The 551,316-nt window shown below is 40.5% G+C and overlaps 6 protein-coding genes across 10 annotated transcripts in view; 4 read left to right on the plus strand and 2 right to left on the minus strand.

Annotated features, from left to right (window-relative positions):
• Window positions 1-53,914: 53,914 nt before the first annotated feature.
• DCAF5 (DDB1 and CUL4 associated factor 5) lies at window positions 53,915-106,700 on the minus strand. The gene is made up of 9 exons (XM_060762072.2): window positions 106,295-106,700; window positions 90,954-91,097; window positions 88,399-88,435; window positions 86,662-86,801; window positions 82,316-82,445; window positions 74,946-75,159; window positions 64,664-64,730; window positions 61,213-61,340; window positions 53,915-56,701 (listed from the first exon to the last, which is right to left on the minus strand). Exons 1-9 carry the CDS (start codon window positions 106,515-106,517, stop codon window positions 54,926-54,928), a joined length of 2,859 nt encoding a protein of 952 aa, XP_060618055.2. The 5' UTR covers window positions 106,518-106,700; the 3' UTR covers window positions 53,915-54,925.
• A 7,105-nt stretch (window positions 106,701-113,805) lies between these two features.
• EXD2 (exonuclease 3'-5' domain containing 2) lies at window positions 113,806-132,016 on the plus strand. Of its 5 annotated transcripts, XM_067462799.1 has the most exons (11): window positions 113,806-114,268; window positions 116,720-116,860; window positions 117,910-118,054; window positions 118,672-119,029; window positions 120,413-120,672; window positions 121,220-121,346; window positions 122,222-122,547; window positions 124,007-124,113; window positions 124,696-124,831; window positions 126,815-127,171; window positions 127,829-132,016. In XM_067462799.1, exons 4-11 carry the CDS (start codon window positions 118,700-118,702, stop codon window positions 128,043-128,045), a joined length of 1,860 nt encoding a protein of 619 aa, XP_067318900.1. In that variant the 5' UTR covers window positions 113,806-114,268; window positions 116,720-116,860; window positions 117,910-118,054; window positions 118,672-118,699; the 3' UTR covers window positions 128,046-132,016. The 5 variants fall into 5 exon arrangements, with proteins under 5 accessions (XP_067318900.1, XP_067318901.1, XP_067318899.1 ...); XM_067462800.1 differs by lacking the exon at window positions 116,720-116,860 and having other exon boundaries at window positions 113,806-114,280; XM_067462798.1 differs by lacking the exon at window positions 116,720-116,860.
• Window positions 132,017-211,292: 79,276 nt separating this feature from the next.
• Window positions 211,293-466,405, plus strand: GALNT16 (polypeptide N-acetylgalactosaminyltransferase 16). The gene is made up of 15 exons (XM_060762047.2): window positions 211,293-211,818; window positions 343,824-343,999; window positions 370,505-370,603; window positions 395,709-395,776; window positions 407,372-407,437; window positions 409,993-410,114; window positions 415,158-415,245; window positions 423,401-423,485; window positions 425,592-425,695; window positions 429,449-429,575; window positions 434,167-434,259; window positions 438,428-438,511; window positions 442,404-442,545; window positions 446,527-446,643; window positions 465,424-466,405. The coding sequence occupies exons 1-15, from the start codon at window positions 211,597-211,599 to the stop codon at window positions 465,559-465,561; spliced, it is 1,731 nt and encodes a 576-aa protein (XP_060618030.2). The 5' UTR covers window positions 211,293-211,596; the 3' UTR covers window positions 465,562-466,405.
• A 37,754-nt stretch (window positions 466,406-504,159) lies between these two features.
• On the minus strand, window positions 504,160-512,262 carry ERH (ERH mRNA splicing and mitosis factor). The gene is made up of 4 exons (XM_060762035.2): window positions 512,156-512,262; window positions 509,288-509,375; window positions 508,537-508,657; window positions 504,160-504,622 (listed from the first exon to the last, which is right to left on the minus strand). Exons 1-4 carry the CDS (start codon window positions 512,156-512,158, stop codon window positions 504,520-504,522), a joined length of 315 nt encoding a protein of 104 aa, XP_060618018.1. The 5' UTR covers window positions 512,159-512,262; the 3' UTR covers window positions 504,160-504,519.
• A 236-nt stretch (window positions 512,263-512,498) lies between these two features.
• Window positions 512,499-528,399, plus strand: SLC39A9 (solute carrier family 39 member 9). The gene is made up of 7 exons (XM_060762021.2): window positions 512,499-513,039; window positions 518,878-518,986; window positions 520,796-520,993; window positions 522,058-522,126; window positions 524,763-524,848; window positions 527,262-527,396; window positions 527,743-528,399. The coding sequence occupies exons 1-7, from the start codon at window positions 512,944-512,946 to the stop codon at window positions 527,971-527,973; spliced, it is 924 nt and encodes a 307-aa protein (XP_060618004.1). The 5' UTR covers window positions 512,499-512,943; the 3' UTR covers window positions 527,974-528,399.
• Window positions 528,400-538,752: 10,353 nt separating this feature from the next.
• Window positions 538,753-551,316, plus strand: part of PLEKHD1 (pleckstrin homology and coiled-coil domain containing D1) — a 39,898-nt gene continuing 27,334 nt past the window's right edge. The window contains exon 1 of the mRNA XM_060762010.2: window positions 538,753-539,303. Within this exon, the coding sequence (XP_060617993.2) occupies window positions 539,155-539,303 (149 nt within the window). The 5' untranslated portion in view covers window positions 538,753-539,154. The remainder of the gene's footprint in view (window positions 539,304-551,316) is intronic.

Genomic DNA, 551,316 nt, shown 5'->3' on the forward strand with positions numbered 1-551,316 from the left:
AAAATATAAATCATCAGAATATGTTATGTCCCCATACACTGCAATATTACAATTTATGTATGTGTCTGTATCTCTTATAAGAGGTTGGTTTAATAATAATAATAATAATAATAATAATAGCCCCTGGTGGCACAGCAGGTTAACCGCTGAGCTACTGAACTTGCTGAGCTGACTGAAAAGTTGGCAGTTCAAATCCAGGGAGTGGGGTGATTTTCCACTGTTAGTTCCAGCTTCTGCCAACCTAGCAGTTCAAAAACATGCAAATGTTAGATCAATAGGTACTACTCCGGCAGGAAGGTAACGGCACTCCATGCAGTCCTGACCTAGGAGGTGTCTATGGACAACGCTGGCTCTTTGGCTTAGAAATGGAGATGGGCACTAACCAGAGTTGGACATGGCTAGACTCAATGTCAAGGGGAAACCTTTAACTTTAATAGTAATACTAATAATACACTTTATTTATATTCTGCCCTTCTCTCCTAAGGAACTCAGAGCAGATTACAGCATTTACAGCAGACATGGGGAAATATTCAGTACCTTACAGTCACATACAGTGGGACACATAAACACAGGCAAAGACTTCTCCTTTACTTTCCAGCTTCTGGAGGCAATGCTTATCTCTGGCTCTGGGTACGAGTGCTGTTTTTCTCCATTTTCAAGCTGAGGAGCCTGTGTTGTCACCTCCTGGTCATGTGGCCAGCAAGACTGCTGGAGTGTTTTTTTGTCTTGAGCCTCTGTATCAGGAGAAAGGCAGAATAAAAAAATAAAATAATGAAATAAAATAAATTTAAATTAACAAATGTATTTCACTTACATTTTGTGGACTAAGAGGTGTCTAGATTGATAAGTATATATGGCAGGTATGCTGGCTGGGCCTCTCTACAAACTGTCATCCATTTGAGGAACACAGTTGAGTTATTTGCCATATTTGTAATGTGTTTTTTTATTGTAATATATATTGTTAAGAAATAAATTGGCTTTCCTAAGAATTTTATTTTATTTTGTCTCACTCCATAACCTCATACCAGAGCTTCCAGATATATGAGAGACAACTTGTACCCAGCTAGAAAAAAACCATGGAAAAACATTCAAGCCCTAAATGGCGGGGTCCTAAAAAGGGGGGAAAGGAATGTGCTGTAACTCTCTGGAAAATTGTGGTAAACCCCTAAATTTGTCAGACTGTTTTGGGCTGTCATTCAAGTTTTAGTGGATAGTTTCAAACCAAAGTTCACAAGGAGGACTTTCTTGAAGCAAAAAAAAAAAGGATATTTGACACAACCTATTAGGACATGTATAGATACATACAAACAAATTGGAAAAATAAGAAGCCACACAATTGTCTGTTAATTTATAATTTAAAATCTGCAAACAAAGAAATTGGTATATATAATCTTGATAGTTCCATTGCAATATTTCATAATTTTCTACAAAATAATTTCTACAAAACTGTCTATCCTCATAATTTTGCTCATGTTTTGTTATTTTTGAGTTGTTTTATAAGTACACCTTGTTGTTTTATTTTATTGTTTATGATTTGATCTGCTTTGTTATGTTTTGTCAATACTGAATGCTTGCCAAATTTTTGTTGTAAACCACCCTGAGTCCCCTTGGAGAGATGGGGCAGGATAAAAATAAAGTTGTTGTTGTTGTTGTTGTTGTTGTTGTTGTTGTTGTTATATTTTCATCATAAAGTGGTTACAACATTACCAAAGTGTTAGCAGAGAGTTATAGAATTTGACCAATGTAATTTGTTACACTAAAATGGCAAAATATTGTTTCAAATGATTTCAGATGTTACTGGTGCTTTTTCACTCATTTTTGTAACAAAACCCAAAGAGGCATTTAACTCTTTGTAATAAGGGTGCAATGAAGTAACATTTCAGAAAGAGCCTAATAGATGAGAACAAGTTACTTTACTGATGTAACAAATAATGTTTTCAAGCTCTTTTTAAACTTTCCTCTTAATATTTTATAAGCATATAGGCATGTTTACAGGATATTTGCATATCCATCTTAAATGTTGGATTTTTAAAAAAAAGAAATGCAAAGGACATGTAATGCAATTAGTTACTTTTAAAATCTGCAACAAGTAATAGCAACAGATTAGTTTTAAAACTTTAAAACCTTAAAAAAAACAATTTCTAAGACAAACAAGTCACCATCAAAGAATTATAGAAGCCAAGAAGTGGAAGAGAACACAAAGGCTATTAATTTAAACCTCTATATTAAAGTATTCAAAGAAGTTATAGTAGAAAGAGGATGAAGTTTGAGTCTTCTGTTTAGAGAGCTGGGCATGTTTAGCCTGCAGAAGAGAAAGCTGAGAAGAGACGTGATAGCAATGTATAAATATGTGAGGGGAAGTCATAGGGAGGAGGGAGCAAGCTTGTTTTCTGCTGCCCTGGAGACTAGGATGCGGAACAATGGCTTCAAACTACAAGAAAGGAGATTACATCTAAACATTAGGAAGAACTTCCTAACTGTGAGAGCTGTTCAGTAGTGGAACTCTCTGCCCCGGAGTGTCCTTTTTTGGAGGCTTTTAAAAGAGGCTGAATGGCCATCTGTCAGGGGTGCTTTGAATGCGATGGCAGGGGGTTGGACTGGTTGGACTGGATGGCCCAAAAGGTCTCTTCCAACTGTACTATACTATTGTTCCTCTCTGTTGTTGTTTAAAATGCACATAACTGTTTCTAAATTGACAAGTAATCTTTTTACACAGCTAAAGATGACTATGTAAGCCAGTAGTTCTCAAGCTGTGGGCCCCCAGATGTTTTGGCCTTCAACTCCCAGAAATCCTAACAGCTGGCAAACTGGCTAGGCTTTCTGGGAGTTGTAGGCCAAACACCTGGGGTCCCACAGATTGAGAACCACTGATCTAAGCAGTATCTCATGGACTGCAGTGTCCTTTATTGCTTTAAAACACATTATCAAACTTGCATAATCTGAGGACATTCCCTCCCTCACACTCCCAGATATGTGAAGTATCAGCTACCATCTCCAGTGCAAATCACTGAGAAGGTTATACATTCTTTTCAGTTGTTGGGACTTTAAATCTATCTGAACGGTTGCTTATGTGAACTATCCTTCAGAGAAGCATTGGCCAGAAAAGTGGGTGCTGGAAATAATATCATACGAAAGCTGACTGGCATAACCTGGGGATCACAACCAGATATAGTGCAGACATCTGCCCTTGCGCTTTGCTACTCTGCTGCTGAGTACACATGTCCAGAGTGGAATACATCTCACCACGTTAAAACAGAGGATGTGGCTCTTATTAAAGCCTTAAAGAAATATCCCATTAAAGTTGAAGCAAATTTCTTTTACTTTCAATAACAATATATCAGAAGCACCAGCAAAATAAATTTTCTATTTACCCTTGCCCTGATTTTCTTTTTACAAAGTCATAAATATTTATCTGCTGGGAGGATTTACAATATAAATCTAACCCATGGAGCAGAGGATCAAAGTAATGAGTTACAACTAATGATGTTCATATAAATCAGGGTGTCAGTTCAACTCTGTTGTGTTAAGTGCAATTGGTGATTTTATAGCCCAGATAAATTGAACACTGATGTTTAAGTGAATAACAATTGAGTCATAATCCAACAAGAAATGGAGAAGGAACAAAGTTATAGGCAATGCCTAATTTCAATCAGATAAATCCCTTCCAACAATATTGGCAATAGTGACACTTTTGAAACTTTCTGAATAAATGTTTAGTTGAAATGGAGATACATTAGTTTGCATAATAACTCCCTTTATTCTGTAAAGGGGATTATTCTGTATTGCCTTTATTTTCCTGGAAAGTAAAATTTTACTCATTATATTTTTATTAAGTCATATTGTAGAGTAATGCTCATCCATTTGAATAGGTAATAACAATGTTGTAATTAGAAAGTTTGTTCAAGTAACATTTTCAACTATTCTTTTTTTCAGAAAGGCAACAGAGTATCAGTCCTTAGCAAAGACAAGTTTTGTGTGTGTGTGTGTCTGTCAGGAAAGACTTGAGAAACTGCAAGTCGCTTCTGGTGTGAGAGACTTGGCCGTCTGCAAGGATGTTGCTCTGGGGACACACAATGTTTTGATGTTTTACCATCCTTGTGGGAGGTTTCTCTCATGTTCCCACATGGGAAGCTGGAGCTGACAGAGGGAGCTCATCTGTGCTCTCCCCAAACCTAAACCTCTGGCCTGTCGATCTTCAGTCCTGCTGGCAAAAGGTTTTAACCCATTGCACCACTGGCATCTCTCTAGGACAAGTAAACGAGGGGCAGAAGAAAGCAGATGGTTTGTTTCCATTCTATTACTGACTTTGCCCCAACTATTGGGAAGGTTTTGTTGTGCAAAAGATTTCTTGCAATGTAGTTTCTTCCTTCTTCCCACTGCAGTTGCAGAAGTCACTGCAACTTTCTTGCCTCACATTCTGCCTGAGTAGATTGCTGACTGTTTCCCATTGGCAATACATTACTGGCCAAATGAAATGGAAAAGTTTGAGGTTTTCCGAAACCCAATTTTAAAACTCACAATTCCTTTCAATTAGGTTTGGGTTGAGGGACAAAGTGCCACTGCCTTGGTCTTAGTCCCTGAGGAGAAAGGAGGAAATTCCTAAAGAAAAATAGTAACCAGATTGCTCCTATTTTGCCTAAGGGGCTAATGGGAAAGGGAAAATGTTTGGAGGGGATTGTGGAAGAAAAATAGAAAGCTTTAAGGGGAAATTTGGGGGCCCACCTCCTTGCTTTAAGTTCCAAAGTTCTGAGCAAAACCTGTTGAAGGTCTGGGAATAGATAGCTTTTTCTTTGAAAAACGAATAAACTGTGGGTCCCCACCCCAAATAGGATCCCCTTAGCTCAATGCTGGCATCCTGAAAAATTTGGCAACAATAAAATTAGCTTATTTAACAAGGCTTATAAATGCTGATTTGCTATCAGTAATGTTTGTTCGGTTGCATGCTGAAAGTCCTTTGTTATCCTCTGACATCCTCTGTTCAGATATCAGTCAGCACACCAACACCTTAAGTCAAAAAATAGCTTTCTAAGATCTACTGGGATACTCACAGAACACCTCTGCAAGCGAGAGTTCAAAAGTGGCAGGCTAAAACCTGGAACCTCAATCAGTGGCTGAGACAGGATGAGAAACTCCCCACCACCATCCCGGGAGTTTCTTCAGAAATGGGGCTACAAAGTGGAGTGTATGACATGTGAGTGTGGAGAAGATCAAACCACATACCATTTACTACAATGCAGCTTGAGCTCTGCCACATGTACAATGGAGGACCTTCTTACAGCAACACCAGAGGCACTCCAAGTGGCCAGCTTCTGGTAAAAGGGCATTTAGTATGATGCCAAGTTTTAAACTTTGTTTGTGTTTTAAAATACATGATTACAGTACCCTCAATTCGCTTCTGACATTATAAATAAAATCAGTAATGTTTGTTTTTATACCTATTTTATATAACTATATACCTGGGATCATGTAAAAATTTATCAGGTCATGAGTGGAATTTTTTTTAAGAAGCCCTGATCTAGCAGACCAGACTCTCATCCTTTTTAGTTTAGCATATTGCAGGGATGATTGGACTAGTTCCACTGCAGGGATGGTTAAGCCCCACCGCCCAGCAGACTTGTTAGGTCTTGTTGGATGAGGCTTCATAACATTATCAGACAAATGCTTAACTAGGCAGCAAAAAGAAGCAGTATCATATTGTTAGCTTTTCACTCTCCTAGCTAGCTATTGGCTTTGGGATAAGAGTCTGTATCTTTAATCCCACTGTGTGCAATTATTTTTCAGCACTGTTTTCTGCTTTTCTTTTAGGGAAGTTTAAGCAAATGGGATAAAATTGAATCAGTCATTAATGCACTCCAGCTCCAAGACTTTGAGAATTAAGCTGCTGGGGACAGCATGTCCTACATTCTAGTAATACAAGCACTTCTCCCATGCACATTTTGCCATCCACGGGTGTGTCAACTGTGTCTTCCCTGTGTGCTACAAGAAAGTCCTCCCCCAGGTGCTTCCAGATCCTGGTGGAGAGCTCTATTCATAAGCTAGTTTGAGCTCCCAGTGGTATAATGGGTAAAACCCTTGTGTGAGCAGGACTGCTGACAGGTCAGTAGTTCGAATCTGGGGAGAGCGGGCTGAGCTCTCTCTGTCAACTCCAGGTTCCCATGCGGGGACATGAGAGAAACCTCCCACAAGGATGGTAAAACATCAAAGCATCTGGACGTTCCCTGGGTAACATCTGCTTGTCTTTGCAGATGGCCAATTCTCTCACACCAGAAGCAACTTGCAGATTCTCATTTCTCAAGTCACTCCTGATATGAAAAAAAGCTAGTTTGTAAGCAAGAAACTATGGTGAGCAGTAGAAGCGAAGCAAGAGGGATAATTACTTGCTGATCCACACTGTTGTGCTGCAATATGTGTATTAGTGATCTCTACAATTTTTTGTAAAGGGTTATTGGAATTTTGCAAAAAAGGAGACAAGCTAATCCTGTTACAAAATTCCTGAATGTTAAGTGAAGATTAATCTGCACATATGGATACATAAGAGGAGAACAGACCAGAGTCGTACTATGAGTTGGAATAGTTTCTTGTGAGCAGCTAAGCAGTGAGTTTGATTTTAAGACTGGGCAGAATGGGGCAATAAAATAAGTATAAAAAGTATAAGAATTAATTTTAGCTCTTCAGAACAAGTAAGAGGAGGGTACATTTTTGACAAACCCCTATGCATTACTACTGTTAGACCAACACCTCCCTTCCAAGTTAAAAAAGGAATATATCTGGATGAAAATTAAAACATACTATTTCAAAATTCAGTGTATGTGCATCCTGTTGGAAATGACAACCTTCTTCAAGCCTTTTTTAAAGTAATATGCTTATCTATGATCCTGTTGCTTACTATTTCCTGTACGTATGTTCTGGTATGCAGCTTCTTTTACTCTATGGTTGCTGAGAAGTTATAAAAGGGGCTGCAGACCACATGCTCTCCTTCCCTCTCTCTCCTTTTGACTATGTGATCTGTTGATAGCTGTTTTGTTACAAGAGAGATGCCCTGGCTGACTGGTACAGGGAACTATCTCAAACATATATGAAACTGGACTGATAAGTTTTGTATCTGTGTATGCTAAACACATGAAGATTGTGAGTAAAACAAATATGTTATTTTTTTTATCAAAGTCTACTTCATTTTTGTCTCTTGAGTGCATGATAAAAAAACAAGTTGTCTTATGGGAGATTATATATTTTTGGGCTCTGAAAACAGCTCTGCTGTTATTATGCACTGGCAAATCTCTATTTTCCTAACAGATCAGAGATAACAGGTTATTCAGTCTAACAACCGAAACTATTGTCTAGCATAATTATATCTGGTTGTATATCACAAGAGAAGATTCTACTCTAAAGGGTTTTTGGCTCTTCTCTGAAAGGTCATGCTTTTCTAAAAAGTTATGATCTCCAAAAGATTTTCTCCAAAAGGTTATGAATGCCATTTTCCAAAATGTCCCAGTTTTCTATCTGTAAAAGGAAATGTAGTAATCAGTGCTCACCTTCCCTGTGAACTTATTTTTATGAGTCGCTGAGTTGGCAAGGAATACCATCCATCCAACCTCATCATGTAGGAATATTTAACTAAAGCACTCATGAAATCCCACCTGTATGTAAAGACTTCCAAAGAAGTAGAGTCAACCATCCTTCAACAGCTGAACTGTAACTCAACTGCTGAGAAACTTACAGTCAAGAGGGTCTTCTTAATGTTTAGGTGGACTCTCAAGGAAATACCTTGAAAGTGTGATGGTTTGGTATATGTAATCCTGCTCCCTTGTTTCATGACATAGTCAAGGGAAAGACAGAAAAAGAGAACAAGTTATCCTCCTAGGTTGGAGTTTTCATAACGATGGACCCACAGAAGTGGAAGAATGTGTCAATAGACCTCTACAGACCAGATGGGGATGTGTGGTCTATCTCAAGAGCTGGAAATTCCTTTTAGTCACTCCCTGGACAATGTGACATATGATGTTGCTCATGTCATTTACACATTGGTGAGTAACACATGCCGTTTTGTCCAGATCACACATTTATTTGTTTTTGTTAATCCTGTGGTCCTAAAGCATGAAATTTAATTTATTCATTTTTTGCTAAAACACAGAAAACCCTGCCTCAAGATATAGGATTCTCTTTTAAACCAAGGTATTCACCTCCTAGGTCATCTGGCCTGCATGACTGCACAGAGCGTTGTGACATTTCCGTTGAAGCAGTACGTATTGATCAACTTACATTTGCATGTTTTCATACTGCTAGGTTGGAAGAAGCTGGGGCTAACAATGGGAGCTCACCCCATCCTGCAGATTCAATCCGCTGACTTTCCAGTCAGCAAGTTCTGCAGCCTAGCAGTGTAACCCACTGCGGCCCCATTTAATACCTCACTTAGGCTCACTCTACAGCAGCTCTTTTCTCTAGTACATATTTATTACAGGTGGTACACTTATTTCCTTATTCAGCCAAGTCCTATGCATACTTGTTGGGAAACGCATACTGTTGAATTAAGTGGAATGCACTTAAGTAAATGTGCATAAGATTATAGTCTTAGATTTGTTATCTGAGTGTCTCTGAGAAAATTCTGAATGCAATTTTAAAAGGGATAAAGTCAATTATGACATTTTGGTTAGTGTTCTTTTGTTTTCATGTTTTGTTTTCAGCTAACCTGAATGCTGAATGGTGCCTTGCTCTTGACTTTTCAGTTTCGGTTTTGTGGTCTCAACTTTACCATTAACCATCCATAAATTGTTTAAGTGATGAAACACATCACAGTAACTGCATCAGCAGCTGCTAGATGATATGCATGTAACCAAGAAGGAACAATGTCAGACACCAGACAGCAGGTAGACAGTCAAGAGCAGCAAATGAGGCACACAGCTGAAACCAAATCCTTCTAGAAGGCCCACTCTACCTCCCAATTTTGTTGTGCAAACAATATACTGGCCCACCTGACAAGGTTACTTTAATTTCCACTGGTATCCATAGCAGATTTTAGGTGACTCTGCTAGTCAGGAGGTTAAGGCTCAAAGCACTTTAGGAGACATCTTGAGAACAGATAAGCTACCTTGCAGATTTTGTAAACAATTATGTTTATTTATTAGTTAAATTTATAAATATATTATGTCCCACTTTTTCTGTAGTGACAGAAAGGGGGCACATATGACTCTTTCTCACTATACTCTGAGGGCACTAGATTCTCTCTGGTCTAGGAAGTTAAGCAGGGTTATGCCCGATTAGCACTTGAAAGGGAGACAGTCAGGAAATACCAGATGCTGTAGGCCAGTGGTTCTCAACCTGTGGATTCCCAGATATTTTGGCCTTCAACTCCCAGAAATCCAGTTTACCAGCTGTTAGGATTTCTAGGAGTTGAAGGCCAAAACATCTGGGGACCGACAGGTTGAGAACCACTGCTGTTGGCCATTCATTTTTAACTTCCCAAGTGTTATGGACGTCAGTTCCCAGAAGTCCAAGCCAGTGTAGCCAACAATCATGAATTCTGGAAGCTGAAGTCCAACACATTTGGAGGAATCAAATGTAGGAACATATAGACTATATGCAAAGGAAGGCAATGGCAAACCTTTTCTGAAATAATCCTGCAAAGAAAATCCTATGACAAAAATATCATAAGTCAGAGATGACTTGGATGCATACAACAAGAACAACTTAAGACAGCACAAAGCAGCTTGGCGATGAGTTTATAACTTATTGAAAAAATTAATCCCCTGGAATAGATCATTAATTAAAAAAGAAATGAAAAACCTTGTCATCCCTGAAAATATATTCAGGGGCAGAGAACAAACTTTACAAATAAGAAAAAAAAACCCTAACGGTTTAGAACAATTCCTTGACCTGGTTTTCATGAGTTTGGAGCCATTATGGAGAAGAAATGTGTCACTTCCTCCAAGACACAGAAAGCGCAACTGACTGTTCTGGGGAAGCAGCAAAAAGGAAGCAGAGCCTACGAACATCAATCTGTGAATTAACAAGAAAGTACTTAGAAAAACTGAGAGAGAAAGATACTGGGATCTATGTGCATTTGTCTCCCTTTCTGCTTACCACTCACTAAAGGTAAAGGTAAAGGTTTCCCCCTGACATTAAGTCGAGTCGTATCCGACTCTGGGGGTTGGTGTTCATCTCCTTTTCTAAGCCGAAGAGCCAGCATTGTCCATAGACACCTCCAAGGTCATGTGGCCGGCATGACTGCATGGAGCACCACTGCCTTCTTGCCAGAGCGGTACCTATTGATCTACCCACATTTGCATGTTTTTGAACTGCTAGGTTGGCAGAAGCTGGGACTAACAGCGGAAAATCACCCCACTCCCCAGATTCAAATTGCCAATCTTTCGGTCAGCAAGTTCAGCAGCTCACCAGGGGCTCCAATTCACATTATCTGTCTCCCTTTCTGCTTACCACTCACTACCAATTCTCATTACTTGCAGTGAATGTTGCTGTTGAATGTTAGCAGAATCAATTCTGTGAGGTAAATTGAACTGAAATAGTCTGGCTGGTCCAAGTTCACAGAATGAGCTTCAGTGGAGACATGAACCTGAATGTCTCAGTTCAAAACACTGATGCTGGCTCTTTGCAGGTCTTTCTTCTCCATGTAGTAAGTGGACAAAACTTTGAATTTGGATTGGGTAGATTTGCAATTCAAAACCATACTTAAGTATGATGTCCAAATATTTGCCTTAGGTTTCTTCCTGTCTTTTAAACTATGCAGAAATAGACATCTTCTAAGTAAAGGTGTTCCCCTGAAAACATACTCACTGCCTTTATCATCAAAGGAGTACACTTATTGCTCTTCAGGGAAAAAGAAGGTATCCAAATTTATGGCACAACTCATGTATGAACAATAGACCAACTGGTGCCTATGACATTACAAAGTACAATTATTGTATTATATCTCACCTTTTCTCTAAAAACCATCCTTGAAGTAGTATTTCAGGTTTTTAAATACCAATTTTTCTTTATAGGAGGAGGACAGAAAAATAACAAGTGCTATAGTCATTTATTTTTGCTTTATGTTAAAAAGTGGACAACTCACCAGAAGCACACAAGAAGGGGCATGTAGTGATCAAACTGGAGTCCTGCACAAGCATAGTTGTATTCAGTCTTGCATATTTGCGTTCAGCAAAAGTGCTCTCTGAACATGGAGGGTAACTTTCTGAAAAAGAGAGCATTCCAGATGAGTAAAAACCCTCTAATTTTTGAGGTTTTATCAGATTTTCTAATGATATAAGAAAGGCACTCTCTATGTACAAAATGTGACAGTAACAATGGAGAAGGGTTCACCTTTTGCTCACTAATTTTTGAGCATAGATATATAAAGCTTGAATTGGACTCTCATTTATTGACTAGATTGTGGAGGTTGATAAAAGTGAGATTCACCATGGCAACTGCTGTTTCAGCGCACATTGTATAAAGAGTCAACCTAACAATACTTCATAGGGTTGTTGTGAGGATAACATGGAGAGGAGGGGAAAAAAGCAATTTAAACTGCCTTCAGCTACTTGAAATAATTGCAGGGGCCAATTGTTAGATAGACGCTGAAGAAATATGATCATATGACCCATAATATTTCACATTGTTGAAAACAAATGTGATGCACATTTAAAAACAAAATAAACCTGTGGAACAGAACACTTTTACTCCCACTCTCAGATTAATTTTCTTATGATAGACTCAATTATCTCAATATTGTTTGAAGCTAGTGGTCATTGGGACAAATGAGAACGTGTTTTCGAATAGAAAATGTTAAATCAATAGAAGATAAATAGGTAGATAGACATGTAGATAAAGTTACATTTTTTAAAGAGTATCATTATGTAAGAACATGTTAGAAACAATCCTATAATTTGAGGAAAGAGGTATATTCTAGCTTTGAGAAGCAAAAGATAAGAACCTGACTCTCTCACCTATGAATAGAAAATCTTAGGACTTGTGTAGATTTCAGTTATACACACTTATTATTTAAAATACCAGAAATCAAGCAGTTTTCATCTCCGACACTTGATATTATTTATTATTTATTTATTTATTAACTTTATTTGTACCCCGCTAGCATCTCCCGAGCGAGTCGATGCGGCTTACACAGGCCGAAGCCTCAGAACACAATACAACAAAACATAACACGACAATAAAACAAAAGCAAATCAAAATAGTTAAGCAGAATAACAACACTAGTGACAATACATCAGGACAATTAAAAACTGGGCCGGCCAGAGCAGTGGGTACAGGGTTAAAGTGCTGAAATGGCAGGAGGAACATAGGGTTAAAATAGTGCGGTGTGCAGCAATCTTAATTATACTAAAGTGCTTCTAGGACTTGGGATGGGGAATTCCTAATCTGAGAAGGCACAACGGAATACTGATCCAAATTGTCTCAAGCCCCTTCGATACTGCCCTGTAACCTAGGATGTGATCCCAGATTATCTCCTTTAAACTGGATTATATGAGTCTCCACTGCCAGAAAATCTGGGACAAACAGATAATCTGGAATCAGATCCTGGGATATAAGGGCATTGTGGAAGGGGCTCAGGTTTGAAGATTCTCTATTTGCAGTGTTTCCTACACAGAAGAGGGTCGTGTCATTTTGCTGCCTGAGGCAAAACAGCTACCAGTTGCCTTCTGTTTCTAAGTGCAAGATTCATACCAGCCAAAGTCTTCCAATGAGGCAGAAAATCCTACTAATAGCTCTCTCCAATCTTGGAAGTAAAAATGGAACAATAAAATAATTACTTCCCCTTTCTTGACATCCTAAATACTTAAAGCAGCAGCTTCATTTGCCTAATGGTAAGATCAGGTTTGTTCCTAGAGCAGTTTGCCTTTTCTTACTGTTTCTGTTTGGCAGAGGATTCCTCCTGCAGAAATCAATATTAGCATCCCTACCCCCAATGATAAGCAACAGTTGTCACCTACAGAGAGATCTGGACTGCTGAAGTTATTTGGTTTGTGTTCTTTTTATATATCCTATATCCTCGAGAGCTTTTCATGCTAAATGGTACATTCTCAGCTAATATCTTGCCACCTTTGTGGAAAAATTAGGAAAACAAGCAATGCACATGCACAAACACATATAAGTGACAATTTGCGTCAATGACTAGGGCTCTCTAACTATAAAGTTATATATTTGACCTGCCTAGTTGTGAAAATCAAGCATCAAATATTGTTGAGGCACTTTATGTTTTTTGGCCTGAAGAACACTTGTAAAACGGATAGCGAACCTGTGGACTGTTCCTTTTTGTTCTCAATGAAGTGTTGAGTCTGAAGAGGAGCTGTAATAACAGGAGCCAAAGATGCTTCCACAAAAGATCCAAGAAAACATCTACAAACTAAAGCTTTGGCACAAGGCTTAGGATAGAGAATTTAATGTTTGAATATTTTGATTCAAAAGCCTGACAAACATACTAAAAGGGAAAATAACAACATGATAAAAGTAGTTTCTGTGGTAATCACAAAATATGCTGTCCCCCACCAAAACAATTAAAGTGTGATGTATTGTCAAAGGCTTTCATGGCTGGAATCACTAGGTTCTTGTGGGGTTTTTCGGGCTATAGCGCCATGTTCTAAAAGGCATTTCTCCTGACGTTTCGCCTGCATCTATGGCAAGCATCCTCAGAGGTAGTGAGGTCTGTTGGAATTAGGAATATGGGTTTATATATCTGTGGAATAGCTGGGGTGGGGCAAAGAGCTCTTCTCTGCTGGAGCTAGGTGTGAATGTTTTAACTGACCACCTTCAATAAATTAAATTAAATTAAATTAAAGTGTATTTTCCCAGTCAAAACTAAACTATAATACTAATACACTATAATAATTATATATCTTATATTAAATGTAATATTATTAATACTATTGCAGTACAGTGGCATAGTCCAATATTGTCATATATAATACTAATACTGTGTTATGCTAATAATACAATATCTTGTATGGACATATAACTTGTAAGCCGCTCTGAGTCCCTTTCGGGTTGAGAAGGGCGGCATATAAATGTCGTAAGCAAATAAATAAAGAACTCCTAGGGGCAGTTCATGTGGGGTCAAAGCGCGTCAGCTCTGCAGTGGAGATGCCACCGAGGCGCCCCTTCCAGCCGCTCCTTGGCCAGCCTCCCCGACTTGCTCCGGAGGGCCAGCTCTGCCTCGCCTGGGGCTCTCCGGCGTTGGCGGAAGCGGGCCAGACCCTCGTGGCCTTCTAAGGCAAGGCTGGGGCTTTCCGGTGAGGGACTCCCGCCCAGCCGGACCCCGCCTCCGAGCCGCGCGTGGCTGAAGAGCGGAGAAAGCCCGCCCACCCGCGCGCCCGCCTGCTGCCTTCTATGGCCAGGCTCGCCTCCCTTCGCCCACAGGGAAGGCGCGTCATGGAGCTGCTGGAGCAGGAGAAGCAGGAGGGGAGGGATAGCCCTTCCTCTTTCGCTGCCCCCGAAGTTCCTCCCTCAGGCTGAAATGAGGGCTGCAAGGATACCACAAAATGAATGCAGTTCCACGCCACAGACTGCTGTGACTCAGTGTCCAGAATCCTCAGAGCCAGCAAGACTGTCTAGCTGGGAGCAGGGAGTGCAGGGCAGGCTCTAGCCCAGACATGGGCAAACCTGGGCCTTCCAGGTGTTTTGGACTTCAACTCCCACCATTCCTAACAGCCTCAGGCTCCTTCCTTTTCCCGCTTAAGCGGCAGAGGGGGAAAAGGAAGGAGCCTGAGGCTGTTAGGAATGGCGGGAGTTGAAGTCCAAAACACCTGGAGGGCCCAGGTTTGCCCATTCCTGCTCTGGCCCCTCCAACGTTTCTTTGAGGAGAGCCAGCCCTGATCTGGTCAAGTTGGACCAACAAGAGACTTATAGTTTGGGCGGTAAAAGTATGATAGCTGGGACCGAGTGCAAGTAGTGCCAAGCTGATTCCACAACACTGGTTCACCAACGCTGAATGCACAATGGGGCAGCAGGATACCACTGAACTCAGTTAACAGGTGGGACACAACCAAAGCTGGGTCAGAAAGGGGGGGAACAGGAAGGAGGGCAAAAGGGGAGGGGGCAACAATCAGGGAAAGATCTTGGTTAAGGGGAGCATCCTAATGGAAGTACGAACTATGTTGTCAACCGTGTCTGCCCAGTGTCTCTCACTCTGCCCTGGTCTCACTCCGCCTGCTCTCTTGACCACGAGGTCACACGTGTTACTCATTCACAATCACCATTGCGGAATCAGCGTAGCACTATCTGCACTCAGTCCCAGCTATCATACTTTTACTATCTGGGCCTCTTTGGGAATCAATAATTAGAAATATACCAAAACTGGAGTGCAGGATGGAGCATTCAAAAGAAAAATGCACTTAAGTATTTACAGGATGTTTACAATAACTTCTTGCAAAGGTTTTCCATCTGCATACGTCATCTTGGTTGGAACCCCTGGGAGGGGGGGGGGTTGCAAAAGGGTGTCAGAGGGGTCACCAAAGACCATCAGAAAACACAGTATTTTCTGTTAGTCATGGGGGTTCTGTGTGGGAAGTGTGGCCCATTTTTTTCATTGGTGGGTTTCAGAATGCTCTTTGATTGTAGGTGAACTATAAATCCCAGCAACTACAACTCCCAAGCTCCACCAGTATTCACATTAGGGTATATTGAGTACTTGTGCCAAGTTGGGTCCAGATCCATCATTGTTTGAGTCACAGTGCTCTCTGGATGTAGGTGAACTACAACTCAAGGCCAATGCTTGAACTACAACTCCAGAACTCGAGGTCAATGCCCACCAAACCCTTCCAGCATTTTCTGTTGAGTGTGGGAATTATGTGTGTCAAGATTGCTTCAATTCCATCATTTCTGGAATTCAGAATGCTCTTTGATTGTACGTTAACTATAAATCCCAGCAACTACAACTCCCAAATGGCAAAATCAATCCCAATCCCTTCATTCATTGGTCCAGTGAATGAAAATACATCCTGCATATCGGATATTTACATTACAATTACTAACAGTAGCAAAATTAGTTATGAAGTAGTAACAAAAATAATGTTGGTTGGGAGTCATCACAACATGGGGGACTGTATTAAGGGGTTGTGGCATTAGGCAGGTTGAGAACTAGGGCTGGGCGGTTTCGTTTCGTAATTTCGTAATTCGTTAAAAATTCGTTATTTTTTTTATAACGAAGCAATATTGAACCATTCAGGAGCAACTAAAAAACGAAACAAATTTTTCCAATTTGTTTCGTAATTGTTTCGGAATTGATTCGTTATTGATTCGTAATCGATTCATAATTGTTTCGTAATTGTTTTATTATTTCCGAAATTTCGTAACTATCGAACTTTTTTAAAGGAAAATTTCGGAATTCTTTTAAATAACGAAACGCAAAAAACCCCTAAAAACGAATCGAGTTTAGAAACAAATTTTTCCGTGTTTGGACAGCCCTATTGAGAACCACTGGACTAAGAAATATTGAGGCAGCGGTCGTCACTCCCCTCTCCCAAAGCCTGGCTGCCTGCTCTCTGCCCTGTGCACTCACTCAGACTTGGTAGTTAGTTGCACCAAATTCATAACAGGCCCTTTTCTGTATATATTGTGCTTGAAACATGTTTTTGCATTTAAGGATATTTCAGGAGTAATATAATTCATTTGGTTGCCATAAGTCAAGAGGTGAGCTGAAGGCACAGAATCAACAAGTAGGGAGTGATTGTTTTCTTCTTGCAAGTTCCTACAAGTAGCTGAATTAATATACTTTCTCTACTAATGTTTAGTTCTACTGACCGGTTACATTGTCTGCAGGGTAAACAGGATTATGGTCTCACACCTTCAATAGAAAGAATTGTATTAATTTGATAGCAGAGCGACTCCAGTAGCAAAATCCCAGTGTCATTCCTCAGCCCATTTGCCAAGTGGCTGTGCCTGGAGGGAGAGGTGACTGTCATGTTTAGCATCTTTAGAAGAGACCTCAAAGGCCAACCAGGCCAACCTCATTCTACCAAGCAGGAACATACAATCCAAGCACTTCGGGCAGATGGCCATTCAGCCACTGTTTAAAAACCTCCAGAGAAGGAGACGCCATCACACTCCCAAGAAGCAACACATTCCGCTTTTAAGCAATTCAACTATCAGAAAGATCTTAGGTGGAAATCTCTTTTCCTGAAGCTTGAACCCTTTACTCCATGTCCTAGTTTCTAGAGCTGCAAAAAACAAGCTTGGCCCCTTCTCAGTGTTAAATCCTCTCAAATATTTTAACAGTTCTGATAATGGCCAACTTTTATTATTAAGTGATCCTGATAATAGCCAATTTTTCACCCTCACAGACAGCAGTGTACAATGGTGACACTTGGATGACTAAGAAGTGATTTCTCAACAACAGAATGTTTAAATGCTGGGAAACAGGGATTCTTTCACAATAGGAGCCATTGAAGGGGTCTGGCGAGGTGAGTCAGAGCTGCGAAGTCCTTTCCAGGAAGACCACTGTGTCTGGATTGGTCCCATAATGCTTGTTTTGGATAACTTTGTCAGCTAACTGCAGGCAGTTGATAGTCCCTTTCAGGAATTGTCCTGAATAGGCCAGATCTGAAAAGAGCCATTTGCTTTCTGCTTAAGCCTTTCCCTGCTTTGTTTCCTGCTTTCCAATAGAAGAGCATGCCTATCTATATCTATATCTCATATCTATTGGAAGCTTCTTGATACATTATATATCAGAAGAAAAATATTTAAAAAATTAAACAAAGGGTCATCTGACAAAACATTAGAAATAACGAAATTTCCTACACTTTGGGGTCAGTTCACCATTTATTTAGTAGAATACTAGACAATTGCTGACAGATGGGAGATCACTGTGTCCTTATCTTAATTCATTTAATTAGCCAGTAAGTAGACTGTTGGACTTAGCTGATCTAGGAAATCATTCCCTCTGCCTGATTTGTTTATATTGCAAAATAAGAACACAAAGATCTGTTGCAATTGCAAAACAAAATGCAAAACTCTGAAATGCAAAATGTTTTACATTCACAGTCCACAGTATTACCTTTAACATTAGTTACAAATAAGAGTAAAATTACTGTACTTACTTGGAAACTTGCTGCATAGTGTTACATTTTTGCAGGAATAATCTTCCATCTATATAGTCAAATTAGACACCTGATTGTAAATTTTGAGCATTATCATTTTTCTACCATTATATAAGGATGCCGAAAGTCTATTTTTTACAGTTTTTCTACAGAAAATGTTTATGTCCTAGCTTTCAGATGTATTCTCTTCTGCTCTGTCAAAGAAGGAGATTCTACCGAGCATACCTATAGTAATTGATCTCTAGTACTATAGTGGCAATCATGCTGGCCACATGACCTTGGAGGTGTCTATGGAAAATGCTGGCTCTTTGGCTTAGAAATGACGATTAACACCACCACCCCAGTTAGACTCGACTAGGCTTAATGTCACATTTACTATCACTTAATAACAACATTGCAGCCATCCAAAAACTGATTCCCTCTTCCCTGACCACAAATGGAGTCCCATTAGCTCAATACTGGGGTCACAAGGCTAAAGGTTTCTGAATATCACCCATATACAAATCTGTTAGCAACAACATGTAGTGATTATGGTGGATTCTGTAGTCAATGCTTCAACTATATTCCACAAAAAAGGAAAATCTGCCTGTTTAACAAGCCTTGCAAATGCTGATTTTTTAAATAAGTAAATATTTGATTATATACCTATTTCATATACCTGGGGTCACTTAAAAGGGGGTTGTGAGTGGAAAAAGTTTAAGAAGCCCTGCTCTAGATGCATTAATGTATAATTTCCACCAGCCACAATGGAGCCCCGGTGGCGCAGTGGGTTAAAGCACTGTGCCAGCAGGACAGAAGACCGACAGGTCGCAGGTTCGAATCCGGGGAGAGGCAGATGAACTCCCTTTATTAGCTCCAGCTCCTCATGCGGAGACATGAGAGAAGCCTCCCACAAGGATGATAAAACATCAAAAATCATCCAGGTGTCCCCTGGGCAACGTTCTTGCAGACGGCCAATTCTCTCACAACAGGAGCGGTTGCTCCTGACACGACAAAAAACAATAACAACAACAACAACAAAAAACAGCCACAATTACAGCATGGTCACTTGAGTTGTGGTTAAACTCATATAGAAGGGATCACGATGAAGATGGCTTTCTCAAAGCAAGGAAAGGTGAGCAGGGAGAATCAAAGTCTGACTCACAAGAGGGTTCCCGAAAGCAGATTCACATAAAATGAAAATAAACTTTCTTTGTCAGTGCAAGAACAGCAGAATAATCAACTCTAGTTATTCCTCCTGTAACCCTAAAATCACAACCTGGATTGTTGACACAAAATCATGTATTTGTACAGAACAATACTTTTTAAGGAACTTCCAGGAATGAGAATAAGTAATGTGCTATGATGTTACCTCCCAATATAAACTTATAATATAGTATATTTACCTGCATCACATTTTTCAATGTTTGTGGCTTTTGTTTTGTTTAGTTCACACACACAGAGAGAGAGAGTTTCATAAATCTCTCTAGTTGTCACCAACTGAATGCAGAAAGCTAGTGCAGGAATTAACCCCCAATGGCACTACTTTTTAATGTATGCGATATAGTATACTCCTGGGAGACAAGAGGCTAAGCTGATAGTAGCCTTGCTACTGATAGAATCTCCCAGGTCAGGCAAGTTTTTGCTGAGGAACCAGAATTTACAGGCAATTTCCTTGCAAGTCAAAGCAGCAGTTAGGCATGTGAATGTGTGATTCACAAGTGAATACAGATACAAGAATACATTCTTGTCATGTTTCAAGGTAGTTGGTTTTCTTTTGCTTTTATCGTGGAATGTCATCAATGAAAGATATCGCACAGCAAGCAGATCTCAGGTTTAGGGGACTTTCTGGAGATCTTGAGTCAGCCAAATTTTGTGTGGTGAAAATTTCCTTTAGTTTTTATTTTATTTTTTTGCTCATGTATTTCTGCCATGTTCCTTGCTAAACTTAGTTTGCAATATAAGTAATTGCTGCACCTGATATTTAGTTGCTGAAAGAAAAAGCTTTGGAGCCAGAGGATAATCCTATAATTACTTTGATGTTTGTTTTCCAATTTATGGTTTGGATCAAGGCTGAGTTGATTGAACCTGGGCCCCGTTTAAATCAATAAGGCAAGTTAGTAATAAATTAAATCCCCCTGATTTCAAGGGAAACTAAATTCATCAACTTGGTCTACAACCAACCCCTACGGTACCTATGATTCTAAGATCCTGTTTTTAGATACGTTTAAATGGGGGGGGGGGGGGGATGCATCTTAGGGCCTTCCCAGACAGGTCCTATATCCCAGGATTTGATCCCAGGTTTTATATTTATCCCAAATTATCTGGCAGTGGGGACTCATATAATCCAGTTTAAAACAGAAAACCTGGGATTAGATTCTGGAATATAGAGCCTGTCTTGAAGGGTCCTTAGAATTAAATAAATTAAGTACATACACACACCCCTACATCCATAGGGACTAAACAGTATTTATCTAATCTATTATCAGTGTAAGTATTTTACAAATCAATTCATATTTACTTATAATTAAACTTGACAGAATTCAGTGAGACCCATACATAAGATGTTAGTGATTAGGACAAGGAAAAGTAATTTAAGTGGGTTTGAGGGCTGTTTCCACCTTCCCTGGCTTCAATGGGCCACATCTATTGAATCTTTCATTCATTATTACTTCAGCCATCCTTTCATGTTCAGTGGTATTATGGACATACGACTTCTATGAAAGTGAAAAACAGCTAATAAAGATATTGCTTTTTTCACTTGAGGGAACACCTCCCTAGAAATTTTTAGGCAGTTTAGGGAGGTGCGTTTCGAATTAAAAGTATAATACACCACCAAACTACACATCCCAGGATTTCATAGGATGTTCTTATGGGAGTTAGCATGAAACCATAGTGTTATAATTTTCTGGAATGAAACGGCTCCTCAATTTGAAAAGAAAGGTTAAGCCTCACCCAGTAGTTTACACTACTCTTGACCTAGTTTACATTACTCCATATACAATTGCTTTTTTAAAAAATATGAAAACCATGGGATAATAAATTACAGAGTTCCTGGGTCACACCTAGTTGTGTCATTAATGAAGGGAGTGAACTGATCTAGGGGGGGAAAAACTCTTGCTTTCAAGAAGGAAAGGTTTTGTTTGTTTGATAAAGTACCCATGTGTGCCACATATAATCAGATATGCAGAAAGTCTTAAAATACTCCTTGTTTCTCAGAGCTTTAATTTTCAATTAGTATACTTCATTAAGTCCAAATTCATATCAGTTTTCTTTCCAGAGTTAAATAATTAAAGGTTTGGTTGTAACCTTTCTTCAATGAAACAGACAAGCGAGATTTCATTATACTGCAACCTTCATGAAGTTGCCAAAATATGGTTGATTTCAACTGTAGTTCAATGTGCTTGGAAATAGCCTGATTAGAAAGGATGCTGTATTGAGTCCTGCATTGACAAATATTAAACAGATGGAGCCATTATTATTATTATTCTGTTACAAAAACACAGTATGACACAGCAAACGAGATATGTATGCTGGATTTCGTATCACAAAATCAGGAACACTACCCTTGTGATTTTGTGAGGTGAAATCCATTATATATATCTAGTTTGCAGTGTCGTCACCATCATCATCAACATTATTCTCTCTCTCTCTCTCTCTCTCTCTCTCTATATATATATAGGTCTCTGTTAAAATTGTTCTTCACAGTCTTCTGTAAAATAACATTTCATAAATTTCATTAAATTTTTTATCATAGAAATACATGTATAAACTTTTCATTTTAATATTTATGTGGCATTATTTATTTTTGACACTGATGTGTATATAATTTTTTGTAAGTTGCTTCAAACAATATTTTAGGGGGGGGGGGGGTGTGCAAATATTTTAACAACAAAAACAGCATCCTTATGCTTCATCTATGCAAAAAGAGAGGAGAACCCGATTCCATCTAGGACTGAAAGAGAGGGAGTGTGCCATCTTCTGCCCCTCTTTCTTCATTCTGGGATTCCTTCACCAGAACTGTGTAAATCATCTCCTGGCACATTCCCCAGTAGGCTGGATGAGCTTCCTGGGCTAGGGAATACAGAGGGACTACTGTGGAGCTGGGTCTTTCACCAAAGGCAGTGATACCAAAGCGAGGCCACCCCTTTGGCAGTGGGTAGGGACTGTCCTACTGTTTCTTTGTAGAAAAGAAAAGGTTAGGATAAACAGCTGACCATGCATGGGACAAGGGAAGATGTGTTGCCCACAAAGGAAGGGTGTGACTCTTGTCAGGAAAGCTGCTCTAAACAGTGACAGAGGGCATGCATTTGGAGTCACTGGGTTGGTGTGAAGAAGTTCAGAGGAGGAAGGGCTGTTTCTCTCCATGCCTCAGAGATAGGGAGTGGGACCAGATAACACTCTTTCTCTGTTCTTTAGTGATGTAATAATAATACTAATGTTAATATGTTAGTAATGTGTGAGCTAGTGAGCTGTTTTCTGGATAACAGCAACAAGAAGTGGCTTGCTGGGTGAGTAAGGCGTAATGTATGCTTTCATATGCTAACTTTCCAAGCTTTGCGAGTGACTGCTGACAGAGAGCACTGTAATGAAATTTCCCCCTAATGTGCTTTCCTGGATATTAATCTTTAGAAGGATGTCTGGAAGACCAATATAGTCCTTAACCAAAAATGAGACAGGGAAATGTTTGGAAATCTTTACTAACTAATATTTATCTAATGTACTCCAAATTGTTAAATGCTATGAGGCATTTGAAAAATGTGTTTTCCACACATTCCTTCCCATCTATCCCATTCACATCTCACTGGTTTTCCTTCAGATAAGGATGAAAAGCTTTCTATTGATTACATGGAATTTTTCAGTTTATCGCCAACTTTATAGATAAGATATGAGTGCGAAGTAAATCCGATGTCGACATCACAGCCTTCTAGAACAGGGACAGGAGAGCTCTCTGCCTTATAAGGATCAAGTTCTTTGTACAACTGCATTCAATCAATGAAGGCTTTGGGACCAAACCAGACATAGCATGCAACATGTAACCAACATGTCCCTGCTGGCCCTTTTAAAAAAGAAAGACTATTTATTGGATCAACCATGATTTAAATCACTTTGAGAAATGTATGAATACTTCCAAAGGTCGGGTATCTCAGAGAATAATACCATCTTCCACAGGAATAGCCCCAGAGGTTAATTGTATCAGGATTGCAGTTATCAACATCATTCTGTGGCAGCTGTCAGATAGGTACATGTTTTTTCTGTCTGGAATAATGGAGGTATTTCTTTCTTGGCTTGTTTTTCTTTTTTTCTTTTTGTTTTCAGGAAGCACTATTTAGAAAAAAATCTCCTTGGTTAAAGATGAAAACTAGGCAGGATTACCCATTATTTTTTTGTGTCCAAATACCTTAAAGCAAGGGTGTCAAACTCAGTTTCACCAAGCGCCACATCAGTCTTGTGGTTGCCGCCAAAGGACCATTTGTAATTTTAAGATTGTATAAATCTAACTATATTGTGCCGGCATTAAAAGCTTCGTGGGCCACATTAAATGATGTGGCGAGCCGGATTTAGCCTGTGAGCCTTGTGTTTGACAAGTACACCTAAAAGACCCAAGATCTTGCTTGATCATTGAAGCTAAGCAGGCTCAGCTCTGGCTCTAATTTGCTTAGCTGGGTTTTACCTGAATTTATCCAAATTGCCTTGATGCTGTTGACCTAAAAACAGTTCTGATGTCTATAGCTCATGGGCTCAAAAGAACAACCCAAAGAGTCCCCATGTAGAGAGCTAAGTTTACCCTCCTCATATAGCAGTAGGCATAAAACAGATGACTATGCCTTGAGAAGCAGGTAGGAGCAGGCTGTTTACCACTGTTAAGTGCCAAATGCTATCCCTTCCTCTTTCTCAATATGCAAAGCAGCAAGGAGAATTGTGGTTTGGAGATCCAGCAGCAAAGTGTACAGGGAGATTCAATGACGAGAATTCACTCTTTCCAGAGAAGCACCCTATGACTTTGATCTCTGGCAGCTATGTTGAGGCCATATTTGTTTATTTATGTACCATACTTATACCCCACCCTTCTCACCCCGAAGGGAACTCAGAGCGGCTTACAAATAGGCAATAATTAAATGCCACATACAGTGGTCCCTCACTTATTGTGGGTGTTACATTCCTGGACCACCCGTGATAAGTGACATTCTGTGATGTAGGGACGCCCCCTCACCTTCCCTCCTTGCCCTCCTTACCTTCATCTTCTCATTGTGGCATGGGGCCTCTTGCTACCACTTGGGCCCCATGCGGCATCGCAGCAAGAGACCCCAGGTGGCAAAGAGGAGAAGGATGAAGAAGGTAAGGAGGGCAAGGGGGGAAGAAGAGCTGCCTCCTCACCCTCCTTACCTTCCTCTTCCTCCTTCTCTTCACTACCTGGGACCTCTTACTGCGATGCCGCATGGGGCCCAAGCGGCAGCAATAGGTCCCAGGAAGTGAAGAAGAGGAGGAGGAGGAAGGTTAGGACAGCAAAATTCTTTTTTTAAAAAAAGGCAAAACAGCGAGTCCACGATAAGTGGACTGTGAAGGAGTGAGGGACCACTGTATACAGAACATACAATAAAATAAACATATGTATTAAAAACCATAAAATTATAAACATCTAAACATTAAAACCAATTGTTAAAACTACATAATCTAAAATCCAAAATCATAATGGTGCTAACCGAGTTTTAAAGGCACCAACTTGGAGAAGAATGGATCCACCTTCTTCCAAAATTGTAAGGGGGCTTCAAAGCACTTCCTCCACCAAAGATAAACATGCTTTGGTTCTCACCCACTTTCCTTGGCTTGTAACAGGAATCTTGATGAAAGTTTCATAATTTCCCACTTCATGGCATTCCCTAAGGTTGCTATGGTTTTACCTCCCACTGTTTCCTTCCTATTTAGAAATATTAGATCCTTTAAGTGGAGAAGAGACTGAAGGCCACTCTGCATATAATTGACATGTGAATTTTTATCAAAATAATGCAATTTGGGTTATTGAATTTGCTCAGACAGTGTACATATCTACATACTACATATGTATGCATATTTACACTATCAGTGACAGAGCCCTTTGCTTATATTTTGAAGACACGCCTCAACAGAGTCTTGTTCTTACATCTCATTGTGATGCAGAAATTACCCTCTGCTTGTAGACTATGCAAAAAGAGCATAAGATTGTAAGGCTTGTATATGTCTTTGGAGGTGGACTACCTGTTCTGGAATCTATGGAGAGTATTAAATACAGGGAAACTTGTCACTGAATGTATTGACCATAGCAACAGTGCATGGAATAGCTGCATTCTACACTGGTAGAGGGAGTCTCCGGGCCCTTCCACACAACCATATAACCCAGACCATAAGACAGAAAATCCCACAGTATCCGCTTTGAACTGGGTTATCTGAGTCCACACTGCCGTATATTCCAGTTCAAAGCAGAAAATGTGGGATTTTATTCAGCTGTGTGGAAGTGGGCTTTGTGTCAGTGAAACCAAGATTCTCAAGATGTTTTGAAAACACATGAGTTTCTTGTCAGCATACTTTTAATAACATTCAACACACATTAGTAGGCTGATTTTCAAAGACATCAGCACTCCTGAATCTGTTGAGGTTGTATCCAGTGGACCAGGCAGGCAGTTCTGATCAACTGCTTTGCTCTATAAGGGCAGAGACAATCCCATGGAAAACGTGACCTGATTCCACCTCACCCTTTAAAGTCTGCTTTATTTGGCTATGTATTCTTTCATGTTTGAAATAGAAAGTGAGATTTCCCCCACATTTCAGTCTACAACATCAAGCATTTTAAACCAGGGCAGAATGTGCTCATCCCACTTTCTTTCTGCTTTAGTAGATGTGTCTAAGACAGAAAAAAGAACTCGAGAACTTGCTTTAGTTTTTGGGGTGCTTTTTCCCATTAGTCTTTTGAATAGTCTGGCAAGCCACTGAAATCTTTGCCACCTGCTCTGGTGGGGGCTGAAAGCTACACATGTATGTTGTGTCATATGTTGTATTGATTTTGAAACTGGGTTTTGCAAGAGAAGGTTAGCAGAGTCATTTCGTAGAATACTGAGCAACTATTTCTTTAAGAGTAGGCTTGCCTTTACACTCATGTCCTTCCATCTGTGGTACCTAATTTTTTAATTCACTGCTACTACAAGAACAGCCCCTTAGTTTCTGTCTGTCTCCTCACAAGGAAATTGCGTTGTGTTGTACCAGTTATTTATAGCAAGTACATTTCTCCCAAAGCTGAAACTCGAAGCAGCTGACAAGATAAAAAAACAGTAAAAATACATGTCGGTAGAAACATTTAAAAGTTGTGTTTAAAATGACTTTCAATGGTTAGCTTGCCCTCTCTGCAACTATCCTTGAGCTTTCAAAGGTTCAGGAAAATGGAGAACAGAAAACTGTATAGTCATTTTAGACATAAAATTTTAACTCGAATCCAAGAGTAATCAAATCTGCAAAAGTCCAAGCAGCAAATGTGGTGGGATAATTGTATTTTAAGTCCTTCCAGTCTCAATTGTGGTGCAATGCAAAGAGTTATTCTCCTAAGGAGAACTCACCTATGCATTGGCAGAGTAATGTAGCAACTGTGGGCCAGAGGTTGGCTATAGAACAGGGACAGCATTCATCGGTGGATGGGGCAGAGACACCTTTGGTCACCTTGGTGGATGATCTACTCAGAGAGCAAGACAGGAGGAGTGTGTCCTTGTTGGTCCTACTGGATCTCTCAGCAGCTTTCAATACCATTGACCACAGTATCCTTCTGAGCCATCTTGCTGGGATAGGACTGGGAGGCGCTGTTTTACATTGGCTCCGGTCCTTCCTGGAGGGCTGTACCCAGAAGGTGGTGCTGGGGGACTCTGTTCGAATCCCTGGTCATTGACCTGTGTGATTCCTCAGGGTTTTGTTTTGTCCCTCATGTTGTTTAACATATACATTAAACTGCTGGGATAAATCATCTGGAGTTTTGGAGTTCGGTGCCATCTATACACAGATCATGCCCAGCTCTATTGGTCCTTTCCACCTAACACCAAGGAAGCTTGACCCTAGACCAGTGCCTGTCATCAGTCATGGGCTGGATGAGGGCAAACAAATTGAAACTTAATCCAGACAAGACAGAAGTCCTCCTGGTCAGTCGAAAGACATAGGTTCGTAGTTTGGGGGTCCTCCTAGACTTGGCACTGAATCTGGAGGCACAGGTATGCAGTAGTCAGTAAGGGTATTGCACAATTAAAACTGCACCATTCCTTGAAAAGCCAAATCTGGCCATGGTGGTACATGCCATCTGGATTACTGTAACACACTGTACATGGGGCTGCTTCTGAGGAATGCTTGGAAACTTCAGCTGGTCCAGGGAGCTGCAGAAAGGTTGCTCACTGGGGCTGGCTATAGGGAGCAGACAACCCTCCTGTTTCAGTACCACCACTGGCTGCCAGTCTGTTTCCGGGCACAATTCATAGCACTACTTATGACCTTTAAAGCCCTAGATGGTTCAGGTCCAGGCTATTTGGCTGATCACATCTCCTTATACGAACCTGCCTAGGTCCTGAGATCTTCAGGAGAGGCCCTTCTCAATCCCACCTCCATCTCAAACTCAATTGATGGGAGAAAGAGAGAAGCCAGCCAAGGTAGAGTGTCATATTAGTTCCATTTCCATTTTGGTTAAACAGTGCTGTGGGATTTATCCCTCCTCATTATATGCTTGGGAGCATTATAAAGGTTTATTTAAAAGTACGTGGATGTCACCAATACTGAATAGGAAGGCCACAATATTCTGTTGCACATTCCATTTATAATTAGTTCTGCTGAAGGCTACATTTTATTCGAAGTTCTCTAATATATGACACTGAATATTCATAAAAGTGTGTCTCTTCCCCCTTTACAGCAAGCATAGAAATGGGAGAAAAGTGACTCTAACTATTCCACTGTGTTCATATAACAGACTTCTGCTTTGAGGTAACATCAGATTCCTTTTCACCCTTTTGAAGACAGATGTGAGTGGGATGTACAAACAAAGCTTCTTTAGTAAAGCACACTGAGGATCAAAGGAAAAATGTTCCTCATCGTGTTCCATCCCATCTTTTTTCTTTTAACGTCTGTTTCCCTGCAGGTTGCTTGCTTGGTTCAGATATGATAGGATCTATTCCTAAACTGCACTAAGAACCGAAGCCATAAACAGAGCTTGGATTCCATCTATTTTTCCTACATATAATTTATCAATGCAGCCAATAGTCAGTATCAGACAATTGAACTTTCTTGTTATGGCTGGATCAAGATTCAAACTCTGGACTCTGATCTAGAAGTAATCAGGACAATTTTGGCTTTTCTTACGTTGTTTTGTTTCCAGATTTCCACAGGGTTTTGAAGTAACATATTACAGGTAACATAACCAATGAGTTATCTTGTTTTGGTAACAAGGTTGTAATGTTTCAAAGTGAAATTATGCAAAAGAATTATATTGCTTAGCACTGTTTTGGTGTAAGAGAGTGATGTTTTCCAGTCAGTTTTTCTAGTTTGTGGTTGCGGGGCAAATATTTCAGGAAGTATTTATTGCTGTAGTTCTTTTTTAAAAACCAAATGCACACCTCCCAGTAGTATTTCTCTTTTCGTGGATTGTGTTCTAGCAGATCACAGGACCAGCTGCAACATTTCATTCCTGCTCACAAGTGGGTTTTATTTGATGCTGATAATACTGTAGCAAAAAAGTCTTATCCTTGTCTTCTACTTCCTTTTTATTTTTCTTTTAGAGATGTAGTGCTATAAATTATTTTGCTTGGAGACATAGAGCTAAAACTGGTAATATCATGTAACATAACTTTTAAAATACAGAAAAATCAATAAATTGTATCCAGAAGAACATATGCTTGCCATGTTGGTATTGCTGTGTGCCTTAAAGTCACCTCTGACTTATGATAGGTCTATTACAGGATTATTATTATTATTATTATTATTATTATTATTATTATATTATTGACACAAAAGCACGGTATGTCACAGCAAACAAGATCTATATGCTGAATTTTGTATCAAAAAATCACAAATCGAACACTTCCCAAGCGTCTAGGACTGTGTGATGTATTTTCGAATGATGCAGATCCAAGTAAGGTGGCCTTTTGCAGTTGCCAGATGTTGATTGTAGATGTTGATGGTTTCCAAATGCCAGCTGAGATCTTTTGGCACAGCACCCTGTGCGCTAGTGACCACTGGGACCACCTGTACTAATATATGCCAGAGCTTTTGCAGTTCGATTTTGAGGTCTTGATAGCTGCTGAGTTTTTCCTGTTGCTTTCCTCAATGCGGCTGTCACCTAGTATGGCGGCATCAATAATCCAGACTTTTCTTTTCCACAATCATGATGTCTGGTGTATTGTGTTCCAAAACTTTGTCAGTCTGAATTTGAAAGTCCCACAACATTTTTGCACATTCATTTTTCACGACCTTTGCGGGTTTATGATCCCACCAATTCTTTACTGCTGATAGATGGTACTTGTGACATATGTTCCAGTGAATAATCTGGGCCACAGAGTTGTGTCTTTGTTTGTAGTCTGTGTGATTTTCTTGCAACAGCTGAGGATATGGTCCATGCCTTTTATGTTTGGAATTTGCCTTGAGTTCCTCCGGAGAGATAGAGCCGAATATAAAGAAAGTATTATTATTATTATTATTATTATTATTATTAGTAATAGTAGTAGTATGGACTCCTTTAGGCTAGCTGGAATCTTGCCTTCTTGTAAGGAAGCATTAATCCCCATCTTCGCCCACTCTGCCAAACCGCCTCTGGCCTCCTTTACTAGCCAGGATGGGCAGGGGTCTAGGATGCATGGGGTTGCATGTTCAGAAGCTATGACATCTGTTAACTATATAGGGTGCAAAATGCTCGAATGCCATATATGGAAACAGTAGCTTTCTCAACTCTCTCCCTCTCTTTCTCTTTTTATTATATTCAGACATTTCTGTTGATTATTTTTTAGTGATTCTGGGCACCTGTCTCAAGATTGTATTCCTACCTTCAAGTGGTTTTCTTTGCAATTCTGAAACATATCAGAGCAACAAATGCCATTTTCTTATGTTCCTTTAAAATGTGGACTTATAGCTCATCAATAAAATTACACGTTTGCACTATAACTTGATTTTTTCCCCTTTAAAATGCAGAGAGGATAAAATGTCCTCTCCAGACCATAGGACCATCCTAGCAAGTCTTGTCCTAGTTTAAAATGATGAGAACAACCCCTAGCATAGATATAAACCATCTGTGACAAACACGAGGCCTTTGGGCTGAATCCGGCCTGCTCTGTCATTTTATGTACCCCATGAGACTTTCAGTGCCAGGGCAATATATAATTGTAACACAGTCTTACAATTAAAAATAGCCCTTTGAAGGCAACCATAAGTCTGATGTAGCCCTCAGTAAAAATAAATTTGACACCCCTGATCTAAACAATTGTTAAAAATAGATCCTGAAATGAGTAGATGCAGAGACACAAATCACTAGCAAATACAGGGAGATATATTGCCAAAACTCAACCTTCTCTAGATCTATTTAGAAGAGGCCTAAGTCTACGATCAACATATAAAGGTATGTCTTGCAACATAATGTGGTATTATGGAATTCTCCTGTTCAGTGTTTCAGTCTTTCCAGGATGCTCCATTCTATCTTGTTTTTGCTCCGCAACTAGATTCTATTGTGTGGAACTTCTGCTTGAGTTTCAATGAGATCCTTAGAGACTTTTCTTTTTTAAAAAATCTCTGCAAGCTTGTTCCTGCAAAAACCTGCCAGTTCCTCTTGTGTGTCGATTTATTTTCTTTATAAGGATCCATATTCAGAGCAGACTTCACTACATACTCTCCAACAGTATGAAAATAACTTGGCTGACTATGACACATACTGCAATAAATCAGATTACAGTTAAAGGGCTTTCAAGCTGAAAACAATGTGAAATATGATGATGCACATATGGTCCATGGCAATGTGTGCATTATGCCATAAAGCCCGCCAATGTCTCAAGCAAGCAAAAGAAAGGCAGAAAAACTCTTAAAGTGTTATGCCTTTTTCCCCCACTGTCGTTTGAAGATTAGAGTATTTTCCCAGTTCAATATTCTGATGAATGATATAATTTATTAAAATATCTATCATGCAGCAATAACAATATTCATTGAAATTTTGGGTAGCAAGGAATAGTAATTTTTACCTATTCTTGCCAAAGTTCTGACTTTCCTAAGGAAGTTAGGCAGAGGCGGCTCATGCGTTATGCGAAGTAAGCGGTCGCAGAACACTTTTTTTGCCAGGGGCGCAGAGGCGCCTCTGTAAATGCCCCTTGACTGCCACTTGAGGAGCGCCCCCTCAGCTCACAACAGCCCTAGCAGTCCGTGGAGAGCCTCGGCTTTCTTGCCTCGCTGCCGGGCGATCCTCTTCCCAAAGGGGCCAGGTCCTTGAGCCTCGCCTAACCCCTTTCGTTCCTGCTCCACCTGGCCACTGGGTGTGCGAACAGAGCCGGTGCTCAATCATTCTCTGTGTTTGATCCCTTCCCCATGACCGGCTCTCTTTCCCAATCCCCTGGCGCTCCACCCGCCTCCTCTCCTCTCCTCTCCCCAATCCGCGGGTGGGCCAAGGGGCGGAGCCACCACATCTGGCCGGCTTTGGGTCCGGAGGCGTGTCTGAAGACCCCAGCGTGCACACCAAAAGTCGCCTCTTCTCCTGACTTTCTCTTCAGCCATTGGGACCAAGAGAGAGAGAGAGAGGGGGGTATCTCCCACCTCCGCTCCCTCCTTTGTTTTTGCGCCTACCTTCAGGAAAGGTGGGCATCTCCACCTCTCTTCAGGCATGCCTCCGGACCCAAAGTGGGCCAGGCAAGGGAGTAAGTGCGGCAAGTGTAGTTACTGGGATGTATAGTTCACCTACAATAGCATTCTGCACTCCACCAATGATGGAATTGAACCAAATATGGCACACAGAACTCCCACGACAAACAGAAAATATATACCAATGATTGGTTTGGGGGGCGGGGCGCCAAAATACTGTTTGCTTACCATTGAAAATTACCTAGGGCTGCCGCTGAAGTTAGGTTTGTTCCCTCATTTAGACAGCTGATTAAAAAAAATACCACTGTTCCACTGAGATTTTTTTCTTTGATTTTAGAAGGTTCCCCTTGTTAATTCTTATATAGTTTATCACTCTGGGGTGCATCTGCAGTGCTCACTTAGGGGTGAGAAAAGTGGTATATAAATACTGTAAGTAAATAAATAAATAGAATTATGCTCTGAAATCCTGAGATTTGTAGTATTTTCCATACTGGAGCTGCGTGATATAGCAGTGTAGAACCACCCTCAGTCTCAAGTTTTGTCTCTGAAATCTTGGGGACTGGGATGAGCCTAAGGTGGCAATCCCATTTGTACAAAAATTTATACATTGTGTGGTACTACATCAGGATTTTTGGCTAAAGAGAGAAAGTAAAGAAAAAAGAAAGACGGAGAGAGAAACAACAGAAAAAGTAAGAAAATGCATTCTGGCCATGTTGGTCCAGATTTAAATCTCATCTGAAACTATTTAAAATGTATGATATGGGTAAAAGCTTATCCCCTTGTCTCTAGACAAGGGGATCAGCCTTTTGGGAAGGTTATCTCAAGCCCCTTCTACACTGCCATATAATCCGGATTATCGAAGTGGATATTTTTTTGTGACAGGAGCGACTAGAGAAACTGCAAGTCAGTTCTGGTGTGAGAGAATTGGCCGTCTGCAAGGATGTTGCCCAGGGGATGCCTGGATGTTTTATCATCCTGTGGGAGGCTTCTCTCATGTCCCTGCATGGGAAGCTGGAGCTGACAGATGGGAGTTCACGCTGCTCCCCGGATTTGAACCGCTGACCTTTCATCAGCAGTCCTGCCAGCACAAGGGATTAACCAATTGCTCCACCAGGGGCTCCTATGAAAGTGGATAATCCACATTACCTGCTTTGAACTGGATTATAAAAGTCTACATTGCTATAGAATCCAGTTCAAAGCACATAATCTGGATTTTATATGGCAGTGTAGAAGGACCTCAGTAAGTCCTTAAACAGATAGAAGGTTATATTTGAATAAAACCAGCAGACTATGGATCACAATATTGTTTTGTAAGGAGACCTATTTAAAGTACTCCACCATTGCTATGGAAACAAGGAACTGAGCTAGGGAGGCAGAAAGCTTGGTTGGGTAAGGATATTTCGGGAATCCTCATCTGGATGAAGTTGTGGGGATCTAATCTTCCCTTACCTTTCTAGTGTACAAAAGCTTGATAGCAACATGACAATTTTCTATAACCGCATCGAAATACAGTGCCAGTTGGTGACAGAAAAGTAAAATATGTATTTGTTTCCAAGCATCATGAACAGAATCTAATAGCTGAAAGTGTGAGCCTCCTTACGCACTCAACCATAGACTTAGCTTTCGGATATCTGGCTTCAAGTATGCATATTTGCATATATATATATCTGTTGAAAGGTTGTAAAACCCTCATCAGATGCCTTTGAAATGAGTAGAAACTATTATGTGTTACACTTATGAAGTAACTTGACGTTTACACATTTCCATTGCTTTTGAAATAGCGTTTCATAATACTCTTTGATCCCATAGTAGCTAGTCACATAGAACTGCCCTGAATGCAACCCCTTACTTGACAGCTTTCATTCCCTTTAATATCAGAATGTGGTTTGTGTCACTTTAAAAAGCAAACACAAAGAATGAAGGGAAACAACCTTCATTAATTTGTTGCTAGCTAGCAAAATGCTTTGTATATGACTGGATCTTCTCTTTTACTTAACTCACAAGACCCAGAGACCTTATGGGTTGGGTGTTTCTAACTGGGCTGAATAGAGGAAGGAAGAAAAGACAAGTGGGTGGTGTGGGAGAATGGAGAAATGGTGGTTCTTGACAGAGAGGGGTCTAAAGGGCAATGCTGTAGATAAAAAGATAAAAGAGGACACATTGTTTCAAACGTGGTTCTCTCCACACTTGAAAGAGGAACAACGTACCGCTTGTATGCAAGAGGGAACATGTAACTAAGCAGCCTTTACATTAGAGGGATTTTATTTTTATCTGGTACTAAGTTGCTTTTAAAATGTATTTTCTCATGTGCTTTAGGGAAATAAGAGAGAAAGGAAAGATTGTTAGAAAGAGAAGGGAAAGATACCTGTGGCAAGGATACGCTGTGTAGGACCCTAGGAGTTTTATTTATTTTGAGTCAAAAGCATTACATACAAATAAATAAGTATAAAACTGATAAAATAAAGGAAGCACAAGCAGCTGAAGAAGAAGAAGAAGAAGAACTTTATTTTTCTACCATCTCCCTGAAGGGACTCGGAGTGGCAATTGTGCAGTTACAGAGAACCTCTTACTGCAAGCAGGCATCCGCTATAAATCCTGACCAATGTGTCCTTTTCTTCAGTGTTCTTGCATAACTCCACTTTGGCAGGAAAAACAAAATGCAAAGATACAGAATGGGGGACAATGCCTGGCTCGAGAGCAGTACGTGTGGAAAAGATCTTGGAGTCCTCGTGGACAACAAGTTAAACATGAGCCATCAATGTGATGTGGTGGCAAAAAAAGCCAATGGGATTTTGGCCTGCATCAATAGGAGCATAGTGTCTAGATCTAGGGAAGTAATGCTACCCCTGTATTCTGCCTTGGTTAGAGCACACCTGGAATATTGTGTCCAATTCTGAGCACCACAATTGAAGAGAGATGTTGACAAGCTGGAAGGTGTCCAGAGGAGGGAAACTAAGATGATCAAGGGTCTGGAGAACAAGCCCTATGAGGAGCGGCTTAAAGAGCTGGGCATGTTTAGCTTGAAGAAGAGAAGGCTGAGAGGAGATATGATAGCCATGTATACATATGCAAGAGAAAGTCACAGGGAGGAGGGAACAAGCTTGTTTTCTGCTTCCCTGGAGACTAGGACACGGAACAATGGCTTCAAACTACAAGAAAGGAGATTCCATCTGAACATGAGGAAGAACTTCCTGACTGTGAGAGCCGTTCAGCAGTGGAACTCTCTGCCCTGGAGTGTGGTGGAGGCTCCTTCTTTGGAGGTTTTTAAACAGAAGCTAGATGGCTATCTGTCAGGGATGCTTTGAATGCAATATTCCTGCTTCTTGGTAGGGGGTTGAACCGGATGGCCCATGAGGTCTCTTCCAACTCTATGATTCTATGATTCCATGGCTTACATGGGGCCCAAGCCCAGGCAGAATACAATTAAAATTAAGTAATAACAACAGCATAAAAACAGCATAAAACAACATAACAAAAATAGCTAGCAACAACAATAACAGCAAACTAATTTTGGAGAGGGGGAGGAAAACCACTACGTGAACTAGTTAAAGGATAAAGTGGTTTAGTAAGGTAGATGACAATGTATAACGGCATAGGAAAAATCACGGAAACAGAGCAAATTAACAGGATCAGTTAATATAATATAGGACATCAGATTGAATAATTTTAGACCAAAAATAGACAACAGCAACTGCTTTGCCTGTAGTTTTAAACAGTTCTTCCTCTGTGCATAAGGCAGGACGTTGTGGGCAAGCATGCAGATGCTGAGTTGTTTGTTCTGCTCTACAGTTGCACAAGGTGGAAGATTCTTCTAGGTAGTACCATTTAGCCAGGTTGTGTTTTAATCTGCCAACTCCACTTCTGAGTTTGTTCAGGGACTTCCAAGTTGCCCATTCTTGGTTTGCCCCTGGGTGAAGACCCTCGTGGGGGGCCATCCAGTTGGAATTGTCTGATTTTGCTGCTCACAGGGATATTCTTGCTGTTACTGGAGGAGCATGGGACCTGTCTTGCTTTTACCTGAGGAGTCCACATGATGCATCAGGTAAAAGCAAATTAATGCAGAGAATACTGGGTTTTCTCAATTTACTTTTCATTAGTTAAGCACCTGGAAAAATCTGGACCTTAAGCTAAAGCCCAGATCTTTCTAGGTGTGGGCCCTGTGGGGATTGAACTCCCGGGATAGTGGTCCACGATCCTGGTGGTCAATCCCCACAGCCACCCCAGTTCTTTGGGCTCTTGGAACCTGAAGAAGTGGGAGGGTGCCCATCCCCTCCCTCAGTTCCCATTTCCCCCTTTCCCTAACTTACTTGAGGGACCTACAGGCAATGCAGGCCCCTCTGCACAGTTCTCCTGATGCTTGAAAATGTTCGTCAGGAGTGGGGGGAGGGATTTCCTTTCTTTCCCCCACCTCCTGACACATCATTTTAAAGTGTCAGGGTGACAATATGGAGGGGTCTGCAATGCCAGCAGGCTCCCTTTGGTAAGTTTGCGGAGGGGTAATGGTTGTGGGAACTGAAACCCAGGAGGAAGCAGGTTATTTTAACCTGCTTCTTCTAGGTTTTAAGGAAGTATAGAAGGGCCGTATCACTGAGTTTTCTTGCCAAGATCTGCTTAGAAGAAGGTTGTCATTTCCTTCCTCTGAGACTGAGAATGTGCGAACTCACCCAAGGTCATTCCATGGCCAAGCAGAGACTTGAATCCTGATTTTCATGGTCATAGTCCAATGCTCAAACAAACACACCATGCTGGTTCCCTTCCCTTTTATAGCTTCTGTTTAATCTTCTGTTAAACCCAGTGTATTGCTTCTGTTCAGCCCTCAGCCACTTTAGTTTAACTTATGCACAGTTAGAGCAAATAATGTGAGCGATCACATCCCCTGAACTGAATGCACATGCAACATAATTGAGCCCCGAGCATTTTTCTGAACTGTTGGACCCTAGTAATTGTTCCAGCTTACTCCCCATCAGTACTGATGCCATAAACCTAAAAGTACTGTATACATATTTATTTAAAAGCAATCTCCAGATAATTGAATGTGACAAAGTTGATTAAATTTGTCTATGATTTCATTTTGAAAGAGTGAAGGATTTCATCCTGAAATTGTTTTCAGAGGGTTTGATTTGGGACAGAAACATCGTTCACCTACCATTTACTACTTTCAATACAACCGGTGTTAAAGCGCTTGGAGAAGCATGCAGTACAACATTTCTCCTATGCAGGATAAGAGAGATGAATGGAGACCAACAAGTTTCAATTATCAAGTCCAATAAATAACTAAAATTAAACTTCTTATTTTCCTGTGAAAATCCTAAACATTGTGAATAGCAAATAAGATTGCTGAGAATTAATTAAATTTTATTTCCATCAGTTTTGAAATACAGATTCAAAAGTTAACTTTGGACTACATGTGAAATATAATCTATTGGAGAGGGTAACAGCATCCACAGTGAAGCATATGGAAGCAAGTGGACTGAAGTTAGCAATTTTTACACAACTCAAAGGTACTGAGATGAATACTTACTTGCTGCTTCCTCTGTATTGCTATAAGTTATAGGCAATAAGGAAATTATTTGTATTGGCAGTTTTTAAATCCATAGGGAAAGTGGAGATAATAGAATAACTGAATCATGGAATAACAGAGTTGGAAGAGCCCTCGTGGGCCATCCAGCCCAAACCCCTCCCAAGAAGCAGGAAAATCACATTCAATGCTTTGTTGTCTGACACTGAATAGAAACCAAATGTAAGTATTTCATTTTGGACTGCTGTGTGAATGTGGATTTCTTCCAGTTATTTTCCACTTGGATAAAGAAATAGACAGAACAACTTGCAAGTCATGCTATTCTTAACAATAATAATTTACCTTTAATAAGGACCGGGCTGTGGCGCAGCTAGTTAGTAGCCAGCTGCATTAAATCACTACTGACCAAGAGGTCATGATTTTGAAGCCAGTCCAGACTGGAATAAGCTTCTGACCATTAATAGTCTAGCTTGCTGTTGACCTATGCACCCCAAAAGACAGTTGCATCTGTCAAGTAGGAAATTTAGGTATCGCTTTATGCGGGGAGGCTAATTTAACTAATGTACGATACCATAAACCTTCCAGCAGTGTGCATAAGAATGAGGAAGTACCCCATCAAGGACTCGGTGTCACAAGTGGATGATGAAGCGGCAGCTCCCCCAGTGACCAGAATTGAGCATACCTTCATGAAGCCGAATAGCTGGAATGTTATATTGCTTCTGTGTCTGTCTATATATGTTGTTGTAATCTGCCCTGAGTCTTCTGCAGGGCGAAAAGGGCGGAATATGAATACTGTAAGTAAATAAATAAAGAAATAAGTCTTTCTCTTTGAACCAATCAGGGAAATGATAAGACAGGTATGCCCCAGTTAAGAAATCTTTGACAGTGGAGGTCCTTCTCAAAAATACTTTGTTCCCCATCCTCTGCACCTTCCTCCCCATCTTCTGACTACATAGGAGTCTTTTTGCAGCATCAATTTTGGAAAGACAAAGAAGAAGTACAGAAGTTTGCTGTTGCGTTGCAGTGTCTGTACTAACCATTGCAATGAGCAAAGCTTGAGCCAGGAAATAATGGGATTATACTTTAGTCATGCAGAAAACAGACAAAATAAAAAGCAGTTGCTTCCAGAATCTCTTATGAAGTGTATATAAACAATAAAACATGAAGAAAAGGTGAGACCAGACAGGTCTGCCTTATGAGCTACTCCAGATAAGTAGAAACATTTGGCCATTGAAATGGAAATGATACGAAATGTGTAGATTGGCAAAAGTAAAAGTCATCCTTGGATGCATTTTGGAAAGAAGTCTTCAAATAGTTCCTATAAAGTTCAAAAGATTTTTTATGACCTGTGCAAGACTGATCTTCTTTGGCTGTTTCATATCACATGTGCACAGCATTAGTTTTAAATTAAAAGTTTGCTGAAATGTGATGATGATGATGTAGTCTCAGAACTTATTTTTATTTTTTTCTATTATTTTTGCCTCTGCTTTCAAATTTTCTTTCCTAACTAAAGTATAACTATGTCTAATGTAAAACCTTGGACTTCTATGAGGTTTCTCATAAATGCCAGGGCATATGGTTGCAAGAGCATATCCAGTACCCATGTGAAACAGGACTCTTGGGCAGAATGAGGCCAAATCAGCCTCTCCGCTCTTGGCCTTCCAAATGCTTTGGTTTACAAGTGTCATCTGTTCCAGCCAACATGGAAAAGGATTCTGGGTTAGGATTAAGTTAAAAACACATGGGGGCCATGGTGGTGCAACAGGTTAAACCACTGAGCTGCTGAACTTGCTGACCAGAAGGTTGACAGTTTGGGAGATGGGATGAGCTCCCACTGTTAGGCCCAGCTTCTGCCAATCTAGCTGTTTGGAAACATGCAAATGCGAGTAGGAACCATCTCTCCGGGAAGATAAACAGGGCTCCATACAGTCACATTTTGTGTGTGTGTGTTGTTTAAGGCCCAAGTGCAAATACTAGTCAACCATTGTATGGCTTCATATATGTGAAGATCTGAAACAGGGGTCCTCGAACTTTTTAAAGAGAGGGCCAGGACACAGTCCCTCAAATCGTTGGAGGGATGGATTATAATTTGAAAAAAACATGAATGAATTCCTATGCACACTGCACATATCTTATTAGTAGTGCAAAAAACACGTAAAAACAATACAATAATTAAAATGAAGAACAATTTTAACAAATATAAACTTATTAGTGTTTCAATGGGAAGTGTGGGCCTGCTTTTGGCTGATGAGATAAGGTTGTTGTTGTTGTTGTTGTTGTTATGTGCTTTCAAGTCATTTCAGACTTAGGTGGACCCTGAGTGAGGGCCGGGTCATTGGAGGGCCGTATCTGGCCCCTGGGCCTTAGTTTGAGGACCCCTGATATAAAGCTTCACAAGTTGAGCTAGAAAAGGTTAATAACAGGTATGAAACCTGCACAGGTCCACATTCATTCTACATACCTGTGGGGAAAATGATAGAGTTCATTCCCAAGTTGATCAATCCTTCACCTTCTTTAGTAATGCAGCTTGCTCTAGCAATGGCAGGAAATTCAACCTTTGGATGTTATTTTTAGAAAACAGTATTGCATTCCTAAGAATCAGACTCCTAACAGCCTTCCATTTTTCATTATGACTTGGATGCAGACAACTGGAAAGCCTGCCAGCGCGATAAAACTGACAGGCGAGAATGTTCCTCTTGAGCCAAAATACTCCTTCCCTTAGTAGAGAATGAAAGAAGCAAGTCTGGCTCCCTGGTTGTAGTGAACGCTTTTAGAGACTCTCCTAATGAAGAGCAAATGTTTCTTCTGTTTAGTCATGTTTTAATAATCAAGTTGCCGACCCTGCATCCAGTCTGCACAGCAGCCAGTGAAGCCTGTTTGTTTCTCCCTTTCATTAAGTTTGTCTTTTGCATTTACTTAAAAAAAAGAATTCACACGTATGCCATCCTTCTTGCTTTATAAAGGGATAATAATAAATAAATAATAAAATGTTATTTATATTCTGCCCTATCTCCCCGGAGGGACTCAGAGCAGATTCCAAACATAAAAGGCAAACATTCAATGCCTGAACACAACAATTAATACATCCATAGTAACAACATTTGGCAACCCAACATATAAACACAAATTATGACTTAACAACTAAAATTAAATAAAAATGCAGTCTGTTATATCAAACATAAGATCAAACATAAGATAAAACAGGAGCATACATTTCTCAGTTCCTTGGGGGCAAATAGATTGATCATTGCTCAAGATATCTATAGAGCCGGTGAAGAGAACTGGGCACAGATACGGACGGTAGCTATTAATCAGAATGCTAGTATTACTAGTGGTGCAGTGGGTTTAACCCAGGAGTCCTCAAACTACGGCCCGCGGGCCGGATCCAGCCCCCCGCAGGCATCTATCCAGCCCGCGGGCTGTGGAGAAGGGTGAGAGGCGGGTGAAGGGGGGGGAGGCGGGAGAGGGGGGGAGGCAGTGGACCAAACGGCTTGGGCCTGCTTGGCCTGCTGCCTCCGTGGGCTCAGCCTCTCCTCCCTTCGGGATGCAGTGGATGAGCTTCATTTGTCAGCTCCAGCTCCACATTCGGGGACATGAGAGAAGCCTCCTACAAGGATGGTAAAGGATGGTAAAGCATCAAAACATCCAGGCATCCCCTGGGCAACGTCATTGCAGATGGCCAATTCCCTCACACCAGAAGTGATTTGCAGTTTCTCAAGTTGCTCCTGACATGAAAAAAACAAACAAAACAAAAACCAACTAGTCTATATGATTGTATTTTAGTATTTTAGTATTTTAATGTTTTAGTGTATTATGGGATGTGATGCTTTTAAATTATTGTGTGTGTTACAGTTGTTGTGAACCAGCCTGAGTCCCTCTGCGGAGGTGAGAAGACCGGTATATAAAAGTTCTAAATAAATAAATAAATAAATAAATGATTTCTCCTCCTCGTAAACCAGTGAGCAAAGGTACGTCTTCAGCTGTTTCTTGAAAGTGGGGAGGGAGGGGCCATTTTTAACTCTTTAGGAATGGAGTTTCAGAGGTGGGGGTGGCCATGGAGAAGGCCCTTTCTCTTGTTCCCACCAGCCATGCTTGGGATGGGGGTGGGACTGAGAGGAGGCCTTCCTCCAATGATCGCAGTGACTGAGTTGGTCTATAGGGGGAGATGTGGTTCGTCAAATAGTCTGGACCCGAGCTGTTTATAATAAATGTGTAATGCCAAACATTTTAATTAGCCTCTCCAATTCCGGTGTCTTCCAGTGGTCCTGGATATACGGTAAATACCATCAGCCCCCTGGCAATATGGTCTGGGATAATGGGAGATGCTGCATACAAACACTTGTGGAGAATGACATGTTGGGGTACAATATTTGTTATAGAGATTGAAAAACATCTAAATTTCACATGGGACTGCAAAAACTGAACATAGCTGTTGATGACTACCATAAGTTTAAGTTAAGTAGAAGGCAAATAACATTAAAATAATATAATTTTCAAAGGAGGAAGGGAAGAGGAGGAAGAAAGAAAGAAGCGTGGCAACACTTTTTAAACTAACTGGTTTTTGTTTGAGCACAAGTTTTCATTGATATGAACTTCTTTGGATGCAGTACAGTAAGATAAAGGCTCCAGATATAAAGCATATTGATACAGCTGTGGGATAGAATGTAATACAATCCAGAAAGATGTCTTAAAATATTTAGGGCAAGGGGCACTGCTTTTATCTTTCTGAATTGGAATGTATAAACTACTTTACAACACATTTGAATTCAAAATCAAATCTCTGAACCTAGCAAGATCCTCCTTCCAGGACAAAAAGGTGGACTCTCAAGGTGAAAGCTCTGCCTTGCAAATTGTGTGCATGTATGTTTTCCTCATTTGTTGAGCTGGATTTTTCTTGAATGGCATACTTTCTGCATCTGTGATTAATACTTAAGGAATCATGGTGAATTATGTCACCATGGACTGATTCCTGTGGTATCTTCCACACAGCTGAATAAAATCCCACATTTTCTGCTTTGAACTGGAATATATGGCCATTTGGACTGAGATAACCCAGTTCAAAGCAGATAGTTTGGGATTTTCTGTCTTGATAGTCTGGGTTATATGACTGTTGGAAGGGCTCTGTGACACCACAAAAGTATTTCTATTTACCAGGTCTGTAACGTTCCTAAATTTTGGCACTAGAACCGCACATCTTGAGACAGTCCTGAACTGCAACTCTATCTTCTGCCCACTTTTATGTTTTTTTCTAGGAACTGGTAAATAGAAATACCCTTCCCATGTTTAGTTGCTTTTTTGTGGTGTGTGTGGCTGTTTTATTTGTATTTGCATTGTCATTATATGCCTTGCTGGTGATGTGCTTCTTAGTTTCACTTTGAATTTTTCAGTCATGTTGAAAGCATTATTGCTAAAAGATAAGATTGGGGTGAGTGGGTATACCTAATTTGGCCATGCACTGAATAGGAAGAAATGAATCATCCATAGGGGGATGGGAATATGTTCTTTGTGAGACTTTGCTGAAACTTTAGAGCAAAAGGCACAACTACATAAGAGGGTAAACACAAAATTGGCTTTTGCATGCCTTTTTTTCCAAAATTAAACGGTAGTCACAAAGTAGCACCTTTCTCTCTGTTTGCATTGAGTTGTGCATATGTATTAGGCCTGTTTTAATCTATATTGAACAAAAATGTGTGCCAGGGCTTAATGATATGGAATCCTCTGACACTCATCATTATCTTCTTGTTATGTGATTTCAGCATCCACACGGACTACAGGTTTGGAAGCCCATTGTGTGTAGTTTTCCAGAAGACTAAATGAGACACAGATGGGTGGAAGGAAAAATCAGGTTTAGTCTCAATGGCTAGAGAGGATGTCAGAAGAGAAAGCCCTCCAAACAACATACCACAATTGCAAATACAGAAAATTTTTATTTCCTGACAGCTATTCAAGAAACCTGTGCAAGCTCCTGATTGGTTTAGAAACTGTCCAGCTAGGATCTGGATCCTAAGTGACTCTGTTCAACATCATTACTGGTTGGTCCTTTCTAGTGGTGGGAAATGTAATAAACTCTCATTGGAGCATTTGAAGTGTCAGTCCGTTTATTCATCCACCCAGGAGAGGGGCACAATCAAGAAGGAATGTGTTGTTTCTGGTGATAATGGGATGGGATGAGATCCCCATATCTTCAGCCTTGGTGTGGACAATAGTGTTAGGCTTGATAAACAAATGGGTGCTTCAAGGTGTTGGCCAAGTCAATAGATGTCTCCATAGGGATTTGATACATAGACCTGGGAAAGGAGCATTCCCAGGCTTTATCAGGTAAAACAGAGAAAGGGGACCTACAGGCTGTGATGCAAATTGATTGTGTATCCTTCTTCCATTCTTCCCAATCCATTGTGTGCGGATTATGATAATTTCCTTTGAAGGAAAAGTGAGGTACCATTCTGGGGAATTTCCAAGGAATTTCACAGAAAAGTTGCTGGAGGGCAATCAGAAATAATCAAGTGGCTAGCTATATTTCCCAATGGAGCCACATCTCATAATTCATAATTTTGAGGTCTAATTTCAATAATTGTGACATTTTCTAAAAGTGAATTCCAAGCAGAAGAGTTTTTTTTAAAGCAGGCATCAGGTTTGATCCCTGTCAGCAAACTGAATCAAGTAATTTTCATCTTCTCCACTTTGAACGAATCTTTTGTAATTTTAATGGGTCTTAACTGTCCATCCAAAACCAAGCTGCTTCAGAATGTTTTACATTTCCACCAGGATTCCTCCTCCTATCCATATATTGTTGGTGGGCAAACCAACTCCTTTACTCCTTCCCAGCTACTGTGAAGACAGCAAGGAAACTAGGAGGAAAGAGAATGCTGGTGGTAGCTGACAGCATCATCCCTGCTGACCGAAATGACGAGATAAGTTTCCCTTGTAAACCCTGGCTCAACCAGACTGCCAGTTATTATTGTCTGTTTATATAGCACCATCAAATATACAAGGCATTTAACAATCAAACAAGCCAAAACAATGGGTCCTGCCATTGTTTAGACGTAAGACCATCTCACAATTTACAAGTACTTCAATTTCTTTTAAAAATGAGTTCTATACCTTCATCACTCTGGTTTTGTTTTAAAATACTCTTATTTTATTTAGTAAGAAACAGTATAAGAAAGAATAATGAGCACCATTCAAGCAGTTTCCTGTACTGAGCCCACAATTTGATTATGTTCCATATTTATTTTCCAGAGAAGCATGCAGAAAGTGAGTAATAAGATTGCTGTAAAACAAAACTAAAGCCCTTGTGCATTTGTTTGCCCTGCGACTATGAGTCAGTTTCAAGTTGAATTTTCTATAGAGCCTGCTCTCCTGCCACTTTGGCCAATTTCTCTCTTGCTTTTCCACACAGTGACAGAATTTCTCCTTAATTGCATCACCTTCTGCATCATGATTCATGCCCAAGGGAACTCGATTCAGTTCACTAAAATAATGAGGTTCCCTCTTAACAGGTAGGTTTTTTGGGGGGAGTTATCTGAGACATTGCGATGAATGTTTGTGTTAACAATAGATAGTATTCTGATGAGTTAAATATTTGTTTTCTAATTAACTAAATGGAACTTCTATCTGAGCAGATACACTGCATTGTAAAATTGTCACCAGTCATAGTAGTTCTCAAGGAGGGGAAAGGCTTGAACGTCAAGTTCCATGTGCTTTTGCTGGCAAGATCAATGGTATTTATTTAATTATTGTATCAGAAGGGAATTGAGAATATAGTTATAATGTATTGAAAAATCACGAAGTTAATAACCTGGCATTATACTAAATTTACTTTGACCAGAAGCTGGCCAGTTTGAGTGCCTCTGGTGTCACTGTAAGAAGGTCCTCCATTGTGCATGTGGCAGGGCTCAGACTGCATTGTAGTAAGTGGTCTGTAGTTTGCTCTTCTTCACACTCGCATGTCGTGGACTTTACTTTGCAGCCTCATTTCTTAAGGTTAGCTCTGCATCTCATGGTGCCAGAGCACAGTCTGTTCAGTGCCTTCCAAGTCACCCAGTCTTCTGTGTGCCCGCTGATTGAGGTTCTAGGTTTTAACCTGCCACTTTTGGACTCTCACTTGCTAGGTGTTCCTGCGAATATCTCTGTAGATCTTAGAAAGCTATTTCTTGATTTGGCTTGCTGGCTGATATCTGAACAGAGGATGGGCCAGAGATGTCAATGCTGAACTCTAACTTTTTTAAAATTCTAACCTTTGAAGAACTCTACAATTGCCATGCTTTCCAATGTTGAAACAGTTAAAGCGCATCTTCCTTGCATGTCTAACATTTTATGGCCCCTTTAATACACTAGATAGAAGCTTCAGGCAGGACTCTCTTAAAATTCTATGAATCAGTCACTAAAAGGCCTTTAACATACTTAGAATTCAACTTGGGAAAATGTGAACTACTATCCAAGCATCTCTGTATAAAGATACAGAGGATGTTTGATTTAAAACTATGTCTTCTGAAGTAGGCAGGGTGTAGTTTACCAAAGGTTACCCAGTGGGTTCCTTGGCCAAGTAGGGATTTGAACCCTCTCTGGAGTTGTAGTCCAATGTTCAAACCACTAAAACACATTTGATCCTTGACCTTTATAGCTTCTGTAAAATCTACTACGAAGGCCTCAGCCACCTTATCATAGCTTTCTTAAGAGTTAGATTATTTCGGTGAAATATAGTTCAATCAGAGTAAATAATCTGAGTGATAAAATACCTCAAAATCAATGCACTGAAAATGCATTACTGGAAGAAGAGAAATGTTTAAATCGTGACTTTTTCATGCTCTGGTGTATGTGTGTTTAATGTATGTATGTATGTGGAGTAGCCCATCAAAGAAAGTGGAGCATTTACATCATATTATTTATGCCCAAGGCAACCAACTGCTTGTGTTAAGATATGAAAAGGAGAAATAAGTGCTTAAATAATTCAAAAAGTAATAAACAGAAATGCAAACTCAGCCAAGTGTACAAAAGATGAATTGAGAAGTCGGGCAAGTTGAATTTCTCTCCAAGTTCTGTGCATATTTTACAACTGTATTACTTAGGCTTGGTTGATAAAAAACTGATTTTGGATGTAGGGGGTGCTGGTGGTTTGATTCTAAAGTCACTTCTGGATTTTTCAAAAATAAATTTGAAACTTTCCAAAACTTCCGATTTGATTTGTTAATGCAGAGGCGCATGCATAGTAGGGAAAAACAGCACTGGCACTGGGGAAACTTCAGGGGATTCTCCCTCCTTCATTTTTAGACCAATCCTGATGAAACTTGCTACAGTGGTAGAACACATGGACCACTGTTAGTTCACCAAATTTCATAATCTTTGACTTATCCATTGATTTTAGGCGAATTTTCAAAGTTTTAATAAAAACATTTTTTAATAATAAAATCTGTTCCTGGTTTGAAAGCATTATTTCCTGTTTCATTGGGAGGTCTTTACTTTGAAAGTAGTTATTCTACTCCAGAAACTTTGTTTGTGAGGCACAAACCGTGTTAAATTGATGGAGAACAGAAATCATAGTACAGATCCCATCAAGGGACATCTAGACTGATTCCCTTCTTCTGGACATCGGAACTCTCCTGATATCCATTTGCTTCTTTTACTGAGTTGGAGGTGACCCTCAAGACACATCCATCCATTTATTTCTTTTTGCAGATGCAATCAATCATTTTATTTTATCATTATTTACTGACTGTAAAGGGCTGGCTGTGGCTGGCTACCCCAGTGCCTTGTTTATGGCAATTAGACAAAAGTAAAATGATTGGTTTTTAAGCAGTTTATATTCTCTTGTCTTTGCAAAAGATGCTTATTGTTTTGCTGCCTTCTTTAGACACCTTTGTAGATTCAATCAGTTTATTTTATTTTAGACAAAAACTGCTACAAACAGCTATTTTGGGGTCCTTCAACCATTTTGGCTAATGAGCAGGCATGCATTGTGGGAAATGTAGTTTAACAACAGGGCCTTTTGCGATCTCTACCATTGGGGGCCTGGCCTTCACAAACTACAGTTACGATTGCTGTGATTAGCCATGCCCACCACTTCCCTCCTTGCATTACAGGTGGAAAGCATGAGATTTTAAAAATTCCCTTGCCTTTACCAAGTTGCTTAATGGTTGTGAAAATTAAAATAACCTTGGGAGACATCCGAACATTATAGAATATTTCCGAAAAAAATGGTAAATGGTTCAAATTTGGATCCCCCCCCCCTTTCCTGCATGGTGCAAAACTGCATCAGATGTCCAAATTCGTACGGTTCCCCCCCCCCCCCCGAATTTCAGTCATTTCCGAATGAACCAATCCAACCCTAGTATTACTCAGTATTAAATTGGCATTACTTAGGCTGAAGAAGATTGTGTGTGTGTGTGTGTGTGTGTGACAGCCTATGTATTTTTTCACTTTGCTGTCAAACTTCTGCTGACCCTTCCAATGATTCTTGATCTTCAAAGAAAACTTGGCCTTACGTGGTGTTTCAAACAGAGAACTGTCTTGTGTAAAGTAGAACACACAGCCAACCTAAACAATATTAAGCTAATATTATCAGTATTCATCAGAAGAAATGGGTATTTGATTTTGATCAGCAAACTTCAAACAGCCTTATCACCTCATACTTTTATCTATAGCTGTGGCTTCAATTATTTTGCTCAGGAAGCATTACTCGTATGGATCGGTTCCAACCCTCGCTGGGCTCATGCTAAGAGGCACCTACATTTCCAGAAGATCAAAGATGTGGACTTTTGGTTCATGTGCTAGAAACACTTGTTCCAGTATGAACCATTTTACCCATTTCTCTCTTCAAACCAAGACACCCAGAGAGCAAGTTATTATTCAAGACGCCTTGGGAATTAGACTGAAGTCTGAGAGCAGGTTCTGTGATATTAACAGGCCAGCTTTCCAAACAGAAAGATTTTTTTATCAAGTCTGTGAAGTAAAAAAGATACAGGGCTCCTGAACTCTGGAAGAGACTCTAAATAAGCGGTGAAGCTTTCTCACATGCTTTAGTTTAGTGTGTAAGTATGGTTCTTTGCAAAGGCATCAAGTGAAGTCATTTGCTGCTGTTGCTCAGACAAAAGCCAAAGAGCTAAGAAACCAAAACCACAAGTGCCAGTAAGCTGTATTGTTACCTTTGCTCTCTAGAAAGCCCTTCAAATTAACATCAAAACCGAGCAATGGAGAGGCTCTGTTGAGATTGTTTTAGTAGGTCATGCTGAATCAATTGTTAGTCTTTGCCAAAACATTCCAAAAGGGAGAAAACACACACACACACACAGCTGTTTAAATATTCAGAAAGTTTGAGTTATTCACAGCATGGGCATGAAAGCCTATGGCTATTCTTATTAACTCTGTGTAAGACATACGATTTTAAAAATGCTTGTTAATGTTAACTTTTAGTACAGCCCCCAATTATTCCATCAAGTGTTTAATTAGCGTTATAAATCAACTGCCAGAGTGCATTAAAATAGTTTACTTAGCTGACTTAATGAAGGCCAGCTGGTATGGTCTATCAGTTACTTTGGATCGATTTGGTCCACTACACCATTGAGGCCAACAACGAGTCCAGGAAAATGCGACGATCAGGAGTGCTTACTATCAGCTTTGGCTGATACACCAGCTGTACCCATTCCTAGATTTGGAGGACCTAAAGATGGTAGTGCACGAAGGGGAAACCTCAAGGTTGGACCTCTGCAATGTGCTTTACATTGGCTACCTTTGTACCAAGTTCAGAAAGTCCAGTTGGTTCAAAATACAGCAGCCAGACTGGTTACAGGAACTTCTAGGAGTGAACATATTACACCTATCCTAAAGTCACTCCACTGGCTGCCAATTAGTTTCTGGGCAAAGTACAAGGTGTTGGTTTTGACCTTTAAAGCTTTACATGGTTTGGGTCCAGGTTACCTACAGGATCGCCTTCTCCAGTGCAATCCGACCCAAACATTTACGTCCTCTGGGGAGTGGTTACTCAAACCAACCAGAACCTGATTGGTGACCGTAGCCCAGAGGACCTTTTTATTGGCCACCCCAAGACTGTGGAACGACCTGCCGGAAGAGCTCCAACAACTAAATGAGCTGCTGGAATTTAAAAACCATCAAAAACATCTATCTCTTCCGACAGGCCTACCAGTGAGTCTTTAAACATGAATTTTAAGTGTCCTTTGTTTGATTTCTGTTTTGTGTGTTAATATGTATTTATATAAATATTCTTTAATATGTATCTTTTATAGAAATACATTTTAATATGTGTATCTGTGGCATTTTTGCTGTTTGTGATTTGTTTTGTAACCCGCCTCGAGAAGAAGTGGGTAAGACATAAAATAATAATAACAATTATTATTAATATGGTGATAGCAGAATTCTGGAACAGACCTGCATCCAATTACAACAAGTTGAATTATTTCTGGAAAGATATACTGCAGATGGCACAAGATAATTTTGACAGACCCTATGAGATCTATAAACTTCATTGCACCCAGTGATAGTGTGGTGAATGATATAAAGGATGCCATATACTGCTGTTCATATCTAAAATAAGATGATGAACGTTTGTTAGACATTCAGAGAAAAATAAAATCAGACTCCAAGGCTTTCATTCAGTGATAATGAAATTTTATTTGGAACAGTACAGTCCAAAGTGATTGCCAGAAGTGCAATTGCTTCCATCTTTTGAAATTAGGATTCTAGTTGCATTAGGACCACACAGTTTACCATATTTTAAGTGTTTCTGTGACAAAAATTACTCTAGCTCTAAAGATAAAATAACCTATAGCTATAATTTCCAATTTTAAAGCCAAGCATTGAATCCATCAGCACACAAACGCACATTCCTTCCAAAAGTCAATTTTCTTCCTTTCCGGGCGGTATTCTGACAGGAATTGGTATAGATCTGGGAGTGGAAGGAAAGTACTGGAGTACGCTGCTTCTCAAACTGTGGGTCTCAACTTCAACTAGGGTTACCTTAGTTCAATGTTGGGGTCGTGAAAAAGTTGGTAACAGTAAAAAACGTTCTGAATACCACTCATCTACACAAATCTGTTAGCAACCATGTGCAGCGTTTGCAGTAGACTCTGCAGAAGATGCTTCCAATGTATTCCACAGAAAGGGAAATCAGCCTGTTATCAAGTCTTTAAAATGCTGGCTTATTATCAGTAAATGTTTTTTTTAAATACCTATTCAATATACCAACATACCTGGGGCCAGGTAAAAAATTCTCAGGTAGAGGAAACAGTTTAAGCCCTCTGAATCCACAGATTTTGCATCTGTGGATTCAACCATCCTGGGCGTGAAACTATGTTTACAAAATCAAACCTTGATTTTGCTACTGTATATACATTTTACTATGCCATTGTATATAAGACTTGAGCATCTGGAACCAAACCAAAGCAGCTACCAAGGGCTCACTGCATCCCCTTCCCCCAAACATATGTGACATTGACATTCTAAAGCTGTAGGAAAAAGACTTGGAAAAATCAGTTAAAGTTAGAGCACAGTCCAATTATGTTTTGAGATTATAACATTTAGAACCCCTGGGAGCTTTAATAAAAAGAATTACTTTTCTGGATATATTTATATATACTATATATATTACGTTTGTGCTCAGCTGAAGCCAGTCCCAGTGCATTTCACACCTTTAGACAAGATCATGGAAAAAAGAGGGCTAACTAAAAATTGTAATTTTACTCAAAGGTGCTTGGCTTTTAAATGAGTATATTTAACTTAATGTAACTTGCCTCTCATCAAAACATAGGTGATGTCAGAAAATTCTGAGATCTTAAATTTAACAAACTTTACTATACACCGAAAGGAGGAAAAGCCTCTTTAAAAATATTCATTCATTCTCCATTAGAAGGCACACATTTCAGTCAAATTATCCAGAAACATAACAAGTGCTCTTCAGCTATTAAAAGTTACCTGATTAAAACTATTGCAACTTTAGTAGGTTATCTACCTATAAATGAAAACTTGCTACCCAAGTTACTTTGACTCGTATCTTCCAACATCCACCAGTGAGAAGGCATTAGAAAGCTCAGATCTATGACCATGATGATAATATCCATTCTGTTTCACTTCTAATCTCATTATCTCGAAACTGGGTTCACATCACTATCCAACAAAGTTTTCCAGCTCTGACCAACATGTTTGGTTACAAAATTAATCTGTCACAAAAGGTTCAGTAACACACAATTTTAGAAATGATCCCTTGTTTCCTTTATGTATTTGCCAGTGAATTCCTCCTAAAGTACTACAAAATGTAAAGGTTTCCCCTGCCAATAAGTCTAGTTGTGTCCGACTTTGGGGGTTGGTGCTTACCTACATTTCTAAGCTGAAGAGCATTGTCTGTAGACATCTCTGAGGTCATGTAGTCAGCATGACTGCACGGAGTGCCATTACCTTCCCACAGAAGTGGTACCTATTGATCTACTCACATTTGCATGTTTTCAAACTGCTAGATTGGCAGAAGCTGGGGCTAACAGCAGGAGCTCACCCCAATCCCTGGATTCAAACCAACCTTGTGTTCAGCAAGTTCAGCAGCTCAGTGGTTTAACCTGCTGTGTCACCAGATGCTAAAGGACTACAGTGAGGGAAAAAGGAAGAGAAACCAAACAGAAAGCACCCAACATAGGTTTTTAAGAAAATACTTTATGGGAATTTGGTTTGGCAGCAGCTGTGGAAAAACTCCAGCAATTTCAAATAGAATGCCAAATCTATACTCTTATTAATTATAAAATAACAAAGCAGTGTTGGGGTGTGTGATATTAATTTTGAAGCAAAAGAATAAGCTCATGTTGCAGATCAAATAAATTTTGCAGGTTCATACTCCTAACGGGGGTAGTTGGTTGCAAACACAAAAACAATACGCTGTTGTGTAATAAAGTGTAAAATAATCATTATTTCTCATTTCCAAGGATCTAAGAGAGTTAACCTTCTCCCAAATGTTCCTACACTCTTATCAGTTCCTACCGATAGCATAAATCCTGTTCTTTGTTTTACTAGGAAATTTAACTGAGAATGTGCTTGACTTTGGGATAGAATCATTGTGCCATTCAAAACTCTTCTGCTTCTCCTTCAGGAAGAACATTTCTCCCCATCTCGCCTCATCTCCTGCAGTTCTTCTGAACTCATTTTATTTAATGAAATTCCCTTTCCCACAGTTGTAAGCAGAACTTTCAAAACCAAAGTTGCAGGCCTTTGGTTGACAAGATGCGCACTATGGAAGCATATTGCAGGCTAAGACACTTATTTCTTGGAAGTATCCCTTGAAAAGAGACTCGAAATGAGTATGCTACTTTTAATGTGGAATTCAAAGGGTTCAACATGTTATGACTCTCCTCATTCTTACCCAGGAGCATAGTAGCATATGATGAACACAAAAACAATAACACAAAACACTGCAGAACATTGTAGCATATTTTATTCTGGCATAGCTTCTTGTTCTTCATTTCAACGCTCCAAAACTGAAGCAATGTTTGCATGAAGCTTTCACTGTGAGTAGGTCAGAGAGCAAGATCTAAGATTCAAGTCATCCTATTACTTTATGTTGTACTGTCATTTTCCTTAGCATTTTACCCTAGTGTTTATTGTTTAGGGCAGTGGTTTTCAACCTGTGGGTCCCCAGGTGTTTTGGCCTACAACTCCCTAGTTTACCAGCTATTAGGATTTCTGTGAGTTGAAGGCTAAAACATCTGGGGACCTACAGGTTGAGAACCACTGGTTTAAGGGCCTTTTTACACCACCCCTTTATGCCACGTTATTCCATTCGAAATTGACTCCAGCCAGTCTTGTGACAGTAGCTGATTGTTGGTGCTCTCTACTGAACCCTTGCCACATCTGTGCTCTAGAAGTATCGCTTGCTTGCTTTTATAAACTGCATCAACGGCAGATTTAATGTACTCTACCTCTCTTTGTGATTGGTTCGTCCAATTATTTTAAATTACAGCTTTAATAGTGATAAATGGCTAAATGGCATGATGGTAGGCTGTGCTATAACGCTATGGCAATATAATATAAAAACACAATAACAGTAACCAAAAGATGGGGTTAAAAGGGACTTAGCTGAAAATACATCTTCCTAGCTTGAGCACTGAAAGTGGGCCTGAGACTACTCTGCCAGAGATTTCCCTGGGTCTCTTCAAGGGAAAGTGCTATAGGATATCTGAACCCAAACTGGTTACTGACTTTTTTTTTTGCAGGGAAAGAGTGTCATTAACAAATTACTTCCTGTGTGAAAAAAGCACATATTTTCAGGGCCCCTAAATGCAACAATACATGAAAAACAATGCCATCATGTAATAGGCTTTCCCCTGACATGAAGTCCAGCCGTGTCCAACTCTGGGGCCTGGTAGTCATCTCCATTTCTAAGCTGGAACTAAGCTCTATTACTAAAAATGAGCTGTAGGTAACATGGAATATATAACATATTTATGTAACATCCCAGAATAATTTACCAATGTTGTGGCTGAACAACACATATATCCCTCTGAGCATGTAAAGTTATAAAAATATACCATTGTAGGTTTTACTATAAAAAAACAAAGATAGACCATACACACAAAAATATTTGTTTAATTGGAAATCATACATCAATCTGCATTTTATGTATGGTAGTATAGGACTGTAAAACCAGGGTCTCTAAAGTCAGTCTACTTTTCCAAATGAGATCAGTTCTTTAAAAAAATGAAACAAATTGAAAAAAAGAATCAGATGTCAAGATTCAGGTCACACTCACCGTTAGTTTCTGTTAGGTACATCATGATGCACCTTACCCCTCCACTGATCTACATTAAGCATCTTCTCTTTTGTATCATGCAGACACATGGAATTTGGCTCTGTTACATGTTATTTTTGTAATTAGATCACTATCTGTAGGTTAAAAATCAACCAATGGGGAGTCCAGCAGGGTCATGTCATTAATTAATTTCAACTGGAGTGGAGTCTACTGCCCAACTGAATGATAAATATGGCTATCTTATGATAGGAGAGAGTTAATTTTAGACAGAAAGGTAAGGTAATTTATGAATGCTGCCTTAACAGTCTCTAGATCAAACAATCCCATCCCCTGCCTTTCTAAAGAACTATCAGCTTACTTTAAGTACAAACAGCAGTATGTTGTTACTCCACATACATAAGCCATGAAGATGCTCCTAAACCATGAGAGAGTAACTCTTGTTTAAGACTTCAGAAGCACAGGAGAGGATAAAAGGCTGCACGCAAGGTGCTTCCTGTTTTCTTGTACAGAAAACCCACTCCAAAGGCATCAGTCATAGGATACAACTTGTCTATCGCTCACCTCCATGAGACTATAAACCCCACAGTATCAACACGCAAAGAATTCTTTTCAGAGGAATAGAATGTACAATAGCCACGTTGGTAGCTAGCTGAACAAACACCACACATCACACAGAATAATAAGGATTTACTTGAACCAAACCTTGTAAGGGTACACTATACTCAGTCTCATTTTAATGGAGTTGATTAGATTTTTATACAACATAGCTCCTGGCAATTTAAAATAGACCCACTGGAGAATGGAATGGAGAAATGGCAATGCAACATTTCACAACCAGGATGCATGTGTTTTTAACTTCTTTTCTGAGGAGGACTTCTCAGAATCTGTGTCTTCAATCTCTGCTCTGTGCCTTTTCTGCCGTCCATGGTTTTGCGAGCCATCACTGTCTGAGGGATGCAACTCGGCAGCATCCTCTTTCGTGCTATGACTGGAGGAGTCTGTGGAAGACTGACAGCATTCCTTGCGCAGGGATGTGCATGTCTGGGCAAGGCTGCCATTATCAGCACTTAAGTGTAATTGTCTTCCTTGAGCCACAGCCTCTTGCTCTCCCAAACTCTGTCCATTATTAAGGTAAGAAGAACGTGAGTGTAAGCGGCCATTATTGTGGTTTGTACAGGAATTTTCAATATTCCTGTCCTCATTGTCATCTGCTGGGTTTCTAGAGAAATGTCCAGATTTGCTACAGTTAGCAGTTGTAGCAAATGAATCCTTAGAGACAGCCAACAGGCTGTGACTGGGTGCTGGTTGACAAGTCTGGTTATTTTTTTGCTCCACAAATCCTGCAGTCTGACTGCATGGCTCTTCCATGCAACTGCCTCTTTCTTTGCAAATGGCTTTTCCATTGACCTTTTTAGTCTCAAAAGAATGATCTCCAGAGACACTGCTCCCAGTATCTTGGGGTAGGCTCTCTTGATCCTCCAAATGTCGCTGATTATCACGTTTATGGTCTGGACCATTTCTAGAATTGTCTGCTGAACTGTGTTCCTTTATGTTTTCTTTGTTACAAGTTTCAGTGGCCTGATCCTGGCCACCTTGAACTCTTCTGCTAGTTCCTGGTCTCCCTTCACTTTCACCACCTCCATGTGAGGACTCACCATCTTTATTTGCTGCATAAGACATGTAGGAATAATGAAGCCACCTGAAGGCTTTGTAGATCTTCCTGTCTACAGATTCGCTTTCTGAACAAGGAGAGGCTTTCTCTTTGCGGGACTCTGCATTCGCAGTGCCTCTCTCAGGAGAAGAAGCTGGAGAAGGAGACAGATCATCCACCTTGATCTGGGGATAGTCAAAGATGTCTTCTCCTATGTAAGTACTAGTGTTTTCGGTATTTACATTAGTCCTTTCATCCTTTTGTGGTTTCTGTCTGCGCCTCATTGCATTGCGCTGTCTCGTTGAGGTACGCCGTTCATTCAGCTCCTCGTCATCTTCTGTGCTGCTGCTGCTACTGCTACTGGAACTGCTTGAATCATTCTCTTCTGGGCTTGGAGACCTCGGTCTTGGGAAAAGGTCTGCATCTAGCTCAGTCTCACAGGTATTTTCATCAGAATCAGACTCATTAGAAAGGGCGAGAAGACGTTTGTCTTGATATCGCCTCAGTGCAGACAACCGTTGCTGACGAGAGGTCATTGCTTCTCTTGCTGGTGGCGATTCAGTAGACCTCAGGGTTCCCATGTTGTAGGTAGGCTCATCAGATTCTTCTGCCATCGGAGGTGGGGAGTGACGCAGAGAATTGGAGGACTCTGATTCACTGTACCCAGAGCGCTCACTTACTCCGGCGTGAAGCTGTAGGATTGTGCTTTCACTGAGATCGCTGTCAGAGTCAGAACTCCATCCTTCAATCTCTCGACGGACCAAGGAATCAAAGAAGGCCATCATCCGTGGATCCTCTTGGACAGACTGGTTGGCATAATCATGAGACAGACCACTGCCACTGTTCAGCACAAGACTTATGTACTCTTCATGTGTGTACAAACAGCGTGAATCGCCCTCAATTTTCCCATCAAGGTCTCCTGTGCAACCAGGCTGCCGGTAAGGACTCCAGATCTACAAAAGGAAAGGAGACAATATTGCTTTATATATCTTCTTTTAACTAAGTGATTCATCTGTGTCATAGTGACTTTAGGATGTTAGAGAAAACGGTTCCTTTCAATAATCTTAATATGGCTTAAAGGAGAAGTTGTTTCACTCAGATCCATGTATACATTGTTTCAGATCAAAGATCTCTTGAACGCAAGGATTCACAGCTCATAAATATGTCCTCAGATTGAAATAAAACACCAAATTGTAATGCTCGGTTTTAATATAATAAATATTATATTGCTTGAAATAGGGGGTGTTTTTTTTGTTTTGTCGTGTCAGGAGCGACTTGAGAAACTGCAAGTCGCTTCTGGTGTGAGAGAATTGGCCATCTGCAAGGACCTTGCCCAGGGGACGCCTGGATGATTTGATGTTTTTATCATCCTTGTGGGAGGCTTCTCTCATGTCCCCGCATGAGGAGCTGGAGCTGATAGAGGGAGCTCATCCGCCTCTCCCCGGATTCGAACCTGCGACCTGTCGGTCTTCAGTCCTGCCGGCACAGGGGTTTAACCCACTGCGCAACGGAGGGCTCCAGGGGGTGGTGAGGTGGCAAAAGAACAGGTTAATATTAAAAACTCAAGCAATAAAGGTGCTTGTTCCCCAGGAAAACCAGAGAAAGCAAGTGTGTTATAGTGTTTGATCAAGCTACCTGTTTTATCTTCTGAACAGGTGCAAATGTTTCCACCCTGTGACCTGAAAATCTTGTATAGAACATGGCTTGTAAGACACACTTTTGGCTTCTTCAGTGGAACTAGAAAACAGCCATTTTCATTTATGAATTCTAACAAGGCTGAATTAAGAAAGGAGTGCTGTTGTTCACCAGTTTTCTTAATAATATGCTTGAACTAAAGCGATTGGCCATTTTAAAAAGAATACAGTCACATGATTTAAGATATTGCTTAACTTAGCATAACACTACCATGGAAACTTATGCTACTTCCCTCCCAAGCACATGGTTGTGCTGGGAAAGGGAAGTTGATTATGCCCATTGAACATTTATCCTAATATAAATTAGACTATTGTTTAAATGTATTGACAGTCCCAAATTAGCAAACTTTCCCTTCTTTCCACACTGCAATTCATTTAGCCCTTTGGTAGTCTACAAGACAGGACGCCTTGTATTCAAAGACAGTGTTAGTGGCAAGCTATGTGTACATACTCAACTGCCAGCCAGGATAATATAACATGTAAGTACCCCTCTACGTGGGGTTGCCCTTGAAGACTGCCCAGAAGCTGCAGATGGTCCAACGCTTAGCGGCCAGGTTACTAACGGGAGCGGCACTCAGGGAGCATACCACTCCTCTGCTGAGCCAGCTCCACTGGCTGCCAATCCGCTACCAGGCACAATTCAAGGTGCTGGCTTTAGCCTATAAAGCCCTAAACGGTTCCGGCCCTGCTTACCTCTCCGAACGCATCTCCACCTATGAACCGACGAGGACGTTAAGATCGTCCGGGGAGGCCCTGCTCTCGGTCCCGCCTGCGTCGCAGGCACAGCTGGCGGGGACGAGGGACAGGGCCTTCTCGGTGGTGGCCCCTCAGCTATGGAATGCCCTACCCGTAGACATCAGGCAGGCCCCTTCGTTGCTGGAGTTCCGGAGGAAGGTCAAGACGTGGCTCTATGAACAGGCGTTCGGTCAACATAGCAATTGAACTCATGAAGACGGTATAAATGAACAAGGAATGGTAGAAGGATTACGAGAACGGAATCTGATTTTTACTGAGGCGTTGATGACTATGTTGTGTTGTTGTGTTGTTTGTATTGTCCGTTGTGTATACTGTGTTTTTAACTAATTGTTATTGTAATAAATTGCATTGTAAACCGCACTGAGTCGCCGAATTAGGCTGAAAAATGCGGTATAAAAATAAAGCAAATAAATAAATAAATAAATAAATAAAGTATACAATTTACTAGTCAGTAACCACATCTTGTGGCTGATTTAAGGACTCTTATTATTTTTACCTAGTGTGAGATTGTTTTTAAAATCTTTAAAGCTTCCTGCCAAACTTGCCCCTAACTGGGTTGCTGTGAGTTTTTTCCGCTGTATGGCCATGCTCCAGTAGCATTCTTTCCTGATGTTTCGCCTACATCCTCAGAGGATTGTTCAGAAGTCTGCTCCCTTATAACTACTTAGTTCTAAGATTTGCACTCTCTATGTTTTGCATACTATCTGCAAAATATATATCTTTCAAATTAGAGATTGTTAAGAAAAGTATCGCAAGTCATATAACAAATTCTAAAATCCACAAAACAAATACCTTCACTGAATCAACTGAAATGCGCAAAATTATCTGTATTTTCACGTCATAGCTAAGACTCCAAAGCAGGCTCTCATTTTGGGTATCAACGTGTCTGTATGTGTGTACATGTAATATGAGTATTTTTTTAATATTTAGGAATTATATAACTTCAACAATGGAATATGAGCCCAGGGGCTAACAATCTGACATGCAGACAATTCATCAGAATCTGAAGTTCTGGCTGGAAAGCAGTATTGTTGTCCAAAGGACAAGTCACAGAAACAGAGAAATTACAATATAGTAGTTATTTACAGAAGTGTTTCTTTCTAAAAATTAATTTATTTCAAGCTTGTACATTAGAAAATATAGATATGTATCATCAAATAACCATGCTGTCACACAACAGAAAATTTATTTTCCAGAGACATTCCAGTAGCACAGTGTTGAATGCTGTGGGCATAATGGATATTTAATTGAAGCAATAAGTCACCCCAAAGCAGAAATAAAGATGTAGCCATCCAACACAGAAGACAGTTATAGTCCCATTATTCCAAAAGATGAGGTAAGATCATACAGGAAGGATTCAGAGGATGAATTATCACTACATTGAACATTTTCAAGGGTCTTTAGAGAGGGAAGCAAATATCTTCACACACACACACACACAAGCCTCGTTGGCAGTAACTGGCATGAAACTAGCTTGGCAGAGTCTGATGAGTAAAATGCAAGATGTTTCAGTGGTATATATAGCATATTTAATTTTAAACGCCACACTTGTGATGCTGCAGCATATATTTGTTTCTAAATATGCAAATATGTATGAAGTGCAGAGGAAAAAAACAGTAAGAAATGCAAACTAGAATTTTAGCAAGTTCTTAGACAACTGATTCAATATACTTGAATTAGGGAGATGTGCATTTGGATCATGGCAACTACTCATGATTTTGAACAAGCAAATACAGCTTCCTCAAATGTTCTTGGTCAGATGAAATTCGTTTAATCAGTTTGAAGCTGCCTAAAGAATATTTACATCTTTTAAAATGACCACCATTATAGCCAACCCATACTGAAGGTCTTTTCAAAGCTCTTCAATAAATTTTGAACTAGGAAAGGGATTCAAGTCTCTGATTAGACATCAATGGTCTCAAACCCTGGATACTTGGGAGGAAATCTGTGTAACAAGATGGGGTCAATAAATACAAAGAATGGAACACATACAACTAAGAGCAAATTAACAACTTTGCAATTATTTATACTGGGAGGCAGGGTTGTAGCCGGGGGCTGGGGGGGTTAATGTTTAACCCTGCTCTGAAATGTGTCAGGTTAAAAAAGAAACCTGGTTTGTTCATAACTTGGTTAACCAATTAAAATTCTTGAATAAACCAGGTTTCAGGGGTTGGGGGGTGGGTTAGAACCTTTAACTACCCCTCCTGGCTACGGCCCTGCTGGGAGGCTATATAAAGACCAGATTGTTACTGGGTTTTTTTGAGGGGGGGGGGGAGAGTTATATTGTACCTTACTTTTCTGTAAGATGTTCAGAGTGATTTGCATGAGACCTGCATGGCACTCTGTCTGCAGCAATCTCACTTAACCTATAACTTATGAAATGGCTGTTTATTCTGATGGCAGCAGCAGGTGTTTTAGACACAGCAGCAAATTTAACAAAGGCCCTCTTTCCGAGGACCTTTATCAAGCTCTTAGGGCCAATCCTGCCCCCACAACTACATTTCATGAAGACAAGCAGAAAGCCCGCCCTCAACACGCAATTGTGTAGGAGACACAGAAAGACTTAACTGTGAGTCTTGGATTGCAGTTATGTTTAAGTCATACCTTGGTTCACAGTTGCCTAGCCAAAGACACTATAGCTCATGCTTTTTCTCCATTTTTTGTATTGTTAATTTTTGTATTTGTTTTGTTTTAAATCGTGTGTTTGTTAGCCACCTTGAGTCTGGACGGGAAAGATAGGATATAAATTAAGCTGATGGTGGTGGTGATGATCATGGTGATGATGATGATGATAATAATAGTAATAATAATAATAATAATAATAATAATAAAAATAATAATATTTTGGGCTATTCTAGTAAGCCATCCCAAATCTTCTACCCTTATAGAAACAAACAGTTTTTTGTTTGTGCTTAAGAACATGAATCACATAGAATCATCAAGGAGAACTCTCCTTTCATAAGAAGATAACAAACTGCAAGAAAGACAGTTGGCAAGCATGGCAGAAAGCTTACCTTTATAATCTTTTCCACACCTGAGGAGCAGATCATGTATGTGTGGGGATTAAATCGGACCTGGTTCACAATGGACCGGTGACCTTTCAATATCATAAAGGCACCATTAACCACCCTGCCAATTCCACCTGGAAAAGAAAGAGAAGTAGAATTGAAGCATGCACTATGGATAAGGGCCCCCTGGTGATGCAACGGGTAAAACCGCTGAGCTGCTGAAATTGCTGACCGAAAGGTTGGCGGCTTGAATCCGGGGAGCAGGGTGAGCTCCCGTTGTTTGGCTCAGCTTCTGCCAATCTGGCAGTTTGAAAGCATGCACATGTGAGTAGATCAATAGATACCACCTTGGAAGGAAGGTAATGGCGCTCCATGCAGTCATACTGGCCACATGACCTTGGAGGTGTCTACGGACAATGTCGGCTCTTCAGCTTAGAAATGGAGATGAGCACCAATCCCCAGAGTCAGACACGGATAGATTTAAAGTAAGAGGAAACCTTTACCTTTACCTTACTGTAGATTAGCATCCACAACGGGTCCGAACTTTGTACTGCATCATAATAGTAGGAAGAATAACTTCAGAGAAAAATAGGTATGGTATTTCTTGTCTTTGAACCACCACAGGAGAGTACTATACTGTTAAAGGGTTGCTGTCCCAGCTTGGAACTAGATGTCTGCGTCTCCTTATGTATACTTCCCGCATCAATAAAATGCTGGGTGGCCTGTCTCCATGTTCCACCACTGAAAGTGGTACATCACCTGGCAATGCTGTAGATGACTTTCTTGGCTGTATTATATCCATTGTGGAATGTTCTTTCCTTGGAGGCTGAATGACAGCAATGTTGCCTTTATTTCAGTCCAAGACAAAACTTGGTTACTCACTTGAGCATTTGTCACCAATGAGATTATGAATTGGTTTTCAACCTTTCAGTTTGCTAAGATCTTTTTTTGTTTGAATTGTTAAAATGTTTTAAAATACTATCATTTTAAAGTGTTTACATTTTTTGAAGCATTTGACTTATTTTAGATTACTGTACTGTGGTTTTATCGATTGGAACATTCCCCGAAGATCGATCGTTACAGGATAGATTAGAAACAAACAAAATATGGTCAAGCAGGGGCAGAAGTTGGTGGCCTTGATATAAATGGGAAGAAAAGCTGCTCGGAGTGAAATACAGTCTAATGCACAAACAGATTCCTCAGTCGCTTCTTTTACCAGAGAAATAATTGCCCAATAGCATTTGCTCCCTCAGATAAACACAAGGCTGGGATAGTCCAGTAAGCAATACCATGTAACTTTAGGCAAATCTTGACCATTCTGAAAATAAAGAAAAGTAACACTCCCCCTGCCAGCTTCCTGAAGAAGGCTCTTTGCCTACAGTACTCCCAACTGTTTTTTTAAAATCCATTTTTAAAGGATGTCCTGCTCTGTTTTTATACTGAATTTTTATGATCATCTTGGATGGCCCAGGCAAGAGCTCATTTTAATGGACTTTCCCGTTAATTTGGTCTTTGTACCACATTGACTAAGGAATAGATGCCTTTCGAAGCCCAAAAGCAGGATATGAAGGAAACAGCCTTCACCAGTTATCAGTGGCACATTGCCTTTAAACCTGGCTTTTGCTGACGCTTTCTCTCAAGAAGCCTTTACTGTTAGCATGCACAGAATGGAACAATTTCAAAACAGCACATTTAGCACACGCAAGTACCAGGAGAAATCTTTTTTTCTTGTGGAAAAGGGAACACAGCTTAGAAGCAACAGTGTGGATGCAAAATGGGGACTCTTGAAAAAGAATAAAAAGCAGAAGAAGGAAAAGTCATACTGAATGGGGCTGGAAAAACATTCGAGCTACAGATATTCTTAGAGTAGAGGTAGTTTGTTCTTAGGTTGAATTTGTTTGTAAATCGTAACAAGTACATTTTTAAGTGTAACTCCAGCCTCATAGATTAGCTTTGGATAGCATTGGGAAGGGCTCACACCCATGTGGTGTTTGTTTTGCTGTCTATGCCCCTGTTCAGAAGATTTCAACTCACTTTCTGTCCCAGTGATATTTGGATTTTGAAAAAACTGTCTTGTTGTGGGAACAAGGATTCGTAATAAAGCTTCAGTGGAGACATCTTTCCCCCATGACAACTCTTTCAGGAGTGAATTTCCTTTCCTTGGGGTAGATTTCTCTCACTTCTTGTTGTCCCACCCCCATTCTTAACTATAAGTTGTTTATGTCAGATGTTTGTAACTCAGGGACTGCCTGTCTTCACCTTGGAACTGGTAAATTCAAGACCAGCCTTATGACACATCTGATGACTCCCAGGCAGATGAGTGAACTGTTTTCCCCAAGAAGCATGATGTGGGAGTTGGCAACATGGAACTTTTGTATATGATGATTCATTCGCGCAGGCATATCTCATTACTCTATGCCTTAATGAACTAATTATCCAGTCAATGCTATTAAAAGGAACAATAGTTAGGGTTGCTTCTAAGCCGCTTCCCTCTTCCACAAGTTAGCAGGCTAACTTTGCATTTAGGCTAGTCCCCACCAAATCACAACTTAAACCAAAACAAAACAAGAAAGATCTCCCACTATCCTGCAGGTTAAACCTGTGTAGAGAAACGGGCCGTCTTGGAAGCTACTCCCAAGCTTTGAATTTCGAACTATGAATATTAAATTTATAGGTATGAATGATTTTTCTCATGTTTATACATTTTTTCATATATTTACTTTAAAAGGTTTAATGTTTTTAGTTATCTATTTAACTCTATGTGGTACCCCATCTTGAGGAAAGGCAGACAAGAAATAAAATGTTGTTGTTGTTAGGGATGTCCTTCTTAGCTCTTTGATAGCTCTTTCCTGACTGTCATTCCATTAGCAAGTGTTTTCTGTGCCAACTGTTTAGAAATTGACTATTTGATTTATGATTTGTTGCTCTACTGAGTTTTATCTTTGATAATTTAACTGATTAGTTTTGAAAGCTTTTAACTCTAGGCATTGTTTTAAATTCTATTTTAATGTTAGTTGTTTTAAATTGAACTTGTTTTAACTTTTGTAAGGTGCTTTGGGTCTCAAATATGAGCAAATGGCAAGATATAAAATAAAATAAAATAACAATAACAATAAACAAGAAATCAATTTTGTTGCACCAAAGACTAAAATCATGCAATATAACATTCAATGAATGATTAAAAAGATATAATAAATTGTAGGAATTATGTGAAAGCTACAATTACTTCTATTTTCTATGTCGCAAAGCAAACAGCAGTTGGGAGTGGGTGTGTTTGTGGTATGATCTGGATGATTAAAATAATGATTATATTCCAGGTAAAAAAAAATATTACACCTCCATTCCCAAACATAGTTAGGAAGAATTTATCTTTCATGTAAGATGTTATTATTCTAATTGATCATTTTTCTTAATAATAATAATAACTGACTTTGGCAGATTCTACATAGACACTCACCTGCTTCGGGATCTGGAGGGATTCTCCACATGTATAAATTGAAATCATCAGAACCAGAGAGGATGTACTGTTAGATATGGAAATAATAGAAAGTTACAACAAATTAACTACTAGGCAGCTCATAATACTTATGTATATATCTATATACATAAAAATGTAATGTTCGTTTATGGGATTAACATAACTCAAAAACCACTGGACCAATTGACACCACATTTGGACACAATACACTTATCAGAACAATGAGTGACTCATAAAAACACTGAAAAACGCAGCAGTAGAGACTTAAAAAGCCAGGGGACAGCTAGTGTGTGTATATACACACACAAGTTTATAACTACATGATTGTATGATAAGATACATACATACATACATACATACATACATACACACACACTACAATTCCTTTATCTCTTTATTAAAAGAACTACAATGAAGTAGTGATGATTATTTTCCCATGGGCTACATCCAGCTTTAGCATTCAATGTGCAAACCATCTAGTAGAAGTAAACTCCCCTTGCCCTTCCTTTCATGTCTGCCCTTTCAACCTGCATGGCCAAGGCATTTTTAGCATCTCTTTTAAGAGAACTCTGTACATGGTGCACGTTATATTTAAAAGGTCTACACAATAACTAATGACAATGCCTTATACTGAATCAGATTACTAGTCCATCTCAAGGGTGAGCACTGAGCACAGTACAGCAACAGCACAGCTTTGGAGAAATGCTGTCTGTGGAATCCTTTCTGGCACATGTTAGTGATGTCCAAAAAAGGATCTTGCTCTGGAAATTTGCTTAAGGGATAGTTGTGAATATAGCCTGCACATTTTAAAAATAACTACAAAGCATCTTGAATAAATAAGCACTGCCACAGTAGACAGCAGTGGTGAACTCACTGGGTTTTATACTTTCACAGATATAGGAGATCTAACATGTTCAACACAGGGATATAGTTTACTAGCTCTGTTTAATAATAGCCAAGGCACGAAATACTAAACATGTATTCAAGACTACGAGTAAGCAAGAATATTATTTTTTATATTTTTAAGCTGATGTGGATGTTGAAGTGCCATGTATACTTGTGTATAATTCCTTGGAGGGAGAAATGTGCTGGCATTGCCTTAGAGATAGCCAGCCCTGGCTACCACCTTGGTATTTTGCCTCCTTGGTATTAAAAAAAGTCAGAAGCAGCACCATGGAGGGATCAGTGGCTCTCTTTAGGTTCTCCTGGGATGAATTAAGATCTTGCTTTTTAAAATAAGAGTTAAAGTACATTACTTATATTGACCTATGGACAAGTCAATCCAGTCTTTCAGGGCTGATTTTTTTACTAATATTTGAGACATTATTATTTTACTGACACAAAAACACAGTGTGACACAGCAAACGAGATATATATGCTGGATTTAATATCACAAAATCACAAGTTGAACACTTCTCAAGAGTTTAGGACTGTGTGACATTATTATTATTATTATTATTAATGATTATTATATTTATTTATACCCCACTTTATCTCCCCCAAAGGGGACTCAGAGTAGCTTAACATAAAAGCATCAGCATAACAACTTAAAAATATACAAATATACAAACATTAAAACAGGATTGAATATAATCAGTATTTTTTAAATCCCAGTTAAAAAGCAGTAAAACATTCAAAGTTAAAAACCACAGATCCCTCTTGATTGATTGTAAACACCTTCATTTTTAAAAACCTGCCTGAATAAAAAAGGTTTTAGACTGCTGCCGGAAGGACAGCAGGGAGGGGGCCAACCGAGGCAGCCACCGAGAAGGTCCGCTCTCTTGTTCCTACCAACCAAGCTTGAGATGGAGATGGGAATGAGAGAAGGACTTCTCCTAAAGATCTCACAGCCCAGGCAGGTTTGTACAAGGAGATACAGTTGGCCAAATATCCTGGACCTGAGCCATCTACTAGGACTTTAAAGGTCATAACCAGCACTTTGAATTGTGTCTGGAAACAAACTGGCAGCCAGTAGAGCTACTGCAACAGGGGGTAGACATGTGCATGAGAATATCCAGTAACTATTCAGAATATATTTGTCATAGATTTTTTTTGTATATATATATATATATATATCACATATGATTGCACATATTAGGCTATTTTTCTCTGCATAGCCTAATATGTGCAATCATATGTGAAATAGATATATAATCTATGACAAATATATTCTGAATTGTGCACTGACATATATAGGTTCTAGTCAACTATTCTTTGTGGAAATATTTAAAGGGAAGATGTTGTCGAGGCTTAAAGAAGCATGAAAAACTGCTTCATCTGTGGACAATCCCCTTCTGCTATTTCCATCTCCCATTAGTATCTCTTAACATTAAATTGGAGTGTTCAAACATAAGATTAACCATCGTAAGTACTCTATGAGCAAAAGATGTTAAGTCATCAGCCTCCATCTGCCTAGCTGGGAGCAAGGAAAGGGGGGGAGGAGAGAGAAGCCTCCCAGATGACAAGCTGCTGATTCAGAAGTTTGCCTTAGAAGGAAGAAAATTCCCAGGCGTGGTTCACAGCTGCTGCAGAAAGCATCAATCCCGGAACTCTAAACATGCCTCAGATGTTTAGAATGAGCCATGCCTGTGATGCCTCCTGACATGTTCTTCTTTGCCTTTTCTTCCCTTCCTTCCCCTGCCCCCAAAAGAACATACTTAGGCAAGCTGGAATTTGATCGCCAGTGGTTTCTGTGGTCTTATAAGCAGCAGTTTTGCACACTCTGGAATCTAGCCACCTTCAGGAATACATTCTTCTGAACTGCTGTCTGCTGGAAAAAATTCAACTCCTTGCAGTTTTTATACTTTCTTCTATTTTGCTGAATGCAAAGTATTACAGAGGAAAATGAAAACCAACTGGGTTTTTGATCCACACTTTCCTGCTTCTTTGGGACAGGAAAAGACCACTCAAGATTGCTAGACTCTTAAGAATATTCTTAGCTTCTGGTAAGAATGAGGTGAGATATCTTCAAAGATATCATACAAATAGAAAGGACAATTTTCTAAGCTTTTTCCATTCATCTTTTAGCAACTGAGGAATCAACGCCCATCTGTCCACAGCAATGTATTTATAAATTCGTTTATTTAATGTTAGTGGATTTTTAGTTTCTGGAAAAGCAAACCAATTTTGCAAAGTTCTTTCCCAAATGAAGGAATTGATACCACCTTAAGGTTGCAATTCTACAAAAATCTAACAGATAGTAAATAAAATTTAATACATTGGGTGGCTGCGAGTTTTCTAGGCTGTATGGCCATGTTCCAGAAGCATCTATGGCAGATATCCTGAGAAATTGTGAGGTTTTTGGAAACTAAGCAAATGAGGCTTATATATCTGTGTAATGATCAGAGTGGGAGAAAGAACTCTTGTCTGTTTGAGGCAACTCTGAATGCCTCAAATGCCTTGATTAGCACTGAATAGTCTTGCAGCTTCAAAGCCTGGCTGCTTTCTGTTTGGGGAATCCTTTGTTAGGAGGTGTTAGCTGGCCCTTATTGTTTCCTGTCTAGAATATGGCCATACAGCCCGGAAAACTCACAGCAGCCCAGTGATTCCAGCCATGAAAGCCTTCAACAATACATTTAATACACTGTTTATTTTTACATACCATGGTAAATAGGATTCTACTGAATCCTAGTTCCTTTGAAGTGCATGCTGTTGCAGCCCTTTCACACCCTGCTTGCCTCCTCTCTGTAGCACAAGTAGCTAAACTAATCAGACATCAAAATGATATTGTGATGTCTGCAGTCAGAATCCTGGTTTGTTGTTCCCAAATAAGCTAGGATTCATACCAGGTATGCAATTTTGGTTTCTAAAGAACATGACACCAAGACCCTGGGTTTGGAAACCATGGCAATCTTTTGAATTCTAGTTAAAGCTATGTGTCCATGTAAGTGGGAAGAACCTAACAAAAGTAGGTGTGTTGTGTGCACTAGCATGCAGCTTGCTTATGGTAAACCAAGATTAACCAGAACCGCAGTTTACCCTGGTGGCTACACATAACCAGAGGCACTTCCCTCTGGGTAAACATGTATATGATAGTGTGAAGAGTAAACTGGATTCTTTTATAAAGGGTATGCAAAGTCACATTCTCAGCTGGTCATCTCCTCATTTATCCTGCCATAATAAGCATTTTCATCCCAAAACTGAATGACAGATATTTTTTTTCCATTCAGAACAAGATTGGTCAATGGAATAAAAAGGAATGCTGTTAAACCTTTGGTGTTACAGATAACAGAAGGATGTCCGAGTGAAGAATCGAACTGTGTGCTCGTAGTAATATATAAAAGTAGTATGTGTATTCAAAGTGTATCAATCCCCAGGAAAGAAGGGGGAGAACAGCAATGCACAGAACACTTTTAATCTGTGTTTAAAACAACACACATAAGCAATGCTTAGTAAAGACACAATGATGTTTACAGAAGAATGGGGCTACTCTGAAAACTCCCTCACTGCTTTCAATAAAAAATATTCCCTAGGGCCAAACATGTGGAGATTGGGGTGTTTTGAAAGATTGAAGCAGAAGCCATCTTTGCATGGTGCTGCATGGATGTTTCAAGCATCAAAGCTGAACTGCAGACAGCAGCAACTGTCAACAGAAGAGGAGCAGAAAGTGAAATCCAGAAGTTGTGGTTGAATTTTTTTACAACTGGGGAACCAAGCTAAGAAACAGAAAGATACTGAACACAGACCCATTGTTGCTTTTTTAGGTACAATCCAAGAAGGAAGCCTTATGTTTCCAAGGGACCAACAACCAATCTAGATGTCAGTTTAGAACATTAAGTTCCAGTCTGAAGAGTTTAAACTGGACCTTTGTGTTACCTAACAGGCTAGCTGCAGTATCACGTAATTGTTCCTGCTTCTAACTCAGTTGTTTCTTTAGCCCAAGAAATCTTCTCCATTCACCAGAACAGTTTTGTGCATCAAAAAACCTTTATATCAATTAAATGAATATGAGTGGGAAACCTCCTAGCTTGAAAAGATGGCACACAAATGTCTGATAATGAAGCCCATGTGAAATTTCCATAACTTAGATCTAAATCTAGAAACCAAATAAATAGGGTCTTGCCAAATGGCACCAATACTGTTTATAAGCCTGCATACAATCTAAACTTGGTCAAGTAGTCCTCAAATGTAGATGCTTATGAATTTTTCCTTATACCTGACAACCAACAAAAACAATGCATTAGCACTTGTGAAGAATGCCTAGGATCACCATCGAATGAACTTCCCAAGTTTGAGGTATAGCTCAAGGGACTCACAATAGGGCCTGTAGGAAGACAGCCTGCCAGCTAAGATTCAGTGTGCACAGCAGAATAGGCAACTTGCACAAAATAAAATAAATAGCACTTATTAAATTTCACATCACAACAAGGAAAATCAAGAAAGTGTTTTTAACAGACATAGGTACTCTCAGAATCTTATAATGAAATGTTTTTAAATTGGCAAAAAATCAATAAATCTGTCATGAAACGCTAAAGGAAATGACAATGTAGATTAGGGTACTGACAGCATATTTTAAGTTAGAAAAAGCTGTTAGTTTAGAGATTTAAAAAATGAAATAAGGGATACCAACATCTGTATGTGTTCTATGAATAAAAATTAAAACAGCCCCCCTAACAATTATAATCTCAATATACCTGCCATAAAGCCACATGCAGCAGGAAAAAAATCTCATTCAAACATGGAAAATGTGCTCATCAAGTGTGAATATGAAAGTTCATTCATATGGTCCTTAACTGTTACAGTATAAACCTATTATATATCTACTCAGAACTTAGTAAATTCCACTGAGTTTAATACATCAATCTCAGCTAAATGCCTCCCTGGCAGAATTCCCTGTTATTTAAGTAGAAAAGACAAGTTCTATTTAATGAGCAGCTAAATTTAAGTTTATACATACTGTAGTTTGCGGTTTCTCTTTTAGGTGTTACAGATCTATCTTACAGTCGAGTAAAAAAATAACTATTTGTTGACAGAAAAATTGATACTACAATTTTCTGCAGGCAAGAAAATTGTTATTTTTTTTAAAAAGAGAAGCTGTAAAATAATTATATATCAGCAAGGAAACAAGGATAAAATGCTTGAAGATTAAAAATAGATATATCACTCCTATGAAAACGTAAGAAAACATAAAGGTTTTCTGATCAGTGAATAGTGTTGTGTGGTTTCCAGGCTGTATGGCCATGTCCTAACAGCATTTTCCACTGACATTTTGCCTGCATCTGTGGCTGGCATCTTCAGAAGATCTGATGGTAGTCAAGCAAGTGGAGTATATATACCTGTGGAATGTCCAGGGCATGAGAAAAGAATCATTGTCTGTTAAACAATTAACAAGCTTGGAAGTAGCCTGGCCTTTATTCCTTTTGAATTGTTTGTTGCCTGGAGGCATCCTTTGTCTGGGTAAGCTCTTGATTGCTTACTGTATGGAGACTTCCTGTGTCTGGGTGGTGTTCCTTCTTTACTGTCTTGATTCTGGTGTTTTTCAATGCAGCTAGGCAAATTTTGTTCATTTTCACGGTAACTTCCTTTTTGTTGAAATTGCCTATATGCTTGTGGATTTCAATGGCTTCTCTGTGTAATCTGACAAAGTGGTTGTCCATTCTATGCCCAGCATGGTTTATTGTGTATTCTGTTATGGCTGATTTTTCTGGCTGAAGTAGTCTGCAGTGCCTTTCATGTTCTTTGATGGGTGCTGTATTTGGTGGCCCCTATGTATTTATTTATTTATTTATTTACCTTACTTATAAACCTATGTAGACTTGTCCACAGCTATATGATATGCAGTAAGACTTCTGCAATGGTTAGAAGATCCTTCTTATCCTTTGCTGACCATAGCATTTGTTGAATTTTCTTGGTGGATCTGAAGATAGTTTGTACGTTATGTTTCTTCATCAACTTCCCTATGAAGTCAGTGGTTCTCTTGATGTATGGTAAGAACACCATCTTTCTAGATGGCTCTTTATAAAATGCAGATGCCCATGTGTGTACAGTACAGGTTTTCAATCTGAAATGTTGAGTAATAGCCACTGCTGCCCTCCACTGTTGGTACAGATTAATCTCACCTTTTCTTCTTAATAGACTAGTGGTTAAAAGTTTAATGAGCAGTCCAATTATTGAATGTTATGCAGTTTTTTAAATATATATATATACAGAATGGGTGCACATGAAAACAATTAGAAAAGCCCTATGAGCTTAATTTCTCCCAAAATATCATTTCATACGAAGGGAGGATTATTTTAATATCTTAATATAAAGACATACCCTCCAGCTTCCCCAATTTGACAGGGGCAGGCCCAGGGCCCTTCTAGACAAGTCCTATATACCAGGATCTGATTCCAGGTTTTCTGTTTATCCCAGATTATGTGGCAGTGGGGACACATATAATCCCAGATTATCTGGCAGTGGGAACACATATAATACAGTTTATGTGGAAAACTTGGGTGTCAGATCCTGGGATACAGGGCCTGTCTTGAAAGGCCCCCAGTTAATTCTCCGTTATCCCACTTTTTCAGCTGCATCTAAAATCTCCCATTTTCTCATCAGCTTATTTCATCAACTAGTCCAAACTGAGTTTAAAGTACAAGAGTATTATGTATACAACTGAAATTAGTTCACACTCAATTAAGATAGCAGGGGAGAGAAGGAGCAGAATTTTGCCCTTTTTAGCAGGCTCAGGCAAAAGCAAACTGCTGCAGCCTCTTCTAGATTATTCGCTTTTCCTCATTCATAACTTTTGCCATTTGAATTACACTCTAATGTTGTCTGTCTGTGAAATGTTGGACGGTATGAAAAACTGGTCTGCATATAGGTAAGACACATGATACAAAAAATCATGTATGTACAACCCAAAAGATCAGTCATAACCTATTGAATGCTGCTGATGAAGAGTGCTCTTATTTTGCTTAATGCAGATAAGACACACTGTAGCATAAAAGATTGGTTCCTAATAGTGTAGCTTTTCAAATATTCAGAATCGTTTTGCAAAGCCGAATTTTTTCCCTCTTCTTTACTATGAGCACAATAATGTCATGGTTTCTTTACTAAATAAACACACTTTTTGTTGTTTGTAGGGTCACTATATTGAGAAGCAGAAACCACGACATCCTTAGTTGGAATCTTTCTGTGTGTAGAAATCAGAAGAAGGAAAGCTGGAACTTGGCTGGGAAAGTTACCCGCAACTGCTGCATTCCTGAAGTTCTCATATAAAAGCATAATGTCAACAAACGAGATTGAATGGTGGTGATGTCACGTCTGAGGACATGCCACAGAGCCAAGATATTTTTTTTTCATTTTCCTCCTTCTCACAGATCATATATTAACTGTAGTTTGAAAAACGCAGTGGCAAATTAATTTATTACCTTTGCGTTTTGCCAGATCTAGGGAAGGCTTTTTTAATGGTTTTGAAAACCAAAGTGAAGTAAATGGAGCAGGTCACATGCAATACAAAAGTGGTTTCCATCAAATTTAAGGAATGATCAGGAATTATGTGTAATTGATATTTGGATTATATTAATATTTTTTTAACTCCATGTTTTAATGTTGTTACGTTTTTATGATCTAATTGATAGTTATATGTTATTATTGTTTTATGTTAGGTTTCATATGTATGTGAGGCATTAAATTTTGCCATAAATATGTTGAAAACCACTTTTAGCCCCATCCTGGGGTGAGAAAAACAGTATACAAGTGAAGTAAGTAAGTAAATAAATAAATGCTAAAAATTCAGATTTTTTGGAAATGTCTCAGTGCTGTTTTATTTATAAACTCAATTCATAAAACAGAAGAGATGGATGAAATAAGTAGAACATTCTTAATAGAATACAGTTTTTAAAAGACCAGACCAAAACAGCCACTTAAAAGTCAAATACCCTGATGTCACTACTACACCGAAGATCCATAGTTTAACATTAATGTGCAATCTGTTTTTTCTAAAAACAGAGAATTTCTCATTGTGCCTCTCCATCCTAACAAGTATGTACACGATCCTAGCAGCAGCTGTTTTTAACTACTCTCTCCTTCTATTTCCCCCCACTGTACTATATCTGGCCTTTTCTTTGTAACCACATCTTTCCCCTCAATAGCAAAATAAAGTCTCCCCCTCAGGAAAGGTCACACAACTAACATATAAATAATAGCCCAGTAGCTGGTGCACAACTTCATTAACAAAGAGCAAGCATATTATCTTATTTTTCTAGACTTGGGCAAGCCATTTCAGATCAAATCAAATCAACTTATCTAAGTCAGCTTTCTTGTTCATTACCACATTAACATAGTTCAGAAATAAAAAGTTATACAGTGATCTCTCTATATGGCATGCAGTCGGCAGTTTCTGTTGTATAACATATCCAATTTGTAGCATGCCAAATAAACACGATGAAAAGTGAGCACATCCTTGTGGTTTTACTTAGCCTTGAAAGACTTAGTACATGACAAGCTATTTTAAAACAATCCTCAAGGATTCGGGACACTCTTCATCTCGACTTCTAGAGAGGGGTCCTTTTCGGGAGTAGCTCCCTCTGTTCAGCACGCCCTCCCAGAGGAGATTAGATCTGCACCCTCTCTGCTGGCTTTCAGGAAGCATCTAAAAATCTTCCTTTTTAAGGAAGCTTTCGGGGGAAACTAACGATAATTATATTCAAAGTCATTCGACTTCATTAGATATTATCAGGATGGATTTATCTATCTCTTGCTGGGGTTTTAATAAGATTTATGGTTTTAACTTGCTCTTAATCTTTACATTGTATGATTTTATTGGCTGTAAGCCGCCTTGGGCCCTTGATTGGGGAAAGGTGGGGTACAAATCTCTTAAACAAACAAACAAATAAGTGATAGCATAATTATGGGGAAACTGAACCTTAATCACCACAGTTCTGGTTACATTCCCATTTTTGGTTTGGTATAACTGCATTTCTTTCTCCTAGCACAGACCACAAAGACTACTACTACTACAGTCAAACCGGCATGCTGTGATGAGCAGACTACTGGACTTGGACTGCAGATACTAAGGCTTCCATAACCAACAAACCAAGTGGATGATCGTATGCCAGTCATTACAACAGGCTAATCCACCTCCTGGACTAGTTAGTTCTGTACCTATGTTGAGTTGTGTCTGCATGCTCACTTGTTACGCATATGAACCCTTTTTTGCTTTTAGTAATGAAAAAACCTATATACAGGTATGACAATCCTATGCTTTAATGCCTATGCTTCCACAAATAACTATCTATGAAGCCCTTGAAGTTTGATAGCTATTAATGCTGCTTACCTGATCACGGTCACCTGCAAAACAGCAGCTTTTCATGGTACAAGAATTAAAATAGCCCTGGTTGTCAAACTGGAAGACTGGCAGACGAGAATGGATATCATAAAGGACTGGTGGCAGCCGACGTCTGAGAGCAAGCAGTTGTGTTCCATTGCTGTTAAACCGCACGCTCATGGCACTCTGAAGTGATAGATTCCCACCATACCGGAGCAGGGAACTAGGAAACAGGAAATAAAAAGAAATCTGATGAATTGCTAGCAGAAACATACATCAACCACCCTCTGTTATGAAAAAATAGCAACAGGAAGTGTTAAAAAGAGACAGTATTTGCATACTGAAATGTGTACCCTAAATCATACTTATAAGCACATTATAGTCAGGCAGTGTAATGGTTTAGATGGAAATGAACTTTAGAGATCAGGGTTTGAATTCCTGCTCAGACATGGAAACCCACTGAATGACCAAGTCACACTTTCAGCCTTAGCAGAAGGCAAACACCCACAGAACAAATCTTGACAAACAAGCCCAATAATAGGTTCACTTTCAGGTCACTGTAAGTCATAAATAACTTGGAAGCATACAGTTAGAAGCACAATCCTGTGGGCAGGAGAAAGACTGTGAGGCCAAAATATATGTTCCACACATTAAAATGAATTTAACTAATAAGACTTAATCTAGTAAGACTAATTTCAAACGTGTTTATCCTTAGTGCTCATTTAATGCCAGTATGAATATCAATGACTGTGGACTACATTGCTGGTAAAGACAAAAAAAATCAAATCAAGCCACACACCCCCCACGCCCCCATTTTGTACAAGGGAGGACAACTATTCCATGTGTGTCTCCTTTAACTTTTGGTTTCTTGGCATATGATTTCTTCAACACAGGAAGTAAACTCTATGTAAGAGACATGCTAACTTCAAGTAGATTGACCTATAGTGTGCCAGCACATATACACAGAATAAGAAACACTTGTGTTATTTTGACTTGTGAAAGTTGCCATGTATAAGTTTCATTGCTTTCTGTCAAATGAGGCAACATCATCAACATCTGAACTGGGCCTTAATATGTCATTTGAGATACATACAGCACAAAAAAAGCACAAAAAAAAGCTTTTCAATGAAACATGAAACCCTTTGTTGTATAAATCACTTTCTACCGGTAATTAGTAGACACACAGAAAGAAGGGGAAAATGAAAAATAGCAGCTACAATTCTGAATCTCAATGATGTCCTTTCTGTAAAAAATAGACAGCAGGAATTGAATGCCTTTTTTTTTTAAATTGTTGCCCTTTCAGAAAACATTTTCATCTGGATGGATGGTCTCCCTAAGGCTAGTCCCACTCAAAACCCTTCACTGCCATAAAAAGCATAGTTGTAGGGAAAGAAATTACTACAATTGCTTAATTATATTATTAAATCTGCATATCTATCTTGAACACTGACAGGCCTGGGTGAGTAAATTGAGATTCTAGCCAAGGGCTCCAGGAAATTAAGGTCATTAGGAGGGAGGAAAGGAAAGCAACTGTTCTCAGTGTTAGGGAAAACTACCCTAAAATATAGCAGAGCATCCAAAAACAAACAGTAAACAAAAGTTGAGCATCAACTCATTAGCGAGCAGACCGTGAAGTGCCATTGATGTGGCTGTAAAGAATTAAGAGCTTAGGCAGGCAACGATGTAGAGTCCAATCTTACAAATCATAAAAGGTTGATTTACAACTAGCCATCCCCTGCCACGCATTGCTGTGTCCCAGTCTGTGTATATGTGTTTTGTGTGTGTGTATATATATGTGTGTGTGTGTGTATTTGTGTATATATGTGTGTTTGAATATATGTGTGGTTTTGTGCATGCATTGTAATGTGTTTTTATTTTTTTATTTTTTTGGCTTTTTAAGTCTCTTTTGCAGCAATTTTTTGTGTTTTTATGAGTGATGGTCGCTCGTTGGCCTGATAGATGTATTGTGTCCAAATTTGGTGTCAATTTGTCCAGTGGTTTTTGAGTTATGGTAATCCCACAAATGAACATTACATTTTTATTTATTTACAACTAGCCGTCCCCTGCTATGCGTTGCTGTGGCCCAGTCTGTGTATATGTGCTTTGTGTATGGATATTTGTGTATATGTGTAGATATGTGTATATATGTGCGTATATATATGTGGTTATGCGCATGCGTTGTAATGTACTTTTTAATTTTTGGTTTTTTAAGTCCCTTCCACTGTGTTTTTCAGTATTTTTATGAGTGATGGCTGCTCGTTGGCCTGATAGGTGTATTGTGTCCAAATTTGGTGTCAATTCATCCAGTGGTTTTTGAGTTATGTTAATCCCACAAACGAACATTACATGTTTACTTATATAGATAATAAGAAATAACTGCATTTCTTAATAGTTAAGAAGTGGGTCTGAGCTACTCTAACACTCATCTCTTCTAAAGTTTCAAAGAGAGGGAAAAAACACCAATCACTACATCTCTCTGACACATACGCAGAGAGAGATCTCAAAGCACACAACACATACTCAGATATAAGAAACAGAAGTCAGATTCAAAAAGGCTTGCAGTAGAAAAGTATCCATTCCACACAACCAATCAGAATGAGAGCAGAAACAGAGAAGAGAGAAGAAATTAGATATAACCCAATTGTCATACAGGAGATATGGGGGAAGGAAATCCCTTAGTCTATTCTGTAACTGAACTGTCATCAGAGTTAAATACTTACAATGGAATGGTGCTGATTTATCTGGAAATCTAGCTTGATAACAAAAATGTCCCTGAAGAGGAGTGGGGAGGCAACACATGAAATATTCAGTGGGGTAATACTTTTACCATTCAGCTAAAACATTCATTTTAACTCTTCATCACGCTGAATATTAACAATACAAAACGGACAAAAAGGAAACAAATAAAAGGCTATTGAGAGGCCTTATGTGGAATGGGGACAACATTAATGCAACATTAAGGCTTCCTGTGCAACTGTAATCACACACACATACACACAAATACATATACACAATAAACTAATTCTTATGAAGCCAGAATGGTCAACATTAATGTTGCACCAGGAGAGAAAGTAGCTTTGCCTTTATAAAGTTTACGCAGAAGTGAAAATATGTGATTTTCTATAATTTCTAAATAGTATGCATGATATATTTTAGTCAGCAACAAATATGAATAACAGCTGGTCTCCAGGGATAGTTTTGTTTGTCAGTGTTTAAATACACATCTAATCATGTGATGGCTGAAATCAATCTCAAGATATTATCAAGATAGATGAAATAGGGAGAAACATCACATGCATTTTAAAATGTAGCTTAGGGACTCCAGAACTGTAGCTCTGCTGAAATAGAGAGTTGTATGGAACCTTAAAATGTAAAGTTGAATATAGAAGAGAAACCTTTGATGACCAGTTGAAAAAGTTCCACGTCTTAAAAACATACTCAGGAATATTTTGTACTGTGGCCTAAAAGTAGATGCTTCTAATATGATATTCATTCACCAGAACATAAACGACCACAGCTCACTTCGTGTATTATCAATGCCCTCTAGTGTCAGAGAATGACATAACAGCTTTGCTTGATTCAATGTATTGTCCAAGGCTTTCATGGCCGGAATCACTGGGTTGTTGTAGGTTTTTTTGGACTATATGGCCATGTTCTAGAAGCATTCTCTCCTGATGTTTCACCTGCATCTATGGCAAGCATCCTCAGAGGTAGTGTTGCTCAAACCAGAAACACTCTGGTTTGAGCAACACCAGAAACACTCATGTCCCATATCCTTAGATCACTCTCTTCATGCATTATATTTCATGGGGTTGCTTCTGTGCAAATTATATCATTTTGAACATTGAGACTGAGACTGCAGTTTTGCAGTGTTTCTGTGTCCTGCCAAGGTTCTACTCAATTGATGACAGAGCAAGTTAAGTTTATATTTTTCATCAAGTGGACAACCTTGCTGTTGCTCTCATTTACTGAGATACTTTGTTAATTCTGTCCCAGCCTTTTAGGACAAAAGGGAAAGTTTGCTTATAACACAAATCAATAATAATCTCTACATTATATTCAGTTTTTATCCGATTCTGCCTCCTAGGACCTAACAGGGTACTTCACAGTAAAATCCCAGCACAACCTAGAATAAATTTAAATCACAAAAAGGATTCCTGTTTAACCAAGATGTGAAAACATTGTTTTAACTGGATTCAAATCCTGGTTTAATAAAAGAGCTGCATAGTACTGAACAATGCTTGCATCAGTCAAAACCAGTGATTCTCAGAATGTATGATGTGGATGGCTGGAAACTATTTTTCCTCCAGTGTGCCAAGGGCTGCCACTGCCGTTGTGTACAACTGTTCCTTTCTTTACTGAAAACATGTCAGGGACCAATAGCTCAGAGCATGGTACCAATCCAGACTCCACCATTTCAGTACCAATTTAGTAGCACTGGTCTAAAGCATTTCTTTAGTTGGCTGGAAGAAATTGACTCTTGAGAAGGAAGTCCTGTTCAACATCTTTATTAACGACTTAGATGAAGGGCTAGAAGGCATGATCATCAAGTTTGCAGACGACACCAAATTGGGAGGGATAGCCAATAGTCCAGAGGACAGGAGCAGAATTCAAAACGATCTTGACAGATTAGAGAGATGGGCCAAAACTAACAAAATGAAGTTCAAAAATGAAATGCAAAGATACAGAATGGGTGACGCCTGGCTCGAGAGCAGTACGTGTGAAAAAGATCTTGGAGTCCTCGTGGACAACAAGTTAAACATGAGCCAACAATGTGATGTGGCGGCAAAAAAAGCCAATGGGATTTTGGCCTGCATCAATAGGAGCATAGTGTCTAGATCTAAGGAAGTAATGCTACCCCTCTATTCTGCTTTGGTTAGACCACATCTGGAATATTGTGTCCAATTCTGGGCACCACAATTCAAGAGAGATATTGACAAGCTGGAATGTGTCCAGAGGAGGGCGACTAAAATGATCAAGGGTCTGGAGAACAAGCCCTATGAGGAGCGGCTTAGGGAACTGGGCATGTTTAGCCTGAAGAAGAGAAGGCTGAGAGGAGATATGATAGCCATGTCTAAATATGTGAGAGGAACCCACAGGGAGGAGGGAGCAAGCTTGTTTTCTGCTTCCTTGGAGACTAGGACGCGGAACAATGGCTTCAAACTACAAGAGAGGAGATTCCATCTGAACATTAGGAAGAACTTCCTGACTGTGAGAGCCGTTCAGCAGCGGAACTCTCTGCCCCGGAGTGTGGTGGAGGCTCCTTCTTTGCTTTTAAGCAGAGGCTGGATGGCCATTTGTCAGGGGTGATTTGAATGCAATATTCCTGCTTCTTGGCAGGGGGTTGGACTGGATGGCCCATGAGGTCTCTTCCAACTCTTTGATTCTATGATTCTATGATACATGTTGGGAAATATGCATCATTCATGAGAAGTATGCTAAGAGAGAGAATACAGGTACTTCTAAATTACAGGCTCCTTTAAGATTTTTATATATTGTGCTTTTTATATATTTTTATCTTATCTATTTATTGGGAGAACCCGGAGCTACAAACAAATTCCAAATTAAAATCAATGAATAATTTAAAGAGGACAAATATCTCAACAAGTTAGAACATCTTAGGAAAGGTAAAAGACTTTAAAAAAACCATGTACAGTATATCTTCCGTACCCGCAGGACTATTACTAATTAACCTATCCGTATTCAACAAAATGTATTTTATTTAGGAATTTTCTAAAATGTCCAGGCAATTCCAGGGAATGCTTCTTTCAGAATGTAAGATGCAGTTTGGCTGGAAGACCTAGCAAATGCCTAGAGATTACAGTAACTTCCAGTAGAAGTCATTCGTTTCAGTAGGGTTTGCTGTTAACAATGTTACGTTCAGGAACGCATCTCCTGTGGATATGGGGGTTGTACTGTCCACATAGTTAAAAGTTAAATTATGCCTCAAAGGCTTTAACAAAAAGTCATGTCTTGACCTGGCAACAAAAAGAAACTGATGTTGGTGTTAGTGAGGCTTCCAAGGGAAGGGCATTTTACAAGTAAGGTCTCTGATTCCAACATCAGCGCTCTTCACACTAGCCGACACATGCTGGTGCCTCAAATGTTTGACCTCTTGTTTTCAAAAATGGCACCAATTTCCCCTTATAAGTTCTAGTCTTGAGATATATGACATATAACATATATCAGTCTTCATCTGCTCATCCACAGAAAATCATAACAATATCTAAGAATCTAGAACTGATACAATCTGTCCAATACAATTTTATGAATCAGTGCCCTAAACAACCCCAGGAACAGGCCTAAAAACTAAAACACCAAGATATTTGGGGGGGGGGGGGGATTGGGCTGATTATAATCTGCTCAATGCAGATTCATAACTGTCGTTCCACTCTACTGCTATTTACCACCTTGGCTATCATCCCACCAATTTGTCTATGCCAGAAGTATCTGTATGTGGAAAACACAGCACTGGACTCAGATAATCCAGTTCAAAGCAGATATTGTGGATTATCTGCCTTGATATCCTGGATTATATGGCTGTGTGGAAGGGCCCTCTGTGAGCAAATTATGTCAGATATAAAGAAAATATCAGCAACAATTCTTAGCTAGTGTAATTTTGAGTTTAATTTTATCATTCTCAGTGAACAGAGGATGATGTGGGAATGATACACCTGGCTGAACATAATGGACCTTACATCTGAGCACACACATGTAGAATTGTACTGTTAGTCTAGAAGAGGGCAGGGACAAATAAAATTCAAAACAAAGGGGAGGTCCAAGATAGAATGATGGTGGTGGAAGACTGCCCTGTGGTGTGGTGTCCTCTTCATTTGCTATTCCTCAAAGTCTAGAATCAGACACACCTCAAACTTAGATAATTCAAGAAAATGATCCACAGGTCTTTCTATATTGATAGCAAGGAAATTCAAAACCCTTTTCAGCACACATTCATTGCCTCTTGCTAGTAGCAAGAGGAATAGCAGCTGGTTATGTAAGGGAACATTTATGCAAAATGTGACTTTATGGAAATTAGATGAATAGCTCATGGTAGTAGAGGCAATAAGTGTGCTGCAGTTCCATATGTGTGGATTTAAAAAACTTAAATCCTAAAATAAATTCACCAGTTTTTTTTTTGCTTCTGAAACACATTTTCTTAAAACAACAAACTCAGTATCACAGGCAAGCAGAAACAAAGTTTTATCAACAGTCCAATAGAGTACAAAATAGTTAGCAGACAATCTAAGCAAAAGCTACTGTCCTAGAAAACTTTAATTACTGGATATTCTCAAACATTAAGTTTGATTATCATTTTCAGCTTCTTCCTTTTCTTCCTAAATTCATAAACAGTGAATACGAAAGCAGACAGTGATTTTTACCTTTGAGGCTTACGGATGTCCCAGAGTCCTACACCTTCTTTTGAGTTGGCAGTGGCTAGTAATCTGGGTTCAACTGGATTGAACATCACACTATGAAATGCTGATGGATAATTTGCCAAGCAAAAGGGTTCTGTTGACAGAAATAAAAGTATTAATTATTCATTTTAAGGGAGATCACTTCTCGTGCAAAATATTGATTTCTGGATAAATATTTCTATGTATGACTTCTGAAAACATTTCTTGACTGAAGTCAGCATAGTACAGGTTCAGTATCCATCAGACTAACTATGGATACAGTAAAGGCTAATACTGCTTATCTGAACTACAATAGCACAAAACAAATCAATTTTATTAAATATGAGGTCTTGAAACTGACTTCATGGTGGAAAATAATTTAATTTAGCCTTGTCTCTTATATAAAGAGTTTTAATCAAATTAATTTTTATACAAAATCCATGCAAACTATGTTCACTTGCAGTCACAAGACATTACTATTGCTTGCAAAGTACTTTCTGAAAATGTTAAAACTGCTTGACATCCCATCTAATTAAAAATGGATTATGGCATCAAGATTAATGTGGCAATAAAACCACTTATAATGCATTTTAATCAAATACTTTCTTTTATAACATTATTTCACTTTTTAACTGCTACAAGCACAAATAAGGTGCTCCACCAACATCCCTGTTAAAGGTGTTTAGAGACTTTAGAAGGCAAACAGAATTGTAAAGACCCATATACTCTCCTCTCATTACTCCATTTCCCAACACTTCTGCCTTTTTTCTGGTAGGATTGCTCTTCACATAAAATGAGATCAAAGTGAAGGCCTCAGTGAGTTATATTCTCCCTACTTGCCCTGTTAACTCTTCCATTGTTTTTATTTATTATTTACATTCTGCCTTTCTCCCAATAGGGCAGCTAACAATTAATAGAAAAATACTAATTAAAAGCAATGCAAAGACATTAAAGTATAAAAATAAAAAATAGGAAACAATTAAACAATTTATACTGCAAAAACTATTAAATATATGAAAACATGTTGTAAACTTTATACTCCCTACATAAACTAGAACCCTGAACAACATCACGTGGACACCTATTCTGATTATAAATAACAGGTGCCTGCAGACAAATATCCCCACTTAAGGAACCTAATTTTTGAAAATACCCTGAGGTTGCAGTCCTAGTTAACTCAAGAGTAAACTCTACTGAAAACAATAGGACTTGCTCGAAAGTACATTGCTTAGAACTGTTTTGAGAGTCATACAATTCCAGCCCTTTCAGGCTGTAAATCCTGTTTCCTTTATAGAGCCATTCTGACAGAGAACAGTCCTGAGCTCCCAAAACAGAGATGGAAAAAGTCATACACATCTTCCAACTTTAAAGCTCCCTAGATACACCCATATATTTTATACAGTAAGCCAAGTCAGCTGGGTAGAATATTCAAATGCCTACAAATGTACCTCTCCAATTCCTAAATCATCCTGTTCATATCATATAAGTAATACCATATTTACTTGAGTCTAACACTCAGCATTTTTGCTAAATTACATTGCTAAAATTGAAGTGTGCATTAGATTTGATGGTGCATCAGAATCATGCACCTAAACCTCTCTGCACACTTGGGAAGAGATTCCAGCTGGGACAGAGGGCGTAGATGCAGCGGTGACTGTGAAAAGGCTGTTGGGAAACTGATGGTGGCCACAAAAAGGCTGGTGAGGAGGCAAGATGGAGGGGTGCAGCTTTCCACCAGCCTTTTCATGGCCACCACTGCCTCACAATACATTTGACAGCAAATCTTATTTTTGTAATGTGTATTTTCAACACTAAAGTGCACATTACATTCAATGCAGTATTATACCTGAGTAAATATGGTAAATCACATCTTTTTGGGTAACATCAACATTTCTAAATAGATTTTTATTTTGGAGGGCTGTTAATTCTAGAACTCTCAAATTTCTGTGATCACAAATTCTCAAAAGGCTTCACATACAGCATCTCCACATTTCTCCTTTCTGTATATCCAAACCCTAGATCAATGGGTTAAATCTGGCCTAGTCATCCACAGACTGATAAGCAAATCTTCAAGAGTTTGCAAGATGGAATGATTGTAAACACTTCACAAGACTTTAGACTTTACCAGAATAACCCACCAATGACACTACTTTTCCTAGTAATGGGACTGTATGGTCCTTGGAGGTATGTGCAGCTGGAATGGTCCGTGTCAGATTGGCTTTTGCTGTAGAGCCAGCTACAATATTCCAAACACGTACTGGGTAGTAGCAATAGTGGGGAGTGACAATCAGTATGGTCCCTGAGAAGATATTCTAAACACTACAGGACTTTCCTGACCACAAAGTGGAGAATGACAGTCACAAGTGAAGGCCTAGTCACTGTGTAGCTGAAATTTCCACTGCTCCATCAGTCCTTAAATGGCAAGGAGAAAAGTAAATGACATGGGCAGGTCACTTGATTCACACATCTCAGATAAAGCAGTCCTGCAGCTGGAATGCCTATATTTTCTTCATTCAACTGAGCCAAACCCTTTGCTCTTATATATGCATGGCAAGGGTTTGACAGTAGTGGTGGTTTTGGTGCAAATTATCTTCCCCCCACACCGCAAGTTCACTCTGCTCTATTTGCAAAATGATAAAAAGAAAAGCAGGACCCAGTGAAGGCAAGCAGCAATAGAATGCGCTCCTCTTGAAACCAAATTTAGGATCAAAATGCTGTACACACAGAGGATTTCTCATTCTCTAACAATGTGGTGTAATCATCTTGCATAAACGCAATGTATTACACCTTTTGCGTGGTAAGTAAAACCATGTATAAAGTAATTCCAGTTATTCTTTTGAAAGACTGAGGAACTGTTGGACATAGCAACCGCTGGTCACAGACATCAAATGTTTAAATAAAGTATGGTGGTCTGAAATCCACACTATATAAACAGAACACTATAGACTACTGCTTGCCTGTCTGTAAAGTTGAGATACAGGCCTCTCATTAAATGTAAAATCCTTGTTTCTCTTAATGTAGATACCCATTCTTTTTGAAGCTCTCCATTCTCTCTACTCTCAAATATAGCTATTTAAAATTCTGCTGTCATTTAGTATAAGTTAACAAAGTAGGTTAATATATATCCACTATCATTGTTGTATAGCACACAAGATATTGCTCTCTTAGGGCCCCTCCACACGGCCATATAACCCAGAATATTAATTTCTGCTTTGAACTTGGTTATCTGAGTCCAAACTGCCATATATTCCAGTTCAAAGCAGAAAATGAGGGATTATATTCAGTGGTGAGGAAGGGCCTTAGGTTTCTTTTCCCTTTCTTCCCCCTATTCTTCTCTACTCACTTTGCATTTGGATTTTTGGATCCCCTCTGCTTCATTTCTCTTCTGTCCCTTTGCTCTTCCCTTTTTGACTATTTAAATATTGCCTAAAGTTATTGAAGAATAAAACACCTAGTGTGATACAAAAATATAGATTCTTCTCATAGTATATTTTCCCCTGCACCTTCCTTCCTTCCTGTCTTTTCTTCTCTTTTCAGCATCCTCGGCAACCCCTATTAGTATTTTGAATTATTTTTTGATATTTTTGGATTTAATTAATTTTGGGGATCTTCTGCTACTAACTTTATTAATATTATTGAATTGTTTTTACTTTTTGGGATTTAATTAATTTTTTTGGAGTTAAAAGGGAGTTTTTTATATCTCATTAACACTTATTAAGACTACTGTATTTTTTTGGATTCTACCTTTTTATTTTATTTTTTGCTTCTTCTGCTGCTAGCTTTATTAATATTTTTGAACAGTTTTTATTGTTTTGGATTTAATACTTCCTTAATATTTTATATAACTTTCCTTAATTTTTATCCATTTGACTTTTATTTTTATATATTATATATATATATTTTCACAGGGGGGACTGAGTTTCGGGGGGGGGGGGGCTGAGTCTGAGTGAAAGAGGGTCTACCCTAGCAAACCTTTTGTATCATTACTCCAATACCCCCATGCATATGGGATATATTGAGTATGGTGATCAGATCATGATATGAATAAACATAACAGTTTAACAGTTTAAATAATGCACCAGTAAGGCCTTTTCGCAAACCACCATGAGAATTTGGGGGGGGGGGGGTTAAGCCCCTCAACCCCCCCCCCCAGCTACATGCCTGGAAGGCGGAGCTGAAAGAAGTAAAACAATCCCTTAACCAGACGAGTACAGATATGAAAAAGATCAAGTACAAGAATTTGAAGAAAGAACAACAAAGTTGGAAGGACATTTTGATGAACTTGACAAAAAACAAGAATTCTTAAGGGATTCACTGTTATACAAGCTTACCTCCTTGGGAAGATTCTCTGATATCCCAGATAAGAACTCGGCCATCATCGGATGAACTTGCAAAAACATTATCATTCACTGGACTCACTGACAGCCCATATACTGCATCTTCATGGGCAAACACATCCAAAGTTTCACCACTGAAAGAGACAAAGCAATGAGTGCCCCTTCTTTTACGTTTAGCTTGGTTTTATTATTCTCTTAGCAGCCGCCTATCAAGTCAACTTTAGAAATTAAAAAAAATCCCAATTTAAATATACTAAACAAGCATTAAACAATTAAATAATTTAAAAGTTGAATACTTTAGGAAGTGAACACAACCTCAAACTTTATATATATAGATTGGGATAAAATCATGAGTCCATGAAGGTTTTAATAAAATTCTAATTTTAACTTGATGCTAGAAAGAAATCAACATTGGCATGAATTGGGCCTCCAAAATGAGAGCATTCAAAAACTGAGGAGCCACAGCGATGAAAGTCCTCTCACACATCCTCACACAATATATTCATCCCACAAGTGAAGCCCAGAGGAGGGCTCTAGCAGACATCAGACAATTGTATATATGGAGAAACGTTCCTTCAAATATTGAGGTCTTAAGCTGCTTAGGGTTTAAATGTCACCACCAGCACTTTGAATTTGGACCAGACCCATACTGACAGCCAGAACAATTTCTTCAAAAACCAATGTTTATGGCTTCTATCAGCAATTCTAATCAGCAGTAGAGACTTGTACACAAACTAGGAATATCTACTCCCCAACTTCAAAGCCATATTTTGTTTCTTGTGAGATTTTTTAAAACCAGGAAACAGAAAAGGAGAGATGTGCACGGGATGAAGTGTTTGGGCTCTGGTACATTTATCCACTAACTAGACCGGTGGTGCCTTCTGTGTCAGCAGGATGTTGAATCACATGAGTCTTTAGTCTAAGTCAGACCTGCACAACCTGTGGCTTTCTAGGAGTTTTGGACTTCAGCTCCCAAAATTCCTGACTACTGGACAAGCTGGCAAGGGATTCTGGGAATTGGGGTCCCAAACACCTTGAGGGCTACAGGTTGTGCGGGGATGGTCTAAATGAAAAAATAACTATATAGGAACCTGAACTTATTTGGAAAGTTGACTTCAACATCTTGGATAGTTCTGTTAAAATCTAGATCAAAACCTGTAATGGATTCACCAATATAAGTATAAGTATATTTGGAATAAAGCTGGATGTAGTTTAGTCCCACATAATTGGGTAGATAATTTGGTATAGAAATCGGCTTCAAATATACTTTACAGCAGTTTCTCAAATTGTACTTCTCCAGATGTTTTGGACTTCAGCTCCCACAATTCCTAACAGCTAGTTAAACAAAAGACCTATCCTCTTTTGAATCTGGCTACCCTCCAAACAAATCTGATGCATATTTTCTATGTTATATAATCTAGAAATTTACATGCAATCAAGTGGGTATAGAGAATTTTTTAAAACAACTGGGAGATTTCAATAAATCTCCCAGTTGTTTACCTGGGAGATATATGACAATAAATCTCCCACGTAAACTTTGGGCAATAAGAGTGAAATGATCAAAGGAAATCAATCCCAAATTCAAATCAAATCACATAGATATTTCAGATCATGCCTATGTTTGCCAATGTGTCTTGCATCTTAAGACTTTGATGGCCTGAGCAGATTTCTGTGTTGCCTCCTTCCTCACTCCACTAAAGATTGCTCAGGCAATGGAAAAAGTCAATTTACCTCTCAACATCATGCAGCAAAACTTGTTCATCATTGCCTATAAAGAGAAACAGAATTCTATGTTACAATGGAGATGATAATGGAAGAAGGGATATGCTTGTGTAATTTTAAATTGGAAGGAAAAAATTAAAGACATAAAAGAATATATTTTTGTTATTACAGAAGAAAACATTAACAGAAAACACTTGACTCCCAACGATGTGATTCTGTTTGACATAGAAAGTGGTAGCAAGAGGACAATAACGGCTAGAAATAAGCAACAGATGGAGGTACTTACTTGCTCTTCTGGTGCTAACTTAGTCAAGTGGGTTAAGTGACTCAGACAGAAGAATGTTTAGTACCTTCCAGTGTCCCTGGTTTCTGCCCTACAGATGCTTTTCCACTCCATGTCAGAGGCCAACACAGAATAGAATGAAATCATGTGGATTTTCTCCACCTGATGTCAAAGACCTTTTGTTCCTCCAAGCTCCTTTTGTTTTTTAATAGAGTAGTATCCCTTCCATATGCAACGGGCCTGCCATATTCATAGAGGTTCAGTTCCAGGACCCTGAAAGGATATGATAAAAAGTGGGTGATCATCGCCCACTATGGTTAAATGGTGGTGATGTCAATGTGTTTGTGCTCATGTCACCACCATTTAATAATAAAGAGCATGACAATCCATAGTTGGTTGAATTTGTTGAACCTGTGGATATAGAGGGCCTGCTGTAATATTTATACTCGAAGATAAGCCAAGTTTTTCAGCCCTTTTATTGGGTGGAGAAAGCCTCCCTTGGCTTATAATAGGGTCAAGCTGGGCAACAGAGCCTGGAGGCCATTGCTTGAAATTTAGGATTTATTTCTCTCTCCTCTTCCCCTCCCTCATCAGTGTGTTTTCTTTTCCAAATTCTCCCTCGCTGGAGAGGGAAAGAAGCCCTTGCAAGTCAGGAATATCCATTAATCTTATAAAAGCATTTCCCCTAAAATATTTATTAATCTCTCCTAGCTCTATCTGTCTGTCTGTCTGTCTGTCTATATACATTAATTTTATATAGGAATTTTCCCCTCATATGTTTTCAGGTCTTTGTAAATCCTATATACATATAGATATCTAGAGATTTCCACGTACATGTATATCTGTATCTATATATATACACATTATTTTTATATATGAAGTTTCCTCCCACATGGTCACTCCACATGTGTGCATTCACAGAGACCACGAAGAAAAATGATAAATACATAGAGGTACCAATATATCTGTATATCTCTGTGTATGTATATGTGTCTGTGTCTAAACACACACACACAATTTTATATATGATTTTTTCTCTCACATGTTTGCAATTTTTTCCAAATTCTAAATATATATAATTATCTATTACTTTTAATATATGTGTGTTATGGCAACAATTTTTATGTTTATATTTTGTTTGTTAGTCTTATGGTTATGTTGTTTTACTCTGTATGTTTTGTGACGTTACTTGGAAACCTCTCTGAGCCCCCTCGGGGAGATGGAGCAGTATATAAATAAAGTTATTATTATTATTATTATTATTATTATTATTATCTATAAATAGAGAGATGTCTAGATATATATATATAAATATAGATATATAGGGCTTGCAATACTACAGGGGGGAAAGACACACACACACATATCACACACACACACACACACACATATATATATAGACATGTCTAGATAGATATAGACATATAGGGCTTGCAAACATACACACACACATAGAGAGAGAGATGTCTTGCAAATATTGCAGGAGCTTGCAAATATTGCAGGAGGGAAATGAACATATAGAGAGAGATGATTTGCAAATTTTTCAGGGGGAAATGCATATGTGAAATTAGTATATAAAATTATACATCTATATCTAGCTTTGCATTGTTTATATAGGCTTTGAATGTAGCCTGTTACTATGTTGGAAGCTGGCCTCATGGGGAGTCCCCATGGGGAGATAGGGTAGGATACACATGAAGTTTTATTATTATTATTATTATTATTATTATTATTATTCTATTGTTGACACCTTATTATTTTTGTTGACCCTACTTTTCAACCTACAGGGCTAGTTTACTGTTTATCTTTGAAATATGGTAAATATTTAAAAACATTTAATCTATGAATGCCTCAAATAATGTAATTTTATTGGGATCTATTTTTATTTTGAAATTTACCAGTGGCTGCTGCATTTCCCACCTTGAGCTTAAACTCGAGTCAATACATTTTTCCAGTTTTCTGTGGTAAAATTAGGTGCCTCAGCTTATATTCGGGTCGGCTTATACTCAAGTATATATGGTATTTAGCAGATAATTTTGCTGTTGTCCACCCTCTTTCTAGGTAAAAGAACTCTCCACTCTTCAGACTGTACAAAGGATGGGGAAGAAAGAAAGAAATCACATATGAGGCATGCTTTGATGTCACAAGCAGTCTCCAGCAGATTCTCCAAGATTTCAAGTTCAACACAACGGTAAGTGCAGTAAATGGGCTACCTCCAGGAAGAAGCCATTATTTCCCCTTACTATTTTTCTGCTAATGTTTGAAGCTTTTTTCTCCTTACCTCCAGAAAAGACTTTGGTGTTGCCACTATTAAAAGCTAGACAAAATATATTAGAATGATGCTCTCCTTTCAGCTGAATGGGCTTGACTCTGGAGTGAATTGCTTCCTCCATATGCCACAGCAGGACTCGGCGGTCATCTCCACCTATGTGATATAGGACACAAGATTCAGGAAATGCACCTATATAATTTCCATTGAGAACACAATTGATAACAATAAATGTAAATGCTTTTGAGACTCCGCTTTAGCTGTGCGAGTAAGTAAGATTGCATAACTCTTCTCATTCTTTTTCCAGAAGGAGACTGAGCTATGTTTGTATCACAGACACTACAAAGTAGGTTAGACTGAAAGAGTGACTAGCACAAGGTCAGCCAAGGAGAACTTAATAATAATAATAATAATAATAATAATAATAATAATAATTTTACTTCTTACCTGCCTCTCCTCATGACTCGAGGCAGGTTAAAGGCTGAATGGGTAACCCTCTCGAGTCTAGTCTAAAACTCATATCTCAATATTACAAAATTCTGGCTTACATATATAATAAAACTTAATAATAATAATAATAATAATAATAATAATTTGATCTGGCCCTATCTCCCTATGGGGACTCAGGGCAGTTCACAACAAACAGTGGCAAACATTAAATGCTGTACATGATCTCTATTATCCAGGCTACAATGACACGAAACACTTGAAATAGAAAACTTGCTTCCACACAGATTGATTCTATGATGACTCAAGTATATCTGCCTTATTTTCTATGGAAAAGACAACAGCCTTAACAATCCACTCAAAACATTGTGGAAGTGTACTCAGTTTTTCTTTCTGGGCTTCAGCTAATTGGATATTATGAACCAAACAAAGTTGGCTATTTAGAGCGAGCTTCCTCATGATAACTTAGAAAGAGCTTCCTCAGTATTATAAATTTGAGTACTAGTGCATATTTATGTGCAAAGCTGCAACTCATGAGCATACTTTAACATCTTTATACCTATCCAAGAAAGCAAGGAACTCAGAAGAAAGCTAATTTAGTTCCTATGCATAGTAATTGTCCTTTTCACGCATCCGTTCATTAAAGCTGCCAGCAACTTGAGCAACTTACCTCACAAAAACAATAAAAATACCAAAATGTTTAGTTTGGTAATTTGGTTGCAAAAGAAATTCAGGTATGAGAAATTCAGGTTTTCAATCCAATTCAACCGTCAAGCTGATGAAAAAGGATGCATGACACATTGGAGTAAAATTTATATCTGAAGCCAATATTTTTATAGAACTTTTGGAGACTTGCCTTACAAAGACTTAATCATATCTGCTGATACTGGCACTGTACTCAGAAATTGCTCATAAATTGAAAAGTGATAATCCATTTATAGTTGTGAATGGAATTTAGCTATGATGGAGAAATTGACAAAATATATGCATCTGATGGGCAATCTGATTCATTTATTGGCATTTTATTACCAAGATGAGGAATTGTGTTTACTGTTAACGGTAGAATTTTTCAAATCAACCCAGAAGCTTAGATAATAGGTTTTGATATTAAGCTTTTTGTCTTCTTTGGATTTATATTTTCATTTTTGTTTGACTTCCTTGTATTTATTTTTTAATTGTTTTTTCAATTACCTCAGAAAACCTGAATAATCCTGTTCTATGACCAAAATTAGCAAGTTAGGGTTAATGTAAGTGCAAAGTGACATGCTTGGATAAATTTAAGAGTGGTCCTCGGTATTTGCTGACCTCTGGTTCCAGGACCTCCCTCCCCATCGATACCAAAATCCATGGATGTTCAAATCCCATTCTATACAATGTTGTAGTAAAAAAGGAGTCCTTTATATAAAATGGCAAAATCAAGCTTTGCTGTTTTGATTTTTCATATTTATACCAAGAATGTACAAATTTGAATTCAATATGCAAGGAAAGTATACTAGAGCACTTTAGATTTTTTTTAACGTTTTGTATATAATTTTGAAATACTAATATTTTAAATTCAAACACTAATGCAAGTCCTTAAGTTGTTTTGTTCTTTCACAGAGTTGTAATAAGTCAACTTGAAGCACGCAACAACAACAAAACATGCTGTTTTAGGTTTAGGGACATGCTGAAAATACACATTATCCATGGAACAGAAGCATTTCAAAGTTATAGAATTGCCTTAATAGCATGTGATAGAGATATTTTATATATATCATAATGCTGCCCAGCACAATTACAAAGCCATACAACACAATAAAATATACGTAACAATCAAATTTCAGAATCAACCACAAAGAACAGATGATATAAGTGGAGAATTTCTTTTACATAAATCTGAAATCCAAAATATTCCGAAACCATTAACACAGGCGGCTGCGTAGTGACACCTTTACTTTCTGATGGTTCAATACACACAAACTTTGTTGATACACAAAATTATTAAAAATATTGTATAAAAGTACTGTTAGGCCATGTGTAAAGGGCACATCTGAAATATAAATTAATCTTATGTTTGCACTTGGCCTGAGATATCTCATTATGTATGTATATGGAAATACACAATTAGAAGAAATCAGAAGTCCAAAACATTACTGGTCCCAAGCATTTCATATAAGGGATGCTCAGCTTTAGAACCAAATTAACAGCAGCAATTGCAGATATTATTACACAGCAAAACTGTCAGCAGTAAAACTATGTAATACACATTTGCTGTATTTGGACATCATGCTAAATTAAGAGTAGTGGTATGGGAATGAGCCTGACTGCGTCTTGGATGGGCTTGTACAGTGCCTTTCCCCTTTTCCTCTTTTAAAGCTGATGTAAAGAGGAAACTGAGTGGAATATATTGCTTTTGCTTTCAAAAGTTGAATCCAAAAAAAAAAACAACAACAAAAAAACAAAACAAAACCCCAAAACATATAGCATGAAAGATGGAAGCAAGCCAGGATTATAAAACCTTCCTTATTCCCATAAAACAGAGTTAATATAATCCACAGTGTATCTGGCTTCAGACGTCAACAACTAACCAGCTAGCTGAAAATGAGATCAATGGCTTCCAACAGCCTTCTGGTTGCTCTGAGGAGAGGGAACATGTCTGTTCCATGGTTCATGTATATGCCTATTATGTGCTAACCAGGCCACCAAAAAACATTTTGAATTACAATACTGGCAAAAGCATTCAAAGAGGGAGTCTGGCTGATTTCTATTAGAAGGGCATTCCAGAATAATGACACTTGTCTCTATTGCTTTCTTGTTGATTATTTTGAGCTGGCACTGAGCAAATTTTGGAACATTGTGGCTAGGTCCTGGACTGACTTGTATAGAAGCATTTGGTCCTTCAAGGAAAAATAACCTCAGCTGTTTATGGCCTTGGAGACTGTGCTTGGAAGCAGACATAAAGGCTGGAGTTACAGAAGCACAACAAACACTAATATGCTGCCTTATGACGTAACATTTTCTGGCTAATATACAACAGATGAAGAGCCAAAAATAAAAAATAAAAACCAAACTAAAATATAATAATAAAATCATAGCAACTTCATTTATTTATTTATTTTTTAAAAAGAGATTTTAAAACTTAAAGGTTTTGTTAAAAGAGTTATTAAAAAGGACTGGGTAAACAAAAATGTTGCCACTAGGTTCCAAGAAGACCACTGCAATGGCACCAGGCAGTCTTCTCCACAGTGAGAATCCCACTAGCAAAAAAGTCCTGCTTCCACATGGCCATTTAATGTGGTAGAAAATTTTTAAATTACTCAAAAATATATCATTTTTGAAACATTTCAAAGCTTTTCAGAATTGTGTTAGGGATATGTCCCCATGAAAATAGTCAAGAATCATGCTAAAGAAAGCAGTGTAACCAGGGAGGATTTTGAGGTACTGTCCAATTTGGAAATTAAAAACTCTGCAACCCTCTTGGTATCTCAGTTAAGAGGCCAATGTTGACTTTTCCAGGGCCAGAGTGATAGATTGGCTTTCTCAGAATCTCAGGTGTATTTTTTAAAAAGTAACCCGATAAGATAGATAGATGCTTCTTTTGACAGCTCAGAAAGCAGAATATGTGACAAGAAGGCTTGTGTGTCTAACACATTTTCTCTTTTCTTCCAAACAGTTCTCAGTCCTTGCTTCCTTTTTGCTAAAATCTTGGATCATGTCATTTTTCTCTAAATCATTCTGCAAATAAAAATATGAGTACTGCTAATATGCTGCATAAAGTGTTACCCATATGCAAAGTATTCAGTCAAAACAATTCTTTTCTCAGAAGGGCTGTATATACAGAAAGTGACTATAGCTTGATATTGTTTCTTAAGAACTAGGTACCACTGAGTTAGAGTAAAGATGGCATAATGGTTTGAATGTTGGACTATGACTGGAGACCAGGGTGTGAATCCCCTCTCAGCTATGAAAACCCTCAGAGTGATCCTGGGTAAATCGCACACTAAAAGCACCAGAAAATCTTGTGATAAGTTCAACTTCAGGTTGCTATAATTCAGAAAGGACTTGAAAGCACACAGCAACAAACCACCGAGTTCATTAGTATTTGTCCCCTACTAGGTGTTAGGACTGTGATCTTACAATTAATTACATAATCTGACTCAAGTTTAATTCTTTTTAAAGGGAATCCACATCAATTTCCTGGAGAAGCAAATCCAATATTACACATGCTTTTCTTCCAAGGGCAGCTTTGTTCAGATCTGAATTCTTGTTTAGTGAAAGAACGACAGTGGAGCAAACAGTTATATTGCAGTATAAGATTTAATTTACAGATACACACATTATTACCTGGCAGCTGATGCACAATTTCGCATCAGATCTCCAGAGGGAAGGATACTGCAGCTTATGGTTCCAAACTTTAGCTCGCAGAGGTTTGCTATTCTCACTGCTTTGCTTTTGCATGCACAACCCCACTATCCTCTTCACACACACACACACACACACACACACACGAGTGGATATGATGGCTGAGAAAAATGTGTCACAGTCAGAGCTCCAGTAGGTGTCCCATGCCAAACAAGACTTTGTCAGGAAATCATCTTCTAACAATTAGCTTCTGTACAATGATATCCACAGGTCATCTTAGACCATTAAGAAATAATTACATTCTATTTCAAGTCCATAATGTGATCAGGTGTTGCTTGACGACAAGCCAAAGTGACTGCCTCACCTGTAGCTAACACACAACATTATTAACATAGAGAAGAAACTGAAGTAGTAAAGTCTGGGCTAAAGAAATGGGATTTGAGAGGAGAAGGAAAATAGTATCACTGCATTTCTATTCATCACGCTGTAAAACAAGATCTAAACATAACTGAGTTTACAACAATGAGAGCTGAAGTATACTGGGCATGGTTGGGGTTTTTTCTTTCTTTCTAGAAAGCAGTGGTGGTGAGAAGACAAGTTATTCTTTTCCATGGAAGATGAGTGCATATCTTTATTTCAGAAATGTTTCTGCTTGTGACACATTGCCCATTTTGCCCAGAGTTCCTTGTCATGAGAGGAATCCCTGCCTACCAAGAAAATGTTCACTGTATAAAACTGCTCCTATGCAAAAACATTAAAATGGTTACCTAGAGTCAGGCCCGTAGCCAGGATTTCGTTTCGGGGGGGAGGGGGGGCTGAATTTTTTCGGCGGGGGTCGGGGGGGCAAGTTTCCGGGGGGGGGGGCTGAGTCTGAGTGAAAGAGGGTCTAGCCTAGCAAACCTTTTGTATCATTACCCCAATACCCCCATGCATATGGGATATATTGAGTATGGTGATCAGATCATGATATGAATAAACATAACAGTTTAAATAATGCACCAGTAAGGCCTTTTCGCGAACCATCATGAGAATTTCGGGGGGGGGGGGGAGAGCTGAAGCCCCCCGAGGGCCCCCCCCCCCGCTACATGCCTGCCTACAGTTCTCTGTTGCGAAAGGAATGCTCTTTAGGTTTCCTTTTATGGAATTTTAATTCCTCCTGTTCCATCATTCTTACTCATTTTCCTATTTTGCTTTCTTAGGCTATTTAAGAACCATTTGACAGGGAACAATGTTTTAACTCATAGTATTTTTGAAAGAAGAAGGAAAATAATATTGATCTTCTAATACAGACAAATATCTTTACTGCTTAATTGTTAGCATTTTTTCTAGTTAACAATTAAGCAGAGAAACTCTAAACATGTTATGTTCATTCAAATACATTAAAGTAAGAACAATGATGATTGGTGGCTTCCATGGCAGTAGGGTGACAAACACCATGTTTGAATTCAAATTCTACAAGAACTATCCAAGGTTCTGAATGAATTAAGAACCAGAGTTCAGCACCTAGATATCTCCTTTAAAATTGGAACTAACCCTTAAGTGGGTTCCTTGCTCCACTAGCGTGGAGCCCATTGGTCACAACTGTTGACATCATTTTTTTCAGAGAATAAAAATGTGCCTTCTGCATAAAGGGAACATTTAAACGAGTGTGTGACCATTTACATGTAAATTCACTTTATCATTGCAACCTATCTCTAATTCATTTAAGTTATCGATGCAAACAATTTACAAAGTTTCCACTACATGCAGAGAGGAGACAAATGTCTCAGTTCTTCATCAGACGTTGTGAAATTATTCATATTATTTTAAGACACCATTGCCCATGCCTATTTTAAGGATACATTGAATCAAGAAATGAACATGTAATGCCTTTTTAGATGTGCCATTGCCCTGCCCGAATAACTACTCTCCATTGTTTTTCCACTGTTTCTTCCGTTTTCTTACCACAAAAAATCTGCTAAGGAGGAAAAGATGGAATGGTACAGTGTCTTCTAACTGACAGCATGAAGCATCTTGCTCTGAAAATGCTCTTTACTTTTTGATAAGGACATACATCTAAGAAGTATCTACCAACACATTTATGAGGTAAGTAGATCACCTGCTAAGCAAATATAAAAAAGAGGGAGAACTTGTATTAAATTGTGGTTAGTCCCAAAGTGGAGGTAAAAGACCTAGGTTCAGATTTTTATCAGAAAAGATGACTGGGAGTTCTTGGGCCAATAATCCATTCTTCTCTCACAGTTTTGTCATGAAGAAAATAATATGCAGAAATGTGCATGCCACCTGAGCTGCTTGATGTTTATGCTATGTTATATGCTGCACCTTGGAATGCCTTTGTAAGCCGCCCGAGTCCCCTTGAGGAGATGGTGGTGGGATATAAATAAAGATTATTATTATTATTATTATTATGAAGAAAAATTGATATTATTGTTATTGTTATTATTGTTATTATTATTATTATATGCTGCTTTTTCTCTTAAAGAAACTCATATCAAAGAATTGTGGTAAAAACAATTCAATATAAACTTTAAAACCTAAAGACTGTAAACATTTAAATAGAATTAAACCTAGTACAGTTTAAAATGAATGAGTAGAAGTTTTTACAACTTTCTTCTTTAAAAGCCCGTCTGAATAAAAAGGTTTTAGATTGCTGCAGGAAGGGCAGCAGGGAGTTTTAGGGATGCTATATTACAACGCAACTTCCACAGACATTGGAAAGAAAAAAAGAAACAAATGAAAAAGAAGGAACAATTCTCAAAGCAAAATTAGTATTGAGGCGTAGAAGCAAGTACTGAAGGCTCTATGGAAAGATGAGATTTGAAAGGTAATTTAATGAAGACAGAGATATAGCATTTCCTAGGAGGAACCATACCCTATCCCTGAACATCTTGGAGGTGGGAAGGCAGCAAGAAAAATCATACAAGTATTTAGAGAATGAGTAAGAGGTTTTTAGCTGATAAGATTATAGCTGAAAGAACAGAAGCCACAGGCAGAGTAAAGGCAGGAAGAGAGGGAAGGTCAAGGTCTGCAAAGTTAAAGACAATAGGGTTTGTGATGTAGGTAAGGAAAGAAAGGGCTCTGTAAGCATCACAAGTGGACTCTTAGAGATAGAAAAAATATATGGTATAGGAGTATATGGTATACAAATGCTATACCTGGCAAGAGCAGTAGATATCCTTATGCAATATATATTTCAGAAACAGGAGCTCTGTGCATCTGGTATCTAATTAAAACACCGACAACATATCAATGTCTTATTGAGAGACCAGATTCACAGAATTACTGTACTTGCCATATCTTAATCTAACCGAATTCTTTAGTTTCATTTCAGTAGAATGTCTTCTTTTGCTGGTACAGTCCTTATCAAGTTTCAAAAGCTTTAATTATTCCATTTATTTAGAAGTTAAACTGAGAAGGAGAAAAATCACTGCTTGCAGCAACTCTAGAAAAACCTGAGTACCTCTCAGGTTCTTTTAAAACACAAGGGTTGAATGTTTAAAATTTATACCAAGGATTGACATTATAGCTTTCCTACAACTATAACACTCAAGCAGTACAGAATGATGTTCAAGGTGTTTATATGTCAGTGTTATGTTTTTATGTTACATATTGACTCTGCTAAAACACTGGTTCTCCTACAATATCTCTATAATTTACAATACTGCAATAATGTAACATATAAAGGGAACAAAGTTCCTTATCTGCTTTTAAGGTACCATACTGATTCTGATTCTATGATTTATCTGCATTCCCTACTGATACCATGTTTACTTCAAATCTGAGCGGTGCAGCGGAAACTATTACCTACATTAAATTACATGTATTTAGTTTGATATTGCAAAAGCACCTCAGGATTATGTAGAAAAGAATAGAGCAGTTGTCTTCTTCATCAATAGATCATTTGGGTCTTAAAAATACTGTTTCCCCCCCACCTGAGCAGGAACCAGAAGCAATGCTTTAAAAGCCTAACAGTTTTCCTAACTGAAGTTGAAACAGGTATCTGAAACAAATATGGTCTAGAACAGTGGTTCTCAACCTGGGGTCACCAGATGTTTTTGGCCTTCAACTCCCAGAAATCCTAACAGCTGGTGAACTAGCTGGGATTTCTGGGAGTTGTAGGCCAAAAACATCTGGGGACCCCAGGTTGAGAACCACTGGTCTAGAAAGTACTCACTTTTCCTTTTAAAGTAAGGATAGTAGGTACAAAAAATATGTTTTCATGGTGAAACAAATCCCCAAGTTTCTGGATGATGTATTTTGTGAAATAAAAATCTGGAGGGATTCAGGGGCCCTGCAGGAAACCAAATGCCCAATGGCAGACTTATAGGGACCCATGGCACATATTTTGTCTCTCCTGGGTTAGTTGAAATAAGTATAAATATATCTGATAGGTTTTGAACTTGTTTATTTTGATGAATTGCTACTACAATATGAAATCTCCTTAAATTTAGCAAAATAATAAAGTTAAAATGTAATTTTTTATTCTTCAAAACAAACTGAAATTAGGGTTTAGTTTAGGGTAAAATCTCCAATAATATCTTAAATCATGTAGCACATGATTACTGTTAATTTAGCAGCAGCAGCAATATTCTTTGATGTTGAGGATGACTTCCTTTGTATGTTTTGGACTTTTATCTCCCAGAATCCCCAGACAGCTAGGCAATAAACAGGAATTCTAGGATTTGAAATCCCAAACATATGAAGGACAGAAAATTATGAAGAACTACTATACAGAATTTCTTAATGGCTTCAAGAAAGGCAGATTGATAGATTGAAACTAGGATTAAAAACCAGCTGATTATAGATTGAATAGATTGTAGATCTTATTAGACTATATATTTAGCCTCAGTTTCTCATCTGAGAAATGGAAACAGAAGCCCTTTGTGGTAAATTATTAATTAAAATCACACAGACATTACTGAAGTGCTTGAAACCTTGATTTTAAAAAAAATATTTTCCCTTTTCTCCACGCAGTAAGTCTGAAATAGGCACAGTGTAGTGCCCTACTCTGGTCCAGTCTCCTATTCTTTCTTTGGGGCACGGTGGGCATGGAGATAGTTAGCACCTGTGTTCAGTGAGGGACTAGGATATTAAGAATTAAACAATGTGTGTGTATATACAGAATGGGTCTAATGTCACGAAAAAGTTTCAATATTTAATAACTCCTTTCTAAAATTGACAATACCATAGCATCATATACAGTATATATAGGACCCTTTTAATATTAACAATAGCCTACCCTGTGTGTGTGTGTGTAAAACAAAAATAATATCTTTGTGAATTTGGCACATCTTGATCAACAATTAGGCTCCCAAATAGGTAGAAAAGTAAGTATAGATTCATGGGGGGTGGATAGGTTCTAGAATTAATAATAAAGAACCAGACTGGTACAGGCTGAGTATCCCTGATATGAAATGCTTGGGAGCAAAATAGTTTTAGGAAGGGTTTTTTTAAAAATTATTTTGGAATAACTCTATTTACATTTACTGGACATATATAATGGGATATCTTGGAGATCGGATCCAAGTCTAAACATGAAACTAATTTCTGTTTTATATACACCCTATGTGCCTAGCCTGATGGTAATGTTACACAAATTAATAATTTTGTCCATGAAATGAAGTTTATATACACTGAATCATCAGAAAGCAAATATGTTACTATCTGCCAACAATGTTGACAATTTTTGAGCATCCTGGATTTCAGATAAAGAATGCTCAATCTTTAGTTATTCCAGATTAAATAGGATAATGGCATGCCTGGATAACTGTGGGATATATACCAGAATATCAAGGCAGAAAATCCCACAATATCTGCTTTGAACTGAGTTATCTGAGTCCACACTCAGATAATGTGGGATTTTCTGCCCTGATATTCTAGGATATAGGGCTCTGTAGAAGGGGCCCCAGATAACCCAGTTCAAAGCAGATATTGTGGGATTTCCTGCCTTGATATTCTGGGTTATATGACTGTGTGGAAGGGTCCATTGAGTGCCTGGACAACATTTCTAAAGAAGACAACGGAGAAGTTGCCTTTGAAGACTGCTTGAAAGCTTAAAGTAGTCCAATGGGCGGCAGCCGGTTTTCTAACTGGAGCGACACACAGGGAGCATACAACCCTTCTGCTAAGTCAGCTCCACTGGCTGCCAGTCTGCTACCGAGAACAATTCAAAGTGCTAGCTTTAGCCTATAATTTCCGAAATGGTTCCGGTCCAGTTTACCTATCCAAACGTATCTCTCTTTATGAGCCAGGTAGAGCATTAAGATTGGCAGGGGAGGTCCTGCTCTTGGTCCTGCTGCTCTTGCAGGTGCGACTGGTGGGGACAAGACACAGGGCCTTCTCGGAGGTGGCCCCTCAGCTGTGGATCTCCCTCCCCAGCAAGATCAGATCGGCCCCTCCCTCCTGACATTTAGGAAACTACTCAAAACTTGCCTTTTCAAACAAGCATTCAGGAGTGAAATGAAGTAGTCAAGATATCCTGGGATAGGTGCAATGTTGAATGTCTTTAAGTTTATGTTTGTTTATGTATGATGTTTTATAATTCATCGGTTTTAATTTCTGCATTGAACAAAACATGCAGAATAATCATAGGATGTCTTAAACCTACACCTGTTGATAACCTCTACAAGCTAGTTGGCATTGCTGCTGCCCCCCCTCCCCCAAATGTGTGATGAGAAGTTGCTGCTGTGAGAGAAATAACGTTGAACACTGCAAAAGGCATCCACTGAATGCTATCAGCCTCCTCCCAGTAGACTCAAATCAAGGGAAAGCTTCATGAGAATCACCACTCTTCTTAAAACGTTCCCCAAGCAACAGCAAAAGTATCATTCTGTGCAGCTAAACCGGGAAATCTCAATTGGGTGGTCCCCCACGTGGGTCTGCCTCCAGGAGCAAATCAAGAATGGGCAGCTTGGAAGTCCCTGAATAGACTCAGAAGTGGAGTGGGCAGATCAAAAGACAACCTGGCAAAATGGCACAACCTAAACTAGTGGTTCTCAACCTTTGGGTCCCCAGGTGTTTTGGCCTACAACTCCCAGAAATCCAAGCCAGTTTACCAGCTGTTAGGATTTCTGGGAGTTGAAGGCCAAAACACCTGGGGACCCACAGGTTGAGAAGTGCTGACCTAAAAGAATCCTCCACCTTGAGGAGCAGAACAGACAACTCCATATCCATATGCTTGTCTGCAATGTCCTGCCTCATGCACAGAGGAAGAATTGTTTGAGGCTACGACAATGTGGTCGCTGCTGCCCATTTTTAGTCAAAAGATATTTAGCCACTTGTGCTCCTTCTATTTTTATCAGTTTTATACTAATTTATGCAATGCTTACGGGAGCTGGTTTCAGAGAGCGGTCAACCCTCCTGTTTAAACAGGTCCACTGGCTTCCAATATGTTTCCGGTCCCAATTCAAGGTGCAGGCCCTAAACGATTTGGGACCTGCTTATCTTCGCGACCGCCTCTTCCCCTATGAACCAGTGCGTACCTTGAGATCATCTGAGGAGGCACTGTTCTCTTTCCCAACGCCATGTCAAGTACGGTTGGTGGGGATGAGGGAGAGAACTTTCTCGGTGGTGGCCCCTCGGCTCTGGAACTCCCTCCCTAGGGAGGTCAGACAGGCTCCAACCATGTCCTCCTTTCGGAGTCAACTAAAAACCTGGATGTTACGGTGTGCTTTCGATTAAGCAGCTCATCAATACTTTTTCTGTCCCTATTGAGCTCTGCACTTTACTTCGACTCTCAAATGGTCTACTTCAACATGTTTTATGACAGTATTTCCCGCCCAATCTACTAGTCTGTTGCACTTTTCTTGCACTCCTGTAAAATGTATTGCACTCATTGAATTGTACCTCAGCTATGTTCTTTTCGCTGCCATATTGCTCTTATGTTGTTTATAATTGTGTTGAATTGCTTTAATATGGTGTTTTTAATTATAGTGTTTTATTCTGTGTTTTAATTGTAATTTTTGGGCTTGTCCCTTGTAAGCTGCTCTGAGTCCCCAAGGGGAGATGGTTGGCGGGGTATAAAAATAAAGTTATTATTATTATTATTATTATTAATGTCAGGGAAAAACCTTTAGCTTTACCTTAATGCATTTTATATTGTGTGGCATTGAATTTTGTCATTTGCTTTGTTGTGAACCACTTTGGGTTCCTTTAGGGCAGGGGTCCACAAACTTCTTAAACAGAAGGCCAGGTCACAGTCCCTCAAACTGTCGGAGGGCTGGATTATAATTTTTAAAAAACATAAATGAATTCCTATGCACACTGCACATAACTTATTGGAAGTGCAAAAACACTTTAAAACAATATAATAATTAAAATGAAGAACAATCTTAACAAATGTAAGTTTATTAGTGGGAAGAGTGGGCCTGCTTTTGGCTGATGAGAATTGTTGTTGGTGGTGTTGTTGTTGTGTGCTTTCAAGTCATTTCAGATTTAGGTTGACCCTGAGTGAGGGCCGGGTAAATGACTTTGGAGGGCCGTATCCAGCCCTCGGGCTATAGTTTGAGGACCCCTGACTTAATGCATTTTATATTGTGCAGCATTGAATTTTGCCATTTTCTTTGTTGTGAATTGCTTTGTGTTCCTTTAGGGGTTGAGAAAAGCGGTATATAAATGAAACAAACAAACAAACAAACAAGTAACTACATAAGTGAGGGCGGCCTCTGGCTCGACACCAAGCGCTTCATCCCTGCCTACACGAGGGAAGGCTCCGCTTCTGTACACAAACCCAGGCAGAGAGTGGCCCAAACGTAGAGGGCACCCAACCTTGCCAACTGGGTGGGGAGGATGCCACCCTCGACTGCCACGGCCCTCGATTCCGCGGCCTGTCGCTGTGAGGAGCTCGAGGCGAGCGAGGCCTGCAGCTCCACTCAAGCCCCGGCCTGGAGTTGGCCACTTCCCCTCAGAGCCGGAGGCGGCGCAGTGGGGACGGGGGGGGGGGCGTTTGACAACCTCGCCCCTCCCCAAACGGCAGGGACGTAGACGAGGCCGAGGCAGGCAAGGAGGGGGGTCCCGCTTGGGGCCTTTCCGTCGCCCAAAGCGCCTCCCTCCCTCCTTCCTTCCCCCCTCCCCTTCTGTCGCAGCAGACACTTGACAGCAGCAACAGCAGCCCCTTCCTCACAATACACCTCTATTCGCTTTCCTTACGGCGATAAAACAAGCGCCTGCTTTCAATAGAAATATTTCAAAACAAGCCCTCCCTCCCCTCCCTTTAATCTCCAGGCCCTTAGATTAGAATCCAGTCCAAATCCGGAATCTCGTCACATAAACAGACACACAAATATGTATTTCCCTTGGTTTCCATCGAGGAGGCGTTGCTGCTCATGTTACTGACTGTGGGCCCTTCCACACAGCCACATACTCCAGAATATCAAGGCAGAAAAACCCACAATATCGAAATTGGATTGGGCTAGCTAAGGGCCCTTCCACACAGCCATCTAAACCAGAATATCAAGGCAAATAATACACAATATTAGCTTTGAACTGGGTTATTTGAGTCCACACTGCCATATAACCCAGTTCAAAGCAGATATTGTGGGATTTTCTGCCTTGATATTCTGGGATAAAGGGCTGTCTGGAAGGGCCCAGAGTCCACACTGCCATATAATCCAGTTCAACATGGATTTTAAATATCTACTTTGGATTGGGTTAGCTGAGGGCCCTTCCACACAGCCCTATATCCCAGAATATCAAGGCAGATAATCCACAATATCATCTTTGAACTGGATTATCTGTGTCCACACTGCCATATAACCCAGTTCAAAGCAGATACTGTGGGATTTTCTGCCTTGATATTCTGGGATGTAGGGCTGTCTGGAGGGGCCCAATATCTGCTTTGAATTGGGATAGCTGAAGGCCCTCCCACAAAGCTTTGAACTGGATTATCTATGTCCACACTGCCGTATAATCCAGTTCAAAGCAGATACTGTGGGATTTTCTGCCTTGATATTCTGGGATGTAGGGCTGTCTGGAAGGGTCCAATATCTGCTTTGAATTGGGATAGCTGAAGGCCCTTCCACATTACTTTGAACTGGATTATCTGTGTCCACACTGCCATATAATCCAGTTCAAAGAAGATAACGTGGGATTTTCTGCCTTGATATTCTGGGATGTAGGGTTGTCTGGAAGGTCCCAATATCTGTTTTGAATTGGGATAGCTGAAGGCCCTTCCACATTACTTCGAACTGGATTATCTGTGTCCACACTGCCATATAATCCAGTTCAAAGCAGATAAAGTGAGATTTTCTGCCTTGATATTCTGGGAGATAGGACTGTGTGGCAGGGCCCTCGGTGATGAATTCACTGAATGCCCCAAATGTGACAGGAGGATGGAGCCCTCCTCCTCCTCCTCACCTGGGGGAGTGTTGTTATGATGGAAGGAAGGCCCAAACTTCCACCCGGCCTGGAATGAAGAGTATGGGAAGGGATCCCCACCTACCCAACCGGCCCCCAAAAGGAAGGACCTGCTGTCAACCATTTTAAGATCTCTGTTTGGGAAGCACAGAGAGGGGGGGGGGGGGGGTGTCTTTCCCTGGCAGGGCGGGGGGGGGGGGGTGCGCTGGTACCTGAGACGAGCCACTGTCCTCCATTGTTGGAGAACTCGATGGCGTTGACGCAGCCGAAGTGGCCCAGGAGGTCCTTCTTGTAGAGGTTCCTGCAGCCCCGGAGGCGGCGCCGCTGGAAGTCCTGCGTGAGCAGAGGGTCGCCCCGCAAGCCCCGCTGAGAGAGGAAGCCCACCACGGAGCGCATCGGGAGGCCCCGGCCCAGCCCGCCCCGCCGCCGACGCATCCTCGCGCCCCTCGCCTTCCTCTCGCCTGCCTTCCTCCTCCTCTCTCTCTCTCTCGCTCCCCTTCCCCTCCCTCCCTCTCTCTCTGGCTTGAGCCAGGCGTCAGGAGGCAGGGCAGAGGCGCGGGGCAAACACTCCTCGGCTTCCTGGTCCCTTCCAAGCCCCGCCCCCGGCTCGGCTTCCGCCCTCGGGTTGGGCGACGAGGCGCCTCCACTACACGACCACCACACGGCGGGGAAGGGAAGGGATGCCGCTTGGCACGCCTGCGGAATGGTGGGAGATGTAGTTTGTCCAGGCGCCGCGCCAGCACTCTCGGGCAGAGAGCAGCCAGGCTTGTGAGACTCCCAACTCCTGTGACGGCTCGGTGCCACCTCACAACCTCTGACGTTGCCTGACATAGATGCAGGCGAAACGTCAGGAGAGAATGCTTCTAGAACAGTGTTTCTCAGCCTTCCTCATAGAGTTCCTCATGTTGTGGTGACCCCCAACCATAACATTATTTTTGATGCTACTTCGTAACGATTTGTTACAAATCGTAATGTAAATATCTGATATGCAGGATGTCATTTTCATTCACTGGGCCAAATTTGGCACAAATACCCAATACTCCCACATTTGAATACTAGTGGGTTTAGGGGGACGGGATTGATTTTGTCATTTGGGAGTTGTAGTTGCTGAGATGTATAGTTTATTTATTTATTTATTTACGGCATTTATATGCCGCCCTTCTCACCCCGAAGGGGACTCAGAGCAGCTTACGATATATATTTTCATACAATATATTATATTATTAGCATAGTACAATATCAGTATATATTACTATATTGCACTATACCATTATATTGTAATATTATTAGCAATATTACATGTAATGTAAATATATAATTATAATTATCATATTGAATTATTATTACTAGTATTATAGTTCACCAACAATCAAAGAGCATTCTGAATTCCACCAATAATAGAATTGAACCAAACTTGGCACACAGAATTCCCATGACCAACAGAAAATACTGGAAGGGTTTGGTGGGCAATGATCTTGAATTTTGGAGTTGTAGTTCCCTACTTCCAGAGAGCACTGTGGACTCAAACAATGATGGATCTGGACAAAACTTGGCACGAATACTCAAAATGCCTAAATGTGAACCCTGGTGGAGATTTGGGAAAATAGACCTTGACATTTGGGAGTTGTAGTTGCTGGGATTTATAGTTCACCTACACTCAAAGAGCATTCTGAATGATAGAATTGATCCAAACTTCCCAAAGAGAACCCCTATGACCAACAGAAAATACTGTGTTTTCCGATGGCCTTTGGTGACCCCTCTGACACCCCCTCGTAACCCCTCCAGGGGTCCTGACTCCCAGGTTGAGAAACACTGTTCTAGAACATGGCATACAGCCAGAAAAACCTACAACAACCCAGCCCAAGGGGAGTTGTAGTTTCACATGGGGTGCTTCTACACCAGCCCCGGGCAAACTTGCGCCCTCCCTACGTGTGTTTTGGACTTCAACTCCCACCATTCCTAACAGCCTTAGGCTCCTGACTAAATATTATTTATTTATTTATTTTATTTACAGTATTTTTAGCCCCCCTTTCTCAGCCCTAAAGCGATTCAAGGCACTTAAGTCGAGTTGTAGTTTCACAAGGAGTGCTTCTACACCAGGCCCAGGCCGACTTGGGCCCTCCCTCCAGGTGTTTTGGACTTCGACTCCCACCATTCCTAACAATATTATTGTATAATATTATTTATTTTGAATGGATGATGGGATCTATTGATGTAGTAGCCATGGATGCCCAAGTCCTCTTAGATACAATAGTATAGCAGAAGAGCCTCCTGTTATACAATCTTCTATATAAATAAATATATAATGTTCGTTTGTGGAGTTAACTCAACATAACTCAAAAACCATTGGTTGAATTGACACCAAATTTGGACACAAGACACCTACTAACCCAAGGAGTGATCATCACTAAAAAAATTGATTTTGTCATTTTGGAGTTGTAGTTGCTGGGATTCATAGTTCGCCTACAATCAAAGAGCATTCTGAACTCCACTAATAATGGAATTGAATCAAACGTGGCACACAGGACTCCCATGACCAATAGAAAACACTAGAAGGGTTTGGTGGGCATTGACTTTGACTTTGGGAGTTGTAGTTCACCTACATCCAGATTGCTCTGTGGACTCAAACAATGATGGATCTGGACCAAACTTGGCATGAATATTTCATGAGGGAGTTTGGGGAGAATAGACCTTGAAAATTGGGAGTTGTAGTTACCTATAATCAAAGAGCATTCTGAACCCCATCAACAACAGAATTGGGGGAACTTCCCACACAGAACCCCCATGGCCAACAGAAAATACTTAAGGCCATCTACTCCAACTCCCTTCACCAGGACCCTAACCCTAACCCTAAGTGCCACTTAAACAATTTTTAAGTCAGGTGGAGCATGAAGAGAAAGGATGAGATGGATAGAGATGAACTCTGGGTGTGTCTACATTGTAGAATGAATGCATTTTAACACCATTTCAAGTGCTAGGGCCCATGGCTACGGGATCCTGAGAGTTGTAGTTTGGTGAGGAACCAGCACTCTTTGGCAGAAAAGTCTAAAGACCTTATAAAACTACGTCTCCCAGGATTCATTGAGCCCTGGCAGTTAAAGTGGTATCAAACTGCCTCTGATCCCTTTCTCACTTTTTGGGATCTCTGTGGGAAATAAAGGTTTGCTCCCTTTATACACTTTGAGCCTTATTAAAAATCGGAAATAATATACTATTTCGAAAGGGTGGACTGCCCTGACTCCAGGGAAATTAATTGACGTGTTTTGTATTCCTCAAAGGGAAAATGGCAAGCTGATTGTTGTGGTTGGGACGCTCGAACCAAGAGGATTGTGGTGGCAGGGAGCCCTTGGAGCCTTCCCTCTTTCATTGAGGGATTTCTCAGGAAATGTGCCAAACTTGGCAGGTTGGATAACGAAAAGACTCACTATTAGGAAAAGGAAGAGAAACAGTCCTAACTGAGGACTTTGGAACTAATAGGAAGTGTGCCTGACTTTGGGTGCATCTACATGGTAGAATTAATGCAGTTTGATACCACTTTAACTGTCATAAAGAGTATGGAATCATGGCAGAGAAGGATCTCTGTAGGCTGTTAGGAATTGTGGGAGCTGAAGTCCAAAACACCTGGAGGACCCAAGTTTGCCTATGCCTGCACTTAAGTCTTTGCATCACATTACTCAGGTCACTGGGAGTCAAAGGGAATCCAGGGTGTAGGAATGAGCCTAAGCAGCTATAAGACAGGAACCCCAAGGCATCTGCTAACCAGGGGGAAGCATATGCTGGATCTGCCAAACGCCAAAAAATAATTGAATCCCCACATGGCAGCAGTAAAAGAAGCAAAACATATTAGAGCAGAGAGATGATTAACAGGATTCATGAAAAATGTCATATTGATGCCTTTGACTTTGTCTGTTTAGAGAATGCTTTGAAGTCATTTGTACTCACTGATAAGCAGGAGCAAATTTGATATATTTTAACTTTTGCAGCAAGTCTTTTTGACAAGTTAGATTTAGGGGGGGGGGGGGGGGAAACTACGATAAAAGAACCGCTCATTCAGATTTGAGGCCAGCTGTCACTAATTAAATTTAACTATTACAAACATCAATATGTAGATATAATACTGTAATGAATGAATATTTTAATAATGACTAATATCTAGCTCTACTTACAGCTGTGTGAATGTACACTTAATCTCCCCATTATCCTATTGTTTATTCATTCAGTTGCTTCTGACTGTTTGTGACCTCATGGACTAGCCCACGCTAGAGCTCCCTGTTAGCCATGGCCACCCCCAGCTCCTTCAAGGTCAAGCCAGTCACTGCCATCCTTCTTGCCCTTGGGAGGCCCCTTTTCCTTTTTCCTTCCATTTTCCCCAGCATAATTGTCTTCTCCAAGCTTTTCTGCCTTCTCATGATGTGGCCAAAGTACTTCATCTTTGCCTCTAATATCCTTCCCTCCAGTCTGACGCATTGCCACTGTTTTCTGATTTATTTTATTGCTCTTATTGTACAGAATCCTTAGTTCAAGGCATAGATGCAATTTATTGTTGAAGGCTTTACAACATCACCGGGGTATTGTAGGCTTTTTCGGGCTATATGGCCATGTTCTAGAGGCATTCTCTCCTGACGTTTCACCTCCATCTATGGCAAGCATTCTCAGAGGTAGTATTGATTCATGATCCTCTGAGGATGCTTGCCATAGACGCAGGGGAAACGTCAAGAGAGAATGCCTCTAGAACATGGCCATATAGTCCGAAAAAACCTACAACAACCCATAGATTCGATTCTTAGTCCCAACTAGCAAACTGACTACATGGAATCAATGGGATTTGCTTCAGTGTTGATTTTCCCTTCAACATGTCACCCAATCGATCTACTCTTGCATTTCATCCCAACTCTTGAATAAGAAAAGAGACAGCACTGTTTTAAACCAATGCAGCAGCTTATAATGTCTTAATGTTTATGTTTTTAATTGGGCTGATTTTAATGCAGTTGTTTATTTACCTATATGTATGTGTATATGGCATTGAATTTTGCCTTTGTGAGGCCGCCCTGAATCCCCTTCGGGGTGAGAAGGGCAGGGTACAAATATGGTAAATAACAAATAAATAAATAAATAAGCATAAACTAATGTCTGGTTGACATCTTCCTCCCCCCCCCCCCTCGCTTTCATTTTTCCTCATTCGCATAAATGAGCTCAAACATTAGTTACTTTCATTTATTTTTAATTCAACATTTACACTTGAATAAACAGTTACCTGGGTGGCATGATGAGCAGTCAAAGGATCTGACATTTACCAGTCTTGTTTGTGATAGTGATGCCATGAAGAACAAGGCTTTGCTGCGGTTGTGTCAAGCCTGTACTTATCTCATATATATCTTCCAATATGTCACACATTCAAACTGGGACATGTGTGGCCAGGCAACATCAAAGGGTGGTCAGGATAGCAAAGGTAATTGATGCAGAAAAACACACAAACTCAGAGAGTCTGCATCCATTTACCTTTGGCTGGATCTACACTGCCATATAATGCAGTTCAGTGCCATCCCAACTGCCTTATATGGGTCTACACCAGGCATGGGTAAACTTTGGTCCTCCAGGTGTTTTGGACTGCAACCCCCACAATTCCTAACAGCCGGGAATTATGGGAGTTGCAGTCCAAAACACCTGGAGGGCCAAAGTTTGCTCATATCCGGTGTACACTGACCATAAAATGCAGTCCGAACTGCCTGATCTACACTGACCATAACATGCAGTCCGAATAGATCCAGCCTTTGTTGATCCTACAGAAAAGTAGCTGAGTGCCAGGTACTTTTGCAGTCTGAACTCCGTTCTTACACTAGTAGAACTGTGCAAAGAGGTGGTGGTGGTGGAGGAGGAGGGAAAAACTGGGACATTTAAAAACTATCTGAAGTACTGAGATGACAGAGGACTCATCAGTTGGAGGGTATGGTCATGACAACTGGACTAAGATAGGATTGCTACTAAATCTCCAACATTGATGATAATAAAGACATGGGAATCTTAACTGACATGCCACCACAGTTCCATTAGTATTACACAGTGACACGCTAAACAACACCTCCCTCCATAATAATTTTCTTGCCAAACATCCTAAGTATTCGTAATGCTAAGGTCTTCATTCTAACCTTGAATCTTGCTTATGTTGAAGGATTCTAAGGTTCCATCTTAAATGTTTGGAAGAAAAAGCTGGTGTTGTAATAATGATTTGAATGCAGTTTTCCTGCTTCTTAGCAAGGGGTTGGACTGGATGGCCCACGGAGTCTCTTCCAACTCAATGATTCTACATAAACAGAGCCAAGGTTTCTCCTCTTTTTCATCTTTGACATCTGGAGACTGTGCTCGATTTGGCCATGGGGAGGTGCTGTTTCATTTTTCCATGCCAGGGAGCCTGTTGTCTTGATCGAATTGCCGGCATGTCTTCAGGGGCACCTTTTACTTTGCCACGGTAATCCACCCTCTGGTTACATCCCGTATAGACTACTGCAATGCACTCTATGTGGGGTTGCCTTTGAAGACTGTCCAGAAGCTTCAAATGGTCCAACGGACGACAGCCAGATTGTTAACAAGAGTGGCGCTCAGGGAGCATACAACTCCTCTGCTGCGCCAGCTCCACTGGCTGCCAGTCCGTTACTGGGCACAATTCAAAGTGCTGTTTTAGCCTAGAAATGTAATATAACTGACTGGCTGCCTTGACACGAGAAATAAAAAAAAGCCTATAAAGCCCTAAACAGTTCTGGCCCAATTTACCTGTCTGAACACATCTGCCCATATGAACCATCAAGGACTTTAAGATCGTCTGGGAAGGCTCTGCTCTCGATCCCACCTTATCACAAGTATGTTTGGCAGGGACAAGAGATGGGGCCTTCTCTGTGGTGGCCCCTCGGCTATGGAACGCACTCCCTAAGAAGATTAGATTGGCTCCCTCACTCTTAACGTTTTGGAGACAAGACATGGTTATATGAGGAAGCATTTACAAATGCACAGTAACTAACATAGGAAATGGAATCACTCGACAATGGAACTTGGACAACATTATTTAACTAGGAGATGCTGATGATAATCTTGGTTTTTATTGTTTTTAATGCTTCTATTGTGGTTTTATACTGTTTTAATGTTTAATTTGTATTTTTTTGTTATGTGTACTGACTTGTAAACTGCTTTGAGTCGCTGATAAAGCTGAGAAAGGCGGTATACAAGTATAGTAAATAAATAAAAAATAAATTTCACCTTCCCGCCAAAGCAGTACCTATTTATCTACGCATGTTGCTGTTTTCGAACTGCTAGGTAAGCAGAAGCTAGGGCTGCTGGCAGGAGCTCGCCCCAACCTGCGGCTTGAACTGCCAACCTTCAGATCAGCAAGATCTTCTGTTGCTGGCAGTTTAACTCGCTGTGCTAGCTGCAGCCCCAATTATTTTGTGCGCGAAACAAAGAGTGTGTCTACTGAACTATTGGAAAACGAAGGCATCACTCTCTCAGCCACAATGTAGACTATTTTGGGCTTTCTGCTAAGAATCTGTACTTTTTCAGGGAGAAAACTTGGGCCTTCCAGGTGTTTTGGACTTCAACTCCCACCATTCCTGACAGCCTCAGGCCCCTTCCTTTTCCCCCTCAGCCGCTTAAGCTGAGGAATGGTGGGAGTTGAAGTCCAAAACACCTGGAAGGCCCAAGTTTGCTCATGCCTGCTGTATCTGTATTCTGAGCTTCTCCATGGACTTCCTGCTTTTACCCTTGTTACGTCACCGCTGGCTTCATTAGCCAAACCGAGTCCCGCTCCTTTGGTTGATCCACCCCTGGCTTTACGAGTCGCTCGCCTTGGGAGCTGTCATTTCAGTTGTCATTCCCGGCTCTCAAGTTTAATGCCTGAGTGGTCAACTGTCAATCTCCCTAATGGACATGACTGCCCTTTGTTTTAGTCACTGAAATGGACTACAGCCTGCGCAGGCGTGCCTGTTTGAACCGCCGTCTTGAGCGACAGAACAGAAACCTACGTAGAAGCAGCGAAAGAGCATCACTGCCGTACAATATGGCAGCGGCCTGTGCTTCGCGGAGCACAAACGTACGTTCCTTCTTGGCTTGGGCCGCAAACCCGGAAGCGCGCGGTTATAAATAACGCCCGGGAAGCGCAGACGCTGTGGCGAAGGAGTTCCGCGTGGCAACAGGAACGGGTAAATACTCGCGTGAGCTACTTTTCTTGATAGATGTAGATTCTTATAACGAGGGCTGTGTATGTGTAGAAGTGATGCGTGTATATTATCAGTAGCTCGATATTTTTCTTCACTAAGGAGTCATGAGATTACTTAAAGCTTTACGGTACCGCTTGCTTTCCTGCAAGTCTCGCCATAACTTTCAGTACAGGAAGGGTTTTCGAAGCTGCTGCCTTATTATGACAGCTAAAAAGCTTCTCTAAAGCTGAGTTTCCTTTGATGGAATAAGGACCTTACTATTGAGTTGCTGTGAGTTTTCCGGGCTGTTTGGCCATGTTTCAGAAGCATTCTCTCCTGACGTTTCGCCCACATCTATGGCAGCCATCCTCAGAGGTTGTGAGGTCTGTTGGAAACCAGGCAAGTGAGGTTTATATATCTTTGGAACGTCCCAGGCTGGGAGAAAGAACTCTTGTCTGTTTGAGGCAAGTGTTGATATTGCAATTGATGACCTTGATTAACATTGAATAGCCTTGCAGCTTCAAAGACTGCCTGCTTCCTGCCAGGGGAATCCTTTGTTCGGAGGTGTTAGCTGACCCTGATTGTTTCCTGTCTGAAATTCTCCTGTGCTCTGAGTGTTGTTCTTTATTTACTGACCAAATTTTAGGTTTTTTTTCCAATACTGGTAACCAGATTTTGTTGATTTTCATGATTTTATTGATTCCAACCGCGAAAGCCTTCAACAAGACCTTACTATTCTCTCTATTTATTTACAACATTTATATGCTGCCCATCTCACCCGAAGGGGACTCAGAGCGGCTTACAAGAAATATATATATATACAATATATTCTATTGTTATCAAAGTACAATATCAGTATTAAATATTACTATATTGTACTATACCATTATATTGTAATATTATTAGTAATATCACATATAATATAAATATATAATTCTAATTTTATATTACTATTACTATTATTATATTGTATTACATTATAATATTATAAATATTATATGTATATACAATATATTATATTATATTGCATTATATTATATTATTAGCATAGCACAGGAGACAAGGTGGAACTGTCCCCTGCCCCCCCCCCCTCTCTTCACTCTGGCCCAGAGCAGCAGTTGGTGCTGGGGAGAGGGGTTCCCAATTGATGACATATGCAGGAGACAAGATGGAACTGTCCCTGGCCCTCTCTCTCTTCACTCTGGATGATGCGAGGAACGTTCCCTTCTCTATTGCTTTTCTTATTGTTGTGTGTCTTTGGTCATCTCTCACTTATGATGACTCTCTCATGGTGTTTTCTGAACAAGATTTGTTCAAAAGTGGCTTGCCATTGCCTTCCTCTGAGGCTGAGAGAGTGTGCCTCACCCAAGGTCACCCTGCTGGTTTTTCAGGGCCACGCAGGTATTTGATCCTTGGTCTCCAGAGTCATAGGGTGTTTCTACATTATCAAATTAATGCAGTTTGACAGCATTTTAACTGCTATGGTTCAATCTTTGTAGAATTATGGGAGCTGTAGTTTGGTGAGGTACCAGCACTCTGTGGCAGATAATGCTAAAGATCTTTTGATACTACAAATCCCAGAAATCTACAGCATTGAGCCGTGGCAGTTAAAGAGGTTTAATTAATTAGACTGTGTAGATCAGGCATGGGCAAACATCGGCCCTTGAGGTGTTTTGGACTTCAACTCCCACCATTTCTAACAGCTGGTAGGCTGTTAGGAATTGTGGGAGTTGGAGTCCAAAACGCCTGCAGGGCCCAAGTTTGGCCATGCCTGGTGTAGATGGATACAGTCCATCACTCAAACCACTACAAGTCAATGCTTTACTTTTGATGTTTCTCTATCATTAGTTGCACTAGTTTGATGCATTTAACATGTACGTAGTGAGAAGTACAACTCTCTCTCTGTGCTAAGGCTGAAGCTCAGATGCAAGAATATATTATTCTGTTCTGTATGTACATTTCAGTTTTGACTAAACTGAGTGAATGAGCTCTTAAATGACAGACTGGATTAATTGAAGTGTTGGGCTCTTTCACCAGGCATCAAGCTCACCAATAGCATTGTTTAGGAAGTGATAATGGGAAAATAAGATAGCTGATAGTGCTTGCAAGGAAAACAGAAGACATGGGGAAAAATTTCCCAGAGATTCACCAACTGAAATAAAGGGGCTTGGTCCCAATCTGTGAATTAAAAGGAAGTGTTGCTCTCTTTTTACCCATTGGAGGTAGTTACAGATTTGAACTGCAAATGTTTGTAAAAATAGTTCTTATATTTATATATTGCTTTTCCTGAGGGAGGTCAAGATATCACAGGTAGTCCAACTAGCACAATTTGACAAGGTTTTAGAGAAACTGATATAAATCTCAAATGGTCAAAGTACTTCAAATACCAAATGACTAAAGGGAAAAAAACCCACACATTTCTGAATGTTTGGCTTTGTTTTATTTACTGGCAAGGACTCTTTCCCAGAAAATGAACCTGTGCAGCATGCTAAGCGATGGCAAACATCTTTTGAGCAGCCCAGTATGACTAATTCAAAAGAAGGGAATGCTTGGACATCGCCTCAAAAATGTCTCTTTGTTATCATCATGCAGAGGGTAACACCTTGGGATATTTGGAATTGTTGATGTTTTGTAATGTTTGTTTTTCCTTTTGAATTTGTTCTTTTCCTTTGGCCTTGTGTAGTATTTGTTGTATTTTGGGTTTAGCTGTTGTCCGATCTGCCTTTGGGAGGCTGTGGTTTATCTGACCAATTATTTAACAAAATTTGAAATTTATTCTGTCGCTGTTTTGGAAGTGTTATTTGCTGTTAAATTGTGCAGTACGTACTTTGAAAGTCGTTGTTATACTCCAGAACTTCATTTTTGTGACAGCTACAAAACTATGTTGAATTGGTTGATACGCTGAGATATTCATTAAAAAACTATAGCAAAATGTGCTGCGGGATGTCCCACAAAAACAAAAAAATTGCAGTTTAATAAACGTTTTCCACATTTTAATGGTAGAATCAATTAGGAAATTTCATTTATAACCCAGGAACAAAAATCATGTTACATAGTGCCCCCTTTCTCCCAAAGATAGACATGAGAGCTACCCACTGCTCAGGGATGGGTAACACTTTTAGCCTGAAGTCTTCGCTTGTAGCTAAGGCTCCTTCCAAACAGCTGAATATATAACCTCACCCCCCCCCCGCCACCCTATGAACCTGCCTGGGCCTTAGGTTCAGCTGGTGAGACCCTCCTCATGATTCCGTCTCTAGTGCAAGCAAGGCTGGTGGGGATGAGGTAGAGGGCCTTCTCATTAGTGGCTCCCTGACTCTGGAATGCCCTACCCGGGGAGATCAGACAAGCACCCACCCTTCAAGCATTTAAGAAGGACTTGACGACCTGGTTATTTAAACAGGCTTTTGGCAGTGATTAGTCAATCTCTATGATACGGAGATATGCTATGATATGGAGAAATACTACCTTGATTGGAGGAGCAACCCCCATTAGCTGACAGGAAATAACGGTTTTTGTTATAATATTCATAATTTGATTGTTATTTTGTTATTTGTGGTGTCATATTTTATATTTATATTGATTGGATATGTTTTATTTGGCCTTCTCTGTGGTGGCCCCTCGGCTGTGGAACACCCTGCCTGTAGATATCAGATTGGCCCCCTCCCTGCTGGCGTTTCGGAGGAAAGTGAAGACCTGGCTATTCGAACAAGCATTTGATTAAACAGTGTAATTGAACACAGGAATACGGAATGATGGATGACGAGACTGGATTCTGATTTTACTGTTGAGGTGCTATTGATTGTTATACTGAAGTTAGTGATTTATGTTATAATTGTTTTAATTGCCTGATACTGTTTTGTAATGCTTTGTATTGATGTTGTTCATTGCTTTAAGTCACCTGAGGGCTGAGAAAAGCGGTATAGAAATAAAGTAAATAAATAATAAATAAATATTTATGGCATTTCTATCCCACCATTCTCTACCCCAGAGAGAACTCAAGGTAGCTTACAAGTAGGCAACCATACAAAGTCATGGGATATGTACAAATTACAGATATATAAATAGAGTTATAAAATACATTAAAACATCTAAAAACATATAAAACAATTACATTTTTATTGCTTACCCATTCTCTGTAATTTTCTGTATTGTACTTTTGTATTGTATTATATGGAATATAAATAAACATTATTATTATTATTATTATTATTATTAAATGGATACAAGGTTATCACATTAAGAGCTATGTCACCCCATGATTTTAAGATTTAATATATTTCCATAAAGTTAACATTGTTTCCTTCATATAAGCTATATTTCTTTAAATCTCTTTAATGTTCATTGTTCTAATGTAATATTGTTTTCAGGTTACAATGTGACAATGTATATATATTTTTCCCCTGCAGGTGAAGTAGTGCATGGGAGTAGAAAAAAATGTCCAGACAAACAACTGTTGCTGTTACTGTGGGTACCCTGTTAGGCATTGCAGCAGGAGGGCTAGTTTTTTGGAAAGTCTTCCAACGGCGAAAAGACAAAACATGTGTTGCGCTTCATCAAAGTGAAACTCTTGAGAAACAAGAAAAAGAAAGCTTCTCAGAAGAGGATTTTCTTCCATCCATACCGTCTTCCACAATTCCCTGGGTGCAGAAGATTGTTAAAGCAGACGTGGTGGTCATTTCTGAGGCAGAAAAATGGAAAGAGGTGGAACCTTTACTGAAAAAGGAGCTGGAATATTGCCCAGTTCTTGGCATTGACTGTGAGTGGGTAAGTTTTAGAGATGTGAGAAATGTCTGTTTCCCTGGCACCTTACAATGATCACAAGTTTAAGCTCAGTGACATTTGGCCATTGTTAGACCTTGAAATTGGGTTGAGAAGCCATTACAGGAGCTTAAAGTATAAATGACTGCTGGACTTGGCTGATCACTGTCAGTGTATCACTGCCTGAAGATCAGAATGCAGCTGAGATTGCATGGGGTGCCTAGTCAGACCTACACATTCCGCAATCAGTGAAAACTTGTCCAAACTAGAGTGCAGTTTGTTGGAAATAGCAACCTTCTCAAGCCTCCATGAGTTATTTGTTAATGTATATAATTGCTTACTGTATTATGTGTAATCTGATAGCTATGTGTTATTGTTGTTTTGTGTTAGGTTTCATATATATGTGAGGCATTAAATTTTGCCATAAATATGTTGGAAACCGCTTTGAGTCCTGCCCTGAATGAGAATAGCAGTATACAAGTGAAGTAAATAAGTAAAATAAGAATGTGTGTATTGGTTTGCAGTTTTACATGTAACCTCTTTGCTGTGGGAGGGGCTGCAGACCAGGTGATCAGAACAGGGCATGTTTAGGACTCAAGACTCCGTTTTAGATCTGTGTCATGCTTTAGATTTCAGTGGAGGTGTTTCCTTTAGAAGCCATTAGACTCTTAGAGAGAGTAGAAGCCATCTGTGCTCCTTTAAGAACAGTTTAGTTTAGACTTAACAAGGTCATGCCTTTCCTGTGACCAGTGGTTTTCCCAAATGGTTATGGAGATTCACATTTTCCAAAAGTTTCCTGATATAGTTTGAGAATTTGAGACACCCTAAACATTTATGGACTACTCCTGCCATCATCTCTTATCAATGGCTGTGATGGGAAGGTGAACACTGTTCCCAATAGGTTTGGCCTAAAGTGCTGAATAGCTTATTTATTTATTATTTATTTATTTACTTTACTTATATACCGCTGTTCTCAGCCCGGGGGCGACTCACAGTGGTGTACAACAAACAAGAACAGCAAGATTCAAAACTACAGAATAAAAACAATTCACAACCTAACACTATACACAGTTAACACCATTACTACGATAACCATTCAGCGTCGTCTCATCATCCAAAACATAATCCAAATTCGTCTTCCGTTGTTCCATTCCTATATTCATTACCAATCACTGCACTAATTATTCGAACATCTGCTTGAACAGCCAGGTCTTCAATTTCTTGCGGAATATCATTAGAGATGGTGCTAGTCTAATGTCCGTGGGAAGGGTGTTCCACAGCCGAGGGACCACCACCGAGAAGGCCCTAAAAGCTTTCCCCCAAAAAGTTTATGTCTTCCATTCCTGTGGTATATAATTCAGTTCAAATTGATTCCATTCATTCCTGTAGGTCTCGGCAGATGGAAAGAAGGCCAAGCCCGTTTCTCTCTTGCAAATAGCTGCCGCCAGCGGTCTTTGTATTCTTCTTCGCTTGACCCTTCTGACCGTTGATGGACAGGTTCTTCCAAAGACATTGCTTCACATTTTAGGAAATGGTAGCATCCTAAAAGTTGGAGTAGGATGTTGGGAAGATGCCTACAAGTTACTTCGTGACTATGGTGTAATAGTCAAAGGGACTGTGGACCTCCGGTATCTGGCTATGAGACAGAGGTGTGTATCTGGACATGGCATCTGTTTACCTGGGCTGTCAGGTAAAAGTTGGCTATCCTAGAAGGATGTAAATAAGTCTTTTTAAATAGGAGAAATAGCAGGCCCATTGTTCACATGTAGTCTGCAAGGGTTTTTGAATGTTTTTGCCAGCATCCTTTCTTTCGATAGCTACCATACTCCAAAGGTACCATATGCGTTATTTCTAAGTGCCCAACCAAAGATTTAAGTTGCTATAATCATAGAAATTTGAGAAATGATGGAAAATTTCATTAGAAGGTCACATCCCCATATAGCTCCTTTTGAAATGCCTGTGTTTATAGCATTGTGTTACATATGTAACTTTTCATTTTTTGATTTAAAAATTACAAATGTGAAATGACTTCAGGAAGGAGTTAATAGCAGTGGCAATTTAGATCTGTGCTTAGATTGAGCTTTTGTACTTGGATCAGAGGAGAATATAGATTCCACTCTCTTCAAAAGCCATTTTGTTTGACAGGATGAAAATAATTATTCCTTCTCCTCCTTCCTATATCTGCAAAACCTAAAGAAAGGCCCTTCCTCAAAATGGGCTCAGCCTGAAATCTCTTGCTGAGAAGATCCTCAACTACTCACTTGACAAGTCTTTCCATCTCCGCTGCAGTAATTGGGAGGTAGAAGAACTGGCACAAGAACAGGTCTGTTTGTTTTTTCTTCTTCTATCACTTTGGAACAGTTTTCGCTCTAGTTGAAGCTTGTTGTCATTTCTTGCTCATTTATTGTGACTGTTGAACTTCTCTTTTAAAAAGGTTGCAGGGGAAGAGAACCAAATGGACATCAAATCTTTTCAAGAAATACAAATTATTTGAGAATAAGATGGGAGTGAAGCCCTTTTAAAGTATCTTTTTGGCCATTCTTTATTCACTTGAGGTCCACAGTGACTTAAAGCCTCATCAGCTTGTGATCCTCCAATCCAACTTTGTTTAATGGTCAGGAATTCTGGGAGCTGAAGGGCTAGGAGGGCGTTTTTTAAATATGTATTGTATGGAAATATGTCTTAATATGTGTATTTTACGGAGTGTTTTTAAATGCTTATGTGTTTTGATTGTGTGTTTTAGCAATGTTTTAACCTGCCTCAAGCCATTAGGAGAGACGAGAAAAATTATTATTATTATTATTATTATTATTATTATTGTAAAAAACAGTTGCAAGCGAAGCAAGTTCTAAACGCCTGCATGTTTCATTGTGAGGTCAGTTGGAAACTAAGACAAGGGAGGTTTATTAAATGTGGAAGGTCCAGGATGGGAGAAAAAAAAGAATTATTGTCTGTTGGAGGCAAGTGTGAATGTTGCAATTAACTACCTTGATTAGCATTGAAAAGCCTTTCAGTTTCAAAGCTTGGTTGTTTCCTGCCTGGGAGAATCCTTTGTTGGGAGTTTATTAGCATATATATGTCAGTTTCTTATTTTTACTCATTCCTTATTTTCCCCTTTAGGGATATGCATTTGACTTCTCTCAGATATCAGAACTATGACTGCATATATAATGGGCAGTTCTTGCTTTTTCTCCTCAGATTACGTATGCTGCTAGAGATGCCCAAGTGTCTGTAGCTCTATTTCTCCATCTCTTGGGATTGTCCTGCATCCTTCCTGCAGCAGCTAGTGAAGATGCTCTTCCAGTTTGGGAAAAGGCTCTGAAGAAGTGTCAGGGCTTGGTGGATGTGCCCTTCAAAGGAAGAAACAGCCTTGGTGGCCTTGGAGAAGATGAAAACAGAGGAGACCCAGAGCAAAAACGAAAGACTCCTAAAGAACAATCTAGTGTGCAGTCCACAGTCAACCAACAAACGAAAGACCCTCGGAAGCACAAGCGAAAACCCCTGGGAGTAGGATATTCTGCTAGGTAGCTCGCTATATCATTCTATCTTTTTAAAAAAATTGTCCAAGAAGTAGAGTTTTCTGGCCAAACTTTTAAAGCTAAGCTTTGCCTGCTGTGAAGTATCTCACTAGAGATAGCGGTGTAATCCTTGAAAATCAGAGTGAAGTATCAGTGGAGCACTACGATACTTTTATTTACAGTATTTATATTCTTCCCTGCAGGGGACTCAGGGTGGATTACAATGCACATATACATAGCAAACATTCAATGCCATTTAGACATACAACATATATAGACACACACAGAGGCAATTTAACATTCCAGCTTTCCGACTTTATGAGGGTATCCTCGATTCTGGCCACAGGGGGAGCTGCCGCTTCATCATCCACTTGCGACACCAAGTCCTTGATGGAGTACTTCCTCATATTTATTCACGCTGCTGGAAGGTTTTATGGCATTGTAAATTAGTTAAATTAGCCTCCCCACATATAGCAGTACCTAAATTTCCTACTTGACAGATGCAACTGGCTGCATAGGTCAACAGCTGCATAGGTCAACAGCAAGCTAGATTATTAATGGCTGGGAGCTAGCTCTGACCCGGGCTGGCTTCGAACTCATGACCTTGTGGTCAGTAATGATTTAATGCCGCTGCTAACTACCTGTGCCACAGCCCAGTACTTGGCTGAGGTACATGAATATTTTTACTGAGAGGGCCTTCTCTGCATCAAATGAGACATCAAATGAGAATAATAAGGGATGGAATTAGTTTTCCAGTTGGTGATTATCAGCCATTCCTTCATATTTTTATGATCAAGGCAGTTGCATGACTTATTAAACTGCCTTGGCCATCTGTCAGAGATGTTTTGAATGCGATTTTCCTGTTTCTTGGTACGGGTTGGACTGGATGGCCCATGAGGTCTCTTCCAACCCTATGATTCTATGATCGAGTCTGTTGGTGATGGATATTCTGATCAATAGCAAAGAGAGGAGAAATGCAGAAGGAAGAGGAAAATAAAATTGGGTTATTACAACTAGATAGTGGCGTCTCATGGCCATAAAAATGGCCACCGATGAAGACTGTAAATAGAAGAGAGAAGGCAAACATACATTGATCACAGCTAGGCTCACAAGGCAAAGAGTTCCTTAATTGTTATGGCTCCCTGATGGATAAATGACTGATGGAAATTGTATGTTGTGCGGAAGGATTGTAGGATTTCATTTCTGATAAATGCCCTCAATTTTGTTGCACAGTTTGGTTGGTCTGAAATTATGACAGTTCACTACAAGTTCATTGGGATCTAACTTCGTGACAAATGCACATTGGATTGACACTCTGAAGTTCCGTGGAGTTTTGCTACTAAGTAGATGTGTTGACAATTATGTCTGCATCATATAGCTTTATTACAGAGGCATTTGTGAGTACTAAGAGGAAGTGTTTATTTTTCACAAGGGAAGTTACTCTTCTTTGCATTTGTTTTCACAGGAAGTCTCCCTTATATGACAACTGTTTCTTACATGCACCAGATGGACAACCTCTATGCACATGTGATCGCAAGAAAGCCCAGTGGTACCTTGACAAGGGCATTGGAGGTTTGTGAACTATTTTTTTTGTAACTACTCAACAAGGAGTTGGGAATTCCATTGATGAGAGATATATGTATGTTTGTGTGTCTGTGTGATTTAAAATCTGTAGTTATGAAAAAGATTTTCAACTACTTAATATAAATTGGCATAATGATTCAGGACTTTATAGGTGCATTTGAGATGCACCTATAGGCTAGTCGGCTGGAATTCATTAAATCTTTTCTACCCAGCTTATTGTAATATAACATTTGCAACTTCATAACCCCATTCTGACCACTTGATTCCTGCATCCTTCAGGTTTTTAAAAATCATCTTTAGATATAATTCAGCCTCCATTTGGATGAATGAGGGTCAAACCCAGGCTGTGGCCCCAAGGAAAACAAAGCTGACATGGTTTTAAGTACTTCTAATGCTGGTGTCTAGAGTAGCAGAAAAGTTCTGCTGCAAATCACTCCCATTAACTCTAGTTAACATAGCCAGTAGTGAGGAGTGTTAGAAGTCTACCAGCATCTGTAGTCCATGCACATTCTCCATTCCTGATGTTGCAGAAACTAAATGTAAAAAGCTTACTTCTTTTTCCCCTGCCAGAGTTGGTGAGCATGGACCCATTTATTGTGAGGCTGCGGTTTGAACCTTCTGGGCGTCCTGAATCGAAAGTGGATTACTACTTGACAGTCAAACAGAACCTGTGTGTTGTATGTGGCAAAACAGAATCTTACATCCGGTGCGTTGTCCTATAAGGATACTTCACTTTCATGCAACAAAATTCTCTCACCTTTTCTTTTTCAATAAGACTTGTTAATTTAATTTTAAAAAATAAAACCAAAAAACGCTACAGAAGTTGGTATACAGGGTGCAGCGGGGAGGGAAGGAGTTAACTTGACAAGCATTATTGAGCAAGGACTGTGCCTGCAATCCAATGGTTTGATAAAGATCCTCATTTACCATATATACTCGAGTAACAGCCGAGTTTTTCAGCCCTTTTTAAAGCTGAAATAGTCCCTTTTGGCTTATACTTGAGTCAAGGTTATTTATTATTTTACTCTGTTATTATTATTATTATTATTATTATTACATTTATTATTTTACTCTATTATTTATTTATTTACCTTATTTATACCCTGCCTTTCTCAACCCCATAGGAGACTCAAGGCCGCTTACATACATAGGCAACAATATATTACATTTACATTATTTTAATCTATTATTATTTTTATTACATTTATTATTTTACTCTATTTATTATTACTAAATTTATTATATTACTCCATTATTGTTATTATATTTGCATTATTTTACTCCATTATTATTTTATTACATTTATTATTTTAATCTATTTATTCTTGTTATAACATTTATTTTTTTACTCTTTTTCTTATTATTGGAAGGATACATAAGCACATTTACATTGAAGAAGGTTAGAATAATGGTTTAATAAGAGTTAAACAGTCGTATCTTAAATTACAGTTTTATGTAAATATTCAAAAGCATTTAACTTACTGATGTCTCAGTTAATATAATTTTATTGGTATCTGTTTTTATTTTGAAATTTACCAGTAGCTGCTGCATTTCCCACCCTCGGCTTATACTTGAGTTAATATGTTTTCCTAGTTTTTTGTGGTAAAATTAGGTACCTCGGCTTATATTCAGGTCGGCTTATACTCGAGTATATATGGTAGTTGTCACATTCACAGGGGGCTAGATTTGTAATGTCTTCAGTCCACTATGGAATAGAAGTGTTGAACGTATTGAAGGATTAAAAGTAGCATTGGATGCAATGAATATGTATATGTGAACACGACCTGAATTATCCATTTGATCACTGGAATCCAGTGCTTCTTAAGTAGAGTCCACTACTGAAAATATAGATGGGTGTTAGACTGGATGGAATATTCTTTAATCTGAGTTATAAAGGTTAGGACTTCAGATTATATTTGTCGAAATATGTGATAAAATAATGTGAAGCTTTATTAATAAATACATAGTCCAGCAATACTGTTGGAGTACAAAACAAATGATCACAGATTAATGAGTAAATTGTATTTCTATCAAGCAAGTTGTATTTCTATCAAGCATCTCCATCCTACATATTGCTGTAGTCCCACAAACATAGTTCGTCATGCAGATTGGCACACAAATATAGTTTGTCAAGCAGATTGGCACTTTATTGCCATATATCTCTTTCTAAGACTCAACCTGCATTCTAGTTCTAACTCATTTCTTAAAAGCCAACTGGATTCTGATCTCCAGAGATGCTAATGTACGGTTACAGATTAGTCATCAAGAGTGGCTCTCCTGACATATCTTAAAAGGAGTCTTGGTACAGTGAGAGCAGTAAACAAGCTGTATAATTCTTTACATTGAGGATGGAGAACCTTTCCTGTGATTTCCATGTGTTTTGGGGTGCACTTTCCACAATCCATTATCATTAGCTATGCTGGATGGGATTTCTGAAAGTTGAAGTCAAAGTACTTTGAGGGCCAAAGGCTCCCTATCCTGCCTGCAGCAGGTGACTTGGAATTCACTCCCTTTGAGTTTAGTGGGACTTTCTTCCAGGAAAAGAGGTATATTTATTTATTTATTTATTTATTTTATTTACTGCATTTGTTGACCGCCGTTCTCAGCCCTAGGGCGACTCAGGGGCCTCAGGTTTCTACTCAGTTGCTGCCAGCTAACCTTTCCCAACCATTGTGGTTTCTTTCAACAGAAAGAACATAGTGCCGCATGAATATCGGAAGCACTTCCCTCTCCAGATGAAAGACCACAGCTCCCATGATGTGCTCCTCCTTTGCACTGCCTGCCATGCGATCTCCAATTACTATGATAACCATCTCAAGCAGCAGCTAGCTGAGGAGTTTGGTGCCCCCATTGGTTGTGAGGAAGGGGTCCGCCTCCTTGAAGATCCCATCCGCAGGCAGGTCCGTTCAGCAGCCAGGGCACTCTTGAATGCAGACAATCTGCCCAGTGCCAGGAAAGAGGAGTTGTTACAGGTGATCAAGGATTACTTTGAGTCCGAAACCGTTTCCCCAGAAATGCTGCAGGAAGCTGCTGGGCTAGAAACCAGGTATGTTCCCTGGAGAGTCCCCTTTCTCTCTGTCTCCTGCCCTAAAACATTGTACTGTGGAGTGCTTCTGTTCAGGGCTCTTGCTAACCAGTTGTGCCTTTTTCCAGGGCACTGTATTTTATCCTTCTTCCTGCTTCCAAAATGTTCAGCAGTTGTCTATGTGTACTGAGCATTCTCAGCTTGCAATTGTTTTAGGGCTTTCCCCTTTTAGGTGCTTTTCTAAACGCTTTTGTGCTTCTTCCAATCTTTTTGTTCCCCCAAATCTACTGATTGCTTTATGCACAAATTGTTTGTTTTGGCTACATAGGAATATGCACTTGAAGAACTTAACTTGCTCTGAGTATAGGAATTACTTCATTTGGCTCCAAGTTGACTTTACTCTCATGGCTTTCCCCATGGAGGCTTGATCTTTAAAGGAAGGTCATAATTTTGTTGGCAAAGCTTTTCCTTGGCCCTATGACAGAACTTCAGTCTCCGTGGCTTGTGACACAATCATCAGTGTCAATTTTTAGTATAGTCAAAACTCTAGAATTATGCTCTGGGTAATTTGAATGGGTTTGTGGACAGGAAGCCAAAACCTAATGGTCCATTATGTACTTTGGCACTCCAGGAGGCCCTATGATCATCTCAATCCAAGTTTTGTTTATATCTTTTCAGGATTTTTAATGAGAGCTATATGCCGCATGGCCTGAAAGTAGTGCACCGTTTTGCTAAAGGGGGGCTGCTCTCCCTCATGCAGCTGGAGAGACGCTGGCGTCAACACTTCTTGGATGTTATGCAGCCCAAATATCTTCCAGAGCAGTGGTCTGTGGATCACAATCATGACAAGTTGATCCGAAAGTATGGAGAAGATTTTCAGGTTGAACTCTGCTAAAAATGTGTGCTTCCAAATGGCTATTGAGGATGACTAGACAGACTGGGTGATGACCTTGGAAAAGATGACCTGAGGGGTCTTCTTCTCAATCATGAGAAGTTGATCAGAAAGTATGGGGAAGATTTTCAGGTTGAACTTTGCTAAATATTTGTGCTTCCAAAATGGCTGTTGAGGATGACTAGACAAACTGGGTGATGACCTTGGAAAAGATAATCGAAGGGGGTCACCTTCTCCTTTGGACTTCCATATTGACTGGGCAAAACCCTGCTCAAAATATCCTGTTGCTTTGGAAATGAATACCTGTATTAACTGACAACACTGTTATAGAGAGAAATGTTTTATTTTTAAGCAAACTTTTAATTATGACTTGAATGGATATTATCTTGCTTCTGAGTCTACAAACCATATCTGTGGTGGGAGTAAGATTGAGTAAAGAATTTTGTTGCTATGTAACAGGTATGTCACTTCTGGTCCCAGGCATCATTGCGGACTGAAATATTCCTCTTTTAATTTTCTTTGGGGACTATGGATATAATAGATTACAACAATACTGGGGGATACGCTGGATTCGATGCAGCTGGGGTCAGCATCCCAGACCTATGCACTACAGACCCCATCCATTTAGGGTCAGACATTGCCCAAGCTGCTGACAGTGCTGCGCTGGGGAACCAATGGCTCAGATATTTTTTGATCCATTTGAAAGCCATTTGTGTACCAAACTGCCAAACCATCACCATTCCTTTGTTGGCAGGATTAGGCACATGCATATTTATTTTCTATTAATTGGTCTTGTCACCACAGAAAATATATTATCTGTCTTAACTTTATCAAGCTTCAGCTTTTCTAAACCTCATACAATGATCAGAAGAGCAGGAATGTGTTTGTTTGTCTTACCTGGCTCCCACTCCATCCTCTTCATCTGTTTTTGCTTTTGGGATACAAGTATCAATTGTGAGTTTCCTGCTCTTTGACTGGAATTCTGCTGTTGTAGTACACTGAGATCATGAGATCTTGAGGTGACAGTAGACTGAAGAAGGCCACAGGCACTCTGGCCATTCAGGAAATAAGGCAGTGCACCAGGTGCATCTCAGATTTTAGATTTTGTCTTCCTTTCCTTACGGCCATGGCAGGACCCTGGTAACATTGCAACTGCTAGTGTAGCACTAAAACAAGATTCTGCAGACTTCCGGTGCCATTGAGAGCTCTTAGTGCAGAAGGTTCTAAATCCCATAAAGAGGCACATGGTTAGAGCAAGCAGAGAGATGTGCCTTCCAGTTGGGAAGCAGTGGGCCCACAGCACGGTCAACACAACCAGCAAATGTACCTTTACTTACCCCTCACATTATTGTAATCTCAAAAAGCAGAATAATGGTCCTCTCTCCAGAGATTACCCTTCTCAAAAGGTGACATAGGTTTATGTTGTCAACAAACTTTATTCAAGGGTTTCACCTTGAATGCAGGATTGATAAAAGAGATTCCTTTGATTTGTACTGTTGCTGCTGAACTTTTATAAAAGCATCATAAAATAAATATTTTACACCTTGGGATGAGTTGCTGACATGTGCCCTTTCACATCTTGATGGGAAATGTTGACAAGGGCTCACTGGAATGATATACTGTATTTATTTGAATCTAACACTCACTTTTTTTGGCTAGATCACCTTGATAAAATTAGGGTGCGCATTAGATTTGCGTAATACAGTAATCTTAGTGCTGAGCCAAAGCAATAAGGGAAGCTTCTTCAGGAGCACCTGGAGCTCCTGTTTGAGGGATATCATCTGTAATATAATTGTCATAGATCAAAGCAATGTAATCCTGGGATTTGTAGTTTGGTGAGGCATCCGCACTCTTTGGCAGAGAAGGCCCAAGACCTTGTAAAACTACTGTCCTCATGACTTTATAGCATTGAACCAAGGCAATTAAAGTGGATTCATTCTACAGCATAGATGCACCCCAAGGCTTTCTTTTCCATTGTTGGAAGCTTTGGTGCTCTTAACACTTTTGTGCAGGCAGCAACTGTAATAGCCATATTACAAAGACTGCACCTTTTGGTGTTTCATATTACATTCATCAGTAAAGACTTTTTTTGGTTTCAGGGTTTTGAAAATTGGGGTGCAGATTAGATTCGATGGCTCATTACACTCGAGTAAATACGGGTAACCTGTCTAGGTCTGAATACTTTGATGAGTCTGCCACAGATTGAAAGCAGGGTTCAACATGATGGGAAATTGCCTACAAAATAAACACACATAGGTTTACTTCTTTTAGCACATCAGGATGAAGATTAGATCTTCCACAACCTTTCTAAGGACAAAAGGAAGGGCCTTTTTGGTTGCTTCTCTCAGATTATGAAATGATTTCTAAACGATACTGGGTAGGAAAATATTTCTTTAATTATGCAGGAAAGTGCTGCTGAGGAAGGGGCTTTTAATGGACAGTTCTGTACTTTTCCCTTTTTTGGATATGTATTAAAATTGCTTCAACGTGGTTGTTTTAATATGATTTATTTAACTGTACTTTATTATTGAAACTTACTGTAGTTACATTTGTATTGGTTTTTAGCAGTATTTGGAGATACTTTTGTTTTCCAGTTCTAGGAGAAAAGTGAGATAAAATTTTAAATGGGAGATCTTTCAATCCTGAGACCCTTAGCCTGTAATCTAAAGTGATACAGCCTAGACCAGTGGTTCTTAACCTGTGGGTCCCCAGATGTTTTGGCCTTCAACTCCCAGAAATCCTAACAGCTGTTAAACTGGCTGGGATTTCTGATAGTTGTAGGCCAAAACACCTGGGGACCCACAGGTTGAGAACCACTGACTTAGACCTAAGGTTAACACCGAAATGTACATATGTTGACAGTGTGTTCAGGTTGAAGAGGAAAAGACAAACTGACCAGTTATGTCTGGTTTAAATATAACAATCCATAGGAATTTTACCTTAGCATAACTAGGAGGTGCGGGTTCATCTCTTACATGGGAAGGCCTGTGGTATGTGAAATGTTTCCTGTGTTGTAGCTGATTTTAGATAAGAAATAATAGCCAAGATCTTTAAAGTTGCAAGTGCATCCTTGCAATTTGAGATTCTGTCTCTGTAGGCAACTGATGGGAGAAAGTGCAGCACAGCAAAGCTTCCTAGACCCAATGGTCCAGCTTTTTGTTTGAACCCCAGCTTCCATCCCAACCACAGAATGTGAGAAAGGAGCAAAGTCAGGACCTTCTTACGGTGCTGACTGCAAAACCTGAATGGTGCTAGAATGGAAAATTCTGTGGCATTAGGGGGTGGCATCATATCCATGTTCATGGTTACATCCCCTGAAGCTAAACTGACTTCATGTTCTAATTTAAATTTACAGCCTTTAGTTTTGTATTTGTACTTTTAACATGGATGCTAGTGGGTATAGATTTGAGCCCATGTTTTGGTGATGCCACTAAAGTGGCCACTCTGTTTAGCTATTCTGCAAGGATTTATTTATGTCAGCCATCTTGCATAGAATTCTGAGCTAGGCTCGGGAAAATGTCATTTCTCTACTTCAGGGTTTCTTAACTCTTAGTGAGAATGGAAAGTGATTGTGAGCCCAGTACTGCTAATGCTGAGACTGCTATTCAGTCAGGAAGAAAGCGGTGCACCTTATCAGTTGTCTGGCGTGTTGATTGTGTACCCGATAAACCAAGTACACTTGATATTTGAAGCGTGCCAGATTCATACAAGTTCTCAGCTCAGAGGCTGTGTTGATAGCATCTGATGAGTCTTCCACAAAGAGAACTGCAGTAAGTGATCTTGCAGGGCAGGTGGAATGGGGAGAAATGGCTTTTGAAGTCTTAACCAATTTGACAGGGGAACTGTGAAGTCCAGTTCATATTTATACACCTTAGTGATTTAAAAAATGTGTTGTTTCCTGTTTCTGCTTGTCACTGATGCAAGTTAAGTATACCATTTGGAAATTTTCAAATAAAAATTCACTTCAAACATGATGCACCACAGTTATTTTATTTCTCTGTCTTGGTGTTTAATTCAAATTGTGTTTTGGTGAGGGATATTTGAGCACAGATATTCCCTCATCTGAAGTCCTCCCTGCCATGTCCTGTGCCCTTCCTGTGGGTCTCTCTTGAGCAGCTTTAAAGCCAGAAATAAGTAAAGATAATGGTTTCCCCTGACATTAAGTCTAGTCATGTCCAACTCTGGAAGGTGGTGTTCATCTCTATTTCTAAGCCGAAGAGCTGGCGTTGTCTGTAGATACCGCCGAAGACATGTGGCCAGCATGATTGCATGGAGCGCTTTTATCTTCCTACCTATTGATCTACTCACATTTGCATGTTTTTGAACTGCTAGGTTGGCAGAAGCTGGGCCTAACAGTGGGAGCTCCCCTGAATCCAACTGCTAACCTTTTGGTCAGCAAGTTCAGCAGCTCAGCGGTTTAACCCACTGCACCACCAGGGGGCAGAAATAGGATTTAGCAAATTGGCTTATGCCACTCTTTACATTGTTTACTTATAACTGTGTACATCTTATTCTGTTTCTCCATTGATATTTATTTTAAATCAACATGTCATTATTCATCTTAATGCATTTTCTTTCAAAATAAGCACTTAATAGAATCATAGTTGAAAGTGTTGGAAGAACCAGCTTGTGCACTTGTTCTTGGGATAGTACGGCTTAGACGAGAGGGATTAGGATCTGTTGTTTTCCTTTCCTGATTACTTTTTCTTTCTCTATCCCAAAAGCACCTTAGGCTGATAAAATTGTCACTGAGGTTTAATTAAGTGTCTACCCTCTGTTGTGACAGAAAACCTGACGCAGACTGAACTTCTCTGCTCTTTTCCCATCTGCTCTTTGATGAGGGAAGGCATGCCACAACATGTCTCCTTCCCAATTTTTTCTTTTTTTAAAATTAGTTTAGAAAGACTCGGGCTATTCCTATCCAAGAATGTATTTCATTAATAAGTCTTCCTCCTATTGAGGATTCTATTAACTTTTTTGGCTGCAATTTCATTCTCTCAAACTCGCCACCCTAAGATTGGCACCACCAATGGGACTGGAGTAAAGGCTCTAACTCAGTAGTTCTCAACCTGTTGGTTCCCAGATGTTTTGTCCTTCAACTCCCAGAAATCCTAACAGCTGGTAAACTGGCTGGAATTTCTGGAAGTTGTAGGCCAAAACACTTTGGGACCCACAGGTTGAGAACCACTGCCATTCCAATAATACTCTCATAATCAATCTCATCTAACAAAAGAGGCAACATGGGCCACCTAATCCAACCCCTGCCATACAGGAATACATAGCTAAAGCATTACTGAAAGATGCTCATCCCACCCTTGTTTAAAGACCTTCACCCCCAAACATAGTGTATTCTATAAACAGTGGAATTTATTTAATTATTTATTTACCCTATTTGAACCCTGCCTTTCTCTACCCCAAGGAGGACTCAAGGCGGTTTACATATGGCAATTATTCAATGCCTTAAACACATATAAACATCAAGTTTAAAATCAATTGAATTAAAATGAATACATATTAAACATTTAAAAATTACATTCAAAATTAAAATTATGCCATCCAAAAATTGTAGTCTAAGGCTGTTCTGTAGTCATTGCACATATTCCAATTATATTATTGCACTGCGCTATTCTCCGAAAGCTTGATGCCAGAGCCAGGTTTTTACCCTCCTTCTAAAGGCTAGGAGGGAGGGGGCAGATCTAATGTTGTTAGGGAGGGAGTTCCATAGCCGAGGGGCCACCACTGAGAAGGCTCTATCTCTCATTCCCACCAGTCGTGCTGGCTAAGAGGGGGGACGGAGAACAGGGCCTCCCCAGATTATCTTAATCTCCAAGGTGGTTCATAGGGGAATTCTATGCATTCTTACAGTAAGTTGTTCCTATTATTCAAGTGGAGACTCTTTTCTTGTAACTTGAATCCATTGGTTTATGTTCTAATCTCTGCAGCAGCAGAAAACAAACACCCCACTCCAAGATATCATGTCACCTATCAGTCTTCTCCAAGCAAAACAAAACCAATTCCCTAATATTATTTCTGAACTATATTGCCACAACATTTGTATTTCATATTTTCTGATTTTTTTAAGCCAAAAACTTCGTTACAGTTCTCAAAGAAGTAGGAAAACTTAAGAATAGCAATGTTGCAATGGGCTCATTAGTTTGGGAGTGTGGAACAGAATACTTCACACAAGAATTTTCAAATTTTGGGTTCATTAAACATTCTTATCCCCCAAAAATAACTACAATGGCAGCGTGTGTCTATATATGTGCGTTACATCAGAAGCCTTCTTATGCACAAAATAGCACATGATTTCTAATTTCAGTCTGCATTCCACATTCATGGGGATTAGGAATGCAGGATTCCTGCAGAAGCAGAAAACACTGGATATCATAACAGGTGCCCTTCCCATGGTGCTGAACGGCAACTCTTCCCATTAGCTAGGCTAGCGGTGTTTGGTTTGAGTTAGAGTCCAGTATGCAGAAGGTCAAAATTATTCTGGTCCTACTTGACTGCTTTCCGTCACTCCAAGTAAGTGGATGAACCAATATGGAGCAAAAGGGAAGATAATATTCTCATAAAGAGAATATAGATTGCAAAAAGAGGATCCCAGCTCAAGGAGTGCTGTGAAGGGGAGCCTATGGGGGAAAGGAGAGAAAAAAGGAGGCTTTCCTTCCAGATAGAATAAAAATACAATAGAGATAATAAAAAGCTATAACAGAGATAGGGCAGGAACTGTGAGGCCAGTCTGGAGAGGGGATCTGTCACAGGAACTATTTTCTGAAATTATTGTGGAAGCTAATTTTTTCTTCCTTCTTACAATATTAGTTCATTGTTTGCTTCTGTCTGAGGAACATAACGTCAGTACATCACTAGATGGCAGAATAATCCAACAAATATGAAGAAAAGACAAACTGGAAGAAGAGATGGGGATAAGACGACTGTGCAGATTGAGCCAAATGAATGGTAGATATTCTTTCTCTGGGCTGCTGTGAGTTTTCCGGGCTGTATGGCCATTTTCCAGAAGCATTCTCTCCAGGCATTTTACCCACATCTATGGCAGGCATCCTCAAAACTGTGAGGTCTGTTGGAAACTGGGAAAGTGAGGTTTATATATCTGTGGAACGTCCAGGGTGGGAAAAAGAAATCTTGTCTGTTTGAGGAAAGTGTGAAGGTTGCAATTGACCACCTTGAATGGCATTTAATGGCCTTATAGTGTCATGGCCTGGCTGGTTGCTGCCTGGGGGGATCTCTCACTGGGCGGTGCTAGCCAGCCCTGACTGATTCCTGTTTGGAATTCCCCTGTTTTTTGAGTGTTGCTCTTTATTTACTGTCCTTATTTTACAGTTTTTTAAATACTTGTAGCCAGATCCTGCCCATTCTCATGCCCTCTCTGTTTCTATCAATGTACTTCTTTGTTGTAGATCTTGAGGATGATTTTCTAGAACTGGATTTTGCACTTTTCTTTTATTATGTTGGACTTCAACTCCCATTCACTATGTTACCAGGATTCACGGCAGTTGTAATCCTATACATTCCGGAGGGCACCAGGAGAGACAGGCTGATGGTGTTGGAGACTTAACTGTCATTGACTTTCAGTAAAACACCATGAGTATGGTCCTTGACGGATGTCACAGTTTATGACCACTTTGAAAAGCAATTCTAGACGTGCCATTTAAGGTGATCATCTTTTATTTGTATCTTTCCTCTCACTTCCGCTCTATGCCATTCCATGAAGGCACAGCTCTAACATGTGACTTTAAAAGAAGTGAAATAAATGAGTAGACATTTATAGGCTGCTTTTTGATTTTGCACACAACAAAACAGCTCTCAATAGTGACATTCATTTAGACATTCATCACTAAAACATTAACAAGACACTATTAATACAATCAGGACATAATCAAACCCCCAAAAGCAGTAGCGGGGAAACACAATAAAAAAGCTAATGTAAAACTCCAAATTACTCACAGAACTCATAAAAATAACAAAGGTAAACAAGACCATAGATCATAAGCTAGTGCTCAAAAGCCTTGGTGAGTAGAACAGTTTTAAGCTGGCAAATAAAATATGCTTGTGCCGTCTGCAGCCCTGTTTATTAATTAAAATGTCTCGTTGGCAGAAGGGCCTTTATTTACTTCCTCTCATTAAAGGCCCTGCACTGCCTCCTTGCATCAAGTCTGCATCTTAAGAACTGACAGGCAAATTTTTCTCCCAGCCAAGGGGACTCCTCACTTCCACTCTTAGTAGCAAACCTAGCCCTAATGTCTGGCACCCCGACACTTTGCCTCTTCTCTACGTCCTTTCATGCCTAGTCCACCTGCAACAGAGCCTGCAAGCACATGGGGGAAGGAGATTCAGTTCTGGAAGCCAAGTATTGCAGGGTACTCTAAAATGCACCATCACCCCCTTCTCAGCTGTGGTAGCTTCTCTTATGGGGTGGTGCCTCCTACGGGTTAATCATTCTGTTGTGTCACATGTTAATTAGTATTCTGTTAGTGATATGTGTAGATGTAAGTTGTGCTATGCATGGAGAATAATTTTTTTGGGCAATGCACAATGGCTGTATCTAGTGTGATAGTAGCATAATGAGAGTTGTGCATGTGGAGCCATTGCACAAGAAAGGAAAGAAATGTGATGTGCTGCCTTTGCGCAATAAGCTATTAGCACACTGACCTTTGATTCACCTATGTTGCAGGATGCTGACAGTTAGTAGAGGAATTGTATAACAGAACTATACTGGCAGATATTTATTCTACGAGGGTTGAATGAAAAGTAATGCCTCCACCTTCGTTACTTGGGTTTGGATGGTAATATTTTAATAAATCAAACGCAGAAATAATTCTTAGAATGTGCTCTTTAACTACCACTATTCATTTTTCCACACAATCACCAGATAATTGGATACATTTCTACCAACATTGAACAAGTTTTCTGAAGTTGTCACGGAAGAAGCTGACACTCTGTTTCCGCAACCCATCGTGCACAGATTTTTCAATAGCCAAGCAAAGCAATAATGTGACCCACATGTACTTGTGAAATACTGATTATGTTTGAATTTTCTCTCTGAGTGATACGACTATCATCATGACTCAATCTGTCAACCTTTTGCTTGTGAAACTCAGTGGTTGCTGTCACAGGATGTCCAACTCTTTGTTTGTCACGCAAGTCAGATGTTCTCACCTCAACATCTTTAAACTTACTCGCCCATAGTACTCACATCAACACAATCACCATAAACAGCTTGCATTGTCTGATAAAACTCCTTTGGGGTGACACCTTCTGCTGTCAAGAATTCAATGACTGCACGTTGCATAAGTCACATTGACTGACCGTCTGCGCAGGGTTCCATACTTTGCACTTTAACCACACAACCGTTCAATGCTAAGGCTTTCTGCCAAAATGGAACTGTAGAGGAGAGTCTACTGAACAAGCCAGTACCTGCCATATACCAGTACTGCTATCTGTTGAGGAGTTACAAAGGTGGAGGCATTGCTTTTCAGTCAACCCTTCTATGCAAAATGGTACAGGATCTTGGTCTATGCCCTGTGGTTGGAGTGCAATGCTTCAGTTATGGTGGCACTGAGAGACCGAAAGTTTCACTTAATGAAATCCACAAACCTCACCCCGATATCTCTGAAAATGTAGCAAAAACCATTCACAAATCCAAAGGGATCCAGCCCCTCTTTTCTGAAATTCATGATCTGAAGCATGGCCCAGTCTGGACAGACACTCTGAGGAACTAAGCAATTCAGATTCATAGTCAGATGCACAAAAGTGATAGTAAAGATCCAGAATAAATCGTTCAGGTTGGGCCTTCTAGTTAAATTTGAGGACTACTAGAAGACTGTCAGTGAAATGGTGAGTAGTGACTGCAACACTTTCAATTTTCCATTACACTGAGAGCTTACCTTAAGTTAGTCGGAGAGATATGGTGGCATGAGACAACTGATTCTGAAGGTCACAAAAGAGCAGCAGATAGTTATCCCCTCAGCTCTTCTTATTAGGTGCCATAGTGGTAGAAAGGGAGTGGGGAGAGTGTTTGCGGAATTTTCTGCCTCTGATGTCTTGGGTGTCCTTGGGTACTCTGCCTGGTGGCGGGATTTCTATTCCATCTCAGGCAGTATTGGTTGAAGACATTTGCTGCAGAAAACAAAAAACAAGATATTTATTTATTTATTTACCTCATTTATATCCTGTCCTTCTCACCCGAAAGAGAACTCAGGGCAGCTCACAACAAAGGCACAATTTATTTATTTATTTATTATTTGAATTTATATGCTGCCACTCCCCTGGGGCTCGGAGCAGCTTACAAGAATGGGTAAAATCTAACAAAATTTAAAAATGCCTTAAATACATATAAAAAGAAAACAACATAAACTTTAAAATCACATAATTAAAACATATCAATTAAACAATTACTAAGAATCACACAATCTGAAAATATATACTAGGAGCCATTCCAATTGTCATTAGTATTGTTCATTATTGCAAGGAGACATTTATTGTTGCACTGGGAATCACTGTGCAAACGTTGGTCCCACATCTTTCTGCTTCTCTATTCCATGCTTAGAAGCCAACTGAACTGGCAGCTGAAACTCACGGATTTGACACTTCTGGCATGTCAGAGGGCAACAAAGCTGGTGGCTTCAATGACTACAGGGCATCAAATATATTCCAGGTTTTGGCCTGAACTTAAAAGGAGCTACCCAAAGTATCAAATTCTTCCCCCAAATAATTCCAGAACCACGGATAACTCCATTAACATGAAGAACAAACCTGGGAATAGAAAATAAGCCTATGTAACAAAATTTGAAAAAAAAATCTGTTCCTGGTTTGAAAGTGTTATTTCCTGTTTAATTGTGCAGTACTTACTTTGAAAGTAGTTGTTATACTCCATAAACTTTGTTTTTGGGGCTGCCACAAACTATGTTGAATTCATTGAGACTCTAGGAATGTCTTCACATGTTATTCCGTTTTGCCAGCAGTTGCCAGCAAAACGGCAGGCTCACAGGGCACCTAGTAGTGCCCTCCCTCCTTCCACCATCTTATGGTGGGGACGGAACGAGGTGCATGGCCTCCTTGCCCTATCAGATGGACAAAAGGGTGGCAATGCACATTGCCCTGCTGCCCTTTCTCTCACCATATGGGAAAAAGGAGAGGAAAGGTCTTGCAATACTTCCCCTCCACTTCAGGAGGAATGTGGGCAGGGCCCAGGCAGTGTCTTCTGATGATGCTCGGCAGACCCCATCCAAAAGAAGAAAAAGGGGCCAAACCCACCCCCCGCCACCCCCGCATGTGACAAGAACTTATGAGATATGCATTGAAAAATTATAGAAAAATGTGCTGCAGGATGTCCTGCAAAAACAAAAAAAAATGCAGGTTAAAAGGCTTTTGAACTGTGGTGTTGGAGGAAAATTCTGAGAGTGCCTTGGATTGCAAAAAGATCAAACTCAGTCCATACTCCAGGAAATAAAGCCCAACTGTTCACTGTAGGGAAGGATATTAAAGGCAAAAATGAAGTACTTTGGCCACATAATGAGAAGACAGGATAACTTGGAGAAGATAATGATGCTGGGGAAAATGGAAGGAAAATGGAAGAGGGGCCAACCAAGGGCAAGATGGATGGATGTTATCCTTGAAGGAGCTGGGGTGGCGATGGCTGACAGGGAGCTCTGGCGTAGGCTGGTCCATAAGGTCACAAAGAGTTGGAAATGACTGAACAAATAAACAAGATTTCTCCATGTTTTTATGATAGAACCAATTAGGAAATGAGATTTTTAACCCAGGAACAAAAATTGTGCTACATGGTGTAATCAACAATGACAAAACAAGACTTAATTCACAGTCACACTGCTGCACACTGTATTTTAAGGAGAAAAAAATAGGACCAGGAATCATTACTGTTTGTACATGTAACAGATCTTCGGATTTGCATATATTGCATTACTTTCTCCCTATATCTTTTTGAGCTAAATTATCCTTCCAACATTTTAGAATATTTGGCTGATGACATAAAGAATGTTCTTTATTTACATATGCAATGGAAGGGAACCAAATCTCATCAAATTGTCCATATGTTCTCATTTCACATATTTTGATTTACTTGTTAATTTTTCTAATAGTCCAAATTCTATTTAACCAATTCTTCCGAATGAGTCTATTGAAAATTTTCCATTGATTTCAGCCCCAGCTGCAGGAAGAAGAAGTCCAATCAGTTTCTTATGTTTAAGTTCTTTGTTTGATCCAGCAAATATTGCCCATAACAGCAATTCTCCTTGCAGGTGTTTATTATGGCTTGGCTCGCCATTGACCATTCAAACCACATATATTTGAGGGACCCACGTTCAACACATCCCTCCTCCCTCCCTCTTCTGACATCAAGCTTCTGACATATTTTTTGTATAGTTGGAAGTTGGAAAGTACATACCATTTGCGTAGAACCTTCAGCCAAAGCTAAAACAGATTTATATGAAGGAGAGGTCCATATTTTGACCCATTTTACCCACACATTTCAGTATGTAAATCATCCCAAGCAAGTTTTGAATGGTGTAGTATACCAAATTGATTGAGTAAAAAGGAAGAGCTTGGTGGTGCACCCAACTCTGACCTTCATAAGTAAGGAATTGCTAGAGGTGCTTGGTTTGGGCACTTCCAGGCAGGTCCTATATCCCAGGATCTGATCCCAGGTTTTCTGTTTATCCCAGATTATCTGGCAGTGGGGACTCATAATCCAGGTTAAAGCAGAAAACCTGGGATCAGATCCTGGCATATAGGGCATGTTCGGAAGAGCCCTTTATTACTCTCAGCTGTAGCACCTTGGCCATTTGAACCATCAGATCTAATGGTAGGGTCGGCACAGACCTCAAGCAGCAAAATGTCTTGAACTGGTCCTCTGTCATAAACTATATAAGAGGAATTACTACATAATAGTGATATGCTCTCTCTGTTCCCTTCTATTGCAAGACCTGCCATGTTGTGCTTCCTAAAAAGTACCCCTCCAGAAAGAAAAAGAAAAAGAAAAAGAAAAAGAAAGGAAGAAAGTAAGGAAGGAAGGAAGGAAGGAAGGAAGGGGAAGGGGAAGGGGAAGGGGAAGGGAAGGTTTATCACAGTTTAGTGTGTTCAGGACCCACACACCAAGGGTCCATTCTACAAAATTGCAGCACTATGACTCCACTTTAACTGCCATAGCTCCTCTGGTGGTGCAATGGGTTAAATCCTTGTGCCAGCAGGACTGAAGACCAACAGGTTGGAGGTTCAAATCCGAGGAGAGCACAGATGAGCTCCCTCTGTCAGCTCTAGCTCCCCATGCGGGGACATGAGAGAAGCCTCCCTCAAGGATGGTGAAACATCAAAACATCCAAGGATTCCCTGGGCAATGTCATCACACCAGAAGCAACTTGCTGTTTCTCAAGTTGCTTCTCGCACACACGCACGCGCGCGCACACACACACACACACACCTGCCATAGCTACATTCTATGGAATATTGGTATTTGAGAGAAGCGTATTTGGAATTTGCAGCCAGAGAACCTCTAGCTGCAAATTCTCACTAGACTACAAACCCCAGGATTCCATATGATGATGTGACCTTGGCTAAGTGCTATAATATTGTATGAAATATTAGTAGTGTGAAAGGGCCCCAAGTTGGCTTTACATATAACATATTCCAGGGTTGAAGGATGGAGTTTAGCTTTCCCAATCTGCTCCATAGCCCCATGTCCTTGGAGTTTTGCTTGAAGTTGTGCCCTGACTATATCCTTCCTTTCTTTTGTAGTCTCTCTTCTCTGTTGGAAATTGGATAATGTCAACAAATGCATCTCTCCTCCTGGATTTCTGGCCATTTTCATAATGCATAAACCAAAGGCACTTATTCTTTCTTGGGTCTCTTAGTTTTGAAAATGTGATCAGGTAGTCTTGCCCAAGACCTCGTTGGCTTTAAGTAATGTTTGGATCTTATCATCTTGACATTACAAGGGCGGATATTTTAATCTGCAAAGGATTTCTTGGCATCAGAGTTGTGTTACTGTCCATTCCTAGGAGTCATACAGACTGGCATACATTCCTATTTCAAGCAATGCTCAGACTCATTCCAAATATTTCAACACTTCACTAAGGACATATGGCTTGAGTTTTTCCGCAAGGGGGTGCGGGTGCGGAAAGTAATTTATTATTTTATATAACTGTTCAAGAAGTTTCCAAAAATCTGTCCTTCAGAAATAAAGCCAAAACCTGAGGAAACTCTCCTTTGCCATACAAGGCCATGTTTTTATTATCTCAGTGGGATTAAAAAGAGTGCTAAAATGGAATAAAAATTCATATTAGGAAATATTCCAAAGTCCTGTTCTTACATTTCAAAAAGGAAAAAGGGGAAAATAAACAAACCAATTTATTGCAAATGTGATACTTGCAATAATACTAAGGATTTCGGGCCTTTTTCCACTCGAGCTCTTTACAGGGGTACACAAACATACCACCTGAACATATTTAATGTCACCTCATTTTGGAAACAAAGCATATTGGACCTAGATTACAGGCCAGTTGCTTTAGGAAAGAATTCTGATACTGCTAGTCAGAGGGCTCCTCCAGAATGGACTAAAGCCCTAGGATTTGCTGAGACTCACAGCTGTATTGATCTAGTTTTTCTTCATTATCCACAAGACTTTCCTTTTGTCCCATATTTTTCTCCTGAAATTCCAGCATTTGCTGGTTTTTTATTCCCACTACCGGGGTTAATTTTTCTCTCCATCCTGGAGGTTTCCAAACCAGGCTGTGGTAAGAATGCCATGTCTGCATCCATCGTCTCAGTTCCTCTGACATATTTTTGTGCGGTCCAAGTGATGATATTTTAAATGTAGGTATGGCCACCAAGGAAAAAGGAATCTTCAGTCTGGTAACCAACATTTCCTAATGACACAATACATTATGACTACACAAAAAACTGGGAAAATATAGAAAATGAGAGATTGGAAATATGAATAACATTTAGGGAACAATTAGATACAGTAGGAAAAAGTAATTATTGCAAAATGTTTTAATGCATGAAATCCTACAGCAGAAGCCTCTGGCAATTGCCGGAACTATTGGCTAGTCTGGAGGTATCTGGAGTTGACAATGTTGACTTTGATGCTATATTGTATAAGGTTATGGTATGCAAATGTATTGAAAATCCTGAGAGTTGTAGTTTAGTGAAGCACCAACCGTCTCTGGCAGAGAAGGCTAAACCCTTTGTAAAATAGCAACTCCCATGATTTCATAGCATTACACCATGGTAGTTAAAGTAGTGTCAAACTGCATTAATTGGACAGTGTAGATGGACCTTAAGAAAGGAAGAGAGAACCTTCCAAGCTGTGTAGACCCTGAAAAATAATAATAGCACTTCAAAATGTGCCTGAAAATGAACTAGTAGCCATTGAAGTTGTTGCATCAGATGAGTTATGTGTTCCCCATAATCAGGTTTGAATAGCAATCTAGCCACAGTATTTTCAATCTGCTGCAGTTTCCATACAGTTTTCAAAGACAGCCCCACATAGAGTGCATGACAGTAATCCAAATGTGGAGTTTGATTCCAAATAATAACAAAAAGAACAATGAGTTAAGGGTGGAAGCACATTTTGGCTTGGAGTAGAATTTTATGTACAGATCAAAACTATCAAAACGTATCAAATCATTTTGGCAAAAACTTGGAAGATTGCATGTTTATAGCAAAAGAATGCATGTCCTCAGCACGGTATTTTCAATTTCTGTATAATTTGTTCAGATGGATTTGGATTATGGAAACAAGCTCCACAAATGAGATTTTTGAGAAACTGCAAGTCGCTTCTGGTGTGAGAGAATTGGCCATCTGCAAGGATGTTGCTCAGGGGATGTCCAAATGTTTTTACCATCTTTGTGGGAGACTTCTTTTATGTCCCTGCATGTCCCTGCATGGGGAGCTGGAGATGGCAGAGGGAGCTCATCCACGCTCACTCCAGATTTGAACCTTCGACCTGTCGGTCTTCAGTCCTGCTGGCACAAGGGTTTAACTCATTGCACCACAGGGTTGCTCCGAGATGTGATCAAGGGATATGTCATTGTAGCCAAATGTGATGTTTTTATGAACAATCACCGTACACTTAAGCTGGGTTCCACTCGTATGCAGGTGGGAATGTAGCCTTGAATACAGCTCTTTGAAAAGAAGTAAATCCAAATATTTCCCATAAGATTTTTCATTGTCAAAACCTCCAACTAAATGGACATCCATCCTTTTAATCATAAAGCTACAGAAAACTGGTCAAAGATACTTCATAAATTCAAGCAGCTGCATTACATGATCTGAGAAGGACAGTTCAAAAATCGCACAAGACCATCCTCTCAACAACATGATGTGGAATCCTGGAATGCATTTTCCAAATTGAATTCTGTTAATCACTGCCTGCTCCCATTTACCCTACCAGTATTGCTGCTCAAAAAGCCATTGGGTGCTTAATGCTTATGTCTGTGCGCCAAGCTATATCCACATTAGTTTTAGCAGTATAGAATTTCACATTTGCATTTTGCACACAACTCAAGGCATATTAAACTACTGTGGTTGTTTTTTGCTTTGCCTCTATGTTGAGAAACTGACTGTCTTAGATTCTCCGTTGTGCTGAGTAAGGAAAGGTGGAGGATACTGCCCTTGAAAAAAAGAAAAGAAAAACTATCCAATTATTTTTGCTCAGCATACAAATATCAACTTTGAAGCTCAGAAGCTTCTTGGGGGAAAAATAACCCCTTCGTGCAAACTGATCATTTATTCCAAGGCAATCTCCTGAACTCTGGAATAAGCCATAAATGAACAAAACAGAGCCTAAAATAGAGATATATAACGATCAACCTTGTATATTCAGATGGTCTCTATATAAGCAGAACTTTGAACAAATTATGTGCAAAAGATAAAGTAATGGATAAAGTAGTGAGGGAAAGACTTCAATAACTAGTCGGTTTTTGAACTTGCAAGAAGTCCTCAGGCAAAAAGAAGAGGAAAAGATGTTTAAAACGCCATCAGCCAATTTACCCTATGTGCATTTTCTCTCAGTACTACAATAATGCTCTCCCCAGATTTGTCCTGATGTTCGGTCTCCTACAATATCCCCATTTACAATGTTTATTTTGGTGACTATGGTTTCTGTGAACAGTAGAACAGTTCAACACAATTTTAAAAGTTGATTCCTGAATGGTTGTGTGTGCATTTACTATACAATACTTTTATTTTAAATAGAGGAACGTGGCCCCCAGCTGCGCTCGTACCTTGGGAAGTCTGATCTGGCTAGGTGGTCCATGCTCTTGTTACATCCTGAATGGATTACTGCAACACACTCTATGTGGGGCAGCCAGGTTATTTAATGGAGCAACATACAGGGAGCGTACCACTTCCCTGTTGTATCAGCTCCACTGGCTGCCGGTCCATTTCCAAGCACAATTCAAAGTGCTGGTCTTGGCCTATAAAGCCCTATATGGTTCTGGCCCAGCTTACCTGTCCAAACGTATCTCTCTCTATGTCCTGCCTCGGAGTCTAAGATCATCCAGGGAGGCCCTGCTCTTGATCCCGCCATCCTCGCAAACGCATTTGGTGGGGATGAGGGACAGGGTCTTCTCAGTGGTGGCCCCCCACCTGTGGAACTCACTCCCCAGCGAAATTAGGTTGGCTCCATCCCTCCTTTCTTTTAGGAAGAAGCTTAAATCATGATTCTGGGACTAGGCATTTGGACAACAGGCACGACAGCACTTGTAATTTTATGAGAATTGACTATGGATGTGCTTTGCATTCAGATCTTTGGATGCTGAATTGGACTTTGAAATTGCTATACGGTTGATAATAATGTTTTAAGTTGATTTTAACCTAATGTTTTTATTCATTGTGTAGTTGCCTTGTTATATTTGTTTCTGTTTGTTACGGAATCAAATAGTTGTTGGTTGTAAGCCACCCTGAGTCCCCCTCGAGGGTTGAGAAGGATAGGATATAAATGTTTGAAATAAATCATAAATATTTTTTCTTGTGATTAAAGCACTACACAGTTGCTTATGGCATGTGCTTGCCCTCTAAGTGCATATGTCCTTTCAGGCACCATGCACTTACAAAACTATATTGAGCTGTGGAGCTCTTGATTATGTTTTAAATCCAGCACATACTGGCTGTATCCTGGGAATGAATGGTGATAGTTTAAGCTGGACTTATGTCATTGGAATTCACTTTTATAGTCATCATAGAGATTGGTATTCTGTTTAAATCACACAATGACTAAAATCCCCAAAATTCACTTTATAAACCATCCAGACCCCCCCCCCCCATTATTTCCATACTACTGGAGAGTGGGTGCTTAGTGAGGATACTTCCTATTTTCTTGTAATTGGAGGAACTGCTTGAACTCCTGAAGATCCCTGCAGATGACTGTGATATTTGTACATCTCCAGGGTAATAGTTGGATGCATCCCTGCATATCCTTCAATTCTCCAACAGCATGGAGGTGGACACATGCTGCTTACAAGGTGGGCTTGGGAGTGAGGGGAGGGGGGGGGGGGAGGACATCGAGAGACATAGCTATGGAAACAGGATAAACATGTCTCCTAATCTTGGCCATGGTATTAATGAACATGTGACCATGAATGGCAATTCCATGTGGGGAAAACCTAATTTTTTTACTTATTCACAACATTTATATTCCACCCTTCTCACACCGAAGGGGACTCAGGGCAGATCATAGAACACATACATGGCAAACATTCAATGCTGTTAAATAGACAGGACAGACAACAGAGATATTAAGTCGGCATTTCCCCCAACTTCAGTATCCTGGAGGTTGTGTTCGATTCTGGCTACAGGGGGGTGCTGTCGCTCCACCCTCTATGATGAAGAGCCTTGATCACAGACTTCCTCCTTCGTTTTATCACTGGCCTTTTTCTAGTATTTCCTTTATGGTGCTGCAAAATACCTACCTGCTTAAGCGGTACCTAATTTCTCTACTCACAGCTGTTTTTGAACTGCTTAGGTGGACAGTAAGCTGGACTAAAGGTTGGATGCTCACTCCAATCCAGGCTTCGAACTGCCAACCTTTTGATTGGTAAGATCTATTGCTGCTGGTGATTAACCAGCTATGCTAAATCCCAGCCCATATGTATGAAATCTAAAGTGCCAAGGAAACCTAAGCCGCAGAAGTGATGAAAATACCTCCACTGTAGTCCTTCAGACATACCTGAAGTTCAGGGCAATTTATTCTCAAGTGGCAAAACAGTCCAACTATTAATGATTAGCTCAGTGAAATTATTATCTTGAGAGCCACTCAACCCTGGTTGGAAGTCTTTCCTTGATCCACCAAGTTTCTAATTTAACTCTGTCCCTCATAAGGTCAAATGCAACAACAATAACTTCTTCCATATTGGGAAAGATGCGTACTTTCCCTATCCCTCTGGACCTCATTAATCGACAAATCCTGCTGTTGGTCCCTGCTAGAGCAGAACCACTTAATCAATAAAGCTTACATCTGTATTCATTTACCAAGTTCCTCAGAATTAGTTTTGGAGAGCTATGATTGCCCAAACTTGGAAAATAGGTCCAGTTCCAAGCAAAATAAGGCCATGCCATGGCTTTAATTATCTCAGCAGGGGAGAAAGCCATCTATTGCAGTCAGGGAGGTAATTCATTAAGCTTTGAGTGGTGACAACCATCCTGTGCCTACGCTAAGCATCTATGTACATTCAAACAGTTAGGGAGAACAACTTGCAATGTGCATGTTGTTGCCCAATTATGTGTGGTGGATTAAAAGAGTAAAGCTTTAAAAAGTTACTTTAAATTCGTTTAGCTTCCAGAACTCCAAGGCATCATTGTCATCCTACCTGGTGGATTCTGGGAGTTGTAGTACAAATGAAACTTTTCCAACTGATAGGAATAAGAGGTTATCTCTGGAGAAGATAAAACCACCAATGTTTTAGCTAACCCAGAGTTATCCAACCCAGCAGAAGGATGACAATTGGCAGATAGATTGCTCTTGCTTTCACATCTTGCTTTCTCTGAACCTATGCATTCAACATAAGATTGCTATGCTTAAGCTTTGTATCATTTCTTTTTTCAGGAAGGTCACTCCTGGCTTCTTATCCCAGCTAGACAGGTAGACAGCATGTAGAGTTTGTCAGAGTAGCGTAAATAGCCCACAAAATGTCTCTGCCCGTTTTACTCTCAGTGTGATAAAAACTCAAAAAATGCACATGAGTCCATTGCTTTAAGTAGAAACAAAAATATAGCTCTATTCACTGTAGGTCAAAAAAAAAATCCCAAAGCAAAACAGAATAATTGTTCTCACCAATATACAACAAAGAATATCTCTGGTGAGTCTTCTTTACATGACGATATGCAAACATATAGCAAAATAACACAGTCTCTCTACTTAGTTATCAGTTGAACATCCTCATCTTGCAGTTTGGAATGCCAAGTTTCCTTGGCATTCCCAACTGCTTCACTCTTCAGCTTCAGGACGCTGCATAACCGCTCCCAGCAACAGCCAAGGGCTTCTTCAGCTCAAAACAAGCCATCAAAAAATGCAAAGCTCAAAACTTGCAAGCCCAGTGCCTTGTTATATGCTGAAGCAGATAACACATCCAATTAACTTGTGGCAGCTGTAACAAAAAAGGTTCTAATTTTCCCTGTTACTTAGAAAAAGCCTGTTGTAAACCCCTAGTAGCAACAGAGTTTCCATAATAGTGACCTGAGAAGACTTCAACACATGGAGGATTCTATAACCAAATGCAGGGATTGCTCTCCTAAGTAGAGCCAGTACATTTGAGTATTGGACTATGACTCTTGAGACCAGAGTTTGAATCCCCATTAAGCATGGAAACCCACTGGTAGATCTTCGGGGGGAAAAACACTTCTCTGCCTCAAGGGAAGGCAAAAGCAACCCTTCCCAAACAAATCTTGTCAAGAAAAAAAATCCCATGATAGGTTTGCCTTAGGGTCTTCATAGGATGGAAATTACTTGATGGCAAACAGCAATGGCAAGTATTTCTGAAGCAATACCCCCCCCCCCCCTTTTTAATCTTAGCACAAGTATCCACAGTAGTCCATTCAAAGAGCTGGCCCACTGCACTCTGCTAGTATAAATACTAAGTCCCTTTCCCACTTTGGTATTATGTGCTCCCTCAAAGCACCAGAAGGGACACTTAAAAGCCGAGCCTTCTGCCAGAGGCAAAAATGGAAAGTAAAAGGCAGAGTGAGTAGATGGAAGAATGTAAAAATCTAAAGTGCCAAGGAACTCTCAGCAGTAGAAGTGATGAAAAGATTGGACAGATGGCCTTATTCTCCTCACTGGATGCAAACAGCACGTGCCACCTTCCTAGGGGAGAAGGCATCAGAACCGTTTCAGCAGGAATGCTTAATTACTTCACTGCTGACAGAATTGCACTGAAGGGAAAGGTAGAATTTTGCCTCACTGTTGCCCTTTCATACATCAGCTGCACCACTAATGATTTTTCAAAAGGAATTGTAACTAAGGATTCCTTTTTATTGCAACACCAGTGGAAGTTCATGTCTCTCAAATTCCATGGCCTTGGTCTTCACATAAGAAAGTTCACAAAAAGAAAGGAAAAGTTTGTAGTCTTGAACTCTTAAAAGTGTTCTATAGAGGCTGTTTACTCATATACACGCATAGGTGATGCCTTGTAATAAATTTGACCATGAGTCCATCTAGACCACCCAGGCTGACAATGGCTTTCCAAAGCTTCAGCAGGTCCAGTCCTAGTTTCACCTGGAGGTCCTTGATATTTCCTATTGGAATCCCATTCAAGTATCAATCAAACCTGGCCCTCCTTAACTTCCAGAATTAGACAAGATAATTTGTGCCCAGAGTGGTATCTGTAGTCTAGTTAAAGGAACAAAAACACTATACTTTCCTCTCGTCTTCCTCTTGTTGTTTTCCTAATCACTTTTAATGTGAAATTTCTTAAAATATTGGAGTCTGTTTTATTTTATTTGAATAGAGTGAGCCCCCACGGTATCTGCTAGGGTTTGGTTTCAAAACATCCCATGGATACCGTGGATGCTCAAGTCCCATTAATATACAGTAGCATAGTAAAATTGTGTCCCTTATATAAAATGGCAAACAACTCCAAAATGAGTGCTGGTGAGACCCTGGACTCTGGGCCCATCTAGACAGGTTTTTAACCCTAGACCTGTTTTGGTTTTACTGGAGGTGTCCAAATGACGCCTCTGGTAAAACTAAATGTATTCAAGATAAAGCAGGCAAAGCCAGCTTTGTCCTGAATTAATTAAATACCTGGTAAGACCCAGATCTTATCAAAGATCTGGGCCTTTCCAGGTGTGGGCCCAGTATGGATTGGGCCCAGGGACCAGGTCACACGATTCCTGGGACCAACCCACACATCTGTCTCAGGTTTTTCAGGTTCCATGAGCCCTGAAAACCAAAAGGGCACCCAGCCCCTCCCCAAACCCCCCAAAACAAACCCTTAAAAGATAAAACAACTTATCCAGCCACCGTTAAGGTGCTGCTGGAATCCTCCTGGTGTGTAGAAATAACTTGCTGGGGGGAGGGGTGGAGACACATTTTTCCTCCTTGCTTCCCCCCCCCCCCCCCCCCGAATCTCCTGGCATGTAATTTCTATGTGCCAAGAGGACTCCAGGTCAGGTAAGTTGTTTAATTTTTAAGGGCTTATTTTGGGGGGCTTCTGTGTGTCTGGGTGCCCTCCCAGAAGTTATCAGGATTGCATCTAGACACCCCCCCCCCCGGGGAGTGTGAATTTTGGGGGGAGGTGTGGAGACTTAAACTCACAACGAAGGGGATTTCTTAAACACACTTGGTGCATACTTAAGGTACATCTGGAAACGCCCTCAGTGAAATGATGGGAAGCTACAGCAGGGCATGCCTAAACGTCAACATAGTGCCTGGTAAGACCACATGCAGAAATGTATTGTGAGGGAGAGGTGATTGGGATACATTAGCTGCTTGTAAGTGATCTCGCTTGCATATTATTATAATGAAGGTAGCAGATGCCTGACTTGAGCTGGCAGTTCTACAGTATTCTTGCCTCTGAAATTGATCCTGTCAGCTGGGAAGAAAACAACAGCAATAGTCGCCGTAGTAGCAGCAGCAGCAACACCAAGCAGCTCTTTAAAGTCTTTTGTATATAGACTTTGAAATCAAATCAGTTGAAAAGCTACAGGCTCTTTTTTCTAAGATGTTTCTTTAAAAAATGAACTTTCACTGTACACCAAGCTCTGGTAAAGGAGTTCCACTGTATCAAAGTATTGGAACCAAATTGCAATGAACCCTTATCCCAGTGTACCAATGCCTGGATCTATCTTCAGAATCTCTTTCAACTATGTTTGAGTTTCTGGAAACAGTAACTTGGCAGAAAATGAGAGGCACTTGCACATAAGTTTGCCATCTTGCTATTTGTTATTCCTCATAGCTGTTGACTAGAGCTTGGAATTACCTCACCATTTCATTTGTTATTAATTCACTAGGATATTCTAGTGATTTCTTCTAACCCACTAGATCTCCCAATTAATACTGAAGCTAATATATGAATGTGTTATGGTGGACACCTCCCTTTCAGTCCCATTCACTATAAGGAAAGGCTTACACTTTTGGAAAAGAAATATTAAAATGTAAGGGCATGTATTGCGTGGCTCTTTGCAAGACAGAATGATCTGATTTCTTTGGAAAGATGAAGGAATTGGTGAAAGAGGACGTTTTGAAAACCAGGGCAGAACAAAATAATGTAATATGTGAAGCAGATGAGATGTGTTTGAGAAAGAAAAAAAGCAAGCCTTAGTATGGAATAGGGTGGCATGGGGTCAGGAGAATATTTTGTTTGCTGAGTTGAAAGCCAAGGCCTTTTCAGAATGTCTTTTTATGCCTGAAAGGCAAAATTACGCACACCCCCCCCCCCCCAAAATGGGACGATATGGAAGGAAAATGAGTTTTTCTGGTGGCTGGCAGTGCACTGTGATTCTCTTCACTCATTTATTTTCTTCTGGTATAATATGTTATAATATATAATCTTACATAATCATATATGGGATGAACTTTGATAAACCCCTTTTTAATCTTGCTCACACAGTGCTATGCACTTGGACAATTAAGTGAAATGTTTTATTCAGATCCATTTCTCATTTCTGGCTTCTCCTTCTCACTGTCTCCCCAACCTTCCCATTCAACTTTTTACTCTCCATCAAGAGCTCCTTCCTCTTCTGAAGTGCCTTTATAGTATACGATTAAGGGAACATGAATTCTGAAGAGTATGTTTGTTATATATATGATCATGAAAACTGAAGATGCCACAGACTGAATTTAAGATTCTAGGTCTTGCAAACAAAACTATGGGCTGTGCCACTAAATCACACAGACTCCACTTCTTGACTATGAGTGGGACAGACATGGGAATTGCACAGGAATAAATGAGGGGGAAATGAGAGAAATCCAACAGAAGGAGGGAAAAGATGTGAATGAGGGGAATGTTTGTGAGTCCAGGAGCTCCATGCCCAAGGGGAAAACTGCTCATGTTAATGGGACTCTACTGAATTCTACTGCATTGCAATCTCTGCAGCTGATGAAGCTGGATTTGAACATCTGCCCAGAGTTGATTAGCAAAGCCAACGTTCACATCATCACTGTGTGTTGCAGGAATTTGTCCTCACCGGATCTCTGCAGCTGTGGCCAGATTCTTGCGGATACTCCAATTGACCTAATAAAAAGGTTGCTACATGTCACAAATAAGGACCTCCCTGAGACTCGGTATATCACACCAGTTTTGGCCCCCTGCCTTTGGAATTCCATCTCTGGTGAAATTAGATTATCTACATCCCTCCTTTCCTTCTGAAAGAAGTTGAAAATGTGGTTGTGGGACCAGGCCTTCAGGTAGCACACTGACAATAACAATGGCAATGGTGACAATCGTTATGGAAATGGAGTATGGACAAGCTTCTGATGGAGTCTCTGGCCACAGAATTCGGCTTAGATAAGGCCACCAGGCTGTAATAATATTTTAAAACAGATTTTAATTGAATTGATTTAATGTTTATATCTGTATGTAATAATTGGATTTTATTATGTATTTTATTATGTGTATATGGGGGCATCAAATTGTTGCAGGCTGTAAGCCGCCCTGAGTCCCACCCCCCCACCTCCCGGGGGTTGAGAAGGGCGGCGTGCAAATATTTGAAATAAATAAATAAATAAATATTTTCAGTTGTGGGCCCCTACTGCTTTTGGCTTCAGGAGTTTTGACATTTCTTTGTGAGCAACCATAGAATTACTACTTCATTATACTATGACTTTGTTGCCCATGTTCTCTGTTGCTGGGGATCATATATCTTTTGAATTTGTACTCTGGAGTCTACCACCAATGAATCTGAGTTGGTGTGAGTCCTGATCTTTGCACTGATGACACTGCCCAGATTGAAGTCCTTGATTGTGAATGGAGAGGCATAAATGATGTAGTGATGCAGTTGTGCAGAAAAATGCATTTTCTTGAAGACACTCAAAATTCAGATTAAGAATTCTCCACTCTGACCAATTCACAAATGATCTTTGTAGCTATTTTGATGCTGTCTTTCCAATGGATCAAGGCACTCTAACTAAAACAAAACATTTTGTTAATAACTTCTAACAAACAAGGCATTTAAAGAATGAGTGAAGAGGACATAATGGTGGGGTGAAAAAAAAAGAGTGGTGAAAAATAGAACTGAAGACACTGTAACATGACATTGTATGTTTTTGGACAGACTTTCCCAAGCCTGGCAGTTCTCAGGTCTCATCCACATGGGAGTTCCTTTTTCAAAATTGGGAGGGGGGGTCAACTAGATGACACCAGCTGAAAAAACGTGCTGATTCATGACAAAGAAGGGAAGCCGTGGGATAAAAGGTCTCCTTTATCCTGTTTCTGGCTGAAAGATGCAGATCTTCGCATGCCTGTGTGATCCTGCATGCCAGAAAACATGTTTTTTCCTTCTTTTCCCCTGTGGAGACTGCTCCAGCTGATATCTGTCCCTTTTACAAAGCCCGAAACAGCTGATCAGCTGATTGGGCTGTCAAACGGACACACAGCTGATTGACAGGAAGCACGAACTAAGAGCCATTAGATCTCTCTGAAACTCTTTATTTCGCACTGCATAATATTAAACAATGGTTTAATAAATAATTAGGGAAAGGAGAAATCTGGCAGAAGTTTTTAAAAAAATTCACAGTATTTTGGGTTGAATAATTTGGATCAGTACATAACCACACACACACACAAACTTCTGGTGGATTCCATTGTCTGCTTTCCATTTTATCCCCAGACACAGAAGGGAGGCCAGTGAGGAGAGCAGGGAAAGAAAGCCTGGGATTGGCCGGTTTGTGTGGAGACCTACTCTGAGATTCCGGGTTATTTTTCCCATTTTGGATCTGTCTAGAAGCACCCTCAGACATGTTGGATCCCCAGTATTCCTAGGCAGCAATCCTATTACTGGCTTTGCAGTCAAAGTGGCTAAAAACTATAGGGGTTGAAGGCAGAAAATGATGAAATGACAACAAAAAGGTTCCTTTAAAAGTCAGTAACAAAATGTGCACCAATCAAAAGTGATAAATTCCATTTTATTATCTGTAAATCACTGGCCCTACATTAAACTTTTAATAACTAAGTTAATTAACAATAACTAATAAAAATTCTTCAGTTATTAATATTATGGCAGTGAATTAATTAATTATTCAATTTCTGATGCTTAACATTATGAAATTAATTTCCAAAAATATCCTTCCAAGCTCTGCTGATGACATTCAACTATGGTCCCATCTTCATTGATGTTTTCATTCCACTGTGTTTCTGATAGAGACTTCTTCATTTTTAAAGTGCCAAATGGCTCTATTAATGACAAGAGTGAATATTGAATACTGAATATTGCCCAAAAACATCCTCCCTTGATTGTGATGGGTGAGTTTGAACTTGCATGGCGAATGTTTTTACAAAGCTAACACAATGGTACCTACTTTTACTCAGGTTCAACATATCATTATCTACTCAGAGTATATAATACAAACATCTATACCTGCTATTAAATCTGGCCTCATATCATATGCCACTAGGTTTTACCAAAGAAGGAAAGTCACAGATTGGATATCATAACTGAAATTATTATCATATCATAATATCATAAGATAATATAACATGTTTTCAAATTATATTTTTATGTCTGTGAATTATATTTTAGTACTTTATGACACATCTTTAATCTTCTTTATATAAGATGTTTTAAAATTAAATGTGCAAATTTAGTTTATAATGCAAAGGCAACAATTGCAAAGTTAATGGGATAAATAAAGAATCATGAGAAAATATATTTTTTCCTCCCAAACTAAGAAGTCATGAAAAAGAAAACTGCCAACAGGACTAATAAAAGGACTACTTTTATCAGACTCCTCTAACTCCAGTCACAAATAGGATACCAAACAAAAAGGCTAAGAAATAAATCAAGCATGTGATTAAGTATGTTGTCTATTTTTAGGCATACTTTAGAACAATTCCAAATTGCAGTTTACCTTCAAGGATTTTTCTAGTTCAGCACCTCTTTTGGATCATTTATAGGACCTGGTAGCATTGCTCTGTAGGGCTTCTCCATTTCATAAGCAGCTCTCAGGAGGCAATACTGGGGGAGATTAATGTTCTGCCTCTTGACAGTTACATGGTTCTAGCCTTTCTATCTGATGCTATTTAAAGTCTTAAGTGCTAGGGGAGTCTGTTTGGGGATTTGGGGTAAGATATCATCAATATATTAGGATATTGCTCAAGAAAGCCAGCATGTACTGGTTTGAGCATTGGGCAATGACTGAAGACAAGAGTTTGATTTCTCACTTGGCCATGAAAACCCACTTTGTGACCTTAGTCAAGTTGCACACTTTCAGATCCAGAAAAATGTGAGATAAGATTGGAAATAAGTTGGAAATTACTTGAAGACATGTAACAATACCAATCATCTGTGGCAGTTGGTGGCTTCCATGTAAGTGAGGTGGTGAATTCACTCCTTGTTTTAGCTTGAATTCCAAAGGAGTTATCCAAAATGCTGAGCTTATTTTAGGAAACAGGTTCAGCACCTCGGATAGTCCTTTTAATTCAGTAAGTCAATACATGCAAGTTCACTTGACTAAATTGCTCTATTCTAGTTAGGACTATAAATTAATTTAGATCACTAAGGACCTGGAGGTTTGGAAGAGTGTGCCTCTTTCCCACTGTGGAAATAAAGAAATAAACTTTTATGTTATTTTATATATCCACATAAAACCAAACCACAGAAATTCTCAGAGCAGTTAATAATACATTTTTAGGAACAGTATAAAACTAACCACAATATGAACTTGAAGAAAACTAAAACCAGCAATAGTGATAAAGAAGTATTTAAATAAAAATTAAAATGCCAGGGATATTAAAAGAGAAAAACGTTGTCTCTTGGCATCTGAAAGACTATGGGCAACCAGTGAGCTTTTCTGTGTTTCCATCTTGGATACCACTACCAAGAAGGTTCTTCTTTGACTAGCCAACCTGCATTTCATTAGGCAGGAACAGTGTGTATATGTGATCTAGTCAAGCAGTAGTGTAATGTATTGAGGCTGCCCCAAAATAGTCCCAAAGCTGCATGTACTACAGAATGGGAAGTGCTATCCAACAGGGACCACTCAAAAATTCATACAAAAACCTTTGTAAAATACATAATCTTTACTCACTTATGTGCACAGGTTGTATATATTTACAGACCAAATTTAAGGCTGGAGACTAATGCATTGGTAGGCTCATGCACTGCAGACATCCCTTCAGTGGCCCTAAAGTTTTCCCCTTCCCCATGTCCTCCAAATTTGAAGCGGGTTTTAATGACACCCCACTGCATCCTCAAGAGAGGTGAGAAGGAATTTTGCCAGGTTCCCCCATAGAGCTCTTTTAGGCTCTGTTTTGTTTTCAAAATAAAAGCAGCTTTTGATCACTTTCATTTTAGGGAAAGCTTCTGCTTAGATTAATTAATTAATTAAAACAGCTCATCCCACAACCCTTGGGATAGGACTTGAGACCATTTGATTATTTGGAAAACTGCATCTTCACATTCAAACCTGCCCGGGCACTACAATGAGCAGAGGAGGCCCTGCTCTCAGTCCCACCCCTGTCTCAAGCATGGCTGGTGGGAACAAGAGGGGGCCTTCTCCGTGATCACCCCCTGCCTCTGGAACTCTCTCCCCAAAGAAAACAAAACACCCCCTCCTTACTCTCTTTTAAAAAACAATTTAAAAACCTACTTCTGCTTCCAAGCTTATAGAGAGGGGGAGGCATAAATGTATTATCATGCATAGTTACAAAGGAGTGGAAATAACTGGTCACTCTAGCTGCCAGCTGCAATGTTTTAAAATATATTTTAAACCTTATTTTGTTCTGTTTAGATTCTTGCTTTGTTTTTCCCCAATGTAAGCTGTGAAATCATATATTTGCTATGTTATTGTTTAATTTTTGATAATGTGTTATTACTTTTGATGTAGATGTGGGCATGTTTTGGGTCTGGGTGGGTTGGGTTATTTGTCCTAGTCTAGTGTTTATTGCATTGATTGTTTGCCAATATTTGTTGTTAATTGCCCTGAGTCCCCTCAGGGAGATAAAGCAAGATATAAATAAATAAATAAATAAATAAATATTATTGATGGAAGGAGCAATCCTGCAATTTCCTGCTGCAGCCTGTGATTTCTAAGGGCCCTTAGAAATCATCTCCTCTTCCAAGTTAAAGATTCACACATCTGTGGCAGCCTGTCAATCAGCCTTCCATAGGATTATCAGGTCTTGAAGCTCGTTTCTTATCAGGACAAGAGTACTGTCTTAAAAAATCTCTGTATTGAAATATGTGAGTGTGTTTTCTTTTTAGACTTAAAAAATGTGACGTTCTGTGCAACTGTAGTTGAAAGTATCATGCTTAATGACATTGCCAGTATCTTCTCCTTGTAACATTGCCAAAGTCTGCTCTCTGTTGATATTTGTTATTTATTCGTTCAGTGGCTTCCGACTCTTCATGACCTCATGAACCAGCCCACGCCAGAGCTCCCTGTCGGCCATCACCCCCCCCCCCCCCAGCTCCTTCAGAGTCAAGCTAGTCATGTCAAGGATGCCATCCATCCATCTTGCCCTTGGTCAGCCCCTCTTCCTTTTTCCTTCCATTTTCCCCAGCATCGTTGTCTTCTCCTAGCTTTCCTGTCTTCTCATTATGTGGTCAAAGTATTTCATCTTTGCCTCTAATATCCTTCCCTCCAATGAGCAGTCGGGTTTTATTTCTTGGAATATGGACTGGTTGGATCTTTTTGCGGTCCAAGGTACTCTCAGAATTTTCCTCCAACACCACAGTTCATAAGCACCTATCTTCTTTCACTCAACCTTCCTTATGACCCAGCTTCCACATCTGTTGATATTACAAGAAGTCATTTCTAGATCTCAACTTTTAGCCCTGAAATGCCAGGGCCTGGGATTATTTATTTATTTATTTATTTACTATACTTGTATACTGCTTTTCTCAGCCTATCAGTGACTCAAGGAGGTTTTAATAATCCTGGTCTGGCCACTGAAGGCTGGAGGGGAACCAAGAGAAAACATGAGGTATGCAAAGCTCCAGAACAGAGATCTGCTCTTTAAGGTAACCGCCTACCATGTGGCACTTTCTCAATGAGTTGGACAAGGGGATTTATTGCTACCATAGACGGTTGGGCTAAGGCTGTCTCTGGGTAGATACTCTCACTCCTTCCTGAAGAATTTCCTTTGGTTTGATGTAAGTTCCTGTGAAGTTGGTAGCAAACCTTTCTCAGTAGTGACTCTTCAGTTTTGGAACCTGGGACAACATGAAAGGGTCTGTGATCCCCCCTCTCTCTCTTGTAAGTTTTGAAGTGATATTTTTACGTTTATTGCTTATTATTTTTTTACACTGTCAGAGACACGTGCATGTTTTATTATAGTATACGGCCTTGGGTGCATTCTAAGGTAGAAAAACAGGCAATATTTTTTTTCAATAAATGAATAAATAAGCCAAAGCCATATGGTATAGTAAAAATCCTCACACAAGTTGACTCATAGTCAATTAGTACTGCCATCCTGTAAGTTCTTGCCTAGGCATTGGTCCAATTAAAGACAGTATGTCTTACATTCAAATACAAATGAAAATAATGAGGTGGCTGCCTGTATCTTTTATGGGCTTGTTAACATATAAATAAAACCAAGTCTTTTATATGGTGTTTCACAGCCCTGCTAAATTACTTGAATTTAATACTATTTTGTCCCATAAACTTTTAGACTGAGCCGGATTCTGAATTGGAGTGCTTGCTGGGTTTATTAAAAATCACATTAGAGAGAAAATTAAAACCTCACCAACTTAACACTTTCCAGAATTTCCTGTTTTCCATTTAATTTGTAAAGTTGGAGACATTGTATTCAAGTGATGCTCAGGCACCTATTTTGAATGGTAAGGTTAGAAATTATGTCTACTAAGGGATACACCTTTTGGAAGTTTTTTTCCCCAACCAGCTTGGCTTTGTGCTGAGGTAATCTGGAGAATCAAATGGGACAATATTTACAGAACTGTACCCTTGTCGTAAAGATAAAGAAATCCTCTATCCAAGTCACCTGCCAACTACACTAGATTTGTACATATAGGAGGCTTTCCTCCTTCTAAAACAACTGTGCAAATAGTCTCCTAGAGATCTATTCATCAAAATGAAGACGATGACTTTGATACTTTGCTTAGTATTGCAGACTGTCTGCGGACACTCTTGCAATAGCAATTCTGTATTGCTTATCTTTTTTTCCTTTTTGGACGTTTTACAATGTGGCTTCTTTTTGTTCTGTGCAGTCCCAAGGGCCATACAATATTAGGAAATAAAACTGCATCAAGGTGTAGCGCTGCCAACAAATCCAGCCAATGCAGAGTTCTTTATTTATGTGATTCAAGCCATAAATTTTCACTGTCAAGACTTGCAGCTTACACTCAACAGATTTTAAGGTACAGTGGAGTATTGTTTTTTAAAGTAGCTTTGGGCATTTGAAAAAGAGGGAAATGTGGAAGCAGCAGAAAATGAAATCACACCAATATTCCTGCATATATACCTTAATCACAAAGTTTAAATCTATCTTACTTCAAAATGATAGAATTCTATTAATTAAGCTTTGTTGTTGTGTCATGATGAGAAATATAATATATTTATTTATTTATTTAAAACATTTATATTCCACCCTTCTCACCCTGCAGGGGACTCAGGGCAGAGTACAACATATATATGACAAACATTCAATGCTGGGTCATAAAACCATAAATATATACAAACATCAAAATCACTTATATACACTTTAAAATCAGTTGCTTAAAAGCCATCTTAGGACATCATTCTATTATTGTCTCATTGCACTGCCCCAAAGGTTTGGTCCCACAACCAGGTCTTCACCATCCTTCTGAAGGACAGGAAGGAGAGGACTGATCTAATATTGCCAGGAAGGGAGTTCCATAACTAGGGGGCAATCACTGAGAAGGCCCTGTCTCTCATCCCTGCCAAATGTGCCTGTGACGATGGCAGGATTGAGAGCAGGGCCTCCCAGGAAAATCTTAGTCTTCGCAGTGGTTCATAGAGGGAGATGCGTTCTGATAGGTAAACTGTGCTGGGGCTGTTTAGGGCTTTATAGGCCAAAGACAGCACTTTGAATTGTGCCCGGTAGCAAACAGGGAGCCAGTGGAGCTGATGTAACATGGGAGTTGAGTGCTCCCTGTATGCTGCCCCAGTCATTAACCTGGCTGCCTCTCATTGGACTCTAAAGGAAATTACTTTTGTTTACATTAGTCAGACAATGCTCTATCAAGTCAAACCCAGAACACAATGGTTCATTACCTGAAGACAAACATCTATGTCAAGAGGTGAAGACTCAAGATAATTCCAAGCAGGACAATTATTTACTACACCAGCAGAATATTCCTATAAAAGACGCAATCTAATAATTCTCAATTGTGACAGACAGAGATACTGTCCACCCGCTATGCTCTGCTCCATTGGGAAGGAGAGAGATAGTGTACCTTGGAAGTGTCAGTACTGATATGGGAAAGCAGGATTCTGGACACTTGCTTCTTTCTCAGGCAAAGGGAAAGGATGCATTTTGGCATTTTAGAAGTTTTGATGCGTTCCAGAGGAAGCAGTCTGGCCTAAGAGATGTTCTTCATGGAGGAAGAATTGAGAAATAGTGATGATAAGTGAATGTTTCCATGTATGGTGAATGCTGAGTAAAAATGTAATTCCCCTCTGTTTATTTGTTGGCCAATATAACTGTAAGTTTGTGAATCCAATGTAGTTTCATAGAATCTGTATGTCTGTATGTCCAATGTAGTTCTTTGTCTAAATATTCTTTAAAAGTTCTGATACTCTTTCTCTTACTGGAAAATTGCAATAAAAAGGACCTATGCTTTAAAGTCATTGAAAAGTTATTCATGGTTGTTGTTGTTGCTGTTGTTGTTATTGTTAATGGGAGACTTGCAAGTCATCATCAATAACCTTGCTCAGGTCTTGCAGACTCGGTATCAACATACCACAGTCATTGGCAGCGATTGTAGTCTGCAATGTGGCTTCCTTTAGTGAATCTATCCATCAACAATGTGGTTTTCCTCTGTTCTTACCATTTTCTGCCTTAGTAAGCATTATTGTTGTTTCTAGTGAGTCATGCCTTCTCATAATATGGCAAAAATACGACAGCTTCAGTTTAGCCATCTTCACTTCTAGGGAGAGTTCAGGTTTGATTTGCTCCAAAATTCATCTTGACGTGGTTCATCTCCAAGTCGTTCTTTCAATGAATCTATCCGCCTGTCACTGCTTTTATGTCATTCTTCAATGTATTGTTTCCTTTGGCTTTTTATTTGTATTTGGTCTTGCCAAGAAAACTCTGGGTCACCATCAGTCAGAAATAACTTAAAGGTACACATAATTTTGAACAACAACAGCAACAGCAACAACACACATATACATATATACAATATTTATATTCTTGCTAAGATTTATCAGCCAGGCTGCAGATATCTAGATTTCTGATAGACTGAAGACAACCAGGGACACACTGATCTATGTGTGACAGATAAACTGCAGAATAATATCAGGGGATTTACTGTCTAAATCACACATAGAAATTTCACTATATGAAGCTCCCATATAAAGTTATCATGTCAACTATTGTAAGGCTGAGTGATGTACCCAATATAAGGAAATAACTTTTACAATGACAATATTTATCACATGCAAGTTTTCAACTCCCTACAGAATGGGTTTTCGCCCTAGAAAAAGCAATGGCTTATTGAGAAAGATAACAGTCTCTCTCTCCCCTCCCCAAATACCTTCTGTCAAAAATGCTTATTTGGCTAAATGGCAAGCTTATAAAAAGATTTCCCCTAGGGTGACATTCCCATTAGAAACTTCTGTGTTGGATATGAAACTCTATACAAACCTATTGCTAGATTTTATTTTAGCTGACCGCATATTTAAACAGTGACCACTTTGAAATGGGATTAGAAGAGAAAACAAGCCTTTCTTCTGCTAAAGGGAATGAATGACCAATTCTCACGGACATGTCAAATGCAGCATGAAGATGTCCGGGGACTTCATCAGTCCAGTATCAACGCACCACAGTTGTTGGCAGCAATTGTATTCTAGTTCTATGCAGCCAAGCATCTTCTTTCTGAGAGGAAATAAAAATACATAAGGATAGCTCTGGATTATTCATTTATTTTGATCATGTTCTATATATAAATGTAGAGTCTTATGGATATTTGAATATTCCTGCGCAAAGGACCCAATGCTTGATCAGTGCCAACACAAGATGCCTAGCAACCTGTACTCATTGCAGTTCTTTTTTGCCTTGATGAGTTATGCCCAATTTTTACAATGGGTGAGAGTTGGTTTTAAAAAAGTATTTTAAACACAAATATAAGTGATGAATGTAAAGGATTTATTTTATCTGATTTAGAAAAGTGTATGCCTTTCTAAAGTAGCGAGTCTGGTTTATCAAAGAAACATTGGTTTAAGGATGCTTCTGGGTTATATTAAATCAAAAGAGATATGGAATTGATTAAATGAAGTTAATAAATTAGTTATATAAATATATATGAATGAAGATTACTGGTTTTCATATTGAAATGTGGTGAATATTTAGGTTGGAGATGCAGGGATATTATAAGTAGAAGGGATACAGTTTGTAAAGTGATACATTTCAGAAAATTTAGAAGAGAAGAAGGTATTGCTATACTGTAGGTTTTTCTACTTATAAGGTTTGGTTAAATAGAAATATATGAATAGTACTAGAGCTGGAGAAGTAGGATTTTATTTGTTAAGATATATAATCATTGGCAAGACAATTGGAAGTCAATGTAATTTTTCTTCTTTTTTCTGCTTTGCTTTTTCTCTTTTTCTTTGTATAGGTAAAGGTAAAGGTAGTCCCCTGACATTAAGTCCAGTCATATCTGACTCTGGGGTGTGGTGCTCATCTCCATTTCTAAGCCGAAGAGCCAGCGTTGTCCATAGACACCTCCAAGGTCATGTGGCCGGCATGACTGCATGGAGCGCCGTTAGTTTCTTTGTATAGTTTTCTTTTAATACAAGGATTATCTAGAAAGTAAGGTTACAAGGCACGTAGCTCTCGTGGGGAGTTTTCTTGGGCGAAGTTGTATCACTGCCATGTAGTGAACAGCCAGCGGAAGTGAACAAGCAGTGCCAGTCATCAGTAGGTTATCAACTGGCATTGTAGTGAAGGTTAGAGATGACCGTCTTAATTCCATTTTTCTCCAAGTGTGAAGTTCACACAGTAATACACTACCTAAATGCTAAGGGCGTGAATGCTGCTACGATTCATTGCGAAATCATTTCAGTTTATGGAGAGGACGCAATGTCAAGACAACATGTGACAAAATGGATACAGAATATATTGTGAGACCATAAAGAAATTTTGTAGAGCCATCCAAAACAAATGTTGTGGGATGCTGATGACAGGAGTCTGTCTCCTTCATAACAATGCGCGTCTGCACACCACTCATGCAACACGAGAGTTGTTGACTTCATTTGGTTGGGATGTTTTAAGCCACCGCTCTTACAGCCCTGATCTCACACCTAGTGACTATCATCTGTTCACTAAATTGAAGGAACATCTTGGTGGAAAACACTCTTCTGACAAAGACGAAGTGGAAATCGAAGTGACGAACTGGCTGAAAAAGGCAGGCGGAAACATCTATGACACAGGCATCAAAAACTCATTGCACGGATTATAAAATGTATTGAATTAAATGCTGATTATCTGGAAAAATAATGTAATAATTATGGTTCAATCAATGCAAGCTTTATTACAATATATTCATTCTTTGTATTTTTTAAAAATCTTATAACCTTACTTTCCGGATAACACTTGTATATGGGAAAGCCTTTAATTTTTTTTAAAAAAATAAGAAAAACATGGCTTTGAATTTGCAAGACCTAAGCAGGCTGTTGGTAGGAGGGCTATTTGGAGGTCCCTCATTCATAGGGTCACCACACTTTGAATGTGACTTGAAGGCAGTTAACAACAACAACAATGAACAATAGAAAATAGGTTGGATTCTGTTCCCCATCAGTTCACAGATAGTCTGAGACAGCTCAGGACATATTTTCCTGAAACATAGCAAGCCACTCATCATTTCCCAAGTTAAAAACTTCAGGCCAGGAGCTGTCAAGAGTCTTCTATTCCAGTCACAAATAGAAGACAACACAAAAAGGTTAAGAAATATAAGGTTTTGGCATCATAAATCAAGCATGAGCTTAAGTATAATGTTGACTTTTAGGAATACGTTAGAACGATTCCAAACTGCAGTCTGTCTTTAAGGATTTTTCTCAGGATAGGATAAGCTATGATTTCAATGTGTGTTTAAGCATTCCTAAAACTCTGAATCATATTTTATGTATGCTTCTTCAAAGAAAGTGGATTAGAGAAACCAATTAAAAGCAGTCATATACAAAAAACACTGATTTGGTCAGATGCCCATACACCTGAAAGTCTTTGAGACAGATAGAAGGAACAGGCCTTGTAAGATTACACCCACTAGAACTACCTATGCCTTGTATTTTTATTTTTTATGGGCAGTGTGCTGTGTTACAACCTAATAATATTCCTTCATCACAGTTCCTTGCAGAAGCAGAAAAATACTTTAGCTGAAAGAAGAAAGTATTTAAGCTTTGTGGTTTTGCTTCCTTATAAAGGCTCTTTATCCAACTCACTAGGACATTCAACCTTTGAGCTAGTCTGAAGCCAGCATACATTCTGTGAAGAGTGTTTGGTGAAATCTGTCTTCTGTTCTTTTGGAGGATTGATGAGATTCTCCATTGTTGGTTTCGAGGATTTTGCCACATACCTTCCACTGTTGGGGAAATGAGAGTCTTTGAGTAGTTTCATCTCCACCGCTCTTCTGGGCATTTCTCTGTCTCATTACTTAAAGCAGCACCGTTATTCCACTCATAACAGTCTCTGTAAAGCCAGAAGTGTCTGTGTATGTGCTTTCAAGTTACTTGTCAATTTATGGCCAACCCATGAATTTCATAGGATTTTCTTAGGCAGGGAATATCCAGAAGAAGTTTTGCCCGTTGCTCCCTTTGAAATATAGCCTGCAGCATACGGTATTTGTTGGTGCCTTCAGAGTATTTAGTCCAGAAGAGATCACTCTACATCAAAGATGAAAATCATTGGGACATCTAGGTGTGTTTTTTCTGCAACCCCCTGCCTACTTTATCTTTGGGTACAATAACTAGGAGCTGCTGGGAGGACAAAAGGGGGGAGGGGTGCACATAATTTCTACTCTTGGTCTAAATCTAAATGTCAGTCCCAATTACAGTTGATCCACTGACTCAACAGAGGATTGATTTAGTACTTCCGGTGGTGCAGTGGGTTAAAGCGCTGAGCTGCTGAACTTGCTGATCAAAAGGTTGCAGGTTCAAATCCGGGGAGCGGCGTGAGCTCCCAGCTTCTGCCAACCTAGCAGTTCGAAAACATGCAAATATGAGTAGATAAATAGGTACCACTCTGGTGGGAAGGTAGCGGTGCTCCATGCAGTCATGCTGGCCATATGACCTTGGAGGTGTCTATAGACAATGCTGGCTCTTTGGCTTAGAAATGGATATGAGCACCAACCCCAGAGTCGGACACGACTGGACTTATTGTCAGGGGAAAACCTTTACTTTTACCTATAAAACTTTCATTAAATGAGATTACTCTAGTTCATTGTAACCACTGAACCTGTCTGATTGTATCTCCCTCCATGAACCATTGGGAAGATTAAGATCTTCTAGGGAGGCCATGCTCTTGATCCCATCCCCCTCCCAGGCACGACTGGTGGGGATGAGAGACAGGGCCTTCTCAGTGGTGGCCCTTCGGCTATGGAACTCCCTCCCCAGATCAGCCCCCTCCCTCCTGGTTTTCAGAAAGAAAGTGAAAATATGGCTTTGGGAACAAGCCTTTGGGTAATAATCGTAGTGAAATAAATAGATTCGGAATATGTGCAATGACTACTGGATTGGCTATGGATTACGATTGTGGATGGTATGGTTTTAAGAGTTGATGTAATGTTTAAATGTTTTAATTTGTGGTTTTAATTTAAATGTTTATTTTAATTGTATGTTGTTTTTTATGTGTAAAGCCGTCTTGAATCCCCTTTGGGGCAAGGAGATCAGGGTACACATCTGGCAAATAAATAAATAAATAAATAAATAAATAATGTAGCCCTAACTCTGCTTTGTAGGTGGTACATGTTGTAAGTAAATATGGAATAGGTTCTATTATAGATCTATCTAAATTGCCATTGTTTGCGCTGCATTTTAATAGCTCTCCAAGGTGCCAGACAGGAGATCTTCCCAGTGAATGGTGGGCTTAGTGTAGCCCTTGGGTCATTTTTGTGCCCCAACTTTTTATGTGTGAAGGATGCATCCTTCCAAAATTTTCCAGGGGGGGGGGGGGAGTTATGTGTGCTTCTACCTTATTATTATTAACATCTGTGAAATGTAGGTTTGCCATTTGCCAGAACTCATCAAACCTATTTTTAGGACAACAGCTGTCACAGTGCTCCAACCAGCATTGCAGCCATGCTGTGTGTGGGATTTTTGGGCATGAATCCCCCAAATTAACTTCCCCAAGCTCTGTTATGGTTTTTACTTTGCATGATAGATATACCACTGTAGAGTTCTGTTCGATGGCGTACATGATGATGGATCTCTCTTTTGAACGTGTGCTAAACAATTTGATAATTGTGCTACATTATCTTGTGTAAATTTACTCCTAATTAAATCCCACTGTGTTCAACAAGGCTTTCTCCCACCTAAGCATCACCAGGATTGCAGATTTAATTGAGGAAAAAGCACATCACGTATGACTGAGTCTCTGCGTGGGAGGAAAGGTGCTTCCATCTCCTCCAACCGCAGTGCATACTCAAAATTTTGGCTACATCCCTGGAGGCAACCATGGAAACATTACATTCTGTTGCCCAAGATTTAGATAACTTTAATCTATCTTGGCATATCAGAGGCCTTTTGGATTCCTCAATGAAAGAGTGGGAGTAGAACTGCCATATCAACTTTCATATAAGAGACACTGTACACATTTTGAGGGCTGATGATATTCTGAATCTAGGCATATAATAAGGTTTCAGAATGTCACTAGTGCTGTGATGGGCCCAAATTTTAATGCAGAGGAACTAGTGACACATATCCTCCACTATTTCATCCTTCCATGACAACGACAAATGATTACTGTCGCTTTCTCTCTGCTATTTGGGAAAACCGATGTTTCTCAACAGTTGTTGATGTGTGCCTTCAAGTTTCTTGTGACTTATGGTGACCCTGTAACGGGTGCAGGGGAGATTCTTGGCAAGATTTGTTCAGAGAGGGTGCGCCATTGCTTTCCTCAGAGGCTGAGAGGGTGTGACTTGCCCAAGGCTGCCCAGTGGGTTTGTAGGGTTGAATAGGGATTTGAACCCTAGTCTCCCAGATTCGTTGTCTGAGACTCATACCTCTCTACCACACTGATGGCTTCACAGTATTATTTCCATATTTCTACACCTCAAAATGTTTTAGAATAATTATTCTGAAGAGAAACACATATGGTATTTTTGTGCAAAACTCATGTTTCCCATGGAGGAAAAACCAGTGTATTTCCTTGGGATGTTTGCATAGGGGAAGGAAATTGCACTATTATTCTTCCTTAAAAGGAACCAATTCCCCATTCTCTTATTCCAATATGTTACTAAAATCTTCTTCTTATATTAAGCTATATGAGGTTCTCCTACCCAGACATCAGCTATTGGAATGGAGGGAGGACCAGCAAGATGTTAAAGGACAAACCTATGTGTGCTACTTTGTGCCCCCAATTTGCCCTGTTGTCCTCATGTGGCATAGAAAATGCTGCCTTTGGCTTTGTGTACATTTGAAGAAAGGAAGCATCATTTTGACCATGGTCTCAGGCGGGGGGGGGGATTTGTTTCAGGGGGGCCCTGAGTCTGAGTGAAAGAGGGTCTACGCTAGCAAACCTTTTGTATTGTTACCCCAATACCCCCATGCATATGGGATATATTGAATATGGTGATCAGATCACGATAGAATAAGCATAACAGTTTAAATAATGCACCAGTAAGGCCTTTTCATGAACCACCATGAGAATTTCGGGGGGGGGGGGGGTGAAGCCCCTCAAGTCCCCCCCCCCCCCCCGCCCCCAGCTACATGCCTGGTCTCAGGTGTTATTCTCCTTCTTTTTATCTCTCGTTCGGTAGGTTAGGCAATTTTATACTGCACAGTTCTAGTGCTGTGACTATATTTTAACTGTCACGGTTCCATTCTGTGGAATCCTGGAATTTGCTGTTTAGGAAGAGGTCCCTAGAATTCTTTTGTAAAACTTAATAGCTCATTCAAGCCTACCAAACACTTGGCATTAAAAAAGGTAGCCCACAAAACGATATATGCAATAATAATAATAATAATAATAATAATAGATGAGAAGCAACTGGAAAATCTTACACAATATGAGAATTTAAAGATAGAACTGCAAAGACTCTGGCACAATCCAGTAAAGATGGTTGCAGTAGTGTTTGGCACACTGGGTGCAGTGCCTAAAGACCTTGGCCTGCACTTAAAAACAATCGACGCTGACAAAATTACCATCTGTCAGCTGCAAAATGCTACCCTGCTTGGATCTGCATGCATTATTTGTCAATACATCACACAGTTCTAGACACGTGGGAAGTGTCTGATGTCTGATTAATTGCATAAGCCAGCATAGTGATCTTGTTTGCTGTGTACTTATATTGTGTATCAAATAATAATAATAATAATAATAATAATAACAACAACAACAACAACAACAACAACTTTATTTTTACGCCCTGCCTTCATCTCCCAAAGGGACTCAGGCAGTTTACACATGGGACAAAATGTCCACAGAACATCAAAGCAAAAAAATCAAAGCAAAAACAATCCATTTAAAAATACAGTTAAAATAAAACATAGCAAAACATAACAATCAGATAAAACACAATTAAATAAAAATAGGGGTATTAAAACAGCAGCCTTAAAACTCACTCAGACAATACACAACAAAAAACAATAGCAGAATTACTAAGGTGAGCATGATCAGGCTACAAAAGGACAGGGTATGGGATAGTGCCAAACAGCGTAGTATAGGGTCAGGAAATTGGAAGAAGCGGAGAGAACAGAGTACTATCTGGCTGGCTAGGGCATTTATAACTAGGGACTAGTCATTTTCAAATGGTTGTTGGAACAACTAAGTTTTCATGTCCTTAAGAAAGGGGGACAGTATAGGGGCTTGCCTAATCTCCCTGGGGAGGGTTTCCAGAGTCAGGGGACCACTACCGAAAAGCCCTCTCCCTTGTGCTTGTCACAGTGGTGGGAGCGAGAGGAGGGCCTCCTCAGCGGATCTCCAAGCCTGCACCAGTTCATAGGGGGAGATTTGGTCACAAAGATAGGTGGGGCCCAAACCGTTTAGGGCTTTGTAGGTCATAACCTGCACCTTGAATTAGGATCAATGTATCCCGTCACCTTGTAAAGGATTGCACCTAAATGGAGAAGACAATTGAAAGCCTATGAGGGATCACAAAAGTTTCACCTTTCTCACTAATTAAGTTAATTTGCATTGTATGGGTCTACACTGACCATATAGTACAGTTACAAACGGCATTATCTGACAGTGTAATAATAATAATAATAATAATAATAATAATACAAAGTATTATTATTATTTATTATTATTTACAGTATTTATATTCCGCCCTTCTCACCCCGCAAGGGACTCAGTGCGGATTACAGTGTACACATATATGGCAAACATTCAATGCCAATTTGACATACAACGTATACAGACATACACAGAGGCTATTTAACTTTTTCTGGCCGCCAGGGGAGCTGTCGCTTTCATCGTCCATCTACGACACTGATGAAGTACTTCCGCATTCCCTGCATACTTTTGCTGGAGTGCTTTGCTGGAGTCCTTTTGCTGGAGTATGGATTGTCGATGTTGCAATCTCAGGCAACAGTAGGATTGAAGAGAAACAACTGGAAAAGCTAACACAATATGAGGATTTAAAGATTGAACTGCAAAGACTCTGGCACAAGCCAGTCAAGGTGGTCCCAGTGGTGATTGGGACACTGGGTGCAGTGCCTAAAGACCTTGGCCTGCACTTAAACACAATCGGCACTGACAAAATTACCAGCTGCCAGTTGCAAAGGGCCACCTTACTTGGATCTGCACGCATTATTCACCAATACATCACACAGTCCTAGACACTTGGGAAGTGTCCGACGTGTGATTCAATACAACGGCCAGCAGAGTGATCTTTTCTGCTGTGAACTCATCTTGTTGTGTTTCAAATAATAATAATAATAATAATAATAATTTATTTATATCCCACCCTATCTCCCCGAAGGGACTCAAGGCGGCTTACAAAGCACTCCAGGGTGTACATATAACATACAACTGGTAAAAATGGTACAAAAGTATAAAACAAGTCACATAAAATTTTAACAACACCCCCCTTCAACACATGTAGCATAAAACCAAAACAATACAATTTTAAAACAACAGTAGACAAAACTAACTGCTGTCAATTCACAGGTGCCAAGTGTCAGCTTCATATGGGCCCATTCAGCCTACTCAAGCTCAAAGGCCTGTCTGAACATCCATGTAGCTCCAACCTAACATATGCAATCACTCAACAAACTACCATCTAAGCACAGAGATCTCATTCCCATTGCTTCTCTCTCTGGCATTTCATTGGGGAACGCCTAGAGTTCCCACATCACATCTATGGAAATAAGCAGATGTTCCAAAGCTGTAGAACTTGCTGGGTTGTTGTTGGTTTGCTTCCAAGGCTGAAAGTTCATCTGCATCCTATATTTGGTTTTCTGTCTGCATAAAATTTCTCATGCTGAGTGCAAGTCCAGGGAAGAGATGCCTGCAGAATGTTATATTTAGTCCAAAGTTATTTTGAGTTGTTTTGACTTCCAGCAAAATTCTTCATGGTCATCTCCCCCCCCCCCCAAAAAACAAACAAAAACAAAACAAAAACCCAGAGCCAACATGTTGTACAGAGGGCAAACCAGCCTTGTGGCAGACAATTGTGTGTGTGTGTATATATGTGCCTTCCAGCCACCTGTTGACATTTGGCGACCCCATGAATTCCAAAGGATTTTCTTAGAAAAGGAGTACGCAGAGGCGGTTTTGCCAGTTCCTTCTGAATTACAGCCCACAGCACTTGGTATTTTTTGGTGGCCTCCCATCTAAGTAATAACAAAGCTGACCCTGCTTAGCTTTTAATAGCTGACAGGATTTGGTGACTTCAGGATATTTAGGAGCAGATAGCACATGATTAGGAGCATGATAATACTTATTAGAAAAGAATTTAAGGATAATTCTTTTCTGTTTTTTCAGATATCAGACTGACAAAGAAAATGTACATTCTAGCAGTCATATTGATGATAGGCCTCCTGGAAAGTGAACCCTGCAATTATTTTTCAGCCCAGCAGGCTATTCCAGAAGAATTAAGTATATCTTTGAAGGACAAAATGTGGTTCAGCGGATTGTCACAATTGCAGAGGGCTGTCATCTTAGCAGGACACTAAATAACGATTTGTTGGTAAACACTACTTGCTGTGCGTGTGTATGTGTGCTTTCAAGTTAACTGTTGGCTTAAGGCAACTCCATGAATTTCATAAGGTTTTCTTAGGCAATGAATGCTCAAAGGTGGTTTTGCCAGTTCCTTCCTGAAGTGTCTGGTGCATTTTAAGAATGGTGTACATCTAGAAACATGGGTGAACAAAGTCTGGCCTATGGGATCTTGGGCCCCCAAAGTGTAGCCCTGAAGTCCCCCTTAAGCTCCAGCTTCTCATTTTAAAAGAATTTCACAAATTTTGAGAAAACCCTCTTTTGCCTGAGAACTGTCTAAATCAGGGATTCTCAAACATTTTCAGCAATTGAGCCCTTCTTGAAGCAAAAATTTCTCATGGAGCCCCAAGAAATGTATATGTGTGTGTGTGTGTGCATGTATATATATGTGTGTGTGTGTATATATGTGTGTGTGTGTGTGTTCTGGTACAGCTGTACCAGGAGCTCCAATTTTATTTGCTTTGTATTAAATGTTTGGTTGCAGTCCTGGATTTCAGGGACTCTGCAGATAGGTGGCTTCCTTTGGTTGCAGTCATAGGGCAAGTCACCTGTCCATCATCATTAAGTTCTGGTCCCACTGCTTGCTCAGGGCAATTGGGAAGGGAAGGGAGCCATTTTTTAGTTAGTCTCAGCAAGGAAAGTTAATGTATAGGACGTGTGCAAGCTTCCCCTGTACAAAAGCTTCAACTCTTAAGAATTTCCAGGAAAACAGCCATAAAAGACCAAAGAACTCCAGCTGGAGAACATCTAAGCCTTTACTGGTAGGTCCACTTGGAATTCGAGAAGCAGTTTGATCCGGTAGCGCAGCCCACATCAGTAAGGGTTAGATTACAGTCAGCCTGGGAGAAGTTAAAAAGGGGATTTTCCTTTAAAGAAGAAATTATTGAAGACAGTTGCCTGTCCTTCATGGGCAAGATTAGGAATTCACCAGTTGCCTAAAAGCTTGGAATCATTTGCTTAACTTTATTGAAGACTAGAGAAGTTTCTGTTTGATTGTTCATTAATAAAATACTTTGTTGTACTTCACAAGCCATCTAAAGACTATTTGTGGTGAAAATCTCTGAGAACTTCTTTTTAGGCCCCCTGGCTTCCCACTGGGCAAAGATTGCACATCCTGTTCTAAAGGAAATTCTTTACAGGCCCAGTGCGTGACAGAACAGTGTGTGTGTATCAGGCATTGGCTGGGCCAGTGGCGGATGGATGGAGCATATTTGTGTAAACTAATTAACACAGTGAAAAAAAGGAAAGAAAGAAAGAAAGATATAATATTTAAAATGAAGAACAATTTTAGTCAACATAAACTTAACAATATTTCAGTCAAAGACCCCCTGGCCCATCCAGTCCAATCCCTTTCTGCCATGCAGGAAAAGCACAATCAAAGCACCCCAACAGATGGCCTTATTATTATTATTATTATTATTATTATTATTTTATTTTGTGATACGAAATCCAGCATCTAGTTTGCTGTGACATACTGTGTTTTTCTGTCATAATAATAATAATAATAATAATAATAATAATAATAATAATAGCAGAAATGCCAGGGGCCATCCAGTCCAACCCCCTCCTATCATGCAGGAAAAACACAAAGCACCATCTGACTGGTGGAAGGATAATCAGGTTTTGGAAGCAAAGAAAGTGTGTGTGGGGGGGGGGGGGGAGGGATCTGGGTGGCAAGGAAAAGAGTCTAGGTGGTGAGGGAGGCGGGGGAGAAAGGGTCTGTGTCTGGGAGCCTGCTGCTGCTGTTTCTGGCAACTAAAAATGTTAATTTCCCTGCATTTCTCAGGAGGAAGAAAGAAGAGGAGGCGGGAAGGAGCATGGTGCTGCGGAACCCTTCACAACTGCCTGTGGAGCCCCAAGGACTCTGCAGAGCACAGTTTGAGAACCTCTGAATATAGGCTGAAAATGTGGTGATTCACTTCAGCCAACCACCTAGGGCCCTCCAAAATCATCATCATCTTCATCATCATCATCATCATCCAAAGTGGTCAAAATGATTCTATGAAAGTGGCAGCTGAAAGTGGTGCAATGTCACTTTAAAGATGATGAAAGTGAAGTCCCCCTCTGCAGTTGCCCATCCTTTCTATAGAGTAGAAAAACCCAAGGACTCCAAAGACCAATTATGTCTCTTGGGATTGGAGTTTGCATGTATTGTCTTCCATTGCAATTTCCCTGCATTACTTCCCAAGTGTAAGTGACTAAAAAACAGTCAAGCTTGAAGGCTTCTAGGAGTGGCGGTTCATATTTGTTCTGGAGTCTCTTGGCCAGGTGAATTCTCAGAGCTCCTTTTCAGCCTCCAAGATTGTCCTGGGGTCCTCACATGGGTTTTGCACAGTGTGGTGACTTTCCCAGCATCAGGAAAAGGAGCTTAATATTCAAGGCAGAGTTGGTAGACTTCAGACATCTAGGATCACCTTGTGATTTTGTCTTTAAAATGGAATGTCAAGATCTGTCCACCAGAACTTTTGCAAAATGGCATAGACTTCAAATTAAAGAATTCTGAGCCCAGACAAAAATTATCCTATATTCGAGTTTATTTTCATGAGTGTTGCATTATTTCTGCTAAATAAAAAATGAGATTGAGAAATTTTTCCTGATGTACTATAGATGACCCACATTAGAGACAATCTACAAGTTGAGCTACCCTCTACGTACCCTGATTAAAGGACCACCTCTCCTAGTTATCCCATTTGCTCACTGAGGCCAGGTCAGCTGGCCCTGTCTTTGACTGGATAGAGAGACTGTGGCAATGAAAATGAACTCTTCTAAGCAATAGCCTGAGGATGGTGGAAGAAATAAGCAAAATTGATTGCTGGTTGTCCTTTTGTACACGTTGTGCCACTTCTCTGGTTCATCAAGGCTGTGAATGATAGCACCTTTTAGTTCTGTGTTTTGTGGTGTGATCACTTTCAATTTTGTTTTTGGCAGGTTGAACCTCCAAAAGCAGATAGTGGACTCTTCTTCCTTAGAACCCTTTTTTATGCTGAAGTTAAAAGGATGCTCAGTGAATTTGCGGAAGAGTTTTACTTCAACTCTGATTATTTATTTATTTATCATATCAGAAGCAAACCGAAGGTACAGTTGTAATGTATTTAAAAAACATAACTTTTAAAATATTTGGCATTATACTAAATGTCTATGGATGAGTAGCTGGCCACTTGGAGTGCCTGGTGTTGCCATAAGAAGGTCCTCCATTGTGCATGTGGCAGGGCTCAGACTGCATTGTAGTAGGTGGTCTGTGGTTTGCTCCCATTTCTCAAGGTTGGCCCTGCATCTTGTAGTGCCAGAGCGCAGTCTGTTCAGGGCCTTCCAAGTCACCCACTCTTCTGTGTGCCCAGGGGGGAGTCTCTCATTTGGTATCAGCTATGGGTTGAGGTTTTGGGTTTTAGCCTGCCACTTTTGGACTCTCGCTTGCTGAAGTGTTCCTGTGAGTATCTCTGTGAGTCTTAGAAAATTATTTGATTTGAAGCGTTATCCTGGCTGATATCTGAACAAGGGACATCAGAAGCGACCAGAAAATAACAACAACAACAACAACAACAACAACAACAACAACACTTTATTTATTTGTATCCCACCCTTCTCAACCTAAAGGGGACTCAGGGCAGATCACAGTACACATACACAGCAAACATTCAATGTCGCTTTGTATAGACAGTACACAGACAGAACAGAAAGGAGGTTGTGTTGTTTTGACTCAGTGTCCAGCTGTTTTTGGTGCCATGGAAGGTGAGTCCAGCCACATGGGGTGCTGTCACTCCATTCTCTATGACGAAGATCCATCAGGACTTCCTCCTTCCTTTTGGTCACCCAGAATTTTCTGATCTTCTTTCTTTATGGTGTCGTAAAACACCTCCCTTGCTTTTAGCAGTACCTAATTTTCCTAATTACAGCTAAAGCTGTTTTTGACTGCTTAGGTAAACAGTGACCAGGGCTGACAGTCGGCAGCTCACGCCAACCCAGGGCTTCGAACTTTCAACCTTTCAGTTGACAGATCTTATAGTTGCTGGTGATTTACTAGCTGTGATGCCCTGATGATGCGTCAATGTCATTGACTATTCCAGAGCAGATCTTGGAAAGGTTCTCTTTCAGGACTACAGCCCTAGAATCCCCTAAACATAGCTCCTTGTCATACTGGCTGGGGAATTCTGGATGTAGCAGTCTAAAATGTGATATTTTTAAGTTGTGCATTTGAGAGCAACAAGCTAGATGAATGACAAGTGCATCACAGACAACTGATCAGGATAAGCATATAATTTTAGTGAATACTTGCTTACATTCAGTGGGGGTGTGGTGTATTGGGGGAATTGTCTTACAAAATTCAGGTTAACAAAGGGGGAAAAGTCCATGAACCCAGTGAAAGCTGTTATGGCTTCAGCCTCTTGACTTAAATTGATGGATAATGTAGCATTAAATATTTTTCAATTTAGGTCTGCATGACTTAGTTCAAATTATTTCCAGAGCTCTAGACAGAAGATGTTCCTCTGCTATTGTGAATGGCACGTCCTTCCCCACAGGCTGAGAGTACAGAGCCAGCCCCGATATTCTCAGATCAGAGGAGTGTTAAAGAAAAAAAGCTTCCCAGATGTGGCATCATCAAAGACATATCTATCTCATATCAGGAGTTATAACACACACTTCACTGTTGTTGTCAACACTCAAAGGGGTGAAGAGTACGCGCTTGCATTGTGAGAGATTAAAAATTGACAATCAGTTTTCAGAGCCATTAAACCATTCAGGCATTTCTCTAAACCTAAAGTGACCACGTATTTTTTTCTAAATTGCCTGGAGAATCTGGAATATGTATCAGTATTATCTCTGAATCACATTCAAGGATCTCTGCGCAACCTTGGATTCTGAAAGATGCTATCTTGATATAAATGCAAACAGGGCTTCTGAAAAATGATTTTGCGGGAATGGGATGAATTAATTTGATCATCCTTCTGTGACTACATATTCAGACCACGCACCAGACTTTGGGTTTGAATAACTACCATGGAAATCTGACAGTGGGCTTTCTCTCTCTCTCTCTTTTTGGTAATTTTGCCGAAGAGAAAATAGGCAACTTAAGGATTAACTGCTCTGACAAATGCAGGAAATGCTTGTTGTAGATTAGATACACCTTGAAATGCCTGCTGTAGCTTAGCTGCATCATGTGTTAAATTCAGCTACATCTCTTATCAGACCTAAACTCATTTCAGCTGAGAGTCAGCCCAATGAACTTCAGCCGAATCTATTAACAAGTGAAAAAGTTTGTTATTTCTTTAGCAAATGTATATTCTGTCTTTCAACTTACATATTACCTCTGCTGGGAAACATAAAGAATCATAAATTCATAAATCCTTACAGGGTTAACAGGGTCTGTAGGGGTCATCTAGTCTAACGTCCAGCCACGCAGGAATATGCAAGTAAACTATTCTTGGAAAATGTCCATTTGACCTCTTTCTAGATGTCTCCAGAGAAGGGGAGTCCAACATCCGTATTATACTGCCATATAATCCAGTTCAAAGCAGATATTATATGGTAGTGTAGAAGGGGCCTGAAACTGCAGAAAACAAGCTTGTTCCACCTTCTACAAGATGTCCTTTGGGTATTTAATGTTGGCTATCTTGTCACCTTTCCAAGTTAAACATACCCGATCCCTAAGTCATTCTTCATATGGCTTGGCTGCCCTCGTATGTTGGTGTAGCCTATAACTGCATTATTGCATTGGCTTTTTTGAATGCTTTATCACAGTTGATTCATGTTTCACTTGCAGTCTGCTAAAACCATAGACCCTTTTATCTTGCTTTCAAGCCAGTCATATATATATATATATATATATATATATATATATATATATATCTGTGTGTGTGTGTGTGTGTGTGTGTGTGTGGTAATTCATACAATAATATATCAGTTTAGTCCAATATTAGTAGAAAGCTAAGAAAAGAATAAATAAACAAATAAATGCATGAATAAATCAATAAAGTATAAAATAACAAAACAATTAAGAGAGGTGTAATGGTTTGAGTGTTATTCTACAACTCTAGAGACCAACCGCATTATCACACCAGCGCCACCTGCAGAATTCTGGGAAATGTAGTTTGTTGTTGTTAATTCATTCAGTCATTTCCGACTCTTCGTGACCTCATGGACCACCCCACACCAGAGCTCCCTGTCAGTCATCACCACCCCCAGCTCTTTCAAGGTCAATCCAGTCACTTCAAGGATACCATCCATCCATCTTGCCCTTGGTCGGCCCCTCTTCCTTTTTCCTTCCATTTTCCCCAGCATAATTGTCTTCTCTAAGCTTTCCTTTCTTCTCATGATGTGGCCAAAGTACTTCATCTTGGCCTCTAATATCTTTCCCTCCAATGAGCAGTCAGGCTTTATTTCTTGAAGTATGGACTGGTTGTATTTTGCTTTCCAAGGCACTCTCAGCACTTTCCTCCAACACCACAGTTCAAAAGCATCTATTTTCCTTTGCTCAGCCTTCCCTAAACTAAATGTAGTTTAGGGCAGGGCTTTTTGAATTCTCAGCTACAGAGATCCTCATCTTTCCAAACTACATTTCTGATGTGGTGGAAATGTTGCCAAGAGGGATTGGCGCGCTGGGTGACATGTTTTCCCATTGCCCCTCTCTTTTCTCCTGGATGCTTTGCCTGGCCATTGTTATGCGTTTCCTTCATTTCATTTCTTGCCCCTGTGATAACTGGATTTTGAAAAAAATTAGCTTGTGGTGGAAACAAGGATTGGTGAGAAAGCTTCAGATGAGACACCTTTTCCCCATGATAACTCTTCAGACTGAATTTCCCTTTCAAGAGGTAGATTTCTCTCACTTCCTGTTGTCTCAGTCCCGTTTTTAACTAGGAGTCATTTGGAAGTCGAATGTTTGTAACTTGGGAGGTGCCTGCAATGAGAAGCAGCTAACTGATTTCCTGGCTTTTTTTGTGCTCTGCACACTACTACGTTTTGCCCTGTTGGTCATCCATTACCCATCATCATCATCATCATCATCTCTACTCGGATCTGTACACATTATTCACCGATACATCACATAGTCCTAGATACTTGGGAAGTGTCCGGCGAGTGATCCAATACAACATCCAGCATAGTGATCTTGTTTTCTGTGTAGTAATCTTGTTATGTATCAAATAATAAAGCATTATTTATATCCCACCAAGGGGATTAGGGGTGGCTTACAACAAGAGGAAAGGATGTACATAAAGTCAGGTCCACTTAATATCTGTCACCAAAGCAAAACCCTCTAGGAGTCACATCAAGAAGATAGAAGTAGTAATAAAATATTTCTAAGCTCAACCAACAGCCAAGAAGCAAGAGAAAGAGGCAGCCAGCAGCAGGTTCAAGTTATCTGTGAATGAGGGGATAGTGGCGGGGGTCTAGTTTCTTGTTTGGATTTTGTCTTTTGTGTATGCATGATAACATATAGAGCTTAGAAAGTTACTTTTTGGACCATAACTCCAAATGGTTGAAGGGCTCTGGGAGCTGCAGTCTCAAAAGCAATTTTTATAAACTGTGGGTGAATCCTATTAGTCCTAACTGGAATAGGGCTGCTGAATCAATTGAACCTACTTATGTGTTGATTCAGTGTTCAGTAACTGATTCAGTGGAGCCCGTGGCAGCGCAATGAGTTAAACCCTTGTGCTGGCAGGACTGCTAACCGAAAGGTTGGCAGTTTGAATGCGGGAAGCAAGGTGAGCTCCTGTCTGTCAGCTCCAGCTTCTCATGCAGGGTCATGAGATAAGCCTCCCACAGGATGATAAAACACCTGGGCATCCCCTGGGCAACATCCTTGCAGATGGTCAATTATCTCACACCAGAAGTGACTTGCAGTTTTTCAAATCACTCCTGACATGAAAAAAAAATTAAATGGCTCTTTGTCAGTTGAGACTAACCAATAGGATTCAACCCAAAGTGTTTGTGTTTCCTATAAACCTAATTCCTTGAATCTGTAACTATTTGATTGTATATTTAAACCTGACTCTGGGCACTTACAGTCAGCAAGGAAGTTTGTTCTGACCCGAGTTTAAAAAACCCAGAGCGGAGCGGCCTTTAGTCCGTATATCATCTCCCAAAGTGCACCCCCCCCCCCCTGCAAGGTGTCTACTTGCCTTCTTGTTACCTTCCGGGAGGGCACCAAGACACCCCCCCCCCACAAGGCTTTAAAATATAAAATAACTTACCAGCTGCCATTAATATCCTGCTGGAGTCCTTCTGGCATGTACAAATGACGTGTTGGGGGGGGGGGTGTGGTGAGGAAGAAAATCACTCCTCTCCCCCTCCCCCGGTGCATCATTTCTACATGTCACGACTCCGGCAGGGCATTCATGATTGCCTTTTAAGTTATTTTGTATTTTAAAGCCTTGTGTGTGGGGGGAGGGGGGTTGGGGAGGGGGTTGGTGTCCTCCGTGTTTTCCAAGCTGTGTGGATTGGGCTTGGAGATCACGTGACACTGTCCCTGGGTCCAATCCACACAGGGCCCATAGCACATAAGACCTGTGACTTTCTCAAAGACGTGGGTCTAATGGGCTATCAAAATATTCCAGGACAAAGCAGGGTTTTCATGTTGTGTTCCAAAGTAATTCAGTTTTACTGAAGACGTCATTTGGACTCCTCTGGTAAAACCATAGGAGCTCCTGCATTATGGCCCTGTGTGGATGGGCCTTCATGGCCTGTTCACTTTCTCAAGTTATCTGTTCTGCTTGTTACTTAAATTGTGGACCAGTTTTCTGGTTGGATTTGGGAAAAGTTTGACCCTTAGGTTTTCCCATTTGAATACTGAACAGATATGCCCTTTCTACACTGCATTCCTTAAAAAGTTTGTCTTCCTAAATGCTTCCAGGCAGTGTTCTCTTAGTAGAAAAAGAAAAAGAAGAAAAATGAAGAAGCTCATTAGTAACTGATAGCACATCCTGTTGACTACATGCAGCAAGGCTTTTGTATCTTACAAAACTAAAGAAATATTCATTTCCAAAGATAATGTCATATGCTAAAGCCAGTTATCACTCTCATTGGACACATTCCAACCACATTTTATGAAATAGGAGGCCCTATAATAAACACAATTTTGGAAAGCTATTAAGTCGCTGTTTAATTTCCCCACTCTTTTGTGTCTTTTGTGTACACTTTCATTCTTTGTGTAGAACACAAGCATACGGATTAGAATTCCAAATCATCATGTAAGTGTTAGCTCTTAATGACATCATTAACAGAGTTGTAACAGGAAGCACAAATGAGTAGTTTAACTTTGTTGGAAACACACTCAAGCACCAAGTCCAGCTTTTAATAAGGTACTTAGAGTTATAGAGGCAAATGCTAAGCTATTAAGAGAAATGAATGTGAATAAAATAGGAATGGGACCGGTTTGGATCTTGGATTTGAATACCAAATGTGCTTTCTCAAGACTGCTCCTCCTTGCCAATTCTGTCTGTATCTTTTCCCCAAACCACCCCTGGGTTCTTTCCTTGTGCCATTTTCCCTGATGTGTCATCATTCCTACCCCACCCGCTGTGCTATGCTTCATGGGATTGCTATAAGTCGAAAGATGATTTGAAGACATACACAAACATGCTACTTCTGATGTCTTTGGGTAATCTAAAAAGCAATCCAGTTTTCTGAGAAATAGCATACAGCAGAGATGTGATCTCACAACCCAATCTTATGAGCATTTTGTCAGAAGAAAGCTCAATTGAATTAAATTACACATATCCTCAGTTAAGCATATGTAGCAGGGATGAATATAATGGAATCCTTCAAATGTTTTTGCAGGTCTCATGAGCTCTACCCAAGATAGGCAAGTGTGAGAAATGTTCGGAATTGCTGCTCAATTCACACCCCTGATGTATAGGATTGTGACCATATAGTGTGGTTTTATCTATGTATGTATGTATGTATGCTCTGATGTAAAGTCTCATGTTCAATGGGACAAAGAGCTGGGTATAAGTTTGCAGTCTGGCAATTCAGTCCTAACTCAAATTCACATTAGCTTTGGAAGTTTTAGATGAAGGATCGTGTGCGGGCTGAATTGACAAGTTGCTTTCTGCTTTATTTTTTTACCAGGTGATTTCAGAGATCAACTGACAAGGGAATACTTGGAGAGGAAAGTGGGGTTAGCAAAGTGATGCAGAAGAGTGATGGTGGGACTATGCTTTGTCAGAGTAGCACTGTGCCGCAATTGCAAAAAAGTGTACTAGTGATTGTTTCCCTAGTGGTGTGTTTCCATATTCTTCAGGAACATGAGTGCTACAAGACAACAGACTGATGATAAAGTAAAAATGTGTTATGTGTGTATGTGGAGGAGGTGTCCACTTACATAGACAGCCTCATGCCTCTACAAACAGCTTTCACCCACAGTGCTGAAGAGCTGCCAAAAGCCCTCCCTCCAAGGATATTTCAGGTTACAGCGGGCACCATGAACATGTTTCCCAACCCCTGCCAATGTCCTCCCCAAACACCATATTGTCCACTACCCGAGGGATGCTTTCATTTGGGGACAATTTCATCCTAGATGTTCTGTTTTCCCTCCAGAATGGAGATCCCAGGGTTCCTTTCTCCATTGGTGTGGAATCTGCATAACCCCACCTTTCCCTTAACCCTTTCCTACCCTTTCTTATGTCATACAGCAAACAGGAATTGATCAGCAACTGAACAAGAGGTCTGGGGGGAACTGACCTTGATTTATAGGAGTTGTAGTCCAGAAACCACTATGTACCCAACCAACAATGCATCTGGACCACTCTTGCCACAGACAATGGGACTTGCAGTACCTTCTCTCACTTCCAGAGACAACTGCAACCCACACAAATGATGAACTTGGACCAAACTTGCCACACAATGCCCCCTGACCCACTTTACATCCTGGTGAAGTTTGGGAGAAGATGGGCCTCAGATGATAGGATTTGCAGTACCTTCATTCTCATCCAGAGACTACCGTGACTCCCAAGAATGATGGATCTGGACCAAACTTGCCAACTGACTCTTCATGAAGTACTTTATATCCTGGGGAGTTTTGGGAAAGGATAGACAAATGCCTTTTTCAAATAACCCGGGCATTGCTGGCTACCCAAACTAGCAATGTAATAATGCTGGAAAAGAATTTTTTAATTTATACTGAACTCCTTGAAAATATTTTCCACATGCTGACTTGCTTAGTTACCTAGAGATGTCCTTTCTTGATGTCACTGGAGCAGTCCCTGGTAGAGTTGCCAGAACAAAACTTGGAGATGGTTGCTGTGTTTTAATGGCTGAGCGAAAGAGGGAATGTCAGCAGATGTTGCTTGTTACCTGGTTGCATGACAAACAATATCTGTTGAGATTTCCTTGATTAGGGGAACAGGTACAATTTTCAATTTTTGGTCTAGCAATCCTAGAGTCAATGAGGTGTAGTGGTTTGAGAGCTGGACTATGATTCTGGAAACTAGAGTTGAAATCTCTGCTCAGCCATGGAAACCTACTGAGTGACTTTAAGGTAGTTACAGTATTTCGGCCTTTCAGAAAGGCAAAGATAAACCCTATCTGAACAAACTTTGGCAAGAAAATCCTGTGATAGATTTGTCTTGTGGTTGACATAATTCACAAATGACAAGAAATGCATAGCAAGAAATGTTGCTGGTGATGTCATTTAGCATAATACATTAAGCACCAATCTCAAATGCTGGAGTATATCATGGAAATAAAAATGTCAAATTTAAGAAATGAGAAATATATGTATGTGAGCATGTATATCTTGTATATACATACACACACACCATTTTCAGGACAGTACTCTTGTCCTGAGATTCTTTCCCTTCTCTCTGATGGATAAAGAGGCTTGAGAATCACAGCAGACTCTTGAGATCTGGGTCTACTCATCTTTCTGTGTATCATAGGATCAACGGTTGTGACCTGAATAGCGAGGGAACTGGAAATATTCTAGCCTGAATCCCAGCTGTGCGGAAATGTAAAATGCCATTGTCTGGGACAGTATGAAAAGCAGAATGACAGCATTCTGTGCACTGCAGATTACTAAACAACAGTTGGACACATTATCTTGTACACATGAGCTGTTGAAGATTAGATATCCCAAACACCATACTGTGGCAAGAAAATCTGTGTCAGCTTTCCGGACCGTTGGGTCCCTTAGGTAAGCAAATAGGTTACAAAATGCAAGCAGGGAAAAAAGGAGAAAGATAATTTGAGCTTACAATTGTATAGTATTGAGATGTTTTGGAAGGAAGAGTCTGCACTCTCAAATATCGCCAGTCATGTATGGCTTCTATACTAACTAGGAATATGAAAAACAATAGAGGGCAATAAAATTCAATTGACTGAAAATGAAATGTTTTTATTTATCCTTTATTTAATAACACATATTTAGAAATAATAATAATAATAATAATAATAATAATACTTTATTTATACCTCGCCACCATCTCCCCAAGGGGATTTGGGACGGCTAACATGAGGCCAAGCCCAACAATTACAACAAAGCAAAATACAACATACATTAATACGTCAAATAAAATATAATAAAATATAACAATAGAAAAATAAAAATAAAAATTTATTTAATAACACATATTTAGAAATAATAATAATAATAATAATAATAATAATAATAATAATAATCTTTATTTATACCTCGCCACCATCTCCCCAAGGGGACTTGGGGCGGCTAACATGAGGCCAAGCCCAACAATTACAACAAAGCAAAATATGACATACATAAATACATCAAATAAAATATAATAAAATATAACAATAGAAAAATAAAAAATAAACACAGGATAGAACATAAAATAACAGGAAATTAAATAGAGTGTGCAGGGCCAACTGCATAGGATAAAAATTTAAAAACCCTAGGTGAGATGAGTAGAATAGTATCTGGAAGGAGGTTCAGGTGGGATAAACAATGGGGCTTAATTTCAGTAAAGGGTGAGATAAAGTGCATCAAAGGACATTTCACACTAGATTTGATCAAGGTATGGGATTGTTGTTCATTCCCCAAAGGCACACTGGCCTCTATTTCTGTAGATAAGAAAATATTTATTTATTTATTTATTTATTTATTTAGAGGATTTATATTCTGCCCTTCTCACCCTAAAGGAAATCCCACAAAACACAGATCACAGAACACGTACACGGCAAACATTCAATGCCGTTAAACAGACAGGTCCTGCAATGCCAAGGTATGAGACCAATGAATAGCATTGCTTAAAGTCTGGTCCTACTGTTAGGTAATGGCAGCAGATTTGGGGTATTACTGAAGGGCTTCAGGTGCTTAGTTATTGGAAGTACTTTTACATTTTAATGAGAAGGTATGAGAAGATTTGAGAAAACATTCCTAGAGTTAAGCTAAGGGAAAGACCATAACTCGTTATTGAAAATCCTTTCAGGCTATGAAGATGCAATAGGATGCAATAAGGTTCTTAATAATTAAGGTTGAAGCTGAATTGGGGATCACTTTTAATTCCCCACTCCACCCTGCACAACTCACTGCCCCCATCCCAAATAAACCCTCAAAAAGTGGGGAGATGAGTTGAAGAGGAAGGGGATTTACTTTCCTGCAGAGTCAGCTGATTAAAATCGAAGTCATCATTTGGAACAGATTACTTGTGAAGGTGACAGGAGAGCCTAAATGCAGTCAAAAAACAGTTCTTCTTGTTTCTGTAAAGATAAATGCACTGATGGGGAAAAGTGGGGGGATTTGATAACAATGAATTAAAGCAGGTCACGTTTCTCATGTCCCAAATATCTCTGCCAGCTAGAATGAATCATTCTGATTTCTTTCTAGGGATGCTTTCAAGAGACATGCTGAAATAGCCTTTTTAATTTCTCATGTCTCCAGAAATGACATCACATTGACCTATATTAGGCCTTATCAGATGTTGATATTTCAGTTTTTAATTATATTACTTCCCCTGGTTGTTACTGTAGAAGAGGCCATGTCTTTCAAGATCACGTGCCATGATGCTGGGGAATACAACTCTCATCATCCCAGCAAACATGTCATGGGGCCACAGTCCATGGCAGAGTTTCTCAACCTAGGGGTCCAGACCCATGGGGGGGGTGATCATGAGGGGGTGTTAAAGGGGGTCACCAAAGACCATCAGAAAACACAGTATTTTCTGTTGGTCATGGGGGTTATGTGTGGGAAGTTTCACTCAATTCTATTGTGGGTGCGGTTCAGAATGCTCATTGATTCTAGGTGAACTACAAATCCCAACAATTACAACTCCCAAATGTCAAGGTCTATTTTCACCAAATTCCACCAGTGTTCACATTTGGGCATGTTGAGTATTCATGCCAAGTTTGGTCCAGATCCATCATAGCTTGAATCCAGTGCTCTCTGAATATAGGTGAGCTACAAGGTCAGCTCAAGGTCAATGCCCACCAAACCCTCCATTATTGGTGGGGGTTTCAGAATGCTCTTTGACTGTAGGTGAACTATAAATCCCAGGAAGTAACTACAACTCCCAAATGACAAAATCAATATCAGATATTTACATTATGATTCATAACAGTAGAAAATTACAGTTATGAAGTAGCAACGAAAATAATTTTATGTTTGGGGCTCACCACAACATGAGGAACTGTATCAAGGGGTCATGGCATTAGGAAGGCTGAGAACCATTGGTCTATGGGGATCATGATGCTATATTCCAACCCACCAGAAGAATGCAAGGGTGGCTCAATGATCATCATTTGCAATTGTGTGCACTGCTGCATTGCCTCCATTACTAGCAAGCCCAGCTTTACTATTGCTTAGCAGAGATGTGAAAGCTTTCTTATTTATATCTTGCCTGCAGAAGAAACTGGAGACCTATCTCAGGATACTTAAAAGGTGGCTGTTTCTTTAGTTGTTTTTTTCAAAAAAGAAGCCTGATTTGTTTTGACCTATGTTTGCTTTTAAGGCCTTCTTCGAGGGCTGTATAAAGTCATAAAAATACAATGCATAAATATATTTTTATGCTTATATGCGATAAGAAAACTCTTCATTCTTTGTTCATATGTTTTCATCTATCCAGTGAATGAGAGTTTCTGGTCCAGATAAATTTTGAGGCTAGATTTTAAATAGGTATGTGCAAGCCACAGGCAATGCATTGAAAGAAGAATGACTTCATGCAGTGTTGTACCATGAGTTCTCATATTATGTATTTATGTGCTGTCATTTTATAGTTTTATATAGCTCCTGAAGGAGGCCTTAAAAGTGCACCCATGCCAAAGGGGATTGCAGTTTTTTATTAATAAAACAGTCTCCCTTTGAGCATTTTAAGACATGTTTCTAAGTTTTTTCCCCTTGAGGATTCCATTGGAGGCGCCCCATTTTCAGCTTCCTTATTTATGTTCTGCGCTACAGTCTCCATGGCTGAATGAATGAACTGATGTGTACTTTTTCTTTTTTACAGGCATTGTGTACTAAGGGAGAAGTTGAGAGCCCAAACAATACTCCTCCCAACATTTTCCCCCAATTCTCAGTTTTTAACATAGCAGTTGGGCATTTAGCAATACGATTTTACATATTCAAAAATCGATATTGCGAGTCCCTGCAAAGCACACTGATTAAAATACTATACAGTAGAGTCTTGCTTATCCAGCATTAACAGGCCAGCAGAATGTTGGATAAGCAAAAATGTTGGATAATAAGGAGGAATTAAGGAAAAGCCTATTAAATGTCCAATTTTGTTATGATTTTACAAATTAAGCACCAAAACATCATGTTTTATAACACATTGACAGAAAAAGCAGTTCAATAGATGGTAACATTATGTAGTAATTACTGTATTTATGAATTTAGTACCAAAACATTGCAATGTATTGAAACAGCTGTGGATTCAGGTGGGAGGCAAACTGTGTTAGATAATACAGAATGGTGGATGAGCAAAGGTTGGATAAATGAGACTATATGTTTAAGGAATTCTTTCTAGGCACGTAGACTTTGTACACAGCAGATCTCACTTTCGGTACCTCTTCAGCTTGTCTGTGAAGATTCATTCTCGGCATTGACACCGGAGAGGCATTCAACACTTCATCAAAAACATTTTGCAACCTTGGCTTTTGAAAGTAGCAGATCTGTAGGAATTTCAAGTAGACAGTTTCTCCGAAAAGTGTGTGCCAAAATCATGGTGTGTTAGACTTTAATAAAAGTTTAGATCATTATACGAAAAGATTTCCAAAATATGCATTTAATTCCTACGAATTTTGTTTATGCAACAATTTTGCAGGTGCATTTTCTCTTTTGGAAGCCTCATCATCTGCTTTCTAACTAAAATGCCTTAGAGGGGGGCTACTTTTTGTTATTGTCTATGAAAAAGTATTTTCACAGATATCTCTTTTAGAATGACTAATGCCCACGCCACCTCCGTCTTTGTCTCTATCTCAACAGTGAATATTATCTTGCTGCTCTCCTTTTTACAACTCTTGACAATTTACTAGTGATGACTCAATTCAGGGTTATTGTTGTTCTGCATTTTCCTTGTTTGTGTTTTAAATGTGTCATCCACATTTGTCTAAATGGATCTTTTGATTAAAACATCAGAATATGCTACACCTACTGTGCCTTTCACGAACAGCCGCCACAAATGCATACTCTCTAACTCTCCCAATTTCACACAGGCAAAAAACCTGCTGACTGGATGGTTGGCAGTTTGAAGGTGTGGATCAGAGTGAGCTGAGCTCACACTGTTAGCCCTAGCTTCCACCAACCTAGCAGTTTGAAAACATGCAATGTAAGTAGCTTGATATGTATCGCTTCAGCAGGAAGGTAAAAAGGCACCCATGCAGCCATGCCAGCTACACACGACCAGGAGGTATCTATGGACAATAGACTCCATGGCATGGAAATGGAATGGGAGCACCTCCCCATGGCCAGAGTTGAGCACCATCTCCAGACTCTGGAGATGGAAAAGGGAAATCTTTGCTTTTGTTTGTGCATTGTATGTCATTGTTTTTCACTGTATAAAAGGCATTGAATGTTTGCCTATATATGTGTATACTGTAATCCACTCTTTGTCTCCTTGGGGAGCTAGAGCAGAATACAAATAAAGTATATTATTATTATTATTATTATTATTATTATTATTATTATTATATTATTGCTATTAATCCTGATTAATCCTCTGTTCTTCCACTTTTTCAGCTGCTTTAAAAATGTTCCAGTTTCCATCTTCACCATGTACTTTCTTCCTTTGTTCTCAACTTATTTCAATTTCTGCAACCTGAGTTCCAAATGCAAAAGTTGTTTGCACTCAGTTAGCTCAGTGGAGGGTAAGGAGAGGAGGAGGAAAAAAAAATCTTCCATTTCCATTAGGCTTAGGCAGAAACAAACTCCTGCAGCATTTCCTACTTTATGAATTTTCCCTCATCTTGCCACCTTCACCACATTGTGATGTTTTTTGGTAACACATGTCTCAGTTTTCATCTAGAAAAGTTGGAGGATATGCAAATGAGGTTTTCTAGTTTATGAGTCTACAAATGTAGGTTTAATTGTTAGGATACAGCATCATTTTTAGTTTGCACTGCTCTTTTCCTGTTACTTCTAGTACATGTGGCCTTTCAGCTGTTACTGAATTGCAGCTCCCAACAACTCTAATTAGTGTAGCTGGTGGTGTGGAATTCCAGAAATAGACAGCATCAACAATGTCTGAAGGTTGCAGAGTCCTCATCCCTATAGCATTAGCTTATCCGAATTTGCAACTCATGACATCATGAATTTAGCTTATTCATAACTGGTTGGACAATGAGACTGTAAGACTGCAAAAAGAGGCCGTGGTAGCACAACACAAACTATTGAGCTTCTTAACCCAGGTCAGAATAGGGATGTTGAAAAAAGGACAGAAATTCAAAGGATCCTAGATATTGAAGCCCAGAAAGATATAGCCATCCTGTCAAACATAGGATCCTTGAAGTGGTTAGGACGCTTTAAGCATAATTTCCAGTGGGCGCCGTACCTAAAAGCTGATATGCCAAGACACCTAAGAATCGCTTTTACCAGGGCAAGATTTGAACAAATTGAGTCCATGAAGAGACACGGCAGATTCAATCATATCCCACATGAAGAAAGGCTATGTATCTGTGGCGCCCCCGAAGTCGAAAATCTGAACTAACTTTACATAACTGCAATCTATATGAAAAAGAAATGAAACAATACTTATGGCCTTTTATTTGCAATAAAACAAGCTGGGATACAGCGGCCAAAACCTCATTTTTGTTGGATGGTTACAACCCCATTCTGACAACAAAAGTTGTCCTTTATTTGTTTAAAGTTGGATTACATAGATCAGATTGGGGTGCAGTGTAGGGGAGACGAGGATAGTTGATGCATATATCTATGGCTAAGCTACATTGGTTTCAAGCTGATAAATATCTGTATATTTGTATTTTATTTTAAGAGGACTAGATGTATGTTGTATGTTGTGTTTGCACTGTCTGTTTTTGATAAGGCCAATTGGCTAATCAATAAAGTTGTTCAACAAATTAAAGAAAGAGCTGTTGAATCTGCTGACCAGAAAGTTGGCAGTTCGAATCCGCAGGACAGGGTGAGCCCCTGCTGTTAGTCCAGCTTCTGCCAACCTAGCAGTTTGAAATCATGCAAATGTGAGTAGATCAATAGGTACTGCCTCATTGGGAAAGTAAGCGGTGCTCCATTCAGTCATGCCAGTCACATGACCTAGGAGGTGTCTATGGACAATGTAGGCTCAGAAATTGAGATGAGTACCACCCCAAGAGCCAAAGTTGAAGGGGAAGCCTTTGCCTTTTCCTGTGTTCATTGTTTTGAGGCACTTAATGTTTGCCTGTGTCTGTATATGTTGGGATCTGCCCCAAGTCCCCTCTGGGAGATAGGGCAGAATACAAATAAAGTGTTGTTATTATTTATTTATTTCATTTAAAGCATCACCTTCCAGCCCACAGAGGTTCCTGAGGTGATGATACCAGGAATCCTTAATATCCACTGGGGTTTGCTTCCAGGACTCCAGGATTCTGGGAGCTGACATCTGAATAAAAAAATCCCAACTTTTCCAAGCTCTACCAAGCCAGTTAGATTTGATTTTTTTTTTCAGTTAGGTCTGTGCATTCAACAAACTCACATTAATGATTACCTTTAGTCAGAGAAGAACAGGAAAGGCATAAAATGGGAACAGTGCAATGATTTTTTTTTCCAGCACAGAAGGCAAGTCTTCCATTTCAGAAATCACATGCCAGCAAATCAGATTTGTCACTGGAATATAAAGAGACCAGCAGGCAACTCTGGCTCCCAAATGTGTGCACTTGCTAGATGAATGCCATTTCATACATGTGGCCTGTCACATTCCAATTGCTCATTTTCAGATGTACATTTCAAACAATTTATGGCTGCCCCTGGAAAGAAATACAGTGCAGGGAGGCTATTGGGCAGCATCAGCTGCAGAAGAACTGGGGTGTATGTAACAATACTGGATGATCTCCGATCACTTTAGTTAACTCTTTTTAGCACTGCCCCAAAAGAAGCACCAATAAAGACTTTAATGTGAAAGTTCTGTGATGAGACCATTCAAACTGATGCAAAGATAGTACTGGAACATGAACTCTGAGATCAAAAGGCATTCGACCAGCTACCTAGGAAAAACAGTGGACAAGTGCAACTAGTGGTGTATTTAATTATGCAAGTGGACTCAAGGCAATAGAATATTCAGCAACTGACACAATTTTGTCCTCAGTCCCCACGCATTCTGCATCCACAGATTTCACCATCAGCAACTTCAAAATATTTTAATGTTTTCCCCAAAAAACAAATGTTGATTTTGCCATTTTATATAAGGGACACCATTTTACTAACCCACTGTATATAATGAGACTTGAGCATCTACCGGTACTGTTGGGGACCCCTCCCCCAAGCACCAACTGCTGCTCTGGGCCTGAGTGAAGAGGGGGGGGGGGGCAGAAGATAGTTTCACCTTGTCTCCTTTGCTATGCTAATAATGTAATGTAATTTAATTTAATTTAATATATTGTATATACATCTAATATTTATAATATTATAGTGTAATACAATATACTACTACTAATATGATATTATAATTATGCATTTTATATTACATGTAATATTACATGTAATAATATTACATGTAACAATATTACAATATAATGGTATAGTACAATATATATAATATATTGTATGTATATATATCTTGTTAGCCGCTCTGAGTCCCCTTTGGGGTGAGAAGGGCGGCATATAAATGTCATAAATAAATAAATAAATAAATAAATAAATAAATAAATACTGGTATCCCTTGTCTGGTATCCTAGAACTAAACCAAGGGCCCACTGTACTTTGGCTATGACATGAGACAAAGTGACTAATTGGAAAAGGCCGTAATGCTAGGTGAGATTAAAAGCAATGGGGGTGCAGGGGGGAGGAAGTCTACAACAAGGGTCGATTGACTTATTTTGAACATCAGGGTGTCAATTTGATGGCAATCAACAACAGTAGCAATAGGAAAGTATTATATGCGAAGTTTTCCTTGGCATAAGGTGAACAGAGGTTTGATGGTTACAGTGCAGCATTCTCGGGAACAGGTAATAGCAATTCTCTTCTGAATAAATCTGGCCAAATCTTGCCAAACCCCATGACAGGTTCGCCTTAGGATCACCATAAGTCAAAAATGACTTGAAGGTACACAATAACAATTTTCAGGGTAGTATTCGTCATGAGGAACACACATTTCCAAACCATTTACCTAGCAAGACCCCAGTGTAAATTGGTATCCCTTAATTTTAAATAGAATGTTAATCATCTTGGAGTTTTAAAGTTTCAAAATAAATTTCTGCAGCCATATGACCATATATAAAAATAATTCAGGGTGCAGTCCATGGGGAATTCTTCTATGAACTGATTATTTTTGCATTTTGCCTGTTCAATGAAGCTGACTCTGCTGAATGTTTTGGTGGATTGTTCCCTTCATAGAGAGTCCTTGTTGATGGAACCTACACGCCACTTTAAACACCTTTGCAGTAGTATATAAAAAGCTTGGCCTCTCGTGAAATATCAAAAAAACACAGAATTCTGTTTTCTGTATTTACTTATAACTCACTTCTTAGCCCAGAGAGATTCTCAAAATAGAATTGCAGCCAAATGTAGAACAGGTTGTGCTCTTCAATCATTATACACACGAAGAGGGAAAGTTAACACAAAAGGAGTGATGGGCCAACTTTTCACACAAGGACTCCTCAGTTATTCAATTGATTTGTAGGTTAGATAGCATTTTTTTCAATTTGTGTGATCAATTTCAAAAATTGATTCCATTGTAAAACATCTGAACAATGCTTGATTGAGTAGTTCAATCGACATCACATGGTCTGATTAAAGTCAAAATGGGTGTAAGGTTGGCCATGTTCAAGGATGTGTGTCCTAGCTGGTCTCTGTTAATGATCACTATTAAGGTGTTACAAAGTTTCTGCTCCCTCTCAGCCCAGCGATGATACCCTTTTGCTCTAGTCTCCCAGATGAGGCAACACATTTTTGGAAAACTAGAATCTCTTACCTTTTGGAGAAAAATGGCATTCACAACCTTTTGAAAATCATAACCTTTTGTATAAGTATGATCTTCCAGAGAAGAGCCAAAAACTCGTTTGAGTAAAATCTTCTCTTCGGTGGTATATAACCACATGTACTTATGCAAGGCAATTTGGTTCCCAGTTGTTAGACTGATAACCTGGTCGTCTCTGATCTGTTAGGAACAGAGATTATGCCAATGCACAAAATATAAGAGTTCTTCAGAAGTTTTTTCTTCAATTACCCCAAAATACAGCTACTGTCCCATAAAATATTTTGTTTCTATATCATGCTCTCAAGAGACAAAAATAAAGTAGACTTCATTAAAGTAACATATCAAGTTTACTCACAACCTTCATGTATTCTGCATACAGGTACATAACTTGTCAATCCAGTTACAGATAGGTTTTGAAGTAGTTTCTCTGTGCAGATAACACATGTCATTTTTCTTAGAATTAACAGCAACATCTTTGCATTCTGAGAGTCAAATGGAGTCTGTCCTCTAATACTGAGTTTAAGCTCCGAGCAGTCTCAGATCTGATCACATGGTCTGCAGCCCCTCCCACAACCTCAAGAAAAATAAAGGGAAAGCTTCATACCAAAACACACACATACACGACAGTAAGCAAACATAATCATATACCAAACAAATTACTAGTGGAATAGACTCATAGAATCATAGAGTTGGGCCATCCTGTCCAACCCCCTGCCAAGAAGCAGGAATATTGCATTCAAAGCACCCCCAGCAGATGGTCATTCAGCTTCTGTTTAAAAGTTTCCAAAGAAGGAGCTTCCACTACTCTCTGGGGCAGAGAGTTCCACTGCTGAATGGCTCTCACGGTTAGGAAGTTCTTCCTAATGTTCTGATGGAATCTCCTCTCTTGTAGTTTGAAGCCATTGTTCCACATCCTAGTCTCCAGGGAAGCGGAAAACAAGCTTGCTCCCTCCTCCCTGTGGCTTCCTCTCATATATTTATAAATGGAGGTTTGAAACACTCCATTATAAATAATGACATGGACATGAAAGCTTATCCCCAATAAAACTGAATATTTTTTTAAGATGCCATTTCACATTTTGTTGTTTTTATTTGTGAAGGCTCCATGTAAGATGCAGACCCTTGACGAACAGTGGTGTATTTCAATCTCAGATTTAAAGAAGCTGTCCAATATTCTGTAGTGACAACATATGCTGTCCTCAAGTCAACTTGGAAAGATCCAAAGTCCTGGTGCAGGGTTCTGCAGTGTACCTCTAAACTTCAAAACAGTTAGCCGCAAACAGTTTCAGACCTTGGACAGCTTCCCAAGGTTTGAACTCAATGCCAGAGGGGTTTCACCATCCCACTGAGAGGGAAGTCACCAGCTGTCAATAAAACCGTGGTTTAGCCTTGAGCTCACTCTATGAAATGTAAGGCAAAAATGTAACAACCAGTCAATCAGTGGGGATTATTTTTATTTTCATTTGGATAATCCATATTTATGTTTCACAACAATTTAGTGCAGTATTCTCAGACAATATATCTTCATGGGGGTGGGGGGATGACAACAGGAAATCACTGAAAAGGAATTTTAAAAAGATCATTACAGAATAAAAAAGGAAGACTGGGAGAGAGAGAAAAAACATGGTAGCACCTTTAAGATTGATTTTTATTTTTGCATGGGCTTTTGTGGATATAAAGACACTTCTTTAAATCCAGTGCCAAGTGATATTAAGGCATTGAGAATAAAACCTATTTCTACAGTTGTGGGAGAATGATAGAATATAATAGGATCCAGAAAGATGAAAATTGTGTTTCTTGCTCTAAATATTCTAAGGGCTCAGTGAAATGATACCGTCATTTCAAATCTTCAAATTGGTCAGTAAGCATTCAGTGAAAAAGCAATAAATCTGCTGACCAAAAGTGAGTTTCCCAGGGTTCAATACTCTGTCTGAGAAGAATCCTTTTGTTATACATGCAGTGACCAGGGATTTGCATTAATGTATATAGTGCACCATGAAGCCATTGTTTTTTGTTAATATATCTTATAATGGACTAGCTGTGCCCTGCCACGCGTTGCTGTGGCCTATAGTAAAACTTATCAAAGTTGAGGTAGATATCTGGACTATTATGAAAGAGAGGTACCTACCTATTCCTTCCCCCTTTTCCTCCCCCTTTCTCTACTTTCTTCCTTCTCTCCCTCTTTCTTTCTTTCTTTCACTACTTGGTTTCATCCTTCTCTCTTTCCTTCATTCCCTCCCCCTTTCTTCCTTTGCCTTTCTTCCCTCCCTGTTTGCTTCCTTCTTTCTCTTTTTATTTCCTTTTATTTCACCACCATCATAACAATAACAATAATGCAATGCATTGCCTCTGGGACCTGACACCTCTCCCATTCCCCCTAAAAGGGTCTCATAGGAACAATAGCATCATCATAATAATAATAGAAATAAGTACCTTTACCCGCCACATGTTGCTGTGGCCAATCTTCCCTCTTTCTCTCCTTTCCCTCCCTCCCTCCTTCCCTCCCTCCCTCCCTTCTTCCTTCCTTCCTTCCTTCCTTCCTTCCTTCCTTCCTTCCTTCCCATCTTTCCTTCTCCTCTTCTTTCTCTATCTCTTTACTTCCTTCCCCCTTTTTCTTTCTCTTCTGCTGTCTCTCTTTTATTTCCTTCCATCTTTCCTTTTCTTTCCTTTTCTTCTTCCTCTAACTTTCCTTCCTTCCCCCTTTTTCTTTACCTCCCTTTCTCTTTCTTCCTTCTTTCCTTCCTTCCTGTCTTTCCTAGATTTTGACAGGGCGGGAAGGGGCGGGGTGGGGTTTGGAGGTGGCCTGAAGTAAAAAGAGGTAAGATTGGGGCAGGGGAGTGATGGAGCGTGGGGTTGCGTGTGTGTGTGCGGCGGCGGGGGGGAGTGATGGAGCGTGGTGTTGCGTGTGTGTGTGCGGTGGCGGGGGGGGTGGGGTTGCTTGTGTGTGCGGCGGTGGGGGGAGTGATGGAGCGTGGGGTTGCGTGTGTGTGTGCGGCGGTGGGGGGAGTGATGGAGCGTGGGGTTGCGTGTGTGTGTGCGGCAGGGGGTGTGTGTGTGCGGGAAGCGGCGCGGCGGGGCTTGGAGTGGGCATGGTTTCCGCAGAGAGAACGTTGGCCGGAAGGCCATGTGCATGCGCAATGGAACTTGCGGCTGGGCGCCAATGCGCATGCTCAGTTGTTTTGCCGTTTTGTGAGTGTGTTGTGTTGTTTTTCATTTTGTGTAGATATGTTTGTACCTTGTGGGTTGTGTTATGGGCATGGGAATTTTGGTTAAGTTTCGTTGGTTTTTTTTTAGTTTTGTTCTTTTGCCGTTTTGTGAGTGTGTTGCTGTGTTGTTTTTCATTTTGAGTAGATTTGTACCTTGTGGGTTGTGTTATGGGCACGGGGATTTTGGTTAAGTTTCGTTGGGGGATTTTTGAGTTTTGTTGTTTTGCCGTTTTGTGAGTGTGTTGTTGTGTTGTTTTTCATTTTGAGTAGATATGTTTGTACCTTGTGGGTTGTGTTATGGGCACGGGGATTTTGGTTAAGTTTCGTTGGGGGATTTTTGAGTTTTGTTGTTTTGCCATTTTGTGAGTGTGTTGTTGTGTTGTTTTTCATTTTGAGTAGGTATGTTTGTACCTTGTGGGTTGTGTTATGGGCACGGGGATTTTGGTTAAGTTTCGTTGGGGGATTTTTGAGTTTTGTTGTTTTGCCGTTTTGTGAGTGTGTTGTTGTGTTGTTTTTCATTTTGAGTAGATATGTTTGTACCTTGTGGGTTGTGTTATGGGTATGGGGATTTTGGTTAAGTTTCGTTGGGGGATTTTTGAGTTTTGTTGTTTTGCCGTTTTGTGAGTGTGTTGTTGTGTTGTTTTTCATTTTGAGTAGGTATGTTTGTTTCTTGTGGGTTATGTTATGGGCACGGGGATTTTAGTTAAGTTTAGTTGGGGGATTTTTGAGTTTTGTTGTTTTGCCGTTTTGTGAGTGTGTTGTGTTGTTTTTCATTTTGAGTAGGCATGTTTGTACCTTGTGGGTTGTGTTATGGGCACGGGGATTTTGGTTAAGTTTCGTTGGGGGATTTTTGAGTTTTGTTGTTTTGCCGTTTTGTGAGTGTGTTGTTGTGTTGTTTTTCATTTTGAGTAGATATGTTTGTACCTTGTGGGTTGTGTTATGGGCACGGGGATTTTAGTTAAGTTTCGTTGGGGGATTTTTGAGTTTTGTTGTTTTGCCGTTTTGTGAGTGTGTTGTTGTGTTGTTTTTCATTTTGAGTAAATATGTTTGTACCTTGTGGGTTGTGTTATGGGCACAGGGATTTTTGTTAAGTTTTGTTGGGGGATTTTTGAGTTTTGTTGTTTTGCCGTTTTGTGAGTGTGTTGTTGTGTTGTTTTTCATTTTGAGTAGATATGTTTGTACCTTGTGGGTTGTGTTATGGGCATGGGAATTTTGGTTAAGTTTCGTTGGGGGTTTTTTGAGTTTTGTTTCCTCATTGGATGCCCCTAACAAATTTATATATATAGATTGGAATTTACAAATATAATTCAGTTTAGCAGTTTATAGTTTTCCTCTGCAATTTACTTGTTCGAACATGGCAAGCAGCAAGTTACTTACAGTGTGCCCTGGAAGGTTGAAATGTTTGCAATGGAATGCATTGCAATTTCTAATGTCCAATTTGTCTCCCTTAATCCTCTTGTATAGAGACTGTTCTGTTTGTCCAGTGTTGTGTGTAGAGGGTATTATTTGAATAGGATGGCATATATCACATTTATTTATTTATTTATTTATTTATTTATTTAGAGTATTTGTATCCCATCCTTCTCAACCCCTGAAAGGGGGGGGGGGGAGCTCAGGATGGCTTACAATTGGCAGTCATTAGATGCCAACAAAGAAACAGAACACAACAATTAACATGAACAAAACAACAGCTATAAAAATACATTAAAATATTGGCCCTTAAAATACTGACACAATCAAGTCTGAGTCCGAAAAATCTAAATCATAGTCCAGAGTTCCAGTCCAAGGTCTCTTGATTAACAATACTCACGGGTCATTACAGTTGTTGCTCAACCAGCTGCCCGAATGCTTGGTCCCAAAGCCAAGGCTTGTGTTTCTTTCTGAAGGAGAGGAGAGAAGAAGAAGTTGCCCTGATTTCACTGGGGAATGCATTCCACATTGTAGGAAAAGCAAGTAAATGTACCTCTTGGGTCGTGAGTGATTTTATTGCCCCCTGTAATATTGCTCCCTGTGTAGATGTGGGGACAGAATTTGCATCTGAGTTTGTTTCTGTATTATCATCCATGTTATGTATCCTATGAGCATTGTTTCAGATTTGAAGGCTGTCTATAGGCTAATAAAGGGCCATCACCAGATCTTGTGAGAGGACTGTTATTCTCCAGAATTAGTCGTCGTTTATGTATTTCAGTAATCTCAGCTGGAGACTCTAGGGATGCTGTCATTTTTGTGTTATTGGTCTTGTAGAAAATGGTTCCTGGGTATTGATCTTGCCTTGACAATTTGTTTCTCCACTTCCATAGGTGGTTATTACGTTTTGAGAAATGCCTGTTGTAAATCCAAAAGTTTTGAGTTCTCTGTCTTGTGGGTCTGAGCAGATGCAATTGGATCAGAGGGCATCGCTGTAACCAATAGATATGGCAGTGTGTTCTGGGTGGAAATTTTAGGAGTGGTGCATGTAGAATGGACTTCTAAGTGTGGTGCATACAGATCCAATGTTCAGTTTCACAGTGGTGTCAAAACAGTGAATGTGTTGTGTGTGCTGTTCTAGGCTCTGTTGATGATAGGGAGGAAATTGTTGACATCCTGCTGGCACTTCTCAATTGATTATAAAGTTATCATCAATAAACTGTATGTTGAGGAGAGGTTTTTGAATGCATGTGCTAAGAAAGTGTTATTTCAACCCAGCCTTTAAGATGTTTGTATATTGTGATGCCATACTTGGAGGTACATATTATTCACAGGAATTAAGTAGTTATTAATAGGCGCAACTTAGTAAAATTGGATGGCTAAGTCTACTGTTCATTATGATATCCTTGATGACTTACAGTTCATACCGGTGTGAGATGTTGATGTTTAGGGATTCTCCATTCATGGCGACAAGGATTGTGTGCTCTGGGAGATTGTGAGTAGACTGTATTTGGCTTCATTTGTGTATTTTGGGTAGTAGATAGAAGTCTCCTGGAGGAGTTACTCTATTCTCAACTTAAGAATGGACAATGTAATGTTGGTGGACAACTAAATAGATTTAGTTGGACTAAAGCTTTCCTTTAAAAAATGTGGCATAAACAACAAGAACTGGGAAGCCCTGGAGCATTCTAGCTGAAGATCAGCTGCTACCAACCAATGGTGCCATGGAATTTGACGAGGCACAAATAGGACAAAAGGAAGAAACATGTCAAGAGGAAGGCATATGAAGCAATCCCTTGAGACTGCCTTCCATCTGGAAACCTATGTCCTCACTATGAAAGACCATGTGGATCCAGAATAGATCTTCACAGTAATTTACGGATCCATTGCCAACCAAGACTCTACCTCTGGAAAACAGTCATACTTGTTCACAAGTTATAGCTCATTATGGTTTGGGTTCTTGAGGCATGTCCATTGAATTTGGTTCTGTTCATTAGTGGAGAATTCTCTGAGTAATTTGTGTTCCTTTAAATGTGCATCAGTGGGATCTTTACAGAGGATTCTGTAAAAGCTGGTATCGTGCAATTGTCTTTCAATCTCTTGTTACATATTCTCATTTGTTCATGAGAATATGCTTTGTCAGTCTGTCATACACTGTAATAATGTTAACATTATTTCAGAGACAATAGATGGCATTGCAGAAGTTTCTCAAGCAAGTTGTGTCTTCAGAGATTTCCTCTTCTACAAAACTATGAAAAATGCAGGAGTCCTGTACTTTTCCCTAGAAGTTTCCATCAGGATTCTTCCCCCACTCCCCTTCCTACCATCATGCTCTAATATCATCCTGTTGGAGTGTTGGTTCACTTAATAGTCAGTTCTAGCTGAGCCGAGAGCCTGAATCATCTCTTCTGAATCATCAATACCACAATTGCTCACAAAAGTGAATCAGTGAGGTGGGTGGGAAGGCATTCTGTCTGCAACACAGTCAGAACTCAAGAACATCTGGTGGACAAAGAAGGCTGAAGAAATCCAACACCTGGCAGATACCCATAATGCTCAAGGATTTTTCAAAGCCACAAAGGTCATCTATGGGCCAAGAAACCATGGCATACAGCCTCTACGCTCATCAGACGGAACCAAACTCCTGAAGGACCAAAAGTCAATTGCACTACGTTGGAAAGAACACTACCAAAGCCTCCTAAACCGCAGCTCCAGTGTGGCCGAAGAGGTCCTCTCACAAATCCCACAACAACAAACCAGGGATGAGCTTGCAGCACTGCCTAGTTTGGAAGAAGTCAGCAATGCCATCAGCCAACAAAAGAACAACAAAGCCAGCGGACCGGATGGGATCCCTGCTGAAATCTTTAAAGAGGGAGGACCTGCGCTGACACACCAACTCCACCAGCTCATAGAAAAAGTGTGGGTGACCGAGAAAATCCCAGCAGACTTCAGGGATGCCACCATCATCACCCTCTTCAAAAAAGGGGAAAGAACAGACTGCGGAAACTATCGAGGTATCTCCCTTCTAACCTCTGCTGGAAAAATCCTCGCAAGAATCCTTGCAAACCGCCTTCTGCCCCTCTCAGAAGACACCCTCCCAGAATCCCAGAACGGCTTCCGCCCCTCCAGAGGAACTGTGGACATGATCTTCACTGCATGACAGCTCCAAGAAAAATGCAGGGAACAAAACCAACCTCTGTACATGGCATTCATTGACCTTGCAAAGGCATTCGACACAGTGAATCGCAGTGCTCTCTGGACCATCCTCCAAAAAATCGGGTGCCCAAGCAAATTTGTGAACATCCTGCGGCTCCTCCACGATGACATGATGGCAACAGTCTTGGACAGCAATGGCTCCCAAAGTGACCCATTTAAGGTGGAATCAGGTGTCAAACAGGGATGTGTTATTGCCCCAACTTTATTCTCCATCTTCATCGCCATGATACTTCACCTTGTTGATGGGAAGCTTCCCACCGGAGTGGAAATCATCTATCGGACAGACGGCAAGCTATTTAACCTCAGCAGACTGAAAGCCAAAACCAAGGTCACAACAACATCTGTTATAGAACTCCAGTATGCTGATGACAATGTCGTCTGTGCGCATACAGAAGAAGATCTACAAGCCACTCTCAACACCTTTGCAGAAGCATACACAAAGCTTGGCCTGTCACTGAACATCGAGAAAACCAAAGTGCTGTTCCAGCAGTCACCAGCCGCCCCCTCTCCAATGCCAGAGATACAGCTTAATGGTGTAACATTAGAAAATGTGGACCATTTCCGCTACCTTGGCAGCCACCTCTCCACCAAAGTCAACATCGACGCCGAAATACAACACCGCCTGAGCTCTGCAAGTGCAGCATTTTCCCGAATGAAGCAGAGAGTGTTTGAGGACCGGGACATCCGTAGGGATACTAAGGTGCTTGTCTATAAAGCTATTGTCCTCCCAACCCTGCTATATGCCTGTGAGACATGGACTGTCTACAGACGTCACATGCAGCTCCTGGAACGATTCCATCAGCGCTGCCTCCGGAAAATCCTGCAAATCTCCTGGGAAGACAAGCGGACAAACGTCAGCGTGCTGGAAGAAGCAAAGACCACCAGCATTGAAGCGATGGTCCTCCAACATCAACTCCGCTGGACAGGCCACGTTGTCCGGATGCCTGACCACCGTCTCCCAAAGCAGTTGCTCTACTCCGAACTCAAGAACGGAAAACGGAATGTTGGTGGACAGGAAAAGAGATTTAAAGATGGGCTTAAAGCCAACCTTAAAAACTCTGGCATAGACACTGAGAACTGGGAGGCCCTGGCCCTTGAGCGCTCCAGCTGGAGGTCAGCTGTGACCAGCAGTGCTGCAGAATTCGAGGAGGCACGAGTGGAGGGTGAAAGAGAGAAACGTGCCAGGAGGAAGGAGCGTCAAGCCAACCCCGACCGGGACCGCCTTCCACCTGGAAACCAATGCCCTCACTGCGGAAGAAGATGCAGAGCAAGAATAGGGCTCCACAGCCACATGCGGACCCACAAGGAAACCCATGATGGAAGACCATCTTACTCGTCCAACGAGGGATCGCCTAAGTAAGTAAGTAAAGTAAGTAAAGCAGGTCTGCTTCCTTTCAGAAGTGCCTTTTGTACTTACCTGTCTCCTTTTTCATTTTAGCGGCACATAATATACAATTATAGAACTTTGGTTCTACCTTAACAGCCAAGATCCCATACTATGGAATACTGAAGTTTGTCATTGAGTCCTTTGTTATTAAGTACCAATAGAAACCTGCTTGTAGAGGTTTATTGGCAGGATTTATTCAGAGGAAATGTGCTATTGTCTTCCTCTTAGACTGAGGCCCCGTCTACACAGCCACTTAATCCAGATTATCAAATGAGATAATCCACATTAACTGGTTTGAACTGGATTATCTGAGTCTACACTGCCATATAATCCAGTTCAAAGAAGATAATCTGGATTTTATATGGCAGTGAAGAAGGGGTTTGAGAGAATGTGATTTTTCCATAATTGGTCAGTTGGCTGAGTGGAGATTTAAACTCTAGTATCCCAGATGCCTAGTCTAACACACACAATGTCATGCTTAATTATAATTTCATAAGGTCAGAGAACTCTATTGCCTCTTTAAACCACAAATCTCAGGATGCTGGTGCTACAATTGTTTAATGCTATGATTGTTTAGTGTAACAGAGCCACTGGCCTGTGCTTTTTGCACGCACCATTTCAAGAGACATTATAATTTCAACAGAAAAAAATTCAGCATGATTGCAGGGGTCAGGGGTGAAATTCAGAGCTGAAGTGCTAAATCTATCTTCATTTGAGAACTATTCATTAATTCAAATTTTGCTGCAAAATGACACCTCTTAGACCGCCCAGAATATTATTTGACTCTGCAGGCTTTTGGTACCTGTATGAGAATAGCAGAACAAACCAAAACAACCCCTCATCCCAATGAACATGGAATTAGAAAGTCACATCACATATATAATGCCAGGGTTTGCTGCAAGATTCGTAATATGGAACAAAGCAGGCCACATCCCCTTCACCCAATCACTCAGCTCTTTTCTTTTGAATCTGAACACTTTGGACTAGCAATAAATACGATTCTGCAAATCTAAAGACTCAGTAGCCTTGGCTCATGGTTTTTCTCAGTGTGCCAAGAACGGCAATGGCCTGCCAGCAGTAGCAGCATCCTGGCAAGCAGGCAACAAATTTGAAGTCAACATTACACAAAACCATCCCAGTGTTGTGTTTACGAAGGAGAAATCCCACAGCAGCACTCAGGCTCGTAGGATGCTTTTCCACGCCTGCCTTGGGCGACAAATAAATGGCTTTCTCACTGCTTTAGAAAAATCTCATGCCAAATATATTGCACTATTTGTTGTTGTTAACTGCTGTGAAGTCGACTTTGACTTATAGTGACCCCATGAATGAAAGCCCTCCAGGCTTCCCTATCCTCAACTGGCCTTGCATAAGTCTTGCAGACTCATAGACGTGGCTTCCTTGATTACATCCATCCATCTGAAATGTGGTCATCTTCTTTTCCTATTATCTATTACTTTATCAAGCAATATTCTCTTTTCTAGTGAGTCATGTCTTCTCACGATACGACCAAAGTGTGATGATCTCATTTTACTCATCTTGGCTTCCAGGAAAAGTTCAGGCTTGATTTTCTGGGACTCATTGCCACACACTAGCATCACACAGAAGCCAATAGTAGCTAACTACCGTAGTTTATTTACAAAAAGCATATACAAAAGGGAAAATTGATATCTCCCAAAAAGCAGTAGAAAAGGTGCTATGAAATTGTAATTGTCCAAAAATATATAGATCAATAGGTACATGGAGTCCAAGATAGCAAGATACTTGAAATTCAAGGCAGCAAGGTACATGAAATCCAAAATAGCAAGGTATATGAAATCCATGAAGGTATAAATCCATAAACATGAAAATAGGAACTTTTCCAAGGCAAAAACTCTTTCAGGAACAAAAGCAAACTTGAGAGCTAAACATGAACTTGATTTTATGTCAGCATTGTCTGCTCTGAAGAGCCCAGGAAAACATCACCTAATTTAAGCTCAAACCTGACCAAACAGATATGAGATCATTCCTTCAGAACCTGGGTTTCAAGGACTGCTTCTCACAGAGTCTTTCTGATCTTCTAATTAACATTTCCTTTGCTCTCTCCAAGCAGAGACCTAATCTCATATCACGGGGCAACCCCCCTTCTTCTGAAGGCTGAGAAGGCTGATTTTCAAGAGAAACATCCTCTATCTCTTCTGCAGCTGTTGGCCCATCTCTCTGACTTACAGCCTGCATTTCTGTCTGTGTTTCAGCCTGATCATACATAGACTCAGTGAAAAATCCATCATTCCTCTCATCCTCTGAGGCAGAATCCCCAGCATCCCTGCATCTTGCTGCTGAGCCCATCTTCTTAGCATGCATCTTGCTGCTGAGCATGCATCTTGCTGCTGAGCCCATCTTCTTCTTTATCTTCTTAGCAGTTCACAGTATCTATAGACTCTGTTCCAGCATCCCATTTCAGATGAGTTGATTTTCTTTCTATCAGCTTTCTTCACTGCCCAGCTTTCACAAGCATACATAGAAACTGAAAATACAATGGTATGTACCAGCTTAGTATTTCTATTGAATGATATGACTTGACATTTCAGGATCTTGTCTAGTTCCTTCGTGGCTGCCCTTCTAAATCCTAGTCTTCTGATTTCTTGGCTGCAGTCTCTATTCTGATTAATGACTGAACCAAGAAATAGAAAATCTATTCCAATGACTTCACTGTCTACTTCAAAGTTCTGTAACTCATTTGTAGTAATTATTTAAGCTTTCTTACTGTTCAACTGTAAACCTGCCTTTGCACTTTCTTCCTTCATGTCCTTCAGTAATCATTCAAACTCTTTGCTATTTTCTGCTAGTACTATAGACTCAGCTGCATACAGTGGGTCCTTGGTATCTGCTGGGATTTGGTTCCAGGCCTCCTGTGCATACTAAAATATATGGATGCTGAAGTCTCCTTGTATACAATGTCAGAGTACAATGATGTTTCTTATCTAAAATTGGACAAATCCAATTAAAAAAATATTTACAAGCCTTAGTTTGTTGGATTTATGGATGCAGAATCTGTGGATAAAAAGGGCTGGCTGTATCTAAAATTATCTCCCTGTAGCAGTGGTTCCCAAACTTGGGCTTTCCAGGTGCTTTGGACTTCAGCTTCCAGAAAACCCAAACCAGACTGACAAATGGTCAGGGATTCTGAGAACTGGAATCCAAAACATCTGGAGCAACAAAGTTGGGGAATGACTACACTATGATATTATGTTTTCCTCTTAGTTCTTTGGGTCCCTGTAACTACCACAAAGCTGCTGCCTTCTCCTGCCCCCCCCCCCCCCCCAGCAAGTTTGTCTATGTGTTTGTTTGGCAGGCTTTTAAATGGGTTTTTAAAGTTTTGGCCCATCTCTATAATTTGTTCAGATCCTTTTGAATTCTGCTCCTGTCTTCTGGAATATTAGCTATTTCTCCCAATTTGGTGTTGTCTGCAAACTTAATGATCATGCCTACTAACACTTCATCTAAGTTATTAATAAAGATAATGAACATGACCAGGCCCAGGATGAAACCCCAAGCCACTCTGCTCGTCACTTCTTTCCAGGATGAAGAGGAAGCATTAGTGAGCACCCTCTGGGTTCATTTGATTAACCAATTACAGATCCGCCTAACTGTAGTTTTGCCTAGCCTACATTTGACTAATTTGTTTGCCAGAAGGTCATGAGGGACCTAGTCGAAGGCCTTATTGAAATCCAGATATGCTACATCCATGGCATTCCCCACATCTACCCAGCTTGTAAAAAAAAGATCAGATTAGTCTGGCATTATTGTTTTTGATTAATCCATGTTGACTATTAGCGATGACTGTATTCTTTTCTAAGTGTTTGAGACCACTTCCTGAATGATATTTTCCAGAATCTTGCCTGGTATAGACGTGAGGCTGACTGGACAATAATTGTTTGGGTTGTCCTTCTTGAATATAGGGACCACATTTGCCCTCCTCCAATCTGCTGGGACTTGTCCCGTTCTCCAAGAATTCTCAAAGTAGGTTGTAGATTTGTAGGCAGAAACTACAAATCCCAGCATGCTGTAGCATAGAGCCATGGCAGTCAAAGTGTACAAGTTTATTGATTCGACAGTGTGGTGCCAGCTTCTCGTATTTATTATTATTATTATTATTATTATTATTATTATTATTGATACTTTGCTTTTCCCTCTTGATCAAAGTCTCAAGCGGCTCACAGTATTCAGAAAGAATTGCCATTTAAAATCCACAGCATATAAAAATTAAATGAGAGATAGAGAGAGGGGGGCTGGATCTTTTGTTCGATGTTTTGTCTTATATCTGATATAACAGGTTACGTTTTTAAATTTAATTTTAATTGTTAAGTCATAATTTGTTTTTATATGTTGGGTTGCCAATATTTCATTACTATGAGTGTATTGTTGTTGTATTCGGGCATTGGATTTTTGCCTTTTATGTCTGGAATCCACCCTTAGTCCCTCTGGGGAGATAGGGCAGAATATAAACTTTTATTAGTTTTGGGTTGCTGTGAGTTTTCTGGGCTGTATGGCCATGTTCTAGAAGCATTCTCTCCTGACGTTTCACCCACATCTATGGAAGGCATCCTCAGCGTATGAGGGGTCTGTTGGAAACTATGTAAGTGAGGTTTATATATCTGTGAAATATCCAGGGTGAGGGAAATATCTTTTGTCTGCCAAGGTGGCAAGTTGCAAAATTCACATGTACCCCAAGCAGACAAGAGATTTTTCCCCCACCCTGGACATTCCACAGATACTGAGTTGTTGCTGTGAGTTTTTCGAGCTGTGTGGACATGTTCCAGAAGCATTCTCTCCTGACGTTTTGATTGCATCTATGGCAGGCATCCTCAAAGGTTGTGAGGTCTGTTGGAAACTAGGAAAATTGGGTTTATAAATCTGTGGAATGTCCAGGGTGAGAGAAAGAACTCTTGTCTGTTGGAGGTAGGTGTGAATGTTTCAACTGGCCACCTTGATGGACACTACCTTTGCAAGTTTATGATCCCACCAATTCTTTACTGCTGGCAGGTGGTACTTGTTGTGACATAAGTTCCAGTGAATCATTTGGGCCACAGATTTGTGCCTCTGTTTGTAGTCCATCTGTGTGATTTTCTTGCAGCAGCTGAGGATATGGTCCATGGTTTCATCAGCTTCCTTACACAGTCTGCATTTTGGGTCATCCACTGATCTTTCGATCCTGGCCTTAATGGCATTGGTTCTGATGGCTTGCTCCTGGGCCACAAAAATCAGCCCTTGTGTCTCCTTCTTCAGGGTTCCATTTGTGAGACATAACCAAGTCTTCTCCTTATCAACTTTTCCTTCAATTTTGTCAAGGAACTGTCCATGCAATGCTTTGTTCTACCAGCTGTCAGCCATTATTATTATTAGCTGTCCTCTGCCACATGTTAGTGTGCCCCAGTCTGAGCAGGCCTGTAGCCAGGATTTTGGTTTGGGGGGGGGGGGGGTTGAGGATCTACCCTAGCAAACCTTTTGTATTGTTATCCACAAACCCCCATTCAAATGGGATATATTGAGCATGGTGATTAGATCATGATATGAATAAACATAACAGTTTAAATAATGAACCAGTAAGGCATTTCAATTATTTGAACCTCGCCCTTCTCAACCCCCACAGGGGGACTCATATGTGTATATGCACATATGGAAATGAGCACCAACCCCCAGAGTCGGACACAATTGGACTTAATGTCAGGGGAAAGCCTTTACCTTTACCTATGTGTATATATTTACACAAACGTAAATATATATGTGTGTGTTTGTGTATATATATGTGGTTTTGCTCATGCGTTGTAATATATTTTTTATTTTTTGGCTTTTTAACTCCCTTTCACTGTGTTTTTCAGTGTTTTTATGAGTGATGGTCACTTGTTGGCTTGATAGGTGTCTCATTTCCAAATTTGGTGATAATTCATCCAGTGGTTTTTGAGTTATGTTAATCCCACAAACGAACATTACATTTTTATTTATATAGAAGATTGTTGAAGGCTTTCATGGCCGGAATCACTTGGTTGTTGTAGGTTTTTTCGGGTTATATGGCCATGGTCTAGAGCAGGGGTCCTCAAACTTTTTAAACAGACCCTCAAACTGTTGGAGGGCCGAATTACAATTTGAAAAAAAAATGAACGAATTCCTATGTGATGCAGAGCATCTACCCCCCCCCCCCAAGTATTTGTAGTTCGCCAAGGGCCGGACAATGGATTCTGCTGCTTCCTGACCCAGCACACATAACTGGGTTCCTGTTTCCTCTCTGTGAATTCTCTGGCTTGTGCACTGGACCCTGGCCCCTGATCGGGGAAATGTAGTTCTCCAAAGGACATTGCTCCACTCTCCACTACTTGCAGATTCTTTGCGGACCTTTCTGCCTTCTCTGATTGACTTGGTGCCCTAGCATCACGGACTTCCTCCCTGAACTCCAAAAGCCAAGCCGCTTGGGAAGCATGGCCCCCGCCTGTGGGTGCATGCCCTTGTTACAAAGGATCATACCTCAGGAACTCTGCTGATTGCCTTTATTAATTGCTGTGGGTTTTCTAATAAACTTTACTGGGATGGGGATCTTTCCTATGAAATCTATGAAGAATATATATGAAGTATATGATATGTAATGAGATGAAATGAAATGAGATGTACCCTCACCTTTTCCTTGCCTTTCCCCCCTTGAACTTTACCCTACAAAAGAGTATGTGACCTGGGGATTACAGTTTAAGGAATCCAATTTCCTTGGAAGAAACTCCATTCATATTGACATTGCATGGATAAATACTGGCAAATCTATGGCTTTGTTTTCAGAGTCAGACGAACAAAGGCCAGAGATTTTGTCAGCCAAAAGCCCGGAAAAACAGACTGATTAAAATCAATCATGGTGTTTGTGTATGCTCCCTTGTGTCAAAGGATCTCCTTTGCCTACAGGGTTGAGATCCAGACACCATCCATAGCCTCCCTTTTTGCTCATACACATCTTTTATCAAGACCCAGGAAATCCCTTGTTCTCCCCATCCGCCTCCCTGCCGTGAAGAGATAAAAGGTGTTCCATCAGCTGGCAGACGCCTCCCAGGCATTCCGCCCCTCTGCGCTGTCAAACTAGAGCCCGCCTCCTGGCCGCTGATTGGACAATCTCTGGAGGCGCTCCGAGGGCTCTGATTGGCCCTCTGGAGGCAACAGCGGCCGGCGATTGGAGGGAGGGTGGGACCAGCGGCCAAGCCTCCTCCCAGCTGTTCCGGAGCCGGCCAATCAGGACAGAGGGAACTGACAGGAGGCGGGCGGGGGATTCAAACCTGGATTTCTTTGTTTTGCCTGTATAAATATGCCTGAAATTCACTGTACTGTATGCTTATAGAGGAAATATCCCTGTAATGCATCCTTTTCAGCTGAATCGCTAAATAAACGCCTCGGTCGTAGACTTCTCTTCAGCCTCTGGCGAGATTGATCTTCAGTAACTTTGCGTCTTCTTGAATTGGCATCCGCTGGCCGCTCGCCAAGGTCAGGACCCCATTCGAGGTCCTTTGGGCCTCCCCTCGCTGGGAGAACCCCCCAAAAGAGCTCGATATCATTTGCACACTGCACATATCTTATTTGTAGTGCAAAAACACTTAAAAACAATACAATAATTAAAATGAAGAACAATTTTAACAAATATAAACTTATTAGTATTTCAAAGGGAAGCGTGGGCCTGCTTTTGGCTGATGAGATAGGATTGTTATTGTTGTTGTTGTCTGAAACTACTTTCAAGTAGTTTCAGACTAAGATTGACCCTGAGCGAGGGCCGGGTATATGGCCTTGTAAGGCTGTATTGGGCCCCTGGACCTTAATTTGAGGACCCCTGGTCTAGAGGCATTCTCTCCTGACGTTTTGCCTGCATCTGTGGCAAGCATCCGCAGAGGTAGTGAGGGAGAGGATGGAGGGATGGGGAACCTCACTACCTCTGAGGATGCTTGCCATAGATGCAGGCGAAACGTCAGGAGAGAATGCCTCTAGACCATGGCCATATAGCCCGAAAAAACCTACAACAACCCTATATAGAAGATTATTATTTATCAACACCATTCTATGTCCCAGGATCTGATTCCAGATTATCTGTTTTGAACTGGAGTCTCCACTGCCATATAACCCGGGATAAGCAGAACACTTGGAATCAGATCTTGGGACATAGGGCAGTGTAGGAGGGGCCAGAGAAGATGTGCCCATGAGGCTGCTTCCCCTTGGACCAGGGCTCAGAAACGCTGTCCCCAAAGGTCGGGCTGTTCCAAGGAGGAACACATCTGTGCTGCTTGTGCAGAGGGGCACTAGGACCCAGAAGAGCCCTCCCGCCGGCTCCTCCGTTCGCCTCTCTTCGCTCTGCAGGACTGAGCAGTGAGACAAGAGCTAAAACAAACAGCTGTGACTATAAGAGCCAGCCGAAGGGGGGGGGGGGAGGAGAGAGAGAGAGAGAGCGAGAGGATCCTATCCGGGCTCCCCATCCCTCCATCCTCTCCCTGCCTGCCTTCCTTCCTTCCTCCCTTCTCCATCCATCCCTCCATCTCCATCCCTCCCTCCTCCCCTCCGATCCATCCCCTTTCGGGGCTCCTCTTCGGGCGCCGCCACTCGGGGCTGTCGGGCTCCGCGGGGCCGCTCAGGATGAGGAGGATCCGGGCCAATGCCATCGCCATCCTGACCGTCGCCTGGATCCTGGGCACTTTCTATTACTTGTGGCAGGACAACAAGCCCCACGCCGCCGCATCCAGCCGGTCTCCGGGAAGCAGCAGCAGCAGCAGCAGCGGGAGCAGCAGCAGCAGCAACCACCAGAGATCAAGCGGCAAAGTCGAGCTCCACAAAGAGGAGAGGACCCTCCCCCTCATTGTAAGTCCCTAAGCCAAAAGCGTGACCTTTAGACACGGAGAGAAGGGGGGAAAGTACGTCTGAATGGGCTGTGTTTTGGGGAGAGGGGCAGGGATCGAGTTTGCCAGGCGGAGGATGAAGGGATGCGAAGCCGGGAAAGGGGAGGGAGGGAGGGCGAGGGAGAGAAGGAGCGGGAAAGCCCAAGGCGAGGAAGAAGAGTTTTCCTGGGAGTGGGCTCCGGTCTTTGTGCTTCTCCTTCTTCTCTTCCTTCTGCTTCCTCGCTGGTCGCCATGGCAGCCTTTGCAAGCCGGGAAGGAGCCCCCAAAGGGGAGGCAACTGGGGCTCAAGGAAGAAGGGAGGAGAAGAGGGAGAAGAGTGTGTGTGTGTGGCCCCTGGAGCTGAGGGTGGCCCCTTGGCTGGGAAGGGAGGAAGGCCAAGCAAACCATGGGCCCCTCTAGTGGACCCCAAGTTGGAGGGGTGGGAGTCAGGTACAGATCAGGATCAGAATTCTGTAGGGTGCATCTACTCTGAAGAATTATTGCAGTTTGACACCTCTTAATGTTACAGAATACTGGGAGTTGTAGTTTGGTAAAGTCTTCATCCTCCTCTCAAGGCAATAGCATCCTGAGTTTTGTCCTTTGAAGAGGCACCACTATTGAATTTAATGCAGTTCGACACCTCTTTAACTGTCGAGGCTCGATGCTATAGAATCCTGGGAGTTGTAGTTTGGCAAGGTCTTCCTCCTCCTCCTCCTCTGCAAAGGCTCAAGGCAATGGCATCCTGGGTTTGTCCTTTGAGGAGGCACCGCTATAGAAATTAATGCAGTTTGACACCTCTTCAACTGCCAAGGCTCAGTGCTATGGAATCCGGGGAGCTGTAGTTTGGCAAGGTCTTCTTCCTCCTCTCAAATGATGGCATCCTGGGTTTTGTCCATTGAGGAGACACCATTATTGAATTTAATGCAGTTTGACATCTCTTTAACTGTCAAGGCTCAAAGCTATGGAATCCTGGGAGTAGTAGTTTGGCAAGGTCTTCCTCCTCCTCCTCCTCTGAGAAGGCTCAAGACTATGACCTCCTGGGTTTTGTCCCTTGAGGATAAATACTGTAAATAAATAAGTAAAGGCTCAATGCTATGGAATCCTGGCAGTTGTAGTTTGGCAAGGCCTTCTTACTCCTCCTCTGAGAAGGCTCAAGGCTGTGGCTTCCTCGATTTTGTCCTTTGAGGAGACAACCATTCTTAGGTGGAGAAGGCTGCTAACCTTGCCAAACTACAACTCCCAGGATTCTATAATCATTGAGCAAAGGCAGTTAAAGCGGTGCCTAATTGTGTAGATCTGACATGGGCAAACTTCAACCCTCCAGGTGTTTTGGACTCCAGCTCCCACAATTCCTAACTAACTCAGGCCCCTTCCTTTTCCCCTTCAGCCACTTAAGCCAAGTTTGCCCATGCCTGGTGTAGATTCACCCAAAGAGTTCAGCTTGCCCAGGGTCACTCAATACATCTTCAAGGCCAAATATGGATTGAAAACCATGGGATGTATCTAGAAATTATACAATTTGATGCCACTTTTAACTGCCATGACTTGAAGCTCATCCTAAGGCACCAAGCACTCTTTGGCAGTGAAGGCTAAAGACCATGTCAAACTACAACTTCCATGTTTCCATAGCATTGAGGCATGACATTAATTCTACAGCATAGAATCATAGAATCATAGAGTTGGAAGAGATATGGTGGGTCATCCAGTCCAGCCCCCTGTCAAAAAGCAGGAAAATCGCATTCAAAGCACCTCTGGTTAAAAGCCTCCAAAGCAGGAGCCTCCACCACACTCTGGAGCAGAGAGTTCCATTGCTGAACAGCTCTCACAATCAGGAAGTTCTTCCTCATGTTCAGGTGGAATCTCCTTTCTTGCAATTTGAAGCCACTTCAGTAGATGCAAACCTGTGACTGGAATCATCTTGTGGCAAGGTTGATAAGTCTTGTCCCTGCTGGGCAACTTCTTGCACAGATGCCTTCTTTGTGCCTGTGCCCAGGAGTGACTTCTCAATCCTGTGAAAAACTGCTGCTCTTGTATTTGGGTTGAACTGGTTGCTTAAAGCAAGGAAATAGAGGTCAAGCTGGGAAGGGGATTTTGTGCAGCCAATGTGCACATCTGGATGCAAATGTGCTCTGGCTCACTTACGACCCTCTCAACCCCCCAACTCAGCCCTGTTAATCTGTTCCAGTAAGACAAGAAAACAACCTTTGTGGCACCCAGAAAGGCAAACAAATTTATTCCAAGCGGAGCATCTGTGCATTGACAATTTGCTTCCTCAGACGCCTGGAGTAAAATCAGAGAGGTTCAGCCATTCATCCGGGATCTCAGTTGGAGAAGTGTATAGTGTTGCAGTTTGAACATACAATTTGTTGCATTTCCAGTATATGTAATAAAGGCTCTCTCTCAATGTGACAGCCATAACACAGACTTGTGTGTGTGAGAACAGTCCCTTCAGATTGATGTGTCACAGAGTTCATCTGACTGTACATGAGATTCCTGTGCTAGTGTTCTTACAGGAGCAAGAGGACACATAGGAATGCATGACTTATATCCAATACAGCCACACATTATGTGCCTTGAATGTGATTTTCCTGCTTCTTGGCAGGGGGTTGGACTCGATGGCCCATGAGGTATCTTCCAACTCTATGCTTCTATGATTCTATGTCAATGTTGCCCCTGAAATGGGCTCAGGAATGGCCCATACTTTATCCAGAAACCCAGAAGAGTTGGTGGAAGAGACGGACATGCAAACAGCTCACATTGGCTCTTCCCCAGCTTCGAGGGAAATGTGCGAAAGGGGATGCACACAACTTTGCCAACAGCGCAAGTCTCCCAGGGTTTCCAGATCTCACTGTGTGTGAGATGAATGAATCACAGCTGCTGTTTCCACTGCTCCTTCCTCCATAACAGAGAGAGGGCCTTGTAGCTCAGCCATAGAAGAACACATGCTCTGCATGCAGAAGGTCCTGGGATCATGTCTAGGCATTGCTGGCATTAATAGTTTCCTTAAAAAAATAATTGGCAGAGTGGGGAAAAACATTTGCCTGAAACCTTGGAAAGAGGCTGTCTGTCAAGAGATGAATTGATTGGTCAATAAGCCGATTGAATATAAAAAATGCTTCATTTATAATGTATGACAAGGCCTTTGGAATGACTCAAAATGTGTTAATGGTTCGGACACACTTGACCAAGTGCCACAAAGGGGTTGGGGTGGGGGTGACATAGTTAGGTAGACCAGCGGTCAGCTTCCCTCGTCTTCAGAGCACCAAACCCTTGCTTGTTTGGGAGTTTAAACTAAAGGCTAAAGGAGGATGGGGTTATCTTGGTTACCACTGTGGGAGGCACAAGAGCCAGCAGAACCTTCTGCATATTCAGGAAAAGTCTGTCTGTGCATTCAAAGCAGCTGGCAGCCTTCCACTGCCTGATTCTCCCTGCTGTACCGGGTACTGTATCAACAATATCCTTGATAAAGAGCTGCGCTTTGCTCTTTGTGACCCATCCACGAGGCCCGTTGCAATGAGCGAGGGCGCGCCTCTCTTATGTGAGGGGAAAATCATAGAAGTCTTTCATCTCTGCTAGATGAAGGCTTCCTTCTGCCAGGCAAAGCCGCATCTCATTCGGGCGGCAAGATAGCCTAAGATAAAAGTCATACATTTTAATAAAACTAACAGAAAGTCATTGGGAGTGACCTGGCCAAAAGCGCTTTTGAAATTACAGCATGTATCATTTTATCTGTGTCCCAGTTTATTACCTGGATGAAGAGATGAAACTGAAATAGAAATAAAATAGATGAGGCGTCTTCAACGCAAGAGGTTGGCTCATAGTCCTGTTGGAGACGGATGTACTGAGGCTGGTGCCGGCCTCACCTTTTCTCATCTGTAAAATGGCTCTGATAAGCTTTGATAAACGGTTCAGGACCTGCCTATCTCTGTGACTGTATCTTCCACTATGAGCCCACACGGTCTCTAAGATCTTCTGGGGAGGCTCTTCTCTTGCTCCCGCCCCCGTCTCAGGTGCAGTTGGTGGGGACGAGAGAGAGGGCCTTCTCTGTGATGTTCCCTTGGCTCTGGAACTCTATTCCAAGGGAGAGCAGGCTAGCACCCTCCCTATCTACATAGGGAGGATGTTCTGCTGTGGATGTTCTGCTGTGCATTTGATTGACAATTCCCTTGACAGGTAGTCCCTAACCATGGCCTAAAATCAAGTCTCTGTATTTGATTACTACAGTTTTCAAGCTATAATGACCCTATTATAACTGCTCAATCACTATGTTGCTATATGATCTATGCACCTTATTGACCAGCCTATTTTCTAACTTTATAACACACCAGACCCCCTCCCCCCCAATGAGACTTGAAGTATTTCTGGTTGTTGTTTATGTTGCTTGTCTTACTATTGTTATAATGTTGTTTTTATATTTTATTTGTTATGTTTTTAACTGTATGTGTTTGGGCTTGGCCCCACATAAGCTGCCCCGACTCCCTTCAGGGAGATGGAGGTGGGGTATAAAAATAAAGTCGTCATCGTCGTCGTCATCATCATCATCATGATCATGATGATGATCATCATCAGATGTGTTTCCTTTTTACATGCTCCAGACAAACGAGTTCTAAGTATGCTACAGTGAAGTAGTCACACTAGAGAATAAATCCACTTAAAATCTGGTTGCTGCCTCCTGCAGAATTCTGGGGTTTGTAGTTTAGTGAGGTTGTTAAAGGCTCATCCCTAAACTACAAACCCCAGAATTTTGCAGGAGGCAGCAACCAGATTTTAAGTGGATTTATTCTCTAGTGTGATGAAGTAGTAAGTGGTGAAATATATGACTGAGGGCTAAGGACATACAAACCGAACTGATTTCACGTGCGTATTTTCATGGGACAAAGAAGTGGTGTATGATGACATTATCTCACATCTGATTTTGAGTGAGAAAATGCCTCATCACTCTTTGCATCTCCTATTTTTTAGTATTTAAAATAAAAGTGTCTTTTTTCATGTCAGGAGCGAACTTGAGAAACTGTAAGTTGCTTCTGGTGTGAGAGACTTAGCTATCTGCAAGGGCATTGCCCAGGGGATGCGTGGATGTTTAAACCATCTTGTGAGAGGCTTCTCTCATGTCCCTGAATGAGAAGCTGGAGCTGACAGATGGGAGTTCTCCCCACTCCCCAGATTTGAACCGCTGACCTTTCAGTCAGCAGTCCTGCCAGCACAAGGGTTTAACCCATTGCATCACCAGGGGCTCCTAATAAAGAGTGGTAAAATATTTCTTATTGCATAGCAATGGTTGTATTTTATTCTGACGACTGCATTATTGCTTGGAAATTTTTGGATGAAAAGCGGTGCCACTTATTATGCTGTTGTTATTACTGCACAGAGTGCATAGAAGCATGCAAAATGTTCATTTCCAAGCTGACATTATTTCAACTCATTTATGCAAAATTGAATAGCACTGGGAAGAATGATATTGCAGAGGTAGCAAACTTTTGTTGTTATTATGATTTGAACAGAGAAAGCAACATCTCTACAGACCAACCAAAACAGAATTGTTGCTTTCTTCTGTTGCCCCTGTTTCTTTCAGTTATCTGGATTGATAATATCGGCTGTATCAGAGCCACCAGGTCTGAGGGCGAATTGCTCCACATTCCTGCCTGATGCAGGGGAAATATAATAATAAAAGGAATGAATGGGAAGAATGTAGCGGCATACCATCTCCACCACAAGCTTGGTGAGATGTTCTCTCTGGTCTTGAACAGTCCTCACTTTCTTTAATAAAGGCAAGTGGAGATGCTGGATCTTTCTTGGCTGGCTGGCTGCCTTTTTCATCTCTCTTTCTCTCTCCCCAGTACATACATGGCATAGTTTCTACAATGTTGTCTACAGCCGAAAGCATCAAGCCAGTAAAGAGTCATGTTCTTGCTGCCGTGACCTCAAGCGGTTGTGTTTCTATTGATCTGGAAGTGTAGTGAATGGGTAATGGCACTGTACTGGGATGTAATGTGAATAACAAGCAGTTCCATTGGTAAGAGTGTCACCAGAATTATGTGATGTGAGGAAAAATGGATCAGCTGAAGAGTAAACCCCAAAGAGATGGGGAGGAAGCAACTGGAAATAATAGACTGAAAGAGCAAAAGAAGGAAGGATGCCTTTGCTTTTTGCCTTGCTGAAGAGGATCAGCAAGGTTTTGTTTTGTTTTTTTCATGTCAGGAGTGACTTGAGAAACTGGACGTCACTTCTGGTATGAGAGAATTGGTCGTCTGCAAGGATCTTGTCCAGGGGATGACTTGATGTTTTACCATCCATGGGAGGCGTCTCTCATGTCCCCTCATGGGAAACTGGAGCTGATAGATGGGAGCTCACCCTGTTCCCTGGATTCGAACCACTGACCTTTCAGTCAGCAGTCCTGTCAACACAAAGATTTCACCTGTTGCACCACCAGGGGCTCCTGAGCGGGGGCAAGTGAGTTTCCTTCATATTTAAATAGCTGAGAACCATCGATTCCTGTGCTGCTTTACAAAGTTGATGGAAGCTGTAGATCGGCACAACCTGCTGGACTAGAGACCTAGCTTTCTCTGTTCACACTTACAGATCCCAGTCTCAGGGAGGATCTAGATTGACTTCCCTGCCCCCAGAGAGATGGTGATCTGACAGACTGCAACGTTCACTCAGTAGAACCGTGAAAAACTGTCTGGCTGGCTATCTCAATGTCATGTTGAAAAGGTCCTAAGGAAGAAGAGAGCTTAATAATTGTCCTTCTCTTCCCTGTTTACCTTGAGGATGCTTTAACTCAGTGGTTCTCAACCTGGGGTTCCCAGATATTTTTGGCCTACAACTCCCAGAAATCCCAACCAGTTTGCCAGCTGTTGGGATTTCTGTGAGTTGAAGGCTAAAATATCTGGGGACCCCAGGTTGAGAACCACTGCTTTAACTGATCTCCCCCTCCCAACTTGTGCTGTATCTAAGGACCAGCATGCACAAGTTTTCTGCCTTAGTGCTAGGGACTTTAAAACATAGAACACAATTCTGCACCACCAAACTTAAGTGTAATAGTACAATGGATACCCTCAGAGTTTTCAGAAAATTCTACCTCTCCACTTGAATGTTTATCCTACAGTAGATTAGGCTTGTAAAGGGCTCGTTACTGGGCTATCCAATGGTAGGGAATGCTGGGAGTTTCAGTTCAGCAACATCTAGAAAGTTGCACAATTTCCATCTTGAGAAGTACATCAAACTGCCATGAATTGCAAACAGAGGAAGCTTTGTTATAGCGAGTCAACATTAGTCTGCCTAACTTGATTGTCAGTTCATCTAGCATTGGATCTCTGGCATTTCAGGAAAAAAACCCTTTACTACCCTTCTTTGATATGCCAGAAACTAGATCTGGAACATTCTCCCAGAGCTTGGGAAATTGCATTATGGATTATAGTTCCTAGAATCCGTCAGAAAAATGGCAATTGCAGTTCATGCTGGATGAGGTGTACTGTAAATTGTAGTTCAAAGGGTAACTTTTCTAAATTGTGTGTTCTCCATGTTAAAACATGGGCTCTATCAGTGAAGTAGGCCCACCTGTGGAAGAGGAAAGAAGAACTGGTAGAGACATAATTTGCAAAACAGTGTTGCCATTCAAATGGATGCTTCCATTTTGTCTCATTATGAACATCCACAAGAGACACATTCCAAGCTAAGTTGTGAAAATATATTTCACAGTGAGAGGGAACATGTGGCTAGATGAGAAATTGCAGCAAAAAGCTAGGGAGTAGCCAGGCATGAACTCATCCACTTTTGAAAATAAATACTCCATTGAGACTCTTCTGAAGTTAGGGTAAATCTGCCAGGCTCCCAAGTGCTAGTCTACTAAGGCTGTGGGCTCACATTTGTGTAAAAGAGCAGGTGCATCTACCAAGGAGATCTATCAAGTGCATGCTTTGCACAGGGATGGTTCCAGCTTCAGTTTTCTGGCATCTCCAGTAAAACGGGATTAGTCAGTAGCTAACAGGAAGAAATTCAACACGAGACTTAGAAAGGTATTGTCAATCAGATTACACACTATTGTGCCAAATGGACACATCTCAGAGCCAACATGGTGGTTTATTGTTGACCTAACACTCTGGGAGACAAGGATTCCAATGCCTACTTGGCCATGGAACCCTTGGGCACTTCGTACTCTCTCAGCCTTAGAGAAAATCAGTAGCAAATCTCCTCTGAATAAATCTTGACAAAAATGCCGTGATAGGGTCATCATAAGTTGGAAACAACTTGAAGGCAGAGAAGAATAGGCACTGTTTCTTATGTACAAAGATGGTCAAATTACTGATATACACCAACAAATACAAGAAGGAAGGATCTAAGACACAAGAACTCAATCCAATTAAGAGCATAATAAATAAGTAAACAACCTCAAACAAATGACATAAATAGTATATAGCATGGTTGATGAGGATTTGAGTGTGGGCCTTCTCGGTGGCTGCCCCTAGACCAGACACGAGCAAACTAAGGCCTGGGGGCTGGATGGAGCCCCTGGGGCGCTTACCTTAGGCCCTCCACATTTACCCTGGCCTTTTGTCATAAGGACACAGTGGGCTGCAGCAGCTGAGAGTCCTCTGGAGAACTCTCAGTCACACTGCACGTTTTGCTCTCCTTTTAGCATAAGAACAGTGTGAGTGGCCCCATCCTTATGCCAGGATGACAGACCAAGGAAGGCAAGTGGCAGTTGAGAGCCCTCTGAAGCACTCTCAGCTGCCTTGTGTCTTGCCTTCCTCCTGGCACAATGGATGAGGGCAAGCGGCCCCATTTTTATGCTGAGAGGACAACCTGAGAATGACCCTAGCCCAGCCCTTCCTGGCTCCACTATCTTCCTGGTCCTACTCCTCGCAGGCCCACCCCACCCAGCGTGCAAACTGGCCCCACTCCCTCCTGGCTCAGCCCTTCTGGCTGGGCCCACAATGAGGCCCCAAGGCAAAAAAAGTTTGCCCATGCCTGCCCTGGACTCTGGAACACACTGCCCAAGGAAGCCAGAACAGCCCCATTCCCTGTTGTCCTTCCAGTAGCAGCAGATTAAAACCTTTCTGTTCAGGCAAGCTTTTAAGGAGAAAAGCTTTTAAAATTGAGCCAGGTTTTTTATATAGTTTAACAAGTTTTAAATGGTTTCATTGGTTTTCACTGTATGTTTTAAAATCCGGTAGGTCCTCGATTTAATTCTATTTTAATGTTTGTATGCTTTGGGTTTTAATTTACATATTTTATGCTTTTTAGTATTAGCCGCTTTGAGTTTCCTTTGAAAGAGAGGAAGCAGGTTATTTATTTATTTTGTATCAAAACCATTGCATAAATTAGTGTAAACTGATAAAAATAGAAGGAGCACAAGCGGATAAATATCTTTTGACTCAAACCAGGCAACAGCGACCGCATTGTCTGTAGCCTCAAACAATTCTTCCACTGTACATGAGGCAGGACATTGTGAACAGATGCAGAGTTGTCTGTGCTGCTCCACAGTCACACAAGGCGGAGGATTCTTTTAGGTAGTGCCATTTAGCCAGGTTGTCTTTTGATCTGCCCACTCCACTTCTGAGTCTGTTCAGGGACTTCCAAGTTGCCCATTCTTGGTTTTCCCTTGGAAGCAGACCCTCTGTAGGGGGGGGGGGGGCATCCAATTGGGATTTCGTGGTTTAGCTGTCCAGAGGGATACTTGTGCTGTTGCTGGAGGAACGTTAAGAGGTGTGGTGGCTCTCATGAAGCTTGATTTGAGTCTACTGGGAGGATGCTGATAGCCATGCAGTGGGTGGCTTTCACAGTGTTCAACCTTATTTCTTTCATACTTAGCAGTAACTTCTGGTCATACATCAGGGAAGGGAGGGGGGGGGGCAATACCAGCTAGCAGGACATAAAGCATATAATGATTATGATGTAAATAGCGAAACAGAGAATAAATCAACAAAAGCAAATAACCCCAGAAATGCAGGCTTGAACAAAATTCCAAAAGTTCCTACAATGCATGATCATGGAAAACAACTAAATCTAATCATAATGGGATGAAAAAAGACAAAGAAGGAAATTTACTTTGTATGTGAATGAGGACAGATGGCAAACTGCTATTCACAAGATCTTTGGCAATCTAGGAATTCTTTGCTTTTCCGATTTATCCACAAGTATAGCTGGAGTTTGATTTGGTGAACCTAAAATGAATGGAGATTTTAATTACTTACTGTTAGTTATAAGTTTTAAGAAATGATTCACTTTTCTGGTTGTTGTATAGGTTAGAATTCTGTCATGCAATGACCCAAATTCTCCTCATCTTCAAGCTTATTTTGTAAGTCTGTTATTGAGCCATGGTAACCCCCCTCCAAAGATTTATAGTTCACCAAGGACTTAGAATATATGATTTTTCCTTTTTTAAAAAAAAAAACAACAAAACAAAACCTTTCCAGATTTGTGCAAATTCAAAGCATCAGAACATTGAGACCAAACCAGCAGCAGTTGCAACCCTCTAATCTCTATCGTATTTAACCCTTGAATAAATTGCATCCATTTTATGATTTTCTGTAACTTGTATCTTTCAACTGTGTACTGTATCTATTTCTTATATATGAAATGTATATACACTGCTTCTTAGAAATGTATCAAAATGTAACTTAGAAACAGCAATCCCTCTGTGACCCTGTTCAGATAATCTCCTGGGAATGGAAAAGGTTGGGCAAATCCCTCTGGCTATTCCTCAAGCCAGACAATCATCAGAATCATTGTGTGTATGCAAGGATAGGTGACTTCCTTTGCCAGTCAGACAAACCCAAAATGTTGGTACTAGTCAAATGAAGCTAGGAGCTTGCCGCTTCTTCACAGAAATATAAGCCTAGGACCTCATTAGATGGCCAGTGTTAGCTCTTAAGGGTGAGGCATGGAGGCCCTTGCCTCGCCGGCTGGCAGAACAATCCCATGTGGGGAAGTGCATGTGACTTCCCATGTTGCAGCTCCAGGCTTGGGCAGTGGAGGGAAGCCATGTGCACTGTATGCACACCTCGCTTCAGTCCATGTGATCACCGGCTGGTGAAGCAGAGTGAAATGAGGCGAGGTGAAATGACCACCACCATGCCTTGCCCTTAAGAGCAGCATTGCCGCCAGTTGCCACCAACAGCTGCCGGCCATCCGATGAAGTCCCTAGAGAATATTCATTTGTTAACTCTTTTATTGAGCCCTTAATTACCCAAGATCAGCAACTTTTGTCTTTTGAGTCTTGTACTTTTGATTCCTAATATCAATTTTTTAGGTTGGCATGGAACTGGACATTTGAGCTAATCAAAAGCTCATCAATATATCTTTACAATTTGTTTTCCCTGGACTGTGCCCTCCCAGGGGGCATCTCTGAGCTGATTGATCCTTTAGTTTGACCAATCCCCAGCTGCCATTCTCCCTCCCAACCAATCCCAGCACAAATCCTAGCCTGCTCTTTTTTTAGCCAATTAGAGGAGGAAGAGGAAAGTCTGAAAAACTGTCAGAACTGTATAAAATGTCTTGTATTTCTCTGTGTGTTTATGCTTGTACATTTTGAAGTGATTTGCTGTACTTTGTATTCTTTTTGGCCAAATCGCAATAAACCTCTGTGGCTTGTCTTCAACTCAGTGAGTTGGTTTCTTTGTCCTGGCCTATCTGGTTTTGCATGCACTTGCCAGGCACAGACTCTGTCACCACGGTTCTAGTTAAATCACTACAAGTCAAGCAGCCCAGCCAACATGTATTACTCATTGCTGTGTTATTGAGTGTGTGTGTGGCGAGTGACACGAGAGTGATAAGCAGGGACATATCTAGGCTGGACATCCTAAGGACTGAAGGCTTCGGTAGATGCCTCTGGCAATGCATCCACTTACAGCAAATTCAGTTTCCTCACTTATCCCTGTGTTATCTGACAACATGGAAATATGTGTGCTGAGGAGAGGCTACAATGCTTACCACGTGTGCTTTTTGAGAGGAAGTGTTGGGAGACATAGCTCTGAATTTGTAACTATATGATGCACTTATATCTCCTACTGTAGGATCTTGGCCAATGTTTTAAAATTAATTTCCATTTATGACAAAAAGAAAGCATTGTGGGGTGTAGCTATGAATGTGTAGCAATATGATACACTTACATCTCCTAACACAAGATTTTGGTCAATGTTTTTAAATCTAGTTTCACTGGTATATTACTTTATAAGGAAATAATACTGTAGTCCAAGATTTTCCAGACCAGACCATGGCACAGTCATGAATCAAAGTGAAGATTGCATTTAAGAAATTGGAAGAAGTCTAGCTAGGGGTTTGAAGGGCAGTTATGAAGGAACTACACTAGATTTTGATGTGTCAAGATATATTATTGAATACTAAAGTTAGGAGCATTGGTGCCATTGTATTTACCATATCTATATATGGTTGTGAGAGCTGGAGACTGAAGGAAGCTAACAGGAAGAAAATCAAAGCTTAAATATGGTGCTGGAGAAATATTTTGTGGATACTAAGGACTGCTAAAAAGACAAACAATGGATCCCAGGGCAAATCAAACCCGTACTCTTTAGAAGCCAAGATGATTAAATGAGACCATCCAACTTTGGATATATTATGAAAAGACAGGACTCACTAGAAAAGATAAAAATGATGGATAAGGTAAAAGTCAGTAGGAAAAAGAGAGAAGACTGCATCCCAGATGGGTGGAGTCAACCAAGGAAGCCATTGCTCTGAATTGGCAAGATCTAAGCAGGGATGTTGAGGCCAGGTGGACCTAGTGGTCCCTCGTTCACAGTGTTGCCATGTACCTTCTCAGTGGCTGCCCATTGACTCTGGAACTCCTTGCCCAGGGAATCCAGAATGGCACCCTCCTTGCTCTCCTTCTGACAGCATTTAAAGCCTTTTTATTCTGGCAGACTTTTAAAGAAGAAGGTTTTTAAGATCAAGTCAGGGGGTGTTGTGGTTTTAGCTATGAATAGTTTTTTAATTGGTTTTAAAGGTTAACAAGGGCTTATCTGTTTATTTTAAATGCTATTCATGTTTCATTCCATGTTAATGTTTGCATATTTTTAATCTTTAGTTGTATCGTATTAGTTTTAATGTATGCCATTTTAAGTCTTTTTTTAGAGAGAAAAAGCAGGACATCATCATCATCATCATCATCATTATTATTATTTGAAACACAACAAGATGAGTCCACAGCAGACACTCTGCTGGCTGTTGAATTGAATCACACGTCAGACACTTCCCAAGTGTCTGGGACTGTGTGATGTATCGGCGAATAATGCATGCAGATCCCAGTAAGGTGGCCTTCTGCAGCTGGCAGATGGTGATTTTGTCAGCGCCGATTGTGTTTACGTGCAGGCCAAGGTCTTTAGGCACTGCACCCAGTTTGCCAATCACCACTGGGACCACCTTGACTGGTTTGTGCCAGAGTCTTTGCAGTTCAATCTTTAAATCCTCATATCGTGTCAGCTTTTCCAGTTGTTTCTCTGCAATCTGCTGTCACCTGGTATTGTAACATCGATGATGCATACTTTGTTTTTTAACACAATTGTGAGATCAGGAGTATAATGCTCCAAAACTCTGTCTGTTTGAATCTGGAAGTCCCAGAGGAGTTTGGTGTGTTCATTCTCTGTAACTCTTTCTGGCTTGTGATCCCACCAGTTCTTTGTTGCAGGCAGATGGTATTTGTGGCACAAGTTCCAATGAATCATCTGAGCAATGGTGTTATGCCTCTGCTTGTAGTCTGTCTGCGCGATCTTGCAGCAGCTTCCTTGCAGAGTCTACATTTGGGATCTGTTGTCAACTTTTCAATTCTGGCTTTGATGGCATTGGTTTGAATGGCTTGTTCTTGGGCTGCCAGAATCAGGCCCTCCGTCTCCTTTTTCAGAGTTCCATTTGCGAGCCACAGCCATGTTTTTTCTTTGTCAATTTGGCTCTTAATTTTTGCCAGAAAGTGTCCATGGAGTGCCTTCTTTTGCCAGTTTTCTCTTCTGCTCTGGATTGTGTTTTTACGGTATTCACTCTTTGTCTTTTGCACTTTAAGCAGTTTACTACTATTGACTTCCCTCAATGTTGATTCTTGACTGCCTTTCACATAATCTGCCAGTGCATGTTTCTCTTCTTCTACCATTTGTTTCACTTGCATAAGCCCTCTGCCTCCTGATTTTCTGGGCAGGTAAAGTGTGTCGACATCACTACGCGGGTGTAATGAGTAGTGGATTGTCATCAGTTTTCTTGTTTTTCTGTCCAGATCATCCAGCTCTCCTTTTGTCCAGTTCACAATCCCAGCAGTGTATCTAATGGCGGGGATGGCCCAGGTGTTGATAGCCTTGATTGTATTTCCACCATTTAATTTGCTCTTCAAAATCTTTCTGATTCTTTGGGTATATTCTTTGCTGACCACATTTTTCACATGCCCATGCTTGATATTGTCCAACTGTAGTATGCCCAGATATTTATAGGCTTCAGGCTGATGGCACTTTATGGTTTGTCCATTTGGCATCTCTATGCCCTTGCTGTGTGTAAATTTCCCTTTCTTTAATGCCACTGTGGCACATTTGTCTTGGCCAAACTCCATACTGATGTCAGTACTGAAGATGATGATGATGATTATTATTATTATTATGCCAACTTGATGGCGATGAATAACAAGGGAAATATTCCCCACATTAAAACTTAATTTCCCCCCAGTTAAAGCTGAGTTAGCTTCCTCTTTTGTTGTAGGAATCATGCTAGTTTTGGGAGGGCCTACACATGAACAATATACTATAGCACATATCTGTACATGCTAAAAAGTGAAGAGCTCCTGGCCCACATTCTTGTGGATCCTTTTGGACTGTGATTTCCAATTTTTTAGATTTATAATTTGTTTTTCTATGGTTCAGTTGCTGAAACAGTGTCAAACAAGTTGCACCATCGGTTTTGCACCATAGCTTTATAGGAACTAAGAATACCTCTCTTGTTAAAGCTCATAACTGGCTGATATGAATGAATAAGAATACTTAAAATGGTTGGGTTTGCTCCTCCACCGTGCTCCCCTCACACATAGTCTGATTCTTGCTTTCTTTCTTTTTAATATTACCACTTTTTTCACTGGAGATGCTGGAAAGCTGCAGGTTTTTCTCTCTCTCCGAGATTGTTAATAAGTAACATTTCCCTCCCGCAAAAAGAAAAATGGAATTAAAAACTATTTGTGGAAATGGACCAACTGTGGAATCATAGAAGGAGGAGGAAGAGGAGGAGGAGGCAAACTGCAAGACCTATGGAAAAATGCACAAAATATTTGTCTGAAAAACAAAAACAGCAAAAATGTAAACACATATCAAATTGCTCAGGTTCCAGTCTTTCTTTCTGAAGAAAACAAAGGAGACGATCTCATGGACAACATCAAGACATTTGAAACAAAGGCGTCCATTCTAATAAGCATACTTTTTAGATGGCACGGAGCAGCAGGAGTTACATAGGAAATAGCTTTCTTAACTCATAAAGGGAGGGCAGGATCCCAGTGGGTGATCGACAAATACATAATAAATAAAAGCGGATTTAGGAGCTATCTATGTTAAGAACAAATAGAACAGATAAAGCTATCTGCCTTAACCCCCCCCCCCTTTCAAAGCTATTGTGGCTTTGGTCATCATTTCCTCCTTCCTCTTAAACTGTAGGATAAAATCAAATCAGCTTGTAGATTTTAACGGTGGGGAACCAAGGCAACCAATATGTTCTCTCTTCTCTTTCCAGGAAAGCAATACTACATGAGCCGACCTAAGCATGAAGGGCATCAGTTTCATTTAGAAAAGTGAGATAGATCTCTGTATTTATCATCTTGCTTGACAAAGCCGTGAACTCATATCTGCTACAATTGTCAGACATTGGTGAGCATATGTGTTCAAAGATTTGGAGCTGTAAGATAACAAAAACAGTGTGCTTAAAAACTCTTAAGATAAGAGGATGTTAGGCATCAGCATGCCCAAGGCTACCCTTATTGATTTAAGGGCCCTTTCACACAAAACAGTTATAACACTATGATTCCACGTTAACTGTCACGGCTACAAACTATGTTATCTTGGATTTACAATTTAGGATGAATTCAAGTTCTATAGCTGAGAATTGTAAATATCCACCAATGATTGCAAGCCGTAGAACTCCATAAGATGTTGTTTACATGCCAGCAGATGCTGAATCACAATGCTATAATCGTCTAGTGTGAATAATCGTCTAGAAGAGAGAACATATCAAACTACAAGAGAGGAGATTCCATCTGAACATTAGGAAGAACTTCCTGACTGTGAGAGCTGTTCAGCAGTGGAACTCTCTGCCCCGGAGTGTGGTGGAGGCTCCTTCTTTGGAAGCTTTTAAGCAGAGGCTGGATGGCCATCTGTCAGGGGTGATTTGAATGCAATATTCCTGCTTCTTGGCAGGGGGTTGGACTGGATGGCCCATGAGGTCTCTTCCAACTCTTTGATTCTATGATTCTATGATTCTATGAATAGGCACCATATAAACCTTCTTTTTTGAATCCAGATGAGTATACACTTGCTGTGCTCTTGCAATGATTGGGGAAGGTGGGTTGCACATGCTTAATTGCCATTCATTCACTCTCACTTAAAAGCTCCAGAGTTATGTCATTCTAACCCTTAATGAGAGACTGGACAAATTACTTTTCTGGATTAGAATGGCTAAAATCCTCCAGCTGTCATGGCAACTGGACAAGTTTTGATAATATGTGTCTTGGTTGAGAATCTTGCCATTAAAGGAGAACTTGCATGGCATTTTCCAATATTTCTAATGACTGTTTGAGGGCCCATCCAGAGAGGCCTTTAACCCGGTTGTCTCGGTTTTACTGGAGGCGTCCAAATGACACCTCTGGAAAATCAAATTAATTCAGGACAAAGCAGGGGTTACCTGCTTTGTCCCAAATTAATTAGATACCTGGTAAGACCCAGTTATTTTTATAAGAGCCGGGTCTTTTCGGGCCCAATCCACACAGCTGTCACAGGTTTTTCAGGTTCCATGAGCCCAGAAAACCAAGTGGGCACCCACCCCTCCCCAAAACTCCCAAAATAAGCCCTTAAAAATTAAACCAACTTACCCAGACACCATTAAGGTACTGCTCGAGTCCTTCTGGCATGTAGAAATCATGTGCCAGGAGAGGAGGGGAGAAGCCCCTCCTCTCCTGACCCATCATTTTAATACACCAGGAAGACTTCAGTAGTATCTTAATGACAGGTGGGTTACCTGTTTAAATTTTAAGGACTTATTTTTTTGGGGGGGGGCTTTTGTGTGTCTGGGTGCACTCCCAGAAGTTACCAGGAGGGCATATAGACATTCCCCCCCCCCCCGGGAAGGTGTGGGTTTTGGGGGAGCTGTGGGGACTTAAACCCGCACCAAAGTGGGTTTCTTAAACCCACTTTGGCACATGTTTAAATGAAGTCTGGAAGCGCCCTCAGTTGAACTCTATTATATTTTATTATCTCCTGACTATATAAAGAAGGCATGATAAAAAGTACAAATAGGCAAGGTGATGGCACAGGATCCCACACCCTCCAATGTTCCTCTGATGAAAATGTGGCATATGTGGCTGAGCACATCAGAGTCTGGTCAAAAGGCTGTGGTCAGGCAACAAGAATGGAACAACACAGAAAACTACTATTTAAGTAGAGAAACCTGGGTATATATGTACTGATTTTAGGAAAAGATGGAAAAAAGACAAAACAAAAAACCCCCCAACCAAATCTTCTCTTCTCGCTTCTACGGAGTTAGCTGAGTGCAAACTGAGTTTCAGTCTGAACTGACATTTGCAGCAATTTAAGCAAGCTAAGGATGATGGAGTTGTGTTGGGAAGAAGAATGTGATACCAGGGCATTTTAAAAGCAGCTGTGAAACTGGGATGGCAGAATGTTAATTGGGCCTGCCCCTGCCAAAGCAGGATGTGACAGGGAAAGTTTGTTTTACAAAGCGTTCACTTTGAATTGAAGCAGGGAAAATTGGTTCTTTGGACTACAAATCCCAGTGGCCATGCTAGAAGGTAGGTTGTGCTTACTGTCCTTTGAAATGCATGGGACCTTGCAAGTAGACATTTGACCATGGTGACTTCCTTGGGGGTCTTTAGTCATTGAAAGCTTCATCTTGGCCTGATTTCTCTCTTTCTGACATATTTGGTCTTTCACTGAAAGGTGGTGAGCTAAGAATCTTTTCATTAGTTAGTTCCCCATGAATATGTGAATGTAAAGCCATTAGTAAGCTTTTATATTTGTAACCTACAACTGCCTACCTTTTTTTTTTTTACTCAGCAAGGAAACTCAGGAAATAACTCAGAGAAATTGAGGCACACTTTGTCTGCCACTTTTTACGTCATCACACTAGGAAAAAATCACTTAAAATCCAGTTTCTGCCTCCTGCACAATTCTGGGGTTTATAGTTTAGTGAGGCTGTTAAAGTCTCCTCCCTAAACTACAAACCCCAGAAATCTGCAGGAGGCAGAAACCGGATTTTAAGTGGGTTTTTTCTCTAGTGTGATGAGGCCCTTTGCTAAATGGAGGCTAATTCCTAACTGTTCTGGTTTTCATACTTTCCCCAAAATGTGCTAACACTCTCTAAAAAACTCATTCCCTGCAGTGGATGCCAACATGGTGCTGTAAGACATTTGGCCAGATGCATCTCCAGGGCCAATTTGGAGTATTTAGACAGTATAGATTTACCCTTTGTATACCGGAAGTTACTAAAGTTCCCTCTACATTGCCATATAATCCAAATTATCAAAGCAGATAATCCACATTATCTGATTTGAACTGGATTATATGAGTCTACACTGCCATTTAGTCCAGTTCAAAGTAGATAATCTTGATTTTATATGGCAGTGTAGAGGGGGTCTAAAAGACATGTGACAGATATATTTTCTTCAGTCATTTGGTAACATTTTGCTCGCAACAGCTGCATCTATGGGGCCTCTTCTTGTCAGACCTCTTACAAACACTACAATACAGGATCTGGCACCTGTTTATGTGGAGATCTTGTTGCAGTTGGTCAACTGAGGTAATTCACACACATTTGGGCCACGGATCCACTATACTTTTCATATGGGCCTACTAGAAAGGCATAATGTAGGTGAGCTTGCTAGGTGTGCTAAACGCCAATGTCTTACCCCACTTGTCAGTTTTTGCTAGTTCACTGCTTTTTAGTGTACAAGAGAGCTGAATCTCATAAGGTTGTTGTAGGTTTTTCTGGGCTATATGGCCATTTTCTAGAGGCATTTTCTCCTGACGTTTCAGCTGCATTATGGCAAGCATCCTCAGAGGTAGTGAGGATGCTTGCCATAGATGCAGGCGAAACATCAGGAGAAAATGCCTCTAGAACATGGCCATATAGCCCGGAAAAACCTACAACAACCCAGTGATTCCGGCCATGAAAGCCTTCGACAATACATTGAATCTCATAACATTGTGACATTCTATGGAGACTTGATATTTTAAAGCATTTTAATTATTAGAGGCTGCGGAATGGTATATTTAGTATAACCAACATTTATTTCTCTGAATAACGAAATACATCATTTTCTAAGTTACAGAAGAATATATTTTTGAACCATGTTCTGAAACTTTGGCTGTGCTCATTATCAGATTTCAAGAAATGTCTCATTGGCCATGCCATAATCCCGTTATTTATTCTATAAAAAACCAGGTATTTTTAGTTTATTCTGGCAAATGTTTGGTTGTATGCAATGTTATAGTCTGCTTAAACATCTGTTCACATTTGTCATCTTTGGTTCTTGAGGACAACCTTTCTTTTCCAATTTATGTGAGTCCTATTACAGGATTCTGCAGATGTCCTCTAAAATGTATTTCAGGCATTTGAACTGAAAAAGGGAGGAAGAAGGAGGAGTAAAAGAAATGAATCTGACATCAGTGCTTCCATTTACAGAATTCTTATGGTTAATAGCAGAGATAAACTCTGATCTGGGAAAACTAAAAAGAACCCGTTTCTCAGTAGATCTGATAGAGTGGGCCTATGGGTCTATGTGCTTTTAAGTCACCTGTCAATTTATAGTAACCCCATGAATGTCATAATGTTTTTTAATGCAAGGAAGGAATAGTTTTGTCAGTTCCTTCCTCTGAAATATAGCCTACAACATGTAGTATAAGAAGGGTCACACTAAAATTTTCATAGGTCCTAGACACTTTTGTATTCAACTCTCCAACTTGCCTCAATGTAGCGCTAGGAACAGACAGATATCATTCCAAAGGGTATATTATCAACCTCTATGGACCTCAAAACATCCATGTCTGTTAAAAAACCAGAAGTTTTTTATATTAATATTTAATTGTATTTATATTAATATTTAATTGTTATCCCCCCACCAATTCCTGTAATTTGGAGGGTGTGTGTGTGTGTGTTAATCTGTGCAGCAGGTTAAACGGCTAAGCTACAGAACTTGCAGATTGGAAGGTTGGCAGTTCAAATCCACAGGACGGGGTTAGCCGCATCTTCTATCAACCTAGCAGTTCGAAAACATGCAAATGTGAGTATATCAATAGATACAGCAATAGGTACAGCTTTGGCGGGAAGATAATGGTGCTCCATGCAGTCATGCTGGCCACATGACCTTGGAGGTGTCTACGGACAACACCGGCTCTTCCGCTTAGATGAGCACTGCCTCCCCCCCCCCCCCCCCGAGTAGGACACGACTAGACTTAATGTCAGGGGAAACCTTTACCTTTAGATAGGCCTAAAGAACCTAATGAGGCTCTGGATATGAGCCCTTAAACTGAAACTGATATTAAATATTCCCCTTAAACTGAAACTGATATTAAATATTCCCCTTAAACTGAAACTGATATTAAATATTCCCCTTAAACTGAAACTGATATTACAGCACAAGGGTGATGAACTTGTGACCCTCCAGAAGTTATTAGAATTTGGACTTATTGTTGGCAATGATGACCAGATACTATTGGGTCCACTATTTAAACTTATGATTAATTATGATTCACAAGCTGTTCAAATTTACGATTAATTGGTATTAAACGATCCTGGGTCTCCACTCTTTCCTGAAAAACAAAAACAAAACCAACCAACCAAAAACATTGCTCCAAAACACACACACACACACACACACACACACTTACACTGCTGGTACACATGCCCTCCAAATTTTCACAGGTTAAGAACTGGAACACGTTTATTTAAGCCTACTGATGGTGGAAGTTATTGCAACAATTTATTGGCTGTTATTGGTCAGTCCTTTTTGGCTTTCATATAGCCCTAGAACTGGCCTAGTCTTGAACAATACCTGTCCTTGGCAGCAGTCACTCTGCATGCTCATCACACTGTGAGTTTCCATGTCTATAAGTGGCAGCTTTCCCTAAGACTTGTGTTATTAGCAGCCACACTTGTGCTTGTATCTTCAAGTTCAGTTGACTTCAAGTTACCTGTTGACTCATGGTGACCCGATGAATTCCATAGGGTTTTCTTAGGCAAGGAATATTTAGAAGTGGTTTTATCAGTTCCTTCCCCTGGAATAATGCCTACACCACTTGGTATTCATTGCTTGTCTCCTAATCAAGTACTAACCAGATCTGATCCTGCTTAGCTTATAAGATCATAAGAGTTCTTAGATGCTTTTAGGGTAATGAGGTTCTTATCAGGGACATTTATAAACCGGGATACAAAAGTTATCTTTCTCAGAAAGATACACCATGATATAGTACACTTTCACAAGGAAGCCCTGGCCTATCTTTTTATAGCGGTGGTATCTCTGCATATAATATTAGAAATAACCTCTATAAGTGACATGGTATGCACAGTAGGAGACAAAATGGCTCAAATGTAGTGCAGACTTTGGTATGCTACAAGCAAATTTGAATTGACCCTGGAGAGTTCTGTGGAGGAGGACATTTGCGGTCTTAATATCCTGTGATGATGTTTATCAAAAGTTAATATTGCCATAATGGTTATTTAAGGAGCTTTTTTATTCAGTGCTTAAATGAGGGATGTAACAGTAACCCTTGTCTCCCATGACAGCTTTTGGAGCAACGGCAAGAGCGGTTTAGCTGTGGCAGTGATTAAAGAAGCAGAAAGTCAACAAAATTCAGGGAATAAATCTTTCCTGCCCTCTAGGACAGGGCATGATTGCTCTGAACTGTATTCTTGGCAGTTTCGTCTTGTTCAATTTCAAGCATGCCAAGGCGTGTGGTGGCCTTCCTTTCCCCTGGCAGATAATTCAAGAGCTGATACATCTCCCTGCCTAATAACCACCATTATGGCTCCTTTCCCCAAATCCCATCACTACTTACAGACATCCGTTTAAATCACTTGCACAATTTTTTCTTCTACTGCTTTTCCCTTTTGGTTCCATGACAATGGCTCTTTCTTATCTCTAGGAAATTCAAAATGCTGTATAAACATTTAAGCTCCATGTCTTCGCTTAAATGGAAGATCTCCTGAAATGTTACCAGTGTGCCACAGGATGTACTTTCCCTTGAGTTACATCACATGGTGGTGCTACAGCGAGGTTTATGGCTCATAGCTAAGAGGACTGATGGGCTGGAGCCATTCAGCTGGGAGGAAAGCTCTTGTGTCCAGGGGCTGACTGAAAACATCAGAAAGAGATCGTCTTGTTTATGAGTAAATAATAACAAAGCACTCAGATTTGTTGTTTTATTAATGGCATGCATTAAGAACCTTTGCAACTAGTCTTGCTCACTTAATTATCAACTTTTCCATATGTCCTTAATTGGCTGTAGCTTCCATGATAGTTCTGCTCCAAGTTTTATTCCAGATTACAAATATTCTATCCATGGTGTGGAACCCTGCTTACAAACAAATATTATTTATAATGAATATAGTTGGCCCTCCACGTGTATTGGATTAACTTTTTGGATTTGATTTAGATGCTATATCTATATCTAATTGACTGAACACTGCCCTTCAAAGTAATTTACCTGCCCCTGCCCTAAACTTTAGACTTTGGGTCACCCACCCTACTTCTGAAATGACTTGAAAGCACACAACAACAACAGTCCTAATTAACTTGACAATCTTATCAAAGCAGGCCCACACTTCCCATTGAAATACTACAAGTTTATGTTAGTTAAAATTGTTCTTAATTTTAAATATTGTATTGTTCTTTCATGGTTTTTTGCACTACAAGTAAGATATGTGCAGGGTGCAAAGGAATGTTTTTTCAAACTATCATCCAGTCCTTCAACAGTTTGGGGGAATGAAAACTGGCCCTCTGCTTAAAATGTTTGAGGATTCCTATCCTAGAGAGATGTTCTCTCAGATAAAATAAATAGAGCTTTTAAATATTTATTTATTTATTTATTTATTTATAGAATTTATATTCTGCTCTTCTCACCCTGAAGGCGACTCAGGGTGGATCACAGAACACATACACAGCAAACATTCAATGCCATTAAACAGACAGGACAGCCAAAAGATAGAGGTATTATGTTGACTTTGGCATCCTGGGTGTTGTGCTTGATTCCGGCCACAGGAGGTGCTGTCACTCTATCCTCTATAATGAAGAGCCTTGGTCACAGAGTTCCTCCTTCCTTTGATCGCAGGTATTTTTCTGGTATTTCTTTTATGGTGCCATAAAACACTTCCTCACTTAAGTGGTGCCTAATTTTTCTACTCACAGCTATTTTTAAACAGCTTAGGTGGATAGCAAGCTGGGCTAAAGGTTGAGTGCTCACCTCAACCTGGGCTTTGTACTGCCAACCTTTCGATTGGTAAGATTGATTGCTTCCGGCAGGGCCGTAGCCAGAAAAAAAATTCGGGGAGGGTTGACAATTTTGGGGGGGGGGGGGTGAAAATTTCAGGGAGGGTTGAAAATTTTGTGGGTGGGTGGAGTTGAAACCTACCTCATAGCTCACGCTGAAGCAAAGAGCACATCAGGGGGCAGAGCAACCTTCAATAGCCTGCAGCTCCACCCCTGTCAACCACCTCCACCAAGTCTGGCCCCCAACTTGGCTGCTTCACTACATAGGCTCTTGCTGCAAGTAATGACAGTGTGAATAAATTGTCAATATTTGCTTGAGATAGTGCTTACAGTTCTGGAGGGACTCTTAATTTTTTTGCATTTCATGGACTTAGCATGGGGATTTGGTTAACCAGTTAAAATTCATGAGTAAACCAGGTTTTTTTAAAAGAAATCTGAAACATTTCGGGGAAGGTTTGAACCCCTAAAACCACCCCCTCGCTACAGGCCTGGCTTCCGGTGATTAACCAGCTGTGCTAAAGCCCAACCCTACACTTTGTCACTTTCACAGAAGTTCTGAGCCCCTAACCCCGGTGAAAGTGGAGGGTCTACTTTAGTATGCATTAGGACTTCAGACGAGGAGGAGGGAAGCAGAGGAGAGTAAGGGGAAAGAGTGGAGAAAACATCTTATCTTGTCCTCTCCCAGCATGGCCAGCCATCCCATGGCCTTTCCCCATCTTCTTTTAGCTTTCCCTTGCTCTCTCTCCCCCCCCCCCTGCTTTCTGGAAGCAGGAGCTGGGTAACACCCAACTCCTGAGAAGGGAGTCTTGCCACCCTTATAGCATGATGACAAGATGGAATGCCACGGGTAGCCACTAGGCGGCCACCAGAAGAGGCCATGCATCATGAGTTGACCTCCGAGGGACCTTTCGGTTTTCGCCAGTGTGCGAAAACCGAGAAAACATGGGGGCAAAGATACATGTGATGAGGTCCTAACCTAATTGGTTCAGCTTACATGATTAGCAACCAATTTTCAACTTTTACTGCAACCTGGCTCTTCTTATGTCCTTAATAACTACATCTAGCTCAGCAATGGTTAGATGATTATTATTTTGCTTGTGGGCATGCAATCTTCAGGCAACAAGGGTCTCCTTTAAAACTCCAATATGCAGGCTAGTAGCCACCCTGGAGGTATCTCTATAAAGGTTCCTTGGTGGCATTTATCTGTGCTCAATTACATCCCAAATTTTCCAATATGCGTTCCCAGAGAGAAATGCAGTAATTAGTGTGTCAACCGTCTATGCCTCATTGGTTGCCAAAGTTATGAGGTTGTTTGCCTTAAGAACCCATGTAGCTGGTCCTATTCACTTATCACAGTGATTCCTAAAATCTAGTCCTCCAGGTGTTTTAGTCTTCAATTCCCAGTTGCCTCAGTTGCTTTGGACAGTGATCAGGGATTATGAGATCTAAAATCCAAAACACTGGAAAACCAGAGCTTGCAAAACACTGGCTTATTCACAAATACCAAACATTACTGCACTACTATTGCATATAAATAAGATTACAGAAACTTCTAAATTGTAATTAATTGAATTAGTTTGATAAGAAATCAATGGCCTGAATAGGGGAAGCTCTTTTGTGTAGCAGCATAGAAAAGCAGGCTATTTGTCTTGTGTGTGTATAGTAAGCTTGTGGGGTTTTTTTGTAAGTCCTCTCTGTCAGGTGTATACTTCCTCTGCCAGCCTACTGCCTTTCCTTTCTTCACTGCAGATCTACTCCCTTGCCTGCATGAAATCCTGGTCATCAATCTTAGTGAGTTGTTAAATACATGCCTCAGTGATCATAAAGAAAATAACTTCGATTATAGCTTCCCTTGTGAAATATGAGGGATCTGAACCCAGAGCCTGTCAAACTCAAGGCCTGTAGGTGGAATCTGGCATGCCATGTGATTTTTCTATGGCCCTCCAGATGCTGGACTACAACTCCTGTATTCCTCATATTAGACATCACAATTAGACCTGATGTGATACAATAACATCTGGAAGGTGGCAGTTTGTTCTGTTTAGTCAGGATAGTGGGGTTTGAATTTAGATACAAGGCTTGTGCATATGATGTCTGACTTAAAATGGCCTTTAACCTTTCCTGAACCTCATGGCCATAAGTGCTGTTGAGCTGCAATGCCCATTATCCCAGTCCTTATGGCGGATAACAAAAAGTGATGGGAATTGTTGTTTAATAACATCTGGGGACTCAAATAGGGTAAAAACTAAAGAGCATCAACTACTAATTACAGTTTGTCCATGGATTCTCCATCCAGGGATTCAATTGCCCTTTTAAGGCAATCACAAAGCTGATTTGGTCCTAGATGAAAATCAGTGTGATATCCTTGAGTGATCAAGATTTTTTTTTGTTGTGTCAGGAGCGACTTGAGAAACTGCAAGTCGCTTCTGGTGTGAGAGAATTGGCCGTTTGCAAGGATGTTGCCCAGGGGACGCCTGGATGATTTGATGTTTTTATCATCCTTGTGGGAGGCTTCTCTCATGTCCCCGAATGAGGAGCTGGAGTTGATAGAAGGAGCTCATCCTCCTCTCCCAGGATTCGAACCTGCGACCTGTCGGTCTTGAATCCTGCCAGCACAGAGGTTTAACCCACTGCGCCACCGGGGGCTCCAGTGATCAAGATTAGACACAGGCATACAGACTCTCTTGATGTTGAGCCTTTACTTTAGCCAAAGCCGATGGATGCTTTGAAAAGACCTCTTTCCTTTCTACAATAATGGCAAGCCAAAAAGAAGCAGAGGCAGAGCCAATGCCACATGTAGGTACCAAGCAATTAGCCACCTGGCCATCAAGGTCAGGCAGCTATAAATCTATCTCCCAGCAGCAGAGTCTTCATTGCAGACAACTGATGGGCAACTCTGTGGGCATTTGACTTTCCTGAATTCCTGACCCTCTTGGAATGGTTATGCAAGATATACAACTTGTCTATTTGCTCAGCTTGTGTTCTTCCTGACTTCTTGTTCTCAGTGAATAACTTTGGGACATTTGAGACCTCATTACTATACCTCTCCTCATTTACATTATACTATGACTGATCCATCTTACCCCTTTCTTGTCACTTATGACTTCAAAGCTAATAGTGCCAACATTGATGCAATTATGTTTTGTGAGATAGTGTTTGAGGGTGTATGCATTGCAGTCAGAGTTTACAATCACGAAATGCAGTATTGGGTAGAGGTCTTCGTGTCTTTGAACACAGCCGTGCTATAAAGAAAAGAAATGTGAACTATTATTGCAGAAATAGCGCAGTGGTATGGTTCAGTCATTCATATTTCATCCTAATAAGGCAAGACAAAAACAAGTATTTTGACCATGCATACACCCCTTTCTCTCTTCCCTCTGACTTGTGCTTAAATACAGTGCTGAAATCTCCCTGTCTCAGGGCCAAGCCCCAATTTCAGGAAGCTGTGATGAGAGACCCCAGGTTTGGGACCCATTCTACACCAGTTTGGAGCTGCTTTAATTTTTCTCAAACTGGTTTCAGTTGAGAGAGTACAAAATAAGAGAAATCTTTGCTTTAAAAGAGTAATTCTGGCGTCTTAGCTAAGCCTAGCCTTGGTGACATAAGGAGACAGCAGCACATAGGAAATGGAAATAGGGGTAGATTTGCCATTTGCCCTGTGAACTGTATTTAGCAGTGGGCTGCTGCATAGGACCACTAGTACACCTTGATTCACCAAAAGTTGCCACAGTAAAAATAAAATGTTTTGCCCTGACTAAAGCACGCAATTTGGTGCAGTCTGGAACTGCCCTAGGGGATGTGGTTGCTTTGTAAATCATAAAACTTTGTCCTTTGAAGAGGAACTTTTCTATTGGTATAAAACACTATGTAACAAATACAGTCCTTCTTAAGGTCCTGTTTTACGAAACGGTACCAAGGTGGTAGATGGGCTCTTTAGATTGCCTCTTCATGTCCCACCTGATGTGGCACAATCCATCTCTTTTATTTTGTGTTCTTAGCTTGCAAAGTGCGTGAAAGTGCTCACCGTTGGAAGATTGCACAATGTAACACAATAGCTAGTCAAACAACATCGCAACAATGCAGTGCAGATTTGTGGTTCTTGACCCATAGATAAATGTGACATTTATCTTAGGCCACACTGACACCCCTGTGGCACAATTATCTGCAGCCTCTTTTAAATTATTTATCGCCTACTTTGCCAGACCTGTCTATAAATTTTGTTTAGTACTTTCTGATGAGCATTCGAAGTGCCTGTCTTTCTGGGGGAATTCATGCACATCTGACAAGATGCAAAATTGCCCTCAGTGTCAACAACACCTTTGTATGGTGGTGATTTTTTTCTTTCTGGTTTGCGACAGTAAACTTGAGGTGGTGTTTTACTCACAACTGGGATAAACTACATCATTCATGGATCAATGCGGCCTCTTTTATTTAGTGCTGACTTGTGTTCCTCCAGGCTTCATGGGCTCCTGTGCCCACCTTGAGGCATTTCTTGTCTGTTCCAATGCCAAAAAAACAGGAATTGGTTTTTTTTTTTCAAAAGGAGAAAAAGTAGGGAGAGCAAGAGTACACTTTCTTCTCTCTGGCATGATGCCATCTCATGAAATATAGTTTTTCATTCATGCCTTATGTGCTGCCAGGGAGGGAGATTCCAGTAATTAAAATGGTTTCATAGCTCAGATTAGCAGCCTGGTGGGTGCAGAAGTCTTTGATGCCATTAGAGCTTGCCTCTTCCCAGCTAATTTGCTTCTGACCCTTACATAGTAGATACAATTTTCTCTGTCATTTTGGTTTTATGTATAAATTTATAGCCAGCTTTTCTTCTGGCCTTTTCAAATGGATGCAGCTTAATTAAATCCATTTGTGGATCTAACTTAATCACTGTCTCCTTCACACAATCCAATTTGTTTTGATTCTTTGAAGAAAACAAAATCCTATTATATGAATTTGATTTTACGAGCAAGACATATCTGTCTCGCCTATCAGTGAGATTACCAGATCAGGTCTGTCTTAGACTGGGAGGTTTCTGAGTGAAACCTAAGCAAAAAGACTCACCTCTGCAGGAGTCTACCGTATACCATGCAGTTGTGGACAAGTCTACATAGGGACCACCAAATGCAGTGCCCAAATACGAATCAAGGAACGTGAAAGACATTGCAGACTACTTCAACCAGAGAAGTCAGCCTCAGCAGAGTATCTGATGAACCAATGTGGACATAGCATATTATTTGAGAACATAGAAATGCTGGACCACTCTAACAGCTACCATGTCAGGCTACACAGAGAAGCCATTGAAATCCACAAGCATGTGGACAATTTCAACTGAAAGGAACCATGAAAATGTACAAAATCTGGCTACCAGTATTTAAAAAACTCTAAAATTGTAACAGTAAATAAAGAACAAAACTCAAACACAGCGGAACTCCAGAGAAGAAACAATCAGGAACAGCTAATCACCTCTCAACAAAGAATTCCCCCAGGCAGTAACAAGCCACACCTAAAAACTGTCAGGATATCAAATGCTATTGAAACATTCACACCTACCTCCAACAGACAAGAGTTCTTTCTCCCACCTTGGACTTTCTACAGATATATAAACCCTATTTTCCTCGTTTCCAATAGACCTCACAACCTCTGAGGATGCCTGCCATAGATGCAGGCGAAATGTCAGGAGAGAATGCTTCTAGAACATGGCCCGAAAAACCAACAACAACCCAAGAAGGACAATTCCTTTGGATTTTACAATGGGCTGATACTGAGATGTAACAGGGGTGATGAAATCTCCATGGGCTGCCCGCTTTGTATTATTAAGCACAAGGCATTATACATAAACTACATCTGCACAGAGTATACCATTTGAACAAAAACACACAGAGAGACACACAATTTAAAGTCAGTGCTTTTAGCCTGAATTTTTCCCTCTCACCTTTTGGGGAAGAATTTCTGGACCGGAGTCTCAGATCCTTTGATCTGGAAGCTTTTCCTTGCATTGGCCTCGATAAAATAGCTGCAAAAAGATGAGAACTGTGTCAAGAGCTTTAGACATTTTCACAATGATAATTTATTTAAAGTCCTGGTCTCCTCAGTGCTAAAGGCTCAGAATGAGTGGCAGTATGATAAAAATAGTGGCTTGGATCCAGATATGTGTTGTATGAGCAAAAAGCCAGTTCCATTTGCTCATGGCAGTTCTTTTAAATATACCTCATTTCTCTATCCTGTTGCAACATCCCCTCATGCCAAACCACAAGTCATTTGAGAGGTTCCTCTGTGTGTGAGAGAGCAAGAGTAAACAGCCAGGGAGGCACTAAAACATGAGCTGAATTCAAATCATGAATACTCTAAAGGCACTAGATCTCATCTGATCTTGGAAGCTAAGCAGGGCCAATGATGTTTAGTGCTTTACAGTAATTTCTCCACATTTGCAATTTTGGCTTTTACAGGCTTGATTATTCATGGATTTTATTGAAAATGTTCTCTCTAAGTCCTTCAGTGCGACTTTATGGTAAACTTCTTCCAGCCATATGATGATGATGATGATGATGATGATGACGACGATGACGACGACGATGACGACGATGACGACGACGACGACGACAACAACAACAACAACAACTTTATTTTTGTACCCTGCCTCCATCTCTCCAAAGGGACTCGGGGCGGCTTACATATGGCACAATGTGCCTAAAACAATGCATAAAATAAACACACAATACAATACAAGATAAAACTAATAACATATAAAACAAAGTTTAAGCTCAAAACAGCACCCAATAACCTATGATGAGAACTGTCATATAACATTAGCCAACTGTAAACAGTCATGTTGGAGGACCTAAAGATTTCTAGACAAAACATCTCTCTAGGAATTTCTGGTCCTTCAATGTAATTTCATAGTTAGCTTCCAGCAGAAGTTGACCGTAGAGTCATGCTAGAAGATGTATACATTTCTATAGAGATATTCCCTCAAGTTTTTAAAAAAGCAATTTATTTGTGGTTTTTCGCTTTCATGCAGGTTTTGTGCCTCTAGCACTAGAGAATATGGGGAGCTGACTGCAGTTGAATGAGAAACTGCCAATGAATTGCAGGTGCTGTATGCTATAAGTTAAAAGAAGAAACTGACTACCAGTTCATTTCTGGGCACAATTCATAATGTTGTCTATGACCTAAAAAGTCCTGCATAGCTTTGGTCCAAGCTATCTGAAAGATCATATCTTTCAAACTTCATGATCCTTGGGTGAAGGCTTTCTCTAGGTCTTGCCACCATCACAGCCTTGCTTGGTGTAGACATGAGAAAAGAGACTTCTCAATTGCTGCTCCCACCATCTATAATACCTTTCAATGGGAGGCTCTCTTTTGTTCAAACAGACATTCAACACAAGGATATTTTATCCTTTTAAAGCCTGTGTATGTTTTTATACTGTTTTAAGTGGTTTTGTGTTAAATTTTTATTGTGAATATTTTTCCAGTTGTTTAGGAATCTGCTTTGAGTCCCATGATATCAAAGACACCCACCCCCCATCTCTAATAAAAAGAACATATAGATTCCATCCTGTGATTCCAACTGTCTTCCATCCCACAGTCTCCTTGAGGCCTCCCCAGGAGCAGCAGCAGCCCACCCAACAAGATCCCTTGAACCCCAACATGCACCCCAACCCAGCCACTTGGCTTGGGCCAGTTCACTCCAGCTGATCTCTGCAATCTTGGCAGAGATCAGCCAGCACTTTTTTTTGGTCATGTCGGGAGCAACTTGAGAAAACTGCAAGTTGCTTCTGGTGTGAGAGAATTGGCCGTCTGCAAGGATGCTGCCCAGGGGACGCCCTGATGTTTTGATGTGTTACCATCCTTGTGAGAAGTCTATTCCCTGGGACCGCCTCTGCTGACTGATTGGAGGCTTCCGGGCTTCCCTGTCTAGCTGGGAGGAGATCCCCAGCTATGTCACTGGCTCCTCCACCAATCAGGGCAAGTGATGGCATAGACCCACCTCTTGACCAGAGGCCAGAGAAAGCGCCAACCGGCTTTGCTGAGCTGGCCAATGAGGGAGGGAGATTTCAAAATGGGACAATGTCAGTGAATGGAAACTTCTGTGTATAAAGATGTCTACTTGTGAATAGATTTTAACACTTGTACCCTTCAAGCACCAGTGCTGTACAAGTGTACCTTTTGTGCAAATTGAATAAAGTCTCTGTTGTTTGCCTTCATCCTGGTGAAGTTTTCAGTTCCTGATTCCTGATTGATTGTCCACGTTAGCTAGCTTGCCAGATGTCCCTTGGGACTTAGGAGAACTGTAAATTCTGGCATCACCCACTCTGCGAGAAAGGTGACATAAACATGCAATCAATCAATCACTTCTGAGTACTCATCTTGCCTAAAAAATCTCTGTATTATTCATGGGGTCATCATAAGTCAATAGGCAACGCTCGCGCACACATACATCTTGATGAAACCTGTGTGTCATGTCTTGATGTCTGCTAGGAAAAGTGTTTGCACTGTAGCAGATTCCACAGGGATCAAGGTTGTATCTTCCCGGTAACGCTTTCTGTGCTCCTCAGAATCTACTGAAACAATTCTCGCTGACTTTCTGCCATCCCTTTAAATTCAACCAGAGCTTTTCTGTTGAAAACCTCTGAGTCAATAACCATGGTGACACTGTCTAATTATGTTAACGTGTTTGAAATGTAATTTTCGATTTCCTGGGACAACATCATTAGAGCAGATTCTAAAGGGATCTGGATTGAAAGAAATTTCTCTTCACAATAGAGTGTGACATCAATCTGCATTCAGCAGGATGTCTTTCATTGCTGAGATTTAAGCCCTTTTGACTGGAGTGGAGAAGCAGTTTGACATTGACTTACCAGTTTCATTGGATGGGTTTGTGTCTGACACTCAGGAAAGATTTTTGTCCTCTTTGGTGATCTAAATAACTATGATTTTGCAACCTTTTGGAGAAGACGTCTAAATTTCTTTTTAGCATTGGGGAATTCAAGGATAATTAAAATTCTATTTCAAGTTTCTCTTAGTGTACAAGGTTTTCCTGAACAAATAATTCATTTGTTTAATTAATCTGTTTTTATTACAGAGTGGCTTAAAGCTCTTGTCAGTTAGACAAAATTGTTGCAATTCTGAGAATGCAGTTCAGCTATTTAAATATTTTAAACCAACAGAAATGTTCAGTTTCACATTGGATAAAAACCACTTGCACTAAAAAAAAATCTCCTTGCTCAAGCCAGGTGGTCTTGCCAATTGTTCATCCATTTGCCTAACACACATGGAACTCGGTGAGTTCTCTCTTCTATTAAATACCCAAATGCCTTTTCTTTTTTCCAGGGTCCATCTATACTAGGCATGGACAAACTTCAGTCTTCCAGGTGTTTTGGACTTCAACTCTCACAATTCTTAACAGCCAGAAAGCTGGCTGGGATTTATGGGACTTGAAGTCAAAAACACCTGGAAGGCTAAGGTTTGCCCATGCTTGAATTCTACACTGTAGAATTAATGCAGTTTGACTGCATTTTAACTGCCATGGGCCAATTTTATGGAATTGTGGTAGATGCAGTTTGTGAGGAACCAATACCCTTTAGCAGAGAAGGCTAAAGACCGTATAAAAATACCAGATAATAAGACCTACACTCTCTCCCTCTTTCTTGACTTCCAGTTAGGAAGGTCTGCCACCTAGTAACTGAAGATGGTAGTGCAACTAAAGGCTGATTTAAATTGATATGTGAAAAAAAAAACTGTGTAAGGGACACAGCCTCAAGCACTTTTCATTACTATTATAGAAAATGCTGAGCTGACTGAGAGATGTTTAGTTGACTGTCAAATATTGACAACTGAACTGACTGTTATTTGGATTGAATTCAAAGTGTCTCAAAGCCAAATGTTCCTTCATGACATTGAAAGCTTTGTGATATCAAAGGAGGAATGACGGATTCTCAACTGTAAAGAATAAAGGGTTCGGGCACAAACCGCTGAGGAGCAGCCCCAAGCTGTATACAGAAACATCATTCCAAAGTTGGTTTCTTTTTGTGTAGTTGCCAAGGATATTTCTGTTTGTAAAACAGTTTAAAATTATTTGGTCTGTCCTTGGGACTAGGGAATAAAAGCTAAGTATTGTTGAATTTCTTGCAAATGATTGCCATACAATCAATTCAACAATTCTATGGCTGGCACAAGTGTCACATTCAATATCTGCACACCCTTGTAGGGATGGGAGGAAAAAAAACTTTTGTGCAATGTTCTAGACCAGGCATGGGCAAACTTCAGCCCTCTAGGTGTTTTGGAGTTCAACTCCTACAATTCCTAACAGCCTACCAGTGGCACAGTGGATTAAACCACTGAGCTGCTAAACTTGTTGACTGAAAGGTCACAGGTTCGAATCCAGGGAGCGGCGTGAGCTTCCGCTGTCAGCCCCAGCTTCTGCCAACATAGCTGTTCGAAAACATGCAAATGTGAGTAGAGAGGTACCGCTCTGGCGGGAAGGTAACGGCGCTCCATGCAGTCATGCTAGCCACATGTTCTTGGAGGTGTCTATGGACAATGCTGGCTCTTTGGCTTAGAAACGGAGCACCAACCCCTAGAGTTGGACACAACTGGACTTAATGTCAAGGGAAAAGCTTTACTTTTACCTTATCAATGCAATCATCTGTGGGTATGTGTATTAACAATCCTAGTGGGATTATTTACTTCAATTGTGATGTTAGAATTATTTGTTTTGTAGGATGTTTTTCCTTTAACTGTAGTGTGGGCGTGAAATGCTTTTGCATTTTTCTTTCTCTTTTTTCTTTTCTGGTTTTTTTATTTTTTATTTTCTTTTCTTTCTTGAATATTTAGTATGTTTAGTATTCCTGTATTATTTCATTTTTTTATTATAAAAAAACCTAGTTAAGGGTATAATCATGTAATCTTACACAGTTTAGACACTAGGTAGCATTGGGCTTAGTAGTATTTGGATGTGGTTGGGTGGTGTTCTGCGTCTATTCTGCCCTGTGAATGAGAAATAGTATTCTATTGTCTAGCATCGCTGAATGGTGTTCCTATAAAGGATTCTTTACAGAAATAATTCCAAGTCAAAGCCCTTGACAGCCCTGGCCATTAAAAATTACAATTACAATGCTCTCTGCCACCCCCTGGCAATATCAAAGGTGGTAGGAATTTATCAAGAACATTAAATCTGTCTCCATAATTAAATTTAGCCTCCTTACATTCTTCTAGCCATTTGAGCTGGAATACATTATATTCATGCTTACCCATCTGGAGCTAGTTCTTAAAACTGTAGCTCCGCTTAGTCTTTTGGCCATCTTCTATGACAGTTTTTCCCCCAGATGTATGCTGAGGTGTCAAGAAAGCCCCTGTGACTGATTGTGGTCTCTTTCAGGCAATCTATGGAAGCCAAGCCTTTAGCCCGTTTGGCTAGTTCTTAAAGGCATTTCTGATAGAACTGGAGAGGTTTTGGTTTTTGGCTGTTTCTTGCAACCCAACGGTGAGATGACGTTGCCAGCTCCACAGTGCAGAGGCGGTATGTCATTTGGTGCCTCTCTGGGAGAGCTACCACAAGGCAGAGCTTCCAGTAACATTTCAACAGCTTTATTTATTTATTGTGTTTACACCCTGGAACTGAGGTAACTGCTATTTGCCTAAATGGCAGGAAAATATTTTAAAATTCAATTTGTCCCTGCACTGCTTGTGGTATTTCAAAAATGTAAAATAAAGAAGAGCAAAACAATCCATCATGCTGGAGTTTTAAAGCAATCCTTATCTAGTCCTCTGGGTCTTAATAGATCTCATGCCATTCCTATTCTGCTGAATGAATGATTGTGAGCATGCAATGTGTGCAAATATCTGGAAGACGCAGTGTTGTGTTAACTCTTTACAGTAGAATTGATACTGAGGTATCCTGCAAATTATAGGACAACAATGGGTTGTCGAAGGCTTTCATGGCCGGTATCACTGGATTGCTGTGAGTTTTTTAGGCTCTATGGCCATGTTCCAGAAGCATTCTCTCCTGATATTTTGCCCACATCTATGGCAGGAATCCTCAGAAGTTGTGAAGTCTATTGGAAACTAGGCAAGTGGATTTCTATATCTGTGGAATGTCCAGGGTGGGAGAAAGAACTGTGTTTGTGGCAAGTGTGAATGTTGCAATTGGCAAGCTTGATTCACATTGAATGGCCTTGTAGATTCAAAGCCTGGCTGATTCCTGCCTGGGGAATCCTCTGTTGGGAGGTGCTAGCTGGCCCTGATTGTTTCCTGTCTGGAATTCCCCTGTTTCTGAGTGTTGTTCTTTATTTACTGTCCTAGTTTTAGAGTTTTTTTAAAATACTGGTAGCCAGATTTTGTTCATTTTCATTTTTTCCTCCTTTCTGTTAAAATTGTCCACGTGCTTGTGGATTTCAATGGCTTCTCTGTGTAGTCTGACATGGTGGTTGTTAGAATCAAAGCCACAGACAGTGGTAAAATGGTACAATATAAAATTTAAAAGCTAAAGCCTATAAACATTAAAACAGTATTAAATCTAGAACTATGTTAAAATGAATCATTAAAAGCATTTAAACCAATTTAAACTTCAAAAGCATCACAAAACACCCCCTGTTTTGTGATGCTTTTAATAACTTTCTTCTTTAAAAGCATGCCTGAAAAATAAAAGGTTTTAAGCCTTCTGCTAGACCAGGCATGGGCAAACTTTGTCCCTTCAAGTGTTTTGGACTTCAACTCCCACAATTTCTAACAGCTTCCCTCCCCCCCTCCCCCCGGGCAAGCCGCTTAAGCAGGGAGGGGGCCCTTCTGGCTTCCCTGGGAAGGAAGTTCCAGAGACGAGGGGCAGCCACTGAGAAGGCCCTTTCTCATGTTCCCACCAATCGAGGTTGTGAGTTGTTTGGAGTTGTAGTCCAAAAATGTCTGAGGGCAGGAACAGGACTGTCTCAAGTCATTTGGCACCCTAGCAAAGAACCATTCCTCTTTCCGTACTGTTAATTCTTGAACACTGATAGGTAGTCAGCTTTTAGTTCAATGTAATCCATGACCATTCACAAATTAATCATGGCGTATTCCCAGAGAAATCATTACAGGTTGAGCATCCCTTATCCAAAATTTTCATGACTGAGAGAGTGGAACCTTTGCACTCTGATGGTTCATTGTACATAAAATTTGTGTCATGCACAAAATTATTAAAAATATTCTATAAAATTACTTCCTTGTTATGCATATGAGGGGCATATGAAGCATGTTTAGATTTGACTCCCAACTCGAAGATATTTCATTATGTGTATGTATGCAAATACAGGTGTGGGCAGTCCCCGAGTTGCAAACATTTGACTTACAAACTAGGTAAAGGTAAAGGTAAAGGTTTTCCCCTGACATTAAATCCAGGCATGTCTGACTCTGGAGGTTGGTGCTCATCTCCATTTCTAAGCTGAAGAGCCGTCGTTGTCCGTAGACACCTCCAAAATCATGTGGCTGGCATGACTGCCGTTACCTTCCCGCTGGAGTGATACCTATTGATCTACTCACATTTACATGTTTTCGAATTGATAGGTTGGCAGAAGTTGGGGCTAACAGCAGGAGCTCACACCGCTTCCCTGGATTCGAACCTGCAACCTTTCAGTAAGCAAGTTCAGCAGCTCAGTGGTTTAACCCACTGCGCCAGCAGGGGCTCATAGTTAAGAACAGGAGTAAGACAACAGGGAGTGAGAGAAATCTATCCCACTGAAGGGAAATTCAATCCTGAAAGTTATCACGGGGAAAAGGTGTTTCAACTGAAGTATAAAGGAGGAAAATAGGGGACCATTGTGTATGCAGACTTACGTTCCTTGCAAGAAAACTAGAATGTACACAAGGAATAACTCAAGGAAACATAGAAAGAGATTGCTTATGGATTCTCACCCCAATAGTTTACAATTAGGGCTGTGAAAAAGGTACCTTGACACATTCATTTTAACTATCTTGCTAACTTCCAGTTGGACCCAGAACATGTTTGTTTAGAAATAAGTCTCTGTTCAGAATATTTTTCTTCTTAGGATGTATGCTTATGAAAGTTAGCATGTTTATACATCAGTTAGATAAAGGATGCTCTTAGATTATAGCCTTAGCTGGGGTCTGCAGAGCAAGACACACCCAAGTAAGAAAGAAGATTAGGCGAATCACTAGATTATTTACAACTCTTATGTACTGTAGTTGCTTTTGCTTAGCTTGCTGCTCATTTGCATAGAGGCATATTTTTCTAGAATAATTACGTTGTGTGTCAAATGTAGGAGATTCCCTAGTCACTGATAGATGCTACTGCTTGGCAAGAGTAGAAATAGTGTTCTTCCTCCCTTCATCTTTACTTTCTCAAAGTGACAAAAAAGAAAAACCACAGAACTCTGACTCTGATATGAAGCATCTGTGAATATTTTCTTTCATGTTTCTGAGTTATACATAACATGTTCATTGTGATTTACTTTTCTTTATGCATCATGATTTGTTCCTTTGATTTACTGCACTGATTTAATTTTTTGAATTTGTTGTATGATTACTACTGTTTTATTGTTGTAAGCTGCCCTGGGTCCCCTTGGAGAGAGGTGCTGAGACATAATAAAAACTATTATCATTATTATTACTATTATTATTATTAATTATACTAAGTGTTATTAATTATGTATAATCATGCCATTGAACAAAGTATCCCTTTTTGAAAGCTGTGCTTTGTTCTCTTGGCATGGAATCTTCTCACAGTATCTATACTTTTTGGTTTCCTGAATACTAAAGCATGAACATTTACTATCATAAAATTTCCTTTCTTTCAAAAATTTTTGCTGCTCTCTTTGTTAGAGCAAACTTGTATTGGAAAGCAGACTTCCCCTTCCAGCTGTGCGCTCATTTGGGAATGATAGGTATCATAGCCCAATACATCTAGAGGGTGCCAGGTTGGAAAGGCGGATGTAAGACCGATTTTCAAAGTTTGGCATTTTCCATGCTGAGAGAATGATCCCTGCTGTGGTAGTATTGCATAGATAACTTTCAAAATGCAGTAAACCCAGTGTGTAACATTTCTTAGATATTTACATAATTTAGAGGCTGTTATTAGAAGAAAATAAAAATAGTGTGGCCGAGAAGCCGATTTTTAAATTTATTTGTTGTATCAGAAGCAAACCGAGGGTACAGTTGTAAAAAACTTGGCATTATACTAAATGTCCTTTGACAAGTAGGTGGCCACTTGGAGTGCCTCTCGTGTTGCTGTAAGAATGTTCTCCATTGTGCATATGGTAGGGCTCAGACTGCATTGTAGTAGGCGGTCTGTGGTTTGCTCTTCTCCACACTCACATGTCATGGACTCCACTTTATGGTCCCATTTCTTAAGGTTGGCTCTGCATCTTGTGGTGCCAGAGCGCAGTCTGTTAAGCACCAGCCATGTCATCCAGTCTTCTGTGTGCCCAGGGGTGAGTCTCTCATTCGGTATCAAGCATGGGTTGAGATTCCAAGTTTTAGCCTGCAAATTTTGGACTCGCTTGCTGAGGTGTTCCTGCAAGTATCCCGAGAAGTCAATGTTAGAGTGAAATAGCAATACAAAATTAATCCCCTCTCCATGGGGGATACATTCTCGGGAACCATGGATTAGCAAACCCTGTTGAAATGAAGGACTTTGGGCTTAGGAACACTACACTGTTGCGTTGGAGGCTCTCAGAAATGTCTAGAGAGGACATACATTATTAGACATGGATAAATGAAAGCGGGGCACACTGTACATTTCAACACAGGCCTCTTAAAATGATAATGTCTTCAGAGACAATATTTTCAAAGTTTCCTTCAGATGTCACTCAGTGCCTAACTAACTCTTTTAACTGTATTTCAAACCCTTTAATACCAAATGCAATTGTTGAGTGCCGATAGGACTGTGGCCATAAAAAGGGATACTGAGAATCAAGTGAGAATTTTTAACTCTGAGGTATGGAGAAGTACAAGAATATGTAGACAAAAGGTTTAGGAGGGCAACCCTCCTGCATCCACTGTTTCCTAGCTTTACAATGTCAACTCTCTATTGGCAAAATGAATGGAAATAGATGGGGGGGGGGGGGGGGAGTGGAGTGCTCTACCTGAGATGCTCAGAGCTAATACTATCCCGAGTGAGGACATGACATGCTAGCAGCCTGACTGTGGCTGGCAAGAAAGCTGGACAGAAGCAGGCATGCAAAAGAAGTGAGGAGACACTTGCAACATTTTACTGCAGGGTCCCATGTATAAAACTAATGCAGCTAAGTATTTGGTGCAGATGTTAATGCTGCATTATTAGCTCACACTCTGCAAGCAGTTGAAGGGGACAAAATGTGATGCTCTACCAAGACACACTTAAAACGTGCCATTAGATCCGAGAGAGGATCGAAGAGAACAGCCCTGCCTTGTCTTTTCTGAATGTTTCATTGACATTTTACTGTCTGGCTTCTATTTGGGGGAAGTTCGTGGATGATGTTACAAGGTCAGGATGCTACATTTGGAATGGAAAGATCAGCAAAAGCAGAGCTCAGCAAATGATAGAGAATTAGGAAGAAATATGTTAATATGCAGACATAGCTTTTTTGGGCATGTGTTGTTTGTAAGAGAGAGTGAATGAAGACACCCAGCAGACACTTATTTAGGGATATATGATGGAGAATTTTGATGGCAGTTTAATGTGCCTGATATTGCATTAATAATAGTTACCATCTAACACAGTGGTTCTCAACCTGTGGGTCCCCAGGTGTTTTGGCCCACAACTTCCAGAAATCCCAGCCAGTTTACCAACTGTTAGGATTTCTGGTAGTTGAAGGTCAAAACGTCTGGGGACCCACAGGTTGAGAACCAATGATCTAATGTTAAAGGTACAGTATGCAAGGCCATCTACAGAGGTTCAAACTACCCAGATTGTTAGAAAAATAGATGCTTGCTAAGGTAAAGATTTTCCCCTGACATTAAGTCCAGTTGTGATGAAGGTAGATTCCATTTCCTAGCTTCCTTTTCTCAAGAATTACATGGAACCAATAGTGTTATATGAAGTGTGGTGTTGCTTTAAGGTTGGACATTGTGTATTCATTGTGTGATATGGCATATCAGAAGAAGGCTAACCAACCCATGCAAATCGGATCCAGCTGTTGGACAGGCAGCAGTTTGTCTTCTGGGAACAATCTTTTATCTGTTGCTTATAGACTCCTCTACACTGGCCTCAGTATTTTGTAGTGTGCTGGTAGGTAGTGCACAACATCAGAATTGTTTGTCAGCTAGCTGCCTTGTAACTTGGAGAAGAAACAAAATGGGCTGTTAGTGTGCTGTGGAATTGCGACGTTTGTTTGGTGAATAGTGAAGAGGAATTTAATTGTGACATGCAGTACAGTATATCGGTTTCTAAGGGGTTAGCCCTGTTAGTCTGTTGCAGCAAAAACAACAGAGATCCCTATGATATTTCAAAGACTTTTCTAAAACGACGTAGGGCTTAATTGACTACCACGTACTTCATGAGATAAATGAAGACTCCTTGTGGGGTTCTATTATTAGTCTAATTGTGTGAAGAAATAAAAGCTAACAAAATGTTTTAATGCAAACTATTGTGTTGTTGATGAAAAGAAGCATGCATGTGAGTTTGCCCAGATTGCTTTGGTAGGACACAGGGCTGTACAACTGCTTAAAAATGATAATTACTGAGCTGGTTTCCTAAGAATGCTTTCAGGAGGGAACATCTTGTTGAACTCTCTGCTGAAATGACTGAAGACATTTTTTAAACATCTAGTCTTAATTCAGGATGGGGAAAACAAGAGAGAAGAGAAGCTGTCCTGAATCAGACTGAAGGCCTACAAAGTCCAGCATTCACTCCACACAGTGGTCAATCAGTTGTCAATAGGAAGACCACAAACAGGATGTGTGCGTGCAGCATCAAATGTCGTCTGTGGCTTCTGTGTCAGGATTAGTGTATATCCATTCAGAGCTTCATTATAGACTTCAAGGGGGCTAAATCCAATTCCTCAAATAGGTCTAGCCTCTTGGATAACTCCTTTATAACCTGGAGTAAAACCAAGACCAGAATTGCTACAGCACTTGTTTCAATGTCTATAGCTTCTCACATTCCCCAGAATTTATTATAGATGTCAAAGGTGCCTTAGTGAAATGATGCTTTTGCACTACAACTCTATAATTCTTTTTTTTTTAAATCATAACATAAGGACCACCTTAGCAAATCATCCCCCAATATAAAACTCTGGTGCAGATCCAATAAACCATTGCCAGAAGCCCCACAAAAGAATGGAATGGGTGTGGACAGAGGTGACAATAACAGGCAGTTGTGTGAATTGATGTCTCTTTAGGCTTGCCTGGAAGAACCCATAGAGAGGCACATAGAATCTAATATTGGAAGGATCTGAGGGAATACATGCATAATGAGAGTAGCCACTGACACTCTACAGCAATCTCTTCAATCACTTCTTTAAGTTGTCCAAGCTTGCAGACATCACTACTATATTTTTTTTTGTGAAGTCCACAGTGGAGGCTAGAAATGGAAATTGAGATAATCTGAGATTATACAGATCAGACATTGTTATTGTTATCATGTCACTGCTACTGCAATTTTAAAGAGCCAATATATAGAATAAGTTTTAATGTTTATATTGGAAAGAGCTTATTGTACTTTTAAAGGTTTTATATTATTTGATGTCATGGCCTATGGCTGGTACAATAAACAATTCATTTACTACTTTTTATGGTAGCAAATTCCATAGGCTAACTGTATGTGGTGTGAAAAGTGCATCATTGGCTCCAAACTCCCACCATTTGTCTTAAACTCCACTATTGTGAAATTGGGAGAAAAGCTTTTCTTTATCTATAGTTTTATAAATCTCTGTGATATGTCCCATCCTTTAAAATAAAAGGCTGAAAAGCCTTGGAAGGTGCAACATTTATTTACAGAGGATATGCTCTATATACCCATTATTGTTTAGACTGCTATTTTTTCATCTTTTCCAACTCTACAAAATTCTTTTTGAGAAGCACAAACCAGGGTTGTACAACTTTCCAAGTTTGGCCACACCATACATTTGTTAAGGCAGTATAAGATTACCAGTTTCATATCATAGAATCATGGAGCTGGATGGAGACTGTAAGGGCTCTCTAGTTCAGTCTCCTGCCATTCAGGAGTAGGCAGCTAAAGCTTCTGAAATATAGCTATCCAGCGTTTGTTTAGGTCCATTCAAGGAAAAAGAGTCCATAAACTTCCAGATTTCTTCTCTCAAACAGCTCTTACTGTCAGTAATTTGTTTCGCTTATCCAACCTCCAGAGTCTCACTTATCCAACCTTCAATTATCCTACATTCCGTATTATCTGATGTGCCTTGGCTGCTTCTGGTTTGGAAGAATAAAAACAAGGCTCTTCCTCTTTCTCAGAGAATTGCAACAAGGCTCCCCTTCCTTTCCTGTCTTCCTCCTCTGGCTCCTACTCCAGACTGCTTCCCTCTTTGCTGTCTCTCTCCTCCCAGGGGCCTCACATTCAGCCCAGGCAAGGCTCCATGTGAGTAAAGGGAGAGCCCTACTGAGGCTGCCCTGGGTGCTCCACCGGCCTCGCTCTCTGGCACTCTTGCCCTTGGTGCCCATCCTCACCTCGCCCCCCTCCCTTCAGCCCTTGGGTCTCTCTCTTTCTCTCTCTATCTGTCTGTCTGTCTCTGTCTCCATCAGTGGAAATGTTTGCTTTATGGAAGATGGAGGGAAAGCAAGCAAGCAAGCAAGCAGGCACTGAAGGGGAGGTTGCATGCAAGAGGAGCCCCAGAGTGATGTCAAGAGATGCTGCTCCCTCCCTCCTGCCTTTGCTCAGGTTTAATAGGCTTTTCCTTAATCCCTCTGTATTATCCAACATTTTCGCTTATCCAACGTTCTGGCGGCCTGTTTATGTCGGATAAGCGAGATTCTACTGTAATTTTAATTTTCTGGCTTTAATTCTAATTTGTGGCACATCAGAAAAAAAGTTTGTTACATTTTCTACGTGGCTTTCCTTCAGATATTTAAAAGTTAATTCTCCTGTCATTTCTCAGTCTTATTCTGTACAAGCTAAACATAGCCAGCTTTACAAATCCATTCCTCATAAGCCATGGTTTCTAGACCTTTGGCCATATTGATTGCCCTCCTCTGGATTTATCAATATGTTCAGAGGAGGGTCAATATCCTTCTAGAGCTTTGGAGCCCAGACACAGTCATTTATTTTGAATGAAACTTTTGATTTCTAGTGGGGCTGGATTTATGTTAAGAGAACCTACTATGAATGCAAAACACAGATGTAGTTGTACTTGTTCTTAAACTAGGTTGGGAAGGTGTCTTTTGTGATGTCACAGGTGCAAGCCAATCCATATGGACTGTAGCTGGCTTTTGCTAACAGGCTGTCAAATTTTAGCAAAAGAGAGGAAAGGTATCTTTGGATGTAATTCACTGATGGTATTTCTATTACCGTCCTGGTGCTTTAAAATCATTAAGCCTGCCTTTACCCTATTATCACTTTTAAAGATACTGAGAGCACTTTTTGGTCTGAGAGTCATTTGCTGGTGTATTATTGAGTACTTCTTTGCTAATTTCCTTCAGCTGCTTTGGGGTTATGGTGTCCTAGTTAACAGGGATTTAATTCTCACTATTCATCTCAGAGTGCCTCTCTTTTCTATCCCCCTCCATTTTTTTGAGAACGGATTATAGTTGTTGCATTGAGCTTAAAGGAGATTGAATTGTTATATATGCTTTTCTTCTTTTCTGAATGAGTTCTAAGAGACTCTGAAGTAGGGATAGGAATAAATGATTTCAGCATTACCACTTCCTACAAGTGCTGAGGAAGGTACAAGCGATTTCATAAGAATTTTTTTAAAATGTATTTTCTAATCTCTTTGTAACAGTTGCACTGGTTGCCCTTCCAAGTTGTTAACCTATGACAGCACCATATCAAATTCTTTTTCTAGTCATCAGAGTCCAACATTGCACAATGTGAGAAGGTACTTTCCTCCCACAGGCTAAGCTAGGCCGGTCTTGATCCAGAATTTAAGGAGCTTGGGGACAAGATACTCTGAAGCAATCCTCCTCCTTGGGTAGCCCCACTTCCTGCTTATCACTCTCACTACTGCCCTTTGATTGCTCCATCTGTCCCTCAATCTACGCTACTCTTCCAAAGTAGTTGTCAACATTGGAAATTGTTACTTTCTGGACTAGTCATCTGACTCAAAACTCAGGATCTCCATGGCTTTTGGAGAAATCAAAGATGCTGTCCATTAATCCTGGCAACATTTGGATTTACTCAGCTGTACATGTTTACATTATTAGTGAATATTCCTAACCACAAAAAAGCAACTCCGAAACTTTGTCATGTATATATGCCCTAAGACTGGTAGTCCCATTAGGCCATGTCAAAAAGTGGAGGCAAGTTAAAAACTATAATGAGTGGTGAATCTTTATAACAAGGAGGTTCAGACAAAGGATATAAATGTTGTTGTTGTTGTTCATTCGTTCAGTCATCTCCGACTCTTCGTGACCTCATGGACCAGCCTACGCCAGAGCTCCCTGTCGGCCGTTACCACCCCCAGCTCCCTCATGGTCAGTCCAGTCACTTCAAGGATGCCATCCATCCATCTTGCCCTTGGTCGGCCCCTCTTCCTTTTGCCTTCCACTTTCCCCAGCATAATTGTCTTCTCTAGGCTTTCCTGTTTCCTCATGATGTGGCCAAAGTACTTCAACTTTGTCTCTAGTATCTTTCCCTCCAGTGAGCAGTTGGGCTTTATTTCCTGGAGGTTGGACTGGTTGGATCTTCTCGCAGTCCAAGGCACTCTCAGCACTTTCCTCCAACACCACAGCTCAAAAGCATCGATCTTCCTTCGCTCAGCCTTCCCTAAGGTCCAGCTCTCACATCCGTAGGTGACTACAGGGAATACCATGGCTTTGACTAGGCGGATCTTTGTTGCCAGTCTGATGTCTCTACTCTTCACTATTTTATCGAGACTGGACATTGCTCTCCTCCCAAGAAGTAAGCGTCTTCTGATTTCCTGGCTACAGGAAATAAGGATATAAATAGGATTGCAAAATTTCCCTTATTTGAAGAGATTTCCCATATTTGAGGGCCAGAAAACTTGTCCCTTAAATGATTGATTGGTATCTCTTATTATAAATAATTTTCTTTTTAAAAAACATTGGAGCTTTTCCTTTTATATTCAGACTGAATGAAATAACATAAAATCCTACATTTCGGGGTGCAGGATATTCATAAAGACATACTTATATGCCTTATGTTTTTTTTATATAAAAGTGGACAATGTGCTAATTTTGCAGATAAAATGTGGCTACTTAGTATTTTGACAGGACACTACTATGTTAATAGCAAGTTCCTGATGGTCAGTCCTGCATGCCATTACTTTCTTTATTATTATTATTATTATTATTATTATTATTATTAACACAACAAGATGAGTCGACAGCAGACACTCTGCTGGCTGTTGTCTAGGACTGTGTGATGTATCGGCGAATAATGCATGCAGATCCCAGTAAGATGGTAATCTTGTCAGTGCCAATTGTGTTTAAGTGCAGGCCAAGGTCTTTAGGCACTGCACCCAGTGTGCCGATCACCACTGGGACCACCTTTACTGGCTTGTGCCAGAGTCTTTGCAGTTCGATCTTTAAATCCTCATATCGTGTCAGCTTTTAAAGTTGTTTCTCTTCAATCCTGCTGTCACCTGGGATTGCAACATCTACAATCCATACTTTGTTTTTAACACAATCGTGAAGTCAGGAGTATTGTGCTGCAAAACTCTGTCTGTCTGAATTTGGAAGTTCCAGAGCAGCTCTGTAACTTTTCCCAGCTTGTGATCCCACCAGTTCTTTGTTGCAGGCAGATGGTATTTGTGCTGTCACCTGGGATTGCAACATCAACGATCCATTCTTGGTTTTTTAACAAATTATTATTATTATTATTATTATTATATTTATTATTATATTTATTTATCCCCTTCTTTATCTCCCCAAACTGGACTCAAAGGGGACTCATTACCTTATTGTTGGCAGTGTTAGGTACAAGGACAAAAATGTGGCTCTGGAAATGTGGATAAGGTCTGGGAGTAGGATAGGAAGAATCCTAGGAAAACCTAAAGGAGTGGGTTCTGAGTCAAGTGAACCCCATTTGGAGAAGCATAACAGCAGTGTTGCATCTTCAGTCTCACAGTGAAGAACAGCTCTGGGTATCCACAGTCAGTGTCAATGACATCAAACAAAGTGTCAACCACTTTGGGAAGGCTCAAGACTAGATCAAAAACATCAATAGTTAACTTTGTGATATGAAAGAGAAGTTCTTGAATGCTTCAAGAATGAAAGCAAACTGACTGAGTGTTACAGAAACTACTCTTCCAAATTGCAGTGGTACATTGGACAAACGCAGAGGCACCAGATGCTGTGGAAGCTAAGAAAGGAAGCCCTGGTTAGTAGATGGATGGGTATTAATTTTATTTATCATGTTCTGAGTGAATTGAGAAGTTATAGTGTATAGAAAAACCACAAACAAAGTTAGAGAAGTTGGATGGGTGACTCCCAATAAATGCCAGATGCTTTAGTCTAGATTTCAGATTTTTTTTCATGTCAGCGCAACTTGAAAAACCGCAAGTTGCTTCTTGTGTGAGAGAATTGGCCATCTGCAAGGATGTTGCCCAGGGGATGCTGGGATGATTGATGTTTTACCATCCTGTGGGAGGCTTCTCTCATCTTCCTGTATGGGAAGCTAGAGTTCAACAGATGGGAGCTTACCCTGCTCCCCGTATTTGCACTGCCAACCTGTCGATTCATCAGTCCTGCCGACACAAAGGTTTAATCCATTGTGCCACTGGGGGCTTTTTAGATTTCAGATAAATGGATTGAAAAAAAATAACTCTGAATATTCCTTGCCTTAAAAGACCCTATAAAATTAACAGGGTTGCTCCAAGTCAGTGTTTCTCAAACTGTGTCACTTCAGGTGTTTTGGACTTCAGCTCCCAGAAATCCCAGCCAGTTTACCAATCGTGGGAACTGAAATCCTAAATATCTGGAGGAGCAGAGTTTGGGAATCACTTTTCTAGGTTAATAGGCAGGTTCAACAAACACACACTTTGAACAAGGAGTTTGATTTGTGTGTGTGTCCAAGTAGTGCTTTAAAATAGTCATGTATCTTGAAGTGAGGATGGCTCAAGGGAGGACCATGGTTCCTACCAAAGCTAAAGACAGATCAATTTTAAAAACCTCTTCTGGGTTTCCTGACGGGGTGATGACTTGGTGCTCAGGAAGATATTGACATTTCCCCAGAATTTGCAGGTTTCACCAATTGCAACAGAGAAGTTCCTTTGATTAAGTCACACTGTGGATCGATAAACCTTAATTATAACAAAGGCATCTAGCCTAAGTTACCAAACCTAGGATCCTCTTACTCCTACCTTCTTTTCACCTCCCGCCTTTTCTAAAACAAAATAAATATTTTACAAAATGTTAGAGCCTGGGATGTTGCCAGAACAGTGACAAAATATAGACTGGAGATGTACAGTGCCTGGGCTTCTCAGTAAGATTGTATTTATTTATTGAAACTAGTTGCCAAGTACTTTTCAACTTAAAAAATCCCTCTCAAAGTGATTTACATTATGTGATTGAAGACCTCTAGGGATGACTTAAAGGCAAACAAATTTACAATGAACATGCTATTTGTCAGCCTTTAAAAAAAGAGTTGTTGCTGCAACAAGCTAACATGGTTAACCATCTGGAAATAGTAAAAGGAGCCACACTATAGTTTGTGAATAAAGTTATTTGCAATAGACCTTCTTCCCTATATAAAAGAATAGGTTTCCTTGTCTCTTCCTATTAGTTTCACAGATTCTGGTTGGCCTTGAGAGCAGCCCCTCCCTGGGAGCATCCATTTCAATGATTTTTAAATTAAATTTCTGTAGGAACATTACTGTTTGAGGAAATCTAATTGGAAACTATTTGTTGAAGCTCTTCAATTGCTTACTGCCTTTAGTTTAAGATTGATTACTTTCTCTCTAAATGGACAAGGTGTGATTTTGAACGTATACATCTAGTTTATGAAATTTCAAAGAAATTAGCAGAATCACAACATAATAGCTATTAAAGCAAAGTGAGTTTTGCTCTCTTAAAGCCGCCACTTGTTTAACAGCATGTTGAGCAATGAGAAAATGATAGAGATTCATTTATTAGGTGGAGCTCAAGATCTTGCAATTGATTCTTGTGACAAATTAATTAAGTTTAATTAAGTTTTTGGAGCCCACATTACAGCATCAATTTTCTCCTTATCTTCTATTGCCTACTGGTATGGCTGGTGTGCTAGAGAAAGGGTGTTTTGCTGCTCACTTTAATGGCCCATCTTAAGTTTTGTGCCATGATTTAACTGTGCTTGATGCTATTCTGTATGATAAGCAAAGCGCCACAAATCATTTTTGCAATTTGAGGAGTAAAATATCCACATTGGGGACAGTCAAGTCCCACTGGAGGAGAAAACAAAATCAGATGTGATATTTTTCACTGTCTACTTTTCCAGTCTGAAAAGTGTTGAAAACTGATTTTATACATCTGTCGGAAAAAGAAAAACACAAAATATCTCAGTGACAATGCAAGGGTAAATGTCATATTGAAAAAGGAATCACCAGAGTTGGTGTAGATGCTTCATAATTTACATGCAGATGGACAACTTACCAAGTCCAGGGCTTGGTCTCCTTTGCCCCTGATGCACCAATCCCTGCTTCTAGAAGGCTGCTTGATTTGGTACATTTGTGTTTGTATATGGAACATTTAAAATTCATCAATTATATTATAGATTGTTAGTATACGCTCTATATTTTAAAGCAGTTGCAAAGCTACCCTAAGAACATGAAGTATACTGGGGACATAAGGGACTCATCTACAACAGGTATTGAGGTAGTGTGAACAGCAGGTCCAGTTTGGACTGGTCCAATGTCCACATAACATGCCATCATTATCCTCTTTTTTTCTGACTCATCTGCTGCAGAACTTTTTCTGACCTCCTGGCTGTTGCTGGTGCACTGTGTTGACATTAGCAGAGGCACCTGTGTGACAAGGAAAAAGGTGGAGAGATTGACTCCCTCCTTCTTCCTGCTCACGTGGGTGCCTCTGCTGATGTTAGCATGGAAGGCTGTGATGGCCAGGAATGCACACGGAGCTCTTCAGCCAGCTGGTAGCTGCAACATCAATGGATCATGAGCCAGTGGTGTTGGACTTGAGCAGCTGGACTGTGTATACTTTGGTCCACAGCCGCAGTGGGTTCAGGAGGGTGTGTGTGGCCATCTCTGGGGCCAGTCGATTTTTGCTCTGGACTGGTTCCAGATTTTCTTGACAGTGTAAACATGTCCATGGTCTCTAGCTATCTCCTGCTTTCTATAGCCAATGGCATGACTAAACAAGTCAGCACTGGATTTTATGTATAAACTTATCCCTCTCTTCTTAATGTTGTGGCTATCTTCATTCTAAGGCCCCTTCTACAGAAATCCAGATTATCTGTTTTGAAATGGATTATATGGCAGTGTAGACTCACATAATCCAGTTCAAAGCAAATAATATGGATTATCTGCTTTGTTAATCCTTATTATATGGCAGTGTAGAATGGATCTAAGAAGAAAAACCCAAGGAAGACAAGTATATGAATCAGTTTGGATGTTACTATTAATTTGAAATCCATATTTCTTGTATACATTTTACTGTCATATATATTCTGATACTTTCTTCATGCTTTTAAACATAGCAGAACAGAAATTAAATGGCACAGTGCTAATAATGCTAGTCATATAGGGCTATCTGGAGAATAGGGAAGATCATAATGAGGGTCCCTTGGCAATATCATAACAGACTCATCAAGAAACCATTTCTGTTAAGATGAGTAGGATGACGCAAAGTGAATTATAGTTCATGGTAGGAGTTGGTCATGTTGCTATGACCATGGAACCACTGGATAGTTCAGACATAACTTTTTACATTCTCTTTACGGCAGTGGTTCTCAACTTGTGGGTCCCCAGGTGTTTTGACCTTCAACTCCCAGAAATCATAACAACTGGTAAACTGGCTGGGATTTCTGGGAGTTGTAGGCCAAAACACCTGGGGACCCACAAGTTGAGAACCACTGCTTTAAGGGATAGCAAAATTGCAATGAAGAGGTTTGCCTGGTACTTTGCCGAAATACCAATGGGAGACAAGGATAGAACACTCTGCACATGAATAACTTGCTTTCCCCCCAAGATTAAGCTCTCTGAGCCAGCTACCCTACCTCTTATACCCAAGGACCAGACCTTTGAAAACTTTTTTGGTTTTTGGATCAAAATTCTCAGAGAAAGTTGGGAGAGTTGTGGCACAACAATGACAAAACTTTTCAATTTTGAGTAGGACTTATTCAACCAAATTGACTGGGAATGTCCAGGATGTTCCAATAAAAGTCTCTGGGCATTCCCACTGAATCAATGATCAAATAGTAACAAAACACATATGCAAATCTCCCTGTTTCAATGGTTCTACTGTGGTTTAAATTAATAATAGTATTCAGGCCATTGAACATTGTTGGTTTGAGATGAACAGAGTAAACATTTTCTAATTATGCAGGATTCGATCGACAAGGACTTATGAGAGGGGCACATGGCAAATCTGGATGACAAAGGAAGGAGTCTGAATAACTGATGATCAGATAGTGTCAGCTGATCTGCAAAGCTTTGCCCTAACAGCCAAAATCAATAGGGCTTGCAAGGCTTCGCTACACAGTCTGGCACTTAGTTTCATGTGCTGCAGCGGGATATCTCACATAATCGAATCATGTAGCACAGCCATGCCGCTTTGAAAGATGACCTTGGAAAATCAAGGAGAGCCAGATTTCTCAGCTTTTCAGAACTCAAAGGCTTTGGATTTCAACCTCTCCTCTTCTCTGAGTAGAGCTGTCACAGTATGAATGCTCCAAGGAAAAAGATGGGGGAGATTGCTTATTTTTCACTCCTTCCCATGTATCACACCTTCTTCATCATCCAGATGTCACTGGCAGCTTGTGGCTAATATTTCATTGGGGTGGTACATCTGCTGTTAAATTTAATCTACATTTTAAGGACTTATCCTTGAGTCTTGCTTTCATTTGGGTAGCCTTTAAATAAAAGTTCAGACTGACATCTAGGCTGGGTTTGTTGCTGTGTTGACATGGAAGCCACTAGCCAACATTCTAGATGTGTGATACTACAACTCCCAGCATCCCCATTCAACGTGGCTATTGAATACGGAGGATGTGAATTGCAAGCCACTACATCTAGGGGCTGCCAGCCTTCTGAAGGCTGCCATATTATCTCAGTGGTTCAAATACCATATCCACAGTATTTCTGTCATTTTGAGAGTGAAACAGCAGATGGGAGGGTGCATCTACACCAGTGGTTCCCCAATCTGTGGTTCCCCAGATGTTTTGGCCTTCAACTCCCAGAAATCCTAACAGCTGGTAAACTGGCTGGGATTTCTGGGAGTTGTAGGCCAAAACAAGTTGAGAACCACTGATCTACACTGTATAATTGATGCACTTTAACTGCCATGGCTCAGTACTATGGAATCATAGCAGTTGTAGTTTTACAAGGTTTTGAGCCTTCTTTGTCAAAGAGTTCTGCTCCCTAGCCAAACTACAAATCCCAGAATTCCATAGCATTGAGCAATAGCAGATAAGTAGTGTCAAATGGCATTCATTCTATTGTGTAGATGAACTCAGTCATGTTTGAGTGGTTATGTGTCCTGACAATCACTCTATAAAAGGTTTTTTTTACAGTGATGGAAAACAGTTTTAGAACAATTATCTTCCTGAAATACTTTTTCCCAGCTTTGCAACAGAATTGAGGTGCAGCTGTATAAAGAAGATTTTCCCCCCTTTTCTTCTGAAGTATTTCTGGTTCCTTGGCTCAGTGGTTTAAAGCACATAAAAATAACTTTGTCCCTTTTAGATTTATCCCAGAATTATGTGGCTCAAAATTATACGGGCAGCTCATGTGTTGCCTTTAAGTCTTTCTTCTTTGCCACACCAGAATCTTAGTCACTGCAGAAACCTTGCTGTCAAATTTTCTTTTTTCCTCCTTCTTCCTGCTGCTGTGAACAGTATTGCTTAGGAAAGCAGAACATTTTGAAAGTATGGATCGGGATAGAAGGAAGCAGAACACTTTGAAAGTATTAACAGGGAGGTTTACAGGAGACCCATTGCAGCAAAAAAAAATAAAATTCTAGCATTGAAATAAGATATTATAGGGAAGACTGAAGTCAGGTGAGTTAACAGCAACTAGTAATAAAAGAGGTGCACACTGATATTAGAAAACAGTGGGTGAGTCCTGTTGGAGCATGCAAGAAATCAGTTTGTGTGTGTGTGTCAACTGTAAAATAAGATGCACAAATCTAATTGGTTGAGCTTCGTGCGGGAAGCTGCTGAGCCTGGGAGTTTTGGTTACTGTTACATTTTTCAGGTTTGAGCTATGCAGCCAGTTGGAGAGAAGCAGAGAGAGACAGAGGCTCGAGTGTGCTTTTGTTTCATGAGCTGCTGAAGGAGTTTATCCACATGGACAAAGAAAGAGCATTTTAAATCTTTCATAAAATGACATTTTATGAGTTGATGCAACTGATCACATTGTACATATGTTGTTCTGCACTACGAAGAGTAAACTAATTGTTTTTTATTTTTCATCTGCATGGCATATTTTATTTTTGTGGCAAAGCAGTGTGTGGGCTGATCAAACGTGAACTACACGTGGTTTATTTTTACATTACGCCACAAGTCCAACCTTGTATCTAGACTGGAATTATAGCAGTGTGATTTCATTTTAAACATCATAGTTTCATTCTATACAATCATGGGGATCCTAATTCCAATGACCTTAACAACAGGTATCTTTCAGAGAATTCTCAGTACCAGGATTCAGTAGGACAGAGTAATGACAATTAAACTGAGATTGAACTGTTGTAATGCATTTATCAAGGACAGATCCTTGATGAGTGCAGTCAGCTCTCCGTATCTACAGATTCTGCATCCATGGGGTGAATTTTTTTTTAAAAAAAATCCAAATGCAAGCCTTATTTTTTTCCATTTTGTATAAGGGACACTATTATACTATGCTGTTGTATATAATGAGACTTGAACATCCAAAATTTTGGTATCCACAGGCATTCTGGACCTAAAACCTGGCAGATACCACGGCCCCTGTTGCAATGTGAAAGACCTTGGGGCTCTCTTTCCAGTGGGGTAGGGGTTCCCCTTAAATCTTCTGATAAAACTACTTTTTATAGCTCCTTCTGTTCCCTCTCTTACTGGATGTCTGGGGAGTAAATAAGCCTGATTGTGTGCCTGACAGCTGGGGAAGAGAAGTGAGATTCAGAGGGTGGGGAAAAAAACCCTTTTGCAATCGATGATTTTGCCCATAAAGCCAATCAGATTTAAACCCGAGAGTGCAAACTCCCAGTCAATTTCTTTCCTCAGAAATAAGTTAGAAGTGACAAGCATAAAAAAAAAGTCAAGAGCAGAGACCACGTGAGTCGATGTGTTCATCTGAAGTGAAATGATAAAGGGCAATGTACTGGACTTTGGGGGACTGCCATAGATAAAAGGCAGAGTCTGTGCCAAATGTATACTTTAAAAAAATGATAAAAAATAGGGCCATTGGGAACCATTACATATTGAAAAGACACTGTTGCAAAAGCTCAATAAAGGTAAAATGTAGGTACGACCAACAGCTTCAAAAGCAAGAGAAACATCAAGGATAAAAATAGGATGGAGGTTTGGTCAGACAGAGATCATAAGGAACACCAACACAAGCCGTTTCTATCAACTGAAAATGTCAGGAGTCATTCTGCAAGGGAAGCCAGGAAAAATGAAGGTGTAGAAATCAGTGCATTATTGTAGATCATGTCAAACAATTTTATAAATAGAAAGGCAATAGACTATAGTTAAACATGCAGCCCCAGGTGGTGCAATGAGTTACACCCTTGTGCCAGCAGGACTGCTGATGGAAAGGTCAGCAGTTCAGATCTGTGGAGTGGGGTGAGCTCCTGTCTGTCAGTTCCAGCTTCTCATGCGGGGACATAAGAGAAGCCTCCCACAGGATGGTAAAGCATCTGGTTGTCCCCTGGGCAACGTCTTTGTAGACAACCAATTTGGTCACACCTGAAGCCACTTGCAGTTTCTCAAGTCGTTCCTGACATGAAAAAAACAAAACAAACCAAGGAGGCCAGAAGCTTTGTGTGTGCAGAAAGTGTTCTCTCTGTTGTTCCTTCCACATGAAAATTAAATAGACAGATCCACTGAGCATCCTTCACTTCCTTTCGGTAATTATTTCACAGCCAACACTACAAAAAAATATGCAGCTGTACCAGAGAAATGCCTCTGATTTTATTCAGTTTGGCCATATTTTTGCAAACGTGAGGATTCAGACAAAATAAATGACTCCAGTATTTCACTGTAGGAAAGAGTAAGTTTCAGTGGGGCATTTCTAATTTGGAAAAAGTAGAGGTAACCAATTTAAGGCCTTTGGGCTATATTTATCCTGACCAGGACTAATCTAAATAGGCTAAAGGTTTTTAGCTTATAGGATACTTGTGTTTGTTTTAAAGGCCAGTCTTTGCATGTGTTGCAGCTTGAATGCATCTTTCTTGAAAATTGTTGGCCCAAGCTCAATGGTATATTGCAGATGTTGTCTCATGAGGGCTTTGTACGACACTGCCAATGATTCTTTATCCGTAATAGAAAAGCCTCGTCTATTGCATCCAAGAATTAATCTTGCCATCTGTGTAACTGCATCATTTTTGCAGCCCGTACTGATTAACCCTACATCTCCCCAAACTTTGATAGCGGAGACACTCTTTCCTCTTAAATTAGGAAAGGAGGCAAACATTATGCTCTTGGAGCTACAGAGCTTTTTGTTTAGACGGAAAATTATTAAGCCTCTGGAGAGTAAGCCTTTGTGTTTCCATATGGGAGTCCTTGCTTTTAGTCTGCCTCGTGTTTGGAAGGAGGCAATACCAGAGAGGTAGCACATGCAAAGATGAAATAGGCAGAGCTTGAAAAGTTACTTTAAGAAGAATGAATATGAAGATATGCTGGAGCTATTCATATCTGAGCAGTGGTAGGAGGATGCTCTGGGCAGGAATAGCGTTTTCTGTGGGTATATACTGCATCTGTTAGGTTTGAATGACTGTCACAGATGCATTAGAATTATCTATCACAGGAAGTTGATGACTGGAAAGTATCAATGCCAGGGATTGAATTGCCTGGAGACACAAAGCCTATTCAGTTATCATAGAAGCATGATACCAAAGACAGAGAGAAGAGTGCTACTCACACTCCAACTGCAGTTCCGTTGGTCTCTTATGGAAAGAATCACAATTCTGAACAGGAGGACCTCCAGGTATTATATAAATTGTCCAGATCAGTATCACCAACCTGCACATGAGGAGAGTGATGAAATGGCGATGGAGAGGAAAGCAGACTCTCCACTTCTTGTGTACATACAGCATGATTTCATCATGATCATATTAGACTACAGTGGTCAGCTTGTGTAACTTTTTTTGTGTCAGGAGCAACTTGAGAAACTGAAAGTTGCTTCTGGTGTGAGAGAATTGGCCATCTGCAAGGACATTGCCCAAGGGATGCCCGGATGTTTTGATGTTTTATCATACTTGTGTGAGGCTTATCTCATGTCCCTGCATGGGGAGCCAGAGCTGACAGAGGGAGCTCAACCCACTTTCCCCGGATTTGAACTGCTGACCTGTTAGTCAGCAGTTGTAACAGATTGGCCTACCTTGCAGGTTTGGTGTAAAGGCAGAAAACAGGCCTGGCTTGCAAAAGCTAAGGGGAGCAGGTGGGTGGAGCGATCAGCCAGCCTAATAGCCAGAAGTGCAGCCTGATGAATTTGGAGGGAATTGCTTAGCAACTGGAAGTAGGTGGAGCCAGAGTGAAAGGAAGAAGCAAAGGCAGCCATAGTTTAGTCAGTTGGGAGTTTGGTGTTTGAAGAAGAGTTAGGGAGATTTGAAGGGGAAGGAAGGAAGAGTTTTAGGAACTGTTTGTTAGAAACATACTTCTTTGAGGAAAATAGTTAAAGCCTTCAAAGAGAAGGAGAAGAAATATAGTAGGCCTCTATAGTGATTAGAGTGCCGGTGTGGAAGGAGGTTTCCAAATGTTCAAAATAACCTGTTTGTATTCCTGTGTGTGGAACTTTGCTTTTAAGAAACTCAAGTTATAGAACCATTCTCTATTAAAGTAAAGCCTAACAATTTATTTGAAAACATTATGCATCTTTACTGTTCAAGAACAAAATAAACTACTTATTCCTGTTTTATTTCAACTGAAGACTTCATGTGGTATTTTGAACATTCTATTGAAGGAGTTGCTCTATGAATAGATAAAAGGTGGCAGCAAAAGAAACTTTAATAAATATTTGGTGGTGGCAAATAAATATTTAATATACAGTGGTAGCTTCCCACTCCTCTGCCTTGTGTGAGGGTGCTTGTGTGTCTCTTGTCCCTCATGGCCTCACCTTGGGCCATACCTTGTCATTTGTCCTCCATCTTTGTTGTAGCAGTCCTGCCGGGACAAGGGTTTAACCCATTGCACCACCGGTGGCTCCAGTTTGTGTAACTGGATACTAGGGACTAAAAGGGGGCCTTAAGTACTTCATTGGTTTATTTCTTTGGCACCAAAGCAGTGCTCTTCCAACATACTAGAGTTGAACATTACTAGTTTGGGTCCTGGCCTTTATCTTCTATTGTTTCAAGTTGTGATAGCTTCAGCCAATAACTAATATGCATGTTTATTGTTGTTCTCAAAGAAAGTATGGAGCGATGACCTGGATTAAGAACATTTGTTCAGACTTACTAAAGGAAAGATTAATTCCCCTTTTACGGAGGCATTAGCTGTCCTGTGTCAAGGTCTGAATAGCAATGCCAGATGATGAAGTGAATCTGATATCAGCTTTTCATGCTCTTAAAAAAGACAGCTGGTGTGCAAGTGAGTTAGAATTCCTAGAAATGTCTGGGAGGATTAGAACTGGAGAGAGGGACAGATGTGAATTTCTCCAGTTCAGAGCTACTTGGTCTCAATTCCAACTCCTGCCAGAATTGGCCCTGATATTATCAGGTGTGGACTTTGAGCAAATGACTGAATTCAAACACATTCTGAGTACATACATATAAGAGAGGTGTTGTGTCTGGCTAATAGCGTATCCTAGACAAATTGGGCTCAATAAACCTTATTCACACAGAGCTCTTGGAACTGTACTGAACACACAGAAATCTAGATATACATAATAGTTACATTGTGGAATAGAAAATATTATGCCAGAGCTTCATAAGTAGAAAACACTACATGCAAAATACAAACAAATACCTAATAGAACACAGCTGGCTTTAGAATGGGGAGATACTAGCTCAGTGTAAGCAAACATACTAGGCTTTTGAATTAAGCAGTTAAATCTGTAGGGAATGCTAAGGGAGAAGGGATAGATGAAAGACTTTACCAATCCACAAAGATACACAAGCACAACACAGAGTCTAGAAAGCACTCCTGGCTGGAACAGTGCAAAGACAAGGAGAATAAACTAACCATAGTCCTCTGTCAGACCAGAGCCTGTCAGAAAGATAAAGAGCTAAAATGATTCTCTGCACTAAACCCAGATTCTGGGGATCTGCAAGAGTGATTTCAACAAAAAGGAGCAAAGCTTTGTTTTGGCAGTGATTTCCGGGGAGTGGGGTGAGCTTCTGACTGTCAGCTCCAGCTTCTCATGCGGGGATATGAGAGAAGCCTCCCACAGGATGATAAAACATCCAGGCATCCCCTGGGCAACGTCCTTGCCAATTCTCTCTCACCAGAAGTTACTTGCAGTTTCTCAAGTTGCTCCTGACACGGAAAACACACACACACTAAGCCAATGATTGCAGCCAAAGGCATCCATAAATTTTGTACCTCTGGATTGAAGCTTTAATCGCACTCATCTGAAACAACTATTTTTAAAGTATTGCAGATGGAAAAGAATCATAATATCAAGAGGTTCTCTAAAACAGACTTACTTCTAGAGTGTTCCTCTGGACATCCAGGAGGAGATCACCCAATATTGGATTTAACTAAAGGTAGTAATGACTCAAGACATAAATTCCCTAAAGGTACCAAATCCCATATGATTTTGAAAGGCAAGCAATGTCAGTCCTTTTCAGTCCTTGGATGTAAAATACCCAATGAATATGAGGTGCTGAAAGCTATATTTCAGAGGAAGGAATTGGCAAAACCAATTCTGAGCCTTCCTCACCTAAGAAAATCCTTTGAAATTCATAGGGTCACCCTAAGTCAACAAGTGACTTGAAGAAGACACCTATACACACAGTAACATCTCAGACAAGCGCCCACATAAGAAAGACCTCACAGAAGCCTTAAGCTGATCACACTTGTCCAAAGGTGTCATCCCTATCAATGGCACTTATTTTCTATATTTGTTTACTAATGGCAAGGCATAAATATGGAAATATAAAACCTTGTCTCGGAAGTATTCAGTTGTATCCTAACAGTTCAATTAGTAGATTTGACACACTTACTGCTGGCATTAATTGAATCACATCATTTCAGAAATTGGGCCTGACTGCAAGGCTTTTCAGCTAACCCTTCTGCATCCTTGGCCAGATAATCAAAAGTAGTTCCACTTTAAAGCACAAACATGGCAAGAGAATTGTGTAGACATTGCCATCTTGAGCTACTCTGGTTTGGGATAGGGTTGCCCTGTTAACTGATCTCTATTACTACCATTGTCATCCTTTCCCTTTCTTGTAGCTAGGTGTAAAATCATACAACTCTAAGTGTTGGGTTGTTGAAGGTTTTTTTGGGCTATATGGCCATCTGTAAGTGTTCCTCAGCTGCAACTCTCATCATCCTTTAACCATGGCTATGTTGGCTATGGCTGCTAGGAGATACGAGAGAAGGGGTGTGTGTTATGCTCTTGCTGATATACTTCAGACAATGGAAACTCCAGGTTCAATCTAGGGCATAGAAAGGGAAAAAAAACACACGGAATAGGGTCTCTTGCTTGGTGAAGTCAATATGCTTCTTGCTGTCATCCGATATCATGGGCATTTACTTGTCATTTACTTCTTGGCTCAGTTCTTATTTCCATCCAGATGTAGAGGGCCAAGCTGCAAATTTACTATGCCTCTATTACCATACTAATGAACATTAATATAGATGAGAAGGAGGAAGATCTGGAGGCAAAGCTTTCTGATTCTTCAGCTACCCAGTAATGCTCTTCTGCTGCTGTACCTTTTCATTCCCATTGATGCATACCTTCCAGCATTTCAGACATGGAAACTGGGACATATGACCACGCAATATCGAAGTGTGTCAAAGGTGGCAACAGTTATGAATGAGGAAGAACACACAAGCTAGGAAAGACTGCCGTGGTTTGCTTTCCCGAGTCTACTAGCAAAGAACTTCTCATCTTCTCTTTTCTCTTCCCTGATGAGTTAATTGAGTGCAAACTCCTTGTGCATTTTGAACTCAGGGCCCTTCCCTTAATGACTTAGATGAAAGGCTAGAAGGCAGGATCATCAAGTTTGCAGACGACACCAAATTGGGAGGGATAGCCAATACTCCAGAGGACAGGAGCAGGATTCAAAACGATCTTGACAAATTAGAGAGATGGGCCAAAATTAACAAAATGAAGTTTAACAGTGACAAATGCAAGATACTCCACTTTGGCAGGAAAAACGAAATGCAAAGATACAGAATGGGGGACGCCTGGCTCGAGAGCAGTACGTGTGAAAAAGATCTTGGAGTCCTCATGGACAACAAGTTAAACATGAGCCAACAATGTGATGTGGCGGCAAAAAAAGCCAATGGGATTTTGGCCTGCATTAATAGGAGCATAGTGTCTAGATCTAGGGAAGTAATGCTACCCCTCTATTCTGCTTTGGTTAGACCACACCTGGAATATTGTGTCCAATTCTGGGCACCACAATTCAAGAGAGATATTGACAAGCTGGAATGTGTCCAGAGGAGGGCAACTAAAATGATCCAGGGTCTGGAGAACAAGCCCTATGAGGAGCGGCTTAAGGAGCTGGGCATGTTTAGCCTGAAGAAGAGAAGGCTGAGAGGGGATATGATAGCCATGTATAAATATGTGAGAGGAAGCCACAGGGAGGAGGGAGCAAGCTTGTTTTCTCCTTCCTTGGAGACTAGGTCGCGGAACAATGGCTTCAAACTACAAGAGAGGAGATTCCATCTGAACACGAGGAAGAACTTCCTGACTGTGAGAGCCATTCAGCAGTGGAACTCTCTGCCCCGGAGTGTGGTGGAGGCTCCTTCTTTGGAAGCTTTTAAACAGAGGCTGGATGGCCATCTGTCAGGGGTGATTTGAATGCAATATTCCTGCTTCTTGGCAGGGGGTTGGACTGGATGACCCATGAGGTTTCTTCCACCTCTATGATTCTATGATTCTATGTAGCCCTATATCCTAGAATATCCAGGAAATCCCATATTATCTGGACTCAGATAACCCAGATATTGTGGGATTTTCTGTCTTGATATTCTAGGATGTAGGGCTGTGTGGAAGAGCCCTTAGTTTGTATCAACTGAGGTAGGTTGCAGAAGAGAGGTGAAACCAGTAGTAGGAGAAAGGTGTTGGCATATCTTGAAAACTGGTTCAAGGTGGGAGATTAGTTGGGGCTGTCCCTGCCACTTGGTAGAGTTGGAAGATATGTTGTTGGTTGCTCAGAGAGGGCACCTGAATGGGTGAAGACTGACTGTGGGATGCAGTGGGGAAGAGGACTCTGGAGGTCAGCAAGTTCCCTTTGAGAAGTCCTGGACTCTGGGAGATTTCTGATACTGTTAATCTCTGAGACTCACCTTGCTCTGAGAGTGTGACCATGATTAAGCTTTGCATTGGGCTTTAAGTGTCTTCGTGTATTTCCATTTAATTCCAAGTAGCTTTCTTTCTCCAATTCTGAATCAACCTGAATGATTTCACTCAGTACTAAACTACTCTATTTTTTAAAATTATAATTTTTTATCTTATTTGATTTTCGGATGCTTATTACCACTGCACATTAATATCAGTAAAAAGGCTAATGGTCAAGCAGCTTAATAAGGGAACACATTAATTATATATGAGTCTCTTGACTTGCAAATATCAGGTTTGCTGTAATTGCTTTCTGAGAACTGATGGAACCAGTCATTTTGCCTCCTATCACATGTGCAGTGAAAGACTGAATACATTTATCATAGGCAGAAATAAGCTTTAAAATTTTTAGTTCCATTTCTCGGTTTAAAGTGTTTTGGACAAAATTGGATATCCGTCTATAATATTGTGTAGTGATCCACATAAAATAAATGAAAGGCAGCCTGACCTGTGATGATTTTTTATAATCAGTGGGTCAATGGGATGCTTCCTTTCCGAAAGAACAATTGCAACTGACATATCTAATAAGTGGTGAAACAGGATCTGAAGTGGTATATTTAGTAAGGGGCACCCTGTAGTTCTCTACAAGCTACCGTTGTTCTTTTTGCATTGCCTTTATGAAACAGGCATTTGGCTTTAATGCCTCTGTGGGGATTAGGGTCTATGGCTTAAATTTAATAAGACAAAGCAAAAAGTGGATGTTACTTCAACCAATATGGCTCATTTGAGGACAACACACCTAAAACATGACTATAGGTTACATAGTAGAACTTGTCTAACAAAGTCATATAAAGCAGCTTTTCCTCTATGATTCTTTATCTTGACTACAACTGAACAGCCCTTCAAACAGAAGCCAATCTCCTTGCACTATCTCAAAAGAACATAGTTAGGACACCCCCCCCCCCCCATATAGGATATGCCGTATGGCTACCAAATAATATGACCATTTTTTTATCTGTAGCACCTAGAATCATAGAGTTGGAAGGGACCTCATGGGTCATCCAGTTCACCCCCCTTCCAAGAAGCAGGAAAATCACATTCAAAGCACCCCAACAGATAGCCATCCAGCCTCTGTTTAAAAGCGTCCAAAGAAGGAGCTTCCGCCACACTCCATGGCAGAGAGTTCCATTGCTGAACAGCTCTCATAGTTAGGAAGTTCTTCCTAATGTTCAGGTGGAATCTCTTTTCCTGTAGTTTGAAGCCATTGTTCTGCATCCTAATCTCCAGAGAAGCAGAAAACAAGCTTGCTCCCTCCTCCCTATGACTTCCCCTCACATCTTTAGACACCTTTTGGAATTGATTTGTTGTTGTTGGATGTCCTTGTTAGACTTAATGGTGACCCTTTTATTCAGTCTGCAGCTGAGGTAATGTGACTTGCTCAAGATCTCCCAGTGGCAGGCCTGTAGCCAGGATTTCGATTGGGGGGGGGGGGGGCTGAGTCTGAGTGAAAGAAGGTCTACCCTAGCAAACCTTTTGTATCATTACCCCAATACCCCCATGCATATGGGATATATTGAGTATGGTGATCAGATCATGATATGAATAAACATAACAGTTTAAATAATGCACCAGTAAGGCCTTTTCGCGAACCACCATGAGAATTTTGGGGGGGGGGGGGGGCTGAAGCCCCTCAAGCCCCCCCCCCCCCCATGGCTACATGCCTGCCCAGTGGGTTTCCTTGGCTAAGCGAGGATTCAAACCCTGATGTTCAAAGTCCTAGATCTAACACCCAAACCACTACACCACATTGGCTCATCAGAACTAGTAGTTGTAGTTAAATAATTGTTTGCTGTAAGCTCTGCAAGGATGTATTGCAAACAGTTGGTTCACCCAACATGAGTATCAGTAACAGCAAACTAGGGTCATATGAACTGCTGTGTCAGGGCAGTGCCTGAGAAGATGAGGTTGCCGAGTTGATTCAGGAGCATTATGACATAAAGCTTTGTCATAATGCTGTCAATTGTCACAGAGGTGACACTGCTGGTTATGTGATTGAGGTTTACAAAAATGAAACTCTTTAGGTAGCTTGTGACCTTAGCCTTATATTTCCAAGTATATATTGCCATGTACTTTTACTCTGACTTAGAGTAAACCTCTTTGACCGTTCCCTCTTTTTAGGTGACTGTGGATTTATTTATTTACTGCCTGCCTAGTGCCTAGCTATGTCAACACCACTTCAGATAGTTTAAAAATAAAACAAAATATTGATTTATCAAATGTTTTGTAACTGTGGTATAGTTGTTTTCTTTATTTTAAATGCTTCTTATTTTCTGATAATCTATCCTGTGATGTGTTTGTTTGAGTGTACACACTCATATATTTGAATGCACAGGCACATACATGACAGGATAAGTTATGTATAATCTTACGTCTTTCAAAAAATGGATGTGTGGGATCATTTTGACTGCTTTGAATTCTGGAGTAATGTTTGCAAGAGGCTTCTACTTAGCCTTTCGGCCTCTGTGGACAAATAAGAGGCCAAAAGGCAAAGTAGAAGCCTGTCTGTTCTCCTATTTTTAGAGCATATGGAAACATACCTGTGGAAGTGGACACAGGAATAGAAGCTAAATCTGTTACCACCATGTAGCCAGCACTGAATTCCATGTTTTGGCCTGGTTTTAGATCTTTAACAGTTTATTGTGCAGCAAACAGTTTCAGATTTGGATCTTACCACACCATCACCATATCTCCATGTTCCACATCATCACATCTCCATACTTGGAAACTGTACAGGTTACATTTCCATATGTCTTGCAGCTGTTAAAGCAGTGGTTCCCAATCTTTTTTTGACCAGGGACCATTCTCCAACATTAGTACTAAAAGGATTACAAATCAGTTTTTGGTCAACTTTAAATTCAATTTGATTATTGGGGTGCTGATTCAGAAAATTGCATTGGATAGACCACATCAGCTCTAGTTTCTGATACAGAACATACGCCATCCAGTAGTCACCATCTGCTCACCCACAGAAAACCATATATAATAATCTAGTGCTGATGTGGTAGTAGTAATGCTTCGTGGGTAATTAGCCTTTCCCCTCCTGACATCCCTGTTGCCTTGGCACTATGAGAGGGTTTTGCGAGACCAGTTGCTCTTGTTGCTGCTTGGTTCCGAGGCAACAGTCTAGTAATGGTGAGGCCACGGACCATATTTTCATTCTTGTGGACCACTGGTGGTCCACAGACAACAGGTTGGGAACCACTGTGTTAAAGACACAATATTTCTACCAGAAGAAATATACGGCAGTCTGAAATAAACTAGTGTCCTTGGCTTGTGTTTTGCATTGAGGCAAAAGAGGTTTAATGTATTATTTTGTTATTATAATAGGCCAGATTTTTGGCACAAACGATATAATTTGATTTGTACATCTGAGAATGCTTCATTGTTCCAGCTGTATTAGAGTGGAACAATTTTGGCATACCCTTCAACATCTGTTGGAGAAAAATAGGTACACTTGTTTTACATTAAGTGAACCAACCATTCATAGTATGGTAGTGAGAAAGCCAAATCGGATAACCTCTTCCATGGGGATTGGCAGTCAGCCCCATTAAATCATTTTTGGCATATTAACTTCAAAATATACACTTCCCTTCAAACTATGAGTTACAAACCATAAATATTTCTTCACACTTAAATGTACATTTATGGACTTTTGCTGCCATATATCTCACTTTCAAAATACTGATTTTATACACACAGTCTGGGCTAGCATACTAGGGGTGTTGTATATTAGTTGGAGTTGGATTATATATGCAGTTTCATTCAAATACAGATGTACTTAGTACTTAAGTTCCAATATTTGGTTCCAAGAGAGAAAAGTGTAGTGTAATAGTTTGAGTTATGATTCTGAAGGCTAAGTTTCAAATGCTTTCTCAGCCATGGAATCCCACTGGGTGACTTGAGCAAGTCACACAGTTCTCCACGTCATGGGGTGGCAACAGCAACTCACCTATGGACAAACCTTGCCAAGAACACCCCATCTTATAGTTGCCATAAGTCAGAAACGATTTGAGGCCACACAACAGCAATTTGGTACTAAAGGTGATTCCTAAAAATATTTACATAGATGTAAGTCTATCCTTCTTCAGGTGATTAAGAGTCCTGCCTACAGAAGGTGGACAGGGATGTATGCTCTGGCTTCAGTCCTATTATCCTGGCCTCTCTGTGTTAGCAAAGGAAGAGGACATTTAAAGATTTCACTGAATACAGTTGAAAGTACTGGGAACTTTGGTTGTGTAGGGTTCCCGATCCCTGGAGGACTGTTACCATATCCATCCTAATGTAGTTGTATTTCTTTTTCAAATAATTGCTGTTAACACAGGATAGTGGGTATTGAGGTCGGAGCTCACACCTGTATTTTGTCTCCATAGGTGGAAATTCCAAATACCTAAAAAGGGCTACTATTGATCTTGTAAAGATGATAATAAGAGAATGATTATAGACTCAATCCTCCCTTTGTTTTGTGGCTATATTGGTTGAGGGTTGCTGGAAATTTCTGTCCAAAACAGTAAATCTTCCAAGCTCAGATTCCATAAGATTTGATTTTTATTATTATACATGTGTCTATGAGCATGTGTACACTTACCTGATTAATCTACTCCAATTAATGTAATGCTTACTCAGTAAATTTCTACAGAACTGCCCCAATACAGCCTTGTAGTATCTCCAGAGCCCTTTGGCCATCCCCACGGCCAGCTGGGCCCAGAGTGCATTGGGGCCACTGCATCTCCGGCCACAAGAAGCTCCCTCCCAGAGCCTCACTGGCAACATCACATTTCTGGCTGGGTGCTCTGATGTGACATCACCAGAAGCTATATTTCCAGCAAGCTTCTGAAAGGGAACTGCTCGTTGGTGTTGATGATGTAGCCATGGTTCCATTGGAGATGTGGATAATAAATTGGCTGTATCCAGTTGCCCAACTGGCTGTATCTAGTTGCCCACAACTCCAGAACTCCAGATTACTCTAGATCTTCCTGGACGCAGACTGTTCATGTCATCCTACAATAGCCTTTTTAGCAACCTTGGTTGGTCTGAATGACTGGCTTTTAACAGAGTTTTAGGGATTGGGTGAGGAGTTAAAGTGTAACTATGGCATTATGGCTAAGCTCCAGAGTAAATCTTGTTTCCTCCTGAGTTGCATTAAGGGCTGGAGGCAGTGCTTCTGCTGTGAATCTCTACAGCTGAGCAGTGAGTTCATTTTATTTTGGCTATGCAGACATGGCTTATGAGGCTGCCCATTGTATGCTGCCTTCTGCCTGCTAGAGCCACATGGCTCTGGTGAATGTTTTGCTGATATTAGCACCTATGTGCTAATATCACATTTTAAACCTCTATTTTTTTAGAGTTAAAACTTAGTTTAATGATGAGTTTTTCAAAAGATGTCTAGATTTTCCCCTTGGGAAATGTGTCATCTCCTTTCCTCATTTCATTTCTCTGATAAATGTCCTTAACATGCTAATGATTCATAGTTAATTATTATTTAATATGAATTACACCAAGTCAGGCTGACTGTCAAGGCAATAGGAAAAGCATTTAGATCTGGGAGTAGGCCATAATGGATGCAGTTCTTTTAATTTCAGTATTCTTGACAGTCAAATCACAATCACAGCTTTGGCACAATTCCTTTCGCCATCTTTCATCACTAGTCCCTGTAGCTTTTTTTTCAGTCTGAGCATGTTAACGGACAATAGTCAGTGTTTGGCAGTAAATATTGACAAGGTTTTGCTACAAGCTCACTATTTTATTAGTGCTGGCCCTACCTGATCTTGGGGCTTTCATAGGGTTTCCAAATCTCAGGGCCTGGTCTTGGGCATCAGGATCTGGACCTTTCCCATCCTCCTCCTGGTGAAGGAGAGGAATCGTATAAAAGTACTGCTTGGAAAGTGTGTATATGTTGTTCATGTTTCAATTTGGGTTGAACTTCATGTTGTTAGTCCTGATTAGAATAGATTGATTGAATCTGTGGGCCCTTCCAGACAGGCCCAAAATGCGGGACCTGTCTCGGTTTTACGTGAAGCACACAAATGACACCTCAGGTAAAACCGAATTAATCTGGAGCAAGCTGAGATTGCTCAATTTTCTCTGGATTAATAAAACACCTGGAAAGATGGCACACCCCTCCCCCCCAATCCCTCACCCCCCCCCAACTTATCTGAGGGGTCTGCAGAGATTTCTAAATATAGTGTGACCCCCTTATAAACAGACTTTTTACTGACTCATGCTCAAAAAAATATTGTCCCTGAAAGTCTTTGTGGGCCTCCGTAGGTCTTCCAGTACCACTCTGTGGCATGCTTCCAGCCAATTATAATTAGATAGAAGGTTTCCCATTCATTGTGGTTTCAGCTATTCATGGAGTCCATGTGTCTTGGAACTTATCCCATGTGGATACTGCAAGACATAGTATTACATAGGATAGATCCATGTCAGTTAAGGTGGAATTATAGTTGTGTGGTAGAAGGTGATATTATCTATCTATATGTGGGTTATTGATATGCCAGACAGGACACATCAGGATCTTCTTTATAGGTCATAGACATTTCCTGAAAGTGAATGAACAGATTTTTTGAGTAAGCACAAATAAAAATATCAAATAAGGCAACTGTTGGAATACTAGGTATGGTGTAATGTGTGGTAGTGAGTTTGCAATCCTTGTTTAGATCCAAACCTGGCCTGCTACAAAGCATGTTGAAATCAGAACTGTTTTGCTAAGAAATTGAATACATCACACATTTAATTGTGTAATAGTTGCCACCGCATAATGGGCACACACCCATTTTTGGGGTGTCAAAAATTGTACTTCTGTTTTCCTCAAATAATAATTGCATCCCAGTTTGAGTCTGATTCACTCTTCCTTCCTTCTCCAAAAGCAAGGTAATTTCAAATTTCAAAAGGGAGATCTCTGAAGCTCCACTTTTCTCTCCTTTCTCCTTCTTCCAAGGCAAGGCAGTTTAAAAAAATCTGAAATGAAGGTCAAGGAGCTAAGTAATATCTACCCTTTCTCCTCTTTTATTCAAAAGAACTCCATTCCAGTTTTTGTAAACTGTCTTGCTTCAGAAGGAGGAGAAAAGAAGGAAAGAAGAGCTCAGCCCCAGAAACCTCCATTTTATAGTGTTTAAACTGCCTTGCCTTCTGAGAAAGAAAGAAAGAAGGAAATCAACCTCAAATTATTCTAAGTTTAAAAACAAATGAACAGAAATTGAGCTATTTGATTGAGGCTTGACCTTCCCTTCTCTTCTTCCTCCCCTTTTGAAGGTAAGGTATTTTATTTAAAATAAAACCAACAGCATTTTGTAATAGTCGCAGCCTTTTTTTTGATACAGAAAAAGGGATAATGTTTGACTATGAAATGAAATATGGTATTTATGAGGAGAACAAGTTGTTGTTGTCATCTGTATGCCCATACCTTCTGCCCCAGAGTATGGTGGAGGCTCCTTCTTTGGAAGCTTTTAAACAGAGGCTGGATGGCCATCTGTCGGAGGTGCTTTGGATGAATTTTCCTACTTCTTGGCAGGGAGTTGGACTGGATGGCCCATGAGGTCTCTTCCAATTATAAGATTCTACTGTCACTGCTACATTTTTTAGACCGAATGCCATCTTTTCTGAGTTGCATGCTATCCTGCAATTATCATTTTTGGTATGAGGTTCTTTTTTCTGTATTTTGCTACTATTTGTTACTGGGAAGAACCATAGATAGAAGTTCCCAAAATGTTATAATGGGTTCTGGTGGAGGGAAAATGACTTTTGTTGAGGGAAGCCTGTTAACAAAGCCACCTGTAGTCTTTCTAGTAAGACTTTTAGGCAAGCTAGTTATAGTGAGGTCAGTGCCAGTCTGGTGAGTGGTAAATCAGGTTGACACAGAAACACACTAGCTGCCTTTTATTGAGTTACATCTGTAGTCCAACTAGATCAATACTGCCTATGAATGCCAATAGTTTTCCAGGGTTTCAGGTTGAGGATTGGTCAGACTGGTGACTACAGCTATGATCCTCTGTGTGAAAAACACACCTTCTACTACTGAATAATAGCTCTTCCCCGTTTTTAATATCAGGGGTACAGAACAGAATGTTCAAATCTTTCCAAAGCCTATTTTCTCTCACAAGTCTGTTCCTTGATGACTGAACATTAAAGGATTATTTCATGTCTATTTATAAGGCATCACAGGTTTAAGACTACAGACAGAGCCTTTGTATGATCCAGCAACATCTTAAGCTCAGAGGTTTTCAGGGGAGTCAGTTTCCAAGTAAAGTTGCTGTGTTGTAATCAAATCTGCCTGGGTTAGTCTACTGTTATAGGAAATCGGCATTTGTGACACCCAGTAAAGCAACTGTAGGCCACTGATTATCTTCCAGGTGTTGTTTGATTGTAGCATCCATAACCCCATACTGTTGTTTTTGCTGACTAGAGCTAATGGAAAATTCAATCAGAAGGCCCTGCAAGTTGCTGATTCCTGAGCTAAAATGCAGGAAGACACAGTGAACATAGTTGAATAAATGATCATTTCCAACAGTATCCCTGCTGTAGCATTGCTTTAACTAGGTCAGAAGTATGATGAGAAATTACAGGGTTGTTAGGATGATGCGTTTTTGCTTCTGCATCAACCAATGACACTGAAATCGATAGGTAAGCCTGCTTCTGAGTACTATTGATAGAGGCTTGGCAGTTGACACTTTCCAAAGCTCTCCCTTAAACTTGAAGCCCTGGTTTTCAGATCTCTGTTCAATGTTGGTGTTTGAAAAGATGACTATAGATCTGTTTTTTGTTAAAAGTCCAACTAATCGCTTTAACGTTTTCTGTTTTCCTACAAAAGTTTTGATAATGTAAAGGTTAAAAGAAAATTCAGAGCTGGGTCAAGTCATGTTGATACCAGAGGGCTATTTGCTTCAGTCCACACAGAAAATAAGCAATTGGCCAAGCAACCAAAGTGGAAAAAAATTGTGAAATGAATCAATAATTGTGAGATGCTACATTAACTTCCTCGACTAATATATGTTGGCCAACAGGAGTGATTTTGTTTTCTGCACAGCATCTTTCCAGATACTGAGTTCCCAAAGGACATCAGAATGATTTCTCCTACATCTATAATGAAATCACCTCAGAGATGGTATGTGGCAGTTCTTTAATATTGCAAAGGAATTTCTCATCCATCTCTGCACTCTGCATTATTCCCTGGGGCCTGAAAGATGCTGTTAACAGCATGCTCTGTTGTCAGGGCCCACAATTCTTGAAAAAAGGGCGTTCTTTAAATATTGTGGCCCATTTAATGGCCACTGTGGATGAAGGGGGCGTTTTTCTATATCACTGCTAATGTTGGTATTATATATAAGGGAATCTGATGGTTTACTTGTTATTCACCTGCTCATTAGCAATTCATCAGCAGTTGGAAAATCACTATGAAACAGCTGTTGTTTATTCCGACGCTAGGGCTCCCTGTCAGCCGTCACCACCCCCAGCTCCTTCAGAGTCAAGCCAGTCACTTCAAAGATACCATCCATCCAACTTGCCCTTGGTCAGCCCCTCTTCCTTTTCCTTTCAATTTCCCCCAGCATCATTGTCTTCTCTAAGCTTTCCTGTCCTCCTCCAATGAGCAGTCAGGCTGAAGTATGGACTGGTTGGATCTTCTCGCAGTCCAAGGCACTCTCAGAATTTTTCCCCAACACTACAGTTAAAAAGCATCTATCTTCCTTCGCTCAGCCTTCCTTACGGTCCAGCTCTCACATCCATAGATTACTACAGGGAATACCATTGTTTTAACTATGCAGATCTTTGTTGCCAGTGTGATGTCTCTACTCTTCACTATTTTATTGAGATTGATCATTACTCTCCTCTCAAGAAGTAAACGTCTTCTGATTTCCTGGCTACAGTCTGCGTCTGCAGTAATCTTTGCACTTAGAAATACAAAGCCTATCACTGCCTTTACGTTTTCTCCCAATAATGAATGACATTTATCTGTCAAATGTTTCACCCAGGTTTTAGCTTCATTTCCTGTATATCTTCTTCTTTTCCCCTTTCTGTTTCTCTTCATTGTGGTTGTTTTTTTAAATCTAGTATTCTGTCCAGTTACAGTTGAACCTTTGGAAAACTAATTATTTCCTCTTTCATTTTTCAAGAATAATCAAAACAAGTATTTTTAATTTTGAAGCAGTAGGCATCTGCTATTGGCTTTTGATATACAAAACACATTGTCCACCTATTCACCTTAACATTCATAATGGAGTGAGAGGCATAGCATAAGCCTATGCTTGCATGTTGTGGAGTGAGATCCTCTTAATTATGCAAGCAGTGTTTAGAAAAGTTACTGTTTGCATTACAACTCCCAACCAGCATAATTACTGGCTCAGTGGAATCAAGGAAGATGCTTGCGTGTTTTGTGTGTGTGTGTGTGTGTTTTGTGTGTGTGTGTTTTGTGTGTGTGTGTGTGTGTTTTGTTGTTGTTTTTTTGCTTAAAGAAAACTAGGAACATCTTGGGTGGGCCAAAATAATTGAAGTGGGTAAAATGTGAGCCAGTAATAACAAAATCTTGGACATGGGGCTTCTGGGTGATACCGAATCCACAGATTATAAAATATATAAATGTATATGAAATAGAAACCAAGCTTCCACAAAATCTGCGAGCCGCGTCTTTCTCTTACATCCATCTTTTTATGTAAATCATTTCTGGAAGGTTATCTGGTCACACCCAGGATCTTTGTCTTAATATCCATATGCCCCCGCAATGGACTGGAAGGCAGGGGGAAATTACTCAATGGATGTACGTCAGACCTCCCTGGGTCCATTTCCTGCTCCCATTGATAAGATTGGGGCTATCTATGCTAAAGATCCGGCAGCCACGCCTCAGGCCAACTTCATCTATTTGTGTACATTGGACTCACCCTATTATATTATCCAGAGCTAACCTATTAAAATAATCAAGGACTCATTACATATCCTAAACCACATTCCTTTTGGATTGCACCCCTTTCAGAGGCAAACCATTAAACTGGCGGGTACTTCAAATGATCCAACGACAGTTTATTGAATTTCCCACAATTCGAAGAGCCAACCAGTACTGATATCAGACCAAGTTCTGAGCCACTCAGGAAGTAAATCCTAGCTGGACTGTTTTTCAATCAGTCAGGAACTGGCACGGGTTTATTGAATAGATGTCAAATGAAATAAAAAATCCTCTGCATTCTCAATTGCAGTATGTCAGTACTTTGGAGTGCTTGCTCCACTGACATCCTCTTCTTCCAGTAAGAACAAACCTCAGTTTTTGCCTTCTACCCCACACCTGGGTCTGATGTGTCCTTCTGGATTAACTCGGTATGCCTGACTTCTAAACCTGCAGGTTTTGCAGTAGCTGAAATCACTCAAGATGGAGATGGGACCTGTTTATGGGTTTTTGTGAAAGAAAAAGCAACAGCAATGTGGTCACTGGTTTGGCAGCAAAATGATGTATCTTTCCAGATGAGAGGATATCCAGGAAACAGCCCATAATAATTTGAGAATCCCACTAAGCTTAGGTGGACTGTGATAGCTGATTTCAACTAAAGTGTCGGGGAGGAAACATGGGACAAACTATATCAGCTCATCATGTTACACACAAGCTTTTGATAGACACCAGGCCAGGAAATCTTACTCTCTTTTCTCAAATATCTTGGAAAATAACAATTTGATTGATGGTATTGAATAAAAAGAAATCTTCAAATTAGGGGTTCCACCAATGCCTGGCATGTTTCCTGTCTTCCATATTAATGTGAAATATCATGAAGACTATTTTTAGAAAGTTCTAGAACTGTAATTTTAAATAGGAAACTCTAATATAATGTCTAAAAAAAGAACAAAATTAAACTTCTTAAGCAGATAAAGGACATAGTGACATGAAATAATAGAAGTAACTTTTTAAAGTTACAAGATCAGGTGTTTCTGTAGCACCTCATGAGTGAAACTGTTTTAAAGAAAGAGACTGGCTTGTTTTGAATAATTGGGTTTGTTTTGGCTGGCAGGGATAACACATTGAAACCAATTGGGATACCAACAGAGGATTACATGGAGACACTGATGAGACATATGTCTTAACTCTGTTTGCCAAGATCTTGTTTAATCAAAGAATGATAAAGATACAACCTCTGCAAGATGAAATTGGAAGGTTACAGCAACACATCTTGGAAGAATATAAACAGATGAAAAATGTTTTAAACAACTTGAGAGTGATTTCAGATTGAAATTTGGACAAGCCGTAAAAGAAGGAAGATGAAGTTGAAATGAGACAGCTGGAGAAAGCTATGGCGCCTGGTATGGAAAAGTGAGACAGAGGAGTAAGTTAGAAGTTGGAAGAGTATGGAGATTCTTCCTGAACTGGGAAGATTTTTGGGAACTGGGAAGAGCTTGGTGGGCTTTGGAAACAACTGAGACTGGAAGAGATGCATAGAATGGTCGGGGTTAACAGGAATGTCTTCAATGGAAGATGGTAATTTGAAGCTGAATGCTCAGTTTCACAAAAATTTGACAAGAAACTCAAAGTGAAATTTAAGTATAAAAAGCAAGAGAATGTGTACTGGCATTTCTGGATTCAGTATATTGATATTTGTGTTCATGGTTTGCTGTTGGTTTATGGCCAAGATCTTAGATTTAAGAGGAAAGAATGCCTTCAAAAGTTGATTTATGTAGAGTTTCGTAAATTGGACATATACAAAAAATAATTTTAAAGGGGTTAGAGGTTTTTGGTAAACTGATAAGTGTTGAATTATCAGACCTGTTCAGCAGTAGAACTCTCTGTCCCAGAGTGTGGTGGAGACTCTTTCTTTGGAGGCTTTTAAACAGTGGCTGGATGGCCGTCTGTCAGGGGTGCTTTGAATGCAATATTCCTGCTTCTTGGCAGGGGGATAGACTGGATGGCCCATGACGTCTCTTCCATCTCTATGATTCTATGATTCTATGAATTGATACCTGTTTTCAATAATAAAGAGAAAAATATAACTTTTGTGCATGTGGATGATTGGGAGATACCACTTATGTTATAACAGGTTGAGTTTAAGAGGGAAATGGAGAGGGGTTTGTACAGAAGTTGATTATAAATTGTATGATTTTAACTGTATTTGTGTTTAGATTGGCTGCACTAATGCTGGAGCGGCCTAACTGAGAGGAGTGCGTTGCCATGGAGATGATGTAGGCTAGAGAGAGAAGTGGGAGGAGCTTAGAGGGGAGAGTTTGAAAAACGACAGTTAATGTTCAGTTAGGGTTTAGGTTTAGAGGAGTGAACAGTCATGAGTTAGGTTTTAGGTTTAGAGGAGTGAGCAGTCAGGAGTTAAGATTTGAGGGTGAGGAATTGATAGAGGAAAGATTAGGAGGTTATAGCTGTAAGGAGAGTGAATTGTGAAGCAAAGTTTCGAGGCTTTGGAAAGCCAGATTAAGTTACTGGAAGTTTCTTAGGCTAGAGAGGCTGATAAGGGAAACATAACCAGTATTCCGTTAGTCTAAAGAAAGGCTAAAGAATAAGCTTATTAAGTATCTGATCAGGGGAGGATCAGATAAGGGAGACATCCCTGTATTGAAACTTTGTTTTTGTAATAAGTGCTTCACCTCAGGAAGATACTGTATAACCTGAAAGAGTGTAACATTCAACTAACCAAGCATTATTCTGAGTTCTATAAGAAAAGTTACAACTTGCAACCACACGCTTTGTGCTCAATAAACTTGTTAACTTTTGTTTGAAGACTGCCTCATCTCCATCAATTCTGCGTCCAGTGTGCCATTTCTCACAATATTATAACTTACCTCACGTGGTGGCAGAAACGCAGGGGAAAGTGACCAAATAGATCTATATTCTTATCTCCAGTCACGCTACAATATATACAGTATAATTACTACTAAGTTATTACTATCTTAATAAAGGAAGAGGTGCGATTAAACAGCCTCCCTTCTAAATTGATGGTAAATTTGGTTCCTTTCAAAGTGGTAGCAACAATAATCATCCCTAGGCTCCCCTGCTCCTGCTTCTTCGCAGGGTTAAACTGATTATTTTAATAAAAATAGTTATGCTTAAGGAGGTGAGGTATTATAGATTTGTTTAAACCTAAGTTAAGTTTAGTGGAATAGAATTAAAAATATAGTTGGCCCTCTGAATCCACAGATTCTGAGCCCGAAAATTGAACCACCATGGCTTGAAAATCTATTTTTTTTAAAAATTGATTTTACAATTTTATATTAGGGAAACCATTTACTATGGTATTATATAATTTTGTCTTACTGAAGTGTAGGACATCACACTGGCAACAAAGATCCGCATAGTCAAAGCAATGGTATTCCCCATAGTAACCTAAGGATGTGAGAGCTGGATCATAGGGAAGGCTGAGCGAAGGAAGATAGATGCTTTTGAACTGTGGTGTTGAAGGAAAGTTTTGAGAGTGCCTTGGACCGCCAGAAGATCCAACCAGTCCATATTTCAGGAGATAAATCCCAATTGCTCATTTGAGGGAAGGATAGTAGAGGCAAAGATGAAGTACTTTGGCCACAGAATGAGAAAACAGGAAAGCTAATGATGCTGGGGAAAATGGGAGGAAAAAGGGAGAGGGAGCAACCAAGGGTAAGATGGATGGATGTTATCCTTGAAGTGACTAGCTTGACTCTGAAGGAGCTGGGGGAGGTGACAGCCAACAGGGAGCTCTGGCATGGGCTGGTCCTTGAGGTCACGAAGAGTCGGAAGTGATTGAACGAATGAACAACAACATATGTAGGGTTTAATTTATTGATGTTAGGTTTAATTTACTGATGTTAGGCTTTAATTTGATGTTAGGTTTAATGTATTGATGTTAGGCTTTAATTTGATGTTAGGTTTTAATGTTATTTTCATATGTGGGGTTTTTCTGGGATTTTATCTTAGTGTTTGTTTGTGCTATGTATGCATTGAATGTTTGCAGTTGTATGTTGGAATCTGCCCTGAGTCCCTTTGGGGAGATTGGGTGGAATACAAATAAAGTTTTATATTATAATATTATTATTGAGCATCCATGTTATTTGCTATCTATGGGTGATCCTGGAACCAAACTCTAGCAGGTCCTACTGTAAGTGATTGTGATTATTGTTTAACTTTGTATATATATAATCAATGGACTTTCTGTAAAGATATACTTATAATGGCATAAGAAATTTGTTTGGATCACCAGCATTTGTATCTTCAAGAAAAGAGCCAAGGCATAATTGTACAAGAAATAGGAGAGGTATAGATGGATTTTATAGTTTGCTTTGGTTTAAACTAGGCCTGTCGGTTTCGTTTCGTTAATTTGTTATTTCGTATTTAAATCGTTATTTTTTGCATATCCGAAGCGATATCAAAACATATTTTCAAACCCGGAAGGGTTTGAAAATATCGAAGCAGCAGCCCCATTTTTTTTACGAGCTGAAGCTCCGCTCGTTAATGGGATGGAGGCTGCTGTCGCTGTGCTGCAGTGCTGGGAGCCAATCCGGCGCTCCCAAGCACCCCAGCAGTAAATGGGGCGGGCGGGGCGAAGGGGCGGCGCGAGGAGGAGGAGCGGATCGGATCGCGCAGCAGCCGGAGCGGATCGGATCGCGCGCGCGCTCCTGTGCCCTCTTCCTCCTCCTCCTCCTCCCCGCACTTCCTGCAACACAGGTGGGAGGAGGAGGAGGAGGAGGAAGAGGGCACAGGAGCGCGCGCGCGATCCGATCCGCTCCGGCTGCTGCGCCCTCCTCCTCCTCCTCCTCCTCCCACCTGTGTTGCAGGAAGTGCGGGGGGGGAGGAGGAGGAGGAGGACGGCGCAGCAGCCGGAGCGGATCGGATCGTGCGCGCGCTCCTGTGCCCTCTTCCTCCTCCTCCTCCTCCCCGCACTTCCTGCAACACAGGTGGGAGGAGGAGGAGGAGGAGGAAGAGGGCACAGGAGCGCGCGCGCGATCCGATCCGCTCCGGCTGCTGCGCCCTCCTCCTCCTCCTCCTCCTCCTCCTCCCACCTGTGTTGCAGGAAGTGCGGGGAGGAGGAGGAGGAGGGGGAGGGCACAGCAGCCGGAGCGGATCGGATCGTGCGCGCGCTCCTGTGCCCTCTTCCTCCTCCTCCTCCTCCCCGCACTTCCTGCAACACAGGTGGGAGGAGGAGGAGGAGGAGGAAGAGGGCACAGGAGCGCGCGCGCGATCCGATCCGCTCCGGCTGCTGCGCCCTCCTCCTCCTCCTCCTCCTCCTCCTCCCACCTGTGTTGCAGGAAGTGCGGGGAGGAGGAGGAGGAGGGGGAGGGCGCAGCAGCCGGAGCGGATCGGATCGTGCGCGCGCTCCTGTGCCCTCTTCCTCCTCCTCCTCCTCCCCGCACTTCCTGCAACACAGGTGGGAGGAGGAGGAGGAGGAGGAAGAGGGCACAGGAGCGCGCGCGCGATCCGATCCGCTCCGGCTGCTGCGCCCTCCTCCTCCTCCTCCTCCTCCTCCTCCTCCCACCTGTGTTGCAGGAAGTGCGGGGGGGAGGAGGAGGAGGAGGAGGGCGCAGCAGCCGGAGCGGATCGGATCGTGCGCGCGCTCCTGTGCCCTCTTCCTCCTCCTCCTCCTCCCCGCACTTCCTGCAACACAGGTGGGAGGAGGAGGAGGAGGAGGAAGAGGGCACTTCCGGGAGGAGGAGGAGGAGGAGAAGCGGGCGAGAGACGAGAGAAAGGCCCAGCGCGGGGCCACAGGCAGCCCTTCACGGTCCGGGATGCCCTACAAGCTGAAGAAGGAGAAGGTGAGGAGGGGCCCCTCTACCCAGCAGGGAAGGGCTTGGCGCAAATGGGAGGGGAAGCAAGGCTGGCCGGGCCTCGCAGGGAGAGAGCCAGGAAGGCAGGCCTTTTCTCTGGGCCTTGGATGGGCCACTGCAGCAGAAGCAATTTGCCTTTCCCATGGCAAGAAACAGGATTTGCAGCCATGCCAGCCCAGTCCCTCCCCAGCACACAAACATTATGTCTATTTGCCCTACATAGGCCTGTTTGATCAAGAAAAAATTTGTTTCTAAAATGTTTTGTAAATATTTACAAAATTTCGTAAATAACAAAACATTTTTTTTGAAAGTTTTGTAAATATTTTAAATATCGAAACAAAAAAACACCCCAATTAAGAATCGAATTTAGAAACAAATTTTTTCTTGATCAAACAGGCCTAGTTTAAACCACTGAAGAGAAAATTGGAAGTCCTTCTTACCTTTTCCTTTTTGTTCCCCTGTCCCCTTTTGTACCTATTTCACTTCTACCTTTTTCTCTGATCTTTTTTTACCTTATGTATTGTTATTGTTCTATTTTATATTTCTGATATCTTGAATTAAAAGGTTTTTACAAAAGAAAGTTGTGACATAGCAGCTATAAGCTGGTTACTTCAAAAATAGTTGATTCCTATTGCTTGCTATAATGTTTTAAACTATCTTATTACAATATTTGAAAATAACTCACTGCATTGCTCATTACTTTCTGTCACTTTTCATTGCTTTTCTAAAAAGAAAAACAAGATTGATAAGAGAATGACATGCACCATGAAAAACTCCTGTCAAAATATTTCTAGAATGTCTTAAAATATCCTTGAAAAGAAACTTTTAAAACATTGTTACACAAATAAAGTTTGTCCTCACAGCTTCATTCTGTTACATTTGAAATGAATTTGGCATGCCTTCGTTTAAAAAACATTAACTTGCAGTAACTACATTAGCTACAATACTTATAACGTGCAATTTGTAAGTATTACAAAGTTACTTGTAAACTGTCAATCCAAACACTTTGTACTACAATGAGGTTACAAGATAATTTGAAAGGGAGTTAAATAGGCAGTTTTTGTGGTGTCAGGTTTAATGGGTGTAATGACTTCAAGCATAATGGGAGCTATTCAATTTCAGTGTTGCTAATAATAAAAGTAATTTTTTTTTTAAAAAAAGTTGAGGGCGAGTATTATATTTATTTATTTATTTATTATTTATTTACTATATTTATATCCCGCCTTTCTCAACCCTGAGGGGGACTCAAGGCAGCTTGAAGCATAGATAATAATTCAATGCCTTAAAAACCATATAAATCCAATATATAGTTAAATAAACATTTCAATTAAAAATTTAAATGAAATTAAGAGCATTAAAACATATAAAACATTGCAATTACAACTGTAAAACCACATTATCTGCAATCATAGTCAGGCTATTCCGGTAATCATTGCACATAAATCCAAGTAAGGTTAATGAAAGGGACCATGATGCCAAACCAACATTTCAGTGCCAAATCTGGCACTATGAAAGTTGGCTTTTTTGACGTGAGGGTTGAGCATCCTTTAATCCTGATTTCCAAAATATAAAATATTCTGAATTCCAAAATGGTCCATGTGATTGGCTGAAATGGTGACATGTTTGCTTTCTCATGGTTCAATGTACATAAAGTTTGTTTCATATACACATGTACAAGATATCTCATTTTGTACACATATGCAAATACAGGTATTCCAAATCCAAAAAATCCAATACACGGTCTCAAGCATATCAAGTAAGTAATACCCTACCTGTAATTCATATTTAGCAGCTATTTAGCAACCTTTAAGAATCATCACAAAAACTGTCATTTGAAAGTACCTCGGAAGAATGCTCATTCAGAAGGCAAATGGCTTACTTATTGTTGTGAATGTAAGGTCTTCTAAAAAAGTCTCCTGACGTTTCACCTGCATCTTACATCTCCTGACGTTTCACCTGCATCTATGGCAGGCATCCTCAGAGGTTGTGGAAAAAACCTACAACAACCCAATAATAATAATAATAATAATAATAATAATAATAATAATAATACCACCTAACCCCAAACTGTCTACACTGTGGTGGGAAGCTAAGACCATTTAACATCAGTCCTTTCTAGCTGGAGATATCAGGTACTAAACCTGAGGCCTTCTTCTTACAAACATACTTTCAAACTCCCAGTTAGGTGGGGACAGTCCCAATTAATCCTATCATTCCACTTTCTCAGATGCTCTTAAAATGTCCCAGAGCCTTTCTTCTCCTCTCATTTCTCCCCTTTGTCCTCATCTTATTTTAATTGCTACAAACTGAGTTCAGAAATGTAAAAGTATTCGCAATCTATTAATTCAGCAGAAAGGAGGGTTAGTAAATTTTGCAATTCCCAGTAGGTCAGGCAAAAGCAAACTACTCAGCCTCTCTTACCTGTGTGTTCTTCCTATTTCATAACTTTAGCTGTCTTTAACATGCCCTGATGTTCCTTGGCCATGTACACCCCTGTTTTCATCTCTGAAATGTTGGAGGATCTAAAGCTTTGCTGTTGTACACAATCCATTCTGAAAGAGAGCCCATTTTGTTTGAGACACTCATGTTTGGTGCTCTCCCACACTGTGAAGTATTGACACAAATTATACCCTACTAAGTAGAAATAGTTATACTATATTTTAATTCCCCCCATCACCACCAGTTTTGATTGACTAGTATGAGATGCACTCTTTTGCAGAACATTGTTAAGGAAAAAAAGGGGGGGAGGAATAATAGAATTTCACCTGGTATTATTAAAAACTGCCTGGCTGCTTGCTTGTCAATTATTTTCTACACGTTGGTTTTCAATGTGCCTACTCACTTACATTTAGTATGCTTCCTGCTGAGTGAAAACAATTTTACATGTTCTGTTCAGCAGTTCAGTTAGAAATGAAATATTTCTTTGGTTAATAAATTTTCAGCCTGTTTACTCAAGAGGTAACACCCCCTAAGTCCAATGGGGCTATTGTGAAGAAGGTGCACATAGGACAGGATAATGGTGATGTAATTTGTAGCCACAGGATTTCAACTGGAATGCTATGAAGGCGGAAAATGCAATTTGTGAATGTGGTAGATTGTAACTAGAGCTAACTCTGTGATACATTTAATGGCATTTTATAGTGAAGAGCCAGATACATCTCTTGTGAATCGCACCATGTGCTCAGAATTATCTTAAAAACCAAACAAACTGCAGTGTTTAAAGGAGATGTTCTTTAAGTTTTCTGTGACATTATGATACATATTTTAATTGTTTGATTGACTTATTGTACATTGCTGTCAAATGTCTCGCAGAGTTTCCATTAAGGCAGGCAGCAGTCTCCAAACTCAGTTAAACCAGTGGGCAGTCTCCAGATTTCAGCACTGTTCAGTTTCATTACATTCAAGGCTCTAGCCTTCTGCCTGATGGATCTACTCATTGTTTAGGAGAATAATGAGGCTTTCCAAATGCATTACTACATCCATAGCATAAAAAGCAAACTATTTTTATGATAGAAGATATTTGTATAGCTGGAAAAAGATTTAGAAATGTCTCTCTTTCCTTTTGAAAGGCAGGTTTGGGGATTTGGTATCCTAGGCAAGAAGGTAAATCATATATCCTGAAATGGGCAATCTTGTTTGCTTCAAATGTTTGGTTATTTATTTGATTTTAAAAAACTCACCATCACCAAGTTTGATGTGAAGACTGGAATATTTCTAGAAAAATTGCAAGAAATATATGTTGCACAGTATTGCTATAACAGGTTCGCCTAAAGGTTGGAAATAATGTGAAGGCACACAATTGCAGGTACATTTCGTTCTTCTCCTGATAAGATAAGGAAGCATTGCAACAGGTGCTGAGAACATCCCTCACCCCAAATATAACTAGGAATCCTTTCAATCCAGTATCAGCAGTGGGTAGATTGGCAAGATTATTCAGAAAGCTGTCATCCAAAAGAATAACGTTGCCAAGCTCTGGTTTTAGTTCCCTAAAATCACAGGTAATAGACACTGGCAACTTGTGGTCTAAACAGAGGTAGGACTTAATATGAGGCAGCATTGCATAGTGGTTTGAACATTGAACTATAACAGTGGAGTCTAGGGTACAGTTACCCCACTTGACCATGGAAACCCACTGGGTGACACACTCAGCCCCCACAAAACCCCATGATGGGCTTGTTTTGAGGTAATCATGAGTCACAAATAACTTGAAGGCTCATAACAACATGTCTTTGGAATAGGGATTGCCCTTTGGTTGACTCATGTGCTGCCCCAGATATAGAATAAAAGGTCCAAGTCAGACTTTTTATATGGCAGTGTAGAAGGGGCCGTAGATACACCTTAAGAAGCTTTTTTAAAGGTCCCTGCTGGTAGAGTTGTCCCCTATCTCAGCTTCCACTTCGTGGCCAGAATTTGGAAAAGTTACTCTTTTTAGACTAGAGCTCCAGAACTCACCAGAACAGTGTTTGGAGCATTCTGATATAGTCCAGAAAAAAACTCCACGTTTCCAAAGTTCTACTCATGTTTCTCCTTGGAATATTCACCCTTTCAAAGTATCTTTATTAATGACTTAGATGAAGGGTTAGAAGGCATGATCATCAAGTTTGCAGACAACACCGAATTGGGAGGGATAGCCAATACCCCAGAAGACAGGAGCAGAATGAAATTTCGGGGATACAAATTGAAAAGAAAGTAAAATATCTAGGGGTGAATATAACAAAAAGTAATATAAATTTAGTAAAAAATAATTACGAACTATTATGGAAAAAAATAAAACATGATCTTAATAGATGGAAATATAAAAACTTTTCATTATTAGGGCGTATTGCTATAATTAAAATGACAATATTACCTCAACTTCTGTTCCTTTTTCAAAACCTACCAGTATTAAGAAATGACTACCTCTTCAAAAAATGGAATGTAGATATGAGCAAATTTATTTGGAAAGATCAAAAACCCAGAATCAGTCTAAAAATCCTAACAGATGACAAAAAAAGGGGAGGTCTTGGGCTACCGGACTTCAAGGCCTACTACGAGGCCTGTAATTTGGTAGCAATAAAGGACTGGGCTACACTGGAGAATAGACCCTTGTTAGCACTGGAAGGCCACGATATCCATGCCGGATGGCATGGATATCTATGGTATAACAAAAGAAAGGTGGAGAAAGCCTTCACTAATCATTATATAAGAGCAGCCCTGATTAGAACATGGGAAAAATACAAACCCAGGTTATATAGGAGAACCCCACTATGGATATCCCCAACAGAGGCCAAGCATAAAAGGGAATTGGAGGAAAAGAATTGGCTGACCTATAAACAACTACTAAAGAAAAATGAGGGTGGAGAATTAAGGTTAAAATCTTTGGATGAACTAAAACAGATCAACAGGAAGATATCATGGCTAAACTACCATCAAATATACCAGGAATATAAAGAAGATAGTAATATGGTTTCAGTCTAGATCAAGGAGTATGGGAAATAGTAATGGAAAAGAAAAGGAAATTAATAAAAATCATCTATCAACAATTACTTACATGGTCCACGGAAGAAGAACAAATTAAAAATTGTCAGGTGGAATGGGCTAAATACATAGGACATAGCATACTAACAAAGCAGTGGGAAAAGATTTGGACAACAAAAATAAAATATTCAGAAGCCAGCGACCTACGAGAGAATTGGTTTAAGCTGTTTTATCGATGGTACTTTACACCAGAAAAAATATCAAAATTTAATAAAAGTGGCTCGGATTTGTGCTGGAAATGTGGTAAGGAAATTCAAAACAGTTTTTACTTGTAAATTTTATCCATTTGTATGTTCAATCAACTGGATGTTCTTAATCCCATTACATGCATACTTTGTATGCCTACAATGCAATTATGGTCTTTGGACCATAATAAAAATGTTGATGTTGTTGAATTCAAAACAATCTTAACAGATTAGAGAGATGGGCCAAAACTAACAAAATGAAGTTTGACAGAGACAAATGCAAGATACTCCACTTCGACAGAAAAAATGAAAGGCAAAGATACAGAATGGGGGACACCTGGCTCGTGAGCAGTACATGTGAAAAAGATTTTGGAGTCTTCATGTACAACAAGTTAAACATGAGCCAACAATGTGATGCGGCGGCAAAAAAAAAAAAAAAAAGGCAATTGGATTTTGGCCTGCATAAATAGGAGTCTAGTGTCTAGATCCAGGAAAGTCATGCTACCCCTCTATTCTGCCTTCATCAGACCATACCTGGAATACCGTGTCCAATTCTGGGCACTGCAATTTAAGGGACATGTTGACAAGCTGGAATGTGTCCAGAGGAGGGTGACTAGAATAATCAAGCCCTATGAGGAGTGGCTTAAAGAACTGGGCATGTTTAGCCTGAAGAAAAGGTGGCTGAGAGGAGACATGATGGCCAAGTATAAATATGTGAGAGGAAGTCATAGGGAGGAGGGAGCAAGCTTGTTTCCTGCTGTCCCGGAGACTAGGATGTGAAACAGTGGCTTCAAACTACAGGAAAGGAGATTCCACCTGAACACTAGGAAGAACTTCCTGACTGTGAGAGCCATTCAGCAGTGGAACTCTCTGCCCCGGAATGTGGTGGAGACTTCTTCTTTAGAGACTTTTAAACAGAGGCTGAGCGGCCATCTGTTGGGAGTGCTTTGAATGTGATTTTCCTGCTTCTAGGCGGAGGTTGGACTGGATGGCCCATGAGGTTTCTTCCACCTCTGTGATTCTATGATTCTGTTGATTCTTCCTCATCTTTGCCCGCCCTGCTGCTCTTTCTTGGCACATACCATTCTTCATTTCATTCTTGTGAGAGGAGGGGCTGAATTTGATGCCATGCATGAGGCAATGTTTGAGCAAGCAGCAGGCAGGGAACCCAGTGCTGAAGATCTTGTCAGTTCAAATTGATGTCAGAGTCTTGGAATTGAAGCAATGCAGTTAGCGCAAAAATTCAATCAGTTCAACCAAATTCTATTTGGCTCTTAAACAAAATGCCCGCAGTCCCTTTTGTCTGAAATCCTCACTGGTAAATGGAGCGTGAGGTAGTTTCAGTGCTGGTCAAGCAAGCTGCATATGACATTCCTAAATATTTGGAAAGCAGTAAAAACACAAGGACAGTAGGGAGAAAATGCCTTATCTCCCAAGTGTTAATACCATGTCAGTGAAGTCAGGTGTGACCATTCATCCATTTACATTTTTGACATCCTTGATCCTGAAACTTCAAGCAACACTTGGATTTTAAAAAAGTATTATCTTGCAATAGAAAAACAAATAACACAAAATTGGTATGTAAACCATAATCAAAGCTTGGCAACAAAAATAAAAATAGTTTGCTGTAATTAATCTCTTTCTTCAGTCATAATGGTTTAACTATGTTACATTTTAGTTTCTAACATAGTTAGGAATTACTTGACTTCTTTTATGATTTAACTATACATTTTAGCTCTATGTTGGTTGTAGAATGGCTTCACTAAATACAGACAAGTAATAATATGTTGCCAATGGCTAGACTTTCCCCAAAAGATTCTGAAACTATTGGGAGACATTGAACTGTTAGAGTAATAGACCCTCAGTTTGCTCAACATCTATTAATTTCAAGTAAAAGAAGAAAGAAACATGTTTAAAAATCCCTACAGGCAAACATGTTCACAAGTAGATAAATAGAGTACATTTCCATTTTCTCAATTAGCAATTACAGAAAATACAGTCTGCACATACCACAAATAAACAAATCTATCTTTGAACATCACAGGTAAAAAGGAAGGACTTCCTGTAGAGAGCAAAGGAAAGTAGCATTTTGCATGGCAACTATTTCTCCCAAATTCTTCCAAGCAGATGGACAATCTGATTCCAGACAGACTTAAATCCCAATTTGTTTCCCCTAAAACTTGCCCTTAAGTTAAACACAATTTGCTAGCAGCAATGGCTATGTAATCCAATGTATGCTTAAACAGCAGTAACAAATCAGGGAAACTCTCTATCTGGACCTACATTCCCTTCCTTCCACAGTTCCTTGTCACAAATTATTGGTATCACCTCTAACACTCACTAGATTAATTCTCTTTTCCCTCTCCTTACCCATCTACAGCTCCTGGCTAAATATCTTCTCTTCCCCTTCTCTTCTTTTTTTCTCTCCTTCTCTCCCTCTTTACATCTTCTAGATGCATCCACTATATCACTCCCTCTCTAGGGGGAGATTCAGACAGGCCTTTATCCCAGGAGAATCCTGAGATAAAGGCCTTCTAAAATGCAGATCTTCCTGGGAACCTGTTCACCCCCCCCCCTCTCAAAAAAGCGCGTGTTTTCTGGGGTGGGTATCCAGATGTTCTTGCGGGAGTGATTTTCATCCTCCTCTTCTCCTGGCATGTAATTTCTACACACTGGGAAAGCTGCTCCAAGAGTGCACTGGAAGCCAGGTAAGTTTTCTTAACTTTTCAAAGGGCTTTGGGGGAGGGAGGTGAGTATTCCCACAGTTTTTCGGACTAATTTAGTCAGGAAAATTGTGGGAATGGTGTCTGGACTGCAGTCCAGATACCGGATGGATTTATCCCACGCATTACAAGAAGGCATTGAATAAATCCATTATCAAATTAATTCACTACAAACCAGGGTTTTTCTGCTTTGTAGCGAATTAATTCAGAACTGTCCAGAATGTTGTCTGGACAGCTCCTTCTTTATTGAGGGAGTCACCGCAATAAAGACACTGTCTGGATGGGTCCTACCATCTCTCTTCCCCTCTTTCTCCTCCCTATCTTTTATCATCTATCTCCTTCTTCCCCTGCTTTCACCAGCTGTACTCATAATCTTTCTTGTTCATTTTTACCCTCCATGTTCTCCATTTTTCTTTCTTCTACTCTCTGCAAAGGAAAATTTAAAACCATGATTGGATTATGTTAGTCGCTCAGCATTTAAAAGTGGTACATTAAACCCAAGAGGGATTGATTCCAAATAGACATAGGATGGGCCAGTTGGATTTCATTGCCATTATTTTGTAGCAACCCCCTTCCCTCTGTTCCTCTGCCTCTCTGAAATATTAGTAGTAATCCATCCTTTGTGACACTTCTAGAGGCCATCCCCAGGTATCAAATTTGAACATGATGTTTTGGAGTCTGGGATTCATGGCCAGAATCACTGGGTTGCTGTGAGTTTTCCAGGCTGTATGACCATGTTCCAGAAGCATTCTCTGCTGATGTTTTGCCCTCATCTATGGCAGACATCTACAGAAGTTGTGAGGTCTGTTGGAAACTAGGCAAGTGGGGTTTATATATCTCTGGAAAGTCCAGGGTGGGAGAAAGAACTTCTTGTTTGCTCGAGGCAAGTGTGAATGTTGCAACTGACCACAAATAGTCAGCTAACACCTCCCAACAAAGGATTCCCCCAGGTAGCAACCAGCCAAGCTTCCTAATCAAGGTGGTCATTTGAAACATTCACACTTGCCTCAAACAGACAAGAGTTCTTTCTCCCACCCTGGACATTCCACAGATACATATATCTCACTTGCCTAGTTTCCAACAGACCCCTCAAATGCCTGCTATAGATGTGGATGAAACGTCAGGAGAGAATGCTTCTGGAACATGGCCATAAAGTTCAGAAAACTCACAGCAACCCATAGCATAGATTTCCAAAATTCAGATTGAAGAATCATACAAGCAAGGAATTTTGCCTATTGCAGCAATTCAAACCCCCAAGTCTAGCAACAGCTTCATCCCTGTCTTTCTCCTCTGCTTGGGACTTTAACATGCAACTCACATTTGTCCTTCAGTTTATGAATTCCAGTGTGTTCATTTCCTGCTGGGATACTTATTTTTCTGTATTCTCCTCTGGCCGGTCAGTCATTCACACAGCCCTTCCCTCCTCCCTCTGCCCATTTTGGCCCATCACTCTGAGCTCATTGGTGAATCGGAGTCCTTGTTCCACCTCCTGCCAAATCTGAAATGCTTTCTGCCTTTCTGGGGTACTAATCAGTCCCATACCCAGCTGTCGCTCTGTATAGACAAGGATCACTGGGAGAAAGAGAGTCTTGAATGTAGGTCATTTGAGTTCAAATGGAATAAATGAGCAAATCAACAAAGGGATCTAACTTCATATCCTCTGTGGTGGGTAGGATGCTATACGTCTGTAGGATAATAGCTTGGGTATGTGGGTGTTATTAAAACATCCACACATATTTAATGCAGTCCCAGCCATTTCACAATTATTGCTTTTGGGGGTCTTCAGGTGTGGCACCCATATAGGCAAAAAGGTAACAGGGTTTCCTGTGTCAGGATTTGATATGCAGGTGCTCCACATTAGTTCCCAAATATTTTCTTGAAATAATTCTAAGACCAGGAGAGGGAGGACTCATTCCCTCCTATTTTCATAGTTACAGATGAAGCATTTTTTTTTGCTAAGAGAAACATAATTTGGGTTTTTCATGTTTAAAAGCTTTGATCAAATCCACACTCTGCATTGTTAAATGAGACTTCAAAAGCCACCAATTCTTTGCTTTGCCAGGTCACTGTGGTTTGTATACCTCTTTTTGCTGTATTTTAATTGCCTCTTACCAGGGCCCTGTCATACCAACAGTTATACCACTATGATTCCACTCTAGCTACCATGCCAATGTCCTATGAAAAATGGAGGTTTCTTAATTTATTGTGTTTTTAGTAATCACATTGATACCCCATTTTTCTTCCAGTGAGCTCAAGGAGACATAAATGCAAGAGGGATTGGCAGTTTGCTTTTGCTTGAGTCATCTGAAAAGTGTAATATTCCTCCCTGCTGAGGCCTCTTCCACAAAGCCAAATAAAATGTCACTTTATCTGCTTTGTATGGGATTATATGGCAGTGTGGACTCAGGGCGCTTCCAGACAGCACTTAATCACAGGTTTTAGTGAAGGGCAAAAAAAATCCCGGGACATCAGAAGAGGTCCACCTACAGATCTGTTGGTCCTGGGATTACTGTCTCTGTTGTCCAGACTTCATGCTTAGATCCCAGATTTAGCAGCTTCCAAAATGGCTGCTGGTCTTAACCTACAAAACCCTATACGGTTCTGGTCCAGTGTATCTGTCCGAACGTATCTCCCTCTACGTCCCACCTCGGAGTTTGAGATCATCTGGGGAGGCCCTGCTCTTGACCCCACCACTCTCACAAGTGAGGCTGGTGGGGACGAGAAACAGAGCCTTCTCAGTGGTGGCCCCCCACCTGTGGAATTCACTCCCGGGGGAAATCAGAACAGCACCAACCCTCCTCTCCTTCAGGAGGAGGGTGAAGACATGGCTGTGGAACCAGGCCTTTGGGCAACCAGGCAATTAGACAATGACAACCAAATAAGACAATCAGATATGTAAGATCGGCAGGATTGTCGAAATGGAACCAAAACAGATCTTTGAGTTAATTGTACACTGATGGGTAGGAGGAAGATCCAGGTTTGTATTGTTTTTACTGATTTTATCATTTTACTGATTTTATTGGATAATGTTGAATTGTGGGAATTTGTACTGTTATTTTTTTGTGATGATTGTTTGTGTAGCAGGCGTCTAAGTGCGCCTTGCAGCTGTAAGCCGCCCTGGGTCCCCTTCGGGGTGAGAAGGGCGGGGTACAAGAACCCCAAATAAATAAATAAATAAATAAACTTCCAGTTTTTTTAAAAAAGCCTTGTGGATATGCAGATATGCGGAGATTCGAATTTCCAGATAATCACAAAAGTTCTGTTCTTTTTCCTGACCAAAAAAAATTGTTCCCTTCAGATGTTTCATGAAGTATCTCCCCCCCAACAAACCTAATGTGATAGAATCACTACTGTCCAAGGCAGAAGTACACAAACAGGAACATACATTTTTAAGCCAGGAACTGAACTTTTTCATTATCTATTATTTTTACAGCTTGGCCATCTGTGGTTGTGTACTTGTGACATCCAACAACAAGATTCTGTTTATGGGTTATACATGACTGTCCCTGATTGTTCTTCTTGTGAAAAGATGTACGTGTACAACATTGAGTGAGGGGCCACAACTTTCTCCTGGCCAGAGAAAATGTGCCTGCCTCACTTTTTATGAAGTTTCTGGCACACAAACAAAGTTTTTGCCTTCTACTCAAGTGTCACCTTCTTTTTCGGAACTGACCAATCAGGAACAAGCATCTAAAACCCAGGAACAAACCCAAATTAAAAAATCCCGTTATTTCTGATTGCAGGGACATACAGACATGCGGAGATCCGTATATTCGACTTAAAACTGCAATATTCCTGCACCTGGAAATCTTGCGTTTTTGCCTTTTGTTGCAATTACTTCCAGGTTTACAGAGAACAGCATCAGGCCATCCTCCTGATTGCTGTGGGACCTCCTGGGATAAAGGTATGGTCTGGACGGGCCCTCAGATAACCCAGTTCAAAGCAGATATTGTGGGATTTTCTGCCTTGATATTCTGGGTTGTATGGCTGTGTGGAAGGGCCCTGAGCAGGTTGAATGAGAGCTACTTTTGTATTTTGAACCCAGATTGCAGCAATGGAAGTAAGCAGAGTTCAAAGGGGGAAAATGGGAGGAGGAGAAAGAAACTGGGTCATTTTATAAACAGTGAATATTGTACAAGTGAATAGTATATGTATCTACTGAAGAAGTACATATTATTGGATATATTGGATATATTATGTGCCTTTTGGTTGGCCTAATAAAGATACCATTGTGATGTATGTTTGCAATTTTATTGTATTTTTCTGCATGACCAGCACTAGCTACCACTAAATATATTTTAAAATATGATTAATTTATAATATGGTCCCCCTTTTTTAATTCAGCCGTTCTGGATAGAATACAGAAGCGCTGAATGCAATCTTCTTAGATGTCAAGCTTTACTGCAATAAATGTCCAGCTGTTACATGTTTGCTGCATGTCGTCCTTGGAGGCCACATCTATTATGAAGGCCATTGTTTGGGTCCATTTATGATATTACTGTGGTTATACTGAAACTGTTGTTGTGTCTTCCTTTGTGACTGTGCTCTTCTTTCTAGATTAATAATTAAAAGGGGAATTAACCCCAAAATCATAGATTATGGATATCATTACTGTATATAGGCAGGGAACAACCACAATCTGTCTGGAGCAGTACAGGTGGAGGAACATGCAAAGATGATTCTGAGCACATGTTTTCCGTTCAAATAGTTTGCTGCCCAAAATGTTACTTTTGGCTCTTTGGCTAAAAATTTTATATCCTGCAGCAGTCTTCTCTACTGCTTCCTGCTGGGATTTCATTTTGATGATGCTGTAATGCTGGCAGGGGTCTCCTGCAGTTTTGTTCTGCAACCAATATGCCCAGCCTTCGCCTCACATCTTAGTGATTCCATGTGTGTTCTTCTGTTCCTATCTTACTTCATTGTGGCCAGATGTGATGAAGGAAAAGCATAAATTGTTAACGTTATCAAGAAGGAAAATAAAGCATGGCTTCTTTGCGTTGCTTTGAGTTTTCCAGGCTGTATGGACATGTCCTAGAAGCATTATCTCCTAACGTTTCATCCACATCTATGGCAGCATCCTCAGAGGTTGGGAGGTTTGTTGGAAACTAGGCAAGTGAGGTTTTTATAACTGTGGAATGTCCAGGGTGGGAAAAGCACTTTTGTCTGTTTTAAGCAAGTGTGAATGTTGCAATTGGCCACCTTGCTTAGCATTGAATGGCCTTGCAGCTTCAAAGCCTGACTGCTTCCTACCTGGGGGAACATTCTAAAATCAGGACAGTAAATAAAGAGGAACACTCAGCAAACAGGGGAATTCTAGAAAGGAAACAATCAGGGCCAACTAACACCTCCAAAACAAAGGATCCCCTCAGGCAGGAAGCAGCCAGACTTTGAAATTGCAAGGCCATTCAATGCTAATCTGTTTAATGTTTTAATCTATATTATGTTTTTGTGTGTACTGATTTGTTGGAAACCGCCTTGAGTTGCCAGTTGGCTGAGAAAGGTGGTATACAAATACAGTAAATAAATAAATAATCAAGCTGGCCAATTGCAGCATTCACACTTGACTCAAAAAGACAAGAGTTCTTTCTGCAACCCTGGACATTTCACAGATATATAAAGCTCATTTGCCTAGTTTCCAACGGACCTCACAACTTCATAATAGATGTGGGCGAAACATCAGGAGAGAATGCTTCTGGAATATGTCCAAACAGTCCAGAAAACTCACAGCAACCTAGTGATTCATGAAAGACTTTGACAACACCTGCCTTCTTTGCTTCTGTCCCCACTTTAGTTGCTGCACTTGTCATTGTTCATTGTGTTTGTATAGTTGTATGAGATCCTACATGTGAACCTAACTCCGCAAATTCTGTTCGATACCTTCTTGCTGCCCTGGAGCATTCAAGCACCAGGAAGGCCCTTTGTTGTTGTCTCATGCTTGTTGGGAAGGAAGGAGTATGTGCTTCAGACCATGGAGAAGCAGCTAGTCTCAGTTCAGCGAAGGAAAGAAATGAGGATGGAGTGTATGTACCTTTTTCTTCCCCCAGAGACTCAAAGCATCAATATCTTCATGGCATGAATCACTTTCATCTTCTCTTCTCTTCTCACTAGATTGAAGGAGCATCCAAAGACTAGAAACTGCTGGCCCTGGGAGTTTTGAATGGTGCACAGCATAGTGGCAATCGAGTGGCCCTCTGAACTCTGTCCGAAAAGGGACTTGTGTGTACATAACCCACATTTACACATCTATAATTCAATAATAGCATGTCAGTCTATCTATATGGTAATTGTCAAATATTTTAAAACACACACACACACAGAGTAAATATTGTTTTGTGCACATATTTGTCAGAATAAATCCCCTGAATTTAGTGAGACTTATTTCTTAGTAAACATGCATAAAATCAAGGTTGTACACCTTATTTCATCTATAAATATTAACAGGAAAGGTGTGTGTGTGCTTGAAAGGATTAACAACATGGGAACGCTTCAGCAGGATCAGCATCATAAAAATGCATACATACCAAATCTGAGGGAGAGGCAAAGATGATAGTTGAACGCATTTCATGCTGTTAGGATGACTGATCTTGTCATAATCCTTCATAGATGTGAGGGTCCTGAGTTACTTCAGATTATCTCCAGTTTGGGAACAAATTTCCCTTTCCTGCATAATTTGCCATCTTAAAGACGAATGGATGTCTCCTATCTTTTAAGATATATTATTACTATGCAGCATAATGTGTTTTTATATACAATGCAATATACATCAATCTTCCCGCAGCTATATAATGCATAGATTACATTCAAAGGAAGTGCGTATTATGTTCAATCTATATATATAAAAATAGGAAATACATTATACTCTGTGACAAGCATAGTAAATCACACTTGATTTGAATGTGGACTATTCAAATATGGTCTTATTGGGTTTTCTGATATACCTATGTATAAATTATGTTTATAGCACTACCCTATGAATATTCCTCAACAGTAAATCCTCTTGAATTTGAGAAAGTTTATTATACCAGAAGTATAGATAAGATTGTAGCCAGAGGATGTAGTCTTGTTGACACTTATCTAGATGCACTTTCCATTAACTTCAGTGGGATGTACACCTGAATAAATATTGGTAGCGATGCAATATTTCATGTATTTGCTTAACTAAGATATAAATTGTATACATTTTAATTCCATGGAAATTTATGATGTAGAAGCAACTGGGAATTAAAACTATTTGTCCATTCTGATATTATGATAAATCTAATCTTATTTTATGATAAATCTGCCAAATGAGCTACAGTCCTATATTTTCCTTCTGGTTTGTTGTTTGTCATTTCCCTACCTATGGCAACTCTTAAATACATCAGTCATGGGGTTTTCTTGGCAACATTTGTTAGAGGATTGCTCTCAGTTTTTCTAGCTGAATGTTCCAGAAGTATTCTCTCCTGACATTTTGCCTACATCAATGGCAGGCATCCTCAGAAGTTGTGAGGTCTGTTGGAAACTAGGAAAATTGGGTTTTATATATCTGTGGAATGTCCAGGGTGGGAAAGAATTCTTGTCTATTGAAGGTAGGTGTGAATGTTTCAATTGGCCACCTTGATTAGCATGTAGTGGCCGAGCCGTTTCAAGGCATGGCTTCTTACTGCCTGGGGGAGTTCTTTTTCCCATCCTGGACATTCTACAGATATATAAACCCCATTTTCCTAGTCTAACAGACCCCACAACCTCTGAGGATGCCTGCCATAGATACAGGTGAAAGGTCAGGAGAGAATGCTTCTGGAACATGGCCATATAGCCCAAAAAAACTTACAGCAACCCAGCGATTCCAGCCATGAAAGTCTTTGACAATACTTTGTTAGAGAAGTTTGCAATTACCTTCCTGAGAAAGTGTGACTTGCCCAAGATCACCCAGCGGATTCCATGACTAGGTGGGGGTTTGAACCCTAGTCTCCAGAGTTATAGTCCAGTGCCCAAACCACTACAACACCGCTGGTTTGCAGCATGTCCATCTTTTAAAATGCCTGGTTTGTATTCATCAGCACACAGCCATTTACATGCAGTTGTAATACTGCTTTGTGCAAAGCAGAGTAGCAAATGTGGAAGCTTTCTCTCTGTGGCTGCTAGCTGTTTAATTAGTAATTTGCTCATATCTTCCAGCCACATTACCTCATTGAATTCGTTATTTCCTCTTTGCATCCAAACCACACTCAATATTTGTTTGTTAATTGACATCACTTTGGTACACAGTGAAACCCTAGTATCCATGGGGATTACATTTCTGGACTTTGTTTGGAAATGCAAAACTATAGATAATACTAAACCCTATCGAAATGTTATTTATTTATTTATTTATTTATTTGAAACATTTATATTCCATCCTTCTCACCCCGCAGGGGACTCAGGCCAGAGCACAACATATATACGGCAAACATTCAGTGCCGGGACATAAAACTATAAATATACTCAAATATTAAAATCACTTATATCTACTTATATCTACTTAAAATTCAGCTGTTTAAAACCATCTCAGGACACCATGCTGGCTCCTGTCAACGGAGTAGGTCTCCTATTATAATGAAGGATTTCCAGCTCAAGAGGCCATTGAGTCATGTTGAAGGGCTTAAAAATTTCCCAGGCAGGCTGTATTTTGTCAGATATAGATCAATGAAACTGTAGATTTCAGTCCTGCTTATATGGAAGCTGTATTGTAATTGTATAATTGTAACAACAAAATAAACATGGTGATTTAAAAATCACAGTGAAAGGACTTGCTCTACCTGCAAATAAAAGTAACGGAAGAATAGATTAGAACTTTAATAAGAACTAATTAAAGGACCAATAGTGCAGGTGAAAATGGAGTTTATGAAAATTCCATAAAACACCAAAATGTTGGTGTATATGGCTTGAAATGGGGAGGAAGGCAAGGCATCTTGCTGCTTGAACCACAATCCACAGTGCTGATAAAAGGATGAAAAAAATGCCAAACTAGGTAGAGCCACTAATTTGAACAGTCATGGTATGGTAGCCTGAAGGCTGGATTTGGAATCCAGAGATCAGCGTTCACATCGCCAATCAGCATGAAAAACCATAGGGTGGATTTGGGCAAGTTGCACTTTTTCAGCCTTAGAAGAAGCAATGGCAAACGTCCCCTGAACAAATCTTGCCAAGAAGTTGGAGTTGACTCAAAGGCATTTAAGAAAAACACAACAACATTTTCATCCTTATAATTATGTTTGAAATGGTATGAATTGATCTCAGGGTGAAAGTCAATGACATGTTGTAATTCTTACAACTGAATTTCAGTTCTTCTTTCTCCTTCGTATTCTGCAGTAGTATTGCTCCATGCAGTCATGCTGGCCACATAACCTTGGAGGCATCTACACTGGCTCTTTGGCTTAGAAATGGAGATGAGCACCAACCCCCAGAGTCGGACATGACTGGACTGAATGTCAGGGGAAAACCTTTACATTTACCTCTTATCTGCCTCAGAGGCTCTTCCAACTCTCTAGAATAGGCATGGACAAACTTCAGCCCACCAGGTAGGAACTCCTGGTGGCGCAGTGGGTTAAACCCTTGTACCAGCAGAACTGATGACCGACAGGTTGGAGGTTCGAATCCAGGGAGAACGCGGATGAGATCCCTCTGTCAGCTTCAGCTCCCCATGCGGGGACATGAGAAAAGCCTCCCACAAGGATGGTAAAACATCAAAACATCTGACTGTCCCCTGGGCAACAGCCTTGCAAACGGCCAATTCTCTCAAACCAGAACTGATTTGCAGTTTCTCAAGTTGCTCCTGACATGAAAAAAGCCCTCCAAATGTTTTGAACTTCAACTCCCACAATTCCTAACAGCCTACCAGTCCAAAGCACCGGGGGGGGGGGGGGGGCTACTCTAGAATGTATTTTAGGGATACACAGGAGTTGTCATGGAAGATCATTCCCCTGCCTTCACATTTAATGACTGGGAACTTCCATTGCTGGGATGAATTAATTGGGCACTGCCCTCTGTTTTCAATGTCTTCAAAATTCTTTTCCTCTTTCCTACTGACTCATATCCATGCCTAATTCTCTACTCACTGTTTGGCCAATTAAACACATTTCATCCTTCCCTTGTCTCCATTTCTAGCATGGTAAGTTGCCAGGTAGTGTTTAAAAACACAAGAACACTTAACCACTGAAGCTTCAGGATCTGCATTGAAAATCTGTACAGTTGTACCCTAGGAGATCTTAGCCTACATTATTGTTCCAGAGCTTCCCATAATATTAATTTGTCCCTGACAATTCACCCTTAATTGGCACTCCATTTGACTCCTAAAGAAAAAGAGAGAAGAGGGAGAGGATGCCCCTGCTTCCAGCATTGATTTTGCCTGCCTCAGATAAGAGAAGACATTGTTTCTTCCATGCTCCTTGCTCTATTGCTGCTTATTTCCTGGGAGAGATTCAGCAATGCTTGTAATGTAACTGTGCTTCCCACACACAGGATCCCCAGCTATGAATGCATTAGCAACCTAGGTTATTAAAAAGAATTCATAAGATTAATTTCCCCAAGTAAGAAAGCTTGCGAGGTATTCATTGAACAGAGTACTGAACTTATATAGGAGGTGACATGTGTTCAAACCCTTGTACATCAATGACATCGTAACACAACTCCATTTTGCATCTACACAGTCCTACTGAATTGGATGGAATTCACCCCACAAGTTATCAGGTAGCTTCAAGTGTGGTGAAAACAGCTTGCATACATTTTGCAGATGCATTTTCAAGGTAGCAAATGTGTGCTCCAAATTCATTTTTCTGAAACATTGAAAATGCTTAATTGGTCTTCATTTGGAAGTGTAACATCTCCCAGGACCCAATGCCATCTTTCACAGCTTGGTTTTCACACTGAAATTGTTTTTTTTCCCCAGTCACGTTGTCTCATGATATGTCCACTCTATGATTGCCTCACTTTAGAGATCTTCAGGTTTATTGACTTCCCTCGGAAATTGCAAACTCAGGAAGGTTATTACAAGTGCATATATTCCTTCAGATAACATGGACCTGCGTCATACAGGACTTTACAGGTCATAACCAGCACTTTGAATTGTGCCTGGAAATAAACCAACAGTCAGTGGAGCTGAGAGAGTTGTGTGTCTTCTTGGTGGCTGCTTCCAGGCTCTGCATAGTTGGTGGGTTCTGAAAATCACTGTCCAAGATAAGTAACTTCTAGATGCTTCTATAACATGGCCATATAGCCCAAAAAACTTACAACAACCAATGATTCCGGCCATGAAAGGCTTCAACAATACACTGTCCCTTCTGCGTCTGAACTCTCAGCATTAGATAAGGAGGTCTGTAAAGGAAATGTAACTCTGTTTTAGTACAGTATGATCCCTGTATCCATGGGACCAGTATCTATGCTTTCATTTTATTCATATCCAACAAAATGCGTAATCCCTTAACCATTTTCTAGGTCTTCCAGGTCAACTCTTATAAGTCTGTCATTTCAACTGGGTTTGCTGTTTTGCATATTCATGTGAAGTTCAGGATCATAGAATCATAAAGTTGGAAGAGACCTCGTGGGCCATCCAGTCCAACCCCCTGCCAAGAAGCAGGAAAATTGCATTCAAAGCACCCCCGACAGATGGCCATCTAGCCTCTGTTTAAAAGCCTCCAATGAAGGACGCTCCACCACACTCTGGGGCAGAGAGTTCCACTGCTGAACAGTTCTCAGAGTCAGGAAGTTCTTCCTAATGTTCAGATAGAATCTGTTTTCCTATAGTTTGAAGCCATTGTTCCGCATCTTAATCTCCAGAGCAGCAGAAAACAAGTTTGCTTCCTCCTCCCCTCACATATTTATACATGGCCATCATGTCTCCTTTCAGCTTTCTCTTCTGCAGGCTAACCACGCCCACCTCTTTAAGCCGCTCCTCATAGGGCTTGTTCTCCAGACCCTTGATCATTTTAGTTGCCCTTCTCTGGACACATAGCAATGTCGTTAAAAGACTTAGAACACTTTCTAAGGAGTAAGGAAACATGAATTATCTTTCATTATTAGAGTAGTGCATCGATATAGCTGTTGAAAAATATTGGGAGGAATTTTCAAACTAGCCTTTCAGATAACTGATTAGAACACTTTGAAACAATATAGTTAACTTTGTATTTTCCTATGGAAAATATATTTATTTCAATAACTGTAGTTACTTTTCAACTTTGACTTAAAACTTTGGTAAAATGCTTTATTCTTAGGCTTAAATCTTTGTTTTAAACTTTTGGTAAGAATGCCTTATTTTTACACAACTCCATTTTGTTCCTTTAATGATTACTATTTTTAAATGTTACAATCAAAAATGTTAAAACCCAGCAACTAAGCTGTCTACTCCCTGTATGTGTTTCTTCAAGCGTAACTATGGAAAAAGAGGAAGGGGAGGGGAAAAGAGAAGGTGATCAGATGCTCCCTGCAGAGACTGAGTTTTATCTAGACATTCCATGCCATTCATGCATTAAATTCTTCACCATTCTTTGACAGTCCATGTTGCAATTATACTTAATGTATAGTTTAGGTATGTGTAAGGTAATATTTTTTACACAATCAGCCATCTTGACTTTCAATTTTGGGGGGAAAGGCAGAATATTAAAATAAATCAGGTTGAAAATAGAGCCAATGTACCTTAGTGGCTTACATTTTTAAACCCAGGAGACCAGGATTCAGATCCCTGATCAGTTATGGAAACCTACTGAATGGTCACAATCTCTTTCAGTGGCAAACTTCCGCTGAACAATCTTACTAAGAAAACTCATGGCTTGGGGGTTGCTGTAACTTGAAAGGGACTTGTAAATGTATAAAAACAACAAGGGTAGAAAGCCTCACGGCCAATAAGTCTCTCAAGTAGTAAGATCACAGCACTGATGATGCTAACATTGAAGACTTAATGAATAAGAGAAATAAGATGGATGGTAAAATCAGTGAGTATACAGTACGACCCCCATATCCACAGGACCAGTACACACATCTGACCACGCTTGTCCTCTCTAGGCATTTTCTAAGTCCTTCAGGCAATTAAAGTCATACTGGAAGACCTAGGAAATTCATATAGAGGACAACTCTCAGGACATCACTAGTTCCAGCATGATTTTAATTGCCTGGAGGACTTAGAAAATGCTCAGAGAGGACATGTTTGTCCATAGGTGACTATGGAGCCCTATTCTTGACCTGCAACGTCTCCCGCAGTGAGGGCATTGGTTTCCAGGTGGAAGGCAGTCCCGGTCGGGGTTGGCTTGACGTGCCTTCCTCTTGGCACGTTTCTCTCTTTTGCTTTCCATTCGTGCCTCTTCAAATTCTGCAGCACTGCTGGTCACAGCTGACCTCCAGCTGGAGTGCTCACAGGCCAGGGCTTCCCAGTTCTCAGTGTCTATGCCGCAGTTTTTAAGGTTGGCTTTGAGCCCATCTTTCTGTCGCAGCAAGAAGCCCCAGTGGTGGTGAGGAGGAGGAAGAGGAAGGTAAAGAGGGTGAGACGGGAAGAAGAGTCGTCCTCTCACCCTCTTTACTTTCGTTTTCCTCATCACCCACAGGGCCTCTTGCTACCAAGCACCAGCAAGAAGCCCCGACGGCGGCAGTGATGAAGAATAGGAAGGGAAAGAGGGCGAGAAGGGAAAAAGAGCTACCCCCTCATCCTCTTTACCTTCTTCTTCCTTGTCGCTGCTGGGGCCTCTTGCTGCCAAGTGGCAGCAAGAAGCCCTGGTGGTGGCAGTGAGGAGGAGGAAGAAGAAGGTTAAAGAGGGTGATGAGAGAAGTAGAGCCGCCCCTTCGCCCTCTTTAACTTCCTCTTCCTCATCACCTCAGGGGCCTCTTGCTGCCAAGCGGCAGCAAGAGGCCCCGGTGGCAGTGAGGAAGAGGAAGGTAAAGAGAGTGAAGGGGCGGCTGTTCGTCCCTCCTCACTACAGTGTTCCCTCACTACATAAAATGTGTGTGTGTGTGTATGTGTGTGTATGTGTGTGTGTGTGTGTGTGTATATATATATATATATATATATATATGAAAATCCACGAAACAGCGAGTCTGCTGTAAGTGAACCACTAAGTAGTGAGGGAACACTGTATACTCTAACTCAGGCATGGGCAAACTTTGGCCCTCCAGGTGTTTTGGACTTCAAGTCCCACAGTTCCTAACATCTTAGGCCCCTTTCTTTTCCCCTTCAGTGGCTTAAGCGACTGGGGAGGGGAGAGGGAGGAAGGAAGGGGCCTGAGGCAGTTAGAAATTGTGGGACTTGAAGTCCAAAACACCTGGAGGGCCAAAGTTTGCCCATGCCTGCTCTAGCTTGATCCTAGCCAGAAGGTGGCCATAGAGCAGAGTGGAAGGTGAGCCCTGTTGTCACCTCAATAGGGTTTGAAATAAGAAATTGGGCTAGTAAATTTGGTAAGTCATTGCAAGTTGCACTAACAAATTATTAAAACCCTACAAATTGCGGCAAGCCCCTTTTCTGTTAACTGAGCTGGAGATTTTCACACAGCCCTTTCTTCTTTCTCAGACTTGAGTCACAAAAGCTGGAGATGTACAGCCAGGGCCCGAGACTTGCCAATCCTCGGGGATATATGTTTTGTCCAGTGATGATGTGGTGTTTAGGAAAAAGGAACAAGCCTGTGCATTATGAGTTGGCTGCGTGAGAGTTTGTGTTTTTGTGTGTGTGAAGATACGCTTGGACTGCAGGAGAAAATGTGAACAAAATTTCCCTGATGAAGAATGCAAGTAATTTGGGAAATTTGAACTAAGACATATTTTGCTGAAGTATCGTGCTAGCCTTGCTCTGACCTTTTTAAAAAAATGTTTTGTGGTGCCACATAAATGGTCACTCAAGAAAGCAGGCGATGGTCATGGTTGTGTTGATGGGAAAGCAACATTATTTGAAACAGCTGGCTGATCTTTCAGTCTCCATGGCAACACCTTTCTTTTCTTTTCTGTACTTTTCTTTGGCAAGGCTCATCGTCTGAGGTAATTGAATAAACGAAATGCTATTCTCTGGGAGCAAAGAAAATCTTTGGCAAAGTTTGGATCTTTGTGCGTGTACTCACACATCTGTTCTTCAGAGGAGACATGGAAAGACGGTGGTTCTTTTGTTTCAAGGAAGACATCTATACTAAAGTGGGGCATACCGAGTATGTTTCCTGCTTACAGTAAGAACATCTTCAGATAGGAAAGCCACAACCTTACTTACTTACTTACTTAGGCGATCCCTTGTAGCTCGAGGATGATGGTCTTCCCAGTGCAGTGTCTTGGAGGTGGATCTGTAGGTGGCTGTGAAGCCCTATACTTGATCCCCATGTTCTCCTGCAGTGAGGACATCTGTTTCCAGGTGGAAGGCAGTCCTGATAAGGATTGGCTTGACACGCCTTCCTCTTGACACATTTCTCCTTTTTTCCCTCCATTCATGCCTCTTTGAATTCTGCAGCACTGCTGGTCACAGCTGACCTCCAGTTAGCGCGCTCAAGGGCCAGGGCTTGCCAGTTCTCGGTATCTATGCCACAGTTTTTAAGGTTGGCTTTTAGCCCATCTTTAAATCTCTTTTCCTGTCCACCAACTTTATGTTTCCTGTTCTTGAGTTGAGAGTATAGTAACTGCTTTGGGAGGCGGTGATCGGGCATTTGGACAACATGGCGTAAGAGCATCATTTCAGTGCTGGTGGTCTTTGCTTCTTCTAGCACACTGACATTTGTCTGCCTGTCTTCCCAAGGGATTTGCAGGATTTTCCAGAGGTAACACTGATGGAATCATTCTAGGAGTTGCATGTGGCTTCTGTAGACAGTCCACATTTCACAGGTGTATAGCAGAGTTGGGAGGATAACAGCTTTATAAACAAGTTCCTTGGTCTCCTTACGGATGGCTTTGGGAGACCAAAGCCATGACCATAAGTCAAACTGACCTACCTTTCAGGGCTGTTGTGGGGAGAAAAATGGGGACAGAGGAACTTCAATCTGTGTTGAAGAAAAGCTGGAGATACATCCAATTAATGGATGAACAAATGATCGGCTATAGCTTTTGAAAAGCCTTTGTTAACACTTTAAGAAAAAGCTTATGTAAAGGCCTATCTTGAAGCATGTCTCAGGAGCACTGAAAACTCCTTGCATTCGAAATAATTGGCAAACAGACTTGCTGGTAACTTCCTTTAAAGGATTTTGCTGCGCTTACATTTTTTTTAAAAAAAATCACTTTAATTGGGCATGACAAACCCTCCAAAGAAACAGGTAATACTTTCTGTTATTTTTAGAATAGTGGGGTTTTAAAAATTAATTATTTAAGGGATTTTTTCCAGCCATTTCTTATGACCATGTAGTCCTAATGCAATATACATCACAAGCATAACAGTGTGTAAGCAACATTAGAGGAATGAAGCTAATATAGGCAGTTCTTTGATTTGGAAGCCTATGAGTCTTTTGGAGGTTATTTTTTTAAAAGAAAAATAAGTGAAAGATAGCTTTTGTATAATAATATAACCGGCCTAGGACTAACTCCATTGACCAGATATTCCATAAATGAAAAAAATAAAAACCAGGTCCAGCCCAACTGTTCAGCAGGATGAGGCATCCACCCCAGGCAGCAGATGTTGGAAGATACAAAAAGGCAGCAAATAGTTCACTTTATTATTATTGATTTTCTTTTACTACCAGAGGAAGGGACTTATTGGATTTGCTGATTCGTATTTCAAATTAACTTGGCTAATTTTTGATACTATACACCATGATTTCAGTGAATAAGGGGCTATTGGCTCATCTGCTTCAGGGGCTAAATGAGTATATGGGGTCCTGGATCCACCACAAAAATGGCCTTCTCCTGTTTGCTAAATGATTTTAGGTGATGAGTACCAAAGGAAGGCCTCCAAAGTAAAACTAAACATAGAAGTGGGTCCTCCTTCATGTAACCAGATTCCAAAATATATAGGATCATGTATGGTAATAATGAGTAGTAATGCCGTGGGTTAAACTGCTGAGCTGCTGAACTTGCTGACTGAAAGGTCAGCGGTTCGAATCCAGGGAGTGGGGTGAGCTCCCACTGTTGACCCCAGCTTCTGCTGTAGCGGGAGGGTCCCCAATTTCCAAGAATCCAGGAGATCAGCGAAGAAGGAAGAGACAGAGACAGCTTTTGCAAGTTCACAGAATTTTAATCTTACCCGGGTAAGGGTGCTCCAGCTTCCAAAAATGGCTGATGTGGCACAGAGCACTACCCCAAAAGCATCCAGTATTTATAGGCAGAATTACCTAGTTTACACATGGGCATAACTCTCTTGACATTTACACAATCTAATCAATATCAGTTTGTCCTCGAGGAATCGTGGCCAAGAACACTTGTTGGCAAGATACTATAATTTCCACTGCCCTTTCATCAGCTGACCAGCCACGTTCCTAGATGAATTACGAAAAAGTGAATCTTAACTTCATATATCTCTTCACACATATACGACTCCATATATCTTCATATATGTATCTTTAACTTATTCAAAGCAAGCATTTCTCTTATTAATTCTTCTGTAATTATTTTCACAATATTTTCCTATATTCTTATTAGAATATCATAGGACTGAATTACCTGCTATTTACATCAGATGGAGGATAGATGGCACTGTTGTACCATATATTCAGATGTTCTAGTTTTTGGATCAATAATTATCGATTTACCTTTAGAGCCAGGTTTCCTACCTCAGCCTTCAGCCTTAGCCTTGGCTTCCTCAAATATTGACTTAAGATATGGCTCCTTCCTTGTCCTAGTTCTATTTCCATCTGTTAGTTTCCCTTTTCACCAGAATTCTTCCCTCCAGCCTCAGAAAAGCCTTAAAGGTAAGACTAATTCATTAATTTCATTATTTTATAATTACCTTTTTTCCCTAATGACTGCCACACTGCCAACCTAGCAGTTTGAAAACATGCAGGTGTGAATAGATCAATAGGTACTGCTTCGGCGCTCCATGCAGTTATGCTAGGTGACCTTGGAGGTGTCTTCAGACAATGCCTGTTCTTCGGCTTAGAGATGGAGATGAGCACCACCCACCAGAGTTGGACATGACTAGACTTATGTCAAGGGGAAACCTTTACCTTTACCTTATGTTAATAGCATCACTTTGAATTAGGATTGAAAGTTATGGGAAGCTGGTGCAAACCTGCTCTAATATCCTGATTTCCTGAACTCTGTCTGCATCTTTATTTTGCACTAATTGAAGCTCCTATACAATTTTTAGGATCAGAGGCACAATGTTGGATGACAGTAAAAAAATCTTCTTTGGAGATGGCTAGCAGAGAGAAATAATGGAGGCAACAAATGGCTGCTCTAGGTAAAGTTCCAGTTGGTGAACCAGATCAAGTAGATAAGGAGCAGTCCTTGGTTTTGCCACCTACTCTTGTTAGCAACAAGTCTAGAAGCCTTCCTAGGTTTCACGAGTGACCATTCAGGGAAAGCATCATGACAACAAGGATATGCTTTAACTGCACAGCTACCTGGATTAGTTGACCGTCTTGTCCAAAGAACTCCCATCTTTTTAAAAATGATTTTTATTAATAAAGATATGTATCAATATCAAAAAAGAGGGAAAGAGGCAGAAGGAAAGGGATTTTTAAATAAAATTGAGGCTACTATCCACTAAAGAGGAAAAGGAAAAGAAGATAAGGAAAAAAGAAAGAGAGAGAAAAAAGAAAAACCTATAAGAAGAACAGTAGATATAAAGGGAAATAAAATAGGGAAGGTAGGGGTGTGTGGTTAACTTCTAATCTTCTTCATCGTGATTAAATAGTCTTTATTCTATATCTAATTCAATGTATGCTCAACCTCTTCTCTATTTATTATTTATTTATTTATTTACAGTATTTATATTCTGTCCTTCTCACTCAGAAGGGGACTCAGGGCAGATCACAATGCACACATACACGGCAAACATTCAGTGGCGTGGTTTTTTTTACATACAAGACATATAGACAGAGGTCATTCAGCAGTTTTTCCACTTTGGATCCTGGAGGTTGCTCAATTCTGGCCACAGGGGGAGCTGTTACTTCATCCAGTCATGATGCCGAGACTTTTGATCATAATATTTCCTCCTTTCCCTCCAGAAATTTTATGGTGTCATAAATTAACCTCCTCGCTTGAAGCGGTCCCTAATTTCTCTACTCACAGCACAGCTGTTATCAAACTGCTTAAGTGAACAGTAAGCTGGGCTATTAACAGTTGGGAGCTCAATCCCTATTCAGGCGTTGAACTTGCCACCTCTCAGTCAGCAGTGATTTATTGCTGATAGTGATTAACCAGCTGTGCTAACAGCCAGCCTCTAATCTTCCAATAGGAACAGTTGTTTTCCTTTTTCTTCTCTTAAGCTATAGTGTCATTTTCTTTTTTCTTTTTTCAAATAGTTTTTGAATAATGTCCAATTCATCCCTTTTTTAGGATTGTTGCTATAATTTGCAAGTAAATGAGTTAATTTGTCCATATTCATTATTTCCGCTATTTTTATGAGCCATTGATCAATTGATGGTATTTCTTTCATTCTCCATGTTCATGTGTAGACTATTCTGACCACAGTTACAAGGTAGTTGAAGAGTACCTTTATTTCATGCCCAATAGAAAGTATTCTGGTTTCAGTTGGATTTTTATGTCAATTCTTTTTTAAATATCCTTCCAGTAATTCTTTGCTGATTTACAGGACCATCACATATGACAGAAAGTACCTACTTGAGATTCACAATTCCAACATTTGTCCTGTATATTTTTGTAGCACAAAGTATATTCTTAGTGCTACAAAGAACACTCATTTATTTGGGTTAAGTTTGAGCTCATTTTCCTTCATCCATTCAATGCACTTTTTCAGGAAGTCCACCACTTTCCTGGTACTTTTAGATTGAAAGAAAGGTGACACCGCATAGTAGTTGTCTGTTTACAGGTCAATAGACTAAATCAAGGAGGCCAGACTTGGGCATGTTGTTGATAACAGGGTGACTTGGAGGGCTCTCACTGATAAAGGACATTAGGACATGGTTGCTGTAGGGCTGAGCGGTTTCGTTCGTTAATTTCGTAATTCATTATTAATTCGTTATTTTTTTTATAACGAAGCGATATTGAACCATTCAGGAGCAACTAAAAATCAAAACGAATTTTTCAATTCATTTTGTAATTGTTTCGAAATTGTTTCGAAATTGTTTCGTTATTATTTCCGCATGTCTGGTGCAAGTTTTATAGTTGTTGTTTGTTTTATCAGTGAAAAAATAATAATTATCACACCAACAGTCAACAACAGAGGGAAAGGGAAGCTTCAGAAGTTCCCCCTATCCCATTTGGAGGTTTTTTTAGCGTATTGCGAGGTCGCGTCCGCCACTAACAAATCGATTCGTAATTGTTTCATAATTGTTTAGTAATTGTTTAGTAATTTCCGAAATTTTGTAAATTTCGACCCTTTTTAAAGAAAAATTTCGGAATTCTTTTAAAAATCGAAATGCAAAAACCCACTAAAAACGAATCGAGTATAGAAACAAATTTTTCCGTGGTTGCCCAGCCCTAGGTTGCTGCTATCCTGTGATGCTGATTAGTCCAGGTGATGCTGATTAGTGGCCACTTAAAATCATGATGGGTGACATTGTGTAGCTGCTGGCATTGCACAATTGTAATGTCTCACCTACGTAAAGCTACACCTTTAGATAGGTGGTGTAACTCTATCTTCCCACAAAGTCCATCAATAGCCTCTGACAGCTTCATCACAGAGAGTTGGTGTGCCGTCGCGCTTGGGGGCTATTTTTCTTAAAGAAGGAGGGATGGACATGGCATCTTTCCCCCAAGGGATTGCTTCTTGCCCTCCTATAGGAAACTGGAACTCCCAAAAACCCAAAACGCTGTAAATAACTCAAAATAAGTTTTATTGATCACAAAGAGTTATTTCTTAAAGCAATAAGCTGGAAACTTCAGAGGGGTGAAGGAAAATATACATTACAGTCTCAATTAGTCCTGGGTCCAAGGGTGTTTGAAGCTGAGAAGCCTCTCCAAGTTCCTCTTTCCTCAATGGATGTGAATGCCGGAGCAAACCACAACCCCAGTTCAGATGGCCTATGTTTTGAAGACTCAGGATCTTCCTTTGGTGCTAAAAGAACCGGCTTGAAGGCTCTTGAATCTCCTCAATGTTGTTCAGGACGATCTGGACATAAAGCATGAGTCCCAAGGTGCTAAGATGTAATTTAAATCAGGATTGGTGCTAAGAGGTAATTTAAATCAGGGTCCTTTAGAGTCAAGTCCCTTACTCACGTCCATATGGTAGGAACTCTGATGGCAGAATGAAAAAGAAAGGAAGCACTCCCCTCCTACAGGAAGAGGTGGAGCCAAACAGTACTGATTGACAGCTATACATAACCAATCCATACAACTATACATAAGCAGGGAAAAAGGGGCAGGATTAAGTATGATACAACAGTTTAAATCTTGCAACTAACAGTTCTATACATAGGTGGCACCACTCGCGCCGTCACAGTTGGTGTATTATACAAAAGTATTATACAACATTATGTAATAGGGACTGTCACTAAAACTAATGGTCCTGCTACTGTGCCAGTTAGCCAGCTCTGTGCAATAAAATCCAGAGTCACTGTAAGTTGAAGCTGACCTGAGGATAATTAGCAGCAAAAAATCTGCATACTGATGTCTCTGCACCCCAAACCTTGTGTGAAGTTCTGAAGCTGCATTTCAAATGGGTATAAGCAAGCAATGTTTCCAAAAACATTTGGAGGTAAGAAACCAGACCCATTTAGCTGCTTTTAAGGGCCAGTATGGTGTAATGGTTTGAGCTGACAATGGTTGGAATCCTTGCTCAGCCGTGGAAATGCACTGGGCAAGTCATAGTCTCTCACCCTCAGAAGAAGGCAATGACAAACCTCTTCTGAACAAATCTTGCCCAGAAAATCCTGTGACAGCTTCATCTTAGAGTCGCCATTAGTCAGAACTGATACGAAAGCACTCAACAATTTAGTTTTTAGAAATAATACTTTTAAAGGAGAGATTTCAATATTATTGCACTACTCAGCTATTATATGTATATCCTATCCTTGCACACACAAGAGTCCATTGGGGTAGGTGAGGTTGAGAAATAGTGACTTGTCCAAGATCATCCACTGAGCTTTATGGCTGAGATTTGAACCAGGGTCTCCCAAGCTCTGGTTCAGCATCATGATTGTGTACCACTTAGACTGTATGGGATGTTGTTCTCAGAGTAAGCTAAATCAAAACCTTCATAATGACAAAAATGTAGATACTGTTTTCTCTTAAGACTCTCGATCGATAAACACTTGAAGTAGACCAGCCTCTTCATAATAACATTGTCTTGGATCAATAACAACAGATACTTTTCTGTGTAGATGATCAAATTTTCTGCATTTTCAACAGAGTTCCCTCTCTTTTTTCTTCTCTGTCTCTCAATATCTGTTTCTTCCTGGATCTTTGCAAAGGGCAAAGACTGTGTGGAATGCGAAGCAATAAGGCCTATGGGGAAAGTAAGGCTGTACAAAATGGGGTTTCATGCCTGTGTTAATTGTCTTACAGCCGTAAACATTGCAGAATGCTAGGCCTAACAGAATGCTATGAAATGTTTATAGTCTTGGAAGTACCATGACTTTTCTTAAGTGGAATAGTCATGTTCGCCGGCTGGAATAAAAGAGAAAGCCAGTCACAGCATTGTTTTGTTATTGTACTAGGTCTCAATTTGGATTCTGTTGAAGTTCTGGCTTGCAGAGAACATTCTTTATAAAACGCCCAAGGATGTTTTAGTCACTGTTTCTGTCACAGAGACAAAGCTACTATAGAAAGACAAAATGGTGGCATCCTCCAGTTCTTGGAGTGCAATTTGAGGAAGCTTTCTCATTCTTTTAGGTCAATTGATGGCTGTGATCCCCGAGTGACAGGTTACAAGTGCTTGCACAATCATTACGACGATTAGAGTTGCCACTAAGTGCTTGCAGCAATTTTGAAAGGAGGAAAATAGTCTCTATCCTTGATAAGTGGAGTCCTGGAGAAGGGCTCAGATTCAATGCAGGTACATTTGGAACAGCCACATACTGGCTTCTCAATGGTCAGAAGACGATTCTCACTTTAAAGAGCGTACCAGCTCAAAGGTTGCATCTAACATTGACGGGGTCTTCTCCAGTCCTTAAAGCCAGGGGAGGAACCCTGCTTTAGAAACTCATATTTTCCTTATGAGTTAGACTTTGTGTGTGTGTTTTTTAAACTGGAATACCATAGAATGGGACCCATGTGTTTATATGTGGGTTTTTTTGTTTCTAGCCTGGGTTTAAAGACCAAGAACTAAATGTAGAATGAGCAGCAGGGGTATCCGAAGAAATGAGCTGATATCTGCAAAGGGCACAGTAAAAGAAATCAGCTTCAGAGATGCTGTTAGATTCCTCCTTATCCATAGGCCCTTTTTTCTCTCCACATTTTTCCCTTTTTGGGTTCCTTCCAGTTGCCCATCATTAGTTAGCACCTGGACAGCAGGCTGAGCAGCAGGCATATAGATCACCTGTAGTCCATTCCCACTACACAATTATAGTGCAATATTCCATTTTAAGTGCCACCAGCACATACTGTGGATTTCCCTGAGATTTGTCATGCACAGACGCCTTAGGTCTCTCTGACAGAGAATTGTACATGTCCTTCCCAAAACTGTAAGTCCCAGGATTCCATAAGATGCAACCATTGCAGTTAAGATATAACAATAGTGATATAATTCTGTAGTGTGGTTGGTACTCTGGGTGCAATCTTAAGCAAATGGTATCCTCATTTCAGGGCGGTGCAGCAGTGGCTGCTCTCATTGATTAGATGTCACTTGCATGAGCCGAAATTGCTTCAGGCTTGGGAAATTACTTTTCAGACATCTATATAATCAGCTTTCTCAACCACCTCTCCTAGTCTTTGGAAGAGCACTAGAGCACCATGTGGGCATTAAGTAACAGTGAGTGAGAGGACAAATCATCTTGGCTCATTCAACCCCCCCCCCCCCCCCCCAGCATTTCTGAAATAGGCAAATACGCTATCATGCTATCATGCTTAATCTAGAAATTGTCGTTAAAAATCACTCCCCCAAACCAGAGTGTATGTGTGATTTTTTTGGAAAGAGTTAAGGGACTATCTATCTTATGGCTCTATACCTTAACTCTTACAAAACAGAATCCTCCCCTTCTCTTAAAATGGCAAAAGGCAAGAGTTTAGTCCACCCTGGGAAAACCTAAATGAAGCATTGATTCCTTCTATTCTCTTCACATTTGGCCTTTTTCAATGCCCGGATGGAGAAATGGCTGGCCCTCTGAGGTGGCATTTGTGCTTTTCCCTTCTCCACAGATTGACTCTCAACTTCCCCACAGATCATATTATTTACTTATTTGTGGTATTTATATACCAAAGAGGACTCAGGACAGTTCACACTGTTGGCAAGAATTCAATGCCATCAATAAAAAACAGTATAAAACATCAAAATTGACCATCCCCTATAAAACATTAAATATTATTAAACATATCACATAAGATGGTTTTAAACAGTGTATGAGGCAAATGTTTTTAATGTTTATGTATGCATATAATGAATTCATGTCCCGGCATTGACTGTTTGCCATTTGTATGTTGTGCTCCACCCGGAGTCCCCTTCAGGGTGAAAAGGGTGGGATATAAATGTTTTAAATAAATAATGAATGAATAAAATTACATCACATATTACACAGAAACATAGCCATTGTCTGTAAACAGTCCTGGGTCATTGCATTTTCAACTTCACTTTCACTTTAAATATTCCTATGATGGGCCAAATGCATGATTCCAGGTCTTTAACTGTCTCCTAAAGGTCAGGAGGAAGGAGGCTGACCTGATCTCACTCGGGAAAGAGTTCCACAGTCATGGAGTCATCACCAAGAAGGCCATGTCCCTCGTCCCCACCAGCCGTACCTGTGAGGCAGGTGGGGCTGAGAACAGGACCTCCCCAGAAGATCTTAATCTACAAACTTAAATATATAATATATAATTTTGGTCTCCAAATCTGTCCTCAATTTATACATGAGTATATACTGTAGATCCAGAAAGAAAGGAAAAAAACACACACAACAGTCCTATCTTCACTAGTAGTCCTCTTCTCCCACCAAGGATAGATTTACAGGGAGTGGCAAAATAAGGACCCCCCCCACCCAAGTCTATTCCCAATGATATTTTCCTTCCATCCCCACATTTCTAGCATTACAGTAAAACTCCAGTTGACTATTTAGAAGTACAGTTTGGGCCAAAGAAAGGAGATTGGCACAGATCCTGAATTACATTAAAAATAAATAATTCTCTTAATTGTTAGAAACTTCTTGCATTATTTCAGATGTAAACCAATTGTAAGCATTTTGGCTCTTCTGTTACTATCTGATATCTGTTTAAAGCAGTGGGTCTCCAGATGTTTTGGCCTACAATTCCCAGAAATCCCAGCCAATTTATCAGCGGTTAGGATTTCTGGGAGTTGAAGGCCAAAACATCTGGGGACCCACAGGTTGAGAACCACTGGTTTAAAGGGTAACTTCTCGTTTCCAGATATGCTCCCCCTCCCATCTGTTTTTCACCAAAGTCCAATAAAGTTAAGTGTTTTTCTTATTTGTTCATGCTTGCTCTTTCCCTCTTGAAAATGCTGTTGATTATTTGAGTTAATATCAATGGCAAAGCTGAATGATGAGCTGTCTCCTCTCTTGGTTTTCAGAAAACAATTTCAGAGTGTTATACTTGTCAAGAATATGGGACGCTAGACAAATGTGTACACAGGTATCTTCGAGACACTCTTTGATCCATTAAGATGGAGTCCCAAATTGTAAGGGCGGGTTATTGTATTTGTAATCTTTGACAGACCGTGCGTTCTGCAACTTGGTGAAATAAACTGAAAGGCTATTTATTACCTATGCATTTGTGGATTTGACTGAATTAGTACTCCACTAATTCTCAATCAATAATGTCCATATTTTGCACCACAAACTCTCTTGTCTTGAATTCTCTTATGCACCTGCAAGCTCACAGTTTGTACATTTATTGAATGCACAGTTGTGAATTTGGTGAAAAGTGGCTGACTTCACTAACTCAACAGGGCAGCAGTCTGGGAAGGCAACATGATAAATATTGAGTTTTTTAGTTATAGCAGTGCTGTCAGGAGCTACATTTTAGATCATTCTTTGTTCCCTTTGCTGCATCTTTTGTTATGAAGATGCTGCTGTCTTTGAGCATCTCATCAATCACAGAGTAACCCACTGTCCTGCATTTATATTGATAGGATTTGTTGGGAAGTAGACACACAATACATGCTGACATCTCATCGGATTTTGTTTAGCGAGAGCTTTCATTTTAAAGACTGCACTACAGGGAAAGTGATCTAGTAAAATACAGAACAACAACAACAACAACAACAACAACATGGACTTTCATCAAGTTGACCAAATGCAAAAGCAAAGAGGGCTTTCACGGCACTGTATCCTTGACAGCTGTTTGGAATTAAACCAGCCTAGTTGTTCAGAATGAACACCTGGAAAACTGAAGGATGAGAATTACTGTAAAAGGGAGTTAGTTGCACATTTTGTATTTTTAATAGCTGTTCAACAGAATAAATGTTTGGCAGACAATTTGTCACATGGGGATAAATAAAGCTGCATGTGTTAAATACCATTTTCTGTTACAATATCCTGTCAAGTCAACTTTGACTTATGGAGACCCTATAACCGAGAGACTTCCATGAGCCTCTATTACTAAGAGCCCTTCTCAGGTCTTACAGACTCTGGGTCATGGCTTCCTTGATTGAATCTGTAACGTGGTCTTTCTCTTTTGCTTCACCCTTCTACTTTATTGAGTATTATCATTTATTTCAGTGAGTTGCATCCTTTCATTATATGTCTGAAGTACAAAAGCCTTGGGAATCTAGGAAGAAATTTGGCTTGATTTGCTCTAGGAACCATAACATTACAACAGCTATCTCTGTGTCTGCAGCATACCACATGGGAAGATTGCTTAACATGACAAATACCCCAAATTAAGTGTGCAGCCCCAAGGACACATTGATGATGATGATGATGATGTTATTTATACCCCACTTTTTCTGTCCTCAGGAGACTCAATTTAATGCAAATTTGGAATGAAAAACTCAGTAAATGAGGTTCAGTTCAGTACTTGCAATATATAAGCTTTGAATGAACAGTTAGAAAGTCCTTCATAGGTTAGGTGAACATTGATTCTCAACCTTTGGGTTCTTTAGATGTTCTGGATCTAGTCTCCCAAATCGGTGATCATTGTTCATGCTGGGTGGAGCTTATAACAGTTGAAACCCAAAAAACTGGATAACTGAAAGTTGAACACCACTATGCTAGAGGACTACTTGATCATCCCATGCATGGAATCTTATACACAAGTATCTGACTTTGAAGGAGTCGAGTATTGCAGATGTGTGAGGAAAAATTGTAACATGGCTTTTGGATCTTCACAAGGCTCCTAACAAAAAGTCAGGAGATGCTTTTAGAACAGCGGTTCTCAACTCCCAGAAATCCCAGCCAGTTTATCAGCTCTTAGGATTTCTGGGAGTTGAAAGCCAAAACATCTGGGGACCAATAGGTTGAGAACTACTACTTTAGAAGGTGGAGCCAGCATCTAGCCTGGCCCTTGTACTACTCAAAAAGTCTGATGCAGACCCTTCACCAGAGACTAATCAACAAACCCCATTCAAGGTGATATTGCATTTTAAATCAGTGCTTCTCAGACTATTAACACAAAGGGAGCACCATCCTCCCGTACCCCAGTGTGCCAAGGACCAGCACTAACCTTGAGAGTACCACTAAGGCACTGCTTTAGCCATATTTTGGACTGGTTTCAGCCTTGGACCACTTGTTTTTCTGGACCGCAACTCATGGAATTCCCCAGGTGCCATATGATGGAATGATTATATTGTGAGGTCTAATAATGCACCTAAACATAGCCTGGAAAGGTGACTTGATAGGATAGTGGTTCTCAACCTGTGGGTCCCCAGATGTTTTGGCCTTCAACTCCCAGAAATCCTAATAGCTGGTAAACTGGCTGGGATTTCTGGGAGTTGTAGGCCAAAACACCTGGGACCCACAGTTTGAGAACTACTGTTATAGGAGGTGTTAGTCCTCAAACCTGCCAACAGGTTGGCTGGAAGATTCTGGAAAACAATGAGCAGTATGGTTCTCACCTCTGTTTCAGTTCCTTCTGCATGTAACTGCAAACCAGCTATAAAAATAACCCCCAGATATGTATTTTTTGAATCCCAGATCAGGTGCATTTTTAAACCAGTTTTTTAAATATGTGAGGTAAGGATTTTTCTGTATTGTCGAAGGCTTTCATAACTGGAATCGCTGGGTTGTTGCAAGCTTTTCGGGCTGTATGGCCATGTTACAGAAGCATTTTCTTCTGATGTTTCATCTGCATCTAAGGCAGGCTTCCTCAGAGGCTGTGAGGTCTGTTGGGCTAGGAAAATGGGGTTTATATATCTGTGGAATGTCCAAGGTGGGAGAAAGAACTGCCCCAGGCAGTAAGAAGCCACACCTTGAAACTGCTCAACCATTACATGCTAATCAAGGTGGCCAATTGAAACATTCACACTTACCTCCAACAAACAAGAGTTCTTTCTCCCACCCTGGACACACCACAGATATTAAAACCCCATTTTCCTAGTTTTCAGCAGACCTCACAACTTCTGAGGTCTACCATTGATGCAGGTGAAATGTCAGGAAAGAATGCTTCTGGAACATGGTCATACAGCCCAAAAAACGTACAACAACCCAAGTATTTTTCTTCTTTTAAGTTCAGACATTTTCTGGTGGTGTGCAGAATAATAGAAATTGCTGCAACATTGATGTATTTGTGGTTATTTATTGAATGCTTCCTTTACAAGCAACAGCAACGAGTGTCTGAATGATGGGCTGTATGTAATGGAGAACCTTCTACTCAGTAGCCTTTTAAAGTGAATTCTGCCCAAACAGCCCTGCCTCCTTTTAGCTGTCCTGCTTGTTGGGTGATACATGGGTTGTGTAGGCATAAACAATGCTACCACATCTGGCTTCCTTGGTTCAGAATTGTGAATGCAATTGCATGATTATTATAGATCTTTTGACTGTATGTTCCTATTTGAAAATCTTTCCTCTGCTTCTCTTTTCAAAATCAGCCTGCATTCCACGTCCTGTCCTCAATAGCCACAGGGAACACCAGCTCTTATCATGCTGGAAAATAGCAGCTTTTTGCATATATGAAAGCTTTTATTATGTAGCCCTTGTATTTTTTTCCTTTCACATAACTAGTAAGATTGAGTACTGTATTTGAGAAAGTGGCAAGTTCATTCAAACACCATAAAAATTATACATTTACAGCTCCAGACTTTGCACATCACACTATCCTTTGGATGTTGGTAATTGAAAATAATCTCTGTTCTGTATAACAGTGAGGAGATAATGGCCACCGATGCTATCAGCCCAAGCAGGAATAAGGCAGCACAAGTATGTAGGATGAGCAGATAATGGGATTGCTGTCCTGAATCCTAATAAATTGAATAACCTGTAGCAATTGAGGCAGATGAAAGCCTTATCGGAAAGGAAAGATTTCCCTGTTTTTAAACTGAATCTGGAGCAGCAAATATAGACAAATCTCAGAGTCGTATTCAAATTGCAGGATAATGCTAATGCAATATGTAGAAAGGTTTGAAACTTGCGCATTGCTCACTCTGCTAGCATTAACACAGAAGTAATTACCATTGATTCAATTCTGGTGGTAATTTTTATTTTGTTTCCCTGGGCTTTCTGATTGCTAATGCAGTGGAAGCCGTGTTCTCCATGCAGCAAAATACAACAAAAAAACAAAATCCACAAAAGAGGGATTGCTTTATTGGTCAACTGAAATACACAAAATACATCAGAGCTCCATTGATTACTTCAGGCAAATGATGTTTGAAAATCATACATTGTGCATCTTGTTCAGTTGTCCTGGAAAGATCTCAGTGCAAACAAAGAGCAATAAAAAGCAGGTAATAACATTTCCTAAAATTGGGCCCCCTGGTGGCTCTGTGGGTTAAACTATTGAGCTGCTTAACTTGCCGACCAAAAGGTTGGCAGTTCGAATCCGGGGAGCGGGATGAGCTCCTACTGTTAGCCCCAGCTCCTGCCAACCTAGCAATTCGAATGGAATGCAAATGTAAGTAGATCAATAGGTACCGCTTTTGTGGAAAGGTAACGGCACTCCATGCAGTCATGTTGGCCACATGACCTTGGAGGTGTCTACGGACAACACCAGCTCTTTGGCGTAGAAATTGAGATGAGCACCACCCCCCAGAGTCAGACATGACTAGACTTAATGTCAGGGGAAACCTTTACCTAATAAAATTTCTACTCCTTTAGTAACTTCCCTTGAAATCCAGGCTGTTCTCGCCCTGTGCAAACTTAACTGCTCCTTCCTTTCTTAATGGAGTCACTTCTTATGTACATTAGCATTTGCCTTCCCCATTGCAAGATTGCTACTTCGTTCATATTTCAGATAGACTTAAAAAACCCATGTGTTGGCTATTGAGAATTCTGCCTCTGCTCACTGGAGTGTTGTATTGCGGTAATTGTGTTGTTTAAACAAACAGAAACATATAGATATGGAAACAATCTATTTCACATTTTCTCTGCAATAGTGCTTTGGTGCCACTTCAGTGATGCAGTCTTTCACACTGCCTCACTTGGCCCTGCCTTTCTACCTGGGTCTGCCCTACATAGAGCATGCACTCTTCTTTTTATGCTGTGATTGTGCAGTTTCGACACGTCTCACAAAAGTGGAGTCCTGCAGTCATTGCATAATTCCAGGCATTCTGGCAACGCCCCCGTTGCAGCACAACTGTGCAATTTCAGCAAAACAAAATTTTAAAAGTAAAATAAAACCTGAGGAATTGAGTAAAGCAACATGACTTCACTCTGCTTGGGGATGGTTAGAGAGGAAAGAGGAGAACTATGCCCCTTCATGCCACATGAATGCTGAAATATAATTACTGCAGCAGAATGAAACAATTCCACCTGAAATAATAAGTTGAATGGTAGAGATACTGGAACCATTGATGGGATTTTCATGTCAGTTAAAGGATGCAATCCCAATGGAGTGGAAATGCAATGCAACAAGACAGTCATAACACTGTATGATAAGAAAAGGTCAAACACAGGACTAATCCAGGGTTTGTTGTTGTTTATTTGTTCAGTTGCTTCTGACTATTTGTGACCTCATGGACCAGCCCACACCAGAGCTCCCTGTCGGCTGTCGCCACCCCCAGCTCCTTCAGATTCAAGCCAGTCACTTCAAGGATACTAACCATCCATCTTGCTCTTGGTCGGCCCCTCTTCCTTTTTCCTTCCTTTCCCCCCAGCAACATTGTCTTCTCTAAGCTTTCCTGTCTTCTCATTATGTGGCCAAAGTACTTCATCTTTACCTCTAATATCCTTCCCTCCAGTCCGGCTCCAGAGTAATGTGCAGCAAACCTATGTGTTTGGTGTCTAACAGAAGTCCAAGGCCAGCCCAAGGTATTGTTGGCTCTGGTGAAAGGTGGAGTGATATTTCATCTATGCTAGCTGACTGGACTGGTAGTTGAAGCAAGAATATATACAGGAGAGCCTTCTAATCTCCACCATCCCTGTAAGCAATAGGCTAATTCACTGGGGGAGGTGTATCTTTAGTTTTGGTCATTACTGGACCTTTTAAACATTTTTAAGTGGGCACTTACAGTGCAGCAGATAGTTCTGTAGAGGGATTCATTTGTGACAGCAAACTGTCCCATAGTGACGAATGCAATCAGAACTCCTTCAACCTTAGTGAGCAGAGTTTAATGTTCCTCGAGGCAGGACCAATATGTCAGGAGGTTGAAATATTTGTTGCTGTAGTTCTCAGCATTTTAAAAATATATCCAAATGATGTTTCCGTCATTCCATCTTCTAGCCATTTCCAGAGCCTTCCTCAATATTTTATTCTTACCCTTAAGCAAGGTTTTTTAATTCCAAAATATATTGGAACAGTGTGTTCCCCATGCGTTTTCTTTCTTTCATTCAATTTGTTTGGAGTTCAATATTTTGTGCTATAACATTGTAACTTTCTGTTAAAAAATAAACCAGAAGGGTAATCCCTCTGACAGTCTTTAGTGATTGTCCCTATCACCAGACAGGTGTTTCAAAATTAATTTACTCTGACTCCAGCAAAAATTATGGGAAAAGGTTCTTTTTGCGTTGGCCCTGAAGACTATCCAAGGACCATTGGCCAACACAACTGTGCTTTATTATTGTGCCATTATTATAATTACTGATGGCAGAGTCTATCCCACTGAAATGAGAATTAATTACTAGTGCTACCTTTTTCTAACTTGGTCATAATGCTGCTCTTCTTCGGCATATGGCATACAGTGTAGCTATACTAACATCTCAGTAGCACTTGGGATATATAGTTGGACTATATTCTCACCAACAGAAATATGTTGTATTCAAAATAGGATGTTAGATTCCAGCCAGAGAGTGTGTGCCATAGATATGGATAGGGAACAAATTGTATTATAATTGTGTTTTTCCCTCATATGACTAGTTTAGATCCAACCTGTTCCTTTTTGCTGTTCCAAAGTACTGAAATTCCCAGTGGTTTCATTAGAAGTTTTAAGTTTGTAAATAACATTACAGAAGGACCTACATGCTTCCTGGAATACGTGAAGTGAAATGATTACTTGGGCACAAAATGTCAGAAAACAGTTTTGGCTGAAAGTCACTCCAAATGTTATCTTATGTAAATGTCAGTAATAATGTAAGAACTCCCATTTCGTACTGCGTTAGAGACAGCTATTTATCCCTAAGTTAAATGGCTCCAAGAGACTTGTTACCAGTGCAAGAGAAAATGTTTGTGAGTCTCTGTTCTTAGAGGATGAAAGATGCCATTTCTCTTCTATGCTTACAGCAGAGAAATCTATATGTGGGTGGGAGGCAGAAATGCTTTGCTAAACATTTTGAAAACATGTGACTGAAGGATGCCCATGTGTTTTCTACTGTGTTTTAGCATCCCTAAACTTAATATGAATAAACATTTCAAAGCTTTTGCAGATGTGATTACTTTGAGTTTAGATGGCAAGAATAAACATTTGTTGATTCATTACGATAGAAACCTATCCATCATTTCCCAGAGATAAATCACAGGGAATTCAATAGGGCTTACTCTCAGATAAATCTGTATAGAATTGCATCCTTATAATGATCAAAGTTCAAGGTCATCTGTTCGTTATTTGGAGGATGACACAGGACATCCATGATAGGATCTCTGGATATATAGGCTTCATTGCAATGTATCTAAGTATTGGAGCTCCCCGTGGCGCTATGGGTTAAACCTTTGTGCCAGCAGGATTGCTGACCGAAAGATTGGTGGTTCAAATCAGGGGAGTAGGGTGAGCTCCCATCTGTCAGCTTCAGCTTCTCATGCAGGGATATGAGAGAAGCCTCCCACAAGATGGTAAAACATCTGGGCATCCCCTGGACAAGGTCCTTGCAGACTGCCAATTCCCTCACACCAGAAGTGACTTGCAGTTTCTCAAGAAGCTCCTGACATGAGAAAAAAGCATCTGAGTTAGTTTAAAAAAATCATGCACCTTGTCCTATTTCCTTGTCCGAGGAAAGGGAAATACGCACAAAAGTTTTGCTTTAATAGCTCTGGGGAAAAAGTATTTTAATATGAAAAGAGTGTGAGATGTTAGAAACCCCATCTCCTAGAATTGTTTACCCATTGGTCCTTCTCCCACCCTATTACTGCATTCAAAATCAACTGATGTAATCATGATGCTATATACCTATGCTTTGACGCCCCATTCAACTCCTGAAAAGCTAGTCAGCTTTTAAGGGGTATGACTATGGTACAACTTAGGGGGCTGTTGCAGGATGACTTGAGTAACCTTCTTCCTCCAGGGAGAAATGCTCTGATGAAAAGTTGTGATGAAACATCACAGAAATCTCTGCTTTTGCTCACTGTAGTGTTGTTTGCTAGTGGGAGGAGGCTGACATTTTGTTCTGCAGCACAGACCTTTATTGCACCAGAAGACTATCTGGCTTTTTAGGTGGATTCATGGATATGGTGCCATGATCAGAAATAAGAATATGATGTAGTTGGGATGTCCTAAGTCTAAGTCCTAACTCTGAACTCATCTACAATTATTGCTTATTGCAGGGTCATTCCAGAGCAGAAATGCTGCATACTGGGCCCAGAGGTGTTGCAGGCAGCTGCACACTCCATCCCCAACCTGAAGTGGGGTAGCCTGCATAGTCCAGTTAGGGCTGAGACCTCAGCTGAGCCTTATCTTTCCTATAGCTGTCACTGGAAAAAAGGACAGGGTGAAATGGACACCTCTGCTGATGTCAGCACAGGGGAACAGTGATGACCATAAGCTCTGCTGGAGCTCTACAGCTGTCTGGCAGCAGAGGCAGTGACGTGGACCTGATCTATCCTCTTTTTCCTGTGTTGATGAGTGCAAGGAGAAGGACATGGTAGCCCATATGGACATCAGATCAATCCACATTAGACCTAGCTGTGCTGTCAACGTTATTATGCCCAAACTGCAGAATTGCTCCGGAATTTCAGCCAAATTCTGATTTTTCTCCTGAGTTTCCTTAGCACAAGGCTAAACCAGATCAACTGGATTTACCTTGCAATAAGGACTGGAAGTCCCTAGATAGCCAATAGCAACTTCACATTCAGCCCAGGCTAATCAGCCAATGCTAACAAGCCTTTTGATCCTTGTAACTAACAAGATGCCAGCTGTGTTTTGAAATCTTTTAATTTTAGTAAGCCACTTCCTAACTTGAAGTGGCTTGCAAAAATTAAAATAAAGACATGCAAATGCTAAGGTAAAAAATGGAAAATGTTATTGATAAATTATGATTAAATCATTTGTAGAAAGTTACACCATTTGAAAAAGATCCATTAAAAAAGCAACAGAAAAATCAATAGGATGGCACGTTGTTAATAGGGTGTGCAATCAATCCCCGGAAGCTTGTTGGAGTAGAAAGGTTTTCATCTTCTGACAGAAGGATGACAGAGAAGAAGCCATCCTCACTTCTCTAAAGCAGAAGTTCCTGGGAGCAACCACAAAGAAGGGTCTCTTGTCTTCCAATTAGATGTCAGTGTGAAATTGGTGGGATTGAGAGAAAGGGCTTCTTTCAAAGTTTTCAAAGCTGAAGCAAGTTTATGGAAGAAGCTACAATCCTTGCTAATTGAAGGCAGATCAGTAGCCAAATTTAATTCCACCTCACATTGCATGCTTCCAGATTAATTGGTCCTCCCATTCCCAACCAGTGATCAGATTCTGTGATTTTTATTTATCCTCAAAGTGCCAAGCTGGGGAAGACAATGTAAACCTTTCCACATAGCACTTTCTAAAGAGCTAGCACCATTTGTGAGCAGCAAACAAAGTATTGTATCTCATTTCGCCTGTTAACTATATTATTTCTAAAAATCAGCATAGGAACATGATTTTTTTTTACATCCCCCTCCATCCATAAATATTAACATAATTGGATTAGATAGGATTGTTGAGTTTTTCTAATGCTTAACAAAATGTGTTAAGGCTTTTCACCTAACATTCCAATTTCACCATAAAAGAAGAAGTTGGCATAAAGGAATTCAGCAATGTTGGTTTATTTTAGGATATACTTTTGTGGACTTTGATATGATGAAGTGGACATAAAGCCACAAAAGCTTGTGCTAGAATAAACCAGCTAGTCTTGACTAAACTGGATTCCTTTATAGCTCTATTTTAGATCTCAGGGGTCCTTAAACTTTTTAAGCAGAAGAGCGGTTCATCGTCCCTCAGACTGTTGGGGGCTAGACTATAGTTTGAAAAAAAAGCCATGGACAAATGTTATTTGTAGTGCAAAGAATACAGTATTTAAAAGCGGGAAGTGTGGGCCTGCTTTTGGCTGATAAGAGTTAAGTTCATTAAGATAGTTGTTGTGTGACTTCAAGTCGTTTTGAGCGTAATGAGGGCCACAACCTGCCTGTGGACCTTAGTTTGGGAACTCTTATTCTTTTTAAAAACTTTTAAAAAATTTGGATCGTACAAGAAGAGTATAACATAACCACATTTCCTTATGAAAAAGTTTAGAAAGTAACATTGTAGAAGGTAATGTTGTAGAGAAAGAGAAAATATCCCCGTATATATTTAACCTCTTCTGGTGTAGCCTATTGTTTACATCTTATTCACCCCCCCCCCCCCCTCCACACGTGCCATTTTGGCACACCAGATGAACTTTACAAGCAGATTCCATGCCTGGAAATCACTTTCAAGTAAGTTTTAATGCCTAAATTAGGGGTTTGAGGGGTGGCTGACTGCTATCCCGATTGGAATCGGTATAGGATCTATTTATTTGTTTGTTTGTTTATTTATTTATTTACAACATTTCTACCCCACCCTTCCCAACCCCCGGGGGGGGGGGGGGGCTCAGAGCGGCTTACACCAGCAACAATTCTATGCCGCAACAAATATGAAAACTATAACAGCAATATAAACAATAAATAAGACAATAGATTTAAAACAATTAAAACATTATTATTTACAGTCATATAGCCATTTCCATCATTATCACAATCATGTAGTCCAGTCTGACTAGCTACCCGGGAGGGAAAATCTGAGGTTTGGGGTGGGCAGTGCTAATTCCAATACGGGTGAAACCGCATTTTTGCCCACAATTTACTGCTGCCTAGAAGCACCCTCAATTTCCCCTTGTAATATTTTATCTACATCTGTATTGAGATCTTCCTTCTTTTTCCACTCTGTAATCTTTTACAACAAATGTGGATTAAGCAACTGCCTGCTGTGGCATTGAATGTCGCAAAAGGAACTCCTATTCTAGTATGTCGTCTATAGTGTTAAACTGGTGGTCAAATTTCCCACTATATACTCTTTTTATTTTTTGCTTTATTTCCTTTTTAATTGAGATGTTATTTCAATGATTTCTTGTAAGGCACTCCAGAGTTGTCAGACTAAATGGCAGAAGAATGTTTTAAATAAAAGTGAGAACTGAGTGATAATTAATTCTAATTACTAGTGATTCCTTCCTTGTACAAAACAGAACAACAATTGCTTCGATGGTCTACTTTATTCAAACAATAATAAAACATTTATTACGGTCCATGACCAGCATCATACTCAAACAATGGACAAAGTAGTTTCCCCCCAGATATTGTTGGATGGTTCACACCCAGCATTCACCATCCTTGCCTATGCAGGCTGATGGGAGCTGCAGTCCAGAAATACTGGGATTTTTGTTTGCCCACCTCTGTTTAACATACTGCTTTTCAGTTTCATTTAGGGTAGAAAGGATGAAATTCACTAAGGGCGCTTCCAGGCAGCACCAAAAACTGTACCAAAGTGGGTTTAAGAGACCTGCTTTGGCATGGATTCCCATCCCCACTCCTCCCAAAAAAAACCTGGGCTTTCTTGGGGAGGATGGTACATGCCTACATGGTAACTATCGGGACAGCATGCAATCACCCTGAAGCCCCCCAAAACAACCCTTAAAACTTTTAAAAACTTTCCTGGCTGCCATTAAGATGTTCCTTGTGTCCTCCTGGTGCGAAGAAATGACGTTGCAGGAATTGGGGGCGGGGCAGGAGTGGACAGGCCCACAGGCCAAATACCCCATTAGACCCAGGTCTTTCAGGAATACCTGTAATGGGGCATTTAATTAATTCGTTTTTACCAAGGGTGTCATTAGGATGCCCCAGTAAAAACCCAGACAGGTCTCAGTTTTAAGGCCTGTCTGGATGGGCCCTAAGATATTGTTGCAGTTCTCCAGGTCAGCCTCTGTTATGGAGGTTTTAGTTGATTTCTTCTTCCCTCACGCCCCACACAATGCAAACAAACACCACATCAAACCCACCCATATGAACTTCATTAGCCCACCCTAAGTGGTTTTCTTCTTCTAACAGTATGGAGGAATTACTGAGAGCAATCCAAGGGAATGGAAAACACATGTAAAAACCTAACTTAATTTTCTTAGAGCACAACTGCTTTCAAGTAAATTGCTTTTTTGTTGGGCTGGAATATAGTAAAAAAGAATGACAAGGATGCCTTCTGAAAACAATAGGCAATAAAAGGTGCTGCAAATCCCAACTAAATACCCACTCGCATCAATTGACATTTGTAGTTCCCATTATTTCATATGGCCTCTCACAGTGCTCCCATTATTTTCCAGTCATTTTTAATCACTACCTTTTCATACACCCTGTGGTTATGTTTCTTCCTCATTACCGTGGATGTCCTAGGTTATGGAGGAACAACAGGAGACTGTTAGAAAGAAACTCTTGGTTAAATTAAGTCTCTGTGTCCTCTATATAAGTGCGTGTGTATGTTTTGCTCTCTTACTTGTTTGGTGTTTGTTTGTTTGTTTGTTTGTTTTGCTTTGCTTTCTTATTTGTGAGAATATCTCCCCCCCCCCCAAAAGGCACAAAAATCAATTCCAAATAATATACAGTCAATCCTCCACATTTGCTGGGATTGAACTCCACCAACGATGGAATTGAACCAAACTTGGCACACAGGACTCCCATGTCCAACAGAAAACAATAGAAAGGTTTGGTGGGCATTGGCCTTGAGTTTTGGAGTTGTAGTTCACCTACATCCAGACAACACTGTGGACTCAAACAATGAAGGATCTAGATCAAACTTGACATTAATATTCCATATGCCCAAATATGAACACATATGGAGTTTGGGGGAAACAGACCTTGACATTTGGGAGTTGTAGTTACTGAGATTTATAGTTCACCTATCTGGGATTTATAGTTCACCAATCAAATAGCATTCTGATCCCCACCAAGGATAGAATTGGGCCAAACTTCCACACAGAACCGCCATGACCAACAGAAAATACTGTGTTTTCTGGTGGTCTTTAGCAACCCTCCTGACACCCCCTCACAACCCCTAGGAGTCCTGACCCCCAGGTTGAGAAATGCTACCTCAAGTCCATCCAGTGCAACTCCCTTCACCAGGGCAACATAACATAATCAAAGCCCTCCTGACAAAGTGCCATCCAGCCATAGATATAGACAGATATATATGATTCACACACACACATTATATGTATATGACAGATATGGTATCATAGATTTGAAAGGGCCTCCTAAAAAAGGACAATTATATATTGCATGTTCCAGAGTAGGCAAACCAAACAATCTCTCCATGAACACTAACAAAGAAACAACAAGAAATACAGTTTACCCACAAACTTAAAGAAATTACATATATTAGAAACCAGCACTTTCTCATTACTTTATTTTCCACATCACCAGACTGGGCCACAGCAATGCGTGGCAGGGGATGGCTAGTTTGGTGCAAAAGGTCATCTGATCTTGTGATACAGGAGGAGGACATTTTATGTGGATGAAAGAAGACAGTTTCCTTAATGGGATCTCTAAGGAGAATGTGATGGGTTATAGGAGCTGAAAAGATCATGCAGCTGCCCAGCAACACCTTTGGGTTTTCAGGAAAAGGTCAGCAGATAATTTTCACACATAAAAAGCTGCCTTATATGGACTGGCGGTAGCTCCCAAAGGTTTCAGAGAGGGAATATTTTCTGCCTGGCCATGAGATACCGATGATAGAATTTGGATTCTTACGCATGCAGATCATGAGCGTTACTCCTGGCGGTGGGCCATGAATACTTTCCAATAATCAGTGACTGTTCAGTAACAAGAATGCACCATGCTATGTGTATATATCAGAGAAAGATGTGATTATTCAGGAAAATATTGTTGCCTAGCATTGAGAAATGATTACCATGATGCCCTTTGTGTTTTTTTGTGCAAGAAAAAGAAGAAAGACGCATGTAAATAACAAAACTCAAATGATTAGGTTGTTAAACCACCAGTAATAAAATGGCTACTTGTATGAGAGCTAGTATCAGGAGTATTTCAGAAATCTGAATGGAGAGACAAGGAAGAAATCTAAAAGGAGAAGGGAAGAAGTAGGGGAAATGGATTGGGGCATTACCTCTACTCTAGTTATATACAAGACATAAGTTCCTAGGCTAGAGCATCCTTTTGCTCTGAAACTCCTTCTCAGGGATTCAGACCCTGGTGCTGTAATTGGTTAAACCCTTGTGCCAGCAGGATTGAAGACAGAAGGTCAGAGGTTTGAATCTGGGGAGACCATGGATGAGCTCCCTCTGTCAGCTCCAGTTCCCCATGTGGGGACATGAGAAAAGCCTCCCAAAAGGATGGTAAAACATCAAAAACATCCGAACACCCCCTCATCAACGTCCTTGCAGACAGCTGGTTCTCTTACACCAGAAGCGACTTGCAGTTTCTCAAGTATTTCCTGACATGAAAAAAAAATCCTCAAACTTGGGTGGTAATGATAAGATAAAAAAGTTAATGTGTTATTGATTGGTGTAATTCAGTATTTATATATATATATTTAGGCTTGGGTAACAACGGAAAAATTTGTTTCTAAACTCGTTTCGTTTTTAGGGGTCCATCGCGTTTCATTTTTTTAAAGAATTCCGAAATTTTCCTTTTAAAAAATTCGAAATATACGAAATTTCGTATAATTACGAATCGATTTGTTAATGGCGGACGCGATTGCGCAATATGCTAAAAAAAAACCTCCAAATGGGACAGGGGGAACTTCTGAAGCTTCCCTCTCCCTCTGTTGTTGACTGTTGGTGTGATAAAACAAACAACAACTATAAAACTTGCACCAGGCATGCGAAAATAATTACGAAATAATTACGAAATAATTACGAAATAATTACGAAACAATAACGAAACAATAACGAAATAAATTGAAAAAATTGTTTCAAATCTAATTTACTCCTCACACTATTCCTGCATGGCTCAATATTGGATCATAAGCTAATTTAAATACGAATTAATAACGAATTACGAAATTAACGAACAAAACCGCCCAAGCCTAATATTTTTATATAATTGATTACTTTTAAACAGTGGATTTTAATGTTGAGATAAATTATTTTAATGTTTATGTATGTGTATAATCTATACACCTGGAGCCCCAGGTGGTGTAGTGGGTTAAACTGCTGAGCTGTTGAACTTGTTGACCAAAAGGTCGCAGGTCGCATCTGGGGAGCGAGGTGAGCTCCCACTATTAGCCCCAGTTTCTGCCAACCTAGCAGTTCAAAAACATGCAAATGTGAGTAGATCAATAGGTACTGCTCTGGCGGGAAGTTAATGACGCTCCATGCAGTCATGCCGGCCAAATGACCTTGGAGGTGTCTACAGAAAACGTCGACTCTTCACCTTACAAATGGAAATGAGCACCAACCCCCAAAGTCGGACACAACTGGACTTAATGTCAGGGGAAAACCCTTACCTTAATATAATCTATTTATGTCCTGGCATTGAATGTTTGCCATTTGTATATTGAGCTCTGCCCTGAGTCCCCTTTGGGGTGAGAAGGATGGAATATAAATGTTTTAAATAAATAAACAAACAAACTCCATGGTTTAAGACAGCCTTTCCCAATTCAACAGTTCCCATATGTTCTGCATTACAAACATGGCCATGCCCTGCCATCAACCAGATCATGAGATTTCTAGTTGCACATCTGGATATTGCCAGATTGCAGAAAGGTAACAAACAGCACTACAAAAGAAATCCAACAGGGACACTAATATTTTTTCAATGAAGGGACAACAGTGCTAGCCAATTATTGAAAGGGGATATAACAACTCTTTCTACTCCACATGTACTGTCTTAAATGGCTTGCTTGAAGGGCAGGATGAAGAGGCGATAAACTGAGATATGAAAGGGTTAAGATTCTATGAAAGATGAGTATTTTTCAAAAAATGGATGTGAATAAATGGGTGGTACGCTTCGTGGCAATAAGACTAATAGAGCTCTATTTAACTCCCAAGCATCTGGCCGCATGCCCAACAAGACCTCACACATAAAGCACTAGCTCCTATTGTCTGAGAAAATGTTTTAGCTTATACTGACTTATCCCACATATTTTTTGGATTCCATTTGTATATTACAGAGGATAAAAGCAGTACACTCTTTTCTCATGGAAGCTATGGTTTTTAAATGTTAACATTATCTTTTGCTGAACAATCTATTGAACAAGAGCTTTTGCAAGTAGGCTCTTTTAAACATTGTATAGCTGAAAGAAAGAAAATGAAGGAAGGAAAGAAAAAAAGGAAGAAAAGATATGTGCTCTGTATTGCTCTGCGATTCAAAATACAATGTATTCTCTATGGTTGTTTATTAGGTAGCATTCATACATTAACTTTCTCCCTCCTTCTTCTCTGGAGGTGTAAACAGTTAATGACAACAGTCTCAAAATGGTTTTCTTCATCTGTTTCCACAAATATTTTTCTTCATTTGTGCCCTTTGCTTTCTGTTAGTGAAGCTGTGCTTCCTGGAAAAGCTTTCAAGACTATGGAATCAATCACGCTTTCTATACAGCTCCTAACAGTTTTAGCTTTGTCGTTTATCCTAGCAACCAGACTCGTTTCAGCCCGAGGTGAGGAGGAAATGATTATCGTACCAAAAGAAGGGTGAATTGTTCGGGGAAGGCCGCATTGGGGTACTTAGTGCATCACATTTTTACGTGACTATAAATAGGGTGGAAGAGCCTTCTTCCCCTGGATTCTTTGACTAGTTTAGCAAATTCTTGAGAATGACCCGAGCAGGTCAGCACTCCTGAGACAATTCAGGGCACTGACCTTATGCTTTAGTCCAGCATTGTCCAATCTACTGGGTTTTTGTCAATGAAAATCCAATTGGAAGAAGGTAATGCTGCCGATTGCTAAGAGATGGAGGGGGTCATTAATTGCTTCCCAACCTGGGAAGGCATTGAGGTAATGGAAAATCCTATTGTGGCCAATTTTGATTGCAAAAACCAAATCCCTCTTTCCAGTACAGCTGCTTTAATGAGCTTTGTATCTCTACCCTAGTTTTTGCTGTTACTTCTGGATGACTTTAAGTCATTTCCAATTTAGAGACCTAAGGCAAACCTGTAATGGGATTTTCTTGGCAAGATTTGTTCAAAGCAGATGAGCCATTACCTTCCTCTGAGGCCTGTGATGCATTTACACTGTAGAATTAATGTAGTTTGACAACACATTAACTGCCAAGGCTCAATGCTATAGAATCCTGGGATTCGTAGTTTGGTGAGGTACCAGCACTCTTTGGCAGAGAAGGTTAGACACTTTGCAAAACTGCAACTCTCATAATTCCACATGGCTATTAAAATGGTGTCAAACTGCATTGATTCTACAGTGTAGATACACCCTGAAGGGGTGTCTTATCCAAGATCACCCATAAGACCTTCATGGTTAAACAGAGATTCAAACTTTGTGCTCCTGGTATCCTGAAATATTAATCTATTTAGCCCCTGCCTTTCTTATGAGATGAGACCCAGTGTAGTTTATAATAAACTTTAAACAAAATACAATTAAAAACCTGATAGTAAACACTTAACCAAACCCTATGAGATTAGACAGCATATTAAAATACCAATAACATAAGACACTACTGCTCCATTATCTGAGTGGAGGCCACTAGGGGGCAACAGAGAGAGAAGGATAGCCCATTTTAGGGGGGGGGGAGTTGAAGGAGGAAAACCATTTTTCCCATTTTCGCTGGTTATTCCCCCTCCCCATATAATAAACGAGGATTGTTTCCATGAGAGGGACATGGGTGGGGGGAAATAACAGGAAAACAGGGGGAAATGGTTTTACTCCTTCAACCCCCCCCCCCTAAAATGAACTATCCTTCACTCTCTAGCATCCCCTAGCGGCCTCCTGCTGGATAATGGAACAGTACCTATAAAACTATAACATTGCTGTAAAAACTTAAGAGTAAAAGCCCTTCAAATGAGTCCCATTAGAACTCCATCTGTACACCTTGTTAATCTCCAAATGCTTCTTTAAATGGCAAAAGAAAGGCAGCAAAGGAATTTTACAGTCAAGGAACAAGCACCCAGAAGACTCTGCTATATGCCTTCGTCTGATGGGACTATGAGGATGATAGAACTGTGAGAAAGCCCTTCTTTAAAGCTCTTAAACCTCAGACACTATTCCAAGTTATGAGTTTTTTGGAATACAACTTTATATTGCCAGTTGGGGAATTACAGAAACTAATTTTTAAAAGCAACTTTCTAACATATGAGTTAAACAGAACTCTGGGTTAGTAATTAGTTTGCATGTTTAGCCAAAAATCCCTCTTCTTAAACATATCCTCAGCTCACTGCAAAAATATATTATTTGTTTGCCCCATTAGATCTTTTCCAAAGCTAAATCCAGCACTCAATGGTGTGTAGCAGCCTTGTGTAAGACTTGTGTGTTGTATTTTTAGATTATATATATATATATATATATATATATATATATATAATTTCTCTCCATCCAGAAGGAGAGTAGTTTTCAAAATTCATATTAGACTTCAATGTTTGCAAATTATATTGCCTAGATTTGGAGAAATGGAATGTGTCAATCACAATGCTAATTGGTTTATAGCTAGTTATTTCACTTGCTTATCTACATTTCAAAATATTTATCAATTTCCTCTCCATAATAAATGCAACAATCTAAACATTGCTGCATAGTCTCAACTGAAACCTCAGTATTTATGCACACTTCCGAAATATGGATATTGCTATGGCATAGCAGCATTAATATTGGACTCTAGATCCTAGGAAACAATGAGAATAAGACTCCTAATATCCTATTTGGAGAATAAATTAGATAACCAATAATTATGGTATGTATCACCATCTTCTGTGAGTAGGTCATGAGATATTTTTCTATTTTCTTGTAATTTCTACCAAACAACATATCAGTGTGTCTGTCTGTCTGTTTATAGCTCTATATCTAATTTATGATCAACCAAAATGGAAACTGAGGTAGGGATGTAATTTCAGTCCAATTTGTCAGCCACCTGGAGTCTTGGTTTTTGAGATAGTATTATTAAGTATATGTATATGAGTGCCAGTATGGTGGTGTTGTTTGAATGTGGGACTATGACTCTGGAATCCAGAGTTTGTATCCCTGGTTACCCATGGAAACCCATAGAGCGACCTAGGGCAGCTCAAACTCTCTCAGCCTCAGAGGAAGGCAAAAGCAAATGTTCTCTGCATAGATTTTGCCAAGAAAACCACATGAGAGGTTGGTCTTGGGGTCTCCATAAATTGGAAACGAAGTCACACAACAACAATATCTCTGTGTGTATATGTCTATCTCCTTCAAAGATCTCTTCCACACAAGACTAGCCCTGAGTTGTTATTTCTCTCTCTCTAGGCATCCAGGCCGCCACAGGCAGAGAGACCTGGCTTACGGGGTTTTGATGAGAAGGCTTATGTTTCTTCAAAGTTGCTAAAGGCTGGAGAAGACCCTTATCGGCAACATGCTTTCAATCAGTTAGAGAGTGACAAACTCAGCAGTGACCGGCCCATTCGTGACACCAGGCATTACAGGTATCCTTTTAAGCGATTGCGATCTACTATACAATCATCCTCTTACTGCATTATCTTTCCCAGTCTTTGAGCCATCAATGATCAGAGATTGAGAGAGAGAATGGAAAGTGACTTTTCCAAGTAAAATTCCAAAGGCTTTTTATATCTAATGCATGCATTTTTTTCAAATGCATTTTTTAATGGCAAGGCATTACAGGGAAGCAGGCACTTAAAAAATCTGAGCAAGTCTTCAGAAACACTTTGATTTAATTGGATAGAGACAGATGGTTTCTTTTTCTTCTTCCTCTTTTTTTAAGAATTTTCTTTTTTATGTCAGGAGCAACTTGAGAAATTGTCTATCTCCTTCATGGGGAGCTGGAGCTGACAGAGGGAGCTCATCCACACTCTCCCTGGATTTGAACCTGTGACCTGTCGGTCTTCAGTTCTGCCGGCATAAGAGTTTAACCCATTGTGCCACCAAGGGTTCCTTTTTAGAATAAGAGAACCTCAAAGACATATTGGGCTGGATCTACACTGACAAATAATGCAGTTTGAACTGCATTGAGCTGCATGATATAGATTTACACTGACCATATAATGTATTGTGAAGCCTTAACTTAAGAGCTCTTAATTCAAAATCTCTAACCTCAGAGCAAATTTTATCATTGGAATGCATTGAAATGCTATTAGTCGGTTCTGCCCCCCCCCCCCATTTTTGTTGTTACATGTTTTTAAATACAAAAATGTACTTTATAAATATCAAATAATGTATTCATGTACATTCACATGGAACAATAAAAAAGAAAGATCAACTTTAAAATGGTAGAAGCACAAAGTCTGGCAAGGTAGCACAAAGCACAAAGTGAAGAGGCAGAAGCATCATTTTCTTCATACTCATTCCAACCTCCCTCCCTTACTCTTTCTCCTTCTCTCTCTTCATGAAGCCAAACATACTTTCACAACCCTATATTGGGAATCCCTGCCAAAGCTACTGCTCATCAGTCACAATGTGAGTTAGTCCAGGGTCATACACACTAATCAGTTCAACAGAGGCAAAGCACAGGAATAGTCAGAGTGCAATCCAGGTTCAAGCCAAGCAGTATCAACAAATCTGAACTGTCTTCCAAAGCATAGTCAATCCAACAAGAATCAAGGTTCAAGGCAAGCGTAGTCAATCCAACAAGAATCAAGTCCAAGGCAAGATTTCAAATTCAGGGATTCTGGTTGTACAATTCAACAAAAGTTACTCCCATCACAGAACCAGTCCAGCCTTCAGCTCTTTATGCCGCTTGCCCAAGTGCTTTCACTTGTTGACTATCTGCTAAGCCAACTGATGAGATCTTCTCAGCTGAATTCTCTAGGTCCTCAACTGCAGCTGGGATATTTAACTCTGGCTCTTCCATTTACAGTTCCTGACCTTGCCATGGCTCAGCCTTATTCTCTTGAGGCTTCTGAATTACCTCTGCAGAGCTCGTATTTCCAGGATCAGGTTGTTGCTCCAACTCTGCTGCAGACTTAGATACCGGGCAGAGAGGCCTTTCATTGTCATCTTCAGCACTATCCTAGCACATACCAGGAATAAAAAGCATACACAATCAATTAACCTGAAGTTCTTCAAAGCGAATTAGAGCAAAGCAGACAGGAGTCTCCCAAAGTGAACAAGAGCACGAGGCACGGAGGCTTTTCCCTTGAAGCCCTAAAGCCCTATACTCTCCCATTAGTGCTCCCTCTGCTAAATCCAAAATGCTGTTCTTATGTCAAAGTGAAACCAGGGCCAAGTGACAGTTCTTAACCCAAAATGCTCTGAAGTTGGGATACTCTTAAGTAGAAGTTCTACAGGAGTTCAAACTGCATTATTTGGCAGTATAGATCCATAATAAGGCTGGGTTCATACTGTAGAATTAATGCAATTTGACACCGCTTTAAGCTATGGAATCCTAGGAATTCTAATTTGGTGCTAAAGACCTTGTGAAACTACAATTACTGTGATTCCATATCATTGAGCCATGACAGTTAAAGTGGTATCAAAGTACATCAATTCTACATTGTAGAATCACCATAAAACAGTTATTACGCAACCAGCTTTCACTGATTGCAATCTACTTCCTCAGACACATGAGTTATTATTCTGCAATGCAAATTAATATATAAACACACATGAGTAGGGGCAATGTGGGTGAAATTGAGGGAAATGAGTTCCAGAAAGTACAGATGTTGCTAATTATCTTGTTATTTATTATTTTCTTTTCTTTTATCCGCTCTTTTCCCCAATAAAGGGAATCAAGGGACTTATTATCAATGGCTCATTAAAAAGCAGTTGTTGGATAATAAAAAAATTGAATCTTACACAACACCAGCCATTTTTGAACAAAGAAATTACAAAGGCAGATTTCATTGTGACACAGCTAAATTGTGTCCCAATGAAAGGTTAAACTCTTATCTGTTGGGGCCTGAGTGGAGAGAAAAGCTTGCCACTTCTGTGGTACAAGTCCAGACTTGAGTGCTCAATTATCTTTTTGTAAATAAATCACTACTACTACCACCACCACTGGCCAATGAGGAATGGGTAATAATGACTATGAGTAAGGTTATACCCTCTATTTCATGCTTCTGTTACTTTCATTTTGCATCTATGTATTTGTTGAAGGCTCTGCACACAAAATATTCTTTCCTTGCAGAAAATGTTGCTTTCTAGGCAAACATACCATGTGCTAGTTTTGTGCAGCGTAAGCTCTGAAATACAAATAGCCTTCAAAAACTGTAGTTTTCAAAGATGTTTTTGCAGCAGGAAGAAAATTGCTTTAAAAACTACTAATTGCTTCCCCTCAAGAACAAAATTAGCAAAGAATTACATCTTTAGCCTGTGTATTTCCAAAATAATTTGGATATATTCTTAAAGCAATGGAATTTTTGACTTGCTCTGTGAAATCTCTGCAATTTGTCAGCTTGATTAGTTCAGCTACATGATGTATTAATAGAATCTATTCTTCTATTATGGAGTCTTCTGAAGATTTCCCTCTCCATCTCTACATCTGTTAATAACTTCATTGCCAATTTCATAGTGTGATTTTTCCATTATTTGTTTTAAAATATCCAGGCAATATTACTGATGGGACAGGGCATGCAGCAAATTATAGAAGCATATTTCAAATTATATTAAAAACAGATTTCTAATACTTGCATTGTGCCTTGACCACCAACAGTGGAACAAATTTGATCCATGGTGTTCCACATGTCTTGCAATTAATGCTTACATTATGATACATTGTTTTGAACATGATATATAACAATAGCATAGAATATCTGCATTCTTGTAGAGCAATAGAGCGAGAAACCATTGGTTTTAATATAAAACATGTTTATTTATTAAATCTATATCCCACCTTCTGCCAAAATAAAATGTTATTGTACTATTAAAACATAAAAGCTGTGATTGTGATGGATTAGCATCAGCAGTTAAATGAACATCTACTTAAAATATACCAAGATACAATAAATAAACAGCATCCATCACTTACTGTATACTTGGTTGTTGTTGTGAGTCTTCAGGTTATTTCTGACATATGGCAACCCTAAAATTAATCTATCACAGGCTTTTCTTGGCAAGATTTGTTCAGAAGGTTGAGGTTTTGACTTGCCCAGGGTGGTAGGTTTCTATGGCTGAGCAGGAATTCAAACTCTGGTCTCCAGAATTATACTTCAGTGCTTAAACCACTACACTATTAACAAATAAATTATCTTCAAAGTAGAATCATTACCTGAATAAGAATATCTCTCTGATCCTAAATAATATGGGCTGTATCAGTCACAACTAGCGCTTTGAACTGTGGCCGGGTGGATTCTTATAATCCAATCCACCTTCTAACACTACAGCATTTTGGGTCAACCTGGTGTCAGAGTGAATCAAAGGGCTGGTAATTATTCAGAGGAGCCTGATCAGTTGTTCTTCTACCATAGTTCTTGCGTAGTAAAACAATGGAACTCTTTTGAGCAGGGGTCCTTAAACCTTTTAAGCAGAGGGCTGGTTCATGGAGCCCAAACTGTAGTTTGAAAAAATATGAATGAATTCCTGTGCAAACTGAACATTAGAGTTGTGAGCAGATCAATTTTTCTTCATTACAGCCATTCTTTTGTTACTTTCATTACCTTTGGGAGCACGTAATGGGAAATTGCCTCCCAGTACGAAAATCAGCTTGACATGAAAACAAGTGGGAGCTGATTCTAGCTTCTCGCTTGTTTTTGTGAGCAGTCTCCTTGCCTTGGAAAGAGTGCATGTGTGGTGTGCAGGCCTAGAAAGTGTGCATGCCTGCCTACAGCCAAGCCCCTCTTCTGAAACAGAACTTACCTTGGAAAGTGTATGTGTGTCGCATGCAGGCCCAGAAAGTGCACATGCCTGCATCCAAGAGCCTTTTCTGAAACAGAATTTGCCTTCTTGCCTTGGAAAGAATACATGTGTGGCATGCAGGCCCAGAAAGCATGTGCAACTGCCTGTGCCTGCAATCAAGTGCCTCCTCTGAAACAGAACTTGCCTCCTTGACTAGGAAAGAGTGTGTGTGTGGTGTGCAGGCCAGAAAGCATGCTTGCAGCCAAGTGCCTCACCTCTAGAGTAGAGAAACAACTAAGAAGCCTCCTTAAAGTGTGTGCCTTCCTGCAGCCAAATGTCTCCTGTAGAGAGTAAGAAACAGAACTTGCTTCCTGGCTTTGGAAAGGATGCATGTGTGGCGCGCAGGCCCAGAAAGCGTTCATGCCTGCCTGCAACTGCACATCTTCTCCTTTAGCTTAAATGACTAAAATGATGGGGAGGGGAGAATAGGAAGCGCCCCCCCTCCCCATAATGGACCAATAGAAAATTGATGTTTTGCACCCCAGAGAAAAAACAGATATTTGCTCTCCTGATTTAGGGATTCTCCCAAAAAACAGATCGGGGGCCCCACCAAAAGCCGGAACACGAAATGGGTCAAGGTTTACCCGGATTGCACAAGCCTACTGCACATACCTTGTTTGTAGTGCCAAAAAACCCATTAAAGAACAAAACAATATTTAAAATGAAGAACAATTTTAACCAACTTAAACCTACCGGTATTTCAATGGAAAGTGTGGGCCTGCTTTTGGCTGATGAGATTGTCAGGTTAACTAGGATTAGTCTAAAGTTTAGGGCGGGGGTTGGTAAATGACCCTCATTGGGCACATAGGTCATGGTTAAGCATCCCTTCTTTGGAGAATTCACTAGTTCTATCTCACTTCAGTGAGATGGGGATGGAGCATCCTCCTTGTGGTGTCAAGCCCTCCAACATTTCAAAGATCTAAACTTTGAAATGTGTATCTGAGCAACATTACAGGATGATCAGGGTAGCAGAAGTTATGAACGGGGAAGAACACATAGGCCAGGAAAGACTGCTGTAATTTGCTTTTGTCTGAGTCTACAGGACCAGATTCCACCTTCTTCTCTCCCACCCTGATGAATTCATCCCATTCAAACTAATTTTGTACTTTGAATTCAATTTGTACCAGTTGAGGTAACATGAAAACAAAGGAGAAAATGGGAGGAGGATAGAGAAAATAGGATATTTTACAACTTGCTGAGAATGTGGAACAACAGAGGATTAATTGAGACTCCTTTTCCAGATTGAAACATGGGGGAGTCCTGGCAATACATCATTCTTCCTCCACCTCTGCCTCAGGAGCCATGAGAGGGGCAGTTCTGAACAGAGACCATAAAAGGAAGCCTTAGTATCTGTGAAGAGTCCTATGCAACTTCAGCACCCCCTCCCCCTCTGAATCATCATAGAGCAGTGGTTCTCAACCTGTGGATCCCCAGGTGTTTTGGCCTACAACTCCCAGAAATCCCAGCCAGTTTACCAGCTGTTAGGATTTCTGGGAATTGAAGGCCAGAACACCTGGGGACCCACAGGTTGAGAACCACTGCCATAGGGAGTCTCCAAGAAGAGATTGCTAGGTAATTCAGCAGCAAAATCTTTTCTTTTTTACCACCAGATACACATCTTCTAAACAGGAAAACTGCTGGATTTGACACAGACTGGGTTTCTCTTTATTCCATAATTTTGAATTCTTCCATAACATTTACATCTGTTTTCTATTTCCCACTGGTGTTGTATCATTGAATGGCAGGAGTATTGTTTCTGGTTACTATCTAGTGTAGGCTATTTGGCTTTGTCTTTTGCAGTTCTCCATTTTTGCAATTTCCTAGCAACTAGCATAATTGCCAACATAAACATGGAGAAGATCCAAAGCTGTACTCTCTCCACATACTTTCCATGCCTTCTTATTGGCTTATTGCATACAGAGAACCCTTCTGTGGACATCCTCACATTTAGTTGGACAGTGCCTCTGGGACCACTGTTCTTACTATGTTCTCCTTTGCCTTGCAGAGACCAAAAAGAACTGCTGTTATTACTGTTGTTCTTCTTCTCATCACACTAGAGAAAAAAATCCACTTGAAATCCGGATTCTGCCTCCTGCAGAATTCTGGAGTTTGTAATTTAGTAAGGCTGTTAAAAGCTCCTCCCTAAACTACAAACCCCAGAATTCTGCAGTAGGTGGAACCTGGATTTTAAATGGATTTTTTCTCTAGTGTAATGAAGCATGAGCACATTTCCCAAAAGTTTGGTTTAATTGTGGGGCATTCTTATTGGGAAAGCTCCATGAATATGACTAAACCAACCTGGAAGCTTAAATGGATGGTTAAGAGAATAACCACTTCTCATGATGCAAGTCCAGGCCCATCAGATTTTGTTATCATTGGGTTTAAAGCAGCTTTTTCTTTCAAGCATATGTACTATAAAGCCCACACTGGCTAGAATGTTTCTTTGTTTGAAATGTATGTCCTTAGCTAAGTGGTTATACATGTTAGTTAGGGTGAAAATAAAAGTATTTGTTGAACCATAACAACTGAAGAACTTTTGTTTGGCATTTGTCTTTGTGGACAGCAGCCCAGTTCATCAAAAACTTATGCCAAATCAAACTTATTAGTCTATATTATGCCATTGGACTGCTGCTATTTTCCCCCTTTTTCCTACTTTTAGTTTCTGCTTAGCTTCCTGTTAGCTCATGGTAGGGATATTTGCATTTCTTCTTGTTGGGTAACCTGACACTAAGCTTTGCTCTTGTTATTTTCTCTTAAACCTTCCATTAGTACATTTATTCCAAAATTCCACAGGATAGTATCAAATTATCTCTGCCTTTTCATGGAATGGCCTCCAACAGGTAGAAACTATAGCTTCCTAGTTTGAGTAGAATAGAAACTGGAAACTATGTCAATAATTATGGTTGATTAGACTTTCTGGATTATTGTTTCCACCACAAAGGGAGGGGAAAAAAGGACTGAATGCCTATGAAAATGGTTTGTGTTGAAGAGGACCAGTGTAAAAAGAGGACATATGACATCTGGCACTTTCCAAGGACAGATTTAAATACAATAGTGCACACACACAGGCTTATTAAGCTGAGATATGATCATCTGAACTGGGTCATTGTATTTCCAGTTCAGATGTTTTATGAGTTTTTAAGCAGTACACAAATCTTGGATTTTATTTTAAATTGATTTTTGTTCACCCTCTCTTTTTGCTATAGAATATTATATGGCCAACTAAAATAAAATCAAGAAAGCATGAAAAATCCATGCCTTTCTTCACAGAGAGAGCAATTTCTAAGATTGACAATATGACTTCCAATCCGATTCCTCATTATTGCAGTTCTAAAAGCTCTTTCTCATTGCCCTCTTTTAAATTTGTAGATCTTGGCTTATTGTCGATGTTCCCATTGTGTTTATATACCTCGATCTTGCTAGAGCAATTCATTGTAATTTCTCCCATTTCTCCACTGCCCTGAGCATTCATAAAGAGATACTAAACACAACCCTAGATCACCAGACTATTTCTAAATTTCTTATACGCTGTTGTGGGATTGCACTGTTGTATACTACATTAGCAACTGTGCCAGAGAACTTTATAGCTCAACAATGAGAATGTTCCCCCAGATGATTCAAGGCACTGCTTTCTCTGTTAAATTGTAAGCTCCAGAATGATGTTAGTGGAAAGCATCTCAGCGTTCACCAGTTCAGTTATTTAGGTGCATCAAGAGATAAGATTATATGAAAGAGATGAGGTGGTAGATAAGATTCAAAGGCTTTCAACTGTAGATTAGCCTTATTATCAGCAGGCTTCTCTTCAATACAATTGACTTGGCAGGTCTATTTAAGCAGTAAGCCTGGAGCAGGATTTGAATGCTTCAACAATTTGGGGTTTTTCAAAGAATACCTGGAGAATTACAAATTATGTGTGCTTTTTCTTACTATTCTTTCACACACACCAGCTTTTCACAGATCTCAAAATTAAAAGGCACACCAATTTTAAGAGTTTCTTTATTTTATAGGGTAGCTCGTCATAATGCTTGGAGACATTTGTGGCATATGTTATAAAAATTGCTCCAGGTAAAGTGAAGAAATGGTAGAACTTGCTCAAATAAAGCAACCTTGTTAATCTCTGTACAAACAGTGAAAACATCTCATGGCCAAACTTGCAGTTTTTTTCTTTAGGCCAAACATAACCATGGTAACCTACAGAGCAAAAACTAAATGGTAAAAAAATTCAAAAAACAGTTGTTGGTTAGATACATTCTTTTAATTTAATCTTTTAACTGTTAACTTGCTGTGAAGAGAGCAGACTCCATTTGATGATGGAAGCTAGGCAGGATCAATCCTGGTTAGGACAAATCAGTGTGATTGACAAATGGAACGGTCTTGGATTATGTTTTGCATTGAGTGTTTTTAATTGATGTTTTAATAGTTGATGTTTTAATTGTAATTGCTTATTTGATATGTGTGTGTGTATGGCATCAATTTGCTGACTGTTGTAAGGTTGCCTTGAGTCCCTGAGAAAGGCAGGATATAAATATGATAAATAAATAAATACTTGGAAGGAGAACTTTTATCTTTATCTTTATCTTTAATTACTTATTAATCGTCCTCCATCCGAGATGCTCCAGGCGATTTACATAGCAGAAATTATACAGGATAAAACACATACATACAAATATGAAAATTAACATGGGTCAAATGCTCTAGTGAAAAGCCAGGTCTTAAGTGCTAGGATAAAATGCCCTGAGTCACTCATGGCTCTCAAATAGGGAGGCAAGGAATTCCATAAGGCAGGGGCAGAAATAGAGAAGGCCCTGCGTCTGGTGCTTTCCAAGTGCACTTCCCTAGGACCCAGTATATAGAGCAAATCGAGTTGGGATGGTCGTGGCGACCTCTGATGATGGTAGAAGGAGAGATGGTCTCTAAGATACAATGGACCCTGGCCATATAAAGTTTTAAAAGTCAGGACCAGCATCTTATACAAACCACGATACTCAATTGGGAGCCAGTGTAGATGCCGCAGCACTGGTGTTATATGGCATTCCATGGGTGTTTTTGTGAGTAACCTGGCTGCAGCATTCTGGACAATACGGAGCTTTCGGGCCATAGAAATAGGAAGGCCAACATACAAGGCGTTACAATAGTCTAGCCTAGATGTGACCGTGGCATGGATGGCTGTTGCCAGAGCCTCATCCGACAGGTAAGGTGCCAGTTGCCTCGCTTGTTGTAGATGGAAACAGGCCTGTTTGCTGGCAGCAGCAACCTGAGCCTCCATCGTCAGCTGCGAATCCAAAATGACACCTAGGCTCTTAACGGTAGACGATGGAGATAGAGCAGCACCATCAAAGGTAGGAACAGATGGGTCGGACCTATCGGGCGGCCATGCCACAGGATCTCAATCTTTGCCGGATTCACCTTCGGTCTGCTAGCATGTAGCCAGTTCGACAAAGCCTCCAGCCATAGGGTGAAATTGTCAGGTATTGACGTTACTCCAGGCTCCAAGCGCAACAGGAGAAGTGGGGGACAAGAGCGATTGTCCTCTCCCTCTCCTCCTGCCGCATCATTTCTATGCACCAGGAGAGGGCTAGTAGCAAGGTAATGGTGGCTGGGTAAGTAATTTTTAGTTTTCTAGGCTTTTCTGGGGTGTTTGGGGGAGGGGTTACAGCCTTCTGGGTATTTATGGGCTCATGGAGCTTGGAAAATGCGAGAGGGCTGTGCAGACTGACCCCTCAGAAGCCCCAGGACTTATGAGGGGGAAGTCCAGTCAGTGGCCATACTGGATTAGACCTGGGTCTTTCAGGAAGACCTGAGTCTAATCCAGTATTTAATTAATTTGGGACAAAGCAGGGTTTTCCTGATTTGTTCCAAATTAATTTGTTTTTACCTCCGATGTCACTTTGATGTTCCAGATAAATGTGCGGGAGTTCGTGCTTTTTGTGAGCTGTCTGGATGGGCCCTGAGAAATCCCTTGCCTTGCTTGAAGATTTATACTCCCAAACACAATAGCTGATGATCTATGGCGAAACAATGCTTTGTAATCCTTGTCAGTTATCTGATTTTTACGTGTTGTTTTCTTCCCCTAAAAGTGAAAGTGCAGGAAATGGTAAATGCATGCACCTGTCAAGGAAATGTTTCCCACTCCTGCCTGCTTCTCTTCTCTTTGGAGAGGACTCAGACAGTGTGTGGTTTGCCTTGGGAAACCTAGTTCACATTCTAGACATTTTTGTTCAGTACAGGATGGAATTGTAGTGATACGAGGATAGAGGAGCTTTCTTCTGTTCCATTGTCATACATAGATCATTTATTGGTCAGGTTTAGACTTGCCGGGGCTCAGCGTCTCTGCAGGGGTGGGGGAACCCATTTAGATCAATCCCAGGAGATTAATGGATCTGGATAGATTTCTGATGGCTCTTGGGGAATTTCCTGCTGCATTAACAGGAGATTCTGTTGAATCTGCAACCAGATTTTTAACTGAGGCTAGCTACAGAGGGTACACAACCCTTATTGCAACAGCTCCACTTACTGCCTGTTTCCGGGCATAATTCAAAGTGTTAGTTTTGACCTATAAAACCCTATACTGCTTGGGTCCAAGCTATTTGAAGCACCATGTCTCCCTTGTGCAGAAGCATTTCCTCCTCTCCAGTCATCTTCCCGGGCTTATTTGGTGGGAACAAGATAGAAGGCCTTTGCAGTGGCTGCTCCCAGACTTTGAAACTTTCTTCCTAGGAAGACCAGAATGGTGCCATCCTTGTTTTTCTTTTGTCAGCAAGTTAAAATATCTTTATACCATCAGGCTTTACAAAACTGACAGGGGCTGGGATTTTATTGCTGTGCAATGTTGTTTTTCATTAAGATATTTTAATACTTTTTAATGTTTATTATTTGTAACTTGATAAACAGTTCAGTTTGCTTTTAAAAAAAATCTTCTACAGCAGAGTCTCACTTATCCAACCTTCACTCATCCAATGTTCTGTATTATCCAATGCAGTCTGCCTCTTGCCCAGATCCACAGCTGTTTCAATATATTGTGATGTTTTGGTGCTAAATTCATTAATATAGTAATTACTACATAATGCTACTGTGTATTGAACTGCTTTTTCTCTCAATTTGTTGTAAAGCATGATGTTTTGGTGCTTAATTTTTAAAATCATAACATAATTTGATGTTTAATAGGCTTTTCCTTAATCCTTCCTTATTATCCAACATTTTTGCTTATCCAATGTTCTGCTGGCCCGTTGATGTTGGATAAGTGAGACTCTACTGTATATTTATTGGTTTTATATAGTTTTCACCTACCCACATTTTTCACACTATTGAGATAAACGTAGATTATAAATGAGTAAAATAAAAAAAATTAAATAGTAGTTTTTGGCAGAAGTGGTCTTTGAACCAGGAACTTCCTGATTCATAGCTGTGCAATATTAGCTTTAAATGCCTCTGTCACTCTTCTTTGCAATGCTGAAATTAGCAGATGATTAAGGAAAGCCCCTTTCCTGCGGGAATAAAGCATGTAAAATTATATGTAATTTCTCAGCATTGTGTGGCCTGAACAGCATTTTGAAACAAAAAAAAAGTGAATTAGTGCTATAATATGCATAATATGCCTTATGCCTTATCTTAGTTTTCCACTTGCCCTTCATCAGGGCTTTGTCATATGCTTGGAAATGGTAGTAATAGGCCACTGTCACAGTAATAAAGTGCTATGTAGAAAAAATAGCTGTCATTTAGAGCAGCCATAAAACAATAGCAATGAACATGGGGAATAAAAATAGTAGCAGTTCAGTAATAGCCATAAATCAGTAGTAATAAATGTTAGCACCATACATAGTTCCAATAAGTCAAGAGCAGAACGATTACTTTTCCTGGCTCCTTGAGAGAAAGAAACTATACAAATAGTGCCTTTATTGGCCACATATACACCATGTTCCACTCTTCCCTCATTTAGAGGAGCCCCTTCAGAGATAGGCTGTTCTAGAGTTTCAGACTTTTTATTGTGTTTCCAGTTCTTGCCATTGAATTGTCTTTTCAAGATGGTTTTCAGCAGACCTTGGAACTTATATATTGGACTATAACTCTCCCAGTTAGTGTTGAGGCTCTTCACTGTTATCTCTGCCTCTCCTATATGCTCTCCTATTTCTTCTGATTTCACCCAGTTTCTCAGGGTGCTTTACAAGTGATACTGAGCATTTTTTAATCCAAGTGGCTCTAATACAGAAGATAGAAAGGGAGGGGGAAACTCACATTTGAATCACAAGCACTTTCTTGAAAATCCATTTTAAAGTTGACATATACCCAGCAGGTGGAAGTGATTTGAGGATTTGAGGATCATTTGTTTAAAAAAATGAAAACAAAAACCCCAAAACATTCTGACTTAAACAGACATCCACAGCATGCAATCCTGTTCACCAAGAAGTTGATTCAGAACTACATTCTGAGAAATAAAATGAACAATGGGAATGGAAGATTCACAGCTTGCTTACAGAGCATGTAAGCCTAACGTAGCTCTTAACAAGAAGCTGAAGATAGAAGCAATTGGGTTTTCAGATACAGTCAGCCCTCCACATGCCCAGTGGTTAGGGGCACAAAACCCCAGTGAAAGCAAAAAAACGTGAATAAAGAAATTGCTATTTTTTACTTGAGAAAACACCTCTCTAGTAATTTCTATTTTTTCCAGCTCAGCTCTATGGTTGACTTCTACTGGACACTGACACACCTAGAAACTCCTAGAGTGATGTTCTCTCTAGAAATCTCTAGGTCCTCCAACATGTAGGTCCTCCAACCTAAGTGGAGGAAGCTGACCATAGAGTTACACTGCAGGACCTAGAGACTCATAGAACATTTTAAATCAAACCCATGAATAATCGAATTAAAAGTCAAAACCACAAATGTAGAATAACAACTGTAATTTAAAATGGGATAATCTTTGTACCTGTTTGATATCTGCATTCCTTTTGTCCATTCTTTGGTGCAATTCAGTGATTTACAGTCATGTGAGGGAAATGGTGTGAACAAGTCACTTTTTTCTTCTTGATCTTGAAACTATGAACGAGTCATGTAACTTGCATAGCAAGAAAGTCGATAATTCCTTGGCAATCCAATGGCATTTCGGTTTTGCTACTATCTGTAGCAGGAGAGAAATTACCGTTCAAAGGACAGGACTGGCCCTACTATTAGACAGAAGACAGGTCCTGAGGTGGAAATAGTAGGGACAAAATGTTAAAAGGATAGAGTTGTTTGTGCCATGCAGATTACCCTCTCTCACCAAATCAGGTCTAATACCCTCAACAGTAGCAGAGGACACCTTCCTATCAACTGAAGAAAAAAATCAATAGTAAATCTAGTCAATTTCTGTACAGAGAATGGGAGAAATACAATTTTGTCAATTGCTTGAAACTACAAATACTTTAGGCCAGTCCTGAGCAGGTCTTCTGTGGGGTAGAGATCTTCATATCACTGAGATTTTATAAAGAATCCAAGAGATAATTCTTGCACTGCATCATAGTGGACCTCCTTAATTCAGGACCTTTAGAGGAATAACAAATATAAAGTTAAATTGCCTGGATGATCCTAAATTTGTTTCTTGGCAGAGATATTCAGCTCCTTAGCAGTGCTTTCAGATGAAAGGCTCCAAGAACTATTAATGAGGAGTTATTAAGCATTTAATAGTCCATCTTCCCCTCCTTAAAATTGTTCTTTTTTTTATTAAGAAAAGAAAAATATGGAAGAAGTGACTGGTAAATTGGAAGTGTTACAAATAGAAGCCGACTGTCTTGAGCTTTCTGTAAAATTCTGTTTGAGGCAAGACAGTTACATCTAATCTGAAAGAAGTCTCATCTGAAAGGATCCTGGGAAAGGAGAAAGAATACGGACAATATGGCTTGTTTGAAGGTTCCCGATGGAGAGTTACAAAGATGGAGGAAGCAGCAGCACAACATAAGGATTGGCTGCATTGGCTACAGGTGGTCGAAATAAGTGGCGGATATTTCTTCTGAACAAACAGGACAGCTGGATCAAAGTTCTGTAATAAGAATTTTTCTGTGCACCCAGTTTCACATAGCACTGTGAAGTTAGGATTTTCTGAAATAGGAAAGTCAGCACAGTTATGCTGAAATTCCAGAGTGTCAGGACTCGGTTTCCTGGCCTTGGATGTTGGCGCAAAAAACCGGATTCCTGACATGGAGAACTGATAAGGAATTGCAGCTGGTGGCCTTGGGAGGGGCCGTTGCTGGTTTGGCGGGGAATATTGCGCGGGATCTTTGTCAGGCGGGAAGAGGGGATTCGACTGTGGGGGAGGGTATATAAGGGTTGACTTGCGTCCGTGTGCCAATCCTGGCTTTCATTGTGTATATGCATCCAGTAGTAAAAGTTTCCTGTTTGATCACGGATTGGCGTCCTGTGTCATTTCTGGGAGCGGCTGCTGTGAGCTTACATTAAGCCAGGATTCTTCGGGGCCCTCCCACGGCTGTGGTGAGGTACCCCTATGCAACGGGAGGAAGATCCAACGGAGGGGGGAGAACCAGCCTCCCCTTTCGAAAATGCAGAAGAGGAGCTGGAGAGAGTGAATGCCTTGGCTTCATCGACTGCATATGCCCAGCCCAACGGAGTCACACAGAGGCGAGTGAAGGGGGCAGGGGCAGCAACGAGAGAAAGCAGTGGGCTGGAGTTTCCCTCCCCGCAGAGATTGGATTTCCTGGAGGAAAAGATGGCATCAATGGAGACTACCCTCGCGATGATGTCAAAGGTGATGGAGAGGCTGACCCCCCTGTTAGAGGAACCACCACCCCGAGGGGAATCGATGTGGAGCGCGGGGGAGAGGAGTGACCGGGGACCCGGGGCACGTCCTAAAACACAGACGAGCTGGAGGGCTGCTGCGGAGAGCGATGAGGAGGAGGAACGACCCCGGGGACTGGCGCCCCAGCAGACGTTCCTGGTGCCCCCGGCCGGAGCCGGGCGCGGCACAGGGCATCAGGAATTGCCCCCGGAGCAGAGAGGGCTCCAGGGAGGGCCACCGCGAGCAGAGAACCGGGAAAGGCAGCTCCTTCCATACCAACCTAGGAGGGAGGAGCTGAGGATCGAGTTCGGAGGAGAAGCCGGGAACCTCGCATACTTCCTGACTATGGTGAGGGGATATCTAGAAGATAACGCCCTTACCTTCGGATCGGAAGCAAGCAGGGTGCGAGCAGTGGGCGCAGCACTGAGAGGGGGAGCAGCGGAGTGGTACGTCCAGCTCCACGCCAGGCACGACCCATGTTTGGGATCTACAAGGCGATTCCTGGCTGCGATGGAGGCGCGCTTCAGGGATCCGCTCGAGAGGGTCCGGGCGAGGGAAAAGCTGCAGACGATAACCCAAGGATATCGTTCCGTATCTGAGTACGTGGAGGAATTCCGGTTGAGGGCGGAGAAGGTCCCAGAGTGGTCCAACACCACCAAAGTCCAGATCTTCAAAGAGGGCCTGCGGAAGGAAATCTTGACCTGGGCGCTTCATCGCGACGACCCGGAGGAGATAGGTGGATGGATTGAGCTGGCCGGCCGCATCGAGACGACCTTGGCACAGGTCAAGAGGCATCAAGGAGCGGCGCCGCAGCAGACGAGAGCAAAGGAGGAGAGTCGGAGGACAGAGAGAGGCACGGTCGGGAAAGCCCCAACCGGAGGGCCCAAGGAGCAGAGGGGCGGCTGTTATGTATGCGGTCGCCTGGGCCATCGGGCTGCCGAATGCCGACAAAGGAAAGGGGGAGAGTCCCATTTCCCAAAGTTCAAACCGGCTGCAGGGAAGAGAGCGGAGGAGAGCCCCCCTTCTAGGGCCCCAGTGGGAGATCTGGTGAGTCACAGCCCAGGAATGCTAGTATTCCCGATCAGGCTAGAAGGGGAGGGGAAGTGGGCCAGCTGCAAAGCTCTCATGGATTGCGGCTGCTCAAGAAACATTATGGCCCCAGAGTTAGCAGACGAACTGAAATGTGAGAAAACCCCCTTGCAGAGCCCCATAGCATTCTCGCAGCTAGATGGGTCAGTGGCGGCTGGGGCCCCGGCACGGTTTGAAGTGGGAGAAGTGAGATGTAAAGTGGGGAGCTGGGAAGGCAGCATAACCTTTGTCGTATCCCCTATGGCTACTTACAATGTAATACTGGGGATGCCATGGTTAAAGGAAGCCAACCCACAGATCAATTGGAGGGAAGGCAGCATAACATTCCAGAGCGAAGAAAGAGGAAAATGTTGCAAGGGGGAAGAAAACACGGCGGGTGGGGTGCAGGAAATTTCCCCTGAATACAGAGACTTTGAGTATGTATTTGACGAAAAGGAGGCGGACCAGCTTCCCCCTCCTAGGAGGGTCGAAGTAAAGATTGAACTCAATGAGGATGCTAAGTTGCCTAGGAGTAAATTGTACCCAATGTCGGTCAAGGAGATGGAGGAACTGAGAAAATATATTGAAAAGAACTTGGCCCGAGGGTTTATAAGGCCATCCGAGTCACCCTTGGGAGCCCCAGTGCTGTTCAGGCACAAAAAGGACGGTTCGTTAGACTGTGCGTGGACTATAGGGGGCTGAATGCAGTGAGTACCACCAACAACTACCCCATGCCACTAACCAAGGACTTGCTATCGAGGTTGTCAGAAGCAAGGGTGTTCACGAAAATTGACTTGATCGAGGCCTATCACAAGTTGCGCATAAGGCCTGAGGACAGATGGAAAACGGCGTTTGCCTGTGCGCTGGGCCATTTTGAATATTTAATTTGTCCGTTCGGGCTCAAAGGCTCTGGATCAGCATTTATGCAAATGATTAATGAGGTGCTACACCCATTATTGTATCGCGGGGTGTTTTGTTTTGTGGATGATGTAATTGTGTTTACCCGGGATAGACAATCTCATGTCAAATTGGTGAGAGAGGTGCTCCAGAAATTGAGGGAGGCAAAACTGTTTGCAAAGCTATCAAAATGTGAGTTCAATAAGGAACAGATAGACTTCCTGGGGTACCGGATATCCAAGGGAGGGATAGCAATGGATCCGGCAAAGGTGGAGGATGTCAGGGGGTGGAGCCCTCCCCAAACGCGCAAACAGTTGCAATCATTCCTCGGATTTGCAAATTTCTACCGGGGGTTCATAGAGGACTTTGCGCAGATAACATTGCCCTTAACTGAACTACTCAAAACAAAGGGAAAGGGGGAAACGGTGAAAGTGCGGTCCCCGGGAGCGAAACTAAATTGGTCAGCAGAGTGCCAAAAAGCTTTTGAAGAACTGAAATGCAGGTTCACTGAGGAACCAGTGTTAATCCACCCCGATTTGACCAAACCATTCATAATCCATTGTGATGCATCAGATTGGGCTTACGGGGCGGCCCTGATGCAAAGGGACCCAGAAGGGAGGTTGAAACCCTGCGGGTTCATCTCAAAAAAGTTCAGCGAAACCGAACGGAACTGGCCGGTGTGGGAGAAGGAGGCTCTGTCAGTGGTGAGGGCTCTAGAAACGTGGAGGCACCTACTAGAGGGAAGCGGCATCCCCTTTGAAGTGTGGACCGACCATAAAAACTTACAATACCTCACCTCACCCAGGCAATTGTCAGCAAAACAAATAAGATGGGCTCAGTATTTCAGTAGATTTGATTTTAAGCTGCGTTTCCAAAAGGGGAAACAAAATGTGGTCGCAGACACGTTGTCGAGAATGCCAGAGGATGAAGGGAGGGGGCGAACCCCGAAGGGGAGCATATTCTCAGAACGGCAGTGGGGCATGGCAGTGCAAACACGAGCGCAAACGGAACGCAGCCAGAGGCTGGTGGGGGTTGAGAGCAAAGACGGAGGATGGGAGGAGGAGATAAGGCAGGCATGCAGGGAGGATGAGTGGCTGGAAAGAAATAAGGAAAAGGTGGAATGGAAGGATGGGTTGGGATTTGTACATAGAAAGTTATACATCCCAGGCAACCTGAGGGAAAAAATGATGGTCAGATGCCACGGCAGTAAGGGAGCGGGACACTGGGGAGTAACGAAAACCCTAAAAATGTTGGCACGTCAGTGTTGGTGGCCAGGGATGAGGAATGACACCAAAATGTATGTATCCCGGTGCGATGCGTGTGCACAGAGTAAGACAACCCCACAAAAACCAACGGGGTTATTGCAAAAGGTGGCAGAACCATCACAACCGTGGAGGGTAATTGCTATGGACTTTGTGGGCGAACTCCCAGTTAGCCGAGGTCAACGTTACATATGGACGGTAATGGATCTGTTCTCAAAGCAAGCGCATTTCATAGCGCTGCCTAAATTACCATCTGCAGAGAAATTGGCTGAGCTATTCATCAAACACATCTATCGGTTACATGGTTGTCCAGACCAGGTGATTAGTGACCGAGGGGTGCAATTTACGGCCCGGTTCTGGGAAGAGTTCATGCAGTTGATGGGGGTGGAACGGACCCTGAGTTCAGCGTTCCATCCCATGACCAATGGGGGGGTCGAACGCACGCAACAGACCTTGGGGCTGTTCCTAAGGACATACACAAACCAATGCCAAACCGATTGGGCCGATTTACTCCCGTTTGCAGAAATTGCGTATAATGGAGCCTGTCACGCATCCACAGGGAAATCCCCCTTTGAAATAGTGTACGGCATGGAAGTAACCCCTTTACCCAAACTGCCGAGTTGGGGGGAAGAGCTGGGGGGGAAGGAAGGATGGCCTGACAAGATGAAGGCGAACTGGGAGGAGGTGGCAAAATCACTACGAGAGGCCCAACGAAAATATAAACTGTTTGCAGATCGAAAGAGGAGGGAAGGTGATAAGTTGGAGGAGGGGGATCTAGTGTGGCTGAGCACAAAAAACCTCAAGCTAAATACCCCCTCTCGGAAATTGTCTCCCAAATATATTGGTCCCTTCAGGATTTCTAGCAAAATAAATGAAGTGACATATACTCTGAAACTCCCTAAGACATTGGGGAAGGTACATCCGACATTCCATTGTAATTTGCTAAAGAAATACCAAGGCCCGCTAGACAAAGAAGGGACATAATGGTGACGTATGTTTCCCTTCCAGGAAGAAGAAGAGGTGGAGGGGGACATTATGTCAGGACTCGGTTTCCTGGCCTTGGATGTTGGCGCAAAAAACCGGATTCCTGACATGGAGAACTGATAAGGAATTGCAGCTGGTGGCCTTGGGAGGGGCCGTTGGTGGTTTGGCGGGGAATATTGCGCGGGATCTTTGTCAGGCGGGAAGAGGGGATTCGACTGTGGGGGAGGGTATATAAGGGTTGACTTGCGTCCGTGTGCCAATCCTGGCTTTCATTGTGTATATGCATCCAGTAGTAAAAGTTTCCTGTTTGATCACGGATTGGCGTCCTGTGTCATTTCTGGGAGCGGCTGCTGTGAGCTTACACCAGAGTGTGCATACTGAATGTACAAACACAGGAATGTTCAAAGTGACCAATGACAGGAAAGCTATGGAGTTTTCTCTAATTAGTAATTAGTTTACTGGGAGAATAAGAGTTGGCTAGTTTGTAGAGTGACCACCAAGGCTACTATGGATTTTATCACATGAACCTGCTATTTCACTACAATTGTGTTATTATTGATAATGGATTGGATACATATTAGGTTGAACACCTTTGATATCACACCTCTCACCAATAGTACTAGCTAAAAGAATCCCACACCATGTGTGATTGTGGAGCAGAACAGACAACTCTGCATCTTTACGCTTGTCCACTGTGCCCTGCCTCATGTACAGAGGAAGAGTTGTTGGAGGCTAAGACAATGCCATTGCTGTTGCCCATTTTTGGTCAAAGGATATTTTTAGCCAGCTGCGCTCCTTCTATTTTTATCAGTTTTACACTAATTTATGCAATGCTTTTGATACAAAATAAATAAACCAATTGTGCCAATTCACCATTTTGTGGCCCCGTAATCGTACTTCCACACACCCTTGTAACTCCCACCTTCCTGCACAGCTGTGGTTCCTGCCAGAGTCCTGTCCACCAAATTATTGTTAAACAGCTGCACACTGTATCATAGTCCATAACCGTCCAAGGTCATTCACAGCAACACAACACAAGAATAGTATGTGAGAGGAAATCATAGGGAGGAGGGAGCAAGCTTGTCTTCTGCTGCCCTGGAGACTACGATGCGGAACAATGGATTCAAACTACAAGAAAGGAGATTCCACCTGAACATGAGGAAGAACTTCCTGACTGTGAGAGCCGTTCAGCAGTGGAGCTCTCTGCCCCGGAGTGTGGTGGAGGCTCCTTCTTTGGAGGCTTTTAAACCAAGGCTGTATGGCCATCTGTTGGAGGTGCTTTGAATGCAATTTTACTGTTCCTTGACAGGGGGTTGGACTGGATGGCCCATGAGGTCTCTTCCAACTCTATGATTCTATGATTCTAGTCCAAAGTCCTTTCTAAAATGTTCAAAGGTAAGTAATCTTATCAATACCAAGGCTGCAAGCCAAAACGTATTCCACACATGAAAGTAAAGGTTAACCAGCAAAGATCCAGGCTGTAACAATTGCTTCCAGCATCTAACTTATGCCACTTTCCCACATAATTGGTATATGTTCCACATATAATATGTTGGAAGTCTTAGGTGATGGATTCATGGGTGTGGGGGTGGAGGGTTGTTTGTTTCTAATACACAATAAACTTTTTAAAAAATTATAAAAAAAAGGAAAAACTGAGAATGATAACCATTATTTGAAAAGTATGGACTACATTATTATAAGCAAAGTGTGGATTGCATTATTATAAGCAAACTCCATCAGTGTTGCAATCCAGAGCAGGAAATGAGGCCCTAAGATAACTATCCACCACACTTGACTGTGAAAAACATTCCTTTTTATTGAAGAAAAATGGTTACAAAATAAAGGAAAAATGCAAGTCAAAAGCCACAGCAAAATCAGCAAACATGAAGTTAAATGGACAAAAACAAAACCGAAAGCCACACTGAAAAATACTGGAACCTGTTAGCAATCCACTAACCGTACTTGATATCCTAGAAATCTTTCAAGACGATGGCCAGGGAAACTGGGAGAACTGCCAAGGTCTTCATCAATCTGAAACGATGCCTGAACTGAGAAAGTCAGCCCGGCGGAAGGCACTTAAAGCCGAAGAATTGGTTCCATGAAACGCCTCCCTACTTTGAAGCCGTTGTTTGTATTTCTTTTAATTGGGAAGACCTTCGCAAGCTGGGTGATTTACTTCTGTCCTGCCAGATCTGGCCCCTTCTATACTCATTAAAGTTACCAAGTGCAGAAGGGAGTGAAAGGTCATGGCTTCCCTCTGAAACATTCTCATGAACACTGGTACTTTCATTTTCCAAATCTACAGAAGTTTCTTCCTCACTAATTTCAGGAGCATTGGCATCAAGAGGTACATTTTCATTAGCATCAGGAAGTACATTTTCATTAGCATCAGTAAATATATTTTCATTAGCATCAGGAGGAACAAACAGAGAATCAGGTTCAAGTTCAAACTCAGGCTGAACCCCAACAGTCAGTGGCAGCAAGAAGCCCCAGTTATCATGCTGATAGTTCACAAAACAACACAGATACTGTTCCAACATGGCATTGGTCCATTCCTCCTGTCCATCTGTCTGTGGGTTATAAGCTGAAGACATATGCAACTGAATTCAGCTTACCTGTCCAAATGTATCTCTCCATATGAACCATCTAGGACTTTAAGATTGTCTGCGGAGCCCTGCTCTCAGACCCACCTCCTTCACAGGTGTGTCTGGCAGGGACGAGAGACAGGGCCTTCTCAGTGGTGGCACTACTGGTGGTGTGTAATGCCTTCCCTAGGGATATTAGATCAGCCCCCTCCCTCCTGACATTTTGTAAAAAATTCAAAACTTGGCTCTTTGAACAAGCTTTTGCAGATGTTGCATAATAGGTAAATATGTAACTATGGAATGACTTAGACGATGCAACTGGAAAATGAGTTTAGTAAGAAGACGCTGATGATTTATGTTTTTAATGGTTTTTGTATGGTTTTATATTATATGCTAAATGTTTTTAAACTATATTTTATGTCTGCTGTGGCATCAAATTGCTGCCAACTTGTAAGCCGCCTTGTGTCACCTTCGGGCTGAGAAAGGCGGGATATAAATACTGTAAATAAATAAATAAATAAATAAATAACCCCCAACAGCTTCAACAAGGACTGCCAACACTTTGAAGAAAATTGAGAGCCATGGTCTGAAATTATGCCCACTGAAAGCCCATGGCACCTCCTTTATTATTTTTAATTTTTCGTGTAATTGTGCAAATTCAGATTAAAAACAAAAAAGGCCAAGATTTCTCTCTCTATCTTCTTCCCTTTTTTGCTTTTAATACTGAAATTATATATATGGAACAGCCGTCATGGGAATAGTGAATCAGCAGGATTGGGAGCTGTTGGCAGCTTTTGACCATTCATAGCTAGGGATGGGGAATTAATTGTGGGAGTGGGAGGCAGACCCACAGTGGGATGCACATGGCATTGTATGATTAATAAACAGGCTGAGATGCCAGTTTGCCTGTCCCATGTGATAAAGCCCTTAGTTAAAATGCCAGAACCTGTGGTTTGAGAAACAGAGAACATTCCTCCACCTCTGTGACCTACAGATCATTAACCAAGCAATAGTGTCAAAAAGCACAGGAACTTAGCAGCCTCTTCTGAAAGACTGACTATGGATTCTGTTCCAGAAGGAGTTTATAGGCCAGGTGGGACTTGAAGAAAGAAGAACTTTCATTAATCTGTTGCTTACTTTTATACCCATCCTTTCCTTTAAGCAGCGCACATAGCTCTCCTTTCCCCCACTTTATAACAACCATGTTAAATAGGCCAGACTGATTGATCAAAGGGATTGATCAAAGATCTCCCAGTAAGTTCTATGGCTTAGTGGTGAATTGGTCTAATGTTAACCACTATTTCATGCTGGTTCCCATAGGTTCAAGGGTCTAGATTGTTAGATAGAAAACAGCCGTGGATGGAGGAAACAGTCCATCCCCATGTTTTTTTTCTGTCCCAGCATGCAACATGGCCAATAACACCTCCTGAAGCCATGATTGGCAATTTCATCCAATGTTTTTATAATTCAAATGTATTTTTGTTGTTATTTATTCATTCAGTCGCTTCTGGCTTCTCAAGACCTCATGGACCAGCCCAGGCCAGATCTCCCTGTTGGCCGTCTCCATCCCCAGCTCCTTCAAGGTCAAGCCAATCACTTCAAGGATATCATCCATCCCTCTTGTCCTTGGTTGGCCTCTCTTCCTTTTTCCTTCCATTTTCCCCATCATCATTATCTTCTCCAAGTTTTCCTGTCTTCTCATTATGTAGCAGAGTACTTCATCTTTGCCTCTAATACCCTTCCCTCCAGTAAGCAGCTGGGCATTATTTCCTGGAATATGGACTGGTTTGATCTTCTTGCGGTCCAAGGCACTCTCAGAATTTTCCTCCAATACCATAGTTCAAAAGCGACTATCTTCCTTCGCTCAGCCTTCCAAAAGTATTTAGAGGCCCTGTTAAAAAAAATCCACAATTGACTGGATTATGTCCAGTTTTTTTAAAGGCCCATATGGAAATAAAATAGATTTAGTACCCTGCTTTTAAAGGAATGAAGTCTTTTCAGAGGGTTGGGGTTTGGAGATCAGTAGGAGGACATGTGCCCACCCTTGGTTTAGGTGAAGGAGCAGAATTTAAGAGGCTTTGGATGAAGCTGGGGGAGAAGGGGCTGGAAACAGAGTAGGTTCAAAGGCTGCTCCAAGAATTGTCTGAGATCATACTTAGAAATGTTAACATTATAGAAATAAAGTTAAGTCAAGAAAAAAAATTAATTTGTTAACATTAAAATAGTGAGAATTCCTCAAAATGAAATGAATTGATTTGCTGAATCATTAAATTGTTAAATGAAGCAATATAGTTTAAAATTATTACAAATTCCCTGTAACAAATTAAAGCACCGAGAAATATTAATCAATACCCTGAAGTCATGTTGTTGGCATGAAATGATTGAAACAACACAAATTAACATTGTCGTTCAGCACTTTAATAAATTTAGGATAATAGGTTTTAACAAACTATTTCTGAATGCTGATATGGCGTTCACTCAAAATTGAATTAATGAGATAGCTATGTTAGGCCCTTTCCACACAGCTGTATTAAATCCATATTGAACTGGATTATATGGCAGTGTGGACTCAGATAATCCAGTTCAAAGCAGATGTTGTGGATTATCTGCCTTGAATTCATGGTTATATGGCTATGTCGAAGGGCCCATGGTTTGAATTAGCAGTATGCAGGGGGATATTGCAGCAACTTTGAGACTGATTGAGAGTTAGAAATTGTAGCATAAGCCTTCATAGATTTAGGATATTGCACAAAACTGCTATTTCATGCAGTCACACTTTCATAAATACATACTGGGATGAGCACTTTCAATATTGTACTTCTCTTCTTCTGCATAATTGCATCACTTCAACGATCCACAGTTCTGTGATCGTACTTCCACATGCCCTCTTAACCCTGCCTTCCCACACTTCTGCCGGTCCTTTATTTATTTATGTACATCAATTTTGCAAATTGAGAAAAGAAAAGCAAAAGAGTGAAATATAACTGTAAAATATAAAATAAACATAAAACAGATAGCTCAGGAATGGGGGGGGGGGGGGCGGAGGAAGAGAATGCCATCTCCTGACATCACTTTATTACGAGCATGCTGCACAGAAGTGGAATGTGTTACTCTAGCTAAAAACATATATCTTATAGCTTTCGATATCATAGGGAAGGATTAACACCCTTGTGGTGCTTGTTTTGCTGTATGTGGCCGTTCAGAAGATTTCACCTCACTTTCTGTCCTTGTGATCATTGGACTTTGAAACTGTAAGTTGCTTCTGTTGTGAGAGAACTGGCCGTCTGCAAGGACGTTGCCCAAGGCTCGCCCGGATGTTTTGATGTTGTTACCATCCTTGTGGGAGGCTTCTCTCATGTCCCTGCATGGAGAGTCGGAGCTGACAGAGGGAACTCATCTGCGCTCTCCCCAGATTCGAACCTGCAACCTGTCGATCTTCAGTCCTGCCAGCACAAGTTGCTCCTGACACGGAAAAAAAATTGACTTCAAAAATTGACTTGTTGTGGGAAAAGGATGGGTGATAAAGCTTCAGTTGAAGCACCTTTCCCCCATGATAATTCTTTCAGAGGTAAATTTCCCTTCTGAGGGGTAGATTTTTCTCACTTTCTATTGTCTCACTGCTCCCCCCAGTTCTTAACTAGGAGTAAATTGTCAGTTGGATGTTTGTAACTCAAGGACTGCCTGTACCGGTTTAATTGCAGTAGGGTGTCCCCCCCCCAAAAAAAACCATTTATTTTTGGAATTTTTATTTATTTTAATGTCTATTAAAAGTCATATTCATAAAAATAGCACATTGGAATTCTGGCAGATCTTGGCACAACTGTGACAAGTTCAGAGACAGCATGTGAATCTTTTAATAGTAAGCAAGACAAAAATATATTGCAGAATCATGAGAATTAACCTCACTTCGGCTTCACAGCTTTGCAATTTCTAAAGCATAAGTAAAAATTCACCCCAAACTTTGGCACAGCGTCTTGAATGGATGAATGGGCATGTACATTTGGCATTTATTTTATTTGTTGTTTGTAACTGTTTTTGTGAAACAGGTTTTCATATAACAGTTATCCCTTTTTATGTGGAACAGCAAAGAAGTGAAAGAACAAGGGGGAAAGGTAGGGTAGAGAAACAAGGAAAATATATGCATATTCTTTGTCATACCATCTCATTCACTCCTTTTGAGTTCATATTGGAAGCAAATGTACCAGTCAGTTTATAGCCACCTAGATTGTTGACATTTGTTTCCCTCGCCCAATTTGCACCCCAAGAGAGAACCTTTAGAAAATTCCAGTTGCTTGGATCAATGTTTTTTCTTCTTCTTTTCCCCCTGTGAAGCCAACATAGATGTTAACCTAGCTCTGCAGTCAGCACTATCAGAGTGTGATGAATTGCTCTCACATAAAAGATGCTGTGTGAGAAAAGTGCTGTCAGTGTATCAGGATTCACAGTTACCATCTGTTTGGTAAATACGTGCATGAAATTCTGGGAGCTTGGCGGGAGGCTTTGATCTCCCTCCTCAAAACAAATTCCCCAGGCAATTAGAGACATAATCGATCTAATCAAAACTCCTTCTCTCCTGTGTTATAGGTGTGCCTCCATACACTATGGTGCGGACCTGCCATCCACAAGCATCATCATCACTTTTCATAACGAGGCTCGCTCCACCTTACTCCGCACAGTGACAAGGTAAACCATATTTTAGGTCTCCTGGGTTATACGGTTCAAAATTCTAAGACTACCTGCCTGGATATCTCACTGAAATCAGTGAGGCTTAGTAATGAATAAAGAGTTTTAAGACTGAGCTGTAGAGAGGCAATCGCAAGCATACTTAGTAGGAAAAGAATCCTACTGGATTAAGTAGGACTTTCATCCAAGTAGAGTGGATACAATCTGGGCTGTTGAGTCCCATCAGAGGAACCTCTGCTCCTGCTGTTGTACAAATCTGTAGGCTCTTTGTTCATTGAACACCAACTGATACATAATTAAGCTAATTAACTGCACTGTTTTCCACATTCATTGGTATCTTAAGTATCAGTATGTTTGCTTTGCTAGTGTCAGTGTGTAGAAGATCTGGGTCCATTTTCCCCATTTTAGCATGCTGCCAGCATGCTAGCAGGACAGAGTCCACTGGAACCCATCAAATGATGGAGGGCTACTTTTGGCAGGGCTCTGTTGGATTCCATCCTGGCAGCGCGCAAAGAGGAAGCCCTGAGGAGACAGATGACCACCCATCTCATCATTGAAGAAGCCAGGGACAGCACGCAAGTAAGCCAGGGACAGCACGGAAATGTTGTAGGATGACAGCCCACAATGGTGACGAAGCTGGGCGCTGTCCCATGGTTCCCCCGTTGTCCCCAGGCTTCTTGACCTCCATGTGATGAAGTCCTTAGTTTTTTCGTTTTTGTATAAACCAAAATAACCCATGGGGGCACAACAGGCTAAACCGCTAGCTGCAGGAAATCTGCTGACTGGAAGGTTGGCAGTTTGAAGCCACAAGTTGAGCTGAGCTCCCGACTGTCAGCCCTAGCAGTTCAAAAGCATGCAATGTGAGTAGATTAATAGGTGCCGCCTTGGCGGAAGGTAAAAGGGTGCCCCCTGCAGATATGCATACATGCTGGCAACACAATCAGAGATGTCTGTGGACAACAGGCTCCTTGGCATGGAAAAATGGAATAGGAGCACCTCCCCATGGCCGGAATTGAGCACTGCCTCCAGACACCGGAGATGGAAGAAAGGGGAAGGCCTTTACCTTTGTCTGTGTTGTATGTCGTTCACTGTGTGTAAAAGGCATTTAATGTTTGCCTCATATTTGTATATTGTATACTGTAAACCCATCTGAGTCCCTCTGGGGAGATAAAGCGGAATATAGATAACAGTGTATTATTGTACAATACACACAGTTATTAAATGTGTGAGCAAGCAGAGATGTTGAAATCAACTAATGCCATAAATTAAAACTTAGTTTATGACTAGGAAAAATAACTTTGAATCCATTATATTAAAGATTTATTTTTGTACTGCTCTTTCTTTCCATGAGTGAGATGTGAAGTATAGTTTCAGAGAAATCCATTACTCAAAAGTAGGTTCCCATGTACTGGCGGGTCACAACTTCCATGAGCTCAAAGAATGTTATTCAGGTTCAAATAAAAGAACAAGTACAGAAAAAGAGGGGGGAAAACTGCTTCCCACAGTTTTCGTTTTAGACAGTGCTGTTAAACCAACCTCTGTCTGAACTATAAAAAGGCTACAGCCTAGTACCTACTATAGTTTGCACTGCAAAAATGAAATAATAAAAAATACAAAGACATACATGTCCTATGAACATTTATATAAGTACCTTAAAGACTAATAGAGAACAAAGTTGGTTGCATAAGCTTTTGTAGTTTAAGGACTTTACCACATAATGGCCTATAAGCGTGTTCAGGTGCTACAAACCCATCCTAGTAGAAAGCAAGAAAATATTAAATAAATAAATAATAAAGTTACAGAAAATGAACATGTCAAACTACTCTGGGACTTCCGAATTCAGACTGACAGAGTTTTGGAGCACAATACTCCTGACCTCACAATTGTGTTAAAAAACCAAGTATGGATCGTCAATGTTGCAATCCCAGGCGACAGCAGGATTGAAGAGAAACAACTGGAAAAGCTGACATGATATGAGGATTTAAAGATCGAACTGCAAAGACTCTAGCACAAGCCAGTCAAGGTGGTTCCAGTCAAGGTGATCGGCACACTAAGTGCAGTGCCTAAAGACCTTGGCCTGCACTTAAATACAATCGCCACTGACAAAATTACTATCTGTCAGCTGCAACAGGCCACCCTACTGGGATCTGCATGTATTATTCACCAATATATCACATAGTCCTAGACACTTGGGAAGTGTCCGACATGTGATCCAATACAACAACCAGCATAGTGATCTTGTTTGCTGTGTACTAATTTTGTTGCATTCCGAATAATAACAATAACTTTATTATCAGTAATAAAAATAACTATAACTATAACAATAACTTGTATTCTGCCTCCATCTCCCCAAAGGAACTCCGGGCGGCTTACATGGGGACGAAGTCCAATATAAATAAAGGTTACAAGTGACACAATTAAAAACATATAACAGTAAAATGTATAAAAACAGTAAAATCAATAACATGCCTACATACCCCTTCTTCTTATTGCATGTTCCACCCCTTTAGCATTATCACAGGTACATTGCATGTAATGCTTAACCACAGCATCTCATAGATTACTCATTCCAACCCATGTACTCTTTGCTGGGCCTGCTCCCTTTTACAATAATTATTTCCAACAGCAGAAGGTCGCCGAAGCTCTAGGTGCTCTTACTGCCTATTACAGGGAAAACCAGCTGATCCCCAACCCATCCAAAACACAGACATGTGCCTTTCATCTCAAGAACAGACAAGCATCCCGAGCTCTGAAGATCACCTGAGAAGGAATCCCACTGGAGCATTGCAGTGCACCGAAATACCTGGGAGTCACTCTGGACCGTGCTCTTACCTACAAGAATCACTGCCTGAACATCAAGCAAAAAGTGGGTGCTAGAAACAATATCATACGAAAGCTGACTGGCACAACCTGGGGATCACAACCAGACACAGTGAAGACATCTGCCCTTGCGCTGTGCTACTCTGCTGCTGAGTATGCATGCCCAGTGTGGAACACATCTCACCCCACTAAAACAGTGGATGTGGCTCTTAATGAGACATGCCGCATTATCACGGGGTGTCTGCGCCCTACACCACTGGAGAAATTACACTGCTTAGCCGGTATTGCACCACCTGACATCCGCCGGGAAGTAGCAGCCAATAGTGAAAGGACCAAGGCAGAGACATCTCCAGCTCATCCCCTGTTTGGGTATTAGCCAGCACGTCAACGACTTAAATCAAGAAATAGTTTTCTAAGATCTACAGAGACACTCGCTGGAACACCTCAGCAAGCAAGGGTCCAAAAGTGGCAGGCTCAAACCCAGAACCTCAATCAACAGCTGATACCAAATGAGAGACTCCCCCCTGGGCACACAGAGGACTGGGCGACTTGGAAGGCACTGAACAGACTGCGCTCTGGCACCACGAGATGCAGAGCCAACCGTCAGAAATGGGGCTACAAAGTGGAATCCTCGACATGCGAGTGTGGAGAAGAGCAAACCACTGACCATCTGCTGCAATGCAGCCTGAGCCCTGCCACATGCACAATGGAGGACCCTCTTGCAGCAACACCAGAAGCACTCCAAGTGACCAGATACTGGTCAAAGGACATTTAATCAACTACCAAACTCACAAATTTTGTATTTTGTCTGTTTGCTTTGTTCTGTTAGAAATATAATATAATTTGACTGGTTGTCCTGACACGACAAATAAATAAAATAAATTTCCATCAGAAGAATTGCAAAATTTCTTCTTGGGTTTTTCTCCCGAGACTCCACTACTTTGTGTTTTTGTTACCGTGGAACTTGACAATAAAACTCAATCTATTAGGTAATACAGTAATCTTACTTTTTAGAAAGCTGGTTAGGGCAGGCCAAAGCACAAATGTACATGAACCAGGGCACAACCCACCCATTTTTGTCTTGTAACAAAATTTTCAAGAAAGAATACATTTTCCCCCTTGAGAGCAATTTTATTAATTAGGAAACATGATAATTATCCAATCCACTCAGGATTAAGGAGCAGAAGGAAATTTGGTGGTAGTGTAAAAGAAACATGTTGGATTAAGGGGAATTTTCAAAAGAAATAGCATTGCCGACACTCCTGAATAGAGCTTTGCACTTTACAAAATAAAAGTGGATCGTGTCAAGCTGGGCAACATAGTTTGTTATCACAGCATTCCTAATTAAAGATGTGTGATCCATTCCATGGTGCTCTTGTATAAACTGACAGTTCAGACATTAGAGTTGCACTTGTCATTTCTGACAGAACTTTGAGCAACTCGAATGGGGCTACTTCATGTCTCAAAGCAGAAATCTGAGCTCTTCTGTCAAAATATAGGTTTGATGGTCATAGCTGCCTCTGAAGTTCAGCCACTGATACCTTCTAATTTAGTCTCTGCAGACTTTCAGATATTGTGTACTATTGCATTTTTGAGTATGTATTATCTGTGTACAGTATAATCATACAAGTGACTGAATTCAGCGTTGTATTTAATGTTTTTATATTGTTTTTATATTATGTATATTTATGCTTTTCTTATTGTGGGCACTATGCTGTACTGGTTGTTAGCTGCCCTGAGTCCCTCTGTGGAGGTGAGATTGGACGGGATATAAATGCCCTAATAATAATATAAATAATATACAAGTAGCACATAGTGGTAAGAACTAGCAATAGACATTCCTATGGATGAAGGTGAAAGCTGTGTGCAATCACAATAGATGGAGAGGTGCAGAAATGCCCAACATTTGCATTGGGTATTTGAATATTAGAATATGACTCAATACAAATTCTAACTGAGGTTGTGTCTAAACTGTAAAATTTGACGCCATGTTAACTGCCAGAGTGTAATTCTATAGAACATGGGAAATGTAGTTTTACAAGGTTTTAACTTTCTCTGCCACAGTATGCTGGTCCCTTACCAAACTACAATTTCCATTTTTGCAAAGCCTTGAGCCATAGCAGTTAATGAAGTGTCAAACTGCATTAATTTTACAGTGTAGATTCACCCTGAGCATTCTGGCTTTAGCAAAATACCTGCTTTTGACACATCATATTTGATACTGGAAATAAAGCTATTTTGATGGCTTTTTCCAGCTTGATTTTCAGACAAAGTTAGTAATTATTCATCAGTTTCAGTTGATTGCTTAAGTCACCCTTTGATTCAATATTTGATTTCAGAAAAAGTAGACTGCATGATCCTAGTGGAGAGCCATCATGGTGTAGTGACTTGAATGTTAGACTAGGGCTATGGGAGACCAGTGTTTGAATTCCTCAGGGGGTAACCTTGGATAGTTACATTATCTTGGCCTTAAAAGAATAAACCTTGCCAAGTTAGAAAGTACTTGAAAGCACACAAGGGGAGTGGTTTTCCTGGTTCAGTATTTAAAATTAGAGTCTACTAGTTTTGGATGGAGCCAAACCACTGAGCTGCTAAACTTGTTGACCAAAAGGTCACAGGTTCGAATCCGGGGAGCGGCGTGAACTTCTGCTGTCAGCCCCAGTTTGTGCCAACTTTGCAGTTTGAAAACATGTAAATGTGAGTAGATCAATAGGTACCACTCCAGCGAGAAGGTAACGGTACTCCATGCAGTCATGCAGGCCACATGACCTTGGAGGCGGCCATGGACAATGCTGGCTCTTCCGCTTAGAAATTGAGATGAGCATCTACCCCCAGAGTTAGACATGACTGAACTTAACGTCAGAGGAAAACCTTTAGCATGGTTGTGGAACAATTTATATAGATTTTGGTCACTGATGCCATGTGTGAAACAATTAAGTTACATAAAATATTATGTAGGTTAGTGAACACATGCAGGTTCGTGCCCCCCCCCCCCATTTTAAGGATGATTCATTTTGCAGTTTGACTGTTTTCCCATGCTTTCAAGTTTTTTAAAATATTATTTCCTTAAACATAATGTTATATAACCTTAAATATTAAACAAGATTTACACAGGTTTTTTTTCTTATATGAATGCCACAATACAGGAATTTGGCTAGTAAGATACCTATTCTGAAATTTTATTAAAAAAAGGAAAAAATATGTTAAGTTTTTCAAAGTTTAGTTTTGTGGCTTGTTGAAGCCTCTGCTTCATGAGACAGGACTGTGGATTCCTATACAAATGTTGTTGTGTACCTTTTCTGAGTCATTGTGCCTCTAAGGCAAACTTATCATGGGGGTCTCTTGGCAAAATGTATTTGCACGGGGGTTGCTTTTGCTTTGAGGCTGAGAGAGTATGAACTGTCCAAAATCACCAAGTAAGTTTTACCTGAGTGTAAGTTCCATTTAATTTATCTTGTGATAAATAGGCCTAACTTTCAAGACACATTGAGATTTAACTATGTTCTTCAAGCAATATGGAAGCTTGGAAGCTTCATTATTTCCTCCATTGGCTAGTGAGGAAAGAAGGTCCATTCCCAGAATTGTTGTTGTTCTGTGATTCAGGTCATTTCCGATTTATGGCAACCCTAAGGTGACCCTATCATGTAGGTTTCCTTGGTAAGATTTGTTCAGAACAGATTTGCTTTTGGAGCAAAGAAAGTGTGACTTGCCCAAGGCCACTCCGTTGGTTTTCATGGTCAGCCAGAAATTCAGACCCTGGTCTCCAAGGGTTGTAGTCCCAACACCACAATTATACCACACTGGCTCTCACTCCCATAATTATTAGCCAGTTTAAAATGCGGGGGTGGGGGTGGGCTGCCAGGGATATACGGTATGTAAATAGACACTAAAAACAAAATTTGTGCTCCATATACACCATTTATTTGTTTATTTGTTTGTTTGTTTGTTTGCAGTATTTATATTCTGCCCTTCTCATCCCAAGGGGATCACAGAACATACATATGCGGCAAACATTCAATGAAGTTTTATACATAAACAAGACAGAAAATTATATATAGATCTTGGTTTTTCCCATCTTCGGCATCTTAGAGACTTTTGTGCTCGGTTCTGTCACTCCATCTTCCTGCCAATGAGCTTTTGTTCATAACTTCCTCCTTTTTTGATCAAATGGCCAGTATTCCTTATGGGTGCCTCAGAATACCTCCCTGCTTTTAAGCTGTATCTATTTATCTACTCACGTTTGCTTTCAAACTGCTAGTTAGGCTGAATTGGGCTAAAGACCAGGAGCTCACCCTGACTTGGGCTTCGAGCTGGTGGCCTTTCAACTGACAAGATTGACTGCAGCTGGTGGTTTAACCTGTTGTGCTTAAGCTTGGCCCTTTTCATATTATCTATCAGATGGGTTCTTAACCTTTTTTGTTCTATGAAACTCCCATTGCCAGTCATATGAAAACCACAGACCCCCTTCTCAAACTGTAGCAGCAGATAGACTTCAATTAGAGATAAAAGAAAATAAAGATAAACTGATTTTTTTCAATTATTATTATTATTATTAAGTTTATTTATACACCACCCTTTTCCCTATGGGGATTTATGGCAGCTAACAATCCCATACTTTAGTCAAGTTTTAAAAGTGCAATACAAAAGTTAAAAAAACAATTAAATAGTACAGTGTGGTAAAAACAGATTAAAATAGAATAAATACCCTCAAAATAGCATTTAAAACTCATAGTCACCCACCCACCCACAACCTTCCAAAGCCTTCTTATTCTTCTCCAAATGCCTGCTGGCAGAAGGTGGAGTCTTTAAAATCTTTCCTCATACCCTCAAGAGAACCCTGTGAATCCTGGAACTCAATCTATACTCCTATTATAGATTGAGTTCTATGGAGCTTCTATGGAGCAAGGGGAAGAATATTTGTAACGATTTATTCCCAGGTTTAAAATGTGGTTCCTATCAGTCAGAAATCTATGTCAGAAAGAATGACAAACCAGTGACAATTTTGCACATTTTTCAGGTGTAATTTCTGTGCTTTTGTGTACACACACAAACACGCCAAACCCCACATGTTTTTCTCCATAGTATAACTCCACTACAACACTTTGGGGTATTCAAATACATAGAGAATACCATGAAGGAATGATGGCATTTGTTTGCTCTTGCAGTGGCGGAAAAAAAAATGTTAACGTGTGAAGATGAAATACCTGAGGATTTGCTTCCTTAGTTCTGATCAACCTTTGTAAGTGGTATTTCATGAGACAGTGCAGAGTCACCCTCTATGAGCAAAGAGAGCAAATGTTTGCACAGGAGGAATACGCTCTTATCACACAAAGCAGCCAAATCGTAATTACAACAGGACAACAGTGTTTTTAGCTGGGACTTATTACATGACGTTGCTCCTCTCTTGCCTCTCTGTTGGTGGGAGAAAGTCTGGAAAGTATTTATTTTACAAACACAAATAATCCATTAATGGCATCTGTTTGCAAACAACCCTCCCCCCCCCCCCAAAAAAAAAACAACTTCCAGTGGTCTCTGCCCAGGAAAGCAATAGAAGAGGATGACTCCATGTGAATAAGTTTCCAGACCTTTGACTATCCTGGTCACTCTCCTCTGGACACTTTCCAGCTTGTCAAAATCCTTTGTGAATTGTGACACACAGAACTGGATCAAATGTTCCCGAAAACACAAAAGTCTACCTGTTACGTGGTAGCCAGAAATAATTTGGAGGGTTTAAATACATGAACAGCTTGTTGTAAACATTTTATTTCTCAGTTTAAAATAAAATATTCCATATTTTTTCCAGAAAAAGGGCCTTGGAAAAATAAATGATTATTTTAAAAGGTGTTGGGGTTAAAAAAGGATTTCACAACTTCAGTGTCTTGGTTTCTCGAGAATACCTTTGGGCCCACATAAAACTATGCCTTCTAGCGCATTGGTATTCCACATGGTCATCCAGGAACTACTGCTGGCCCATGAGCCATTCAATACTAGTCTTTGTTGAGTTTCCAGAAAAGAAACAAACAATTGCAGGCAATATACAGAGATATGTTACCGGTCCCTGACACACTTGGGGGGTGAGTGTTGACCTTCAATATCATATAGGCACTGGACTAGTGGAAGAAAAACATCTGGCAGGTCTACCAGTTCCTTCATAGCATTGTTGGCCTCTAAAGGAGAGAGAGGGAAAAAGTGCAGCTTTTTGGTAAGGCTTTGAGACAGGGAAGGAGATGCTAGGTACACTTTTTAGTATCAAGTTTTATTTTAAGCTACTGTCCTCATTCCATTAGCTTGGTTTCCGATCTGAAAACATTGGAAGACGGGAGGACAGAAAGGTAAGAAAAGAGAATTATCTGAATATAGTTGTTTTCTTAAAGAAAGATAGCTATACAGTAGGACTTCCATTTTCACAGGGATTAAAAGTGCAGAACCCCCACAAAAGTGGAAAAAACATGAATAAAAGAACTTTTTTTATTTGACAGAACACTTCTCTAGGAATCTCTAGGTGTTCCAGCATGGCCCTGCTGTCAACCTCCATCAGACATTGACCACAAAATCTTACTGGAGGACCTACAGATCCCTAGAGAAGTGTTCTCTCAATAATCTCTAAGTTAGTGGCTCTCAACCTGTGGATCACCAGGTGTTTTGGCCTACAACTCCCAGAAATCCCAGCCAGTTTACCAGCTGTTAGGATTTCTGGGAGTTGAAGGCCAAAACATGTGGGGACCCACAAGTTGAGAACCACTGCTGTAACTGATCATACAGTCACTCTGCATGGCCTAGAATTCCAAGGACCTCATCATATGGTTGAGGTCCCCCGGTCCAATTTGCCAGCCACTGTGTCAAATTGGTGGGGCAGCAGGGCAATCCTAGTTTCCCATTCCCCACTCGCCTGCAGTGACACTTCCCCATCATACGTGGAGAAGTGTCACTACATCCTTCCCCCTATGCTGGTCCCAAGGGAAGCATTCCAAGGGAAGCATCCTGCCATGCTGTCTGGACGCTTCCTTAACGGAGCTCTGCCGAAACTTGCTGTTCGTCATGTGATGGGCAGTATGGAGCTCTGAGGAGGAAGTGTCCTTACAGTGTCCTAAGATGCTAAAATCACCTCGTCTGATGAGGTGGTAAGAGAGAACATATCAAATTCTCTAATAATAAGTAATAAAAAGTTATACCCACAAATGTAGAGGGCCAGTTGTATATGATGTATCTGGATTTTTGACCCTCTGGATTACATCCCCAATGGCATAGGTAACCTGCTTTTTATTGTGTTTACAGCAAAAAAAAAATGTTTCTATTGACCACTTCCTCCACCACTTTTTTAGGCTAAGGAGTGTGGTAAACCTGTTTACACTTTCTATTCTCCTATGGGAATGACCTCTGCTGGCTTCAAGATCTTAAAATCTAGCTGAAAGTGTCCCTTAAGCAGTCTGTAGGTCAAAGTAGTGCTCTTTTTCCATGAATGTGTGGTGAAGGCAAGCAGAAGGAGAGTTACAAGAGCAAGGGAGAGCATCTCAGCTGGAAGACAGCTGAGAGCACCTCGGGCAGGGATGCATTATTCATGGGAACTATTTTCCCTCAGTCCAGGTCTTGGGGTCTTGCAGAATACTGCTTTGTGAATAAATAACAGGCTCTTTTGAGTGGCCTAACATATACAAGGAGGTTTCTGCATACTGGTGAAAGAAAAACTCCTTCTAGCTTTTGGTTTTGGGGAGAGTTTCCCTTGGGAAGTATAATTTTTGTTCCTTGCAATAGGATGGCAAAGTAGTGATAAGATTTCACCAACCATTCATTTTAATGATGCCAAGATTCATTAAAAGTTCACCTGAGAGCACAACCTCTATAGGAAGCAGGAAGACAGATAGCACACATAAACTTAAAGCGACATAATTCCCATTTGGGGCATAGCCAGCAATGCAACCCTTATTGTTTTTTTGTTGTTTTTAGCAGGCCTAGAACTGACTACAAATTCCAAGTATGAATGGGCTTAAAACTCTTACTCCTAATTCTCATTGGAAACAGACTGGAATTAAAATGAAAATACGTTAACATTCCTTACAGTAAAATTGCTTTGAATATCCCTCTTTCTTATGGCCCAATCAGGAGCCCCCGGTGGCACAGTAGGTTAAACCCCTGTGCCGGCAGGACTGAAGACTGACAGGTCGCAGGTTCGAATCCGGGGAGAGGTGGATGAGCTCCCTCTATCAGCTCCAGCTCCTCATGCGGGGACATGAGAGAAGCCTCCCACAAGGATGATAAAACATCAAATCATCCTGGCGTCCCCTGGGCAACATCCTTGCAGACGGCCAATTCTCTCACACCAGGAGTCACTCTTGACACAAAAAAAAATGGCCCAATCTTATATGTAAGACAGCTGATTGTCAAAGTTAAGAGAAGGCTTTCAACACACAGTTGGCCCTCTGTATCCAAAGATTCTGTGTCCATGGATTCAGCCATTCATGCCTTGAAAATATTATCCACAAACCCTAAAGCAAACCTTGATTTTGCCATTTTATATAAGGTGTCCATCTATATATATAAATCTGTTAGGTTGGTTCAACTGGACAGCAAAACTCCACAACCCCCCAACGAAACTGTACCAAAATTGCCATGCCCATAACACAACCCACAAGGTACAAACATATCTACTCAAAATGAAAAACAACACAACAACACACTCACAAAACGGCAAAACAACAAAACTAAAAAAAAACCCCAACGAAACTTAACCAAAATTGCCATGCCCATAACACAACCCACAAGTTACAAACATATCTACTCAAAATGAAAAACAACACAACAACACACTCACAAAACAGCAAAACAACAAAACTAAAAAACAACAACGAAACTTAACCAAAATTCCCATGCCCATAACACAACCCACAAGGTACAAACATATCTACTCAAAATGAAAAACAACACAACAACACACTCACAAAACGGCAAAACAACAAAACTCACAAACCCCCCAACGAAACTTAACCAAAATTCCCATGCCCATAACACAACCCATAAGGTACAAACATATCTACTCAAAATGAAAAACAACACAACAACACACTCACAAAATGGCAAAACAACTGAGCATGCGCATTGGTGTCCAGCCGCAAGTTCCCTGGCGCACGCACACAGTCTTCCGGCCAACGTTCCCTCTGCGGAAGCCATGCCCACTCCAAGCCCCGCCGCGCCGCTTCCCGCACACACACCCCCCCTGCTGCACGCACACACACAACCCCACGCTCCATCACTCCCCCCGCCGCCACACACACACGCGCAACCCCACTCCCCCCCGCTGCCGCACACACACACGCAACCCCACGCTCCATCACACCCCCCCGCCGCCGCACACACACACACAACCCCACACTCCATCACTCCCCTGCCCCAATCTTACCTCCTTTTACTTCACGCAACCTCCAAACCCCACCCCGCCCCTTCCCACCCTGTCAAAATCCAGGAAAGACAGGAAGGAAGGAAGGAAGGAAGGAAGGAAGGAAGGAAGGAAGGAAGGAAGGAAGGAAGGAAGAGAAAGGGAGATAAAGAAAAGGGGGAAGGAAGGAAAGTTAGAGAAAGAAGGAAGAAGAAAAGGAAAGAAAAGGAAAGATGGAAGGAAAAGAAAGAGAGACAGCAGAAGAGAAAGAAAAAGGGGGAAGGAAGGAAAGAGGTAGAGAAGGAAGAAATGAGAGACAGAGGGAGGGAAAGAAAAAGGGGGAAGGAAGGAAGGAGAGAAGGAAAGGAAAAAGGGAATAAAGGAAGGAAAGAGGGAGTGAAGGAAGGGGAAAGATGTAGAGAAAGAGGGAAGGTAAGGAAAGAAGGAAAGAGAGAAGGAAGAAAAGAGACCAGAAGAGAAAGAAAAAGGGGGAAGGAAAGAAGGAGAGAAGGAAAGAAAAAAGGGAATGAAGGAAGGAAAGAGGGAGTGAAGGAAGGGGGAAGATGTAGAGAAAGAGGGAGGGAAGGAAAGAAGGAAAGAGAGAAGGAAGAAAAGAGACCAGAAGAGAAAGAAAAAGGGGAAAGGAAGGAAAGAGATAGAGAAGGAAAAGGAGAAGGAAAGATGGGAGGGCAGGAAGGAAGGAGGGAAAGAAGGAGAGAAAGAGGGAAGGTTGGCCACAGCAACGCGTGGCGGGTAAAGGTTGTTATTCCTATGATTATTATGATGCTATTATTCCTATGAGACCCTTTTAGGGGGAATGGGAGAGGTGTCAGGTCCCAGTGGCAATGCATTGCATTATTGTTATTGTTATGATGGTGGTGAAATAAAAGGAAATAAAAAGAGAAAGAAGGAAGCAAACAGGGAGGGAAGAAAGGCAAAGGAAGAAAGGGGGAGGGAATGAAGGAAAGAGAAGGATGAAACCAAGTAGTGAAAGAAGGAAAGAAAGAAAGAAAGAGGTAGAGAAGGAAGAAAGGAGAGAAAGGGGGAGGAAAAGGGGGAAGGAATAGGTAGGTACCTCTCTTTCATAATAGTCCAGATATCTACCTCAACTTTGATAAGCTTTACTATAGGCCACAGCAACGCGTGGCAGGGCACAGCTAGTTGTATTATATTCCATGTCTACTATTTAGTGAGTCCACACTCCATAACCTTAACAGTAATTTATAAGTTACAGTTGCAGTAGAAAATAAAGTTATCCCTTGTTATAGTCATTAGGTTAAGTGTTTATACATGCATGCTTATACGTATACAATAGATTTTTTCTAAAACATAGTAAAGTAGCTATTACACTGTTATTGGAGAAACAAATTCTAATTCATATTAAATTCTGATTAATCTTCTAAAGCCCATGGGATCATTCTGATTCTAAGCCTCTTCGTGATAATAAAGTGCAAATAGTGGCTGTACTTCAGTTTCAAAAGAGACTCGATGGTAAAGCAGAGGACTAGCAGGCAGCCATCCATGAAGGTATGCATCTACCAGAATTTGTAGTTTTCCAATTAGAGGAATGGTTGTCATTGACCTTTTGGTTGAACCAAAGATGGTAATGGTTTCCAAGGCTGGAACTCTTTGCAATTATACTACTATAATTACACTTCAATTGCTATGGTTTCTTCTTGTGGATTCCTAGGTCTTGTACTTTGGTGAGGCACCAGAACTCTCTCACTGAAGATTTTAAATGCCTCTCCCTAAACTACAAATCCTATGATTCCATAGGATAAATCATGGCAGATCAGTGAGATAATTGCTACAGTTGCTATATCCTTGGTTTAGAGTGCCCCTTACTGTAGAATTAATGCAGTTTGGCACCACTTTTGATTGCCATGGCCCAAAGCAATGGGATCAAAGGAGATGTAGTTATAAGATTTTTATAATAATAATAATAATAATAATAATAATAATAATAATAATTTATTTTAACCTACCCTCTCTCCCTGAAGGGTGGCTTCCAAGAGCAAAAATGACAAGCATCCCATGTGGGTTGCAGTAATAAAAATAAAACAGTTACACATATAGTTAAAACAAGCTAAACGGCTTTGGCAAAGAGATATAAATCAGTCAGTCATAGATAGTACAATTAAACAGTTAAAATCTGTATAAAAATATAAAATATAGCTCTTTGACAAATTTTAGCCATCTCTGCCTCATCAAAAAGTGATGAAATCTGACAGGAAGAAGATCAACTAAACTGACTAAACTGAGACTGCTGTACTTTGGCCATAACATGAGACTATGAGACTCACTGGAAAGGACAATAATGTTTGGGAAGATGGGAGGCAGTAGGAAAAGAAGGAGGCTGAATTCCAGATGGAAAAGCTTAGCAAAACCTGAGAATGGGGTGACTTGGAGACTTCTTAAAAATGGAAAAGTTGAAGTCAACCTGATAGCAGTTAATGTTATCAAAATCAGCTATTTGCCACAAGGAGGCAGTGTAAGTCCATTGCCCATCACATCATGATACTTTGAAAGCCAGGAAAAACATGACAGGGTTTGAAGGCAATAACAGAGATTTATTCACCTGGCCAGATGAATGACAGAATGGTGTAATTATAAAGAAAACCCTAAAAAAACTGATATAACCCATAGAGAAAGGTGCAGCACATTTTCTAAAGTTCGGTAGCTAATCAAACCTTTTACTCCCTCCCCTGGTTGGTCAAGAGATATGCCTCCTAGGATCTGCCTTCTTATTGGCTGAGACTTCCTTCTGACATCACAAACTGGGGTGAAGAGGAAGAAAAAACAGATGGGATTTGTGGGGATAAAAATTAAAGAGCTTGTTGCTGTGCTTGTTTTGGGGGGTGTGGGTCTCAGTGTCTTTACTTCACTTCACTTCACTTTATTTCTTAATTAGTCGCTCTCCACCAAAGTGCTCTGAGCGACTTACAATCTAAAATAGCATTTACACAATATAAACACATTCAACATAAAAACATTCAACAGTGACTATTTGGCAAAGGTCTGGAGAACAAGTCCTATGAGGAGCGGCTTAAGGAGCTGGGCATGTTTAGCCTGAAGAAGAGAAGGCTGAGAGGGGATATGATAGCCATGTATAAATATGTGAGAGGAAGCCACAGGGAGGAGGGAGAAAGCTTGTTTTCTGCTTCCCTGGAGACCAGGACGCGGAACAATGGCTTCAAACTACAAGAGAGGAGATTCCATCTGAACATGAGGAAGAACTTCCTGACTGTGAGAGCCGTTCAGCAGTGGAACTCTCTGCCCCGGAGTGTGGTGGAGGCTCCTTCTTTGGAGGCTTTTAAGCAGAGGCTGGATGGCCATTTGTCAGGGGTGATTTGAATGCAATATTCCTGCTTCTTGGCAGGGGGTTGGACTGGATGGCCCATGAGGTCTCTTCCAACTCTTTGATTCTATGATTCTATGAAATTAGATCTGATTACTTAAATGCACAACCAAACAGCCAAGTCTTGAGTGCCTTTACAAAAGGTCGCAACTCTGACATTGCTCTAATGTATGGAGGCAAAGAGTTCCACAGAATTGGTGCATAGGTCAAAAAATCTCTATGCCTTGTAGCTTCCAGGTGTACCTCCCTAGGGCCCGGTATGTATAGGAGATTTTCCTGGGTGGATTGAGGTGACCACTGATGGAGAAAAGGAATGAGGCGGTCCCTAAGATATAAAGGTCCTTGGCCATTTTGAGCTCTAAATGTCAGAATCAGTATCTTGTAAGAGGTCCGATGTTCTATTGGTAGCCAATGCAGTTGTTGTGTCTAAACTGGAAAGAATGGGTATTTAGCACTAATAGACTTTAGAAGCTTGCAATGATCTCTACACAAAGAGTGAGAATTAGGAAACCAGAAAGTCAATCAAGTTGGTAAACAAAGTATTTGATGAGTCCAGGGTTCTGGGGGTTGCTGGCAATCAGTCTCTCGGAATCCCACTGGAATAATCTGTGTTGTTTTTCAAGACAACCACATAGTACAAAGTCACATGAGTGCTACATAATATAAGTTACATTCTTTGATAACCTTGGATCTAATGGTTCTTGTGCTGGTCTGTTGTACAGCAGGGGCTCATTTGTAGAAAGAAGAATGGTGACATATTCCAATATGGTCCAGTTTGATTATGCAAACTTTTGCAACAGTTAGGGGGGGAAAGGAAAGAGACACCCAGCAGACCCTGCAGAGATCTGGGTCTGTTTTGTTAATTAAATAAATGTATGAATTTATATATGTGTGTGTATAGGTGTCTCTTGGGGTGGCAGGATTAAGGAAATTTTATCTTTTAATTTTTATTTCTCTTGAGGCTGAGAGGGTGGGCCTTGGGAAGTGACAGAAAGGTCAATCTTGAGGTATTGGAGTCTTAACAGGGAAGAGGGGAAAAGAGGGAGAGGAAGCAATAAGGGGCTGGCCTGAGGGATTTCCTCAGAATCACAAAAGGAGAGTTGATCAGATTAATCCTCCCAGAAATGTTTGGGATTAGGTTGGGCCAATCTTGGCTGGGACCCAGACAAGCTCTAAAAATATAAATTCATAGTTATTATTATTAGAGAGTGGGAGTTTATTTTTCAATAACATTAAGAACAACAAAGAAATGATACAATGTCACATGATACATTCCATGATCAAGCAGAAATTTGGTCTCTCTTTCCCAAGGCCATTGCATCTCTCAGTTCAGTTGCAACTGTTTAAAAATGGTGAAAAGGTTGAAACATAGTGTGTGTGTGGGGGGGGGGGGAAGCATAACAATTAATGCATGAAATCTGCATAATTAGAATGCAAATTAGAGTAATTTGCGCAGCCCGAATATTGGCATAATATGCATATTAGGTGCCTAGATTTGAGGAAATAGAATGTGACAACTCTACTCATTGTACTATAATTGTGTATTATAAAAGTGCTCAGGATTGGGACTGGTTTTAGTGATATTGGACCTCAATGCACTGGATGCCAGAAGCAAGTGCCCTGTTTATCTGTAGATGATCGGTTGACAAATATATAGCAGTATTGCATAGAGGAAATCATTATATGATTTTTTATGACAACATTGCGGGACCAGGTATTCTGTGGCCTGTTTTATACATGATCAAGAATAAATCTAGGAAAAACCTAAAAAGTAATTTTGAGACCATGCTTCCCAGAGTCCACTGCTTGAGGATTAAAGTGTTCCCTCACTTATCACGGGGGTTCCGCGATAAGTGAAAATCCACGAAGTAGGGACGCCATATTAATTCTAATATTTATACATTATTTTATATATTTTATATATTATTTTCTTACTCGCGCTTTCTTATTTGCCTCCCTGCCCATCCCAAGGGCACCTGCCTGCCTCCCTGGCCTCTGCAGAGCCTCCGGAGCCATGCAGGCAGCAGCAGGCCAGGGAGGCAGGCCTTCCCTGCTGCGCCTCAAGCCACTACACTTCTGGGGTCCGTGGAGGCCAGGGAGGCAGGCCTTCCCTGCCATGCCTCAGGCCGCCGCACTTCCAGGGTCCTCCCTGGCCTCCCTAGGCTCCACTGGACGTAAATATTTAATATTTAATATTTTTAAATTAATCTTTTCGAAAACCCGTGAACAGCGAGTCCGCTAAAAGCGAATCATGAAGTAATGAAGGAACACTGTACTCATATTCCTGAACTATGTGATTTTCACTGTACTGTGGTTCTTCCACAGTGACATGGCCACATACTCAACATGGTTAGAGCAGAATGAATGGCTGCATATAACTCTTAACAAGAGGGGGAAAGTCACGACAATAATTTTAATATATCACATTCTATTGGGAATACTGTGGCAAGACGCAAAATGGTAACAACTGTGTGGCTTGGGTAACATAAAATAAGGCTTAGCAGAGACATTGAAACAGCTTCTGTGATGCAGGACATGATCCACCTGGTTTGATAGTCTTCTCCACTATTTTATGTGTTTTCCATTTGCTTTGAATATTATTTTCCTGTTTCTTGGCAGGGGGTTGGACTGGATGGTCCACGAGGTCTCTTCCAACTCTATGATTCTATGTCTCTTAGAGGAGGAAAAAGAAAAGAAATGAAGCAACAGATAATTGAGAAAGAGGCACCCAGTTATAACTGCATTATAACATCTATTTTCTCTCTTCTACTTTCTTGTTTATCTTCCTTTGTGTTCTCACTCTCTTTACCTCTGTTTTACTAGCCAATTGTAGCTAATCAGCTGGTTCCATTAGTCTTTCCCCTTTTCAATAGAATCCCATGTTCTGTGATTTCTATCCGTGCTCAATTTGCCTCTTCCAACACTGATGTTTCCCCTAAATATTTCATTTGTCCTCTCAAGCTTGTTGATACTTGCATGTTGCATTTGGGTTGTGCCATTTTAGCTACACAGGAATCTGCACTGCCCCTGAACTTTAGAAATAGAAGGAATGGTTTGCAAAACAACAGTGGGATTGAGCCACTTTATTGTCTCTAACAAAATGTTTCAGATTTCAGGCGGACCATAAATGTGAAGGTCAATGTTTTCTGAAGGTACTAGATAGTCCACTTTAGCAACAACAATACAATTGAAATTAAAAAGTACTTCAGAGTGTCCTTGTAAATCTTTACAAGGACTCTGTTAGATAGGACTTCTCCATTATCCCTATATTGTGGGGCAAAGAATGGTTCTTTTTTAAGGCCCTTGGATGAGTTTATAGTTGAAGTGAGGTACCACACAGCATCTCTCCAGCATTAGCTGCTATGTAGCACAGCCTATAATGCAACGTGTCTTGAAATAATTGCTTTGTGTGTTATAGTTGCCTAGTTTCTATGGGCTGTAGTCCAAACAAGTAACTTTTCCATGCTCGGATGGCCCCAGGATACCAATATAATTAAATCTTCTTTGAAAGATCCTCAGTCTTTATCCCTAACTTTAGTTGTCTTTTGACACATAACTTTAGTTAAGGATAGAAACTCATTAGCAACTTGTAAAGATGCTGGCATTAACGTTTTTCATCAGGCGGACTTCTTCCTTACTGCCATTCCCCAAAGTGACATTAAACTTCTGTTTAGGAAAACAACTGTGCAATCATCCATAACTATTTAATCACATGTAATTTTCAACAGGTGCTACTCAAATGGCTAATTAATCAAAATCAAATCACCCCCTAATTGTTGTGGAAGGTGTAATCTTCCTGCTGTGTTATTTGTTTTATTTTTAAGGGGTTTTTAGTATGTGTCTAGGGAGGAAGAGGAACAATTCTGTATCAAAAGCATGACCAGCTCCCCAAAATGAAATAAATAAAATCACACCATGCTGTGAAACTTTTATGCTCTCATCTCCCGCTTACCCTATTTTGGTGCAACCCTGTGCAATGGAAAGCCAATACTTTGAAATGAACTATCCTTTTCATACTTCATGTACCCCATAGCACTTTGCAATAATTACTTGGTGGTGGGGGTAATGGCTGTATAGGTGAATGAGGCAACAATTATACTTGCAGTAATAATTCATGCCAGACTAGTGCATTCAAATCCATTTTATTGAGATATATGGCTTACCACAAGCACCTTGAAAACTATGCAGGATTTTTTTTTCTATTTCTATTAGAAAACCAAGAATAACAAGTGAACCAGAGCAGAAAGCGACTTTCTCATGGCTGTCTCATGGGTAAAGGCCAAAGTGCTAAAGTGCACAGAAGCCTCAATATAGAGATTATGGATTTATTCTTACATGCATGGTATATTGGCAAGGCCAAAACCCTTGGATTAAAAATCTGCCCGTTCCAGTAATTTACCTTGTCAATAACAAGCTCTCTACATGAAACCTCAGATGGTACAGCCCCTTCTACCGGGCTGTGATCACCCCAGTCTGCATGTTTGAAAATTTTCTCAAACATAAGATAAAGAGCAGGGATGGAACGCTGCTCAAAGAATTTAGTGGAAATCAAGATTGTCATGTAATTTGGACAGGGTGCCAGTTTGTCTCCCATTTCTTGACACATAAACCTCAACCCCTAAAGATAGCAACAACAGAAGATGTATTGTCAAAGGCTTTCATGGCCAGAATCACTGGGTTATTGTAGGTTTTTTCAGGCTATATGGCCATGTTCTAGAGGCATTCTTTCCTGAACATGGCCATATAGCCTGAAAAAACCTACAACAACCTAACAACAGAAGAGTTCTGATACCCTCTACTTTGAGTCTTATGTAGCCTTACTAAATTACTAAAACAAATACAGTTCATTGCCCTCATAATGAATGCTGCAAGAAGGTTGGGCAGGAGTTTTGTCATGAATGCAACTAAAGCATAGTCCAAGGTGTCAGAAATATTGCTGGGATGGAGGGGGATGGGGTCAACAACAATGATAATCTCAATGAAGTTCTGACAGCCACGGTAGTCCACACTCTGGTGGACTACTGCAAAGCACTCTACGTGGGGCTGCCTTTGAAGACTGTTCAGAAGCTTCAATTGGTCCAACGAACGGCAGACAGGTTGCTAACAGGAGTGGCGTTCAGGGGGCACAAAACTCCTCTACTACACCAGCTACACTGGCTGCCAGTTTGCTACGAAACTTGTGCTTTTGTTTTTGCCCCCTCCCCCAATCTTACTGGAATGAAGCCCCACAGAATTGGGGGGGGATGAGCTAATGGGAGGTGGAGCCAGTACAAATTACTAGGGCCTAGAGCAGTGATTCCCAAAGTCAGGGTTACCGCCCCCTGGTGGGTGCTGCAGCGATTGGGGGGGGGGCGGTAATGGCCGCAGGTACATTTGGGGGTGATGAATAACTGTAAGGGGGCAGTGGAAGCAGAAAAGAAAGAAGCGAAGATTTAGAAAAATTGATTTCCAGGGGGTAGGCCAAATAAGTTTGGGAACCACTGGCCTAGAGAGATCCAGAAGTGGGTGTGGACCCACTGTTCAAGAGTATATGTTTTTGTCTCCCTTGGCAACTATTTTTGTCCTTCCTTTCTGCTGAGAACACGGCAGGTCTACCCAGTCTCTCCCTTGTCTCCAGGAATTCAGGGAAGGAGAGAAGTTCTTTCCATGGATCCCTCCCCTTCATGCACAGGTGGTAGTCCCTTTACCGCTCAGTCCAAAGCCGTAATCATATCATATTAATCTATTTGCCCCAAAGGAACTGAGAAATTGTTGCTTCTGTTCGATGTTTGATGTTTTGTCTTATGTCTGATATAGCAGGAGGTGTTTTTTTATTTAATTTTTAGTTGTTAAATCATAATTTGTGTTTATATGTTGGGTTGTTAAATTTTGTTACTATGGATATATTGTAACACTGAATGTTTGCCTTTTATGTTTGGAATCCGCCCTGAGTCCCTCTGGGGAGATAGGGCAGAATATAAACGAAGACGACAATGATGATGATGATGATGATGATGATGATGATGATGATGATTATTATTATTACTATATCGCAGAGAAATTTACCCAGGCTTACAGTCTCCTACTGACAGTACTTGCTCATTCAGCAGGACTGTGGCTAATAAACAGCTTATTGCAGTGGTGGTGGTGGTGCCGGGGGGGGGGGGGGGGTCTTAAAAGTATTTTTCATTGAGGCCCCAAAACAGCTCTGAGTGGTGACAAACCTGATTAGAAACTGCCTGTAATTTCTGGTCTTTAAGAGAGTCCTACCCATGGACTAGTCCAGGGGTGGGCAAAGTGTTCTCTTGGATCCATCTATGATCCTCAAAGGCTGTTAGCCTCAGTGCCCCCCAACTCTCTAAAACTACCCTTTTTCTGGTAAATTGTTCTTACTGGAAGCTGCCAGGAAAACTGATTCCCTTTTGATGTAGGTCACAAAGCTTCTATGCATTGTTTAACATTGTAAACATTCATTTTTCATATCGGGGAGGGAGGGGGTTGACCACTCGTAGGCCCTTGTAACCTAATCTAGAGATTCCCAGGGAGAGAAAATTGGCCCAAGAACCACAGAAATTGCCCACCCTTGGACTGAATAATCAGACTGAAGGGCACTGATTGTCAATGAGTGTTGCAAACATTCTCATATGAACTGTATCTGCTGTTAAATGAGAAGGGCCAAGTGCACTTCAGTCCTTGAAGATGAAATGTGTTTTACATATCTGGAGGCAAAAACGAATCACTTAAGCATTTAATCTAGGCCAAATCTGTGTGAAGCTAGAAGAGAATTTTTCCCTCGCTTGTTAGTGTTAGCAAAGTACAGATCCCAAAGTGAGATGTGGTGTTGCTATAATGCTGGTGGTGTTTGTTTATTGCTAAACACGACTTTTAATGTTATGTTTCTACAGTCACATTCTTTAAAATACCCACAGGAAGACAGCTAGCAATTGGCCACAGACATGTGTCTTTGTAACACATAAATAGGCAATTTCTGGAGCTTTGACAATGCAAAGAGGCATATCTGTAACCATTTTCTGTTGCTTCTTTACATGAGTTTCAGAATATAAAAATGCATTGAAAACACTCCCTAAGGCTAGCTGTAAATGCTATGGGGTAGCTTGCTAGTGAGATGTAGCTCATATGAGAAATTTCATACTGACTCTCCTAGGCCACTGTGACTAAACTCCATGACTTGGCTAGAGGATAATATGCGAAAGGAAAGTCCAAACGTGAATTGCCAATTTGTATTTATTTATGGTGTTTCAATACTTCTCCATCAGAGTAGCTGAAACTCTCTGGGTGGTTCACAAAAGAAAAATGAAGAGTACAGACCCTCTAGATCAATTATTTTCAGTTAACATCGCCAGAGTAGAAGCTCCTGCCAAGAGCCAAAAAGAGCATCAGAAAGAATGAGAAGATGCTGACATGCCAGAAACTTTTTAAAAATTGGCATGTTGAAAGGCTTTCCCACTGGCATCTATTCTTCTCTTCAGGGGATGGTTGTCAGTCACTAGCACCTTGTCTTGCTTGACATCTTTCGCACTGTGGGAAACAGCTGTCTCTCATGAACTACTTGCTCATTTGGCACCCCTTTGCTCCTCATGGGATAGCTGTCACTCACATTGTGTCTGTACCAGTTGTTTGTCACAAGAGGTATTCTGGAATACATTTCAAACAGCCAGTGCTGTCTGCTACACCTTATCCTGCATGATGTCTGGGGGAAACTGTTTAGTGTTTGGTTTTTTAAACCTTGTAGCAGTGTTCAAGGAAATCAATATGATTTTAGCTTTCCTTACAACAAGAGTAACCAACCTGTGGTCCCACAGGCAGTCTCAGGAACATTTCAGAAAGTCTGTGTCAACAACTCAGGCTTTTAGAAAGAGCATTTGGTCCCTCCTCCAATAACCTTTGGAGCAAAGAGGGAAGGAGGTGAAAGGAAAAAAAAATAGCTTAGTTGGTCAGCAAGATCTTCGGTAGCTTTAAAGCAGTGGTTCCCAACCTGTTGTCTCTGGACCACAAGAATGAAAATATGGTCTGCGGTCTCACCATTACAATACCATTGCCTTGAAACCATGCAGCAACCAGAGTGACTGGTCTCACGAAACCCTCTTATAGGGCCAAGGCAACGGGGATGTCAGGAGGGGAGAGGCTGACTACCCACAAAATATTACTACTACCACATCAGCTCTAGATTATTTAATATGGTTTTCTGTGGGCAAGCAGATGGCGACTACTGCATGGCATATGTTCAGTATCAGAAATTAGAGCTGATATGGTCTATCTAATGCAATTTTCTGAATCAGCACCCCAAATAACCAAACCAAATCTAAAGTTGACAAAAAACTGATTCATAACCCTTTTGGTACTAATGTTGGAGAGTGGCCCCTGGTCAAAGTGGTCTCTGTTCAAGTGGTCTCTGTTCAAGTGGTCCCCAGTCAAAAAAGGTTGGGAACCACTGCTTTAAAGAAAAGGTGGGCAAAGTGATGCCCATCAGTCACATGGGGCTCACATTTTGCCATTGTGAGCCACAGGACTTCCCTCGGTCAAAAAATGTTTTTGTTCTAAAATGCTCCAAAATTATCTTTAGATGGTATTTCCACATTTTTGAAGTCCTATAAGGCTCAAAGGAGTCAAAACAATTTTCCTTGCATTTTTGCCATATGTTCCAAAAACCACTCCAGGGGCCTAGGAAACCCCCTCCAAACATATTTCCATGTCCCATAAAAGATGTTTGAGGGATAGGTTCTAATGTGGTTCTTTAGTTTTTCACTGTTGTCCATCCTTCCTGAAAGGTTGTTCCACAGCCAGTAGAATATCTGCCAGGCAGCATCATGAAGGCAGACCGCACTACCCAGCCATTAATATTCCAGAGCATCCTCACCAAAAGTTGTCACCTCTTCCCACCCTGTCAGACTGGCTATGCATCAGACAAAGATTATAAAGTGTGTGTGGTATTTCATGTTTTAATGCTTGTTGATGTATTGTTTTAATTATGATTTATGTTTAATTGTGGTTTTGCTATTGTAATTGTTTGTATTGGCATTGTATCGGTGCCCAATGTAAGGCATTGAATTTTGCCATTATTTATGTTAAAACCACTTTGAGTCCCCCCAGGGGTGAGAAAGGTGGTATATAAATACTGTAAATAAATAAATAAATAAATATTTCTTAAAGCTTAAATTTGTAGCTACAGATTTTATTAAATTGGAAAAGTACTTCATAGTCAAGTTGTTTCATATGGAGGATTCAGAAGACCTACGCAAACATCAGGTATTTGAGACTACAATTCAGATTATTTTTTAAAAAAGAAATTCATTCAAATGATGAGCAGTTTCATAAACACACATACAATTTAGCCATTTAAATCAGAGAGCCAAGTTGCATTTTAAAACCTGTAACGTTTTGAAACATTCCTTATAAAAAATTGCACTAGCAATGACCTTTTGCAGGTGAGATGAAGTAAACAATAGATGGAGGCCTGTTTTCAATCATCTGAACATCAGGATCATTAAGCAAAATCTATTTTATTTTAAAGCACAACACTGACTTTCCCTCCTCCTTCTTCTCCTTTTTCATTACAGTGTTTTGAATCGCACTCCAGCCAACTTGATCCAGGAAATAATTTTAGTGGATGACTTCAGCTCCGATCGTAAGTGGTATTTTTCTTAACTCTCTTTCTCCATGTTTCAGAGTTTTTATATGTGAAATGTTGGAAAACATTTGAGTTTTTAAAACCCATTTTGTTGCTGGAGATGTTTACATTTTTCACCTTTGCTTTGGATATTTCCCCTCCATCCTTTCTTTTATCTTATCACACTGAGAGAAAGAAAGATGGAGGCAGTACTCGAGAGACCAAAGGAAACAGCAAAGATTTGTTGTTCTTGTTTTAATTCCTACCTAAGGGAACAAAATAAGCCAATATTTGGGGTTATAGTTGGGAAAAGGAAGCCCTGTCAGTTTTCAGTGTGGCAGTCATGATGTCAGAATATTCATCTGGGTTTCAGTTGGTTTGTGCAATCCATTACCTTAAGCATGGCAAGCAGTGTGCCCTGTTAGGAGTCCTAGCTATCGAAGATCAAGAAGGGGGACTTAATGGATGATAACTGTTTTCTTGGCATGCTAGGATTGTTATCCCCAGGTTCTTGATGAGGTTTTCATAGACCAGATCTCTCCCAGGGCAATAAATGTCTGGAATTGTACCATAAGAGGCATTACTCTTCCTCCAGGAACCTGGCACAAAAAAATAATAATTTTATCTCAACTTTCCAAATGCAGTTTTATTGGGGGGGGGGGGGGGTTCCCTCCAAGGCTGAAAAAACTGACTGAGAAAGCTTCAGTTTCTGGAAACCTAATTTGTTACCCAGAACATCTCATTAGCAACCATTCCTGTATACTTTAATAACAGCAAATCTAGGGGGATTGTCATAACCAAAGTTTTATCCATTTTTTCCCCCCATTGTCTTGATGGAATGAAAGAATCTATAGATGCCAACAGGAGTTTGCTCTCTTTTAGTACCTGTGGGAGCTGTGCATTTTATTGGGACCATGGCTAGGAAGATATGGTTAAAATTCTCTTCCTTCTATACTCCAGTACCAGCAAAAATTGGGAAGCCATGTACTTCCTATTAACCGAAACTTCAACAAAGTCATGGTTGCTAAACATGTACTGGACATGCTTAATTTTTGCTCTGTGCAAAAAGTGATGGAACAGGGTTTCTAAAAGATGTGTACTGGGAAAAATAAATCAACCCCTTTGGAAGTCCCCACAAAAGTTAACTCCTGGTAGGTATCTTTTGTTCTAAGTTTCAACGTACCACTGTCAAGAATGACAGGAGGATCTGAGAAATCACAATTCGAATCAAAGGCATCAAACATGTAAGGAAAACCACATTGATATGACTACAGCCATGATGAGAATGCTGTTGTTCACATCTCCAGAGCCCTATGCAGATGTCTGTCCTTTCACATGCAGGAGTCTGTGCTCACATAAATCCCAACTTGAATGACAGTGCAGTCTAGACCTTCCTATAGCAGTCTAAATTTATAATCATGGAAGCTCTGTGACTATCTCCAGACAAATGCAATTAGAGAGCCCTAAACAGAACTTTAGGGCTGAAATACTCTAAAAGCACCACACCCTGTCTGATCTTAGAAGATAAGCAGGGTCAGTCCTAGTTAATACCTAGATCAGGGGTCCACAAACTTTTTAAACAGAGGGCCAGGACACAGTCCCTCAAACTGTTGGAGGGCCGGATTATAATTTGAAAAAAAAAAACATGAATGAATTTCTTTGCAACTTCACATGTCTTATTTGTAGTGCAAAAAATCAACAACACTTAATTGTTGTTGTTGTTCATTCGTTCAGTCGTCTCCGACTCTTCGTGACCTCGTGGACCAGCCCACGCCAGAGCTCCCTGTCGGCCGTCACCACCCCCAGCTCCTTCAAGGTCAGTCCAGTCACTTCAAGGATGCCATCCATCCATCTTGCCCTAGGTTGGCCCCTCTTCCTTTTGCCTTCCACTTTCCCCAGCATAATTGTTTTCTCTAGGCTTTGCTGTCTCCTCATGATGTGGCCAAAGTACTTCAACTTTGTCTCTAGTATCCTTCCTTCCAGTGAGCAGACGGGTTTTATTTCCTGGAGGATGGACTGGTTGGATCTTCTCGCAGTCCAAGGCACTCTCAGCACTTTCCTCCAGCACCACAGCTCAAAAGCATCGATCTTCCTTCGCTCAGCCTTCCCTATGGTCCAGCTCTCACATCCATAGGTTACTACAGGGAATACCATGGCTTTGACTAGGCGGATCTTTGTTGCCAGTCTGATGTCTCTACTCTTTACTATTTTATCGAGACTGGACATTGCTCTCCTCCCAAGAAGTAAGCGTCTTCTGATTTCCTGGCCACAGTCTGCATCTGCAGTAATCTTTGCACCTAGAAATACAAAGTCTGTCACGGCCTCCACATTTTCTCCCTCTATTTTCCAGTTGTCAATCATTCTTGTTGCCATAATCTTGGTTTTTTTGACGTTCAGCTGCAACCCGGCTTTTGCGCTTTCTTCTTTCACCTTGATTAGAAGGCTCCTCAGCTCCTCCTCGCTTTCGGCCATCAGAGTGGTGTCATCTGCATATCTGAGGTTGTTAATGTTTCTTCCAGCAATTTTCACCCCAGCTTTGCATTCATCCAGCCCCGCACATCGCATGATGTGTTCTGCATACAAGTTTAAAAGGTTGGGTGAGAGTATGCAGCCTTGCCGTACGCCTTTCCCAATCTTGAACCAGTCTGTTGTTCCGTGGTCAGTTCTTACTGTTGCGACTTGGTCCTTGTACAGATTCCTCAGGAGAGAGACAAGGTGGCTTGGGATGCCCATCCCACTAAGAACTTGCAATGCAATAAATAAAATAAATAAATAAATAAATAAATAAATAAATAAAATGAAGAACAATTTTAACAAATAAAAAACTTATTAGTATTTCAATGGGAAGTGTGGTCCTGCTTTTGGCTGATGAGATAGGATTGTTGTTGTTGTGTGCTTTCAAGTCGTTTCAGACTTAGGTTGACACTGAGTGAGGGCCGGGTAAATGACCTTGGAGGGCCATATACGGCCCCCAGGCCTTAGTTTGAGGACCCCTGACCTAGATGATACAAGGTGCTGTAAGCTATATTTCAAAGGAAGGAATAAACAAAACCACCTGTGAGATTCCCTTGCCTTTAAACTTCCATGGAATTCATGAGTTTACTATAATACATGGTGTCACACATATACACACAAACAGAAATTTGCACTCAGTTCGTCACAGTATAGAATGCTGTTCTAGAAGGATCTGATAAAATAGTTTCCTTCCCCCCGCCCCTATTTTGGTTTTACCATACCATACGTATGAGTGCCACCCTCTTCTGAACACCTTCCAATGTTAATATTTTAATTTTGTCTACTTTAAACCAATCTTTGATCCACACCAGTGCACAGGCTTCAAAATAGAGTTTATTTTGAAAGATATAAAGGAAACTTCTACTTGAAAATAGCAATGCGGGTTTCTCCACTAGAAGGTAACCAGGGGAGGTTAATGGACTGGACAAAATGGCCAACTTACAGAGAAATATTGACAGTACCAAAAGACTCAGTTTATTTAAAAACAAAGGAAGAAATACACAGGGATTATAAAGCAGTTTCATGGCTTTAACATCTGCAAATTAAAGAACACTTTAACTCAGACAACTAGGATTCAGTGGATTTCTGGGATAAACTGATGCAAATTAAAAAGAAACTAATAACCAAAATCCACAAATTGTTACTGAAACAGAAGAGGTAAAAAATTAAATGATTAAATGGGCAAGGAATATTGGTAGAGCAATCCAATTAAAGGAATGGGAAGACTATATTTCAAAAACATTGAAATATACATATGCTACAGACGTTTTAAAAATTGGCTTAAAATGCTACATCATTGATATATGACTGAAAAAATTAGGAATGATGTATAAAGATGCAGATAACAGATGCTGGAAATGCAAAACGCAGGAAGGGTCATATTACCACATGTGGTGGTCCTATGAAAAAGTAAATAACTATTGGAAAATGATTCACAAAGAATGTCAAGCAATTTTAAGAATAGAATTAACAATAGAATTAACAATGAAAATCCTGCTTTGATACTCCATTAGACACTGTCCTTACTGAAAGGTCTGGGTCTAATGGAGTATAGGGGCCTGTGGGGATAGGCCCTCAGGCAGTCCCAGGACTACTCAAGAACTGTCCACACACCCATCTCCTGGAGCCCAAAGATGCAAGATGATGTCCCCCCTTATTATCAAAACAAAATTTACCGGGAGCCATTAGACCTCTTTTAAGCCTGATGGAACATACCAATGATGCCAGGAGCAATGAGCCAGGAGCAATATGCCCCCCCCCCCGGTCTCCATTGGTATGTTCCAACAGGCTGAAGAGAGGTCTAATGGTTCCCGGTAAGTTTTCATTTTCTTTTAAAGGATTTTGTGGGGGGTTTTGAGGTGGCCCCATGGTGACATTGAAGTTACCGCACTGCTGTGGGGACAACCCATAGAAAAGCCTGTGCCCCCCCCCCCCCCGCACTTTGGAGCGGATTTACTTAACCTGCTTTGAAGTGGGTTAAATGTATGTTTGGATGCACCCTGAGGGCCTTCCTATATAATGTAGTTTGGAGCTGATTTGAGGTCACAGTGGCCATAAAACTCACACCAGCAATCCCCTTTGATGCTGTAGCACTAGTCACATATTTGTGTCCATTAGCTGCAATTGTTTCTTTCTTCCTTGGAATCTTTGCAGGGATTGAAAGTACTGTACTGATTTGAGCACTGGCACCAGTTCTTGGACCACCTCTTTGATAGCACTAGCTTACTAGGACTTGCTTTAATGATGTTATATATTTTTGTTCAAAGTGTTCAGATTCTGTTCAGTACTGGAATCTTCAGCTGGAGAAATCTAGTAATTGCAAAAGATAGGTCTTTGCCAGAGACTCTGTTGCCACCATTTCCCTGTCCAGGTATTCAAAAAGGACAGAAGCAGAGAAGGTTAGTGTTTCTTTTATATCAGGGGTCCCCAAACTTTTTCAACAGGGGGCCAGATTACTGTCCCTCAGACCGTTGGAGGGCCGGACCATCATGTGGGCCGGGCAAGGGAGGCAGCACAGTGCAACTTACCTACCTCGCGCTGCCCATCATGAAAGCCTGGCCTCGCGCAAAGCCCCTCGCCGCTTGCAAGGCCCAATCCCCTCACTTGCCTCATGCTGCCAGTCAGGCCTGGCAAGCAATGCAGGTGGCGAGGGCTTCATGCGAGAACAGGAAGTGCAGTGTGGCCTCCCTTGCCTCAGATAACCCAGTTGAAAGTTGATATGGTGGGATTTTCTGCCTTGATATTCTGGGATATAGAGATGTGTGGACCCGGGTGCTCTTCCACACAGCTGTTTAACCCAGAATAGTAAGGCAGAAAATCCAACCATATGTGCTTTGAACTGGAATATATGGCAGTGTGGACTCAGATAACCCAGTTCAAAGCAGATATGGTGGGATTTTCTGCCTTGGTATTCTGGGATATAGAAATGTGTGGACCTGGGTGCCCTTCCACACAGCTGTATAACCCTGAATATTAAGGCACAAAATACCACCATATCTGCTTTGAACTGGAATATATGGCAGTGTGGACTCAGATAACCCAGTTCAAAGCAGATAGGGTGGTGGGATTTTCTGCCTTGGTATTCTGGGATATAGAAATGTGTGGACCTGGGTGCCCTTCCACACAGCTGTATAGCCCAGAATATTAAGGCACAAAATACCACCATATCTGCTTTGAACTGGAATATATGGCAGTGTGGACTCAGATAACCCAGCTCAAAGCAGATATGGTGGTGGGATTTTCTGCCTTAGTATTCTGGGATATAGAGATGTGTGGATCTGGGTGCCCTTCCATACATCTCTATATCCCTGAATATTAAGGCAGAATATCCCACCATATCTGCTTTGAACTGGAATATATGGCAGTGTGGACTCAGATAACCCAGTTCAAAGCAGATATGGTGGTGGGATTTTCTGCCTTAGTATTCTGGGATATAGAGATGTGTGGATCTGGGTGCCCTTCCATACATCTCTATAACCCAGAATATTAAGGCAGAAAATCCCACCATATCTGCTTTGAACTGGAATATATGGCAGTGTGGACTCAGATAACCCAGTTCAAAGCAGATGGTGCTTTGGTGGGATTTTCTGGGATTTTCTGCCTTGGTATTCTGGGATATAGAAATGTGTGGACCTGGGTGCCCTTCCATACATCCCTATATCCCTGAATATTAAGGCAGAAAATCCCACCATATCTGCTTTGAACTGGAATATATGGCAGTGGGGGCTCAGATAACCCAGTTCAAAGCAGATATGGTGGGATTTTCTGCCTTGGTATTCTGCGATATAGAAATGTGTGGACCTGGGTGCCCTTCCACGCAGCCCTTCCACACAGCTGTATAACCCTGAATATTAAGGCAGAAAATCCCACCATATCTGCTTTGAACTGGAATATTTGGCAGTGGGGGCTCAGATAAAACCAAGACAAGAACCCACCTCAGAATTCCTCCACGGGCCTTTCCTGCCTTCCTTTCTCTTCCTCCGATGTCCCAGGAGCCTGGGCTGGTTCTGCTACGGGGACCAGTGTGTTTTGCAAAAGCGGATGGAAGGGAGAGGGAAAGGGAGGCGGCCTTTCTGGCGGGGGGGGGGGGAGAGCAGCGCCCGAGAAGGAGGGCCTGCCAGGCCTCGGTCTCCGGCCTCAGTTTCAACTCTCCTCCCGGGAAGAGGCGAGCCAGGCTGCCCTCGCTCCACAGGACAAACTAAAGGTGTGCTTGTTTGGAAAGGCGCTTCTCCAGAGCCCTTCCATACAGCCCTCTCGCTGCCCGTCGGTCCTGGCAAGGGAAGCTGCAACTCGTGGCCTGTTCTCGCGCGATGCCCTTCCCTTGCCTGGCTTGAACGAGGGGCAGCGTGAGGCAGGGAAGTTGCATTGCTGCTTCCATTGCTTGCCAGGGCCGACGGGCGGCGCGAGGCAGCGAGGGGCTTTGCGTGAGGCCAGCCCAGGCCGCGCGGGCCGGATAGATGCCCTCGGCGGGCCACATACAGCCCGCGGGCCTTAGTTTGGGGATCCCTGTTTTATATTATCCTGGGGCAGACTGTTCTATTCAGAGAAGAGAATGGTTCCTTTTATAAAATAAGAGTTAACCTACAGTACTAACATTGACCCAAGGATGACCCATTTTGGGGTGTGTGTGATTATTATTATTTTTTTTTGCTAGCATTTCTAGACTTCTTTATTAGTTTTTTTTCCGTGTCAGGAGAGACTTGAGAAACTGCAAGTCACTTCTGGTGTGAGAGAATTAGCCGTCTGCAAGGAATTGCCCAGGGGATGCCCGGATGTTTTAATGTTTTACCATCCTTGCGGGAGGCTTCTCTCATGTCCCCGCTTAGTGAGCTGGAGCTTACAGAGGGAGCTCATCTGTGCTCTTCAGTCCTGCCAGCACAAGGGTGTATAGTATATAGGGTATATTTCCATGGTACCAAACTTGTTAGATGTTGCAACTTCTATTCTCCTAGAACCAAAGGTTAGGGGCTACACTTTCTGAAATCAATGTTGAAATTTAGGAAGATGAAAATATAGATAGTTGGCTTTACTACTGAATGGGATGAGCAATTCCCCTGCCACTGTTTACATTTTTGAATCCGTTTGTCAGATGTTGCATGAGCACTTCAGCAGTTGCTTTTCCATGTGTGAGATCAACAATAGGAATACTGATATCCTCACACTCAGCTCTTGTTCGGACAGGCAGCATGATTCTCAGGAGGAAGGTGAGGATTGTTAGCCAGCTTCCCCTGCTGGGATTTTAGTCATCTGGCCGAGAGAAAAACTATATCAGAACTGGAGAGCCAACACTATGGACTCAGATGGCTTTCTCTGTTTGTGTTATCCCTTTTTTTCTCCCAAATGAGGACAGTCACTCCTACTCTGACAGCCACAAATTAAATTTAAATTGATATGATGTGTTGTTTTGTGCGAATCATTTCAGGTTGATAGAGCCCCTGGTGCTGGGTTTTCTTGGCAAGATTTGTTCTGAAGGGGGTTGCCTTTGCCTTCTTCTAAGGGTGAAAACTTGTGGTTTGCCCAAGATCATCCAATGGGTAGCCATGGTTGAATGGGGTTTTGAACTATGGTCTCCAAAAGTATAGTTCAACATTAAAACCACTATACCACATTTGCTCAAGAATGGTATTTGTCTTTAAATATCTGAAGGACTGTCAAGTAGAATATGGGATGAGCTGGCGCTCAACTGTTCCAGAGGATAGGGCCTGAATGAATGGATTTAACTTACAAGAAAGGGGGTTAGGGTAGAAGGTTCATGGGATTTATTATTTACAGTATTTTGCTAATTTATTAATTTTTTTCCTACCTTTGCCCCATAATAACACTCAAGGTGACTCACATCAGGTTAAAACAAAGTACACTAAAGATCTGTTTGATACAAAATGTTTTAAAAAAAACATTAAATGAATCGTTCTGTTAAAAACACTATATTACAACAGTTAAAGCACATTAAAACAAAGTAAAGAAAGACAAAGGCATCCTTTTCAAGTCAATGATTTCTTTTGATTTCTCAAATCTGTTGGGGGAAAATATGTCATCTGCTTCAAAGAGGAAGCCAAAAGTCTCCTTTCACTTCCTTCATTTTACCCAACATGTCACACCAATATCTTTGAAGCCCAAATGCACCTACGTAGTGAGTACATAAGGTGGTGTGTTTTATAAAACTTCTGATCTAAATAGATACTGAATAGTTCATCTTCCACATTCTGTGATTGCTTTTTAAAAAATTAATGCATTCTCTCTAAGGATCACAATCAAATCTATAAAGGGAGCGTTTCAGTTAAACATTGTTAGCATCACTGGAAGGGGATTTGTCAAGTTATCCGAGTGTGAAAAACTTAAAATGGATCCATGGATTTTGATGAAGACATGGATTTCCATGGCCAGTAGATGTCCAATAGTATCTCCATAACCTTTAATTAAGGGTATCTGTCACTGCATCTCAGTGATATAACGCCTGACAAAGTGCCCACACGGGAACAATATTTCAGGCAGTGAGGAGCTGTGGAAATGGAAAAGTTCCAGGACAGAGGGCCAAGAAAAGTACTTTGGCTGGTAGCTTTTGTGCTTCTTGCCAGGATTCCAAGGCTGCACAAAGATAATAGGTGGTTTGGGGAGTTGCAAGAGATGGAAAAGAGCACAAAATGCAACTGCTGCTGGCACCGAGGCATGAGAGACACAAAATGATGAACAAAGGAAAAAGATGATCAACTTGACATTTGTTGCTTAATGCATACTTTGCCGAACCAATTTTCTGATGTTTAGACACAGTCCAAATTATCTGACTCATCTGCAGCAATGTTATTCAATATGACACCCATACAACAATATCAGTCTGTGGACTGTCAGCCCACAAGTTTCCAGGAAAGAAAGAAAGAGTTATAATCAATGGGTGCCAGCCCTTGGCTGTTATTGTATAGCCTCAGGTTATTGTCAATGCATTGCAACTCTAAGGTGGCCCTATCATGAGGTCTGCCTTACCTTCCTCTGAGGTTGAGAGAGTATGACTTGCCTAAGGTCATCCAGCAGTTTTCTGTGAGTGGGAATTTGAACCCTGGGCCCCTTTCACACGGCTGAATAAAATCCCACATTATCTGTTTGAACTGGAATATATGGCAGTGTGGGCTCAAATATCCCAGTTCAAAACAGATATTGTGGGATTTTCTGCCTTGATATTCAGGGATATAGGGCTGCGTGGAAGGTCCCCTGGTCTCCAGAGTTGTAATGCAATGCTGAAACCATTACATCACACTGACTTACCCAGTCCTTGTTACATAGGCCAAAAAACCTTGCTGGTCACCAAGTCAGATAGTTTTTGAAAACATTGATGTACAGCATGGCGGCTGTGCAGAAAGCACTCGATCATGCATTGCATCATCTGTCAACAAGTGAACAATCATTGCTGTCCAGAATGTTCTTTACATTCTACACTGGGGTGAGAGTTTGCTGTTCTGCAGTATGCTCTTTGTGAGATGTATGCCATCTTAGACCTCTGCTTTGGAGTCAAAATACATATGATGCAGAGTTTATCATTGCACAAAAGTCTACAGATTTTGTCCAAATCCACTATCTTTAACCCTGTGAGATTTGAGCTATAGCATCCCAGATTAAGAATGACCCAAGACCATATCCTCAGGGAAGAATGGTCTATTATTAGCTAACTGCTGACATTTTCCTACAGTCCCTTTCCTTTTTTAAAAATATACAACCCCTGCCCACAGTTTTAGTCTTCTTCACGTTTCCCTTGAAATTAAACAGACAGAACAACATGTTGAAAACCAAATGCCAGGTTCACAACTAACATGGATTGTGTTTGTAAGGGAAAACCAGAGGGTGAAGGATTTCTTAAATGCATACTCTTGCTAATCCTCCCATCGCCCCTTGTTTCTCTCCACAACTACCTTATTTTGTAGTCTTGAGAGTTGGCTGGGATGAAAATGGGGAGGGATGGAGGAGGAGTTGAAGATGAATCAGCCTGTTTCTTTTACTCAGACAAATCTCCCTGCATGCACATTAACCAACATAAATATATTTGTGAAATGCTTTTGGAGGGATGTAAGATGTTGCTGTGCCCTAGGATATCTGGTTTTAGAAGGAGATGTCGTGTGAAACTATAGCTACATACAGCCAAGTCTCAAATTCAGTGATAGAGGAGGTGGTCCTGATGGTAATTACCAGTTATAATCTGCAGGATTTAAAGATGGGCAAACTAACAGGTAGAATGATTTTTAGTGTAGGTGTGATATATTCACTCCTAGATGTACCTGTAACCATCCTGGCAGGCATATTTTGAACTAATTCATGTTTCCAAGCTTCATACGGAGGTAGCCCAATATACAATGCTTTTCAGAAGTCCAACCTTGAGGTTACCAGCATGTACACTACCATTTTTATAAACTTTTAGTGTCAGAATTGCCACTAATCATGGCAGATCCAGCAGTGTCTGGCAGGGAAATCCAACTGCCCCTTGCCCCACACCACCCGGCTTCCTCCTTACCCCTTTCCCCTCATTGATCCTAATGCAACTTGGGATGCCTCTCATGTTGCCACAGAAGCAGTATATACCAGTTCCTCTTCAGTTTTGCCACAGAGCCCAGGTGGAAGTAGATGTACGTCATGGGATAGGAGTTTAAGGCTCTGTCGCAAAACCAAAGAAGAACCGGTGTATGCCACCAAATTTGGCCCATCCGAATTCTAGAAAATTTGGCCCATCCAAATTCTTAAAATTCTAGAAAAGTTGGCATATTAGCCAAAGCTGGTAATCAATTAAGTATTTGTTTCTAGTCAACTCCCAAAGCATTTCAAACTGCCCCTTCCTGCTAATAATTTGGGTAGGGGGAGGAGACCTTGTACTTCATTAAAACACAGCAATAATGTAACATTTTGCTCCAGTTTTTGTGGCTTGAATACTTGGGGCTTGGAAGGGTTTCATGGGTGATGCTTGTAGGTGATGGAATTAAGGCCATTTATTTTAGGATCAACTGATAGATTGATATTGTGAATGATAGCAATGCTCTTCCCTCTCTTGACACACATGGGAAGAATTAATTGCAGTCTTCTGTTGATGCCAAACAAACTACCTACTGTTTCTCTTCTCCTCAGCTGAGGACTGCCAGCTCCTTACTAAAATACCAAAGGTCAAGTGTCTACGCAACAATCGTCGAGAAGGTGAGCATGACTACAGAAGTATCATACGCTTTTACAGGGACATTGTGGCAGTGTACATTACAGCTCCTAGGAAAGAGTGATAGAGAGATTCTAGGACTTGAACCATTTTTATAAAGAAGGATCTGGCAGAGTAGATACCCTGTAGTTCAGATCCTGCCCATCACTTGTCAGGCTACCAAAGCTTTCTCTGTCTCTCCAGAAGGTCTTGGTGCAGAGCACTACCAAGCTATGAATATGTTATCTTAAAGCAATTACAATTATATCTTGCACTGAATTACATTTCAGTGCATAGGCTCTTCTTTGGGCCATTGTTAATCTTGGGTCTGTAAGTCAAGCACAAACCGCCACAGCTTGTTGAGATAGAAAAGTCATTCATTATACTGATTTCAATCCACTCTGAAAATTTACAGACACTTTAATGATGACTTGTTCTTATTGGAGATGTGTAGCTGGAGCTAAGAGGATCACAACAAGCATTCTCCCCTGCAACGCTCATAAATACGGTTAAGCATTTTTGTGATGGTTGCCTCTATTTATTTGTTTGCTCATGTCTACTATGGACTGGTCCATGAGATCACAAAGAGTCGGAAACGACTGAACGAATTAACAACAAATCTTGGTTGAATAGAGCTGCCAGAAGAATCTTGCCCAGTTTAGTAATAAGGGTTGTAAATGTTTTGATTAAAGGAGGTGTGTTCCAAGTCTTCTTTTAAAAGCTGGTAGGAAACTGGTTTCAGCAGATCACTTTAGAAAACTCTTTATCAATTTCTAATCTTTCTTTCCTAAATAGTCTTGGAATGGGTGGTGACAACTTTCTTGATGGAACCAATTAAAAAACTGGTTCCAACCTGGGTGACAACTTGGTTATGGAACAGAAATAGCTTTAGTTGCCTTGATAGGTGGCTTGTGCTAAGAGCTGGATCAGATTAAGAACAGGATCAGGTAGAGAGTGTGTCCCTATTGCTTCTTCAAATCACAAGTCAATGTCTCCATTTGGGCTTCTTCACTTAGATAGGTCTTTGGGATATGTTTTTGCAGTAGTTCTCTGATCCTTTTTGGTTGAGCATTCCCAGAAGGTAGTTCTAGTGGACTCTTCATCAACCTCTTGGCCATCAGCCTGTGGGGTTCAACAAGGCTCTGTACTGTCCCATATTCTTTATTACACAGTTATTGGGGTTGGTCATCCAATTTGGGTTCTGGGAGTCATCACTAGCCAGATGACACCCAGTCCCATTTCTCTTTTACAATGGATATTAAGGAGGCATTCTTGACTCATAGTGAGAATGCAGTGAAACATTGTGCAGGGATGAATTAAAGGAAGCTCAATCCAAGTAAGACATATGCTCTGTTGGGTAGCAAGAAAGCCAACCTAGGATTGAGATTACAATCCATTCCATATGGGGTTGCATTCTTCCTAAAACAGTGGTTCTCAACCTGTGGGTCCCCAGGTGTTTTGGCCTACAACTCCCAGAAATCCGAGCCAGTTTACCAGCTGCCAGGATTTTTGGGAGTTGAAAGCCAAAAACATCTGGGGACCCTAGGTTGAAAACCACTGTCCTAAGAGATCATCTTGGACCCAACATTGGTCCTGGAGTGATTGCTGTGGGCAAAAGTGTCTTTACCCAGCTTCAGTTGGTGAACCAGCTGTGCCTTTCCAAGGTAGAGTGGATTTATCCACTATCCCTAGGAATTTCTTCCTTGTTAGAGTATTGTAATATGCTCTGCATGGGGCTGCTTTTGAAAGGAGCTTTAGAGGCTACAGCTAGTACAAAATGCAACATTCAGGTTAGTATCTGGTGTCTGCTTTAGACATCACAGTCAGTGCCTTTGTACCAATTGAACTAACTTCCAGTTTGCTTCTGCACATAATCCAAAATGCTGGCTTTGACACACAACCCCTAGAAAGCTTTGGGTCAGGATATTTCATCCTTCGGGTAATATGATTCCTGGTGAAATGGGGTGTATGCAAACTGTGGGTATATCAGCACTACACAATGATATCAATTCCATCTCACTTTAACACCTATGAATTTGCCCCATGGAATTTGCAGCTTGATGAGATACTTGAAATTACATGTAGGTTGGAACCGGAACTCTGTAGGACATATGTGCATGTTGGTAAGTCTTGCCCAAGTACAGATCCCAGAATTCCATAGAATAGAGCTATGACAGTCGAAGTAGCACGAGACTGACATAACTGTGCAGTACAGATGTGTGCTGGATATATAAAAGAAGAATTGCAACATTTGTGTTATTTATTTATCCCATTTGGGAAAAAATGGGATATACAATTTTGAATAATTTAATATCTGAATAATTTAAAACACAGAACAATTAACTATTTTTTTTAAAAAAAGGTCCACATTCATAAAAGAGGCATTCTTTTTTCTACTTACTAACTAAATACTACGTATTTTAAAAAATTGAACAACTTGCAAGACGCTTTCCCTTGATTTAAGCTGTAATGTTCTCTTCTGACTTAAACAATTCTTTTCTTTTCCACCATCCTTTTCCTCTCCATTGCCTCCCCCCTGCTTTTCAATTTCACTATTGAGGGCTGATCCGTTCTCGAGTTCGAGGTGCTGACATGGCAACTGCTGATATTCTCACCTTCCTTGATAGCCATTGTGAGGTGAACAGTGAATGGCTACAACCAATGCTTCAGAGAGTGAAAGAGGTAAACAAGAGTCACTGGCTAGTAATCAATGGCAAGCATCTTTTTGCTACTGGCTACTAGCCAACCCCTTACACACCTTACATAGCATCTGAAGAGGTGGTCAAAGTTCAAACCACTGCTGAGAGGAATGTGGGAGGCCAGTTTCTTTCCCCTGTTTGCACGTCAATCTTTAGTCTTGTTACTCCCACTCAGAGGTGGCACAAGTTACTTTTGGTGGTTATAGCACCAAGAATCCTTCCTCCATCCCAGCCAGCACAGTCAAGTAACTTTTCCAAGTTTTCTTTCAACTATAGCTACTTTAGCATTCTCCAAAATATATTGCAGCATGAGAGTTCATCTCCTGATATGTGGAATAATGTTACTGTACGGAGATCATTGTGAATAAAAGACACCCACCCTGAGGTAGAAGGAGAAACAATACTGCTGAGTTGACAGCTTTTGTCCTGGATGTGCCAAAGGGGTCAGGGAGAAGATGTGACAGTGCGGCTGAAATATCTGCAGTGACAAAAAGCAATGGAGTGGGAGGGCTGCCTTTGAAGCCAGCTTCTTCCCTTTTCAGAAGAAAAGTGCCCAGGAAGTTACCAGAAGAACCCATGGGAGAGGTGGGAAGACCTGCTAAAGATGCAAATGACATATATGTTCACTTCAGCTTAGAGCAAAGAGGAGGACGAAGGTGAAACCTTCGGATTTGAGGTTTTAAAAATCCTCTACTCAATAAATCCTTCTTCTCAGTAGCTCATAAATTCTGCTTTATATTTGCACATAAAAGTGTGCTGCTGGCAGAAATGGCAATAGCAGTGGTAGTTCAGTGACAGGTCTTCCACAGAGAAAGATCAACCTGGACAGATCTGAGTCCAAATTATTTGTTCTGAACAATCAGGGGATGGGCAAATTAATATATTCACTCGTTTTTTCCAGAATATAATGTTTACACTTATAGGATCATAGAGTTGCCGATGTTGTGAGGCTGCTCTATCTCTCCCTCAGGGTTGAGAAGAGCAAGATACAAATGTGGCAAATAAATAATAATTGGAAGAGACCACAAGGGCCATCCATTCCAACCCCCTGCCATATAGAAATGCACAACCAAACCACTCCTGATACATGGCTATCCTTCCTCTGTTTTAAAATCTGCAGACATAAAAATTTCCACCACACTCTGAGGCAGCAAATTCCACTGCTGAACAACTCTTACCATCAGAGAGTTCTTCTCAATGTTCAAATAATAATAATGTTCTTGTAGGTTGAATATGATGCTCTGTGGTCTTCGGAGGGATCGAAAAAAAAACACTTGTTCCATCTTCAATATAGTATTGGTAAAGGTAAATGTTTTTATCAACATTAAGTCTAGTCATGTCCAACTCTGAGGGGTGGTGCTTTTCTCCATTTCTAAGCTGAAGAGCAGGTGTTGTCCGTAGACACCTCCAAGGTCATGTGGTTGGCATGACTGCATGGAGTGCAATTGCCTTCCCACTGAAGTGGTACCTATTGATCTACTCTCATTTGCATGTTTTCAAACTGCTGGATTGGCAGAAGCTGGTGCTAACAGCTAGAGCTCACCCCCACTCCCCGGATTTGAACTGCCATCCTTTCAGTCAGCAAGTTCAGCAGCTCAGTGGTTTAACCTGCTGCGCCACTGGGTGCTCCCTATATAGTATACTTTCAGTTATTTCAGTATGGCTATATTTTCACCTCTTAAACAAAGGAAGTTCAAGTCTATCATTTATTTTAGAGGTATCTTAAAATAGTCAGTTTTCTCAAGTTAATTACAACCTAAGTAGAAATAAATTGTGGATGAGGGGATTCATAGGGTGCATCTCCTGTTCAAATAGCATTTATCTTGGAAACATTATTTTTGGGACTACAACTCATAGCAAAAGCTGCCCATGCTGGTTAGGGATGGTGAGAGTCATGGTCCAAAAATAATATTGCTGAGCTCAGTTTAGAATGTTAATGAGTCATTCCTTTTCCTCAAGAAGATATTGTTTTGTGTGGGAAGGTGTAGATTCCCAAAATTGTTAATACCCTGGCCCCAAATTTATAAATTCCAAGATTTTCATTTCAGAAGTGGTGTGGGAGACAGTCACAAATTATGAAATTTAGGGAAATTAATCCAACAAAAGTCTCCACAACCCAGAGATCCAGGGTAGAGAATTGCGCAGTTCCTCCCTCAAAGACTTGGGGCCAAGACAGCTTCCCTCACTTTGGAGAGTTGCCCCATGGTTTTCAAAGCTACAATTTCTGAAGTCATTGTTTTTGATGTACAGTGCTAGTTGGCATTTAGATCTCTTGGAGCTTGTCACTGCTTGCTCTGCCTGTTTTCTCTGGCCCATAGACTTTTATTGCCTAAACATGAAACATCTGTCGGGTCGGCTGGCATTAAATCAGCTTAGATGGAGATCAGCTTGTGGTCTTATTGCTCACTCCTCTATTTGTCTTAACCCCTACAAAGACAGAATGCTCCTGGACTTTCCTTATGGGTTTCCCTTATGGGCAGCATCTGCATCAGTCAACCGTTCCAAAATTATTTATTCTTCTTTTAATGTGTTCCTACTCTATGATTCATATTTTTGTTCCAAATTGCACAACTGCAGTCATTAATCTAGATTTCCAGTATGTTGAAGATCTTAGAAGAACTTGGAAAATTGCTTTTTTGGATTTAAGCTCTCAAAATCCCTCAGTCTACATGAGAAAGTAGCTTTTGCAGGCTCTGTTTATTGCAAAATTTTAGATTCTGTAATAGAGGAAAGCTCAAACATGGCACTTCACAGAAGGGACCTAGAAAGTCTTAGTTTTATTCATAAAGGGATGAGTTTTATTTTGGAAGTGAAATTTGGAAGTGACTGGAAGCTGTTTGCTGTTACTGTGGTGCAGTGGTCTGAGTGTTGAATAAAGTCCCTGGGAGACCAGGTTTTGAACCCCCAGTCAGCAATAAAAAGCCCACTGGGTGACCCTGGGCAAGTAAAACTGTTTCAGCCTTAGAGGAAGTATATGGCAAACTTCCTCTGAATATATCTTGCTAAGAAAATTCGGTGAAAGAGTTTCCAGAAGTCAAAAATGATTTGAAGACATAGAACAACAAAGAAGCTCCTTGTAAGACAATGTTTCCCAACCTTCCTAATGCCACAACCCTTTAATACAGTTCTTCATGTTGTGGTGACCCTCAACCATAAAATTATTTTCATTGCTACTTCCTAACTGTCATTTTGCTACTGTTACGAATCATACTTTAAATATCTGATATGCAGGAAGTATTTTCATTCACTGGACCAGATTTGGCACAAATACCCAATACGCCCAAATGTGGATACTGGTGTGGTTGGGGGAGAGGGCTTGATTTTGTCATTTGGGAATCGTACTTGCTAGAATTTATAGTTAACCTGCAATCAAACATCATTCTGAACTCCACCAATGATGGAGTTGAACCAAACTTGGCACACAGAACCCAACAGAAAATACTGGAAGGGTTTGGTGGACATTGACCTTGAGTTTGGGAGTTTCAGTTCACCTACATCCAGAGAGCACTGTGGACTCAAATAACGATGGATCTGGACCAAACTTGGCACAAATACTTAATATACCCAAATGTGAATATTGGTGAAGTTTGGGGGAAATAGACCTTGACATTTGGGGGTTGTAGTTGCTGGGATTTATAGTTCACCTACAATCAAAGAGCATTCTGAACCCCACCAAAAATAGAATTGGGCCAGATTTCCCACACAGAACCCCCCATGCCTTGAAGGGACTCGCTGGTGCAAGCCTCCCTCCAGCCTTACATGCTCTTCTTCACCTGCACATATGCATCATGCTGCCATGCGCTGAGCCTGTCTGCTCTCCTCTCACCACTCGGAGTCTCAGAAACAGCCTTCCCCTTGACTGAGAAGCCAGCTGAGAGACTGGCTGATCACAACAGGAGGAGGGCTTTTGGTGGGAGGATTCATCATCAGTTTCCAAGAAGGATCTTCAGTCTACTCTGCCAAAGGGTTTCCTAAGACCAGCAGAAATATATGTGTTCTGATGGTCTTTAGTGACCCCTCTTAAACTTCCTCATGACCGCCCCCCCCCCCCCAGTGTCCCAACTCCTAGGTTGAGAAACACTGTTGTAAGTTATCACCTGAAATAGCATCCTATGCTGCTTGTCCACAAATAGAGCTACTTGTAAAAATATACTTGCTCAAGTTTCCTATTTCAGGCAGCAGTAGGAGTACATGCTTCTAATTTGATAACTTTTTAGTGATCACGAAAGTTTCCCAACACCAGAGACATTCCAGAGAAAGTGGTTACTTCCTTCAGGTTGTAATTATGAATCATAAGAGCTACTCTACAGTGGAATACATTGCCTCAGAGTGTGGTAGAGCCTCCTTCTTTGGAAGTTTTGAAATGGAGGCTGGGTGGCCATCTGTCAGAAGTACCTTGATTGTGTGTTCCTGAATGGCAGGGGGTTGGACTGGATGGCCCTGGTTGTCTCTTCCAGCTCTATGATTCTATGAGTCTACATGCAATTAGAGCCCTAATTAGGAACACTACTCAAGATATGATATAGATTTTACCAGCTGTCCCTGCGACTTAGATCTGGGAACATATGGTTTGAATATGCCCAAATAAGCAAGTACTATTGAAGAAAAAGAAATATTCTTTTAAACATGATTTGGCAGAATGATTTTTACTTCCTAAACAAGTAACTGAAATGTGAGAATAGTCAAAAGAAGGATTGTAACTGCTTTATAACAAAACATCTAAATATCTTTAAAGCACAGGCAAAACAGGGTCAGCCATGGTTAGTTTTTGGATGGGAGACTGGCAACAAATACCAGATGCTACTGATTATATTTCAGAAGAAAGAACTCACAAAACCACCTCTGAGTATTCCTTGCTAAGAAAATCCTATGAAATTCGTAAGTTGACAGGCAACTTGAAGGCAGTATGCAAATGTTCTTCTCATTCTGATATGTGCATAAATCTCATGGTCTCTGATTTCCTGAAGCTTAATCTCTCTCCCTCTAGGCAAAATTCTAATTTCTTTCCCCTTTTCTATTCTTTCAGGATTATACTCGGGTGGTGAGTCCTATCATCGATGTGATAAGCCTGGACAATTTTGCCTATTTAGCAGCATCAGCAGATTTAAGGGGAGGTAGGTAAGGCGAATAAGTAAATTCTGAAGAAAGCTCTTTCTCTTCATCTCCTCCCTCTGCATCTCCTTCACTTTCCTTATGAATCATCACAGCACAGTTCATTCCGTGTTATCTTCGGTGTCAGATATGTCCTAAAACCAAGCTTTTACAAGTATTTTAATCTCAATCTCTCTTTGTGTGTGCATTTGTGTGTGTGGGTGGATGGGGATAGATAGATAGATAGATAGATAGATAGATAGATAGATAGACCTCACAATCTCTGAGGATGCTTGCCATAGATGCAGGTGAAACGTCAGGAGAAAATGCTTCTAGAACATGGCCATATAGCCCGAAAAACCTACAACAACCCTGTGATTCCAGCCATGAAAGCCAGATAGATAGATAGATAGATAGATAGACAGACAGACAGATAGGGGTCTTTGTGGCTGAAGGTATGGAATGTAGACCTATATGGTCTATATCTGCTTAGTAGGCCTGTCAGTTTTAGTTCGTTAATTCGTTATTTCGTTATAAAATCGTTATTTTTGCATATCCGACGCGATTTCAAAACATATTTTCAAACCCGGAAGGGTTTAAAAATATCGAAACAGCAGCCCCATTTTTTTTACGAGCTGAAGCTCCGCTCGTTAATGGGATGGAGGCTGCTGTGCTGCTGGTGCCCGGCTGCTGCGCCCTCCTCCTCCTCCTCCTCCCAGCTGTGTTGCAGGAAGTGCCGGGACTCGGGAGGAGGAGGAGGAAGAAGAGGGCGCAGCAGCCGGAGCCGATCGGATGGCGCGCGCGCTCCTGCGCCCTCTTCCTCCTCCTCCTCCTCCCGAGTCCCGGCACTTCCTGCAACACAGCTGGGAGGAGGAGGAGGAGGAGGGCGCAGCAGCCGGAGCCGATCGGATGGCGCGCGCGCTCCTGCGCCCTCTTCCTCCTCCTCCTTCTCCCAGCTGTGTTGCAGGAAGTGCCGGGAGGAGGAGGAGGAGGAAGAGGGCGCAGGAGCGCGCGCGCCATCCGATCGGCGAGGAGGAGGAGGAGGAGAAGCGGGCGAGAGACGAGAGAAAGGCCGAGCGCGGGGCCACAGGCCCTACAAGCTGAAGAAGGAGAAGGTGAGGAGGGGCCCCTCTCCCCAGCAGGGAAGGGCTTGGCGCAAATGGGAGGGGAAGCAAGGCTGGCCGGGCCTCGCAGGGAGAGAGCCAGGAAGGCAGGCCTCTTCTCTGGGCCTTGGATGGGCCACTGCAGCAGAAGCAATTTGCCTTTCCCATGGCAAGAAACAGGATTTGCAGCCATGCCAGCCCAGTCCCTCCCCAGCACACAAACATATGTCTATTTGCCCTACATCTCTATCTTTTAGGCCTGTTTGATCAAGAAAAAATTTGTTTCTAAAATGTTTTGTAAATATTTACGAAATTTCGTAAATAACAAAACATTTTTTTGGAAAGTTTTGTAAATATTTTAAATATCGAAACAAAAAAACACCCCAATTAAGAATAGATTTTAGAAACAATTTTTTTCTTGATCAAACAGGCCTACTGCTTAGCCCTCCATATGTTCAATGTATTGTCAAAGGCTTTCATGGCCGGTATCCATGGAATCTGAGGATGCTTGCCATAGATGCAGGAGAAACGTCAGGAGAAAAATTGCCTCCAGAACATGGCCATATAGCCCGGAAAAACCTACAACAACCCTCCATATGTCGTTGGACTACAGCTCTCATTGCCCAATAGTGAGGGTTGATGTGAGCTGAAGTCTATCATCTAGAGTACTAACCCTTGCCCTGTACTTGGTGCAGTGGTCCCAGTGCTGATGACCACTGGGACCACCTGTACTGGTTTATGACAGAGCTATTATTATTATTATTATTATTATTATTATTATTATTAGCATATGCTTGGAAAAAAAACCATCCAAACTTCATTGTAACAATGTAGGTGGCTTGATACTTTGATCAAAGTTCACGTCCTGCAGCCTAGGAAACTGTCATATATCAATCCAGAGAATAGTAGGTAATGGAGCAAGGGCAAACTAAATGGGCATGGCAGGCCCTTCCAGGTTGATGCTGGTCACCATCCTTTCTAGGTGGTTAGTGGGACATGAGACAGTCTGGGATTTCACTAACTTTAAAGGAAACCGGCTGCAGAATTTTACCTGCAATGGTCATATCCCGCCTTTCTCCCAGTGCCATACTAGGAGAAAAGTGGCATATAAATAAAATAAATAAACCCTTCCCCCTCTTATTCCATCACTGGATATCCCTCATTGGATTTAGACTGCTGATACTAGTTCATTTCTTGGACCTATTCCTTATCCTCAGCTTTGGAGACAAAATGCTCTTGATATGGGTTCTTCGAAACTATTATGTTGCTTTGAGGTTCATGAAATGATCTATGTGTTTGCTTTTGAACTTATGAAGCCATCTGTAGGCGCCAATATCATGCAGTGCACACAGAACTGTGTAAACATCCTCCAGAGATACAATTACAATTTCTCACACAAACACACATTTGCACACAAGCCCCATTCTGCAGGAATTTAATTAATAAGAGGTTACATTTCAGAACATAAAAAGGTGTGATGGATTCAATCCAAAACCCATGAAGTCTAGCATTTTGTTACCACATTTGCCAAGTTGGGACATCCGGTTTATATTCCCAAGCAACTGGTAAATAGAGGCATGATACTTCTGATGCTGAATATATTAACCATATGACTTGCAGCAATAGGTGGCCTTATGCTCCATAAATGTATTCAATCACAATCTGAAACTGTCTAAGGATTCCACATTTTAACTGCACAGTATGTGAAGATATGTTTCCTTTCATCTGTCCTGAATCTCCCACTGTTCAGCTTCACTGAATAACCCTAGTTGCTGGTACTACCAGAAAAGGAGAATAATTTCTCCTTGTCCACTTTCTCTGCACAATGTAAAATTTTATGCATCTTTATGACTTTACTTCTGGTATGAGAGACTTAGCTGTCTGCAAGGATGTTGCCCAGGGGATGCCCGGATGTTTGATGTTTTACCATCCTTGTGGGAGACTTCTTTCATGTCCCCGCTTGGGGAGCTGGAGCTGACAGAGGGAGCTCAACCCACTTTCCCTCGATTCGAACCGCTGACCTATCAGTCATCAGTCCTGCTGGCACAAGGATTTAACCCATTGCACCACCGGTTTCTCAAGTCGCTCTTGACAGGAAAAAAAATGGCTTTACTTGTCCTGTCCAATCACTATACGTACTTTAGAGGTATGTCAGGACTGGGCCAGTTAATACCATATTGCAAAAAGATTGCATTCAAAAGAAACCTTCTCAAAGAAAGAATCAGATATCTAACAAACTACTAATATATTTCTCCTCTGTTTCCAGTCAGTAATACTGAATCTTCATCTTCATTTTGCAAAACATAAAGTATCTTGTAACAAATCTTTGTAACATTTATGCTGAAATCCCAGAGGTCTCAAACTATCAAATGCTTTGCTTACAAAAGCAATAAATAGCTGCAATATATTATTACACATATCCATCCTAGTTTCTCCTCTAAGAACTTGCACTTAGCTGTTAATTTTTCATTTAAATTGCTAGTTTTCATTTAATAGGTCTGCAGAATATCAGAATACATTTGAAATAATTCTAATAAATCTTAAACAATTCTAAATTCCAATATGAAAAGAAACAGAACTCTTCATTAGAAATCTTTAGAACCTATTCTTCTGAAATTCTGCAGATTTGTGGTCTTGGGATATCTATCTAGGGACACCTATATGTCAATCCGCCCTGAGTTTCCCTGGGGAGATAGGGCAGAATATAAGTAAAGCATTATTATTATTATTATTATTATTATTATTATTATTATTACTATTGATGACATTTTCATAGAAATTCCCCCACTTCTTGAAGAGGCCTGTTGGTTACTCTCACATACATTCCATGTATCAAGAGGTAAATTTGGGGAATATCTTATCAGCTGATAACCATCCTCCAACCTCTACCACACATTAGAAAGTGATTCCCAGACTTAGGTTCTTGAGACGTTTTAAGTTTCAATTCCTAAAATTCTTGATTTTTGGCCAAGCTGACTAGGACTACAGGGAGCTGAACTCTAAAACCCTGGAGGACCAAAGTTTCAGAATCACTGCTTTAGAATACATGCCAGAATAAAATACACAGTTTTCCATTTATAACAAAAGCAAGCTAAATGATGACAAAATACATTGTTTTTTGATAAGTTGATTATCTCTCCTGGGCCAATGGTGTCATGTGTAGGAAGGTGGTGGGAGGGCCGTGTTGGCATGGGCATCATATGCCCTTTCATAAGATCTGAACATTTCAGATTTTTTTTCTGAATGGTGTTTGCAGAGCTTGGAAAAAGTGACTTTGGGGAATTTTAGCTCCCTGGGAAGGCCTCCAACCAATATAGCTACTGCAGGCTGAAGGATTTCTGTGAGTTGTAGTTGGAAAAGTAACTTTTCTGAGCTTCAGGTATAGGATGTGACAACTTAGAAGCAGCATCCTTACTGCTGAAATCAGAAGAGCTTTTCATTTTGATTTCTTAGATGAAGCAGTAACTCTTCCAAAATAGGCTACTGTATTAATCTGTGCAGCAGACATTGGATTTATCATTCCTCTTTGCTTTAATGTGGATCTCAAATGCAGGAAATCCACCTGCCCCATTCTCCCTCGGAGGACTTGTAGGCATCATCTAGTTTGGTCAGATTTTTGGAGCATCATTAGTCATATATTTCCTTTTGTGATCGTACATCTCAGGTCCCCTCCCATTCAGTTTTGCAAGCCTTGCATGCACTTCTTGCCATCTACCTTCCTTCCCATAGGATTTGCTCAATTTGCAAAAATTGTAAACCAGACAGCATTTTATGTGATGCGCATGGGGAAAAGCCAATTAGAACAAACAGAGAGGCTCTGTTCCCGGAAATACATGTCATCCCACTGAGAGGACTGATTAATGTCTCATAACTTTGGCAGCCAATGAGGCATAGGACAGCCTGTGCGGAAGGCTGGAGCACTAATTACTGCCTTACTCTCTGGGAACAAATATTGGAAGATTTGGAATGTAATTGAGCACAGATAAATACCACCAAGGAACCTCTGTAGGGATGCCTCTAGGATGGCTACTAGCCTGCATATTTCATTGCTGTTGTAAAGGAGGCTCTTGTTGCCTTCCAATCATGAGTCCAGAATCAAAATTAAAACCATCTAACCATTGCTAAGATAGATATGTCGATCCAGGCAGTTTATCTAGCTAAGTGATGAAACAGATAAGACATAAGAAGAATCACTTTGCAGTAAAGTTTGAAGATTGGGCAGTCACCATGTGAGTGGGACCAGTTGTCCAGCTCTTCAATGCATACTATTAATACTATAACAAAAGGTACATGTACAGTATACAATTACAGCATTTTGATACCATCTTAATTATCATAGCCCCATCCTATGGAATCCTAGGGTTTATAATTTCACAAAATACTTAGATTGCTACAGAGCTACGATGCTGTACCTCAGGAAAGTCTCCTAGAGAATTATAAGTGCCTGACCAAACTACAAATACCAAGATTCTGTAAGATAGTGTAATGGCAGTTGAAGTGGTATCAACTTGCAATAATTGTGCAGTATGAATATATCCAGGGCCACAGTGGTGCAGCAGGTTAAACTGTTAAACTGCAGAACTTGCTGACTGGAAGGTCGGTGGTTCGAATCTGTGGGACAGGGTGAGCTCCCATTGTTAGCCCCAGCTTCTGCCAACCTAGCAGTTCAAAAATGTGCAAATGTGAGTAGATCAATAGGTACCGCTTTGGCGGGAGGGTAACGGCGCTCCATGCAGTCATGCCAGCCACATAAGAGGCATCTATGGACAACACTGGCTCTTTGGCTTAGAAATGGAAATGAGCACCACCTCAGAATCAGACACAACTAGACTCAAGGGGAAACCTTTACTTTACCTATGGATATTCACCCCCCCCCCCCCCATGGAAAGCACTCTGGCCTTTCTGTATGCTTCATTACAACTCACAAACAAAGTGGTTCCTTGCTGATGTCATCATGTAACATCAATACAGACATTGTATTAAATATTTAGAAATTGTTATCTCTGGACAGAAGGGATAACCATTTCTAAGTATTTAACACAAGGTCATTGCCCAGACACATTCAGGAACAACAATTGTCAACATGACAATACAAGAGGAGCTATATTCCCACATTACCAAACAGTTACCGATGGAAAATCCCAAAATAATAAACCAGCAACACTCAGCAGCTTGTATTCAGAGCATATGACATCTGATACCAGAAATAATAGATAAACAATGCTAGTGACTGGCAGTCATTAATTGCCCCAGCCTTATCTGCCTATTCCATTTTAAAGGCATCCAAGTTGGTGGTCATCACTATATCTCCTTTGATTGTGGATTTATTTATTTTTGCACTTTTCAGAGAAGTGCTTCACTTTATCTATCTTAAATCTCCCACAATTCATCTTTAGTAGGTGACCCTGACTTAGAATATTTTGAGAAAGACGGATGCTTTTTCTCTCTGTTCATTTTTTCAGACCATGAAATTTGTGTACATCTCTTGTATGTCTCTGCTTTTGCCATTTTTCTAATCTAAACAACCCCAAGAGTTGCTCTACCCCCTTGATCAGTTTGGGGAACCTTTTTTGTACTTGTCCCAATGTTACATTTCTTAAGAGAACATCACAATTATACATAGTATTCAATAAATCTCTACAAAGGCAAAATAGGATTGGCAATTTTGTCTTCCACCTTGTGTGCCTATTTTGGTGGAAATAAGCACAGTACGGTACAATGTAATGCCATAAATTTCTATTCCTTTTCTCATTATGCTCAACCACTTTCCTTTTTTTACAGGAACCATATGCTGAAATAACATTTTCATCACAGTATTGACCACAAATTGAAGTGAGGCTGTAAATCTTCACTTACATTGCTCTTGCTTGCAAGAACAAATCACTTCAAAATTTGTCTCCCTACTGGGAAAGATTACAAGAGTTTTTGCACATTTTCCAATGATTTTTCACATTTCTGTAAAAAGAAAATACAAAAGGATTAAGCAAAAACTCTGCGGGGTTTCTTTTTTTGCAGTTAATCACTTTCTCAGTCAGATGTGTGTCATAATATGTTAAAACACCCTTCCTTGTGGAGGACGACATCTGCAAGCATTCTGAACATTCTTAGCTGTAAGGTTCCCTTGTAAGAATGCTTCTACAGTATGGAACTAATCCAGTTTGATTCCACTGTAACTGCCATAGTTTAATGTTATGGAATAGTGGGAGCTGTAATTTTACATAGGCTTATGCAATCTAGGTAAATCTTGACCTATTTTGTGTCGCAGCTTCCTGTGGGGGGAACCTCCCATAATTGGGAGGACAGATATCTGTCTTCGCTCTGAGTGCCGAAAGATCAGTTTTCTATTGGCTCATTATGGGAGGGGGGAGGGGGGCTTCCCAGGCTCCTTCCTGTCATTTTAGGCATTTAAGCTCTACTCTAGAGGAGAGGTGCCCAGCTGCAGGCAGGCACGCACTTTAAAGAGGCTTCTGGCCTGTTTGTACTCTAGAGGAAGTATTTGGCTGCAGGCAGACACATGCACTTTCTGAGGCAAGTTTGCTTACTTCAGAGGAGGCACTCGGCTACAGGCAAGTGTGTGTGGTTTCTGGGCCTGCACACCACACAGCTTCCCACACACTTTTTCAAGGCAAAGATTCTGCTCATGAAAAGCAGTCAAGGAGCCGGGATCAGCTCCCACTTGCTTTTGTGTCAAGTTGATTTTTGTACTGGGAGGGGGCTTCCCATTATGTGCTCCCAAAGGTAACAAAAGTCATGAAAGAACAGATGAAATGAAGGAAAAGGAATTTACGCACAAGCCTAGTTTTTAACCTTTTTAACCTTTTAACCTTTTTAGTTTGGTGAAAGCTGCTCTTTCACCAAACGATATTCCCATAATTCCATATTATTGTGTTATGGCAGTTAAAGTGAAGTCAAATTTCATTAATTCCACAGTGTAGATTCACCATTATGCAGTCCCTTAACATGTTGTTTCTGATGCATCCTAAATGTAAATTTGACTCAAGCTCTGTTCATTTTCATGTTACTCAGATTTCCTGGTTTTCCAATGTTTTCTTGTTGTCCTCTATTCGTGTTTTAGGGTTTGACTGGAGTCTTCATTTCAAGTGGGAGCAGATCCCTATTGAGCAAAAGCTGTCTCGAACAGACCCGACACAGTCCATCAGGTAAACCCATTTGAACAGCTTTAGCTTTAAATCTCACTTTTTAGACATCCAATTTTGTCTGAAATAAGCACTTTCTTCGTTCATTGATAATACTGTGGAAAGTGTCCAGGGGTCATGTGTGTATTCATTTATAAGCAACGGATAATCAATATCTATTGTTCCCTAAAGAGTTTTAATATTCCTGACAAATATTTGCAACTCAATTTGTGGGCTTAAGGAGCCTGCATTAATATAATAGGCCATGCATAGTATATTGGCTTTTTAAGGCAGTAATGAATAAGTACCGATATCACCTTTGCGGGGTAGGGGAAATGTCACTGTCTTAATTTTCAAAACTGCTGCCATTGTCTGGTGGGAATAACTGACTTTTCCAAGCTGGTGTGTGAGCTGCAATTGAAACAGAATCTACCACTTTCAGCATAATGCCATCCTTCTTCTCAAGGTCTAGACAAAGTCATCAGCATGTGCCTTCTGTAGTACCCAGTGCATTCACTACCCAATTCATTTTGGTATACTCAAAAACAGCATAAAATCCAGATAAGAAGTGCTGTATGTAGTTTTATTGAGATAACAATTCTCTTTCTGAATAGTAGAAGAACTCCCATAAGTCATGGACTAACTGATAACATTTGGCCTTGTGCTTGTAAGAAAACGATGTACCTACATGGACTGTTTTTGAGGATACAGTGCTTTCAGTGTCTATGAGTCCAAGCATCTAGGAGGATGAGGTTGTCCCTATTTCTACTGGTCCATGTTTTAATTGATACTTGTGTGGACAGGACAGTATATTCCATAGCCTAGTGTCTAGTTCACGGGATGGGGAAAACACTTTGCTGCTTTCCCCAAGGACTTTTCTCCCTTTTAGGAATGTTAGAAGTACCTTGCTGGCTCAGATTAAAGACTTACATAGTTTGGCAACCTGTTCACACAATGGACAGCTATTTCCCTATAGGAAATTCACAAGCAAGATGCAACAATAATATATTCACCCATGAATGTTTTCCATGCAATTGCAACCAAAAGGTCCTGATTGTGACCAAAAAAAGCACTTGTCTGGATGTCAGTATAATCATTGAATCCTCATTCAGTCCAACTCCCTGCCCTGCAGGAAAAGTACAATCAAAGCACCCCTGAAAGATGGCCATCCAGCTCTTTAACGGCTCTTGCAGTCAGGAAGCTCTTCCTAATGTTCAGGTGGAATTTCCTTTCCTATAATTTCATAAAATCATAGAATCATTGAGTTGGAAGAGACCTTGTGGACCATCCAGTCCAACCCCTGCAAAGAAGCAGGAAAATCGCATTCAAAGCACCCCCAACAGATGGTCATCCAGCCTCTGTTTAAAAGCCTCCAAAGAAGGAGCCTCCACCACAGTCTGGGGCAGAGAGTTCCACTGCTGAACAGCTCTCACAGTCAGGAAGCTATTCCTAATGTTCAGGTGGAATCTCCTTTCCTGTAGTTTGAAGTCACTCTTTCACATCCTAGTCTCCAGGGCAGCAGGAAACAAGCTTTATCTCCTTTATTATTCCAATTCTCATTGTAGAAAATTGCGAACCTACATTTTGCTTCAGGGTCTTTCACCAGCCTACATTTGTCATAAGCATAAGATTGTTTTAGGTGAAATATCTTACCTATCGTGAGATCTTTGCATAGACTTTTGTGATCATGAGCAAACTGGATTTATGTGAATTCTGTGATGTGCTCCCTTAACCACAGTTAGTTGTTATACTGACAAATACATCGACCACAGTTCCTTGCCTAACCAGGATTCTTAAACAAGGTTTGAACCTTGTTATGCAATCCAAAACAAGGTTACCATTGGTCTTAATGTAAATGTGTCAATAATTAAGAAGTATGTGTATGAAGTGGAAGTGGGTGAGGAGACCATCTATTACCTTGATGCTCACTTCAGATACCTTAATCATGGTGAGATATTGCTTTAACTAAATCCCCTTCATTTTGGAGTTAGTTTCTGAAAATAATTTTTTTTCTCAAGCACTCTAAATCAAACAAAATGGTGCACAAATGTAATACCGAATGTCTCTTTGCGTTTAAGGGTGCTATATTTATGTTATGTGTATTCCTTTTCTTGTCTTTATTTTGTGCAGAACACCAGTCATAGCAGGAGGCATTTTTGTGATCGATAAGTCCTGGTTTAACCATCTTGGAAAATATGACACACAGATGGATATTTGGGGAGGAGAAAACTTTGGTGAGCTGGTACCTTGGTTTCTCTTTATTTTGCCTTCTTTCATCAATTCTTTATAAGCCAGTGATGCAATACATTGCCTCTCATTTACATAACATAGCAGTTTCTCCTCTTTGAGAATGATATGAATTAGAATTGTAGATCTCATACAAACACTACTTACAAACAGACATATTTACCTGGGTAGGGGTCAAGAGGAGCCTCTGGTGGTGCAGTGGTTTAAACCACTGAGCTGCTAAACTTGCTGACTGAAGGGTCAGCAGTTTGAATTCAGGAAGTGGCATGAGCTCCTGCTATTAGCCCCAGCTTCTGCCAACCTAGAAGTTCGAAAACATGCGAATGTGAATAGAACAATAGGTACGGCTCCACCAGGAAGGTAACAGGGCTCATGTAGTCATGCTGGCCACATGTCCTTGGAGGTGTCTACGTACAATGCTGGCTCTTTGGCTTAGAAATGGAGATGAGCACCAACCCCCAGAGTCAGAGACAACCAGACTTAATGTCAGGGGAAAATCTTTACCTTTTACTAGGGGTCAGGAAGAAGGAAACTTCTTTAAAAATGCCTTTGAGTTTAATTGTTGAACAAGCAGCTTGGCCATTTATCTTTGATATTTAAAAGAGATATTGGAACATTAGATTTTTGAATAATAGCTCCCCAAATCCTGGGATTTGGGGAATTGCAGTAAAAAAGGTAATTCTTCCAATCTCTGGTTTGCATGTATGGCTAAGAATGTCGGAGGAGGCCTAGAAACTGGGAAACAAAGAGTAAAAAACCCAGAGTGTTGCAAAACACAATGAATTTAGAAGTTCTGGAGGATATGAGCCCATGGAGGTAGGGGGAAAGGGTTTAAAACGGTGGGTGAAGGTATGCTTTCTTTGAATTTTTAAATTTCTTTCCTGCTTTTCAACCAGCAGGTTCTCATAGCAGCTTGCATACATAGTTTAATACAATAAAACCACAATTAATCATCATATATTTTAAATGCCACTGAAGTCAACACTGATTGTAGACAGATAGAGATAAATGCTTCACAGTTAAATTGATTAAATCCAGATTACAGTAACAGCTTCATTGTTGAAAGGTCCTCACCTTCTTTCTAAAATGTTCTTATAAAGTGGCCAGGAATTCCATTAGGTGGGGGATGCTATAGACTTGAATGTAGTGATCATTAACTGTTCTTTTCAAGATGAGTTCTAAAAGTGTTTTGGGATGAAGGCCAGGGTCTGGGACAAGAATCTATTTATTTATTTATGATATTTCTATCCCGCCTTTCTCAAACCCGAAGGTGACTCAAGGCAGCTTACAACCTGGCAGCCACTTGATGCTGTAACCATATACAGTATAAAATTTAAACAGATGTATCAAATCATACAATAAGAAACATTTAAAAACCTATATAAAGCAATATCTTAACTGCTCATCACATTGTCCAAAAAACATAGTCTGAGCCATTCCATAATTCAGTTCCATATGAATTCATATTTAAGTATTGCATTGCATTCCCAAAGACTTGTTCAAAAAGCCTGGTTTTTACTTTCCTCCAGAAGGTCAGGAGGGAGGGGGCCGATCTAATTTCCCTAGGGAGGGAATACCACAGCCGAGGGGCCACCACTGAGAAGGCCCTGTCTCTCGTCCCTGACAGCCACACCTGTGAAGGAGACAGGACTGAGAGCAGGGCCTCCCCAGCCGATCTTAAGCTCCGAGTTGGTTCATAGAACATCTATCACCATTCAGATATTCTTTACAACATTCTCTTCAACAGCTACTTTCCATACTGCCTGAGGTTGTTAGAAGTCTGAGTTCAATAACTGGGGGGGCCATAGAGTCTCCACTCTTGATTTAGGAATCAGTGTATGATGTATTGATTTGTTTAATCTTCCTGCTTTGTCAATAGCATGTATTACTATTCACTGTGCTTCTCTACCATCTAATGCAGCGATTTTTAAAATCTATTTCTTCAGGTATTTTTTGACTTTTTTAATTTACCCTATTTATACCCTGCCTTTCTCTCCTTGGAAAGGGACTCAAGGCAGCTTACATGGAGGCAATTATTCAATACTATTTATTTACAGTATTTGTATACTGCTTTTCTCACCCTGAGGGGGACTCAAAGCAGTTGTATGCCTTAAGACACATACAATTCCAAAAAAAATTAAATTAAAATTAAATTAAAATTCATACATATTAAATATTTTAAAACATTACATTCTATATTAAAATCACACCATCCATAATCGTAGTCTAGGCCATTCCATAGTCATTGCACATATTCCACTCTTACAATCTCTGACCATTGGCTAAAGTGGCCGTGGCTGCTGGAAGTTGAAGTTCAAAACACATGGAAGGCTATTGTTTGGAAAAGACTGATCTAATGCCATGTTCCCTAGCTTTGTGCCTTCTAGATGATTTGTACTACAACTCTGCTAAGTTCTGGCCTTTGGCCCTGCTGGCTGGAGCTGAGGTAGTCTAAAACACTGGGTTGAGGAAGGCTGGTGTAGAATTAATCTTCAGTGGACAGAGGGAGAGCACATCAAAAATAATTCATAATGCAAAATATCCATGAAAGCCCTTTCTAGCCCCCTCTTCTGATGTTTTCTTTGTGTCTCCAAATAAATATGCAGATGGGGAGCTTGACCAGAGTGACAGATATTAAACACAAGAAGCTGGGCCTTGGCAAGGTCACCTCGCTTCAGAGATTCAAATGAGTTTTTCAACATGAAAGCTCTGGTGGTCTTCTGATCCCTTTGACAAAAAACAAAATTCAGTTCAGGGCAGCAAAGCCTCTGGAAATAAAATGGAGGCAGAAAGAAATGTCTCTGTTTGAATAAACAGGGTCAGACCCTGCCTTAGGAAAACAGATTGCTAAACAGTATTGGGCAAATCACGCAACTCTCAGCCCCAGAACACCCCTTGATAGGGTGGCCTTAGGGTCTTCCTGAGTTGGAAACAATTTAAAAGCACATGAGAATAACAACATGGCTCAATAGTTGATTCGGCAGGGTTTATAACAAGGTTACACAGAAAGGATAAGCCTCACCAGCATGCAATTGATTGAAAACTAAGGGACCAATTATTAAGAAAACTATTCAAATGGATTTTTTCAGTGCACATTCTGCTATTGATGACTACAGTTTGCAATTCCAACATCCATTCCCAAGATAGATTTGCACTGCAGAAGCACTGGCGGCACATAATGATATTAAAGAGTATGAACAGTGACCATTGCAAGCATCCCCCTAAGCAGTGGTTAAAGCGGATTACATGTTTTTCCAGAATCCCCATAAATCTTTTGGCAGTTTTTCCATATCTGTGACAAATGTGCCTGAAATGTTTTACTTGGAACACTGCAGTGTTTCCTAGTGTAACATATCTGCCTATTTTCACCAGTGCCCTTGAGATCATAGACCTTTCTCCCATTTCCTGTCCCTTTCTACTCTCTCGCATGGATCCTGCACAGACACACACCCCCAGGGAAACCTCCCTGATAAATGCAACCTCTGCCTTTAGACTTTGTCTAAATTGAATTCACCCTAAACTCTTTAATTTTCATCTTCTCTACAATCTGATAATCTCCTTCTATCAAAGTTGAAAAGGTCTTGGTTGGGGAATAATGCCACACATTTTCACTGCCTTTAAGGAGATTCCTGCTTAAAATAAAAGGCCATAGAAATTGATTCAGATCTGAGCAAAACGATTAGGAAGGTTAGTGGACCTCGTTTCACTTCATTTCTCTGTTGCCTTGGATTTTTTCCTAGAGCTTTCTTTTCGAGTCTGGATGTGTGGAGGTAGCTTGGAGATTGTTCCCTGCAGTCGAGTGGGCCACGTCTTCCGGAAACGCCACCCATATGACTTCCCAGAAGGCAACGCACTGACCTATATTAAGTAGGAATACCTCACTCCTTGAATGCTATTGAGACAATGGAAGGGTTGTGGTGAAGCTTTTTGGGCTGCAACTCCCATAACCTCTTATTTTGAGAGATGCTGGGAGTTTCAGTAGAGAAGAGTTAACTTTCGCCAGCTCTGGATAATATGGTTGTATTCATTTAAAGCTGGTAATGCCATCTTCTGCAAGGTATTATGCCAATTTATTCCTCACTTAGATACTTAATTTGAATCTGGAAGAAATTGCAAAGGCTAGATGAATATTCTTGGCTGAATGTATCACCTTTTTCTGATATCTTTTGATACAGATTTTAGCTAACACTTTCCAAGTGCTCAGAGAATATTTTTTATTATTTATGTCCCAATAATGTTGGTTGGAATTGTACTTGAGAACTGGAGTGTTACTTAACCTTTGTGTTACTTCAAAAAAGCACTTTACCAATCCAGTATGTTGTGTGATAATCTGGTATCTTGTGGGTGTAATAGCAGTTCATAAAAGCCAGTGAAGTGCATTTGACAAGAACAGCGAATGAATGTATAAATATAACTTTTTTGAAAATTGAGAATGAATTTTTATCAGATACAGTATTCCCAGTCTGTCATAAACCAGTGTTAATAACCATGTAAGCTCTCGCAAATTGCTAATACTTAGAGGAAACAATCACTGCTGCTAGAAAACAGTTAACTTGCTTGTTTTCCCTTCTGTTCACTGGTGATATTAAATAATATGAACTACATAATATAATGTTGCCAATATACCCCCACATCATAATCAAAGAAAACATCTGTTCCTGACTTCTCAACTGCCACATAAATATATAACAATATTGTTTTGTTCAGTGTAAATAAACGTGCACTGAAGAAAAATATTGCTTTGTACAGTTAAATGTACCCTTCTAATATTTTGAACATGCTTTGTTCCATATTTCTGCTTCATATTATCTTCAAAAAGGGGAGGGAAGTCTTTGACCCTCCAGCACAAAAAGCCCTGCTTTCTCAGCTAGAGTGCATTGCCTTATCATTGGTATTGCTATATTTGGCCAGCTGGTCACCCTCTTTGCAAAATCTCCAGCTGCTCTGAGTCCCAGCCGCAAAAAGGGTAAGCTGCTAGCCTGTAATGGTAGTAAACAGCTACTACAAGCACGCTAGATCAGGGAAGGGGAGGTAGTGGGGAGAAAAGGTTGAAGTTGAGAAATAGTCACAGTAACAGCAAGGGCCATCTCATTATTTATACTTATTAATTTACTTTATTTCTACCCTGCTTTTCTTCCCATGGAGACTCAAGGCAGCTCACAATTACATGGTACAACCCAATTAAATTCATCAGGTTAGTGAATGGCAAATACAAAAATTAGAAACAATTTGAAAATAATTAAATATGTGTGTCATGGATATAACTTAAAATACAGTTAAGATATCATAAATACAATTAAAATTAGGTTTTATCCTCCAAAATCCCGCCCACAACTTCCCCAGCAGCACACCCCTTACCCTTATACAAATGCCTGCCTGAAGAAAAAAGTCTTGACCTGCTTGTGGAAGGCCATCAGAGATGGAGCCATCTTGGTCTCTCTTGGAAGAGAATTCCAAAGTCTGGTAGGCAGACACCAAAAAGGCCCTCTCCCATGTTCCCACCAAGTGTGCTTGAGTGGGTGATGGGCTAGAGAGAAGGCCCTCCCCAGTTAATCATAGGTATTTGACAGGTTTGTAGAGAGAGATATAGTTCTTCAAATAACCTGAACCAAAGCAATATAATGCTCTGTAGATCAAAACTAGAACTTTGAATTGTGCCCTGAAGTGGGTTGGAGGCCAGTGGAACTGTTGCAACAGCAGAGTTGTACGCTCTCCGTAGCCATCCCCAGTTAGCAGTCTGGCTGCTGCTCATTGGACTACCTGAGTGCTTATCAAAGGCAGCCCCATGTAGAGCACGATACATTAGTCCAACCAAGCCATGTACCACCATGACCAAAACTGATTCCTCTAAGACCATGTGTGAAAGCAGTCATGGTCACTGCTGATACCTTGGCCTCCAGATTCAGAGCCAAATCTAGGAGCACCCCAAACTACAACCATACATTTGGGGGGAGGGGTTACTCTATCTAACACAGGCTGGATCTCTGTTCCCAGATCTGTTAGGTGCCATCTGCATATAGATAGCCACTGCACTCCAAAACTCCTGATGACCTCTCCCAGCAGTTTCATGTAGATGTTGAATAGCATGGGGGACAGGATCGAACCCTGAGGGACCCCACAGGCCAGTGACCAAGGAGTCAAATTTCCCCAGCACTGCTTTCTGAGAATGTTCTTCCAGGAAAGAACGGACCCACTGAAGAACAGTATCTCCAAGCCCCATCCCAGAAAGATGATTTAGAAGAATACCAGGGCGATGGTATTGAAAGCCTCTGTAAGGTCCAGCAGAAACCCCTGTCCAGTTTTCTGCATGGGTCACCCACCAAGGTGGCCCAAGCTGTTTCTGTCCTATAACCAGGCCTGAAACCAGACTGAAATGGATCAAGATAATCCATTTCATCCAGAAACCCCTGGAGTTGAGAAGCCACCATACACTCCAGTACCTTGATCAAAGATTGGAGACTGGTCTGTAGTTGTGAAGGACAGTGAAGTGCAGGAAAGGCATCTTTAGAAGAAGTCTTATCACAGCCTCCTTAAAGCCCAGGGACTTCATTGTGGAGGATGGGTGTTTGTGTCCTCTGTGGGCCTTGAACATGTCCTGAAAAAGGCCCAACTGTTTGCAATAATGTCCTGAAAAGGCACTTGCAATAAGAGCTTCACAAGTGAATGACACAGTTGGATCCAGGACCAAATGATTTTGCCTTCAGTTTATATCAACCCCATCCGCAGGATAAATAGCAAGGGACTGTAGGAGTTATCATTTAAAACTTCTGTAGAACCAAATATCTCTTGCAGGGGTTGAAGTAAAAGGACAAAAACAAATGGCCATTATGCTTTGATAAGCTATATGGAGGAGAAATGGCATGACCCCTTTATTTCCCCAAGTTCTACAGCAGTGTGCCAGTTGTCCTCTCTTCACTATGGCTCTATGGCACATTTAAGCAATCCAGATATGTCAGTTACAGCCTTTCCTTTAATCTTCTTAAATATTTTGTGTGTTTCACAGCCACAGGTATGTCAGAGGGTTAAAAATAATAGCTGAGGCATCTGGAGCTTCTAGAAATGCCACAAAATTGTAGCAGCAGGAAGAGCAACTGAATAGCTGCAATTGGATTGCTTTGACTACCATATTGGAGTAGGGAAACTTGGTGTCACATTTGTTCTTCACATGGTAACATGGCTAATTAGTTTGATTTGTGCTATCCCAAGAATGGATAATTGTATCCATAAGATCCTCCAAAAATCACAAAAACTGCAAAAAACAAGATTTTTTTTTTTAAAAACCCACCCTACCTCCAAGTTCAACACTTATATAAGAAAGAAAGAAAAAAGTTCTGGTTTTGAAAAAATGAAAGTATGTTGAGGTTATTGTTAACAATAAAGAAAGGCTTATTTAAATTGAATTGTCACTTCTGGAGACTTGCAAAGTGTGGCAGCTGACAACCTTTTTGTCAGAAAAAAGGAGGTTGGGAACATTTTCGGAGAGCACAAAAATAGTCTTAGGACATATGATTCTAGAAATGCATTTTGCCCACCCCCATTCTACCCCCAACCCCCCCCCCTCTTTTTTTTTGAGTGATGGGGTGTGAGATAATTTGGGAATATAACTTAAAAGGCTATTAAAATCAGTTAAGAAAAACATGAGCCATTCTATGTCTCAATGTGAAGAAAGTTTACACCGAGTAACACAGCGCTTGCATTTATTGGTACAGCAGTTGGGAGGAAGACATCATAGAATCATAGAATTATAGAATCAAAGAGTTGGAAGAGACCTCATGGGCCATCCAGTCCAACCCCCTGCCAAGAAGCAGGAATATTGCATTCAAATCACCCCTGGCAGATGCTTTCTTTTATCACTTTGGATCATTCTCTACTATATGTTGACAATGCTTTGCCGATGCATTGCAGATATATGCAATGGCTTTTACTTTGTGAGATATCTCTTCTTGCACTTTCAGGTTTAGTGTTATTGTGTAGTGAGAATGATGGCATGCTTTGATGTATTGTATTTTATGTTATTGAATATGCAGCATTGAATATTGCCATTATGTACAGCGCTCTGAGTCCCCTGCAAGCATAAGAAGGACAGGATAGAAATAGAGTAAATAAATAAATGCTTCAGCAGCTGTAATTCAGTAGGAAATTGTGCTACTGATTTTGGCTGCAAGTCTCTATTTTTACTTTATTTGTTTACGGCATTTACATCCCTCCCTTCTCACCCCAAAGGGGACTCAGGTCAGCGTACATAATTGGCATTATTCTAAATGCTTTTAGTATTTAAAACCGTTTGCTACCAAAATTCAATAGCGGGGAAACACAGTCTGTGATATGTTATGGAAAAGAGGACTAAATTTTGTCCCCAGCCCTGCTGAATTTATCTACCATTGTTGTAAGATGTAGAATTGTGGCCAAGTGTGTGAGAAAATATCGATGTCTCAGAGTGCTTCTGTATCACTTGTAGAAATACCAAACGTACAGCAGAAGTATGGATGGATGAGTACAAGCAGTATTACTATGAAGCCCGTCCATCTGCCATTGGAAAGTCATTTGGAAGGTAAGCATCCTGAACTAGGAAAAGGGCCTTTCTTACAATCCATTTCTTTTAAGTTGCTTTGAAAGTAGCAGATATGATTGAAAAATGTGCCTTTTTGAATCCAGATATGAACTGATTTGATTGGCTCCTCCTCCTGGACTAATATGCAGAACAGTATATATAATATGACCTCCTATATTCATATAAGATGCGTGCTTGGACTTTGTGTGATGTGAAACCACAGATAATAGCAAATCCTATTATTGTCAATGAGATGAACAGCAAAGATACCAAGAAGACAGTGTAGCTTTTAGAAGAGGCCCTAAGTGAGTAAGCGAATAAATGAAACCACATATGTTGATTCTGCAGAGATGGGGTATCATCGTTATTTGTGGACTTCACCGGGTGTTTATAATGCAATTTATTTTTAAAGAAAGCATATTAAGAAACCTAGTGTGGTGTAGTTGTTTGAATGTTGGACTATGGCTCTGGAGATGAAGGTTCACATCCGCACCTGGCCATGGAAACTGGGCAGATTTGGGCAAATCACTTTCATAGAATCATAGAATCATAGAATCAAAGAGTTGGAAGAGACCTCATGGGCCATCCAGTCCAACCCCCTGCCAAGAAGCAGGAATATTGCATTCAAATCACCCCTGACAAATGGCCATCCAGCCTCTGCTTAAAAGCTTCCAAAGAAGGAGCCTCCACCACACTCCGGGGCAGAGAGTTCCACTGCTGAACGGCTCTCACAGTCAGGAAGTTCTTCCTAATGTTCAGATGGAATCTCCTCTCTTGTAGTTTGAAGCCATTGTTCCGCGTCCTAGTCTCCAAGGAAGCAGAAAACAAGCTTGCTCCCTCCTCCCTGTGGCTTCCTCTCACATATTTATACATGGCTATCATATCTCCTCTCAGCCTTCTCTTCTTCAGGCTAAACATGCCCAGTTCCCTAAGCCGCTCCTCATAGGGCTTGTTCTCCAGACCCTTGATCATTTTAGTCGCCCTCCTCTGGACACTTTCCAGCTTGTCAATATCTCTCTTGAATTGTGGTGCCCAGAATTGGACACAATATTCCAGATGTGGTCTAACCAAAGCAGAATAGAGGGGTAGCATGACTTCCTTAGATCTAGACACTATGCTCCTATTGATGCAGGCCAAAATCCCATTGGCTTTTTTTGCTGCCACATCACATTGTTGGCTCATGTTTAACTTGTTGTCCACGAGGACTCCAAGATCTTTTTCACACGTACTGCTCTCGAGCCAGGCGTCCCCCATTCTGTATCTTTGCATTTCATTTTTTCTGCCAAAGTGGAGTATCTTGCATTTGTCACTGTTGAACTTCATTTTGTTAGTTTTGGCCCATCTCTCTAATCTGTCAAGATCGTTTTGAATTCTGCTCCTGTCCTCTGGACTATTGGCTATCCCTCCCAATTTGGTGTCGTCTGCAAATTTGATGATCATGCCTTCTAGCCCTTCATCTAAGTCATTAATAAAGATGTTGAACAGGACCGGGCCCAGGACGGAACCCTGCGGCACTCCACTTGTCACTTCTTTCCAGGATGAGGAGGAAGCATTAGTGAGCACTCTCTGTGTTCGTCCACTTAACCAATTACAGATCCACCTCACCGTAGTTTTGCCTAGCCCACATTGGACTAGTTTCCTTGCCAGAAGGTCATGGGGGACCTTGTCGAAGGCCTTACTGAAATCCAGGTACGCTACATCCACGGCATTCCCCGCATCTACCCAGCTTGTAACTCTATCGAAGAAAGAGATCAGATTAGTCTGGCATGACTTGTTTTTGATAAATCCATGTTGACTATTAGCGATGACTGCATTTGTTTCTAAGTGTTTGCAGACCGCTTCCTTAACAATCTTTTCCAAAATCTTGCCCGGTATCGACGTGAGGCTGACCGGACGGTAGTTGTTTGGGTCATCCTTTTTTCCCTTCTTGAAGATTGGGACCACATTGGCCCTCCTCCAATCTGCTGGAACTTCTCCCGTTCTCCAAGAACTCTCAAAGATGGTTGCCAATGGTTCCGAAATGACTTCCGCTAGTTCCTTCAATACTCTGGGGTGTAGTTGATCTGGCCCTGGGGACTTGAACTCATTAAGAGCGGCCAGGTATTCCTGGACGACTTCTTTCCCAATTTGGGGTTGGACGTCCTCCAATCCCTCATCCACTCCATCTTGCTGAGGTTGAAGACTCTCTTTTTGTGAGAAGACCGAGGCAAAGAAGGCATTAAGTAGTTCTGCCTTTTCCCTATCCCCTGTCAGCATTGCCCCATCTTCTCCGCGAAGAGGTCCTATCGCCTCCTTGTTTTTCCTTTTTCTACTGACATAAGAATAGAAGCCCTTTTTATTGTCTTTAATGTCCCTGGCAAGCATGAGCTCATTTTGTGCTTTAGCCTTGCGGACCTTTTCCCTACAGGTGTTGGCTAATTGTTTGAATTCTTCTTTGGTGATTTCTCCCTTTTTCCACTTCTTGTGCATGTCTCTTTTGTGTCTTAGCACAGTTAGAAGTTCTTTGGACATCCATCTTTCCTTCTGCCTCAATCCATGATAGAGCTTAGAATCAGCGTAATCAGAAATGATCAAGGCACATAACAACATAATGTTTGAGAAAGCAGGTAGCCGAAATTCAGTGCGATGGTAGTTCTGCAGTGCTAGCATGATGGCACTTCCTCTTCTTCTCTCTCTCCTCAGCCACTTCTAAAGTTTCAGTTGTCCATTGTAGGCTGGTATGGGAGGGGAGACCGCCCCACTTTAATTACACTTAATGGAAGCAGTTCCACCAAAAATATATCTGAATGGATCCTGACCTAATTTGGCAAGCTAATTGGTTTAAATGCCCTTTTTCAACTTGTGAAGATTGAACAAAATAGGGTTCTTGCTGTGGCTAAGTGGGCCAGTGTCCCTTCATTGTTTATACCCTGAGCAGAAGACTACCTAGGATTAAGATGGTGGTAAAATAGTGTATGTATCCCATGCTGCTTTGGTATTTTGAGGATTCACATACTCCATTCTGGTATACACAATCCCAAAGGTTCAGGATTATTAGAAAGGTAGAATAGTAGACTAGTGGGGCCTTGTGGTACAGCTTGCTTAGTACAACATCCAGAATCCCCCAGAGTCTATGGCCATTGTTCATGCTTGTTGGAAAGTCTAGGAAATTATTGTTGTTGTTGTTATTATTCAGGTTAATAATTACCTCAATCAGATTAAGATTGTTTGAGGAGGCTCTGCTCTCGGTCCCGCTTTCCTCGCAAGCATGACTGATGGGGACAAGAGACAGGGCCTTCTCAGTGGTGGGCCCTTGGCTGTGAAACTCCCTCAGTAGTTCAGATCCCTTCCTACTAGCCTTCAGAAGGAAAGTTAAAACCTTGTTCTGAGATCAGGCTTTCAGAGAATAGTGCATGCAGTGCAGTAATAGATTTGTAATATGTGCAATGATTATGGAACGGCTCTGGAATACGACTATGAATGGCGTGATTTTATATTGAATGTAATGTTTTAATTGCTTAATATGTATTAATTTAAATTTAATTTAATTTAATTTTTTAATGGTATTGAAATTGTATATGTTTAAAGGCATTGAATAATTGCCTATATGTAAGCCACCTTGAGTCCCCTTTGGGGTAGAGAAAGGCGGGGTATAAATAGAGTAAATTATTATTATTATTATTATTATTATTATTATTATTGTGTTGTATCAAAGGCTTTCATAGCTGGAATCACTGCTTTATTGTGAGTTTTTTGGGCTGTATGGCCATGTTCCAGTAGCATCATCTCCTGTCATTTCATCAGCATCTGTGCAAATGCAGGTGAAATGTCAGGACAGAATGCTACTGGGACATGATTATACAGCCCAAAAAACTCACAGCAACCCATTATTATTATTATTATTATTATTATTATTATTATTATTAGCCAACCTTTCTAAATTTTGTGTCCTGAGGGAGGAGCACAAACCTTGTGGAGGAAATGACTCATCTCTGTACTAAGCTTTAAGAAGAAGTTATACAAAATAGCAAGCTTAAGGACGAGTGTATCACTCTATGATTTCAGTAGTGGTAGCTCCAGTGTAGTCAGACCTCTATGCATAATAAGTCTATAAATGTACTTGTGTTTTAGAAATCTCTTATATTCATGTTCACAAAAAGAGACAGGAACAATTTGTTTTTACTTTCAGTATTGCAGACCGTGTGGACCAGCGCAGGAAGCTGAACTGTAAATCCTTCCAGTGGTACCTGGAGAATGTTTACCCTGAACTCAAGTGAGTCATTCTTTGAGTCTGCAGGTTTCCTGTTAGAATATTGTGGGAATAAAGTCAGGTGTTTTCTCCATGAGGTGAATATGGCTATGGCGTGCAGGGCTTTGGAGATCCTTTTCTAGAACAGGTTTCCCTTCCCCATATGGCTCTGCCTGACTTTTATCTTCATTGGAACCAAGTGCCTCTTCGCTTTTTGCAACTTGAATGTTTGAGCTGAGACCACAAGACAGAGAGGAAAAAGTTGTTACTGGGAAAGGCAGCTAGTGGAAAGCATATTAGATTGTGCTCAAATTCTTGCAGAGTATGGAAATAGAAGCATAAGATTCATAAATAAAGTGTATCCCTTTTGTGAGAAATCTAAGAAGACAGAAATTAGAACTAAATTATCTGAAAAAAATGATAATGGAGTGGGATGCTATGTTAGTGGGGAAGATGACTTTTAAGAAATTGCTCTGGGAATATGTTAAGGAGTTGTTCTTCATTTTCACTGGGATTAATTCATTTGATTGTGAAAGCTTTTGCTATGATTTAAAATAGTCATCTTGGACTTATGAATTAAGCTGGATTGTAAAACCAAGTTGTATTGTCGAGATAAATGTGGTGCAGAGCACTTCTTACTCTGAAAGCCTCAGTTCCTTTGTCACCGAATGTGCTAAAGAGCAGGAGTGAGTTCATTAAGAGACATAGTGAGTCTTAAGGAAAACAAAGACAGTCTCATATCCTCTGTGGAGGCAAGAGAAATTTTCAAAAAAACATCTGAATAAGTGTCTTTGTGTTCCTACAAGTATTGTGGAAGGGATTTCACATAGCTTTGGCATTGACAATGGTGTGATTCCTGTATTTGGTCAGTGACTTTAGTGGATTGCAATGTCTGTTTTCTGTGAATTGAAACATCTAAACATCATCGTCGTCATCATCATCTTTAATTACTTATTAATCGCCCTCCATTCGAGATGCTCCAGGCGATTTACATAGCAGAAATTATACAGGATAAAACACATACATACAAATATTAAAATTAACATGGGTCAAATGCTCTAGTGAAAAGCCAGGTCTTAAGTGCTAGGATAAAATGCCCTGAGTCACGCATGGCTCTCAAATAGGGAGGCAAGGAATTCCATAAGGCAGGGGCAGAAATAGAGAAGGCCCTGCGTCTGGTGCTTTCCAAGTGCACTTCCCTAGGACCCAGCATATAGAGCAAATCGCGTTGGGATGGTCGTGGCGACCTCCGATGATGGTAGAAGGAGAGACGGTCTCTAAGATACAATGGACCCTGGCCATATACGTTTTAAAGGTCAGGACCAGCATCTTATACAAACCACGATACTCAATTGGGAGCCAGTGTAGATGCCGCAGCACTGGTGTTATATGGCATTTCATGGGCATTTTTGTGAGTAATCTGGCTGCAGCATTCTGAACAATACAGAGCTTTCGGGTCGTCGAAATAGGAAGGCCAACATACAAGGCGTTACAATAGTCTAGCCTAGATGTGACTGTGGCATGGATAACTGTTGCCAGAGCCTCATTCGACAGGTAAGGTGACAGTTGCCTTGCTTGTTGTAGATGGAAAAAGGCCTGTTTGCTGGCAGCAGCAACCTGAGCCTCCATCGTCAGCTGTGAATCCAAAATGACACCTAGGCTCTTAACGGTAGGCGATGGAGATAGAGTAGCACCATCAAAGGTAGATAACGGATGGGTCGGACCTATCGGGCAGCCATGCCACAGGATCTCAGTCTTCGCCGGATTCACCTTCAGTCTGCTAAACATGCTATGGCCTAAATTCTGTTGTTGTTTTGATTAAAGGAGACACAGTGAATTGGTAGAATTTACCTATGTGTTGATCCAATACTTTATCCTATGAACTCTAGTTGGGACTAACCAACAGATAGCAGCCCATGTGCTCTGCTTTACAGAAGACAATCTTCTGTTTAAAGGACTTTAGAAACCTACCCTCTTTTGGAAGGGTTTAGTTCAAGCTTGGTTTAAAGATTTAGATCTTCTGGGGAGGTCCTGCTCACAGCCCCACCAGCCTCACAGGAGCATCTGGTGGGGACGAGGGACAGGGCCTTCTTGGTGGTGGTTTCATGACTGTGGAACTCCCTCCCTAGTGAAATCAGGTTGCCCCCCTCCCTCTGACATTTAGGAGACAGCTAAAGACCTGGCTGTAGAATCAAGTATTCAGCCCATCATAGGAATATTTAAAGTGAAAGTTGAAAGTGCAATGACCCAGGACTGTTTATGGACAATGGATATGTCTTTGTGTGATATGTTATTTTATGTGCTGTATTTAATAATGTTTAATGTTTTATCAGGGGAGGGTCAGTTTTGATGTTTTATACTGTTTTTTTATCAGTGGCATTGAATTGCTGCCAACACTGTGAACAGCCCTGAGTCCCCTTCAGGGTTGAGAAGTGCGGTATACAAATACCGCAAATAAATAAATAAATAACACCACCATACATAGTGTTCATACATTTCTTGTATGGAATTTCCTTGTTTTCAGGGGAAATCCACAAGCATGTGGACAAATTCAACAGAAAGTAGGAAACTATGAAAATAAACAAAATCTGGCTACCAGTATTAAAAAAACCTCTAAAATTAAAACAGCAAAACAGCAGAGGGAAAACAATCAGGGACATCTAATCACCTCTCAACAAAAGATTGCTCCGGGCAATGCTAATCAAGGTGGTCAGTTGAAACATTCACACCTAGCTCCAGCAGATAAGAGTTCTTTGCCCCACCCTGGTCTTTCCACAGATATATAAACCCATTTTCCTAGTTCCAACAGACCTCACTACCTCTGAGGATGCTTGCCATAGATGCAGGCGAAACGTCGGGAGAAAATGCCTCTAGAACATGGCCATATAGCCCGAAAAAAACCCACAACAACCCAGACAAGAATTCTTTCTCCCACCCTGGACATTCTACAGATATATAAACCCCATTTTCCTAGTTTCCAACAGACTCACAACCTCTGAGAATGCCTATCATAAATGCAGGCAAAACATCAGGAGAGAATGGAACATGGCCATACAGCCTGGAAACTCACAACAACCTATTGAATGTTTGCCTCTGTATTTTTAGTTTGTTGGAATCTGCCCTGAGTCCCCTAGGGAAGATAGAGTGGAATACAAGAAATGTTGTTGTTGTTGTTGTTGTTGTTCAAACTACGGGAAAGAAGAAAATTCCACCTTAATATTAGGAGAACTTTCTGAGTCCCCTTCTCTGAAGGGTTTAAAAATGTGTCGGAATGGGAATTTATTGGGAGTGCTTTAATTATGTATTCCTGCAGGGTAGAAGATTGCAATGAAGAGCCCTCATGGACTTTTCCAACTGCATGATTCTCTGATCCCTTAATCTTTCAAAGAAATCTGCATGTTAGGTTGCCATAATTCAAAGTCAAATTGAAGGCACGTAGCAAAACCTCCCCACTATTGTGAAGTATGTTCTAGTTCTATCATAATATAAAGAATAGTTGAAACACATTTTAATAAATACTATATAAGCCACTGTTTATATTTAGTAATCATTTTTAAATTTACCTCTATGTCAATAAATTACCAGATGTAAATTTTATGCAGTTTTGTGCCCCCCATGCCTTTTCATTAAGAGCTGTATTTCTTTTCTTTTTTCTTTTTTCTTTTTTCTTTTTTCTTTTTTCTTTTTTTCTTTTTTTCTTTTTTGTTAATACATAAATGCCAACTCTACTTGTGCTGTTGGTGTCTTTCACTCTAGAGGTGAGATCGCATTTCTGTGATGTGAGTAGCTGCTGTCATATGAATATGAAAAAAATGCTTTGTATCCTCTTCTGAATAAGCAACACTGACTGGAATGAAATACAAAGATGCCATTGATAATTTTCCATATTTGTATTTTTGTTTTGTTGTTCCTGAAGAGTTCCCGAAAAGGAACTCATTCCTGGGATAATCAAACAAGGAGCAAATTGCCTGGAGTCTCAAGGGCAGGATTCAGCAGGAAATTCTCTTGCAGGGGTTGGAAGCTGCAAAGGGACAGCAAACGATCCTGCTGCTACTCAGGTAATCTCAAATTTATAACACTTCTTTCCTTTGGATTTGTAAAATGTACTGGAAAGATTAAAGTGTTGGTATGAAGTATCCATGTTTGGGTGGATAGAATGATAGGAATCATTCAGAAATATGTATTTAAGTGTCAAAGGGAGAAAAGAACTTTTTTCCCTAAATATGTTTTTTTTCAGGCTAGTAAGGAATTGCCAGCTTGAGGCTCGTTTACATGGACCAAAAAGCTCACCTCAAAGGGACAACTGTCAGTCCTCACAACTCCCAGTGGCTTCTAGGGTATCTTTCAGATTTTTGGCTGTGAACAAACTTTGTCCACATTAGGCAAAACCGAGGGATGTGCCTGAGTTTGCTTAAAATGTGGAGAATCCCAGGGCTTCATGACAGTCTTGCCAGCTAGATCTGGTCCAATTCAGCCTAAGATGTCCAGCTGGAGACCACTGCCATCACCCTTTCCCTGCGCCAATCAGCACAGAGAAAGTGGATGGATAGTTCTTTCCTGTGTTGCCACCACTCCTAACCAGCCACAGAACTCTGTCCAAGTGCCTGGGTGATGATCATTGCATAGAGTCATAGATTCATAGAGACCATAAGGCCATCCAGTCCAACCACCGGGCATAACAAGAAAAGCACAACCAAAGCACCCCCGACAAATGGCCATCCAGCCTCTGTTTAAATGCCTCCGAAGGAGCCTCTGCCACACTTTGAGGCAGTTAGTTCCTCTGCTGAATAGCTCTTACAGTCAGGAAGTTCTTTCTAATGTTCAGGTGGAATCTCCTTTCCTGTAATTTGAATCCATTGCCCTGAGTCTTAGTCTCCAGGGCAGCATCAAAACAAGGTGTCCATGTAATCGGCAAGAAGGAGTAATGCTCAACCCCCTTCTTGCCCCCTTCTTACTAGTTGCGTGCATACCCCATTCTTACCTCATCACAGGCAACCATGGTGTCAAGGAGCTTGGACTGAGCTCTGTGGCTGGTAAGGAGTAGCAGCAATGGTCAATATAGTCTCAGCTTGGAAAACATCCTCAAATTCAGCATGCGCCAGGCTAGATTTACACCATGCTAAACTGCCCAGTGTAGATGAGCATTTCGATGTCCTGATGATTTTGGGGGAAGTACAGGCATACCCACAGAGTCATAAAACAAACTTATTTGGACCTATAACCAATCCTGTTTTAAGAAAACTGATGCAGACCCAAATAATGTGCAAAAGGTTAGAGGCCAGAAAATATAACTTTTCTGGAAACTTATATGATCATCTAACCCAGTGGTGCAGTGGGTTAAAGCCCTGAGCTGCTGAGCTTGTTGACTGAAAGGTCGCAGGTTCGAATCTGGGGAGCGGTGTGAGCTTCTGCTGTCAGCCCCAGCTTCTGCCAAACTAGCTGTTCGAAAACATGCAAATGTGAGTAGATCCATAGGTACCACTCAGGTGGGAAGGTAACCGCTCCAGGCGGTCATGCTGGCCATGTGACCTTGGAGGTGTCTACGGTCAATGCCGGCTCTTTGGCATAGAAATTGAGATGAGCACCACACCCCAGAGTCGAACACGACTGGACTTAATGTCAGGGGACCACCATTGCCTTTACCTTTAACCTCAATTTAACAGGCACCAGGACAGGTTATTTTTTAAAAAGCTGCCCAAACATTTGAAACTGTGAGGATATTTAAAGTAAAATAGTAATGTCTGAGCCGAGGTTCTTGCTTTCGAACTTTCCATTCAGCTAGTGACACAGAGCAAAGAAACAGCTTGAGTTAGCAAAGGTCACAGTAGGATACCGTTGCCAGCAAATACTCTCTCACATCTGTTAATGGATGAGAATGAGTCGCAGACACCATCCAACAAGCTCTTTGATGTAACTCTCTGTGCTATTTTGTCATTCTTTACAATTGCTGAAATTCATTGAACTGTAGCCCTGTCTTGGGAGTTATCCCACTGAAGAAAGAAAATGTTAATTGTCCATTGGGAAGAAGGTAGCTATTAGGTGGGAGGATAAATCAATGAAGTGGGCTTGCACTCATGTTCTGTTGTTGTAAGTGTGGGTGTGGATGCTAAATCCTTAATGATAAATGGCCTGTTTTGTCACCACATACAACTGCTGGTTACATCTTTGTAGAAGCTGGTTGAGAAGTCACCCCGTTGTGAGATCGACAGAAACTCTCAAGGAATTAAGAGACTGTTTTATTCTTGAGACTGTTTTAGTGCAGGCTTTGCTGGCTTTCTTCTTTGCATGTTAAACTACAGACCCTATGATCTCCAGGCAGCATATCCAATGGAGGAAATAGTAGAAACCATGTCAGTGCTGGAGGAAGGTAGAAAAGGGTTGAAAGTTGGAGAGTTAATGAATTGGAGTCAACTTCTTTTTTTGTTGAGTAGAGTTCTACATTTGAGTAGAGTTCTAATGCCCATAGTGGTGGAAGGCAGGTGGTTTTCACCAATTCCTCCTCTTTTGGAAGCCTAGTTTTACTTCTTTCAGTCTTCTAACTGGTGGTATGAGTTCCTGAAGGACTCCAGACCAGGGCAGGCAGAGCAGACTGAATGAAGGCAGAGGGAAAAACCAAGGAAGGTTGCCACCTCCTCTTTCCACCAACAAGATCCCTCTACTTACATCTAGAATCGATTAGTTACATCTAGGATAGATTACTGCAATGCACTCTACATGGGGCTGCCTTTGAAGATGGCCCAGAATTTGCAGCTAGTGCAAAGATCGGCAACCAGGCTGTTAAATGGGGCTAGCTTTAAGGGGCATACTACACCCCAACTAAAGCAGCTCCACTAGCTGCCTTTAAGTTTTCAGTCCCAATTCAAAGAGCAGGTTATGACACACAAAGCCCTATACAGTTCGGGTCATGTCTGTCTTCATGACTGCATATCCCCCTATAAACTGGCACGTGTGCTGAGATCTGCCAGGGAGGCCCTCCTCTTGGTTCTGCCACTGTCTCAAGTGCGTTTGGTGGGGACAAGGGAGGGAGCCTTCTTGATTGTGGTTCCCCGACTCTAGAACGCCCTCCCCAGGGAGATCAGACAAGCCCCCACACTTAAATGTTTTCAGAAGGAATTAAAGGCATGGCTTTTCATGATAATGGTGAAGGTAACATCTAAAATTCAGAGGACCTACATAGGTGGAAGTTACAACCTGACGCTGACATTTTAAAATTGGCTAGACATCCAGCTCAGTTTATATAATATAGTTTTAAGTATTATTTATTATGTTTTTATTGTTAATTTTATTTTAAACTAGGGGTTTTTGTATCTTCAGTATATTTTCCTTGGTTGTTTATTTTTGTTGATGTAGTTTAACTTCATTGTATTCATTATATGTTGTTTGCACTTGCTTTTGTGAGCCGTCCCGAGTCCCTTCGAGGAGATGGGGTGGGATATAAATAAAGATTTATTATATTATTATTACTTGTTCAGAAGCCTCTCTCAGATGAAAAGATTTTTAAATCATCCAACTCATTTGCTTCAAATACCTTGAAACTTATCTCTTTCAATTTTCAGTAGTGGGGCATGTCTGTTGGGCAGTCTGATTGCTCCATTAAATTTGCAACCTCAAACTAGTGTTTCTCAAATTGTTCCTGTATTGTTTTTTTCTATCCTGTATATATACAGTGTTTCTTTCTTTATTTCTACACAGGATTTCCTCATTTGTTATTCCTTTCTTGTTCTTTTTCCACTTTTCAACACCACGAACACTATAGAATTGCCCATTCAGTCACAGCAGTCTCACAAAGTACTGCTGCAGCTTCAGAAACCTTTGAAAATGCATTCTTTTTCTCCTAGCTCATGCAGTGTTTTCTCCATGTGATCACAGGCACGCATATGCATAGATAAAGGCAACTCTGAGGATGGAGAGAGATGGCAAAAGTGTTTGAGTTATCCTTTTTATTAAAAACAGCAACAGCATAGATTGAACTGAAGTGGTTTGAAAAAGCATTTCTAATGTTGTATTGCTCTCTGTTCTCTCCTTCCCTCATTCCCCAGGAGTGGATATTCAGTGACCCTTTAATCAGGCAGCAGGACAAGTGTCTCTCAATCACCTCCTTCTCCACTGGCTCCCAGATCACCATTGAAGCGTGCAATCAGAAAGACGGCAGACAGGTACTGCACTTCCTTCTTAGCAATTGCATTCCATTGCTACTGCAGTGCCATTGCAGTATGCACTTTTGACACATGGGTTTGAAAGGGTGGCTCAATGGCTGTGGAGATGAGATACATTCTGTAATGAGATTACTGTTTGAAAATGCCACTTTTTCGACTGGAACTTCTAAAATATCCTAGCCATTATTGATGATCATGCTAGTAGGGAAATCCTTGGAGAGGCAGTCCAAAAAAAGACTGTAGCCAATTGAAAAGTGTGTGTGAATGAATGGAATGGTGTAAGATGGTCGAAATATTGAAAATTTCTCTGTACCCTATTTAAAATTTCTCTGTACATGAATGCACACACAAACACACACACACACACAGGTCTCATCGACAAAAGGACAAAAGGACCTTATTAGATGCAGCCTTCTCCCCATTTTCCATGTTTCTGAAATGGAAACAGAGCCCAGAATGCTGACCCGGTGTTTCATCACACTAGAGAATGAATCCACTTTAAATTTGGTTGCTGCCTCCTGCAGAATTCTAGGTTTTGTAGCTTAGGGAGGAGCCTTTAATATCCTCACTAAACTACAAACCCCAGAATTCTGCAGGAGGCCAAAACCAGATTTAAATTGGATTCATTTTCTAGTGTGATGAAGTAACTAATTGAAGAACACGAAGAGGAAATGGGGAAAGGACAGGGAAAGGATGGGAAATGATGTGGGATAGGAGGCCATCCCAGAAGACAGGGAAAGACAGTAGGGAATGAAGGAGGACCATTCAGTCTCCTTTTCCCTGCCCGTCTGATGAGGTCCCAATGTTGCCATAGATTTAATGTAAACGTCTCACAGCTTTGAATGGTCCTTTACAAAAGCCAGACAGTCTGTCTCAAACGTCACTGAATTTGCACTCTGTGATGCTGTAAAAGTTCACCTTCAAGTCACCCCAGCAAGAAAACAATTTGAAGGAGCACTATCAGCAAGATAGCATATACATTGTAGTGCTGTGCAAAGAAAACAAAAGTAAATGTTACTTCAGCAGTGGTTAAAACACAACAGAAAAAGAACCAAGATTAGAAGATACTAACTAGATAACAATCCCTTCATCTTTTGGTTTCTGACCTCTGTTCTTTGTTTTGTCACAAAGCTTGGAACATTACTTCATTAACCATTGATGGTCATTGAGATCTCTAAGGTGCCATCTACACAACTGTATAAAATCCACATTATCTGCTTTGAACTGGATTATATGGCAGTGTAGACTAAGATAATCCAGTTCAAATCAGATAATTTGGTTTTTCTGCTTTGATAACCTGGGTTATCTGTAGAAGGGGCCTAAGTCATAGCATCAAAATAAGATTATGATTGTCATCGTCGTCATCCTGTTTCTTTCCTACCTTAATCAAGACACAGCATCAAATGGGCAGAATTGTGATACTGCAGGGAATCCATGAACTAAGCCCCCTTTTAAATTGCTATATAACCCAGATTACCAAAGCAGATAACCCACATGATCTGATTTGAACATCCAATGGGTGTTTCTAGCAATTTATATGGCTCTATAGCAACAGATACCAAAGTATGTGGCATTTTATACTGGAAATAGTAAAAGCTATGCACTTAAAGCACAACTCAGGGGAAGACATTTGAACTTCCGCAAAACAACCGCAAAAAGGTCAACAACCCTACATGTATTCCGTTAAGAACTAGTTGTATAGAATGGCTTTGGGATATGTATTTGAAAGACAGGCTTCAAGGAACTTTGATAGACAGATTTTGAACTGACATTTTAACATGTACACTGGTGACCTTTTTTTTCTTGCTACATGAAGAATGAAAATTACTAAATGTTTAAAGTTTCTGATTTTTGACTTGAAATTTGAGGGCTAACAAGAGACCCTGAAATTGGGATGAGCAGAATATTTCAGACCTTTTGGAAATCTTTATTATGATAATGATAGTTGTCATCATTATTCTCGGCATTGTCATTATTGTCAACTTTATTTATGTCCAGCCTTTCGCCAAAAACAAGACTCATGAATGCTGTTCTTAGTGCTTGTCTTGTCTTTTTTTTTCAAAAAACCTTTTCTGAATTTTATGTATGTCTATGTTTTTATTAGAAACAGAAGTCTTTTTGTCAGATACAACCATCTCTCCTTGCAAGATAACCTCTCTTGACAACATGTTGTTTTGGAAGAGCAATAATCAGTATTTTTCCTCTCACAAATGAGGGACTATGTTATGTTACAATATAGCACCCACTGTCCATGGTTCAATTACAGTTGGGAGACAGGGTTTCTCCACCCACCACTGCAGGATGAAGTGTACAAATCAGGCGATGAGCAACCAATATAGTTAAGCATCATTCCTGCTATTGGGTTCAAAGGTTTCCAGAGGAACACAGCATTTCACCCCAATCCTAAACCTTTAGAAAAAAGTTCCCTATATCTTGCTGAAGGAGCTTTCTCTGTCTCTCAGTTACTACAGCAATTTCCAATTGTGCTAGAGCACTGTTTCTCAACTTTCCTAATGCCACAACGCCTTAATACAGTTCCTCATGTTGTTGTGACCCCCAACCATAAAATCATGTTTGTTGCTACTTCATAACTGTAATTTTGCTACTGTTCTAAATCGTAATATAAATACCTGATATGCAGGATGTATTTTCATTTACTGGACAAATACCTGATAAGCCCAAACTTGAATACTGGTGGGATTGATTTTTTTCATTTGGGAGTCATGTTGTTGTTGTTCATTCGTTCAGTCGTCTCCGACTCTTCGTGACCTCATGGACCAGCCCACGCCAGAACTCCCTGTCGGCTGTTACCACCCCCAGCTCCCTCAAGGTCAGTCCAGTCACTTCAAGGATGCCATCCATCCATCTTGCCCTTGGTCGGCCCCTCTTCCTTTTGCCTTCCACTTTCCCCAACATAATTGTCTTCTCTAGGCTTTCCTGTCTCCTCATGATGTGGCCAAAGTACTTCAACTTTGTCTCTAGTATCTTTCCCTCCAGTGAGCAGTCAGGCTTTATTTCCTGGAGGATGGACTGGTTGGATCTTCTCGCAGTCCAAGGCACTCTCAGCACTTTCCTCCAACACCACAGCTCAAAAGCATCGATCTTCCTTCGCTCAGCCTTCCCTAAGGTCCAGCTCTCACATCCGTAGGTGACTACAGGGAATACCATGGCTTTGACTAGGTGGATCTTTGTTGCCAGTCTGATGTCTCTACTCTTCACTATTTTATCGAGACTGGACATTGCTCTCCTCCCAAGAAGTAAGCGTCTTCTGATTTCCTGGCTACAGTCTGCATCTGCAGTAATCTTTGCACCTAGAAATACAAAGTCTGTCACAGCCTCCACGGTTTCTCCCTCTATTTTCCAGTTGTCAATCATTCTTGTTGCCATAATCTTGGTTTTTTTGACGTTTAGCTGCAACCCGGCTTTTGCGCTTTCTTCTTTCACCTTGATTAGAAGGCTCCTCAGCTCCTCCTCGCTTTCGGCCATCAGGGTGGTGTCATCTGCATATCTGAGGTTGTTAATGTTTCTTCCAGCAATTTTCACCCCAGCTTTGCATTCATCCAGCCCCGCACATCGCATGATGTGTTCTGCATACAAGTTAAAAAGGTTGGGTGAGAGGATGCAGCCTTGCCGTACGCCTTTCCCAATCTTGAACCAGTCTGTTGTTCCGTGGTCAGTTCTGACTGTTGCTACTTGGTCCTTGTACAGATTCCTCAGGAGAGAGACAAGGTGACTTGGTATCCCCATACCACCAAGAACTTGCCACAATTTATTATGATCCACACAGTCAAAGGCTTTAGAATAGTCAATGAAGCAGAAGTAGATGTTTTTCTGAAACTCCCTGCCTTTCTCCATTATCCAGCGGATATTGGCAATCTGGTCTCTCGTTCCTCTGCCTTTTCTAAACCCAGCTTGAACATCTGGCAGCTCTCGCTCCATGTATTGCTGGAGTCTTCCTTGCAGGATCTTGAGCATTACCTTACTGGCATGAGAAATAAGGGCCACTGTACGGAAGTTGGAGCAGTCCTTCGCATTTCCCTTTTTTGGTATGGGGATATAAGTTGATTTTTTCCAGTCTGATGGCCATTCTTGTGTTTTCCATATTTGCTGGCAAATGGCATGCATCACCTTGACAGCATCATCTTTTAAGATTTTAAACAGTTCAGCTGGGATCCCGTCGTCTCCTGCTGCCTTGTTGTTAGCAATGCTTCTTAAGGCCCATTCAACCTCACTCCTCAGGATGTCTGGTTCTAATTCATTCACCACACCATCATAACTATCCTCAATATTATTATCCTTCCTATACAGATCTTCTGTATAGTCTCGCCACCTTCTCTTGATCTCTTCAGCTTCTGTTAGGTCCCTGCCATCTTTGTTTCTTATCATACCAATTTTTGCCTGAAATTTACCTCCAATGTTTCTAATTTTCTGGAAGAGGTCTCTTGTCCTTCCTATTCTGTTGTCTTCTTCCACTTCCATGCATTGCTTATTTAAAAATAGTTCCTTATCTCTTCTAGCTAACCTCTGGAATTGCGCATTTAACTGGGCATATCTCCCCTTACTATCACTGTTTCCTTTTGCTTTCCTCCTTTCTTGGGCTACTTCCAGTGTCTCAGCAGACAACCATTTTGCCTTCTTGGTTTTCTTTTTCTTTGGAACGTACTTTGTTGCCGTCTCCTGAACAATGTTGCGGACTTCTGTCCATAGTTCTTCTGGGACTCTGTTTACTAAATCTAGTCTTTCAAATCTGTTCTTCACTTCCACTGTATATTCGCTAGGAATGTTAGTGAGATCATATCTAACTGGTCTGTGTATTTTCCCTGATCTCTTTAGTTTTATTTTAAATTGAGCAATAAGAAGTTCGTGATCTGAGCTACAGTCATAGGTGTCATAGTCACTGGGATTTATAATTAACCTGCAATCTAAACTCCACCAATGATGGAATTGAACCAAACTTGGCACACAGAACTCCCATGACCAACAGAAAATACTGGAAGGGTTTGGTGGGCATTGACCCTGAGTTTTGGAGTTGTAGTTCACCTACACCCAGAGAGCACTGTGGACTCAAATAATGATAGAGCTGGACCAAACTTAGCATGAATACTCAATATGCCCAAATATGAACACATATGGAGTTTGGGGGAAATAGACTGGACATTTGGGGGTTGTAGTTGCTGGAATTTATAGTTCACCTACAATCAAACAGCATTCTGAACCCCACTAATGATAGAATTGGGCCAAACTTCCCACACAGAACCCCCATGACCAACAGAAAATATTGGCAACCCCTCTGGCACCCCTCGTGACCCCCAGGTTGAGAAACATTGTGCTAGAGTGTGGTAGATGGGAATCTGTCCTTTCCAATATTATTTGTCATTTTGCTATAAAAGAGAGAGAGGAGGAAATGTATACATTTAATTGCCCGCATATTTTTCAGCTACAGTTAATTGCTCGATCTCCATTTTGTCATACAAACTACTGGATCGCTTTTGAATCCTTGTCCATGGAAAACATAAACATATATTCCTGAAGAAGAGGTCTGTTCAATACAGTGTAAAAACTGTCACTGTGCATACGCTAGGGAAATTCTCATGCCTGAAATTAAGATTTCCAGGTGAGTTGTACTCGTGCAGGTGACCATTGCACAGGAATTAGGTCACCAGTTTCTCCTTAAGTGCTTTCATCAAGTCTTTCTCCCTGGGGTGCTGAGTGGATATTTGCAGCAAACCTCTCTCCACAGTTTCTCTTGCACCTAACAAGCACTTTTCTGTTAGTTGTGTTTTGCCATTCTCAGTTGGTGTCCTTTTAAAAAATGCATGGTAAAGAGCATATCCATTTGAGGTTTTCCAGAATAAAGGCACTGATGCTTCCTAGATTAAAATGGAACCACATTGACTTCTGGTCACTAGTTCTTTTTTAAAGCGTTCAGGGTCTAAGAGGAGGCAAAGAACATGGTGAAAATCCCACTCACACACATACATATATATTGTGGAGAAAAATAATTATTTGCAGCTAAACCCCACACAGGGTTTAAATTGTCTGTTTTTTAAATTGATAATCTATTTCATGTACTTGTCATCTTTTTAAATTGTTATTATTTATTGCATTAAAGGTAAAGGTTTCCCCTGACACTAAGTCTAGTCATGTCCAACTCTGGGGGGTGCTGCTCATCTCCATTTCTAAGCCGAAATCCGGCGTTATCCATAGACACCTCCAAGGTCATGTGGCCGGCATGACTGCATGGAGTGCCATTACTTTCCCACCAAGGCGGTACCTATTGTTCTACTCACATTTGCATGTTTTCGAAATACTAGGTTGGCAGAAGCTTGGCCTAACATTGGGAGCTCACCCTCTCCCAGATTCGAACTGCCAACCTTTCAGTCAGCAAGTTCAGCAGCTCAGTGGTTTAACCTGTTGCACCACCAGGGGGCCCAACATTTATTGCATGACATCACTTTTATTGTAAGCCACCTTGTGATCTTTGGCTATATATGGTAGGATATATTTTAATTAATTAATAAAGATCGGAATCCTGTATCATGGTTATTTATATATATTTTTACGGAGATGTCTATGCCACCTTTCTCCAGGATGGACCCAAGGTGGCTCGCATCATATTAGAAATATACATACAAATAATTTTAAAAACCATAACTAAACAAGTATTGGAGATTCAATAAGCCTTTAAAACTTTCCATATTATTAAACATTAAAAAGTTAAAATCAGTTTAAAATTCCCATTCTTTTGAATGCATTTCTGGAGTTGTGCACTTGAGATTGTGATGTAGAGACTGCGTACAGACTGTGAAAGTCCCAAATCAAGAGTTACCTGGAACCAGCTGCTGCATTCGATGATGCTCTGTTTCCCTGTCACTCGGGAAGCAGCTGCTTGCTGTTCCTACCCCTGCTTGTATGAGTAATATTTAGTGCAAAGGGGAATTGCAATAGGGATCCTGTTTCTGCCTGTTGTGCCAGTAATCATTAATGTGAGAAAGTGGAAATGGCAGCCTTCTGCTTCCTGAGACACAGGGGAATAGACCACCATTAATCACAGCAGCTGGTACACAGTAAGTGAGGATGGTCAGTACAGAATCTATTACATTGGCCAGTACACATTTTGGTGCCTCAAATATCAGATCTGTTTCTGGGTATATTGTACCTGCTGATACCAAACATGGTACCAGTTTCCCCCTATTTGCTCTAATTTCTGAGATACAGAACATACGCCATCTACCAGTCTTCATCTACTGGTCCACAGAAAATCATGATAACCATATCTGAGAAACTAGAGCTGAAATGATCTATCCAAATAAAACCCCAGAAAGAGGTCTAAAATCAAAACACCAAGAAAAAAACATTGGGATGTGTTATTTACTCTGTTGTTATGGTGCTATTACTACCTAAGTGTCGTAAATGTCCCACAGGATTCTGACTAAAAGACATTTGTGGAAAAGATATGTGTGCCCTTTCATCTCCAGCAATGATGCACTTAAATGTTCTTTTGGAGGTTTCAAAAAACAAATCCTGTTCCTCTTGGAATATAAACAGCTATGGCAGGTAAAAAGAGTGACAACCAATGAAGCCAAGCCATCCTCTCTGCATTTATTATATAACTAGCTATACCCAGCCATGCTTCGCTGTGGCTCAATCTGATGAGGAATGAATGTGGGTTTTTTAAGCAAAGATTTGGCAGTATGACTTCTGACTCCAGTAATGATTTTGCACCATATATTCAATTGGTCATTTTCCTCTCCTATGAAGTAATTATGGAGAAATGTGTGGTTACTGTTGGACAAATGAATCAAAGAGCCAGCTCTATGGTGAATATGTCCCTGATTTTTAAATGCTGGCATAAAATACTCCGCTGTAACATCAGTGCCAGTCATTTGTTAACAGGAATTGCAATTTCTGTTGTTTTTGAGCAATTGTTTGGAATCATCAGTAATTCCATTTAACAAACTTTTCACTTGTTCTTTTGCCTACCCGAGTTAAGGAAGCTTCACTTTTCCACTTGCACAGCACATTTCTGGGGTTTCCCCTTTAAATTTCCCTGCTTTGCAGTGCGGACAAACTGTGTCCATTTTATTGTCAAAGGCTTTCATGGCTGGAGCCACTAGGTTATTGTGGATGCTAGCCATAGATACAGGAAAACATCAGGACAGAATGCTTCTAAAACATGGGCATATAGCCTGAAAAACCTACAACAACCCTGTGTCCACTTTTTCCGAATGGAAGGAATTAACATGAGGTATTATTTTGAATATCCGGTTCGTATGAAAAAGCAATCCAATGTCATGAAGCTCGATCATTCAGATATTACAACAGCATACGTCTTTGCTGTCAATCTAATTGTTTTTGGCATTGTTGAGGCAATTGTGCTGCTCTTCTTCTTCTCAATTCAACTGGTAAAACTTCAAGCCTGGATTCCCTTGTTCTTTTTCTATTGCCAGTAGTAACTACTCAGAGTTCTGCTTCCATTTCTTTTAACACTGAGGTAAATTGATAGCAGCACTGTGATTGGTTGGTTTTTCTTTTGCTGCTGAGGTGTAAGGAAAGCTGCACTATGATTGGCTGTTATTACTTCTACTGCTGTGGTTTTACGAAAGCTGCTCTGTGTTTGGTTGTTTTTTTCTCAGACTGCTGAGGTAAAAGGACAGCTGTCTTGCAATTGGTTGCTAGAACTCATTTTTCCTTTTTTTAATGTTTAGGTAAATTAAAAACTAGGCTGGGTTTGGTTACTATGGTTACTACACAGATTTATAATTTTTTTTACAACTTTCATAAGAGTGGGTGCTGGGATCTTTTTCGTGGCCACTTTGTCTTTTCCAGGACTGCTAGTTTTATTGTTTAAACATGCGCATATTAGATAGCAACATTGTATTAAAATTTCAAGTCTTTTGTCCATCTAGTTTTTGAGTTTTGTGTGCACAAACATACACAGGCTGATATTTTATATATAACGATATGCAATTAGCACTAAATGGCGGAAGCACTCGGCTAGCATAAGTTTTCATTTTTAAAAATAACTTGTTATCTAAAAGCACCTGATGTGCAGAAGTTACATCATTCTTTCCTGCAAAACAAGAGAATGGATGTGCATAATTTCATTGAACATTTAAAGAGGCCTTATTTATTTATTTATTTATTTATTTATTATTTACGGCATTTATAGCCCGCCTTTCTCAGTCTTGCGGCGATTCAAGGTGGCTCACAGCATTAGCACATTTAATACCATACATTCATAAAAATCTATTAAAAACATACAACACAACATTATAAAAAGCATATATAAACCATTTAATAACATATGATCACCCATGTCGTCCAGTTAAAAATCATTATCCAGCAGCATCTAGTCATTCCATATTCATTGTTCTTATATCAAAATTACCTATTCTGCTGCACTTCCAAATGCTTGTTCAAAAAGCCAAGTTTTTACTCTTTTTCTGAAGATCAGGAGGGAGGGGGCTGATCTAATCTCCCTAGGGAGGGAGTGCCACAACCAAGGGACCACCACTGACAAGGCCCTGTCCCTTGTGCATTTGTGCGGAAGGTGGGATCAAGAGCAGGGCCTCCCCAGCCAAGCTTAAATTCCTAGATGGTTCATAAGGAGAGATACGTTCGGACAGGTAAGCTGGGCCAGAACCATTTAGGGCTTTATAGGCTAAAGTCAGCACTTTGAATTGTGCCTGGTAGCAAACTGGCAGCCAGTGGAGCTGGTGCAGCATAGGAGTTGTATGCTCCCTGAGTGCAGCTCCTGTTAGAAGCCTGGCTGCAGCCCGCTGGACCATTTGAAGTTTCCAAACAGTCTTCAAAGGCAACCCCATGTAGAGCATGTTGTAGTAGTCTATACAGGATGTAACCAGAGCTTAAACTACCATGGCCAAGTCAGATTTCCCAAGTTATGAGTGTAGCTGGTGCACAGGTTTTAACTGTGCAAATGCTCCCAAGGTCACCGCTGAAACCTGGGGCTCCAGGCTCAGCGAAGAATCCAGGATCACACCCAAGCTGCAAATCTTTTTTCCTGAAACTGTTCTGTTTCATTAAGAACTAGCTTCATGATAAACAGTTCTGGCCCAGTTTACCTGTCTGAACGCATCTCTTCCTATGAACCATCTAGGTGTTTAAGATCGTCTGAGAAGCCCTGCTCTTGGTCCCACCTTCTTCACAGATCTGATTGGCGGGAATGAGAGACAGCGCCTTCTCAGTGGTGGCCCCCCAGCTATGGAACACCCTCCCTAGGGACATTAGATCGTCCCCCTCCCTCCTGACATTTCGAAAGAGAGTTAAGACCTGGCTGTTCGAGCAGGCATTTGCAGATGCAGTATAGCTGATAAACTGAGACTCATGGAATGACAGGACGATGCGATGGAAAATGATTTTGATGATGAGATGCTGAGAACTGTATTTTATGGTTTTAATTGTTAATTGTTTATTGTTTTTATACGGTTTATACTATATGTAATTGTTTTTGACTGTATTTTATCTTGTGGGGCATTGATTGCCAAATGTAAACCGCCTCGAGTCGCCTCTGAGCTGTAGTATAGTACAAGTATAGTAAATAAATAAATAAATAAATGATAGAGATTCTTTTGTTGTTATTGGGTGACTTCTGGTCATTTCTGACTTATGCCTCCAGTAAAACAAACCAATCACAGGATTTGAAGTGTAATATTGTTCTCTTTAATGGAAAACGATTCTTCTGGTGAAACTACATATTTGTATTGTTTTTCAGCAGTGTTTTGGAACAAATTATTCTGTAACATTATAAATTTAGATGATCTTATCAAGATTGAAATTCTGTGAAATTTTACTCCCTGATATTTTGATAGTTGTTACTATTGTTATTTGCATGTAGTGGACACCCATAAAATTATTTCTTCAGCATTCTATAAAAAAAATCAACACTGCAAATGCCAACATGATAAAATATAACAAAGAAACACAGGCTAAAAACCAGTGAATGCACCCAGCAGCTAACCACCAAGATGTCAAAGGGATTAAAATAACAAAGGTCTTTAAAGGTCTGGGAGCTCAAAAAAGTATTTTCATAGCACTGGAAATGTTAGTGTGAGGTAAGCTTTTTTGAGGAGAACATACCATAAGAAATAACCAACAGTGAAAAGACCCTCTCTTTAGTAGCCACCTTCCTAACTTCAGAGAAAAGAAAGAGGGTCTCCATAGATGATCATAGAAAATTGGCACATATGGGACAAACATATGCATTCAGTAAGTGTGAGTCCTGTGCTTTCAAAAAATAAATTGTGAAGTCAGCAAAATGAGGATATAATATAGTCCAAAAAAAGTAGGTGGGGTAGGAAGCACTGCATTTTAAACTTACCCAGACATCTAAATGGCAACAATTTAACAAATTATTTTCTGGGTCTCTGTGACAGTTTTCCAGGCTGTATGGTCATATTCCAGAAGTATTCTCTCCTGATGTTTCACCCACATCTATGGCAGGCATCCTCAAGAGGTTGTGAGGTTTGTTGGAAACTGGACAAGTGAGGTTTATATATCTGTGGAATGTCCAGGGTGGGAGGAAGAACTCTTATTTACTTGAGGCAATTGGCATATGAATGTTGCAATTGGCCACCTTGACTAGCATTGAATGGCCTTGTAGCTTCAAAGCCTGACTGATTGCTACCTGGGGGAATCCTTTGTTGAGAGGTGTTAGCTGGCCCTGATGGATTCTTGTCTCGAATTCCCCTGTTTCTTGAGTGTTGCTCTTTATTTACTGTCCTGATTTTAGAGGGTTTTCTTAATACTGGTAGCCAGATTTTTTTTCAAATGATTTTATGGTTCGAATAAAATTGTTCTTTGGACCAATCTGACCTCTTTGTGCCTTCCCAGTTGACATAAACCTGCAGATCTTGAAAAGCTATGTGGCTATTAGCCATACTGGCTGGGGAATTCTGGAAGTTGTAAGCCAAAAGGATAATTTTTATAATCTGTGCAGCCACTGTGACACAGTTCCTATGTGGGTGGCCGCTCATAGTGCAGTTCCACAAGAAAGCCTTTTTATGAACAGCTTTCCATAAGGTTTAGAGTCTGATGTTAAATATATGCAGCCAAAGAGGTACATTGCTGTAGTTAAAACTGAATTAAACCATGTATAGAAACCTTTGCTTATTCATGAAGCAATGGCTATGCAACTGAAAGTGAACATTCACTTTTAACATATGATCCAGATTTCCATTGTCAAAGTTGTTAGAGCATGGCCTGACAGTATCAAGCTCCAGGATGTGTGTGTTTTAGGGTACCTAGCTATGCCTTTATTTCCCAATGTTCTAAGTTTGCTTTCATATCCACTATGCTCCCTTAAGGTAAAGGTAAAGGTAGTCCCCTGACATTAAATCCAGTCATGTCTGACTCTGGGGTGTGGTGCTCATCTCCATTTCTAAGCCGAAGAGCCAGCATTGTCCATAGACACCTCCAAGATCTTGTGGCCGGCATGACTGCATGGAGCGCCGTTACCTTCCCGCCGGAGCAGTACCTATTGATCTACTCACATTTGCATGTTTTCGAACTGCTAGGTTGGCATAAGCTAGGGCTGACAGCGGAATCCCCGGAATCGAACCTGCGACCTTTCGATCAACAAGCTCACAGCTCAGTGCTTTAACCCAGTGCGTCACCGGGGGCTCCTATGCTCCCTTAGTGGTGGTTAATTTCTTAATTACTCCTGCTTTACACTCAAGCCATCGGATGCAAAATCTCAAATTAGGTTGACGCTTTTAGAGCCACAGTACTGATCTCTGGACCAACTCTTTGCAATGTCGAGGGAAATTGATGAAATCAAGCCCACAATTTGTGGCTAACTAATTACAAGAAGTGGTAATTGTGGAAATACATTTCCTACATGTAATCCCTGCCCTTAGTTTCACACTTGTGCCCTCTCTCACCTTCCTTTCCATTGAAGTGAATAATGGAAAAGGCTTCTGTTGAAACAACAACTGCTGTGCTTTCAAGTCTTGCAATTAACTGAGAAGTTGCTTTGTTTGGTGTCATTCAGGAGAAAATGCTTGCTGGGTGCCCTGCTGCGGTAAGGCCATTGCTGAAGTACCAGCGACTGATATCAATTCCTCTTAAAGAGGTTTAGAGATCAGTGTACCTGTAATTCAGAAAAATAACACAATGCACTGTCTCTCAATAGGACGGAGGGCCAAAGAAAAGAAAATGTCCTTTGCTAATTATCACTGTTAGCAATCTCTGTACTGTCCCCCGAGCACGATAAATCAGGCTGTTTCCTTATGGCCAAAGTCTGTGAGGAAAGTTCTGAAGCTCAATGATAATGAAGTCTGGCTCACCACCAGAAGCAGAAATCCTACTGTTGGTGTCAAAAACCTATCGCCAATTATACTGTGTAGTACTATTTTTGTTCCTGGATATTTTCTTTTTCCATGTCAGTAGTGACTTGAGAGACTGCAAATTGCTTCTGGTGTCATTTCCTAATAGACTCTATAAAAATGGAAAGGTTTATTAAACTGCAAAAACTGTTTTTGCGGGACAAATTGCTACATATTTTGCTATATTTTGTCAATGAATATCTGATAGAGTCTCAACCAATTCAACATAGTTTGTGGCAATCACAAAAACAAAGTTTCTAGAGCGTAACAACCAGTTTCAAGGTACGTACAGCACAATTAAACAGGAAATAACACTTTCAAACCAGGAAAATGTTTCCAATTCTGTTACATAGTGTTATAGCCACCTTTGGATGTCTAGCAGAACATGGCAATAAGATATGCCGCCTCTCTTAATTCTGCTCTCTGGGGGATTAAATCCATTTAAACTCACCAACCAAGGATATGTCTCTTGGTTAATTTGGGACTTGAGACTTTGCTGATTCCCTTGGCAACACTCTGTACCATTGATTTGAGCCAATGGCATCCGCTCTGATATCTTTTCTGGGTCACCTTGCTGGAAAGAACTCTGGGGTGCTATATTTAGATGGCTTTAGTCTGTTGAAGAAGGAAGTTCCAGGAAGCTGATGCTGAGGAATTGTTGTTGCACGTAGTGGCCAGGAACATTGATTCCAATGTTCACTGGTATGAATCTGCTGTATGAATTAATGCTGCTTGCATGGTTAATCATGAAGGAGAGGGTATATATGCTACCCACTACATCACTCGCGTAGAGTTATTGTAAGGTGACTCTGTGTATCCAAGGGAGGGCATGAGCACACAACTCAGGATCAACTTCACAACTTTTATGTGGAATTATATGGTACTTTTCTTAGGTGTGTGGAAAAGGGAGGAGATGGACTCCCATTCCTCCCACATCCAAAAAACACTGGTGGCTGAGTTACTAAGTGAATCTGCTCAAGTGAGTAAATTTATAGGGGAGGAGCATGGAGTAAACTCATCAATCCCAGCACCTTCCACTGATATGAGCTCTCACTGTTAGGCCCAGCTTCTGCCAACCTAGCAGTTTGAAAACATGCAAGTGTGAGTAGATCAATAGGTACAGCTTCTGTGGGAAGGTAACTGCGCTCTGTGCAGTCATGCCAGCCACATGACCTTGGAGGTGTCTACGGACTATGCCAACTCTTTGGCTTAGAAATGGAGATGAGCACAACCCCCCAGAGTTGAACACAAGTAGACTTAATATCAGGGGAAACCTTTACCTTTACTATGTGTCAGTGCTAGGGAGATCGTAGTTGCATGACATGAGTGATTATGACATCTGTTCACAATGGCAAAGCTTTTAGTATGGTAACATCACCATTTTACATTTTACAAAGTTGTAGCAAAGATGAGGCCTTACCTTGCTAACAAGGTAGTAACCAATAGGTTTCTTGGAATATCCCCTGAACTTTGAGTGGAGCTTTAATTCAGTCTCTAATCCTGATGATCTTCAATTGTGTACTTATACACCCAGCTTGACTTGGGAATTATTTTATAAGAGAGATAAAGTTAGTCCACCAACAGAACCAAAAGATTGGAAGTAGGTTAGTTGCTAAAATATCAATGTTCAGGATGCTACTGGTGTGTTCCTAGGCCAGAATGTTGTTAGTGACTTTCATATATGTAAGTTACCATAAGGTAGAAGTTGAAGATTTTTGGTTGATGCATGCATCTGTAATCAGTTTAAGTTCATGGAGGCAGAGTTGCACATAGAGTACCTTTGTATACTGCAAACATGCATCTATCTGCTCTGGCTGGAATTGGCGGTAGCCTTCCTTTGGCTGTATATTTGTTAGCTCATTAATAATTATAACAATAATAAAACTTTATTTATACCCCGCCACCATCTCCCCAAGGGGACTTGGGGCGGCTAACATGAGGCCAAGCCCAACAATTACATAAGCAAAATAAAATACATACAACAGATAATAACACCAAATAAAATGCAAACAATAACAAATAATACAATAGGGTAAACATAGGATGTGAGATAAAATAATAAAGAAGTTGAGCACAGTGGCTTGTACGCTCAGCTGCATTCAACTACATAAACCTTGTGTTGCCATTCAACACAAGGTTTGGGTAGTACAATCAACATGTTGAGATTTCTACCATGAGTACTGACGTGGGATATCAGTATAGTTGGTCAGCAAGAGCTGTAAAAAAGTTATATTTTGATTATATTTCCCAGAATCCCCTAACAAACACAGCTGCTGATCATACTTGCTGGAAATTCTGTAAGTTGTAAGTTGAAAAAGTAACTTCTTGAAGCCTTTGGCAAAGGGCAATATACCCTGAAGGCCAAACAGTTCTATCAGGGCAAATCTTCGTATAAAGAGAAATTCGATGCAGTTGGGTGATACTTCTAAGAAAATGATTATTCCTAAGGAAGCCGTTATATTGGGTGTTTGTTGATTTCAACATCTGGATGTTTATTGGTTGCCTTACAGTGTGCAACATATGTCTTGGCTGTCTCAAATCATTTAGCATGTCATCCTGGGAAGAGTTAGTCATTTATGAATGCATACTGTGTTCTAACATTAATTTAAAAGAAGGGGGAAGGCAATACTATCAACTTTCCCCAGATGCATGTGCCAGTCTGCAAAAGACCGTTGGGCCATCAATGCCAGGCTGGCAAGCAATCCCTTTTTGCCCTCATCAAACAAGCAGATGAGACAAATATCAGTTTAATATGCTCAGGCTGTCAGGCTGCTGAGACCATTAACCCCGTGTCATGAAAAGACCATCTGCCTGGATGAGGAAGGAACGGAGGGAGGCCCATTCAGACCAAATTAAACCTCTATGCATACCACAGAGATGGCATCAGGGACCTCACAGCTCCAGACTGTGGTTAATATCTATATTTATTGTGCAGATGCCAAAATACTGATCTTGGAGGCTAAGCAGGGTCAGCCCTTGTAACTACTTGGATGTGAGACTACCAACAAATACCAGGTGCTATAGGCAATATTTTATAAGAAGGAACTGGTAAAATCCTCTCTCTGAGACAATCTGGTAAAAATTATGCTGTTACCATAAATTGATGAGCAACATGAAGACACATTTATTTATTTACTTCATTTCTACCCCACCTTTCTCAACCCGGAGGGGACTCAAGGCAGAGTCCACATGCACATACATTTATTTAGTATTTCATGGCTTCCAGATTCACTACGCAGCTACTATTTTTGGGGCCCGCACTGGGAGAAAGGTGGGCTATTCAAAGAAAGGAAGAAAGGGAGGAAGAGGAAGGAAGGAATTCATAGGATTGTCATAAGCTAACTGGAAACTTGAAAGCACATAAAGATGCACATCGGCCATTTTAGGTACAGAGGAGACCTTTTTAGCAATAGAAAGTGCTGTAAGTCCATTTCTTCTCACCACCTGACATCCGCTGGGAAGTAGTAGCCAATAGTGAAAGGACCAAGGCAGTGACATCTCCAGCTCATCCCTTATTTGGGTATCAGCCAGCACATCAACGACTTAAATCAAGAAATAGTTTTCTAAGATCTACAGAGACACTCACTGGAACACCCCAGCAAGTGAGAGTCCAAAAGTGGCAGGCTCAAACCCAGAACTCCCCCCTGGGCACACAGAAACCTGGGCAACTTGGAAGGCGCTGAACAGACTGTGCTCTGGCACCATGAGATGCAGAGCCAATCTTAAGAAATGGGACTACAAAGTGGAACCCACAACATGCGAGTATGGAGAAGAGCAAACCACTGACCACCTGTAATGCAACCTGAGCCCTGCTACATGCACAATGGAGGACCTCCTTGCAGCAACAGCAGAGTCACTCCAAGTGGCCAGATACTGGTCAAAGGACATTTAATTAACTACCAAGCTTGCAAACTTTGTGTTTTGTCTGTTTGTTTGTTTGTTTGCTTGTTTGTTTTGTTAAAAATGTAATACAAATGTCTGGTTGCTCCTGACACGATAAATAAATAAACTTCCTGTATTACAAAAAGTTATCTCGAGGAGTTAAAATGTCACCAAAAACACAAGTAAATATCAAAATGTGATGTAGTGGTTTGTCTATAGCTCTGAAGACCATGGTTCAAATCCCTACCCAGCCATGGAAATCCACTGGGTGATCTTGGGTGAGTTAGATTCCCTCAGCCTCCAAGGTAAAGGTAAAGGCAAAGCCTTTCTGAACACATCTTGCCAAGAAAACCCCATGATAGGTTCACCATGGGGTTGTTATAAATCTGAAATAACCTGAAGGCACACAACAACAATATCAAGAACAATAAGGCCACAAAAACTCTGATGTAACCCAGCCTTCTGCTGTCTGTCAGGACTATCTATCCATCTGCCTTACAGACCTTGGATGATTTGCACTACTGTATTTCATAAGCAGTGAAGCAGGGACATACTCTAAAAATAATGCTGCTTACAAAGCATTATATGAAAACATCTGCAGGTGAGTTATATCACAGCTGCAGGGAATTGAAAAAAAGAAGCATAACCCACTCAGGCACATAAATTACTTATTTTTGTTTGACAGTAGTTATAAGAAGCTTAATTGAGTTTTTATGCACCTTATACCTTGTTTGGCTGTTTCACCAAGGATAATTGATGCTCATTCCTGCTGTTGACTCCATCTTATTAAATGAGATATCGAAGCATGGATTGCAGATACATTATCTTAGTTATGAAATCATCATGTGAGCTAATAGGTGTCTTTCCCCTCAAATATGTGAGTGGTGACTGGGAAAGAGACAAAGCCATGAATTATAGTCATCCTTGTCTTTCCTAATTGATACAATGCTTAGATAGGTCTTGACGCACTATGTAAGTTCTAGGTCAAGACGTGGATCTACAGTACACTAGAAGTTATACATGAGAGAATCTACCAGGGAGCTAAAGTAATTCAGTGTGAGTGATTCAAAATGGGAGATTGGCTTTCCACCCCACTCCAAGCCACAATGTCAATCATCCCAGTGCTGTTTCCCCATTCTGTCTTTCAGGGAGATCATGGGTAAAGTTACTTTTTGGACTATAATGCTCAGAGTCTCCAGGCAACATGTTATAAAATAGTCATTCTTCCAAACTCTGCTGATCAAAACTAAATCAGAATGGTTTAACAATTAGGGATGCTGTAAGATCTCAGATCCTTCTTCACTGTCACATAAGGATCTTCATGGGTACATCAAACACATTTTTATTTCTTGTCATATTAGAATTTAAAATAGCAAAACTTTGGGGAATGAATCTGGAATATCATCTACTTTTTGAATGCAAATGAAATATTTCAGTCTGTAGTTTCCCAACGAGTATCAAAATTAAGAAGCAAAGAAGGAGACATGTTTTCCTATACTGATGCAATTTTTTCTCTTCTCTCCCACCTCCCTTTCCTGTCTCCCGTTTTCAGAAATGGAAGATGAAAGGCAGCTTCATCCAGCACTTTGTCAGTGGCCTATGCTTGGAAAGCCAGTCCAGCAGACTAGTGACCAACATCTGCCAGTCAGATATACCAGGCCAACAGTGGGAGCTGCTCCAAGCCACATGATGGTTGCCCAGCAATTTCTCCAGTGCTTTTGCATGAGACTTTGGGAACGGAAGGGGTTAGGGTGGGGAATGGAGTTTAAACCTTAAGTATTTTGATTGTGATCCTCAGTCAATATCCATTTCAGTTGAAATGTCAGTGTTCTTGAATTCATTAATGAAGCACTCCATGGTGTATGGAAACGTCACCAGAACTGGCCCATTTGTAACCCGTGTTTTCCACACTGTGAATACACTATAGGACACTCAATAGCAGCTCAAAGTTGGAGAATGGGACATCCCAATAGCCAAGACTTTAGTGTGACTCAGACTGACTGACAGTTCTTCCCATCTATTGCTTTCTCTCCAGGGAAATGTGTGGTCTCTGGTCCCTTGGAGTTGTGGCAATTGGTGTCTGTGACAACGCTTAATGTGAACTCCTGGTGGATTTGCTTGACTTCATTGTCTTTCAGACATGCCATCCCTTCTCATTTTGCATGTGTGTTGTACAAAATGCTTTATGGGAAAGCAGGCAAAATTAGTCATGCCTAAGTTATTGGGAATTGCATCTTTGGCAGGGAAATGCAAGGCTTAGAGCCTGGGGGCTTGGTTGGTCTGCTTTTGTTTCAAAGTTTGTTTCTTCATTGAAGTATGTTAATGTAATTCTTTGCAGAAATATGGATCCTTGTGTTTCCCTAGCTGAAAATAGGGCTATGGTATAGCAGTGGGAAAGTTAAAGCCAAGCTTTAGAGGATAAATGATTTGATTTTTTTAAAGAGCTTGACTCCTGAAGTACAAACATCGTTTGAAATTACATAAACAAAAGGTCCCTGTGTGTTTTTATACAAAAAAAAGTGTTTCCCATTGTGTATTGTGTATGTATCTTGTTTCTTTTCCCCCTACATTTCTTCCATTTCAAAATCAAAGTTCAGAAAATTAATGGCTAAGCTCTGGCAGATCAGTTATTGGAGGTCACACTTGAGACTGACAAATGTGATGCAGCAGCTGCTAGGAACCATCCATTAAGTCCCATTCTAGAAGGCATTCTGTGACATTGTGCCGACAGCCTGTGTTAAAAGCGTTGATGCTTTGTGAACTAAGCAAAGGGACATGGAGCAGTCTGGAGAGAACAGGTATCACTTTATTCCAGTTGCAAAATTAGTCCACTTGCATACATACATGTGCAATTTTAAATATAGGACTGAAAGTGTCATTGTATTCAACTGAAATTGTCATCATGTTCTACCCATCTTAACAAATGTTACAAAGCCATTTCTACTGTGCAGTCTGTTACAGAGAAACATTCCTCTTCTTGAAAGCTTCTTATCAATTTAGGCCTGAGGTAAGGCCATCATTGTGCGCATTTCCTCATTTCAGTGCATAACACAAACTCACAAACCATTTGCTGACTGGTTCATAATTCCTAGGAACTTCCCAAAGGGAAAAAAGCAAACTTAAAGAAAGCACTTCTGCTGGAAGAAAGGATGTTATTGCCTTGTAACCACTGGAGATTGTACATGTAGTGACACTAGCTTGGAAACAAGCCCTACTGAACTTGATAGAATTTGCTTCTGCATAAATGTGCATGGGATCACATGGCACATCAAGTGCACAGCAGTGTTCAGATGATCTGTGACACTGCATGCATTAGCTGAAGCTCAAATAAATCTTGACATGCAGACTAACCGGAGAGCCTGATGGTGCTGTGATAAAGCAGCATCCAGAATAAGCCTCTCCAAAATTAGATGGTCCTGTCGTGAGCACCATGGTTTGAATTGCATCTGAATGGAAGCAAAAGTCTTGATGGTTAAATTGACCTCTGAGCCTCATATTTGAGAATTGTTCCAATGTATGTCAATACCACTGATGAAGATGCCTGTGTGCTGGAACTAGAGCCTTATTCAGGCCTTCAAATAAGGATTAACTAAACATATCTTATATGCATAGAGGTCTTCCATGTGACTCAAAACCCTAGAAAAACAGAATTCCATGCACACAGAAAGCTCCCTAGCTGAGACTCATTGCTTTTCATATGTGCAAACCAAGATCGAAGTGACTAGTATATATTCATATTTCACATGTGTAGCTAACCCTTATCTAGAATGTCTGAACAGTACTTTGCCCAGAGAGGTTTTTTACGTCAGTCTCTCCAGTCCCCTGAGAACACATCTTATACTAATGGTCTTCTCTACTAATCAAAACTGACATCAGAAACATTCAAAATATGTCCAGCAACACATCTGTCAGCAAGCCAAGTTCAGTTGCTGATCATCCACTCAAACTCACATAATCTTTCTGTAAAAAAAAAGAGTTAATTTGGATCTAGTGTAGATTCTAATTTTATTCAGTAGCCTTCTGGGTAATAATAACCTTTATCTTGGAGAACTTTGACATGGGCCATGAAGATGGCTGTAGGTCAGCAGCCTCATGCCATGAAGGCAGAAATGAGGGGAAAGCGGTATTTTAACCTCTCCCCTTTTGCTATTGGAGATGTTCTGTCTTTCAGTTCATTTGTGGAGTAGAATTAAACTCTACCATCAGCCTACAGTTGGTCTCTCTGGCTCATCAGCTTATAGTTCTATTATTGGCTAGTCTGAGAACAGATGTGGGAATCAGCAGAGCTGTGGATCCTTTGATTCCATGGGTTTTCTTGGGCTGCATTTACTCTATCATATAATGCAGTTTGAACTGCATTATATGGCCAGTGTAGACCCATGTAATTCAGTTTGAACTTCACTGAACTGTATTATATGGGTTTATACTAAGTAATTCAGTTCAATCGGTGTAAACTGAGTCTTGGATTTCTCCTTTCAAATACTATTTTCATTATCTGTGGATTTGAAGTTGTGTCTGATGTCCCTTCTACACTGCTATATCAAATCCAGATTATTTGCTTTGAACTGGATGATATGACAGTGTAGACCCATATAATCCAGTTCAAAGCAGATAATATGGATTATCTGATTTGATAATCTGGTTTATACAGAAGTGTAGAAGGGGCCTCAGAGAGGCAAGGAACATTGATGTTTCTGTAAAGGAGGCAATGACAGGGAGAGGTTCCAAGATCAGAGTCAACTCCTATGTTCTTGCGGAGGAAGCTCCACAATATCCTATGTGCCATTCAATAATATAGGATTGTATCAATTCTGTAGTGAAAGAATATCTCCAGTTCTTGAATCCAAACAGTGCAAAGCAAAAGACCAACAACCTGTCTATGTCTCCCTTAAATCTGTACCCAGGAAATCCTTCTCTTCATATCTCATATATCTTAGAGAGTCATGTCAGGTGATGACTACCAAAGGGCCAAACTTCTCTTCAAGGAAGGTCAGGTATGGATGGTTGTCCTTATGTCCTTGTGTATGCAGTTCAGACAATCTCAAACATGTTTTGACATCACATTAATATTGAAATTAAGTGATATTTCGTGTTGCCTTCTTCTGCCCACCCCCCGGGCTGGCACTATAGAATCATAAGAGATGGAAGAGACCACATGGGCCATCTAGTCCAACCCCTTGCCATGCAGAAAAAGGACACGTCTAGTAACACATCTGAAGGTTTCTCACATTAAGAGTTATAAGTCATGGAGGAGTTATTCAATTTTTAATGGAATTTTTGACCTAAAACAACAAAATAAGGCACATCTTGGAGAATGGGTTTATGAGAGGTGCACAACTGTGCAAAAGGTTCTTGTAATGTTCAGTGAATAGGATAGCGTGATTTAAGCCAACTCTGGAATATTTCCCATTGAAATTAAAAGATCCAAAATGTATAATGTCATCTGAAGGACTACATTCTATAGCCTTTTGGACCATATTCTTCAGCAGAGGAAGAGACTTCATATTGTAAAAATTCTCCTATTCCCCAAACACCTCAAGATAATTATTTTATTTGTTCAGTATTTTCAGGTTCACTTAATTCATTAATTAATAAAAATTTAAAATAAAAAAAGAAATTAAGTGATATTCACATTAATTCAAAAATGAACTGAATCACAAAATGAATTGAGTTATGGAGTGCCCCAATATGGGACACCAATATATACAATCATGGGATCATATTCTGATGGAGAGACAGGGCTATTTCCCCAAAAGGTCATTAATTACCCCCAAATTGCCATTGTTTTACTATGGCTGGGATTTTGAAATCAGTGAAAGCTTTTGGTTCCAATATTGTGCTAATATACTGCCTAGCTTACTTGTCCGAACGCATCTGCCTCTACGTCCCACCTCATAACTTAAGATCATCTGGGGAGGCCCTGGTCTCGTTTCGCCAACATCGCAAACACGGCTGGCGTGGACGAAAGACATGGCCTTCTCGGCTGTACCCCCCCCCCCCCCCCCCCACCTGTGGAACGCGCTTCCAAATGAAATACGATCAACCCCATCCCTCCTGGCGTTCAGAAAGAAATTAAAATCTTGGTTTTGTGACAAGGCTTTCGGACAATAAACATAAAGCAGCACTTTGATTGGAAATGGATTGGCAAGACGATATGTATGAGGATACGGTTTTATGGTTCTATCAGTGGGTTTGTGGACTGAGTATTGTTTTAATGACTTATGATAATTTGGTTATAATTAACTGCTATTGTTTTAACTCTGTATGTATTTATGGTTTTATACTGTGTTATTGATTGTAGCATCAAATTGCTGCCTTTGTTAGCCGCTCTGAGTCCCTCCTCGGGGCTTGAGAAGGGCGGGGTAAAAATTCTGTAAATAATAAATAATAATAAAATAATTAATTAATTTGTTTTTAAACATAGCATGTCCACTGATCAAAGATAAAAAGAGGAATGTGTATGTGGCTCTAATTCATAATGGGCACCCCTCACTGACACACACGCACACACATCCTTGCAAACCTCTTTTGAGAGTCGGGAAAAGTGTGGGATGAGGATGAAACACTGAAGTGAAAAAAGGAAATCACTATTGTTGAAGGGAGCTGGTTTACACAAGAGTATAAACTGAAGTTACTATCAGTAACTGACACAACAGAATTCATCTCTTTGTTAAACTATATTTCTTAACATGAGGATACCATCAGATAAACACCATATAAGATAAGTTGATCTCCAAATGATATTTAAATAACATAGTAATGTAACATTTCACAAATGTGACAGTACTATGCAGTAAATGCAAGAATACAGAATCAGTGGCCACTGGGAATGAGAAACAACTAGTTAAATCACAACATAGACTGGGAATGAGAATAACAACATAAAATTAGCAATAATAGAAAGACCCACAATTAAATACTGAGTTGGCAGTAGGCAAACAGTAATTGCAAAACATGAACACAAAGCTGGCAGAACACTGTAATAGTTCATTCTGTGTTCATGGTCTAATGCATTTGGGTTTTTGTAATTCCCAGGTTTTCTAATTCTGTTTGTATCCAATGGTGTCACTTTTGTTTAATCCACACGCAATGGAGCATTTTACATTATTATTTATGTCTTTTTTGATTTACATTGCTGCTCTGTGCTTTCTAGCACTTTTTATAAACTAGTTTTCCTTTGGATTGCCTCCCCCCACCCCCAATGTTGTTTCATTTAGTCCAGTGGTTCTCAACCTTCTTAATGCTGCAACCACTTAACACAGTTCGTCATGTTGTGGTGACGGCCAACCATAAAATTATTTTTGTTGCTACTTCTTAATGGTAATTTTGCTACTGTTATTAACCATAATGTAAATAGCTGATATGCAGGATGTATTTTCATTCACTGGACCAAATTTGGCTCAAATACCCAATATGTCCAAATTTGAATACTGGTGGAGTTTGGGGAGATTGGTTTTGTCATTTGGGAGTGGTAGTTGCTGGGATTTATGGTTCACCTGCAATCTAAGAGCATTCTGAACTCCACCAACGATGGAATTGAACCAAACTTGGCACACAGAACTCAACAGAAAATACTGGAAGTGTTTAGTGGGCATTGACCTTGAGTTGTGGAGTTGTAATTCACCTACATCCAGAGAGCACTGTGGCCTCAAACAATGATGGATCTGGACCAATCTTGGCACAGATACTCAATATGCTCAATTGTGAACACTGGTGGAGTTTGGAAAAAATAGATTTTGACATTTGGGAATTGTAGTTGCTGGAATTTATAATTCACCTACAATCAAAGAGCATTCTGAACCCCATCAATGATAGAATTGGGCCAAACTTCCCACACGGAACCCCCATGGCCAACAGAAAATGCTGTGTTTTTAGATGGTATTTGGTGACCCCTCTGACACCTCCTTACAACCCCCCCCCCCCCAGTGGTCCCAAACCCAAGGTTGAGAAATGCTGCTTTAGTCTGTGGGCAAGGACGACAATATCACTTCAAAACACTTAGTTCACATTTCACTCTCAGAACTGCCATGTATTAAAATTTGAAATGCTATATCTTCTGCCAGACTGGCATAAACTAAACATATTTGAATGATCCATGATATGGAAGGTTTCTACACACTTAAATCAGAACTTGGAAAGAATGGGATAATTTTAATGTGGTGGGATGTGAATCCTTGTGAAGGCAGGAATTTTTAAGAGAGCAAAAACTACAGAGAAGCCTTCTGGCAAAGGGCTTTTTTATTATCCCTATTTGAAACTGGTTCTCTGTTGGATTAGAGATAGGGTGGCAACCATCTATTAATGTTGAGATGAATGTCATGTTATCAGTAGCAACTATTAAACAGGCAATTCCAGAAAAGCTCTCCAAGAACTTTTGAAGAAGATAAGAGACAGGTTTTAAGGTCTCGATTAAATTGGAGATATTCAAGAAGCATGGCACATTGGGCAGGGAAATGAAGACCAAACCTTGCACTGCTGCTACTGTGAGCAAAGCTGAAAAAAGGTATGTCAATTTAATGGCTCTTTTCAACATAGTTTAATACTATCAAAATTAAAGTGTATACAGTATATTTCCCGTTGGCCTCCACATGTTTGTTAGGAGAAAAAAACATCCCTTTTCCACAAAAAAATAAATTGACTTGTATGTTCATTTTGTTGATGTCTACGCAGAAATAAATGCCAACAGTTCAAAGGGACTTCCAGGCAAATGAGTATAGGATTGCAGCCCAAGTAAAGAACATGGATACTTATGGAAAATATGCTTCTAGTGCAATCAAAAGATATCGAAATGTTCTATCTTCACTTTCTAAATGCATTTTTCATGTTCAGGAAAAAAAAAAGATGGAAAGAGTTATGGGAAACTACGAGAAGTTTAGAAATGAAAGGGAAATGTAGCTGCTTCCAAGCAAAAGATTCCTATTATTCACAGTTAAAAAGGGCAGTGCAGCCCTTGTACTTGCGCCTTGTACCTGCAGTTTCACAGACCTGCATCCAACAATATATGTCCTCTCTAGGAGTTTTCTAGGTCATCCAGGAAATTCTATGACATACTTCTATCAAAAGTTACCATATAGTTGACTTAGGGGACCTATCAAATACCCCTCTAGGAATTTTCTTGTTCCATCAGCTAAGGCCTGGCAGAAGTCATTCATATCAATAGTGTCTGCTATTATCTATCATTTCCTATTTCTATGCTGATTCAGGAATGTATCCCTCATGAATATGGAGGTCGTACTGTACTATGCAGTTATTCTAGCTGATATGGTTTTGGTGAATTACAGTAGCATAAATTGGATTTATGCCATCAAAAAATAACTTGGTTGTTCTGGAGATCAGGATTTTCTACTAATGTGATGAACAAAATCTCTTCCAACCCCATATTTCCCATTCTCCAGCCCCTAAAGTCATTTTAGAGTGGTCAGAGAGCATAGGGAAACAGCTTTTTTAAATAGAAGTCTACAGAGCAATCACTTCATCTGCAGATATCTTCTAGAGCAGTGGGTCTCAACCTCCCTAATCCCACAACCCCTTAATACAGTTCCTCATGTTGTGATGACCCCCAACCATAAAAATATTTTCATTGCTACTTCATAACTGTAATTTTGCTACTGTTATGAACCGTAATGTAAATATCTGATATACATCATTTTTTTTTTTCATTCACTGGGCCAAATTTGGCACAAATACCCAATAAGCCCACATTTGAATACTGAAATACTGGTGGAGTTAGGGAGATTGATTTTGTCATTTGGGAGTTGGAGTTGCTTGGATTTATAGTTCATCTACAATCAAAGAGAATTCTGAGCAATGGAATTGAACCAAACTTGTCACACAGATCTCCCATGACCAACCGAAAATACTGAAAGGATTACAGGGCATTGACCTTGAGTTTTGGGGTTGTAGTTCACCTACATCCAGAGAGCACTGTGGACCAAACTTGGCACGAATACTCAATATGCCCAAATGTGAACAGTGGTGTCATTTGGGGGAAATAGACCTTGACATTTGGGAGTTGTAGTTGCTGGGATTTATAGTTCACTTACAATCAAAGGGCGTTCTGAACCCCACCAACAACAGAATTGGGCCAAACTTCCCACAAAGACCCCCCATGACCAAAAGAAAATACTGTGTTTTCTGATGGTATTTGGTGACCCCTCTGACACCCCCTAGTGACCCCCAGGGGTCTTGACCTCCAGATTGAGAAATGCTGTTCTAGAGGTCCCAGCATGCACCTATTGCTGGAGATCCAATTCCAGGGAAATAGCGGGATGCTGTCTGCTATTTCATCTCCCTCTGCAATGGAAACGGCTACATTTGGGTTTGCAGCAGAGAAAAGATGAGGTTTGGAAGACAGGAGACTCTGTGTTTCATGACCATGTCTCCTGATGCAGGGTTGTAGCCTCCATCATTTCCTTTTAAGACATTCTTTTTCCTGTTAAGAAAAAGATGGAGAAACAAGGGGCGGGGGAAGTGGAGGACTACAGCAAAGAGCTGTCATCATCTGGGCATTCCATAAACCTTATGAACAAATCAGCCAAAAAAGAATATCATCTGGACATCCGCTGTCCTCGTGAAATTCAGTAAATGAGGCTGGGCCATAAAGCATATGGAAGCAAAAACTCCCATCTGTCTTAACAGCAGGGGTGTAAATCTTCATTGACTGGTAAGATTGCAAGAATGGCTGTATTTGGGGGGCATTCTTGCATGCATTTCAAAAGATTTATCTCCGCTGGGTGAAAACTGCAAGTGTTTTAGTGAATTTGGATGCTATATATATATATATAGAGAGAGAGAGAGAGAGAATCATTTTTACAAGGATACACACCAACCTTGGGGATCTCTGCAAAAAGCAATGCCTAGAGAAGCCAGAATGGCCTCCTCCCTGCTGCCCTTCTGGCGGCAGGTTAAAACCTTTTTATTTAGGCAGGCGTTTTAAGAAGAAGACTTTTAAAATCTCCAGGGGCTGTTGTGATTTGATATGCTTGCTATGGTTTTAGCCTGAATTTATTTAAAATTAATGACATTTAATACTGTTTTAATATTTGTATATTTTAAGTTGTATTGTAATGTTTTTGGTTGTGAGCTGCTTTGAGTCTCCATATATAGAGAAAAAGCAGCATATAAATAACAACAATAACAACAACAACAATAACAACAACAACAACAACAACAACAACACACAAAGCTGGATAGACTGGAAGTGCTATCCACCCACTGAAGTGAAATAATATTCAAGTCAGAGTTTGGAAAAGTTACCTTGTTGGAGTATATTTCCCAGAATCCCACAGCCAGCACGGTCACTGTTGTTCAAATTTAAATAATCCAAAGTTATTTCCAAAATAACCTTTCTTTATTGCTACATTATTAATGTCTTTTTTTCCTATAAAGCGTCTTGTGGCACCTTAAAGACTAACAAATTTTATTATAAATGTGAGTGTTCTACAACCGTATGCTGCAATAAAAGCTATTAGTCTTCAAGGTGCCACAAAACTCTTTGTTGTTTTGGCTGCAAAAGAGTATGCAACTTCTCTCCTGGAAATGATTTTTTACGGTACCTTTGGCAGTGGTATTCTTTCAGGGGCAGACTTTTAAAGACTTTGACCTAGAGATGAATATGAATTTGTATGTCCTTAGCTGGCCAGCAGATAATAGGGGCTGCCAGGTGAGAAAATGTTGCTTGATTTTCCTCTTTCAGAAGGCCTGAATCTAACTTCTCTTGACATTAGCTAGATAAGGATGTCCACACTACAAACTTGTTTTCAGCCATGTACATTTATCCAATTCAGCAAGTGTGCGATACGACTTGTTCTCCAGATGATTTTGTTGAACAGCAACTTCCATATTTTTTCCACTTCATTGTCCACCTTCTAATATTCAATAGATCAAGGAGGACCTCACAAACCTTGAATGTGGCATGTAGAAGTCAACTGCTGATCAACATATTGGGACATCTTTCTAGAAGTGTACATGTAGATGGTTCCTTATTGGTGTGTTTCCAGTTTGTTACCTGTCAGATCATTTTTTTAAAATCACAGTTCCTCTCTCTTTTTTCTTTTTTGATTCTTGCATAGTTGAAACATAGGTTAACACTTATCGTAGGCTACAATTGAATTGGCACCCAGCAATCTCTGGGGAGCTAATTCAGAGATTCCTTATTCTTGCACTCCACTGCATTGGGGCTCCAAAGCATATTCACAATTGCCAAGCAGTGGGAGATAAAGGTTCAGATGGTGAATCTATTGAAGGTTAAGGAGAGCTTTAAAAGAACTCTCCAAGGTCCTGAACCTAGTATATTATAGGTTTCAGTACCTTAGTTAATTCCTTTAAAAAAAAACTCAGATTAAAATTGGAGTATTGGGTGCAAGAAAGGAACAGCCTTCTGTTTTGGACAGTGTATTCAGTTGGGGATACAATACAATCCCCATATCTGTGGGACCAGTACCCTCTGTTTCATCTCTCTGAATCCAACAAAAGATACCCACTCTAAGTTCTTCAAGTGATTCTATAGTTTGTTTCAACCAAAAATTACCATAGAGTTGCTTGGGGGGACTTCATAAAGAACTTACCCTAAAACCACTCTGGAGGAGTTAGAACATTTCCAGACAGGTATCCTCTCTAGGAATTTTCTAGCTCCTCCAGGTTGGTTTTGTGTTAACTTCTTGCAGAAGTCATTCACATCAATAGGGTTCACAACTATCCATTGTTTCCTCTTTCTGTGGTAAATTCAGGAATGTTTCCCTAGTGGATAGCAGGGTTGTATTGTATTGGTATGCAAAATGTTCATCTGCATCCACAGACATACAACAAAATCACTACATCAGATAGAAAGTTTTTTCTTAAGTAAACCTTTAAACTGTTGAAGCAGTGTGGTTGAACTTAGCTTTCAGATCATAAAAGTACTTGGAACAAACAAGAACTTTTACCAGTGAGAAGTAACCATGTTAGTCAATTACAGTAGAAACAACAAGGAATTTGATGGCATTTTAGAAGATTGACTCCTTGTTATTTATTTTATCATGTCAGAAGAGACTTGAGAAACTGTAAGTCACTTCTGGTGTGAGAGAATTGGCCATCTGCAGAGATGTTGCCTGGGGGACGCCCAGATGTGTTACCATCCTGTGGGAGGCTTCTCTCATGTCCCCACATGGGAAGCTGGAGCTGACAGATGAGAGCTCACATAGTCTTGCAGATTTGAACCACTGACCTTTATGTCAGCAGTTCAGCCAGCACAAGAGTTTAGCTGATTGCACTACTGCAGCTCCTACTCCTTGTTATAGTATGACCTTTTGTGGACTATAGTGACCTATAATCCATAATGGCTGAGGCTGTAATAAATGTGCCATTCTTTAACTGGCTACACAATGATGAAAAGTAATTTGATTACAACAAAAAGGTGGAATAAGGGGGTGTGTGTAGAAACCCTGAATAAATTCTCTCCATTAAAATTGAATGTGCACAGTGGGGAATTATCAGGATTTATTTAAGATGAACCAAAATGCTGTCCAGAAATCCCTTTGAAAGGATTTGTTTTCCCTCACCCTGTTCCTTTCATTACAAAATCTACTTAGTCAGAAGTAATTTAGGTGAGCGCAGGTTTGTCTTTTCTTTAACAATGAATGTATCACAACCTGCTTGTTAAGATGCTGGAATAAATTCCACTTCGGAAAAACTTATTTCATCATTTTAATTGGGTTCCATGTTGGCCTCCTTTTCCACTAATATGCCAGCCCTGGACTATTTCTGGGACTTTAGGCACCAGCAGGTACACCTCTGCATCTAAGAATTTGTATTTCCACAATATTGGTTCACTGCTAAAGCAGATTTCATTGCCATTTAAAGAAGTAGCACAGACTCAGGTATAAGGACCTTGGAGCTCTTTCATCCAACATATAGCACTGTGAGTCTGCTTTAATTGCTTTGACTGCATACTATTGAACTCTGGGATCTGTAATTTGCACTGAACCTCACTGGCTGGGAATTCTACATACAGTACCTCTTCCTAAATTGCAAATCCAAGGTTTGCAAAGACTGCAGCCAGGACTTTTAAAGTGGAATCATTGCATTGTAATAAAAAGGGTCATGGAACAAGCATTAATTTTCAAAGATCTACACTGAATTTTCATCCGTGAAATAATTTGCCCTTGTCTTATTCCAGGTACTCTTGGGACACATAACATTACTCAATTTTCAAAATGAAAACTCTTCTTTTAGGCCTTAATGTGATGTTAAAAACACCCCTTTGCTCCTAGACAGAAAGTAGTGAGAAGGGAAGGTTATGCACAGGTCTCTGAAGGAGGGAAGTGGAAAGGGAATGGACAAGTAGAGAGACTCCAACACTCCCTGGCACGCCCTTGCATTCTTGGTCCACACACTACTTGACTTTTACCCAAGAAAGGCTATTGGTTGATAGATTTATGCATGCCAGGAATGGAAAACATGACATCCACTAGGGTTGTGTGACCTATAATAATCTGATAGTGAAGACATTAGCATGTCAAAAATGTAATTTTGTACCGAGGTGGCTTCAGGGAGGGAGATTGTGTGGCTTGAAGATGGATTTAAACAGTCGAGTTTGATGTTAGTGGGATCAATTTGGGGCAGGATAATGCTAATTGGAGCTGGGATACAGCCTTAATGTGGATTCAACCATCACTGTGTTAGCCTTATTTAGTACAAGTAAGAAATGGGGAAAGCTGTCTTATGGTTTCCACATAAATTTTATGGAATAGCTTGGAACAATTATCTACTGAGGCTAGGTACCATAGATCTGAAGAAATGGGCTATAGTCCAAAAAAGCTGTGCCAAAATCAATTTGTTAATTTTAAAGGTGTCCCAAGACTGCTTCCCCCCCCCCTTGTCTTTATTTATATTATATAGAGAGGGGGAAAGACTATTATATATATATATATATATATATATATATATACACACACACACACACACACAGAGTTACTAAATACAAAAATAGAGTGAAACAGATGAAGAGGTGGAACCTGAACTATAGTAAGCCCATTGAATCATGAGTATATGTGCCATTTCAGCAGCAGAGCATATTTAATGTCTCTTTGTCCACTCTTTGGACATATTTAGGATCTCATTGCTTCCACACTTGAGGCCTTAACTACTCTTAAGATGTTGACCGAGATCCTCCATCAAACATTAGGCCTGGGTAACAACGCAAAAATTTGTTTCTAAAATCGATTTGTAATTGGGGTTTTTTTTTGTTTCGATATTTAAAATAATTACAAAATTTTCCAAAAAAAAAGTTCGGTATTTACGAAATTTTGTAAATATTTACAAAACATTTTGTAAAGATGGCGCCCTTTTTTTTCAATATTTTTTAAATATTTTTTAAATTTAATTATTAATTTAGTAGAATAGGGAGGAGAAATTAAAATTATTATTAAGGAGGGAAGGCAGGCACTCACTCTGGTGGGCCCTCTCGCTCGCCGCTCGCTCGCCGCTCGCTCGCCCCTCTCGCTCGCCGCTCGCTCGCCCCTCTAACAGGCAGAATGGATGAAAAGCGCAATGCATGATGCAGAGGTCCTCCTCTGTCCCAAACTGGTCTCGCTCGAAAGGCTGCCGTGCAACCCCTCTGAGGCCGAGAGAGTGTGATCTAATCCAGGCCTGTCTCGCCCCTCTCGCTCGCCGCTCACTCGCCTCTCTCGCTTGCCGCTCACTCGCCCCTCTCGCTCGCCCTCTCGCTCGCTCGCTTGCTCAGCCGGCGCCGAGAGAGGAGAGCTCCCAGCAAGCATCGGCAGGCGGCCATCTTACGTATTTCCGAAATGGACGGAAATACAAAATTTTTTGGCGCCTGCCGTTTCGATATTTAAAAACACTTCCAGGTTAAAAAAAAGTTTTGTAATCGTTTCGTAATTCAAAAATTAACGAATTTTTTAATGAATTACGAATTAACGAAATGAATTGACCAGCCCTATCAAACATGTATCAACAATGTCATTGCTAGGTCTGAATTCTCCATCTGATCCTTGAAACCTACCTTAAAAACCAGCCAGCCAACTTTGGGGGCATGCCTTGGAGTAGAAATTGCCCTTACACAAACCCCCAATTTTCAAATAAAACACTCATTTTAGATTTCCAAAACTGGCAGCAATGTCTTTTAGGCATAAAAGACTATGGAAGATAATCCATGCGACCCATATTTTGTCTTAAGTGATCTGCAAGCCCCAAAGGAAGACAAAGGCACAGATGCTCTGCTTGCCATTTTTGACCCATCTACAAATACTGCCTCAGCTACATAGCTGAATAACTCCAAGATAAAATGTCCTTCCGTCGACATTTTAAATCAACTTCAATGAAGACTGATTACTGGAAACCTCCTCAAAAATAAAGCAAGATTATTACTTCTAATTTATATCTGTTAAAATTGGACTGGAAGATTTAAGAGCCAGCTTGTTTAAACTCCATTTCCCCTCCTTTCTTTTAATGTTTTAAGCAGAGTTTTCTTAATTGTAGGGGGGCAAGGGCCAACTTGCTTTTAGTTGAAAACAATTTATTACTAATTGGACAATGCTTCTAGATAAGCCTCCAAAGCTCAAATACTCAGTATTTCAAAGATTGTAATTAATAACCTGCATTCCAGTAGTTGCACAGAGAATAATTTACAACATCTGTTGCCAGAAAAAGCAAAATTGTATTATCTGTTCAGAAACAAGCTATTTCAACAGCATCTAATTTATGTTTGGTGTTAGTTAAAAAGGTTGTAATTAACCCTTTCCTTTCTCACAATGGCAAAAATTATTGGAATTCAAAAACAGCTTTTTGAAACAGACAAGAGTAAAGACATAACAAACCTGATTGATCAAGGATTGCCAGTTCATAAAAAGAGCTAGCATTTGAAAAACCAGGTTTCTATAAAACAGGCCCATAAATGAGGAAGAAGCAGGCAAGTCAATACAAATTCATCTTCAAAATGAGGAATAAAGAACCCCATATAATATTACAGGGAAGACAATACTGAAAATTTCAACTTTTACAAAAAATGATATAGAATGGTTTAAGAGAAGTAATCTGTGATAAAGCCTGTATGGATCTTTTGAGAGCCCTTTCCAATGGGATAAACATGCTAAAATGAAATGGACACATTGTTACTTTAAGGATGGCCTGACCTACAAGAAAAAACTGAGACTGTACCAGGTTAAATAAAAGGAAAACCCTGGAAGGATTAAAATAACCTAACATCTTCTTTTTTTGATTGAATGGAGTGGGCTAATGAAGTAAATAAAATATAAAGATGAAATTACAAGAATTGAACTTTTGACAAATGTTTAAACTGCTGGCAGTAATATCATTTGTGGGCAGATAGAACATCTAAGATGAAAGAGGAAATGTAATAAGATATTATATTGAAAAAATGTTGAAACACAACAAGATTAATCTAGATTTGAAGGGGAAATTCAAAGGATAACTTGACATAATTAATCTAAATGCATTTAAATTAAACTTCAATATCAAAATCTTTTTTTCTCTCTCCAACTTATCTGTAAGACAAACTTATATATGAGGATATATCATATTGAACAGTAGTATAAGAGTTATGGTTGGTGCAGGTTAAAGTCAGAGCTTCACAAATCATTCTTGGGTTCATGGCTCTAATTGGAATTCTTTTGTTGCTGTTCCAGTCCCAAATCCCAATAAATACAGTATACAAGGAATGAAGATCATTTCTGATTTCCTATATCAGAAAAGGGATAACACCAACACCACTCCAGCAAATTGATAGGCAGTGAGCTGTTGGTCTTTGCTCTGGCTTTTCAGGCAAGTATTTAAAATGTGCAAACAATATTTTTCACCCTGGTAGAGGGATACAACTAGATAAGTCAATCTTATACTTACCCCCCCCCCCAATCTCTCTCTCAACAAAGATGTGCTTTGTGACCAGCAGTTGCAATGGGGACCTTCCCTGCAGCTGCCTATTGTTGCTGAGAGAAAGTGGATGCATCTTCTTGGAAATCCCTGTAGTGCCTGGCTTCTAAGATGGCTTTTTGATAAGGAGACTAAGGCCTCATCGACACTGACCATTTAATGCAGTTCAAAGCTAGCTCCAACTGTGGCAATCAGACAACAAAATGCTTTAAACAAAGCCCTTAATGCACATCAGTGCTCTGTGGTTTGAGTAATTACAATCACAGCCTCAACTGATTCCAGGATTTCTTATGTAATCATTTGCACTACAAAACCATTTTCTTCAGTATCTGTTTGAAACTGTATTAAATACTCAGTGTAGATGGTCCCATAGCCAGCACAACAGAATTATATTATTGTCATTAAATTTCCTAATGCAGAATCTCCTGAAGAATTTATTCATTGAAATCCTTATCCCTCGGTTCCACATGAAACTCCTCAAGCCAACAACTGAAGGAAAGTTGTTGCTTTTCTAGTCTAGTTTGTATCTGTTTACCCATGACAGGAAACAGGACGCAAAACAATAGGGACCACTTGGTCTGATCCAGCAGAGTATGTGTTATATAATATCTTGCTGTGCTATTGTTATAAGAAATAAATAGCACATTTGGCCCAAAGCTTTAAAAAAATGATTTCACTGAATACGTGCTGCTTCCAGTGAAGAGAATATTTCCATGGGAACGAATGGAATGAATGAAATGATTGAAAGTGAAAACTGGACTTTTGTTCCGCCAGATAAAGCACAATATATACTTATCTTTAAGAGTCTCTGAATAAAATAATCTTCTAATTTCACAGCTGCTTCTTGCATCAGCTTCAAGTGTCTGGGATGTATATTTAAAGATCCTATGCCATCTACATATTTCTTATTCTATTTTTCATTCTCCTCTAGGGAGGAAAAAAGGTAGACCTCCAGTGGAAAATCCAATTATGTTTTTCAACTCTTGAAGTTTTTTTGAGGATGGGTTCGGATATCTGCAATTTCAGGCAGGAATGGAAAACACGTAGTCCTCCAGTGATTGTTGCACTGCAGATTCCATCATTCTTAGGCAGCATTTATTTATTTATTTATTTCCCAAACTTGTACCCAGCCCTTTTCACCCTGAAGGGGACTTAGGGCAACCTCACAACTGGCAACAACTTGATGCCCAGCAAACAAACAGATTCCAAATAATAATAATAATAACTATTACTATTGAAAGTAGCAATAAAACATAAATGGTTAAAACAGCAATTAAAATCACACAAGTTCAAAATCATAGTTCAGAGATCTCAAGTATTGCATTGCTATAGTTACTGCTCAAATGCTTGGTCCCATAACCATGTTTTAAGTTATTTTCCCTGAAAGACAGGATGGGAGGACAGTGTTCTGATTTCATTGAGGAGGGAGTTCCACAGACAAGGGGCCATCACTGAGAAGGCCCTGTCTTTCATCCCCACCAGTTGTGCTTGCAAGGGTGGTAGGACCAAGAACAGGGCCTCCCAATACGATCTTAATCTCCATGATGGCTCATAGGAGGAGATATGTTCAGACAGGTAAGGTGGACTGGAATCATTTGGAGCATCGTTTACTATGAGAAATACTGCAGAGTTTAATGAATAGTTATTGGATTTCATGGCTTCATTTGGCCCTTTGGAAAGACTGACAGTCCTCATCCCAGCTTTAAGGTATGCAATTTACCCACGTACCAGAGACTTGGAAATATACTGTCATGCCATTCCATGATAATCTCTGATTTCTGAATAAAACAGAACACTGAATGAATACAAAAAAGCTCTTTTAAAAAAGTTGCTTTCATGGGGCCTATAATCTCCCAAATGGGAGGGAACCTGGAGAGTTCTAGGAATTGCAGACACTACAAGTAACTTTTCAAGTTCTGTTTCTACCAGGAGCCCTTTCACACTGCACACAATTATAACACTATGATTTCATGGCAACATCCCTAAGGAATACTGGGGTTTATAGTTTGGTGAGGGACTAGAGCAGTGGTTCTCAACCTATGGGTCACCAGGTGTTTTGTCCTACAACTCCCAGAAATCCCAGCCAGTTTACCAGCTGTTAGGATTTCTGGGAGTTGAAGGCCAAAACATCTGAGGACCCATAGGCTGAGAACCACTGGCCTAGAGCTCTGTGGCTCAGAAGTCTAAATGTGCCTCCTTAAACTACATTGGATTGAACTTTTACAGTTAAAGTAGAACCATAGTGCTGTGATTGTAGAGTGCGAAACTCTACAAGCAAAGAGATCATTCTCTCAGTCAAAGGGATTGCTATCTCAGTCTGAAGAGTATTTTACTCACAATATTTTTTAATAATTCTGTATATGAGGCAAAGTTTGTGTACACTGAACTATTGGAAAACAAAGGGATCAGTATCTTAGATATGTAGGACAGTTTTGGATTTTAGAGGATTCTGGATTTCAAATACAATCCCTAGGGAAGGTAATGGCAACCCACCCCAGTATTCTTGCCATGAAAACTAAATGGATCAGTACAACCAGAGATATGTCGGTATGCCATTGGAAGATGGGACTCCCAGGTCGGAATGCTACTGGGGAGGAGCAGAGGATAAGTTCAACTTGCCCCAGATGTGATGACGCAGCTAGCTCAAAGCCAAAATGAAGGCTAGTGGCCGACGGTGCTGTAGGCGAATGACAAATCTGATGTTCTAAAGAACCTAGAATGTAAGATCTATGAGCCAGGGAAAACTGGATGTTGTTATTGGTAAGATGTCAAGACTAAAGATAGACATTCTGGGAGTCAGTGAACTAAATGGACTGAAATGGGCCACTTCACAGGAGATAACCACCGGACCTACTACTGTGGACAAGAGGAACACTGAAGAAATGGACTTGCTGTCATAATTAATAATAAAGTCGCTAAAGTGGTGCTTGGATACAATCCAAAAAATGACAGAATGATCTCCATTCAAGTTCAAATAAGCCATTTAACATCATAGTGATCCTAATATATGGATTTCAGAATTCCTGGTAAGGGATGCTCATCCTACACTGAATTTATTTTGGAGGACAGGGGTCTCTTTTAACATTCAGATTAAAACACAGAGAGAAGTCATTGATCCACTGATGTGGAAGCTAACAGCTTCCACTTGGACCATCCCCATAGCTATCTTGTCCCTACTGCTGAGTCTGTAGGTCTTAAACCTGGAGTGGACTACAACTCCCAGTGTTCCTCAACTTTGGTTATAGCAATTAAGGCTGCTGAGAGATGTGGTCCATTCCCTGCTTTCAACTGTCTGACCTTCGAATAACTTCCCACTGCCCTCTTAACTGCTGAGGCACGCCAAACAGCTGGGCAAGACTGCCAACACTTCTACTTGAGCAGCTGAGACAGCCTGAAGGTGCTTTTTAATGTCTATTTTGGCATTTCGCTCACCACAGCACTGCTACCTTTGCAAAGCGGTGTCACCAGCAGGATCACTAATGGCTGAAAAAAAGAAAGATCTTTTAAAAACCTGACAGATGTAGCTGTGTGTAAATTGTAGTGAAGTGTTTATCCTTTGGGTTATAAATTACAAAGCATGAGCAATTGAAGTTGGCGCTTCTCAGAGCCAGCTTTTTATTCCTTTTTTCTTCCAGACTTCAATAGCCGAGTGTTTAATGCTGATGGTTTTTAGCTTGCTTAAGCACACCATTGTGTACTGTTTTATTCCCCTTGCCCTACCCAACCTTTTTCCCTCCTTTCTCTTCTTAATCTTGAGGCTAATGTTATAGTGCCATTGACAAGGACAGCCTAAAGATGTCACAGCCCTTCTAATTATCCCCACCTAAAGTGTCACCCCTGTTTTCTGTCTAGAGAGATGAAAACTGCATTCAAGGAGATCTGTTTAATACTGGAGCAATTTTTTTCCACCCTTCTTCTCCCAGGCAATCATTTCCTGGATGTTTCTCTCCCCTCAAGCAATCTAAATGCTAAGTAGATCTTTAAAATAATTACCATACAGAGGATGAGAAGTCAGGCTCCTCTTTGCAAACACCTGATGCTCATTAGCAATATTTAGTGTGGCAACCATCCCCTTGCTTTGTTTCACACTTTGGGGCCTTTGCTTGGCAGGCTCTCTGAGAGATTATAATGACTCCTGAAGTGCTACTAAAAACACTTTGACCATTGACTACAGCTGCGAAGGAGTTAGCAGAGAAAAAGGAAAAAAAAACTAGATGTCCGCAGTTAACTTCACACCAGACTTCCTCTGAGTTCGATGCCTACTTGACACTTGGCTTGGTCTACAGAGAGGCCAAATCCTACTTGACTTAAGTAAAGGGCTCCTTCTCTATCATTCCTAGTGACTTGAAAAATAGAAATAACCAGGTCAGAAGGCAGAGTCTACAATTGCTAGGAAAAACAAATCTGTTTGACATTTTCCCAATCAGCATTTACTTTGCCTTGATCCTGTTAATGCCACACACATTGTGGTGAGGTTGTCATACTTTCTCCCCTGGCACAATCAACCTGTTGTTAGGAGGTGATCCACATTTCCAACCCTTAGCATTATTTTCAGCTAAATGGCCATGGCTGATCGACTTTTTTGCTGACATTCATGTGAATATGTATATAGCTTCACTCAAGACCTGAGACCCATTCACAGAGCACATTTATAATGTTTTTATTCCACTTTTATGTCATGGTTCTGTCCAAAGGAATCCTGGAATTTGCAGTTTAGGAAGAGATGTTTATAATTCTTTGCCAGAAGGCTCTAAAAATAGAGAAATTCTTCCAAATGTTTAGGTGGAATTCTCTTGTGATTTGAAATAATTGATTCCAGTTTCTAGAACTGTACAAAACAAGTCCTCCTCCTCCTCCTCTTATTTTATTTATTTACAGTACTTCTATCCCATCCTTCTCATTCCGAAAGGGACTCAGAGCTGCTTACAGAACACATATATGTCAAACACTCAATGCCAATTATACAATTAATAAGGACAGACAACACAAACAGAGGTAAAAGCAGTTTTTCCGATCTTATTTCCGGCATCTTGAAGGCTGTGCTCGACTCTGGCCATTGGGGGAGGGGGGGGGGGCTGCTGGTGCTCCATCTTCCATGCCAAGCAGCTTTTCCCCAATCAATATCCTTAAGAGTGCCTTTATTACCTCCCCGCTAAAAGGGGTACCTATTTTATCTACTCACATTTCTGTTTTCGACCTGCTAGTGCCAGGGTAGGTGAGATGGGGCTAATTGCAGGTGTTCAGCCCAACCCACGCTCGAACTGCCGACCTTCCGATTGGTAGGATTTTTCTGCAAGCACAGTGGTGTAGCCTGCTGTGCTAAGCCTGCCCTCCCTTCTTCTTCTTTATATCTTGCTTTATCTCTTCTGAAGGGGACTCAAAGCAGCTTAACATAAAAGCATGCTTTAGCACACAATTTAAAATATATAAACATTAAAACAGAAATAAATATAAACAATATTTTTAAAAAATTCACAGTTAAACCAATTCAAACATATTAAATGCATATTTTACATGATATCTCTCCAAAATTTAAAGGTTGGCATGTTGGAACAAATCTTGCCAACAAAAACTTTTATTTCTTCACCATAAGTCAGACATGATGTGAAGGCACACAACAGCAATCACATGAACTCTCAATCTTTTTTTTCTAAGCTAAACATACCTAGCTCCCTGAGATATTCTTTGGAAGGTTTTCTTTCCAGAGCACTGATTATATTGATCACACTCTTTTGGCATATTTCAGCTTGTTGATATATTTCCTGAGCTGAATCCCCAATGCTATCCAAGGGATCCCAAAAAGTTAATCTGCTAGAAGTAAGAAGACGCAGGACAAAAAAAAAAGATATATTATGAAGATGGCAGCAGTGACAGGGCAAAAGTGTTAGATAGGGCTTTCTATTTTTCATTTCCCAACTTTCCTATGCCCTTTGCTTCAATACACTTTACACCTACTTATATATTTTTCTGCTTATTTTCTTCTTCTTTCTTTTTTAACATCATAGTAACCCCTTTTGTATTAGATGATCATGAAAGAAGACAATATTTTTTAAAGTCCTACATCCATTCTTGTACCCTTTTTCCACTAACCATACTTTATCAATAAAAATCATATTGCAGACCAAAAAAATCCTGTTGTGCCCAGAACTGGACACAATGAAAATTTAAAAATCTTTGGAAAATGATGAAAAGCATATTTTTCGAGAGCTGAAAACCCCTATTGAGAAGAATCTTGGATTCATGAGAATGTTGCACTGCAAGCCTTATTCTGTTTAAAAATTCATTGTATGACGGAATGAGAATTTTTTGCACAGAAAAAGCAATTTAAAGGCAGAAATTACTGCAATTTGGAACTTTGGGCAAAATTTACAGGTAGTTGATTTACATGGAAACAGCATTTTGTGCAAAAAACAACCTTTCTATATACTATAGAAAATCACATATCTGCGTGAAAGTATTAGTTTCTGTGCAGAAAATACTATTTTTGTATAAAATAATCACGTGCAAATTTTGTTAAGAATATGTTCCAAATTGTGAATAGGCTCCATAAATTTTGCAGTTCTCAAATACTTTCTTCAGTAGGAAGACATTCCAAAAATTACTTAGAAATGTTCTTTTTCTTTTTTGAGTAAAAAGGAATAATGAAGAGTGACATTCCTAAACAGTATTCCAGTTAAGGAATGGCCAAACAGATTATAATATACTGTGACTTGTCTTCATCTATGTGCTACACTCCTGTTGATGCAGCCTAGAATTGCACATGCTTTTTTGCTGCCATATTACAGTGCTGAAACATGTTTAACTTATAGTCTATTGAGACGCCTATACTTTTTTCTCATGTATAGTTATCAAGTCAGGTATTACCCATTCTATATTTGTGAATTTCACTTTGCCTGCCCAAATGTATACTTTATTTTTATCCCTACTAAAACAATTTTGTTATTTTTGGTCTAGCTCCAGTCTGTTACGGTGATTTTGAATTCTAGTTCTTTCCACTGGTGTATTAGCAATTCCTTGTAACTTGGGTCATCTGCAAATTTGACAAGTATGCCTTCTATTTCATCCTAAAGATATTGGATAACAGCAGGCCCAGGACAAAACCATATTGTAACCCATTAGTCACTTTCTTCCAGGACAGTGGTTCCCAACCAGTGGTCCATGGACCACAGGTGGTTCACAAGAAACAAAAAATGTATGTGGGGGTCTTTCACAAAAAAAAAAACTGAGTTGATGCAGTATGGCTGAGGGAAGGGCCCCCAAGGGCATTATCACATCCTTCTTCTCCTGCCAGCCTTCCCCTCCTCCTTTATCCCAAACAGGGTCCTGGCACCTGTTAGCACTCAGGCTCAGAGTGCTCCTCTCTCACCAGCCCAGCCAAAGGGAGATAAGAGCACCCATGTGCTTCCTTCCCTTCCCAAGGAGCCAGTGATGATAGAGCTTTGCCTGAACCCTGCCTTCACTGACCTGCAGGCTTCAGCTACCTCCTCCTTCTCTTTCCCCTTCTCTTCCCTCTTCCCAAGGAGCCAGTAACTGCTTCCCTCAGCTTTCACCTTCACTGACCTGCAGGCTTCGCCGCCTCCTCTTCCTTGCAATCCAGCTGGAAGAAAGTCCTGTTTGCAGGCTGGATTGCAAGCAGAAGGAGTGGCAGCCAAAGCCTGCAGGTTAGTGAAGGCAGGAGCTGAGGAACGCTCCATTACTGACTCCTTGTGAGGAAAGAAGAGAAGGGAGCATGGGAACAATCTCTCCCTTTGGCTGGGCCAGTGGGAAAGGAGCACTCTGAGCCCGAGTGCTAACAAGGGTCAAGTCTCTGTTTGGGACAAACAAGAAGAGGAAGGATGGCAGAAGAAGAAAGGTGTGATTATGCTTGTGGGGCCCCTTCCTCAATAGGTGTGCAGGTGGTGGGAAGAGGACTTGATAGATCTCAGTGGTCCAGGATGTGTCCAATTTTTGCTTCAGTGGACTGCAGTTTCTTAAAGGGCTGGGAACCACTTCTCCAAGATAAAATGGAACTTGGGAGAAATCTGTTACAAATCTACTTAACAGAAGAACTGTCTAGTCCACATTATCATGTCAAATATCTGCTATAAGATGTCCTACACCCATAGAATTCCCCTGATCTACCAAGTTTATAATTCTATCAAAGATAAGATCAATCTGGCATGATTTATTTTTAAGAAATCCATACTGGCTCTTACTAATAATCAAAACATTATTTTGTAAGAGCTCAATACAACTGTTTTTGGGATTTGGGGGAGGGGTCTCCTTGGGGTTGTTGTTATATCAGGACAGCAATAATGAAGACTTTTACTTAATATTATGCCACTGCTTTCAGTATGTACAGCTTATTCTTCTTTACACATGGATATATGTTGTGTCTTGTGTCTTGGTGGGGGAGTGGGTGGCTGAGGGATATAAGTCATAACCTTGCAACCTCCTCAATTTTAGTGTGCAAAGACAAAGTTGTTGGGCAAGTGCTTCCCTTGTGTCTTTCTCTAGGAGAGTGGTTTTCAACCTGTGGGTCCCCAAGTGTTTTGGCTTACAACTCCCAGAAATCACAGTCAGTTTACCAGCAGTTAGGATTTCTGAGAGTTGAAGGCCAAAACATCTGGAGTTCCCATAGGTTCTAGTAGAAGTGGGAAGCTGCTTGATTGTCACCTTAGGTAGCAGATCATGGGTTTTTCCCAGGCTTTTCCCAGGGCCCTTTCACACATCCATATAACCCAGAATATCAAGGCAGAATACCCCACAAAATCTGCTTTGAACTGGGTTATCTGAGTCCACACTGCCATTTATTCCAGTTCAAAGCAGATAATGCGGGGTTTTATTCAGCTGTGTGGAAGTGGCCCTAGACTGCAGTTCAAAGCGGGGCTTTCCCTATTGCGGTACCCTCGTGTAGAATGCTCTCCTCACTGAGATCAAGAGGGCTCCCATTGCTGGATAATTCCACTATCATGTGAAGACATACTTGCCCAGCCACTTTTCCTAAGTGCTGATCTAGTCCGCTATCCCTAATTTATTTTAATCACATATTAAAACAATAACTGTTTTATTACTTTAGTGTATTGTATTGTGTGGTTTTTAGCCGAGTTGTAATGTGAATCACTTGAGATTTTTAAATTAAAAGTGGGATGAGTAAAAGAATCACAGAGTTGGAAAACACCACCTCCTGTTTTGCACACAGCGAAAGCAATCCTGACAGATGAAAGAGCTTAAGAAGGCCAATCAACCAACCAACAAAACTGACATTTTCAAAAGTGACATTTATAATAGAAAAGACTATGGAAAAATGTCTAGTTTACTTAACAGTATAAGACTAAACTCCCTCTTGATTTTGTATCATGCATGGTATTCACTTGGTACATTTGATATTTTCCTTTAGTAGTGCCATCTTTCTAGCTGGATATCCAAAAGGAAATGGCAGCCACCACTCAAATGCATTCTCTAATGGTGAATGAATTAATAGATCAAGGGCTGGAAAGTTTTGAAAGCTTTCTAGATGAAGATCAATTTTCTCCAGGCTTTTATTTCTAATTGGGGGAGACGCGTGTCTCTGGTTCTTACAGCTCATTAAAAGAACCCAGATGAAGGTTCCCATAGTGCACGCTTTTTATTCCCCAGATGCTGAATTCAGAAGAAGAACAAGCTGCTGCTGAAGCTCTGCCAACTCCACAAGGAGAGAGCAATGGCAAGGATGCAAGCGCTGAATACCTGGCAGGCCAAGTTGTGGATAATTCATTTTTATTAATCGCATTTCACTTACTCCTGAAGTGCTACTAAAAAACACTTGCCATATTAAAAGATCGGTCAAAGACATCCAAAGTTTGAAGTGGCTACTTCTGCTAGTCTCAGGAACATTTCCAATACTAAAGCAAACTAGTTCAATTTCTCCTGGGAAAACAATTGGGGGGAAGATGTGTGGGAGAGAAGTGGGTAAGGGAAATGTGCACATCTTCACTTGTTCACCTTTGACCATACCTCTTCCCTTGGTTTGCTGCTTGGCTTGGTTACAATTAGTGTCTCATAAATAGAGCACAGAATAAATACTACAATTCCGAGTGGTTCATTGTCATTTTTAACAGTTTTTATGTCTTTTTTTCTTTTGTAGTTTTTTATTTACATACATTAACAACATACAGTGTAAACAAAACACAAAACAGTGAACATTTTACAAACATGTAACCCCACCACCAAGGCCTGAACAAGCATCCTTTCCTTTGCCATATATTTATAAATCGATCATTAGTCAAATGTCATATCCAAAATTCTTGACCAACAAGATTGCATTGTTTTCCATTTTCACTCTCTAAAGCATTTTTCATAAAAACTGACCAGTATGCATCAAATTCTGATCTGTTAGTTTCCCCCCTGAATACTCTCATTTCCATTGATAGTTTATCATTTAAGGGTACGTTCTGCTTCCAATGTAAGATTAGTTACTATTTTCCAATTCCTGCAATTATAATTCTTGCCACTGTGAGTAAAATAATCACCAATTCTTTCTTTTCCATTTCTAAATTCAACTTTGTGGTGTCCATTAGTAATGCTAACCTAGGACCTGGAGTAATATTTAGTCCTATACTGTTACCTGTTTCGACAAATATAGTATTCCAAAAACTCTTCACTTGGGGGCATTCCACAATAAATGAAATGTGAAAATCCAAGACGTAGCCAGTCCTTTTTCCAATTATATAGCTGTTGCCTCTCAAACCAATTTAGTAAAGTTTAAAAAACAGATTTAGGAGCAATAATATCAATGATGTATCCATAAAATAAGGTTATCATACTAATTAAAATATAAAAAGCAAAAACAAATCACATCCAAAAACTCAACGATCAGTTAATATGTGAAATATGTAAACAACAGAATCAAAAACCTCTTTGAAATGAATATTCATGGAGGGAATGTGAGATGTTCAATGTGAGATCGTCACTAATCTTGTTTCGGGGAAGTTAATTCTTGGACTCCAACTCCCAGAATCTTCTAGCCATCATGACTACTGGAATTGTAGTCCAAAAAGTAACCTTTTACCTCCGCTCAGAAAACAAGGGCACATGTAAGACATATGGGGCTAAGGTGTGATTTAACTGGGAGTTGTTGATAACTAGCGATCTGCTAATCACATTGGATCTTGTACATCTTAAAAGAGCTGCATATGTTTAGCCTGCAAAAGAGGAGGTTGAGACGAGATAAGATCACCATGTATAAATATCTGAAAAGATGTCATAAGGAAGAGGGAGCAGGCTTGTCTTCTGCTGCCCTGGAAACTAGGACTTGGAGCAATGGGTTCAAATTACAGGAAAGGAAATTCCACCTGAACATTAGAAATAACTTCCTGACTGTAAGAGCTGTTCAGCAGTGGAACTCTCTGCCTTGGAGTGTGGTGCAGGCTCCTTCCTGGGAGGCTTTTAAACAGAGGCTGGATGGCCATCTCTAAGGGATACTCTGTGCTTTTCTTGGTAGGGGGTTGGACTAGATAGTCCATGTGGCCTCTTCCAACTCTATTATTATATGATTCATTTTAATAGGAAATACACATACAATTGCAAGGATATACACTTGGCCCTCATTTGATCATTCCTGGATATGATTAATATGTTCTCTCTAGAAACCCTCCAGCAAAACTGGAAGTTGACCATAGAATCACATTAGAGGATCTAGCAATTCCTAGAGAGCACACTTCTGTGGGCATTTTGGATCCTCCAATATCTTATGTTTAACATTCTGATGGACTTACTCCTAGAGAGGTGATATCTTACAGTTTAAAAGCATTTTTTTAAAAAAAAATCAGATTTTTCCACTTTCATAAGGTCCCTGTGCCCCTAACTACAACAAATGTGAAGGACCCATTGTATTTATGATCTTCTTGCACTAGTGCTTTTTCTCCATCCTTCCTCTCCACTTTGTTTTCTTGGATATCCCCCAATAAATAATCTAAAGGCATTTCGCTGCTGTGGCTTGTGGCTATCAGGGGCAACAAAGGGAGAAGAAAACAGCAGAAATTGAGGTGCATTTGCTTGTGGCAGAGCTTGATTGTATCCAAGCCTTTGCAGTTGTTCACCTCTGCATGACTTTGAAAAACCACAGGCAACAAACAAATATCAAAATTTGTAAAGCATGCATAGTAGAACATATGTGGAAAAACAGTGTTCGAACAGAAATGTCATGGGGAAACCAAGGTATGAATCTATGCTCCACCATGGTACCCCACTGAGTGATCATGGGCAACTCACACTGTCTCAGCCTGAAGAAGGCAGTGGTAAACCTCTTCTGAAACATCTCCCTAAGAAGACTTGAGCAAGTTTTACTAAATTGGAGTTGACATGAAAGTAGAGTACAAGAACACATGAAATTGTCTTGGAAGTGGAAAGCCAAACACAGGAGTTCTTAGGGCCCTTCCGGAGAGGCCCTATATCTCAGGATCTGATCCCAGGTTTTCTGTTTTTCCCAGATTATCTGGCAGTGGGGACTCATCCTGTTTAAAGCAGAAAACCTGGAATCAGATCCTGGGATATAGGGCCTGTCTGAAAGGCCCTATACCTCAAATAGTAAAGGTAAAAGTTTCCCCTTGACATTGTCTAGTAATGTCCCACCCTGGGGAGTGATGCTCATCTCCATTTCTAAGCCAAAGAGCTGGCATTGTCCGTAGACGCCTCCAAGGTCATGTGGCTGGCATGACTGCATGGAGTTACTTTCCTGCCAAAGAAGTACCAATTTATTTGCTTACATTTGCATGTTTTCAAACTGCTAGTTTGGCAGAAGCTGGGGCTAATCGTAGGAGCTCACCCTGCTCCCCGGATTTGAACCACGAACCTTTCGGTCAGCAAGTTCAGCAGCTCAGCGGTGTAACCTGCTGTGTCACCAGGGGCTCCAGATATGAACCAGATATGTGAACTTAAATGGGGCGGAGAATATGAGTTTTATAAGATCCCAAGAGAGCCATCCAGCTATAGATGTTATCTGCATGAAGCTGGGCAGTCAATGTTTTGGAAAAGAACTTGAAAAGCCTTTATAAGGTTTAATGAAAGTTTTAAATTTTGAATCACGGTGGTATAAAGTATCTTATTGTAAGGAGCATTAGCCAGCAGGAAAGAGAAGCATTTTATTGGGACAGACAGCATAAAAAAGATCGAAAAAGGGGGATTTCCTCCTTAGATTAGTAAACAGTTTCATTCTATTTGCAAGGCTGGATTATAAGAGGCCCCGACAGGGAGTAGAAAATGAGATCAACCCATATATGAAGAAATTTCAAATTGCTAGTTTAGACTCCTGCTGATGCTCAAGAAGCCATGGCAGTCAGTGGGGAGATGGTGTCTAGTTTGCTATCCATGCATATGTCAGGCTCAAACTGAGGCTTACTAGGAAGAAGAAAGCAAGAGTATAAATTGGAAAATTGCCTGCAACCCAGCTAGCTAAGCTCTTTGCACACGCACAGTTCAGATTACAGTAATTAGAAGGAACTAATTGCCATCGTTCCTTGCAATATCTCCAGATGGGGTTTTCTCTAACTTCAGTGATTTTCAATTTTGAAACCACCGAGGAGATGAAATGCTTATTAAGAGGACATAATAAAAGGATCATTGCTTATAGTATGCAAAAAACAGGAGGGAAATCCACTCCGTAATTCCAAAGATATGAAGATACAAATCCATTTCATTTAGTACCTGCACAATGCTAGACATCCCATGCAGAAAATAGACTATCAGCTCAATATGATCCTCGATACATTTTCACTTTTTATAGCAATATACAGAGTATATAGTAAAATCTCTATCATTCGAAGCTGATATTAAATTCAGTGTGCAATATGGGGAAAAGATCTCTATGCAATTGTTCTTTTACGTAAAAAATGTATTTCGGAAATGTTGCAATTAATGATCTTGCAAAGCTTGCTCCTAATTGCATGTACGTACAGTCTTTCTAATAATACATTCAGTCCCAAGAAGCTTTACTGTGGAGCCCATGGATTCTGTTTTATTGCTACTTCCAAAATAAATGATAACCTCAAGTTTATAGGTGAATATAGCTCAGTGGTTCCCTACCATTGGGCCTCCAGGTGTTTCGGAGTTCAATTCCAGAATTCCCAGCCAGCTTACCAGCTATTAGGAATTGTGGGAGCTGAAGTCCAAAACACCTGGAGGCCCAAAGATGGATATGTTATTGGTAATCTATAATACACTACTCCTATACTATAAATCAGTGGTTCCCAACCTATGGTCCAAGGACCACTAGTAGTCCGCAAGAACTAAAATATAGTCTGTGGCCTCACTGTTACTACACCATTGCAGTGAGAGCGACTGATCTCATAAAACCCTCTTATAGTGTTGAGGCTTTTTACAATATGTTTTTCTGTGGCTGAGCAGATTGCGATTACTGGGTGGCATATCTTCTGTATCAGAAACTAGAACCGATGTGGTCTATCCAATAGGGCTGGGCGGTTTCGTTTCGTTAATTCGTAATTCGTTAATAATTCGTTAATTTTTTAAATTACAAAACGATAACGAACCATTCTGGAGCATTTTTTTTAAAAAACGAATTTTTAAATACGTTTTGTAAATGCTTCGTATTTTGTTATTGTATTCGTTTCGTTATTGTTTTGAGGTCGTTTTGTTATTATTTCCGCATGTCTGGGGCAAGTTTTATGGTTGTTTTTTGTTTAATTAGTGAAAAAAAATATAATATCACACCAACAGTCAACAACAGAGGGAGAGGGAAGCTTCAGAAGTTTTTGGAGGTTTTTTAGCATATTTCGCGGTCGCGTCACCCATTAACGAATCGATTCGTTATTGTTTCGGAAATCAATTCGTTAATGTTTTGTATTTTTTTTCCACATTTACGAAATTTCGTAAATATTGAACTTTTTTAGAGAAAAAATTTGTAATTCTTTTAAATATCGAAACGCAAAAACCCCCAAAAAACGAATCGATTTTAGAAACAAATTTTTCCGTTGTTACCCAGGCCTACTATCCAATGCAATTTTCTGAATCAGCACGCCAGATGACCAAACCAAATCTAAAGCCATTGAAATCCACAAACATGTGGACAATTTCAACAGAAAGGAAGAAACCATTAAAATGAACAAAATCTGGCTACCAGTATTAAAAAATTCTAAAATTAAAACAGCAGAGAGAAAAACAGGCAGGGACATCTAATCACCTTTCAAGAAGAGTTTGCTCCAGACACAGTCAGCCCATTGTATGCTAATCAAGGTGGTCAATTGAAAAGATTCACACCTAGCCCAACTTACAAAAGCCCTTTGTCTCACCCTGGTCATTCCACAGATATATAAACCCCTTTTTTCCCAGCTCCAGCAGACCTCACCTCTGAGGAAGCTTGCCATAGATGCAGGCGAAACGTCAGGAGAAATGCCTCTAGAACATGGCCATATAGCCCGAAAAAACCCACAAGAACCGAATCTAAAGTTGACCATACTTACTTAGGCGATCACTCATTGTCTGAGTTGGATTGTCTTCCAAGATCGGTGCACTGGCGGTGGGTACGTAGGTGACTGTGGAGCCCTATTCTTGATGCACATGTTCTCCCGCAGCGAGGGCATTGGTTTCCAAGTGGAATGTGGTCCCGGTCGGGGTTGGCTTGACGCGCCTTCCTCTTGGCACATTTCTCTCTTTCGCCCTCCACTTGTGCCTCTTCAAATTCTACAGCACTGCTGGTCACAGCTGACCTCCAGCTGGAGCGCTCAAGGGCCAGGGCTTCCCAATTCTCAGTGTCTATGCCAGAGTTTTTAAGGTTGGCTTTGAGCCCATCTTTAAATCTCTTTTCCTGTCCTCCAACATTCCATTTTCTGTTCTTGAGTTCGGAGTAGAGCAATTGCTTTGGGAGACAGTGGTTGGGCATTCGGACAACATGGCCGGTCCAGCAGAGTTGATGGAGTACCATTGCTTCAGTGCTGGTGGTCTTTGCTTCTTCCAGCACGCCGATATTTGTCTTCCCAAGAGATTTGCAGGATTTTTCAGAGGCAACGCTGATGGAATCATTCTAGGAGTTGTGTGTGACGTCTATAGATAGTCCACGTCTTGCAGGCGTATAGCAGGGTTGGGAGGACAATGGCTTTATAAACAAGCACCTTGGTATCCCTACGGATGTCCCGGTCCTCAAAAACTCTCTGCTAAAGTTGACCAAAAACTGATTGGTAACTCTTTTGGTACTAATGGTGGAGAGTGGTCCCGGGTCAAAGTGGTACCTGGTCAAAGTGGTCTCTGGCTAAAAAAATTAAGTTTGGGAACCACTGCTATACATCTACTTGTGTTTATCTGCACTATTTGCAGATGGACAAGTTTATGCTTGAAAAGGGTAGTTGCATCTGCGTTCACGTACACACATTGAATTTCCCATCCTGAAGCGTTTTTGTCACTCTTTCTTGTGTTTTTTTTTTATATCCTGCCTGTAAATACATGGTAATGTGGCTCAAATACTTCCTATTTTATCCTCAAAAGAAAATAAACTAGCCCAAGATCATCCAGGTAGTTTCATGGCTGAATGGATCTCCCATCTTCCATGTCTCAGTCAATGTTATAATTTTGGCTGCCAAGTGAAATCCATAAAATTGTTTAATTAAGGAAAATAAACATGTCACCTCTCAGTTGAAATGGGAGCTGGAGAAGGGAGAGTGACACTTTCCAACCATGCCTTGAAAAAAGGAGAAAAGGAAAGAAAGAAAGAGCCAAGGACTGGGTAGCTTGCTCTCATAGAATAACTTGTATTTTCTTCAAATAAACAGATTTGTAATACTGAGCATAAAAGGTATAATGAGGAATTTTGCAACTTCTTTAGGAACCTCTCTGCAAGATGCACACAAAAGAAAACAAGCAGGGGGGTAGAGGACAGATTCATATCCATCGTTCGAATAGTGTTGCCATAGAGACCAAACAACAGCCTTCCCTAACATTCAGACATCAGCAGACAATCACACAAAGGAGAGCATAAGCAAAGAAGAAAAAATCACATGCATACACATGCAAACCAGGACAAATATTTTGACATGAGCACTGAGCAAAACACAAGGTTTCAGATTCAGGTGTGCAGAACTTTAGAAAAAAATACCTGGATCCTGTTTCCTCTGCAAGGGCTGCACAAATATAACAGGAAAAGCAACAAAAAAGGGTCAGCCCTAAACAGCTAATTGCTTGGAAGGCTTCTGAGTTGATAGAACAACCCAGTAGAAGAAATCTGGACGGAAAGAATCTTTGGCTTAACATCCCATCTTGATCTCCTCTCCCCATCCATTTTGAACTGGTTCAAATTTCCTCAATTTCCTCTATGGTTTAAATAGGAAGAGAAATAATTACGACACATTTTACTGTGCTGTGGGATTTCCGCAAAGGCTTTTCTGCCATTGTCTCAATATTCTCTGTTTCTGGAGCTTGGGAGATCTCTCCCTCTTTTTAATTACAGCTCCCGTTATCATAACCAGCTGCTGTCAGAGTAGCATATGTATGTGTTTATGTGCCTTCAAGTTGCCTGTTGACTTATGGCAGCCCCATGGATTTCACAGTGTTTTCTTAGACAAAGAATACACAGTAGTGTTTTTGTCAGTTCCTTCCTCTGAAAAATAGTCTACAGCACCTGATGATATTTAGGGTAATCTTCCATCCAGATATAAACCAGGGCTGATGACGCTTAGCTTTAAATTTTAGATTCTGGTGCCTTTAGGGCAGTGTTATGGGGCCCCCGGTGGTGCAGTGGGTTAAACCCCAGTGCTGGCAGGACTGAAGACCGACAGGTCACAGGTTCAAATCCGGGGAGAGGCGGATGAGCTCCCTCTATCAGCTCCAGCTCCTCATGCGGGGACATGAGAGAAGCCTCCCACAAGGATGACAAAACATCAAAGTCCAGGTGTTTTGGACTTCATGTCAAGTCATCAGCTTTACTTATATCCTTTCCCATTTCCCCTTGGAGACTCAGGGCAGCTTACAATATAAATGGTAGCCATTTGATACCATGCAAGACACAGTGAAAATTTATTTATTTATCGTGTTAGAAGCGAATTGAGAATACCGTTATAATGCATCAAACAAACAAACAACCACACAAATAAAGTTAAAAACTAGGCATTATACTAAAGTCCTTTGACCAGGAGCTGGCCTCCTGGAGTGCCTCTGGTGTCACTGCGATAAGGTCCTCCATTGTGCATGTGACGTGACTCGGACATCATTGCAGTAGATGGTCTGTAGTTCGCTCTTCTCCACATTGGCACGTCATGGACTCCACTTGTAGCCCCATTTCTTAAGATTGACTCTACATCTCATGGTGTTAGAGCGTAGTCCATGCAGCACCTTCCAGGTCGCCCACTCTTGTGTGCCCAGGAAGGAGCTTTTCATTTGGTCTCAGCCACTGATTGTGGTGCTGGGTGTATTAAGGTGTTCCTGTGAGTATCTCTGTAGATCTTAGGAAGCTGTTTCTTGATTTAAGACATTGGCATGCTGTCTGGCATGCTGTCTGGTACCTGACCAGCGATGTCAGCTGGCAGGCATGTAGCCGGTTGGGGGGGGGGGGGCTTGAGGGGCTTCAGCCCCCTCCCCCCCCCCCCAAAAAATTTTCAGGGTGGTCTGCAAGAAGGCCTTACTGGTACATTATTTAAACTGTTATGTTTATTCATATCATGATCTGATCACTATGCTCATTATATCTCATATGCATGGGGGGTATTGGGATAACGATACAAAAGATTTGCTAAGGTAGATCCTCAGCCCCCCTCCCCCCCCAAATCAAAATCCTGGCTATGGGCCTGTCAGGTGGTGCAATACTGGCTAAATAGTGTAATTTCTCCAGAGTGTAGGGTGTAGACATCCTGTGATAATGCAGCATATCTCATTAAGAGCCACATCCAGTTTTAGTGTGGTGAGATGTTTTCCACACTGGGCATGCGTATTCAGCAGCAGAGCAGTAAAGCACAAGGGCAGATGTCTTCCCTGGGTCTGGTTGTGATCCCCAGGTTGTACCAGGCAGCTTTTGTATGGTATTATTTCTAGCACTCACTTTTTGCTTGATATTTTCACAGTGCTTCTTGTAAGTCAGAGCACGGTCCAGAGTAACTCTCAGGTATTTTGGTGTGCTGCAATGACCCAGTGGGATTCTTCCCCAGGTAATCCTCAGAGTTCGAGATGCTTGTCTGTTCTTAAGGTGAAAAGCAAACGTCTGTGTTTCAGATGGATTAGCAATCAGCTGGTTTTCCCTGTAATAAGCAGTAAGAGTACCAAAAGCTTCGGAGAGCTTCTGTTCAAGCATTTCAAAGCTTGAGCTGTGATGGCACGATCGTCAGCACAGTGGAAATACAAATACATAAAGAATTAAATGCAGGTAATTAAAACAACAGTTTAGCGTAATTAAACATGAAAACAAATCAATAAAACACACATGACATTATTTTAGCTCTCAGAAATCCCAGACAGCTTAACTGCTGTTAAGAATTGTGGGAGCTGGCGTCCAAAACATCTGGAGGAGCCCAGTTTAAGAAACTCTGCTTTAGGGCATTTAAGTTGCACACAATATTTCACAGACAAGAACTGGGACATATGTGACCAAATTACATCAGGTTATATGCAAGACAGCAAAAGCGATTCACTTGGAAGAGCACACGAGCCAAGGAGGCTATAGCAGGCCTTTATCTGAGTTCATTGGGAAGCTCAAAGGTCAATCTCCTCCTACCTTTTCCCTACTGAGGCCCTTTCTAAACTGACTATATCCTAGAATCTGATACCAGGTTATCTGCTTTGAACTGGAATATAGGAGTCTCCACTGCCATATAATCTGGTATAAGCAGATAATCTGGGATCAGATAATGTGATATAGGAACAGTGAAGAAGGGGCCTGAGTTAATTGAGTTTGTAGCAACTAAAGAAAGCTGTGAGATACTGAAGCTGAACATGCTGGAATGACAGAGTTTCTACCAAACTGAAACAGATCAAGGATATAGAATAACCATGGGGCCAGTTGCTAAGGGCATATTGGGAATTGGCCCCTCAAAAAAGGACCTTTCCTAAGTTATGTCCTTGGTATGAAAATTACAAACAAGACTTTGCTGTGGTTTTGACCTTCAAGAGGAGCATCAAAGCAAAAAATGCTGATGTCTGGTTGGTGGAAATTGGTCTCCTTAACTGAAATGGTAGATCCAACAGTTATTTTGTTGACATTCTTAGTCTTCTATAGGGTGATTTCAATGAAGTGTTTGTTTTGTTCGTATTTGTTCAATGGTATTCTGGAACTCTGTCACAGACATTTGCACCAGAACAGTAACATAATCAGCCAGCAGCTATAAATGCTGCAATTGTAAGCAGCATACCCAATTCTTTCAGAGACAATTTGTTTTATAGCTTTTCAATGAGTGCACCTATTTACAAAACCCACACAACACTTTGAACTTGAAAAACTCTGATCTTCTGTGCAGTTCCTCTAAGTGAATTGGCAGCTGTTCTTTTTAAATTAGACTTTAAAGCAGTCCACTTGTTAGAGATCTGAGGCAATGGCTGTGATCCAGGCTACTGAACACAGGGGTGCACAGAATGAAAGGCATAGAAATGAAGCAACACTGACCTAGCATTGGGATGAACATACAGGTTGGCCATCTCTCACCCGGAAATTTGAAATGCTCCAAATCGTCAACATGGGTGGGTGATACAGTGATATGTTTGCTTTCTGATGGTTTAATTTTGTTCATACAAAATTATTAAAAATACTGTGCATAAGATTACCTCCAGGCTTTGTGTATAAGGGGTATAGGAATCCTATATGTATTTCATATTTATTTGGGTCCCATCTCAAAGAGATATCTAATGCAAACCCAAGCATTCTAGATAAGGGATCTCAGCCCTTTTACGTAGCAGAGGACAGTCTGTACCTTGAAGAGTGAACTTCCCCAAACACTCTCCAGTGTGGATCCCCAGTGACCTAAATGGGCTGGGAACCCATTCTTCCCTAGGAACACCATGTACCCCAGTAGACAATCAATGCAGGAATCAATTCTCTTTGCTGCTGGCAGGCCTTTGTTAAAGCATAATTTCTAACCAAAGTAGTTAAAATAAATATGCATAATGGGTTGCACATATTCCCATTCAATACTCATGAAAAATAAATAAAGGTTACATGTAGCTTTGAAGTAACAAATTACCCACTAAATCAAATTAGGTAAGACTTAGGGTTACCCTATTGAGATCTCCAAGACACCTAATTAAACAACCTTGCTCAGAGCTTGAAAAATTGGGCCGTTGCTTCCTCGACTAAGGATGCATCTACCCTGTAGAATTAATGAATGTTGACGCTTTAACTGTAATTGGATCAATGCTATGGAATCATGGGAGCTGCAGTTTGATGAGGCACGAACACTATTTGGCAGAGGCTAAAAGCCTTGTAAAAGTACAATTCCCATGATTCCATAGCATGTGGTCTTTCACTTTTTCTACTGCTCTTTACTTTGAGCCCTACCATCTTTTTCAATGAAACCTGACATGTCTAAAAGACCACTAATGTTTATTAATCTAGAAGTGCCGAACATTTTGAGCAGCTAGCCATGACAAAATTGTTACCTTTTGCAATCATGCTGCATGAATGATGAAGTAGCTGTTACTCTACTCAAACAGCTCTTGAATCTAGAGTTGACTCCAGAGGTGCATTTTGAAGCATTTTACATGTACTAGATGAAACAGAGCAGTGATTTTTTTTATTAATTCCTCCTTCACTCTGCAGCCCCATGTCTACAAAAGCTGCTTAGAAGTTCAGAGGACTCTTGAGAACGGTAACAACTGGCACAACAACTGCAAGAACAACCAGTGCCTTTTCCTGTTTCTGCAGTTTTCTCAAGCAAGTAGAGATAACCCTCCTGTTTATGAGGATGTCTATGCAAAACATAACTTGTATTTATGGTTTACATTATCTATTCAGCCAAAACCTTAAGGGCCATCCAGTACAAACCCCTGCCATGCAAGAATAAGTAATCAGAGCACTCCCAAAAGATGGACATCCATCTTCTGTTTAAAAACCTTCAGAGAAGGAAAATCCCTCAAACTCCAAGACAGGATATTACACTGTTAAGCAACTCTTACTGTCAGGATTATTTCCCTAATGCATTCTACTTATATGCATGCTATGCGGGACAACGGTAATTACTATTTCTGCTTTAGATGACTGTAACTGCCATGGACACAATATTTCTATCCCATCTTTCCTAATTACTTATAAAGCAATGGCTGTAAATATACTAAAAAGCACTGATGGGTGGACTACACTGTAGTCACTGTTGTGAAGAAAAAAATGCTCCAGGATATTAAAATGATGTGATGTGGCCACTCAAGATCTTTCATAAATCTATCAATACTGAGGCCATCAAGTTATTTTTGCGATAAACTGGGCATGTTTTGTTTATAAAATGTATAAATCCACCACTCAACACAATTAACTAAAGAGCATTTATTTTATTCTGTACTATGACATATTGCCTCCAAATAACAACAATGAAGATTCCCCCTAGAAAAGAGGTACACACAGTGATTGTGGTAAAACATAAATGGACAATCTTGGGGGAGTTAAAAAAAATAATTTGCCTAAACAAAGAGAACAATTAAACTAAATACTCACAGAATGTATGTTTTTATTTAAAATTCAAACTGAGCAATCTTGAAATTCTAATCGCCTCAGATACAGACTAACAACAATGACCAGGAGGCCTACAATACAAAACTTTCACCACAGAATGCTGTACACACCTGTTGTTTCAAACCCCTCCCTCAAAACCCCCATAGCCATCCTGGCTCATTATTTGCTTGCTTGCTGAGCTTGTCTGCGGAGAAGGACATAGATCTTCTCCTTTATCCAGTCTTTATTGTAGGGTTGGTATGTCTGAGTATCAGCACGATAACTGGTGGGGGAAAGAACAGGCCAATTAATATTGTATAGACTTTCATCATACTGCATTATGCATTTCACTGTGCATCTTCAAAGCAACTTCTCAGAGCCAATATGCCTCAACAGCTTGGAATAGAGAATACAAGTTTACAAACAGTATGGCCCTTGTGTGCTAGGAGTCAAAATGCAAGGAAAAAGATAAGTGTTTCAATCCAACTCAAGTCTTTTCTCTGTGCATGTTATTCAAGGGCTCACTTTTGTGCTCCATAGATGATAATGAAGACTAACTTCACATTCAGTTTGTTGAATCAAGTTCTTTAAGAATACAGATGATCTTCCATATCCACACATTCTCCATCCACAGGGTTGATTTTTTAAAAACAAATGTTCAAAAAGAAAACCTTGATTTTGCTTTTTTATATAAAGGGCACCCTTTTACTAGATTCTAGTATCCACTGAGGGGGGGGGGGGAGTCCTGGAACCAAACTCCAATGTATACCAAGGGCCCACTGCATAATATATAGAACTAAAACGATATCAGCTGGCCAAACATATTAATACCACTGTGGTCTTTCTTCCAGAAACCAGAAGGAAAATATTATAATCTCCATAAAAATACTCACTATAATTCTAGAAGCAGATAGCAATGCCCAGGGATCAAACAGCAAGACTCATGTTGCCCGGGAGCAGATGGGCTAAATCCCAGGAGCTAAATTATATTCACTTGGATCCTAATGTCGTTAATCTTATGTTTCTGAAACAGTGAATGCAGTAAGCAAACCTTGGCACAGAAATGATAAAATTAATCTCAAATGTATAGTACATTTATATACCTGAAGCTGCAATGAACAGTATAAAAGCAGGAAGCCAATATGGTGATCTTTATATTTCTAACAGTTTTGATTCAGTCATGAACTGCTAATATGTCATGAATCGAATAACCTTGATTGCAAGCCATATAAGGGCTGTACCAGAACAATGATTTTAATCATCATAGACATTAGACACAAACAAAATGTTATGTTCCAAGTATGCCCTCTTGTGGCCTCCTAAAGTCTAATTCAATATGAATATCTAGAGTTTATGTAAACCTTTCATTCTAACATATTGATGTACACAGGGTACTTAACAAATGTGTGCTCAACGCTTTATTTTCTTGATTGATTATACTGAGTGAGGAGGGGTGTAGGATAGCTAACTGGTTGTTAAATGTAATTTGCACTATTAAAAGAAGGCAGGTAGTTCCCAGTCTAGTTTTAAAAGATTGTCCCACTCCCAGAGAATTGTAACTACTGGCCTGCTGTAAATCACATGGGGGAGTTAATGTGTTATTTGCTTAAGTAGATCCAGCCTCAGCAGATGTTTCAAATTGCAATTCCCTTAAACCATAGCCTATAGAGTCAACCCTTAACAATATAATCCAAAACAATTAGATAAGATAGTGAAAATATTGAACTAGAACCTAGCACTAACAAGCTAGATCATGGTTAGTTTAATCCATATACACAGAAGTAATGCCACTGAGTAGATGGCAGGTGTAGCCATGCCAACTCTGAATTGGTTGCAGTCTTCCTTAATGAAGATGACTGAAGTTTATAGAGCCAACACTTATGAAGGGTTCTTAAACTGTATCCATGAGGAGGTACTTTGTCTATCCAAGTACTTTGTCTCCATTAGGAGAAATCAGGATCACAGTGCCAGGGAAAAGCCATATGCTGTATGGCCATAGAATGCTCTTCCTTCTGCACATGAGGGGTGAACTAGCATTGTTATCATTCTGACAAGTTAGACCTTCTTGTATTTTTGCTACACTTAAGTTTATTGCTCTCCTCTCTTTGAGCAATCTAAAATAAATGTTAGTAATCTACATATTGTTATACTTATTTATTTTCTAGGGTTTAAAAAAATGGGGGGAGGGAGGTATTACAAGATGTGGTGTCTGCAAAATAATCTGAAGGGGTCATATGCACACTATGGAACTACCCCTCCTCCAGCAATGTTGTTTTGCACACAGTAATTATCTTCCCCCTCTCAATTGCCATCCATGTAATCATTATAAGTGACTAATGTTTTCAAAGGGTTGAGCAGTAATCTACTTAGCAATATGGATATGGTGTCATTTTACTATTAAACTCTTTTCTCAAAGCCATTAGATAAATGCAATATGTATTTGTAGAGAAACAGTTACTTCTCACGAGACTCTGGCTTTCAAATATTCCCGAATTCCTGAGGGATCAAATTCATAGAGTACTGAAATTGCTGTATTCAGACATTAATTATAAAGTGTTTCTTAATTATCTCCAAACCCATGAAAACCACCCATATGGTTTTCGGCAGTATAGTGTATTCCTAATACATTAAGACACAGGCTTTAGGCTCCATGTCTTAATGTTAATTAAAGAGTTAAATATAAATGGCATAACGTTTCTCCAATGCTGCAGCATTTTATATGTGAAGAAGGCCACATGCACAATAAATATCAACCGAGCTTTGGATTGGCAGCTCCATTTTGGGATTCACAATGCACTAAACATACAATCCAAGCACTATTTTAACAACAGTTACTGAAGAAAGTGTATTAAAACCCCACTGACTGTATGAGAGCCAATGTGATAATTAGATCAGCCCCTTCTCTCCTGACCTTCAGGAAAAAACTTTAGACGTGGCTGTAGGACCAAGCTTTTGGTGCAGTGCAATAAGTGATCAAAATTCATTGTGATTGATAAATTAATTATGTTTTGGATGGGGTGATTTTAATTGTTTTAATAATTCATGTTTTACTTGTAATTGTTTATTTGATACTGGTATGTATGGCATCGAATTGCTGCCTGTTGTAAGGCCGCCTTGAGTCCCCTCCAGGGTGAGAAAGATGGGATATAAATATGGTAAATAAAATAAATAAATAATAGAGCTTTTAATATTGAACTAGGGGCTGTGAATCTCTCTCCCCAGTGATACTAGATTATCCCTCTCCCTCCTGGTTTTCAGGAAAAAAGTTAAGACCTGGCTATGGAACCAGGCATTTGGAGAATAATGCAATACAGAAACGGTTCTGCTATTGGAGTGCATTCCCCCCTATAGGAAAGTTTTGCTTTATGACCTCCACTAAAACACGCTCTCCTCCGCAAATAATCTGTCCTTGTTTATCTTGCCTGAGTTTTTAATCTGTTTCTACCCAGTTTTCTTTTATCCATTACATGTAGCTCGCCCATGTTATTGTGATTGTGTTTATTGTAATGTTATATTGCTATGTTATCTTTTGTTTTATGTAATTGCGTTATTATTGTTTATTATTTGCATTTTCGGTTTTGTTTTATTTCATGTAATTGTTGTTTTGGGCTTGACCTCATGTAAGCCGCACTGAGTCCCCATCGGGGAGATGGAGTGGGGTACAAATAAAGTTTATTATTATTACATAAATGTAGCAGCATGAATGACGACTAAGGACTAGGGCTATGTTTTAACCGTTTTAATTGTATTAATATGTTTTATCTGTTTTGTTTCTTAAGGTGATGAATTTATATATTTGTATTAGCAATGTGACATTGAAATTGCCAAAACTGTAAGCCGCTCTGAGTCCCCATCAGGGTGAGACAGAGAGGGGTAGAAATATAGTAAATAAATAAATAAACTAGGACTCTGGGACACCAGAATTTGAATATCTACTCAGCTACAGAAACCCACTGGACAAGATTTCTATACTTATACATGACTATACAAGGTACTTCCAGTCTCAGAGAAAAGCAATGAGGTATTTCCTTTTAATAAATCTTGCCAGGAAAACCCATGAGAAGTTTGCTTTAGAAGTGCCATAACCCAGAAATGACTTGAAGGCACACAGCAACAAAACTCTATACAAATGCAACCATATATGTCTAAGCAAGAGAAGATATATATTTATAGAAGTTAAAAGTATAAAATACTCACACAAGGCAGCTGAGGTCAGCCAAATCATCAATAAAATCAAATAATTGGCTAATATCATATGTGATTGAAGGGCTGTTTGGATTCATTCTCTTCAAATGTTCTTCATACATTTTGCAAACTCCTAAGAAAAAAGAATATCCAGTATCTACAAGAGGCATTCATGAAACCCCACACTGCTACTGAAAATCTAGATGTCAAATATAAGAAAAGAGAATCAGTGCACATCCAAGCAAATGACATCTGATCAATTGAATGTTAGCAAATTAAGCTTTCATGTAGATAAATTTACAAATAAATTATTCTGCAGAAGTAAAAAAATTCAAACACTGAAGTACAAATTGAATCTGAAGATTTTAACTTTGGCTTTCAAAGTGTTTTTCCTCTCTGTGGCACTAGACTTGACCAAATACTTTAACAGTGTTAGCACCTCCATGTATCAATTTATTATTCTTATTAAAATTATAAACTTTCTCATATCTTCTGATTGGGTAAAAATTGACACATGATATCTGGCTCTAATAGAAAAATCCTTATTTTCAAGCAAAGTAGCATACTGCATCCTAGATACACTAGATTCAAAAAGATCTGATTCAGTCAGAGGAGTCATTGCGACATCTCCAAAATAAAACACACAACCACGCAAGAGCCAATAATTGCTTCTTCAGTTATTGGCTTAACTGGCCAGGTTTAAAAGGAATCCCCAACTTTTAACATTGATTTAGCATCAAGTAATCTACAGCAGGAATATTACCTTCCATGCACTCATTCACAGATTCATAATCAGCGTAAGTTCTGCCTTCTGGTCGTTTGGTAGGCTGAACAAGCAAAATTGTGTGAGACTGTACAAAAGCAAACACAACATTTATTTAGACTTCTGAATGTACCAGAATAAAGCATGTTATTTACATCAAATGCTGAAGTGTACTAATCATACAAAAATAATGCAAACACTGAAGAACAATGGCTATTTCCCCCGCCCTGTCCTATTTTAATTTTCTACGTAAAATAGGTTTGTTTTTAAGGATGTATTGCACAATGGGAAAATTTCATGATAGAGAATAGAATTTAACTGAATGTATGTTATGGCCACATGCAGAAAATAAGATGCAATTTCACACTAATTTCAGTACCACCAACAACAAAGCTTTATATATATATATGCATGATTCTAATGTGAACCCCCCTTTTAGAGGTATTTAAAAGAGAGAAAAGTGCATCTTAGAATGAAAGAAATGTGATATATATTTAAAAATGAAGATTTGGAAAAATACTCTTGACAACTAGAATGTTAAGCAGACAAGCTATTTATTGAAGTGCCAACTGCTAGCAGCTTGCCAAATGAAATTATTTTTAAATATTAGGATGATTGCAAGCTTTCTACGTGGGAACATGGGACTGCTTTGGTCATTCATTGAAAGTTTCTGATCAGTACAGCATGCCAGTTAGTAAGTAGTAGACTATGTGGAACAGCTATGTTCACAAAGTAAAAGGTCAAAAAATGAGGCTTACTCTCAGTTAATTGCACATATAACAGTAGCCCAACTACACATCTATTATGGGTACACAGGTGAAATCCTGATATATATAATATATTTGGTTCAATACATTGCTTTTAAATTATGGATATACCTATTACTAATTTTAACAAGTTCTGTCTCTAAGGAAAATAATCAAGCATATATTTTACTAGAAGAAATACACTGAATAAAAAAATAATAATTTGTGAGTGGGTTCTTTTTCAGAGTCCAGCAAAAAGACCTCTTAAAGAAATCTTTCTCATTTGGAGTGTGTGAAATGCTTTTTAAGATAAATTTTTACAAAATATACAATTTACTAGCATGGTTTTACATAAGAGAACCTACAGCTTTAGACTACAATAGCATGGCCCATTATGTTTGGTCTCAGGATGCCTGTAGACAACAAAATCCATGGATGCTCCCAAGTTTCATTCATACACAATTCGAATTTATTTATTTAGAACATTTATATTCCGTCCTATTCTCGACCTCCGAGGAGGGACTCAGAGCGGCTACCAGCAGGCAACAATTCGATGTTAATACAATATAAAAACAGCAATAAAATACACAATTGCATTAAATGATTTTAAATATACATTAAAAACAGTTTACCGGGTTTAAAACATCCTCCACATCAGTCCAAATTACGGTCCATAAAATCTCAACTTCACCATCTATTCTATTTGCAGACGACACCAATTTGGGAAGGATAGCCAATACTCCAGAAGACAGGAGCAGAATTCAAAATGATCTTAACAGATTAGAGAGATGGGCCAAACTAACAAAATGAAGTTCAACAGTGACAAATGCAAGATACTCCACTTAGGCAGAAAAAAGGAAATGTAAAGATACAGAATGGGGGACGCATGGCTTGGGAGCAGTACGTGTGAAAAAGGTCTTGGGGTCCTCGTGGACAAGAAGTTAAACATGAGTCAACAATGTGATGCACCGGCAAAGAAAGCCAATGGGATTTTGGCCTGCATCAATAGGAGTATAGTGTCTAGATCTAGGGAAGTAATGCTGCCCCTCTATTCTGCCTTTGTTAGATCACATCTGGAATATTGTGTCCAATTACACCGCCGTGAGTCGCTCCAGGGCTGAGAACGGCGGTCTACAAGTGCAGTAAATAAATAAATAAATAATTCTGGGCACCACAATTGACATGTTGGAATGTGTCCAGAGGAGGGTGACTAAAGTGATCAAGGGTCTGGAGAACAAGCCCTATGAGGGGTGGCTTAAAGAGCTGGGCATGTTTAGCCTGAAGAAGAGAAGGCTGAGAGGAGACATGATAGCCATACATAAATACGTGAGAGGAAATCATAAGGAGGCTTGTTTTCAGCTGCCCTGGAGACTAGGATGCGGAGCAATGGCTTCAAACTACAAGAAAGGAGATTCCATCTGAACATTAGGAAGAACTTCCTGACTGTGAGAGCCGTTCAGCAGTGGAACTCTCTGCCCCGGAGTGTGATGGAAGCTCCTCCTTTGGAAGCTTTTAAACAGAGGCTAGATGGCCATCTGTCAGGGGTGCTTTGAACGCAATTTTCCTGCTTCTTGGCAGGGGGTTGGACTGGATGGCCCATGAGGTCTCTTCCAACTGTTTGATTCTATTCTACGAATTGTGTCCCTTAAGCGGCTGAGGGGGAAAAGGAAGGGGCCTGAGGCTGTTAGGAATGATGGGAGTTGGAGTCCAAAACACGTGGAGGGCCAGAGTTTGCCCTTGCCTGCTCTACACGGTCCTTAGCGTCCTCTACCAAACGGTGCTGGCACCTCACGAAACTGCTACCTCTCAGGATTCCATAGCATGGCGCCATGGAAGTCAAAGTGGCGTGAAACTGAATTAATTCTCCAGTGTGGATGCACTCTGTCTCGCTAAGGTCGACTTAGGGAAGTCTTGGGAGGGCGAGGAGGGAGGGCTTCGCTGTTTCTCAGAGGCCACGCATAATAGGCTTTGTAGAGACCGACCCTCGCCCCTCGCCATTGCCTCCTCGCCTTTAGGCCCGAAGCCTTCTCAAGTGAACTGCGAGGCACCAAGCGAAAAGCCTCCGCCTCCTTCAGTCAATTCCGAGTCTCTTCGCCGCTCAAAACCCCCTCTCTGAACTCACCATGGCGATTCTTTTCTGTTCGGCTCGGGCGCGAAGCAAACTCCTAACGACTTCTCAACCACAATGCTCCGCGGCCGCCGGAAACTGACTGTAGACTCCAAATCCCGCACGAGAACCATAGAGGTGCCACCGTTTTCTGAGGAGAGCCGCAGGAGGTAGAGCGTCAACAGCGCCAGCCTCGCGAGATCTCACTTCTGCGTTGACTTTTCCTCGCGCGGGAGACGAAAGCGGCCATCTTTGGTCAGGGCGCCGGAGTAGTGTAGTCGAGGCCCGCCTTAGGAATGGCTAGCGGTGGGCGGGGCGGCGTTGACCTTCGTTCGCTTCGCCGCCATCTTAAAATTGGGCGGGAAAGAAAGGAGCGAATCCAGCGAGGCCTGCTCGCTCGTACGCCTCTCTTTCACTGCCAAGTGTTCCGGAAGTTAAGGAAGGGAAGAGGAAGTGAGGGAGAAGCTGCCACTTGGCCCTTGATGGCCGCTTCTGAGGCGGAGGAGGAGGACTCCACTCGCAGTGGCGGCGGTGGGACAGTGAGGGGCAGGTGGTGAGGGCCCGGGGCCTGAACCTGAGGCACTTCCTCCCTTCTCCTCCTCAGGAAGGTTGTGTGAGGGCCTTGGCGAGCTTCCTCTTCTCGCCCGTGCCTCTTCTCGCCCGCCCTCCGTTAGAGAAGGGCCCCCAGCCTCGAAGCAGAGTGCTGCCCGCTTTCCTGCCGCCCACCCCGGGTGTTTCGGGCCCATGAGGCCTCTTCCCTTTCTGGAATTCCCTGGGAAACTGTAACGTAAGAGGAGCCGGCCATGGACGACTTCTTGTCGATCAGCCTGCTGTCTCTAGCGATGCTGGTGGGCTGCTATGTGGCAGGCATCATCCCGCTAGCCGTAAACTTTTCCGAGGTAAGCAGGCCTTCTCTCACTGCTCTGTTCTCCCTTTTCACATCAGAGTGTTAAGAAAGGAGTGCTTCTTCACCAGGCATGGGCAAACTTGGGCTCTCCAGATGTTTTGGACTTCAATTCCTAACAGTCTCAGGCCCTTTCTTTTTCCTCTTCAGCTGCTTCAGCGTTTTAGGCATAATGAGGGCTGTACTGATGCTTTTGCCAAAAACTGGGACATGTACAGAATTAGAAAGATCTCTGTTAAATTCCTATTTATTTATTTGGAGTGCTTCTACTCCGCCCTTCTCAACCCCCTAGGGGGGACTCAGGGCGGCTTAGAAAAGGCACAATTCGATGCCCAACAATTCACAAAGTACAATTTACAATTTAACATCAACAGTTATTACTAGTTAAAACGATCAAATCAATCAATCCCACCTGAACAATCTGGAGGGTCTCATGAACCTGCTTGGGGGGGGGGGGTAGTGCTATAGATCTAACTGGGAGACAAGTCACTACCAAATGTGACACTGATCCCACTCTGGATGACAGCACTAGGAGAATATGATGCACTAATTGGACCCATAAAAGATACTTCACCCCTAAACCTTAAATACAAATGGTGGAGGGCCAGGCTATTCAGCCAAGCTCCCATTTGAACCAGTTATGGCTTGACACTCAGAAAACTGACCTTACTATTACTTTACTGGAATACCTTCTGCAGCTACATTTACCTTTATTGTGCTAAAAACCTATTATGTGCAATTCAGACAATTTGCTGGCTTTAATATCCCATCCTGTGGCTAATGTATGTGTTGGTAGGTTATGATCACCCCTCAGCCTTTGTTTAAGATCAAGTGTACCTTAAGCAGCTGAGGGGGAAAAGGAAAAGTACTGGGGCTGTTAGGAATTGTGGGAGTTGAAGTCCAAAACATCTGGAGGGGCCAAGTTTGTCCATACCTGTTCTATGCTGTCGAATCAGCGCACTTTGATACTATGTTCAGCTTGGAGAAGATGACTGAAATGATCTGAGACAAAGCTCTTTGAGAAGCAGGTGAGGGAACTAGGGATGTTTATCTGGAGAGAGGAAGGCTGAGAGGGGACATGACAACCATGTTTCATAAGTGAAAGGATGTCACATTGAGGAAATGGCAAACGTGTTTTCTGCTGCTCTGGAGACTAGGGGCCCTTCCACACAGTCATATAACCCACAATATCAAGGCAGAAAATCCCACAATATCTTCTTTGACCTGGGTTATCTGAGCCCACATTGACATATATTACAATTCAAAGCAGATAATGTGATATTTTATTCAGTGGTTTGGTTGTATGCTGCAGCCACAGACCACCAACTACAATGCAACCTGAGCCCTGCCGTATGCACAGCAAAGGACCTTCCCATAGCAACACCAGAGGCACTCCAAATGAACAGCTCCTGTTCAAAGGACATTTAGAATAATGCCAAGTTTTTAAACTTCCTTTGTGGTTTTAAATACATTATAATTATGTCTTCAGTTACCTTCTGACGTGATAAATAACGTGGTTAACAGTGAAGGTATTGTTTTATATGTTTTAATGTATCATATAATTCTATTTTAAAGGTTTATTTTATTTGTACATTGCCTTTGAAGGCATTGAATAGTTGCCTAAGTGAAAGCCGCCTTGAGTCCCCTCCGGGGTGGAGAAAGGCAAGATAGAAATAAATAAATGAAAATTCAGCTCTGAGGCCTAGGAGAAACAATGGATTCAAGTTATAGGAAAAAAGATTCCATGTGAACATTCAGAAGAACTTCCTGACAGTAAGCGCTGTTCAACAGGAATATGAACAGCTCTTTATGTGCCTCAGGCCCCTGCTACACTGCCATATCATCCAGATTATCAAAGTAAATAATCCACATTATCTGTTTTGAACTGTATTCTATGAGTCTGTAGTGCCATATACTCCAGTTCAAAGCGGATAATCTGGATTTTAGATGTAGAAGTGGCCTCAGAATGTGATGGAATCTCCAACTCTGGAGGTTTCTAAGCAGATCTTGGGTGGCTGTCCATAGGGACAGCTTTGATTGTGTATTCCTGCATGTCAAGGAGTTGGATTGCATGGCTCTTGTGGACTTCTAGCTCTATGATTCTGTGAACTGCCATGCTATGGAATCCTGGGAAATGTAGTTCCGCAAGGCAAAGACCTTGAGATACTAGAACTCCCAGGACTCAATAGCATCGAACCATGACAGTTAAAGTGAAGTCGAATTGCATTAATTCTGCAGTCTAGATGCATCCCTAGTGGATAAAGTTTCAGTGGATGGGAAATACACTCTTGTAAAAAGGAGTAGGAGTAGGCTTCTTAAAAGGAGTAAGGAAACAAGTAGGAGATCTTAAGGATAAGGAATTGAACAGATGCTCTGAAAGTCTACCAGGAGAGAGAAAACTGCACATTCCAGTTAGCTCTGATCTATATTGCATAATTCTGATTGGGTTCAATTATTTGAGGCGTAAGATGTGACAAAAGCTCTGGTTCCTTAAAAAGAAAATCTTGAGTGATGTGGGATTACCTAGGATTACTTCTGTATGGCAGTAAGCACTTTCTGAGTAAAATCTTTTCAAAACAGATAGCAAAGCATACACCACAATGGTGTTAACCCTTCCCTATGCTATCATAAGCTAATATAGATGTATTTTTGGCAGGTGTTATATTTAAAAATGCACCTGTTCCAACTTACAAATTCAACTTAAGAACAAGCCTACATAACCTATCTTGTTTGTAACTTGGAGACTGCCTGTATATACTTCAGTCTATATATATGTACTCTGAAATGGGTCTCATTGAGGTCAGTGAAGCTTCTAGGGAAATATGGGATTGTAGCAGAATGAGAACACTCAAGGGAGCACTGTAGATTATTATAATATATATACTAATGGGTAAAAAGTAACATGCAATGTGGAAATTATGCTGATTATAGCAGTGTGCGAAGTTTTCTCTCTCTCACTCTGATATCCATAATGTCTACCACCAGGCCTGCATAAATCATAGATCACAAACTTCCCAGCATTCTTGATGTATCTATGAGCTACAGAGGCAGTTACTTACTTGCTTGGATGACCTTATTTTTTCTGACTGGCTAAATAAAAAGCTGGTTCTATATCTCTGGTTTTTCCAAAAGAAATACAGTTAATCTTGTTTTCTAAAACATACAGGGCAGATTATTTCCAAACCATGTACTCCATGCACACACAAACACCTTGCATCCAATACACATTCTAATCCCTGTCAAAATATTTCTTAACTGACTGGAGAAAAATGAGAATGTTTCAGTATTGCTGATTTTAAAACATTTTCCAATTGTTTATTCCTTAACTATCATAAAATTTTATCATTTTTGTATAGAACTAACAGTGCAAATCTAAATCATGTTGGTGATGTCTGTAAAGTGGTGCACCTGTCACTGCTTCCAAAGCCCTGCAGGTACACATTGGATGGAATGGGAAGAATGTCTGTGTCTCCTTTATGTGTGTTTTACATATTTATCACTGATTCCAGTGTGTGGCAGATATTTAGAACAGCTTCAGGTTGACATAGAGGAGTCCAGTTGTAGGTTCTTCCAAGTGAACAAATCTGGTGGATCTCAGATTGCCAGCCACCTTCTCCTAGGCCTACTGCAAGCTCCTGTGTAGATTGATGCACTTGGTGTTTTGTAGAGATAATATGCAAGAAATTTTGGGTTTAAAGAAAGCTATCCAGTAGGGTCAGAGTTTCTTTTCCCCATATATTTATTTTATTCATTAATATAATCCCACATGCACTGGGATTTCATTTGTTTGTAATAAAAAACCCCAGATAATTTTGCTTCCAAACTGCATTTATGCAAAGCTATTAAGGTAGACCACATACTAAAAGACAATGGCTGTAATCCTATAGGTGAATTTGGAAGCAAGTTCTGTTAACTAATGTGGATTTTAACAGTATATTGGTCTGAAACAAATGTCCATGATTTCTTATAAACGGGGAGGTTAGATTTACTGGGGAAATAATTTCTCAAGTGAGGTGGAAAAGTTTATGCTTAGCTCTTAGGGTAGTACAATAGTCCTATATTGTCATAATTTGCCAACTTGTAACCTTGAATATAGTTGTGCATAAAGCAGAAACACAAGAATTGCTATAATTGTTCCATATATGTAGTGTAAGGAACATGTGACCCTGGAGATCCTGATTAACTATACTTTACATCAACTATTAGCCAGTCTCCCTGGGAGTTGATGGAAAGTGGAGATCAACAGCATTCTAGGGTTGGGGGATGGATTCCCCAATCTTTCTATGCAAAAGCCTTGAAGGTGAACCACCATGAATATTTGGAAGTAATGATCACAGAAAAATGTAAAATAAATAAAATAGTGTTACATTTCTTGGATTTTAGTGTCTGCAACAACTTGGCAGTTCCAAATAACAAATAGCATTTTATTAGTTAAGTTATTTTTACAACTTATTCTGAGATATCAGGTGCTTTGTTAATAGTTCCGTGTTGTGCAGAAAAGCTTATTTACGTATATTTCACAATTATAGTGGTTCAATTTTAAGAAATTAAAATTGCATCACGCAGTTTCGGCTGCTATATTTTTGAAATAATTTACAGAATAAAAACTATGCATTCATGCAATCCTTTTTTACACTGAAAATGTAAAAAATCAAGACCATGTATATCAATAAAAATGGTTAGTGAAGAAAGAATGAAGCTCATTGATTGCAATTATTAGTCTGCTAGAGATATGCTTGTGGAACAATTAAAGTAAAGCAGTTTAAAACATATGCCCTGTATGTGGCACTCATCACAAATGGGTGGAAGAATTGGGATCAGGTGAGGTTTCAGAACAGTCTTACATAGACTGTATCAGTGGAATAGAATGTAAATAATGTGTGTTCCACCACGGGTCACTCAAGCATCTCAGGTTTTCAGAAACACCCAATTAGGCATTGTCCTGGACTTTTCAGCTGCTTTATATGTCTCCAAAAAATGGAAAACAGAGTTATTCCATCAGACCTTGGTGCAAGTTCATCACATTCTGTGTGCAGCATTTAGAAGGTATATTTTCAGACCTGATTTATGTCTATTCAGATCTGGAGGGAAATGACCTACATGTGTTAGTGGGCGGGTTTTCTACTGTAGCTTCTGAATGCAAACAGAGTTTATTTCTAATTATGAATGCTGGATGTTTAACACTTTAGAGTTAATACTCTGAACTGTTTTTCATTCCATTTCAAATTTAAGTAAACAGTTGCCCCACATGTCGGCTTTCCAGACTTGCCATGGTGTAATAATGAGACAAAGTCCAATATTCCTCTGTATCTGCATAGGCCAAGTGTGCCTATCAAGATGTTGTTAGAGTGTAACTCTCAGCTTTCCTCATCATGGACTATGTTAGTTAAGCTAATGCTAGCAAGTTACAGTTTGCTTACTTTTGTTCCCTAGCTTGCGATGCAGGGGGCAGAGCTTGTCCCTGTAATCTCACAGAATTTCAGAATGCTGCGTAGATAGAGCCGTAACCCCCTCTTCAGCTCCAAGATAGAGAAGAAAGTTGTGGCTAGTTCTTCTGAGGGTGGGTGAGGTAGCAAGTGTTTTCTTTCTTACTCTGGAAGTGAAGGTTACGCATGCACTTAAAGTGCTTTGCTGACCTGCGTCAAACAAGCCACTGCTCCCCTCCCTTGACTCTAAACAGTTGCCCAGATTGCTAATTAAAAATCAGCAGCAACATTCCACGTTCGGCCACTATTGATTTCTTATGTGCATTTGAAGAATCAACATTTTCCCAGACGTTGGATTTGTGAAGATTTTGGTTCTTATAAAATAACAATCTGAATTTTACTTGCAGGAAAGACTAAAGTTGGTGACAGTTCTCGGTGCAGGGCTCCTTTGTGGAACTGCTTTGGCTGTCATTGTGCCTGAAGGAGTACATGCACTTTATGAAGATGTTTTGGAGGGTAAGAGAACAAAATATTATTGTTCTGCTGCAAAGTATTCTGCATAATTGAAGATGACATTTTGTTCATATATCAAGTACTTGCTCCTATGGAACACATCCTTGCATGTTTGGTTGCCTTCACTTCAAATTGTGTTTGTCATAAGCTATTTTGAATTTCAACAGATGTTTGACAATTGTTATATTTGTACTCACAGCAAGTATTAATTTATATTAATTTAAAGATCAGGGTCCAGAGAGCCATGAAATAGTGTCTCGAATCCTTGGGGATTTCGATTTTCTATTCTTAAACAGCTCTTATTGTCTTCCGACTTGTGGGGAGGTTTTGAATTACAAATTATGATGTGCTCTAGCAATTTAATGATAATACATAAACATTCTACATGGTTCTTTCTCTCTTAGAATTTTATTCCACCTTTTTTCTAAGCAAGCCCCCATTTTCCCATCTAGGGACTCTGTGAGGTGAATTAGGCTGTAGGAAATCTAGGTCTATGATTTAGCATAGTAACAATCATAGCTTTCATAAATATTAGTGGAATTATGTAAGCTGATCCCGTGCAGGATATATGTAGTAATTATTTGATGATATTGTTCAAGTGCAGTATTGGTATACCTCAGCATCCTGTGGAAGTTGACTTTTTCCATTTCCATTACAATTTTAATGGAAAATTGTTTGGAGAAGTCTGAAGATGGTTCTGAAATTGGCGATCATGGCATCAGTGTACACAACCCCTTAGTGTTTTTTTTGTTTTTTTTTTTGGCCATTAGAAGAAGTAATACTAATTATTCAAAATTAGCTGTGTACTTAATATACTAGTACATATGGTACTGCTGTGCTTCTAATGTGTCAGCGGTAGTATCCTAATTTGCAGTGCTTAATTCCGACCATTATTCTAAATTTTAACAACCTGTAGCCATCTTTGGAATGGGCACTGTTTTATACTATCTATACATATATTAAATTTGCAGCCAGGGCATTGTAAATAGGTGCATTGCATATATGCTACATTGATCAGCCAAGATTTCTAGCTGAGAGGAATTAAATGTGATCTTTTAGCCTTGATAGTTTGAGTGCCCTTTGCTTTCAAGTGTGTAAACAATGTCCTTGGCTGGAGTACTTACCATCATTTTCCAAAGCTGCTTTGCTTGTTGATGATATCTAAAAGTTCTTGATTCCTACAGAACCAAATGGGACACACATTGTCTACTTGTCCTATCTGCTCTCTTTTTGCATTTGCTTGAATGTTGATGATTAAAGAAAATATTTATGTTTACAATAAGGCATATGTACTGGTAATAACTAATATAACTATTAAAATCTTGTTTCCGTATACACTGTGTAATAAATTTTATCCTGAAGTATTCCATAAGTCAGAAACCAAAAATATATATTTCAAATTAGCACGTTTTTGGTAGATAGAAGAAGCAACTGTATGGCTGCTAATAGAAGAGTGATCTTTATGTTTTATTAAGTTGCATTGAATAACAACAACAACAATAAATTTTGTTACTTGACTCTTCTCATGATTTGGGGTACAACATAGTTAAAACACAGATATAAAACACAATACCATTGAAATAAGTCTATAAAAATACATAGAACAAAAATTAAAACTCAAATACTAATAACATGTAAAGTTAAAATTTATAGTTTAAAATTGACTCCAGCATAACTTAAAATAATGCCAGAGTGTCTTCTGACTGTAAAATTGCCTGGGAGAATTGTCTGTTGATAATTAAAATGTGCTCACAATATAGCACTCAAGCCCCTGTGATTATAACTCTGATTTATGTTGTTTGTTTCATTTAGCAAAACATCACCCAGCCAGTGAGACTCAAAAGATGGTTGAATCTGAGAAAGCAGTTGAGGTACCAGAAGTGCATGTCCATGACCACAGTCATGACCACGAGAGATTACATGCCTATATTGGTGTTTCCCTTGTACTTGGTTTTGTCTTTATGCTTCTGGTGGATCAGATCGGAAGTTCTCATGTCCACACTGCAGATGGTGAGTTTAACAGGCAAAGCAAGTGATACCGCAAAGGAAGAATGAGTGAATCTGGTAGTCTTCAGGCAACTGAAGCCTCAGTAAAAGCAAGCCATTTAGTTAGCCAAAATAAAATTACTTATTACTTAGAATGCTAAGTTAGTTTATATACATATTATATACATATGCATGAGCAGTGTGTATACCAATGCTTCATTAGATTACATTTTCTTTGAGACTTTTTTTGACAATTTTAAGTATGGTTTCTTAAGACAGAACAAGATTATTTCCAGCTAAATCAAAATTTTAAAGCTCTTAAATAAAATGTTTTCTCAGAAGTCTTGTATGCTCTGTAAAACAAACTAAATGTCATGCTGAAAGGATTTTAAAGGACATTTAGCTTTCAAAGATGTTGTAAAATTCAGCAGTGGTCTCTCAGTGCATAGAATATATGAGTATTTTCCCTTTAAAATAAATATAGCCTTCTAGGTCATTACTGTTAAATCATACAGTGCACAGTATGACAATTCATTTTTTACAAGTATTGGGTAAGTCCAAAATTAAGTAAAGCCTGAGGATCTGTGAAAATTCTATTCATTTGTTGTTGTTTTTTCGTGTCTGGAGCAACTTGAGAAACTGCAGGTCGCTTCTGGAGTGAGAGAATTGGCCGTCTGCAAGGACGTTGCCCATGGAATGCCCAGATGTTTTACCATCCTGTGGGAGACTTCTCTCAAGTCCCCACATGAGAAGCTGGAGCTCACCCTGCTCCCCGGATTTGAACCACCGACCTTTCGGTTAGCGGTCCTGCTAACCATTGTGCCACCAGAGGAATTGATGGTGATAGTTGGGATATAATATCTTGTGAAATAAGGAACAGTAATAAGAAACTCAAAGCACTCTTTTAAAAACGTATTCATTATTTTACCTCTCTAGTTCAAAGGATTAAGAATCTGAAAGTGGTGAGAAATACACTGTAGCTTAGTTTAGTTTAAAATTTGTGCATAAACGTCTGTAATATTTTTCTTTTAGGGTTCTCTACATGTTTGTTAATCATTTATTTGGTTAAGATTTCTTAATTGTTTCAGACCCAGAAGCAGCAAGGTCGGGCAATTCCAAAATTACTACCACACTGGGACTAGTTGTTCATGCTGCAGGTAAAACTGTTGCTTGTTCTTTTGGAATAAAGTCAAGGTGTTCTAGTATTGTTTGCATATGTGGGTTAAAATTATGTTTGCTTAGCAGGATATGTATTAACAGTTGACATTGTTAGCCAGGGAAGGATGTTTTGTGACATGATTGCCAGACCACCCAAGTTTACTGACTATGTTCTTATATGGGATAAAGAAAGATAGAGAAGAAGACTGGCATAAACCTCAAATATGTACTTAATGATTATTTATATCTCCATGTTTGAAGAGTTCCTTCTGAAGTATGAAACATCTACAAAAGCAATGAATTCCATATTTGTTTTGGACCCAGAGCAGCCCCATGACAGGGCTCTGGGTGGAAGTTTTAATAATAACATTATAATAATTTTATATCTTACCCGCCTCTCCTTGTGGCTCGAGGTGGGTCACAGCAGTCAAAACACTCAAACATTGCAAAAATTCTATAAACATATATTATAATGTAGGTCTATAAAATATACATAATGAAAAGTATTTTCTATAAAATACATATTAAATAGACAGGACAGAGATTAAAATTCAGGACATGTTTAAAATTCATGCTTAAAACTTGCTGGGTAGGCATGCCAGAAGAGCTAGGTCTTTAGATGGATTATAAATTCTGAAGCTCATTTAGCTGTCAGAGCTCTTCCATCAAGTTGTTCCACAGTCTTGGGGTGGCTGATCTTGGTGATGGTCGCCAGTCGAGTTCTGGCAGGTTGGAATAGCAGCCCCCCAAAGGACCTAAGAGTTTGAAGTGGATTGAACGAGAGAAGGTTCAATCCACTGTAGGTAATTTGGACCCAAACCATGTAGGGCTTTTAAGGTCTATATGGTTTGTGTCCAGGTTACCTACACCTTGTATTATTCCTGGAAACTAATTGGCAGCCAGTGGAGTGACTTTAGGATAGGTGTAATATGCTCACTCCTGGGTGTTCCCATAATTAATCTGGTTGCCGTATTTTGAACCAGCTGCAGTTTCTGAACTTAGAACAAAGCTATCCCAATGTAAAGCACATTGCAGAAATCCAACCTTAACGGTTACCAGCGCATGCACTACCATCTTTAGGTCATCCAAATCTAGGAAGGGGCACAGCTGGCAGATCAGTTGAACCTAGCAGTAAGCACTCCTGACCCTTGCATCTATCAGGGCTGACATTTTGAGAGACGGATCCAGGAGCACTCCCAAGCTATGGATACAGTCTTTCAGGAGTAATGTAACCAATCCCAGAACTGGTTGACAGACCCCCATCCCCAGCTTGAGACCCTTGATGGCAAGCACCTCTGATTTGTCTGGATTCAGTTTCAGTTTGGGGTTTTTTCTCATCCAGAGAAGATGCACTATTCTTAGCTGAGGCTGTTTTTGAAGATATGGAGAAATATATTTGGGTGTCATCAGCATACTGATAACACCCGGCTCCATGCCTGTGAGTGATTTCTTCATCAGACTCACTGTCAACTGGACACATTTACTACCACAGTGGCTGTGACAGGGATGAGGCAATCTGTGGCCCTTCAGAGAGTGGACTGCAACTCCTGTTATAATGGAGGCTAATAGGGAATTGTTGGTCGACTGGGTTTTCAAACAAAAGACCCTCCCCGTAAAGAAATTGTAGTGTAGTTTAACAGCAGCAGTGGCCAGCAAGTGACCAGATGAACAAATAAACACAGAAAATGTTAATTTGTCTTTTACTTCCTCTGGAGGCTTTTTCTTGTAACAAAAATAGCACTGAAGTATTTACAAAACGCATTTTTTTTCCCCAACATAAAGTTCATTAAACTTAACTGGGCATACTTCTAATGCCTTATCTTCGCCTACTCAATCCAAGGCTTTATCTTCTTTCTTCCATCTTTCTTCTATCTTCTATCATCGACAACTCAAAACTACAAGCAAACCAAACAGCACCGGTTTCCCAAGGAGCAACTCACTCCTTGGTTCTTTCTCTCTCTCTCTCTCTCTCTTTTAACTCCACAGGCACACCTGCTTATAACAACCTACTGGTTTATCTGAGTCACTCCACCATTTTAACTCTTACAGTGCCTGTATATCATTTCTTTAATTAAAAGTACACTGTTAATTTTTCAATATCTGACAAAAATGTGATCAGACAACATATTTCAGGCCACAAGTTGCTTAACTTAGATTCAATTCTGATTTACTTGCTTGAAGGTGAGAAATGGAGTCCTGCAGGAAAAAGGAAGAATTTCTAAGCCCTCAAAAGACTACACCTCCCCTTCAAATGCACACTTGAGTTTTACAAAAAAGAAGCCCTGGTCTATTTTGTCTGAAAGGAAATAGAAAATATGTCAGACTTCTAACTAGGAAACAGTTTTAAGGAAAGACAAGAAATCTGACATGTTTGTGACCAGTGAAGAAGTAAAACCGAATTGTGCATATTGCTACTCAGAAGAATGTTGTGCCCATTGATGATTCCAAACTGTAGTTATGGATGTTCTTTATAGGAATAAAACCCTCTTTTCGAGAAAAGGAAAAATTTAAGAAAAAAAATTAGTGTAATTAGACTTGTTTTTTTTGTGTTAACTACTTTCAACCAGTCTTTGATAAACTAATGGGCTTACTACTACTGTGTGGCTTGTTTTCTTTTCTCCCTCCCCTCATTAAGCTGATGGTGTTGCCTTGGGTGCAGCTGCTTCCACATCTCAGACGAGTGTCCAGCTAATAGTGTTTGTTGCAATTATGTTACACAAGGTACGTTTTGAGTGTGAATTCTTTATGTGTTCTGCACATATATGAATAGTGTTCATTGTTGGAAGTCATGGATTTGAATTACTAGCAGAAAGTGTTTTTCAAGAATAGTGCATTTTAAGGCATACATCAATTTTCCTCCAGCACATGTATAGGATATTGCATCAACAGTAGTGAAAGTATGCAGTCCAATATATGAGAGTTTTCTGCTAACCCAATTATTTAATGTATACACCAGTGGTTCTCATCGTGTGGGTCCCCAGATGTTTTGGCCTTCAACTCCCAGAAATATTAACAGCTGGTAAACTGGCTGGGATTTCTGGGAGTTGTAGGCTAAACCGCCTGGGGACCCACAGGTTGAGAACCACCTGGTATACACTGTATGTACAGAAAACATACAACAGTGCTTCTCTCTTGCAGTTATTGCAGAAGTTGTTGTGTATTCTGTATGTAACTCCTTAATGCATAAATACTACTGCTACACTGATAGATATGCTGTGTTGTTGAGTCATTATCATGAATCAAGAACTGCTTTTATAGTGGGCTCACCATATCCATAGGTTCTGGATCCAGCGATTCAGCAAACCAAGAAAACTCTATGATAGGTTTGCTTTAGGGATGCCATAAGTCAGAAATGACTTCAAGGAAGATAATAACAACACTATTCGCGTAAATCTTTGGCTTGGATGCAGCACTTTCATCTGCCATGGAAATTGTGTATTCAGCAATCCTACTTTCTTCTGAAGCCCCAGAACCCCTTCCCAAGTCATTCAGGAGGGTACCCCAACCCTTTGGAACATATTTTTGAAGGGTCAAATTGTGGAATCGGGAGAAGTCACCTCCTCCCCATTTCTGCCAGGAGAAACACTTTGGTGAATAATTAGTCCTTTGTCAAATGAAGGGATCATTTTACCTATGAAAATCAAGCCACATATGTCATGAAATATTAACTGCCTTTGTAATAAGGTAAAAAAGGTTGTATCCTCAAAGGACAGAATTTCTACTTAAAAATTCTTACTACCAAAGATCACTCAGTGAGTTTCCATGCCTGAATAGGGATTTGAACCCTTTTTTTCCCAGTGTCACAGTCAAATACTGAAATATACCATGATGTTTTTTCCTTGGGTCCCATAAGTATATTAAAACTTACGTCAGCCAAGGAAACGGACAGATTGATAGATTGTGGATAGGGGTATGCTTTCATAAAATGTGTAATTTAACACAGGTTATGGTGATAGCTTGTGGTGGTTTTCACCAACTTTTTACTTTTAAATAAGTCTGTCTTTTGCTGTAGCTAAAGGACATCAAACTTCAAATGTACTGTGTTTTTGACTGCCACATCGTGGAGTGAAACAGAACAGTTACAATCTTTTTGCTTCTGGGGAACTCAAGAGCAGAAGGACCTCTAGCTTATTACTAGTTCGGTATAATGATAGACTGGATAAACCTCTTTTAGTTGACTTGAGAAGGCAATGTTAACCTACCTATCCATATATAATAATTAAGATTTACTGTTATCTGTAAGTGCCAGCTTTCATTGCATCAAGATGCGTAAATGGATATGATTCAGAAGCAAAAATAGCATTGGAGCTCAGAATGTTGTTGCTATTCAATATATGAAAAACTTGATTTATTAATATTTCAAATGAAAGAGAAAAATATCCACAAGGCTTGATGAAAAGTGTTGGCAACTAGTTTCTGGGTTACTGAAATATATAAGAACTTCAAAGCAGGTCAACCCATCTCTGTCCTTCCCCAGACACTTCTATTTTTATAGTTTTTCCTCCCTTAACTGCCTTTTCCTGTCAGATGAGTAGTAGTCACCTGAGGAGAAGTGTTGTGTTAGTTAATTTTGATAGCACAGGGGGAAAAAATAGACAATTTCAAACAGATGGCTGCTTTGTGTGTACAAACTCTTCTAATTTGCAGGGGAAAGAGAACAGATTTTCATAGTAGAACATTTGGAGGGAGGGAGTGGATTAGTAAACTTACCCAGAAAATATCTTCATAATTTATTTCTTAATTAAAAATAAAACGTGAAGAGCTTATTTGTACTTAAATTGTGATTTCCTGCTGCAGGTATTTAAACATTTTAATAACATTTGCCATTATCAATAAAAAGGAAAGGGATCTCTCAGTGTAAAAGTTTTCCCTCTTTAGAAGCTATAACAAATGAAAATGGGATTGGAGTAGGCTTTAAGATTCTAAAAACTACTCAGCTGTGGTATGCTAGTGCTTACACAAATATCAGCTTCAGTTGTTGAATCTACAAATTGTATAAAGCATATGATGTGCTATAGGTATACCGCCGTAAACATTGGAGAAAAGTGGAGCAGGTAGTTACAGTAGCATCACTTGAGCTTCCTAAACATTCAGTTTCACTGTAGAGATATTGTGATTTCATTTTGTTTTATAGGCACCAGCTGCCTTTGGCCTTGTCTCTTTCCTGATGCATGCTGGTCTTGAACGAAATCGAATCAGGAAGCATTTGCTGGTTTTTGCACTAGCAGCACCTGTCTTGTCAATGGTTACGTACCTGGGACTAAGCAAGGTAAACCTGATTTCACATTGACCTATTCAAAAGTATTAACTGCTGAGGGATGTGGCAGATGTTGGATTGCTTAGTCTGTATGGTTCATTTTTACCCGTGCAATTCTATTTTGCATTGATAAACACTGTGTAAAAATGTTTGAAGGGGCAGTGTTTTCAGTGGTGTGCAATATGTCAAGATAACCTGTTTCTGATCAGGTAGTACTATTGATCATCTACTGAAGATGCTGAATTTGTGTACTCAGTAGAATAAGTGATGTAAAGATAGCATTAAAGAAGAATTACCTTTGTTAAGGAGGAATCACCTCTGTATTATTCTCTTCCTTCTTTACCTTTCCATATTATAGAGCAGCAAACAAGCACTTTCAGAAGTCAATGCAACTGGAGTTGCCATGCTCTTCTCTGCTGGAACTTTTCTGTATGTTGCCACAGTTCATGTTCTCCCGGAAGTGGGCGGAATAGGACATAGCCACAAGCCTGAATCTGCTGGAGGAAAAGGACTCAGCCGCCTGGAGGTGGCAGCATTGGTTCTGGGCTGCCTGATCCCACTCATTTTGTCCATTGGACACCAGCATTAAAGGTCCAGAATCCAGATGTCTTCTCAGTCTAGTGTGAGCAGCATTCAGGTGGCAGCTGCTCTTTTATCGTTGTCTCTCTTACCCTTTTAACCATCCCATCTATTTTAAGGAGTTGGAGAGAAGCACGATGATATGAGAGGATGCTGGGGAAACTACCAATACAACAGGACAGATGGATATACATTCTGTATAACTTCCATTTTGAGAAGACATTTATTGAAACTTCATTTGGGAAGAACTCAATTCCTCATTGTGAAATCATAATCCAAGCATTTGCGTATGTTGGCAGATTCGCAACTGACATTAAACTCTGCCTTCAACGATGTGGGACTACTTCTTTTCACTTGGTGGCAATGGCATGATCTCTCTTAAGAGGATGCATCCAGCAAATAAATGTGGAATGAAGTCCTTTGTTTAAAAACTTGATAGGAGCCTTGCATTGGATTGCTAGAAAGCACATTGTGGTGTTCTCTCAGTGTAACAATCTATACAGCAGAATGTGGGAGCCACAAAGACCTGGAGTTTAGGTTGTTCTGATATCTAAGAAGCCAGTGTTTGTTGAAACAGGCACTGTACCAATTCATTTACGACGGGTTATTCTATAAAATACATAAGGGAAATATGGCTAGGAAGAATGAAGGGCCCTTAAAGCATCAACCTCTGCAGATGCAAATCTCATGATATCTAATGCTATCCCAAGCAAAAAACGTTTTAATTTATTGTGAGCCTGTTTGAATTGAGCCACTATCTGAATTATTTCAGTTAACCCTAAATGTAAATACAATTCTGGAATGCAGTGCCAATCACTGGTGCCTTTCCATGTAAGATCTGCTACCTATTGGCTATTACTCTTGCATTATGAAAGAAATTGTTGTAAAAGCCATGGGCAGAAACTTTAAATGATTTGAAAGTATGCATAGATTCTTGGCACACAGCATTTTCATGAGTTTTCAATCTTCTATCCCATTGCCAAAAATTCTTCAATCAATCGTTACAATTTCAGTGTTTCCAGGTAAGATAAAAATTGTATGGACTCATTTCTGTAGTACCAGTTATTCCATATTATAGATTTCTTTCCCCTCTTTGTTTCCTTATAGCCTACAGCCCACATAATTTGGATCTCTTGGTAACATCCTGGCAATTTTCCATGAGGGACTTACTTTTTCTCAATAGTTAACTCCTGCTTGCTGATTTAGAGCTTGTGCAGCTGCAGCAATCAATATCAGGTTTTCCCTAATTTTTTTAACAACACGGAATGGTATACATGTGCTGTGAAAGCTAATTATAAATTGAATCTGTAATTGGTTTTAGATGGCTAAACCAGCACATCGGGAAAACTCAGTTCAGAAGTGGGTCTACCAGAAGCTGGGATAAACTGCATTTGGTGTCTTTGATTCTTTAAATATGTGCCTGGAGTGAAAATAATATAGGAATTGTCAAAGAGGCAATAAGCCGTATCAGGTGGCAAGTTTGATTTATCTATGGGCCTGTTTTACAGGGTTTTACTAATAGTAACTTAAAGTAAATCAAAGAGTTGGAAGAGACCTCATGGGCCATCCAGTCCAACCTCCTGCCAAGAAGCAGGAATATTGCATTCAAATCACCCCTGACAGGCTGGATGGCCATCTGTCAGGGGTGATTGAATGCAATATTCCTGCTTCTTGGCAGGGGGTTGGACTGGATGGCCCATGAGGTCTCTTCCAACTCTTTGATTCTATGATTTTGAACGGTATAATGGGTACAAGATACTATATCACAAAATTGCTCAATTTAACAAAAAGCAACTGTGTTATCTGATGTGTGAACAAAGAAGGCTTCCATGTGCATCAGGCCTGTCTACTTGGGTTAAGGTAAAGTGAGCATAAAAACTGAACTAAAGGCGACCACTGGTTCATAATAGTGGACAAAATAACAAGCTGAGTAGCAAAATGGAAACTTTTGGGCAAACAACAGATTAGAACAGAATATTCAATGCTGTAAGGAACATATTAGCATAAAAGATGTAATGAAAGTTTCAGTTTCCTGGGATTTTAATATTTAAGAGTATATCTTGGACTACTGTTTTGGGCAGAAGCTGCCTCTACTGGATTACATATTTATGAAAACAACGTCTGCCTATTCTAGCTACTTGCTTCACTAGTTTTGGGCTTGGTACCTTTGATTCTTTAATGTAAATGTATTGTTTGCATAACATGCGGAGCCTGGGAGAGCTAAAACTTGAGGGAATATAAAAAAGGCTTGTGAAGCTACAATCTTAATTACACTGTAGTGGCAAGGATGCCTTGTTTTTTGGTCTATGTTAAACTGGTAATAGAGTTCAACAACAATTATCTAGTGGCAAGAAGAGCCTTCTTAAGATTATTAAAGACATGGTGTTGCAGAGCACCAGCTCTTTAGCCTCTTCTAGCTGTTAGAATATTAAGGTACATTCTTGTTACGGAGTTTTGTATGCCCACCCAAAGAATTATCACTTGAAATCAAGCCCTTTTCTATTCTAATTCTAGTCTTATTAGTCACATATGCATTCTAGTATAAGCTTCACAGTAGTCTGCTGGGAGCCATGAACTATGGGAAGCCTTATAAATTTATGTTTCTACTCATTGAATCAGTGGTGACATGGGCTAATGGTGGAAATCAGTTTAGAATTAAGCTGTATCTTTTGTGAAACATTATTTTCAATCATTTCACTGAATATCATAATGCCATTCTTAAAGGTTTTAATTAAAGTTTAGTTTATAACAAGTGTAAGAATGTGATAATGCACATGACAAAGGGAGTGTAGTATTGGCAAACGTGGCAAGATAACTCTTCTGAATTTTTAGAATGGCAGAACATTTCCTTGCTTGTTAGGGAAGGTGCAAACTGTCTTTTCAGATCCATTTTCAGATCCAGTGATAGCTAGTTGCATTCTTCATAACCAGCTATATTGGAATGGGAAAACTTGAACTTGTGTATTGTGCTGCTGTATTACACTCTTTATGATGAACCACAGGAGGCTTGGGATACCCTTTACATTGACATTCAGAAGTGGAGCATTCATTTCAAAAAGAGACAAGCTTTTCTGTGTTTCAGTTGTGTCTCTGAACAGCTGTGACTTGTAGGTACAGCCCTCCCTGGACACAGCTGTATACCAGATTCTATGTACTAAAGTGTAATTTTAATGTATTTTCCAGATTGTTTGTTACACACAAAATCATTCCATGGATGGCTGCCTTATTTTTAATTTTTTTCACTCTAATTGTGAACGGTTTAAAAATGTTTTTATTATATTAAAATTTTTATTAGCTGGATTGCTGGAAGGAATTGGCCTCATTTATTTTCAACGGTTGTGCTAAAAATATTCAGTTATTTGTTTGTAGCTCCTATGGAAAAGGGAGCTTTTCATTGGCATTCCTTATTTTGATTCATATATATAGAGAGAGCAAAGTTTTCTTTGGTCCAGAATATAAATCTAATAATAATAATAATAATAATAATATTAATACTATATTTATATTCCACCTTATCTCCCCAAGAGGACTCGGGGCGGATCACAGTATACATACACAGCAAACATTCAATGCCGTTTTGGATAGACAGTACAGAGACGGAGAGAACAGAAAGGAGGTGTATTGTGTCAAAGTCCAGCTTTTGGTGCCTTGGAAGGTTGTGCTCGAATCCAGCCACAGCGGGTGCTGTCGCTCCATCATCTATGATGAAGAGCCATCAGGACTTCCTCCTTCCTTTTGGTCACCAGGCATTTTCTGAATTTTTTCTTTATGGTGATGTAAAATACCTTCCCCGCTTGTTTTAGCGGCACCCCTAATTTCTCTAATTACAGCTCAAGCTGTTTTCAAACTGCTTAGGTCAACCGTAAGCTGGGCTGACAGTCAACAGCTTACGCTGACCCGGGGCTTCAAACTTTCGGTTGATAGATTTTATCATTGTTGATGATTTACCAGCTATGCTAAAGCCCTTACAACTTTAAAAGCACTCCCAACAGATAGTCCCCCAGCCTCTGTTTAAAAGCCTCCAAGGAGAATTCTACTGCTGAACAGCTCTCACAGTTCTTCCTAAGGACCAGCCTGTGATGCAGCTAGTTAATAGCCAGCTGCATTAAATCACTTGACTGAGAGGTCATGAATTCGAAGCCAACCCGGGTCAGAGTGAGCTGGCCATTCATAATCTTGACCTATGCAGCCTGAAAGACAGTTGCATCTGTCAAGTAGGAAATTTAGGTACTGCTTTATGCAGGGAGGCTAATTTAACTAATTTAAGTCACCATAAAACCTTACAGCAGTGTGCGCAAGAATGTAGAAGTATTCCATCAAGGACTCGGTGTCACAAGTGGACGGTGAAGCGGCAGCTCCCTCTGTGGCCAGAATCGAGCATACCCTCATGATACTGGAAAACTGGAATGTTAAATTGCCTCTGTGTTTGTCTATATATGTTGTATGTCTAAATGGCATTTAATGTTTGCTATGTATATGTGCATTGTAATCTGCCCTGCGTCTCCTGCGGAATGAGAAGGGTAGAATATAAATACTGTAAATAAATAAATGTTCACGTGGAACCTCCTTTCCTATAGTTGGAACCTGTTGCTGAGTCCTAGTCTCCAGGGCAGTAGAAAACAAGCTTGCTCCCTCTTATGACATCCTTTCAAATATTTAAAAATGGATGGGTATCATATCTGCTCTGCAAACTAAATATACCCAACTCTTTAGGCCACTCCTCATAGGGCATGGTTTCCAGACCTTTGATCATTTTAGTTGCTCTCTACACACGTTCCACTTGTCAATTCTCTCTTAAATTTTGGTCAGACCAGGTGCAGTCTGACCAAATCCGAATAGAGAGGCAGCATGACTTCTCTTGATCTAGACACTATACTCCTTTTGATGCAGCACAAAGTCCTACTGGCTTTTTAGCTGCTGCATCACACGGTTGGCTCAACTTGTTGTCCATGAAGACTCCAAGATCTTTTTTACGTGGACTGTTGTCGAACCAGGCATCGCCCATCCTGTAACTCTGCATTCCATTTTTTTCTGCTTAAGTGTAGTATCCTACAATTCTCCTTGCTGAAATTAATTTTGTTAGTTTTGGCCCAGGTATCGAATCTGTTGAGGTTGTTTTGAATTATGATTCTCACTTCTGGAGTTTTAGCTATCCCTTCCAGTCATCTGCAAACTTGATGAGCACAGCTTCTAAACCTTTACCTATGTAATTAATAAAGATATTGAACAGCACTGGGCCCAGTGCAGCACCCTTCGGCACTCCACAAGTCACTTCTGTAGTCACTTTTGACTGGTTGTGTTAAAAAGTATGGGAAAGAATTTGACCCAATGACTTGTGTTTTCCGTGACCAAGAATGGTTGTTCTAAACTGGAGACCTGGTCTTCCCATTTACAGGTCAAAACAATGTTGCTGTAAATTGTTCTTGGTCACAAGCCTTCTGTTTTATGGAAAGAAAATAAAAACCCCATATTTGAGAGATTGCTATGCAATTTGACGTTACAGGATCCTTTGTCTTGCCTTTTTGTTTAGCAGTTGACTTTACGTCCCTGTGACTGAGTACTTGGAAGACTAAGTGAGTACAGTGGTTTGAGCATTGGACTAAAACTCTAGACCAGGGTTCATATCTCTGCTCAGCTATGGCAACCCACTGGGTGAACTTGGGCAAGTCATACACTCTGCCTCAGGGAAAGGCATATCAGTTACTGAACTGGGTGGTTGTAGGTTTTTTCGGGCTATATGGCCATGTTCTAAAGGCATTTTCTCCTGACGTTTCGCCTGCATCTATGGCAAGCATCCTCAGAGGTAGTGAGGTCTGTTTGAACTAGGAAAAAGGGTTTATATATCTGTGAAATGACCAGGGTAGGACAAAGGACTCTTGTCTTCTGGAGCTAGGTGTGAATGTTTCAACTGATCACCTTGATTAGCATTTGACTGCCTGGCAGTGCCTGGAGCAATCTTTTGTTGAGAGGTAATTAGATGTCCTTGTTTGTTTCCTCTCTGTTGTGCTGTTCTAATTTTAGAGTTTTTTAATGCTGGTAACCAGGCCAATGGATACTCCACCTCAGACATCAGAAGAGCTTCAAAAAAAGTGCTAAACACAGATTTTGGCAAGTTTGAATTGGAGACTAAGGGAAAGAATGAGAAGCAGTTCCAGGTTTCTCTCTGAGCTGGTAAGTAAATCTTGGGACTGTGCATAGAAAGTGTGGCCTTGTTGCTGAGCGGCATGCTTTTGAGTGCAGAAGTATGGAGAGTTGGCAATGGGTTTATTGTATAGCAGTGCCACTGAAAATACTGGTCACTGAACCATTAATGGGTGGTATGTTCCAAGAGAATAAAAGTTGGTCCTTGGCAGATTGGAAAACAGTGTTCTGGTCTCTTACATCAAATAGCTCAAGAAGCATTTCAGCACAGTATTTTTGGCACAGTGGTTGGTTTTTCTCTGCTGATGTCACTGTCTGACTTCCTGTCTGATTGGAAGCAGAAGGAGCACTGATTGTTCTGAAGAGCATGAATCAGGTCTTCTATGGAGCCCCCTTAACCAGACAGTTCACTGGCAGGGTGACCTTTTGTAGCTTTTCACATTTATGGCTCCATTTTTGATCATCTTTATACCTGATCAAAGGACATTTCCAGCTTTCCCATGTACTACTTTTTACTCTTTTAAAATTTAACAACCTTGTGGGTGGCATCCATGCAAATGGTAGCTGAGCAGTACGTTACTTTCTCCCACTTCAGAGGCCTGAGCTGGGAATTAATTTGGACTAAAAAACTGCAGCCCATGATGTGGGGGAGTGAGTTGAAAGAATTGAAAAAATACACTGTGAATGAAAATGCCTGGTCATGTAATCCATGTAAAAGTAAATCTCTCATGACTGTGATTTACACCACTATGCAAAAGTTTAATCCTAAGTGCCTGGGCAAACTACATATGGAGCCTATAATAGATGGTAGCAATTTGTCTAAAACACATGGTTACTACTTTTTCCATTGGGTTGTGTCTTAGAGGCATCTGCTCTCTCATTCTAAGAGAAATAAGGTTGTCTCCATCTTTACTGAACTCTTGACCAACAGTCAATATTAATGTCTCTGGACTTTCCCCTCTCTGACAGTGAAAAGAGGGAATGGCCTCAAATCAAATAGAAAAGATAAATGGGAGTTGCTTGTGCACTAGAAACAGACTAGCTCCCAACATTCAAAAATGTCTTTCTGAGCACTCAGAAGTCCATAACAGAAGAGGAAGGCTGGTTGCACAAACTTCCTTTGACACACTGGATATATGGATACTATTTCATTTATTTCTATATTGTTTACAAATTATAAAGGAACTGAAATTACATGCATATAGAAACTGTCAAAGAAATGAAGGTACGCACACATTTCTTAAGTTGTCCTTGGATTTCTGAGCTCTTTTATGTGAAACAATGCTTGAAGGATGCTTGCCATAGATGCAGGCAAAACGTCAGGAGAAATGCCTCTAGAACATGGCCATATAGCCCGAAAAAACCTACAAGAACCTAGTGATTCCAGCCATGAAAGCCTTCGACAATACAATGCTTGAAATATTCTGAGATGTAGAAAACATCTCCACTGGGGGTCTCAGCTGACAAAAGAACATATTCATGGTTCCCACAATAGCAAAATCAGATACAAAAAAAGCTGTGACTCTCTTTTTTATTCTTAATAAGCAGTAAAGGATTTAATGATATTATTTTTGCATTATTAACAGTAAGCATAAAGGAGGTGTCTGTCATTCAGCTTAACCAGTGATACATTGGTTTGATTGAAAAAGGAGTCAACATTTTAATGTGTGTGAAGCCAAAGATGACTCCCCGGTGACAAACCATTTTAGCCTTTGAGCAGCTTCAGACAGTCCTCACCATACCACTGCAGACAACAGTTACCAAAATACAAAATGTACTCTTTCCGTGCTTCTCTCCTTCTGAATGATGTGGAATTCCTCATAGCTTTTATTGGATAAATTAATTTCCTCTGTAGGAAACAACAGTGGAGTTGTAAGATTTTTATGGTAACTGGTTGCTAACACACTTAAAAGTGAAGTAGGTACTATGGGCCCAGAAATCAATGAGAAGTGTGTACCCCAAAGGAAATGTGCCAAAATGAAATACATGGTTTTGTACAAAACAGTGTGGAGCCTCTCTGTACCAAAAGAACTATTGAAAGGGAAGAGATACTGAGAGCATTTTTTTATCGTGTCAGAAGTGACTTGAGAAACTGCAAGTTGCTTCTGGTGCCAGAGAATCAGCCGTCTGCAGATACATGGCCTAGGGGATGCCCGGATGTGTTGCCATCTTGTGGGAGGCTTCTCTCTATGTCCCAGCATAAGAAGCTGGGGCTGACAGATGGGAACTCACCCCATCTCACAGATTCAAACCACGGACCTTCAGGTCAGCAGTTCAGCCAGCACAAGGGTTTAACCAATTGCGCTACTGCAGCTCATTGAGAGCATGAATGCCCTGCAGTGTATAAATAAACAACCCTGTGCCCTATGCATGTTTTGTACTACCACCCCTATCAAGTCTGGCCAACATCATCAATGGTCAGGTTCTATAAGAGGTATACACAGTCAGCTGGGGTTCAGGACCCTCTGAAAATGAAAAAAAAAGTACTTTTAACCAGAAAGAACACTCTTCTAGGAATTTCTAGGTCTTTCAGAATGACTCTGGTCAACTTCCATTTACATTGGAGGACCTAGAGATTTCTAGAGGGATGGTTTTTCTCTATAAATTCCTAGGACCTCCAGCATGACTGGAATAAGCTAACCATAGAGTCATACTGGAGTACTAGAGATTGTTAGAATATTTTAAATCAAATCTGCAAAAGTCAGATTTGATTTAAAGGTGAAGGACAATTATAATTTAAAACAACGGAGGATTGAGGCAAGGCACCAGGTGGCTTTAGCCTGTGGCTCCCATACTAGCTTACAAATGTGTCCCTTCATTTTAGGGAGCTGGCTTTGCAGAAATTGAACTTGCAGAAAGTTGTGGTAGGAATGCAGTGCTTCTGGATTATAGCTGGGATCTCAAGTTTTTTTTCAATAAAAAAATGATAGTGCTTAATTTTAAAAGGAATCCACCACCTCCTTGTGTCCTCCCATTAACTGTGGGGACCTGCACAAAATGTCTTTTACTTGACCCAGTGATCACACAATACACTTGAGAACAAGGCAAAGACATACTGACCCTATCTTCAAAGTCACAGTCATCATGTGAACTTTATCTAAAGATTTCCATTCTTCTTGAAAAATGCCAACTGGGAACCATGCCTACTTTTTGGGCATATGAGCACCCTCCCTCTTCTCACTGAGTATTTGTGTGTTTAAAACATGCCTACTTCTGCCAGGTTGTGGTGATTTAACTAAGACTGCAGTTAAGAGGATTCATGCCTGGCGAGTGTATGCTAAACCAAATCATTCAGAACAGAGAAACCAACTCACCAGGTTGAAAACAAGCTACAGAGGTTTAATACAATTTGGCCCAAAGGACTGCAAGTACAAGTAAGATGCTTCAAAATGTACTAAATTAACATACAGAGAAATACAAGACATTTTATCCAGTTCTGACAGCTATTCAAACTTCTCGCTCCCTCCCCTGATTGGCCAGAAAATAGGCTGGCTAGAATCTGTGCTGAGATTGGCTGAGAGGGAGAATGGAAACTGGGGATTGGTCAGAGTGATGGAAACTGGGGATTGGTCAGAATCAGCTGCAGAGGCACCTCTTAGAGGGCAGAGTCTGGGGAAAACACATGGTAAAGATATGTTGATGAGCTTTTGATTAGCTCAAATGTAAGGTTCTGTGCCAAATATATGGATCTTAGGAAACAAAAGTGCAAGACTCAAGGGACAAAGGTGTCGATCTGAAGTGATCAAGAGTTTTGCTGTCAATAAAAGAGTTAACAAATGCACCTATTCTAAGTTTCTATTTTCATGAAAGAGCAGCAGTCTCTCAGCTTCATTTTGGGCTTATCTGAGTGACAAAGGAAGTCACCTACCTTTGCATACACATAATTATTTTACTCTATTTATATCCCGCCTTTATCTACCCTGAAGGGGATTCAAGGTGGCTTTACAAATGGCAACTATATGATGCCTTTAGAGAACAAACACTAAAATACATTTAACTTAAAATTTAAAAATTAAAAATAGAGTTAAAATGCATATAAACATTATAATTACCATTAAAAACATGCCATCCATATAATTATCTGGCTTGGGAAATAGCCAGAGGGATTCAGCCAACCTTTTCAATTCCCAGGAGATTATCTGAACAGCATTAAAGAGGGATGGCTGTTTCTAAGTTACATTTTGATACATTTCTAAGAAGCAATTTATATATATTTCATATATAAGAAAATAGATACAGTACACAGTTTAAAGATACAAGTTACACAAAATCATAAAGTAGATGCAATTAATTAAAGGGTTAAATATGATATACCGTAGTTTATGGGGGTATAGCTGTTATTGGGTTGATTCTTAATCTTCTGAAGCCATGAACTTGTGCAACTCCAAACTGCCAGAAAAGCCTTTTTTAATTAAAAAAAAAAAGGGGGGGGGATATATATTTGTTTGTGAAGCCTTGATGAAATATATATTTTTTTTGGGCGGGGGAAGGTAACCATGGCTCAATAACAAAGTTATCTTTTGAGATGTGAAATGGCTGCTTATTTCTTACCTGATGTTATAGTGGGGGAGAAGTATTATGGTGTATTATTTGGCCCTGGCTCTCACTGTATTCCTGGATTGTCAGTATAATGCATTTAAGTCCCCAACCTCTTATAGAATAAAATTAGGTGCATGCTCACTTTAAGCACATACCTACTTCTGCTGTACTATGTGAGTGCTCATGGTGACGTACAAACTTTGCATTTGGCCTGCTCTGATTTGAACACCCTCATTCTATCTGATGAAAGAAACTCTCTTCTGAGCTGATTTGGGAGGCTCTCTTCTTTTAGTGCATCAGATGCCAATCTGGAACAAGAAATCCCTCTGCATTGGGGATATGAATATTGACTGAGCGCTGAGCAGTCCAGTTATTGATTCAAAGCATAGCCTCGGTCTCTCTCCCTTTCCCTCCCTGGAGCAGCTGCATCTTTCTGGTTCATTGCATTTAATCTGATTCCCTGAGCTGTGTGGAATACAGAGAATTAGATCCCCAAATCCGTCTCCCAGCAATGTTCACTTCAAAATCTAACTCTGTCTCTCCTTCTCCCTCAATGGACCCTGCGGATTCAGATGCCTTGGATATCAGCACCAAAGTACAGTTGTACGGTGTGCTCTGGAAGAGACCTTTTGGAAGGCCTTCGGCCAAATGGTCCAAAAGGTAAGATGGATAATTTATTTGTTAAGAGCTGTAGTTGTAAAAAAAAGGTTGAGGAGGGGCAACCAGGGGGATAACAGGGTGTGTTGGCAGGGGAGCACCTCTGAGGGCATCTCAGGCTGGTCCATGCAGGCCGGAGGGGTCGTGGCTGCAGACAGGTCCTAGAGAGCTGAGGTTGTTGTAAAGGCCCTCCAGATGTTGCTAGATTGCAACTCCATTTGCCTTAGCCAGCAGAGGGATACACTTTAGCCACATTGGTCTAGGATTTTATTTTATATTTATTTTTTGTAATGGTAATAATCAGGTGGCACATTGTGAAATCAGTAGGTTGGCAAAGTCTTGATCTAAGTACAGATAAGATATTTGCTCTGCACTGGGCCACTCACAGGCGGCAATGGGTGGGTGGGTGGGGAGGAGTTGTTCGTTTGGTTGTTTAATAGCATTTTTTAAGACCCAAAGTAGCTTGCAATATAAGTTAGGAGAAAATGGAGAGCTTTCTTTTTCTCTCTTGTATCTATATATGTATATAGAACAAAAAAAATTAAAATTAAGGGAACCAACTAAAACAGTTAAAAGGCAAACATAAAAACACAGTAATAAGACCACAGCACATCCAGGTAAAAAAAGGGTAGGGGTGTGTATGAATGTAGTTAGCTCATTTGTTTGTTTTCTTTCTTTTTGAGTTATAATTCAACCCCATATTTCCTCCAGCTTACCAAAACCACCATACATCTCTTTCCTCTTCCCCACTTCACTCTCTCAACAGTCATGTGTTTAGGTTGCAAAAGTGCGACTAGCCCAGTTAATTCCAGGAAGAATAAGAGGACTGAGAATAAGGCACAGGCAGTCCCCAAGTTACGAACAAGATAAATTCTGTAGGTTTGCTCTTGAATTGAATTTGTATGTAGGTCAGAACAGGTACATTTTTTTTGAAGTATAACTCCAGTGAAGTGTGTGTGTGTGTGTGCGCCCGCATGCACTCTTAGCATTGGTCCCAAAACGTGCACACGCGTGAACACATAAACACACTTGATTGGAGTTACACTTCAAAAAATGTACCTGTTCCGACTTACATGTTTTAGTATTGGATAGCATAGGAAAGAGTTAACACCCCTTTGCCATTTGTTTTTTTTTTGTTTGTTTGTTTGTTTTTTTGTCTGTACCACTGTTCAGAAGATGTCACCTCACTTTCTGTGCCTGTGATAATTTTATTTTGAAAAATCTGGCTTGTTGTGGAAACAAGGATTGGTGATAAAGCTTCTTTCAGGAGTGAATTTCCCTTTGGAGGGGTAGATTTCTCTCACTTCTTGTTGTCTCATCCCCGTTCTTAACTATGAATTGTTTGTATTCCGATGCTTGTAACTTAGAGACTGCTTGTGTAGGATTACAAATTCCAGCAGACCTAGCTAGTTAGCCAATGGTGATGGATAATGGGAACTGCAGATTTATAACACTGCATAATTCCTACCCCGTGGACTAAAAGTTACAGCTCCCAAGGGCCTCTCCAACACTCTGCCCACTGTATTATATTGCCTTTAGTGCCTTATAGTTCGAATAGGGTATAAGGCATAGTTAAACCACGAACTCATTGCATTCAATGGAAGGTTTGCCAAGAACTTAAGTGTTTGGTTTTTATATGCTTTGGGCTATGAGATGGGTGAAACAAATTCCAAAAATTGTGGGTTTCGTTTTGTTTGTTTTTGGTTTTGTTTGTTTTTTGTTATTTATTTATTTATTTATTTATTTATTTATTTTACGATATTTCTATCCCACCTTTCTCAGCCCAAAGGTGACTCAAGGTGGCTTACAAATTAGCAGCAATTTGATGCCATAAAAACATTTAGAATAACATTATAAAAATCCATAACCAACCATTAAAATCATTTTGTTTTGTTTTGTTTTGAGATTCCTGTCTGCATTAGATAGTTTGGGAAAGGAGTTGTGTTGCTCTCAATATCATAGGCAACATTCAATAGACAATATCCACTCTTCTCCATTCTGGAGACCTCTGGATGTACCGAACTACAAGAATCATAATCTTTAACTCCTGTCTGTGGCTGTTGGGAATTACAGCCCAGCATATCTGGAGAGAAGGTGTTCTTCCCTTACTATGAACTGATCATCACAGCATGCAGCATGAGGCCATGTTCCTACAGCACCCAGTAGACTTCGCCAACATAGGCAGTGTAAGGGAGGATGGGAGCTGCAATCCAACAATATTTATAGCACTGCAATTTGCTGTCAGAGCTCATTTTATAAAGTGTCAGAGCGAGTGGCTTCAAAAATCTGACCATTTGCTGAGTAAGTGGAACAGGAAGGAAAATCTGAAGTTCTATTCTCATGTGTGTAGAACAAACAGCTGAAGTCCTCCATATAAATACAAGCTGCTCTCCTGGTAGAAAAGGGGGACAGCTAAAGCTTTTAACTGGTGATCTACTTAGAAGCTGGAGATGAGGAATATCAATGGAAAAAAAACAATGTAAAGGCTGGAGGGGGGGGGGGGAGAGACATGCCACATGGCTGCCTTCGTTCTCCTCTAACCCTCCACACATGTCTGCCTGTGGTTTCAGAGATGCCTGTGAACTTTTCCTGGGGCTGCAGAAACAAAGCAGGGAATTTTCACTCACAAGCAGAGGAAAGCATTTCAACAACTTCAGAAGCAAGAGTTCCTTGCAAGTACTACAAACAGGGAGGTTACTGTCTTTGAAGCTATAATACTTTGTAGAACTAAATCAACCTTAAGGCTGAATGAATTGAGATGAACAGTTCAGAAGTGGGTTGTTGTAGGTTGTTCTCTCCTGACGTTTCGCCTGCATCTATGGCAAGCATCCTCAGAGGCAGTGAGATCAGAAGTGTCATTGGGATAAACTGCAATACCAATGGCAGCTGGCGGCTTCCATATCAGTGGGGCAGGAAATCCATTCTGCGTTATACTTTGAACTTTAAAGGAGCTATCCAAGGTACCAAAGCTATTTTGGGGCTAGGTTCACCATCGTGGGTTAGCTCCTTAAAAGTTCAGAGCCACCACTGATCAGTGGCTCTTATCTTTTAATCTCCCAGATGTTTGTGATTCCCAGATGCTGCAGGTCATGGACTCTGGGGGCTGAAAATAAAAAATCCTGCAGAACCTACATCTAAAGTTCACTTTCCCTTATTAAATATTGTGAAATATCGCTATTTTAATTCTACTGTTCCAACAGTAAATGGGGAATTTATATCTTGTCATTTTTTTTCTCTTTTCTACCATAAATTTAGCACAATATAGATTTTGCTCTTCTCTAAGGAGAAGAATGGAAAGCACTTTCATATTTGGAAGCAAGTAATATCTAAAATGCCATAGTCATTGTTTTGGTGAAGAGAGCCAAGGGCTGGCACTTATCCAACGTGAGAGATGGAGATCACTGCCTATTATATATTTACTGGATGAATTTTATGCTGATCTCATGTGTTGGAAAGTTATCGTATTTACTCAAGTTTAATGCCCGAAAACCCTACAACAAACCAGAAATGGATTTATTTATTTATTTATGTCCAGTATTTGTATACTGCCCTTCTCAACCCTGAAGAGGACTCAGGGTGGTTCACAGTTAGAAACATAGAGTTGGAAGAGACCTCATGGGCCATCCAGTCCAACCCCCTGCCAAGAAGCAGGAAAATTGCATTCAAAACACCCCTGACAGATGGCCATCCAACCTCTGTTCTAAAAGCTTCCAAAGAAGGAACCTCCACCACACTCTGGGGCAGAGAGTTCCACTGCTGAACAGCTCTCACAGTCAGGAAGTTCTTCCTCATATTCAGATGGAATCTCCTTTCTTGTGGTTTGAAGCCATTGCTCTGCATCCTAGTCTCCAGGGAAGCAGAAAACAAGCTTGCTCCCTCCTCCCTATGACTTCCTCTTATACATGGCTATCATGTCTCCTCTCAGCCTTTTCTTCTTCAGGCTAAACATGCCCAGCTCTTTAAGCCGCTCCTTATAGGGCTTGCTCTCCAGACCCTTGATCATTTTAGTTGCCCTCCTTGATGTAGCATATAATTATGATGTAGCATACAATTGTGGAGATTGCTTAAAGTGACCAGACACCTTTCAAAGTGTCCAAAGGGGAGAGTGAGCAGCTAGGAAGAATGAAAAACAGGTGAAAGGATATAGTATAATGACAAGACTATAGAAATGTTGATTGCATGGGATTTTTCTCTCTCTTGGTAACTGCAGAGCTGATCAGGGGCTTTTTGATTGACATGGTCTCAAAGGAGAAAGGATTACACATCACCTCCCCCCAACACCACCATTTATGATTAATTTATTTGAAATCCCAGATGTTGTTGCAAATATAATCTTCCCAAACCCAGAACCCTCCAGATGTGATGAGCTACAAATCATTAGACCCTTCCTACATGCATATTAGGCAAGTCCTTGTGGGAGAATGCATAGGTGGGACTAAGGCCACTGGGAAGGGGAATGGATAAAATAACCGGGGCCAAATGGTACAGAAGAGCTCTGTGGATGAATTGCTAAAAAGACCAATGGGCCAAAGAGCAAATAAATTTTGATATATCATTGGAAGCCAAGACGACTAGGCTGAAAATGTACTTTGGTCGTATCATAAAAAGGCATCACTCACTAGAATAGGCAGCAATACTTGGTAAGATAGAAGACAGTAGGAAAAGAGGAAGACCCCATTCCAGATGTATTGTCTCAACCAAGGGAGCCACAGCACTAGGTCTGCAAGACCTGAGCAGAGCTGTTGGTGACAGTGGAAGTTTCTTGTCCATGGGGTCACCATAAATGGAAATTGATTTACTGGCAGTTAACTTTAGCAAGTGGTATAGAAGAGACGCCAAAACATAGAAGACTTCACTCCATATCCTAAAGTCTTTATACGACTGTGATCACAAAGCTTTTTTAAAAAGCTTGCACACTTGGATTAAGCTATGTGACAAACTTTTCATTTGTTTTTGCAGGGGAAGTGGGAGGAATTGGTTTTTTTTTTTCTACAACCAATTTTCCTGATTTCAAGAGTCCCCCAATGTTTCCTTTATTCACGTACAACTTGTATTTATTCCTATATTTATTCCTGTCCCAACTTTCTCCCAATATAGACTTGCAATGGAATAAGTATAGAAGGAAGTAAAGCAATGGAAGACACCTTCTCCCCTCTCCCTTCCTTCTGGCTGGGGCTGGGGCTGGGAAGGAAGAGGGAGTCTTAGATGACTGGGGAAAGATTTAGGAATTTCTGCTTGCTTCTACAGCTCTGATCAAATTTAGGCTGTCTTATTGGCTGGTATTACATAAAGGTGTGTGTGTGGTGCTGAGTTGGAGTATTTTGGGACAGCTGGTTCAGCCATGCTGAGAAAATAGTTGTTTGCTCAAGATCTCTAGTGAACTTCTCTGCAAAGCAGGAACGTGAACCTAAGACACTTTTACCTGCTTGTCTTCTTCCCATGGTTTACCTGCTTGTTGGCTAGTCATCCAAAAGAAGGCAGATGCCTTTTGTGAGCACAGATGGCCTCAGTGGTGGGTCAAATCCTCTCCAGCTTGCATTGCTGTTCTGCCTCAAACCATAATTGAAAGCTTTAAACACAAGAAATGTCCCTGTCTTGCAGGTTGATTTCTTTTGCATTCTCAGGTTAATATTGAAAGAAATGCATTGGCAGAGATGGAAATCTTACATGCCACCCCCATTGGCATGCATAGGACTAAGGAATAGAAACTACCAAACATACGTCCCTCTATGAGCCACCCAGGAGATTAAGATTGTTTAGGGAGGCCCTGCACTCAGTCCCACCTCCTTTGCAAGTGCGACTGGTGGGGATGAGAGACAGGGCCTTCTCAGTGGTGGCCCCTCGCCTGTGGAACTCCCTACTGAAATTAGATCAGTGCCCTTCCTATTGGTCTTCAGAAATAATAATAATAATAATAATAATAATAATAATAATCTTTATTTATACCCCACCACCATCTCCCCGATGGGGACTCGGGGGGGCTTACATGAGGCCGCCCCGAGTCCCCATTTGCTGTAACAAATTACAGCAAATATAACCGAAAAGCGATATATAAATGATTTAAACAAACAAACAAACAAACAAATAAATAAAGACCACACTTCGTTAAAACCAAGGCACTTGAAAAACTTTTATCCAGCCTTTCTGAACCTGCATTCTCAACTGTTCTGGAGTACAACTTCAATCTTTTCCATTATCATATTTTTCAACAAGTCGCATAATCATATGATATTGCCAAAATACAGCAAAGTCAGTTTAGTCATCTAGTTTGAATTTGATGTGCTCATTGATCTTTTTAGCAGTCCTTGGCATCTGCAGAACTCTCTCTTCCAGCAACACATTTCAAATAAGTTGATTTTCTTCGTGTCAGCTTTCTTTGCTATCCAACATTCCCACAAGTACAGGCATGTAGCCCGGGGGGGGGGGGGGGGCTTGGGGGGCTTCAGCCCCCCCCCCCCCGAAATTCTCATGGTGGTCCGCAAGAAGGCCTTACTGATACATTATTTAAACTGTTATGTTTATTCATATCATGATCTGATCACTATGCTCAATATATGCATGGGGGTATTGGGGTAACGATACAAAAGGTTTGCTAGGGTAGACCCTCTTTCACTCAGACTCAGCCCCCAACCCCCCCGAACCAAACTCAGCACCCCCCAAAACAAAATCCTGGCTACAGGCCTGCACAAGTACATAATCATTGGACATTCATAAATCATCTATGGTTATTATTTTTGTTTTCTTAATATTCAGCTGTAATCCTGTCTTTGTAGTTTCTTTCTTAACTTTCATCAGTGGCTTGTTATTTTCTTCCAGTGATATGGTGTCATCTGCATTTTTTCATTCTCTCAATTTTATGGCTCCTTACTCTGAGTTTAACCTGGATTACTGTATAGAAAGTCCTGCACGTCCTGTGACAGATTCAGCAAAATGTGTTGTGACTTCCACCAATGTCACTAAAATGAATAAAGTTAGCTCAAGTATATATGTGTGTGTCTTTGCTGCTTTCTAGTATAAACAATATGGTCCATAATGGGTTCTACCATGTCACTAAGTCCAACAGGATGAGACCGGAAACATGTTTATATCGCTTCAGCTTCAACCGAAAACCAAGCATGGAATTCACAGTGATGAATCTCCATCCCCATGGATTATGTCCCTCTTCCACTTCATCCTGTCAGTCCTATCTCCAACTTACAAAATGTGTGTGGCAAAAATGTGTTGTTGATTTTGATAGAACATGAAGCAGATATTAGATCTAGACAGCTATAGAGGCTGCCTTGTTCCATTTTTATTAAGCAATTTCCCAATGATAAAAACTGCCCCAAACATTAATTACTAGCTATATTTTGCTTCAAGAGCTATTTTTAGGGGGAAAACATTATTTGCCACAAAGCCCAATGGTAATGTTATAATCCGCATGGAATACTTAACATGGTTCTTTTATGCTTTCAAAAACATTTTACAAATATTACCTAACTAATCTCATTGACCATGCATATTTGGAACAAAAGCCCTGATCTCTGGAAAACAGGCTTTTCAGGAGCTAATGTAACCTGGCGCTTTGGAGAACTGGTGCACTATAATGCATATTATTTCAATTTAATCAGCTGGGATGATGGGAACTACAGTTCAATACATTGTGTCAACAGCAGGATGAGAAAAAACTACTGTTAAGCAGTTGTAGCTATGTCATATGTGTGAACAATTAGTATAGAGAGGAAAATCCAGGGAAAGTTAGGGAGAACTTGGCGAATATGAAATGTTGGGTTTCAGTGGGTTGCTGTAAGTTTTTCAGGCGGTATGGCCATGTTCTAGAGACTAGAAGTATTATCTCCTGACGTTTTGGCGGAGGTTGTGAGGTCTGTTGGAAACTAGGCAAATTGGGTTTATATATCTGTGGAAAGTCCAGAGTGAGGGAAAGAAATCTTGTCTTTTGGAAGCAAGTGTGCATGTTTCAATTGGCCATTTTGATTAGCATTTGATGGCCTGACAGTTTTTAGGTGTGCCTTGTTACTGCCTGGGGGAATTCCTTGTTGAGAGGTGATTAGCTGTTCCTGATTGTTTCTTCTCTGGAGTTCCCCCATGTTTGAGTTTTGCTTTTTGTTTACTGTTATAATTTTAAAGTTTTTTTTTAATACTGGTAGCCAGATTTTGTTGATTTTCATGGTTTTTTCCCTTTCTGTTGAAATTGTCCACATGCTTGTGGATTTTAATGGCTTCTCTGTGTAGCTTGACATGGTAGTTGATAGAGTCGTCCAGCATTTCTGTGTTCTCAAATAATATGCTGTGTCCAGGTTGGTTCATTGGGTGCTCTGCTATGGATGACTTCTCTGATTGAATTAGTCTGCAGTGCCTTTCATGTTCTTTGATTCGTGTTTGGGCAATGCTGCATTTGGTGGTCCCTATGTAGACTTGTCCACAGCTGTTGGGTTTCAGTTTATCCACTATTTTAAATGTAAAAAATGTCAATTCTATGGTGATAAGATAATAGGATTTCATCCTTGGAGTTCAGCAACACCTGGAATACCACAATTTTACCTTCCCTGTTCTACACAGCCCTCTAAAACCATTTCTGTGATTTAAATCTAAGATAGAAGATGCCCCCTTTTTATGTCACAGTATGTGCTTTGTATATGCATGTATATGTAGACTTAAATCAAGAAATAGCTTCCTAAGATCTACAGAGATACTCACAGGAACAACTCAGCAAGTGAGAGTCCAAAAGTGGCAAGCAAAAAACTGGAACCTCAATCAGTGGTTGAAACCAAGTGAGAAACTCCCTCCTGAGCACACAGAAGACTGAGTGACTTGGAAGGCACTGAACAGGCTGCCCTCTGATACCATGAGACGCAGAGCTAACCTTCGGAAATGGAGTCCACGACATGCAAGTGTGGAGAAGAGCAAACCACAGACCACCTACTATAATGCAACCTGAGCCCCGCCACATGCACAGTGGAGGACGTTCCCACAGCGGCACCATAGGCACTCCAAGTGGCCAGTTACTGGTCAAAGAACATTTAGTATAATGCCAAGTTTTAAAACTTTGTTTGTGTTTTTAAATACAATATAACTGTACTCTCAAGTTGCTTCTGACACGATAAATAAATAAATGTAAACTTAGGTCATGTTACAAGGCGAACTTTTGAAGAGGCAGTCTCTTGTGATGTCATTAGTATGCACTACAGTTGAACGAAGTGTGACCTTCAAATAAAAGAGATTAGTTAATAAGTATGTGTATGTACATATAGGTAAAAGGTAGTCCCCTGACATTAAGTCCAGTCATGTCTGACTCTGGGGTGTGGTGCTCATCTCCATTTCTAAGCCGAAGAGCCAGCGTTGTCCGTAGACACCTCCAAGGTCATGTGGCCGGCATGACTGCATGGAGCGCCGTTACCTTCCCGCCGGAGCGGTACCTATTGATCTACTCACATTTGCATGTTTTCGAACTGCTAGGTTGGCAGAAGCTAGGACTGACAGCGGAAGCTCACGCCGCTCCCCGGAATCGAACCTGCAACCTTTCGATCAACAAGCTCAGCAGCTCAGTGCTTTAACCCACTGCACCACATATACATGTGTCTATATACACACACCTTTAAGACAGTGCTCTCACCTAGTTATTTCGTCATTTCCCTATAAGACCTAAAGACAAGGCACAGATCTGCAGTATATCCATTAATGTTAGATTGAGGTTAGTGATTGTCCTTTTAATTGTCCTCTCTTGTCATTTTTTTCCCTAATTCCTTTTTTAAATGTCCCAGTTTCACCTTCCTTCTCCCACTTTTCATCTTTGTCCTCAGGTTACTTCAATTAATGCTAACTAAGCTCAAAGTACAAACTATTTCATTGATTCAGGAAGGAGGAGCAGAGAAGGAGGATGAGATTTTGTCCTTCGCTGTGGGCTCAGACAAAAGCAAACCTCTGCAGCCTCTCCCAGCTTGTGTATCCTTCCACACTGATCGCTTCTTCCCTCTTGACCACACATGTCCCAGTTTTCATCTGTGGAATTTTGGAGGCCATGCAACACACATTATCCAATACTTTAAAGGTATCTGCGTACTACCGTACTTCTTCAGTCCTAAGACACCATCTGCTGTAAGCCACACATTAATTTCAGTGCCACCAATAGAAAAAGGCTTTGTGTGTGTGTGTGTGTGTGTGTGTGTGTGTGTGTGTGTGTGTATCACATAATTCTAAGGTGCACACCATTTTTAGAGATGTTTATATGGGGAAAACGTATGTCCTAAAATCAAAGGAATGTGTTATTTATACTCTTAAGTGAGAAATTCTATAGGACAAGTAATGTCATGGATTGTGGCAAACCTAGTTGCCAAATATAAACCTTTTTGAAATGGGCAGGCAGGCGTGGCACAGATAGTTTCCATCCTATTGAGTTCCATGCAGCTGAGATGTTATGAAATATGAGATGACATTTAAAATCCATAATAGTTCAGAGTGATGTGCTCTGCCTAGCTGCGGATGGGATGTTCAAACTTCATTAAGCCATCATTATCGTAGTCATGTGGGCTTATCTGGTTTAAGTGGTGGCTAGTGGGGAGAAAAATATTTAAACTGGAGCTTACTATAAGTATGAAATAATTACAAAGAAACAACACACTGGATTTAAAATAACATTATCAGGTTTTCTAACAAAACCCCTCGCATACATTTATTCATCAATATGACATACAGAAATATTCCTCTCAGCTATGCTAAACTATACCTGGTTGGACCAGTTCCTATTTTGGACTATAACTCCCAGAATCCTCCAGCCAACACTGGGAGCAGCATACAACATGATTTCTGTATCCACAGGGATGTGTGACAAGTCTCCCTATGGATACCTGAAACCATGGTAATTGTGAAACCTATATTTTTACTATGCTTGGACTGGAAGCACACCATAAACTAACAATGGAAACCTATCTATGAGGGTGGTTTGTTTTTTTTGGGGGGGGGGGGATTGGAGCATGGTTTTGAGGAGTGGCTTAAAGAGCTGGGCATGTTTAGCCTGCAGAAGAGAAGGCTGAGAGGAGACATGATAGCCATGTATAAATATCTGAGAGGAAGTCATAGGGAGGAGGGAGCAAGCTTGTTTTCCACTGCTGTGGAGAATAGGACATGGAACAATGGCTTCAAACTACAGGACAGGAGATTCCACCTGAACATTGGAAAGAATTTCCTAAATGGGTTGCTGTAGGTTTTTCGAGCTTGTATGGCCATGTTCTAGAAGCATTCTCTCCTGACATTTCGCCTTCATTTGTGGCAGGCATCCTAAGAGGTTGTGAGGTCTGTTGGAAACTAGAAATATTGGGTTTATATATCTGTGGAAGGCCCAGGATGGGAGAAAGAACTCTTATCTGTTGGAAGTAGGTGTAAATGTTTCAATTGGCCATCTTGATTAGCATTTGATGACCTGACCGTTTTTAGGTGTGGCTTGTTAATGCCTGAGGAAATCCTTTGTTGAGAGGTGATTAGCTGTCCCTGATTATTTCTTGTCTGGAGTTCCCCTATGTTTGAGTTTTGTTCTTTATTTATTGTTATAATTTTAGAGGGTTTTTTTTAATACTGGTAGCCAGATTTTGTTCATTTTCATGGTTTCTTCCTTTCTGTTGAAATTGTCCACATGCTTGTGGATTTCAATGGCTTCTCTGTGTAGCCTGACATGGTAGTTGTTAGAGTGGTCCAGCATTTCTATGTTCTCTGGTTGAAGTAGTCTGCAATGCCTTTCATGTTCCTTGATTCATGTTTGGGCATTGCGTCTGGTGGTCCCTATGTAGATCTGTCCACAGCTGCATGGTATACAGTAGACTCCTGCAGAAGTGAGAGGATCCCTCTGTGAGAGCTGTTCAGCAATGGAATTCTTTGCCCCATTGGTGGAAGCTCCTTCTTTAGAGGCTTTTAAACAGTGGTTGGATGGTGGTGGATGGTTCCTGCTTCTTGACAGTGGGTTGGACTGGGTGGTCCACGAGGTCTCTTCCAACTCTTTGAGTCTATGATCCATAAAGAAGAATCA

This window comes from Anolis sagrei, chromosome 1 (assembly GCF_037176765.1).
Source record: "Anolis sagrei isolate rAnoSag1 chromosome 1, rAnoSag1.mat, whole genome shotgun sequence".
Lineage (NCBI taxonomy): Eukaryota > Metazoa > Chordata > Lepidosauria > Squamata > Dactyloidae > Anolis > Anolis sagrei.

Bases quoted from the DNA above. Each gene is read 5' to 3' on its own strand.
- DCAF5 (XM_060762072.2), bottom strand. From the start codon at position 106,517: ATGCGTCGGCGGCGGGGCGGGCTGGGCCGGGGCCTCCCGATGCGCTCC. The intron at 88,436-90,953 runs GTAAGGAGAAAA...TTCTCTTTATAG, and splicing joins CACCAAAGTCTTTTCTGGAG to GCAATGATGAACAAGTTTTG. The intron at 86,802-88,398 runs GTAAATTGACTT...TGTCTCTTTCAG, and splicing joins TTGCTGCATGATGTTGAGAG to TGGTGAAACTTTGGATGTGT.
- EXD2 (XM_067462800.1), top strand. From the start codon at position 118,700: ATGTCCAGACAAACAACTGTTGCTGTTACTGTGGGTACCCTGTTAGGC. The intron at 121,347-122,221 runs GTCTGTTTGTTT...TTTTCTCCTCAG, and splicing joins AAGAACTGGCACAAGAACAG to ATTACGTATGCTGCTAGAGA. The intron at 122,548-124,006 runs GTAGCTCGCTAT...TTGTTTTCACAG, and splicing joins GGAGTAGGATATTCTGCTAG to GAAGTCTCCCTTATATGACA.
- GALNT16 (XM_060762047.2), top strand. From the start codon at position 211,597: ATGAGGAGGATCCGGGCCAATGCCATCGCCATCCTGACCGTCGCCTGG. The intron at 423,486-425,591 runs GTAAACCCATTT...TATTTTGTGCAG, and splicing joins GACCCGACACAGTCCATCAG to AACACCAGTCATAGCAGGAG. The intron at 438,512-442,403 runs GTGAGTCATTCT...TTGTTCCTGAAG, and splicing joins AATGTTTACCCTGAACTCAA to AGTTCCCGAAAAGGAACTCA.
- ERH (XM_060762035.2), bottom strand. The intron at 508,658-509,287 runs GTAATATTCCTG...CTTTTTTCTTAG, and splicing joins TGTGAATGAGTGCATGGAAG to GAGTTTGCAAAATGTATGAA. The intron at 504,623-508,536 runs GTGAGTATTTTA...TTCCCCCACCAG, and splicing joins GCTGACCTCAGCTGCCTTGT to TTATCGTGCTGATACTCAGA.
- SLC39A9 (XM_060762021.2), top strand. From the start codon at position 512,944: ATGGACGACTTCTTGTCGATCAGCCTGCTGTCTCTAGCGATGCTGGTG. The intron at 518,987-520,795 runs GTAAGAGAACAA...TGTTTCATTTAG, and splicing joins TTATGAAGATGTTTTGGAGG to CAAAACATCACCCAGCCAGT. The intron at 524,849-527,261 runs GTACGTTTTGAG...TTTGTTTTATAG, and splicing joins TTGCAATTATGTTACACAAG to GCACCAGCTGCCTTTGGCCT.